Source organism: Lynx canadensis, chromosome B3, assembly GCF_007474595.2.
Source record: "Lynx canadensis isolate LIC74 chromosome B3, mLynCan4.pri.v2, whole genome shotgun sequence".
In the NCBI taxonomy this organism is placed as follows: Eukaryota; Metazoa; Chordata; class Mammalia; order Carnivora; family Felidae; genus Lynx; species Lynx canadensis.
In genome coordinates this window covers 116,471,894-117,048,609 of record NC_044308.2, presented here as the reverse complement: position 1 = coordinate 117,048,609, position 576,716 = coordinate 116,471,894, and the positions used below count along the sequence as shown (strand labels likewise).

The 576,716-nt window shown below is 42.0% G+C and overlaps 1 protein-coding gene across 12 annotated transcripts; it reads right to left on the bottom strand.

Annotated features, from left to right (window-relative positions):
• Positions 1 to 95,538: 95,538 nt before the first annotated feature.
• SIPA1L1 (signal induced proliferation associated 1 like 1) lies at positions 95,539 to 458,016 on the bottom strand. Of its 12 annotated transcripts, XM_030319465.1 has the most exons (28): positions 457,957 to 458,016; positions 457,268 to 457,327; positions 420,440 to 420,523; positions 373,652 to 373,718; positions 345,223 to 345,315; positions 275,581 to 275,639; positions 226,050 to 226,195; positions 223,372 to 225,171; positions 205,153 to 205,283; positions 199,729 to 199,917; positions 183,896 to 184,070; positions 174,051 to 174,154; positions 170,812 to 170,969; positions 160,763 to 161,336; positions 159,851 to 160,125; positions 151,921 to 152,190; positions 141,209 to 141,358; positions 136,612 to 136,736; positions 134,286 to 134,348; positions 133,730 to 133,848; positions 129,498 to 129,940; positions 118,668 to 118,901; positions 117,735 to 117,900; positions 112,607 to 112,853; positions 100,356 to 100,502; positions 98,935 to 99,049; positions 96,577 to 96,661; positions 95,539 to 95,935 (listed from the first exon to the last, which is right to left on the bottom strand). In XM_030319465.1, the coding sequence occupies exons 8-28, from the start codon at positions 224,867 to 224,869 to the stop codon at positions 95,792 to 95,794; spliced, it is 5,412 nt and encodes a 1,803-aa protein (XP_030175325.1). In that variant the 5' UTR covers positions 224,870 to 225,171; positions 226,050 to 226,195; positions 275,581 to 275,639; positions 345,223 to 345,315; positions 373,652 to 373,718; positions 420,440 to 420,523; positions 457,268 to 457,327; positions 457,957 to 458,016; the 3' UTR covers positions 95,539 to 95,791. The 12 variants fall into 12 exon arrangements, with proteins under 12 accessions (XP_030175325.1, XP_030175319.1, XP_030175321.1 ...); XM_030319459.1 differs by lacking the exons at positions 226,050 to 226,195; positions 345,223 to 345,315 and adding an exon at positions 392,206 to 392,296; XM_030319461.1 differs by lacking the exon at positions 226,050 to 226,195.
• Positions 458,017 to 576,716: the final 118,700 nt, after the last annotated feature.

The window sequence follows — 576,716 nt, the reverse complement described above, 5'->3', positions numbered from 1 at the left end:
CCCTCAAAATAAATAAACATTTAAAAAAAGAAAATAAAAACATTACATTTTTATGCATCCAAATAAGGGAAAAATTGACAGAACTATAAGAAATATACCAACCCATTACCCAATGATTGATAAAAACAAGCAGTAAAGATATAGAAGATTTGAACAACACGTTTAAGTTGGCCAGTCATTTAGTTTCCATTTTTGCTTCATGCGAAACATTTGGAACAACATTTGGACCACTGCTTTGTCTCAAAACAGGCTTGAATCCCACAAAGTATGTTTCCAGGTTCCTTTGTCAGTTAGCTTCAGTTTATATTCTGCCAGTGGGAGGTACTGGTCAGAGATCATAAGGCAGGAGGAAAAGGGAAGGCCTTTTTTGTTCTCTTTTTGTTTTTGATGACAACTCTATTAGCGGCAATCCATGTCACTGCTGGATGCTGGGCTCCATCATCTATCACTGTGCAGGCTCCTACCTGTGCAAAGCAACAGCAGTGATCCTAATGGCAGTAGAGGGTCCTTTAGCATCCTCAGATGTACAGGGATACTGGGCTTTTGGACAAAGCCATCTTTACTAAGCTCCAATGCCCCACCCTTCCTTCCTTCCTTCCTTCCTTCCTGCTTGCCTTCCTTCCTTCCTTCCTTCCTTCCTTCCTGCTTGCCTGCCTTCCTTCCTTCCTTCCTTCCTTCCTTCCTTCCTTCTGTCCTTCCTTCCTTCCTTTTTTCCTTCCTTCCTTTTTTCCTTCCTTCTTTCTGTCTTTCTGTCTTTCTGTCTGTCTGTTTGCTCTTCTAAAAAATTTGTAACCAATATCCTGTATTAAATTCTCTCTGAAATACCTAGAATGGTTTCCAACTTTCCTGAGCGGATACTGACTGATACACCAAAACACTGTCACACCGCACTCAACCCTGCAGAATATACTGCCTTTTTAAACACATGTGGAATATTTCCAGCTTTGATTCACCGGATCATCAGTAATTGAAATCATACAGAAAATGTCCTCTGATTACAACGCAATAAAACTAGAAACAAATTGTAAAGTATAACCAGAAAAAAATGTGATAACAAAGGAACTAAAGAAGTAACAGCTACTATGTAACAGCTTATACTTACATTGTTCTTTACTGTGTGCCAGGCTCTACTTAATCTGTACAAAAATCCATTCAAGATAGACATCATTCTTATTTTCTACATTTCCCCCAAAGAAACCAATGCTCCCGAGGAGTGATTTACCCAAACTCACACAGCTGGCAGTGCTGGATTCAATCAGTAAAGCCATAGATTCCACACTTGTAATCCAAATGCTGGACTGTTTCCCATCATAAAGGAAGTTAGAACTATTTCAAGATGAATGATCATAAAAATAACACTACATATTACAACTTAAGATATAAAATAAAACAGACTTACAAGGATATTTATAACCTTACATGCTTACGTGTATATATATGAAAAGAAACAAGGCTGGAAATTATTGAGCTATAGGTAGAAAATGAGGTAAATATTTAGAAATAGGCTAGCAAGATCATATCAAAGGCAAAGGATGAAGGAAAATAATAAAAATAAATACAGAAAATAATGAAATGGCAAATAGAGAAAATCAAAACCAAAAGCTGATTTCTTAAAAACTCATAAAATTGAAAAAAGAAAATCTCTGGAAAGACTCCTAAGAAAAGTAATAAAAAGCAAAACAAACAATACTAGGAATAAAAAGGAAAACAACATCCAGATGATGCAGCCATGAAAAATAAAAAATGAGATATACAACTTTGTGCCTATACAAATTTGGAAATTTAGATGAGATGGGTAAATACTTCAGGTAACTTACCAGAAATGATGCAAAAGAAAATAGAAAATCTGAATGCCCTCAAACCATTAAGGAAATTTAATCAACTTTTTAAAATCCCATAAAGAAAACTTGAGCCCCAGATGGCTTCCTAACTCATTCTACCAAACAAATTTAAATACACATAAAATAGTCTTATGCAAGCTGTTACCAAGTATAGGAAAAGAGAGATCACTCCCCTATTTGTATTATAAGGCAACATAATCTTGAACCCAAAATATGACAAGTAAAACACAAGAAAGGAAAATTCTAAATCAATATTTCTCATGAGCATAGTTGGGGGGTGGTAATTAAGCAAAATATTAGCAAACCAAATCCATCAAAGTTAGAAAAACAAGACGCTGTCCTAAGCAAGTTTGGTTTATCCCAGGAATGCAATTCTGAATTCCCACTTACTTTCTTTCAGCACCTTAAGATGCTCCTCCTCGGGGCGCCTGGGTGGCTCAGTCGGTTAAGCGGCTGACTTCAGCTCAGGTCATGATCTCACGGTCCGTGAGTTCGAGCCCCACATCGGGCTCTGTGCTGACAGCTCAGAGCCTGGAGCCTGTTTCGGATTCTGTGTCTCCCTCTCTCTGACCCTCCCCCGTTCATGCTCTGTCTCTCTCTGTCTCAAAAATAAATAAATGTTAAAAATAAATAAATAAATAAATAAATAAATAAATAAATAAATAAAAGATGCTCCTCCTCTTCTTCCTGGCATCTGTGAGTCCTGATGAAAAACCCGTAGTCCTTCGAAATGTTTCCCACTATAAGCAATGTGTCGTTTTTTTCTGGCTACTTTTAAGATTTTTTTTTCACTTGTCTTCAATCTCCAGCAGTTTTTTATTATGATGTAGCTGGACATAGATTTCTTAACGTTTATCTTGTTTGAGGTTGGCTGAGCTTCTTGAATCTGTAGATTGATGTCTTCAGAGACGTTTGGGAAGCTTTCAGCACTATTTCTTCAAATATTTTTTTCTGTGACTTACGCTTGCTTCTTATGTTCTAGGACCCTGTTAGACCTTTTGGTATTGTCCCATAAGTCCCCAAGGCTCTGTTATTTTTTTTTCCCAATCTTTTTCTATCTGTAATTTATGTTGGATAATTGTTATTATTCTATCTAAGTTCACTTAGATAGCAAGTTCACTAATGCTTACCTTGGTCACGTCCACTTTGCTGTGGAGTTCACCCAGTGACATTTTTATTTCACTTATTGTATCTTTAGTTCTAAAACATCCATTTTTTTCTTATATCTTCTGTTTCTTCTCTGAGTCTATCTTTCCATTCCCTAAAAAAAAAAAAAAGCCATTCTTACTTTTCACAGCAACTTGTAACTGCTACTATGAAGTCTTTGATAATCTCAACATCTATGTCATTTCAGGATTAGGGTCTGTTGATTGTCTTTTTCCATACACATTGATATTTTTCTGATTGTTAGCGTGCCAAATCATTTTGTATTGTATTCTGGACATTTTTAACACTATGTTATGAGACTCCATGTCTTGTTTAAATACCATCAACAACATTGGTATTTTTGTGTCGCCAGGATATAGATCTGTTTGGGTTCAGGCATCGAGTGCTGACCAGTCTTCTGTAGAATGTAATGCCATTGTTCTGTTTTCAAAGTCTCTGCGTTGTTATTGATATCTGTCAGTTACGACTGCCACCCATGGCTAGTCTGGGACTTAGGTGGTGGCCTGCCCAGTAACCCATTCTTCATGTCTAGGGTGTGCTATTAGGGGCAGGTCCTTGTATGCACAACTTGAGGGTGAAGCCAGGAGCTTTATGGGACTTTTTTCCCAAGTTCTCCCACCCTGGTCACATTTCTGGTACTTTCTGCTTTCCAGCTGCTCCTCTTTATGGTCTGCAGTCCAGAAAACTGGGGCTTTTTTTATTCTCCTCTGCTGCATATTTCCCGAAACTGCACCTATAACAAGTTAAGTAGCAGAAAGTCAGAGAGACAGAACAAAATGCGAGTTTACTTTACTTACACTTTTGGTACCACAGCTCCTTTGATCAGAGAGGAAAGTTTCCCTGTTTCCGTTTTAGGTACTTGCAGGTTCCACTGCTGCCACTGTCAACTGTTCTTACCACCACTGTCACGGGATTGCTCTGGGGCTAGAGCACAAGAGAACGGAGAAAACAAAGAAGGTTTCTCAATATGTTAGGAATCCCCTTTACTGCTCTTCAAGCCAGAACTAAAGGACTTCTACTGGAGTCCTCATGTCCTTGCGTTGGTGTCTACTTTCTGGCTTCAGGGCACCTTGAGTCCTGGCTGGGGGATAACAGAAGAAAAGGGGGCGAAATTCATCACTGATAGGGTGATTCTTGGAATTCTGGCCTTCTTCCCCAATCTTCCTACTATCATTTACTTTTGAGAGTCCTCACATATCAGTTCCAAGCACTCCATCCTCTGGGAGTGACAAGAGCTTACCAGCAACTCGAACTCTGGCCATCTCGCTCTTTGTCATCGTCAAGACCAAGATCCTTGCCAGCATTCCAGTTTTTATGTCTTCATCCCAGTCGATAAGAAGGAGGAAGAGACAAAGAATGCATACCCTCACTGTAAGGACACTTTCTAGAATCTCACACAACCTTGTCTTATTTTCAGAACTTTGCCACGAAGCCTCAGCAAACAGCAGAGTGGGTTTTATTCTAGATAATCATTTGCCTACTTGAGAAATGGCAGCTGTGTTAATAAGAAAGAAGAGAATTAATATATAGGGGATAAGTGGCAGCCTGTCACCAGTGCCTTTTCCAATTTCTTGCCCAATCCTTCTCTCTTAAAAACACCTCAAGTGTGCACAGCACTGAAATAAGTCTTAATGTGTTATAGAAGATGGAGGATTCTTGTAGAACAATCTAGACTGCTCTGCATTTTCCACTCCCTACAGTAGCCTGTGAGGGATGTCAGAGCAGTGGAGACTTATGAGTCAGAGCAGAGGGCGATTTTTGCCACCTCTCCCAGCAATCCCCCGTAGGCTTCACTCTCTCTGTACGTCTCTTTGAATTTCACCTGAGTCTGATCAGAAGAAGTTGGCACATGCTGACCCTTTGACCACTCTTTTCTTTCTTTTATTTCCTGGCAACCTCTAGCCCTGGTTTTCTACCTTCCTGAGAGCCTCATCCTGAACTCATTGGCCAGCCTCTTGGCAGTCTGCTGGCTCTCAGGAGGCTTGGGAAGAACGTGGAGTTACTCTGATTCTTTTCAGTAAGAATGAGTAAGATGTATTTATTGTAAGATCAAAGAAAGGAGTTGATAGGAAGAAAGAGTGTAAAGAATAATTTAAAACCAAAGGGGAAAAAATAAGAGATTCTTCATGAGAACAATTAAGCTATTGATTTAGGCAGACATTCTTCCGAAAAGATATTTCAGCCTCTGGCACTCACTTGGGTGTGTGTGTGTGTGTGTGTGTGTGTGTGTGTGTGTGTGTGTGTGTAGTTTAATATGTTTTATTAGTTAGAAGTGTAACCTCCTTAAGTTTGGCCCTGGGCTACTTCTGGCCTCCTCCAATAAGATCTCTGATAGTATACAATTGCCATCATGCACAAATCAATCGTCACACTTTCTTCCTCTTCCCATAATCTGGAGCTTAGTTTTGTAAGCTCCGCATTATTCATCATATTTCATTTATACCAAGTTCCCTCCCTGCCTTAGCTGGACTCTTTTTGAGGCCCGGGAGTTTGCACATCATTCCTTGAAGACAGGCTGGCTGTGTCTCAGAGGGTAAAGCTTCCCTGCATTTGTCTGAGCCCTTCATCTCCTAGGAAGCCAGTCCTGGTCCACTGGCCCAACCTACACTTTCTAGAATTCAATTTTGAAAATCTCTGTAGCACTAATTCCCAGCCTTAGCTGCACATTACAGTCACCTGAGGCTGGTGTAATTGTTGAGTCAGAAACTGTTACATTGGAACTTGGGAAACAGGATCCAGGTGTTCGCATTTTTTTTTTTTTTGGCAGTTTTAGTGAGGTACGATTGACAAATGAAAACTATATATTTAAGGTTTCTGAGATGTTTTGATATGCATATACATTGTCACATGGTTTCCGCAAAAGTCAGATAACGTACTCATCCCCTCACATAGATATCTTTGTTGTTGTTGTTGTTGTTGTTTTTAGTGAGAACACTTACGGTCTACTGTCAGTCAAGTACATAATACATTATTATTAGCTATAGTCATTATGTTGTGTATTAGATATCCAGAACTTAATTCATTCATCACCTGAAATTTTATACCCTTTGCCAAACATCTCCCCTTTTCCCCTAGCCTGGTAACACATATAAGTGGGATAATGCAGTACCTGTCTTTCTCTGTTTGGCTTATTTCACATAGCAAAATATCCTCCTGGTTCACCCATTTTGTTGTACATCACGGGATTTCCTCTTTTATAGGACTCGATAATATTCCACTGTGGGTAGGTAGATCTATACGTATCACATTTCCTTTATCCATTCTTTATCCATTCATCTGTCAGTAAACACTTCGCTTGTCTCCATATTGTCTTGGCTACTGTGAATTTAATGCTGCAACAAACATGAGAGTTTGGCTATGTCTTTGAGGTAGTGATTTTATTTCTTCTGGATATATACCCAGAAGTGGGATTGCTGGATCATATGGCAGTTCCATCTTTAATTTTTCAAAAACCCTTCAGACCGTTTTCCCTAGTGATTCTATCAATTTACGTTTCCACCAATGGTACACAAGGATTCTCTTCTCTCCACATCCTCGCTGATGCTTGTCTTTTGACTTTTTCATAATAACCATCCTACCAAGTATAGGTGATATCTCATTGTGGTTTTGATTTGCATTTTCCCTGATGATTAGTGATATTGAGCATGTTTTCATATACCTGTCCTATGTCTTTTTTTTGGAAAAATATCTATGAAGGTGCTTCACCCATTTTTAAATGGCTTATTTGGAGTTTTTTGCTATTGAGTTGTATGAGTTCCTTATGTGTTTTGGATATATGGTTTCCATAAGTTGCCTTTCATTTTGTTGATTGTTACTTTCACTCGTGGGTTTTCTTCATTCTTTTTCATTCTTTGCCCCTTTTGTTCCTCTAACTGGATAATTTAAAAAAAATTTTTTTTACATTTATTTATTTTTGAGAGACAGCATGAGCAAGGGAGGGGCAGAGAGAGAGGGAGACACAGAATCAGAAGCAGGTTTCTGGCTCCGAGCTGTCAGCACAGAGCCCGATGCGGGGCTCAAACCCACGAACCGTGAGATCATGACCTGAGCCGAAGTCGGACGCTCAACCGACTGAGCCACCCAGGCGCCCCTAACTGGATAATCTTAAACTAATCTCTTAGTTTTTTCAGATTCCTTCTTTGGCTTGATCAAGGCTTCTATTGGTGCCCTTTAGGGTACTTTTTATTTCACTCATTGTACCCTTCAGTTCTAGAAATTCTGTTTTGTTCTACTTTATGATTTCTATTTCTTTGTTGAACTTACCGTTCTGTTTATAGATCATTTTCCTGATTTTGTTGGGTTGCCTATCTGTGTTATAGCTCACTGAGTTTTATTTAAATAATTATTTTGAATTATTTGTCCAGCAAGTTATAGATCTCCATTTCTTTGGAGTCAGTTACCGTAAAATTACTGTGTTCTTTGGGAGTCTCCTGGTTCCTTGATTTTTCATGTTTCTGTAGCCTTATGCTGATGTCTATGCGTTCAATATAGCAGTCATGTCTTCTAGACTTTATAAACTGGTTTCAGTGGGGAAAGACCTTTACCTATGGATTGGGTGTGGCAGTTCCTGCTCCAAGGAGGGCACAGTGGTATAGTCTTGTGCTTCTGCATCAGCTGAGGCCAGTGTTTGCAAGGATTGCAAGGGTCCTCAGCAGCCAACACTGTAGGTGACCATAGCAACAGTAAGAGTTCTTGAGGTCTTTGATGGCAAAGGGTTCTGGGCTCTTCCTGATCTCTTTTTCTCCCACAGGGGAATTTGTGGCCAAGGGAATCCCTCTGGCATAGTTCTGGCTTTTGAGTGTGTTCCCAGTGGTGGTGGCACTCGTGTCCGATATACAGACACCCGTCAGGCAGCCATGGAGCCATTGTCTAGAGCACAGACACATGCAAAGTTACAGTTGGTCCAGGTCCTCCCACAGGTAGCTCCAGTGCCCTTGGGTGGGCACTTCCAGAGTAGCTGCAGAGCCAATGTCCTAAGCACTGGTGTGTGCAGAGTAACCATGGCTCTGGGGTTCAGGATGTAAATGTGCCCATTGAGGTGGTGGCCCAGTGCCGTAGACACAGGTACTCTCAGAGTGGCGATGGAGCCAAGGTCCTAAGTGGGGGTACAAGCAGAGTGATTATGGCTCCAGAGTTCAGGGTGCTGGCACACCTGTGGCTCTAGTTTCCCCAGTGTGGGCACACACGGAGGAGTCACAAAGCTGGAGTCCAGAACTAACTCAAGTCACAGGTTAGCCCACAGTGACAGCGGGTCTGGTAAATAAGGACAGGTGCACACAGAGAAGCCATGGCCCTTGGGTCCAGTGCATATGCAGAGCTGGTTGGAAGGATGTCAGCCCCGCATCCAGGATGGCACAATAGCAGCTCATTCTTGGGGCAAGGAAATGGTAGCATCTCCCTCTCAAAGGGGTCCATAAGCAATTATAATTGTTGGTTACATGGTTAAGGTGTGGGTGTCTTCTTTGGAGAAGGCCATTGGGGTCCACACCAACAAACACTATGGGGTCCTCTGCTGTGACAGCTACAGGAAGTCTGTGGCTATCTCAGGGGCTGTTGAGGTACTCAATGACAAAGAGAGCCAGGGTCCATCATGAGCAGGCCACTAGGAAATGCAGTAGCGCCTATGATACTGAAACCCTATTCTTCTATGTTCCTAACCATTTCCAGATATTTAAGCTATGCAGACCTCCTGAGCAACCCTTTCTATATAGTTATTCTCCATTTTTTGTTATTGTTGATGTTCCACTGTGTTGCTGCAAGTTCCTAGTTGGATTTGAGTCCTCCAAGGGCTATTTTTGTTCATGGATAGCTGTCTGATTGTTGTTTTATATCGGACGCAAAGACTGGTATCTTCTATTCCACCATCTTGCTGATGACTCTTTTCCAGGTGTTAGTGATTTTTAGGTTCCTAGGCAATAGTGGTCTGGTGGTAATGTTTAACAACCAGTTCTCCAGAAGACAAAAATCTGTATTGGTATACCTATAAAAGCTTATTATAAATGTTAGTAATATAAAGGATGTGTAGTTCACAATTTAGCTATAGAAATAAAACATAATACCCTTTGTTGTAAATTCCACTTAGCCAATTAATTCCCACAGAATGCTTTCATTGATTTTTAGTGAATTCTTAGATTCCCAGTTAACACGTGGTTGCAGTTGAAAAATGAATGTAGTTCAGACACGAATGTTGGTTGATATTTTTATTTGTTAATAAGGAAAATGAAAGTGAAATGCAAAAAATGTCAGAATTTTACTTGATTGTCAAAACATGAGAGACTTTCAATGCTGGAGGTATATTTCCTCAACTTTTGTGTTATTCACAATGTAATGGTTACAAACAGGACATATTTTAACTTGATATCTTTCTTGCTTCTTGAGGTGGGCCCGTATTGCTATAAACTTCCCTATTAGGACTGCCTTGCTATATCCCAAAGGCTTTGGACCATTGTGTTTTCATTTTCATTTGTTTTCATGTATTTTTTAATTTCTTTCTTGATTTCCTTTCCATTGACTCTTTAATAGAATGTTCTTTAACCTCCATGTATTTGTGGTCTTTCCAAGTTTTTTCTTGTAGTTGATTTCCAGTGTCATAGCATTTTGGTCAGAAAAGCTATTTCAATTTTTTTTGTATCTGTTGAGGCTTCTTTTGTGGGCTAATATGGGATCAATTCTGGAGAATGTTCCATGTGCACTTGAAAAGAATATGTATTCCCGTTTGGGGATGGAATGTTCTGAATATATCCATTAAATCCATCTGATCCAGTGTGTCATTCTAAGCCATTGTTTCCTTGCTGATTTTCCACTTAGATGATCTGTCCATTGATGTAAGTAGGGTGGTAATGTCCCCTACTATCATTGTGTTATTATCAATTAGTTCCTTTATGTTTGTTATTAACTGTTTTAGGTATTTGGGTGCTTTCATGTTGGGAGCATAAATATTTACAATTATTAGATCTTCTTGTTGTATAGACCCTTTTATTATGATATAGAGCCCTTCTTCATTGCTTATTAGAGTCTTTGGCTTAAAGTCTAAGTTGTCTGATGTAAGTATAGCTACTCTGCCTTTCTTTTGACATCCACTTGCATGATAGATGGTTCTCCAATCCCTCACCTTCGATCTTCAGGTGTCTTTAGGCCTAAAATGAGTCTCTTATAGGCAGCATATGGATGCGTCTTGGTTTTATCTCCATTCTGATACCCTATGTCTTTTAATTGGAGCATTTAGTCCATTTACATTCCAAGTAATTATTGATACATATGTATTTATTGCCATTTTATTACTTGTTTTAGGACATACTTGTAAGTTTAATCTGCATTGTTGACATTTTTCTATCATCTTCTTAAGTCTAGATAACCAACAAGACAATAGATCAAGCCCTAATTGCAGTATTTGCCAGTTTGGATAGCGTAAATACTCCCACAATTTCTAGCTAGCAACGTGCCATCACTGAGCCCTGGAGTTGGGAAGACAATGAACAGGTATATACCATTATATAGCATTTCCACTATGCAAATACAACAGATGCAAATAACCTTGAGAGTACAGATAAGAGTAAAATAATTAGGAAGCGATAAGTGTTGTTTTTAATATAACTTAGTTAACTATACCTTTATATAATTAATTTTTATTTTTATTTTTTTAATTTTTTTTAATGTTTTATTTATTTTTGAGACAGGGAGAGACACAGCATGAACAGGGGAGGGTCAGAGAGAGGGAGACACAGAATCTGAAACAGGCTCCAGGCTCTGAGCTGTCAGCACAGAGCCTGACGCGGGGCTCAAACTCACAGACCGCGAGATCATGACCCGAGCCGAAATCGGCCGCTTAACCGACTGAGCCACCCAGGCGCCCCTATATAATTAATTTTTAATAATAGGTATATTCAACTACTGGTTCACAAAATTTCTGAAAATTTCAGAATTCTTTTTTATGAGCTAGTATACGTAGGGGAAAGCAGACATGATTCTGTTACTCTGAGGCCGGAAGGCACAGAGTGATCCCATGGCTTCCTCAACTGCTGGTTAGAGGGTAGGTATCAAAGAGAATTGCCTTTATTTTGGACATTCGGTACCAGCGGTGAAAGTGTCCAGATCCGTCTGCTCCCTTGGACGCAAGAGGAAGGCATGGCTCACCAGGAGCCCAAGAAACCAGCCTGCTAGCAGAGCAAGCCGTGACACCATCACAAGGGGGCCCCGTCCATGTCAACTTAAAAAATAACTCCTTGGTCTTGTCCGTTCTCCCAGAGGAAGGGGTCACCCCCTCCACAGACGTCCATTTTCTAAATATTGGGCATCATGAAGAGCACCAGGCACAGGGTCCATAAAACTGTGTTCCAGGCCACAGTCATTTCTCACCATTATATTGGGCAACTTACTCAACCCCACAGCGTCCCTATTTCTTTGTCCATCTACACTGAAGGATAACACCTGCTCTGCTTCTCTGACTCAAAATAAGTCCGATTTGCAAGTAATTTATAAATAGTACAAAACTCAACATCTCTCTGTAAGGTGCCACGACTATCACTGGGTCTTCTCATCATTATTGAGGGGCAGATTCACCTAGTAGTTAAATGTGGGCTTTGTAAATTTTTTTTCTTTTTGTGTTTTGCCATTATTTATTTGTTAAGTTTCCAACTGAAGGTCATTTGGGTTGCTTCTCTGGTCTTTTGTCTTACAAATAATACTGAAGTGTCTTTAGGTACATCTTTGCTTATATATATATGCATATATATATATATACATATATATACATACAATTATATATATATAATTTTATATGTATAATTTTATATATATTTATATTTTATGTATTTAAATATATGTGTATTTTAGATATATTTATATATATGAATATATATGAATATACATGTATTTTAGATATATTTTTATATATGAATATATATGTATTTAGATATACTTATATATATATGAATATATACGTATTTTAAATATATATATGAATATATATATGTATTTTAGATATATATATGAATATATATGTATTTTAGATATATATGAACATATATATGTATTTTAGATATATTTATATATATATGAACATATATATATATATATATATACGTATATATATATATTCCAATAGGAATATGCACTAAAAATCTTTGTAGGTACACCTGCCAAGTTGCCCTCCAAAGAAGTTGCACTAGTTTACATATTCTCCAACAAATACGCCATTGCTTGTTCCCTGCATTCCTTTTACTGCGATGTCCTTAAAATTTTACACTCCATTCATGTCCTTTCAAGTTACTTGAATCAAGTTTTTGGTAGCTTACTTATTCATGCCCTTTGCTAATTTTTCTTTTGGATACTTGGGATTTCTCCTACAGTTTCATAATAGCGTTTTATTTATTGTTAAAACTGACCCTTTGTTAAAGCGGATAAAAAAGCGTGGGCTTTGGAGGTAGATACAAGTTCAAATCTGGACTGTCTTTCACTTACTAATCCCTACAAAATACTCAATAGGCTTTTGTTAAGCGATGTTCCTTTGGGCAACTTACACAACCTCTCGGAACCTTGGTTTCCTTGTTGTAAAATGGGGATGATGGGAGCCATCACCCAGGATTTTTATGATAATGAAATCATATGTAATATAAGGGACTTCATAAATGTTAACAGTGATGATGGTGACCCCCGCCTTTCTGAGCTTCCCTCAGGCCAGTCCAGAGTGAGTTTCTAGAACCAGCCTTTGTTTCTACAGCAGCCTCATGATCCAGAAACAAACCAGACCTTTTGCTTTTGACTTGTTGTCCCTCAAAGCCAGAATGGCCACAGGCTTCCCTCCCCACTGGGACTCCCTGGGGAATTACTGACCACAGATAAACAATTTCTGGTAAGTTCATCCTCCCGTAGCTCTGAAACCACTGCTTCACCATCCATTTCCTCATAATTTTCTGGTTGCAAATGCAAACCAGTTGTGCAAGTTCAATGCTGAGGCCCTTGCACTTTAAGATAATCTAGTCACTGAGACCACAGCCTGCTTCACCGTGCTCGTTGTTTGTCCTGTGGTTCTACTGTATCGACAATGTCAGGTTTCCTCTGCTCTTCCAGGCCTCTGAGAGTTTCATTAAAGCCTCTGTTTTGCTTCCAACCCCCCCTTGATTTTGTGTATGTTGTTTTGCTTTCCGTTTTTGTTTATTTGGAGTTTGTCTGTTATTGTTTCCTGCCTTTCCCCAGTAGCACAATAACTGTGAGCCCCAAGCATTTAAAACACTATGCATCTCCTTGAACCGAAGATTTCAATCATGTTAGCGTAGGTCTTATCCACAGCAAAACTGGCCCCTGGAGGGTTGACAGGCTCTCTGGGCATCCCTCCAGGGAGGCAGCCTCAGCCACTTTGGTGCCCTTCTAGGATGAAACTCCCCTTTGTTGAGTCAAAGTCTGCCTTTCTATAACTTCAATCCAAGTGTTCTAGTTTTTCCCACAGTGACAACGCTGTCTCTTATAAGATGGCATTTCCCAACATTTTCTGATATGAAAAACTAGCTGCGGTTAAAAACCAAAATAAGTAAAAGGGCACCTGGGTGGCTCAGTTGAGTAAGCCTCTTGATTTCGGCTCAGGTCATGATCTCACAGGTTAGGAGTTCAAGTCCCGTGTCGGGCTCTGTGCTGACAGCACAGAGCCTGCTTGGGTCGCGCTCTCTCTCTCTCTCTCTCTCTCTCTCTCTCTCTTTCTCTCTCTCTCTCTCTCTCTCTCAAATAAGTAAGTAATCATTTAAAAACACAAATAAACAAAAATCCCAGATTCTGTAGTCCTACTCCATACCCAATGAATCAAAGATCAGGGAACAATCCAGGATTCCATATTTTCAAACAGTTCTTCCAGTGATTCTGATGATGAAAACCACTACAAGATTAAACTCTCTATATTTGAAGGCTATTAATTTCTACCCTCCAACTTTTCTCTTTTCCAAAGTGAAATATCCCTTATTCCTATAACCAACCCTTCCAAGAAACAGTCTCCAGACCTCCTTCCAACCTGCTTATTCTCTAGTGAAAACAACAGACCCTATCAATTTCCCTATTGAAATAGGACACTCATATGTGAAAATAATCTTCATGTATTAATATATTTATTCTCTTAACAAATGCCCACTGATCACATATTGCCTTGCTTTAGGAGCCGAAGATAAAGAGACAAGATAGTCATATTTCCTTCGCTGTCCTCCTAGAAGACAGAGTGAGAGAGAGAGAGAGAGAGAGAAAGGGAGGGAGGGAGGGAAGCAGGAAAAATAAGGAAAAGAAAAAAGGAAAGAGGGAAGAAAGGAAGGAGAGAGAGGGGGGAAAATGACAAATAATTACAAAATGCATAAAGTACTATAAAGAAGCATGTGTAGAGAGGAAATAATTTCCCTACGCTCTCTGAGTTCCTAGCTGAGACTCCTACGATAAAAGACAGATTAACAAGAGAAAAACAAACAGAAGCTTATTAACATGTATACCTCATATACACATGGGAGAAACCTAGGAAAACTGAGTAACTCCCCAAAGCACTTCGAATTCAGGATTATACACCATTTTAATAGGGAAAGGGGGGCGGGGGGATTTATAGGCCTTTTAGGGGAGAGTAAATGTTCTTAGGGAAGATGAATGGGGCTTTAAAAAAATAGATGGGAGGTATGATGGTTTGTGACAAAGTTTCTCTGGGTGTGGTATTGACCTCTAGTCTCCTCTCCTGTCATAAGAGCCCATCTTCCCTAGTTAATGAAACTCTGGGGAAGGGGATTTATACAGGTGAGTTCCTTTTGGAGGATTGGTCTTTGGGCATATAGGGGAGTTCAGAGAAACCCTCTCCCTGCATTTACTGGTTTTCAAGTGCCTACAGCTCAAAATAATCAAGATGCCAAAGGCACATATTTTGGGGTGGCAAAAAGGGCTGGAATAGGAGGGTCAGGGAAGGCATCTCTGAAAATGTGTTATGTAAGCGCAGACCTATAAAATGAGAAGGAGCCAATGTAAAGAATGCTGAGGCCAGAGAGGGCAGGGCAAAGGGGTGTTTAATGGACAAAGACCCTTAGGTGAGCAAGAACCTGCTACCTTCTAAGAGTCCCAAGGTAATCAGAGTGACTGGAGCAGAATGTGTGTGAGGGAGATTTAAGGTGAGTTTGGACAGCTGAACAGAGACTGGGCCTTCACACAGGATTTATCAGTACAAAGGAATTTGGATTTATTCCACATGAAATGTGCAGCCCCAAAGAATTTCAATCTGGGAATGGCAGGATTTGACTTTTTTTCTTTCAAGAAGGTCATTTTTTAGACTTTCTGATATAAACAGAGTATCCAAATCAGCATCTTGCCCTTCTCCTGGAAATGATACAGACGCAATAAAGAAAATGAAAAAGAGCACCCACAAACTCAATTTCAGCAATAGTAGGAAACAAATATAATTCATAGCTTTCAAAATATGCTAAAAGATGCCCCAAAGCAGCTAAAGTCGGGCGGCGTAGGAAGGCAAGAAAGACAGAGAACTGTGAGAAGTTTCAGCGGTATGATATCTACAAAAGTGCCATAAAATACTCTTGATGAAAGTGACAGGGGCTCACCTAAAGCGCAAAACTGTATCTCTTATTTACCACACAGGTATGGAAACTGAAATAAGCAGGGCTGGTGACGGGCGGACCTCCGGGGTCTGGCTGGCCTCAGAGAAGCAGTAGGAATTGGACTACATGAAGAATCAGCAGCTGAGCCATATTTGCAAAAGGCAGTCTCTGCAGAGGCAGATAGTAGAGAGTTTTTGAATTATGAAGCCTTAAAAGTTACTTTCTGCCCTACCAAGGAAAATTCCTGCAACTAGCTTCCACAAAAATATAGCTCAAAGGTGAGTAATTACAGAGACGGACACGGCACTGATCCAAAGATACCATAAGGGGGAAAAAGGTAGAAAAGAGCAATAAAATGTACCAACAGATAAAACTGCTGTCAGAAAAATGTTACAATGAAATGGATGGCGATTGGGAGCAGATATTTTGCTAAGAGTTAAAATAACCTAATGAAGTCATTGCTTCTGCAAAGGAAAATCCACAAAGCACAAATGTAAGAAATCAAGGAGGAGATAGCAGCCTTCAGGAGGAGATAAAACCTGAGCTAGTATAAAAAAGAAAAATATCAAAGGGGAAAAAAGAAAAAGCAAAATTTGGAAGGAGCAGAGGGAACATAGGCATTACAGGAAAATGTAAGAAGGGACACAGCGGATCGAAATAAAAACGAAGACTAAAACAAAATGGCAACAAAGGAATACCAAAAAGGGATTAGAGAAAACAGAGAATGGATGAAATAAACCTGATATGCCTTTCATCGAAAAGAAAGAAGAAGGGCGCCTGGCTGGCTCAGTCGGAAGAGCATGCAACTCTTGATCTCGGGGTCAAGAGTTCAAGCCCCACATGGGATGTAGAGATTACTTAACAATAAATAAATTTTAAAAAGAAAGAAGAAGGTCAAGACAATGAAAGAGACGAACATTTAAAGCTAAAATTCAAGGGCTCTTTCCTGCATCTTAAATTTGTGTATTGCAATGGCACAGCATGTCAGGGACACTGTTATTCTTGTCACTGTAAAAACTATACAATAGGGGCGCCTGGGTGGCTCAGTCTGTTGAGAGTCCAGCTTCGGCTCAGGTCATGATCTCGCGGTCTGTGAGTTCGAGCCCCGCGTCGGGCTCTGTGCTGGCAGCTCGGAGCCTGGAGCCTGCTTCAGGTTCTGTGTCCCTCTCTCTCTGCCCCTCCCACACTCATGCTCTGTCTCTCTCTGTCTCAGAAATAAACATTTTTAAAAAATTAAAAAAAAAACTATACAATAAAAAATGGGAGAGAGGGAGGGGAAGCTTGTTAGGGATGGTAGAGTAAGTTCACAGATGATCTCATCTATAAAAATGGGAGCCAGAGATACTATTTAAAACTTAAATTAATGAGCAATCAAAGTATAAGTTACAGTCCCAAAGAAATACTAAGAAAGAGAACACTGTCAAAAATCAGGTAGTGGAGGAAAGAGGGGCCAGAAGTAAAAAGAAGGATGTTCACTTCATCATTTGTCCTAGTAAGGAATTAACAGATATTTTCTAAAGAAACAGAGGACTAAGGGCATTAAAAGCAATTATATTATAAATTATTATCTATTAACAAACAAAAATAGATACCTTTCTAAATAGTAGGACTGCCCAGAGACCCAATAAAAAGAAAAAAAGACCATATGGTTAAAACAACACAAAACAAGAACTTTTCTAAAAAAAAATTTTTAATGTTTATTTATTTTTGAGAGAGAGACAGAGAGAGACAGACAAACCATGAGTGGGGGAGGGGCAGAGAGCGAGGGAGACACAGAATCCCAAGCAGGCTCCAGGCTCTGATCCTCAGCACACAGCCCGAAGCGGGGCTCAAACCCAAGAACCGTGAGATCATGACCTGAGCCAAAGTGGGACGTTTACCCGACTGAGCCACCCAGGCACCCCAGAACTTCTCCAAATTCAGAAAACATAGTATAAATTAAAATGATAGAACTGAAACCAAATACATCTGTCCCATCAATTAATATAAGCGGCTTAACTTATCTATTAAAATAAAAAGATTTTCAGATCAGATCACAAAGCAAAAACTACCTCTAGGCAACACAGACAATCTACACCTGAAAAAAATATAAACGTGGACAGCGAAGTTGGAAACGGAAATTTGTGCTAAGACATACTAGACGAAAGCAAGCAAACAAAAAAGCAGAGGTCATGTGGTAGGGTCCCCCCCCCCACCCAAGGAGAGAGAAAAAAAGGGAGAGAAAACTTCAAGGTAACCTGGCTATGCACCTACCCGACCATGACCTTGTAAACTGAGACGACTTAATCAACTGCATATGTATGTGTGCTACCATATATGGAAGACAAAGAAATAGAAAATGTGTAAAAAAAACTACGCATGTGACGTTCGGCACTCAGTTCTTTGGGTACAACCCAACTGAGCCGTGCGGGCACGAATAAAATTGCTTCTTAGAAATTAAAAAGCCTCGGTGTCACGACTCTCTGTGCAAGAATCCTGCTGCAGTCACAGTCTTAAATATAAGCTAAGCCAGAATTTTGGCCAAAAGCCATTTGGTGGAACAAAGAACAAATGAGATATAGAACACCTGAATAATTAATAGGCTCTAAGTTGATACGCATCAAACTGGATATCCTGGGGGCACCTGGGTGGCGCAGTCGGTTAAGCGTCCGACTTCAGCCAGATCACGATCTCGCGGTCCCTGAGTTCGAGCCCCGTGTCAGGCTCTGGGCTGATGGCTCAGAGCCTGGAGCCTGTTTCGGATTCTGTGTCTCCCTCTCTCTCTGCCCCTCCCCCGTTCATGCTCTGTCTCTCTCTGTCCCAAAAATAAATTAAAAACATTGAAAAAAAAAATTAAAAAAAAGCTGGATATCCTGTACCTTCTCTTCAAGCACCTATGGAACTTTGATAAAAACTGACCATATATTAAATCTGCGAAGAAAACCTTAGAAACCTTAGTGTTTCTAGTACAAAGAACACAGGCAACATGTTCTAATAAATAAATATTAGAAATTAATAATATTCTAATAAAATTAGAAATGAAAAACCATCAGAAAACAAAGTTCCTTCCATCTGCAAGTTTTAAACACTCTTAACCAACTTTAGGATCCAAAAGGAAATACAAACAGAAATGTTTAAGTTCCTAGAAGGGAAAAGAAAGAATAACAAAGATGTATCGGAACCCACAGAAAACAACTAGTCACACTCAGAGGAATATATGGAACCTCAAAAATGCCTCAAAAGATCAACATGAAAGAAAAACGAGCATATGAATTAGGCATCTGACTCAAAAAGTCAAGAAGTAAATAAGAAAATAAGCTAAAAGAAGAAAGGAGAAATTAATACAGATAAATGCAGAAATTAATATGTTGGGGGAAAAACAGCAGAGGCAATAAATAAATCAAAAAGTAGAGTCTTCAAGAAGTAAAACATCAATAACCCATGTGGGGGACATGGAGATGTGCCACCCCAATTCTCTCTTCTTGAAAGACTTGTCCCTTCAGCTGTCAGCAACTTTGGGGATGGCCTCAGCTGCAGGGAGCCACCTCACTCGAGGGACACCTCTTCTGGAATGATCCATACCTACTCTCTGTTCGAAGCAGGAATAGAGGCCTGGCCATCCAGCCCAATAGGGAACAACTCTGAAAGAATGTTCTAGCTCCAGAGCTGGCTAAGAAGTCAGCAGAGGTTGTCAGTAGACCTGCCTCACTTCTCCTTTGCCCCTTCCACTTCCTTCCCCTCCCTTCCATAGGTGTTGATTCCAGGGGCATTCCCTGATAAACGTTTTTTTTTTTTAAAGAGAGAGAGTGTGGGTGGGGGAGGGGCAGAGAGAGAGTGAGAGTGGGTGGGGGAGGGGCAGAGAGAGAGGGAGAGAGAGAATCTCAAGCAGGCTCCATGCTGCTAGCACAGCCCGATGAGAGGCTTGAACTCACAAACAGTGAGATTGTGACCTGGGCCAAAATCAAGAGTCAGACTCTTAACCAGCTGAGCCACCCAGGGGCCCCTCCCTGATAAACATCTTGTACCCTCAACTCTCCTCATATTTCACTACCCTGGGAATCCAACTCCCAACAAACCACTGGCAGCCCAGTCAAGAGAGAGAAGGCAAAAATACAAAGACACAGAAAGATAAACGGTAAGAGGACGATAACCATAGATACAGAGGAAATTAAGAGAATTACAACATGTCAATATGAATGAAATGGACAAATTTCTAGGAAAATATAACCAATGAAACCAACCCAGAAGAAAGAGAACAGGCTTATCACATAGGAAAAGGAGAGAAAGTTGTCAAAGAAGTGACCCCCCAAGATGGCATCAGAAAGTTCCACAGAGGAATTCTACCAAGCCCTCAAAGAACAGATCAGTCTAATGCAAACTGTTTCAGAGCATGCAAAAAGAAGGAAAATGCTCGAATGCCTTTTATGAAGTCAGTATAATAGTGATAAAACCTGTCAAAGCTTGTACAAAACAAACCAACTATAGATCAAGCTCATGTATGGATATCTTTTGTGAATTTAACAGCTCATTTAAAACTAATACATCATGACCACGTGGAGTTTATTCCTGGAATTCCCAGGTAATTCAATATTAAAGAAACGATTAAGATAATTTATCATATTAATAACTCTAAAGAGAAAATCCTGTAATCATGTGCAGAGACCTGAAACAGCATTTGACAAAATCGGTAAACCACCTTGATCAAAATGCACAAAAAAAGTAGCACTATATGGATCCTTCTCTACACGATGTATCTACTTCACGCCTGACGTGTGGTTAATAGGGAGCTAGGAGAGGCCGTCTCCCTAACGTCAAGAAATCAGTGTGCTCTCTTCCACCATTATTTAACATCAACCTGGAGGTACTAGCCAACACAGTCAGATGAGAGTAGGAAATTAAAAGTGTAAACAATTTAAAATGAGAGGCTAAAATTCTCATTATTTGAAGACGTTACTCTTTATCGGCACAACCCACGAAAACCAGCTGAAAATTTACTGCCAGTGGTAAGAGTTCAGTGCCCTGGTGGGATACAAAATAAATATACAAAATCAGTAGTATTCAGGGTGCCTGGGTGGCCCAGTGAGCTGAGCCTCTGACTCTTGATTTCAGCTCAGGTCATGATCCCAGGGTTGTGGGATCAAGCCCCATGTTGGGCTCTGCACTGAGTGTAGAGCCTGCTTAAGATTCTCTCTCTCTCTCTCTCTGAACCCTCTCCCCACTCATGTGCTCTCTCTCTCTCTCTCTCTTAAAAAGAAATTTTAAAAAGAAACAAAATCAGTAGTTTTCACCTATATATAAATAGCAACTAGTTAGTAGAGTGGGAAATTTTTAAATTTAAATAACAATAAGATAAACTATCAAACATGAAGCTTAACAAAAAGCGTACAAGGATATATGAAAGAAAATGTTTAAAGCTCCTGCCAGACCCAGAAGGAGATGTGACCAAGTAGCACAGAACCCCAAGGGTCAGCCAGGAAGCTCCTGCACTGGCCCATCCCCACGGTGTATTCGAAGCAGAACGAGGAACCCAGAGGCCTTCTCTTCCTGTATTTGGAACTTCTTCAGTCACGCTTGGTAAACTCATGGGGGATTGATTGCTCGGGATGCTTCAGAGGTCAAGCAAAGAAGTGGGGCTCACCTAATCTAGGCCAGGCTGTGGCCAAAGACCCCACAGCAGAGGGCAGAGCCGGTGGCCCGTCAGCTCTCCGGGGGTGTGAGGAGAATAATCAGGCCCTGGGCGCTGGGCAGAAAGCCCATCACCTTCTCCAGGCTTCAGCAGGGAAGGTGAAGGGGGCTAGGGTGGCAGCGGGTCCAAGGAAGGGGGACCTCACCGGAGCCGGCAGGACAGAGGGCAGGCCAGCCTTGCGGCCATGTGTTCCACACCCTCTCTGGGCCCCACTGTGCCGTGAAATGGGATAAAAAGAGCACCTCCCACGTGGGATTGTGAGGATGAAGGGGGATGGGTTTAGAAGAGCTCCTGGCTCCGGTGAGCATTACAAAGTATTCACTGTTACTACAACACAGACTGAGGACAGAGTGGAGGTGGAGAAGTCATCGAGCATGTTGTGAGTTGACTAAAACCTCTTGCAGTTTTGGCCATCGAGCCCTCCTTCCAGGGCTCTGGGAGCCATACCCTCTGCCTTGAAATTTTCTTCGGTGGAGACGTGAACGGCACGGGGAGGTCAGGCGTCCCTCAGCAGGCCACACCGGGGAAACCACATACGCCTCCTCCAGTTCGTGTGCTGGGAGGTCAGTCACTGCCAAGGGGAAGAGGCAGGAACCCTCGGCCGTGGTCCCAGTTTATCTACTAGTGAATGACCAGGATCGAGGGGGTAAGTTCAACTGCAGGGAGCGCCTGACTTTTCCCCAGGGCTCCAGACCACACATCCTCCACCACCCCGACGTGATGGCCGGGGGTGCACCTGCCGGACGCGTCGAACATAAAGCTGTCAAAACAGAACCCCTTCCCCAGCCTGCTCCTCCGCAGAGCTTCCGCATGTAGGTAACAGCGTTTCCATTCGTCTAGCGGCCCAGCCCCCCACCTGGGAACCAACTTCCGCTTTCTCCCTCCTACACCCCCAACAACTCATCTGCGGGCAGAATCACTTTGGTGTGCCTTCAGAATGCATCCTGACCTCAGTCTATCACTTCTGTCACCTTGGCCATTCAAGCTGCCACAACTGCTCAGGCAGACCACTATGAAAGCCTTCCATCTAGCCTACCTTCCTCCACTCTTGACCCCCAGCAACCAGAGTGAGCCTTTTTCTTTTCGTCTTCCATGCCTTTTTTTTTTTTTTTTTTTTTTTTGAGAGAGAGTGGGTGGGGAGAGGGGCAGAGGGAGAGAGAGGGAGAATCCCAAGCAGGCTGCATGCTCAGCACAGAGACCAATGCAGGGTTCCATCCCACAACCTTGGGATCCTTTAAACCATACATGAGGGGCATCTGGGTGGCTCAGTTGGATGAGCGTCCAACTCTTGATCTTGGCTCAGGTCATGATCTCACGATTTGCTGACAGTGCAGAGCCTGCTTGGGATTCTCTCTCCCTGGCTCTCCCTGCCCCTTCCCTGCTCATGCACACATGCGTGTGCACACAAACACACACTCTCTCTCTCTCTCTCAAAATAAATAAATAAATAAATAAATAAATAAATAAATAAATAAATAATAAACGTTGAAAAAATAAATAAAACCTACATGAGAACAATCCACGAACCCCTGCTTAAACCTTCAATGGTCCCATCACCCTTAACCCATAACCCAAGGGGACGGGGCCTTATTGGTCTTGTTCAGTTTATAACCACATTACCTACAACAGTGCCTGGCTCATTGTCAGAATTTAGTAAATATGATATTTGTTGAACGAACGAAGGAGGGAATGAAGGCATACATGGATGATTTGGAGTCCTTTACAAGCTCAATTTCTCTGTTTCACAAATGTGGCTAATATGGGCCAATGGGAATGTGGTCAAGATCACACAGGGCTAGTGAATCTCTTGCGTCTTCTCTGGAACGAGCCTCTCAGTATCATTTAACCTATTGCAAATTATTCCGAATTCAGTATAAATTTTCAGATCATCTGACTATCTCCATTAATAACCCATTTATGCCTGCATATGATGGCTCCAAACGTCTTTAGAGGCAATGTAGAGATATTAATTTTCACCAGGGGCTGGTTATCACAAGGCTATTAAATTGCACACTCTGGAGTTGAGTCTAATAGCACGTGGTGGCCAGGGAGACAGGGGTGCTATGATGGAAGAGCATGGTCATTGCAGCCAGGCCAGCCTGGTTGTGAGCCCCGGCTGCAGCAGCTATCAACAGGACGTTCAACTGCATAGCCGCCGAAGCTTTGGGCCGAGTGTGAAGTCTGCCATTTACTAGTGATGAGACCTTGGGCCAGCCATTTGGCCTCTCTGAACCTCAGCTTCCTTACATTTAAAATGGTGGGAATAATATAATCTACCCCATTTGAGAGTCAAATGAGATAGTACATACAAATCATTAGCAAAACTTGGGTCTTCTGTAAGGTGGCAAATGCTCGGGAAATATTGCCTCTTATTATAATAATCTTGGGCATAAGCCTTTGTGAGGATTAAATAAAATCACATGTAAAGTCTGTACTGTGTATATAATAATTGTTCTCTCCTTTCATTGCCAACCCCACCCCTCTCCAACGGCCCATAGGGAGAGAGAAAACCAAGGACAACCATGCATTGTTAGAAAAGGAAAAATTGACTCTATGTGGACCCTAGTTAGGGGAAAAAATGTAAAGGAAGAGTTACAAGATTAAACAAACAAAAAACAAAAGACAGTGAACAAATCCACAGGAGGGTTAGGCACTATTTGAAAGGCCTCTTACTGGAAACCCAGGAAAGAGTGTGCCAAAGACCAAAAATACCAGGCACTCGAAACCAGCAAAGTCCAAGAGAAGGCCACAATGAAAAGAATACTTTTCGAAAACTACAACGAGAGCCCAGGTACCCCGAGTGGGCCAGCCCACAAAACACAGCGGCTGAACGCGGCTCAACAGTGCACGTTTATTCAGTACCTACCAGGTAAACTGGGAACGGGGCCAGAAAGACTTTAAAGAGCATTTTGCAAACAAACAAACAAATAAATAAATAAATGAACAAACAAACCTCCTGGGTCAATAAGAACTCTTTCACTGCATCACAGGGAGGAAGTGATCATGGTGTGACAGGCTTCCTCAAGTTGGACAAAGAGGAAGCACCAGGGTAAATGGCGTGGAGTCCTGCAAACAGGGCTGCCTCGGCGGACAGGGGGCTGGGGGCACAAGGGGACACACAGCACATCCGCCAGAGAGGCAATGTCTCTCCCTCGTCTTGGTGTCATAATATTTACAAACACAGACAGATTTACGTAAATATGATGGCTACAACTTTGTTCTCCTGCAGCCTAAATAAACATCCCAGTAACTACTGAGCGGAGATGCCGGAAGTATACCTAAGAGGTCTGCAGCCCAGGGTTTTCAGGTTGCTGAAACTCGATGTAAAGTCAACAAGTGTATTTGTTAAGAGGTCAAGTTGCCCTTGTCACTTGAGGTCCTGAAGGAGCCCCCCTCTGGCTCTTCATTAAGTGGCTTTTTCCATGATAAAAGAGGACCACTAATGTTCCTTATGTTGCCAATTTTGGAGGCAGGTAAATAGAGACTCTGGAATGACTCACTGTCCTCACAATCAGCTGCCTTTATCCAGTTCTCAAACTTCAGTTTTATTTGTGATCAAGTCGAGTGCAATTAGAAATTTATTTTTGCCTGTGTTGAATGAGAATGTTCAATCTTGAAAAGAATATCTGCTGCAAAAAGGCAACCTTGTGAGTCACTTTTTATCGTCAAGGTCAACATTGAAATCATTCTCCTCTGCGTGTTTTTACCTCTGCTACAAGGTCTAACGTTTTCTCCACAGAGACAACAGTTTAATTCTTTGCCTGAGAATTTTAATGAGCACCTTGTCCCAGCCGAGAGAGCACACAGCTCTGTGTGGCACAAGCTTTCAACTTTCTCTAAAGAAGTCAGTGTTCGGGGCGCCTGGCTGGCCCAGTCAGGTGAGCGACTGACTCTTGATTTCAGCTCAGGTCATGATCCTAGCATCATGGGATTGAGCCCTGGGTCCGGCTCCCTGCTAAGTGTGGAGCCTGCTTGGGATTCTCCCTCTGCCCCTGTCCCCACCTCACGCTCTCTTTCTCTCTCTCAAAAAAAAAAGAAAAGTCAGTGTTCAAAAATAGTTTTTATACTATTTTTACCAGTGAGCAAAGTGAAAGCACTGATGCCCACGGAGAAGGTCAAGACTCAGACTCTATGACGGTCAATTTTATATGTCAACTTCATGGGGCTAAGGGATGCCCAGATAGCTGACAAAACATTATTTCTGGGTGTGTCTGTGAGGGTGTTTCCAGAAGATATTAATTAACATTTTCAATATGTAGATTGGGTAAAGAAAACATCCTCACCAAGGCAGGTGGACGCCCTTCAATCCACTGAAGGTCTGAAGAGCACAAAAAAAAGCACAAGGAAAGAGGAGCTTGCTCTGTGCCTCAGCCAGGACATCAGCACTCTTGGTTCTTAGGCCTTTGGACTCAGGCCAGGATCCACATCCGCTCAGGACTTTGGGTTGGGACTGGAACTACACCATTGGCTTTCCGAGGCCTTCAGCTTACCGACCACAGGTTGTGGGACTTCTCAACCTCCACAATCACCTGAACCAATTCCAAATAGTATCTCTTTGCACACGTCTGTGTATATATACCTTTGAGGTAAGGTGATCTAAATAATGTGGTGTGACTGTTGGTACATGGCCATGGCTTTGGTGTGGGCTGCTTCTGAGCATTGCCCACGTGCGTGCATGAGTCTATGCTTACGCTGCCTGGATGCATGCTCATTACCTCTCAGGTGCCCTCTTATAAAAACGATGGTACTTCCAAAACCATAACAAGTAAGCTGTGGGCAGTGTAGGATGCACTTAGATGCCTATTATAAACTTGGGCTTTAAAATTGCCAAGGTGCAAATGAGCATAAACTTTGATATGACAACACTCTCGCGTGACAAAACTGATCCACAAAGAACCATTACTGCAGTGACATGTAAAAACCGATCGTGCAATTTTGAATGAGTTTCAGAAATTCTGTGGGCAACAAAAAGATGTCAGGGTGAGAAATAATACAACGGAAAGCAAATAAAAAGGGCTTAAAGCTTCTTTCAGAATTTCAGAATCACTTCATAGGGGACAACTTGGTCAAGACCCATGTTATAGATCTGACCGAATGTGTTTCGGTTGAAGAAGAGACAGCCAAGCTGAGGTGATGCATTGTTACATGTGCCAAAGACACATCTGAGCTCTGATTGAGAGACTAAATTCAACCCCATTTTTGCTTCTGATTGGACTAAAACCATTAATGAGTTTGACAAGTCACTGTGTTTGGTTTGCTCCATTTTACATGATGTATGGGTGAAAATGTTTTGATTTGCAAACTTCTTTTGGTCAAGTTAATGAAATTTTCAATGAGAAATGTGATGGATTAGGTAATGCTGTTTCTACTGTTCATTATGGAGATTTATTATGGAGCCTCAAGACCACACCAAATCTACTGAATTTTCATTTACTTCAGTTTGTTCTGAAGGTCCCTCATTGTCGTGTGGACACTAAAGCTTATACTTTAAGTGAGTTTTAACTATCTGTCCATGCTCCCAGTTGACAGTTACAAAATTCAATTTTAAAAATTATCCTACTTAAAAACAGAATGCTATTAAGATCCCTCTTCACTCCACCCCCACCAGACACACACACACACACACACACACACACACACACACACACAGGATTTTCCATACTTTTGTCTGGAAACACAAGATGAGTCTCCTTGTAGGTTAATTTAGGAGGCAACTCAACCCGTCTTTGGCTGGTGGAGCACCTAACCTGAACTGGATTAGAAAAGCGTGTCATATCCCATCTTCTTTCCATAACCAGGCTATTCCTCTGCCACTCCCACCTACTACACACTACTTAGAGTCAGCAAAGCAAACCCTCCATTACTGTCCTATTGAAACTCAAGTGACCAGAGTTTCCCAAGACACAGCATATGGGGTCAGGACTTCTTTATTATATAGGAAGGAATGAATATCTCTAGGAGGGTTGGAAAACTACCAGAGAGGGAAGATTGGGAAATGGCAGTGGGGTGTGTGTGTGAGAAAGAGAGACAGACAGAGACAGAGAAAAGCCAAGGGAAGGACGCAGAGGGGGTAGAGAGGGCAATGGAGCTGGCAGGAAAAAAACACTCTAAAGGACAAGAGCATCAGAGAGTAGAAAACAATGAGCTGCTGAAAGGAATGACAACTCCTAGACCTTGACTCTATAGCTCTTTGGCATGCTTACCTGAACCCTTCAGAGAGGGAAGGCTTAACCATCCCGCCAAGTACAGCGTGCATCCTAGCTAGGAAGGACAGGTAAGCTGGCCCTTAGCAGGTGGACTGCCGCCCTCCCCTGAGCCACTGGGGTGTGCTAGCCTTTCCCTGCAGCATCACAAAGTCTTCTAGTAACTCCCCTGCCTGAGTGCCTAAGGCTGGTTCCCCTGACCTCCCTTTGGTAAGGGCCCGTGGGGCCCTGCCTCACTGGTTACGAGTCTGTCTCTGCAAGAAGAGACACTTGTGGAAGGGATGGGGTACAAATCCCCACAGCCCTCGCCATCCTCAAATACAGCCCTCTCACAGCCATCCCTGCTCTGTTTAAAATACACCTCTGTTTCTACGGAGCCCGGCCTCCTCGCGACAATGGCCAACAGAAGTTGCTGCGGTTTTCAGAGCACTTTAACACATCTTTTGTTGGGCATCCCGTGAGGCAAGTATTAGCTGTAGTTCTGTGCTTTGGTTGAAGAGGCTCAGAGTCTGAGGGTGTAGGCAGCCTGGGAACCAGCCTTTGACTCTGAATCCAGTGCTCTTCTTACTGCCTCTAGGCCTTCTCTGACCTAAACCAGATTGCTGGACCTATATCCCTGACATTATTCCTCTTTCTTCCTCTCCCCCTGCTTTGAAATGTTTTCAGCCGGAGAAGCTATGTCAGTGGGTTTTGCAAAATGAAACAAACGAAAAGTTCGCTGAGCCTTTGCCAAACGAGGCCCTTGGAACCTAGCCATGTTTGAACCCTTCCCCAACCTTCTAAATAGTAAAAAGAATGGAGTGTGCTGTTGACCAACGGAATCACAGCAGCGCTCTTTGTAGTCTTTTTTTTTTTTTTTTTTTTTTTTTTTTTTGCCACGGTACTTCCAGAATTAGGCATCTGTCCGGTGAAGAGAATGCAGATGGGCACAAATGGATTTGCTTTGCCTCTATTTTACTGTTAACTATCTTTTGTTAACTGAAAATGCCCTGAATGAAAACATAATTGGGGCATGCCCTCCAGAACTATTTTCCTTTGCTGAGCTCTCAAGAGGCCTTCCCTCCCTAATCAAAACAGTCATTCTATCTTATTAAACATAGATGTAAGGGAAGCAGCACGTCTTTTTCAATTCCGTCCCAGGGTAAAGTTTAAGGGAGAGTTTGGTATTTGGGTAAATATACAGAAGAATGGCACGAGCAAGAGTGGGGAGAGGGGGAAAAAAATGGAGAGGAAGAGAATACCAGGTTAGTACTCTGTTTATCTTGGGGTCATTTTATAATGCAAGATGAGTTAAGACCAGCCAGGACATCTATCATAGAGATTTAGAGTCTGCAGGGACTCTAGAAATCATTCTCTCCGTCCCTTTCAGTCTCATTTTCTAGATGAGGCAAGTGAGGGTCAGGGAGGTTGAGGGGAGTACTCAAGGTCACAGAGCAAGTTATAGAGCTAGAGTTAAGAACTGGGGCTGGTATGATTGTATCACAGCCCTGGGAAGCCTCAAAGGCTGTATCTTTCCTCAGTAGATAACCAGCTTCCCCAGGAATCAGTCCTGGGATATCAGGCTTCTGGGAGCCAAAGGCCAACTTCAGTTTATTTCAGAGACAAGAAACAAGGAAGTGGGCCACAGTACTCCTACTTCAAATAAGCTACGTTTTTTGGTTTTGTACCAATAAGAAGTTTCAAACCACCGTGCTCCTGAAGTCGCTGTGACTTCCTGCGAGTTTTGCCCTTGGTTGCTGTCTGGGCTCCCTTCTGGATTATGAGCCAAACTCAACTATCGCCAAGTATTTCCTGCCTCCATTTTCCATCCCCTCTCTCCATACCGCTACATCTAAACACATGTCCTTGTCTAAGTTAACCAGATAATTTAGAAGAGATAGATCTGTTTCCTCTGCCTAACCGAAATTCCAGCTGTGAAACTGGCCCAAGGGTATACTTAAATTAAACTAAAAGTAGTTTAACGTGAACATTAGAATTGTAACTTCTCATTCTGGCAATTCCCAACCACACAATACTTCCTGCCCTGGAACTTTGCGTATTATCACAGAAATGTGAAGCAAATGCAAGTCTATTGCATTTCATAATAAAGGAGTTTGTTGGTAAAGCGCCAAAGAACCTTGTTGTGAGTGTATCAAGATGTTGAAATGGCAGTCGGTCTAAGTTTTGGCTCAGCACCAAGACGTAACTAGCAAATAGTTGCTCTGAAGGACTTGCTCAGGAATTGGTTAAAAACCCATTTTGTACATATGGAATGCAGCTAAGTAGTGCTTCGGAGGAATTTCGTAGCTATAAACACCTACATTCTTCTTTTTAAGAAGAAAGTGTAGGGGCGCCTGGGTGGCTCAGTCGGTTAAGCGTCCGACTTCGACTCAGGTCACGATCTCGCGGTCCATGAGTTCGAGCCCCGCGTCGGGCTCTGGGCTGATGGCTCGGAGCCTGGAGCCTGCTTCCGATTCTGTGTCTCCCTCTCTCTCTGCCCCTCCCCCGTTCATGCTCTGTCTCTCTCTGTCTCAAAAATAAATATTAAAAAAAAAATTAAAAAAAAGAAGAAAGTAAAATAAATGTATATCAGTCCTACTGATACAAATAAGTTACTGAATACATTAATAAATGACAAATCTCCTTAATAAATGACAAATCTCCTTAATCTCCATTAATAAATGACAAATGTAGAAAAAAATACAAGTAACGTATACAGACACTCCACTCTAAAAGGGACCATGTGCAGCCACGCTGGAGAACAGTATGGAGGTTCGTCAAAAAGTTAAAAACAGAGGTGCCTGGGTGGCTCAGTCAGTTAAGCATCCGACTTTGGCTCAGGTCATGATCTGGCAGTTTGTAGGTTCAAGCCCCATGTTGGACTATGTGCTGACAGTTCAGAGCCTGGAGCCTGCTTCAGATTCTGTGTCTCCCTCTCTCTCTGCCCCTCCCCTGCTCGCACTCTGTCTCTCTCCAAAATAAATAAACATTAAAAAAATTTTTTTTAACTTAAAAATAGAACTATCCTATGATCCAGCAACTACACTACTAGATATTTACCCAAAGGATACAAAAATACTAATTCGAAAGGATACATGCACCTGATTTTTTTTTTTAATTTTAATGTTTATTTTTGAGAGACAGAGCATGAGCAGAGGAGGGGTAGAGAGAGAGAGAGAGAGACACAGAATCCAAAGGAGGCTTCAGGCTCTGAGCTGTCAGCACAGAGTTCAACGCGGGGCTCCAACTCATGAACTGTGAGATCATGACCTGAGCTGAAGTCGGAAGCTCAATCGACTGAGCCACCCAGGTACCGCCATGCACCCGACTTTATAGCAGCATTATCTACAATAGCTGAATTATGGGAAAAGCCCAAGTGTCCATCAACTGATTAATGGATACAGATGTGGTCTATATATGCAATGAAATATTACTCAGCATAAAAAAGAATGAGATCTTGCCATTTGCAATGATGGAGATGGAGCTAAGGAGTATTATGCTAAGCGAAATCAGTCAGTCAGAGAAAGACAAATACCCTATGATTTCACTCCTATGTGGACTTTAAGAAACAAAATGGTGACCATGGTGGTGGGGGAGGGGAAAGAGGCAAACCAAGAAACGGACCCTTAACTATAGAGAACAAACTGGTTGTTGCCCGAGGGAAGGTGGGGGGGAGGGGATGGGTTAAATAGGCGCACTTGCTGTGAACAGCACTGGGTGCTGTAGGGAAATGTTGAATCACCATATTGTATACCTGGAGTAAGATTGTACACCTGTACAGTAATATTACACCGTATGTTAAGTAACTGGAATTTAAATAAAAACTTGGGGAAAAAAATAAATAGAAGAGGGGGAGCATAAATCCCATTCCTGAAAGGTGGGTTATATATAGCGACTGTCTTCTAAAGAGTACCGTGTGGGAAGGAGGTAAACGAGTAACTTCACAGTGGGGAAATCTGCCTCATCCAGGTGATCAATATCAATAGTTATAAAGCATGTGAATAGTATATACTCTTAATTGGATATGGTGGAAATGACACTTTACCTCTGATTTGCCTCCTAAAAACCCATAGCCCAGTGTAGTCAAGAGAAAAACATGAGACAAGTTCCAACAGAGGGACATCCTACAATATGCCTGCACAGGATCCTCAAAATTGTCAAGATCACCACCAACAAGGAAAGTGTGAGAAACTGTCAGTTGCTAGGCGAGCCTAAGGAGACACGACAGATACAACGTAGTATCCCAGATAGGATCCTAGAACATAAGGAGGACATTAGGTCAAGAGAAGGAGAGGACAATGGGGCGCCTGGGTGGCTCAGTCGGTTGAGCGTCCGACTTCGGCTTGGGTCGTGATCTCGTGGTTTGTGGGTTCGAGACCCATATTGGGCTCTGTGCTGACAGCTCAGAGCCCGGAGCCTGCTTCGGATTCTGTGTCTCCCTCTCTCTCTGCCCAACCCCCACCCCCACCCCGCCACACTCTGTCTCTCTTTTCTTCAAAAATAAATAAACATTTAAAAAAATTAAGAGAAGGAGAAGACAAGCCACAGGCTGGGAGAAAATATCTGCAAAAGACGTGTCTAATAAAGGACTATTATCCAAAGTTTTTACAAAGAACTCTTAAAACTCACCAATAAAACAAACTACCCAGTTAAAAACAGGGCCGGGGGCCCCCTGACTGGCTCAATCAGAAGAGCATGCAACTCTTGATCTCGGGGTTGTGTGAGCCCCACATTGGGTGTAGAGATATAAACTTTAAAACAAAACAAAAGTGGGCCGAAGATCTTACCAGCTACCTCAACAAAGGAGATATACACATTGCAAACAAGCATATGCAAGATGCTCCCATCATATGTCCTCAGGTAAATGCAAATTAAATCAGCAAAGAGATACCACTATATACCTATTAGAATGGCCAAAATCCAGAACACCGGCAACACCAAATGCTAGTGAGGCTATGGAGCAGCAGGAACTCTCATTCATTGCTGGTCTGAAGGCAAAATGATACTACATTGGAGGACAATTTGGCTGCTTCTTACAAAACTAAACATGTTCTTACCATATGATCCAGCAATTACACCCCTTGATAGTTACCAAAAGGAATGAAAAACTACGTGCAAAAAACTTAACAGATGTTTACAGTAGTTTTATTCATAACTGCCAAAACTTGGAGGCGACCAAGAGATCCTTCGGGTAAGATGAGTGAACTGTGGCACATTCAGGCAGTGGAATATCATTCAGCATCAAAAACAAGCTGTCAAGCCATGAAAAGACAGGGAGAAAACTTCAGTGCATCTTACTAAGTGAGAAGAAAACTCTCTGAAGGTCTACACACTGTATGATTCCAACTGTAGGACATTCTGGAAAAGGCAAAACTGTGGAGACATTAAAAAGTTCAGGGGTCACTGGATTTAGGAATGAAGTGGGAAGGAGGACTAGGCAGAACACAGAGCATTTTTAGAGTAGTGAAATTATCCTGTTTGGCACTATTATGGTAGATACATGTCATTATATGTTTGTCTAAACCCATATAATGTACAACACAAGAGCGAACCCTAACGCAAACAATGGACTTTAGGTGATTATGATGTGTCAATGCAGTTTCATCAATTGCAACAAATGTGCCACTCTGGTGGAGGATGTTGATAATGGAAGAGGCTGTCTGTGTGAGGGGAGGAAGTATATGGGAAATTTCTATATGTTCATTTTAATTTTGCTGTGAACCTAAAACCGCTCTAAAACAAAGTAAGCCTTCTTTACAAATTTTTATGTTATTTTAATTTTTTAAATTTACTTATTTTGAGAGAGAGAGCGAGAACAGGGGAGGGACAGAGAAAGAGGGAGAAAGAGAGAGAATCCCAAGCAGCCTCTGCACTGTCAGCATGGAGTCCAATGGGGGGCTTGAACTCTGGAACCACGGGATCATGATCTGAGCTGAAACCAAGAGTCAGACACTTAACCAGCTGAGTTACCCAGGCACCCCTTTACAAATTTTTAAGTAAAATAAAATTTAAATGTAAAGAGGACATTAGGTTGAAATTTTAAACATATAAATAAACTAAGAACATTATCAATACATTATTAATGTAAAATTATTAATACATTATTAATGTACAATAATTAATAAATTATTAATGTACAATTATAAGGTACAATTATTGGTACATTATTAATGATCCAATATCGGTACATTATCATGTATCATTACACTATATACATTATGGATCATTAATTATAACAAGTGTATTTTATTAATGTAAGATGTTAATAGGAAAACTGGGTGGAGCTATTTGAGAAACTTCTGTACTATCTGTTCAATTTTTCTATAAATATGGGACAGTCCTACAAATAAAGTTTATTTTACAAAAAAGAAAGATCTAAAAATCAATGACACAGCTTTCCTTCTCAAGACAATGGAAAAAGAAGAGCAGCTAAATGCAAAGTAAGCAGAAGGACGAATATAGTAAAGATTCGAGCAGAAATAAACAAAAGAGAATAGAAAAGCAATAGTGAAAATCAATAAGCCCAAAACTTGGTTCTTTGAAAAGATCAACACAATTGCAAACCTTTCACTAGACTGGCATAGAAAAAAAAAAAAAAAAAAGAGAAGACTCTATTAAAATCAGGAACGAAGAGGAACATTACTATGAACATTATAGAAGCAAAAAGGTTTATAAGAGAATATTATTAGCAACTGTCTACCAACAAATTAGATATCCTAGATCAAATAGGAAAATTTCTAGAAAGACATAAATTACTAAAACTTACTTACTCAAGAAGAAACAAAATATGAATATAATATAAATAGACTTGAAACAAGTAAAGAGATTGAATTAGTAATAAAATTTTTAAAAACCTACCCACGAAGAAAATTCCAGGCCCAAATAGCCTCACCGCTGAATTCTACGAAACATTTAAGGAAAAATTAACACCAATACTTCTCAAACTCTTCCAAAATATAGAAGAGGAGAAACTACTTTCCAATCCATGCTTTGAGGCTAGTATTACCCAATATCAAAAGCAAATAAATACAGCACAAGAAACTACAGATCAATATCTCTTATAAATATGGACATAAAAACCCTCAAGAAAATATTACCAAACCAATCCAGCAGCATATAACAGATTATACACTGTGATCAAGTGTGATTTATCCCAGAAGTTCAAGGTTGGTTTAACATCCAAATATCAGTTCACATACTACAACACGTCAATAGACTAAGGATAAACACTACATGATCATCTCAATAGATGCAGAATAAAAATTTGAATAAATTTAAAAACATTTCATGATAAACACGCTCAATAAACTGGAACTAGAAGGGAATTTCCTTAATCTGAAATATGGCATATGTGAAAAACCAATTGTTCACATCTCACTAAAGGGTGAAAAACTGAATGCTTTCCTCCTAAAATGAGGAACAAAATAAGAATGTCCTTTTTTGCCACTTCTATTCAACACTGTACCACAGGTTATAACCAGAGCAATTATGCAAGAAAAATAATTAAAAGGAATCCATGTTGGAAAGAAATAGGTAAAACTATCTCTATGTGGACATGAGATGGCCTTGTGTATAGAAAACCATAAAGAATTCACTAAAAAAAAAAAACTATTAGAATTAATAAATACATTCAGCAAAGCTGCAGGATATAAGATCAATATATAAATACCAATTTCTATTTCTAGGGACACCTGGGTGACTCAGGAAGTTAAACATCCAACTCTCGATTTTGGCTCAGGTCATGATCTCAGAGTTCACAAGTTTGAGCCCTGCATTGGCTCTGTACTGACAGCATGGAGCCTGCTTGTGATTCTCTCTCTCTCTCTCTCTCTCTCTCTCTCTCTCTCTCTCTCTCTGCCCCTCTCCTGCTCGTGCTCGACCTCTCTCTCCCTCAAAATGAATAAATAAACATTAAACACAATTTTTTTAACAGAAGAGATAAACACAAGAGTGTACCCCAATACATAAACATTTTTTTAAAAATCAGTTTATATTTCTGTACACTTGCATTGAACAATCCAAAAATAAAATTAAAAATACAATTCCATTTGCAATAGCATCAAAAAGAATAAAATACCTAGGGGCGCCTGGGTGGCTCAGTCTGTTGAGCGTCCGACTTCAGCTCAGATCATGATCTCACAGCTCATGGGTTCAAGCCCCGCGTGGGGCTGTGCTGACAGCTCAGAGCCTGGAGCCTGCTTCAGATTCTGTGTGTGGCTCTCTCTCTCTGCCCTTCCCCTGCTCACACTCTGTTTCTCTCTCAAAAATAAATAAACATAAAAAAAAAAAGAATAAAATACCTAAGAATAAATTTCACAAAAAGGCTGCAAAATTTATACTCTTAAAACAACAAAATATTATTGAAAGAAATTCAAAGAAGATGTAAATAAATGGGAAGACTTCCCATGTTCAAGGATCATAAGACTTAATATTGTTCAGATGACAGTGCTTCCCAAATTGATCTACAAATTCAGTGTAATCCTTATCAAAATCCCAGCTGGCTTTTTTTTTTTTTTTTTTGCATAAATTGGCAAGCTGATCCTAAAATTTGTGTGGAAACTTGAGACACCCAGAATAGACAAGACAATCTTGAAAAAGAAGAATAACTATGGAAGTTTCCTAATTTGGAAATTTTACTATGACGCTACAGTAAGCAAGACAGTCAAGTACTGACATAAAATAGACATAGAAGTCAACAGAACAGAATTGAAAAATATACCATTACATTCACAATCAATTGATTTTAACCAAGGGTACCAAGATAATTCAATGAGTAAAGAACAATCCTTTCAATAAATGTTACTGGGAAAACTAGATATCCACATACAAAGTTAATAATTTGGACCCCTACCTCACACCATATTCAAAAATTAACTCCAAATTCAACATAGACCTCATTCAGATAGCTAAAACTAAAATTCTTAGAAGAAAACATAGATATAGATCTTCATGACCTTTTATTAGGCAATGACTTCTTAGATATGACACCAAAGGCACACGTAACAAAAGGAAAAAATAAATATGCTGGACATCATCCAAATTTAAAACTTCTTTGCATCAAAGGACACAATCAAGAAATGAAAAAAAAAAAAACACACAGAATGGGAGAATTTTTTTTGCAAATTATGTATCTGATAAAGGATTTTACCCAGAATATAGAAAGATCTCTTACAACACAATTGTAAAGGAATAAATAATATGGGCAAAGAATGTGAAAAGATCCCTCTCTATACAATGGAATGTTATGTGGCAATAAAAAGGAATGGAGTACTGATTCATACTACAACAGAGATGAACACATTATGTTAATTATAGAAAGCCCATCACAAAAGACCTCACATTAGATGATTCCATTTATATGAAGTGTTCAAAATAGGCAAATCCATAAGGACAGAAAGTAAATTAGTGCTGATCTAGGGCTAAGAGGTATGGGGAATGGCTGCTAATGGGTATGGGATATCTTTGGGACTGATCAAAATGTCCTAAAACTGTGGTGATGGTTACACAACTCTATGAATACACTAAAAATTAATGAATTTTATACTTCACAAAATGTAATGCTTATTTATTTTTGAGAGAGAGAGAGATAGAGAGAAACAGAAAACGAGCGGGGAAGGGGCAGAGAGAGCCAGAGACACAGAATCTGAAGCTGCCTCCAGGTTCTGAGCTGTCAGCACAGAGCCCGAAGTGGGGCTCAAACTCATGAGCTGTGAGCTCATGACCTGAGTCGAAGTAGGACACTTAACCGACTGAGCCACCCAGGCGTCCCATATTTTACACTTCAAATGAGCGAAGTGTATTGTATGCAGATTATATTTAAATAATGCTGTTATTTAAAAAAAAAAAAAAAGTTTTGCCATCCTTACCAGACAACTGCCTTCCAGTCTAAGAATTTGTAGAGATAGAGACAGTTGTTAAGAGACAGAAGACGGTAAGAGGGATTTCCCCTAGGGGGGTAAAGTAGGGCTGCTTTTCCTTCACTTCAAGATTGGTGAGAGGGACCACTTTAGAAATTTGATGTGAATCCCCGGGGCATACAGTGACGTACACCTGGAAGAGGTTCCTTAAAGGCAGGAGCTGGTGGCATCGAGGAAGGGCTGTGGCTGGGCTATAACTGTTCTCCACCAACAGTGGGTCTAAGGCACCTGCTTTCTGGGAGAGGTATGGGCACCTGACAATCGCTCAAGTGTGTTTAGTGACCCTGCCAAAGAGCTACATAGAGGGGTAGAAGTGTCCTGTGGGGTGTCCAAAGACTAAGGGAGAAATCATGAGTGTATACAGACAGACTAGGTGAACCTGCAGCAAAGGGGCCACCCGTGTAAAGTCATCTTTAAACACCTGTTGAGCCTACCCTCAAACCCAGTGTCAGCCAGGGCTGGGATTAGAGTAACGGGACCGAGGAGGACCTTCGGGTGGGCACAAATTTCGAGGGGCCACCAAAAACTCAGTAATCAAGATGAATAATATGTTGATACAACATTTCTAAAACCCAAGATCAAGGTTAAAACATCCATGATGCACAAAAAAATTTTTTTTGTAAATAAAGGAAAGATGTATATCCTCTGTATACATTTTTAATGTGCCTTTTTAATGGTAAGGGTTTTTTTCCAGAACATTAGCATAGTTGCAAAAATGTTGAAAAATTGAAGTGTATTGAAGCCACATTACTTTACATTTTAATATTTTATTTATATCCCAAACAGATTTACTGTCATTTTAATCTCCTGGCTTTTGTGGACATAAAGTTATCGATAATATTTTCAAAATCAACTTCTTTGCTTATGTCATTTTCAACTGAGAGAAGTGCTGTGTTTGACAATTTCTCTTGTCTAAGTGACCGTTTGAAATAATTTTTTAATTGATTTAAACCCATCCTGTCTTTATTTAAAAATTTGGCATTTTATTCATCAGAGATTTTTGCATTAGTTCTTGAGAATTTTCCATTAAATAGTATTTATATTTATTATTAATTTGGAAGAGCCCTTAAATTTTATGTCCTAATCCCAGCCCTAATGCCATCCATGTCCATACCTGTCAGGCAAGACCTCTCCTAACACCTTACCTCTCTTCCCTCTTCCCTGCTTCGCCCTGGAATTATCAGAGATGCTGGTTAGCAAACTGAGGAAGGAGGGTGGGGAGCATTGGCAGAAGTGCTACATTGGGAGATTGTAGAAAGGGGCCTTGGAGAATCCATCAGGCCCCTTTTTCCTAAGGCAGAGCTGAGTTCGAGGAGGAAAGAAACTGTAACTCTAAACATAGTTGGAGTTTTGATGATTTCATGGAACCAAATATCCTAATTACTGAGATGAGACTGATTTTGTGACTTGAGGTGACCAGAAGATTTTTTTTTTTCTTATTTGTAAGTGACCAAGACAACCTGGAACCTGCCTTAGGTCTCGGGAGAGTCAGGTAGAAAGCTATACAGAGCAGATGTGAGCCAGGACCTGGGGGTAGGAGCTCCAGGAAGGTTGTTTGGGGCTGTACCTTAGCAGTCAATCCTTTTTGTTCATTGCATTGGCAATAGTTATCCATAAATAAGTTTCATATATGAGAGAGGACATGATCATAATGACTTCCTACCACTTTGATATTTCCATGCTTCTCCAGACCCTGAATTTAAGTAGATCAGACTCATCATCTGAAAAAATATGCCTCTTCTTCAGCACGATTTCCACCACTGCAAGAAAACATTTTCTTTTCTTTCCCCTTTGAAATGAGTGATCCACAACCCTATTTCTGCCCATCCAAGATGCTGAAATATTTATTTCTTCTTCCAACTTTTTAATCAAAGCTAAGAACATGGCCTATTCTAAACCAACAATATCCTTTTAATAGAATGAATTTTAAAATCAAGAAATCCTACCAACTACTCTTTCCTCCTCTCAATTACAGTGTTTCCTTTTCAATCTCATTCAACATTGTCCTGGTTTTAATATCTTCCCTTTTCAACTCTATTCCACCATAATTTCCTAAGGGAGCATTGAGTCTTCTGTGTTACATATCTCTATTAGCTTCTATCGCCAAGAACACTTCTAATGCAATAACCCAATTATTTCAAGGGAGATTGGAAAAGCAAAGGTACCAGTGAAGACAATTATGTTTGTGTAAAGTGGGGTTAGTACAATTGGATTGAAAGTTGCATGAGAAAAGAGCGTTCACTTATCTCAGATTTTAGGGAGCATGAGAAGTAGAAACGAAAGTTTGTGAGGTTCATGGAGGGTATTATGCTAAGTGAAATAAGTCAGTCAGAGAAAGACAGGTATCATATGTTTTCACTCATATGTGGAACTTGAGAAGCTTAACAGAAGACCATGGAGGAAGGGAAGGGGGAAGAAAACAGTTTCAAACAGAGAGGGAGGGAGGCAAACCATGAGAGATGCTTAAATACAGAGAAAAAACTGAGGGTTGAGAGAGGGGAAAATGGGTGATGGGCACCGAGGAGGGCACCTGTTGGGATGAGCCCTGGGTGTTGTATGTAAGCGATGAATCATGGGAATCTACCCCCGAAACCAAGAGCACACTGTATATTAGCTAACTTGACAATAAATTATACATATAAAAAATAATAATAAAATCTTAAAAATTATAAAAAACTAAAGTTCGCGAGGTTCACCCACCTTCCATGCTATGAGTGGGTTCAGTAGGTTACAGCACGTTGACACCCATTATTGTCAGAGCACCAAATGTAAGGAACCAGTCCCAAGCACAGGCGGGTGCATACTCACGCGCCAACAAGAACCCCAAGTCAATGCACAACTTTGCATGGTAGAAACATAGGAGTAGTCTTTGTTTCTGCATAGAAATATACTCTCTTTTGTATCTTGAAACACACAACTCCCTTGTCTTTTACTTTTCAATTTTGATAGAATTCTGCTGCTGCTTTGTCATGCTACTATAAGAAAAAGGGGTGCCTGGGTGGCTCAGTCGGTTAAGGTTCCAACTTCAGCTCAGGTCATGATCTCACATCTTGTGGGTTCGAGCCCCATGTCGGGCTCTGGGCTGACAGCTCAGAGCCTGGAGCCTGTGTGGGATTCTGTGTCTCCCTCTCTCTCTGCCCCCGCTCATGCTCTCTTTCTTTCAAAAATAGTAAAGAAACTGTTTAAAAATTTTTTTTAAAAAGAAAAAGAACAGAGCGAAAGTGAGGATGAATAGCAATCCACAATGTCGGGTAGAATTGAGGAACAATAGGGACTGCGAAGGTCTGGAGAGTACAAGCCCCATCTAGTGGGGACAGCATTGTCACCATGTGGGAACACTGATTGTATAGACAGGTATTCGTATTGTTGAGAAATTCAGACATTTATGTGCTACCCTCCTACTCTTAAATGCTGGTTCTTTTGGGGCACCTGGGTGGCTCAGTGGGTTACGCGTCCAACTTCGGCTCAGGTCATGATCTCATGATTTGTCAGCTGGAGGCCGGAGTGGGGCTCTGTCCTGACAGCTCAGAGCCTGGAGCCTGCTTCAGATTCTGTGTCTCCCTCTCCATCTGCCCCTCCCCCGCTCACACTCTGTCTCTCTCTCTCTCTCTCTCAGAATTGAATAAACATTAAAAAAAAATTTTAATGTTGGTTTTTTGTTTTTGTTTTTTTTTTTGAACACCATATGGGCCAATACTGATGGACTAAATTAACCCCATCTACAGGCTGGGTTTTACCAAAGTAGCACAACTTTATAACGTCTGCTGCACACACTCAGAAATTTTGTCAAGTTCAGCTGAGTATTTTTGTAAACAAACAAAGTAGCTAAAGGAACTTCTGTTTCATTTTGTCATGTGAAGGAGTACACGTATATATGAACGCACCATCTCCGAGCCTTGTTTCAGCATTCATCCCCAGCTGCCCTGTACCAGGAGTATGCTCATGAGAGAAGCAGCTCAATTGCAAATCGACACCCGTAATTCAAGGTGAGTTTTGATCAGGGATTCTTATTTGAAACCGTCTTTGTTTTCTCTGTTTACAGCATCTTAATACATGGAATAGATGACTCCCGAGCAAAAGCCATTTGGACTTGCTATTGTATCTGAGTTTCTATTTCTCTGAAGTGTAATTTGCAATCACTTCGGAGCTCCCAGGACTCTTCTAAGTAAAATTTGGGTGCAGCACATAACTTATTTTCTTTTCTTTTCTTTTCTTTTCTTTTCTTTTCTTTTCTTTTCTTTTCTTTTCTTTTCTTTTCTTTTCTTTTCTTTTCTTTTATTAACACCCAAACATACCCTCCAACTTTTATATTCATATGAAGTGTTAAGAGACACCAGAAATTTCATTACCTTAAAATTCTTTTTACTGAAGGGGCACCTGGGTGGCTCAGTCGGTTAAGCGTCCAACTTCAGCTCAGGTCATGATCTGGCGGTCCGTGAGTTCGAGCCCCGCGTCGGGCTCTGTGCTGACAGCTCAGAGCCTGGAGCCTGCTTCAGATTCTGTGTCTCCCTCTCTCTCTGCCCCTCCGCTGCTCATGCTCTGTCTCTCTCTCTCTCAAAAATAAATTTAGAAAATTAAAAAAAAATCTTTTTATTGAAATTTCTCCCATGTAAGAACACTGCTGTAAAAAAGAAAGAAAGAGGGGCGCCTGGGTGGCGCAGTCCGTTGGGCGTCCGACTTCAGCCAGGTCACGATCTCGCGGTCCGTGAGTTCGAGCCCCGCGTCAGGCTCTGGGCTGATGGCTCAGAGCCTGGAGCCTGTTTCCGATTCTGTGTCTCCCTCTCTCTCTGCCCCTCCCCCGTTCGTGCTCTGTCTCTCTGTGTCCCCAAAAAATAAATAAACGTTGAAAAAAAAAAAAGAAAGAAAGAAAAAGAAAGAAAGAAAGAAAGAAAGAAAGAAAGAAAGAAAGAAAGAAAGAAAGAAAGAAAGAGAAAAACTGCCATAATAAGGCTGCTGTATGCAACTGGGGAACTATCCCCCTAGGGAGAATTGGGCCCTGTCTCCGAGATCTAGAACGCAATCAGCATTTGGGGGATATTTTTCCCCGGGAAAGAGGGAGGAGAAGGCTGCAGTTGCCAGGCACTGCCCAGAGACCATCATGTCAACAGAGAAAGCTGTGTGCTAGAACTCTGGGGTATCATTGGATTATGTGACCACAGAACTGGACAGAGCTCTGAGATATCCAAACAAAGTGAGATGTCACTTAAATATCTGTAAGAGTTGTGGCCTGGGCAACAGGTACAAGGAGAAATCTTCAGACTATAACCAGGCAGGAAATAGATTAGCAGAATCCAAGGAGTGAGAAGGGAGTGGAGATTTAAGTCAAAAGACTTATATATCCTTTCAAACCAGAGGAACTGGGCTGTAAGACATGCTATTAGCAACACTTTTAAGAGGGTTCAAGATGTAGTGCGCATCCTGGGATGACTCCCCTAAGGGCTGAAGCTCGCGACTGGTCATCACGGCCATGTTCTTCATGGTCCTCTGTGAGCAACTTCAGTTCTTGAGATGACAGCCTCAACCTTGGGGTGGACTAATGGCCGCTTTTTCCTCCGAGGAAGAGCCAACTCTGTAGAATTGATGCTTTCTTATTAATTTTAAGAACAGATTTTATGGACAGTGGGACGGTCTGTATGTATTGGATGCGTAGGATGTTTAAAATGTCTGGGGCCCCTGGGTGGCTCAGTCAGTGAAGCATCCGACTTTGGCTCAGGTTGTGATCTCACGGTTCGTGAGTTCGAGCCCCATATCAGGCTCTGTGCTGACAGCTCGCTAATAATTCTACTAGGTTTATTAGATTTGTTAGAGTTAAGTACTTGGGAAAATTGTTTATTAGTTCAGACATTTATAACCTTTAAAAATGAAAATGGAACGTATGACCTTTATAAACACGGTTTAAGAGATTTTAAGAGAATTTGATTAACTGGATTAAATAAGGCTATTTAATAAATAAAAATATAAGACATAAATTGTAAAAGTTTAGAGAAAAACTATGTCTTTGAATTTGTGACATTAATAAATCAACTATTTTACCCCCATCCCCCTGCTCCCCACCCCCAAATAGCCCCAAATAGCCCTCAAGGACAACAGAAACATTGCTCTGGCACAGTGGAAGACCTTCAGGAAGACCTAACCCTAACATTTCTTCATCATTGGCTGTGTGACCTTGGGTAAGTCGCTCTGTCTCTCTTGTCGTTAAATTTGGTCCTCATTTAAGAAATGAGGAAGGGGCGCCTGGGTGGCTCAGTCGGTTAAGCGTCTGACTTCAGCTCAGGTCATGATCGGTGGTCTGTGAGTTCGAGCCCCGCGTCGGGCTCTGTGCTGACCGCTCAGAGCCTAGAGCCTGTTTCAGATTCTGTGTCTCCCTCTCTCTCTGCCCCTCCGCTGCTCATGCTCTGTCTCTCTCTGTCTCAAAAATAAATAAACCTTAAAAAAAATTTTTTAAAAAAAGCAATAAGGAAGATGGCCTACCCGGTTTCTAAAATCCCTTCCAGATCTAATATTCTAGAATTCTAAGACTATTCATTCCATTTGCAAGCCACTTTGACATATCGTGGAGTTTTCCTGATGCTCAGGAAGGCTGCCACACCTTGATAACATCCTGCTAGGCTGTTCTCCAGGGACTCTTCATCTATGGCTTCTGATACCATTCCATTTACCTGTTTATTTTTAAACCTTAGGAAAATGATTCCTTTTTCAAACCCAGGTAGGACAATAGGACAAACCATAAAAATGGAAAGCCCCATGATCTCCAAAACATTCTGACTCTTTTTAACCATATCTTGATCTAGACATTTTGGATCTTAGAGTCGGCTGTTTATGCCACATTGTCTACACAATGTGGAAATACCAGGTCACGGAAGTCAATTCTATTCTCACATCAGTCAGATCAAAGACATTGAACAAGACCAACAGTTTAACAAGGTTCTGTCTTACAGGTGAAGCAACCAGTCGCTTGTCTTTAAGGCCAGTGCATAGCTGAGCCGGCTCTTCCAAAGGGTAGGATTGACAAGCAAAATTAGGATGTTGGAAAGGTTGTTCCCATATGATGGTGGCATTTCCCACTTCCTTTGGGGGGTCTCTCTCAAATCCCTCCTTGGCATTCTCTTTCCCCTCTGTGAGTCCCTTCACCTGTGTTCCAGTCTCATTGTATTTACTCTGGGTCAGTTCTCAGTACCACCACGTGTGAACTCTGTGAACAACTGATTAGATTGCGTACCACCTATCTGTGGGCTGTACATCCCCTTGGAGATGTAGTGACCCTTTGTGTAACCTTGGACAAATTCCTGACTTCTCTGAGCTCCAATTTCTTCTTTTGTCAAAAGGGGCAATAATCCCTACTTCATACGATAGCTTGTGAAGATATAATTGAAACTTTGTAAAGCACATAGCATGGGGCCTAGTAGCATGTCAGCACTCAGAAAATGAAATCTCTTTTTAACAGTTCTTACTGATAACTCTTGAATTGGAAAGACTTTAAACACATATGTGGAATTTCCATAAGGAAAAACGGCTGCTACCTTCCACGTTGCCTCCTAAAACATCATTGTGCGAGAAGGAGCTGAGTCATGAGAACCTAGTTAGACACTGAGTTTGATAGATGGGGACCCATAGTGCCTCTCTGGAGAGTGGAGATGGGGTCATTCTGATGCAGGCTGGCTGGGTCCACAGGACCAGCCAAGAGGGTGTTTGGCTTCACACTGGATAGAAATCAAACGTGAGCAGGAGGAAGTGAGATCAGAGCTTATTGAAGACATAGAGAGTGCAGGTGCATACAGAGTATCCAGGAGATTCTGAAAGAAAAGAAGAATTAAGTCTCGTCTTTGCTTGGGGTCCAGGATTTCTAGTGAGGACTGTGATCTGGTGTACATGTCCTCTCAGGCATCCAGGGATCGGTCAAAACATGGATGAGTGCTCAGGTGTCCTCCATGAGTCACTTATGCCCCTGGAGTCAGGGGTCTTGGAAAACCTATGTGACCACCCCACATGATCACTCCTTAGCTATCATCTATTGTGTTGCAAGACTCCAAAGAACTCATTAACTCTTGAAATCATAAACTCTTGACCTTTACAAGGAGGGCATACATTATTTGTACCATAAGCCCTGAGGCAGGTTGGGAGTGCAGGTCCTAGCAAGAGTAGAAACAGGAAAAGGAACAACAAAAACAACAAAAAGCAGTTTTCCATAGGATCCCTTCAATTTCCCTGCCTCAATTTGATCTTGATTAGCCACAGTTTTCTTAACCATAAAAAATAGAAATAAGTATAACATTGGTTTTGTCGAACTGGCCTGAAGAGTAAACATGACAATTACATAAAATGTCTCCCCACAGAGCCTGATAGACTGAAGTTTGTTCCTTCCATGAGAAGCGTCTGTGGTGCTGAGAATATACGCTCCTTGACTTCCCTCTTCTTGGGTAGGGCAGCCCTGGTGTCCAGCTCAGTGCTTGGTTCAGTGTAGGAATTCAGTCAACGTTTCCTAAATGAATGGATGTCATTAATATCGTCATTGTTTCCTTTGGGAAATTAAACAAGAAAACTCAATTCCTAACGGATAAGCATGTATATCCACACGGACAAAATGCTCCTGGACCCTTAGGTAAAAGCAGGGGATTGGTAAAATCTAACTGGGGCAGAGAATGCAGTCCCAGAAGATGTAGAGAAAGGTGGAGCCTTAACTGGCAAACCCCATAATGTAAGACCACCAACCTTAATGAAACCTGTGGTCTTAATGAAACCCGTGATGTCGAGGCGAATGTCACGGTGTATCTGGACCAGAGGAGACTTCAGCCCTTCCTGGCAGATGCGTGCCTGCGGGATGGAAACAGATGCATCGGCTTTTATGGTGCAAAGACACTAACCAAAGAGGTCAAACAACTGACTCCTTTGCCCTGAAACTGGCTCTCAAGGCAGCATTCTGGTTATGATTTAATTCGTGGTTGCAAATGAGAAGTGTGTGGGCATGTTTGGCTTGCACGGTGATTTTTAAGACTTTTTAAACTTAGTTGCTAATATTGGTGAATCAGAAAATTTCTCATCTAAATCTAGATCTCCAACTTCTGAAAAATGAGAAACTCTGGACACACCAAACTCTGAACAGCAACACTTGGGTAGAGATCACATTGGGGCTGTTTCCCCCAAGAGGTTCCGCCTCAGCTGGTACCAACTATGCTCTGAACATCGCTCTTCAACTTACCAATTATCTTCGTGAATTCCTCAAAGCCCAAGGAACCACCTGCCACATGATGTCTGAAGGGCAGGGGCATCATTCACCAGCTGAGTTGCAAATGAGGCATTGACCGAGTTAATCTGTGAACCTACTGCAGATGCTGGAAAAAGCTTTGTTTACGACTGCCCTTGAAGGACACAGCCTTGAATGTCACCTAATTGTCTTGCGCATCACAAAAGCCAATGGAAAATTGCTCTTGACAGACTCATTCCTTCTTGGTTTCCTTGCCATCTCTTTGTGGCTTCCTTCATTAGCTCCTTTCCTCTCAGAAAAAGCCCGTGACCTTGGAGGCTTTTGTGCTTCCCTTCTGAATCTGTGTCGCCCCTATAATGGAATGAAGGTGTCTTCCTGCTACCCCAGGATCTATAGGCAAACAGAGACCACAGATGCCCTCTCAGTTTGCAGCCCATCCTTCTCAGTTTCATCTCAGCAGGAAAGGGGTCTTTGCAACCCACACTTTTTTCCCCCTTTCTCACATCAGAGCAAAAGCAAACAATAATTTAAATAGCATCTTTTTTATAATAAGAAAAACCTTCAGCTTTCAACACAACCAGAAAGGAAGCCATTTGTCGCCTGGAATGAGCCGTCAGCAGGCACTTGGCATTGCTTCCCCACTGGGGGTGATGGATATGCACTGAGCCATCTGTACGCCACCATCCGTTTTCATGACCAACGCTAGGCATTTGCAAGTCACATTAGGAGGATAAGTTATGGTCCGATGTTAAAACTAACAAGTATAAGTATGGGCAAAACCCTCAGGTTCGTTACTGTCACTCCAATCACTACGGTAACCAGTCTAGACATCCACACACTTTCACATGCAAAATACCTCGGTCACTTTTCTTGTTCTTTACAGTTAGGAAATAGGTATTGAAAAACACATGCTCCCCTTTGCGAAGGTATAGAAAATAACCCTGTTTTGAATTCTACACACAGGAGGCAGGATGACGGCAGTGTCTACTGCTATGTTAATGGATTCTTCTGGAAATGTCAAGGTTGATTATCCACCCAAGGTATGGTCCATAAATCCGCTTACCACCCATCTTTCCCCCCAGAGAACCCTAAGAATAAAAGAAGCTTGAGGAAAGCTGCTCTTGAGAGCCTGCGGGAACCATTACACTTTTGTTCCTAGATCACTTAAGTTTCTATGGCTCACTTACTGAGTTGCCAACATTTATGGAGTCTATTCCTCAGAAATGCTTGGAACATAGCCACTGCCTTATTTACTCAGAAGGCTCAGGATCAAGAAGAATGATAGTTACGTCAAGGGGCCTGAAGTTAAAAGGAAGTTGGAACTTTTTTCTGAGCCCTCTGATCTTGAGATCCATAAAGAAGTTAAATGGTCACCATCCTGAAGATTAAGGGTTTAATGTCTTGGATTCCTGAAAATGAGATGTTCTCTTACATCTTTTCATACCTGAGATAACTGCACAGCCGCAGAAAACTCTAAACAGAGATCATACGTGTTTCCCTTCTCTGCAAAATTATCGCACGGATGTTCGATGGCTTAAAATTTCTAAAGACTTCACCTTTCCAGCTGAACGTGAGCATGATCACAGGATCCAAAACAAGGAAGTGTGGGCAGAACAACTCCGATCTGATCACCACTTCCCAGGATGGAACGAGGAAACATTCCCTAAAGCCGGAAAGAGCTGGTTTGGTAGTACGACTTAAACTCTAGAGGTATAGCAGGTACTGAAAACAACGGAAACAAATGAACGATTGAAATAATAACTAAGGAAACTAGCAATCAAACAACAGGTAAACTTACAGAATTCCTAACCCCAAGAAGAGAGGTGGGCTGAAAGCCGTAAATCCCAAGAGTGTTCATCTTTTATTTATTTATTTTTCAACGTTTATTTATTTCTGGGACAGAGAGAGACAGAGCATGAACGGGGGAGGGACAGAGAGAGAGGGAGACACAGAATCGGAAACAGGCTCCAGGCCATCAGCCCAGAGCCTGACGCGGGGCTCGAACTCACGGACCGCGAGATCGTGACCTGGCTGAAGTCGGACGCTCAATCGACTGCGCCACCCAGGCGCCGCGAGTGTTCATCTTTTATGATGATGAACTCCTCCATTCAGACTTCTCCATAGATTAACCACCTTGGGCTTCTCACCATCCTCACTTCTGTGGCTCGCTGTGAGTCTGCCTCTTCCCCCTTTCTCTCTCACAGGAGAAAACTCACTTCTGAGCTGCCAGCCCTTGTCTCTGGGCTGAAGCGTTGCCAGGCAAGCCCTCCTTGCCCTGACACCATTCCGGTCTTAATCATCTCCACCCACACATATGTGAGGCCCTCAGAACACCAGATGGATAAGGAGGCACCCCTTCTCTCTCCCCCTACACCCCTAAACGTAAAGAGGTCTGTCCCCCGGCCTCAGCCCCCAGACAAGTGGGATGGGACAAGAGCTCAGGACCACATGCCAGCATGGTGGCCCTCATCTTCCTCCTCCACCCTTCTCATCCAGCACACCCTTTGGTCAAGTTTAGGGCAGGACAGCTGCCCATGACAGCATCAGGCTTCCTTCCCGGGCCTCTGGCGTATGGCACAAACTTTGACTTTGGTACTTAAAAGTTGGGTTTTCTCCCAGTCGGCGATATAAATGTCCATTTGGGAAGTCAAACCCCGAGAAACGTGTGGGTTTTTACTTTGCCCTTTGCCCTTCACTTTGACAGCTCTCCCCTGGTAACATAGTCTGACTGATGCTAGTGGAAGGGTAAGGACCCCAGGGGGGTGGGGAAATGAAGAACATCACCCCGCTGCACTGGCTTGTCAAGGAGCTTCTGGAGATCCAAGAATACAACGACACTATCCATACACCCATACAAAAGGCCTCTCTCTCCACTATTTTATTGCAACTAGCATGTTTCTCCCCACTGCCAGCATTCACTCTGCCTCATTCTTGTATCCGACTGTGAGACCCCCAATAGAGCGCACCTTCAGGGTGCTCTCTGGGCTCTGGGCCACTGTGTGCAAAGCTGGCCCCACACATATGATCTTTCCCTCCTCGGCTCCTGTTCCCAAGACACATGCTAGACCCCTCGCGTGTCCTGCTTCTCCACCTCTGCACCGGAGCCACAGCCCTGAGGTGGACTCTAGACAGATGACAGGCTGTTGGCATGGCCACCTTGCCTTGGTCCCGGCCCGGTGAATGCCTTTGATTTTCCCTCCTCTACTTCCTTTGTCACCATAGAACCTCCTCCCGACAGCTCACTTTGGATGAATTTCAAGCTCCAACTTTTTTTCAACAGGAACATCTGGCTTTCCTTTTCCTTCCCAGGATGAGGATAAGTCAGGAGGCTTAGAACATGAACAGGAAGAAATTCAAAGATGTTGGGTCTGGCTACCAGGTGGCCCCCAAGTTTTCCTTCTGTAGAGAGAGAGCGCTCAAGCCTTTAGTCGGGGCTGGTCCTTTCAGGTCAACCATTTATTTTTCACACTTAGCTGAAGAAGCCACCGGGGGGGAAAGGGAGAGTTATAGCATCTGTTGCTGGTTTATGAAGAATCCTTTATGGTCTGATAACATTGTGATTATTTGGATTTACATTCTTTTTCCTTAACATAAGATTTGAACACACCAAAGTGAATGCAGATAAACACTGGTAATTATATGACCAAACGTCCAGCTCTGTAGGCTCAAGACATCACATAATATCACTTGCAATGAAAGTTCTTATTTTCAGTGTCAAATACACATATGAGTGGAAGGAACTCATTTTTTTACTCATTTCTCTTTTATGTTATGACATTTTTTCCTCCACATGAAATTTAAAGGGTGTTGGCCTATTCAGACAAAACTTTTCCCACTTGGGAGGACACCTAAAATAGGGGTTACTTACCAAGATAATCACCGCCTCTCAAAACTCTCTTTAAAGCGGTTTTAGTGCTCCAGTGCCTCGGGTTATGAGTTGTTGAGGTTTAGTCTGGGTCTTGCGTCTCAATGATGGGTACTGAACTATTCCCTCCTGTCACCCAGGAGAATCATTCTCATTGGGCAAAAGTGAAGTCCGCTCCAAGGGCAGATCTGGGCTTTCCCAGATTCATTACTACTGTGATGAATAACCCACTGGTTCCGGGGGCGTAATACATGTATCTGTTTAGGCGCAGGTAAGAATGAACCCGTATAAATAGTAAGGCTACGTGTGTCTATAAGGGGGGTGTGTGTATCCTGCAAGTGGAAATTGGCAATACGTAAGAAGCTTACTGGTGGGGGACTAAACCATGCAGCAAAGTACGCGTGCTGTGCTCCTGGTGTGGGTAGAGCAGATGCAACCCCAAGGCAGACATCTGGGGACAGAGTTGGGCCAGTGCCAGATTCTTCCCCGTGACCGCCAGGGAAAGAAGGGTTAAGTATGAGGCGCAAGCCATTTGGAATCAATCCAAAAACAGATCTGGCCTCAGGTTAGGAAGCAAAGGAATGACAATTTAAGAGAGTCCAGACTTGTAAAGAAGCAGCGAGAAACCAGTTCCAGGTGTGACGCGTTTAGGGCAGTCTCCAAATGAATTCAAGAAGAGAGGAAATCCCAAAGAACTTTGTTTTTGCCTAGAACCGGCATCATCAAGAGGGGAGTGAGGCTGGTCAAGCCTCACGGGTGAAATGAAGGACCTCAGATAAGAAGTCAAACTTTTCCGAGAAGTTATCACCTCGTGGAAAACTGCACGGTCCCTGCCTGTGAGCCTTGTGTAACCCTCATAGTGCAGAATAAAGGATTTACTTAGCCTCCGGCCAGAGGGGTTGGATTGGCTGGAATGTGTCCATAGGCAGGAGACAAGGGAAGCATGGCAGTGTGGCTTAGAAGACAGAATGATTAGCTGACACAGGGCCTCATCCCGGTTCTGCCATGAACTAGCAGAGGACCTAGACATGTCATTCAAAGGCCTAATGTCAGTCTGCTCCTCTGGAGGACAGTCAGCCAGTCTGCTGGTCAGGCAGGTGACATGTATAATTGAGTGGCTACTCCAGGAGAGGCCCACATGCATTTTACAGTCTCGGGGGCAACTAGACAATCTCCAAATTCCCTTCCAGCTCTAAATTTTAACATGCTGCAGAGAAAAAAGCTCAGGCTTGGGATTCATTGCTGCAAAACAAACCCAGTTTGATTCCCAGTGCTGACAGTTACTAATTGTGAACTTGGGAAAGTACTTCACCTCCCTAAGACTCGGGGAGGTCTCTAAAATAGGCATGATCATAAGCCTCCCGTCAGTCCTTGTAAGAAACACATAAGGCAGTGGATCCCCTTCCATAGTTCAGTGTGGCTACAGGGAGGCTGCCATATTCCCAGGCCTCCTCAACCCCCGCCCCCCCCCTCACCAGCAGCCATGTCTGGCCCATGACTTGGTCTTACCAATTGAAAGAACAGAGGATGTGAGTTGCTTGCAGGCCAAGCTTTACCAGAACATTTCTGTTTTCATTTTTTGGTTTTTTGTTTTTTGGTTTTTTTTTTTTTTTTTTTTTTTTTTTTTTTTTTTTTGCTTTCTTCCATTTTCATTGAGGAACTGAGATGGAGATAGCCTGGATCCATTGCCCATGTATTTTTCCATGTGAACTTCATCACCAGCTTGCCCAATTCTCAATAATACCTACTTCATATTCCTTTTTAAAATCAGGATCGTGGCATAAAGTATCTTAGGCAAAATTGATATCTCTAATATTTGAATTTTCTTATCAGAATTATTTTAGCTTTCCATTTATTTCAAGTCTTGTATACATCCCTATAGGGGAATTTTTAAGTTTCTTAACTTTATTCCTATGCATTTTGTCCTAGTCTGCTTGGGCAGTTACAACAAAATCCTATCAACTGGGTGGCTTAAAGGACAGACATTTACTTCTCACAGTTCTAGAGGCTGATAATGGCTTAAACACATAGGTGTTTTGTTTTGTTTTGTTTTGTTTTGTTTTGTTTTGTTTTGTTTCTCATACAAGAAGGTTAGAAGCATGATTGACAACATTAGTGGAGAGGCTCCAGGATATTAAGACTAAGGTCTCCTCTATATTTGGCCTTTGCCTTTTGTGTCCAATGTGGTGCTTCAGCTCTAGCCATCAAGTCCACGCCCTAGGCAGGAAGAAGGGAGGGAAACTGCAGGAAGGGCCTCTCTCTAGGAAGCAAAGGGTTTCCCAGATACTGAGCAAGGTGGGGTTTATGGCTCATAAACCTGAAGTGGGTCCCATGGCTCGAACTTTATACAAGGGAAGTGAAGAAAACAGCTTTCTTTCAAGACAGCATTTCTCTCCCCCAAAATGAAGATTCTGCTAGAGAGAGAGTTGGAGGGAATGGGTAGTGAATAAGCCACTAGAAGATTCTGCTACAATGGAAAATCAAATACATCAACCATCTCCATGATTCATTTGAAATTCTGAAAACCTCCACATGTCTGATGAAGTGTGACAGAGATTGGATCTCATCATCCATTGTCCCCTCCTCCTTGGAATCAGAACCTGGATTCAGGACCACCATGTATTTTTCCCATGCTCCTTTGTGCCTAGAGTGGCCATGTGACTAAGTTCTGGCCCGTGAGATACAAGCAGGAAAGTTGTGTTGGACTTTCTGAAGGGCTCTTTTATTATATTTTTAAGTTTATTTCTTTATTTCAGTAATCTCTACACCCAATGTAGGGATCGAACTCACCACCCCGAGATCAAGAGTTGCACACTCCTCTGACTAAGCCAGCCAGGCACTCTGCTGAAGGACTCCTTTAAACAGAAAAGTCACCTTTTTGTCCTGGATACATATGGATGTATGGATATAATGCAGTCACACAGTGTGTGAGTTGCACCTCCTGCCACGTGAGTAACAACAATGACCACCATTCGCTGAGGTCTTCCTACATGACTGGCCCTGTGTCTAGAATTAAAGCATTGTCTCATTTAATACTGATAACAGCCTGTGAGGGAGGTGCTAACATAACAATCCACTTTTTAAGGATGAGGAAGCCGAGGTGTAGAGACTCTAAGTGATTTGCTCTGGACCAAATGGGAGAGCCAGGACTTGAACTCGGGCCATCTAACCCCATTGTTCACTTTCTTTAACACCACACCACACCACTCACTGCCCCAGCCTTTCTCATAACCAGCAGAGGTGAGGTGGGAGAGTGGCACAGGTATGCAATCTGTGGTCTGTGTGACATTCTGTGTGTCCTTCCATGTCTGTCCATTCATGTGCCCGGAGGCCTCTTCTGAACATCTATATCCTCTCACTGGCTGCGTTACCCTGGACAAGTTACTTAACCCTCGCCAAGTAGAGAGACTCTACATGATGGAGTGGTTGTGAGGACTTATGAGTTAATGTGTTTAAAGTCCTCATCTAGAGAGCACTCAGTCTGGGTTGGCTATCACTGTTTGCCGTTGTTGTCGTTTCCCAATGAAACAAAGCCCACGTGGGCATCACGCTTTCCCCAATGTCAATCAGGACTGACGATCGATCTATCTATCTATCTATCTATCTATCTATCTATCTATATCATGGAATATTACTCAGCCATAAAAAAAGAATGAAATCTTACCATTCACAACAACATGGATGGGTCCAGAGAGGATAATGCTAAGTAAACCAGTCTGAGAAAGACAAACAGCATATGATTTTACTCATGCATAGAATGTAGGAAATCAAACAAATGAACAAAATTTTTAAAGGAGACAAACCAAAAAAAAAAAAAAAAAACAGACTCTTAACTCTAGAGAACAAACTGATGGCTACCAGTGTAGAGGTAGGCAGGGGATGAGGGAAATAGGGGAGGGGATTAAAGAGTGCATTTATCATGGTGAAGAAAGAAAAGAAAATGATAGGAAAAAAGAAAACTGGACAGGTTCTAGACAATTCACTTGGCAGTAGGGGATCTTGATTAACCACCCATTCTATTACCTGCCTCTTGGTTTCCCTTAACTTCCCTAATGTGGCCCTTTCACGGCCTGTACATGAACACACTTCTCAGGACTCCTCCAGCCAGTGGTGGCGATGATGGTGGGAGCCCAATTCACACTTCTCTTGTTGATTCTCCACGAAATGACCCTGGTTGCTGCGTGTGAATGGATTTCAGATCTAATTGGTTAGGATGACCAAGCCATTTTGTCGGTGGCCTCGGAAGGACCTCTTTTGTTTCATTCTTCTTGTCCTTAGAGCTCAACATATTTTTCAGAAAAGCCAAGTAGTAGAATTATGAGCAGGCTTGTCTTCCATTATCGATGATCTCTCTTTAAGGCTTGAACCACTACTCTATGGTTCCTGCAGTCCATGGGCATAAACCTCGGACCACGTGGTCACTGACAATCTCAGCTTGGCCAGTGGCCTGCCATTACCTCCCACACTCCCACCCAAAGCCATGTCTCCCACACCCAGAATGATCTATCTGACCCCTTCAACTTTTTCAAAAGGGCTATACGCAGAATAGGCTATATGTGCTCCATGTGGAAAGTTTCCTTCGTTGCCCTGCATTTTTATAAGACAACCAGAGAGCGGTCTGAACGTAAACCCTAGCTGTTCAGGGGGACTGCAGACCAGCGCTGATAGCACCTGGAGACCTTGTGGAAAGTCAAGACCATGTGCATTCCCTCCCACTGGAGGACAGAAAGCCACTGATCCCAGACAGCTTGTTGCCAGGCAACCTGCAGAGAGCAAGCGGGGTCATCCAGTGGACCATCTTGTTTGTCCACAGGAGACGCTGAGCACTAGAAACCTTATGCGTTGGGGACCACAGACCTGTGAGCATTGTGATACAGATTTTCAAAATCTACATTTTTAAATGGCAATCGAATAAAGACAACTCGATGCTTAGTCTGAATTTATAATTGGAAATGTGTACAGTTCATCTCAATGTGCAATTTCTTTCCGAAGAGTCTTACCATTAAGTAGACTTTTCCTGTCAGATGGTTTTTCGTCTACGAAATTTTCTCAGAATACTACTGGTTTATTTTTTAACTCTGTGTTATGAAAAATTTCAAATATATTCAAAAGTACAAGGAATAGTATAATGAACCCTCGTTACGAAGCATGCAACTTCTACAATTTTCAATGTATTGCCAGTCTTGATTTATCCATACCACCATTCCTTCTACCTTGTTACTGGTTATTTCTCTTCAACAGTTTTACAATTTTCATTTCATTTGAAATTTCATTTCAACAGAGGTACAATTTTCATACCACAAAATTCACCCATTATAAGTGTGCAAGTCAATGCTTTTAAGTAAATTTGTAGATCTGTGTAACCATCCGAACATCCAATTTTAAAATGTCTCCAACACCACAAAAGGTCACTCTTTCCACTTGTAGTCAATACGTCCTCCCACCTGCAGACCCAGGCCGACACTGATCTGTTTCCTGTCTCTACACATTTGCCTTACAAGTCTTTGCGTGGACATCATGCTTTCATTTCTCTTGAGTAAATACCTAGGAATGGAATTGATGGACCATATGGAACGTTTATTTGTTTAACTGTTTAAGAAATTACCAAAATGTTTTTCAAAATGGCCATATCATTTTACATTCCCGCGGGCAGTGTATTAGGGTTCCAATGTCTCCACCTTCTCACCAGTGCGTGTTATTGTCTGGTTATTTCATTGTGGTTTTGACTTGCACTGCTCTAATGGCCAGTCATGTTAAACATCTTTTCACATGCTTATTGGCCATTTGTATGTTTTCTTTGGCGAAATACCTATTTAGATCCTTTGTCCATTTTTTAATTGGGTTATTATTGAGTTGTAAATGTTCTTTCCATACCCATTTTTCCATATATGTATTCCATATCATTCCACATGTCCATATTCTGGATATCAGTCTCTTAATATATGATTTCCAAAAGTTTTCTCTCATTCTGTGGGTTCTCTTTTGACTTTCTTAATGGTATCTTTCGGTGCACAAAAAATCTTTTTAAATAAAAAACTGTTTAATGTTTATTTTTGAGAGACAGAGACTGAGTGCAAGCAGGGGAGGGGCAGAGAGAGAGGGAGACACAGAATCTGAAACAGGCTCCAGGCTCGAGCTGTCAGCACAGAGCCCAATGCAGAGCTCGAACCCATGAACCGTGAGATCATGACCTGAGCTGAAGTTAGACGCTTCACCGACTGAGCTACCCAGGCATCCCTGATGCATCAAGTTTTTAATTTTGGTGATGTCCAATATATATTTTTCTCCTATGCCTCCAGTATCATATCTAAGAAGCCATTGCCTAATGGGAGATGGTGAAGATTTATGCCTGTTTTTGTCTAAGAGTATTATAGTTTCAGCTTTTCCATTTAGGTCTTACTCCTTTGGGAGTTAGTTTTTGTATATGGCACGAAGAGTCCGAAGTATTTATTTACATGTGGATATTCAGTTGTCCCGGTACCATTTATTGAAAAGATTATTCTTCATTCATTAATCTGTCTTGGAACCCTTGTCAAAAACCAGTTGATTAAAAAAGTGACAGTTCACCTCTAATTTTCATTCTGTTGACCTCTATGTCTATCTTTATCAGTACTTCACTGTCTTGATTACTATAATTTTATAGTAAATTTTGAGATCAGTCGTTGTCAAAACTTTGTTCTCTTTCAAGATTGTTTGACGATTCTGGGTCCCTTAAATTTCACTTTTTTTAATTTAAGTTTTAGTTCGTTAACATACAGTCCTATATTGGTTTTGGGAACAGAATTCAGTGATTAGTCACTTACATACAACACCTAGTGCTCATCCCAACAAATGCCCTCCTTAGTACCCATCACCCACCTAGCCCATCTCCCACCCACCTCCTTCCAGCAACCCATAGTTTTTTTCTATCATTAAGAGTCTCTTATAGTTTGTTTCCCTCTCTTCTCTTTCCTCCCCCCTCTCATATGTTCATCTGTTTTTATTTCTTGAATTCCACATATGAGTGAAATCGTATGGTATTTGTCTTTTTCTGATTAACTTATTTCACTTAGCATAATGCATTATAGCTCCATCTACATCATTGCAAATAGCAAGATTTCATTCTTTTTGATGGCTGAGTAATATTCTTTATATATATACACACACACCGTATCTTCTTTATCCATTCGTCAGTCAATGACCATTTGGGCTTTCTCCATAGTTTGGCCATTGTCTATTGTCTATAATGTTGCTATAAACATTGGGGTGCAGATAACCCTTCAAAACTGTGTTTTTGTCTTCTGTGGGTAAATACCTAATAGTGCAATTGCAGGGTCATAGGGTAGTTCTATTTTTAGTTTTTTGAGGAGCCTCCATACCGTTCTCCGGAGTGGCTGTACCAGTTTGCATTCCCAACAGTGCAAGAGGGTTCCCTTTTCTCCACATCCTCACCAATACCTATTGTTTCTTATGTTGTTAATTTTAGCCATTCTGACAGGTGGGAGGTGGTATCTCACTGTGGTTTTGATTTGTATTTCCCAGATGATGAGTGATATTGAGCATCTTTTCATGTGTCTGTTAGCCATCTGAAAGTCTTCTTTGGGAAAGTGTCTATTCATGTCTTCAGCCCATTTCTTAACTTGGTTATTTATTTTTGGGGTGTTGAATTTGTTAAGTTCTTTATAGATTTTGGATACTAACCCTTTATCTGATATGTCATTTGCAAATATCTTCTCCCATTCAGTATGCTGCCTTTTAGTTTTGTTGATTGTTTCTTTGCTGTGCAGGGGCTTTTTATCTTGATGAGGTCCCAATAGTTCACATTTACTTTTGTTTCCCTTACCTTCAGTAACATGTCTAGGAAAAAGTTGCTCTGGCAGAGATCAGAGAGATTGCTGCCTGTGTTCTCTAGAATTGTGATCATTTCCTGTCTCACATTTAGGTCTTTCATCCATTTTGAATTTATTGTTGTGTATGGTGTAAGAAAGTGGCCCAGTTTCATTCTTTTGCAGGTAGCTGTCCAGTTTTCCCAACACCATTTGTGAAAGAAACTGTCTTTTTCCCACTGGATATTCTTTCCTGCTTTGTCGAAGATTAGTTGACCATATAGTTGTGGGTCTATTTCTTGTTTTCTATCCTGTTCCATTGATCTATGTGTCTGTTTTTACGCCAGTACCATATTGTCTTGATGACCCAGCTTTGTAATACAGCTTGAAATCCAGCATCGTGATGCCTCCAGTTTTATTTTTCTTTTTCAGGATTGCTTCGGCTATTTGGGGTTCTTTTGTGGTTCCAAATAAATTTTCGGATTGTTTGTTCTAGTTCTGTGAAAAATGGTGGTGGCGTTTTAATAGGGATTGCCCCATACAAGTTTTAGAATCAGCTTGTCAATTTCTACAAAGAAGCCAGCTGGGATTTTGATAGGGATTGCCCTGAATTTGTAGATCCGTTTGGGGAATATTGTCATCTAAATATAAAATCTCCTGATCCATGAACATGAAATGGCTTTCCGTTTATTAGGTCTTCTTTTAATTTCTTTTAACAATGTATTGTAGTTTTCAGAGTGTATGTTTTGCACCCCTTTTTGAAATGTATTTCTAAGTTTTTTATTCTTTTTGATGCTACTGTAAATGGAATTGCACTGTTAATTTTTTTTAATTGTTTAGTGCAAGTATATAAAAATATAATTGACTTTTATATATTGATTTGTATCCTTCAACCTCGCTGAACTTGCTTATTAATTATGATAATATTTTAAGTAGATTCTTTACGGTTTTCTATATACAAAATCATGTCATCTACAAATATAGATGGTTTTACTTTTTTCTTTACAATCTGAATGTCTTTTATCTATTGTTCTTGCCTAACTCCTCTGGCTAGAAGCTCTGGTAGAATGTTGAATAGCAGTGGCAAGATAGGGCATTATTGTTTTGTTCCTCATCTTAGGGGAAGAGCATTGAGACTTTTACCCTTGAGTAAGATTGGTTGCTGGCTTGGCCAGATTCCATTCCAGATTCTCATTCCATCATGCCAAAAGTCCCAAGTAGCTCTTCTGTGTCCTTTGCATTATTACCATTTGAGTTTTAAGATCAGTTTGTCAATTTCTGCAGAAAAAGTACCTAGGATTTTAACAGGGATTGTGTTAAATCTGTACATCAGTTAGGTGGGTACTGTCATCCTAACAACATTAAGATTTCTGATCCATCAACATGGCGCATGTTCGAAGGTGGGCATCTGTCCAGTCTCTCAAGTATTAACCTCCAAATTCTTAGCACCATAAATAATGATCTAATAAACATCTTTCTTTTTAAATTTTTTTTTCAACGTTTTTATTTATTTTTGGGACAGAGAGAGACAGAGCATGGACGGGGGAGGGGCCGAGAGAGAGAGGGAGACACAGAATCGGAAACAGGCTCCAGGCTCTGAGCCATCAGCCCAGAGCCTGACGCGGGGCTCGAACTCCCGGACCGCGAGATCGTGACCTGGCTGAAGTCGGACGCTTAACCGACTGCACCACCCAGGCGCCCCAACATCTTTCTAAGTAAACATGTCTTCTTATGAGTCTTTTGTGAAATTTTTTTGTGAAAAATGTAACCAGGAGTAGAGTGCCTATACATCTGGTGTGAATACATTTAAATTTAACAAATAGTGGGGTGCCTGGGTGGCTCAGTCAGTTTAGCGTCCGACTTGGGCTCAGGTCACGATCTCACAGTTTGAGTTCGAGCCCCGCGTCAGGCTCTGTACCGACAGCTCAGAGCCTGGAGCCTGCTTTGGATTCTGTGTCTCCCTCTCTCTCTGCCCCTCCCCCACTCATGCTCTTTCTTTCTCTAAAATAAACAAATAAACACATAAACACATAAATTTAACAAGTAGTACTAGATTGCTCAGAAAAATGGCTACACCAGTCTACCCTCCCACCAGCAGTGCATGGTGTTTCCGTATTCCCCAAATCCATACCAATAACTGACATTTTTAATCTTCCTAATTTTTGACACCCTGATATATGTGAAATAATATCTTGTTATTGTTTTAAATTGCATGTATCTGGTAATTAATGAGTTTGAGACTTTTTACACGTTTGATGGCCTTTTGGGTTTTCTATGTATAAATCATGTGCTCATGACTTTTTGCCCATTTTTCTATTGGGGTTTCTCCCATTGGGGGAGTTTATTGTATATTCTTGATCCTTGCTTTTCAGAAGCATTAGCATCAGCCAGAAGTTTGTTAGAAATGCAGAATTCAGAGCCCCACCCCAGACCTATTGAATTAGAAGCTGAAGTTTAACAAGATCTCCAAGGAATTCGTATGCCTATTAAATTTTCAGAAGCAGTGTTCTAGATATTAATCCCTTTTCAGTTTTAAACATTACAAACATCTTCTCTCATTCTATCAAAATATATCCACAGTTTATTATTTTGAAAAGAAATACTTAATTTTTATTTAAACAAATATAATTTTGTCAAGTTTTATAGTATTAATTCAGAACCATATTGTGGACATTTTTCCTATTAGCCGGATAGTTTAACCTTTATATTTAGTTCTTTTATCCATCTCGGAATCCATCTTTTTACACGGTTTTACGTAGGCATGCATTGTATCTTTCGCCATATAGTGTCACTTTTCCCAGTACCATTTGTCACACAAGCCATTAAGTCCTCACTGATTTTTGGCATCATGTTTAAATTCTCATATACGTCTGTATCTCTCTTTATCAGCTTTCTTTTCTGTTCCAACAGTCCATTTGACTGTTCTTCTGCTGATATCACTCTGTTTTGGGCTTGGCGTGGTTTTTATTATAATTCTCTGATGTGTCTAACATACGATAGGGCAAGCACCCCTTCTCATGCTTCTTTGTTAAAGTGAAATTATCTTACCTAGTTGTAGATTGCCTTTTTTCCATATAAATTTTAGCATAAGCTTTTCAAAATCTCAAACAGGTTACAACTGAGTCCTCATTTTGATGACAGTAAATTTTTAGATAACTGAGGGAGGGGTTTGACATGTTTATATTAGTAGTATATTGCCCATGCTAAAACATGGGATATCTATCTTTCCATTTATCAGATCTTCCTCTATACCCTTTATAGAGGGCACAATATTTCATGGTGATTTATTTTTTTAATGTTTATTTATTTTTGAGAAAGAGAGAGAGAAAGTATGTGCACGAGTGGGAGAGGGGCAGAGAAAGAGGGAGAGAGAGAATCCCAAGCAGGCTCCACACTGTCAGTGCAGAGCCTGATGTGGGGCTCAAACTCTGCGGTGATTTAAAAATACATCCTCAGGGCTCCTTGGTGGCTCAGTTGGTTGAGCGTCCTTCTCCGGCTCAGGTCATGATCTCGCGGTCTATGAGTTCGAGTCCTGCGTCGGGCTCTGTGCTGACAGCTCAGAGCCTGGAGCCTGCTTCAGATTCTGTGTCTCCCTCTCTCTCTGCCCCACCTCTGCTCAGGCTCTGTCTCTCAAAACTAAATAAAAATGTTTACAAAATTAAAAAAAAATAATAAATAAAAATATGTCCACATGTTATTTGGTCCTCCTTTCTCCAAGAGGTGGAACATATTCCTGTCCTTTTGCCTGTAGGTTTGATGAGTCACGTTCACTTTTGGTGAAAGTAATGACGTGTGAGGCCAACTCTCCTTATATTTTCATAACTAAGAGGGACTCACGAGAGACCCTTAATAGGACACAGAGTGATTTCTCTAAATTAAATAAAAACACATGAAGCTACACTTGTCAACAAACTGTAGGAAAAAAATCCAAAGAAAACAACAAACAAAAAAAATCTTTTCAATGTAAATTCAACAGGGAAATAAAGTCTTGTACATTATTCCCTTGCTTTTCCTGCTTTGTGTATGACGTTGTTGATAAGAAGTGCCTGCACAGGTCTTTCTTAAAATACATATAATCCAATTTGGGAGTGGAGTCAGCATCTGGATATATTTTGATGTTGGCTAAAACTTCCTAAGTGATTCCAAAGCTGACATTTCATCTCCCTAGTAATTAGTAAGACATGCCGTTAAAAATTGTTTTGCTTTACAAAATAAACCAAATTCCTTCTGTGTTAAATTCCCTCGGGGACTGTATTTTCATTCCTAAGCCAGCTCAGTCTGGGAAGGCTCATTGCTCAGCTCACGGCACCAAACTATATTGTTGTGCTGTATTTAAGATGTTTAAAGTAAATTAATTCCGAGTCACCACTAAGGGTGAGCTCATCAACAAAGCGCAACAAATCCGATCTTTCTCCTGCAAGCGGTTCCAAGGTCGCCTTTTCCCTGCCCCTGCTCCCCTTCCCCCATGCCTATTATCTCTTTAAGAAGTGGAACCTCCTCCAGTGCCCGACTGTCACCTTCTCCTGTGCTCCTTGCCATACATCCCCCACCTCCACACGTACACCTTCCCCAGCACCTGAGCCATGTGTGGGGTGATAGACACAGCAACCACCCAGCAGTGTAGACGACCACTGTGGCATGTCAGATAGCAGGAAAGGGAAAGATGGAGAGCCCTGAACTTGAAAATCACTGCAGTCACTTGATGCATGCACGAAGAAACCTCTATCTCGATAGCCTTTGTGGGCTGTGGTCCTGAGACTTTGGAAGATTGTACTATACTCAAGATGTTCTATTTCAGAGAGCAGAAAAAATACATATAATAGAGTATAGATATCGATATGTATTTACAAATGTATGGAAACATTTTTTTCTTTCAAACGGGTAAAAAAAAATTTAGGCTTGACACTTCGAGAAGAAAATTTTGTCGTCTAAGAGTCATCCTTTCCAAATAGCCCATTCTTGGTTATGAGGTCGCAGACCGAGTCAAGGACCCAAAGGAGGGCCTGCAGGACCAGCTAAGAAGGTCCTTGGCTTCCCACGGGATAGAAATCAAACGTGAGCAGGAGGAAGGGAGATCAGGGTTTATTGAAGACACAGAGAGTGCGGATGTTGACACAGCGTCTAGGAGACTCAGAAAGGAAAAGAGAGAGTCTGGTCTCTGCTTGGAGTCTGGTGTGCGTGTCCTCTCAGGCATCCAGGAACCGGCCAAAACAAGGCCGGGTGCTCAGGTGTCCTCCAGAAGTCACTTCTGCCCTGGAGCCAGGGTCCTCGGTATCAGGAGTCAGTGGTCTCGGAAAACCTACCTGACCACGCCACCAAGTCACTCCTTAGATATCATCCATTGTGCTGCAAGACCCCAGAGAACTCATTACCTCCTTGACCTTTGCAAGGGGGACATATACGATCTGTACTATAAGGGGCGCGCAGAGGCTCAAGGGCTAACAAGAATAGAAGCAGGAACTGTTGGTGGGAACGTGAAGCGGGGCAGCCACTCTGGAGAACAGTATGGAGGCTCCTCAAATAAAAACAGAACTACCCTATGACCCAGCAATTGCACGACGAGGTATTTATCCAAAGGATACAAAAATGCTGTTTCGAAGGGGCACGTGCACCCCCCTGTTTAGAGCAGCGCTATCAACAATAGCCAAATTATGGAAAGAGCTCCAATGTCCATCGACTGATGAATGGATAAAGAAGATGTGGTATATACATACAATGGAATCTTACTCAGCGATTAGAAAGAATGAAATGTTGCCATTTGCAACAATGTGGGTGGAACTAGCGTGTATTATGCTAAGTGAAATAAGTCAAAGAAAGAAAAGTACGGTACGATTTTACTCATGTGTGGAATTTAAGAAACAAAACAGATGAGCATAGGGGAAGGGAAGCAAAAATAAGATAAAAACTGAGAGAGAGACAAACCATAAATACGGAGCACAAACTGAGGGTTGCTGGAGGGGTGTTGGGCGGGGGTGGGGGGCATGGTCTGGATGGGGGATGGGCATTAAGGAGGGCACTTGTTGCGATGAGCACTGGGTGTTCTATGAATCACTAAATTCCATTCCTGAAATCATTACTACACTACATGTTAACTCACTTGGATTAAAAAAAAAAAAAAGCAGGAAAAGGAGCAAAAACAGCATTTCTTCATGGGGTCCTTTCAGTGTTCCTCTCAATTACCCTGAACCTGATATTGAAAACAGCTGCAGAGAACGGGTTGTTAGCACTAGCGATTCTCACGTGGTGATATTTGCTGAATTCCAGAGTCCCGTCCTTAAACAAAACTTGAATACCTAGAATGTGCAGGATGCTGTCCGATGATACGAGGAAACAAAAACAGATCAGATATGGCACCTGCCTCCAAGAACCCAAGCCTGGTGCGGAAGACTTCTAGATGAAGAAGTAATTACTGCACAATGTGTTGCTATAATAAATTGCCTCAGAGCCAGAAAGGAAGAAGTTCATTCTGCTCTGAAGGGATGAGAAAGGCTTAAGAGAAGATGTAACTTTCGAGGTGTTTCTTATTGGGGTCTTACGGGTGATAATAAAGCTCACTCTACCCGCTTGGAGTTTGAACCAATTAGGAAACATAATAGGGAGTAAAATACGGCATGTAAAACTGGATTCGAGAATGAGGCTTGGGCCTGCAGACAAAAAAAAAAAAAAAAAAAAAAAATCACTCTCACCTTCTCTCATAGAGTCTAGACCTCAGGAACTGCACACACAAGGGGTTCGGGAGAAAACCCAGGGAGCATGACGGACTCAGCCAGCAGCCGGCAGGGAGGTCCACCGTCTCGCGCAGGTTGAATGCAGAAGGGAAAGGAAGGCCACGTATGGTAGGCATTTTTAACACACCAGCCTCCCCAGAGAAATAGGTGGCAGTGAAGCGTCAGACTTCTCTGATTCTCCAGTCCCCAAAATGCTGCCTCTTTCCATAAGGAGATAGAGCCAAGTGGAAGGGAGGGAACGGAGGCCTTTCTGCAACACTAGCCCCTCCTGAATACAGCAGGAGCGCCCTCCCTGCAACCCAAGCATGAGGAGCGGTGGTGAGCGTCCGTGCTAACAGGTCTTGGAGGACCAACACATCTTCAACAGATTGCCCTCAAAGGAGGAAAACAAGAGCAAAGCAGGAAGATTTTCCGCGGATGCAGTGCCTTGGAAACAGGGCATGATCCGAGAGAGTTTCTTGGAATCCATCCATTCTCTAACCAAAGGTGGTTGATGCCCCTGAATAAATACTTGTATCGGTCCAAGTCCAAGCCCTTATTTGTTAATGTACTCAATCCAGGCTCTAGAAACAGCACACTGGATACATCCTACTTGGGGATCACTGAGCTTTCGGAATCTGTGGGGTGATGTCTTTCAGCAATTTGAGAAATTGGTCAGTCATAAGTCCCGTAAGTTTCCCTTCTGTTGTCTCTCTCTGCTCCTTCTGAGACTCTATCCCACGTGTCACACCATTGATGTTTCTTTTTCCATATTTCTCTATGTCATTTGTTCTGAATATTTTTTTTTAATTTTTTTTTTAACGTTTATTTATTTTTGAGACAGAGAGAGACAGAGCATGAACAGGGGAGGGTCAGAGAGAGAGGGAGACACAGAATCCAAAACAGGGTCCAGGCTCTGAGCCGTCAGCTTGACTCACGGACCATGAGATCATGACCTGAGCCGAAGTCAGACGCTTAACTGACTGAGCTACCCAGGCGCCCCTGTTCTGAATATTTTCTGAAGACCCATCTTCTAACTAGTTAGTAAACTGTGTTCACAACCTGCCATTAAACCCATTGACCTCCCCGTTTTAGTGTGTTTTGCCGTTCCAAAAGGTCCATTTGATTCTTTTTAAAGCTTCTATTCCAAACATCTGGTGGCATTTTCCATTCTGTCACTTAACAGTTCTTAACTGCTAATATCTGGGCCACAGGTGGGTTTATTTCTATTGCCTTTTTTTTTTTTTTTTACTTTGTTATATGTGACATGATTTTTGCTCTTTAGCAAATTTTTATTGTATGCCAGACATTTTGATAAAGACCTACAAAGGCTCCAGATAATGCTGTCTACCCTTTCGGCATCAGGCACCAGGCAGGAGACCCTTCTTCGGAGACTGAGCTGGGTCAAGACGCGGATACAGTTTTGGTAAGAGTTATGGGAAGACGCCGTCTACCCTCAGCTTACCCCTGTTCCTGGGTGTGGCTCCCCAGAGATTTCAACTGGAGCCTGGCAGTTCTCTGTCCCCTTAACCCGGAAAGACTGCAGGAGATTCAGCCCCGTCTTCACAGGTTTTTCGCTTCGCTTTTTAGTACCTCGCCTCGCACAGATTCTAAATTTGGTGTGTGTCAGGAGGGAGCCCAGACATCTGCTTGAGGTCTCTCTGGTCTTCAGTCAGGTCACCCTGTCTCATAAATGTCCTAAGTTCTTTGTCCTCCAGCACCGGGCGTAGGGGCAAGCCTAGATTCCTAGGCTCTCGCAGCTTCCAGAAGAATCTGTAAGTAACCACAGCAGGTGAAAAGGACCCGTGGGACCTCAGGGCAGTACCCCCCTCTACAGCCTTCATCTGTTGCCTCTTTGTATTCAGTTCAGCTACTCCTGACAATTTCCCTTTCTGTAGCACCTCCAGACGATAGGATGGATATCTCTCGCTCACCTTTTAAAATTTCTCACTTAACTCTTTGGTCACCCGTCCAGCCTCAGATTCAGAAGATGTTTAGGGAGGACCAGCCACGTGTTTGAGGCTCCTAAAAGCCCTGCTTTGGGCAGCCCAGCCCCACAGGATCTAGGGGATCTGCCACATTCTCTGCCCCTAGGGGGGCAGGTAGCCTCAGCCCAGACCACAATCAGTTCTCCCCTTTCTGAAATTTTAGTCCATTTATTCCTGCAGCTTCCTCGCCTCTTAGATGCCATTAAAAACAGGACTTTTGTAATTCACCAAGTTTTTTTTTTTCTTTTAATGTTTATTTTTGAGAGAGAGAAAGCGTGAGTGGGGGAGGGGCAGAGAGAGAGGGAGACAGAGGATCTGAAACAGGCTCCTTTGTTGTCAGCACAGAGCCCCATGTGGGGCTGGAACCCACGACCAGGAGATCATGGCCTGAGCTGAAGTCAGACGCTTAACCACCTGAGCCACCCAGGCGCCCTAACTTATTGAGTTCTTTCCCTGCTTTTTGCAACTGGGTGAGCGGGTCTGCCATGATCTACTGGAACCTGCTCAGGAGCAGAACTCAGCCTCACAGGTTTGCCCTTGGCTAAACCACTGCCCAGCCTGCACCTGCGCCCCAGATGTGCACTCTCCATTCTCTTCCTCTGCGGTGCTTTTGCGTCAACTCTTCACTTCTACACACACTGCTGGTGGGGCACTTGGGCGGTTCAGTTGGTTAAGTGTCTGACTTCAGTTCAAGTCATGATCTCAGGGTTTGTGAGTTCGAGCCCCAGGGCGGGCTCTGTGCTGACAGCCCGGAGCCGGGCGCCTGCTTCGGATTCTGTGTCTCCCTCTCTCTCTGCCCCTCCCCTGCTCTGTCTCTCCCTCACTCTCAAAAATAATTAAACACTTAAAAAATTAAAAACAAAAACACTGATGGCAAGCCCCGGTCATCAAGCTTCCGGCTCCCGATGGCTAGGGTCTCCCCTCTCCTGCAGCCCTGTGTCTGGTGGGACAGGGTTCCCAGGCCGAGCTGTGGGACCGGAAAGCCTCAGATGCTTCTCACACTCCCAGATCGTCGCACTGCTTGAAGGGGAGATGCATGGCTTTAGAAATGGGATAGAAAAGATATTTTAACAGCAAAGACTGCTTAGAAAAGATTTAAGCAAAGGGTTATGGTTTGAATTGGGGGCCTTACATATCTCGAGTGAATGAAAAGAGTTTGAGGAAAATTTTTTTTTATGTTTATTTACTTATTTTTGAGAGAGAGAGAGAAAGAAAGAGACAGAGAGTGAGATGGGGGGGGGGGGTGGGCAGAGAAAGAGGGAGACACAGAATCGGAAGCAGGCTCCAGGCTCTGAACTGTCACCCAGAGCCCGACACAGGGCTCGAACTCAGGAACCATGAGATCATGACCTGAGCCGAAGTCGCATGCTTAACCAACTGAGCCACCCAGGGGCCCCCAAATGTTTTTAAATTGGGAGATTTTAGTGCATGGGCACGCTCACACACACACACACACACACACACACACACACACATCTAGATTTTTATTGTTTCTTTAGAAACCAAGTGACCTGGTAACGGGGCTCAGTCTCAGTGCAGATGCTGTCTTGAGACGAGACGTGCCTTCTCTAGCAGGTGACCTGGGGGAGGCCCCCGTCCAGCTAGGGCCTGAGGTGCAGTAAAAGGCCTGCTGCATCTAGGAGGGGTCCTTCTCGGGGTCCCGTAGGTGGAGAGTCGTCATTTGCCTCACCCTGGGAGTGAATGCCTCACCTTCCACCGAAGTGCCCCACTCTCCTCACCTGGCCACCTCCCTCAGCCAGGTAGCCCCCTGGCCCCCCGTTGGGCATCGAGGAGGCTGAGGGAGCAGCAGGCCCTCACACACGTGCCTCTCTTGTCACAACACCAGGCACGGCAACTCAGAAAAGCTCATTCTGAGAACTCGTCCTCTTTCCTTCACTGCCGCTTGAATGGAGTGTTTAGATTAATTACAACTCCATCATCCGGTGGGAAAAAGCGAGTAGGTGCCCCTTCACGGTGCCGGGAGTCCCCACGCCGCTCAGCTGTGCCTCAAACAAGAAGCCAGTTGCGAGGAGACCAGCAGGCAAACTTCAAGAGGTGAGCGTTTTCTACCTTTTCTCTCTGAAGTTCTCGGTCTAATCCCAGGCCAAGGTAGCCTGTCGGGACATGTAGAAAAACAGAACTGGAAACCCCCTCCCTTCCTCCTTCTCTCCCTCTCTCTTCCCCCTTTCATAACTCCAAAGGAGACTTTGCACGTATTATTAGAGAAATAACAAAACAGTTTGTGATCACGCAGTAAAAGATAGTCTCAGCTTCTTGAACGTTACCTATAACTGCAGTCTGCTTTCTTTAGGATATTGGCACGACAGACTGGCACAGGACCCCCTTTGAGCCTCCTTGCGAGGGCTTTTTTTCTTTTTCTTTTCATGCTCCTTCCTCTAGAAATATGAAGGTGACGGGCTGGACCCCAGAAAGAAACCTTCAAAATATCAAAGAACGGGGAAGTTCGCCTATGTTGAATTTTCAAGGTCAAGGCTCAGCTTGGTTGGCCAGACAGCTTGGATCCCTTACGAGATGTGGGGATCCAGTTAAGTGAGAAAAGTCCCAAATTTCACAACGAGAATTTGCAGCATCAGGAAGAGATTATCGAACCTAATGTGCCACGGGCAGGTCGAATTTTGTGCTCCCAGCGGCAGATGACAAACCGGGGGTTGAGAAATGGAGATTGGGGTCTCTAAGTCGGCATGAGCCCCTTAGCGCGGCATGTTTGTAAACAGGAACCCTGCCAGGCATCCGGAGTGGGGGATCCCGGGATGTTTTGCAGCATTTCCTAAATTTCTCCAGCTGGGACAGGCTGATCCCAGTATTATCCCAGACCCCGCCCTTTGTGTCTGAAAGAGCTAGAAGGATCAATCAGAGGCACGGTCAGCCTCTGCAAAGGCTGATTAGAACCCATTAGCCAGATTTAGAGTAAGAAGAAAGAAATGTGACATTTTACACACCACTTTGTTCAACAGAATCATAACCTACCACAGAAATAAGTGAATCCTGTCACTCTTCTCCACCCCACAATCTTTTAAGTTTTTTTTTAATGTTTATATCTGAAAGAGAGAGACAGAGTGTGAGTGGGGGAGGGCAGAGAGAGAGGGAGACACAGAATCTGAAGCAGGCTCCAGGCTCTTAGCTGTCAGCACAGAGCCCGACGCGGGGCTCGAACCCACGAACCGTGAGATCATGACCTGAGTTGAAGTCAGGTGCTTAACCGACTGAGCCCCCCCAGGCGTCCCTATCTGCTCCACAATCTTGAAGCGAGGGGAGCTCATGGTCTGGAAAAGACTGGGCACTGGGGCCTTGTTTACCGGACAACCCTTGGTGCTTCTGGAATTCACTGTAGGGGAAAAATGATCTGCATTTCTGCATCTGGGTACTTAGCAGATCGCACTGGGGGAGAAACCCTGGCCAAAGAAACCAGCGCCTGGCAGTTCTCCCCAAGCTCAAGCCCCTCATCCCCTCCCCTGCTCCCCAATCCTTTCCACACTGGCTCAGGTTTTGGAGGGAGGGAGGTTATCGGTGGCAGGAAATTTTGTCATTAGTCTGAAGAACGGAAAATGGAGCCATCGACACAGGCTTCTCTCCTCTGAACGCCTTCCAGGTTGAAGCAACGTCTTTATCATTTGCTCAGCGCTCTGAGCATCCCTTGGCTCTCAGGGATTCCCTCTTCACCCCTGGCCCCAGAAAAGTCCCTGAAAGTACTGCTCTGGGACTCACCTGACCCATGAGTGGGTCATGCTGGCCATTAGGTCAGACGCTAACAGGGCTCTGGGTCCAGCACAGGGCTTCTCGTGGTCCTTCGAGAGCCCCTGTTTCCAGCCAAGTTTTGTGCCTGCAGATTTGCTCCTGGAATAGCTCTCCTCCACTTGAAGGCAAAGCTCACAAGTGGACAGCAGAGGGCGCCAGCAGCCTGCCGTTGGCACTCGGGCCGCGCTTCTGCAGCAACTCTTCCAAGGGCACGTTGGCTCATGCCCCCAAGGAACTGGGGCGCACGGGAAACACACTTCACTTAGGTGAATGGCTCCCAAGGGCCCTCTGTGGCTTCCCTCCAGAATCAGGACCTGTGTCCCTCCACGTGTCAACCCGTCCTTCCCCCATAACCCTGTGCCTAATAAGCAGGCAGAAATACAGCTTTTGCCCGATAAAGCTTGCACGTTCATTTCCAGTTCTCTCGCAGAAGACAGCCCTTCCCCTCTCCTGACCCTTAAATGTTTGTCCCTTCCCGCTGGCCCTCTTTGAATGGTTCATCTGTGGTCATGTGGAAAACATTAGAGAAACTCCCAGTTTCTCAGGGCCTTGCATGAATAAATGGTCTACGAGAAGCACCTTCTGGTCATGAAGCCAATCAACTCAGCCCCATCTCCAGTGCCTGACTTTTGAAAAGGCATTCAAGGGATGGACCCTGCGCTTTGCACTTTTCCTAAGGGGGCTGAGCCCAATCCAAGCAAACCTGGGGTACCATCCCTCTTGAGCAAAATGTCAAGAGAAAAAGGAGCAGAGGCAGCGAGTGTCTGGCACCTGTGGGCTCGCCACAGATTCACGGGCAGGTGCTGGAGATTTCTTGCCATCAGCCCCGACTGCCTTCAGGAGAGCTCCTTCCCCTTCCTTCTCCTCCCCCCTTTCCGCTTCTCCTCCTCCTCCTCGCACACCACTCACTGGGTTATCTGCTCGTTTCCCAAGGCCCTCCTTCTGTCACCTGCACCCTGATTCCCCTGCAGCATCACCAAGGCCTCAGTCACCCGACTGTCAACCTTGTCCGGAGGCGCTACAGAGAACATCGACAGCGGGGCAGATGACACGACGCTTACTCGTCAGAGGAGTCAAAGTTGGTCTTTGTCGGCTCAGACGCAACGAGCCGAGAGCCTGAAGGCCCAGGAGAAGGCAATGGTGACCAGGAGGGAGCCTGGAAGGGTGAGTGTGGGTTTGGATTACGTGGAAGGTCTGTAACTAGCTGAACGATGCTTCCCAAGGAATTCTGTTTCAAAGCAAGGGGTCCCCGTCTGGATGGTCGTGGGTGGTGGCCTCAGGCCCTGTCCTCGGCCATTCAGCAGCAGCGTCCTCCAGGAGGCATGTGAGTCACATTTACCGTGACACACTTTGAGGGGTAGCGGTTGTCGGAAACGCCAGAATCCACACTGTTAAAGTACTCAACAGAGGGGCTCCTGGGTGGCTCAGTCAGTTAGGCGTCTGGCTCTGGATCGCAGCTCAGGACTTGATCTCAGGGTTGTGAGTTCAAGCCCTGTGTTGGGCATGAAGTCTACTTAAAAAAAAAAAAAAATTCAACAGACTGAAACAGTCAAATCTAACAAGATGAAATCTCACTGAGATGAAGGTGAAGTTCTGAAGGCAGAAGGAATACTTTAAAATACCATATGTGGGGGCGCCTGGGTGGCGCAGTCGGTTGAGCGTCCGACTTCAGCCAGGTCACGATCTCGCGGTCCGGGAGTTCGAGCCCCGCGTTGGGCTCTGGGCTGATGGCTCAGAGCCTGGAGCCTGTTTCCGATTCTGTGTCTCCCTCTCTCTCTGCCCCTCCCCCGTTCATGCTCTGTCTCTCTCTGTCCCAAAAATAAATAAACGTTGAAAAAAAAATTAAAAAAAAAAATACCATATGTGATGAAGCCTCAGGTGTTGGACTTGCTTTTGAGCTCATGGCAGATGGGGGGTGGGGGTGGGGAATGAGAACCACAGGCTGCATCATGAGGGATACCGAGTCCAGAATTGTAGAGGTGGTTACCAGCGATGGAAGACTGTGTCCATTTCTGCCTAGCACCCTTAGAAGGGACCCCGGGCACACGGGTGACCAGGATGGGGAGGGGACTGAGGCCAAAGCCGGGAGGCAACGATGAGAAGCCCAAGGAAGCTTGGTCCGGGAGAAGGGGCAGGGATGTGGAAAGGCCTTGGGAAAGAGAGTGACACTTTTCTTGGGGGTTTCAGAGGCTAGAACCGGGCCCAACAGGCTGGGGGGCACATCGGCCCAAGGTATTGGGATCCCACAAACCCAGCTGAGTGACTCCGTGATCTCCCGGCCCCTCTGGGCCTCGGCTTTCTCAGCTGTAAAGCAAAGGTGCCAGTACCACCGAGCTCGAGAACCACCCCCAGGAATGGACAACCGCCACGAACTGCTTAACAGAGGCCAGAAACACTCTGAGTGCCTAACACCACATACCTCTGCTTACAGTTTCGTAGCAGAGACACAGCTGTAAACCAAGTTTTGGTTTAAGCGTGAGAGAATCTTCGAGCACTTGGAGCTTCCGCTCCACAGAGGGCAACTTTGGCAGGTTACGGGCGTTCAGGTGGTAACAATACTGAAGACAGAGGGCTGATGAGATTGATTTCCTTTCCTTCGAGGGGGGGGAGTTTAGTGATGATGCACCCCCTGCCTCTGCGACAAGGACTGTGTTTGGCCGCTGTAGGCTTACCCCACGCGGACCCCCTTCCACCAATCGAAGAGGAAGCGTGGAGAAGGCCGCACAGCTAGATGCGGGGAAGCTGTGCCTCACCTGGGGCAGTGGTTCACGTCACTGCCATGAAGCGGGGCTCCAGCTGTGAAGGCAGGGCCGGCTGGACGCAGCTGGGGTATGAAGAGCCACGGAGGGTATCAGGGGACGTGGATGGCCCTCCTCATCCGACAGCATCTGAAAGAGTCACAGGGACACCAGGAGACGCTCACCGCGCCCCAGCTGAGGGCTTTCCTTGGCTTTATTTCCTGCCGTTGCTTGTGGCCAGTTCTCTGGCAAGCTGAGGATTTAGGCCAGCTGGCAGGCCGTGCAGCTGAGCACAAGGCTCACAGGAGGAAGATGTTTAGGGGATTAAGCTGACAGATCTCCCACATTAAGCTCACCCAGGCTTGAGGCCGGAAGGCCGGGCGGCCAGGCTGCCTCCCATACCTCTAGATGGCAGGCACAGGGTGTCACGGCCCCGCAAATTGCAGTTCTGGGCACATCACTTCCCTGGCAACAGAAGGGCTGCTGTCATTGGTGCTGAAGCAGCAACGAAATTCTCCTGCTCCGTGCCTCGGAGTGGACACCCTGCCTCTGCTGGCCGGGGCTGCCCTCACCGCTTCCTGCCACCACCTTCTGAGTGCCCTGCTGCCCCTGTCCTCCTGGTAGGCTTTAGGTGGCCTTCTGGAGGCTTTAAGGGCTGCCCAGAATATATAGCAAAACCTGCATTCTCAGGAATGAGAGGTGAGGGCCTAGAGAGACAGCTCTTTCTCAGCCCTTCCGGTTTGGGGACCCTCTCGGGACCCACAGGGATTCTCAACCTTTGCCAGGGTTTAAGGGTGGAGTTCTTGGTCTTCGTGGGAAGAGGGCCTGGAGTGAAGGTTGATATCCTCTTCCTCTGCCGGCCTCTTCTGGTGGCAAACCATGCCCCTCACACCAAGCTGGTGATAAAAATGCCTTTCCCTGATAACTGATGATGCCGAACACCATCAGTGTTTATTGGTCTTCTAGATACCCTCTTCTGTGAAATTCCTTTTCAGATCTTTGCCCATTTTGTCTGTATGTGGTCTGTCTTATTGATTTTTAGGAGTTCTGTATTCTGGATAGGAGCCCATTGTTGGATATATTTTTAAATATATTCTTCTCTGTGTCCCTTGATGAATAGAAGTTCTTGCTTTCGACGGGGTTCAGTCCTTTCCTTTGTGACCCTATTAAAGAGACCTCTGTCTTTATCATAAAGATGTTCTTCGTGGTACAGTCCAGAATGTTTTTATTTAAGTTCATTTATTTATTTTATTTTATTTTATTTTATTTTTTATTTTTTTTTTTTTTTGGGACAGAGAGAGACAGAGCATGAACGGGGGAGGGGCAGAGAGAGAGGGAGACACAGAATCGGAAACAGGCTCCAGGCTCTGAGCCATCAGCCCAGAGCCCGACGCGGGGCTCGAACTCCCGGACCGCGAGATCGTGATCTGGCTGAAGTCGGACGCTTAACCGACTGCGCCACCCAGGCGCCCCTCATTTATTTATTTTGAGAGAGAGAGTGAGCATGAGCAGGGTAGGGACAGAGAGAGAGAGAGAGAGAGAGAGAGGAAGAGAGAGAATCCCATAGCAGGTTCTATACAGTCAGCACAGAGCCCGATATGGGGCTCGAACTCACGAATGGTGAATCGTGACCTCTGCCGAAATCAAGAGTCAGATGCTTAACTGACTGACGGAGCCACCCAGGTGCCCCCAGAATCTTTAGATCTGTGTTTCAATACACAAGCCAGCTGGAATTGATGTTTAGGTAAGGTTGCAGGTGGGGGTTCAAGACCGCTTTCATCTGCGTGTAGTATCGCCTGTCTCAGCACCGCTAAGATTTGGGGCTTTTGGTTTTATTCATTTGCTTAGTTTTTAAGTAAGAAACGTTTTTATTTCAGAATAGTTTCTGACTTGCAGAAAAGTTACAAAGCTGTACAGAGAGTTCCCACGTCCCCTCACCAGTTTCCCCCATTGTTGTCCTCTGACGTTCCTGTTCCTGTGGTACATTTGTTGTAGCTAAGGAGTCAGTATTGGTGCATCGTTATGAAAAGTCCATACTTTATTCAGTTTAGGACCATTGGGTTTTGACGAACAAAGTGCTGTTGGCAAATGCTTTGAGACCCCATCCTGGTCACTAAACCTTCAGTGACAACGTCCATTGTAGTAAGAGCTAGCGTCTTTGGTCTCTGCCTAAACCGGAGAGCGCAGCGGGGCTCATGTGGTGTGAACTTAGGGCCCGTGAGATCACGGGGACAGAGGTGTGACAATTCTACCATTGAGGGGCCTCCAGCTTCATAGACCACCTGCACTCTCAGCCCCAGTGTTTTAAATTCTGAGTTTTAATGTGTGATGAGTAGCCTTCTCCCGGGGTCCTGTAGACTTTAGTTTTGGAATCTTTAGCCAAAGTTTAAGATACATCGATGACGAACAGCTTTCTATTTCTATATTTAGTCACTATGCTGTACATTACACACCCAGGACTCTCTTATATGTGAACGTTTATACCTTTTGACCCATTTCCCCCATCCTCCACCCCCCAGACCCCCCTACCTGGGCAAACCACCAATCTATTCTCTGTAAGTTCAGAATTTGGCAGGAGGGGGTGTTAGTTTTTTATTTTTTTTAGATTTCACATGTAAGGGAGATTATATAGGATTTGTCTTTCTCTAACTTATTTTACTCAGCATAATGTCCTCAAGGTCCATCCATGTTGTCACGAATGGCAAAATTTCCTTATTTTTATGGCTGCATGATATTCCTGTGTGTGTGTGTGTGTGTGTGTGTGTGTGTGCGTGCGCGCACGCACCACATTTTCTTTATCCATTCATTCATTCATGGACCCTTAGGTTGCTTCCATGTCTTGGCTATTGTAAATTATGCTGCCGTGAATGTGGGAGTAAAGTTACCTTTTTGAGTTTGTATTTGCATTTCCCTCAGAGAGAAACCCAGATGTAGAATTTCTGGATCATATGGTAGGTTTTTTTGTTGGTTTTTTTTTTTTCTTGAGAGTGAGAATATGTGCATAAGTGAGCAGGGGAGAGAGGCAGAGAGAGAAAGAGAGGGAATATCAATTTCAAGTAGGCTCCACACTCAACATGGATTCTGATGCAGGGTTCAATCTGATGACAAGAAGATCATGACCTGAGCTGAGAGTAAGCGTCAAAAGCTTAACTGACTGAGCCACTCAGGTGCTCCTGGCTCATATGGTAGTTTTATTTTTAATTTTTGAGGACATCCATACTATTGCGCATGTAGTGACACCAATTTACATTCCCTCCAACAGCGCACCAAAGGTTTCCTTTTCTTTACATCCTCGCCAGCATGATTATTTCTTGCTTTTTTGATAATAGCCATTCTAACAGGTGCAAGGTGGTACCTCATTGTGGTTTTTATTTGCATTTCCCTGATGACCAGTGATGCTGAGCACCTTTTCATGTGTCTGTTGGCCATCTGTATATTGTCTCTGGGAAAATGTCTCTTCAGATCCTCTGCCCGTTTTTTAAATTGGTTTGGTTTTTTGCAATTGAGTCATATGCATTCTATATATTTTTTGTTTATTAAACTTTTATCAGATATGATTTCCAAATATTTTCTCCAATTTGGTAAGTTGTCTTTTCATTTTCTTGATGGTTGTTTAGCTGTCCAGAAGCTTTTTAGTTTGATGTAATCCCACTTGTTTATTTTTGCTCTTGCTGTCAAATCTAAAACATCATTGCCATGACCAATGCAAAGGGGCTCATTGCCTATGTTTTCTTCCAGGAGTTTATGGTTCCAGGTTTTACATTTAGGTCTTTAATCCATTTTGAGTTAACTTCTGTGTATGGTGTGAGATAGGGGTTCAGTGTCATTCTTTTGCATGTGGCTCTCCAGTTTTCCCAGCATCATTTACTGAAGAGACTGTCCCTTTTGCATTGTATATTCTTGGCTCCTTTATCATAAATTAATTGACCACATATCTATGTGTGTTTCTGGGCTCTCTATTCTGTTCCATTTCTCTGTGTGTCTGTTTTTATGCCAATACTATACTGTTTTTAAAAAAATTTTTTTTTAACGTTTTATTTATTTTTGAGACAGAGAGAGACAGAGCATGAACGGGGGAGGGGCAGAGAGAGGGGGAGACACAGAATGGAAGCAGGCTCCAGGCTCTGAGCCATCAGCCCAGAGCCTGACGCGGGGCTCGAACTCCCGGACCGCGAGATCGTGACCTGGCTGAAGTCGGACGCTTAACTGACTGCGCCACCCAGGCGCCCCAATACTATACTGTTTTAATTATAGCTTTGTAATATAGTTTGGAATAGGGAGTTTAATGTCTCCAGCTTTGTTCTTTCTCAAGACAGCTTTGGCTACTCAGTTTTTTTGTGGTTCCATACACACATTAGAATTTGGATACAGATTGTTTGAATCTGTAGATTGCTTTAGGTGGCATGGACATTTTAATAATATTCGACATCCATAGTTGATAAAATTTTATCAATAATTATTTTATCATTTTAACAATATTATTCATTCCTTGAGCATGGTATATTTTTTCCATCTGTGTCTTAAATTTCTTAATATCTTAAAGTTTTCAGTGTTCAAGTTTTTCACCTCCTTGGTTAAATTTATTCCTAGGTATTTTATTCCTTTTGATACAATTGTGGGTGAGATTGTTTTTGTAATGTCCCTTTCTGATAGTTTATTATTAGTGCAGAGAAATGTAACAGATCTCTGTAGATTGATTTTTGTATCCTGCAACTTTACTGAATTCATTTATTTTAACAGTTTTTGGTATACTCTTTAGGGTTTTTTATATATAGTATCGTGCCATTTGCAAAGTTACAGTTTTACTTCTTCCTTTCCTATTTGGATGCATTTTATTTCTTTTTCTTGCCTGATTGCTCTGGCTAGGCCTCGCAATACTTTGTTGAATTTAAGTGACAAGAGCAGGCATCCTTGTTTTGTTCCTGATCTCAGAAGAAAAGCTTTCAGGTTTTCACCATTGAGTATGAAATTAGCTGTGGGCTTGTCACTTAAGGCCCTTATTATGTTGAGGTATGCTCCCTTTATACCCACTTTGTTGAGAGTTTTTGTCATAAATTGATGTTGAATATTGTCAAATGCTTGTTCTTTATCTATTGAGAGGATGTATTTTTTTTACCCTTCGTTTGTTAATCTGGTGTATCACATCGATTGGTTTTTGGATATCACACCATCCTTGCATCCCTGGAATAAATTCTACCCAATCATAGTATATGGTCCTTTTAATGTATTGCTGAATTTGGTTTGCTAATATTTTGTTGAGAATTTTTGCTTCTATGTTCATCAGGAATATTGGCCTATAATTTTCTTTTCTTGTGGCATCCTTGTCTGGTTTTGGTATCAGAGTGATACTGGCCTCATAAAATGAGTTTGAAAGCATTCCCTCTTCTATTTTTTGGAAGAGTTTGTAAAGGATTGGTATTAATTATTCTTTGAATGTCTGGTGGAATTTCCCAGTGAAGGCTTCTGGCCCTGGATTTTTGTTTGCTGGGGGCTTTGTGATGACAGATTCAACCTCCTTACTAGTAATCTGTTCAGATTTTCTCTTTCTTCATGATTCAATTTAGGTAGGTTATATAATTAGGAATTTTCCACTTCTTCTAGATTGTTCTATTTGGCATATAATTGTTCATAGTCTCTTATGATCCTTTATATTTCTGTGATATCAGTTGTAATGTTTCCTCTTTGATTTCTGATTTTATTGGAGCCCCCTGTATTTTACTTGGTTGATTTAGCTAAAGGTTTGTCCATTTTATTTATCTTTTCAAAGAACTAGCTCTTAGTTTCACTGATATTTTCTATTGTCTTTTTAGTCATTATTTCTGATCTGATCTTTATTTCCTTTCTTTTACTAACTTTAGGCTTTGTTTCTTTTCCCAGTTCCTTCTGGTATAAACTTAAGTTGTTTATTTGAGATCTCTCTTGTTTCTTGATACGTAGGCATTTGTAACTATAAACTTTCCCTCTTAGAACTAGTTTTGCTGCATCATTTAAGTTTTGATATATTTCCATTTTTGTTTGTCTAAAGTATTTTTTTATTCCTTCTGTGACCTATTGGTTGTTCATTGGTTGTTGTTTAGTTTCCATACATATGTGATTTTTCCAGTTTTTTTCTTGTAACTGATTTTTAGTTCTTTTTTTTTTATTTTTTTTCAATGTTTATTTTATTTTTGAGAAGTGGGGAGCAGAGAGAGAGGGAGACACAGTATCCAAAGCAGGCTCCAGGTTCTGAGCTCTCAGCACAGAGTCCAACGTGGGGCTTGAAATCACAAACTGTGAGATCATGACGTGAGCTGAAGTCAGCACTTAACCAACTGAGCCACCCAGGTGCCCCTTGATTTCTAGTTCTTACCATTGTGGTCATAAAAGAGGCTTCATATGATTTCAATCATCTTAAATTTATTAAGAATTGTTTTGTGGCCTACCATATGATTTATCCTGGAGAACATTCCATGTGCACTTGGGAAGCATGTGTATTATGCTTTTGGATGGAATGTTCAGTATGTATTTATTAAGTCCATCTGATCTAACTTGTTTAAGGCTGATATTTCCTTATTGATTTTCTGTCTGGATGATCTATCCATTGATGTAAGTGGGGTATTAAAGTCCCCTGTTATTATTATATTGCTGTCTCTTTTCCCCCTTAGGGTTGTTTGTATTTGCTTTATCTGTTTAGGTGCTCCTATGTTATGTGCATAAATATACATGTTATATCCTCCCTTTGGATTGACCCCTTTGTTATAATGTAGTGGCCTTCTCTGTCTCTTATTACAGTCTTTGTCTTAAAGTCTATTTTGTATGGTAGAAGTGTAGCTACCCCAGCTTTCTTTTGGTTTCCAAATATGTATTTCCCTATCTCCTCATTTTCAGTCTGCACGTGTCCATATATCTGAAATGAATTGTAGGCAGCATATATATGGCTTACGGTTTTTTAAAACTTATTCAGCCACTATGTCTTTGGTTGGAAAATGTAGAATTACAATTTTTTTTTTTCAACGTTTATTTATTTTTGGGTCAGAGAGAGACAGAGCATGAACGGGGGAGGGGCAGAGAGAGAGGGAGACACAGAATTGGAAACAGGCTCCAGGCTCTGAGCCATCAGCCCAGAGCCCGACGCGGGGCTCGAACTCACGGACCGCGAGATCGTGACCTGGCTGAAGTCGGACGCTTAACCGACTGCGCCACCCAGGCGCCCCAAGAATTACAATTTTTAATAGCTATGTACTCATTGCCATTTTGTTAATTGTTCTCTGGTTGTTTTGTAATCCCTCTGTTCCTTTCTTCTCTTGCTCTCTTTGTGATCCATTTTACTTCAGTAGGGTGCTTAGAGTCTTTTCTCCTTATCTTTTGTGTGTCTACTACAGATTTATTGCTTTGTGGTTACCACAAGGCTTACATAAAAGAATGGATATTTATAACAGTATATTTCTAGTTGGTAACAACTTACGTTGGGAAACATTCTAAAGCTCTACATTTTTACTCCCATCCCCAACATTTTTGTTTTTGATGTCACAATTTATATCTTTTTATCTTGTGTATCTCTTAACATATTATTGTAATTACAGTTATGTTTAGTCCTTTTGTCTTTTAATTTTCATACTAGCTTTGTAAGTGATTAATGTACCATCTTTACAGTATTATTCTGAATTTTACTGTATATTTACTTTTACCAGTGAGATAAATACTTCCATATGTTTTCTTGTTACTAATTAGTACCCCTTTGTTTCGGTTTAAAATCCCTTTAAAATTTCTTATAAGGACAGTCTGATGGTGATGAGCTTCTTTAACTTGCTTGTCCAGAAAACTCTGTATCCCTCCTCCAATTCTGAAAGAAAACTTTTCTGGTTAGAGTATTCTTGGTTGGAAGGTTTTTTTTCTTTTAGCATTTTGAATATATCATGTGCTCTCTTCTGACCTATAAAGTTTCTTCTGAAAAATCTGCTGATAGTCTTAGGAGGGTTCACTTGCATGGGACAAGTTGTTGTTTTGTTTTTTTTTCCTTTGCTGCTTTCAAGAATCTCTCCTTGCCTTGAAGTTTTGAGACTCTCATTATAATGTGTGTTGGTGGAATCTCTTTGAGTTCATCTTATTGGGGATTCTCCGGTCTTCCTGGATCTGGATGTGTGTTTCCTTCCCTAGGTTAGAGAAATTTTTAGCCATTTTTTCTCCAAATTTTTCTGCCTCTTTCTCTCTCTTTGCCTTCCGGGACTCCCATAATGCCAATGTTGGCCCACTTGATATTGTCTATAGGTCCCTTAAACTATCTTAGATCATTTTCATTCATTTTTCATTTTGCCGCTCTGATTGTGTGAGTTCCACTGCCTTGGCTTTATTTCTTCTGCTTCATCAAGTCGGACGTGGAACCCCCTTTAGTGTATTTTTCAATTCTGTTATTGTATTCCTCAGCTCTGTGACTTCTGTTTGGTACTTAAAATTTTTTTTTATTTGGTCTTTTCACTTTATTGAAATTTTCATTTTAATTCATTCTCCTCCCAAGCTCGTGAGCGTCGTCATGACTAATATCTTGAACTCTTTATCAGGTAAAGTAATTCTCTCCATTTCATTAAGATCTTTTTCTGAGGTTTCATTTTGCTCTTCCGTTTGAAAAACATTCATCTATTTTTCTTGACTCTCTGTTGGTGGTGATGGTGGTGGTGGTGGTGTGTGTGTTGCTTTTTATGCATTAGATGAAACAGCACTTCTCCCAGTCTTGAAGGAATGGTCTCATGGAGAGGATGAAGTTTATTGTTCAACCCTGCCTTAGCTCTTAATCACATCCCACATCTTTGTGATTGTCTGAGCAGCCAACTTTATTTTTAGTGGCTCCCAGTAGGTGAGGGTGTGCCAACACTCATCAGTGTCCCGAAGGGGAGGGTTTAAGTTAGCACCTAAATTCAGGCTGATTGGAAGCCAGACCCTTAGGCTGCAGCTTTTACAGATTTGCACCTAAATCCCTCTCTGGGGCTGGGGAAGATCGGGAATGGGCATCTCTCTCTGTCCCCGCTGTCCTGAGCCCTGGGATGATAGTCAGTAAACAGCTATTCCTTTCTTCGCTACTATCACACCGAAGTGAACACGAGTGCTGCTGGCCACCAGACTCGGGGGATCAAGGGATGTCTCCCGGGAGGCAAACGCAAAACCCAGGGCACTAGACTAAACACTGGGACACCAGACAGGTGCACAGGCTCCTCTCTGGGATACTGGTGCTCTGGAGCGTTGCAGAGGGAGAGTGGGAGGTGATGCCCAGAGAAGATGACAGTTGGCTTTTAGATGTGTGTTTAATTAGAAGTCTGACCCTTAGGGCAGAGCTATGAAGATAGACTAAAGACTGGGAGTCTCTCTGTTGCCTGATCGCTGTGCCCTGGAGATGGCAGCCGGTTAAACACTCTTTCTTCCTATGTCACAGTTCGGTGAAGCCCGTGAGCACGAGCCCTGTTGGCCAGCAGATCCAAGCGATTTAGAGGTGTCTCTTGGGTGGCAGCCACAAAAAGCAGTGTGCCAGATGAAAGTACAAGCTTCTTTCCGGGAGATACTGGTGAGAGGCAGAGAGAGAGGGCAAAATGGGGTCCATTGGCCCCCGCTTTCGGAAGGTATTCTCTTAGTAGTCCTTTACATTTTTTTTTTTTAATATTCATTTATTTTTGAGACAGAGGGAGACAGAACGCCAGCTGCAGAGGGGCAGAAAGAGAGGGAGACACAGAATCCGAAGCAGGGTCCAGGCTCCGAGCTGTCAGCACAGAGCCCGGTGCGGGGGCTCGAACCCCCAAACCGTGAGGTCATGACCTGAGCTGAAGTGGGTCGCTCAACCGACTGAGCCACAGAGGCGCCCCAAGTAACCCTTTAGATGTATGTTTAATTAGACGCCTGGTCCTCAGGCTAACACTTTAAGTTAAGCAAACAAGCCTCTGCCTCTACCCTGGGTTCTGGGGGGGAGAGTCTGCACGTGTGAGCCCTTTAAGAACTGTTTCTCAAAAAAAAAAAAAAAAAAAAATTAAAAAAAAAAAAGGAACTGTTTCTCTGCAGGGCGCCTGGGCGGCTCAATGGGTTAAGCGACCCACGTCAGCTCAGGACACAATCTCACTGTCCCTGGGTTCAGAGCCGCGTGGGTCTCTGTGCCGACAGCTCAGAGCCTGGAGCCTGCTTCGATCCTGTGTCTCCCTCTCTCTCTGCCCCTCCCTCCCTCACGCTCTGTCTCTCTCTCAAAAATAAACAGACACTTAAAAAATGAAAAACAACAAAAAAGAACTGTTTCTCTGTTATAGCCGTGTGGGTCTCACGGATGCATGCCCCGTTGGCTTCTAAGGTCGATATTTGGGGGGCTTGACTCTCAGGGTGCAGATCTTAAAAGTTCAGGTGCTACAAGTGGGTATAAACCTTTCCTCCTCAGGTTTATGTGTTCTATGGTTTATGTGTTCTCTCCCAATTGTGGGTCACACATCAGAGGTGGGGTTTATGACGAGACTGTGTCTCAGCCTCTCCTTCCCACTTTGGGCAAATGAGGAAAAAACCCACATCAGTGTGTAAGAGTCACTTAGCTCGTTTGGGGTTTTTTTCCAGAGGAAATTGTTCCATATGTAGCTATAGATTTAGTGTCTGTGGGAGGAGGTGAGTTGAGGATCCTCCCACATCACCATCTTGAACTAGAACCTCGTATTCTAGTCTCAGTGCAGATTCTGAGAGGGAATGATCACATGGGAACCAGAGAAGAGGCCAGCTATGGGAGATTAAAGATGATGCCTATTGACAAGCCCCTCCTTGGGAGGCGGGGTCTGTTTCCCCTCCCCTTAACTCTTGGCTTGAAAAAACATGGGGAAGTGATAGATGGCATTTCTGGACCTAGTTTTTCAGAGGACTGGCAGCTTCCACGTTGGTCTCTTGGAGCCTTGAATATCACGTTAGAAGCCCAACTGCACCGTTAGAGCACATGGAAAGGGTCTGAGACCGTATAGAGGGGGGAAGGGGCACTGCTGAGGGGCCAAGAATGTGAGTAAAGCCATCTTGGACCTCTAAACCAGCCCCGCTGAATGCCACTAAGTCACTGCAGTTAATACGACATGGAGCGTAAGAATCACCCAGCTGAGCCCTGCCGAAATTCCTGTGGATTTTTCCACAGGCTTACACTGGTGATCTTGCAGATTTGGTTCCAGACCGCTGCCATAAAGCAAGTCACATGCATATAAAAGTTATGTTTGCCAGGAAAAGTTATACTACACCATAGTCTATTAAATGTGCAATAGCATTATGCCTAAAAAATACCACTGTATATACCTTAATTGAGAAATACTTTATTACTAAAAAATGCTAGCCATCATCCGAGCTTTCAGTGAGTTGTCCTCTCTTTGCTGGCGGAGGGTCGTGCCTCAGTGTGGATGGCTACTGACGGATGAGGGCGATGGCTTGGGAATTTCCTAAAATCAGACCGCGGAAAAGTTTGCCACATCAGCTCACCCTTCCCTTCATCAACAATTTCTCTGTAGCATGTGATGTCGTTTGATAGCGTTTTACCAACAGCGGACCTTCTTTCAAAATTGGAGTCGTTCTCTCAGATCCTGCTGCTGCTTGGTCAGCTTAAGTTGATGCGCTGTTCTAAATCCTTTGCTGTCACTTCCACAGCCTTCGCAGCATCTTCACCAGGAGTAGTTTCCATACCAAGAAACCCCTTTCTTTACTCATCCGCTCGAGCTTTATCCTGAGATCATAGCAATTCAGTCCCGTCTTCAGGCTCCACTGCTGTTTCTACCACCTCTGCAGTGACTTCCTCGACCGAGGTCTCGAACCCCTCCAAGTCATCCAGGAGAGTTGGAATCCACTTCCAACATCCGGTTAACGTTGATATTTTGACCTCTTCCTATGAATCATGAATGTTCTTTTTTTTTTTTTTTTGATTCCAGTGTAGTTAACATACAGTTAATTAGTTTCAAGCGTACGATATAGCCATTCACCAATTCTATATGTTACTCATCGTGATTCGTGCTCATCATGATTAGTGTGCTCTTAATCCCCTTATTTCACTCATCCCTCCCACCTCCCTCCCCTCGGGTAACTACCACTTTGTTCTCTATATTTAAGAGTGTTTTTGTCTTTTTCTTTCTTTGTGCATTTGTTTTGTTTGTTAAATTCCACATATGAGTGAAATCATATTATTCACTGAGCGTTATACCCTCTAGATCCATACATGTTGCAAATGGCAAGATTTCATTCCCTTTTTTTATGACTAATATTCCGTTGTATGGAATCAATGGATCTTTTCCATTCATCTATGAATGGACACTCGAGTTGTGTCAGTATCTTGCCTATTGTAAATAATGCTGCAGGTAAACATGGGAGTGCATACATCTTATTTGAATTAGTGTTTTTGTTTTCTTTGGGTAAATACCCAGTAGTGAAATTACTGGATCCTATGGCATTTCTATTTTTAATTTTTTGAGGAACCTCCATCCTGTTTTCCACAGGAATCGTGAATGTCCCTAATGCCATATAGAATGGTAAATCCTTTCCAGAAGTTTTTCAATTTGCTTTGCCCAGATCCATCAGACGAGTTACTATCTATGGTATCACTATATCCTTATGAGATATATTTCTTTAATAATAAGCCTTGAAAGTCAAAATTACTCCTTGATCCGTGGGCCGCAGAACAGATGTTGTGTTAGCAGACCTGAAAGCAACATTATCTCGTTCTAAATCTCCATCCGAGCCTCCTGGGTGGTCAGGTGTATTATTAATGAATGGGCAGCAATATTTTGAAAGGATTCTTTCTTTTCTGAGCACTGTCTCGACAGTGGGCTTAAAATACTCAGTGACCCATGTTGTCGACAGATGTGTGTCGTTAAGGCTTTCCTGTTTCATCCCTAGAGCACAGGCAGGGTAAATGTAGCATCGTTCCGAACGGCCATGGGATTTTCGGAATGGTCAGTGCGCTCTGGCTTCAATGGAAAGTCACCAGCTGTCTTAGCCCCTACGAAGAGAATCGGCCTGGCCTTCGAAGCTTTGTAACCAGGCACTGACTTCTCTCTAGCTATGAAAGCCCTGGATGGCTGCTTCTTCCAATAGAAGGCTGTTTTGTCCACACTGCAAATCTGTTGGTCAGCGGAGCCACCTTCCTGAATCATCTTCGCTGGATTGTGGTTTGGTGTTATGGCGGCAGTTTCTTTGCTTAAACCTCATGAACCGACTTCTGCTGGCTTCGGACTTTTCTGAAACTTCTTCACCTCTCTCGGCCTTCACAGAATTGATGGGTCAGGGCCTTGCTCTGGATTAGGCTTTGGCTTAAGGGGATGTTGTGGCTGGTTTGATCTTCTGCGCAGACCATTCGAACTTTCTCCACATCAGCAAGAAGGCTGTTTCCCTTTCTAACCGTGTGTTCCCGGGAGCAGCACTTGTCATTTCCTTCATAAACGTTTTCCTTGAGTTCATGACTTGGCTAACCGTTTGGTGCGGGAGGCCTGGCTTTTGGCCCGTCTCAGCTTTCCACACGCCTTCCTCGCTGACTTTAACCGTTCCTAGCTTTTGATTTAAAATGATTTAAAACCTGCGTCTCTTCCTTTTACTTGCAAACTCAGAGGCCGTTGCAGGGTTGTTAATTGGCCTAATTTCAGTATTTCTGTATCTCAGGGAACATGGAGGCCTGAGGAGAGGGAGAGGGAGAGAGACGGGGGACCGGCTGGTCAATGGAGCAGTCAGAACACACACAACGTTTGCTAAGTTCGCCGTCTTCTAGAGGTACAGTTTATGGCACCAAAAAGCAATTACCATAGTGACATCAATGATTACTGACCACAGATCAGCGTCATAAGTATAATAATAATGAAACCGTTTGAAATATTGTGAGAATTACCAAAATGTGACGGAGAGACAAGAAACGAGCAAATGCTACTGGAAAAATGGGCTGATAGACATGCTCAGTGCAGGGTTGCCACCGACCTTTAGTTTGTAAAAAAAAAAAAAAAAAAAAAAAAAACAAAAACAAAAACAAAAACAAAAACAAAAAACGATATCTGCGGAGTGCAATAAACAATAAAATGAGGTGTGCCTGTATAACAAAGTGGTAGTTGTGTTGAGTAAGTATGAAGTAGCCTAGATGGCCATTGAGAACCAGAACGCTGGCTAGAGGAGAACGTCCTGACCGGCAACACTGCCGCCGCCCATCCCGGGTGCGCGGGTCAGGACCCGTTCGGGCTTTTGCCCGGGTTTACACTGGGAGCCGGGCTGGTTCTGTTTCTCTCAGTCCGTTGCTTTAGCAAACGGACTGCGAGGACCTCGGGCACAGTTTTCCGATCGATGGCCTTCGAGGTATAAACTAGAAGCCTCTTTGTCTTTTGATGGCTGTAAACAGGGACCAATCTATGGCTCCTGTCTGCTCATTGATAAGGATACAGAACCGGAAGCAGGATTATCACAGCAACATCAGCAATGAGATCTGATTAGACCAGAGTGTAAAACTAATATTGTTGTCGCTTAACCCTAAGGAGAGACGAGCATTCTGTACAACATTTAGACGTTGGTTTTGAAACAGATTTTAACTGACTTCATTGAAGCAAATGCTTCTTGGTTCAAAAAGGAGACCCTTGGTGTAGAGTCGGGTAAAGGGTAACTGAAAGGGTAACTCTACCCTTCTCTCCTGAGACTCCTGCCTGGCCAGCTGGGCTCAGCTGGCCATTCTCCCCTGGTGAGAAGCAGCAAAGTACCAGGTATCTCAAACCTGTGACACCTTGCCTTAACTTGCTGCTCCCTGCTGGCTCAGAAGAGCTGGCCAGGGACTTTTGAAAGCTTAGGGTAGAAAAAAAAAAGGGGGGGCTGGGGGGAGAAAGCTTAGGGTGGAGTTTCTCAAAGAAGCTGATTCAGGAATCATCCATGTGTAAACACTTGGTATGCTTATTAAAATGAAGATTCTGGGGCGCCTGGGTGGTTCAGTCGGTTGAGCGTCTGACTTCGGCTCAGGTCATGATCTCGCGGTTCGTGAGTTTGGGCCCTGCATGGGGCTCTGTGCTGACAGCTCAGAACCTGGAGCCTGCTTCGGATTCTGTCTCCCTCTCTCTGCCCCCACCCCCAACTTGCGCGTTGTCTCTCTCTCTCTCAAAAATAAACATTAAAAAAACCCTTTTTTTTAATGAAGATTCCACGGCTCCACCCCAGACCTATGAATACCAAACTCTCAGCCCATAGCTACAGAATAGGAATCCAACAACTTCTCCAGGTGGTGCTGATGTCTAGGAACCATTGACTCAGGCTTCTCAAAGATTCTTTTACTTCTAGCTTTGGCTCAGGATTGGACAGAGATGTTTTCTAGAGTTGAAATTTGCAGGGAGAACATCTATTTTGTATGAGAGAGATGTTGAAGCACTTCCGAGTCCCTCTCTGTTAAGGGCCCCCCAAAGAGGAAGTTTCCCCTAATCTTCTGGCCTTTAGATACACTTTTACTTGTCTTCGATGGCCCCCAGCCCCACCCCATTTACGACCTGGTGACCATGATGCTCACTGGCTAGGTCCCTTCAGCAAGGATCTATGCGGCCAAGCATAGGCCCCAGAGGACCAGGAGTCCTCTGGACCAGGACTGAGAAAATACACATTAAATGAATACTGGCTCTGGAATCCGAAGTGTGGATCTGAATCTCGGTTCTACCACTCACCAGCTATTCTAGTGTAATAAATGATTTGACCTCTCTAGGCCTCAGTCTTGTTTGGTAGAATAGGGACAATCCTAGCCCTACCTCACAGGGCCGTTGTGAGTACTCAACGGGCTAATGCACACGGAGCATTTGTGTCCTTAATTCATGTTACATGTGATTATATTATTGTGGGAAAGGGGCTGGAGTCCATGACGCAGGAGGAAAAGTTGAGAGAGTAGGGAGTTTTTGTCCCAAGGGAATAAATAACATTGAGAACACTTGATGTTTTCCAAAATACTGGTGGTTACTACTGGGGGAGAGAAATTCATGTTTGTGTAATTTGAAATGGTGGGGACTGGGAGTAGTTACAAAAATTAAAGGGAAATGGATTTTCCCTAAATAACTGGAGTGACTGAAAAGGGAGACAGAAAGGTACAGTGTGTTGCCCCAGGAAGTAGTGAGTTCCCCCTCACCGGATGTGCTCACGCTCAGGTGGCTGGACAATGAAAAGGAGATTCAACCCCATCAGGGCTGGGAGGCAGAACTGCTTATCTTGAGAGGATGGTCTCCTTCCATCCCGAGTCTGTGGCTCATGACTCCAAGTTTATTTAAAGAAGGCAAGAGTCCACTAGAAAAGATGAAGGGATGGCATCTTCACAAAGTGGTTCCTACTCTAACTCCTAATTCTTGGCTTCCAGCCCAGGAAGCCACCCAGTCACCATTGATCAGCTATCTCGGAGACAAAATCTGTTTCCTACAACAGGCATCCATTGGTTCCATTTTTGCCTCTAGAACTACAGACATCAAGGCTGGTTGGTGGTTTCTCCTTCATACAATGACATGTCAAATACTTAAAAATGGTGGTCAGTAAGTCCGTACCCCCTACCCCTCCTACCCTGCACCAGATCTTTTCTTTTTGGAGGTAGAATTGTCTATCCCCAGTGCCTGTAAATGACGTCCTCGCTTCTACTCCAGCTGGAATCTTTAGTATTAAGCGAGACTGCATTTACAGAGCATGTTGCAATAGGCTATAGCCACACTGATTTGAAAGGTACCTATGTTGGGCGAGTTTATCTTTGTACCAACTAAAACCAAAGTTTGCTGAGCATATTCATTGTTTTCAGATTGCAGAACAACATTTAAGCAGCCTACAAAAAGTAACTCTTTTCAAATACCCTTAAGCTCTTTAGAATAATTACTAGGTCAAGTTACAACTCTGTCCTACCTCCCCACTAAGATAGGTGACTGAAAGGCCACCTGCAGGCACCTGTGTTAGTCACTCCTAGTTTGCTATTGGAACTTGAATAGAACTCCTTTCTTAAGTGTCTTTTCTAAGAGTCTTTGTTCCCAGGAAGGTGAGGGTGGGGTGGGATAGGAGTGTGTGTGTATGACGGGGGCTGGGGCTGGTGAAGGATATGGCTCTCTTGGGTTTGGCAATAGGATCCAGAAGACTGCAACTTAAATGCCTATCTACCAGGCCAGTTACATAAATGTGGACAGTGAGCTGGGAGTGTGGAAGGCTGTAGGGGATGGAGGTGTCTGTGTTGACCTGGAGAGCCCACACCCTCCCAAACCATCTACACTTTTGCAAAGAAGCCTGGATTTTATCAGCGGATACCCTCTTGTGATGCTTTTCTTACAGGCTGAATTACAGAAATGCATAGGAGAGGTGTGGTTGGGTGGCCTCATTAGAGATCTGGGGGTGTGCTAACAAATGTATAACCCAAAAAAACCGCGTAGGGAGACAGGCTCATTTAAAATAACACAGCGCTTTGGTTAAGGAAAAGGAATCATAGATGCATCCCCGGAACATATGACGAGATGCCTTAAGGAAAGCATTTGTCTAAAGGTGCAGAGTAAGGTACCCAAAGCTTTAGGTTCTTTTGTTTGGGAGATCATTCAGGTTGACAATGGGTCACAAGAGGTCCAAAGAGAAGGATGAAACGAGCTGCATTTGTTTAAAGGCGGGGCTGTGCCTGGCAAAGGAGGGGTAAGGGAGCATAGCGAGAGGTGCTCATTTAGAGTTCAGCAATGGAAGGAAATGTGAGCTCTGCACACTCACAGGACTGAAGGCAGGCTTGGCCAAAGGGGTGTTAAGGAGAAGGGAAGGGAAGGTGAAAGGGAAGGCGTAGAAGGGAAGGGAAGGTGAAAGCTCTCGGGGGTGCATGAAGGCAAGACAGGAGGAAATGCTGCATTTGCAAGGCTGGAGGGCCGGGAGGGCGAGTCTGACCGGGTGCGGAGGGAAACCCAGGGAGAGGCAGGACATCTGTGGGAAGGAGCACGAAGAAGGGTCAGCGCAGGAGCCAGTACAAGCCAGGTTGCAATGATCATCTCAGGAAGGACCGCCAGACTCTTCGAGTCTCCGAGCTACAGCTTATCTAAAGGGTATGGAGCCTAAGCAACCCTTCCCCCGCCTTTCCGGGCAGAACTGGAGAAAATGGGCTGGTCTGCGGCGTGAGGATTTAGGTAAACATTTCTTAACAGGTGGGGCAGGTATGAGGGCAGTCGAAAACTCGCTTGAGAACTTTGAGGTTGGGTAGGTTCTCGGAGGAGATCGGGGTAAGCAGGCGGAGCTGAATTTGGAAGTCAGCGAGTGGAAGCCAGCACTCCCAGGTGGAACCACATCTCCCAGGTTTTGTATTCCCATGTGGCCACACACTGGGCCTGACCCAGTACCCTTCCCTGGCTCTCCCCTGCCTTGTTCTCCTAGGTAGCACTGCCATCCGAATTGCCAGTCGCCCCAAGGTGACCAAGTTCACTCCTTGCTGACCTGGTAACTAGTTCCATCCCCTTAATGGGCATAAGGGCACTCCTGTACCATCCAGTTAACACAGGGATTTAAAAGTCAAATGGCAGAACGATTCATGCAACTTTTATTTAAAAAAAAAATTTTTTTTTTAACGTTTATTTTTGAGACAGAGAGAGACAGAGCATGAACAGGGGAGGGGCAGAGAGAGAGGGAGACACAGAATCTGAAACAGGCTCCAGGCTCTGAGCTGTCAGCACAGAGCCCGACGCGGGGCTCGAACTCACAGACCGTGAGATCATGACTTGGGCCGAAGTCAGACGCATAACCGACCAAGCCACCCAGGTGCCCCTTAACTTACTAAGTTTTAATTTAAAAAAGGGTCTTTAAACTCTCTTTAGCTATAGTTTAAGCCTGTTTCCCCTGCAAAGTGCTCTGTGGTTGGCTAACATATCAAAAGAACACTCAGGTATATGGCGTAAGAGCCTTATACTGTAGCATCTGTTTCTTTTAACTATTAATGGATACGGATGTCCACCTGTTACCCCTATTCTTTGAAAGGCCTGCTTTTAAATCATCACCCGGGAACTTGGAGAAAATACACCACTGAGTACCCACCCCAGACCTGCTAACTCATGGGTCCTGGGGATGCTGCCCTGTGACCTGTGGTTTAACAAAAACCTCCAGGTGATTCTGATGGAAGCTCAAATTCGAGAATCGCCGTTCTAAGAGACACGGCAAAGGGTTGAAAGCACCTGATAGGAAACTGAGTGGGGGGGAAGCTCGTCCTGGTTCTTCCATCCCACCCTGCTATTAACACCTCAGGATACTCTCCCAGAAAAACAACATCACAGCCTTAACATACTGGAGATGGAAGACAGGTTGTGTCTTCAAATTTGCCAGTCAATGGCTTTATTTAATAGGTGGTTCCATTTAATCCTTCAAACTACATCACACGGTTACCATTTTGCCAGATGAGGAACCCAGACTCAGAGATGAGGTTAACTTACCTACAGACACAGCTGCGGTGTAGTGGATGGGACTCGCGTCCCAGTCGAAGTCAAATGTTTGTCAGTGTGTGACAATTCCTTACGGATAGGTCGTTAGCGGCGTAATTCACATAGAAGCATCCAACATTCCCGTGGGATCATTCTTTTAGAGTAGCAGAGTTCGTGGTGAACAGCGCCTAGGTCTTCACTGGTCATGGGTTTCTGGCCCAGGTATGCCATCTTGCACTTTTCACGTCAACTTTGGTTACACTGGGGAAGTGGCACCACAAAGCTGCTGACAGGAATCTACGGTGAGACTACGGTTCGTTCTCGTTCTGCATTTAACTAGAGAGAAATGGCTGAAGCGCACTGGGTCGATTTCCTTTGCCCTTGGACTATCGGTTGTATCCCCATCTGAGGAGTTAGTAATCCAACCCCACCCCATCTGTTGATCACAGGCAGCAGACAGGAAGCACAACCAAATGGCCCCGCCAGTCAGCTCATGCACGAAGACCCTCCCTCAACGCGGGCTAATGGCACCTTCTCCCGGGGACTCTCAACCCACATCCAAGCCCTTCCCATCAGGTAAGAATCATGGTCTAAACAGACCCTTTTAGCTTGCGAATCAGAGTGTCTGGGGGCATCCAGTCTTACCCTGTCTTGTAATTCTAGAAATTGTAGAATTGTTGAACCAAATAAAAGGAAGGAACTCTGTCAGTTCTCAATTAGCTGCACCACTGGAGAGGAACAGTGATGTGGTAGATTTTAGAAATTTGGTTCCATTTGGCTTTGGAATGCATTATTTTTTCAGCAGATTAACTTTCCTAATTATATTTTGTACAGCCTGATATTAACAGGCATTTGTATTCCCGGAGCACACAACATCTAACACAGATTTGGGTGGTGTGGTCGAGGCCGTCCAAACATGTGCTGGTCTCGGGGAATGACAGTGTTGTCATGGAAAATCCACACATGGATAATGAAGAAGGAACTAATTAGAAAGTGCTCTGCAAATATTAAATTATAAGCAGAGAAGCCAAATCAGGAATTCTCTAACGACATGTGAACAGAGAATAAAAAAGGTTATTAACATTCTAAGAGGGGCAGAAACTTGGAAGAATCATCCTTTAGTGTTAACCTGATGAAAACACTGGTTGCAAGGAGGGTCAACGGGTTACTGGGTGGTCTTTGAAATGCGAAAACCTCAAGCAATAATACCAAAGCGTTTTAAAAGAGCATTTAAAATGAATTTTATTGTTTGAATTTTACAAGTAGTCTTTAAAGGCTTCAAACAAGAACTCTGTTGCAAAACTCTAATAAATAGCTTGCCCCAAGTTCCCAAACAAATGAAAGACAAAATAAAAACTCAGGATAAGCAAGACTTCAGAATGCTTGGATGTTAGCAGTATTTCTCATTTACAAAGAGATTATCAGGCAATGTAACAATCTCCTTCATACAAGTCAAAGAGAGAAAGAGACAGGCAATTGAGATCTTTACAAAGCACTCCGAAATCTTCCTATTTTCCGTGATGGAAATGTCACCAGGAAAAAAAAAATCCCTTGAAAAAAATCACAATCATGAATGAAACTGTAGCATAAAAGTCTGGTGGAGGGGGTGGGGGGAGAAGAGAGAAAACCCATCCCATTCCTGTCAGGGTTGGAGGAAGGAGCTGAGATCACTTGGGGCAGGGAGCTTCCACACAGAGGACACTACGTTGCGGAACTTTCCCTAGATCAGAGTTGCCACTGAAGGGACACGGGTGTCAGCTGAGTGACATTTTATGAAGGCAGGGAACAAGGCCACCAGGGGCTCCCTGGGTTCCTCAACACTGGTGGGCCCAGCGTGTCTGTCTGCAGGACTGGGAGCCTTGGAACAATGACCAGAGGCCCCAGAGTGGCTAGAGCGCTAGACAGGACAAAGAGCACATCAAGTCATTTCTGCAGCGGAATCCTTCGGCCACAAAGGGATTCAGCAAATGCCGTGCTTAAATCGCACACTGGGACATGCAGGTTTCAAAGCCCATTCTGTCATCACGGTCGTTGCTCCTAACAAGCAAGCAGGAAACATTTTAACATTCACTTTCCCTAGTTATAAACACTGGTGAAATCTGGCTTTGGAGAGGATTGATTAATTAATTAATTAATATGGTCATTTTGAGGGCGCCAAAGAGCCCAATTTTGCCACATTGTCATCTTTAAACACCTCGAACAAAAGCTATACTTTTGACCAAAATGCAAACGAGTCTGGAGGAATTCTGAACCCAATGAACGTCTGGAGCCAGGAAGCCGTGGAGAGGCGGACTCCAAGCTGGTGGGACTCAGTCACACCAGACAAAAAGGGGTCCAGCTCCGAGAAGCACACACCTGGGCCCATCTGCCTGGGGAAAGGAAGCAGGGGAGGAGTTACGTCACAATGCGGACAGGAAGGGGGCGTGGCCCGAGGCACGAGCCCGGTCTCTGGTGCACCTGGCGGTAACCCTGACCTGCCCACAGTGGCTAAGATAGGGACAAGGGCACTAGCTCATGCACGGGCCATTCAAGGGAGGCAGGCGTTTTCTTAAAGCACCTTCCTCCCCGGACGTTTTAGGAACAGAGGTAAGGAAATCCCCCTCCCTAAACAAACAACTTTTAAAAACTTTATTAGGAGCAATGACATTTGTCAGGATAAGGAGGGAAAGCTTGGGTTACCTGAAATAGATCAGAGCTAATGGAAATAGAGGCAGATGGGCCAGGACAGCCTAGGCCCACTTTTTTTTTTCTTTTTTTTAAATACATAACAGATAAAGATATTGTGCAAAAAAATAAAGACATTCACATTTTAGCAGTTAAACTTTTATTTTACTTTTTAAAATTTTTATTTACTTTTTCGTTTTTCTTTTCTACAAAAGGCAGATAATGATTGTTGATCTGCAATCGTGTTGTGCACTCCCCGAGAGGGGCCGGAGTAGGAGGCCGGGGAGGAGGGGTGGGGAGGCAGAGAATGCTTTCAGTGTCACGGCTAGGGACTGCCAAACCTCACCGGAGAGCACCCCCGTGCCCCCGGCTCCTGTCCCCTCAGCCTGCCCTAGCTCATGTCTATGGTGTTGAAGACCCACTCGGTGAACTTCTTGAGCTTGTCTGAGGCGTTCTGGGACTCCTCCTGCAGCCTCAGGTTGTCCTCCCGCAGGTGCTGGACCTCCGCCTGGAGGTGGGCTTTGTCTTCTTTTTCCTGGGAGGGAGGGGAGAGGAGAGAAGGGCTGGGAAGGGTGGCCAGGGATCTGTCTGTACCCTTCACCCACTTCTGTTCTTTATCCTAAACATCTGCTAACAACGTGTGAACGTGGCCTGGTACTAGACTCGCTCAAACCAGGGGACAGGTCTTCTGGAGACTCCCCACGGTTGGTTTCGGAAAGCCAACACATTCATGGGTCCTTGAGCATCTTCAAGAAGGACCATCTTAACTTTTGGACTATTGTTTTGGTGGCTGTTGGCTTAACTCAGTGAAAGCCACTCGAGCAACAAAACAACAATTCTTCTTGTGTGAAGAAGGGGTGTGAAAGCCCAGATTAACTATGAAGACGTGTGGGTCTGGGCTACTGACCCCTGAGACGAGGAGTGGGGAGGCCGAGAGAGGGCTCGGTGGGGCTGGCGGGGTTCGGGGGCTTTCACAATTGTTCTGCACGTGTGACAACGAAGGCCCTTCTTGCGCAGTGTGAGTCAGTGGGAACCGGGCTCCAGGTGGCCTGCGGAACACGTGTCCCGAGGAAACAGGGACAGACGGTCCACGTGGTCAGTCCACGGACACTACTTAAGAAGGGCGTTTGTTCAAGCACAATTTGCACGGACCAGGCACTTTGAGAATGTGTTTACCTTCTTCAAGTCTTCCCGGAGCATCTTCAGCATACCTTCCAGCTGGTCCACTTTGGACGCCAGAGTGGGAGAGGAATCCTTACTGCTGGGGGCAAGAGACAAAAGATGGGTGTCAGGAGAAACCTCTGTGGCTGGGTTTGTTTGGCCCTTTTTTAGTGAGGCCGCTGTATTTTTTTTTTATGTCAGATTACTCAGTACGGTGACCCAATGTGCGTTTTCACTTTAAAAAGGAAAAGGTAATCTTAACAAAAGGTAATACAAGGGTGAATGCAGCCAATCATTAGCTTCCTTTGTTACAGACGCTGTCACTTCATGACAAGAGAATACAAGAATACGGGACAGAAAGTGAGAACGGGCTCTGGCAGAGGGAGAGGCACTTTCTGGCAGACACAGCCGTCAAGCAGTGCGGTGCTCCCTGCTCTCTCCAGCGGCTTTGAGGAGAAGAGAGCCACTCCTCTGTGTGCAGAGGGGCTGATGTCAGCTCTGCCTCGGGGCAACCAGGATAGCTAGGTCTCTGGTTCCCCGTAAAACAGTCTGTGGTTACTCATCCGGCTGCAGCTAAGGTATCGTGCTCTTGTCTTGAAAGCTTGTCTAAATATCTTAAAATAGTTAAAAAATAAGACCACAGGTTTCAAAAGCTTGTCAGTCCAACCTTAATGTCTCCTTGGCTATTGTGATGAGCAAACAAGGCCTGCAATTTTCTTTCTCCCAATTTACCTAAGTGCTATAGCAATGCCAGGCCAGTGGGGTACCAAAAAAACAAACAAAAAAAACACCCGTTAGAGGATGAGACAGCCGGGCAAAGGCTGAAGACCCTTGTCAACTGTTCTTCGTCCAACTCCTGTCTACCTGAACTCAAGCTGTGGAAAGTTCCCGTGAGTTCCAGCCAGATACGCCACCTCAGAGTCACACAACCAAGAATCTAGAGCCTTCCGCTGGGATTACACATGGCTACCACTTCGCAGAGGTCAAAAGGGAAGGTACAGACAGACCGAAGTTTTGGAATCAAGAAAAGGCAGTCTCGAACTGTGTTGATGTCTTTGGCTAATTCTAGACCTAATTCTAGATCTACAAGCCCAAAAGGCAAAACTCACAGTGCAACAAATGAAATTATAAGAATCTGCAAACTTTTAAGATGGGGGACGACCAGTTCAAACCCTTAGCAGCCTATCTTGACTTGCGAAGGTTTGCAAAGTGAATTTTGTGTCTGTGTACGCCTTGAGTTTTAAGAACACATTTAACTTCATTTATTTGTTCACTGAACAAAAAGAAAAGTGCCAACCATCACCCTCATCTTATGATTCCACAAAGATTTAAGAACTAGTTGGCTCAATAATCCTTAGGAAGATGGACTTGTTCATTCAGACTTCTCCCTGCTGGAGGAGGCCCCACCCTCGGTGGGTTTTTTCCTTAAAGTTCTCAACGGCCAAGCTAACTGCAGCCCTCCCACCAGAGACACCTCTATGATAGGAGTGAACGCGGCCTCCATTATACTTCTGACCAACAACACATTCCTCCTCTTCTCTCTTCTGAAGGGCATTTCCTTGCACACTTGCTCCGAGGAGTCTTCAGGAACAGGTCCCACAGGCTGTCTGGATAACCTATGCCGACCTCACTTTTCCTATTGTCTGTTTCTGACCAAGTTTTAGAGATACCTGGATTCTTAACTGCCCTCAAGAGGTTTTAAAGGGAGATTCAAATTGATGAAATTATTCTGTGTCAAGGAGCGCCTACTGCGTGTACCATGGCAGCCCATGGGCTGCTTTAATATCCATAATATGACACATACATATCCAACATCCTCACCGCTTGAAACACAGGGAAAATGGAAGTCTGCCTCTACACAGTTAAAACCGAAGTCAAAATCCCAGCTCCTAACTCTTAAGAAAACCCTCAAGGCCTCAGTCATTGCTTGCCTTTCATTCTGTATCTGATCTCTCTTACCCACCCTGGGGACCCAGACCTAATGTAGCTCTGAAGCTGCCCCCTGGGACCTGCAAAGATCGCGCCATGTTCCCGAGCATGACCAACTGAGAGCAGAGGGACAGATTCCAAAACCAGGCTCAAGGCTACAAGGCAAGTGATTTTTCTTACCTTACCTGATAAGCCCCGAGGGCATACGTGTATCACAATGTCAAATAATGATGACTATTCATGATTCTAAGTCACCAAGAACAGTTTAATCATGTTTACGGTACTTAGTTACAAAGCGTTCTAAAATGTGATGAGCCTGGCCCTGTGCTGCTGAGCTTTGAGCAGCTAATCCACGTGGCCTCCGTCTCCTCTTCCCCACACTTGCTGTCACTAGAGGAGGCGACACACGGTGCAGGGCGGTGGCCTCACCACTGGGTAACCGACCTGCTGTAAGACTTCATCTGGGCCAGTGCCTGCTCCTCCAGCTGGTCACTGTTGGACGCGGCACTCAAGGGGCGGTGGTTTTCATCAGCAGCAGCAAAGAAGGAGGCTCTCTGGACTGGAAGGGAGAGAAGAAGCCATTCAGGATGTTAGAGCCACATCCTAGGTCCTATCTCTCAAACGTCAACAGCTGGCCTACACCGAGGGTCAGATCTGAACAGTGTGTGCAGAGGCCTCCGAAACCTAGCTCCTGACCCGTGTAGGAAAAAATTACTGTTGAAGCAGTAAGAGGACAGTAGCGTTGTCAGTTCTCTTTGAAAAATACTTGTGAATCGATTTGTAGTCCTCCTTTCATTACTCATCAAAGTAGCATTCTATGAAATGTTTCCCTGGAAACGGGCATTGTGCCAAATTTCCAGACCAAGGCTTTCCACCGGGTGAGGATATAAAATGCACTTCTAGAAATGTTTTCCACAAGATAGCTGGCTATCTCCGTTGGCTTCAGCCAAAGTCCAACCATACGTATTCCAAAATATACCAAACCAAAAACGAGCCAAGAAAACGAAATCAGTTTGAAAAACCTCTCGTTAAAAACTCAAAACTGCTTCCATCTTAGATAAAAGAGTGACCAACAAATCGAAAGTTAAAATCAAGACAGTACTGGGGAAGTACCATCAGCTAACATGGGGACAGATGCCCTGTGGACTCCACCATGGTGGCCGGACTTCTGAATTCTGTGGCCTAATCCATTTCTCCTGAAAACTCTAGCTTGACTGAATAGCTACATTCAATTCTTCAAGCAAGAGCAAGACAAGCCCCAAACCATTCATCTGCTATCACCGTTTTTTAAAGAGTATTTCCAGAGAGTTTACATTGATGAACATAGAGTGAAGTCAGTCTATTCAAAACAGGTATTTGACAATTTTTGTCCACATACACAGCATTACATTTAGTCACGGGAAATGTGCTACCAGAGTCCGGAGAGGTGAACAAGGAGCACAAAGAGACTGGGGCCAGCCAAGTGGACCAAGCATCCTAACAGATCCAACCACGACTTTGCAATGATGTCTTTATGATGCGGTGAAAGACTCTCTCTGGACGTGTGATCTCTTCAGTCAAGTGACAGCTGGGATTCCCCCCACACCCTGCCCTCCCCACGCATGGGCAGGTGAGGCACAATGCTGTGAATTCCTCTGTGGAGGAGATGGCAGGCTCCACCTGTTTAAATCACGCAACGTGTGCCCCTACCAAGTACTCGGTAACTGTGGGTTCAACTGTTTCTGGCTCTGCCGGTCAAGTCCATGTGCTGTCGGGGTGTTGGAGGAAACCGAGTGGACAGGGACGGACCGGAGCCTCGCACCGCCCAAAACCCAGGGTGGCCCTGCCGGTCCTGTGCTGTCCTGTTTGGTCTGCAGCAGACTCACCCTCATAGGCCTTCGCAGCGTCCACCAGGTTGGACCAATCCAAATCCGCAGCAGCATCGGGCAGGGGCATCAGGCCAGGGTCGGGCATGGGTGGCCTTCGAGTCTCCTGGACGTCAGTGAGGGAGCTGTCCGAGGCTGAGAACTCTCCTACAGGAAGAGAAGAAAGATCAGATACTTCTCATGCCCACAGGAGAACCGCTCAAGGTCTCACCCAGTTCCTGTTACCACAGCAGATTTCTAACTCAGTTGTTTGGAATCTGTTTCTAATCCAGCAGGCCACGAGGGGCTGTCCTAAAGCTGATGTGAACCAGGAACTGGCTTCTTCTAGTCTTAACTCATTTTTCAATAACCTCCCTCTATCTCATTTCTAGTAGCGTAAGACACAGAAAAGTTAGTTTTGCACCCAGGCAACATGTCTGCTTTTGTGGAAGCTGTCTACAGTGGGGCCCAGGGTGGCTCCAGTGTCTTGCTTTTTTTCAGTCAAGGATTCAGGCTAGGATGCTGAAGTGTGGTTTGACAGACAACTGGGGTTTGAAGCCAGACCAGGAAGCTTGTTGGTATCTGTTCCAGGGGATAGTAGGGTCGTTCTCACTGGACTGGGACCCAGACTCTGACCCACCTGCCTGTGGACCCCCTGCACCCCTGGGGCAGGAGAGACAGACTTCTCCCCAGACCCCGCTGACCCTGTACCCTGGGGATGTGTCTGCAGGGCGGTGTGAGCACCGAAACAGATGATGTGAGGGTGCTCGATTATCCAGATGGGAGTTCCTACAAGAAGGGGATGTTAGGATTGGTGCTGGCCTTCTTCCCCTTCCCAAGGGCACAAGGAGCTACTCTTGGGACTGGTTTGGGATCACAGCAGTGCCACAGCCTGAGCTGCGACAGAGAGTGAGCCACCAGTAGGCTGCTAGTGCTCAAGTTCATAGGGCAGAGAACAGAGGGGGAGGGCTGCTGGGCTCATGACGTGGAAATGCTCTCAACAGGGCAGAGTGTGACTGCAGCACTAAAATCCATGCCAACGTGAGCTAAAAGCTCAGCTGAAATCACTAAGTGGCTCCAGAAATACCTGTTTACAAGGAGTTAAAAAGTTTCACCAATTATGATAGCTTGGTAAACCAGAGTATATTTAGTGCTTGTTTTCCCTTTCAAATTACATAAAGAACTGCTCTGAACTGCAGCTGCCAGTTATTAATGTGCTTAAAATTAGCAAAATTATGAGTAAATGGAAATCAACAAATACTGCCAGATATTAAACGCTTTGCTCTGTTTAAACCTGCTCCCACCAAGGGTAAGTGGGTGGAACAATTTTGTGTGTCACTCACAACCCCTCTGCCCTTTTCTCTCTGGTGCCCAAATTTCCATACGTGAAAAAGAAGTTGCTGCTTCCGCGTTGCCCAAACACATTTCAGTGACAGTCACTGAAACAAGGGCTGAGGGATCAGCCCAACAAGGCTTGCTCCATTCTGGACAGGGGGGCACACTGGGCTGCTGGCTGACTTTCAGGAAAGTGAGAAGACATGGCTTCCTTGGCTGGACAATGACTGTGGGTGTGATTTCCAGGTCGCTTAGAACGGAAGCCTCTAGAAGACAGGGTCTCCTTTGACACGACCCACGCAGACACGCCTTCACAAAGGGTTTGTCACAGGAGCAACGGAATGCAGGGAAGAGGAACACCAATGCGGAGGCACAAGGGGAGAAAAGGGTAGGGCCTATTTGGTCACCACCAGGAGGTTTTTTTTTTTTTTTTCTTCTAGAGTCTAGATGGTAAGAAGTGGTCATTTCGTGTGTCAACTGGTTCATTGGAGGGTGACCTCGTGGAGAAAAGAGAAGCCAGACAGGGGAGAGGAAGCAGCTGGAATCTGAGAGAAGCTGGCATGATCCCTGAGTGATGTCTGCCATCGGCGAGAAGGGGACCGTAGAGGGGAGCAGGGAGAAAGCAAACGAGGCAAGCAGGAGAGTCAAAGAAAACACTGCTCCAAAGAAGTAGCAAAGAAAGGAAGAGAAAGGTGAGTACAAATGGAGGCAGAATGTGAAATAAGGGCAGACAGGCATAATAAACAAGCAGGACCAGAGGTTCTATAATAGGCATCTGCTGGGCTGGGTCACAGTGGGGAGGGTGGGTGCAGAACCCTGGAATATAGGTGGATAGAGAGAGGAGAAAGGAAAAGAACAAATTTAAACCCATAGTCCCAGAATATGGCCTTTAATAAAATTGGGATCTAGTTAGGTCACAGAGCAAACAAGGTATTTATGAACCAAAGGCAAGAACATGGAGGTGCCTGGCATCAATACTATGCCTTTCCCTAAGCTAGTACTTGCCTGCTCACCAAATGAATGAACTGACAATGACTGGTGGACACCACAGGCAATACTCTCACAGTCAAGGAAAGATAGAACAATGGAAAGTCTGGGTTCATATGGTAGCTGGAGGGAGCCAGTGGATACAAGTCTCTAAAAAATAATTTAATGTTAGCCAAATCTGCCCAATCATAGTAAGCAGCTGGGAAGTTTGGTAAAAATATAATGCCAAAACTATACCTGTGTATTAAAATTGAAATTCAGCAGGTCTTGGGTAAGGTCTGGAAATCTTACCAAGCATGCCAGGAGGAGGTTTTTAGATGCATCTGGAGTCTCAGTTTTTATGGCTGCCACCCAGGGGATGCCCCTTGCTCACCTGGCTCTGGTGGCTGCAAGGGGGTGGGGTGGGGTGGGGAGGGCTTCGTTCCTGGGTCCTATGGGATTTAAACAATTGGAGGGACAGTTCTTGACAGGCTACCACCAGCAGGGCACTGCACAGAGAGCAGACCAAAACAACTGCTAGTCTTCCTGTGACAGAGGCTTATTTGCTTGTTCTGGAGCTTTGGCCTAGGGGCAGGCTACAGGTTTGGCACACAGCTAGGGGCCCACAGAGGTGCTCACAGGGCACAGAGGCCAGTGGATGCGATCTTTGTGCTTGCCCTCTGCTTTCCTCCGGCCTGCTGTTCTCAGAAATGAACTTATACACTCATCTAGTGTGCTGATTTTTATGACTGGCCATCCAAGGTGACACTATGAAATCGCCTGGCTCTGGCGGCCAGTGGGGCTTACACTTGTGGTCCCACAGGACTGTTTAGATTTGTATACTTGCTGCCAGAGTGTCTGGTTTACAATCAGTCTAAGTCTAGCTGCTGAGATCCTTCCCTTTGGGGACACTGGTCTTGGCACACCCCCAACTACTGAGATCCATTAAAAATAAAATGGGCCCTTTGGACAATCACAAAGGTTTGAGAGACAAGAAAGAGCTAGGGCAGGGTTGAACAGCAAGGTTCATCTCCCACATGAGGCCACTCCTTTAAGACTGGGAGAGGCAGCTGTCTTATCTAATACATAGACCAACACAAGGAGTCCAGACAAAGGAGGAAACAGAGGACTATGTAACAAACAAAAGAACAAGATAAAATCATAGGAAAAGTCCTTAATGAAATGGACCTAAGTAACCTGCCTGACAAAGAGTTCAAGGTAACAGTCATAAAGATGCTCACTGAACTTGGGAGAAGAATGGATGCACACAGTGATAACTTCAACAAAAAGAAAATACAAGAAAATATTAAATAGAAGTTACAGAGCTTCAGGATACAATAATTGAACTGAAAATTATACTAAAGAGGTTCAACAGCAGATTAGATGAAGCAGAAGAAAGGATCAGTGGATTCGAAGACAAGGCAATGGAACTCACCCAATCAGAGCAGCAAAAAGGAAAAAGAATGAAAAAGAGTGAAAATAGCTTAAGGGACCTATAGGGCAACATCACACAGACCAACATTTGCATTATAGGGATCCAAGGAGGAGAAGAGAGCGAAAGGGGCTGAAAAGTACCCTAACCTGGGGAAGGAAACATCCATCCAGATCCAGGAAGATCAGAGAGTTCCAGATAAGATGAACGTAAAGGGACCCACACCAAGACACATTACAATTCAAATCTCCAAAATTAGATAAGGAGAGTATCTTAAAAGCAGCAAAACAACTTGTTATGTACAAGTGAATCCCCGTTAAGACTTCAGCAGAAGCTTTTCCAGACCAGAAGGGAGTGGCATGATGTACTCAAAATGCTGAAAGAAAAAACTGCCAACCAAGAATCTTCTACCCAACTAAGTTGTCCTTCAGAATTGAAGATGGGATAAAGAGTTTTCCAGACAAACAAAAACTAAGTTCAACACAACTAGACTAGCCTTACAAGAAACATTTAAGGGACTTCTTTAAGCTGAAAAAAAAAGAGTGCTAATTAGTACAAGAAAACATTCAAGTATAAATCTTACTGGAAAAGGTAAACATATAGGAAAACATACTAAACATATTAGTAAAATAATTACTTATAAGCCTAGTATGAAGGTTAAAAAACAAAATAGAAGTAACTATTTTACTGTTGGCCCTTCAACAACACAGGTTTGAACCACATGGTTCTATGTGGACTTTTTTCTATCAATATTTTGGAAAAAGTTTTGGAGATTTGCAACCGTTTGAAAAACTTGCAGACAAACCACGTAGCTTAGAAATAGCAAAAAAAGTAAGGATGTCATGAATGCATAAAATATATATGTCTATTATAAAAAGTTAAAATTCATTAAAACTTGCACATACAGTACATGGCACCACTCACAGATGAGAGAAATATGAACAAAGATGTGGTATTAAATCATAATTGCACAAAATTAACTAGAGTACATACTGCATCCTACTGCAGTGATTTTGTAGCTACTTCCTGTTGCTATCGCAGGGAGGCCTGGTGTGGAACGTATATCCACTCAAAATGCAAGTGAGGCTAATCACCTCCACATGAGCAGTTCTTCTCACCGGTAAACTGGGTATCACAGTAAAAAGTGATCTCCGTTCTCATATACTTTTCATTGTGTTTAGTGCAATACCATGAACCCTGAATAACACCATGGGACCCATTCTAAGTGCTACTAGCGATGCTCAAAGTTTTCCCCAAAAGCAGAAAGACATGAAATTACACAAAAAAAGTTTAACTGCTTGATATGTATCATAGATTGAGGTCTGCTCCTGTAGCCGCCTGCCATTTTGAGCTAAATGAATCTTGCCTAAGGACCATTGTGAAAAAAGAAGAGGAGATTCATGAAGCCGATGCTGCAGCTGTGCCAGTAAGCACGAAAGCCTCGTACTTTCTGTGAAATATCTTTTTATCTCATATTCAAAATGCAGCTCTTATGTGGGTGCAGGACTGCTGATAAGAAAGGCATTCCTGCAGACACTAATAGGATTCACGAAAAAACCAAAGTCATCACGTGACAATGCAAAGCAAAAGGAAGGTGAAAGATTTGAAGCTGTAGAATTTAATGCCAGCAAAGGATCGTTTGATAATTTTAGAAAGAGGCTTGGTTTTACAAATGCTCAAGATAACCAGAGGAGCAGTTCCACCAACCAAGAGGCAGCAGACAAGTTCCCAGATGCCATTTAGAAAATCATTGAGGAGAAAGGATATCTGCCTGAATGGGATTTAATGCAGACAAAATCTCTATTCTGGCGTAAAATGCCATAAGAGACACTTATCATTTACTCCATATGAAGACAAGTGTGCAGCAGGAAGGGATAGGCTAACTCTACTATTTTGTGCAAGTGCAGTTCAGGTTAGGATCAGGACTGCCCTTATCTATAAACTCACTCACCTCTGAGCCCTGAAGGGAAGTAATACCAGCTTCCAGTCTTCTGGTTGTACCAGAAGGCCTGGACAATGAGGACTGTTTTTCTGGACTGGTTCCATTGATGCTTTGTCCATGAAGTCAGGAAGTACCTTGCCATTAAGGAACTGCCTTTTAAAGTTCTTTGATATTGGACAATGGCCCTGGCCACCCAGAACCCCACGAGTTCAATACCAAAGGGTTGGTTTACTTGCCCCCAAACACGACATCTCTAATTCAGCCTCCAGATCATGGAGTCATAAGAACCTTTAAGACTGATTACACAGTACTCTTTGAAAAGGACTGTCAACACTATGGAAGAGAACCGTGATAGAGAAAACACCATGAAATTCATGAAATCGTCATTAGAGAGGAAGCTGTGAAAACCACCAAGCCCAAAATAATAAACTCCTGCTCAAGAAAACGGTCCAGATGTTGTGCAGGACTTCACAGGATTGATGACAGAACCGACCAAGGAAATCATGAAGGAGCCTATGGACATGGGAAAAAAAAGGCAGGAGGTGAAGGGTTTCAACATGTAGATCTTGGGGAAAGCCAAGAGCTAACAGACACCACACCAGAGGAATTAACAGAAGATGACTTGATGGAGAGGAGTATTTCCAAACCAGTGCCAGATGATGAGACGTAGAAGAAGCAGTGCCAGAAAACAAATTGTCACAGAAGAGTTCGGATTATGCAGAACTGCTTTTGACTTCTTTACAACAAGAACCTATGATGTGGACACTGAAAGGAAAGCTAGTGGAGGGTCATTATTGTATAGAAACATATTCAGAGAAATGAAAAAGCAAAAAAGTCAGAAATTGCAGTGTATTTCCATAGTTACACGGAACGTGTCTGCCTCCCCCACTTCTGTTGCCACCTCTGCTGGCCCTGAGACGGCATGGCTAACCCCTCGTCTTTCTCCCTCTCCTCGGCCTACTCAGTGTGAAGATGGGGTGAAGACCTTTACGATCCACTTCCGCTTCATGAATAGTAAGTAATCATCAGGCCATACAACTAATAAACTTACCTATTGTGTATGTAAGTGTTTTCATGTGAAAATCTAGTAACTGTACAGCAAGAACTGTAGGAGGTACCTGTGTGTCATCATCGTCATGGTTGAAATAGTCATCATGCAATGTGCCAGTCTCGTATGGGAGTGAACAGCTTGTCCTTACATAGGCATAAGGTGAGTGATATTTAATATAAAAGTAATAACATTTTAGTGATCTTCCTGTTTTGTATTTTGCTTTCAAAGAATTACATTACCATAAAGTATTCCTCTCACTCGTAATTGGGAGAAAACTGCGTATCAGTCTATTGGAGGTTAAGTGTTTTTTATTTTTTAACATAACCATGTTTCTAAAACTGTGCTATACATATGACTAATACTTTATGCCATAAAACTTTTATAGCAATTCATTCATTAGTGTATATGCTAGGCTATTGTATCAATTCCACTAGGCTACCATAGAGCAATCATATTGCTGCTGCTTCATCATCAGTGCATAAATATTATCCTTGTAAATAAATATGCATTCCTTTTCACTTTTGATGGCTAGTGTTAATAATACGTGTGACATCTACAGTGTTTTGTATCATGAGACAAAGTTGGTGTAGGTACTGACCAATGATTAATCATGCAAGCAAACAAGGTGGACTTACAGTACAGTACTGTAAATGTACCTTCTCTTATAGTTTTCAATATTTTCTTTAGTTTTATTGTAAGAATACAGTATATAATACATACAAAATATTTACAAATGACTATGTTATTGGTAAGGCATCCAGTCAACAGTAGGCTATTAATAGTTATATTTTGGGAAAGTGAACAGTTATACACAGATTTTTTACTGTACAGGGGGTTGATACCTCATACCCCCTTGTTGCTTAAGGGTCAACTGTAACTAATTAAGGGATAAACAAGATAAAAAAGGTGTAAACTGTGACATCAAAAACAAATTGTTGGGGCGCCTGGGTGGCTCAGTCGGTTGGGCATCCGACTTCAGCTCAGGTCACGATCTCGCGGTCCGTGAGTTCGAGCCCTGCGTCAGGCTCTGGGCTGATGGCTCAGAGCCTGGAGCCTGCTTCTGATTCTGTGTCTCCCTCTCTCTGCCCCTCCCCCATTCATGCTCTTTCTCTGTCTCAAAAATAAATAAACGTTAAAAAAAAAAAATTAAAAAAAAAAAAAACATAAATTGTTGGGGGGGGGTTGTAAAAATGTAGAACTTTAGAATACTTTAAAACGTAAGCTGTTATGAACCAAAAGTAAAGTGTTATAAGTTGTTATATGAAAACCTAATGGTAACCACAAAGTAAAAACCTAACAATAGGTAATGCAAAAAATAAAGGGAAAAGAATTGTAGCACACCACTACAGAAAGTCATTAAACCACAAAGGAAGAGAGCTGAAGAAGAAAGGAACACAGAGGAACTACAAAACAGTAAAAAGTGTATTAGCTATCAATAATTACTTTAAATGTAAATGGACCATATTCTCCAATTAGAAGATACAGGGTGACTGTATAAAAAAAAACACAACCCCTCTATATACTTCTGTATATGTCTATATACTTCTTACTTCAGAAATAAGGACTCACACAGACTGAAAGTTAAGGAATGACAACAGATATTCCACGCAAATGGAAACCAAAGGAAAACTGGTATAGTTACCCTGCTATCAGACAAAAAAGACTTAAAACAAAGACACATAAGGATAAAGGGGCCAATCTAATAAGAGGATGTAACATTTGTATAGATTTATGCACCTAACATAGGAGTACCTAAATACATGAAACAAATATAAACAGACCTAAAATGAGAAACAGCAATTCAATAATAGGGGATATTTGCTAACCCACTTTCATCAATTGATAGATCATCTAGACAAAGTCAATTAGGAAATATCAGCCTTAAATGACACACTAGGCCAGATGGACTTAACAGCTCTATATAGAACATTCCATACAAAAGCAAAAGAATGTAATTCTTTTCAATCACACACAGAACATTCTCCAGAATGGATCATATGTTAAGTCACTGGTCTTAATAAATTTTAGATGACTGAAATTAAATCAAATATCGTTTCCCACTATAATGGTATGACACTAGAAATCAATTATGAGAAAAAGGAAAATTCACAAATACATGGAGACTAAATAACATGGTACTGAACAACCAATGGGTCAAAGAAGACATCACAAGAGATATCAAGAAATACTTTCAAAAGAATGAAAATGGAAATACAACATACCAAAGCTTATGGGATACAGCAAAAGCAGTTCTAAGAAGCAAGTTCATAGTGACAAATGCCTGCCTCAGGAAACATCTCAAATCAACAACCTAACTTTACAACTGAAGGGACTAGGCCCAAAGTTAGTAAAAGGAAGGCAGTAGCAGATCAGAGTGGAAATGTATGAAATAGAAACTAAAAAAAAAATAAAGAAACAAAATATAAAATTAACAGATCTTTAACTAGACTCACCAAGAAAAAAGAGAAGACTCAAAATCAGAAATGAAAGAAGAGACATTACAACTGATACCAGAGAAATACAGAGGATCTTAAAGAGACTACTACAAACAATTGTACACCAGCAAATTGCACAACCAAGACAAAATGCATAATCCCCATAAACACACAACCTACCAAGACTGAATCATGAAGATTATGAGACTGAGTGCTGCCTGCTATGCTAAGAAGGCATGAAGACTGAACCATGAAGAAACAGAAAATCTGAACAGACCCATTACTAGTAAAGAGATGGTTGGGAGGTTTGTGTCTACTGATTCAACCAAAAGCCCAGGAACAGAGGACTTTACTGGTGAATTCTACCAAACATTCAAAGAATTAATCCTTCTGAAGCTCTTCAAAAAAAGAAGAAGAAGAAAAAGGAACACTTCCAAACTCATTTTATGAGGCTAGCATTACCCAGATACCACAATTAGACAGGGACACCGTAAGAAAAAAAATCACAGGTCAATGTCTCTGATGAACATGGATGCAAAATTAGCAGACCGAATTCAGTGATACATTAAAAGGACCATATACTATGATCAAGGGGGATTTATCTCAGGGATGTAAGGATGGTTCAACATTCACAAATCAATCAATGTGATATATAACATTGACAAAATGAAGGATAAAAATCGTATAATCATCTCAATAGGTGCAGAAAAGGCATCTGACAAAAATCAACATCCACTTACGATAAAAACTCTCAAAATATGGGTATAGAGGGGATGTACTTTAACATAATAAAGGCCATATATGACAAGTCCAAAGCTGACATCACACTCAATGGTGAAAAGCTGAAAGCTTTCCCTCTAAGGTCAGGAACGAGACAAGGATGCACACTCTTATCATTCTGATTCTATAAAGTATTAGAAGTCCTAGCCAGAGCATTAAACAGGAAATAAAAGACATCCAAACATGAAGTAAAATTTACTATTTGCAGATGGCATATTATATTAGAGAACCCGAAAGACTCTGCCGAGAAACTCTTAAGAATTAATAAAGGAATTCAGTAAAGTTGCAAGATACCAAATCAATTCTCAAAAATCTGTTGCATTTCTATACACTAATAACAATATATCAGAAAGAATGATTAAGAAAACAATTGTATCAAAAGGAATAAAATACCCAGGAATAACTTTAACCAAGGAGGTAAAAGACCTGTACACTCTAAGCCATTAGACATCGATGAAAGAAACTGAAGACACAAATAAACGGAAGGTATTCCATGCTCATAATATTGTTAAAATGTCCATACTACCCAAAGCAATCTACAGAGTCAATGTGCAATTCCTATCAAAATTTTAATGGCATTTTTCACAGAAGGAGAACGAGCAATCTCAAAATTGTATGTAATTACAAAAGACTCTGACCAGCCAAAGCAATCTTGGAAAAAACAAAGCCAGAGGCATCACGATCCTGGATTTCAAACTATACTACAAAGCTACAGAAATCAAAAGAGTATGGTATTGGCATAAAAACAGATACATCAATGGAACAGAGAGCCCAGAAATAAACATATGCATACACGGTCAATTAGTTTATGACAAAGGGGCCAAGAATATCCAATAGGGAAAAGATGGTCTTTAATAAATGGTGCTGGGAAAACTGGACAGCCACATGCAAAAGAATGAAACCAGAGCACTATCTTAAACCAACGCAAAAAAGTTAACTCATTATGGATTAAAAACTTGATTGTAAGACCTGAAGCCATAAAGCTTCCAGAATGTTTTCTTCAGTAAGCTCCCTGACATCAGTTTTGACGATGACTTTTTGGACTTGACACCAAAAGCAAAAATAAACAAGTGGACTACCTGCAAACTAAAAGGCTTGTGCACAGCAAAGAAAACCATTAACAAAATGAAAAGGCAACCTATGGAATGAGAGAAAATATTTGTAAATCATATATGATAAGGGGGTAATATCCACAATGTATAAAGAACTCTTACAACTCAAGAGCCAAAAGACAACCTGATTAAAAAATGGGCAGAGAATACGAATAGACATTTTTCCAAAGAAGACCTATCGACGGCCAACAGGTAAATGAAGAGATGCTCAACATCATTAATCATTAGGGAGATGTAAATCACAACCAAAATGAGGTATCACTTCACACCTGTTAGAATGTCTATTATCAAAAAGGGAAGATACAAGTGTTGGCAAGGGTGTAGAGAAAAAGGAATCCTAGTGCACCGTTGGTGGGAATGTAAATTGGTGCTGCCACTATGGAAAACAGTATGGAGGTTTCCTCAAAACAGAGGTACCATATGATCCAACTATCCAACTATTCCTATGATCTGGAAATTCCACTCTGGGTATGCACCTGAAGAAAATGACAACTCTAACTTGAAAAAAATATATTGTACCCCCATGTTCACTGCAGCATTATCTATAATAGCTAAGATGGAAACAGTAGCTATTTCTGTTTCCATACACAGAAATGTGTATGGAAAGTGTCCAATGATGGATGAATGGTACACACACACACACAACGGACTAATACTCAGCCTTAAAAAATGAAATCTTCCCGCATGCAACAACATGGATGGGCCTTGAGGGCATTATGCCGATTGAAATAAATTGGAGAAGGACAAATAAGTCACGGGGTTTCCTGCAATGTACCACATGGTGACTACAGTTAATAACTGCGTATTTGGAAGCCGCTAAGAGACTGATGTTAAAAGGTCCCATCAAAAGAAAAAACAATTTTGCAACTATGCATGGTGACAGATCTTAACTAGACTCACTGTGGTGATCATTTCACAATACAAACATCGAATCGTCAGGTTGTACACCTGAAACTAATATAACGTTACACGTTGGTTAAACTTCAGTAAAAACCAAAATGAAACAGATAACACTTACGGTCTGGTGAGGCTGACCGTTGGTACCTGTGGGCTGGGATTACAGGTGAGAGGCTGAGGGAAGGGTGGCTAGCAGAGAACCTGAGCATGCAAGCCACACTTGCTCCAGCTACGCCTCTCTGAGCAGATGGAGCGGCCCCTCTTTCTGGGGACTCACCTCCCTCAGCAGGGCTACTCGGCGGCGGCAGAAAAACCAACTTACCATGCAACGACTTCATTCCCAAGGTGTAAGAAGGCCTCCGCAACGGAAGAGACTTGGGAAGAGAAGGGTACGTGCTACTGAAGAGGACGTCATTGGGCAGGGCTTGGTCCAGAAGTGAAGGCCTTGAGGTGAAAAAGTGCTCCCTCTGCCCGCTGTAAATGCTCTCGTCTGACAGCGTCCGGTGCAAAGCCCGCCTTGAGGTGGGGGTGGTAGGAAAAGGAGACTGAGGAGAGGAGAGCGCATGGAACTGAAAAACAGTGTCGAGACAACAAGAAGTAAATTTCTTGGGTCACACACCCAAGGCTCGGATTGGGGACGGGTGGGCTGATGAAGTCACCGCTCTTAGACACCACCTCCCCCTTCAGATCCTAGAGCCCGGCAAGGAAGCCTCTGGCTCCACCAGCTCGGTCCACACCCTTCAGAGCCAAGATGGGAGTGCCTGGCCATCCTGTCCTCAAGGCCCAGCACGTGGCCTATGGCCTACTGGTGCTCAGCACACAATTCAGGTGTGAGATTAAGCAGATTCATCAGGACTGTGTCATGGTAAGAACAAGATGATGATCAGACACATGTGAGTTTTATTTGAGTCCCGTGCCATTGACCGAATCTGAGCCCAGCATTTCTCAGGATTATTACGAGGAGTAAATGCAAACACTGGATTGGAGTGTTTATCGGTGGTATTAAGTGACATCATGGTCCCCAGGGGAACAGCCACAGTGCCAGGAGGTTGTCCCCAGAAGCTTAGCAGGTGATGCCATATGCGCTGGGCAACAAGAGCACTGGACCATCGTGATCTACTAACTCTAGTAGTAGGTGCCTCTTGATAAACATCAATTACTAATACATTCAATGAGTTTTAAACATTATTTTTTAGGATGGATTTCTATTTATGAAATTAAAATAGGGAAGCCGTCTTAAGTGACAAATATTTATACAGGTATATACAAATGGCTGACATTCCACAGAGCTGTTATCTCTTTTGCCTTTGTCACCAGATTTGATTTTACTTGAGATTCTTCTGCAAAAAGTGAACTTCTGAGAATCCCATTCATTGCGAAACAACAGATATATTAACAATGTTTGAATATCCAGCCTGAGAGCCAACAGAGTATTTGGTCTATCAGCAATAAAGCTCCATTTATTCCATGGCTCTCAGGCTAGTGTTCACTTTGGCAGGGAGAACAATGTGGAGGACAGGTGAAGACGTGAGTAGGAGGGCTGAGTCATAGCTGGCAGAAGGCCTCTGTGGGACTTTCCGTGACACTCTGAAGAGGCAGAGGGATGATGACACAGCCACGTCTTCTTTTAGGACGCTGAGAATAGAGCACACACTCAGGTTCATTCATGGGCTCTGTGTCTAACGTGCTTCTGTTCAACAAACCAAGGGTTAATCATGTCAAAGCTGCCCAGGAAATGGTGTGCACAGCTGCTGCCTAAATGTGAAAAAATTATTAATCCAACACATGCAAATGAGCCCCAGGAGTAGCCAACTGTGTAGAAAGTGTGCTCACTTCTAAAAACTCACAAGGAGTTAAATGCAAGGTACATCTATGCTTGCCTAGAAAACTAGAAAAACTAGAAAACTAAGCTGCTGTGATAAATTCTGAGTCTTTAAGTACAGGGAACTGGGTATGGAAATGGTGATTTCCCTTTCCACCTCAAAGAGAAGAGTGGGCATCACGAAGGTTAAATGGATTGCCGATTACAATTTTAAAAACTAAAGCCAGATTCTCTCTTCTGTGTCTGCAAGCTTCTAGGATGATCACATAAGGTTTTGCCAACCACACCAGGCCCCGGGTCTCTCCATTCAAACACTGGTCCCAATCTTTTTTTTTTTTTTTTTTTTTTTTTTTAAGCACTTCTGGGTTCAGCAAAGGGATTTCCTTTTCCAGTGAGTATCCCCACCCTGATGGTTTCACAGGACGGTTTTCCACCAATTTTAGTTTTAGCCTCTTTTGTGGGAAACATTAACATACTTCAAGGCAGTGAACAGCTCCCTTGAAGGGATCCTTTTGAGCAGTATGCTTTATTAAAAGTTACAACAACCTGCACTCAAATGGGAGGCGGGGTAGGTGATGGAAGGAAGCTATCTGTCTCGACGCTTTCCACCCATTAAAAAGTAGTCTTGTCCCAACACACTGGGATGTCCCCTCACCCCATCCCTCTTCAACTCCAGTCTTGTAGGTATGCACACCTATCTGGTTCTGAGAGCGCCCTCTGCCGGCCTCGCATGGTGCTTGCTGGGTGGCACCCAGTACTGCCCGCCCTGGGAAGGAACCACAAGGGAGTCAACGGCTGACTCGGAAGGGATCTGAGAGCCCATAAGGCTGCGGGGTTTTCAAAGTGCTCCAACGGACCCTATGGGTTTCTCACAGCGTCACTGTCTGGGGAGAGGAGATGTTCAGGTGGGACCCAGGAGCCCGAGACACCCACCCCTCCCATCAGAGAAACTGTGTTCTCAGTTCTACATATTGGGCTTCCACGTATACTTTTATTCAAATTCCTGAGCTTTAAAATCATCTGGGCACCACCGCTCTACTCTGGGCTGGTTTCAAAGCTGAGGAACAAGGCATCTAGCTCCAGGTCAGTCTCCTGTTCTCTCACTCTTTCTAGTCCTCCTGGCTGCAGAGAAATGGGTTACCCACACTTGCAATAAGCAAGCAGTGCTTACTGGTGGCAAAGCAGGCCTACTGATTTGTACTGTGTTCACTTGCGGCTGTATGCAGCCCTCGGGAAAAATACGGTTATCCCAGCTCTGTCCCCCAGTGAGGTTTCTTAGAATGTTAGAGCTCTGCTATTTTCCTTCCTTGAGCTCCGCAGCAGCTGCTGAGGCCGTGCAGCCACCCCTCTCTGAGCCACAGCCTGCCCGGCAGAGTCTGTCCCGTCCTGCAGCAGACATCATATGCCCGGGAGTGACCCTGTCATTTGATATTAACCAGCGCTCCTAAGTAGCACTTGCTGTCCAGGAAAGCTGATGTGGTCCGAGTGGGTTCCAAGGATCACACAGCCCAAAGCTGGCCGCTGCTGGGACCCTGACGAGGTGGCTCGGGGCCTTGAGCCAGGCATGGCCTGGAAAACCTCTCAGGAGCACGCTGGCCTTTCTGACACAGCAAAGCCCTGGGCAGTCAGAGAATCTTGGAAGACACATCGAGCCACTTAGCTAAACTCATCTGAAACCAAACCGAAAAGGAGGACGCCGGAGAGAAAACAGCCTTATTTCCAGCCCTGCTTGCAGCCTTTCCCAGCAACAGAGGAGCACTTTCTCCGCAGAGAGTCTCATGGTGATACAGCCACGGCACAAAGAAAGTGCGCTCCTGTTTCAACTAGGAATGTTAAAATAATTCATTTTGGAAATAAAAGCCAAGAAATGGAAGAAAGGGAAAACAGACATTTGCTTTCAATTATTTCTACTGCATAAGTAAATCAAAAGAATAGAGTTTGCCCCTTTCCAAAAAAAAAAAAAAAAAAAAAAAAAAAAATGTTAAGAGAACTGGAGGAAAGATTCCTTTCAGGGCAAGTTTTATTTTCCTCTAACCTCAAAGGAAAAATCTGAAATAATTTTTATTTTGAAACTGGTACTTAAATGTTTTAATATACCTCTTTGGGTTCTGATGGAAAAAGAAGTTTCAAGCACTATCTTTTGCAAGGTTGCTAAGGAAACCATTTGTACCCTGGGTGATGAGTCAGAAGTCTTAAGTGCTGGCTTATAAAACAGAAATTAAAGAAATCAAGAATGGCAAGTCTTTAAAATGATTTATGATGTTAATGTTTATGTTAATAAACCTATTTCTCAGCAGAACTCCAGACTGGCCTCTGGAATACGTTTGATTTCTATAAATGTGGATTTCTAAGTTTAGGAGGTAAATCTGACCTCTCTTGAGGAAGACACACACACACACAGAGGAATGTACGTGTGCTGCACACACACCAGAGTGGAGACAAAGCCAGGATGGACAAGGCCACGCCGTTCATCCCGCTGGGCATGGCACCCTGCACTCTGATCCCAGTTCGAGGACAGCCAAGTGTTCAGGGAAATATGTAGCTTACATCTTCAATCAGTTGTCAGAGTCCCTGAAGTACACTGTCTAGTCACTTTAAACAGACTACCAGTCATTTGGCTAAGAACCTGGAGAACAGAATATGTCAAAGCTTGCTGCCCTGACCTTCCTGGAGGTAGACTCCAGTCTCCTGGGGCTACACCACACACCGCAGACAGAAATGCCTTACGCTCAGAGCCAATTACGTTTGGGCCCCACTCAGCAAACAACCAGCTCCGGGCCCTGGGAGTGTGAGATCGCACACCTTCAAGAGCCTTGAGTAGGCTTCAGTGGTCCTCTGAGCTGAGGAGAGCAGAACAGAGCTGCCACGTGGGCAGGCAAAGGTCTGGCCACTGACACACAAACATACACCCTGAGCATGTGCTTGGGAAATGATGGGGAAGGAGGCTGGGTTTAGAGAAGGCATTTCTCGACTGTAATTCTGGGAGGGAAGTACAGAGAAGGCTCGGTAAAGTAAACAGAATCTAGAAAGTTCTGAAGGTACGTGGTGTAGACCTAGTTTGCTGGGCTGAAGAGGTGGCTTTTGGGGGTGAGGGGGTGAAGAGAGTGAGTGTCCATCAGGCAGTTTCTCTGAGCGACGGGCCAGTATGTGGCACACAGCCAGTAGGCTTGCCTGGTGGGTCAGGGGACAAAGGTGAGGCCAAAGTGCAGGCTGCTGTGGGCACACAAGGCAGGACGTGAACCCCGGGCTACTTGTCAGGGGAGAGACCCTTCGGACAGAAGGCACTAAAGCCTTTACAGAAAACTCTGACAAGAGAGACAGAGGTGCCTCTGCAGAGCTCTCAGAAGCAATGTCATCTGAGCTAATATTTCATCAGGAGCATGGCTGGTGCACTGAAGAAAGCCTGGTGGCGGGAGAGACAGGTTAATCTAAAGGCAGACCGAGAGGTGTGGCAGCGGGGCAGAACACCCAGGCGTGAGCTCATTTTTGGGAAGGGGGTGATGGCGGGAGGTGGGCTCCACAGAAGAGGAGCCAGGAGCCAGCACTTCCAGGAGGATGTCCCTGCGGCGAGCAGCCCCATCCCGCTGGGCCTCTCTTACTGCCATTTACCCCGGGCTCTGTCCTGTACCTTAAAGTTCTTCTGCGATTCGGGAGTTGGGCTTTCCAGGTCGATGAGTTTCTTGAGGTCCTCCTCAATGGTGGACTTGGAGGCCGGCTTGGGGGACGCCCGGAGGTCCCTGGTTGAGGCACGCAGCCTGGTGTGGGCTATCTCGTTGCCGTCGCTCTGGTGGCGCCTGGAAAGAAAGGGAAGAGAGGGTAGCAGCCCAGCTGACAAGGTTGAGGGAAGCGGGTGATGGGCCCAGAGGCTATAAGTCAGTGGGGAAGTACAGGAGAGAAAAGGTGAATCTGCTGGGGTACCTGTTTGTGAAAGATACCACCAATCTCAACGCAAAAGAAAAAATTCTGATGACTAAATCACTCTTCTACGGGAAACTGTTAGCTCCACTAAGCCCAAATTAGCAAGACTTATTAATAAAAGACCACAGGCTATGAATCTCAAGTGTAAGTTTTGTACAAATACAAACAACATAATTGAATGAATCACGTAGGGTTTTGTTTTTCTTTTTTTTTCTTGCTGTACTACTTTGTCAAAAAGTTCTTTATATTCAGGGGTAGTCCCTTTCTAATACTCCCTCCAGTGGCTCCCGGCCCAGTTAAAGATGACATGAGAAGGCTGTGATTAATATAATCAAAGGGATAGTGTCATCTTAGTGCCAAAGGGTCATTTATCCCAAAGTCTGTTCTTCAGACATACTCTCTTCCTACAAGATCGAAGATTCTCAAATCAGTGTTTTGCCACACATTTTATTTAAGGAATGAAGCAGAGAAATAACTGAAGACAGGTTTTACTCAGGAGAAAAGAAAAAATCTCCCTACCAAACACCAATGCCTTCCCAGACCCCAGGTGGCTTCCTCTCTTGCAGGAAATTGCCCCAACCTTTTCTGTTCTTGGTCATGTTGAAAGCGAACCACTCAGGAAGAGAAGCAAAAGAGTTCTTACTTTCTTGTATCCATGAATCCCACGGAGTTTATGGTTCCTTCGGGTTTCTTCCAACCAATCAGGTACTTGCTGGTCGCGCCCTGGCGAGGGTAGAAAGTCCTAGGACCAGACGAGGAGGAGGAAGAGGAGGAGGAAGGTAGGAGCTGTGAGGTGGCAGGATGGAGCTCTTCTTTAGGGGAGCTTCTGGCACTGGTGAAGACAACGGGGCTGGGAGAGTGTCGGGAGCCCATGGTGCTGAGGAGAAGCAGGACAGAGACAAAACGACCCCGGTGTGCATGCGTGCATCCCGGGGTCAGCACAGCGGCCGTCGAAGTGTCGTCCAGGACAGGAGTGATGGCCAGGTTAAAGAACAATGAGTATTTCATAAAACAGTAATGGGGATGGGCTGGCTAGCCAAAACAGTCTTGTTTTCTCGCTATAATTTAAATGTCTGCTGTGAAAATGAAACACGGTCACCGGGGCTGAGTCTGCACTTTGAGGTTAAAAAGCGAAAATAGTTAAGACTGTCAGGGACGCTCTGAAACATGCTAACACACTGAGGTTTGCTACAGTGAAGCCTGGAAGAGGCAAGTAACAGGCGAACTGGCAATAACAGGTGTAGCAGTCTCAGTGGCTGTCTGCCTTGCCTTCCTCAGAACCAGGGCTCCTGGTGATGCTCCCCAGGTCCAGGCTGAGGAAGGGACACGACACTGGATCAGGCATACAGTTCTCCACACATCCACATCCACGGCCAAAGGGGCACACTGAGGTCTCCTTCCCCATGGCATCTGGCATTAAGACTGATTCTCTAGAAAGCTGTTCAATGGAATGGAAATGGATCACTATCCTACACCATATGCAAAAATCAACTCAAAGTGGATTAAAGACTTGAACATTAAGATCTGAAACCATAAAACTCCTAGAGGAAACCACACGGGATAAGCTCCTTGACATCGACCTTGGCAATGATGTTTATGGATTTGACACCAAAAGCAAAGGCAATAAAAGCAAAAATAAACAAGTGGAAGTATTCGAATTAAAAAGCTATACACAGCAAAGGAAACCATCAATAAAATGAATGCAAGTCATATTTCTGGTAAGGACACAATATCCAGAATACATAAAGAACTCCTGTAACTCAACAGAAAAAAAAAATGTGATTAAAAATGGGCATAGAGGGGAGCGTCTGGCTTCGGCTCAGGTCATGACCTCACACTCCATGAGTTCGAGCCCCGCGTTGGGCTCTGTGCTGACAGCTCAGAGCCTGGAGGCTGCTTCAGATTCTGTGTCTCTCCCTCTCTCTGCTCCTCCCCTGCTCGTGCTCTGTCTCTCTCTCTCTCTCTCTCTCTCTCTCTCAAAAATAAACATTTTTTAAAAAATGGGCATAGAATCTGAATAAACATTTTTCCAAAGAAGATATATGGATGGCTAACAAGTATGTGAAAAGCCGCTCGACCTCACTAATTATCTAGGAAATGCAAATCTAAACCACAATGAAATATCACCTCACACCTGTCAGAATGACTATTACCAAAAAGACAAGAAATAACAGGTGTTGAAAAGGATGTGGAGCAAAGGGAGCCCTTGTGCACTGGCTCTTACTACAATGAAAGTTGTCACTGAAGGTTTAGTGACCAGGATGGGGTCTCAAAGCATTTGCCAATAGCACTTTGTTGGTCAAAACCCAATGGTCCTGAACTGAATGAAGTATGGACTTTTCATAATGATGCATCAATACTGACTCCTTAGCTACAACAAATGTACCACAGGAACAGGAACGTCAGAGGACAACAATGGGGGAAACTGGTGAGGGGACGTGGGAACTCTCTGTACAGCTTTGTAACTTTTCTGCAAGTCAGAAACTATTCTGAAATAAAAACGTTTCTTACTTAAAAACTAAGCAAATGAATAAAACCAAAAGCCCCAAATCTTAGCGGTGCTGAGACAGGCGATACTACACGCAGATGAAAGCGATCTTGAACCCCCACCTGCAACCTTACCTAAACATCAATTCCAGCTGGCTTGTGTATTGAAACACAGAGCCAAAGATTCTGGACTATACCACGAAGAACATCTTTATGATAAAGGCAGAAGTCTCTTTAAAGGATCATAAAGGAAAAGACTGAACTCCATTGAAAGCAAGAACGTCTATTCATCAAAAGACACAGAAAAAGAAGATGTATAAAATACAGATCCAACAATGGGCTCCTCTCCAGAATACAGAACTCCTAAAAATCAATAGGAGAGACCACCATACAGACAAAATGGGCAAAGATCTGAAAAAGGAATTTCACAAAAGAGGATATCTAAAAGACCAATACATGTTGGTGCTCAACATCATCAGTTAAGAGGAAAATGCAGATGGAAGTCAAAAGGGGAACCAGTACACCCCCACCAGAATGGCTAAAATTAAGACTTCTGACACCAAGTGCTAGAAAGGATGTGAAGTGACTGCAACGAGCACACGATGCGAGTGTTACTTGCCACAATCTGGTCGTGTGACAAACTGGTTCGGTCTCTGCGAGAGTTGTACGTGTATCATATAACACAGCAACCCCACTCCTAGGTATATACTCACAAGAAATGCACACGTATGTGTACCAAAGGACATGTACACGAATCTGTAACATCCCTAAATTGGAAACACTCCAAATGTGCAACAGTGGGATGGCTACAGGAGTTGTGGTAGGTTCTCACGACGTAAATATAACACAGCAATGCTACCTGCAACACATGGGTGAATCTCACCAACATAATGTTGACTTAAAGACACAGAATAAAACATATGGTAGGATTCCATTTATATAAACTCCAGAATAGGCAAAGTGCGTGTGTGACTGTAGGATTCAAGACTGTGTTTACCTTCGGGAAGAGATGGGAATGACCAGGGAAAGCAAGTGAGAAGAGTGGGGGGAGGGGGGAGTTTGGATGTTGGCTAAGTTCCAGTTCTTGATTTGGGTGGTGATCCCATGGGCATGTTCACTCTGTGAAAATGCAAGCGGATGAACACATATGACCTGTGCCTCCTTTGGGATAAATGTTCTACTTCAACGAGAACACACCCACAAAAATACGTAAGTAAATGACCTGAAAGTACAAGCCCTACATTCCATGAAGCTTGGCCACAAGCAGGGCAAAGAGGGGGTGGGAGTGGGGACAGAGCTGACCCAGCAGGTTTCCCACAGTAACTGGGCCTTGTTAACACTTCAGATCAAACTTAACCCTCTCTTTTATTTTTGTAACTAAGCAGGAGGTATCAGGCTCAAACTTCAGAAAGAAATGGCCAGCCATATTCTGATTACTCTAACAAGTTTTCTTTTTCCCTGAGATTTTTGTAGCTAGAGAGGAAGGGAAAGAAAGAAAGGAAACAAATAAACAAACAAACAAAAAAACCCTTACAAGACCTCAAAGGGCAACATAAATTTCAAAACAATGCAATCTCACCCAGTTTTTACCTTGAATACAAAATTCCTCTATGAGTGCCATATCCAAATCAATGAGAACAAAATAACAGTAGGTGTCTCTGTTATGGAAAACAGACTAAAAGTGGGTAGGTGAAGTGGGAAGGACATAAAGACAGGGGCAAATGAGCTCAGACACGGTAGCACAAGAGACTCAGGTTAACAGCAACACCCGGGAGCAGAGGCAGTGTCAACAGGAGTTTCTGAAATAGTAAAAGTGCAGCGTTTGGGGTCATTTGCCACAAGATGACAGGCTTGTGGTTATGTATTGCTCACTTAGGGACAACAGCTTATCTCTGGTTTGCAGACTTTCCCCACCTGAGTATATCCACGTCCTATGCACTTGTAACACAGATGTGAGGGTGTCTCAAGCCTCATCCGTGGTTATGATCTGAAGCAGATGCCCACAGAGTGAAAAGTAAGTCAAAGTCTAATGTGCACACCTCTCATCGTGAATAATCATGTGCTTGCTTTGCCTTGATCAGCATCTACCAGCGAGTACAGGTGTTTTTTAAATACTAGATCTGGTGCTCGCATTCTAGGCATGTTAAAAATGCATACTGCAGGGCCCCACCCCAGAGATTCTGAGTTGGGGGTGGGGAGGGAGCACATCGGAATATGTACTTGCGACTCATTCCCAGCTGATGCTGTGGCCCTTTAACTCCTAACTTGAGAACTACAGTACCATCGGTGCATTTGGATCGCCCATATTTTCCCTTTCTCAGCAGCAAGTATCTTGATGTGATAGTATGGGAATGCAAAACCCTGGGGCTTTCAAAGAGACCAAATGTGTGGTCAGAACAGAAATAATTAGCCATGAGAATGAAGAGTAAATTGTATAGTCCATTAATTTACAAATCATTCCTCCATGTTTTACAAACTAGCTATGCCCGTTTCCACCATAAGGTCCAGACTGCATGAAAAGGAAGTTATGGAAAAGGCTTGGGAACATCAAAGAGAGAGCAATGTATACAGCATATACCAGTTCTTTGGAGCTCTTTGCTTCCTGTGTGAATTTCATTAGTTCCGTTTCCCTGGGAGGCATTCAGTAAGTTTTTTTAACTAGATTATAAACTCTGTGAAGGCAGGGATTTTTCTTTGTGTGTCGAACAATGCCAGAATACACTAGACACCCAGTAAAATACCTCCATACGGTATTTAGCACGTACGGAGCGCACCATCTGTCTTAACTTCTTTACCTTACTGACACAGTCTGTCTCCCCCACTTAAATCTACGCCCCATAAGGGCTGAAATTTTTGGTTCACTGCTATATTCTCCATGCCTAATGGTCCCTGGCCATTGTAGACATTCAATATTTGATGAAAGAAACTGTCAAATAAACTAGCCATTCATTTTAATGTAAGAATTACGTATGAAGGCTGTATTTTATTCATATTGTATTTAAAATTGGACGTTGCTTTATTTTTATTGCAAGAAATAAATCTACAGAGTATGCTTCTGTTTACAAGTGTATTCTTAAAAAGATAATTGCTTAAGACCACGGACCTAGATATTGGTTTTATCTGTGAACATGATGGCTGGCACTAGATCCCAGGTGTGAAATAGCAGCACACTTTTATTCATGGATGGTTATAATCAAGACAGCTCTATTAACAATTGATTAGATTTGGGAACAAAGGTAAAAGCAAAAAAAATGAATAATTCATTGGTAGTTCTTCCTTCTTTAAAGTATACAACTCACAGCATGAAGCAAGGTGAGCACTTTGGTACACTTGGCCTCCAACTTCAAGTAGGCACAGGAGGATCACCTGGGGGCTTTCCAAACACACATTCTTGGGCCCTATTCCCAGAGATTCTAATTTGATAGAGCTGAGGAGGTGCCTAGGCGAATGTATTTTTGCAGACTCTCCCCTAAGTGTGCACACTGCTGGAGAACCACTGCTTGAATCAGCTGAATTATTCCTACTGTTATGACTTCATCGAAATCCAAATTCATATTGTCAAGATCAAGAAGGTGAAGCCATTGGAGCAGGGTTTCTCCAGCTGTGGACTATGGCCATCTGCAGGTATTGATATAAATGAAGATTCCTTGGCTTCTGTCGGATCTTCGGGAGCTCCAGAAATCTGTATTTTAACAAACTCCCCCCAAAGGATTCCCATGTCCCTAGAGTTTAAGAACTACTGTGTTAGCGTCTCACCTCTTCTTGCTCTCAAATAGGTGGTCTCCTCCTTCCTCTGCAGCCCCGTCCCCAGGCCCTGCTGTTGGTGGGGCTCCTTGAAGCTGACCAACCCTGTGGACCTCAAACCACCTGGGGGGAAACGCACCCACACACTTGCCCTGAAAATCTCTGAGGTGGCTTTAATTACAAAACAACTTCCTAATGTTTAGAAAAGACTCAGCTCAGAGAAACTATTCATTCTCTCTTAATTGTGTATTTAAGTTACAGCAAGAGGAATTTCAGATACACAGACACAGGATAAAGTTTTGAAGAGGGACAGGATGTGATAAACACTGAACTTGCTCAGAAAGGTCATGGGCTCTGTCTTCTCGGGCTTACCTTACTCCTGTCCCCCTTTGGAAGCGGTCGGACAAGTTCTCATCCTGGTAGGATGGTTTGAATAGGACAAGGAATGGACTCTGCTCTTTCAGAATTCTTTTTGGTCTTACGATTTAATGGCATTTGGAGAATCTGGGCTTTCCCTATCGATGGGATGAACGGATTAGTTGCATCACAGAACAAAGTAATGATAAACTTTGTGTCAGTGAGTGCCGCCCCAAGCAATCTGCCATCTGCACTTGACAGAAGTCTCATTTTCCCAATGTACACTTGACATTTCAGCCACAGTGGCTCTGTTTCTCAGTCTTTGAGATTAGCTGAACACCACTGCACTCTGGATAAAATAATCCCCCACTCGGTAAACCTGAAGAAATGGGGCACAGTAGCTTAGCACAGATCACCTGGAGTTCTGCTATAAAAGCAAAATGCGATGTACTCCTGAATGTCCACTCTGTGTCAGACCACAGAGCGGAAAATTATCGATGAAAATGATCCACAAACCTCAGGCAAGCAGAGCCAACCACATGCTGAAGAGAAGTTCTGGGTTTGTCATCTGAGAGGCTGCACTTTCACATTCTGAAGAACTAGCTCGTGAATCTTAGAAAAAGAACATCCTCACCTTAAGAAAAAAGTGTAGATGAGAGGCACTGAATTGTTGGCAATTACAAAAAATTCCAGGCAGAAGATACTTAAGAGAGAACTGTTACAGATAAAGATGGCAGAATAATTTCTGAACAAAGAAGGCGTATTTTCCGCATACACAGGACGCCAGAGAGGGCAGAGGACCAAGGTGAGACACAGTGGCTCTAACACACATTCAGCGGTACACGATCATCGACAGTCCAGCGTGCTACGCTAGCCTGAGGCATGCGTTGATGGGTGATGTAAAGTTAACGTAAGAAGCCCTTCTTTACCTCTACTCTCGGGAAAGGTACGGCATTTCTGGTATGAACAGTCAACTTGTTAAGTCAACCAGAAAAAATACATTCATGAAACTGAACTGTACTGATGACCGTGGGCAGGCCTTTGTCCTGGACTTTAACTGGCCCTTCTAGTGAACGTCACACACTGACCAACTTATACTCAGACATCGATTATTTGCATACAAGCTATTAAAAAGTCCTCCTTGGTTATGTTTTGCAGATGAAAATCTTTCAGAGAAGTGACTTCGCTACAAGTTCCTCTGTACTGGGACTTATACACATACCTGTACATAGGAGCACACAGCTCTGTGCAAACAGTGACACTTCTATACAATGAGCTTTGACATACAGTATTCATCGGGAATTGAGGATTTATGTTATTTCTGAATCGGATTATTAGTGGGGGCCTTGAGTGTTCAGGCAAAAAGTGAGATCTTTAAGGAACAAGTTATTCATATTTGATCACCAAGATGTACCAAGCACCTTCCTGTTACGCTCCTGGTGGCACACAATATGCGAAGGTGTTTGGGAAGAACATATTGGGTGAGAAATCCTCCAGGACCGGATGGCAGGAAAAAGGAAGTCATCACATGAGTGTACTGATCGGCTGCAGAGCTCTGAGGGGGCCTAAAGAATCAAGAGGAAGCGGCAGAACGGCTGGCGAATGAGGGTGGCCGTAGAGCCTGGATACTCGATCAGGTCAGGACAGGACGTCAGGAAAGAAATGTGGATTTGCAACTACGAGGTTTTCAGCTTTATAACGTGTGCTCTTTCTTTTTCTTAAGTTTATTTATTGAGAGAGAGACAGAGACAGAGAAAGTGAGCACAGCACACACGAGCTGGGGAGGGGCAGACAGAGTGTAGAGAGAGAGTCCCAAGCAGGCTCTGCGCTGTCAGTGCAGAGCCCCAAGGAGGGCTCCACCTGGTGAGCCATGGTATCATGACTGGAGCTGAGATCAAGAGTTGGACACTTAACTGACTGAGCCACCCAGGTGCCCCCATAATGTGTGCTGTTAAATCTAGTTCTCACATCAGCATTACCACCGGTTACACAGCGCTAACTAAAGAGGTCTTTGGTCATCAGAGAAACCAGCACTGCCTACTGCCCAGGCCAGAACTCTAAGAAAAAAACGAACTCAGCTGGTAAGAGTGTTTTAAAACTGAAACTATCTTCACCTCTCCTGTGCTTACCACAAACCATTTTCTGAGTGGTTTAAGAGCTGAAAGTCAAATAGCCATTGCGGGGGGGGGGGGGGGGGGCCCCCTCTCTAAATTTCCAAACTTCATAGAAAATACATAGATACTCTAGGAAGCAGCACTTCAGAGCAATTAATAGACTTTTCGAATGTAGAAAGTTATCAGTGTATATGATTTCTCTTAATGACATGCAAATATAACAACCCGGTGTAATTACCAACTTACATTAATGCAGTTCTCATGGGGTGCCACAAAAACCCTGCACAATCATCAACAGGGAGACTGGAGGACAGAGGGGGTAGGAACACAGCCCAGCCAGAAATACGCAGAGGAACTTAATCACTGTAATTTAGATTTTGTCACCAAGTCCCAGGTACAAGCTCTTTTATGCACTGTCAAGAGATCTCTACATTAATTGCTATTCCTGTCTTCTGAGGACACAAACACTCTAATTTGCAGTGATTTTGGTTTCTTTAGCTTTGTGCATTTGGTGGCTAAGTCCTCCTTTCCTCCAGAGAAGGAAGTCTGCTAAAGCTCTGATTATCCAGCCTGCTCTGCCAAGACCAACAGACAAGTCACAAAGCATCCCGCTTACCAGAGTCTAGAAATGAATGTGACTCAACCGATCAGCGGGTGGGAAGCCCTGTGCCCTCCCTGAAAGGCCACATTCTTCTCTTCTCTTCTCTAGTAAGTTTGACTTTCAACAGAAAAGTTATTTCCAAATGATGATTTAAATGATTTCTGCATGGTCAGTTTGAAGCAGAAAACAGATAATGCTTTGGGGCCTTCGGGCAGCCCCAGTCAGCACAATCAGATAATGCAAGCCCAGGTGCCTACTTTTTTGGGGGAAGGGGGGAAGAGGGAGGGGAGAGAGAGACAGAGAGAGTGTGTGTGTGTGTCTGTCTGTAGATCCCCTGGGATTTGTCAGAGGGCACAGCTGACGTCTTGCCCAGCGCTTTTCAACCTTACTACATGGTGATGCTATTCGAGGCAAGACCTCTATAATCTTTCTTCTGCCAACAAATTAGACCAGAGAGCCATATCCCCAAATGGAATTATCATTCTTAAAAAGATATCCTCCTTTTGGGGTACCTGGGTGGCTCAGTCAGTTAAGTGTCTGACTTTTGGTTTCAGCTCAGGTCATGGTCTCACGGTTCATGGGTTTGAGTCTCATGTCAGGCTGGGTGGGTGCTGACAGCGAGCAGCCTGCTTGGGATTTTCTCTCTCTCTCTCTCTCCCTCTCCCTCTGTCCCTCTCCCCCACTCTCTTTCTCTCTCAAAATAAATAAATAAACTTTAAAACACTGTTAAAAAGAAAAGATATCCTCTCTTCGAAATAAAGAACAGAACACCAAAAAGGCAGAAGTCAAGCTAAACCTAGAAATGACACAGAAACTATCTGGAACTGAAAAACAGTCGGAGCTGTGCACAGGAGCAGCTGATGAGACGGTGGGGCATGCCCAAAACAGTGAGTGACTGTTGTAATTATTGGTCATGTGATTCTAGGTCCACATTACATTATTATGGTATTTGACGTCCAGCTTTCTGTTCTACTTTCCCAAATACTTCCTTAACGCATCAAGACTGCTTCCCAACTCCCTTTCTGTTTGGGGTCAAGTAGTTTCCAGGCCTGCAGTGTGGTCAACAGAATAAAAACCTGTGCAATGCTTCACACCATAGGGCCAAACGGACATTTTCAGATGCAAAGGTCAGGAATCTGATCACTAACAATATAGACACAATGAGAGAACTGAAATTTAACTGCTCGAGTTAAACAAATCCAAATTAAATCCAGGACATCCTCTGTCATAAAGATTATCCGGGGTTTACTGGCAGATTATGTGCCTAGATTCCCATTTGAACAGTAAAACTAAATCTAGCTTCTTTGCTGTTTTTCTTCAGGGCATAATAATAAAAGGAGGCCCAGAAGGCAGCAAGGTCAGGTGCTGTCGTGCAAACTGATCAATGACAGCCAAGGATGAGACATAAAAGGAGAAACCACCACAGAGATCAACAGGCCCAAAAAGACAGTGTTGGAATATTTCCTCCTTCAAAGGGAGAATCTTGTCATATTTTGGATTTGGGGCTCAAATCCAAAAGAGGAAATGAAAAATGGTATTTATTTTGCCTATCAGAGAGATCTCTAAGGATACAGGAGAATGTGTGCTTTCCTGCTCCAAATACATGGGATGTCTAATTTTAGCTACACTTTTCTACTGGACTCCCCTCCCCCAACCCTCAACATATCACTGGCAGGAGGCAATTCCTGGAAAAGGATTCCCCTGCAAACACTGGCTAAGTCATGTTCTCTGACAGGCAGTGTGAAGGATGGGCTGGGCATCATAAATAACACCAGGTTCACTTAGAAAAGACCCCTTTCTTCTAAAAATATGCCCAAGATTTTCTTCCAGTGTTCAAAAGACTGTTTGACTGATAGACGTTCTCTATCACTACCTGAAAGCCTGAATTATAAAATTCTTCTCTAATTCTGGTACACAGGATAATTTTTATAAGATCAAATACAACTTTACAAAGAGTAAATCCGTATACTTTTCTCAGTTAAAAATAATGCATTAGGGTTGTAGGAATAAAATATTTTGGTGGCAAATAAAAGGCATATGTAAAAATAGCGGTCACTGCACGGAAAACCCCTCCTTTATACTCTACTGAGTGAAGCAAAGTGAGATGAGGCTGGAAACTTGATTCGGGAGTGGCCTGGGAAGGCCAGAGGCGGTAGGGGAGGGCAGTTACCTTGTGTGGGAAGCAGCGTCATTTATACTGAAAGTGCTGTTCTCCCTTGTCAGAGGGTTTGAGCCCGCTGGGCTCTTGCCGTGGATGTCCAGGCTCAGGGAGGACTCTGTTTTCCGGTCCATGCCGAGGCCGTCTGTCTCTAAAGTCCGATCTGCCATGGAGATCACTTCACTGGAACTATGCCACAGGGGCGCCACTTTCTCTTTGCTGGGCCCTGAGCGAGGGGACGACGTGGCAGCCCCCAGGGAGGCCGTGCTGCCGTGGCTGGGACCATAGGAGGTGGTGTCGATGCCACTGTCAGCGGAGGTGCCTTGCAGGTAGTTGTAGCTGTTGAGCTCAGACTCCGTGCGGTCCCCATCGTACCACTTCTCGTCGCTGTGGGCACTTGACGCGTTGCTGGAGAGGGTATTGCTGCTGGAGTGGCTTGAGTAGTGGCTGTCAGACTGCAAGGGAAGTAAGACTGCCTTAGGCATAGGCTCTGCTTCTTGAACACTGGGAAGAAACAACGGGAGAATGGCCCTGTGGCATGTTTCTGGTTATGGGGTTCTCACGGCACAAAAATTCCAGTGAGAACAAGCCAAATACAGGAGGGGCCTGGAAGAACCTATTCAGAGTGTTCATGGCAAAGAGTGCTGGAAACAGGCCACGTTTAGATTTAGAACCCATTTTTCAATTCGCTTAGGCTAAAACTATCAATAATATGGAGATCACTTTAATCAGAAGGTATGCTGGATTCCAAAAGTCCTACCAATCAGAGTGAATGTAAGGCAAAATATGAGGCTTATTTGTAAAGAGATCTCCTTTTCCTTCCCCCCACTGGCGTCTGTGTAGGAGCCAGCTTTCTAAGGAGTGCTTGGAGATACAATTTATGCAGAGGTGCTACGTCAATTCAAGGGGCGAGCGGGGTGGGTGGTAGGGAAAGGAAATGATGGTGCTTGGACAACTGGATATCTGCATGCAAAAAACAAAGTATGAAGTTGGGTCCTTATTGCACAGAAAAATAAACTCAAAAGATCAAAGGCTTAAGTGTATGAGCTAAAACTGTAAGACTCTTAGAAGAAAACATAAGTATACATCTTCACGACCTGTTTATGCGATGGTTTCTTGGATATGAATGACACCAAAACCACGAAAGATTTTTAAAAAATTAATTGGATCTCACGAAAACTAAAAACTTTTGTGCTTCAAGAAACCCAATTAAAAGATGGGCAAAGGATTTGAATAGACATTTCTCCAAAGAAGATATCAAATGGCCAACAAACACACAAAAAGATACTCAATAACATGGTGCCTGGGTGGCTGAGTTGGTTAAGCGTCCGACCTCGGCTCAGATCATGATCTCACGGTTTGTGAGTTCTAGTCCCGCGTCAGGCTCTGTACTGAAAGCTCAGAGCCCAGAGTCTGCTTCAGATTCTGTGTCTCCTTCTCTCTCTGTCCCTCCCCTGCTCACACTCTCTCTCAAAAATAAACAAACATTAAATAAATTAAAAAAAAAAAAGATGCTCAACATCATTAGTTCCTGGAGAAATGCAAATCAACACCACAATGAGATAACACTTCACACACTAGGATGTTCTAACCAAAAAGGCAGACAGCAGTGAGGGTTGGCACGGTTGGTGGGAATGTAAAATGGGGCAGCTGCTGTGGGAAAACAATCACAGCTCCATTCTTAGTATCTACTCGAGAGATGAAAACACATCACAAAAAACCTTCTAAATGAGTATTTACAGAGCATTATTCATAATAGCCAAAATATAGAAGCAACCCACATGTCCATCACCTGGTGGATAAAAAATGTATATGCATACAATGGGAAATTATCATAGAAAGAAATGAAGTACGAACACATACCAGAACATAGGTGAACCCCAAAAACGTTATGCTGAATGAAACAGACCAGACACAAAAGGCCAAATAGCGTATGTTTCCATTCATGAGATGCCCAGAACAGGCACATCATCAGAGACAGAAAGTGGATGAGTGGCTGTCGAAAGCATGGAGGGCATGGGAAGAGCCTGGGTAACTGCCTGAGGACACAGGATTTCTTTTTGGGGTGGATGAAAGCGTTCTGCAGTTAGACTGTGGTGGTGGTTGCACAGCTTTGTGAATATAGTAAAAAACCACTAAATTGTATACTTTAGTTTTTCTTTAATGTTTATTTTGAGAGAGCGAGAGAGGGAGAGGGAGAAGGAGAGGCAGAGAGAGAGAGAGGGAGAGGGAGAAGGAGAGGGAGAGAGAGAGAGAGAGAGAGAGAGAGAGAGAGAGAGAGAGAATCCCAAGCAGGCTCCGTGTTGTGAGCGCAGAGCCCCCATGCAGGACTTGATCTCATAAACCATGACATCATGACCTGAGTCGAAATCAAGAGTCAGACATTTAACCGACTGAGCCACCCAAGGGCCCCTAAACTCTATACTTTACACAGTGGCTTAGCTGCTTAGAATGTTCTATAATTTACCAAAGAAATAAGATTTCAAAATATATCTGAATAAAATAATATTTTAAATTAGATGGGAGACAGGAAGTCCAGATACCTGGTGGAGATCAAGTGAAAAGAGGAGAGTAGACACTAGCTCAAGAGTGTGTGTGTGTGTGTGTGTGTGTGTGTGTACACACGCAGGTGCATGTGCATGATGGCTGAGAAAGGGACATGCTCTTCACTGGCTACGGAAAGAGCAGGAGGAGGACACAGAAATTTCACTTTAGAGGGAAAGATTCTTTCTTAAACAAGAACCCACCAATCCATTACCTAACTGGTGCCACTCTGGTTTTTTGCAACAACACCTTTTATGTTATGAGGTCTTCATTTATTTAATGTTTATTTATTTATTTTTGAGAGACAGAGAGAGAATGCGAGAGAGCGTGGGGGAGGAGCAGGGAGAGGGGAAGAGAGAGAATCCGAAGCAGGCTCCATGCAATCAGCACAGAGCCCGACATGGGGCTCGAACCCACGAACTGTGAGATCATGACCTGACCTAAAATCAAGAGTTGGACACTCAACCGACTGAGTCACCCAGGTGCCCTGGCCCTCATTTATTTTTAATGTTTGTAAGGCGGAACTTCTTTAGCTCTGGATCTGTGCTGTGTGAGCACTTTTAATGGGGTTAGCCCAAATCGAGATGTGCTAAGAGTGTAAAATACAGAACGGATTTCTATAGGAATGTGACACGAACCGCATTCGTTATGTTAAGTTTTGTAGTAGCCAATTAAAAAGTAAAAAGAAATAGGTGAAATTAATTTTAAGAGTATATTTAATCTAACCTAATCTATCCAAAATATTATTTTACCATGTCATCAATATAAAGGTGCTAATGAAGGAAAGGAAATTGACAGACTGGATAATGTATCACTTACAACATGTTGTGATGACAACATCGCATTTCTTCAGTAAATCTCTCACCCACAGCCCAGTGCAGGGCGCTTGCCCACGCACAGGCATGTGCTGTTTCTTTAGTTCCATATTCATTTTACTAGGGCAAAACTTACATGAGCAAAACCTCTTATTCTTAATTCCACCCATAAGTAACAAGGAATTAAGAAGAACTATGGTAAAACAAAAATGTGTGTAAGCGTGCAGGACCAGAGAAGCAGGACGGGCAGCTGTCAGGAAGCTATTTATCCCCTTGACTGATGTTCCAAACAGATCTCATGCATGCAACTGTGTAAGCAAATAAAACCCACTTTCATTTCTTTTTAATTTTCTAAAATGTTTATTCATTTTTGAGAGAGAAAGAGACCACGTGTGTGCACGCAAGCGGGGAGGGGCAGAGAAAGGGGGGAACAAAGGATCTGAAGCGGGCTCTGCGCTGACAGCAGAGAGCCCAACGTGGGGCTCGAACTCAAGAACCTCGAGATCATGACCTGAGCTGAAGTTCGACGCTTAACCGACTGAACCACCCATGTACTCAATAAAATCTACTTTCAGCACATTTCTGTTCCCAACATTTCAGGACTGCTTGTGCTGCATCACATGGCCTTCCATCCAGGTCTGTGGGGGTGGCAGGTGCATTCCAAAGAGGAATTTGAGTTAATCTCAAAGCAACCTTAGGGCCCCTGGCAACAGAAATTCCAGGGCCATGACTGCAAACACCCATCGTCCACCAGGGTCACGTGACTTCTTCTCTGACCATGTGGAAGAAACAGCAAAGCACACTGTGAAAACAGCCATTTTCACACTGCACAAAAGGCACATCGCTAGGAAGCTTATCATTTTTATTGTTTGACGGTTAACTTACATGCCCTTGTTTGTTTGGAGACAAATGGACCACCGGATCCTGCCGCATTAATCTCCCACTGGGGCTCTCTCGGAAAGCTGGCAGTACCTTTGATACTGCTGGGAGATGGCACGTTGGCTCTGGAATACAGCACAGGACATTACGGTGCGGGCACTAAATAGGTACAAGCACATGTTGACAAATGAAGACGGCTTGCCATTGCATTTCTCAGGTCACTGACCAGCAAACTCTGAATTTCAGCGATAAGCTTGTTGAGAGTTTACACGATAGACAGCATGTCAGAAACTAAGTGGCTGATGGGTAAAGCTTGCAGCTGGTGACAGTGTGTCACGTCATACACATTAGCATAGCCAAGTACCACCAAACCAAAGGCCATGAACAACGCGGCAAAGTTAGGAATCAACTTTTGGTTCTGGGGGAAAGTCGAGAATATATGGATTCAATTTATGAAATTCATTCATTGCAAAGTGTGGCTAACCTAGCTTGGTCTACATTACCTAGACAGGCATGGATGCAATCACGTGTTACTTACCATGACACTTTGGAAATATTTTACCTGTATATTCATGCTGCTCGAGGACAAAAGAATTGAAATCCTGAGGTCCTCTATAACTGTAAGCTAAGCACAACAGAAAAGACACACAGCAACTAGTTTACTTAAGACAATTGCTTCCTTTTGGACTCCAAGCTGGCGTTCGAGATGGGGTTCCAAAGGTAAAGGCTAAGCGATTTAGCTGCTTTAACACACCGGTAGCTAACAGCAACAATTCTGGACTTCTGCAGCACCATTGCTAAACGTAAAGGACTGGGCAACATACTCTATGACTCTGACTCTCAACCGTTTCCAAAAGCAGAGGCAGAGAAATGAAATCTACTGAGATGGGTGTGCCAATTAAGCTCAACTCCTCCTCTTCACTGGGGTACCAGTTTGTAACACACTGATGTACAAAGACAGGTAGGTCTGCTAGCAAATGAGAATCTCCTCAGCCTTTTCAATCAGTGACCTGAAAGTCGTTACGGCGTTTTGTTCTTACAAGGTCGGCCCTTTATACACTCAATACAGTACGCTGAGTAATGAGAACGGAACAATTGTTTTTCTTGATTTCTCCCTGGCATGGGTTATACCAACCAAGCCTCAGATTCCATCTGACGTGCCAATTCGAGAAAGCTAGGTTATTCCTCTGGAATCGTGGAACGTAAAAAATTAGAAAAAATTTATTCTAACATTTTATTGGAAGCCTTCGGTATTGGACGGTGAAAGGCCACCAGTTGGTGTAAAGGTTTCTCTGGCAGGTTCTGGGGTATCTTACCAAAGTCATATCTTACTAACAGGATGGAACAATGTGTTGAAAAGATTCATTAGATTCATTGATATTAATTTCAGAGCCTTATCTATTAAGAGTGGGATGCCACCAAAACGAAAGTAGATGCAAGGAAGAAAAGACTGGAGGGAGGTTTATGTGAGCGAATGAATACAGGTCTAGGACGAGCCTCATAATTACCCTTTCCAGTCCCAAGATACCTTTTCGTTCCCCATATGACTTCACATGAGTGGGAAGTGTGGCACTGAACGTTGCACAAAGGGCTTGCTGGCAGCTTTGTTCAAAGCCTGCACTAGGAGCCAAAAAAAGCTGCTAAAGTCATGTTGAAGCAGGGATCCTTTCCACATGTGTCGTTACCATCTCAACAGTATCAAAACATATGGGATTAAAAACATTCTGTCAAGAGCGGAGCAGCAGATCGGAAAATGCTCAGGTTTTGTGTGGTGGGGGTGGGTGCCGTGAGAGTGGGTAATGACAGATGGCTTCAGTAACAAGGCACAACTCACTGAAGTTACTGGAACAAAGCAGATCTCAGAACCTGAGAATTACATTTCTCTTCCTCAATTCCTGTCTTAGCTAAATATGTCTTCATTCCTTTCTACGATGACGATGACGGTCAGTGTATTTACGGGGGATAGTCATTAAAACAGAACAAACGATGCGTTTGCAAAGAAGATAAAAAGATGGGTCTTTGCCTTAAAAGTTTACTCTTTTCAGCCCTGAAATTCACTTCTTTTTACCCCACACTGATGGTAATGCTACTAGAGATAAGATAAAGGGGGGAAAAAAGCCCACCCAACGGTCTAGATTCAAGTCCCTGATGTACCAGCTGTACTGAGGCTAACTCCCTGGCTACTGTTTTGAAACTCAGTCTTATTTCATGGGAAAATTTTGTTGCAGCAACTAGTGTTCCAGTGTCCCCGTAGAACAACTGCATGTAGGGAGAGAAAGGGCCGTGCCAGAAATCCAAATGAAGCCTCACTAATGCACATCTTTCCCATCCAGCTGTTTTATGCTGCTAAGACATGTCCTCAGCTGACAGCTTAATAGCAGAGACCGGGCGGGGTGGGGGGGTGGATACCACAGGAGGGAGGAGAGAGATCCTAACCAAGCTACATATGTGACTGAACAACAATTCCATCTCTTTCCCGCTTTGTACAGTTTTTTTTTTGTTTTTGTTTTTTTTAACTTGACATCAAGAATACCAACGAGTCTCTAAGGGCACTTATACTAGGCAAAAACAAACAAACAAGCAAGGGTCGAGGGAGATGCTTAGGACACATGTGGTTTGGCAGTCTGGCATTTTAATCTCGGTGCTGAAAGTAATTCCTATGCCCTTTCTATTTTTAAACTGGGGGCCACTTAGAATTCCTGGACTTTCCTCTCACGTCTTATTTGCTGCCCTCACTTATACATAATCGAACTGACACTTAGTTCTCAATCACATTTGTTAACCAAGGCTGTCTTCTACAACGGAATGCTTTAAGGACGTCATCAAGAGGTGGCCAAAGTCGCCTCGGTGTAATAGCAACTTGCTTCTTGGAGGAGTTAGTCACTTACCCATCTGGTCAGCAATGCTATCCTCACTTCTTTGCCAGCTGGGTGTAGATTTCCCGCTGCCACCAATATCTGACTGGGTGTTCTGCCTGTCGATGGAGGCTGGGGATCTGCGGCTTACTCCAAACCTGTGGCAATTCCCCCAAACAAAGGCAAAGACGACATCAGGGACCTCAGCCATCAAGGGAAGACAGTCCTGGGTGTAATGAACTGAATTCTAATGACAGGCACTACTGGTTTTGCTTATGTGTTGGCATTTGTACACTCAGGCTTATGCACGCGTACTCAGGGGCTGGAGCCGTGTGTGTTACGGTCAACATACATCACTCTGTTTAAGAAAGGTACGTATGCTCGGTATATACACTGTAAACAAGGGCAGGAGACGTTAGCATCGAGCTAACCTAAGAAATATAGAATAGGAAACCCAAATTTTCTAGCCCACGTGTAGCCAAGCTTGGACGGTCATTCACAGGCAAGGGAAAGGCTTCCCAGTCCTAATGTTCCGTGGACATCTTCTAAGTGGAATATGTCAGGGGTTTCTCTGAACTCAGTGAGCTGCTAAGTCACTAAGTCATTCATTCCTGGAACAAGTATTTTCTGAGCATTTGCTCTAAGGTCTGAAAGACAAAGACGACTATCGTTTACGTTACAGAGTGACCACTTCTGAATTGTATATATTTTAAATTGCCTTTTGGGAAGGGCAATTTGGAAGTAGGTAAACTGGCATACATAAAGGCAAATGTCTATTTCCGGAAAGAACAGTTAACTATTTCATGAGCCAGTTTTATTTTGCCCTGTGCAGAATAATAATATGTGCCTAATTAAAGCATATGCCTTGATTAGCAATATCGGCAAAGTAAATACCGACTGAGCCCAGGAAAAAAGGCTGAGAATGTAAAATTCAAGGACTTACGTGGACATTTATAAATTTGTGTGTGGTTACTAATGAGCTTATGAGTAATCAATATGATAGAAGATTAACAGCCTGGAATGATGGATGCTTACAATACGTGTCTTATTTGCCACAGACTGATAAACACATGGAGAGAACTAGCAAGTTATACACTGTAAGAGAAAGAGACAAGGAGGAGGGAGGCCTGGATCGGAGTTCCAGCCCCCCACCCAAAGTCTCGATTTATTTGTTAAGTGGCAGTTCCATTATATGGATCTGGGGAGAAGGACCTATATAAAAGCATTTGCGAAGTAGAGAAGGCTGTAACATTAACCCGCTATAACCTCCTCCTAGCTACTTCTGCACAATGACCATTGTTTACAAACTCAGTCATAAGCCTTGCTAAACAAAGTACCTCCATTATGATAAACACGAAACTTGATTTACGAAAATTTCAGCAAAAGGTGCTCATTTAATAAAAAAAGGGGGGGGAGGAGTGGTTCCTACAAAGACTGTGTGTGGATTTCAGTTCTGCCTTTCCTGTAAGCTGGAAGAAAATGGCTAAAACTGTTTGCATCTTTGTATGTATTTATTACTTGATGCAATAATGCTTATTTTCATTAACAATAACAGCAAAGGGTGGTGGGGACGAGTCACTAATTATGATCTTTGCCATCTCCTCCCTAAGTAGGGTCCTTATTGAGCTCATATCTTCCAACTGGCCCTACGATTTTATTCTGAATTTTCAATAAATGAAGACATGTCCACAAAAGCAGAGATAAAAGTTAAATATGAATTCTAATCTTGTTCTTCCTTTTTGGTAGCAGTGGAAACTAAAGACAACTCTTAAAACCTCTGGATTTAAAGTCAAATGCTTTTCCGGCCATCTGGTTGTATGTATGTATGTATGTATTTATTTAATGTTTATTTTTGAGAGAGAGAGAGAGAGAGCACAAGCAGAGGAGGGGCAGAGAGAGAGGGGGACACAGAATCAGAAGCAGTCTCCAGGCTCTGAGCCTGACGTGGGGCTCGAACTCACGAACCACAAGATCATGACCTGAGCCTAAGTTGGAAGCTTAACTGACTGAACCACCCAGGCGCCCTTATTTTTTTTTTTTTTTAATCTGGCTGTCTGGTTTTAAACGAATGACAAAGTAAGGCTGTCCTTAAATCCTGCCTTGAAAAGCATGTATCATCTGGCTGATACTTGAGGCACATTCAGTGACCACGAATCTCTAACTCACAAGCTGGTCCATGGCTCTCCAGAGCAGGCTCACAGCCTGTCCTCATCATGGGCTGGAAACCTGTTCTCTACAACTTTTACTGGTCTCAGTTGCCTTCATGGACAAGCTTCCTCCCTCATGTAAGAGTGCTGGAAGAAAGCTGTAGTGGCCTGCCTACCTCTGTCTCTGCTTCTTGCTTTCAGGCTGTACATCCTCAGTTATGCTTCCCACCATGATCTCCAAGCTCTTCCATTTACCCAGGTCATCCCTCCCTCTGCCACGATCTGCCTCATCAACATTGCTCAGAGCGCGTGGCCCGAAAATACATCTCCAAGGATGGTAGAATAGACCCTATGTCTTTTCAACAGTGTTGTTTCCTACCTATCTCTCGTTTCCATACCAAACTGGTGCAGGTGCTTTCTCCCCCACATGTAAGTGCAGTGGGCATTACTAGTCACCCTGTTACCTCTCAGCTGATCTGGGTGGTCTCAGTACCCCCACACCAGGGAGTGGGCAGGCACGCCCTGCACACAGGCAGACACTGGGCCCACGGAAGCGGAGGGAAGAGGACAAGTGAGCAGATCACACTTGTGGACAACCACTGTGTACTGATCTGATGTACTGGTGTTACTCCACGCTTCTGAGCTTCTTGAAGTTTAGTATTAATGGGTTTGCAGCAGGCCACATACACTCCTGCCTCACGGTCAACTCGTACACCCCTATTTTTACTGGGCTAAGTTGTAGAGTAGACGTGATCATCTTTCTCTTGATAAGAGTAACTTTAGAATCCAACCTGGCCCACGGGCGGTGCATGTGAATCAGACAATGGACAGTCTCTTGGGTCACTGATATATGCAAAAACTGCCGGGGATCCAGACTAAAGAACCGTATCATTACCTTCTTGTCAAAGATCACCCCAGGTAAAAAAGATGTTATACAGTATGGCAAATATCATGGGTAACCTCACAAACAAGGGAAAATTCCTCACCACCACCTACAGTCGGGTTAGTGTCACACATCAGGTTGAAGAATTACCACCTTACTGAAAACACTGTGTAGGGTGGGCACTGGAACCATGTTTCTGACATTTAATATTCACCAAAACACTAAGGTTTCGGCTTACATTTTTGGTATACGTTTAAAGCGTACCCCAGTCATAAGAAAACTGCTTTTGTTGTTGTTGTGAGCTCATTTATATTTTCTTGTTGTACTAACACTAAAGTTGCAGCGGGTTCTTATTTTTGAAGGAAAAGCAGGCCATTTAAATTCTACTAATTGAAACAAGGAATAATTGGTTAGGACTTGTGGTATGGTAATGATAATAATACTTAACTCATAAAACCTTTTGCAGGAACTCATGAATAAGAGATACATTTTTTTTTTCTAATTGTCACTGAAGTAAATAAGAGAAGACATGTGCATTTTAGATATACTACCCAGGGAATCTTGCGGAGGACCCCGCGATGCAGGAGGGGCAAGCATATTGTGTAGTGGTTTTATTACCTACTTTCTTCTAATATAAATATTTAGCATCAACAACAAAAAAATCATACTTAATAGCTGTAAAAACCAACAAAATGCTATAGGATAAAAAAAATACCCATTATGAAGGTATTCTTAGTAAGCCTAACTATTTTGTAACATGGAAAAATCTCAAAAAAGTAACCAAATCATGTGTGCGTTCGTTAAAAATGTATTTGGGGGAAAACTCAGAATAGAAACATGGGTTTTTATAAATGCCTCACATTTGATTTTCAAATGGTTTTGAGTTCTCCATCAACCTCCCCAGAGAGACACCCCAGCAGGAAGTCTCTGACAGTTCTTTGACTCTTGCTCTGGGCAAAGGTGGCATGAGTGGGTCACGTAACATTTTGCTGCTAATTACTTCCCAGCCTCAGACATTCTAGTCGCTTGGGGTTTGTTTTTGCTTTTGTTTTCCTTTCTTTTTAGTAGCCTCTCAAATCAGGTACATTTAGCCTTCAGTCTGTATGTCTTGTCAGAGGCAAACAGTTACCTTTGGGTGTTTCGTGTTTTCGAAAGAGATGAGAAACAACAACCAACCACAGGCCGAGATTGCAGAAGCCTTTGAAAGTGTGAGAAAAATAATTTTAAGTTTCGAACAGGATGATGGTTCCCCCTGCTCTAACAGCCACACAAACTCCAGCCAGTGCAAGAAGCATGCTCCCGAGTGTGCTTCAGAGGAAGTGACAAAATCTGTGCCGTATGACTAGGACAGTGCACGCGACTGCAGAAAGTGATGCAGTCTGATTTCTTTGTTTCGGGGGCCTTGGAGGCTAGAGAAGGATGAAGAAACCACTTCCTGAGAAGTGGTTTGAAGCAGACATTAAAACATCTTCTATCTGGAATATTGACCGCATTCCCCCTTTGGCTCCTCCTTTGTAGATGGGTCAAGGCACGTCTGAGTCACAGGTGAAAGGCAGCGATGGGGGGCAGGGGGCGTGCGGAGGGGCAAGGGCACACCTACCCTTCGGGCATGGACTTCTGCCGGTAAGTGCCTCCGCCAGAGCCCGTCTCGCTGGATGAAGACAGGTTGCTAGGGGAGTTCCGGCACTGCTGGGATCTCGCGAGGGCCATGGAGGAGACCGTCACGTAGATGTCTGAGCCAGGAGACAGCCTGCGAGAGCAAACCAAAAATATGCATTCAGTCCAAGGGGAAGTCTCGAGGCAATGCACCACGGATAATATCCTACCAATGCGACAGAGAAAGCGACTTCATGGAGATAGTGAAAACGAGGCCAGCTGGAAGCCTACAAAAGAAACTTCTCCATAAAACTACTCCCTTAGGAACAGCTGGAAAATGGCTTTGAAGGTGGGGGGGTGGTGTGGGGTGAGGGGACATCAAAAATAATGGGGGAAAAACAACACGTATGTTTCCAAAAGCTGCCAAAATTCATTGGGCTGAATTGGTTGTGCAGTTTCCTAGAATGGCAGTGCAGAGGATAACTGAGCCCCAGTGACATTAACATAGCAATTAATTCCAATTTTTCACACTGGTTCTCCCAGAGTCAAGGACCACACTGAGACCGGTGCGTTCTCCGCGTCTTTGTCTTGGGGTGTTGTTACTCCATGTCTGGAATGAATATTCAGATTTTGCTATTTGGTATTTGTAAATGTGGCTGAGCATCACCATATAAAAACCTCCAACAGCAAAAAAAAAAAAAATGCCTAGAACGTCAGTTGTTGAACTTCTGCAATGTCCCAGCAGAGATGTGTGCTCTGCAGATGGTCACCCTGCTGACTGGCTCTGGGGACAGAAATCAGAGCTCTGTCATCAGGACAGACACAGACTTTGTCCTTTACCTCCTCTGTTCCAGTAGACAATAGGGCAACCCCGGGGACATCAGTAAGTGAAGCTGGCACCTGTGACTGGGGGTAACCTACATCTTCCTACTGATCTTTAGGTTCAGAGGGAACGCTGGCACAAATCCCTCGACTCCTGTGGCAGGGCAGGTCACTTCTGTGCAAGAGCGGAGTGAGAGGAATCGAAGTCACTCGTTCGGTAAGCCAAGCCTCTTGGTTGTAAATCCACCGCTCAGTGTTAAAAGACTTGTGTCCCCCAGAGCAGGCCGGGTTTTCTTTTCTTACTAGGACAGCTTGCAATGGGTCTGCACGGTCAATGCTTTCATATGAAAAGCTATCTTTTCACCCAAACTAAAGTTCTGAAGCCTGGCGACGGAACCCGATCCACTGAAACCCAGAATTTTCCAACAGCGAACCTGTGTGCCTTCTGGAGCAGGGCAGAATAGGGTTTCAGGTTCGGGAAGTTGACAGAGGGGTTAACAGAATCCCAACGAGAAGCTTTTCTCACAGGGAAAGGATGAGGACAGATGCTGAAATTATAACTCTCGAATCCTTCTATACCCAAGAGGCGGGTCTGACTTGAGAATCCAGATCTCTCCGCTCTGCCACAAACCCAGAATCTCCAGCTGTCTCCTAGACACCTCCACTGAACAGCCTCGACAGCAGCTCAAATTAAACCTCATCAAACCTAACAGGTTTTTCCATTCCCCCCGCCCAGCCCTCGAAACCTGCTCCTCCCGTATTTGTTATCTCAGGCTGAACACCTTGAAACCATCTCCCCCGTCCCTTTCCTCATCTTCCATGTCAACTCCTCTAATTAAGTTCAACTTCTGATGAGTAGAAGCTGTGTGTCAGGCACCCTGGGTGCTGGTCTGGACAACACACAGACTAGGAAGTTAACTGGTCTTCAACCTGCTGACTGTCCTCCAAACTCCCTCATCTCTAGCCTGGATCAGTGCACCTGGGCCCTAACTGGTCTTCAAAGTCTAGGCTCTGCTCAGCCCATCTGAAGCCATCCCACATGCTTCTCCATAGCTTCCCTTTGCCTACAGAATAGAGCACCGAACGTCTGGCCCCCTCTTCCAGGCCTTGGACCGTCTTGTTCAAGTCCCTTCCCCTCTCCACGCCCTCTTCCTGTCTCCCTGCACCCTACATTCTAGACACATTCAGTGTGGCCCTATTCTCAAACTCAGCTACCAAATGCATACCTTTACTCGTCTTGCCCTCTCTGCCTCTCTTCCCCCTTGCTTACATAATGCCCTTTTTCTCTGAGGCTCAATTCCAACATCATATCCCTGAATTCACAGATTAATTAGAACCTCCTTGAGTCCCACATGGTCTGTTCTTTGCACTATTACATAGCACAACCTTTAGCACAGTTTTATGTGTGTCTATCTCCACAACTAGATTTGCTTCTTAAGGGGCAGGACTGAGACTTCCTTATCTTTACAGCTCTGACTGCTTGATACATGTTTGTGGAATGAAGGAGAACATCAGCAGTGCAGGTGGGTTCAGATTAAGGGCCCACAGTGGGGCACCTGGGTGGCTCAGCCGGTTAAGCGGTTAAGCGTCTGACTCTTGATTTCGGCGCAGGTCGTGATCCCACGGTCTGTGGGTTTGAGCCCCACACTGTCAGTGCAGAGCCTGCTTGGGATTCTTTCTCTCCCTCTCTGTCTGCCCATCTCCCGCTCAGTCTCTCTCTTTCAAAATAAACAGACATTACAAAGAAGAAGAAGGAAGAAGAAGAAGGGCCAATAGTGACATCAGCTGCCTATGCCAGGGGTTCCACTAATGGTGGGTCTGTATCAGTTGAAAAACAGTTGGCTGCTAATAATAAAGTGCCAAAATTAGTGGATACTATACTAAGAGCAATGAAAACAGATTCAAAATTAATACTCTCCTTCAATGTGAGAAAAGGGGATGCTGGAATTATAACCAGATACCCCTGAGCATATCATCAGTCTGACAGGTAATGGCAAGAGAACTTGCTGGTAATGGCTCCTCTAGGTAGTACCAAATGGTGCACAAAAGGACACCGAGAATGCTCAGGTAAGGCCCTTGGAGGAACGGGATGAGAAGCTAGGGAAAGAGGCAGAGCTCCCATGCTCCTCCTGTTATCGCCACACAGACTCAGAGAAATACCAGCCACACAGCGGTGCTCTCATGAGGATACAGGCTCAGGAGAGGGCTATGTGTGTGGGGCAGCCACGGTGGGGTCAGGGACCAGTGGGGTCTTGGGACACCAGCTCATCCCTACTTCTTGGTAATGTGTTTTGATAAAAGAGAGATCAAGACCCTTCCTTAGGTACCATAAAATCCACATCTCATTTCTCTTCCAGTAAGACATCTCCCAAATTTCTCCCTGTTTATTCTGAAACAATCGGAAGAGGTACGGATTAAGGAGCAGCGTGGATCCAAATGTAACAAGACACCACACTCCTCTCTATCTTAAGAGTTTGGCTTCTACAGGCGCGGACTACAGAGAAACTTCAACTACAGTTTCACTTGTAGGTGCTTTGATTTTCCCACCGTGAGGGGGAGGAGGTGTTACAGAAAGATGAAAACCAAGTACCATGTTAACGTTAACATACGTGGTCAGGGCCAGTGTTAACATCTGGGGGCCGATGCGAACTCTCTCTTCAGGGTAAACAAGTAATGCCACTGAATTGACTGCATGGTGAATGTTAAAATGTTTCTGTTTCTGTGAGGAAGTAACCACTGATTCCACAGGAAAAGTCAAGATGTAGCTTACAATTGCATTTAGAGCCTGTTTTTCTGACTCTGCTAAAACGAACATTACTTTAAAATAATCTCAGGCTAGTTCTCAACCTTAGCTCCTTTATTTGGCAAACGTCTCAGAAAATTCTACTTGGTTACTGGAGTGATCCCAAAGTGAAAAAACAGCATTTCCAGGAGGCCAGCATTCACTCGCATCCTTCTTTTGCATTTATGTAACTTAATAGTGGCTTTGTTTTCTGTCTGTTCACACACACAGCACACACAACCAGAAACTGACGGCAAGCCATCCAGATGTTTTTACGACTCTAGATGTACGTATGGCGGGCAAAACAATTTTCAGAATTAGCTCTTATACTGATCTCTTACTATTCTTTTCAAATACTCTGAAACTGATACTACCACACAAATACTATTTGAGAACAGACCTCACTTGGGGAGTAAGAGGTCCCGCCTGCCTGGCACGGGTAGTGCCCTTCTGCCAGGGAGCGCCTGTGCCTGGTCATTACTCAAGGTGGGCTGTGTGCCGTCCTGTGCTTTGAAAAGGGGTCCCCCCAAACTGGCTCACAGAGGAAGCTAGCCGGCTGACTTCTTGAATCTCCACCCCCTCACCACCCACTTTAAGGGTTGCTGGGGCCAGTGAAGACTTAGTTAAGCAAGATCACAAGGCTTTTCCTCTCTTTTGAGATAAGCTGAGATCTTTCTACTTCCTCCTAAAGAGCACCCCCGCCCATGCCACGCCCCTCCCCAACCCCAGCATCTGGATGTTAATGCCCAAATAGGTTTAGAGGACGAACAGGAACGTATCTTTCAACTGCTGTGAGGTTTTTTTTCAATTCTGTGGAATGTAAGAATTTTCAAGAATGCTCCGGTCACTGTGAGAAAGGAAATGTCTAAACCTTTTAGTGTTAATTTCGGTAGATTCTTTTCCCTACATTTTTGTCAATTTTAGCCAAGAAATAACTAAATGTTTTTAAAGTAACTGATATTAAGTGTCCTCTGGAGCTCCCTCTCACTTCCTTCTGCAGAAACAAAACACCAGGGCTTTTTGATTGTATGACAAAAATGCAGCAATTGAAAAAGTCATGATCACCAGCCTGACAGACAATGCCTCCATAGTCTGCAGGACTCCACTGAACACCAGCTTTTCATTTACATGCAATGCATTTCACTGCGATGAAAACAAGGAGTTGAATGGAATGGACATTTAGGAAGAGATGGTCCAAGATCAGAGTCAGTTCTTCATTTTTCCAGAAGCATTCTCACACCAAGACAAAAGGGAGAAGAGATTCACCCTCAAGATCCAGATTTCCAATAAAATAACTTTTGCACCCCACCACATCCTTCCCATAAATCAACTCACAGGGCCACATGTACAGTGTTAACATTAATAGATTCTCATTCAATTGATCTCTTCAGATTGTGACCGATTATAATTTATCAAGTTATGGATAAAGCATTCAGTATCCAAATAGCTGATGACAAAACTTTTTCCTGAGTAGTTCTGTATAGGTTGAATTATGTCCTGCTTTGTACCCCTAAGTGACAGCATTCCTAATGTGTCCAAGGAGACAAGGCTCTCTGTAAGCCAAGTGCAAACAGTGGAATGATGGTAAAAACAAGAGAGAGGGTTTCAAATAGCAGCAATGACTGACAAATTAGATACTTGAGTCCGTAATTAAGCACAGCATTTTACCACAACTTAGCAGTTAAAATGCTGTTCACCCAGGGAACAGGACCAAGTTGAAACCTGTCTTCAGCAATCTATATCAACCAGGATTCTTCCAGAATTATGTAAAAAAAAAAAAAATGGGTTTTTTTCTCTAAATGACTCAAGGTAATGTAATTTGGGTGCTTTATCCAGGCTAGAGTTTGAACAAACTATATTCAAATTCAAGTCACTGTATGTACCTCTGTCTTTTTATCTCTTCCTACTGTGTTCTCTGTGAACCAGAGCTACCCCTGGCTTTCTGACCAAACACTTCATGTCAGCTGTTAGGATTGGATCCTGGAGATCCTGTTCCGATGAGCCTCCAGTGACAAGGTCAATTTACATCGAGGAATAACTCCCCTGCCCAGTTAGGAAAATACGGCAATTCATCACGCTGAGATAAACGGATCATCACGTCACAGCTGCTGGCAAGATGTTAGAAGTTCACAGCCCGGCACACATCATGGATGCCTCTTGAGAAGAGCCAGTTTTATATCTAAGAGTGACACTAAAGAACAGAAAATAAAAATGGATTGCTTGCAGGACCAGCTACATCGCGAATGCTAGTTCTGCCCTGTGTACTCGGGTACCTGGTACGGCCGTTCACTGAGGTGGGGGACACACTAGAAAGAGAAGGTGATGGATGAATGGGAGCCCACTTGTGCTTGTAAATATGAACCACTAATGTGACATCCAAGGGCAGACGTTCAGTAGGTAGTCAGGCAAATGAATGTGACAAGTACAAAGGAGATCAACAGACACCACTAAGGAACTGCCCACGTGCAGGATGGCTGACGTAGCTCAGACAAGCTACTGTGAGACACTGCACAGCATGGGATTAAAAGAAAAATGAGGAAGGAGCTGTGGAGGACACACAATTGGGGGGGAGGGGGCGATGAGACAGGTGCAAAGAGCTGCCAAAAAAAAAAAAAAATCAGGAGTTAAGGTTTTGGAAGATGGGGAAAAGGAGTCTGAAGGACAGAGCAGCGAATGGTGTCAGATAAACTAAAGACACCACATCCAGGGGCTTTAGCTCAAGAAACAGGGAGGGCAGGGGCTGTAGCCTGAGTGACCTCAGAGAAGCTCAAAAGTTCTAGGATTTAAGGGTCCTCAAGTCAAACCAAACAACTATGATTCAGGTGGACAGCACCTGTGGTGTGCAAGTTCACATTAGAAACTTCTAACCACAGCTGACTGCCTTACTAGAGGAAGAGGAGGGATTACATGGGTACTTGCTCTGTCTCAAAGCAGAAAATGACAGTGAAGATTGTCATGGGAACTGCATTTAGAGAGCACTTCCTTCAAAACGCAGACTGATGGGGCACAGGACTTGGGCTTCCTGTGAGGTGCTGGTTCGGAACCTCTCTAAGCGCAGAAATGCTCTCCATCCAGCTGCTTAGAGCTGAGAGCAGTGGGGAAGCAGGGAATGGTGGCATCCAGGTAACACTTAAAAGTGCCCAAGTGGCTCAGATCCAACACCAAATATTTGCATAAAGGCTGGCGATGCTTCCTCTAAAAACACAAAGACAAAGGAAAATTCTTTATGCTAAGATGCCTGTTGTTTAGGCAAAGCCCCTGAAATAGATAAGCTTTTCAGAGCATATTAACACAGTTTGGGGCTTTATTACAGATCCCACATTATGTTTAAACACAGTAAAGTGTCCAGTTCAATGTGCTACAGCAGAAATTTTGGTTTTAATTCTACCCTTGCACTCCAGGTAAATTTGAGGCCAAAACAGTGATTCCATCATCACATTACTTACTTTTTTTAATGTATTTATTTTGAAAGAGAGAGCGAGAGAGCGAGAGAGAGAGCGCACACGTGTGCAAGCTGGGAAGAGGAAGAGGGAATGAGAGAATCCCAAGCAGGTTCTGCACTGTGCAGAGCCTGATACAGAACTTGAACTCACAAACCATGAGATCATGACCTGAGCCAAAACTAAGAGTCAGACGCTTAAGTGACTGTGCCACCCAGGTGCCCCCATCTTACCTATTTTTGTTGAATAAATATTGTTCCTGTTAAGAAATACTATTCACACATATACTATCAGATTCTATTTCAAAAGGCCATCTGGAGAGCATAAAGCTCATATATTTAAGCCAAAGAGAATTAGACTTTAGTCTATTTAGATGGCAAACGAGTCATCTGTTTTTACTGCATTGGTTTCTCTCAACAATGTATAGAGAACACAATTGAGTGAAATAATTCTTGTTAGAAACCTCAAACACCAACACATTTTGGTATGTTATAAAAATCATGCCCTTGGTATTAAAGGAAAAAAGGAAAATCTGTTCCACAAGTATTTACAAAAAAAAAATGAAATCTTCCCAATGACCTTTAAGTCCGGGATCTTGCATAAAAATACAAGAAAAACTATACTTCTACAAGCAGTCAATTTGTGTTTTCATCTGAAATGAACCATGCTGGAACCGGCCGTGGTGAACGGAGCGGGCAGATTTGTGTAGCAGACGTGGGCAGGGCAGACTTGGGAGAGCTGCTGGCTTCAGCTTAACACAGCTGGTTTCTCTACAGTTAAAATACAACCTAACCTGGGGAAGGAAAATAAATGGAAGGAAAATTATGTAAAGGCAATACTTTGGTCTCAGTATTCAGCTCATGCTGTTATCGGTAAGGCAAGATTCAAGATATGGTGGACCCTGGCATTTAATTTGACCATTTGTGATACATCTGAAAGGAGTCCCTTTCTCCTACAGATTGCCCAGGTACAAATGTGAATGTCCCACAGGACAGGACTGGTATGAGGGGGAAGGTCGAGTGCACGAGGAGAGCCCAGCAGCCAAGGGCCTCACTTCCCAATCTCAGTAAGGTGCTCTGTTCTCAGTAACACCATGAAGGGGAGGCTTTTCAGTTATGTTTTACTACACTTCATGGAGAAAATGATACTCCCAGGTAATTTATGAATCTGGGGATTCATGGAGGACTCAGGAAGTATCCCTGATGAATGTCATGAGTCTATTCTATATCTAAGTATCTCTGAAACAATAGCAAAACAAAGTTCCTCAAATAGGATCTTCTCTGTGACTCCAAGTGGAAACTTAAAAAAAGAAATACTGCATTACTAAAAATGAGCAATGATGGGATAGGAAACCCAACTCTTTAAGTTTTCACAAAGGAAGAATACCCAACCACCACATATTTCAAAATGAAGATGAGCCAAGTGACCTGAATACCCTGCATTTGTAGAGCTGAGATTTTACAGGTCACCTAAGCTCTCCATCATAAGATCTGAAATATCAGTCCTGTGTCCTCAAGAATACCTGACACTCAGAAGCCTGAGAGGTTACATCTCCCCGAAAACCACTGGTGGCCTTTGCTCCTGCCACTTTCATCTGTGAAGCCTGGAGGGTGCCAGGGCCACTCCAATGGTTTTACGGGGAGAGCACTCAGATTCCCCTTCCCCTGGGAATTGGGTGCTGGTTAAGATGCACGGCAGACACAGGGACCTGCAGAAATAACCTCTCGAACTGAGAAGAGGTCCATCTGGGGAATAACTCAGTTGACGGGTTCTCTAGCACTAAAATCTGCCTGCATCATAAGATGATAATTAGCTACAAAAAATATTTCCACTTTTGAGGTCAGGATGTACAGCAACAAGCTTTAGTTTTTGTTGCAGAAATTAAATTCAACATGGAATCAAAATACATCCTGTTCTTTTCTTATATGGAATACTGTATAAAGAAATTAACACAAAACAATTTAACTCGTAAAAGTCTGATGACTGTCCTGAAAGAGAAGAAAATAGCATTAAGAGGGGAAGCAAGGGCCCTTCTCTAAACAATGATTTCCTAAGGCTCATCTTTCAAAATGTGGGCCAAATCATGCATTCTAGTTCACACACACCTTGGGGAGAGCCAAGTTTGGAATGTGTAGAACAAAGAGTTTATTCAGAGATCTCCTGGATGTTTTTACTCCTCAGAAATGAAAGTAAGAGTCCACATGCTCTATCGTTTATTGAGATAAAGAGTAAAGCTCTACAAATCACTCTCCAAGATTAAGTGAGCAATTTTAGAAAAGACAGCTAGTTTTGTTGGTGGCGGTGGTAGTGGTGGTTTTTACTGAATTAGTTTTACATGGTATCCTAGTATTTCTGAACTAGTTAAGTGACAATGTTTTATGCAATAGATCAAAAGTTAGACTTAAGATAAACGACCTCCAGCTTTCTGGGGCGCCTGGGTGGCTCAGTTGGTTAAGCGTCTGACTTCGTCTCAGGTCGTGATCTCACAGTTTGCGGGTTCGAACCCTGTGTCAGGCTCTGTGCTGACAGCTCGGAGCCTGGAGCCCGCTTCGGATTCTGTGTCTCCCTGTCTCTCTGTCCCTCCCCTGCTCATGCTCAATCTCTGACTCTCTCAAAAATAAATAAACATTAAAAAAATTTTCAAAAACAAGCAAACACAAAAACCCTCCAGGTTTTCTGCTCCCAACGTGAAACAATCTATGACTACGAAAGCATAGCTGGGGCCCATTTTCCTTGGCACTCTGTACCTGCTGGACATGGTTTCCACTGCTTAGCTGAGCCAGACTCACGTTTTGGCTCCCACCTTCCTTCTGCCCCACACAGCTCCTAGAACAGACAGTTCTCCCCAACTCTGGGGATTCCTGATCCCTCTCCAGTGTGGGGGTCACAAAAATATTCGGAGATATGATCAAGACAAGCAGAAGTGTTGAGGAGAGGGCAGGGAACAGAAAAAAGTTGGCTTCTTCTAGCGGGCGACTAACAGCTTACTGAATTAAAACGGTCTCCTTCATTAGCATAGGTAATGCACAGTGCTATTATTTAGAATGTTTACAATCTTTTTTTTTTTAATGTTTATTTATTTTGAGAGAGGGAGAGAGAGAATCTCAAGCAGGCTCTACGCTGTCAGCACGGAACCCTGTGGGGGTTTGATATCACAAACTATGAGATCATGACTGGAGCCAATATCAAAAGTCAGACGCTTAACCGACTGAGTCACCCAAGTGCTACTAAAATTTTTACAATCTTCGTTAACAAAGTGACACAGACACCCAACCAAACACCTGCATTCTTTTGCTACTATCCTATCACTTCTCCCCAAGAGACAAAGACTATCAAAGATGACAATATGGTCAATGTCACCTCAATGCGTCTGCCAAGTTCTAGCCCATCATAGCCATTAAGCGTGCAGTGATGGTTTCTGTTGCTATCACATGGAGATGAAAGGGCAAAGCACAAATATCATGACTCAGAGCTGAATGCTCTGCTGGAACGTATCCCCTTTCACTCTCACGGCTTTGGAATGCTCCCATGCTTTGAAAGCCACCGGGGCATGCATCTGTTTCAATTCCTGATTTCTAGTAAACCATGGAAACACCTAAAGCTAGTGTCTGTGGGTCTGGTGCTCCTTAAATCTGGGGCAGACTCGGAGCAAACCTTTGAAGGTGCACTCACCGCCTCTCCAGGGGGCGCCCGTCACTGGAGATGCTTCGAGGGATGTTGGCGGCTCTTTCTGGAGGAGCCATCTTCCCATCTCCTTTGCCAGCATTCAGCCTCGAGGTCATGGGGCTCTGCACCTGGGAGGGGACTTGAGCTGAGTGAGGCCCCTTGTTGGCATTCCTCTGCCATTTGTTATTATTTCGGAAGGGAAACTTGAATTCGTATGAAACCCCCTCGTTCATTTTGTATTCCATCACTGGCATGCGGTACGTTTCAGAGCAACTCCTATTAGGGACACAGAAAGAAGAAAAATTAATATTGCTTCTTTTTGTGGGTGGAACCACACTGATTCTCATTAACAGTTAAAATGGATCAAACACTTCATTCTTTGTTTCAAACTGTCTTTTAATCATCGGGCCCTATAATTACCGTCCTTTCAAAAACCAGAACCCCAGGAAGTACCACACGAGTGTATTTTCCTTTGCTGCATCTCAACTATTGAGTCTGAGAGAGGGAGTCTTAAAAAAACAGCGAGACCCACAGTCACCGGGGTGAGTGGAGGGGGTAGGTTAAGGGCAGAGTCAGGACCACGGCCTGAGCAGGAAATGCAGCCAGGCGGGCATGACTGGGCCTCAGAGGAAACAAGCAGCTTTGTGTACCCTTTATCGAGTGTCCTGAACTGGGGACCCAAAAAGGTATTGGATTTGTTGGGATCCTAGTAAGTGGGGTTACATTTTGAAATCCAAATTGAGAGCCAAGTTTAGCTCAGAAGGAGGGGGAAAAAAATCACCAGGGAACAAAGCATAATCTGAAATCGGACTCCCTGCCCAGCAACCCAAAAGCCAGAAATGTCCCATAGCAGCACTGTCCCCAGATAGCAGCCTGAGTGAAATTAATGTCAGGCAAAAACGTCTTCTACTGCTTTAGCCCCTTTTTTGTGCTACCATCCCAACCCCCAAACCTTAGGAAATGCGGAACCCACTTTCCATTCCTTTTACCCAAACAGCCAAGGAAGGTTCAGTCCATTATTAATTTGATTGACAGACAAATTAACTGAAAAAAACCTATGCCCACTGAAGCATTAACTCAAACTGCGCATTTGAATTTCACTACTAAGTGAAAAAAATGACTTTTCTGCTTAAAGGAATTTCAGAGATTGAGAAGCAAGTGGGGAGCCTGGGAAAGGAAGGGTTAAGAGTGATTACGAAACATTTTAGAGAAAGAGGAGAGTCCAAGCAGTTCTGCCCACTAGAGACATAATGCGAGCTGGTAGCCACGTGAGAAAAGTAAAAGGGAACAGGTGAAATGAGTTTAATACTATATTTTTATTTAATCCAATGTATCTAAGATGCTATCATTTGAACATGTAATCAACAAATATTAAGAAATTAACAATGAGATGTACATCCATCTAAATCTAGTGTGTATTTTACATGTTCAGCACTTCTCACTTTGGACTAGCCACATTACAAGGGTCCCTTGGCCACAGGAGATGCGTGGCTCCTGACTGCATCACACGGGTCTGAAGGTTAGGTCTTGACTTGGGAAATGGGGTTGTATGGTGGGTGCATAAGCCAGTGGAAGGTGCTGCTCTCTTAGGACCTTGTCTGCATGTCTCAGGCATAATTTCTGGGTTTCTAACATGTACCCCACAATGCTCCCTTCTCCCACGTCCCCACGAGAGACACAACTTTTGAGAAGGGCTGCCTCTTCCTTTTTTTTTTTTTTAATGTTTATTTTCGAGAGAGAGAGAGAGACAGAGACAGAGACAGAGCATAAAGCAGGGGAGGGGCAGAGAGAGAGGGAGACACAGAATTAGAAGCAGGCTCCAGGCTCCAAGCTGTCAGCAGAAGGCCCAATGTGGGGTTCAAACCCATGAACTGTGACATCACGACCTGAGATGAAGTTGGATGTTTAACCGACTCAGCCACCCAAGCGCCCAAGAAGGGCTGCTTCTGAGGTGCGTGCATTTGCTGGGGTCCCTGCCTGCTCAGTCTCAGTCCACATCTCTAATCAGCAGCTTTTCTTACAGTTCTCTTACCAGTCCTCCTGACTCCCCAAAACTCTTAAGTCAACCTTAATCTGACCCTCCACCCAAGGTTCCGCTGGACCCCTTAGAAGCTTTGACAGTGGCTTTCAAACTTTTTGGACCATGAGCCCAGTAACAAATGCATTTTACACTGTGATGCAGCACGACCCCCCCCCCCCACCACCACACACACACCCTTCCATTCTGCTGTATTCTGTGTTAATCCACTTCATTAAAGAAACACACTGAACGCAGCCTCCCAAATGGATTTCGTGATCTACTTCAGAGTTACAACCCGCAGTTCGCAAAACACTGCTTTACGGCACATTTGACATGACTTTTAGCAGTTAATGACTTCTTATGTAATAAACCTTTTCTCTGATAGGAGGGAATGTCACCTCAGGCTTTGACATAATTTCTAGCTTTGATTCTGATCTGACAAAAAAGCTGCAATACTTTTCTGATTCTTAATAGAGGTATTACTGTAGTATGGTTTGAAATCTTCCATTTCTGACTAAATATGGCATATTATATCTCATGCTCCGGTCTATAAATATAATGCAAGAATCCTGCAACTTGCAAAAGGGATATTAATAAAAATAGGCAATAACCCATGGGAAAATTTCCCTCCACCTCAAAATCAGGACTAGCTTTTGCTTCACCCCAGCAGTGGTCTGTTTAACTTGAAAACTCCATGGATCATATCACTCCATCATATATATAAAATATCCTTCTGTTGGGTGCCAACCACCAGCACATGCACAGAACATTACCACCGTGTGTCCTGGGCACTAGCGTTTCCAAAATTTTCCTGTAGGCCATGTTTTCCCTTCTCCATACCCTACCCGCTAAGAGATTCTCTTGCTGAGTTTTTAAATTTCATGGCACTTCCTATGTACCTTTACAGGTACAGGCTGCTTCTCAAGTCCATATTGCATCATGGCTGATAATGATAGATAGGGATAATAGAAACGATAATAATGTGCTATGAAATGGACAAGTTGCTTTCATCTTTTGGGCCTCAGCTTCTTTGGGAAACAAAAGGTTTGGAACTGGTCATCGCTAACTTCCTTCTAGTTCAAAAACTCTTTGAAATGGTCTCTTAAGCTACATGACATTTAACACTAAAACCAGTGAGAAGACTCCAAAGATTTTATCTTCTCTGTAGTCTATTTGGTTTCTACCACTCCTACTAACATATAGCTAGAAGCCTTCTGCACAGTCGATAACAGAATGCAGTAGGATAAAGCCTAAGGAGGGAGAGAAGACTCATTCGCAGAAAACGAAAGACGACGGATTCACAGTGCTAAACCTCGACCAACTCGCCATGTCTAATCACCTTCCAAGGTGATCAGACCACCTGCTAGCTTCCCATCACTTACTTATCTCTGCAAATATAAGAATGATACACGGAATCAAGAAGCGGGCAGTACAGTGAAGACCAAAGATAAAGGCCAGCTTTTCGTGACCCACGTAAAAACTCACCAGGGGATTTTTATTATGTCATTCAGGTAAAGGTTGGTGTTGAGCAGTAACTAACACTGATCAGGGGCCAGGGACTCATCTGGCTGCACTACAACAGTAGGTACCACCACTGTCCCTGTTTAGGAGCTGACAAAACAGAGGCCTGGAGAGAGTCATCTGCCCAAGGCTACACAGCCAGGAAGTGGCAGAGCCAGGATTTGAACTCAAGGATTAACCCGCACGGGGGTCAGCCTTATTTTAATCACTAACTGAAGGCTACATCTACTCCCAGGTCCCAAACTTCTTCACTTCAAGTGACTACTGCATTTCACTCAGGGCACAGTCTGTGACAAACCTTTCAAGAGCTATGGGCCACAGGAAGTGCAATTTCAGTATTTCGGGGCTAAGAGACACATGGCGAGACGCTGAAACCCTGGTGGTTGAAAAGCCACTCCTTCTCCCTACTTTTTCAGCCTCTTTATTCTTTCTTTCTCCCTTAGTTTCTGATTACCTATCACTCTGTCCTTTTCCAACACTAAAACACAGGTGGAAAAACCATCGTACAGCACACCCAACAGAGCATCACAACACTGGACTCTTGAATCAGTAGTCAGATGTCTTGAGGACAGCTAGGTCCCTAATAAGCCTTGTGATTTTTGTTTGGGAAAAATACTTAACCTCTTTGCACCCAAGCTCTTTGCCTGAAAAATGGGAGATCTGAACCAGACGAACTCTCACAGCCTTTCTGGCTCCAAAGCAGTAAGCTTATGCATTTTGAAATACTTGTGTTTTAAAATTGAGACAAAACTTTGTGATCCATTCTATTTAAAAGGTAATTTGGTCCTTTTATGTAACTTGTTTGTTTTTAGCTCTTCCTCCTGAATGGTCCTTGATTGCTTTCTTCAAAAGCTGTAGGCTAGCAGGCTTCAACAGAATAAAGGTCCACCACTCCCCCGCAACACCACTCGGAACATCACAATTAAATTTGGGTGAAACTGTTAATGGGGTGTTTTTCATCCTGCCAAGACGATGACCGCTGAGGATTCAGAGGTCACAGACACCAACAGATTAATGCTGGTCAGGTTCGGGTCCTGGCTCCAGCACTCCAGAGTCAGGATGGCTGGGGGTGAGGGCCAGGGCCCCCCCCTCCTCCTGCCATGTCTGATGGCTCACGCCCTGGGAAGCTTTCTGGTGGAGTCTGCAGGTAACCACCAAACCTCTTTTCCCAGCTGCCTGCAGCAGGCTATCCTGCTAGCTGGTCCTGCCTGACCACCTCCTCCTCATTGTTTTAATGGAAATGAAGACTTTTTTTTTTTTTTTTAATCAGCAATACATAGTAGGAGCTCAGGAGTTTTGCTTTACTCCCCCTGTCCTTTCTTCTCTTCAAAAACCCCTTTAGTTTGAAAGCAATTCATAGAGGATCTGCCTATATCCTAAGAAGAAGGAAAAGAGCCCTACTTTCCTTTATTATTGGAGCTCCACTTTGCTGTTAAATTGTCTTTTTCATTAAAACAAAAAGACCTGCCTTTCACAGCTAAGGACTCTCCCATGTGAATACACACGGGTGATCGCCTATGACCCCTGAGCATCCTGGGGACGCGAGAAGCAGGCAGCTGAGGGGCAGCGGGGCACAGGGTGCCTGGGGGAGGCCTGTTTGTTCCGCCTCACGCTGGAGCTGCAGTAACAGCCGACAAAGGAGACAGTGACTAGTCAAGGAACAGAGTAATTAGTTGCTAGGAAAACAGCAGTGGGAGTGTGAAGTGTGGAGGAGAAGAGAAAAATGACAGAAGAGCATTATCTTACTTTGTTGAAAATTACAGCAAGGTGCTAATGCTTCAACTGTTCCTTTGAAGTTGCTTCTAAAGGAGGGAAGGGGAGAGTGGGCTTCCGGTCCTCCAAAGGCATGAATGGCGCCATTTCACACCTGCCCAGAAGGTGTGACTGTGGGTTTCCGGATGGAAACTGTAGTGAAAGGCACAGAGCATGCTTCCCAGGGAAGGGGTTCTGCGGTGGGGGTTGGGGGTGCTCTGATCTCTCATCCCAGCATCCCCATCCCACACTCTCAGGGGGGTACATTCCCAGCACCTCTCTGTCAAGTGATGCCCGCTCCACTGGCTAGGAGAGTGGCAATGAGTGACTCAGCAGCAGTGCTGAAGATTAAGACAAACACGGCTCATTCATTCAGGGGTGTGCGGAGCCGGTCTGTCCTGGCTTGCGAGAGGAGACTGTGAGCATCTGCCCCCACTCTGCCTTCAGTGGGTTCATGCTGGTAGCTTGAAATCAACCAGAGGCAGTATTTACACCATGGGAATCAGCAAATGCTACAAATCAAGGTTCCTGTCCTCAACAGAAAGCGAATGTATCAGCAGATCCCTCCTGATACTGGTGTGTAAAAACCAGATCTGTGCCCCAAGCATACAGAGTAGTAGTTAAGAGCTTGGATTCTGAAGTGAAACTTAAACTTGCCAGATGAGCTTGGACAGTTACTAACCTCTCTGAGTCTTGGTTTCCTTTAAATAGGAATGATATTAATACTATGACCTCATAAAGTAGTTATAGGGATTAAATGCACTAATCCATGTAAAAGTGTTTTTTCTAGGATCTGGCAAATTAAATTGTCAACACATTTTTTAGTTGTTTTTAGCAACACACCACAGAAAACCTATCTAGCTTAGTATACTGCTGTAGATAAACCATCTCCTACCACAGGCCTATCTCTCTAGGGCCAGGCCTTCTGACCCAACCTTTCAGTAACCACCAACCACAATTCAAAGTCAGCAATGTTGCCCATTCCACCCAATTCATCACATACACTCACGTACACCTATTTCCCTGCCTGCCCGCCCCCCCAACTGGGGAGCCCAGAAGCCAGGGGAAAGGCCTCTGAACAGAAAGATGACGCCACACCATTTACAGACTCATTCTGAGAACATTAGTCCTCAGACCAGTGTCTTTAACTGTACTATAGATAATTAAGGTTGACAAGTTACAAAGCTTGGTTATCGTCTCCAGTTTATAGCTGCCTGTTTAGAAGCAATCAAGTAGACAATGTGAAGGAGAGACCAAGGGACAGAAGACAGAGCGACCAGAGGAGAAGTACAGAACAGCTGGAGAGCCTGTAAGGACCTAGCAAGCACTTCCGTCCACCTCCAGAGTCATTCCTGAATCCCAGTTCAGCAAAATGCTTAACAGTGATGATGGTGTGCTTGAGAAACCCAGAGAAGACCGGGTTAACTAAGGCAGGGCACGTGTTTCAGAATAACCCCCTTTCCCCCAAAGAGCTAAAATACAAAGTTCTGGATATTTTGGTTTCCAGAGAAATCCAGTCATCCAAAAGGGAGCATTTCTTAAAGGTATTAGACAAAGACAGCTCACCGTATTCTGACACAGGCACTTAGGCTCTGGGCCATCTAGGCAGTAAGCAGGATTCAGAAATACTACCCTGAGTGCGGTCTGGTCTGCAACACTTGATTTGAAGAACGGAAGTACATTCAGGTTGTCATTGCTGCTTACTTCTTAAAAGACACAACCCATAATAACTGTTTACATATTCTGCCATCTCTTGTTCATGAATCTTTGAGAGCCCAGGTGTAGGACAGGTCACGTTTTCGGGGTGGGGGGAGGTTAAGGATATTGTCTTGGCTTTAGAAGGCCTAAGAATTAATTGCCAAAGCTTAAGAGAAACTCTTAGAAAATAATGGGCTGAAAGCAAATTAACAGATTGAAAAAAACTAGTGAAAATAACATGGACATGCCCAAAGGAGAAAAGAAACAGTTGATTAAATTTGTTCCATCAAGAAACCTCCCTAGAGACCGAGAAATTAAATTTTCACGAATGCTGCTGGCTGGGCAGGAACTGGGAGGGGCGGGGAGCTCCTGGGCTTCCCTCTGTGAAAGGCCGGGAACCAAACTGTCAAAGCATCACGAGCAGCACCAGCTCGTTTGAAGCCGATTCCCAACACAGATGCAGTTGGGCAAACACCTGGTAAGTCACGTCCAGGGTTCCAGGCTGAGACAGCAGGGGTCAAAATGGCATTCCGAAGTTTGGACAGAAAGAATGAGAGTGTCATGGAACATAAAGCAAAAAAGCCTGACAGTCTGTGTTGCTCAGGGTCTTCTAATAATAAGTGCTCAATGCTTCTCAGCTACTGGTGCAAGATGTTTAAGACGGGTATTACCAGACTTCTCTATCTGTAATGGCAACTTTCTAAATCCACAGATGTAAATCCTGGGAATGGTCCAAGTTAGTCACTCTTCCCAGCTGCTGCTGACACATGCTGAAAGGGAGCTATGTCCCGAGTCAGACTTTCCACGGACGGAACTTTGAGCGCCGCGTGTAACCCGGCACGCTTCGCGGCAGCCTCCTCCCCCACCCGGTAGGAGATGATGTTCTACGTGGTGCACAAATCCGGCCTTGGATTCCCAGGTTCACAGTGGCCAACGCAGACCTACCTCCGTGGGGTGCAGTCGTCATGCGGGGGGATGATGACAACCTTCACCGTGACAGATGTTCTCAGGAGATCAATCATCTGCTCGTGGCTCAGGGTGGCCACCGCCACCTTGCAGATCTCCACCAGCCGGCTGCCCTGCCTGAGCCCTGCCTGCCAGGCATAGCCATAGGGCTCCACGTCGGCCACGATGCCCTCGTAGTTGACATGGAAGCCAAGCTGGCCTAGCCCGTTCCTTCTCAGAGTCATCTCCACCGATTCACAACCTTTTGACACAAACTGGACAAGGAAACAAAAGGTATAATGGTTTAGCGCCGTAGGGGGTTAAGTGGTGGACAGGGAACTTGGAAAACACTGCAAGCAGGGTGATTCTGAATACCCCGCTGCCGGCTGAGGAGCAGTGTGGTTATTTCCCCTTCACTAACCTCCATTCATTAGGCCAGAAAGAACATACTTGTTGCATCCAAAGCACTCAATGACTTCACTGAACTTACAAGGAAACCCTCTCACAGAGACCTACGGGGAGCTGGCAGCCAAGAGAGACTGTATTCTGCCACTCGCTTCGCCCTTAAGAAATTCACGGCAGCACAGACACTCAATCAAACAATTCTTCTCGACGGCTAAAGCAGACTGGCTGGGCTACGTCGCCAGCCACCAGGGCAGTGGGACCAGGTCACACGCAAATGGTTTCCAACACAAACGCACAGCAAATGTGTCTTCTCCCACTGGTTCTACTTTTCCTTCTGAAAAAGGAGGGAAACCAAGTGTGACATAAACTCTGGGTTGCTTCAGATCACCAGGGAATTTTCAGAGGAGCTAAGAAAATAGCACCCACTAGGGCAACTTGGTTCTAGTCTGTATTGAAAGCTTTATGAGAAGGACATTGAATGTAGGTCAATGGAAGGAAAACACTCACCTGCAACCTCTTTACAATCTCCTTGATATCCTCGTTATTAATTAAACTCTCCACCGAAACACATTCTCCTCGCTCGTAGAAGATTTTGAGGCTGGTGTCAGTCGAGGTCCACCCTATCACATCTCTGCAGGAACAGTTGAAAACCACGCTCTTTGTTTCCTGCTCGATGAGGACGATGAATTCGTTGGAGACCCCCAACAGACAGTCTATTTCCATAGCTGTGTTGTAGTCTTTGGCCCGGACGGCCCACACAATGGCCCCCATGCTACTGAGTTCAGCTCCCGGATATGGCTTAGACTTCTCCTTCTTCTTGGAGGCCAGAGAGATGAATGGGAACTTGCCAGATGGGTCAATTGGGGTGTTGGTGACATTCTTTTCTGCCAGATCTTTCAGGTATTCCTGGCGGGTCCGAGTTGCCATGGCCCGAAACTTCTCTGATTTATGAGCAGCGTTTTCTGCGTTAATCACTTTGGCCAAAAGGAAGTCCCTGAACACATTTGACTTAGGGAAAGTGACCCCTTTGGGGATGGGAGGTCCAAAGGAAGGCACGTCTCTGGACCTGGTGACAGCCACACTAAGAGACAAAGCAAAGGTGAGAGAGGAGCGTCAGTCTCCTGAGCCTCGCGGCACGAGAATAAAATACACTTTCTCAAAGACAAAGACATCCCTCAGGAGGAAACTGTCACTGTCCAACAAGAAACAGTACATACTTCTATCTAACAGGAACACACCTTTCCATTCAACCACATTTAGGATTTAGGATTTAGAGAACATAAACTTTTCTGCTGGCCAAAAAACCCCAAAAGGCTTACAGTAAAAAAGTATTTCACTAACAGATAGTAAACCAAACATAACTCCATGAAGAAAAAGTTCATTGTAATATTCTACCTTTAAATACCTACTGATCATTTCCAAGCAGGGGTTATTATAATCAGCGTAACCTTTCACAACAGGCATAGATTTTGTAAGAACACAAATGTGGTCTCCATTTTAGACGTGATGCCTATATATGTGGACAGCTTATAATGAAAAATATCCAAAGATGCAGGACATAAAAAAAATGGATTAAATCGAAAAATAATTCAACAAACATTACTTGTTGACCTATGCAACCAGACCAAAAAGCATAATTTTAAAATGCAAATTGAAATTTCAGTAAGTATTAAAATGATTACGGTTTTTACAGTAATAGCAACCATGTTTTAAAATTGTATTTTGGGGGCACCTGGGTGGCTCAGTCCATTACGTGTCCAACTTTGGCTCAGGTCAAGATCTTACGGCTCTCAGGTTCGAGCCCCGCATCAGACTCTGTGCTGACGGCTCAGAGCCTTGAGCCTGCTTCATATTCTGTGTCTCCCTCTCTGTCTGCCCCTCCCCCCTGCTTGCATTGTCTATGTCTGTCTCTGTCTCTCTCTCAAAAATAAACATTAAACAACTTTTTTCTTAAAATTGTATTTTAAGCTGAGCTATTCTTTGGTCCCCTTTCTCTACATTTGGTATTTGATTCTGATAATTTATTTGTGAGGAAAATATTTTCCTTTTCCTCTTCCTTTAGGCAAGATCAATTTGAGAAATCCTGCCCCAATCACTTCTTCTGCATAATACTGCTAAAATTGGGCCTAAGATAAGGACCATATGAGCATCTGTAATGACCTATCATTTTTAATTTCAAAAGAAAAAAAATCATGTTTTTCCTAAAACAGTAACAACAGAAGTTAAATGGAAACAGAAAGGTTTTGTGTTTTCTACTGTGTTCTCACGGATCTCATTCTAGGACCTTAGCAAAGTCTGAGAGGGCTGGAAATGATGATTCTAACAGAGCAAACATCTCTCTTTTCAAATTACCTAATTATTTAAAAGTGAGTCCATATGCAATTGTACCAACTATTAGGGCAGCAATACAAAATGCTTTTTCTGCATTTCCAAAATGGAAAAGTCATAATCAGAGAGTGTACATCTTTCAAAGTAAATTGAAGAACTGTGGTTCCATTACTATTTTTGTTTTGTTTTAAGAAGGGTTTACTTTAACATATTTAGCTTTGTGTTTCAAAAAATGATTATTTCTTGTGACAACAGGAGAAATAAATAAAAATCAGGAACCTCAGGACAGAAGGTACCTATTTTGTCTGAAGATGCCATGGAATGCCCTATTTGTTGGTTTTCGTAAATGTATTTATTTATTTATTTATTTATTTATTATTTTAAAATTTTTTTTAATGTTTATTTATTTTTGAGACAGAGAGAGACAGAGCATGAATGGGGGAGGGGCAGAGAGAGAGAGGGAGACACAGAATCGGAAGCAGGCTCCAGGCTCTGAGCCATCAGCCCAGAGCCTGATGCGGGGCTCGAACTCACGAACCGTGAGATCGTGACCTGAGCTGAAGTCGGACGCTCAACCGACTGAGCCACCCAGGCGCCCCAATTTATTTATTATTTTAAAGGACTATTTAGTTCACTTCATGACAAAGAAAGCTGGCAAGCAACACTCCCTTTTCTAACTGGAGAAGGGAATCCGCAAAACCTCCGTATGCATTATAGCCTAATTAGACCAGTCTTAGAAAGGCAATTTTTCTCATCTATTGTGAACTGTCTGGCTTCAATGCTGACAGCTGTATAATTTTAATTTGATCATTTTTTCAAAAGTCAAGCGAAAGATGCTAAAATCCAGATATGCTAGCTTTTCTAAGAGGAATCCTGTAAGGATCCAGAAATACTCATTTTTAAATCGGCAATTTCTTCTCTTGCTAATTTCACTTCAAATTGTCACTCTTTCTCAAGAAGCAGCTGTGGTTTTCTCTTAAATAAGGAGAGGAAAATGCTTATCAGGGGGCACCAATATGAGCACCATCTATCCATTTGCCCCTTAAACTTACTTAAGGTTTTTTACAGATCTACTTATTAACTGTTAGAACTTTAGACAAACATATACTGAAAACCCAGTAATAATTAGAAGCCTCTAGAATGAACTATGAGGGAAAGAACTGAATCCTGAGCATATAATTATCGATGAATCATCATGGTAGGGAGGTAAATGATATAGGAGCTAAAATCAGCTTTGCATCATTAGAAACAGAACACTTATGGAAGATAAGGAAGATGATACCCTGGGATGCTTTTTTCAAACAAAGGGTTTCATTTTGGGTTCATCTAACTTCAAGGTTTTCTACAAGGTTAAAAGCTCATTAATTTAGATGCCACAGATTCTGAACTCCTGATAATAAGGCCTGCTTTAAGCTCAGCCGAAAGTATTTTTGCCTCTAAGAAGCCTTTCTAGAACTTCAGTTTGCTATATACAGATGCTTAAGATGTATTAATTATAAATGGTTCTTGCTATTTTTAAAAGCAGATTCCAAAGGGCTTCTGCTTGGACACTCGTTAGCCTCATAGGCAATACTCTGTCTCCTCAGAAATAATACATTCTTTACAATCACAACCATGCCTTATGTGATCAGCAGTATTGAGGACTAGGATGTTCTACTCAGGAGGGTTACCCAGCAGCCAGAAGTTCAGAGGCTGAAGCAATTAGGGAAAGGTAGCACTGGAAGAGAACACAGAGAATTCAGTGTTCCTTGAACTATCAATAAAATGTTGAGTTTCATCTTAAAATTCATCTTGAACCTGCATTCTGCTGAGGAGTATCTGCGTCCGTTTTAACACAGAAACATGCTCTGTCCCTCAAACCCTGGGAGTATGAGCGAAGGACCAGGAAGGTGTCCTGAGTTTTACTGATGTTTGGCCTATCCTTGAACCTCTATTTGAGCCGCTGCTATGAATTCTTCACCTCTCCAGGAAACAGGCTGTGAGAAGTAAAGTGATGTGCCCAGAGCCTCTCACAGAGAGCCGGGACTGGAATTCGAACTTCTGGGTGGCCAGCAGCGTGCTCTATGACAAGACCATACTATTCCCCCTAAAGGAACATTTTTAAACCTTGCACTCTTGAGGCACTTGCAAAAGGGACCATCCGTCCACAAGAGTCACGCTGTGGAAGAGACCACCATTAGGCTGGGCTTCATAGCATTTGCTGGCATCAAAGACCCTGGATAAAGTAGCAGATCTTGACACCCAAAGCCAATTTCAAGATGATACATAGGAATGTTCCAGAGAAGTCTGAACAGAAGTCTCAATGGAAAAAAAGTGAGAAGACAACAATGCCTGAATTTCTGAAGCACCGTGGAAATTCCAATAAACAATTCCAACCCCAAATTTAGAAGGAAGAGGACTCAATGTCAAAACGGTAGAGGGAGGTTTCCCCTTCTTGGGAGCCTGGATCAGACTGCCAGTTTGGGGAGCATTCTGAGAAAGCAGGCCCAGGCAAAGGACAGGAATGACCAGCGGCAGAACAAATGTGTACCTGTCATTCACTCCCTGGGGGGCTCTCGACTTCTAATAGGATCCATTCCCCCGCACTCATGGGGCACCTACTATGTGTCAGGCACTGTGCGCACGTTGAGGATCAAGGATGAGAGGTCACACAGGCTCAGCCTTCCAGCAGTTCAAAGTCTAGTGCGGCTACATCCAGTGGTTTGAGAGCTCTCGTGGGAGGTGTGGGGTGCTACTGAAACCACTTAAGAAAGGCATTTACCTAATAATCCTGGGAGGGCAGGGGAGCCCTGCCACAAAAAGAAAAGCAAGAATTCGTCAGGTGAAGGAGGGGCAGGGGTGTGTAGGAAGAGGCATTCTGCACTTCTCCCCAAATGGTTTTAAACACCAAGAGTAACATATTCAGGTTTTTGTCTCAAAAAGGTCAGCTACACTGGACAATAGGGATGCTGACTGTGGCTTGAGACGGACCTTCTGAAAAAATTTCCACCACTTGACCCACTTTGATTTTTTTTCCTCCTAGCTGAAGCTTGCATATTTACTTATTTTTATTCAAGAAAAGAAGGGCGTGCACATTTAATATGCACACACCACACTCCCTGCCTACACTAGATACTTTACTTATGGGATTTCAAGTAGATGTCAAGCAACCTTCCGCTGCACAGAAAGGGAAATTTAAGATCTGAGAGGTTTGACAATCTGATCTGATTCCAAGTGCTTTTTGCACTATATCATACTGCTGCCTTTCAGCATTTATTATATTTTAACCTCTGAATATGGAAATCTTTGAGAGGAGAAACCTACATTTCTACCTTTCTAAACGTACTGACCACAATTTAACACTTGTTTTCAAGGCTCAGGTCATTATAACCACTTACTACTACACTAGTTTTAAAACTAATAATTCTTTAACGTCATCAAATAGTGAGTCAATGTTCCAATGTTCAGTTGCTTAAGATGTCCTAAAACTTTAAAAATCTTTTTATTTAACATGGGTCCAAATAAGGCCCACACAACACTACAATTTGTCTTCTTCTTTTTCTTTTTTATTCTGTTAATTCCCCTCCACTTCTCTCATTCTCTCTTTTATTTCTTGCATTTACATGTTGAGGAAACAGGGCTGTTTGTCACACAGAGTTGCCTGGAGTCTGAGTTTTGCTGAATACAGGCATGTTTACATGAAGAACATGTAAACTGGCTCCTCCAGAGGTTTGATCAGATTTAGGTTCAGTGGTGGGGGAGGGAACAAGACTAATTCATAGGTGCGGTTGTATCCTTCCATTATGAGACACACATTTGTCTCTTTTCGTGACATCTGCAACCTCTGAAGATCAGTGCCTGGGTCTCTTAATTCATGAGTTACTAAAAAATGCTGGGAAAAATTTTTACACTGTGTTTTAACAAAGTGAGGCCCTCAGGGGTGAGCTAAGTATATTCGGTCCTTTGTTTCCAAACCAAATGACTCCAGACTGCTGTGCTTACTCTTCACTTTGAGGTGAAGAGTTTTTCTACATCTCAGGAATCACTTAGTGATGTCTCAGCACATCCTTGCCACTGAACAGTTCTTCATCTTTTCGATTTGTTGCTTCTAATCTGCTCTATCAACCAGGACCAGATAATTAAGCTCAGTGTAATGATACAAATAAAACAAGAGACCGGGGGCTCTCTTATAAGGTATGAGCATAAGCTTCAGTACAGACTTAGTGATTAATTTCCGAGTTCTTGGCTATGTCTACCGTTCAAGGTTAACTGGTCTCTGGAATTAGTTAGAAATAGTCAGTTTTTCCTATTATAAATAAATTATAATTTATAAACTTTCCAATCCCTAGAGAGATAGAACATCCATTATTTCAGGACCTCATTTCCACATCCACCATAGGATTTTTCTCTCGTTGTTCCCCTATTATATCCCAGGGCCTAGAATAGTGCCTAGCATACACATGATAAGAGCTGCAAAGAGCTGGTGAAAATAAATGAACAACAAGTTCCAAAGTTGTCTTTTTGTATACAAACTAATTTGCATGGTGACATCGGGTGAATTCTCCTAAAGCTCTCTTTATACCGTGCTACCGGATGGCCTCGCATTCCAAAGGGCTCCACTGCCTCGTAACCCCATCTATGGCAGCACCTTCTTCCGGCACCTGCCACCCCCCACCCTTTCCTCTGTCTACACTTCTGTCTACACCACTGGCCGCTCCTAGAGTTATTTCTTTTTCTCCCCCACTGAATTTCCTCCATCTATGCTCTAAAACATATGCCAAACCCCATTTTGTCAGTTCAACGTTCCTTATAACTTCAGCCCGTACGGACCCCGCACTTCTCCACCTGATCACAGCAAGAAGCTCCTTTGAGAAAACCCCTTTTGTGCTTTCCTCAGCACACGTACCAAGGAGATGTCAATAAGTAAATGTGAGTGTTCCCTGGGGAAAAAGCTCAGAACAAGAGATTTTCAATGATAAAAAGTATTTGAATCCCTCTAACTGTATCACTGTAGAGTTAAATTAGATTTAAATCTAATTTAGTAGAAATCAATGCAGCTCTATAAACTTTTCAACCAAAGTACAGTAAATAAACGAAAGAGGCCCATAACTTCATATCCTTAGTATTCTGGGGAGTGGCTGGGGTATGAGAAAAACTCACAGGTACAGAAATTCTTTGGAAGACCTATTCTGCTTCAGGATACATTTATTTTCAGAGAACATAAACCCTTCACACTCTTTCCCCCAAGCATTAACTACAAGAGAGTTGCCCTATCTGCTCTGGGACCTGAAGCATCTCCTGACATCCCCACACACTTCGGGAAACATGCCGACCTCACTTTTAGATGGACTGAGAACAATCAATATACCTCAAATTAATAACAGGAAAAGATCTCTACTTTCGTTTCTTGTGATTCCTTTTAGTGACACTGCAAGTTGGTATGTGCTCTTGGATTTGCAAAAGGCCCAAGTTCACAGTTTCTAAGCAGGGCACTGGGTCTTCAAACATGCTTGGCAACTAGGAAATCCCAGGCCAGCTCATGTGCCATGAGCTGGGGTGTCCACTGTCTTCCCACAAAGGGTCCAGCATCACATTGCACGGTGGGGCTAAGAAGATGGGCTCGCCAGGCAGCAGATTAAAAATAAGAGAGATAGCAAAAAGCATGGTTTTCAAGGCTGGGGTGGGGAGTTTTAAAAGAACAAGACAGGGGTGCCTGGGGTGGCTCAGTTGGTTGAGTATCCGACTTTGGCTCAGGTAATGATCTCATGGTTTGTGGGTTCAAGCCTCTGTGTGGACAGCTCAGAGCCTGGAGTCTGCTTTGGATTCTGTGTCTCCCCCTCTCTCTGCCCCTGCACCCCCCAAAAATAAAGAAACATTAAAAATTTTTTAATAAAAAAGAATCAGACAGACATCACTTCCTTCCCTAGCAAAGTGTTGAAGAAGGTTGAGAGACCTTTCCTCATTATCAGTCTATTTAGACTTACCCTGGCCATATTTTACATACTTTAAAAAGTGACACTCAATTCAGTCATTCAAAAGCTTTTAAAAAGCATGTCTGGAACAATCTGAGTATATGAGTCAACTTTTCCAGTTGCAACTTTTATGAAATCTAAACATTATTTCCAATGAAAATCAAACATCCTAATTGAGATGAGCTGTAAGTCTAAAATGCACTCCAGATTCCAAAGTCTTACTCCAAAAATATGTAAAATAGGTCAGTAATTTTTAAAACTTAAAAATCACCTATTGAAATAATAATTATTTGGACATACCAGGTAAATAAAAGGTATTATTGGGTCAAAAACTATACTGCTAAAATTAATTTTACCCATTTCTTGTTACTTTAAAAAGTATGGCTATTAAAAAATACAAAATTAATACATGGCTTGCATTACATTTCTACTAGATGGCACTTTATGTAGACAATGGCTTTTATTTTTTTTTTTTAATTTTTTTTTTCAACGTTTATTTATTTTTGGGACAGAGAGAGACAGAGCATGAACGGGGGAGGGGCAGAGAGAGAGGGAGACACAGAATCGGAAACAGGCTCCAGGCTCTGAGCCATCAGCCCAGAGCCCGACGCAGAGCTCGAACTCACGGACCGCGAGATCGTGACCTGGCTGAAGTCGGACGCTTAACCGACTGCGCCACCCAGGCGCCCCGACAATGGCTTTTAAAGAAGAAATCTCTAAAACAAACCGCGAAGCTTTTCACTCCCAAACGTCACAGTGACCATTCCAAAAGGGGTTAGCTTTCTATCAGAGTTCCATGAAATCCTTGCATAAATCCAGTAGAGTGTGTTTCAATTGCTTGGGGATATTTTCTAAGTGCAAATAGCCATCCCTCCCAGGTATAGTCAAATGTTCTGCACTTAAGTCTGTCATTCTATTCTAAATAATAGCCCTGTTATTCTAAATAAAGCAGCTTCCAGGGACCAGATTCTTGGTAAGAGGCTGCAGATCTAGGTCTCTTCTGTTGGAGTTCCCACCCCCTTAGCCCCAGAGTTCTGGAGCAGCTTGTAGGTCAGCAGCAAGGGCAGCAAAGACCCGTGCTTCACAGGGCATGTGAGCGAGGCAACATGGCTGAGCAGTGAAGGGGCTGGGCTCTAGAATCAGACTTAGTGCATTACAACCTAAACTGCCTGGTACTAGCTGACCTCGGGCCAGGGACCTAGCCCCACTGCTTAAGCTTCCTCACCTGAAAATGGGGGACAAAAACAGTACCTAATGCATGGGTTTTACAAATTAAATGAGGCAACCCATGTAAAGTGCCTAGAAATAGTGCTGGGCTTATCACCAGAGCCCAACATACACAGTTATTACGGGCTGTGCAAGGAAGGTAGTGGTTTACAGCAGTCCGGAGTAACCCTTCCTTGTTTTGTTCCCTGAGCTTGCTTGCTCCCCTCCCGTAATTAACCTGCACTGACTCCCAAAAGTAGACAGCTGTGGCTCTCACAACAAACCAACTGTCAGTCTGTATTGGCCACTTTCTGGGTAGGTGGCTTTATTAATTTAAAAACAAATATCCAGCATTAGCAAAGCCTAATCTTCCAAATTAAGGATGGAAAGACAGGGTAAAATTCCATTACTTTAAACGGACAGATTCCTATTAGAAATATCTTGTTAATGCTAGAATAGCCTGACACATCTTCTTGGTACTATGACCATGTTGACCCAGCAATTCAGGTTCTTATCTTTGTCAACGCCCAAAGGCCTCTTGCAGATAGATGCCTGAAGTCGGACACTCCAGAGACTGGGTCGACATGGGACACTGAAACAATTCCACCAAGTGCTTACTAGTGCATACAAATACTTTGAAGACTGTAGTCAGAAACGTTAGAGTGAATCAAACCAGTCTTAAAGCAAGGGGCTGGGCTTTTTAGACAATAGTAATTAAAACAAAACTTCTCTACTTATTACATCATTCTTCTCTGCTCTTGCCACACCAAATGCAAAGTATAATTAGCAAGATGAGTAATTAGCTGGTGACCAGATGGTATGGACCAAGGACACCACCTAAGGAGGAGGTGCAAATGGAAACAGCAGGTGTCTAACCAACGTGTCTGGGCAATGTCAACGCCATCGGGTGACATCATCGCGTGAATCGGCCATCCGCACACATAGTTTAAAGACAGAAGTAAATGGCAAGACTTCCCACTGCTGCTTGAGCAAGCGGAGCAGGATGCCCCCCCCCCCGCACGTGACCCCTGGCCCCGCCCACAACGCTGCTACCAGGGCGCAGGTAGGTACCTGTAACAAACACTGTCGGTGCAGGGGTTGTGAACCCTGACGATGACAAACACGTGCTGGAAGTGGGATCGGATATTTTTTGGGCTGAATGGCTGTGCTCCGGGCTCTTGGAAAACAATTGTGACAATATCATTTCCAATGTGCCGCTTCCGTAGGAGCTGAAAGAAAAAATAAGCAAACGACATAAATGACAACACTCTGCTTTTTTCCTCCCCAATTCCCTTACATAACTGTATTTAAAACATTCACCATGAATCAGGGCATGTTAAGGTAGGTAATCTACAGTTACTGTCAATAATTTAGCCCATCTTACTCCCTCCGAGGAAGGTTACAGAAATGAATATTCTGAAATTTGTATAAAACGTAGAGCCCATTCAGGAGCTAACCAATATCTGGCATCTTAATGCCAAGTTTCAGCATCTCCAAATTCTCAGTTTCCATAACAACAGTTTTGTTCCATTTTCACAGAAGAAAGAAACTTGCCACAGGGAAGATTTTTTTAGAGATGAGAATGGCTGAAGTAATTACACTGCAATTTATGTTCTGGTTTAATTCACTTCATTTAAAGAAATGTGGCTAAGGTGTTTTCCAATATGCTTTTTGTGCCACGAGCTGGGAGTGCAGAAATTACTAATGTTCCAGAATATAAATGTAACAATTTCAAAGCAGGTCAAATTTCAAGTCTAAATAGTTTTTTAAATTGCTTAAGACCACCTTCTGTTTCACATTAAAAAGTGTTTTGGGGGGCGCCTGGGTGGCGCAGTCGGTTAAGCGTCCGACTTCAGCCAGGTCACGATCTCACGGTCCGTGAGTTCGAGCCCCGCGTCGGGCTCTGGGCTGATGGCTCAGAGCCTGGAGCCTGTTTCCGATTCTGTGTCTCCCTCTCTCTCTGCCCCTCCCCCGTTCATGCTCTGTCTCTCTCTCTGTCCCAAAAATAAATAAACGTGGAAAAAAAAAAAAAAATTTAAAAAGTGTTTTGGAAGGTGGCTTTCAAATTTAGGCACCCCAACTCATGCTAGGCCAGTGACTTTCCAAGTGGGGTTTATTACATATTTAAGTCAACAGTGTGAAAAAAAAGTTGAACAAAATTTGCATTTCTCGTATTTATTATATAGAGGCTCTTACAAGGAGGAAAATAATGAGATATAACATTATATCAACTATCTGTTAGGCATAAGCTTACATTCATAAACTTTTTTTTTTAAATTCGCCAGTGACTTTAACTTACACAAATTACATACAAGTAAAATCAATGATCTAGTATTAGCTGTTAGCTGGGAGAAACAATAGCCTTTTAGATTACGGTTGAGAATTGGGAGTTAGAATGTTCCAGAAATGTACTTTTAACCTTAGGAATTTCAAAGCATCCCAAATTATCCTCTAATGAGGCCATTTACTTTCATTTCTAAACATGATATATTATTGGACGTTACAGAAATAAAGATGGTCTGTGCTGATGGTTATACAGAATGTACCCATTATTAAACATTATTAATCTACTCAGAATCTCGGGCATACAATTTGTCTATGTATTATGTCATTGCTGCATACATGATGTCATTGCTTTTGGATGCAATGTCATTCTTTATTCCAAATATTGCTTGATATGTAACACTAATATCTTAATAAAGGACCCAAATAGAAATAAATCCATCTATCCATCTCACATTCTATATAATGAAAGACAGTATTTATAAACAAATTCCTGCCACAAGATTTTAAAAGATATTTTGTTTTTGTTTTTTTCCCCAAGCATAAAGTGATCTACAAAGAAGAAATAAATTCTCTAGCTAGCGAATTAAAATTTCTTAAAATGCAGCAGTACCAATCACCCTTTTATCCTGAAATAGGACCTAATAACACTTTCACCTTGACTGGACCCCCAAATTAAATAATTCAGACAGCTGTCCATTTTAATGCCAACTCATGCTGCTCAACACACTTCAACTCATTTAATTGAATCTTAACTAAATTTTTCACCCTTCCATACATCTTCCCTTTCTCTGCTGTGTACTCAGCCTTTAAATACTACTTGTGAATGTCCTGAAGTTTTTTGACCACTTACTGGTTAAAGTAAGAAACACGTTATTTTTCTTAGCATGATGCTTTCCTATCAGAGTAATGTAGAACTTGGAATTTGCATAAAACAAACTGTCAACAAGTTCTAGATCATGGAATTTATCTTCAATAGGTTTATTTTAGATGTGTAGCTGATTCATTGCTTTGCTGCCTGTTTTTGATTACTTTCGTAATCATAGCAAAGCAAAATCTCATTACCTGGATTTGCGATTTAATCACACCTGCAGTGACAAAGTGTTAGATCAGATCAGTGTTTGGTTAAATTTTGTGAAAGACGGTGTGATTCATTCTGCAGCTGGCCTATGTTCTGTTAGCACAAAAGCTGACAATAACAAAATCTATATCCATTTTAAGGTCAGAGGGAATACTGGACCGCTTGTGTTTATAACAGCTTTTGAAAGGAGACGCTGTTAGCTCTCTGACTCTTTTAAATGTCAGTTTGGTATCATTTATTTTGTAATATTTTTAAAAAACAACTACCATATACCTTCCAAAACAATACTGCCAGTTTCCATGTTGCTCTGTAACAATGCGTCACTTCTTAGTGTCTTCATTTACTACCTCATCGACCACATTTTAGTAATAGGCGTTGTGCTTTTAGACTTTTTTAAAAGACACCGTGTATGATGTATGCAAATGCAAGGGTTTTTTTATGTTCTTTGCTGTCCTCCTGACAAACATTAAGAAAAAAACCTTTTTCTGAGATCCCACTGACATTTATTCTGATTTTTCTCCAAGTCAGTGTACCAAACCTCCTTTGAAATCTGAAATGACACATCAGTACTTTCCTGCTTTGTCCCCTGGCCTCTTGAGATGGAACTTCACCCACTCATACATGTTCTCTGCAACACTGCAGGGTCACCTAATCACCATGATTTTAACTTGTTCTCTTCGGATTCCATGAAAACCTCAATCCCCGTGGGTGAAAAGCAAATGATTAATTCACAAAGCCATCCAGCTGGCTGTTAACCTAGAATCTGGGTCTCTTCATTTGTTTTCAGCTCATTTGCTATTCGTTATTTCCGCAAAGTACAAAAGCTTCCTGCTGTGGTGACAGGTGCAACATTCAATTCTGGTTTCAGATTTTACAAACTTGCCACTTAGGCTTCTGGGGGAAATGAAAAAGGGTAGGAAACACGGACAACACCGGGATCTCTTACCTGTTGCTTGTTATTAGGTGTGTACGGCAGCATGGTGGAAACATGGAACATAATTTCATAGTCTTTGTATGTTGTATACAGAGAATGGGTTCCAGTGGAGTCAGCTACAGTAAAAAAAAATAGATATAATGATGAGATGACAGTAAGAATGGGAAAAATAGTTCATTTAAGAAAAATATCTCCAAAAAAAGAAAACAAAGGAAATCGTTTAGGATGAAAAGATGCTAGATAAGAACTGGCATCAGTGTTCTTACCCATTTTTTGTATCTGATTCTCTTCGGCGGTCCAGGGAAGCCTGGGTCCCTTCTCAGAACAGTATTTGTAAATGCATGAAACAAACTACATCTGATTTCAATAGAAATCAATTATACTGAGAAATAGTTATCAAAAATAATTTTAAACTATAATAGCATTAGATTTCTATAACAAGTTTTAGCAATTGATCGAATAGAACTACTATAATTCTGAAGTAGTGATGTGCATAAGCAGTAGTTTGAGGGATCTCCAAAAAAAAAATACAATATGGAAATATCTATGCTTTCAATTTGCAATACAATCATAGGTAGAACTTACGCAACTGTGGTTTGTTGCCCACATTCATAATTGAAGGAAGTCCTAAATTAAAAAAAATTTTTTTTTCAACGTCTATTTATTTTTGGGACAGAGAGAGACAGAGCATGAACGGGGGAGGGGCAGAGAGAGAGGGAGACACAGAATCAGAAACAGGTTCCAGGCTCTGAGCCATCAGCCCAGAGCCTGACGCGGGGCTCGAACTCACGGACCGCGAGATCGTGACCTGGCTGAAGTCGGACGCTTAACCGACTGCGCCACCCAGGCGCCCCGGAAGTCCTAAATTTTAATTAGGGGTCAGTGAAAACAAATGTAAAATGATTTCCCGTCCAAGTTCACACACCCCTGAACTCTCCACAGATGTCAGGTTAAGAACGCCTTTTCCAATATTTCTGATTCAAGCAAGAGAGTTGTTTTATTCTTAACAAACAGATGAAAACTTAATAGGTCTATATCCTGAATAACAAAGGTATTATAAGCAATGTCCAACAAGTTTTTATAGACTGTGTTCTGCTTTCATCTTCCTTAAGTAAGAGCAACCTCTACTCCCTTAATCATCAACAAATCAATTGCCCAGAAATAACCAGAAACTAGAGAAGAGAATTATTAGCTGTCCAACCGAAAGGGAGCGTCTCTGGTCTTAAAGGACCTGGACTTGCAGGCTGCTAAATGACATTAGTGCGTTTGTTTGTTCATTCTGGGTAAATTCGAGCCTCATCAACCATACCGTTGAAGACCAGAACATTTTACTGCACTTCGGGGAAGCCGCAAGACAAAGCCTCTGGTATACACCAAGAGGCAGTAGTTCTCAAAATTTAGCATGCACACTGGCATCTGGGGAGCTGGTTTAAAAGGCAGATTTGCATGCACCACCCCCAGAAATACTGCACAGTGGGTACAGGGCTGGGCAAAGGAATCTATTTTAATAAACACCCCCAGGGTGACTGTGATGCAGGAGCTCTGCTGCCCTTAGGCACTGCTCCACAAACAGACCACAATGGTGGCTTGCAGACAGGCTTGTAAACATGTTCTAGAGCCTGGAGCTTCAACCTCAAGCTTCTTGAAGGAACTTAATCTTTGAAGCTGACATAAAATGCAAAGGGTTAAAAAAACAAGCTAAAACTGAAATAAAGCACAGACTATTTTTCAAAAAATTGCTAAAATATGTACCAACAGATAGCTTCCCAAGAAAAAGTATCTTCTAAATGCTAATGGCCACCAACACAAAAAACTATAAATTACTGCTATAAGGAAGAACATATCTACTTTTAAGGGCTCTACTTATAAATAACTTCTGAACCGATTAGTACATTTTAAACCTTAAAGCGAATGTGTCAGCTTTGACATGTACCTACATGTGTTTCAAGTCAATTTTGGGCAAAATTAATGAACTAGAAAAGAGACTGTCATCCGGAACTCATGTGTTACATTTTGCTTTGTATGTCTGTCTAATTCTAAAAGAATTACTGCCAGAGAGGAAAGCTGATGTGGAAGACAACGCTGAAGGTAACCTTGCTTTTCTACTTCTGGCCCACTCTCGCTGTCCTTTCTGTGTGCCTCATTTATGTAATAGACGCTGCTTGACCAGCCTTTTTCTGGGGACCTTTGGAAACCCTCAAGTTTTGCTGATAATTGTAAACAGTTTGAACAGTTCCAAAAGCTTCAGAGATGAAACAAGAGTCAAAACAATGAAATTTTCCTTTCCAAGCCATAAGGAATTTCAAAATCCTGAAAATACTATATAAGTAACAGAACTGTTAAATGTTACCAGAAAGAATGGAAAACGAATGTTTGCTATATTTCCCAAAGAATAAAGCATCCAATGTTTCTATTATTATATTTTTAGTGACCCAGAAACCCTGAAACCATGAAAAACTTAATCAGCTTGGCAATCAGGAAAAAATGAAAATGACAAAATTCCATTTTGCTCTGGGTAAAGAATATATATATTGAAAAACTTATAATGGGAAATATGCTTGAGAAGAGGGGTGGAAAGAAGATAATGCTCCTTCTTATCTGTATGGAGCTTTAAAAGTAAATTCGGGCATCTTACGGGTCATCTTAATAATCATGGGATTTGCCTCCAAATCATACTACCAGTGGGTGGCATATACCCACTAATAAGGTCAACATTCTATGCTAAGTCATGGAAAGTAAAATTTCTAATATTCAGTGTAGATGATAAGAAGACACTGAATAATTAAGGAACGATAATATTTTTCTCTGCTGCTTTCAAAAAGTGTAGATATGGGATAATATCCTACATTAGGCATTTCTATTTGAAGACTGTGATGAGAGAGCACAAGGCAAGCTGAGGACAAAGCACAAGTTAAGCACACCCTCCTCCCCTGCCCCCCAGGTGGGATACATGTGACATTCCCCAGGCACTCCGGGCTGCCCAAGAACAAAGGAAAGGAAAGAAAACAAATGGTCAACTAGTAAGAGATCACAGTCATGTAGGACACAAGTCTCCATCAGTTTATAAATGTCTTAGTAAATTACTAGAAAAAGGCAATCTTATCAATAGCCTAATCTCCAGAAACCTATAGACTCAGTTTCCTGGAGCCCCAACATCACCTTCCCCTCCACAGTGATGTGGGGAACAAAGGCAAGAAGGAAATGGCAGGTAGAATTAAATTTCTTTATAACCTGCAGCCCATTGACAAATACTTGAGACAAATATACAGTATAACATTTCTCTAGGAACCCCCTACAGTTGTAATGTCCGATGCCTTACTAGAGGGAAAACAACCTTAGCTTGACAAGAGCTAGGCCTCTCGTATATTATCAGTCTTGAGTATATGAAAGTCCTTCTGGAGGCCTCCTTTTTGCCTTTACCTCCCCCAGTTCCATAGTATATCATCAGTCATTCTTCACAACTCCAGTGCAGCTCTTTCTGCCCATGGGTCCTGTCCCTGCACTTTAATAAAATCACCTTTTTGCACCAAAAACATCTCAAGACTTCTTTCTTGGCCATCGGCTCCAGACCCTCATCACTCCAAAACCCCATGAATGGTATGAATAGGTTAATACATTTGTAGAGCAGTTTCAGAGGCAGTGTCATAATCATCTCTGACTTCTCTTTTGGGCTCAACTCCTTTACTTTTCTGTAGACTGAAACTTGGTTGATAAAGTGTATGTATATGAGTCTGGATAAGGAAAAGTAATTAGATTTTTTTTACAACCATTTTGCAGTCACTAACGGATGTATCCAGAGTTAAGAAAAGCTAGATGAAGGAAAACGGGCCTATGCAACTTGATTTCAGGAAAGTTCCTAGTTTTAAATATTTATGAACACAAGAGAAAAGTAATCTTGTTACCTAAACTCATGCAGACTAAATAAAGTCAACAGAAGGAAGAAAGCTTAAGTTCCGTTTATTAAATGTCCTCACCACTAGAGAACACATCAAATGTAAGATGAAGTCGGATAGCCTGCAGATCTCATTTTTATCCTTTTATTTAACTTGAAATATAATCACTGTCAGTTGGCTGCTGGGGACCAACCCTTTAAGACCCCTGATGTCCTGTCTATGCAACCTTGCCTCAGGGTCTGGGGAATGCAGAAGTCAATGCTCAGAAACAGAGTCAGGGCCAAGAACGGACATCTGGAACACTGGCATCATTCGAGATGAGACACACTTCTGCCCTTGTGGCACTATTTCACTCACTCACTAATGAAGTATTTGGGGAAATCAAGAATTCTACCTGCTCTGGCATCTATCATTTTTACTAATATTCTTTCAATGTACATTTAGACACAGCCAGCAGATGAGTTACTCTGCTTTAATGAGGGTGCAATAAAGAAGAGTTTATAGCAGTACCCTTGGCCATGGCAGGTGCATTCATATGGTATCAGTTTCAGGATATGTGAGGGTGCATGTGAACATACCTGGGACTCAAGGCATCTCAAAATCAGTAGCACGTTGAGAGATGACGAAGGACAAGATGGGTGTGGGGTTGGTACTTAGGAATCAGCCACTAGTATTTTCTACCAACTCCTCACTTTGCGAGACACCTGCAATTACCTGGCTTCCCAATTTGGAAGTAAGAAGATCTGAATTTGAATGCCAGTGGCATCTTTGCTAAATGACCACAAACAAATCACATCACTTCTCTGCCCATTGATATTCTTGTTGCTGTAAGGATTAAGTGAATTAACGTATGTAGAGGTGCTAGCCCATAAAAGATGCTCAGGAAATGTGTTGATTAGAATTTGGAATTTTGTGCAGTTGAGGTAAAAAGTGTAGTCTCCTTAAACAAGTACTTTTATGTATTTTCATTTCTTTGCCAAGCACATCCCAGAAACACTCAGAGGAAAAACCTTACGTTAAAGTAGTTTGAAGTTGAAGGAGGTGAAGAAAGAGTCCTTTCCTTCATTCATCAGTGTCTCTGACTCCAAATGCCCTTTGCATATGCAGAGCATTTAAACAATGCTAGTTTTACCCCCTTCCCTATCGAAGTTTAAATATTCCAAATACAGGAGGATTTATTTCCTTGGTTTTTAAAACACTGCTAACAAAAGGGGGAAGCAACAAGCATTCACTAATACTACAGCAAATTAATGAAGGCAAGGCTTGGAAGGAATGCTTACAAAGGGCTCCTAAAGTCTCCTCTGTTCTGACTTGACAAACAAGCCTCATTCAGGAAATGATTTCCCAAATAATAATCCATATGCACAGTTATAAATGAAGGTGGTCTCTAGCTTTCAAATAACACACTGCTTGGTGGGAAGTTTATTTTTGCATTTGCTGTAGAATGAGAGGATGGTAATTATCTAGAGGTTATATCATTCAAATAAGGAAACAAAGTAAGGAGGGGGAACAAAAACCCACTCCTGAAAATTTCTTCTTTGTAGAACTGTTCCACCCCGCCCCATTTGTAGCTTATTTGCTAAAAGACCTTACTTCTGAAAACAGGAAAATGGACTTTGTATGAAACACTGGCAAAGAGAAGAACCATTTCTTCTGAGCCTTTCCCTCCTTTACCAAAGTACTAAAATCCGAATATAATTGTAATGCATGACAAGTAGAGCTGTTTCATGAGTTGGCTTGGGTAATTTTAGCCCAAGGGCTGGAGAGAAGGGGAAGAGTCACAGGCACAAGGCAGAGAGCCCTGGGCTTCACTGTATTTAATTCCACATTTATGCTTTCTCTGAACACCTCCTTAACCACAGCACCAGGATCTGTTCCACCTCACTAGTGCTTCCTTGCTGTCTAACATTGGGCACGTTAATCTAAAGAAGCCAATTCTGTAAAATGGGGAGAACCAGTACCTAGTAAACACTTTGAGGAGTAAATGAAATGACAAACACACAGAATATCTGGGACCTCGGCTTCCACCAGAGGTAACGTGGTACGGGACTTGTCCTCCCATCGTAAGTAACTAGAAAAACTGACGAAATATCTGAAACAACTTTTTTTCAGACATTTTACAATAGGCAGCATTGGATAGTGATCCCAGAGAAAAAAGAATAAAAGAAGATGAGCCCTCTGATCCCACCAGGTTTTCTACCTGGAGGAACTTTTGGAACAGCGGCACAGTGCATGGCTTTGAAGAGGGAAAGCCAAAATATACTGGAGTTCAGGAAGCCTGACGTAGTTGATATTCTCAGGGCAGTGTACCAAAGGGGAGGAAACTACGCAGTGAAAGAGGTTCAGAAATCCGCATAAGGGTCTCCTTGAGTCTTGGGCTCACGATGAAGCTGCACACACAGAGGAAGATTCCACAAGCCAGGCAAAGAAAAACTATTAGGGTAGTGTACAGCATGGTGATCACGGTGAATAATACTGTATTGCATATCTGAAAGTTGCTAGGAGTAGATCTTAGATGTTCTCATCGCAAGAAAAAAGATTTTTTGTAACCTTGTATGGTGACACATGTTAATTAGACTTGTGGTGGTGGTCATTTCACAATACATGCAAGTATTGGATCATTATGTTGTACACCTGAAACTAACATAATGCTATATGTCAATTATAACTCAGTAAGAGAAAGAGGGAAAAACTATTAGGCAAAGAAAAACCACTGAAGAATCGTAAGGCAAACAATTCTCACGGCTGACACAGGGTTGGAAGGCACTCAAGTTCTAACCAGCCACCATAAAGAGACCTCATTGAATATGCAGGTCCTCAGACATAAGAAAAGTCATGCCTTAGTAGCAGAGCTACATTAGAGAGTAAACACTGCCCTGGGTATGCTTAAGAACAAGATCCGTAAAGATCAAGCTGTTTTGTAAGTAACTTAACTGCTCACCAAAGCAAAACTCAACACTCTTTGAAGAAGACAACACAATCTAGACACTCAACCAGAAAACATTCAGAATATATACTCTCCAATCAAAAGTAACCAGACACATGCAACGCTAAAATGTAACTCAAGAGCAAGAGAAGATTTGTTAAATGGAGGCTTCAAATGACAAGGACGACAGAATTAGCATGCAGAGACTTTAACACAGCTATCATAAATACATCAAGGAGGGGCACCTGGGTGGCTCAGTTGGTTAAGTGTCCCAACTCTTGAGTTGGGCTCAGGTCATGATCTCGTGGTCATAGGATTGAACCCTGCATCCGTGCTGGGGTGCAGAGCTGGGAGGCTGCTTGGGATCCTCTCTCCCTCTAGCCCTCCCCCGCTCACGCATTTTCTCTCTCTCTCTCTCTCTCTCTCGCAAAATAAACACTAAAAAAATAAAATAAAATAAACATATTCAAGGATTTAAAGGACAACATGAACCTAATGAAGATAAACTAGATAACTGAGAAGAGGACCAAATGCAATTCTGGCTTCTGAAGATGACAATATCTCAAATGAAAATTTCACTGGACTGGATTAACAGCAGATTAAGACACTGTAGAAGAAAAGCACAGTGAATTTGGAAGATATACTAATAGGAATTATCCAAATGGAAGCACAGGAAAAAAAAGGTTAAAAAAATTAAAACAGCTTCATTAACCTGAGGTACACTAGTGAGTGATCTAATGTATGTGTAATTGGAAATTCAGAAGATGGCAACAGAAAAAAAATGAAGATTGGCAATTACTACTTTTATTTGATGGAAACTATGAACCCACAGATCCAATCACACCTACACTGTCATATGTACTAGAAGTGATCCCATAGGAACACTTGTCCTGGAAAACATTTTCTCTTACTTATTATTTATTTATTTATTTTGAAGATTTTTTTTTTTTTTAGTTTATTTTGAGAGAGAGAGAGCTAAAGAGAGAGAGAGAAAGAGAGAGCACAAGCATGGGAGAGACAGAGAAATTGGGGGGGGGGGGCGGAGGAGGAGAGAAAAGAATGGGTCCCAAGCAGGCTCCACACTCAGTGCGGAGCCCGATACAGGGCTCGAACTCATGAACCATGAAGTCGTGACCTGAGCTGAAATCAAAAGTGAGACACCGGACTGAGCCATCCAGGTGCCCCAGCATTTTCTGTTTTTAATGATTATACTGAAAGAGAGAGTTTCCTGACACAAAGTAAGGTTAGACAAAATGAGGTGAGATTATCTTCTAGCACACAAAGCAAAATCTTATCTTTGGGGGTGCCATGGCCAATGAGAAGCTGTGGGACGTGCAGAGGCTGGTTTTGACACTACTGGCTTGAAGTAAGAGAGATAAACATGCAAACTGCCTCTTTTAGAGCTTTACAATAGAAATACTTTCCGACTTTTTGTTCCCTGGAAGAAATCTGACACTCTGAAAGGACAGAAAAAGAAACTGTCTGCTCATTCCTCTGCTCATCAGCTATGCCCTGAAAGGTTACTAGGGGTCTTAAAGGAACCCTTCCCTGCTGAATATTACAGAACAAGTATGCTGCTAGAGGAGGTCAGCTAACCCACGCTTATCCCCCTCTAGCCTGTGCAGCTATTGGGATTTTGAGGCAAAATATGCGTACGGTGCTTATTTTGTTTATTTCAGGGTCTTACTTGATGCCACACTGCTTAAGTATGGTCTTGCTATACTTTTCTCATGTTGCCTTTCATCATCAAGAGGCGGCTGGGAATGTGTGAACACACAAATAATACACAGTCTTAATCAATTTCCAATCTGGCCATTCATGCATAGAAGCAGGGTGCTTAGTACACTCTTCCCAGAAGCTTTCATATAGCTCTTCGTGGTGGTGGTAATTTATAGAACACTGCAAACTAGGACAACATGAATGAAGCGTATAGGGCAAATGTCAGAAAATCTGGGAAAGAAGAGTTCAGGACATATTAAGATTTAACGTTTTACGCAATTGCAAGTAGAGTATGGAACGCTAAAATAATATTTAAGAGTCTAGGCTATTTATGGGCTTTAATAGTCTCTCCTGCATGTCGTTTCCAAGTTGGCAACAGCAAAACCATGGCAACAGGAAATTCTTCCCTGCAGTGGAGTTTATGAATGCTTTTCTGTTTTCATGACTCAACTCCTTATTTAATTTCCTGTACAGAAAATCGGAGATTACTATAGACTGCCATACAGATGTGCTAATCCAAAGACCCTCTCAAAGAAAAACAGGTCATAGGTGTCCACGGATGGATTCTGAGATAAAATTTAAAATTGCCTCCTCACAGACACACAGCAGACATCAACACACTGTAACCTAAACAGATGTTGGAGAACGTAACTATTTTATTAACAGCGTGGGGAATGGGAGCGCACAACCTTGTGTGTTCATGAGCCATAGCTAAAAAGACTGTTCCAGTATTGTGCTCTTAATCAACATATTTCAGGAGCCAAACTAATACCAAAGCTAAGAGGCCTATTTCCTTAGGGATTCAATTAGAGTACGAACAATAAAAATAGAAAAGAGGCAAACAAAAAAACCTCAATCTTAATAGAAGACAAAAATGAATAAGAAAACCCTTATCATGAAGATTGACTGCATCCATAAGCATGGGGATTACAAGATAAATCAACGAAAGTAAAAATTCCAGGGCTTATGACCAGATGGCTACAAGATTCTGGAACTTTTAGTCGCTCTAACATTCACCTAACTATAGTGACATTTACACAACCCTATCCAGGAGCAATCCCGCGTGAGTTGCACCCCTGCCCTATCGCTCCATCCACGCTTCTGAGAACACCGTTTCTTTTTAACAGTCCGATCCTAGCTACTTTGATTACAGTCGTCAAATGTTTTGGGGCCGCGTCCTCCTTCTCTGGCTTCCTCTCCCCCATCCCCGGCGGTGTTCTGCAGTAAATGGCAATATTGTTTTATGGGCAATTTAGCAGATGAACATCAACACAGCAGGACGGAAATAAGCCTAGCAGGAGAGTGTAAGTATTTCTTACTTTTGGTGTCAAGCTGTGCACGGTACTTCTCAAATCCTTTGAGCCGAACGCGTTCTCCCAACAGCTGAAGGAATTCCTCAAAGGCCGGGCCGGCTGACTCATTGTTGTATATCTCTTCTTCGGTGCTCTGTCCAGCTCTGCAGTACATGATGCCTACCTTCTGCTGATAGTTCAGCTGCGAAGAGAGGCGGTACGAGGCATATAAATACAGGCAGATCCACTGTGCCCCACTGAGATGCTCCTAACTCCTGGAGGGCACATGCCCAGCATGGCTAACAGGTCTCTTCTCTTCAAATCCTTCTGTTTTAATCCTTCTGTCCTCTAATCCAAAAAGTAACAGTGGAACCAGCATCTATAATTATAATCTTCACAAATTAACAGAAAAGGTCAGGAAAATGAATTGAAATTTTCTGTATGTCAAGATAATACATCATGAGAACAGATGTTGATACTTCAGGGAATCTTCTCTGAGTGGATTACAAAGTACAAAATGAGGCTATAAAAAAAAAAATAACAACAACAGTTGGACAACAAAAGGTAATTCTTTTTCAATAATTTCCGCCTTTTAAAAAGGGAAGGCTGGGGCACCTGGGTGGCTCAGTCGGTTAAGCATCTTGGTTTCAGCTCAGGTCATGAGCTCATGGTTCGTGAGTTTGAGTCCCACATCAGGCTCTGTGCTGCTAGCACAGAACCTGCTTGGGATTCTCTCTTTCTCCCTCTCTCTGTGCCCCTCCCCAACTTGCTGTCTCTCTCAAAATATAATAAGTGAACTTTAAAAAAAATAAAAATTGAAAAAAATAAAAAAGGAAGTCCTTACAAATTTAAAAGCAGAGTTCCACTACACAAAAAATACTTTAAAATTGTATCTTTTAAAATTCATATCGTTTTGGACTAAGCAGCACATTAATGTTCTTGCTAATTTTTTTTTTCTGGTAAAACTGGGAAAGATTTCTCTCCCAATGCCATTTTTCCAATATACTAAATTATAAACCTCAGTTATATCTTTCTTAGAGCACTACCATCATCAACAATGTACTTTTCGAATATTTTTCTAAAAGATGAGTGCCTGAATAGAAACTTTAAAAGGGGCTTCATAATGGCAAATCAGCTAGTGGCAAACAATCCTTCCTCAGAGACAGTTAAAATGAAGCATTCAAGAGACTTAAATATGATGTGACATTAATCAAAATATTTACTCATCATTGAGAAGTCTAGTCATTCTGGCAACAAATTTTAAGGTGGTATTAGTCATTTAACAAGACTTTGTGTGTTGTTCTCAATACAAAAATTTAGACTTTGGGGGCGCCTGGATGGCTCAGTCAGTAAAGGAGCCGACTCTTGATTTCGGTTCAGGTCATGATCTCACAGTTCTGTTAGTGAGTTTGATCCCCACATTGGGCTCTGAGCTCAGTGCGCAGAGCCTGCTTCAGATCTTCAGTCTCACTCTTTCCGTCCCTTCCCTGCTCGCACTCTCTTTCTCTCAGAAATAAATACACGTTAAAAAAAAATTTTTTTTTTAAATACAGACTTTAAATTCTCTACTGAAATCGAGGCAATCCACACTGCTTTGGCCTATATCCAGAGCAGCGCCACGACTGCTGCCTCAGGCAATTTTTATCTCGTAAAAAACGAAAGGGACGAAAGGGACGGGAAGAGGCAAAATTGTAACAGCTAACATTTATTGAATACCCGCTGTAAGCCAATCATTGTTTAGTACTCAAGATACATTAGCTTATCTTCATAACAGCCCATAAGGCAATTATTCCTGGGTGACAGATAAGTGAAGGCGGAGACTGGAAAAGGAAGTAACTAGCCCAGTAGGGAGAGACACAAGACCACAAATTGTCAGTCCTGTGATTCAGCTCTCTTAAATATTACCACGACTCAACCAGGCTCGATTTCTATCGCTGCAACATCCGCCACAGCCCCGTATTTGCAATTCTGAAGTTGAGAGGTAAAAACAAAATGTAAGCAAACACTTTTGGCAGTAAAACTTGATATGGACTGACATTAATACTTCTAGTTTATTTCTCATTGTGTGACTTCACATTTTTCCCCCCTGGGGAAATACTTATGTGATTGTGGGGTGTTGTCTCGGATCCCACTGGGAATATCACTACATGCTGTATACATCCTCTGGACATTTCTGAGCTCTGAAACGCATCGAGCTCTTACCGTTTTACATAAGGGACTGTGAACCTGAACTACTCTTTCCAACTTTCTAAACCAGATGATTCAGAATAGTAACAGGAAAATGTCACAGGGGACAAACTCTTGTTTGCTTTCCTCCCTCCACTGCACACAACCTTGTTGACAAGGAAGCTCCATGGCCTTTACATGACCCAGAGACATGAGAGCTCCCTAGGAGTGCTCTAATCGCGCAGAATTGGCTCTACCTTTCTCCGCCTCCTCCAACAAGCAGAAGGTAAAGTTCCCAGTCTGAAATTAGCAAATAACTGGATACGGTGATACTGGAATATTTTCAAAATAGCACGTGACATCACACCATTTCTATTTCATCATGGACAAAAGCACATCTAGGATTTAGTTCATTTCTGTATACCACACGTAGGAAAGTCGAAATAGTGCACACCACTGACATTTCGCCCTTCTCTCGGCTGGCCGGCTTCAAATGTCTGAATGTGGCTAATGCTGGCAGGAGGGCTCCCACAGGTAGAGACCTCAACTTGGCTTTAGAATCAATCTGAGTACCTACCCTAGTAAGACTTAACAAATAAAAAATAGCGGTAGCCTCCATGTCAGTTACAAAATAGTCCTTAATACAGCCAGACCCTTACTGTCTCCCTGCAGGGAGAGCTATCAAAGAGACAAAGCAATGCGGCGAAAGCAAGGGGTTTGGACTATTTGCTGTTTGGCTCTGTGCCTCCCGGATCAGCCTTTCTCATGCAACAATGTACAACAAAGTCACCCTGTTCAACAGAAAGCATCACAGGAGCACTGGATTTGTGGATGGCTTTTTAAAACTTCTCAGATAAAGGCCTAAGATTTCACTATGCAACATTCAGAGGCCTTCATTTATGTAAGAAAGGAGTTCACTGCAGAGAAAAGTAAGGAAACTTCCCCCCAAACCACTGGAGAAGCTGAATCCAAGGACAATGAGACAATGTGCCGCCTTCTTTTGACTGATTTCTCATACTCTAGTGAACTCCACCGGCAGCCAGGAAAACCAAGTGATGTCTGCTGCTTGTGAAAAGAAGGAGCCTTTAAGAGGATTAGGAAATCTGTTAGAATGTCAAATGTCCTTCGTTTAGGAATTGTGCCGAATGTCACTGCTCTATCCTCTAACGTGACAATATTCTTGGTTTCCACTGCAATTAAGTCAAGGTAGGTGGCATTCTCTGAACGCAGGCTCCTGTAATCCTTAGTTAGCAACCATGTTCTCTGCCAGAATGAGAGGAGCTGTTGAGGAGGAGTTATGTAAATGTAACAAGCAACATTTCAAGGGAAAGAGCAAATGTAAATGCAGTCAGAGCTGCGGATTGGGGTTTTGAGTTAGGAGGTTACGTAAAACAGCACTCTTTTTTGTGAGACGGGCACAAACACACGCGTATGGGTTTACACATACGAATACGTACTACTTCCATGTGATGCTCAAAACGGAGTCATGATGACACCACAAGCCATTCTGAGAACACGCTGTGTTTATCCACAGTTCAGGATTTTTGCTTTGGGTAATCCCAGGATCATGCTATACAATTCCATGCTTGCCAGGGAGCATTATGGACGTGTCTGGACACTCCACAAATGCTATAAAAAAGAATCACGGTCAATCCTACAGGACACAGGTTGTCTCTGAGATGAAGGCCTCGTGTCTGGATAAAGCAAAGTGTCCCGACCATCCGCCGAAAGTGACGCGGGCTCTCACAGCTCAGGACCAACTGTACGTAAAATTGTACTTCCTCTGATAAAGTGGATACTTCAACACAGAATCAAAGAAACGAAAACTGCAATCTGATTTCCATAGCCCTGAGTTTCTGGAAAGATGGGATGATAAAGTCAGAGCCCTCCACCAGGAGAAACAGATTTGAAGAACCCGCTTCTCAGAGAACTGGTCTGAGGTTCGCCATTTTCACCTCTTCTTGCCTGCTGTCACAGCCTTGGGAAGGTCACTGGGGTGGCAAAGAGCACGAGAACAACCCAGTTCTTAAATTCTTATAAAACTTTTACAGGGTCTGATTTAATCCAGAAATTTAAAACCGTCACTAAAAGGTGCTTACTTTACTGTGAGGCAGTTCTCAGAGTGTGGGCTGTGAAGCCTTGAGGAAGCCTGAATGCTATTCTGGGACACAGATATTTGGGGATAGTTTGATGCCTACAGTTCCTGCTTTTTATTAAACTGTTAGGTCATACAACAGCAGTGTTTAATCTGAGGGTAATTTTGCCCCACTCACTATTGAGGCAAAACTACTGTGAGACTACTCCCTGCCATGTGAACTATGAGGTTCTCCAGTTGACCCAGTGGATGCAAAAACTGTCCTCGGCTTTGTGGGGGGACTGAGGATTTGCCTCCCTAAACCTGTAGGGGGGTTCTCAAGGCTCCTCCAGCAGTTTCCTCAAATGCATGCACTTACCCCTCCTGGGCTTCCCTGGACTCACCTGTAAGTCTCCACTCAGGGAGACTCCTTGGGCATTCCCTGCCCCCGCCCGGCCATGCTCCTCCCTGTGCTGCAGTCTGCAAACTCTTTAGGCAGAAAGCTGGTGTGACCTTACCCTTCATTTAATCTGTGTCCCAGCTCCCAGAGATCACTGTCCTTTGCTGCCTAATGCCCAATGTCATAAAAACCACGGTTTCATTGTTTTGCCTACTTTTTAAAAAGTTGTTTCAGATGGGAAGGTAAATCCAGTCCCTCTTTCTTAATCCTAGATGGAAGCAGAAATCTGGGGCGCCTGGGTGGCTCAGTCGGTTAGGCGGCCGACTTCGGCTCAGGTCACGATCTCGCAGTCTGTGCGTTCGAGCCCCGCGTCGGGCTCTGTGCTGACAGCTCGGAGCCTGGAGCCTGTTTTGGATTCTGTGTCTCCCTCTCTCTGACCCTCCCCCGTTCATGCTCTGTCTCTCTCTGTCTCAAAAATAAATAAACGTTAAAAAAAACAAATTAAAAAAAAAGAAATCTACCCTTGAGTTTCTGTCAACTTTATTGGTATATAACTTCTGAACAGTTAACTGCATCCATGTGATTTAATGAGTTCTAACACATCTGTACCACCATTAAAATATAAAATTATTTCCATCATCTCCAAGTTTCCTGGTTCCTGTGTACAGCCCATCCCTGCATCAACTAACTCAAGTGACCAGTTTTTCCCCCCAACTATAAATTAGTTTTGCCTACATCTTTAAAGAATATTTTTATTGGGGAAAATCCATTGTGAGAGTTACTCTTTTGGCACTCTAGAAACTCCTGAGGCTTCTACCTAAAATCAAATGGCTGATTTTAACAGCTAGTTGTCCTATTCTTCTTTGAAGGCGTTTTTTTCCCCCTGGCTACTTAAGATTTTTTCCCTTTTTTCTTCTAAGTTCAGAAATTTTGATTCTGATGGACATATGCCGAATTTTCTTTGTATTCATCTTGCTTAGGGCAGGAAGAGCTCCATAAATCCATCTTAATTCATTGTCTTTCATCGGTTCTGCAAATCTTCTACCAGTATTTCTCCAAATATTGATTCTGTCCTCTAAATAATGCTTTACTTGGTTTCCTCCTGGGATTCCATTATATATATGTATTTCACTCTGGCCCAATGTGTTTTAGGTACTTTTCTGTATTTCTCATATTTTTTGTCTCCATTCTTCAGTTAAAATTATTCTGGTAACTGCACCCCTAGGTTTATTGCAACATTATTTACATAGCCAAACTATGGAAGCAGTCTGAATGCCCATCCACTGATGAATGGACAAAGATATGGGGTGTGCGTTATGTGTGTGTATGTATGTATGTGTATAAACACATGTGCGTGCGCGTGTACACGCACACACATTCACAAAGTATTATATAGCCATAGAAAAAGAATGAAATCTTGCCATTTACAACAACATGGATGGATCTAGAGAATATAATGCTAAATGAAACAAGTCAGTCAGAGAAAGACAAATACCACATGACCTCATTCATATGTGGAATTTAAGAAACAAAACAAATGAACAAAGGGAAAAAGAGAAACCAGGAAACAGATTCTTAACTATACATTTTTTTTTAATGTTTATTTATTTTTGAGAGAGAGAGACAGAGTACAAGTGGGAAAGGGGAAGAAAGAGAGATGGAGACACAGAATCTGAAGCAGGCTCCAGGCTCTGAGCTGTTAGCACAGTCCGATGTGGGGCTCGAACTCATGAACCGTGAAACCATGACTGAGCCGAAGTCAGACACTTAATCGACTGAGCCACCCAGGCGCCCCCAAGCTCTTAACTACAGAGAACAAACTGATAGTCAACAGAGGAGAGTTGGGAGGGGGTAGAGGGGGAACTAGGGGATGAAGATTAAAGAGAACACTTACAGTAAATGTTGTCATGAAGAGAAGAGAAGAGAAGAGAAGAGAAGAGAAGAGAAGAGAAGAGAAGAGAAGAAAAAGGAAAAGAAAAAGAGAAATGATTTTTTCTCTTCTGCTCTAATATGCTCTTAAACACATCTATTTAAATTTTAACTTTTGCCTTTGTTTTTCCATTCCAGATTTTCAATGACTGTTTTACAGATTCAGTGATCCCTGAACTCTGTTTTTGATTTCTGCAGCCCTCATGAAATCAAGGCTAATTTGTCACCTAACTTTTATCTGAAACTTTATGCTGAACTTAGGCCCCAAACCACGCATAAAACAACGAATGTCTAAGGAAAAAAACACTACATGATATTGTTAATTTTGATGAATACATTTTCTCAGTTATCTTCTATGAATCAAGTTTTTGGTGTTATGTTTCAGAACTCTTTACCAGGTCCTAGATCCCAAAAAGTTTTTCCTACATCACTGTCAAAATTTGTATAGTTTCATATTTCAATCAGTGATCAATTTGAATAAATTTCTGTACAATGTGTAATATTTAGGTCAACATCATTATTTTTTCTATGGATATTTAATTGTCCCATCACCTTTGTTTGGAAAGCCTATCCTTCCTACATCAAACTGTTGTTACACCTTTGTCAAAATCACGTGGATATATGTGGGGATGGGTGCTATTTCTAGTTTCTCTATCCTGTTCCACTGATCTATGAGTCTGTCCTCCCAATAATATAATGCAGTTTTGATTAATGTAGTCACATAATAAGTCATGAAATCAAATACAATGATTTCTCCCATTTCATTCTTCTTTTTCAAAATTGTTCTAGATATTTTAGGTCTTTTGCCTTTCCATATAAATTTCAAAACAATTACAAAAAAATCTTACAGGTATTTCAATATCGTGTTAACCGTATATTAATTAGGGCAAAACTGACATCATTAAAATCTTAAATTTTTCAATCCATGAACGTAGTATGTCTCTCTGTTTAGTTAGGTCTTCTTTAATTTCCTTCATCAGTGTTTTATAGTTTTTAGCACACTAGTCCTATACATGTTTTGTTAGATATATACCCAAGCATTTCATTTTTTATTATGGGATTAGAAGTGGTATTGTATTTTAATTTTAGCTTCCACATGTTCATTAAAATAAATCAAACTGAGAACTACACCAAAGCAAAAAGGCTTTGCCCAACAAAGGAAACTATCAACAAAAGGAAAAGGCAACCTACTGAATATATTTGCAAATACACAAAGAACATATTCAACTCAACACCAAAGAAAAAATGACCCCAAACAAGTAACTGGGGCACGACTATGGGCAGAGAACCTGAACAGACATTTTTCCAAAGAAGAAATACAGATGCCAAGAGACACATGAAAAGATGCTTAACATCACTAATTATCAGGGAAATGCAAATCAAAACCACAATGAAATATTACCTTATTACGTGTCAGAATGGCTACAGTAAAAAACATGAGAACTAGTAAGTGTTGGTGAGGATGTGGAGAAAAAGGAACTCTTGTGCACTGTTGGAGGGAATGTAAATTGGGGCAGCCCCTGTGGGAAACAGTATGGAGGTTCCTCAAAAAATGAAAAACAGAAATAACATATGATTCAGTAATGCCACTACTGGGTATTTACCCAAAGAAAATGAAAACACTAGTTCAAAAAGATAAATTAACCCCTGTGATTATTATAGCATTATTTCCAACAGCTAAGACCCAGAAGCAACCTAAGTACTCATCAATAGAAGAATGGATAAAGAAGATGTGGGGTGTGTGTGTGTGTGTGTGTGTGTGTATATATATGTGTATATATACACATACACATACATATATATACACATATATGTATATATACACACATACACATACACACATATATATACACATGTATATATGTGTATATATATATATACACATACACACATACACACACACACACAGACACACACACACAATGGGATATTACTCAGCCATAAAAAGGAATGAGATCTTGTCATCTGTGACAACATAGATGGACCCAGAGAGTATCATGCTAAGTGAAGTAAGTCAGAGAAATACAAATCATATGATTTTGTTTATATGTGAAATCTAAAACAAAGCGGAAACAGACCTATAAATACAGAGAAATGGTGGTTGCCAGAGTGGGTGGGTGGGTGGGTGGAAAGGACACGCAGATGAAGGGGAGTGGGAGGTACAGGCTTCCAGCTGTGAAATGAATAAGTCATGGGGATGAAAGATACAGCATAAGGAATGCAGTTAATGGTGCTGTAACAGCGCTGTATGATGACTGATGGTAGGCAGCTACACTTGTGGTGAGCAGAGCATAAGGCACAGACTGGCTGAATCACTAGTACGTACATTATAGTGCACCGAAGCTAATGTCACATTGTGTGTCAACTACCCTTCAACTAATACAAACGACAAAGATACCAAATTGATTGTTGTGAGTTGATGCTGAATCCCGCAACCCTGCTGAACACACCTTCTAGTTCTAGGAAGTTTTTGTAGCTTCCTCGGGGCTTTGTACATAGACTATCAAGCCACCTGAAATAGGGAAAGTTTTATTTTTTTTCCTTTCTCTAACATCTTTTATTTCCTTTTCTTGCCTTACTGTGCTGCCTAGCACTTCCAGTATCATGTCGAATAGCGATGGTGACACTGTATATCCTTGCCGTGTTAACACTAAGTCTTTCATCATTAAGGAGGATATAAGCTGTAGGTTTTTGGTAGATGTTTTTCATTAAATTGAGCCAGTTCCCCTCTATTCTCATTTTATCACAAACGACCACTGTGTTGTTCCTCAAATCCCACGGTCCTTAGCCGGTCTGCCTCCTCTCTACCCTGAAGATTCATTTTATGTTTACTTTTCATACAATGTACAAGGCATTTAGCTGTACTTAGCAGGAAGAATAGGGGAAAAAAATAGATATACCCCGTATTTCCAGATGTGAAACTACAAACTTACTTTTTAAAATATTTTGTCCAGTGTTCCTGGTTCTTCTCATTGGGTGGTCTGGTCTGCAACACACTACTGTGTCATTACCGGACATGAAGATCTTGTTCTTTTTGAAAAATCCTCATGATTCACCCAGACAGCATTTACTTTGGTTTGTTCTTTATAAACATGACAACTTTTTTAAACCACTTCTTAAAGATTCATCACTCTACTGTCCCCTAAAAAAAGAATGTCAAAGAGACTGGAAAAATTCAGTGTTGTGAGCAAAATATGATGTTAGAAAATGTATCCTCATTGGAAATTACTAACAAAAATAAAACTGCTTTTAAAAAATGAAATGGATACTGGGTAGGAAAGTTATTTTAAAAATCTGACTGCGATGCTGTCAAAATTATTTATATATGTGCACAGCCATTCTGATCTATTTTTATCTTTGGCATAACATGTTCTATACACACACGCAATAATCTTCTCTAATGTTGTGCAAAACTTCTCACAAAAATAAAAAGCTTCATATTGGGTATTAAATTGATCTGACACGAAGATGAATTTCAGTTGTACAGAAAAAGGCTCTTCATTACAGCATTGTTTGTAACAGGAAAAGAGTGGAATCAATCCAAGTGCCCAACATTAGGGCACCTGATAAAATAAACGATGGTACAGAAACAAAATAGAATACTATGCAGCCATAGAAACAATGGGAAAGCTTTCTGTATACTGACATAGAAAGGTCTCCAAAACACATTACTCGGTGAAAAAGAGAAAATGTCCAGAGCGTGTTGTATATTCTAAGGAAGAAGACTCTAGATGCATATTTGATGATGGCTGTATAGAGACACAGGAATATGTAAGCAACTAATAAAACTGGTAACTATGAGATCCCTCAAAATAAACAGAATTACTTGGATTTCTGCACCATTTGAAGATATTAGCTAGTTTATTCCCATGGGAAAGGAACTAGTTCAAATTTTTAATTTAATGCTGAATTTAAGACACAATCCACAATTCAAAGTTGAGCCTGAAACAGCTGCACTCTCTGGACTGTGAACCAAAGGGTCCTCACTGCATGTCACTGCCACGCGGAACTCCACCACCGCAAACCGCGGTTGTTCCACAGCCACATGTCTTCTAAATGCCACTGCTGTCAGTTGTGTTAATCACAGAACCCTACCACTGGAAAGGTTCCCAACAAGCCACCCATCCCTGCCTTAGCCAGGCAAAAGAGCACGGAGGAGCCAGTGCAGAGTAATCATCACTTGTGAACAGACAAGATAAAGCTACCGATAATGCCACACTGCCTTCTTCCACTGACCTGACAACTGTCGTGTATATTTCCTTCCTGATGATGTACGTACAGACCCATGAATTGTCTAGAACCAATGTGTGGCCATCTGAACTTTAGTTTGTGCATTAGCTGTTATCATAATCTAGGATAAAATTTCAGGAATGGCAACTGTTCTGCCACAGCCTCATTCATACAAAATGGGTCTTGGGAAAAATGTTTTCTTTATGGTTCCTTCTTTAAATCTTGCTGCCTGAATCAAAGAAGAAAACAGCTGGTCAAACTCATTTATCCTCAATAAAATAATGCAACATGGCAATGAACAGGCGAAGTCAGCAGCAAATTTCACCCGTGTCCTTAATCAAGGAATCAGTGCTATTTGTGATCAAATAAACATTGCTTCTTAACATTTGTTCTTCAGATAAATATTGCAAACCTAATTAGAGATGATCACCTTTCCCCTTCAATGTCAATAACTTGAAGGTAAGACTTTAAGGAATAGAAAACCCCAAAAATATTTTCATTTCTTTGCACTTTTAATAATTACCTAGAAAAACAGTGGAGATACTCATTTAGGAAAACCACTACCACATACATGAAACTTGACATCTCCTAATGAAAACAGGACTACCAATTTTCTCTACTGCAAACTGGCTATAGTACTTTAACATGTTCTACTTAATACGGGGCACTGAAGCCAGCAGCAATAATGCTGAGAGCCATCTTTCCAGTTTCCTCTCCCACTCAAGGGGAGAGAAAAGGAGGATGGGGTATTTAGTGCATTGGGTAAGAAGGGAGGCTGTGGAGTCTGAATGCTTGGATTTAAAACCCGCCTCCACCAGATCCTAACTGTGACTGGTGTGGTCTTTCAGCATCTTTGTGCCTTAGCGTCCTTGTCTGTAAAATAAGAACAATAAAAGCACTGACATCAAAGGATTCTGAGGATTAATTAAAGTAATTCATGTAAACTGCTTCACATGGTACCTAGCTTGGTCACTGCCCAATAAAAAGTATCTATTTTTATTACTCTCTTACATGTGCCTTACGCTCCTGTTCCGCAAGACTGCTTGCTGCCATAACCACACTGTGCTTTCATCCCTCTGTGTTTTGTGCTTTTTGTTCTGAATCTAGACCACCCCATTGCTTGTTCTCTGGCCTGATGAAATCCTCTTCCCTTCCATGGCCCATCTTGGAAATGGGCCTAACCAATCATGACTTGGCCCTGTTGGCTTGCACCTCCAGTGCTCTTTGTTTGCCGTTCTTTTATTACACTCATTATATTAAACCTGACTTTCATTACAGTAATTGATGACCTTGTCTCCTTCATGGGGAAGGATTGTGTCTTACTAGCCCATTTACTCTCCATAGTCTTTAACAATCCGCCAAGAGTGATTACTCAATGAGCATTTATTAGATTTGAAACAGTTGTGCTTACTTATGACAGTAAGCATAACATATTATACTACCTATGACAGCAGCTCTCTCATGGGATGCTTGCAAATGTTCAATGAGATGGCGCATGTAAAGGGCTACTAGCAAGTTTTATTATTTTATCGTTATCAACCACAGCTAAGAGTTCCTCAGGGCTCACCATGTGCCCGGCATGGTGGCTTTTCATTCCCCTTGCACAGAGTAGGTGAAATGAAGGTGCTTTTTAAATGACTGATGAAGAAAAATGGCGCTGATCCGGCAAATTGATAAGTAACTATCGGCTATATTATTAAAAAGCTGGCTTGGATAATGAAATTCCTGATATTTTACAGCATAGTTTTGAGGATCAAAATAATTCAAGACCTGAAAAAATATAACTTGCAAATCTTAGAAACGAAAGGTAGCATTATGCAAATGTGTGTACCCAGCGTTCAGGACTACTGAGGGTTTTGAAAACAGCACTGAGAACTTCGACATTCTCCATCTTCTCAACCATAAACCAGGCCAATAATTAGAACCTCCGTGCAAGGCGCTAGGACGAGTAAATCAGGCAGTGTGGTGAAGTGCTTATGGAAGTGTGATAAGTAAACACACATGCTGATCTAATTTGTTATTATCATAAGTGATGCTCTCAATTATCTAGTAAGTGAAGATCTAGAACCATGACCGATAAACTAAGTCCAGAGTTGATGCAGATGTTCTTAAGTCACACACTGTTCCCAACTCGTGACAGTGTGAAATCACTGGTAGGTCACTGCCCTGTACAGGATGATGGACGTGGACATTAATGAATAGCGAAAGGCCCAGAAAAGTATCAGGGAGGAGAATGTAAAAGCTTGGATAAACCACATACATAACTGGGATAAGCATACATTCATTTCTAAAACTTCAGGAATTAAAATGCCTCTTCAGTTCCTGCAAACATATCAGTCTAGTCAAATGAAGAACACATTTTTATATTTTTGTGAAGTGCTTTCTTTTACATATTACAGACATAATTTTAATTCGTCCTTCTATTCATTTCGGCTTTTAAAAGTGGTAAAATGAGAAAATAAAGCAACAGAGATCCGAAAGGCAAAATGCCACAATGAAACAAGCAAACAATGTTTTCTTTTTCCAAGCATAATTATGTAAGCTGTTTAAAGGAAAAAAGCTACTAAAGCAATCATTTAAATAAAACTTAAAGGGAGATCTAGAAGTTCTTTTCAGTGAGTCTAATTTCTTGGTATCACTCTACAAATCTTTTTAAATGTAAGGATGTACAAAGCACGAAATTTTTAAAAATGATGACAAGGATGGAAACAAAATGTTTTGCAATGATTCAAATGTGTAATCTACTGCACTTACATGCATTTTTTAAAAGAAATCTGTATATGTACAAGGCACCAAAATAATCATTTTCTCGAAATGATTCCAAGGCATTAATGAGATTTCCTACCAAAAAAAGAACTCCCCAGACTAAACGCCTAAGTATGCATATCATGTGCTTTTTACCAGCACAATCCTGGCTTTGAATGCTATGGAGACATAAATGAAAAGACAGAGGCCAAGGGGGGTGCCCCTTAGTTCAGATTTAGAATTGCATATATGGAAGATCAGGCTTTAAAGTTTTAGGTTCTACTGCCTAGTAAAATTTCCAAAATAAAACTGGGGAGACGCCCATCGGTTGCCAAATTTTAATTTCGCAGAGGAAAGGCATTACAGAAAACAACTAACATATATCATCATCAATAATTTATGAAGGAAAGGATTATTTTAATACCCGCTAAGCATAAGAAGCCCTAATTTTAGAATGGACAGTTTTATGAATTAAATCAATTTAAGTTGAACTCACTGTACAGTGGTCTTATTTTTTCTGAGTTGATGGGATTAGGAATGGTTCATCACTAAGAGAGGGCATAACATGGGCTAGCGGTCCCACAAAATAACTTGTTCTAATGTAGGATTTAGAATGTTCAATTTGTGATTACATTATCAGTGTCTAAATGTGACTCTCCTTGGGGCACCTGGATGGCTCAGTCGGTTAAGCATCCAACTTCGGCTCAGGTCATGATCTCACAGTTCGTGAGTCCAAGCCCAGCATCGGGCTCTGTGCTGACAGCTCAGAGCCTGCAGCCTGCTTTGGATTCTGTGTTTCCCCCTCTCTCTGCCCCTCCCCTGCTCATGCTTTCTCTCTCTCAAGAATAAATAAACATTAAAAAAAAATTTTTTTTAGTGTATTCTCCTTGAAAAACATGGTCACTGAAAAGACTGAATCCACACAGTGGAGCCTAATCCTCATTTTCTCTATTCCTCCTTTGTTAGACTGAATCTTCAGAACACTTACTGGAAAACAGCCCCCAAATAGTTAAGCTCACTAGTGCACCAGCAGTCTTCTGACACATTCAAAGTGCTCCCTTGTTTCCATGTTATAAACGTGGACATGCACAGCCTGCTGGAGGTCCACGCGTGGCACAGACATCAGCTGGCCTTTCTCACAAGTGAAACGAATGAAGAGAGAGAGTCATGATGAGAAAAGCTGTGTCCAACCATTGGTTCCCAATATATCCCTAGTAGCTGAATTAAAAGAACACACCTTGAGACAGATTTTTTAAAATTCCCATTCATTTTAATAACGCTGGAATTTTTGGTTAATTAAGGAGATACCATCAAAATTAGCTCATAAAATGGCATTCAATAAAGGGACCGATTTTGTTTGGAGGGTGTTTTTTTTAATGCAATAATAAAGCTATGATCACTCATATTACTAGGATGTAATATGGCTAAAACGGTTCAAGGACGTTCAAAGAGTCAGAGTATATAAATAAAACATCTAACAAAACTAGCCCAGATGTTCAAATTATTCCAAGCAGAATGTGGGCCCGCTCCCTGGTTAGTGGATTTGCGAGATCATAATTTTTCATTCTCTACCCTTGTGCTGCCTCTGTATGGACTGTCCTATCGCCCAGCTGCATCTTGACCAAATGGCCACACAGGAAGTACAGGAAGCATAGAAGTAAGAAAATCCTGAGCATTTTCATTTTGTTACTAATTGGGACACAAATTTTTAAAATTCTGTATTTAGAAATCTTGGCTAGAAAACATCTTTGGTGGTATAAATAGGCTTTAAAAACTGAAGCTTTTAAGAACAGCTGTACTGTGGACAGTGGCTAACAGTACAGGCTCTGAACTTACTAACTGTGTGAACTTGGGCCTACTATTCCATCTCCTTACGCCTCAGATTCCTCATCTCTAAAATGGAGACAAGGTCTCCATTAATGGTGCCAGTCTCATAGGGTTGGGAGATGAAATGGGGTAACATTGAAGGCACTGAAAACAGAGCCTGGTGAATATATTACTCTTATTGCTACTACTTATTCTTAGAATCCCTGAAAAATTCACTGCATTTATGGAAGATTTTATACCAAAAGAGTTGAACACAGTTTAAGAACCCTATTTATCGATTCTGACACAGAAAATTTCATCAGATAAGGAATGTTCAGAGTTCAGAGAGTTAGGAAAACAGAAAATGCGTAATTGCAAAGAGACCGACCATGCTCTGCAATAAATGCCATCCGTTTAACGGGTCAAAAAAGAAACCTTAAGTTCCGTATTCTGGACACCTAGCGGGAAAACTGAGCGACAAGAACGTCTTCCCCCAGAAGCCAAACTTACCCCTTGTTCGTCCAGTTTCATGAGTTGCTCTGTGACTTTGGGAGTGTTGAAGGCCAACCTCAGGCACTGGACGTTGAGCTCAGGAATCACGTGCTCCAGCACTTCCTTCAGGGGCAGCCCTCTGGCTGTTGAGTGCTTCGCCGTTGAGGGAATGGCATCCTCCAGGACTGAACCTCTCAGGGTCATGAGCTGAAAAACAGACATGTGCTCCAGTGAGGTCTCTCTCGGTGTGGGAGAGGAGTAAATACATCACATGCTCTGAAGGCCTGGACTCAGATGCCCCCGAGGAGCCGGGAATGACTTCTCAAAGGCTTAGATACTTTGTATATGAAAAACAAGGCCAACACTTTGTTTTCTTTTTTTTTTAATTTTTTTTTTTTAATGTTTATTTATTTTTGAGAGAGAGAGAAAGAGACAGCATGAGTGTGGGAGGAGCAGAGAGAGAGGGAGACACAGAATCAGAAGCAGGCTCCAGGCTCTGAGCTGTCAGCACAGAGCCCAACATAGTCTTGAACCCACAAACTGTGAGATCATGACCTGAGCCGAAGTCTGACACTGAACCAACTAAGCCACGCAGGTGCCCCTATTTTTTTCTTTTATAGAAAGAGAAAGAATGTGCATGAGCAGGGGAGAGGGGCAGAGGAAGAGAAGGGGAGAAAGGGAGAAGGGAAGAGAGGGAGGGGGGGAGACAGAGAGAGAAAGAGAGAGAGAGAGAGAGAGAGAGAGAGAGAGAGAATATCTTAAGCAGGCTCTATGCTGCCCCATGCCAGACTAGATCATGGAGCCCCATGCCAGACTAGATCTCATGACCCTGGGATCATGACCTGAGCCGAAATCAAGAGTTAGACGTTCAACCGACTGAGCCACCCAGGTGCCCCAAGGCCAACACTTTCAAGAAGACCCAGACAAGCCCAAGGGAACTCAGAGTCAAGCCTTCCAAGGATATCTACTTTAAAGCCAAATAAAGTATTTCCTTCAAGAACTCAGTAAGATCTAGACCTTTATATGGCTTATAAAATGTCACTAACCAGGAAATTAAGAAGATATCCCAGAGAAACATCTGAAGAATGCTCAGGATTTACATGTTATAACTTTCTGATTTACAAAAGATAAGGGTCAAGTTTTAAATTTCATAACATATCATGGACAAGCATAAACTACTTATATCCCCAAATGCTACAAAAAGACAACGACTGTGGTTAGTACAGCAGCAGAGTCTACAGCACTGCAAATTACTTTAGATTTCCCCTTATTTCTAGAAACACTTTCCATTATTATGAAATAAACAGAAGCAAAGAAATTTCCCCGTGTAACGACGATTTGTTGGAGTAAACAAGAAGCCCAAAGCGGTCGCAATTCCCAAAAGGTGTCGTGTGGCTAAGTTGTTAACGTAACGTAAACACTGTATGTGACCTACGAAAGAAGCCCCACTGCACTGAACCCCTTTCCATGAAGCCTGTAGGTTACACGGGAGTGACAGGAGCTAACAGAGGAGGGCGTGTCGACAGGCAGGTGTGGCACGTGCGTGCGAGGGAAGAGACACACAACCGCGAATTCGGAAGGCTGTATTTACTGGGAAAGGGTAACAAGTTCGGGGCCCAAGAGAGTCCAAAGGCAGAAAAGGGAGCATCATGGCTCAGAGCACAAGAAAAGGCCCTCACAGAAGAGGTGGCACTGAAAAGGCACCATGAAACCTGGGGAGGATTCTGGAAAATGTCAGAGAGCAAAGGCACGGAGATGAGAGAGCACGGGGCGTGGGCGTGAAGGAGCCACGGCTATGGCGCAGACAGAGCTGACGACAGCGCAAAGGCAGGGTGGGGAGAGCCCAGAGCGGGCGTGTGCACCCATCAGGCTCCCAGGGGCAACCTCAGACCCTGTCTGAGTGCGGCGGGTGATGCGTCCCTTAAGAGGAACCGCAAGAGGAAGAAGCCAGAGGAAGAAGCCGCAGGCAGACCATACGGTGAGCAGGAAGCTGCAAGCGTCCGGGAATCAGGCAAAGAGGGCATGATACGCGTCTAGCAGCAAAATGGAGGCCAAAGGAAAAACCACCAGGGAAGCAAAACCTCTAACATCTGCCAGATGATGCAGAAGAGGGAGGAGGGCAGGAAAAGCAAACTTGACCAACATCTTGCTCTCAATCCAAGAACAAGGTCCTATTCACGTGATCAGTATCTCTTCTTTCATTTATAAATAATTCGGTTTCAAGTAACACTTGTGTAAAAACCCATCATTTTCCTATGACTTAATACCTAATCTGACAGAAATGGTTTCTCGGATTTGTTTGCTTGATTGTGTTTTGAGTTATGGGAAACCGCCGGAAGACCCAGGTACCGTGCTCCTCTGTCCCTGAGGTAACGTGCCTGGAGCCCGGAAGCTACAGAGGCTCCAAGTATTTTCAGCTGAGAAACCAAGCCCGGGAATGCTAATCCTGTAGCACAGGGAAGACTGCAGCTCACCTCCAGGAAGCCAAAGCAGAGGAGAAAAAGCATGACTCATTTTTTATAACTGGATCACTAGCATTACTGATATTTCTGTTAATGATTTCCAGAAACAAGGCGAGAGGCCTTAGGAGTCCCTGTGTACCTTGCTTAAAAACACTCACGTGTCACAAGGTTTTCTCCAGAAACTGTCAGCTTTACAAACACGTTGATGTTTTTCTGTTTGTGTTGTGCGCTGATGATTTCTATTGAAATGAAAGAGGAAGGACCAACATGCCTGTCAGGTGGGGACAGACCTCGAGAGAGGGTTCTATCAGAGGACTTCTGTTAGTTTCTTTGTATGAAAAGCCTCATTAAGATAGTACCATTAAACCACATTTAAGGATTACTTTCACCGGAAAGGAAAACGTTCCACGAAAGCTAGGGGCACTCCATTAAATACACATGAGAGAGAGGAAGGAAAGAGAATGAAGGAAGGAGACAGAGGGGAAGGGAGAGCACGGCTGTACAATTCTAGGCATCAGCCATGTCATCGTGAACAACTCAGACAACAGTCCCCATCCCCACGGGGCTTAAATTCTAGTGGGGGAGACCGAAAACAAACAAAATAACAAGTACAGTGGGTGAGGTAGTATTAAATGTTCGTGAAAAAAGAAAGCCTCACATCAGATGTGAAATGGGATATGTGGGAGCAGAAATTTTAGATCCAGTGGCCAGGGAAGGCCCCTGTGGTTTAGGAGTCAAGGTCAGAAGGAAATGAGAAAGCTCCAGTCAGGAGGATGCCAGGGGAAGAACACAGCAGGACAGAGGAATAGGGAGCAGCCGAGTACCGAGGCAGAGGTGTCAAGGTGGCCCAGAGGGGAAGGAAGCCAGCGTGGCTGGAAAGACCAAGGGAACGGATGCTCTCCTAAATTAGCAAAGGACACTGACTGGTTTTTTCTCACGAGATGGGAAGCCACTAAAGGATTCTGAACTGAGGAATGACAGATCCGGTTTGCACTTCGGAAGGATCCCTCCTGGGCTGAAAGGATGCAGGGATTAAGGGCAGAGGCAGGAAGAAAGGTTCTCAGTGAAAAATGGTGGTGGCCTGGCCCAGGCCGAGGTGATGGGATGGAAGAAGGGGTTGACATCTGGGCATATCTTGAAAACAAAGTCAACCAGTTTTGCTGACAGCCAGGGTGGGGGCAGGAGGCAGGGAGGGGAGTCCAGTGTGACTTTAAGGTTTCCGGCCTGAACCCCCTCAATAATAGAGTTGTCAGCTAAACATTAATTTGAACATAAAAGCAAGCGGTGATGGTGTTTTGAAGTACAAGTAACAGTTGACTTGGATGTCCCAATCACAGGCTAAGTCAGTGGACCGAAGGGCTCGCCAGACGGGCTAGCGGAAAAGGGAAGGACTAGCGGCTGCAAGTCTAGGGAAGGAGGGGGAGGTGCAGGTTGAACACTTTGGGCCCAGGGAGTGAGGGATGAAAGGACAGGGCCACCGATCATGGCAGAGGGATCACATGAACTCAGGATAGCAGTTAACGCTGCAGGGAGAGAGGGAATGTGGCGAGGCAAGCTGGAAGGGATGGTCATGGAGACCAATGACCGAAGTGACCAGATGGGAGAAAGAAATCCCTCACTTAGAAAACTTTGACCTCTGGCGTGAAGGACGGTAGGACAGTGGCGAGAAGAGGTATTTAAATGGATGAAAAACAGAAAAGGAAGAACATGGTGGGGGCTGAAACGGGGGTGGCCTTGGGAGGGAAACAGGTAAGAACAGGAAGGCAAAAACACCTGAAGTAAGGTAACAGGGTCACAGAGATCCAAGAAGCCAGAGAGGGGCAACCACCTCGTCCAACTTCAAGAACAGCGTGTTCTCCGTGCTTTTCTACGTTCAACAAAAGCATTCACCCTGCTTAGCGATTAGCTCTGGTGTGGAGAGAAAGTACACTAGGGCAAGAGAGCGCTTCAATCCTCTCTGGCCACCGCGTACCACACATGAGAAATGGAAGTTGTGCCTTTAAAAATCCTAGTTTTAATTTCCCCCGAGTTCAAGCTGAGGAACAATTACTAAGTGAAGCCAACCCCTGACACATGCCTTGTATTCAATGGGGGAAAGAGGTTAACTGTCCTATTTAAACTAGTTTCAAACCCATTATTTTCTAGATACCTCAGGGGAGTATTAGGCATTAATGCCTCACAACAGTCCTAAAGTGAATTTGGTGCAGGGAGGCAATAATAAATTCATAACTGGCACAACTATATATATATATATTTACAAAGAAAGCAAACCACTGTCCCAAACTTGTTCATAGGTTTAAAACAACAACAACAAAAAAAACCCTGCTCTGTTAGCTATTTTATTTTTCCTTTTCTTTTCTGACCTGAATTTCATTTTAAAATAAAAACTCACATATTATGTGTGCCTAGATTCCTAAGGAGCTCCAAGAGCCTGTCTCAATGTGCAGTTAGATAGCCCTGGGTTTGACTGGTCTGCATTCCGTCTCCAAAAGGCCTAGGTAACAGGCCCAAGAGACAGCAAAATGGAAGAAGAAAAGAGCCTTTCCCTCTTCTTGGGTCAAGAACTGGCCTAAGCAACACTTTGTAAGAGTGAGTTTACTCTTTGGGTGACCCTCTCTCATCTGTAAGGCCCCTGGCTCAAGCTGGCTCAGGGCTTTCCGGCCCCCTGAGCCGGATATGCAATATCCACTTTGGAATTCTGAGGGCTCCAATTTCCTAGGGCCACACTTAAATGAGGTATCTTTCTCTGCATCAAAACTCCCATTCATTTATTGCATCTATCCAGAGCTCCATGGAAAGGAAGGATCCAAATCTAACCGTTATGTCCACCCCCATCACCACCGGAATGAATGAAAGGGGCCTTTGTTTATTCAAAGGCATTTGTAACTATCTGCTATTAAATTTAATTGCTTTGCTACTGCGACCACTCCATTTTTTCCTCACTCCAATCAAGTCTCAATCTTTCTGGTTTGCAACTTACCTCACTGGTTCTAAAAATTATTCGGTAGTTGTAGGGAGATCCATTTTCCTTCGTCTCTTCTGGCTTTTCCCTCCGAATGCTCACAGCCACTGGTCCAAGATTCTCATCGGCCCCAAAATAGTTCCAGTGTTCTTAGGTAAAATAAGACAAAACAAAATTAGAACATTTACATAACACTTTAAAAATGTTATATTCTGTTTGATAGTAAGATCACTCAATAAAATGTCAATGCATTTAACAAATATTCTTCAATGATTTACAGAAACAGAGACTTAGATACATAAGTTTGGTCTCAGTGAAAATAACACTGAATAGAGGTGGCCTATCCAGTTGTTTTTTCACTACCTCTGCAACTTACTATTTAACTATAGTTTTTAAAAGAGATTTGCGTTCTGTCCCTATATTCTACTGTTTAAAAAATTTTTATTATTATATTTATTTATTTTGAGAGAGAGAGACAGAGTATGAGGCGGGGGGGGGGGGCGGCGGGGGGAGTAAGAGAGGGAGACACAGAATCTGAAGCAAGGATCCAGGATCCGAGCTGTCAGCACAGAGCCTGACGCGGGGCTCGAACCCCTTGAGTGTGAGATCATGACCTGAGTGGAAGTTGGACGCTCAACCAACTGAGCCACCCAGGCGCCCCATACTCTACCATTTAAATGGGCTGCATTATGTGGGCTTCCTCACCTAAGGGAAGGTTTGTGCCAATGCTCCTTAGTTTTGTTAAAACAATAGCAACAACAAAACCCTAAATCTGTTGAGAACAGAGTTTGAGGATTGAGGAATTTCCCCCAGATTAACAAAGACTTCCCAGAACTGAAGAGAGGAGAAAGGTCTCTGAGTCACGGAGTCGCACTCTGCTCCCAGCAAGAGTAGGGTCTACAAGGACAGAGCTTCTAAGTACGCCCAGGAGGTAGCAGTCTAGCATGGGGCTCTTGCACCTTACCAGTGGTTCCCATGCAGTGGGCACTAAAGGCGACCTACAGAGCCATGAACCTGGAGGGCACGTGAGGGCTGGGATAACAGGTCCCTCCAAGAGAGGCAGTGTGGCCAGGTGACTGACATGATGATTCAGGGCCCTTCCCCAAACGGGCTGCACTGCTCAAGACTCCAAAGGACTGGTGTTGAATGTATCTTCCTCTTGACCAGATGGAAAATCAGGATCAAAATTAAATTACAGAAAAAAACTTCTTTAAATGATATTCACTGTACACTAAGTATATACTTCTTTAAAAAAAATAAAACTTGTCGATACATGAGATGGTTCACAGATGGGGAAGTCCACAAAACACAGAAATATATGAAAAACTAAAGTGGATAACTTATTCTTCACAGCACTTTATGTGGTCCTATTTCATTTACATGTGACACAGGCATTAAATGACTCAGACATGACACGGTCAATTTTCCTCATACAAAATGCATGCATTTGAAAATATGTGTCATTCCCATGCAAAATATAAAAGTATTTGAAAAGCCATGAGAATAAGAAGAAATAATAGCATGATATATCTAATCATATAGTTTTAAAATTTGGGTAATGTATATGAAGGTACTCTGCAAGTACTGAAGAGTGGTCGTAAAAGATACAATCATATAGTGAGTGAGGGCTCTCCAAGAACGTCATCATACTCCCTGGAAATTCAAAATAAGAAAACACAATGGGAATACGGGCAATGAACCGCTCACACACGGATAACCAAAACGCAACCCAATGGAGGTCACAAAATTCACTACAAACATTTCTGTATACCCTCAAAGCTCTGCACGTGTGAATCACACTCAGGGGCTGTTTACTCCTACGTCGCATACAATTTTAATAAGCTTGGTTGTCTGGTCTTCAAGCTCACTGCTTTGTCTCAGAGGTGTGATCACATTCCAGAGGTTGACAAAGTCCAGAGTGTAGGGCTGTTACAGACTTGCATACGGACGGCAATGTGATACAACAACTGACAACAAAGAAGAAAACGGAAAGGCAGGAGACAGAAACCGCATGAAAGAGCAGACAAGAACTTAAAGGAAAACAAGACAGCAGTCTGGGGCCGTCTACTGAAGGAGCAAAGAGCTCAACACACTGAAAAAGCTTCAGAGGGGGCGCCTGAGTGGCTCAGTTGGTTAAGCGTCCAACTCTTGGTTTCAGCTCATGGTTCATGAGTTCAAGCCCCACATCAGGCTCTGCGCTGGGATTCTCTCTCTCCCTCTCTCTCTCTGCCCCTCCCTTGCTCACTCTCTCTCTCTCTCAAAATAAATAGACATTTAAAAAATATAAAAAAGAAACTAAACCCTGCATAAAACTCAATGCTTAAAAAGCAGAAAAGAAATTAAAGGTCATGTAAAGTTTTGTGTCATCATTAAATTCTGATATTTTTCTGCAATTTTTCACAGCTGTTAAATAAGTACATTTATGAGTTGGGAAATGTTCCGGAGATAAGTATAAGTCATTTCTAATATTTCATTCAGACTCTATCTTCAAACAAACCCATCTCTGGTTTGATAACTCTAGGCAGACTTTGTAAACTTGTGTGTGTGTCGATGCAGAAACCTTTTTGCCTTTTTCCTTGAAAAAGAGCTCCAAGCAAGCGTTTCCATTTGTTCCTCTATTTCAGTTACATGGGATAGATGGGAATTCTGGTCTAGTTCCCTGAGTTAAGTTCACTGCTATCATGGTCAGATTCTGCTTGTCCAAAATGTGTTTCCACTTGAATAAGACTTACTCTCAGAATAAGAGCCTTGTTTTTTGTGCACACTGTCTGTTTCCTCTGCTCCCAGGGATTACAGAGGTATAGAAAAACACCCTTTCTACATGAACATACCTTTATTCAGTTCAAAATCCAAATGTACTGTGTACTCTCTGGCAGTGGACTTTGGTTGAGTATGTCACCTTAAATTGAATTTCTGAGTCCTTAAACTTTGATCTTAAGACAAATGACTCTGATTTTTTTTCTTTAAACCAAAATACCAAGGGCGCCTGGGTGGCTCAGTTGGTTGAGCATCCGACTCCAGCTCAGGTCATGATCTCACGGCCTGTGAGTTCAAGCCCCGCATCTGGCTCTGTGCTGATGGCTCAGAGCCTGGAGCCTGCTTCCGATTCTGTGTCTCCCTCTCTCTCTCCCCCTTCCCTGCTCATGCTCTGTCTCTCTTTGTCTCAAAAATAAATAAAAAACATTAATAAACCAAAATACCAGCCTTTTTAGAGGCATCCTATCTGGTCCTTCTGGCCAGTCTTGGCTCTGCCTGTCCTTCAAGCTCAGTACCTTCGTCTTAGCACCTCAGGCTTTGGGTAGCACCTTCGGTACCTGCCCCTGGCTGTGCCATTAGTTTTTCCTAGCAGCCCTCTACCTACACCCTTAGCTGGCAGACTTATTCATCAGTTCCACAGGGCTCTTCCAGCCAGATCCACAAATCAGCTTTGTGTTTTGTGAGGATGGAAGAACTCAGGACGATGAAGTCTGAGGGAGGAGAGGGGAAGGGGAGAGGAACTGGACAATCAAGTAGGGTAGATAAACCTACTGACAGATGAGTTGACATACAGGCATTATACCACCCAAGGCAGTGACATTTTGGTGCCAGCGTACTGGAGTGCCAAACCCAATACCGCACACATTCTGTTACAATGATATCATGTCGTGCACTGAGGTGCTCTGCCAAGCATTCTACCTAATATTTGTGTCCACCATGAAAATACAGATATTTCCTTCTTTTCTACAGATGTGGCAGCTAGGATTTGGAGAGAATAAGTCACTGTCCAGCCACAACTAGCAAACAGCAAGCAGTGCCAGAATTCAAATATATGATCTTATACTGATTCCAAAGCTCATTTTTTTAGCCATTTGATATTAACATTATCTTCCCCAAAGTTCCTGATACTATATTATGAATTTTAAAAAGTCCAATACAATTTGATGCCTTAAGGGATGAACTAGCCAGGTCATACATAAAGAAAGTTTTATTGAGCTCAAATTGCTTAAGTGGCCAGAGGAGCAATTTCTGCATTGTGTGCAAAAAAAACCCCCCCAAAAAACTAAAAACACCTGGGTTTTGGATTGGTTTCATATTCCCAGAACAGAAAAGATTTAGATTACTTAAAAGCATCTTAATCAGCAATCTCTGAAAATATATAAAATCAGATTTTTAAAAAATAAACAGGGTTTATATAAAAACAAAAGCTTTATTCCTTGATGTGCCATAAGCAAGGCTTCACTGTGTTTAAAGGGAGAGATATTAACATTTTACTCATAGATGGTTGACTTCCCCCGCCTTCATTTTCCATATTTAACACCTAAACGAATATTTAGTCTGAAGTTCTTAGTTCTGGTTCCTGAGTTTTAACAAGGATGATACAGAAAGTGCCAATCAGTAGTTCTGCTATCACTAGACTATTTCGCATAAATAACTGTATTTCTGGTTGCTACATTCACAATAATAAATAAAAAAATCACAATCTTAGAAAGGGGAAATAGGAAACAATTCAAAGCTCCAGTAATTAGATCAAGTATAGTCACATCACCTGGTCATGAGCTGCGTGTAAAACAAGTGTATACGGGGCGGGGGGGGGGGGGGGGCCCCCCGGTATTTTAACTGTAAAGGAGGAAAGGAAAATACAATCAGAAGAGTTACAGGGTTTCAACCAGCACTTTCTGGACTGTTCCTGTGGTTTTCATACTTGCAGACTTTGTATTACAATTTCAGTTGTGCATTTCCCTAGGGAGATCAGCATAATCTGCACTGTGTAGAAATATGAACAAAAATACATTTTTGTTTTCTAGAAATAATTTGTAAACTTAAAATATTTCCTTAAAGTTGTCAACTTAGAAATTTAAATAGGGAAATTAGATGTGATAAACGCGAATCGAAGACATGGGAAGCAAAAGAAACTTCGCTGCTATCTCCCACCTAACAAACTAGCAACAACATCTCTGAAGTGAAAACTGGTGCTTGGCCGAGCTGAGCTGTCACGTTCATACTCTGCTGGTGGCCCTGTGAATTGATTCCAGCCATTTTAGAAAGCATCTTAGCAATATACGCTGAAGTCACAAAAATGTTCATATTCTAACCTTAGTCACCCTAATTGTCTACGCAGAAGGAAAAGCGAAAACCCTCCCATTTTCTCTAGAAAAGGCACCTTAAGTCCCTGCAGCAGGAGGCACTCAAGATAGTTGTGCTGAGCTGACAGACCTGGGCCTCCCTACATGTCAGCAGGTCAGAGAATGGAACCATTGACAACTGAAACTATTTCTCCATGTTCAGTATTTTAAGCCACTGTTTGCAGTCTACTGGGTGGGCTGCAAGTGTGCCACTGTTAGTGCAGTCGACCTGAACTCTGACCCTTGACACTTCTACTGGAGAATCTGGGTGCAACTAGGAAGCCTGCTCACTGGACCACATGCTTCTGCAGAGCGGCTCATCTCTGCCTCTTGGGTTTAAGTTGTTCAGATGTTTTGTTTTCGTGCAACTTATCCATCTTAATAAGACTAATAACTAGGTTAGAAAAGACAGATCTAAAGTTAGGAGAATTTTAAAAAAAGAAGAAAAACAACAGCAGCATATTCTGCTTTTAAAATGAGAGACATAGGCTTGGCAAAGTAGCGGTAACAAGAGGCCAACTTTTTGAAGAATGGCTCTTTCCGAGAAGCGCACCACTCAGAGATTCTCAGTCTCTGGTCCCCAAAGGGCTCATCCTAATTATAAAGGGCGGAGGTTCCATGAGAACTAAACAGCCCAGGACTTTGCATCATAATCAAAAGCAGGTCATAGTAATGGATGTGGACATTTACACAGGACTGGCCACATGCCAGAATTCTGTCCCAAAGCACTCCACTAAGCTTATAATTATTGTTGCATAAGAGTAATTGTGCACATTTACAAAGTACACAGTGCTCTGAAGTTCCAATTCTTTTTTTCACAGGTAGCTCTTAAAAAGTAGGGTGGTCTACTTGACAAACTTGCCAAAATTAAGCACAAATGCGCTCAAAAGAGCATGTGACACTAAGCAGCCCATACTAGCCCCCTAACTTGCCAATAAAAGGTAGACTTTAATACAAAGTTATGTTGACATTAATAAACTGCAGCAAAATGATTAAAGGGGAAAAAAGCTCAAAGAAAACTCTATTTGAAACAAGAGGAAAATAAAGAGTAACAATCAAAATGGGGGGGGGGTTATTGGTCACTATCTCTGAAAAACAGCCAGTAATTATATTTTTGAAAATTCAATCTCATTAGTGATGAAATTAAAATGTTTTGGGCCTGTAATAAATATTAAAAAATATATGCTATAAATATTCCAAGTAGGCAAGAAAATGTTCAACTATACAAGCTTAAACATACTAGTCAGACCTTTCTGATCTAAGCTTTCTTTTAAAAATTTTTAACGTTTTATTTATTTTTGAGACAGAGAGAGACAGAGCATGAACGGGGGAGGGGCAGAGAGAGAGGGAGACACAGAATCGGAAGCAGGCTCCAGGCTCTGAGCCATCAGCCCAGAGCCTGACATGGGGCTCGAACTCACAGACCGCGAGATCGTGACCTGAGCTGAAGTCGGACGCTCAACCGACTGAGCCACCCAGGCGCCCCTCTTTTAAAATTTTTTAAAATGTTCTATTTATTTTTGAGAGAGAGAGAGAGAGAGACAGAGGCAGAGTATGAGCGGGGGAGAGGCAGAGAGAGAGAGGGAGACACAGAATCCGAAGCAGGCTCCAGGCTCTGAGCTGTCAGCACAGAGTCCGACGCAGGGCTTGAACTCATGAACTGTGAGATCATGTCTGAGCTGAAGTCGTACGCTTAACCGACTGAGCCACCCAGGTGCCCCTCTGAGCTCAGCTTTCTTAAGAGCAATTCGGCAATAAAAACCAAGGTCCCCACAAAGGCCACAGCATTTGATTTACAGATGTCTACCTTATGGAAATAACTGGGTATGTGGGGGAAGTTACATAACAAGATCATTTATATTTGGCCAGAGGTTTCTAATCTTATCTATAGATAGAAATCAGGGGGCCCATGAACTTAAATGAAAAAAAAAATTTTTATTTTCACCAGCTGTTAAATGAAATGTAGCATTTCTGTCCATTATAAATGCAGGCAACATACTACAGTAATATTAGCTGTACATGTGACTTTGACATCAAAAAAAACCCTGATATTTTCATATCACATTATAGTTGTTGCAGGCATATCAAAATATCAGTTATGCTCATCACTACTTTGAAAATTATCAGACCCAATACTAGATCTTCTTAATAATGCATAAGAAACACATTTATTGCTATGTTACAAAATTTTAAACACTATTGTATTTTACCATTTTTAACATTTAAATTTTAAATAAACATTTTGTATTTAAACACTTTGTATTTTTATCTTATGTATTTAAAAACATTCTTTAAAAAAATTTTTTAATGTTTATTTATATTTGAGAGAGAGAGAGAGAGAGAGAGATAGAGAGAGAGAGAGAGAGAGAGAGAGAGAGAGAGAGAGAGAGAGTGGGGGAGGGGCAGAGAGCGAGGGAGAAACAGAATCCCAAGCAGGCTCCAGGCTCTGAGCTGTCAGCACAAGGCCGGACACAGGACTCAAACTCACGAGCCATGAGATCATGACCTGAACCAAAGTCACACATTTAACCCGCTGAGCTGCCCCTAAAAACATTATTCTAATTTGAGTAAAACAAACATTATTCCAAGAATCCATAGGTTTTGCCAAACTGCCAAATAGGTCAATGGTGGGGGGTGGGGGTGGGCGGGAGAGACACTTAGGAACATCTGATGTCAACAATATGTATAATGCAAAACTAGGGGCACCTGGGCTGCTCGGTTAAGTGACTCTTGATTTGGGCTCAGGTCATGATCTCATGGTTTGTGAGCTGGAGCCCCATGTGGGGCTTTGTGCTGGGTGTGGAGGCTGCTTTAGATTCTCTCTTTCTCTTTCTCCTTCTGACCTTCTCCCTCACTCATGCCCTCTCTCTCTCTCAATAAAAAAAAAAAAAAAAAATTAAAAAACTGGAAAACTGAAATTTGCAATAGGTGGAAAACTTTAAATAAATGATGGCACAGCCAAATACAGAACGATGAAGAAATATATAAACTGTATTTAATGATTCTACCTTACTGAAAACATGAATAGGAATGTATTAAAAAGATGAGACAAAATCACTAGCAATCCTGTAAGATTAATTTTCTAATTTTCTATAGTTACTAATTTTTTTATGACGAATATATATATAACTTTTATGATGGGAAGATTTTTTTAAAGTATAAAAATATGTATTTGGTTTGCAAATGGCCAATGGGTGTTAAAAAAAACTTTAAAGTTAAAGGGTGCATACTAGTGTAATTCTTTACTTTTCATGTTAACACTAATTCAAATGCCAACTCAGAAAAAAATATAGCATTCAAATGAGAGAAATTAACAATGAAACACCTGTGTATAACTACACTTTTTTATATTTAAAACATCCTTTGTCCCTCCTTACCAGGGATATTGTTGCAAGGCATCTTCCTACATAAAAATGCTTTTGAAGGATCTGGAATAACGTCCCTCAGAGACAGCAACAAATGCAGTCAAGGGAGAAGTCACCACTGCTCAGCAGGTCAGAGACAACGCAGTGTGTCTCAAAAAAACGGCACAGCCCACACACATGCTGTCTACCAGGTAACAGATGTGGCTTCTGCTGATGCTTCTCTACCATCAAATGCTTCTAAGTTGACTCCAATGCACTTAGAGATCTCTCTCTGCCCTAAAGTTCAGATGAATGGCCACTATGTACAGAGGAGCGGCTCCATCAGAAAGCTGAAGAAAGGAACTGATACAACAGAGCAAGTATTTCTGGAGCACCTGATTTTGGAGCTCACAATTAAGGGCTCACTGGGTGTCTACAGTTATAATGAGGTATGCATTGGAAAACAGGCGACAGGCTTTTATTTTGTGTTATCAAGTTGTCCTGAAATAACAGAGCTAAAGATCCCTTCCTTCCTTGAGACAGCAGAGTATAGAAGTTCTTTGGAATATGGAAATCTGTAAGCATGGTGGTGGTTTTGCTGCACTTCGACACAGCAAGTTGGGTAAGCATTAGATTTCATGCGGATGGTTCCTATGGTAGCTTCCAGTAACTGACTTCACCTGAGGTTTTTGGTTTTTTACTTTCATCTTCGTTACTTTATACTTAGAGAAGTTGCAAAAACAGTACAGGGAGTTTCCATATATCCATGACCCAGCCTCCTCCAATTCTACATACGGTACAATTATCATTACCAGAACCAGGAAATTAACATTGGTACAATCCCATTAACTAAAGATTTTATTCAAATTTCACCAGTTTTTCCACTATGCCCTTTTTTTTTTTTTTTTTTTTTTTTTAAATTTTTTTTTTTTTCCAACGTTTATTTATTTTTGGGACAGAGAGAGACAGAGCATGAACGGGGGAGGGGCAGAGAGAGAGGGAGACACAGAATCGGAAACAGGCTCCAGGCTCTGAGCCATCAGCCCAGAGCCTGACGCGGGGCTCGAACTCCCGGACCGCGAGATCGTGACCTGGCTGAAGTCGGACGCTTAACCGACTGCGCCACCCAGGCGCCCCGCACTATGCCCTTTTTTTGTTCTGTCCCGAAATCCCATTCAGGATCCCATATTGTACTTAGTTATTTCTCCACAGTCCCCTGTAGTCTGTCACAGTTCCTCAGTGTTTACCAGTCTTTCATGACCTTGACACCTTTGAAAAGTACTTACCAATCAACTGGGTTTGTCTGGTGGTATCACGTGATTGGACTGAAGTTATGTACTTTGGGCAAGAGAACCACAGAAATGATGTAACCTCAGCGCACCACCACTTCATGGGGTTCATGATAATGGACTTGGATTCACTCCATTAAGATGGCACCTGCCAGACAGTACATTACAAGTATCTTTGGGATACACTTTGAGATTATGCCAATCCTTCTCCCCAACTGTCACCCACTGATTTTGGCATCTATCAGTTGTGTCTACTACAGTTTACATTAGTAAAGTTCAGTCTCCATACCGGTGTGTTGGGCCTGTGGGGATCACCTGGTGGTCCTGGTTAATTTCCACTAAACCACCATGACCACACACAGACTCGTTTGTGGTCTCATTTCCTGAAAAGAGCGGAAAAGGAACTGCAACATATTAACCGGCGTCTGCAGTAGAACACAAGGTCATGCGCACAGAGGGCCCTCACAGCCTCTCCCTGAAGCTATAAATACAGGATACACTCGACTCAATAAATCTTAGACTTCACATCCGCACCAAACATCGTTCAACTGTGGAACGTTTACTGAGCTTCCCTAATCTGGGGACTTTGCCTTCAAGGAGTGCTTAGGCTGGTTAGGAACATCGTAGAAACAAGGGCACAGGGTGACTTGGGGCAGTGGTGGGGAGCAGGGGGCAACTCAAGCATCACAAACCCATGACAGGCAGGAGCCTGCCAGGAGGTTGAGAGAGGAAGAGAACACGACACGCACTGCGCCAGGGTGGAGGAGGAAAGGCAGCTCCATGCAGAAACGGAGCACTATACAGTTGGCCCAGCTCTGGCACCCACGGTTCCCATCCTGCACCATGGTCACCGCCCTCTCACGCTACAGGGACATTTGCACGTTAGGAGGTCTCACTGCCGTTCCAGTGCCAGCCCTCAGTCCTCCCTGTCCACGTCCAGGGAAGCCTGCTGGGGAAAGGGACGCACAGCACTGTGGGGAGGCCTGCCATCCACACCGGTCCTCCCAGGACTCTGACCACCAGACGACTAAGCAAAACCAGGAAGAGCACAACAGAGAAAAATGAGAAACACAGAACAAACATTTCTCAGGAGAAGAAATTTCTAATGGACGGCAATGGAGAGAGGTGAGGTATATAAAAGTAAGGATGAGCAATTATGAAAAATAACTGCAAAAAAACAAAATTAGTGGGATCCTGGGGATTAAAAATACAACTGGCTGAAATAAAATGGCAGGCCTAGATGACAGAATGCAGACAGGTGTATACCAATCCCCTCTCTGGGAGATAAAATTGATAAATATAGAACAAAATGAAAAAGAAACTGAAATTACAAAAGAAAGACATGGCGGATAAATTCGGAGTTTCCACCATCCATCTAAATGGACTCCAGGCAAGTGGAACAAAGAAATTGTAGATTTTCAAAAAATATTTATTGAAATTGGGGGGAAAAAAATAATGCTTGATAGTTTCTTGTTTGTCTCAAGGTCACCAAGGGCAGACTGTAAACACCATGAAGACAGGTACATGTGCTTTTGTTCTCTGCCGGGCACTGTAGCTGGCACACACTAGAGGCATAATCAATACCATTATTGAATCAAAGAATAAAGATACAAATGTGTGCTTGTTTTTCAAGTAGGCTCTACTCCCAACCCCTAGATCAAGGGTCACACACTATACCAACTGAGCCAGCCAGGTGCCCCATGTGTACCTGTTGATTTTTACAACTACTTTAAAAATATGAAGAACATTCCTATTAATACTAACCGGGATAATGAATTTGTGTGTGTGTAAGAAAAAACATAGAAGATTACAAGCCAAATTACTGGAACTAGGAGAGGGATTACTTTCTCCACTTCTATATTACTGATTTTTACCATAAGCATGCGTATCCTTTATGTGACTTATTCATTGTCGGTCTCCTTCACCAGAATGTAAGTTCCATGAAGGTGGTCTGTTTTGCTTACCACTCCAGTGCCCAAAGCCTTGCCAAGCATCATGTAGGCACTCATGTGTATATAGCAGCCACAGATGAGCGGCACTTTCCCTTCCGGAAAGGGCTTGCAACCAAATGAGCCGCAAGAAATACAATTATAGCTGAAAGACTCTGGCTGTAGCATCTTTGAATCTTCAGTTTTCCAGCCCAGCCACTCTCTTTCTGGGCAGCCCCCATCCACAAACTGGGCATGCTGGGGGTAAGAGGACCTGGCCAGTATTGCCCAACACAGGACCTCCTCTAAAGCTTATTCTTCACTCCACTGCATTGACCATGACTTTGCTAGATCTGCATTGTGGTCTGAGGCTCCCCTTGTTCAATTCTGCTCTTTTTTTCCTGTCAGGGGGTCACATCTGCATCTTGGAGGACTCGACTTACCCAGTATATTCGTTACAGGATTAGATTTACAATACGATGTAAATTTACGCTGTTGCCAGGTTAGATTGTATCTGGCAAAGGCAAGAGGTTGGATTCTGAGTAGGGCAGACTAGACAGAGATGGAGAGACTGAGACACCTCTGCTAGAACCTGGGCGAGAGGCAATGAGGGTGTACAGCTGTAGCACTGGGAACAGGACACAGAGAGCAGGAAGTTAGCAGAGTCCCAGGAGGACTCAGGGGGCCTTGCCAGCTGATCGGAGGGGGAGCTTAAGGGAGATGAGGCAAGAAAGAGACTGCAATGCTTCAAATCCAAGCGACAGACGATACCAGTGGCATTTCTAGCAAGAGGGAGGTGCTGAGGGAGGCTTGTTCAGGGAGGAAAAACTAAAGTCAACATTTGTATGCAGGGCTTTGCACTGCCAACTCGACAGTCATCCAGGTGGAAGCTGGGGACAGCGGGGGAGAAAGGAAGCCAGAACAGAGGAGAAAGCCGGGAAGACAGGGGTTGCATTTGGACAGAAATGTATGTATGCTAATTATCCTTTCCAAACAGAAATTTTTGAGGTCATTAATGATAAAGGAAATACATAAATTATGCTACTGAAACAGAAATAAAAGATGCAAGTGAAAACAAATGTGTTAGTAATAAAGGCTGTATATGTGAGAATCAAATTTGGTCTTGGGAGTTGAAGTTAAAACAGAGGACACAGCAAAGAAACAAAATAAGCAAACCAATAAAATATACGTATCCCCAGAAAGCAGGCATTTGGTAGCTACCAGAAAACAGGTCCTGGCATCAAATTCCTAAAACAAATTTCTCACATGGAACTTTCCAAAGGGGCCAAAGAATGACATAACGGGCAATGCTTCAACGCCAGTTTTACTGCAACAGCAAATTTTGTTTTTATATGACTGGCTCTTAAAAAGATGACCTTGAATAAGGTCAAGTGTTTGTGCAAATGTGGCCTTCTGATGGTTTATCTTGATTTAAAAATAAAACACAGGGAGGAGTATCTGGGGCACGTACCCTCTTAACCAACTTCCACACTCCTCGGAGCGGAGATGACTCAGGTACTAGGGAATCCTCAATGCCTTGTGGAGCAGAGTTCAGAATCTGTGAATCTGTGTTAAAACTCAGGAGATCACAGCCAAGAAAGGTGAGGAGGACTGTTTTCAAAGGAGCAAACATACAAACCTTCATACCTAATGGCCTCCTGGCTTCTGGAAGCCCTGAGCAGATAAAAAGATGGCAGCAAATGACTCTCCTGCGTTAGCTCAAGAAAAAATTTAGTGCCCCAAATCTCCCTGAAAGGGTCACCTAATTAGAGATCTAACTTTAGACCAATCATATAAGAGTTTACGTGATCTCAGTCAAGACAAAACACAAGGATATTAAAACAATGAATTATTATACATGGATAAAATCTTTCCTCATTAATGTTGGCCCAGATTGACTGTGAAGTTCAAGAACACAGAGCACAACATGGTTCAGTAAAGCAGACTTGTTGACTCGGGCTTATCACTTCCCTGAAGAATAAAACTATCCACATCAAAACACTAAACAGCATAACTATCCTTAAAGAAATCTGAATTATAAGATATCCCAACTTGTGTCAAGTTTAATGTTGCACAACTTATAGAAGGATTAAAAAAACAAACTAAGCACAGATTTTTCTAATAAGCTTTGCTGTATGGTGGTCCATGATGATCTATACGTATAATCCACACCATAATCCACCAGAACTGCTACTTGATGCTGGTCTAACAAATGGTTGATGATTTTCCTCTCACTCTCTTATAAAGAAAACTGGGTATTACAGTAACAACTGAACTCCAATGACCAACTGATAGATCTGGGGCCCAGCATTCTGCTGGAACTGATTTGTGTGTGTGTGCTCATGCATGTGTGTGCATGTGTGCAAACAGGTGTGTGTGTGGTGGGGTGAGGAAAGGTGGAGGTGGAGGGCAAGGAAAGGAAACGATAAAAACCATCAAATATGATGGCTTAACGTTATCAGAAGAATAATTAGGTACACAAGCATCGGGAGTGGGAAACTATTCTTAGGTGAGCTTCAGGTCTGACAATGGCAGTTTCTCCTGGGCACTGGGCAGTAGGGGGAGGCCCTTCCCCACCACACATCTCCAGTCACTGGACTTTGAGAGGGACATCCCACCTGGCACAGAGACAAGCCAATCAACACTGTTGACCAATGGAGTGAGAAACACCACTGCCAAGGCAGCCTGTAGGCCACTCTTTTCCATATATGCATCACCCTGACTGAGATTCAGGAAGGACGGGCCTCGTGGACAATTAGACACTCAGTGCAAGATTGGAAAAGTCCCGTATGACCACAGAAAAGTGAAGTGAGTGATGGCTAGGAAAAGTCTCCTCTTCAACAAGCCACGAGGGTAACTACTTTAACAGTATCTTCCGCTTACAAACTCCCTTGGTATTTTGATCATAGTAGCTACATAAAAACTAAACACAAAATACCTACGCGGACTCAGAAGGGAGGTGACCCGACTAATTTTAATGCTATCCTACTGCCTACTTTGTGTTTCTCCAGGAAGGCCTGGTTGTGTCACTTGGACTTAGCACAACGACACGTTCACCTCAGGGTCCTAAGAGCATTAAATGACCAAGTCCGAGTCCGCATAAAGCACAATTAGTAACACAATAAATGTTAACGATGCTATTAGTGTCATTTAACCTTCGGTGAGTCCCGCGCACTAGCAAACCAGCAGAGAGGAGGGGGCAAGAGAGAGGGGTGGGGGGCAGCACCGTGATGGCGCGGTGCTTATTTGAGTAAGTGCAAACAGTGGGCTTCCTTCCTCCATCGGTCCAGCCTCCTTCCAGCACTGGAAATGGCTTACATTGGTGGAGCCAAATATCCTCAAGTCTAAATTTGCAAAATAATGACATTTTTAAAAACAGTGTGACATCAGAAAAAGTGACTGCAGTTTCATGAGCCAAATAGAATTAAAATTTACATGGAACGTCAACGGCCGAGCATCCTTCACTGAAGTGAATCCCCGCCCCCCCGCCAAGACTTAGCCACAATGAAGTCAGGAATGCATTAAAGAGCAGAACGGAAAATATCTGGTGATGAAGAGGCTGGAGTGACAGCCAGGTCAGTACCGCCACACTCCGCTGCTAGAAGATAACCTACATCTGACGCAGATGTACTCCTTCAACCAGACAACTCGCTTCCAGTTTCCGATTAGGAAATTAGGAAAAAACGATGACTGCGCTGATCCCAGCGCACCAAGCTGTGTAGTAAAAATTATAAGAGAATTATTTGTCTAACTATAATCTATAGGGTGACTAAGTATAGCGATCACCTAACTTTTTTAACACACAGTTACACTTTCGGGGCTTAACTGCAGCGTCAAATGAGGTTACTGAGAGCCATAATTTGTCAGATATCACCGTACCGTGACAAATGACCTGCCCGATTTGAAAATTCTAAGTTGTGTGGCCCAAGAAAACACAGCGGGCACTCCAAAACGGCCTCCCATTGGACTGACTTCCTGGATTAACTCCTGCTGAGTTCCCTGCCCGCACCAAAATGACGAATGCCCCAGGCCTCGGGCAGGCCCTCTCCAGGGCCACGCACACTCTGTTCCCACCGGCTGGACTTCATGCTGACGAAGAGTCGGCTGTGCCCTCCCAAACCTGTTTATGCCAGTCGACTTGTTACTGTAATGATGAAATTTAATTAAATATTATGGAAACTCATGGAATAAGAGTACTAATAAAGATAAATCTTGTTTCTATTAAAAACTAAACTGAAGGCTCTGGAAAGACGTAATAACAGCAAGTCACTAAAAAGAAAGCTATTGGATTAGATGTGGGCAAGACAACTATAAAAAAGGAGGAATAAAATGAAACCTAAGATTCTGCAAGATTGGATTGCTTTGCTAAGGTCTGTTGTAGCCCTTGTGGTTGATACTTTTAAGGCAATGTAAAATTCAAAATAGTGGAATCACTGTCAAAGAAAAGCCCTTGGCCTCACAAGAGTTTGCCGAGTACATTTTTATAGTGGAGTGAAAATAAAACATTCTAAGCATGTATAACATTTTAAAGGTTCCCTACTTTTAACTGGTATTTTCAATTAACAAGTCCCAATCTTGCTGGGTAAGAGGGTATTTTCCATGCTTCAAATCAGAAATGACTTTGGATTAGTGGCTTTTAAATTTATGAAGTGTTATGATCTGGATTCCTCTGGAATACAGATGCCCAAATTTTTATCCCATACAAATTTCTACCAGATTTAAATGGAAAAACATACTCCTTCCCTACAGTCTAATATAGTAGAGAGAAGAACATGATGGTTAAGGACATTACGCTGGTGAGATGCACCAGAAGTGGAATCCTGGCTCCCACATCACTAGCTCACATCAGCTGAACCATTTAGGTTCACTTAACCACTTCAGCCCCAGTTTTTTCGTCTGGAAAATGCCATCCTTAACAGTACCTACCTCGGTGGGCATTTAGACATTGAAATGAGAAAATGCAGGTCACGTCAAATGCGTACTAAAAGTTTCTGGTACATAGGAAGTGCTCAAAAATGTTTATTACTATTATTATACTGCCTAATAAGAAAAAGTGCCTACTACTACATAAGTAAAATTATAACTGATATGTTCTCTCTTATGTTGGACTCGATGCATCCATTTTTGGCAAGATGGCCTCCACCAACAGACAACTAAGAAACACCTGTGGGAAATGTCCCCAGGTACAATAAAGCAGGGGCTCACAGCTAGATACAATTTTACCTCCCAAGAGATAGTTGGCAATGCCTGGAGACATTTTAGGTCATCACAACTGGGGGAGGGGTACCTACTGGCATTTAGGGTACAGAGACCAGGGCTGCTGCTGACCCCTCCTACATCCTACAATGCCTGCAGGATGGCCAGCCCCCTCAAAGAATTATCCAGCCCCAAATGCTAAGATGGCAACACTGAAAAACCTTGTACCCTAACGGACAGTATAGAATGAAGAAGTGATTTCTAAAATCTGAACTCCATAAAATTATTCTGAGAAAACACAGATTGCTTAAAAATGAAAATGGGATCTTCATTAGCATAGTGTCAAATATCAATGACACAGATACTTAGAGGACACAGATACTTAGCAACAAGACAAGACTCTTTTGGCCAATAAACTCTCTTGAATAGGGTCTATCATGTAATACCTCATGGGAAGTTTGATTCTAACGTGAGCAATGTAACACAGTTACGACGAGTACTAGAAGCGGAACTTCATTCGGAAGAATGAATCTAAGTAAGATTCAAAAACCCCAAAGCAGGAAGTGGAAAGTCAGAGCGCTGCTCCGGTACTCTGCATACAGGGAGGCCACTCACCAGGGCTGCCGAGATTACTGACCTAGCTAATGGACCACTGGTGTAGGTCCTCCCTTGGTGAGCAGCTGGTTTCTCAGCTTGGGCACTCGTAGGACTTAAAACTCACTCTTCAATTAATAACGTGGCTCAAAAACAATGACAGCTCCCAAGACTTCATTGAAACTACTTACTGTTCCATGAATCACAGGGCCTTACAATCCAACAATGTATGCAATATGTACCCCCCGCCCCCCAACACCAGAAAGACTACAAAGGAAGTCACCAATGTTTTAAGGGTCCTTATCTCTCCAGACTCTTTTCTACTCAAATCTGTTAAGACCCAGATTTGATTCCTGCGGGAAACTTATTGGCTCTGTGACTCTTGCCAAATAACACAATCAATGTTCACTAAAATTCCTATCAAAGTTAAAGGAATGTATAAGTCCCATTTCCTGACGAGAACACTGAGGCAGAAAAGAAATGGTTCTGTACTAAGCATAAGACTGCTAAGAAAAGGCAGCACTAAGATGGTTTTTGTAGTTAAAAAAAAAACAAAACAAAACTGTATTTAAAATATTTTCAACTTTATGACATTTATCTCTCAAGGTAACAAAGCAAGTCTTTTCTACAAAGGCTATAATTACATCCACTAAATTAAAAAAACCATTAATATTTAATATACACTTTTATGCCTGAAAAGAGGCAGTAACTCAGAAATGCAAAAAGGCATGAATTGTAGCAAATCTAACTACTTCATACATCATGGCAAAGGAGCTCTACTCACCCTTCTGATAGAAGAATTTCCTGTAATAGTACGCGCCCAGGTCCACATGCTCCACGATGTATCTCTTCACCCTGTCCAGATGCAACACAAGGTTGTCCTTGGGCACTTCAAGTACCGCCACTCCTGCATTTGTGCAATGGGAACTAAGCGTAGACTCAAAGGAGGCACTTTCACACCCACTAAAGGAACCAGAATTTGATTTTGACAGGCTGATTTTCCTTTCGCCTTCTCCACCTATCTCATTCCGAAAATACGGACAGCTCAATACAAGTTCATTGCTCTTATCGTCTCCCTGGTCCATGCTGAGGCTCCCCTTGGAATTCAGGTCCTCCGTGCTGCCCATCGGGGAGCTAAAACTGGCCGAGTGGGACAGAGGTCCGGAGACCAGGGATGCCACGGCAGCGGCCGATGCCCCCGTGGTGGTGTTTCTCCTCTTAATAACGTTGTGCCTGTTCATAATGGCCTCATTCAAGTCAAATAGTATACTCTGGACATCGTAGTGGGCAAAGCACTTCGGGCATGTCCAGGGCCTGACAGAGTCTTCTGACCGGTTGTCTTCAAGATCTGACGATTTCCCAAGTTCCTCACCTTTGGCATTGCGTAACTTACGAAAAATGGATGAGTCTCCAGTTTCAGACTTGGAACGGCGCTTGAGTGGTTTTTCCCTTTCCTTAAAGAGCCGGAGGTTCTCCCTCTGGGAGATGGGCCCGTCTATGACATCCAGGGAGAAACCGGAGCCCTTGCCCCCACTGGCGATGAGGAAGTCACTGAGCTTGGTTGGAGTTGGACCTCGATCAGACTTGTCGTCTTTGTAGCCCTTTAGCAAGTCAAAGAAGCTTTCCCCGGACGTTCCCTGCTTATCAATTGAAGAGGTGCTACCATATTCCCTGTGCAGTGATGGCCCAGTCTTGTATGTGGGCGAGATACATTCATCGAAGCTATCCACGTCAAGTTCACTTATGGTGATATCGCTGTTGCTCCGCTGACGGATCCTGCGGAGAGCCTTCCTAGGGGAGCTGGGGTAGGCTTCAGGCATGAGAAATCTGGAGTCCATGTTCTCCGCCGGCCTCGTCTTGTTTTTCAGTGTGTTCTGTATGCTTTTTAACATGGCTGAGTCACTGGAATTGAGGCTAACAGAACTTCCCTGACTCACAGGACTGCTTTTGGAGGACAGGCTCTCAAGGCAACTTGAGGTTTCTATTTCCTGGCTTGAACGGCTAGATTCTTTGACGTTTTCCTTTCTCGGGGGCCAATCCGCAATCCTAGCCCTAACCCCCATTTTGGGGACTCCGGGGGTCGAGGTTATATGATGAGACCCTTCGCTTCGGGGGGGCCCTACCGGAGCCATGACCGAGGACCCTAAACTGCCATTCTGGGACCTGAAGCGTCGCATGTAGAAGTCGTCAGTGTGGACTTTGGGGGCGCCATCTGTGGCGACAACCGAGGCCCTTTCGGGGGCAGCAGGCCTCTCCGTCTGCGACCGTTTCAAGCTGGTCATGATGTAAAAGCAATCAGACTCAAATCCCTGTACAAAGGACCATCATATCTAAGTTTTAAATGTGCACTTCCCTTTTGGAGAATGGTTTCCAGAAAATATAGCAGTTGCATGAGATCTTAATCTTTTTCATTTAAAAGGTTAAATGATGCCTTATTTCCAAACCTCTGACAATCCAGATCTTCAAAACATTATAATCCACAATAGTTCCTTTGCTTCACTTTAACAGACAGCTGTCTTTCAGAAAAAAATGAATGGAACTTGTATTAGGAGGACTCTGTGATTGCCATAATCCCATGCTTTCCCTAAAAGAGAAGGACAATTAGGATTAGCATTTGATAAATACATCTAAAAATAAATATGCAACTGCTAAAAGCAGACACATGAAAGAAAATAAAAGACTCAATAATGGATTGTGGTTTGCAGTTCACAGCCCATATTTTTAGTAAAGCAGGTTTGAAAGGAAGAAAAGTGAAAGCATTCAAGACCATCCATCATTTTAAATGATATATATTTTAAAAGACTATTCATACTTGAGCTTCACTGAACTGTTTCCTGTAAGAGGAGGGGCGTGGAGATCTTGTTCTAGGACATCAAGGCTCCTACCCCAAGTACAGACCAAGCACAGGCTCCAACGACCTCCAATAATGTAGAGCATCATGAACCCACCACTGTGCTGACCAGAAGTTCGAGACATAACCAACAGAGTTCGATAATTAAGCAGTGTACAATTTTTAAACAAGACAAAAAATTACGTTATCGAGTATGTTGCAATACTCACTTTTTAACACCTTCTGTATCTCAAAATCCTTACTTGTTTTTTGTTTTTTGTTTTTTGTTTTTTTTTTGGTTCTTTACAAATGCTTAAGACAGTTGGCAAGAGCAAATACAATAGAGAGAAAAATAAGCAGGGTTTTCCCGGAGCCATTATACCCATTAGCACTCCTCTGTATTTCCCTCACTTTATTACTTACCCCCACAAGGAGTATCTCGGGATGGATCCCGCATTCACCACCACCCCTTCTCAAGCTCTCCTTAGTCTACTCTTGAAGCTAGAAATAATTCCACTAATTAACCAAATGCCTGCATTTCCTTACGCGCTGCATTCTCCCCCCGCCCCCCACCCGCCCCTCCGGTGCTGATTTACGAAGACACCAGAAACAAAATGCTGCTCTGGACAGACCTGTCCATATTCCCCGACAGACGACAGAGAAGTGTTAGCATCCTTGCAGGTGATGGGTGAAGAACACCAACTTCCTTGTGAGCCCGTCAGTCGGGAGGCAAGAGGCACGCATGCTGAGTGCAAAACCCCGCGTGGTTGCGTACATCCTGAAAATAAAGGCAGAGGACCCTTTTCCAGGGCTCCATGGATTACACAAGAGGTGGCCTTTAAATTCTTGCCAAATACATGTTTGGAAGGATGCTGCTGAACCAGCACTGCGCTGACAGGGCTGCATTGTCTACAAATCACGGCAGACGCCCCGGGGACGACCCGCGCTCGCTGCACTCCGCTCATCGGTAACAAGCACTTACTTCCACGATAATTAAGCAGCTCGCTAGTCGGCCTCCTGCCTCCGAGGCAGCCACTTTAATTTCTCTTGCAGTACGCAGCATCGTTTGAGAAGACTCGCTGCTATTTAAAGGCTGGAACATTGAGGGGAGTTTCAAAAACTGCACGCTGCCTGCAGAATGCAGGGCCGGCTGAGCTCCAGCTGGGCTCATGGGCTGGGCCGGGCCGCCGGCCGATAAGCGCCAATTGTTTTCACTCTGGCTCCTCTTCCTCGGCTTTTGTGACGGGGAATAATGGTTTTGCACGGCCACCTAATTAAACCTGGCTTTTGAGCTTTCGAGATACTTCTGCCCTCAGACTGCTAGGATTTCCTTTACAATTCAAAACGCCGCATGCTCCTCTCCAACTGTAAGCCTTCAAGTGGAATAACGTGCTAACTTGCTTCCAGAGGCGCCGGGTATGCCCATGTGGCCACGGCTGAGGTTTAAGGAGTGCTCCTCCTAAGATGGGAGGGAAACCAGCCAACTGAGCCAAAATGCAAAGTAACCTCCAGCCCATCTCCATAGAAAAAAATCTTTAGGCAACCAAAGCTGGAATTTATGAGCTATTTTGTAACTGGGGGTGGGGCAGGCTGTTTATTTCAATGAACTATCTTTCAAACAAAGAATATACTAGCATCAAGCACAATTCTAAGTAGATTCTTATAAAAATCAGATGCTTTCAACATTTGTCACAAGCTCACAGAAATCCAAATAAATCTACCATTCCCAGAGCTTTTGGTCTCTAAAAGGCCAACGCACTAATGCCACGGTGATAAGAAAGACATTCTTGTCACATTTCATTTCCCTTAGAAAATAGTTTGTTGCAGAACTGTCTTTTTTTAGGAGATGTGAAGTTCTATCCATTGTAGGAGGAAACTGAAAGGCAGCCCTAAAAGACAATAAATAGAACTGACTTGGAAATGCCCAGGCTTGGCTGTCTCTACTACAGACCTCCTCTTCGGAACCATCTCACATGCTTCCTAGGTTTTTTAATGGGTTTTAAAAAATCTTATATTTCATAAAAATTTCTTTGCAGTTTAAAAGAAATGCCAAGACTCCCATTACGTCTTATAAAACAATGCAATGTTTCCTGTCAATTTCAAAATAGAGATGGGCACATAGGGAGAGAGAGTGCCCACAGTTTAATGACCTGTCAAAACCAAGGAGTTGAAGACAGACAACTAAGTTAAATAACAGATTTTTTCTGTCCTCAGGACCTTCTTTCCTATTCTCATTGCCTCCCAGCCCCATCTCCCTCCCTTTCTCCCCATCCTTGTTTATAGCATCAAACCCCTTTCAGTGCAATATGAACTTTGGACACAGACTAGCATACGTAGAAATATACATATGTTTTACATTTGTTAAATTAGTCAAAAATAAAAATTTCAACTATGTGTGTAATATTATGACAGATCTGTAACACCTAAAGCCTACTCCTTGGTGTTGATGGAAAAGCAAACATATGCTGACAATTATTAGCAATTCTCTTAATTATCAGCAAACCTGCCTAAGCATCACTGAATACAGTAAAATTAGCAATAGATTTGAATAGAGGAACAATACTAATTTATAGCATGTCACCTCCATCTGTTGAAAGAGTCCGCTGTATAAAAACTTCCTTGCTACACATTTAATTTTCCACCTCTACGTACTATTTGGAACGTAAGTGGAAGATCCACTTAGCAACCAACCCCACTGTTTAGTTCGGTGACTTCTTGCAAATTCTAGAAAACAAGAAGATGCATTCAAATCCTACTGGGAAAGTCTTTTCATCACTCAAGGTCTATCACAACGTAACCTGCCATCCTTTCCTGACATCAATCTTCCAGAAAAAGCGCTTCCTCCTCTCTTCTAAATCATCCCCAGCATTTCTGAATTTCCTTCTGACCATTGACCACACGCTTGGTGCTAGAGGGTATTTGAGGAAACAATCTCTCCCTTCAAGGGAAGCTACAGGTGTAAAAACAGTCCTTCTGATTCTGGCTCCTTGAGACATTCACAATCTTGACCCCTTCCTCTTCCCTAAAACTCTCTTCTCCAGATTTCCCTGATAACCATGTTCTTCATTTTCTCTTGCCTTTCTCTTTTTGGTCACTCTTCAGTATCGCTAGTGGACTCCACTGAACAGCTAGTGATTCCAGAATGGCATCCTTGGCTTTGGCTGGCCTCTCTTACCACCCTTCATACTTTGGGAAGGGGCTATAAAGGGTATCAGTATTAGGACGTATGGGAGCACTGAATCCATTAGGATAAGATAGTAGGCACGAGTATACTCAGGTAAAAATATTACTCTGGAAAGCAGGGTGTTGTTGACTTGGTTGGGTCACAGTTGCCTCTGCAACTGAATGAAGACCAAATAATGGAATTACGTGAGGAGATAGCTGCATGGTAGCCAGTGTGGTCTGGTGACATCATAGGTACCTGAACTTTTAAATATAATCCCTGTGCAGTTACCTCCAAATCCCTACTCATGACTCTCTCCCCTAAACTCCAGATAAAATATATACAAGTACTCATTTGATATCTTCCTTATTTACCAGTTGGTATAATGAATTAGCTACCAGAAAAATGGAAAAATAATTTTTTTCCAAGAAATGAATGAGTGGTAAGGAAGTAAGAACAATATTTCTTTAGGAACCAAACGAAAGGAACAACACGAGAAACTTTCCTTGTGCCAAGGGCATAAAGAATAGTTTAGAGGCTACATAAGAAGATGTGGGAATGAAAAAAAAAAAAAAAACCACCCAGAAACAACAACAAAAAAACCAACAACTATAGTTCTTCCCTGAAATAATTTACAACACAATATGGTATGTTCACCAAAAAGATGTAGCACTTCTCATCAAATATGTCCATATTACAAAATGGGATGTTGTTACATTTCTCCACTAGTACTTGTGAAATATTATCTTATGAAATTTGAGTATTTATGAAAGTATCAATGTTAATAGTGTATAAAGTTGTATATATAGATTTAGAATGCCCATAAATATTCTTTAGTAATGCCCATAAATATACTTCAGAATGTAATAGGAAGCTTATTTTATAATAGAATTATAACCTCACAGTGCCTGAACATTACGTTAGCTAGGACAACCAAATAAGGTAAACTATTTTTTTTACATCCCTTCCTGGCTTTTCTGAAGTTCACTCACATTGCATAAAAGTAACATCTCAGATGGAAGGGCTGTCTCAGTCTTTGAAGCGAGCCTGTAACACATACAAACATCTCAGTGCAAGGTCATGTAGAATTTAAGATTTATGAATCAGCATGTAACTTTTTAGAGAGGAATTTCCCTTCTTTCATTTCTGTTCTGTCCCTTCAACAAAAAGCAGGAAGGATTGGGAAAAACGGGGTTGGCAAATCCAGTTCCTGTTCTCCAAATGTTCACTATCTGAATAAGAGACCACTCATGGAGACAAAGTAGATTCAAAAACACCCTGAAATTAACCAAGCGAGTAAAGAAGTTATAAAATGCAAAACCTATATAATAAAATGAAATTACCTTTGAATCTGGAGATAAGAAAGCAATTTAAAGTGTGTCTGTTAGGCCAGAGCAAGAACCAAAAGGAAAAATAACATTTGGTTCCTACCCTACCGCCTAACTAAAAAAGTTCACTGAAAAAAGTTATTTTTCAAAGTCCTATTAAAGCTTGAAGATCCTTTGTATAGCGGAGGGTGAAGGAAACAACAAAATTCGGCAGAAAGCTTGATGGCAGAAATGGGAGACTAGAATAAAGAAGGTGCCCAAGTTTCGTGGCGGAGTTACTGGTGGGTAGGGAAATGATTCAACAGCTGGCAAAATAAGAAGTTAAGTGTGAATGTTTATCTCTTACACTTAAACATGATTAGACTTATGTAATATGCAATATAATGCCAAAGGGCTAGGTCTGAGGAGCCCAATGGTAGAAACATAGAGGTATAAAGTAGGGTAAAAGGCAATAAGTAGAAGGGGAACGGTGACTCAGAATTATCAGAGGAAACACAACAAGGTGTTTGAGGTGCAGGAAACGAACACATCTTTTTTTTAATTTTTATTTATTTTTGAGAGAGAGGGAGAGAGTGTGAAATAGGGAGGGACAGAGAGAGAGGGAGGCACAGAACTCGAAGCAGGCTCCAGGCTCTGAGCTGTCAGCACAGAGCCCAACGCGGGGCTCGAACTCATGAACCACGAGATCATGACCTGAGCCGAAGTTGGACTCTCAACCGACTGAGCCACCCAGGTGCCCCTGAACAGTTTCAAGGAAAATTGGAGTGTACCCACTCATCAGGGGCACTGAGCATTTCCATGCCTGGCACCAGGATATAAGAGACCAGACCAGACCAGTGGAGCAAGTGTATGTTTTTCATGTACTAATTTGTACATTAATATTCATTTAAAAACATAAAAATTGTATTCATCAGTACTGTACGATGTAATCTACTACTGCACAGCTGATTATCAAATATGATTTGGTACGAAACCACTTCCTACCAAATATGATCGAGGGAAAAGGGAGTGTCAGAAATGGGAACAACCAGTAAATGTCTCCTAGGCAGAAGGGAATCCTTGGCAGCTCCCCCAAATGGTGCTTCAAATTCTGCAAGTTATCAATCCGCAAAAAAGGGTCCCAGAATTAAATACGGCAGGGACACACTACGTATCACCTCCCTTAGGACATAATAGTACTTTTTAGTAGATTCAAGGTTACACACACACACACAAAAAAAAAAAAAACGTTTAAACTAAGATTTCTTAACTGATAAGACCCATGGATTCACTTTTTAAAAAAATAGAACAATTTTTATATTGTGCATCCTATGGAATGCAATTGGGGACAAGAATGTCCAATACTGGAATAATCTAGACTACAAACAAAATTGTATATACATTATAAATTTTGCTTTTTTAAAAAAAAAAAAGTTACATAACAAGCCAAAAGAAGTTCCCCCAAAGGATTTACAACGCCTGTCTTTAGGTAGTTGGATTAAGAATAATTTCTGGGCTCGGGTGCCTGGGTGGCTCGGTTGGTTGGGCGGCCAACTTCGGCTCAGGTCACGATCTCACAGTCCGTGAGTTCAAGCCCCGTGTTGGGCTCTGTGCTGACAGCTCGGAGCCTAGAGCGTGCTTCAAATTCTGTGTCTCCCTCTCTCTCTGCCCCTCCCCCATTCATGCTCTGTCTCTCTCTGCCTTTCAAAAATGAATAAATGCTGGGGCGCCTGGGTGGCGCAGTCGGTTAAGCGTCCGACTTCAGCCAGGTCACGATCTCGCGGTCCGGGAGTTCGAGCCCCGCGTCAGGCTCTGGGCTGATGGCTCGGAGCCTGGAGCCTGTTTCCGATTCTGTGTCTCCCTCTCTCTCTGCCCCTCCCCCGTTCATGCTCTGTCTCTCTCTGTCCCAAAAATAAATAAACATTGAAAAATGAATAAATGCTAAAAAAAAAAAAAAAAAAAAAAGACTAATTTCTGGGCTTTCTTTTTTTTCTTGGTACTTGTACTATTTGTTTTCTAAAATGAGCAAATGTAACTTTAATAATCAGAAGAAAAAATGTAGGAAAAAAATAAACCCATCATTCTGTTGTTTAAAAAAAAAAAAAAAAGACCTGGGAATGTAGTATGATGAACACACCTCTGACGCTGACTCCTAATTATAAACTACTGCCCTGTTTAAAGCTCCAACTACGCAAATCACCGAACAAGTCAAAGCTCAACAGATGTTAGGTCCTTCCCCGGAGATGATCTTGTACTAAATCTCCTGACTTAAATGAAATCAAAGAGGGCTATCTGAAATGTAGAGTATTAAAGATGAGAAGATCAGCAGTATTTACAAATTTGATTACTTCATACAGATGATTAACACAACTGCCTAAACTTCCTCATTTACAGATGATTTCTTTGTATTTAGTATCAATATAAAATGCCCTGCAGCCCAAAGAGCCTCCATTTCACCTTGCCACCAGGTGGTGGTGACTGAAAACCCAGGTGAGGCTGCCTAACCAGGGTGAGGTTGAGCCATCAGCCATCATCACATGTCCCCTTTCCTGGGACGCTTCTACTTTCCCACGTTCAGACATCTTACCTGTCGCCACAGTCCTCTTTCTGCGGAGATTCAGGCTAAATGTAACGAATGTCCCCATTTGGGCTCTGCTATGAGATATTGATGGCTCAGGAAACCAACACTATATTTAACCTGAGGAGGGAGACTCTACTAGTATTGACTTTCCCCTCTGGGAACAGAAGGGAAAGAGACGGTCTGAACTGTATCAAGTCAGATTCAAATTACATAAGCTATGAAAGCTACCCTTGATCCACACACAATGAACAGCAGCCGAGAACCCACATCATTAAGACAGCTTGTCAGGTCGCCAACATGGACCTGGGCCAGGGCACCACTGGTGCTTTGCACTATACTAGTCACCCTCCCAGGGGGAGCCAAAGAGGGAATGTTTCCACCCTCAAGTCCCTCTAATCTACCTGGAACAAGAGGAGTGTGGGAATCCAGTGGGTTCAGTAAGATAGAACATCACAAATGGCTTTAATAAACATATTGTGGTTCTCTCAATTGAATATTTATATTCTAAAAAGAAATTTCAGGAAGTGCGCTTGAAAAAAGCACATGTAAATTCAACTTAGAGTAGAAAGTAGCATCAGTAAGAATCACGGATAAACATAAAGTTGTTTCTATATACAACCCTAATATCCAAATAATTTTAAATCATGATGAATATCAACAGTAACCATATTTCATTTGGCATATTTAAAATTTTTTAATGTTTATTTTTTTTTGATAGAGAGACAGAGCATTGGCGGGGAGGAGGTGGGGGGGGGGGCAGAGAGAGGGAGACGCAGAACCCCAGGCAGGCTCCAGGCTCTAAGCTGTCAGCGCACAGCCCAATGTGGGGCTTGAACCCACAAACCATGAGATCATGACCTGAACCGAAGTTGGACACTTAACCAACCGAGCCACCCAGGCACCCCACACTTAGCAGATTTTTTTTTTTTCAACGTTTATTTATTTTTGGGACAGAGAGAGACAGAGCATGAACGGGGGAGGGGCAGAGAGAGGGGGAGACACAGAATCGGAAACAGGCTCCAGGCTCTGAGCCGTCAGCCCAGAGCCTGACGCGGGGCTCGAACTCACGGACCGCGAGATCGTGACCTGGCTGAAGTCGGACGCTTAACCGACTGCGCCACCCAGGTGCCCATCATTAGCAGATTTTAAAATACCACCCAAGGACCAAGACTTAGAAGAAAAAAATTAAAACAAAATCACCCCTCACTGCTTTAGCATTTCCTTAAATACAGATTGCAGATGCTTTATTTGTCTGTTTCTTCCTACCCTTATTCCTGGCTAGAAGCTCTCCCTACAGGGCTCCAGAGCAGCAGGACTCCCCTCCACTTCTCTCTCCAACACTTGTTCATGTCTTCAGTCCTCACAAGCACCCTATGAAGCAGTATCTCCGCTTTCAGGGAGATAAGTAGATTGTGTGCAACACCAGGGGCTAGCTCTCAGTAAATACTGGACTGGCAGTTAGAGAATTTATGGCAGAAAATTAGTTCAAATACACATTATAAAAGAAAAATCATCTTCCTTTATAGCCTGAGTTATTCGTTTTTTTAAATGTTTATTACCTTTTTTTTTTTTTTTTTTTTGAGAGGCAGGGGAGTGGGGGGCAGAGAGAGGAGAGACAGAATCTCAAGCAGGCTCCATAAGGTCAGCGCAGGGCCCGGCATGGGGCTCGATCTCACAAACTGTGAGATCATAACCTGAGTCAGAATCAGGAGTCGGACACTTAACCGACTGAGCCACCCAGGTGCCCCATTTCTGAAAACAAACTCCTGTACGAATCTCTATATCTAGCAGGAGAAAAATACTGATTATCAACTTTCTTAAAATGCTACAGTGGTCAAGCCACTTGTCTTTTGGGAAGCTTCACGGCCCCTCAATTGCCACCCTGTTACTGTGTGATTGAGGCTTGGAATTCAAGACTAAGTGGCACCTGTCCCCAGACTGCTTTCTCCTTCCCGTCACAGCAGGAAGTAGGTCTGCCTACTTTCCATAAAGATCTACTGGATGACTGAACCCGAATTAAGGGTATCCCTCTCTGAGCTTACATTCAGAATTTAAAATTGTGAGTTATGAGGAAAAAAACCCTGTCCAAACCTGTCATTTTCCACATGTGGTATCTCAGGGTCAGAAACTGGAAGTTCACCAGGGGCAAATGGCCAGGGGCAAAGCCCATATGTGAAGCCAAGTTTCCTCATTCCCAGACTCCCATCCTGTCAGCTCTGCCAGAAGTTCTTCCAGAACATGCTCTGCAACAATTTGCTGCCATCAGTTTTAACTCCAGTTTGAGCATCCATGATGCTGTACCAGTTTGTACACAACCTTGTTTACACAGCACCTCCTGGGAGGTGTGATCCACAGAGCTTGTGTGGAAGATTCTGCCGCTCAGAAGAGCCTGGATCGCTGCTCGAGGGGTCTGATGCCTACGCCATGTTGCTTGCGCTACAACACTCTACCTCCTAAAAACGCCTCTCCTCCCCTCCTACTTTTTGAAATTCGTGACAGCCCTACACATGGTTGGGTGTTTTCTCCCCAATTAGATGTTTAGATTCCCGAGGGCAGAGATCCATCCGGTTCTTCTCCCCAAAGTATCTCAGCTCAATCTCCTTGAAATGGAATCATTAGAAACAAAAGTCACAGGATCTCAGTTAAAATGGACTAGAAATTAATGGATAAAGTAAGAGAATTCATACTGTCGTTTAAAATGTGGTTATGGCTATCTCATAAATATCAGTGTTAAGGGGGACAGGTCAAGAAAACAAAAAGCCTACCTGAACAAAATTTAATACAGATTTCAGCTTAATTTTTCTCTTTAGGAGCCTTCGTAACAACAACAGAAGGGAATGAAAAATAACAGCAATTTGACCTTCTTCCCTTCTATCCAGTTACCATCAAAGGGCATGAAAAATAGCCACACGAATGAGCAAATCTTTTAAAAGAGCAACCAGAAGTGCATCAGTTAGAACTGGACGAGGCCCCTTCACAATGAAACCACTAAAAAGTAAACGAATGCACAACAGGATTAGGTCTTAAAAATCCTAGCAAAGTAAATAAACACATTCACAGGAAAAAGGAGGGGTGATTAGTCTAGCACAGGTGGGAGAGACAACAGAAACCAGAAATAAAAATAACCGTCACCAAATCCATGATGGTCAAGACAATTATCTTTTATGCTCATGTAATTTCTCTCCCGTATACAAGGCTTCCCATTGTTGCCTTTTTCAAAGCTGTTTTTTAAATGACTGAATTGTATGCTTCTTGTTTAAAACAACAAAAAAAAAAGGAAACAGTGCAGAAAAAGGGGTAGCCACTCCTAATAGTTTGTGCATTCCTCCAGATATTGTGTGGGCTGGGCACACACAGTAAGAAAGGATTGAATGACAGATACAGACCAGAGAGAAAGGATACAGTGCAAGGGAGAGCTCACTTCTGAAGAGACTTAATCTAGTACATAACCAGAAAATGAAGGAAGGCAGAGGGTGGATGATGAAGAATTAAAGAATCTACTTATGTCCAGGAGAGGCAGAGGACCTCCCCCTGCCAAGCTGACAGAAAATAACTTGATGAAACACTTCACAACTGACACAATTTAAATCATATATATATATATATATATATATATATATATATATATATATATATGTCTAAATCCTGGTTCTGAAAATAGGAGCCCTCTACAAATGTTTCTGGCAACTTGTCAGCAACAATTAAGACAAGAGCGAATGAAATAACTTTTTTTTAAACGACACACATTCCTCCAGGGTTTTTTTCTTTACTAATTATGCACATATACAAACATTCATGCACATTATACATAACCCTCAAATAAAATTACTTTTATCTATTCCTGACTTCTAAATGAGATTTTACTGACAAATTTATTATTTTTAAAAAAGGAGGTATAGCTGACATAATATTATGTTAGTTTCAGGTCTACAACTCAGTGATTCAATATTTGTATGTACTGTAAAATGATAACTGCCAGGAGTCCAGTTAACATCGTCACCATATATAGTTACAAAGCTTTTTTTTCTTGTGATGAGAACGATCAAGCTCCGTTCCCTGGCTACTTTCAAATATGCAATACCACAGTATTAACTATGGTCACCATGCCGTACATAAGATCACTGTGACCTACACATTTTATAACTGGAAATTTGTACCTTTTGATCACCAGCACCCAAGTCACTCCTCCTCAACCTCAGGCGACCACCCATCTGTTCTCTGTATCCATAAGGTTGGTTTTTCGTTTTAGATTCCACGTTACTCACAAATTTTGTAACCTTATCATTTAAACTTTGATTTACAAACTAGAAAAAAAGCTAACGAAAATGCAAACCAACCAAGCATTCAAAGACAGAACCTTGGGGCAGGAAGTCCTCTCTTTCTTGGCGACTCCTTTCATTTTTGCGACCAAGTGAAAGAAATTCCTTAACTGGAATGATAAGTTTGATCTTCAAATGTCATCTTGTGTGCCTGCACTAACACTCACTTCAAAATTTCATCACCCTGCCTCTTCGGTACTGAGTGCTTACAAAGTGCATGCAAGCACAACACTTACACTCTCTTGCTTAAAACCTCACACCAACTTCCCACCACTTTCAAGGCAAAAGAACAATCTCACAAATGCAAGATAGATCCCTGTAAGTAACAGCCTTGTCTCTTTACGCTGTCAAGAGAGTGTATGGCTCTAGTCAAAGGGAAACAGAACCAGCTACAATGCCTTGAATATACCTTGAATGCACTCATGAGCTTTCAAAACAAACAAATAAACAAACAAAACCAAACTACACAAAACCAAAACACCAAGCAGCAACCTGTGCTGGAATACAACCTCATACAATTCTCTTCCGTCGTTGTCTTGGTTTGTTCCTACCCACCCCTATTTTTCCTGTTCACCTCTTACTCCTCGAGACTGCATTTAGGTACAGTCTCTCTTAGGAAGTTGTCCACACCCCATTTCAGCCCCTGCCATGTTGCCATGTTACCTTTTACACACATCCCTTGAGAGTACTGCATGTGACATATGGTGATTCAAAATCAAGACCGGGATTCTCTAAAGAAATTATCACCGTACTATGCATCATTACCTTCTAACACCAGCTCTGCTGGCAATAAAAATGAAGGATTCTCTGTTTGAAGTTTTCTGACAAAATAAGTGATTTTGAAGTTTTTTCACAAAATTGCAGGTAGAACAAGTTTAAAAAAAAAATACGTCGCAGAAAACTCTTTAACAGAATACAAGCGCAAGGAAAGGCCTAACCAGTGCTGTAACAATCATGGGTATAAATAAGCATCAAAGACATACAAATCAAAACAACACTACATCACTTTATACCCATTAGGAAAAATCCTAGGAATGCCAGTACTGACTGTTAATGGTGCACTGTTAAAACAGACATCCTTATATTGCTAGAGGCAATGAAGATTGGTAGAACCCTTTCAGGGGGAAAAAAAAAAAGGTAAACCAGAAAATAATCATAATCATATTGTTGGGCTCTGTAACCTCTCTTTCAACATTTGGAAATGTATGGTTGTCCAGAGGCTGAAAAGATTTTCTTCTGCTGAACCCCAGGACTCCTCCTCATACACCAACTCTTTCTGATCTTTATTTTTCCAGCAGGCCCTAGGATCTCTGCCAGTCTTTCCATTTGTCCCTAACACTCCCACCACAACCTTGGTTCCCAAAAGGCAATCATGCAAAATATCCTGATGTTTCAGGGTTTTCTGATGCACCACCCACTAAGCCACAAGTGGGCCCTGAGGCAAGGGATTATGCCTTATTTATTAGCTTTAGTCCCTACAGAAGTTTAATGATAAATGTCATCCATATGTGAATACAAGAATAAGTGGTACAACAAACAATGAGAAGTGATTTTACAATCTATAGAAGGAAGACCTACTGTACAAAGATACACACTGCTAATACAATAGTTAAAGGCAAATAGTACTACAACATAGAAGAAAAAAACAAAACAAAACAAAACAAAACACAAAACAGATATTATCCATCTTAGATATTATCTGAAGTTCTATTGTGGAAAATGAGAAATGAGCACGCTTTCAGTAAGTATCCCATTTCTTCCCTTGCCCTATTCTGTATACATATTTCTGTATGTGCATGTATGTACATGTATCATAGCTATACAGAGCAGGATTTGTATTACTGTGGTTATATGTCCTTAATTGCTTACTTTATGTTTCCTGGAGTTAATAATTGCTTCATTTGTTTTCCATTTGCTTCGTTTCTACATACCTACTCTTAATTCTTCCTAAACTCAATGAAAAAAAAAAAACCCCACAAATTTTTCATTACTGTTTTCCAGATGGTTACCAAAGCAATGGGTGCCCTATCAATTCCATTTCTCTTTCCTGGAGCCCTCTCTTCTGGAGCACTCCATCCTTCTACTCTAATCTGACCTGGCTGAATGCTAGGTCTACTGCATTGGCATTCTCAGAAGCATCCCATCATTATCATCTTGACAGTTCCTTCTCTCCTCTCCTCCGAAGGGCCCCATGTTCCCCGGATCTCACATCTTACTCCCTCATTTTGATGAGCACTATCTTCATTTGGCAACTGCCTAAGAAGTACATATGTAGTAAAAGCTTTGAGACTTGGAACGTCTAGACTTAAATTGACAATTTGGCTGGGTATCGAACTCTAGGTAGAAAAACATTTACCAATGGAATTTATTATTTCATTATCTTCTAGCTTCCATTGTTGTAACTGAAAAGTCCAGTGATACTCTGATTCCTATTCTTTTATACATTACATCTTTTCTTCTTTTTTCTTTCTTTCCCCTACCCCCCAGGAGGTTTTAAAAATCTTTTTAGATACTGGAGTAGAGTAGCCTTTGTGAGAACCTTTTTATAATCCTTTCATTTGACACCTAGTAAATCTTTTCAATATAAAAACATCTCTTTCACTTAAGTGAAATTTTCGTTCTTTCTTTAAATTTTTTTTTTTTTTTTTTTTTTTTTCAATAATTCCCTTCCCTTTACCTTTCTTTCAAAGTTCTACTTACTGGATACTGGATCTCCTAAATAGCTGCTTATCTCCTCTCTCCCACCATCCATTCTTTTTCTTTCAGGTACTAGAAAGAATTTTCTTTTTTTTAACATTTATTTATTTGAGAGAAAAAGAGAGAGACACAGACAGAGCACGAGTGGGGGAGGGGCAGAGAGAGAGAGGGAGACACAGAATCCGAAGCAGGCTCTAGGCTCTGAGCTGTCAGCACAGAACCCGACGCGGGGCCCAAACCCACAAACTGTGAGATCATGACCTGAGCCAAAGTCAGGCTTTCAATCGCTGAGCCACCCAGGTGCCCCTGGAAAAGAATTTTTTTTACCTTCATTTTCCAACCATATTATTAAATGTTTCATATCAACTCCTGGCCTCAATTTTGAAAAAAAATTTGTGTTCAATGATTGTTTCTTCCCATTAAAAAAATAAATTCTATTCTTATTTCATAACTGTAATACTTCATCTCATCCTTACTAATATTAAGCAATTAAAAAAAATTTTTTTTTAATGTTTATTTATTTTTGAGAGAGACAGAGACAGAATGTGAGTGGGTTGGGGCAGAGAGAGGGAGGCACAGAATCTGAAGCAGGCTCCAGGGCTCCGAGCTGTCAGCACAGAGCCTGATGCGGGGCTGGAACTCACGAGCTGTGAGATCATGACCTGAGCCGAAGTCGGCTGCTCAACCGACTGAGCCACCCAGGCACCCCTAAGCAATTTTTTTTTAAAGCTTCCTTTTCATATTCGGTGTCTATATTTTCCCCACATATACTTTTCTTCTATCTGTCGTGATCACTGTCTTTCTCACATGGAAGGCTTTTGCTCATAATGTCTGCTATCACTGACTATCCTTTTATATTTAATATTCAGGCACTGGGGCACCTGGGTGGCTCAGTCTGTGAAGCGTGTGACTCTCGGTCTCAGGGTTGTGGGTTCAAGCCCCACGTTGGGTGTAGAGAGTGCCTAGAAAATATAATCTTAAAAAAATAACGTTCTAGCATTAAAAAGAAGCTCTGTGTGGAGGCATGGCTTATTGACTGCTACATGAACTTTCCTGGAGGGGACTGGTTGGGGACCCAGTTGTTTTACTTGTGAAAACTGAACATAGGGGAAAACAGAATTCTGACTGTCTAGCATCTGTTTAGTCTCTGAGCTCTCTTCCCACATCCAGGGAAATTTCTTGCCTTATACAGAGAGTCTATCTTCCACCACAGAAGCTACAAATGCCACACCATCACCTAACCAGACATTCTTACAGATAGGGTGCAGACATATAACCAGCCCCTCAGCCCATGAGATAAGCACATCCCGAACCCATGAGTCAAAAAGTAGTGTCTGGAGAGAGCAAGGGGCCACAAGTCCACCTACGTGGAAAGTGACGGGAGCAGTAATGCCCCTCGTGTACAGTAGTGCCCTTGGTAAAGTGCACACGGTGGTAACACAAAGCTAGACGTCTAGTGTTCAGAGGCAGCACCACACTGGTTTTCTTGTACGACTGAGCATTCCCTTCGGCCACTTGGCCTCCCTCGTTCTCACCCATTTTCCAGACCTAGTTCTACAGCCTTCCCAGTGATTCGGCAAGTCACTAAATACTATTTCCATAAATCCTTTGCCAGCTTAAACCAGACGGAGGGTCCCCCCTCTATGCTGGGGGGACTCACAAATGCCACATGTGTACAGTTCATTTATAGGATACACTTCGGTTTCTCGAGAGAAGAATGGTTTCATTTCCTGTCTAGTGCTCAGCATTCCAAGAACCGAGCTCAGCAAAAAGTGTTTCAAGTAATTCCTCCCATTTTCTGGAGGCTTTATGATCACATCAGGTTAGGGAAGGGACCCCCTCTACCTAGCTGCAACCAGCCTCACCCCTCCAATCTTCTCAGCAACTTGAGTCCTCCAATTTTGGGTTTGTACAGGGTCAACATGCCCTAGAACCCCTCTGTAAAGGCATTCACATTGAGCTCTGTCCACATCATTACTTACAAAAAAATCAATGACCAAAACTGTGCTGGTAATTCTAATCTACTCCTATTTTTCTCTTATTTGTCTTTGTATATATTTATGTCTTTTTCTATTCCTTTAATGACACTGGCATAGGGGTTAAGGAGGGAAAGGAAATAATTGTGGCATGTGTTCAATCTGATGTTTAACTGGGGACTGCAATGCTATTAGTCTAAACTGAAAACTTTCAATTACAAAATATTTGAAACCTGCAAAAATGTAGAGATACCTAGTACCTGTCATCTGGATTTGATAAATGTTAATATTCTGCCAAATTTGCTTCAGAGTACAAAGAAACAAAATGTTACAAATATAGCTAAAATATCAATTTCCAATCCCATCCTGCTCTCAGCTTCTCTGAAGAAACTTCTCAAAGATGCTATGTACCCTTCCCATAAGTATTTTGTATATTTATGAAATCTGTACAGATGGTATCATTTGGAACGCATCCTTTTACAACTTTTTTTCACACAAAAATTGTTTTTAAAGATTTATTCATGTTGATACAAAAAGATATAGAGCCTTTATAATAACTTCTGTATGTTTTCTATTCTTTGTATATACTAGGTTTTATTGAGTGCAATCTAGAATATTTCCAATGTTTTGCTATCACAAACAATGAACGAATGGCCACTACTTTCGTATCTTCTTTGGAGACATGTATGAAATTCTCTCTAAAGGATTCTAGAAAGGGAACTGCTAAAACCTTGAGTTGGAGCAGTTCTCAACATTATTAGATACATCAGACTACTCTCTAACGTGCTTGGAACAATTTTACAATCCAGCCATGACATACAGGACATCACTTTCTCTATCATCTTTGCCTTTAAATTATTACCAGTATGATGATATCAATGCTACCTTATTGTTGTCACTGGCATTTCCCTGATAACTAGTTAAAATTTTAATTCATTTATTGGTCTTTACTTATGTTTTACCCATTTTTCATTATTATTGATTTGTGGGATTTCTCTATATGGTATGGATATTTATCTTCCATAAGATATGTATATCTGAATGTATTTCATATTCTATAGCTTGCCTTTTACCTTTGTTTAAGGTATGTCTTCTCATATACACACTGAAAAAATTTAACACAGTCACATTTATTGCTCTTTTTTATATTTTGGGCTTTTTGGATCTTGCTCAAAAAAAATTCTTCCAATCGCCAACACCATACAGATGTTTTCCTATATTTTCTTCTAAAAGTTGAAAGGTCACTCTTTTAAAGGTATGTCTTTAATTCATCCAAAATTTGTTTATAGGAATATATTTTTAATTTTACCATATATATGTATATATATACCATATATATGTATATATATACAATATATATTCAGTATATAAACCTCTGTTGTATCTGTTGTTTCCTTACTAGTTTTCGGTTTGCCTTTTAGTACACAGATGTCTCAAAGGTTTATGTGACCAATACTGTCTGCCTTTCTTTTCTGATTTCTTTCTTTACTTTTATACTACTTGGAGACAGTAGTTCAGTAAAAAGGGAACATGTGCTGTAGCAGTGAGGAATCAATCAGAACACACTGCATTGCGAGGTATACTCAGTAATTACAATGGGATTAAGAACATGGATATAATATAAATAGGTCATGAGAAATGATTTAGTCCAGAGATAATGATCCCTATGTGAAAAGGAATTGATTAGAATTCTTAAGAGATACAAGCTTTTAAAATCATCATATAGGTTCTCAGATTTAAAAAAAATTAGTAATATAAATATGAAAATGAAAGCAAATTACTTCAATTTATAGGTAGAATCCGAATTCGTAATAAAACAAAAACTCCCAACCTGTTGCATTCAAAATGTATAAACCAAAAGAAGACAGGGAAAATTTTAAAGGAGATATTTAACAAAACTGGATTAAAAGAAAAAAAAAAACAACAAAAGAGGCAAAATTACTGGATATTAAGTTTAAAATAAAACCATCCAGCTGGTGCTATGGTAACAGAAACATCTGTAATAAAATATGACATTTTGGGGTGCCTGAATGGCTCAGTAGGTTAAGCGTCCGACTTTGGCTCAAATCATGATCTTGCAGTTTGTGAGTTCAAGACCCACGTCGGACTCTGGCCTGACAGCTCAGAGCCTGCAGCCTGCTTCAGATTCTCTGTCTCCCTCTCTCTCTCTGCCCCTCCTCCACTCATGCTCTCCTCTCTCTCTCTCCCTCTCTCTCAAAAATAAACATTAAGAAAAAATTTTTTAAATATGACATTTTTATGTCAAGCATTAACAAAGGAAATCAAGGAAAAAACTGAAACATAAAAAGAGAAATCAAAGTGAAAATAATAACATTCATTTATTAATCAAACAAATATTTACTGTGTGTGTCTACTCTATACAAGGTATCATTCTTGGCACCGAGGCTACAGCACTGAATGAAAGTAACAAAATTCTTTGCCTTCCCTGGAGTTATAGTCTAGGGAGAGAGACAGACAAAAAAATAATAATAATATTTTTAAAGATTATATACAATAAATAATCAATATATAATCAATATATATAATAAATATATAATGAAATAAATAATATCTTAAATTTATTATACTTTAAAGAGGAATAAAGCAGGAGAGGGGAGAATGAGCACCGAGAATTTCATTTCGAAACAAGGTCAGGGAAGACACAGAGGGAGGCATGGACGATTCCGCCAAGAGCAGGAAGAAACGGAGCAAGGCAGTCAGTGTCACACACACTGAGGACACAAAGTAATGACAAGAGACAATGAAGGACAAAATTCATGACACAAATAAAGTCATCCTGACCGCTATGCCCTAAAAGAGGATCGCCTTTCTAGTTAGTTCACTCACTGTCTGTGGTATCTATATAAAAACAGACCCAACAGTAAGCACTTAAAAAATCTAAAATAGGATTATTTTTTTTAAAACTTAGTCTAGTCAAAGCTTAATTTTTAGGCGTGTCCAATAAAAACAAAATAATAACTATAGAAGCGAACTGAAACATGAGAAGATATTGTTAGAAATTCCTGAAAATTGAGAAGTGAAATTTCTAGCCTATTAGATACATTAAGCCAAAATCATAGAGTAAGATAAATCTATAACTTTCAATGTAAAGGATAAACTGAGAATTCAACTCATAACCTTCAGAAAAATACAGGAAAATGTAAATAAAGGAAAAAAGTAAAATTTAATAAGCTATAATAAACGTAATATGATAAAATACATATAAAAATCACATTAGTAGAAATAAAAGAGAAGCAAATTGGAAATTAGAATATGTAAACCACTGAATATTTTTATTTAAAAACAAGAATTTTTTTTTAAATTACGTTTCTTTATTTTTGAGAAGCAGAGAAAGACAGAGCACGAGTGGGGGAGGGGCAAAGAGAAAGGGAGACAGAATCTGAAGCAGGCTCCAGGCTCCGAGCCATCAGCCCAGAACCCAATGCAGGCCTCAAACTCACGAACAGTGAGATCATGACCGGAGCCTAAGTCGGACACTCAACCGACTGAGCCACCCAGGTGCCCCACCACTGAATATTTTTAAACATCTGAAAATGAATAAGCAAGAACACAGATGATTTCCGATTAAAAACATAGCATAAGGACTTAGAACACCAGAAAAAGACCAAAAAAACTAAAAAAGAAACAAAAAAATTATCAATAAAATACTTTCCAAATGAGATACTCAAATAGTTGTTAACTCTTTCCAAATTGAAGAAATTTTTAATTTCTTGATTAAATGAAGATATCATGCATTATATGTTCCATATGCATAGGAAAAAATACATGCAAAATGCAAACCATAAAATAAAATAAAAGCTGGCAGGTTATCTATTAAATTCTAAGTTAAATAGGGTTCCAATTTCAACTCTCAAGATACTAGAGAAAACTAAACTCTTGTGTTTTATTTATTGAGAAATTACAACTTGCCAAGCACTGTAAGGAAAATTTTACATACATTATCAACATACACAAATGCAATTTTAGGCAATATCATTAAACCTGTTGGTATTCCACGTAAATAATTAAAACAAGAACAAAAGTATAAGACCACTTAGTGGACACAAAGTAGGAATTTAATAAAATTCTATACAAGAATTCTAAAGGAATGGCTTCTATTTTTGGTAGAGGTACTAATTTTAGACAACAAAAACCCTATAAATTATTATTGGAAGTTGCATAATTCACTATGATCTAAAATGAAATGACACAAATATTAGGGAAAAAATGGGCAAAGTACCATTATTTTTTTATGTCATGGAGATGATAGGTGTTATATGGATCATAGCATTCCCAGCATCTACTATTATCAGGCACATAGACTCAAATAAATATATAATATATAATCACCTACATAAAAAGTTTACACAAATTGTTCAGAAAATACTAATAGTTGTTTGTGAGATGACAACATGTGGCTGACAAATATTCCAAAATGAGAATGTATAATTTTACAATGTAAAAAATATACTTTGTCATTTAGAAAAGCACCAAATTGAAAAAGACCAGGAAGAGCCTATTCACAAGAAAAGAAAATACGAAAGAAAATGTTTCACTTTACTGCCATACCAAAAAAAAAAAAAAATCAAACTAATTCTTCAGTACAGTGCTTTTAGGGGGCAACTAGCTAAATGCTTCAAAAGCCATTAAAATGTGGGAATTTTAAAGAAAATACTATAACACTAAAAATCAATCTATACAAAGAAAGATGTAAATGAAAGCATTACTAATAGCACAAAATGAAAGTAAACTAAATGTAGAACTTCAAAATGGTTATATAAATTAAGACACCAAAGGATTTTTAAAATGGCATAATACTACACAGGAAACATTTTATAATATAACATTGAACTTAAAAGGTAGAATGCGAATTTGTATATATTTGGTGACTATTGTCTATGAATCATCTTCAGGTTTTAATCACAAATAAAACAGAATTAATCCTCTAGATAACTACTAAAAAGAACTCCTTTTAAAAAGTACAAATTCTTGGGGCGCCTGGGTGGCTCAGTCGGTTGAGCGTCCGACTTTGGCTCAGGTCACGATCTCGCGGTCTGTGAGTTCGAGCCCCGCGTCAGGCTCTGGGCTGATGGCTCAGAGCCTGGAGCCTGCTTCCGATTCTGTGTCTCCCTCTCTCTCTGCCCCTCCCCCGTTCATGCTCTGTCTCTCTCTGTCTCAAAAATAAATAAATGTTAAAAAAAAAAATTAAAAAAAAAGTACAAATTCTTCACACAGATTTCAATATTCAATTTTAGAGTATTACACTAAAGTCCCATCATAATATTAAGGAAGACTCTAAAACACAGCATTTGCAGTCCTAATATCTGAGTCACCCACGAAAATGACGAGCTATGGTAAGAATTATCTGAAACGAAATTTTGAAAAAATATCTATAATTTATTCTAGGAAACCAAGGGGTGGAGGGAACTGAAAATGCACAGGGTTTCTAAACTCATCTGGTACACACCGTACTTACTCCAAGGGGTACGGCAGACACTATCCACAGCCTACCTCAAGTTTATCCCTCCCAATTCTTCTGACAACAGACTCTCAATTTGTTTCAGGCAGCCTTGGAGCACCTCAGCAGGCAGCTCCGCCTTAGCCCCAGGGGAGAGATTAGGAATTCCCTAAATCAGTCATGGACTCTGGGGCCCCCTGGCCCTGGGGTAACTACCTAGTCCAGTTCTGACAGTGAGAAGTAAGCAGATGTGTGCAGCCTAGTAACAGCTTTGCCTACCACTTTCTTCCTCCTGGGAGTACAGGAAGCCAGGAAGACCAATGGGCATCTTACGTTAACAAAGGCCAGCCGGAGGAAAGACACTAATCTCCAGGGTCCTTGGTGGCATCCCTGAGCATGTGTGCCAGACCTAGAAGTGATGACTTTATTCAGAAAATAAACTTCCCTTTGTTTGAACAACTAAGAGTGATTTTTTAATGCTTGAAGCAGATCACATTCCTAACCGATACAAGAAATAAATCTGCACAAAGGTGATTTTTATTCACAAACATTTGCCATTTAATTTTTAACAAAAGTAGATGCTATTTTGATCAGATATTTAAACAAGAGGTTGTAGGTAAAGAAATGAAGAAATAAATGAACAAAGAAATGGTAGATTACAATAGGATCTTTAAGATATTTCTCTAAATTTAGCTCCTACAGTAATTAGAGTCCACTAGAAAGTATATAAAACATCTTACACATGAAGTATAAATTTGGGGTGTTAATAAAGAAGTCTCTTCTCTCAGCCTATATTTTAATGATTGATCAAGAAAAGTACTCCATGTCAAATCTTGCTCAAGAAAGTGATAAGACTCTTCACACAAAAAATAAACTTACATAATTCTTTCCAACTTTAAATGGGAGCTGGCTTCTTATTTTTCCAAAGTCAGAAAACGTGCTTTTGGAAATCTCAAAAATTAAATTTTACATGTGGTAGGAAAAAATGCAGAAAACTTTCTATTGTTTATAAAGGTGAATCAGGTTCAAAGTAGTCTAGTGATGCATCAGGAACTAGACCTAATCAGGTCCAAATCCTTTGATTTAAAAAAAACATATTCTCTTAATTACTGTACATTAATCTGTCAGATCAATAAAAAGGTTACAGTATTTCACAAGGCTACCTCTATAAGATTTTACTGTCCTAAATGTTTGACACCATGATCTTTCATAATGTTCTGACACAATCCTGACACAATTCTTGAGGGTGTCCAATGCCACTGAGGGAAAAAAATCCACAAACAGTACATACTAAGAAAAAGTTGTAATACTTTTTTATCATGCTATGCTTTTCTCTACAAAAAGTGAGGTTAAGTTTGAACAGAAAATAAAAATGTTGGCATCTGCTGCTAGGTTTGTATACATTTAAAATGTTTCAGAAAATTAAATAGGTGACAGATTTTTCAGATTCATAAACCAAACCATCCTGAGCAAATCACCTATGCGTGTGTGTGTGTGTGTGTGTGTGTGTGTGTGTGTGTGTGTGTTTGCCAATTCCACAGCACCCAAAAGCTTTCACCAGCCTTCCATGCCACTTCTGATTACAGTTGGTTAAATGGAAGCACAGGAAGTGGTTCATCGAGGCTCCTGACACACCTTCTCTCAGAACAGAAGTCTATCTTCAAACTGGCTGGCACTCTGCACATGGCCAGTTTCCTACTGTCTCCTAACAATGGACTGCTCATAATGTATCCAGAAAATGTAAAAATCAGGTTCATCATTAGAAAAGGCTCTATATATAGTCATAAAAACAATGAGTATCCAGTACAATGGCTGATGCATTCTGGGCACTCAAGCAAAACTATTGTCTTTCCCTCTATTTTTTTCAGGCTATTCCCTGATATCCACTTGCAAATATCTATTATCCAACAAATATTTGAGGCATTGTTCTGTGTGCTTTAGTTACTGCCCTAAAAATGTTTACATTAAGTGGGAAATACAATAAATAAGTAAAACATGACATAAAAGCAACATACAATACTTAGGCTTTGAATTCAATAAAATATTTTTTTGACCTATTGCATCTGGAATGGCACCAAAAATATTAATTCTAAAAACGGGTTTTTGGCTTAAAAATTATGAAAGGCAACATTAACATATCAAAAACCAATACTTTTAATAATTACTTACAATATAGTTTAGCAGTATTCATTTTCCAGCCAATTGGAAGTATTTTCATTTCAAATGAGTTACATATTTTTAAAAACTGAACTTGTACAAATTAGAAAATCAGTAGTTTTCATCATAAAATAAGCCAGAAATAATATTTTACATTCTCTCTGGCAGTCAACTCAAGCCTAATGTTACAGTATTCCCATCATGGAAAAGTGAGGTAGGTTTCTTTATATCAGTTACACCTGACAAGAGCCAACTTTCATGGCTGGGCCCCTTAAAACAAGTATGAACTCAATTAAGAGTCAGTCATGACTTTAGTTGAATTTTATTTTTTCATTCTTTGTATTCAATAAAGTACCTCCATAAGGGCTCAAGTTTAATAGAATGGGAATGATAGGAATTGAACAGGCACTCCAGTATTGAAAACCAGAGCAAAGTCAGAAGGTAACAAATAGCTTAAGTGGGCCCTCCATGCAGAGAAACACAAAAACATAACCTGCAGTCACTATCACTGGAAACAATGTCCTGGTTCAAAGAGCAGACCTTCTTTCTTATGAAATTAAGGAGTACAAAGAATTTAACTAAAAATACAAAATGTCAGGGGAAATAAATGATATATAATGGAGAAAGATATTCTATGTATAAAAGTAAAGAAAGAAATCAGAAAAGAAAGGCAGACAGTATTGGTTACATAAACCTTTGAGACATCTGTGTACTAAAAGGCAAACCGAAAACTAGTAAGGAAACAACAGATACAACAGAGGTTTATATACTGAATATATATTAAGAGTCACTGTAAATCAAGATTAGATACTAACACTCCAAAAGAAAACTGGGAAAAGAAGTGCTAATAGGCAATTCACGAAGAAGGAAATAATAAATAATTGGTTAAACATTTCAAAAATGTTTCTCCTCAGTAAATAAATACAAATGAAAAGAGGTCTTTTTTGGGGGGACAGGTTGTCCTTGGTTTTTTTAATTTATTTTTTATAAAATGAGCTCACTGGCTACTGGGAGTAGAGTGAAAACTAGTTTAAAGAAAAAAAAAAACTTACAGAAATATGTACCAAGAGCCTTTACAAAATGTTTACATACTTTTACCCAGCTATTTTATTCCTGAAAATTTCTTAAAGAAATAATCCAAAAGACACAATCTTACGCAAAAGATGTTCATGACAGCATTATTTATAATAGGAAAGCACTATATGGAACCACAAAAGCCCTCAAATAGCCAAAGCAATCTTGAAAAAGAAAAACAAAACTGGAGGTATTACGATTCCAGATTTCAAGTTACATTACAAAGCAACAGTATTTAAAACAGTATGATACTGGCATAAAAATAGACACATCAATAGAACACAACGGAAAACCCACAAATAAACCCACAATTATATGTTCAATTAATCTTTGACAAAGGGGAAATGAAAATGCAATGGGGAAAAGTTTCTTCAATAAATGACTTTGGGAAAACTGGATCGCTACATGCAAAAGAATCAAACTGGACCACTTTCTTTCACCATACACAAAAATAAACTCAAATGGATTAAAGACCTAACTGTGGTTCCTGAAACCATAAACATCCTTGAAAAAAGGACAGACAGTAATCTGACATGGAGTGTAGCAACGTTTTTCTAGATATGTCTCCTGAGGCAAAGGAAATAAAAGCAAAAATAAACTATAGGGACTACATCAAAATAAAAAGTTTCTGTACAGCAAAGGAAACAATTAACAAAACTAAAAGGCAAACTACTGAATGGGAGAGGATATTTGCAGATGACCTATCTGATTAAGGGTTACTATCCAAAATATATAAAGAACTGATACAACGCAACAGCCAAAAACAAATAATAACAATCCAATCTAAAAATGAGCAGAAGAGGGGCGCCTGGGTGGCTCAGTCGGTTAAGCGTCTGATTTCAGCTCAGGTCATGATCTCATGGTTTGTGAGTTTGAGCCCCACGTGGTGGTGACAACTCAGAGCCTGGGGCCCACTTCGGATTCTGTGTCTCCCCCTCTCTCTGCCCCGCCCCCCCCCACTCATATTCTTTGTCTCTCAAAAATAAATAAATGTTAAAAAAATTTTTTTAAATGGGCAGAAGACATGAAAACGTATTTCCCCAAAGAAGATATACGGATGGTCAACAGACACATGAAAAGAAGCCAAACATCACTCATCATCAGGGAAATACAAATCAAAACTACAATGAGATACCACACCTCACACCTGTCGGAATGGCTAACAAGAAACAAAAGAAACAACAAGTGTTAGAGAGGATGTGGAGAAAAGGGAACCCGCTTGCAGTGTTGGTGGGAATGCAAACTGGTGCAGCCACTGTGTAGAACAGTATGGAGCTTCCTCAAAAAATTAAAAATAGACCTACTTTATGATGCAGTAATGACACTACTAGGTATTTACCCAGAAAACACAAAAACACTAATTGAAAGGGATATATGCACTCCATGTTTACTGCAACATTATTTACAATAGTCAAATTATGGAAGTAGCCCAGGTGTCTGTCAATAGATGAATGGATAAAGAAGACATGGTATACACACACACACACACACACACACACACACACACACACTGGAATATTACTCAGATATAAAAAATAATGAAATCTTACCATTTGCACTGACATGGATGGAGCTAGAGAGGACAATGCTAAGTGAAATCAGTCAGAGATAAACAAATACCATATGGAATTTAAGAAACAAAACAAGCAAAGAAAAAAGAAAGAGACAAACCAAGAAACAGACTCTTAACTACAGAGAACAAATTGGTTACCAGAACAGAGGTGGTTGGGGGATAGGAAAAATAGGGGATGGGAACTAAAGAGGACACTTCGCTTGATGAAAATGAAATACAATAATTTTAAAAAAGAAAATAAATAAAAGAACTATAAACAACCTAAACGCCCTGAAATTATGGAATGTCCCCAACACATTATATACTCATTACAATTACCTTCAAAGTGAGAGAGAACACAGTATAATGTTACGTTTATATTTAAAAACTTACATGTATAATCTGATCTCAACCCTGTAAAGAGGAAGAAACCCTAATAACAACAGCACATACATGGATGGGGAGAATACCACAGCACGCGGTATGTCAGGGTTGGTAAGGTTAACAGCAATGGTCATCCTTCCCTTTGCATGCTACTCTGTACTCTAGGTTTCCACTGGCTCGAAGAAGATAGGCTCTCTACCAGCTCATCACACTCCCAGCACAGCACTTGGCACATAGTAGGTACTTAGAGAAGTATCTGTTGCTTAAATTGAAAGCCAAAGGAAAAAAATTAACATAGAAAAATAAACACACACACGCATACACATACATATGTCAATATACATGTATGTGGGTGGGAGTGTCTATGTGTATATATACATGCAGAAAGAGTGGCAATACTAAAAAATGTAAGAGGGGGACACCTGGGTGGCTCAGTTGGTTAAGCGCTGGACTCTTGATTTTGGCTGAGGTCATGATCTCATGGTTGTGAGATTGAGCCCCGCATCAGGCTCTGTGCTGATCATGGAACTTACACGGGACTGTCCCTCTCTCTCCCCCACTCTCTCTCTCTCTGCCCCTCCCCCATTCACACTTTCCTCCTCTCAAAATATATACACATTAAAAAAATAATAATAATAAAAATAAATAAAATAAAAAATGTAAGAGGGAGGGAGGAACTTTCTGCATGTGTGTTTAAACTCCTAATATGTAAAAAGCAGGGTAGTCTGGGTACCGCGGGCAAGGGGAACAAGAAAGAAAACATTCAAAATCTTGCCAAAAATTTTTTTATAAAAATAAAATCAGAGGATGTTGTAATTTGTGAATTGTTATCTTTGTTCAGATCAATATACAAATGAACAAAGAAAAGCACACACCAGCTCTTTATACAGAAGGTCACGTGGGGGGAGTTTTACTCAAGAATGCAAAGAATGTCTCCTTAAATTTCACCCTGGGGCTAACTGATAAGAAGCTAAATTCACGAAACAGAAAAAGGCAGTCTTTTCTCACTAGCCCATAGCACAAAAGCAGATACAAGTTTTTAAACTTCCTGTTTTTTAATCTTTGCAGTTATTTTTAAGTCTCTGATGTTTAAATTCCATAATTTAAGGTCATCCACTCTTAAATTCAATACCATGTCTTCATTCATCCAAGAGGAAGCAGTAATATTGTTTAAAAAGAAATGAGGCATCTAAGCTTCCTGAAATTAATGTTGGAAGGTTTCAGCACAGTGAAACCACCATGGGATTAATAATTAATATTAAAAGACATTAAACTGTTTAGAAAAAATGCAGTTTTTAAGCAGAAGAATTCTCCAAACCACCTTTGCTGAACAGAAATAACATCAGTACATGTTCCTAGAACTAACAGAAGATACTATGTTCATAAATATGAGGGGGTGGGGGGGGAGTTTTCTCTGATTTGATATTAATCTCTGGCACATGTGACAGTAATGAGCAGAATGTTCCATTCAGATGGGTCAAGCTCAAAGTATATAACTGCGCCAGGGTATGAATTTCAAATAAAAACCTCACCTGAAAAATACAAAGGACAGTCTGAGTGAGCCATCTCTGGTTTCCTGTGCATAGGAAACGACTGATTCAAGTTCAAGCATACTATGTGCAACATCAATCTGCAACATCTCCACTACTAATGAAGGAGATTAGAAATTCAAATTCTTCAATTAATAGGTGATCTCGGGTTACTTAATGCTTCATACACAATACTATGCTAAGTTCTCAGTTAAGAAAGTTGATGCAAACTACATTTATTCAAACAATCAATCAGTTCTACACTAAAAACAAGCATACATACATTCTGATATTTGCTTTCTATGCAGGGAAAAAAAATTCTATATGATGTAGAAGAATCCTAATAAGCAATTCAATGTGACCTCTGATGCACATAAATCTGTAAAATGGGAGCAGGCCAAGGAAAAAGGCTCTCTCCCTACACAGTTCTGGTACGTGTTCCATGATCTTGGAGTATCAATTCATAGGTCTGCTCAAATTCTGACATGAGCATTTTCCAGGGGGGAAAAATGCTCTGAAAAACATGCCTTTCCTACCTTGATGCCCAATTTTAAAACGTTCAAATTAAAGATCCCACTCAGTTGACTGAGAGGTAAAGAACTGAAAAGAAGGAAAAATGAAACAGAAGAAACACATTTTTTCCTCTTCTGTCATTACTGTTTTTAACCTAACATGTCTCTCAAAGCATTCGGCTCCATGGTGATGGGAGCAGGCGAAAAATATAGAAACACTGAAAGAACAAATTCCTTCAGAATATTTTAGGGTTTCTAACGCAAAGCTTACCGTGGAATTAGAGAGGCATGCTAAGTTGAAAATAGATTCTTATAACTTAGTAATGATGTAAGATGAAGAATCTTTCTTTATAATAGCTTTTTAAAAGTCTGCTACATTCCCTCCTCTTCCCAGCCCCCAAAACCAGCCATCTATTTGGTTTTTTTACATAGTAATTTCCCAGAGTAAAGCATACGGAAGAAAATACAGTAACTGTTTAGAGTAGTGGGTTTCAATTTTGTCCCCAGGGGGACATCTGGCAGTATCTGGAGACATCTGTGGTTGTTATAAATGGGGAGCAGTACTACCGGCATCCAGGGAGTGGAGGCCACGGGAGACTGCTAACATGCTACAGTAAGACAGCCTCCAGCACAAAGAATTGCCTGGCCTCAAGTGCCAGGGTCCGGAGGCTCAGACCCTGCTATGGAAGTATCTTTAACACTGAAATGCAATGGTTTATAACTACCCAAGTTCCAAAACTAGTCCCTTAGGTCAAAGTCAAGTGAGGAAGGCTCCCAGGCTCTCTTCATGGCCCACAGACTGATGTACATGATAACAATTCTACTTTTCCACTCAGGGTAGTCTTGAAAACTGCTCTTGGAGTTTTAATATTAATTTAATTTAATATAATTCAGCTGACCACTGAATGACTTATGAACTCAAAGGAAATATAGGACATAGGAAAACATATTTGTTTTGTTTGTTTTTAACGTTTATTTATTTATTTATTTATTTATTTATTTTTTTTAATTTTCTTTTTTTTTTTGAACGTTTATTTATTTTTGGGACAGAGAGAGACAGAGCATGAACGGGGGAGGGGCAGAGAGAGAGGGAGACACAGAATCGGAAACAGGCTCCAGGCTCTGAGCCATCAGCCCAGAGCCTGACGCAGGGCTCGAACTCACGGACCGCGAGATCGTGACCTGGCTGAAGTCGGACGCTTAACCGACTGCGCCACCCAGGCGCCCCAACGTTTATTTATTTTTGAGAGAGAGAGCACAAGCAGGAGAGGGGCAGAGAGAGACGGAGACACAGAATCTGAAAGAGCCTCCAGGCTCTGAGCTGTCAGCACAGAGCCTGACTCAGGGCTCAAACTCACGAACTGTAAGATCATGACCTGAGCTGCAGCGGGACACTTAATCAACTGAGCTACCCAGGCACCCCAGGAAAATATATTTGTGAATAAACCTGAAAAGGTTCTTAAAGAATTTTAACTAACATAAAGGATGATGTCATTATATGACATTACCTCAACGAGATTCTATACATTTTGTAGCAGCAATAACAGATACCCCCCAATTTCCACTTGCTTGCTAAAAATCTTTCAAAATCTTCTTTCCTTCAAAGTTTTAATTAGATGCCTTGAGGTAATTAAATTTATTCTCCACTTCAATTAATAATATTTCCCGGGGGCGCCTGGGTGGCTTGGTCAGTTAAGCGTCCGACTTCGGCTCAGGTCATGATCTCATGGTCCGTGGGTTCGAGCCCCACATCGGCCTCTGTGCTGACAGCTCAGAGCCTGGAGCCTGTTTCAGATTCTGTGTCTCCCTCTCTCTGTGACCTCCCCCGTTCATGCTCTGTCTCTGTCTCAAAAATAAATAAACGTTAAAAAAAAAATTAAAAAAAAAATAATAATATTTCCTGGATAACTTCTCTGTGAACTGTTCTAAAACCTGGAGATAGGATGGTGAGGATGGCAAAACCATCACTCAAAGAGCTTACTTTCTTGTACAGAAGTTGGCTCGTTGCCTACTCTCGTCAACTGGTCGGTCAAAGAAGGCCTCTCTGTGAAGAAGTCATTTAAGATAAGACGACTTTAATGTCAAGAAGGAATCTGCTGCCCAAAAGAAGGACATTCCAGGCAGAAGGAAGAGCAAGTGGAAAGATGTAAAATATGAACGGACTTTGCAAGCCCAAAGTAAAGAAAGCCAATATGGCTGGAGGGGAGGGGGAGTGGCTTGGGGTAGGAGAGACAGATGGCAACAGACTGTAAGGAAGCTTGGAGGCCTTGGTAAGAGCAACATGAAGCAGCTGCAGGGTTCCATGGCCTTGTCTCGTGACATGACCCAGCATGAGACATGACCCATGCATGCACATGGCATGCATTAAGGTGGGATCAGCAGAAATGGAGAGAAATGGAGAGAGGTGGGTGTTTCTGAAGGTAGAGACAACAAGGCACGCTCAAAATTTAGATGTCAGCAAGCAGCATGACATACTGCTGGACCTATAACACGATGAATTAAGGGCAACTCTTGAATGTCGAGATGGGTGGACGGTTCTAGGTGGATGATTCATTCTCCTGAGAAATTCAGAGTGGCAGAGAACCAGGTTTAAGGACTATAAGTCAGAGGGCCAACCATGCTGGTCTGCCTAGGACTGAGAGGTTTCCCGAGAGGTGGGAACTTCAGCATTAAAACCAGAGGTTTGGGAGACCAGGCTCACTTTACATAGAAACCAAGAACTCTGTGTCAACCATGTCCACTAGACATGTGGAGGCACCAGGGAGGCTGCTGAAAATCTAAATCTGAAGCAAGTCTGAGCTGGAGATCCAGAAGTGGTTATCACAGAGGCACACGGATGGCACTGAGAGTCACAAAACTCGATGACATCACCTCGGGAGAGAAGAGAAGAGGGCCCAGGACAGAGTTGGTATTTCTTTTTCACAGATAACATACTTACAGAGGTCTGTCTCAGTCTGGCTCTCCATCTATGTGGCCACTGCCTTCCAGACTTCACACTCCATGTTTTTGACTCTTACTTTCCAGATCTCCCCAGAAAATCAGTTAACACAAAGTAAAATGCACAATTCAGATGCTTTGGGCAGCTCATTTAAATTACTCTGCTAAAACCCTCAGCTCTGACTTCCCCCATTATACCATTCGGAGGGCCTCTCCCGAGGGACAGAAAAGCCCAAATACACGGAATAGGTTTATTGTCCATCCTCTCCCTTCCCTTTCCCAAAGCTTCCCAGCAAAGAAATAAACTATTGCTACTGACAAATGTTTGGCCTCTTTTTCCTACTCCCAGACCCTCTTCTCCCTTTTTCTAATTATCCTCAGTAAGCATGACCCTCAACTTTTACAATCTCAAACTCTCACAATTAAAATAACAACAATACAGAACAACTCTCACAATTGACGAAAAGGAATACAGAAGCAAGTAAGTGGGCAACAGAGACTTCCCAAGAGCAAGTTTCAGTTGAGAGGGGCCCACAGTGCAGTGCATTAGTCTCTTTGAAAAGACTCCTAACACCCTTGGCTGCAGCTTAACTTGGGTCCACAGGCATTCAAAAAGGGAACAATTACCAGGGTGACTCAACAGATGGCCCATTTAAACTAAAGGATTAACACAATGTGTCTGGTGACCTAGTTCAAGTAACTAAATAGAAACCTCCTGATTGGCCAACTTGTGATTGAAAATATCACATGTTTGCAGCTGACCTTGTCAGATCTAACTCTATCTGGCCAATCTGGGCAGAGAGAACAAGAAAATAAATAAAACATCAGAAATAATCAAAAGAGGTCCCCTGATTTGCAATGGCCATAGCAGAATTACCTGGCTTCCCTGTGGGACAGCCCCCTCCCTGTGAGGGCAAGCAGGCACTCTGCCTAGGAGAACAAGACAAAGGGCATTACCAAAAAAAATCTCTCACAAAGAAGACTCTGCCTAAAAGATGGTAAAATAATTGAAAAGGTAGGAATTAAGAGAATAAATCAATGAGAACAATTTATACCTACTAAATCTCAATCTATGGGGAAATGGATCCTCCATTGTGAGGCCCTCAATAAGGCCAAGGGAGCCACACTATGGCAGTCCTTCAGAAGGACTTCTCAAATCTTTCTCAGCACTGAAAAACACTGATCCTGAATCACTATGAACTCTTATTAGCTATAATAAAGGTAAAGCATTTGTAATCATATATTAAGGGAAAACAAACAAACAAACAAACAAACTTGAGTTTAAAAACAAAAAGGGTAATAATACAATGTCTGGGGAGTGAGGCTCAAAAACTGCTCCTGGTCCAACAGTGTAAGCAGGTGCATATAAAATCAAGTCTTTTCATTTCACTTTTATACTGAAAACCATATTTATTTTATTTTTAATTAAGAATATCACAAATGTTTACATCCTAGTGTATATTATATTTAAAACACTGATTTCTCCTGTTGACTCTATGCTAATAACTGAATTTTTAGGGCATTAAAAAATGACAATAAAACATACACACACATACATCGATTTTTATCTGATACATAAATACCTTCAATAATCACTACACTCCTCTCTGTAAGGATAGAAATAAAAAATCCATTGGTAATAAAAGATAAGTTCTTTACCTTTCAAAGTAATGTAAATTTGGTAAATGATAAAAACTCAGTGAATAAAATGCTGATAACAGACTTCTCATTACATAATTAGGTTTACAGACTCACATCATTTTTCAGCACAGTAAAGCTATGCAGACACATTTAATGGATACTAGGTAGCATACATTTGCCTAAAACAAGAAATATATAATTCAATTTGTATATATTTAATGCATTTAATTGCTTCACCTTCATTCCGGTGAAATCACTAAACAACCCTTCATGTATCTATTCCATTAGCATTAAGACACTGTTCATAGCTTTATAATTGAATGATCTGAAAATACATTAATCCTTAGTTGGTACCTACTTTAAGAAATGCGTTCTGTGGCATCATTATGGCTTTACAAGAATAAGCAGAGCTTTTTAATAAGAGATGCATTCTGACAAGCAAAAAAAAGACATTGTTTAGATAAAGAAACAGAATGAAAACCCTAGGCAGAAATCTTGAAGAAGTGTAGCTCACGAACATGAGTCTGCTCTTCCAACAGCAACAAGCCAGAAAGCCAGAAAGCTACTTACTACTGTCCAGTAGCTTGGAGGGAAAAGAGCCCTCACGGGAACATTCCAACACAAAAATTATCTTGGAAAATTAATATGTTCCCAAGTCATTTTCATAATTCAACTAATTTAAAAATCTATCTAGTAATAAAATACAGGGCACAAAGAAAAAAACAATAGTTTTCAAGGAGCTCGTTTATTCAAAAACATCATTTCTGATGCATATAAAATTCTGTCGAGTCCCTGAAAAGACAAACAAGTTACTACCATCAAGTGCTAAAGAACTATTAGGCTAGCTCTTCACAGAAAACCACAGAGGACACAAAGGGCTAAGCACCACAGTGATCCCAACACCTGTGTTTCTGGCTGGATGTGGAAACTGCTCAGGGATGGCTTGGAAATGACTGAGAACAGGTATGACCACATGCAGAGGAATAAAAGGAGCGCCACCTATGATCTTGGGTAACTGCGCATGCAGAGGGCAGAGGCAGTGCAGGCCCCTGTCCAGAAGGCTTTCCCTCTGCCCCCTAGACCAGGTGAGATGTCCACCCCCGCCAAGGGATTCCAAGGAGCCATCCGCTCTTTCAAAGCACTTCCCATGCTTTGGGGTGAGCTCTTTGGGGACAGAGACCAGGCCTTATCAACCTGTACAATGCCAGATACCAGCACACTGGACCACAGAGCGCCTGGTCCATAAATATGTGCTATAAGAGTAAATGAACAGGGGAGCCTGTGTGGCTCAGTTGGTTAAGTATCCTACTCCTGATTTCAGCTCAGGTCACGATCTCACGGTTTGTGAGATCAAGCCCCACGTCGGGCTCTGTGCTGATAGATGGGAGCCTGCTTGGGATTCTCTCTCTCCCTCTCTCTCTGTCCCTCTCTCACAAAATAAATAAACTTAAAAAGAAGAAGAAATGAATAATAAGAAGAAAGCCAGTGAAAGAGAAGAAGGTATTTCCACGGAGGTGAGAGAATGAAGAAGAAAAAGAAAAGGAGGAGGTAACTTTCAGGGAGATGAGGCAGAAAAGAAAGAGAAGAATGAGGATAATGTAGCACAAATGTCACAAACAAAGGAAAGCCCAGGAACATTTGGTTTAGCTCTGTATACTTGGAAGTAAGGAGATTAAAGAATTACAGGAGTGAAGAGCAAAAGCCACTGTGTAAAAAAATTAGGTATAAACGGAGCAGGGAAACACTGAATACTTTTTTCCTGAAATCACAAATAAGGCAAAGATTTCAGTCTCATCCCTTCTGGTTAGTCTTATACTGAAAGTTCTAAGCCAGTTCAGTAAGGCCAAGAAAAACAAATCTTGGTGAATAGTATGAATCTTCAAAAAAGGTATAAAGATGGGAAAGGAAAAAGTACAACCATCATTATTTAAACATCTACATGATCTATGTCAACCAATAATCCCATACAACACACACACACACACACACACACACACACACACACACACTATTAAAACTAGCAAGTGATTTAGGAGGTTTGCAGGTCAATATACAAATAGTAAGTAAACAATTAAGAAATGAAATTTTAAAAGATCATTTACAGAAGCATAAAAAAATCTCACACACCTAACAGGTGTGAGAAACTTCTCTACTGAAAACTGCCAAATGTTGCGGAGAGAAATTAAGTGGAGAGGTTTATGGACGAGAAGACTGAGCATCACCCAAATGTCTATTCTCCACAAATCGAAAATTAGTTTCATTGAAATCCCAATCAAAATCTAGCAAACTTTATAGGGGAGCCTAGCTGACTCAAATGGTACAGCATGTGACTTTTGATCTCAGGGTCATGAATTTGAGCCTCACGTTGGGTATAGATATTACAAATCTAGTATTTTTATGGGGGGATAAAAAAGGCAAGATGATTCTAAAATTTACATGAAAATGCAAACAATCTGTAATAGTCAAAACAATTATAAAAATAAGAACAAAGTTGGAAGGCTTCATTATTTGATTTCAAAATTATAAAGCTCTAGTACTCAAGACAGCAGCATAAAATTGGCATAAGAACAGACAACAGACCAATGGGACAGAAGAGAGTCCAGGAATGAACTCATAAATATACGGTCAACTGATTTTCAACCAAGACACCAGCTCAGTTAATAAAAATGTCTTTTAATAAATAGTACTAGACATGCATAAGAAAAAAAAGTCACCTCAATAATTGCCTTATTTCACACATACACACACAAAATTAAAGTTAGGTTATCAAGCTAAATGTAAAAGATGAAACCATAAAGTACCTTTAAGTAAACATTGGAAAATATATTCCCAAAACTGGACAGGCAGGGATTTCTTTCTTTTTTTTTTTTTTTTTTTTTTTTTTTTTTTAGAATTTTATTTTACTCTTTAAAAGTTTTTTTTAACATTTATTTATTTTTGAGAGAGAGAGAGAGCAAGTGGGGGAGAGGCAGAGAGAGAGGGAGACACAGAATCCGAAACAGGCTCCAAGCTCTGAGCTGTCAGCACAGAGCCTGACGTGGGGCTAGAACCGCCAGATCATGACCTGAGCCAAAGTCAGACACTCAACTGACTGAGCCACCCAGGCACGCCAGGCAGGGATTTCTTAGATAACATACAGTAAAGCACTGACCAAGCCTAAGTTTAAAACAAAACCTTCTCATCAAGAGGCACCATGTATGTGTCTGTGTTTAAATATATATCTTAAATATAGAATATATATTTTAATGTATATTTGAAATCTTATATATCAAGAATTAAAAGATTATTCAATAATAATTTGGAAAAACAATCAAGCCTTGAAAAGATACTCTGCCACAAAAAAAAAAAAGATACATAAATGGCCAAGAAGCACATGAAAAAGATATATAAAGATACCCCAAATCATTAAGACTTCAGTAAAAAACAAACTAAAATCATAGCGAGACACCGTTTCACTCTTACCCCACCAGAAAGGGCTAAAATTAAAAACAAAACAAAACGAAACCTGACAACACCAAATGCTGATAAGAACGTGAAGCAACTAGAACCTCATAAATTGCTGGTAGAAAATGGCACAACCACTTTGGAAAAAGAGTTTGGTAATTTCTTATACAGTAAAACACATACATGTACTCTATGATCTAACAATTCTACTCCTAGGTATTTTTTCAAGAGAAATGAAAATATATGTCCACAAAATGACTTCCTAAGGTTGCTTACAGCAGCCTTATTCATAGCAGCCCAAACTAGAAACAACCTAAATCTTAACACTTAAGATTGACGCATTTTATTGCATGTATATCATATCTCAAAAAATAAAAAACAAAAAACTTAAGGGCGAAAGGTATAAGAGAGTGATGAGGTAACCCTCCCCTCCCCCATGCTGGTCTTCCCCATGTTGGAGACAGGACAGCATGAGAGAGACCCAAGACAGGTGGGAAGATCTGTGCTGGACAGAGAAAGAGCTGAAGGCTGTTCACAGGCAAAGAAGGGATGAGAAGGGAGAGACAGAATGACACGACTAAGAATCAACATCTCAAAGGCAAGCGGACCATGGGATGGAGGGGGTGAAGAGGTCACCTGTGGAGAGGAGCAGGATGTCACAGAGCAGGGAGGGAAGCATGGAGAATGGAAAAATGAAGGAGGTGGGGTGCTGGGAAGGAGGCCAGCCCTGAAGCTGCCTTTGGCTCCTCTGTCTCTCCTACCCCAGGAGTCAGGCAACCACTGCTGGTCCCAGGTGTACAGAATCCCTCTGTGCCATCCGATAGAAAAGGTATGGAAAGGAGAACCTTGAGGAATGCTCTTCCAGTGGCTATCCTGCTCGCCTGAAGCAGTAAGAGAGAATCTGGCAAAGGACTGGGACCTCTTGTTTGAATGAAATACACAGGGTGTCAACATAGATTATCTTTTAGAGAAAGAAGTATGCAACGACCCATCTGTTTCCTGCCCTGTAAGTGATTTGTTTTGCTACTTTTAACAAATAACTATGCAGTTAGGCCTGTATTTCCTTAAAGTGGAGAGATCACAGACTAACAAATGTTGAGAATTCTTAGGTTAGCCAAACACTCTAAATATGGACCATGGTCTCTAGGTTCATTTACTCACCAATGGATTGAACTTAACATTTAATAAATGGCCCAGTAGAAGAGCTCATTCACCTCAGATGCAGTAGAGGATTATATATACTTACTAGAGGTGGAGACAGGAAATTTCTTCCTTGCAGTGTAAATAAGTCTGATTGATGTGGAAGCTACAACTTGGGACTTTCTTTTCACTGTAGGTTTGGGTACTCTTGATTTTGCCCTGATTTCAAACAACTTAAAATGCTTAAATAATTAAGTTTAAATATCATCTCTTTTGAAGGAGGAGACTTCTGTGCTAATAAGAGTTCAAATGTTTTCATCAGGTAAACCAAGTGTTTCCACCGCAACCTTACTTACCCTTCTTTTTCTTATTCAGCCAAGACATCACTTCCAAGATAAAGGAGAACTTTTTTGCTAGCCTAGCTACAATACTGAGCTTTAAACAATCCAAAATTCCTAAAAGCAAATTCTAGGACTCCACTTTATCACAGCATTTCATAGAATTTGATTTCGATATATTTGATTTGATTTCGATAGTCCCCAACTTAGGATGATGGTTCAACTTAATGATTTTCCGACTTTACGACCGTGTGGAAGCAACAGAAAGTGTACTTGGAATTTTCAATTTTGATCTTTTTCCCCACTAGTGATGCGTGTTAAGATCCTCACTCGTGATGCTGGGCAGTGACAGCCAGCCGCAGCTCCTGGTCTGCCACACGATCCGAAGGGTAAGCAACAAGGACACTGACAGCCATTGTTTTTCACTCTCAATACACTGTTTAACAATCTGCACGAGATATTAAACACTTTCTGGTTAACAGGCTTTATGTGGGATGATTTCATCCAACTTGAGGCTAATGCAAGTGTTCTGAGCACACGTAAGGTAGGCTAGGCTGAGCTCTGATGTTCAGTAGGCTAGGTGTATTAAATGCACTTTTGACTTACACTCTTTTCAACTTAGGATGGGTTTCTTGGGATGGAACCCATCCGAAGTTGAGGAAGGTCTGTATATTGGAAAGGAAAGAAAATACAACGTAAGCAAGAAATGTCCCTCTAATCAGGCAGTCTTAGAATACGTGCAATAACTAGCCCATCTCCTCCCTTCAGAGGAACAAGCCTCTGATAGCAAGCAAGTAGTGTTCTGAAATAAGTCCAAGTGGCTTGTCCGTGTAAACGATCAGCAAGCTACCACGAATGTCAAATCTCCAGGACAGGGTTTTAGAGCTCCCGCAGAGTCAGTACAGGTTTACTGTGAAATCCAAGGAAGCATTTCTGGTGAGGCAGCCACTGCCAGTGCAGAAGCACGCTCAGTCCTGCTTGCAAATGTGACATGGCATCGTCCCACTGAAGGAGGCACTTGTTGGGACCGTATCTGCAGGAGCAGCATCTCTTCCCCCATAGGGGCTTGAGGACTTGAAACAGACAAAAATGGTTCTGCTTTCCAGTCACTCTGGGAGAGAGAGGAAGGAAATGTCTTTCTCCCCCTCCTAATTCTCCTTGCAAGTTATACCTGCTGTAGACCAGGCCGCACATCTCTCGGAACAGTCTTTCACATGGATATGTACAAATTAAAAAGCCTGAGGGCGAAGAGTTAAATCAAAACAGCAATATTCTACATAGAAGCTCAACAGAGGCTACAAGCCCATCTGCCAGAGAAGCAGTCCTCCTGCTGAACAAGCAGTGTGGCTGAGACTCTGAAACAGTAATTACAAAAGCAAGGTATTTTTCACGTGGCCAGGAACTTTAGGGTCATTGCCAATACACCATTATTGCCGCATATGAGGGGCAGTGACCCCTGTATTTGTAAATATTATGAAATGTCAGAAACGCATTTTAATGCAATATATGCTACAACTTTTGTTCAATATGCAAATCATTTACTTCTGCAAAAGGTCCAAGCAGATAAAAAATGGCATAATCAAGAAACAGCTATTCCCTGGAAACAGGATTGTCGAAAGCAGTCAGTTCTCAGATGGAGGTCATGAACTAAACAGAGTATTGAGAGTCACCCACTCTAGCAGAGAATAATAGTAAAGACTACAGGTGATACTATTTGTAATACTTCTACTTATGATACTTTACAGTTTACTAGAGAGCATTTTTGCATCCATTATCTCATTTGGGAATGTGGGCCGAATCTAGACAGGGTTGCAGGGAGCATCCCAGCATCTAACAGACCCCGTGGCCTTTTTAAAGGTCACAGAAAAACAATGTTGTCCTGTGCCGTTGGAGGAAAACGACTAACAAATTTGAAATAATCTGAAATAACTGTGTCTTCTCTTGTGCTAAAAAACATCTGAGAAACAGTCACTAAGAAACTATTTTATGGATAACAGTGTTCTCCCAGATTTGAAACCCCCATGACTGCAGTGAGTGGTACACTACATTCAATAAACATGTCAAAAAAAAAAAAAAAAGAGGGGGGGTGGGGGGGTCTGTAAAAGAAAAACAGTAACTGCTTAAGAAACCAGACTCTTGGGGCACCCGGCTGGCTCAAGCGTTCAAGTGTCACTGTTAGTTTCAGCTCTGTTCATGATCTCAGGGTTCCTGAGTCCAAGCCCCACGTCAGTCTCGGTGCTGACAGCATAGAGCCTGATTACGAGTCTCTCTCCCTCCAACTCTCTCTGTGCCCCTCCCTCGCCTCTCTCTCTCTCAAAAGGAAAAAAAAAGAAAAAGGAAAGAAACCAGACTCTTGCCTTCTTGCCGGCCCTTTCTTCCTTCCTCCCTCCCCCAATTCCTTCCCTCCTTTCTCGTTCATCTTTGTTGTCCCTGTTTTTTAAGCACTGAAACCTGTAAGAATGGGTCTACTTTGCCTTTTGTATCCAGAAATAGCAGAAGACAGACACAAATTCTTCCCAAAAAGTACCATGGCTCTGCCTCTATTTTATACCATTAAGAAGAAAGTGAACTTGACAATCAAGTTTAAAGTCGTGGTGGTAAGGACAGAGATCTGAAGTAACAAACTAGAAAAGGCAGAAGAGAAACATTCAAGCATCCGGATCACATTCCTCCAGACCTGAGAGATTAAACTGCCTTTCTGGACAAGGGATCATATCCCCAAGGAGTGATTCTGAGCTGTGGTTTCACACCACCTCTAGGGGACTCCATGAATCTCAAAGAATGTGACAACATTTCAGGATACAATTTTAATTCAACCAATTGATGGGACAGAAATGAAATGTAAGAATGGTTGGAAATCACCTCTCCGGGAGCTAGACAACAGTGTGCCCTCTTATCTTGAAACCTGAATAGCTTCTCATACTTTTCATTCCCCTTGAGAAAATAAGAGAGACCCTAGTGTATAATTTTTTTTTAAGTGTTCCACCTATTATCCTATCTTCCTCACAAAATTAATGAAGGAGGGACTCATCTGATAGCAAACTGGGCTGGTTATTTTAAGGAACAAGTAAGCCTATCTTTTTTCCTGTGGTTAAGTCAGGAAGTCAGTCACACTTTCTGTTAACTGAGCATCTACTGTGGGGAGGAAGAGAACATTGACAAGTTAACTATTGCTCAAAAGTGGTCCCCAGACTTTGGTCGGGAGACAGTGGCTATCTGGTGCAGCTGAAGTCACAGGAAAAAACAGTTGACAGAGTAATGGCAGAGTTAGCAATTTCCCAATTTCCCCTTAGTGTTTTACTTTTGAAGACCACACACTTCTCACCCAGGCTCTTTCCTCTTTAACTTTTTTCCCAGGTCAGGTCCAGCACTTCATTCTTTACCTGAACTCAGTTTTCTGCTCACCCTCCACTTAGAGAAGTCAAACCTGTCTACCGCTACCCTCTCCCCCAACCCCATCTCATCGGAAAAGGAGAAAGAAGTAAAAGGAGAAAGGTGGAGAAGGAAAAAGGCAGCCCTCTGTAAGGAACCGAGAAGAGGACTGGGAGACCCACTGAAAATGACTTATCTAAATCCCTTCCAAAAAGAGATTAATTGTAATCTTGCCTAAAAACAAAAAAATCCATCAAGCTGTCTTTGTCTATCCCAACATTGTAGATAAAAAGACAAGGTTCTGGGGCGCCTGGGTGGCGCAGTCGGTTAAACGCGTCCGACTTCAGCCAGGTCACGATCTCGCGATCCGTGAGTTCGAGCCCCGCGTCAGGCTCTGGGCTGATGGCTCAGAGCCTGGAGCCTGTTTCCGATTCTGTGTCTCCCTCTCTCTGCCCCTCCCCCGTTCATGCTCTGTCTCTCTCTGTCCCAAAAATAAAATAAACGTTGAAAAAAAAAAAAATTTAAAAAAAAAAGACAAGGTTCAGAACTATTGAACATCATCGTGTAAAATCCAAATGTTTCACAGGTAAAGCAGGTAGCAAAATAAATTATTACTTATTAATGACTCTTGGCGACAAATTAAAATCTGCTCTCTTCAACCACTGAAATACAAAGATCTCAATTTGATGCTTACAACTAAAAACACATTGTGAGACCAACAAATCAAAGTTTGAGTGCTTTCCAGTAACACAAACTTATCAAATAATCAAAAACTTGGCAATATTTGCCTAATTAAATTCCAACCAGTCTCTCAGTGGAAGGCACCACAATGGCAAAAGTGAAACCCAGTAAGCTGCTGCTGTGTAACAAAGAATATTCAACGAAGGTCCTATGTTCTTAGGAACATGAGCAGCTTCGGCATTAACATTCTTTTTAAAATCCTCACTTTCTTCCAGGGGTGGAGTCTCCCGAAGAATTCCAGGCTAAAATTTAAACAGACACAACGCCAAAACTGAATGATACCACAAAACGCAGACTTCCTTTCAAACAACTCCTACACTCTTTACTTGGAAGAGAGACTAGAGGACAAAGCTCTCATCACTTGCTCTGTTTACACCACAGTGGCCTCAGGACAAGAAACTGTGGGGGTCGTTACTGGCCAACTGGTTGAAGCGCATCACTGCTCATGGAGAATGCCTCAGTTAAGGACGTTTAAAGCAGCCCATTGGACGCTGAGAGGGCTGTGGCATACCAAGTTATTTTGAGCCTCAGACAACGAGGACAGCAAGCAAATGCTCAGAAACCATCACGACACCACAGAGGACAAATACTTTCAGATCCAGGGAGATGTCTGTTGCTGGAGTTTTTGTGGTGCGATGATCTGAAAACCAGACAATAACCCAAGTTATCGTAAACTGAAGCAGGAAGTGGGACAATCAAAGGTCTGAGTCAGTGCAGAACTCCAAACTTCTGCAATGTGGAGCTGCTAAGTTGTGTGAAGCTGTCACGGGACAGGAGGGGGCAGAGAGAAGAGGCACAGCACTCGGGGATGTGCCAGGAGACAGATATGCCACATGAAACAAAGAAAGCCCAGGACAGACTATGACATTCAGTTATCTTTGAGGCATTACCACACACAGCCTTTGGTTGTTCGACTTTTCTCTCCTTTCCATCAGGGGGGCAGAATATATTTCTTTTAAAAGCATACCATTCTTCTACTCTTTCTATAAAGAGTAGAAGCTTATTTGCAGCTTATTTCAAATACTCCTTCACTTAGAAAAAAACAACAACACAAAAACTCCCACCTACAGAGAAAAGCACGCCCTGCTCATGAAAATCTCTCCCTAAAAATCAATGGTAACGAAAGGTAACCAGTAGGGCTGTTCCAGCTTCTCTTTAAAGATGCTGTCTCCGTATCCTATGACGAAACGGTGACAACCTGTAGAAATAAATACTTGCTGCAGTTTAGATGACAATAGATTTGACACATACCATATATAGGTATGCAAGAGTGTCTGCGTGCCACAACCTTCCATCAGTCCTTCATCAATAAGGGTTTTATCCCCGCTTTAATGGTGTACTCTGTGTTCTAGGAGAACACATTATTCACCAATGTCAATAACAGCTACTTCTAGATAGTAAAATTCTAGATGGTTCTCATTTTCATCTTTATGTTTATCTGTTTTTTACATTTTCGCAAGTATGTATTATTTTTATGAAAGGTATTCTTTTTTTTTAATTTACATCCCAGTTAACATATAGTACAATAATGATTTCAGGAGTAGATTCCAGTGATTCATGCCCTACATATAACACAGTGCTCATCCCAACGGGATGTCCTCCTTAATGCCCCTTGCCCATTTAGCCCATCCTCCCACCCACAACCCCTCCAGAGACCCTCGGTTTGTGCTCTATATTTAAGAGTCTTAACAGTATTTTTTTTTTTTTTAATGTGCTGGGAGACAGAATTAAAAGAGATTTTCTTGGGGCGCCAGGCTGGCTCAGTCGGAGGAGCATGTGACTCTTGATCTCAGGGTCATGAGTTCAAGCCCCACCCTGGGCGTAGAGATGACTTAAATACATAGGAGAGAGAGAGAGAGGGGGGGGGAAGAAAGAAAGAAAGAAAGAAAGAAAGAAAGAAAGAAAGAAAGAAAGAAAGAAAGAGAGGAAGGAAGGAAGAAAGGAAGAAAGATTTTTTGATGATTTGGACAAATACAACTGAAAGGATGTTATTCCAAAACATCATCAAAATACAATGAAAGAATCAAATTATAGCAGCAATTAATGCTGGGCCCTGGCCTACATCTTTACAAGCAATAAGCTCCATTCATTTGCAGAGTGTGGCTACCTTCTGGCAACTCCCTCTTTACCTGAGGCCTTCATGAAGTACAGTGGGCACATTATCAAATTTTAGGGATGGGGTCAAATATCCAGACAGAAATAGAAACAGCTGGTCTACCTTTCCACACGGGTTAGCAGAGCTCTCCAGATTAGAGAAGGGGCCCCTAACCCACAGAGCAGACTAATTCTATTTAATTGATCTGAGAAGAAAAAAAAGAGAGAGAGATAGAGAGAGATGGGAAGTTTTCATCAGGGATTAGCATTCACTCAGAAAACTGAGATTTCGTTTGCACCAAGTTAGAAGGCATTTGCTCCTGAGGGAGATAGGACAGAATCAAACATACAACTCCTTTAGGCAGTTTTACACTCATTAAGAACTTTGGAATTCCTGACTGAGGTCTTACAAATCACTACACCCATTAAACAAGAGGTACTGACTGCCATGGAAGAAATAATTTACACAAAGTAATCTAGAAGCCATCAAGTGATGTTAAATTCCCACCAGAGATATACTTTTCATGCCCCTCTGTTTAGGTATTGGCTAATGACCCAATTATTTATACAATATGCAAACCAAAGGCAATAGGGTTGGCTGATTTGTATTTGGTACTGAGGCATGGTCTCTTGGCTCCTAATTGTAAAAAGAGATGACGTGAAAGGTTAATTGGGTCATAAACAAGTCCCTGCGACAAACAGAATCACAGTTCTTAGAAGGGGCACTCTTCATAAACATAACCTAAATCGCTATACAAAGGTTTCTGTGATTTGTATTAGGGGAAAAAGCTGCACTAACCACATAATACATAATTTTGTCAAGGGGATTCATGAAATACTTTACCAGTTTCTTGGAAACTCATTCTAAAATCTATCAACTTAATTCAGTAGAAGTGCTGACAATAATTTTATAATTTGAACACCTGATTTTCAACAACCCCAAAATGAATGTGGCAATGTCTAACAGAGAGCAATGCCCTAGATGAACAAAAACAATCTGACTCACATGCTTGTACACACTGGCCACAGACACAAAACAGTAGTTACGCCTGCAAAATACAAAATTACATGGTGAGCTATGGCTTTCTTCTACTTCCTGTCAAAAGATGCATTCTTATGAGATGCCCACTCACATATATTCCAAAACAAAAATGAAGATTTATCCATGTATCAAAGTCAACGCACATTACAAGTCAAAAATCTTGTCTTTTTGCTATAGATTAGAAAAATCTGCTTCTTTTTCTCTTCAGAGCAGATACGTAAGACAGAAAGTGCTGGGCAAGACCCCTAATGTATCGTCAGAGAAACTCCCACCCCCAACGACAAAAAGAACTAATTAAAGGCTTACCTTCTATATAAAGAAAGTCTTCATTTTATCTTTAACCTAAATGACTCATAAATGTCCTCTACTTTAAAACGAATATGATTATTTTAAAGTTTTTGCTATAAAATACACTGAAACAAAGTACACTTATTATCTAGTGAAGATAAAAAAATGGTTTTCACCCACTTCCATTGCCAGATGCCTAATAGGTCTCAACAAGTCTACTGACCCTTCATTTTGAGAAAGGGAAGAAAAGGAGAACAAAATTCCATCCTAAATATGCGAGATACTGATGAGTGGGACAAGTTAGGAGGAAACAAAATAAACACAACATAAACTTGCAGGATTCTCCCCTTACCCCAGTTGTGCTGTGGAGGTTAAGCTGAGGCTTCAGACAGCAAGACAGCACCCCCGGATTCCCCTTCCTAACAGGCAACAGTTCACCACCTTCTTCATAAAGGTAAGGATATATAGAGCTTGGAGGAATATTCTAAAACAAACCCACAAAACTGAAACTGTCATACAAATGTCAAATATTCAACTGCCTTCCATTCTATCTAGGAAAGAAATCTGCTTCCATAAATGTATATGTATCCTCTAGAGGACTTTCAAACTCAAAGAACAAGTCTCCCTTTCTCATTCCCTCAATCAGAATAAAGAGCAGAAAACATTTAGTAGCATTCCAAATAATTTGTGCCAATTTAGATGATTCATGTATTGCTTTCCCAGACTAAATGGTCTATGGCCAGTGCTTTCAAGTCAACAAGGGTGCGGAGAGAGCAAGACCCAATTACACGTCTGACTCACTGTCTAGCAGTTCTCTCAGCCCCGTGGACCATCCCCCACAAAGGCACCATTTCATTTTGAGGTATAAAATCAAGCCAAGTCTACAAATCCCTTTATATAAAAAAAACAAATAAGATGTCATTACATACACACACACACACACACACACACACACACGACCAAAAACATCAGTTCACAGTACTGATTTCTCAAAGAAAAATTTCAACAGTGTTCTTCCCTTAAAAAGCACTGTAACACTAAATTCTTAAAATAAGAAAATGCATATAAAACACTATCGGGGGCACCTGGGTGGCTCAGCCAATTAAAGCATTAGACTCCTGGTTTCGACTCAGGGCATGATCTCAGGGTTCCCGGGGTTCAAGCCCTACATTGGGCACTGCACCAACAGTGCAGAGCCTGCTTGGGATTCTCTGTCTCCCTCTCTCTCTCTCTGCCCCCTTCCCTGCTCTCTCTCTCTCTCTCAAAACTAAATAAATATTTTAAAAAACATACTATAAGATTATATTTTAAATATCTCACATTTATTGTGTTTATATTTGGCATAACATACAATATGGCGCACTATCTTGAAATCTGGTCTTCCAGTAGAAGAGTAGCTCTTTTTACAAGGGCCCTCATTGATTGGGTGTTTCCATTGATGGCTATAATCTTCTCACATTGGCAACATTTTAATTTAAGATCCTGGGCCCACACTGGAAGGAAAAAAAAAGCTATAGATAGTTACATTTAAATAAAATTAAAAGAAGGACCCATTCTTTTGACAACAGAAAAACGCACGCACCTAGCACACAAACCTCCGAAAGATGTTACTGTTTTCCTTTCTGTAACATGTATACAACATACATGAATTAAGGAGAAAATATCTTTTGAGCTTACTTTTTTTCCCCCCACGTGTTAAACATTTAAACAAAAATAACGTCCTGGGGTGGAGGAGGGGGGAGAAATTCTCTTCTGATGGTCATAAATCTTCCTCTGACACTTTATCAGTAATTATGCCCTCAAATTGAAAGGATTAATGATCTCTGAATGGAAGTGACTATTCAGTTCTGTGGAGGCCACATTCCAAACAAGAATAAGGGGTAATATGAATTCTCCAAGAGCAAAAGAAAGAGTTATTTGACTGCAGAAGTTAAATGACCGAAGATGTATTTCAGACAAGCATGCTACAAAATGATCTCTAAGACTCCAGTTGGGACACCAAAGGAAAGAACGAGACAGAACAAGTGACTGCGGTACTATGTTGCAAAGTACATACCGTGCTTCCCAACCTGTTCATAGGTGTGGGTGCCTCTCCCAGAACTGCTGCCACCAGTACAACAAACGAACCAACAGTTCAGAAAGCACAGAAGTAAACTCAGCAGGCACGATGGCAGGAAAATGCACATTTACCTAAGGTGGCCAAAAGCACGCACTCGGACCGCGGGATGATTAGAGCTACTTAAATAAAGAAGCAACCAATATACTCTGAAAAGCCCAGTCATGACCCAGTTGACCCCGCACATGCCAGAGGGGCACAGGGGTGCAGAAGCAGGTGAAGAAAAGGAACTCACCAGCAAACCAAACCCCAAATTACAGAAACCAAGATAAAAAGCTGTCTACATGTTGATTAAACTCCACAATTTAAAGTCTAACACATTTTTTTTTAAACGTTCATTTTGAGAGAGCGAGCGAGCGAGTCGAGGAGGGGCAGAGAGAAAGGGAGAGAGGGAACCCCAAGCAGGCTCCCCACTGTCAGCGCAGAGCCCCATGCAGGGCTCGAACTCACAAACCGTGAGATCATGACCTGAGCCAAAATCGAGAGTCAGACGCTTAACCGACTGAGCCATCCAGGCACCCCTAAAGTCTCTGATTTATTATAGATCACTAGGACATCTAGTAATAAAAGATCTTTTGACAAGTGTCTCAGAACAAATCTGTAGCCTCTTGCCACGATCCTGAATTTACTCTCAACTCCTCTGTGATTTTAAAGAACAAATGCATACAGTATCTACATTTACCTGAAGTTAAAAAGCATACAAAAAGTTGTATTACACAAATGTGATAAAGGCACAGACAAAAATGCATGAGAAAAAGAAAGAATAAAATCAGGACAGTGGTTCCTTGGAGGTAGAGAAAGGCGCTGCTGTTAGGGCGCATTACCCTGGATGTTTAACTGCACCACAGAATTGGCAAATATTCCATTTCTCCAGGGTATTGTAGGAAAGTACATATGGGTATTTGTTGTATTATTCCTGATGCTATTGTTTTTATACCTGAAATATTCACATCAACTTTTTTTTTTTTTTTTAATGTTTTTATTTATTTTTCAGACAGAGAGAGACAGAGCATGAGCAGGGGAGGGTCAGAGAGAGAGGGAGACACAGAATCCGAAGCAGGCTCCAGGCTCCGAGCTGTCAGCACAGAGCCCGACGCGGGGCTCGAACTCACAGACTATGAGATCATGACCTGAGCTGAAGTCGGACGCCCAACTGACTGAGCCACCCAGGCGCCCCAGTATCAACTTTTCAAACAAGGAATCAGATATTTGACCACAGGTGGTTGTAAGACACACAGAGCAAGTCCACACCGCCAAGTATGCACCTACACAAGGAGCTGGTTTCAGGCGGGCAGACCAAGACCCTCTTCAGAGTTCACAGCCCAAGTGGGTTGATTACAAGGCAAAACCTTCCGGAGGGAAAAGAGACAGTGAAAGCGATAGATTTTATTCTCCCGTCTTTGAATACTAAATCACTCTATCTGTTAACTGTTGAGAGGGAAGAGGGTGCCGCCCGAGGATGCCAGTCAACACCAGCACGCCCTGCCAGTTTAATTTAATGGCATTATTTTGCCTTGCTTTGCAATTACTCCCACATTCCCCAGGGAGAAACTAATGGATTCCTAAAAATAAAATGGAGCTTAAGTGAATCACTTAGGATGTTTTGGCTCCCAACGTAAACTGGCTTAAACAAAAAGCAAATGCACTGGCTCAAAGGCCTGGACTTCTGGAGGCCTCGGGGCTTGCTTCTCTGTCCTCCACCCTGTGTGGCTTCTTGCTCAGGCTGCAGCCACAGCAGATCTCATGCCAGCACATAACAACGTCCAGAGGAAGAGAGAGAGAGAGCGCGGCAGGCTCTTCCTCTAGCCCTGTTTTAAGTAGGAGACGACTTCTGCCAGAAGTTCCTGGCAGACCTGCCCAGGAGTCTCATCTGCCAGGGCAGGATTACTGGGCCGTTCCTGAAACCATCCTTCCCTCCAGGTGACAGCCAACACTGGCTGAGGAGTCACTCGTGGACAAGGCGGGGATGGGACTGCCTCTAATGGGGCCTACCCTGGAGCTCCTACACGGGAGATAAATGGGATGCAGGATACGGATCCAACCCTAATGTCTGCTCTGCTGATATTTACTGGGAACAGCCTGAACAATACTGTGTTCGTCTGAGGATGAAATTAATCACTGTCGTTAGGAATTTATATATATGGCTATAGACTCAAAAAGCAGACGACCAAATGAATTGATCCCTTTGAGAAAAGTAGATTAAAAAAAAACGTTTCTGTATTTCCACTGCTCCAACTTAAAGGCACAAAGTCAACTCATTTTAAAGCAGGTAGGTCATAGGAAGTACAGGATAGCACTTACTATATTCTTGTGTCATGGCTGCAGAAATTTAAACATCATTCGCATTAATAATGAATAACCTGAAAAGAAAAATATAAAATAGTTAGAAAACAGTTCAAAAACAGGCAAACAACAGCTAAGTACAAAAGAAATTTCACTAAAATAAAATAGTTGCAAAAAAAAAAAAAGTTTCATCGTTTTTCTGAAAGAGACAAACCAGCCTTTGCAAGTAGGCAGCTGCATTTAAATTAGAAGTCAGAGAAAACATCTGTAGTATTAGAGTATCTCTCAATATTTTCAAGTTCAAATCATCTGCATCTATCGTCAAACAAGCTAAATACATTTTAATCAACTAATATTGCCTTGGACTGCTATCTGTAAAACTGAAAAACGGAATTATTAAAAGGATCTCAAAAACCATGTAGTCTACCCCTTAGAAAACACTACTCACATCACTGCAAATTAAAGTTAGATAAATCAGCTTCAATTAATTTCTAAATTTCTAAACTCAGAGACATGAGGGAAGAGTTCTCAGAAAAAATACACAAAGTGGATTCAAATATTTGATACTGCGTGTTTATTAACACTTTGAATATTCAGCATACCACAGAACGCTAAAGAAACACACCCACACAACTAGGGACTCTACAACACTGGAAAGGCTGTGAATATTTGAAAATGAAAGATGAGAACTATTTCTCTATTCAGGACAAATAACAATATAGCAAAGCACACTCTTAATTAAGAAGAACTTAAAAACATAAAAGTCGATCTCTGCTGTGATGTTTCCTCGGGATGCTGTGCCCTGACAGGGCTGAGGATAGCTACAAATACCATGTCTAATTTCACCTTCCTCAGGGTATGTAAGATTCAGCCATGTTGTTGGCATCTAGTTTGTAGGGAGGAATTTTTTTCTCTACCCTCTCATGTTCAGTTTCTAGAGGCCTGCTAATTAAACTAACAAGGACAAATTAACAGGAGAAAAGGTTTATGTTAATATTTCTACACGCATGGGGATGTCACAGAAAAAAAGTTAAAACCCAAAGAAGCAGTCTGACTCAGGGGCTTAAATACCATTTTAACAACGGGCAATAAATTGTGGAGAAGTGACTAAACAGGGAAAGGGGGATTGGGCTCCTAAGGATGATAAACTGGAAAGATGACCAGGAAATGTATGGTAGATAGGACTGTTTAGTAAGATTATACAGACTGAAGTTTCTCCAGTGGTAAGAAGGGTTCTCCTCTTCCAGGTACAGAGACGGGATGCACCTTGACAAATGGAAATTTATGCCCCATTGTCAGGGGAACGACAGAAAACTCTTCCTGCATCTGCTATTGCTCAGTTTCCTTCACTCAAAATAATCCTTGCGCCAAAGTAGCATATTTTGGGGTGGCATATTATGATCACCTTCAGGTTCATAGAAATAAAAACACCATTAAAAGAAAAGGTGCAAGGGAATGCCAACTGGTGCAGCCACTCTGTGAAACAGTATGAAGGCTCCTCAGGAAATTGAAAATAGAACTATCCTATGACACAGCAATTGCACTACTAGGCATGTGTCCAAAGGATATAGGAATGAACCCCAATGTGTATAGCAGTGCTATCAACAGTAGCCAAAGTATGGAAAGAGCCCAAATGTCCATCGATGGATGAATGGGTAAAGAAGATGTGGCATATATATACAATGGAGTACTACTCGGCAATCAAAAAGAATGAAATCTTGCCACTTGCAACTACGTGGATGGAACTGGAGGGTATTATGCTAAGTGAAATTAGTCAGAGAAAGACAAATATATGACTTCATTCATGTGGAATTTAAGATACAAAACAGATGAACATAAGGGAAGGGAAGCACAAATAACATAAAAACAGGGAGGGGGACAAAACGAAAGAGACTCTTAAATACAGAGAACAGGGGCGCCTGGGTGGCTCATTTGGTTAAGCACCCAAACTTGGTTCAGGTCATGATCTTAGGGTTCATGAGCTCGAGCCCTGCATCAGGCTCTGTTGCTGACAGCTCAGAACCTGGAGCCTGCTTCGGATTCTGTGCCTCCCTTTCTCTCTGCCCCTCCCCCACTCATGCTCTGTCTTTCGCTGTCCCTCAAAAGTAAATAAACATTGAAAAATTTTTTAAACAAATACAGAGAACAAACTGAGGGTTGCTGGAGGGGTTGTGGGTGGGAGGGATAAGCTAAATGGGCAAGGAGCATTGAAGAGGGCACTTGTTGGGATGAGCACTGGGTGTTTTATGTAGGTGATGAATCACTGAATTCTATTCCTGAAATTATTGCACTATAAGCTAAGTAATATGGATGTAAATTTAAAAAAATAAGAAAACTAAACAAACAAAAATAAATAAATAAATAAATGAATAAATAAATAGATAAATAAAATATTAAAAATTTAAATAAAAACAGAGAACACTGAAAAGGAAAAAAAAAAAAGAAACAAAAGGAGGACAGAATTTCTGGCTGGTCTTGGAATAGGGGTAGAGAGAAGGGAGATAAGGAGACAGACAGAAAGAAAGAAGTGGATATACCCTAAGTTGACCCTTCAATGATCCATACCCTTGTATAATCTCCATCCCTAAGTGTAGGTGTGATCTGTAGCTTGCTTCTAACCAACAGAATATGGCAACATTGATGGGATGTTACTCCCATGATTATGCTATAAAAGACTGTCTCAGAAGACTGGACAGTGAGGGATCCTTCTCTTGGCCTTGAGGAAGCAAAAAACCACGTTGGGAATTGCGTTTGGAGAGAGCCCGAAGGCAGAGAACCACAGGTAGCCTCTAGGGCCAAAGGGTGGCCTCCAGCAGATGGCCACTGAGAAGCTGGGCCCACACACAAACAGCCACAAGGAAACACAACAAAATATTATACAGCAGAGGTCAGTCAGCTTTTTCTGCAAGGGCAACATAGTAAATATTTTTGGCTTTTGAGACCAACAGTCTGGGTGCCCTGCTTCAACTACTCAACTTTGCATTTGGAGTGCATTTACACAGATAGGCAATAGGTAAATGAATGGGTATGGCGGTGTTCCAATAAAACTTTACTTACAAAAACAAGCAACCAGCCACAGGCTGTACTTTGCCTACTATACAGTAATAAATATATATGAACCATCGCTAATGCAACAACACAGATGAATCTCACAAACGTAATGTTGAGACAGAAGACAGACACATGAGAGAATACAGTGTATGATTACATTTTATGAAGTTCAAAAATAGGTACACCTATGTAAGTCAGGATAATAGTTACCTCTGAGGTGGGAAGAGGAGTAAGAAGAGATCAGAAAGGGGTGTGATGAGGGAGCATTAGGCAAGCTGGGAGCAAAGCACAAGCTAGCAGAGCATCACCCCCAGGTGAGATACATGTGACATTCCTCAGGCACTCCTGGCTGCCCAAGAACAAAGGAAAGGACAGAAAACTAACGGTTAAACTGATAAGAGTTTCTGTCGGTTTACAAATATCTTAGCGCAATTACAAAAAAAAAAAAAAAAAAAAAAAAGGGCAACCTTATCAATAGCCTAAAATCCAAGAACTCCCTACTGCTGCAACGTTAATGCTTTGATAGAGGGAAAAACAGCCTTAGCTTGACAACACGTAGGCTACAACACCTAGGCGTCCAGTATCCTGTGAGTTTTCGTTAGCATATGAAAATTCCCTTAAGAAACTTCCTTTTGACTTTACCTCCCCCAACTCCAGTATATCACCAGTCACTCTTCACAACCCCAGTGCAGCACTTTCTACCCACAGGTACTGTCCCCGTGCTTTCATTAAATCGCCTTGTTTTGCACCAAAGACGTCTCAAGAATTCTTTCTTGGCCATCAGCTCTGAACCCATCATCACCCCAAAACCTTATCAGAGTAGAACAGGGAATTTTGGTGGGCTGGTAATACTGGATTCCCTGATTTGCGCGGTGGTTTCATGATCATGTTCAATTTGGGAAAATTCATCAAAATGCTCACTTAAGATTTACTTAATATGTGTTATACGTGATTTTAAAAGTAAAATATTTTGAGGAGCCTGTCAGTTAAACATCTGACTTCAGCTCAAGTCATGATCTCATGGTTTGTGGGTTCAAGCCCCAGGTTGGGCTCTGCACTGACAGCCCAGAGTCTGGAGCCTGCTTCAGATTCTGTTGCTCCTTTTCTCTCTGCCCCTCGCCCGCTCGTGCTGTCTCTCTCTCTCTCTCTCAAAAGTAAACATTAAAAAAAAATTTTTTTTAAGTAAAATAAGATATTTTACTTTTGAAAATAAGATATTTTACTTTTTATTTATTTATTTATTTAATGAATAAAGGCCAGTAGTATATACTACAGGCCAGTAGTGTTGTTAGGGAAAAATCTGTTATAAGATGGCCCACAGGACTGATAAGGGAATCCAGTTCTTGTCAGAAGACTCCCCTTCCGGGATTTCCTTCCTACCCTGCTCGCCACAGGTGCCAAATTACTACTACTGAGGGATGCGGAAGTAACAGACTATAAATTGTCCCCTCGGTTGATGCTCTGGGCTCAGATCTCTGGAGAATGATTTCTTCTGGGCCCACCCGTGTAAAATAAACCTCCCTCCTTCCAAGATCTCCAAGTGCCGCTCAGTTCTTCTGCCGGGTGATCCAGACCAGTTTCCGTAACAGTATAAATGGATGTTTTCTCAAAGCCTGGGTTCCCTGGACACGAACCACTCTGATGCAACAGCAAGCCTTGAGCCCTCAAGACGCATGATCCTAGAGCCCCTCTTCAGCTAGTATGATGTCTGCCCAGCAACCAAACCTTTGTTCTGAGTCCCAGGTGAGCTGTGGAGAATGAGCTGTGAGACAGAACACACAGGAGTGGCTGGAAGGGAATGCAATCCAGAGGGAGAGAGGAAAGTAACAGATGGTGGATGAAGAAATTGGTAGAAATAAGCCCCACATTTTAATATAATCTGCTAAATAATCTATACACAGAATAAAAGTCATGTGAGCAGCTTAGAAACACAATTTGGAAGGTGCCCTTTGGACAACAATAATGACATTTTAAAAGCTAACTAGGGCTCTTAAAACACTGTTGAATAGGGGCGCCTGGGTGGCTCAGTCGGTTAGGCGTCCGACTTCGGCTCAGGTCACGATCTCACGGTCCGTGAGTTCGAGCCCCGCGTCGGGCTCTGGGCTGACAGTTCAGAGCCTGGAGCCTGCTTCCGATTCTGTGTCTCCCTCCCTCTCTGCCCCTCCCCCGTTCATGCTCTGTCTCTCTCTGTCTCAAAAATAAATAAACGTTAAAAAAAAAAAAAAAACACTGTTGAATAGATTTGTTTCCAGTACAATTTCTTCCAGTTTTTGAAACTGAAGAAGCAAACCTGACAGATGAAATAGTCTTGACTTTCTAGGTCTGCATACTTCAAACAGTTTCTGTATCTTGACTTCATCTTACCCATCTATACTATGTCTAAAACTTAGATACTTAACATCCCAGGGATGAGAGGAAGCCATTAACTTACCAGGGTTGTGCCCAAATACATTGGGAAAGGGAGAGAATACATAATTGCCATAGACAACAAGACCATGGGCACATTATAAGGATTCACATTCTCTTTGTATGGGCTTGTATCATGAGTGAAACTAAAGAGCAAAGGAGTAAAGAAAAAAAATAAATGAAAAAAAAAAGTGAAACCCATTCACTGTACTGCATTTACTGCATAATTGATAAGTGTGAGAAACTGCACTAGACGCTGGAAATGCGAAGATAATGTTCCCATCTTTAAGGAGCTCACAAGCCTTATACATAGGAAGCTGACAAGCCTGTGCGTCAATAACTTAAATTAAATGTTATAACAGTTACACAATATTCACAAGTGCTATGGAGCTAGAGATTCACAGGAATTATCATGGAGGAGGAGTGGGGAGAAAGGGTGAGGAAAGGAAGTCTTTCCACAGCAGGTAAGAACTGAAATGGGTTTTGAATGATTAAAGATGGTCAAGGGAGGAAGAGGAGAACGGCATCATTCTAGGTAGAGAGACAGTGTGTGCAAAGGCACCGAGGAGTACAAGAAATCTATGGCAGCCAGAACATCTGTAATACAAGGAATAGAGAAGGAGTGACAGGTCTCCAAATATACATTTGTGTCTAGTTTTGACATTTGTAACCATGGTAACGTTTCACAAAATCAAGAAAGTAAATAATTAAAATCAACCAGTATGTGGGGGTAATTCAAAATTAAATACAATCAGTGACAAATGGACTGCATTACAAATGCACAACATAACCACTTACAGGAATGCAGAGGAAAAGAACTAACCTAGCATCTTTGGAGACCACTATCTTGACTATATACTCTGAGGCTAGAGACAAAACAAAGAAAGGAAGAAGAAAGGCCAGAATGAACTCTCTGATGTTGAACTCAAATCAGAGATGAGTTTTCATATATATTTCAGTAGATAATAGATATAGATAGATGTACACTGGTATTGAACTCAAATCAGAGATACCATGCTTTCTAATATATGTATGTATTTTGTAGGTGATAGATGGATACAAGCATACCTTGGAGAGGCTGCAGATTCAGTTCCAGACCACCACAATAAAGTGAATATTGCAATACAAGTCAAATGATTTTTTTGGTTTCCCGGCACATATAAAGTTACGTTTATACTACACTGTAGTCTATTAAAATAGTGTGCAATTGCATTATATGTAAAAAAAATGTACATACATTAATTAAAAAATACTTTATTGAAAAATGCTAACTACCATTTCAGCTTTCAGCAAGTTGTAATCTTTTTGCTAGTGCAGGGTCTTGCCTCAATGTTGATGGCTGCTTACTGACCAGGATGGTGACTGCTGAAGCTTGAGGGACTGTGACAATTTCTTAAAATAAGACAACAATGAAGTCTGCTGCATTGATAGACTCTTCCTTTCATGAATAATTTCTCTATAGCACATGTGCTGTTTAATAGCATTTTAGCAACAGCAGAACATCTTTCAAAACTGGAGTTATTCAGGGGCACCTGGGTGGCTCAGTCAGTTGAGCATCCAACTTTAGCCAGCTCACTGCTGTCAGCACAGAGCCCACTTCAGAACCTCTGTCCCCCTCTCTCTGTCCCTTCCCCGATTGTGCACATTCTCTCTCAAAAATAAACATTAAAAAAAAAATTCAAGTTATGCTCTCAGACCCAGCTGCTGCTTTATCAACTAAATTTAATCCTAAATCCTTTGCTGTCATTTCAACAATCTTCACAGCATCTTCACCAGAAGTAGATTCCATCTCATGAAACTACTTCCTTTGCTCATCCATAAGAAGCAACTCCTCATCCATTGAAGTTTTATTCTGAGATTAAGCAATTCAGTCCCACCTTTAGGCTCCACTTCGAATTCTAATTCTCTTGCTATTTCCACCACATCTGCAGTGACTTCTTCCACTGAAGTCTCGAACCTTTCAAAGTCATCCACGAGGGCTGGAATCCACTTCCAACATCCTATTAATGTTGATATTCTGATAATGACCTCTTCCCATGAATCACGAATATTCTTAATGCTATCTAGAATGGTTAAATCCTTTCCAAAAGGTTTTCAATTTACTTTGTTCAGATCCATCAGAGGAATCACTATCTATGGCAACTATGGCCTTATGAAATGTATTTCTTAAATAGTAAGACTTGAAAGTCTCAATTACTCCTCGACCCATAGACTGCAGAATGCATGTTGTGTCAGCAGACCTGGAACCAACATTAACCTGATTGTACATTTCCAGGTTTGTACTCTCAATGAGCAGTAATATTCTGAAAGGAAACTTTTTCTCTCAACAGGTTTCATCAGTGGGCTTAAAATACTCTGTAAACCATGTGGTAAACAGATATGCTATTATCTAGGCTTTGTTGTTCCATTTAGAGCACATGGACAGAGTAAATTTAGCATCATTCTGAAGGGCCCTAGGATTTCACAATGGTCCACAAGCACTGGCTTCCAATGAAAGTCACCAGTTGTCTTAGTCCTTACCAAGAGAGTCAGCCTGGCCTTTGAAGCTTTGAGGCCAGGCACTGACTTTTCTTCTCTAGCTATGAAAGTCCCAGATGGCATCTTCTTCCAATAGAAGGGTGTTGAGTCTACATGGAAAATGTGTTGCTAAGTGTTGTCACCTTCCTTAATCATCTTAGCTGGATCTCTGGGAGAACTTGCTGCAGCCTCTACATCAGCACTTGCTGCCTCACCTTGCACTTTTATGTTAAGATGGTTTCTTTTCTTAAATCTTATGAACCCATTTCTGGAAGCTTCAATCTTTTTTTCTTCTGCAGCTTCTTCACCTCTCTCAGCCTTCACAGAATTGATGGGTCAGGGCCTTGCTCTGGATTAGGCTTTGACTTAAGGGAATGCTGTGGCTGGTTTGATTTTCTTCTGTGCAGACCACTAGAACTTTCTCCATATCAACAATAAGGCTGTTTCACTTTCTTATCATTCGTGTGTTCACTGGAGCAGCACTTTTCATTTCCTTCAAGAACTTTTCCTTTGCAGTCACAACTTGGCTTTCCGGCACAGGGTGCCTAGTTTTCAGCCTATCTTGGCTTTCCACAGGTCTTCCTAAGTTTAATCTTTCTAGCTTTTCATTTGAAGCAAGAGACACATGACTCTTTTTTTCACTCCAATGCTTAGAGGCCACTGTAGGTTATTAATTAGCCTAATTTCAAACCGTTGTGTCTCAGGGAAGGGAGGCCAGAGGAGAGGGAAAGAGATGGGTGTGGGCTGGTCAGTAACAGTCAGAACACACACGACCCTCACCAGTTAAGTTCACCATCTCATGGGCAGGATTCATGAGGCCCAAAACAATTACAACGGTTACACTTACAAAGATCACTGGTCACAGATCACCATAACAAATATAATAGTAATGGAACAGTATGAAATATTGTGGGAATTACCAAAATGTGACACGGAGATACTAAGTGAGCCCATGCTGTTGGAAAATGGAGCCAAAAGAGTTGCTGGACACAAAACTGTCACAAATCTTCAATTTATAAAAAAAAACACACTACCTTGCGAAGTGCAATAAAGCGAAATGCAATGAAAAGAAGTATGCTTGCAGTGTTGTTTTAATACATTACTACCATGATTTATTTTGTAGCGCAACCTGTCCCAGATCTGGCCAGAGCAAACCCCCTCCAAGATGGCTTCTGGGTCATTTTCACATTATTCTCTGAGCTTTTCCTTGCTTTCTGAAAATAGATGTTTCAGTCTCATTTTTTTACTTTCTTACCCTGGAAAGAACCACGGAGTCCTGGTTCCTTTTATTAGAAAGTGATATTTAGAAATCAAAATCCAAGCGCTAGAGGTGTTCATTGCCATTGGGTACTACTCTGAGGCACTCTCACTGATAGCGTTAGCGAATATACATGTATATGTACTCATACATACCTACACGCTCACACATTTTATCTACATCTGTAGAACTTTTCAAGGAATAAGACAAGGTGATTATCAAGTTTACATGAAAAGTCAAAGGCTCGAGAAGAATCAAGATACTTCATAAGAAGAAGATGATAGTGAGGCACTTGCCCTACCAACTATCAATTCCAACACAGCAGGAATTGTAGATTAACAGAGAAAGGTTGAATTATTTAATAATGGTACTTGCACATGTGTTTATTCATGTGTGTGTGGGGGGGGGGAATTAAACTGAATCTCTATAGAGATTTCCACCATCTATAGAAAAATCAATTGTAATTTAACTGAAGACTTGCATATAAAAGGCAGGATTATAAAACTTTTAGTAGCCAGTAAAAGAATATTTTATGGCTTCAGAACAGGTTAGCAACATAAAAAAGAAAAGCCATAAAAATAAATTCATTCTACATTAAAATAAAAAACTTCTGTTCATTAAAAGTCACCATAAAAAAAAGCTAAACCACAAATCAGAAGATGTATAACCAACAAAATAATACAGTATCTAGAATACATCTTTTATGAATGTCTAAGAAAGACAATCCAAGAGAAAAATGGATGAAAGTTATAAAAGAAAATATAAAAGCTTCTTAAACACATAAAATAATACTTAATTTCTCTAGTAATTAGGGAAACACAAATAAAAAGCACATTTACACACCCACAGCTTGACTAAATTTAACAAGTCAGACAATGTCAAATGTGTGGCACAGGTGTGGGGCAGTGCAAACATTCCAACTCCCAGATGGGAGTCATGCATTGGTACAATCACTTTGGAAAACAGTCAAGCATGGGTATATGTTACCGACCAATAATTCTACTCCCAAATTTAAGGTCACCAGGGGAACTGCCACCCAGAGATGAATACAACCGTTCATAACCACAGAAAAGTGCAAACAATCCAAATTCCAACAGGAAAATGAAATGTCATTTTGTTTGCAGCAAAATCAGTGAACTCTGAGGCTAAATGCATGAATGTGGAAAAATTCAAGGGGAAAACCTCCCTAAATACTTTTACAAAAAGGAATCACATACAAAATGTTAACGAATTAGATTACAAGCTCACTAAAGGCTGGGTCAGTGCTACTTAATAGTCATTAAAAGCCTCCTATAGTTTTATGCTCAGTACTGTGGATATTTCCAAGACATAGACCATTAAGTCCTCCAAGAGACCATAATATAATTCTCTACAGCTTTGAACACAATACTGAGCCCATGGCAAACATTAGATTAAACAAAACAAAAAACTGTAGATCTCCTTTATTACTTAATGAAGAGGATACTTAATTTCCCAAAGTGCTATTAAAACACTTGAGAGGGGCACCTGGGTGGATCGATTGGTTAAACGTCCGACTTCAGTTCAAGTCATGATCTTGTGGTTTGTGAGTTCGAGCCCCGCATCGGGCTCTGGGCCTACAGCTCAGAGCCTGTAGCCTGCTTCAGATTCTGTGTCTCCCTCTCTCTCTACCCCTGCCCCGTTCACAGTCTGTGTCTCTCTCTCTCTCTCTCAAAAATAAGTAAACATTAAAAAAAATTTTTTTAATAAATAAAATAAAATAAAACAAAATAAAATAAGACACTTGAGAAGGCATCATCCACACTATAGTTTTTCAAAAGAAAAAATATATATATTTAAAGAAAAGAAAAAAAAAGCTATTCTGTTAGTCAACTACCAAAACAGATGAGATCCCTTCTCTCTGGTTCATCCCAATTAGACCCAATTTGATTCATTTAAAAAAATATATTATGGCAGTATAACTTTCTACCCCCAAGTAAACAACTTTTCAAATCAATACCAAGAAATTAAAAACAAGACATTTGTACTAACACAATCACTCAGTTATAGCATTGAACCTCTAACAGTGATCGACACTGTGTCACCCACCATTTGCTAAGCTAAGCTGGCTGGGAGATTCAAGTGAGGTGCCCCCCTCGTAACCACCCTCAAAGCAAAAGTTTCTTTACACGGTACGGCTAACAGATGTTAACAATGTGGAAAAATTACATATTTCAATTTGGCACCAATGATATATTCTTCTTGATTTTAAACATTTCAGGGGCACCTCGGTGGCTCAGTCGGTTAAGCATCTGACTGCAGCTCAGGTCATGATCTCACGGATCGTGAATTCGAGCCCTGCATCGCGCTCTGTGCTGACAGTTTGGAGCCTAGAGCCTGCTTTGGATTCTGCCTCTCTCTCTCTCTCTCTCTCTCTCTCTCTCTCTCTGCCCCTCCCCCACTTGCACTCTGTCTCTCTCTCAAAAATAAGTAAACATTAAAAAAAATTTAATGTAGGGGCGCCTGGGTGGCGCAGTCGGTTAAGCGTCCGACTTCAGCCAGGTCACGATCTCGCGGTCCGTGAGTTCGAGCCCCGCGTCGGGCCCTGGGCTGATGGCTCAGAGCCTGGAGCCTGTTTCCGATTCTGTGTCTCCCTCTCTCTCTGCCCCTCCCCCGTTCATGCTCTGTCTCTCTCTGTCCCAAAAATAAATAAATGTTGAAAAAAAAAAAAAAAAAAAAAAAAAAAAAAAAAAAAAAAAAATTTAATGTTTTAAATAGTGTTCGGAACAGAATATTACAGCCCATATTTTACATGGGTAGGAATTGTACTAACATCTATAAAACAGATTGTAAGTTACATAGAGACATCAAGTGACAGTTCTACCCAATTCACCTCTAACTCATTCTGTTTGCCTTCTAACAGCATTATTTTAAAAAGAGCAATTCCACAGCCCAGAGAAGAGATTTCTATTTTAAGCAGAGGTAATAATCTTTACTTATGTAAGAAGCAAGTATACCGATTAACAGAAAAAACAAACCACAATGGCACACACTAGAAGTATGCTGGGGAAACAATTAGTTTTCATTCTCAAGGGTATGCACTCAGTATTATCAGTCTACCAGTCACTAAATTTATTAAGCCATAATTTTGCTACACGAATTCTCCATTCTTTCCTTTAGAGAACAGAGAATAATCAGAAGGCAATGTTTGCTTTCCTCTCTACAGTAACAACTGTGCATTTGGCCTGAATTCTAAATAACCAGGTTCTTTTGAAACTCAGCCAATGTACAGATCTTTTCACTAAAAATAAGTGTGAAGGAAACAGGCTCAAATCATAAATGTCATATTTATAACTACTCAAAATGCGAGAGAACAGCCTTCTCAGATAATTTGGATAAACATGCACAGACCTCACCATCACCATACATGCTCTACGGTCACTAAAAACAGAATTGTTAACAACTTGAAGCATAAATATACAATTGGATGTTTAATGACATCAGCATTGGTGGCCTAAAAATCTACTGACATGGTATTTAACCCATCACTCAGTGTCTTTCTACACTGGTGAAGCCTACATTAGGTGTGACAGTTTTATATGGTAACTTGGCTAGACTAGAGTATGCAGTCATTTAATCAAACGCTAATTTAGGTGATGTTGTGAAGGAATTTTGCAGATGTGATTAACAGCTATAACAATCAGTTGACTTTAAGTAAAAGAGATGACCTCTGATAATGTGGGAAGGCCTCATCAAATCTGTTGAAGGCTTTCATCCCCAACACTGAAGTTTCCTAAAGAGGAAGGAATTCCTCGAACAGTCAGCATTAACTTCTGCCTAAGTTTCCAGACCTGCCTTACAAATTTCAGACACAGAGCCCCACAAATGCATGAGCCGCTTGTCTACAGTACACCTAAGCGTCCATCTCTGGATGAGTGGATAAATAAGCTGCAGTCTGTATATACAACGGACTATTATTCAGCCATACAAAGAGAGAAAGTCCTACCATGTGCCACAACATGGATGGACCCTGAAGGTGTTATGCCAACTAAAATAAGTCAGGCAGAGAACGACAAAAACAAATACCGTGTGATCTCACTTATATGTGAAATCTAAAACAAAACAAAACAGAAAACAAAATCCAAACTCAGAGAAAAAGAGGTCAGACTTGTGGTTATCAGAGGCAGACGGTAGGGGGAAAGAGAATTGGAGGAAAGTGGCCAAAAGGTACAATCTTCCAGTGGCAAGACACGTAAGTACTGGGGATGAAATGGACAGCATGATGATTAGCAGCCAGCTAATACTGCTGTATGATATGTAGGGAGGTTGTTGTTCAGAGAGTAAATCCTAAAAATTCTCATCACAAGGCAAACATTTTTTTCTTTTCTTTTTACCGTTATCTCTATGAGAAAGTGGGCATTAGCTAACCTGTTATCAGAATCATTTCACAACCATTGTGCTGTAGGCCTTAAACTTATACAGTGATGTATGTCAATTATTTCTCAACAGAACTGGGGAAAAATATATATTTTATACACACAAACACACATATGTATGTATGTGTGTATTCCTATTGATTCTGTTTCTCTAGAGAGTCTTGACTGATACACTAGGCAAAATGAGAATCCCACTATGAGTTTCAATGGTTTGGGTCACACAAAGCAAGAAACACCTTAATTTAACTCAGTTTACCTGGGAAAACGAAGGCATCACTAGCCTACCAAAAGACCACCCCTAGTGACTGAGACACTCCCCGACCAACCTGAAATAAAAGCAGACTGTGAGCAGGGCACCAGAGTATCAGTATGACAGAGTGCTGTGGGAAGAACAGGGGAACAGGACTTCTGACTTGGGGTCTGGGGAAGGCGGAGGGGGGCTGGGAGGGAAGCGGGCAAAACAGAGAAGGCAACAGGGCGGCAGAGCTGTGAAGGTTAGCACTTCATCAGCTGACCTTTTAAATTCAGCTAGCAGTATTTCAGGACTTACTAGGTCCCACGTGTTTGACCTCGACTATCCCATCTAACTCCTCACCACATTAAGCGGCAGATACGACTATTACCCACAATTCTCAGGAGGGCCGGGGAAACGAAGGATACAATTCTGTAAGGTGACATGGCTACTAAGTGCTATTGGATCTCAGTTTTGAACATAGGCTCTAAGTCGAGCTACTGGGCTGTATGTTTCCCTAATAGTATTTCCCAGGCAGAACAACAGGGCAAAAACATTCCAAGCCAAAGAACCTTTAGCAATTTAGCATTTAGCATTTCGCAATGCCATAGGCATTTATCAAAAGTAAATGGCAAGCTACATTTGAGATTGGTACACAGACGGGATTGAGGGGGAACAGAAATAGAGAGGCAAAACTGTATAAAAAGAAAAGATTTCTGGTTCAAAACTGCTAATAACTCACAAATTTACCTTCTGGCTTTCCTCCTATCTCAAATTTTATAAGAAATGTAAAAATACAAATAAATTCACAGAAATACAGGAAATCCCAGGACAGATGGCACTGGCAGACCAGAGTAGTGACAAGTTCTGAGAAACAGAAAGCACACTGAAACAGACTGAAAATGAAATTCAACAGAACTGAAAGACCCCTTCGAAGTAAGAGGATCAGGGCACCTGGGTAGCTCAGCTGGTTGAGCATCTGACTCTTGATTTCAGCTCAGGTCACGATTTCATGGTTGTGAGGTCCAGCCCCACGTCATGGAGCCTGCTTAAGATTCTCTCTTTCTCCCTCTCCCTCTGCTCCTCCTCTGCTCATACTCACACTCTCTCTACAAAAGAAGGAAGAGGAGGGGGCGCCTGGGTGGCGCAGTCGGTTAAGCGTCCGACTTCAGCCAGGTCACGATCTCGCGGTCCGTGAGTTCGAGCCCCGCGTCAGGCTCTGGGCTGATGGCTCGGAGCCTGGAGCCTGTTTCCGATTCTGTGTCTCCCTCTCTCTCTGCCCCTCCCCCGTTCATGCTCTGTCTCTCTCTGTCCCAAAAATAAATAAACGTTGAAAAAAAAAATTAAAAAAAAAAAAAAAAAAAGAAGGAAGAGGAGGAGGAGGGAGGAGAAGGGAGAGGGGAGGAGGAAGAACGAAGAACGAAGAAGGGGATGAACCTTCAAATATACTTTCCTAGCAGACTCTAGGAAAACCCAACAAACAAGTGTCAGCAGAAATACACCTTGGATGTTGAGGCAGTTAATTAAAGAACATGACACCTGCATGGGTCCCTTCTCTAGAAGAAATGTATTGGGTGGTATTAGCCCCAGATTAAAGCCACGAGGAATACCCACAGTGATCCTTTGGACAAGAGAATTCGGACAATGTTCCAAATAACTTATAATGGAGTTTCCCTGCACTCCGAAGACAAATAACTCACACATCTTATGGGGAACTCACCCATATGGCTTGCCCACTGGCCATGGCTCCTGTAAATCAGAGCACAGCACTACCAGGGAAATAGAACTGTAGGACAATGCTGAAGTCAACCTTTTGGTTCTATCGTTTACTACATATAAATCTATGATAAACAATCAAGGGGGTTTAAAACATGACACCCCAAAACATGCTGATTTGGTATACTGACTTTTTTGAGCTAAAGATACATCTTAAAAACAAGTCCATGCTGACCTCCCCCTTTTCTTCCTGAAAACAGGAGATAAAACTCCCATATGAAAACTCCCATTCCTGCTCCCGGAGGAAAAACAACATTCTGAGTACCAGAAACAGAGAGTAGAAGCTAAGAGGAATCTGTAAGAACAAATTCTTTTTAAATAAAGCCTACCACCTTACATTAGCCTCCCCATACATTTTAGTGTCTTTTCCACAATCACTACTCTTCATTCAACCTAATATATAAACACTTAGGCCCCAACGGTTCTTTGGGTCTTCATTTTCCTGCTAAAGCTCCCATGTACATGTTTAAAAAAATTTTTTATGCTTTTCCAATCTGTCTTACGTCAACTTAAAATTCTCAGGCCCAGCCAGAGACCCTAAGAGGGTAGAGGAAAAGCTTAACTCCCCAATATAATCACTATCCATTCCAGAACATTCAGCAACATGGAAAAGAAGGATCAAATTCAAGAATGCCAATGAAAAAAAGACTTAAAATGAAAAAACAAAGAACATGTTTCTACAAAGATGATAAATTTCCTCGAGAAATTCAAGGAAATAGGACATCGACACACACAAAAAGAGATTCTACACCCTGGATCCACCCCCAGTGGACATCCTGGGTTCTGTCCATTATCCTCTTCCGTTGGCTTCCTCCCTTCTGCCTATAAACAAGTCCAAATCTGCCTTCAGTCACAAAAAAGCTTTTCCCTTGACCCAGATCCCTCTCCAAAATAAAGAAGCAATGAGGTAAGAAGGTGTCAATGACGATTTGGAAGTTCCTCACTTGAATATCTGGGTAGATGGTTCTCCCGTTAGAGGAACAGAGACAGAAAGGAAGAATGGGAGACAGACAGGGGAGTGCTTGATAATAACACAGAGTTCATAAAGCGCCTTTACAAAAAGAGCTTATAAACTAGGAGCCTATATACTGAACTTGGTCCACGGACATGTTTTTTTTGGCCAACGCAGTGTTTTAAAAAATTCAGCCCATCCTTTAAATTTCAGACAGTTTAACAAGCAAATCCTCATTTACACTTTTCTTCAAAAACTAGAAGACCGGGGAACCTTGGGCCCATATTCCCACATGGCACCAAATGGCCAGAGCCAAACAGCCTGCATGGGGCCTGTGATCTCCCCTCCCCACTGTCCCCAATTCTGTCTTCCTGACCCTGGGCCTATGTCAAGGGCTATTTATCACTCCACTTACTCTGCTGTTTTTCTTAGTGTAGAAAAATATTGTTTCTTACCCTAAGGCCTGCTTTTACTCATTGACATTGTTGGCCAGGCACTTAAGCTTGCAAACCTGCTGAAAGAAAGAGTCAAGAAAGGGGTTGAAAATATGGGTCTCTGGCTGTTCGCCAGAGACAGGGCTTGAAGTGTGGCTTAAGGTGGGTTTGAAATAGGTTAACTGGAAGAGGGTTGAGCTCACAAAAAGGAATGTATAAGAGAAGACAGCGACTATGGATGAAAACTCTAGGAAATGCCCACAATTCAAAACAGTAAAAGAAAGGTAACAGTAAGTGAAAGGTAAGTTCAGGAAGTAAGACATTCAAGAAGGCTTTAAGTATGTGGATGGTGCAGAGATAGCAACAAAAATTCACTCAGTCAAGACACTAGCACTGCAGAGATCAAAGTCCCTGTAAGCTAATTTAATCAATAGCAAAACCAACCAACAACATCAATCAAAATCAACTTACACTGCCCGAGAAACTAGGCTACTTACCAACTGGTTAAGGTAGAAACAGAAGGATGTGTCTCTGAATTATTGAAAGTGGAAATACTAGAAACAAGTTCTCAAAAGCCATTTTTCATCGACCAGTTACTACAGCGTATCTAAATCACTTAACTTTTATCTTACCTGTTAAAAGCATTTCAAAATAAAAAGCAAAGGCAGAAAAAAAATATTTGGCACAATTCAACAGCAAAATTTTCCTCGAATTGTTACATGTAAGAGAGTAACTTGTACTACTACTACAGTGAAACTAGTCAGCACAGAAAAAAAGTTACTAGGTTTTCCTGCAAATTTCTATGTAACAAGGAGAGAAGAAGTCCATTTAACATTAGAAGATTTGTAAGAATTTAAAGCATCACACTGGCAAAAGCCACCAGACTAGCGGGAATGTCTCTGCACATATGGTTTAAAAAGATGACGATTTGGAAATCCTACAGTCTAAGATAGGTATCTCTGTTACATCTTTTGTAAGACTGATAAATGAGATATAAAACATGGATACAAATTTAAAAAAATACAAACTCAAAATTAAACTTTACAGGTGGAAATGCTCATCCTCATTAACAATAAAGAAATATGCATTAAAGCAAAAATGAAGTAGTCATCATTTTCTAACTATCAAATTACCTAAGTAATCTTCTGTATACTTATAACTATTAAATTAGCGAAGGGGAGCAGAGTATGTGACCCCAAAATATGCCATTTTGCCATGTGGGTTATTTTGAGCTGAAACGAATCAAAGCCTACAGACTCAGGGAGAGTTGGTTGTTTTCCCCCCTTCCCCTTAACTACCTGAAAGAATTTAATAGAGGGTCTGTACTAGGAAAGGAGCCAATAGCAAACATAACATTTTATATCAGGAAGACTTACCTGCATGGCCCGGCAAACATTTGCTCTTCTCATCTTCCTGGAATCTGTTTTCCCTAGCTGGGGACTCTAGACCCCTGTTCCCTTCTCCTTAGCCCCGAAGAATGGTAATATAAGTCCCAATTCCCTGACTGCCAAGGAGCCTCACATATTAGGGCTCTAAAATTAAATTTGTTTTTCTCCTGTTCATCTGTCTTATGTCAACTTAATTATTAGACTAGCCAAAGAACCTAGAAGGAAAGAAGGGAAAATTTTCCTCCCCTGCAGTTTTGGCGCCCAAAGTGGGGCTCTCCACTAGGGCTTACACACTCTGGGGTTGCTGAAGCTGAGAATCCTGGGACCTCTGACAGGAGCCAGCAGAAGGTAAGAATGCTTATCACACACACTCGTCTCCTGGGTCTCTACCTGCAGGGTCATGTGGAACTGAGAGTAGTAGGAGTCTTTTTCTTTTTCTAAATTCAGATCAGCAGGAGAAAATACTAATTCTGTGTGAATTAGTTCCTTGGTATAGCAACTCCAGTAATGACTTTTTATGAGTACTCTTGTTTTCTATTGATCCCCTTCCTTTCAAAGATGATCACTGGTTTCTTTTGTCTCTGTCTTCTGCACCGTTTGTCATAAGGAGAAAATCCCTAAGGCAGAATGCAGGCACAGATCCTGTAAGCCTGTCGTTCAAGGCAGCCTCACAGACCGATGAGTTCACAGTTCTCATCAGACTAGGGTCTGTTTAGACAAACCTTGCTCTGAGTGCCCTGTGTAAAAACCAGCTGAGGTTTTGCTCCATGCCCTGAGAGCTTGTCTCTGTGACCAGTGAGAATGTTCTCTCTGGTCTCCACCATCCAGAAGGTATAGGTACCGATGTGCATCTGGGGGCTAGTCAAACACACCGGGATTCCAAGACACAAAGTCACAAACAGCATCCTCTTTGTCCGGTGATGCCAGCTCTCAGGAGTTTGACATAAGGGGTCCTAGTCCATACGGGGCCTTTGCCTTCTCAACGTTCATGGTCTTGTTAGTGCTGGAAAAGTCCCATTCTGGTAGTGCCTACCCTGTGCCACAGATTCCCATGTCTCATTTCTTCCACTATACCATTTTTACTGCCTGGGAAAAAGAAGGTCTTCCCTTTCCTAGGCTAACTCTGGGAAAGAACTCTGCTAAGTGCTGCATCTCTCTCTCTTTTTTTAAGTTCGTTCATCTATTCTGAAAGAGAGGGAGAGAACACGTGTGTCCGTGTGCGCATACCTGTGCATGCGTGGGAGGGGCAGAGAGAGAGAGAGAGAGAATCCCAGATAGGCTCCGAAATGCCACGCTGGCGCAGAGTACGATGTAGGGCTTTATCTCACGAACCATGAGAGCACGACCTGAGCTGAAATCAAGAGTCGGACCCGGAACTGACTAAGCCACCCCAGGAACCCCAAGGGCTGCATCTTTTGCACCCTCTTTTGGGACACCTCTTGCTTCCATGGTTAAGCCATAAAAAGGCATATTAGTTTGTGTCACTACAGAGATGAATGTAAGACCCTACTCATCAATGGCCAGATGATGGATCCTTTGAACTGGCTATACTTGATAGGAAAAAAAAAAAAAATTAGAGCACTTTCATCCTCAACAATTGTCTTACGGGTACCTACGGAAAGACACAATTAAAAAGAGAACACACAGGAATACAATGGCTAACTTCAGAGTCTGCCTTAATTAGATGAAAGAACAGAAATGAGAATCAGAACGAAAACTAACATTCACAACATCCAACATAAATCCTTTCTTAAAATCCAGCCCCATCTCCTCAGCAAATTCCCTTAGCTCCAAAACCCCTCCACCCTCCTCAGAAAAATCCCTTGAATACCTGGTTGCCGGTTTTGGCTTCTCTTCCCCTGCAAGATTTACAAAGAGCACGCCAGCCTAATCTCTAGGCCCAGAGTATACAGGTTACTCAGGGGAACGATGGAAGCCAGGAAGTGAATTTAGGGAAGCACCCAGACTACAGTGAGGCTTGCTTTGCTGGGCTCTATAATTAAGTTCTACAGGTTTCAGGCCTTCCTAGGTAATGTCCCTTGGGGATCTATCCTAGGCTCCCCCAACCCAAAGAATTCATGCCCCACACACAGCAACATCTTCTGAGTCATAAAGCCTATCTAGCTCCACTCTCAGAAGATCCTATCGAACTTAAAGGGAAATTAAGGTGAATGGCCACTCACAGCTCCACTCACAAGGACCTTGTTTAGCTGCTAAGAAGTATTCTTCCCACCCATGAATATGCTATAGTTATCAGACAAGCCAGGGCCCCGTGGGGGACAAAAAACCCTCACAAAAAAACAGATGGCCTGAAATTCCCCCAGGCCTCCTGCAAATGTCTCAGCTGGGGCTGATATTCAGGGGCTAACAGAAGCATTAGTAGAGGCTTTTCTCTCTAAGGTGAACTGGTCTAAGGTTAAGTTGTGCACACAGAAAGGAGAGCATCTGAAGGCCTTTGCTGAACACTTTAAAATAGACTTTTGAAAGGCATACTTCACTAAACCCTGAAGTTCCAGGACACAGAAATCTTTTCATTTCCACCGTAGTAGGACATTCTCTCCACAGTTTAAAAAGAAACAAATTCAAAATAACCTGCTCAGCTAGGCCAGTCAATCTCTAAACATTATTAGAAGCAGCCACCCAATCCTTTGAAGACACCTCACAGAACGCAAGAGCAAAAGGGTTCAAAAATCAACAATTCTTGATTTGCAACCTGCATCTTTAAGGAACCGAAAGCATGACTCTGAGAGCAACTCAAAATCCATTCAGATCCTTCCCTGTTTCCTTCAGACGTGAGCAGATATTGTAAAAAATGAAGCAAAGCTGCCCTGCACGTGAGAAAAAGTAAAAACTTAGAATAGTAATTGCTCTAGACAAATATATCCCAAAGGGCGAAAACTTACATTCTTTCTCTGTCCCTTGAAGATGTAAATCTTACCATGTCTTTAAAATGTAAACACCCCCGCAGATAACTAAAACACAGCCCACAGTCTCCTAAGATGGAGGGGAAAAGGTGTGTGGCGCGTGGTTTTTAAAATACAAATTGCTATAGGGGCGCCTGGGTGGCTCAGTTGGTTAAGCATCCTACTTCGGCTCAGGTCATGATTTCACAGTTCATGAGTTCGAGCCCCGCATCGGGCTCTGTGCCGACAGCTCAGAGCCTGGAGACTGATTCACATTCTGTGTCTCCCTCTCTCTCTGCCCCTTCCCTGCTCATGCTGTGTCTCTCTCTGTCTCAAAAATAAATAAACATTAAAAAAATAAATAAAAATTAAAAAAAATACAAATTGCTATAAAGGCTCCCTTGCCCAATCTATTCCATTGGCTCTGTGAGATTACTTATCAAGGACAAACATAAACCTTAAAAGTCTTCTTCACAAAATATTAGTAAAAAACTTTAACGTGGGTGACCTTAACTGGTTCCTCTGCCAGAGACACAATTATTTACAAACAGTGAGTTTTGTATTGCACCTGATTCATAGCTAAAATTTTAGAACAGAAGCTGTAGGAGGATCTCTGTTTGAGTCTGTGTGTTTACGTATGTCTAAGAATGTATGTTATACATATGTGATATTTTTCTGCCACCAGATGGTATAGCCAGAATTAATTTGTAAAGAGCTCTATTTAACTGGCCCAAAGACAAGTGCTTATCAAATTAAGCATTTCTAAATCTCAGAAATATGACAGAAACTAACCCAAATGTTTTTTTAAGTTCACATGATCCAGGATAATTTTTGGTAAATAAGAGTTAATTTAAGTTTGTTGGTTTAATTAACACAGACATGTCAGCAGTAAGTATAATGCTTCTATTCTACCTAGCTTTACTAAAAGCCAAATAAGCTCACGGTATGTCTGTTAAAATTTGCCCTCAAGAAAAATAACTAAAGATGATGGCTAACTCATTTAATCTCTTATAAAATCTTTGTAAGTAATCTAAATATGCTTGTTAAAAACAAATCAATTAAACAAATGTAAGTGGGCAAGAGTTTTTAGCAATAATTGTGTTTTATGGTGTATCTACTCAAAAACAGTTTCCCACATCTTTGGTAATGTCCACCGTTAGTTTTGCTAAGTTAACTGACAGAAGTTCTCTGAACTTCTAGATTACTTCCAAGTAAGATAAAATACTGAACAATGGTTACTGAACACAGGTTTACTTACTTTTGCCTTATTATAGAGAAACTAAAGATAAATTTGGGTGTTAGCATGTCTTCTGCCATAATGAAAGCCTTTATTATCAGGAAGCTTATAATTCTAGAAATTATAAGATGTACTCATAAACTTGCCAGTAACCCACACTTGTTCACTTCTTTATTTTCACTAGAAATTAAGTTTTTAAGGGTTTGAAATCCTAATATATATAACTAAAGCCCCTAAAAATAATTAGGGAAATATCTCATATGCAAGAAAAGTAAGATGTGTGTTTTTGGTAAGCAAAGGTATGGAGGGGAGGGGGAGTGGAGATACAGTTCATTGAGGGAAAAGAAAGAAATTTTGTCCTAAAGTAAAGCTAGTTCTTTCAGAGGAAAAAGAGGAAAAAATCTACACAAAATCTGAATGGAGATAAAAAATAAAAGCTGTAGAAGGTTTATGGAAAAAGAATCTTGGGAAAGGAAGTTTTACATATGGTCAAGCGGGCTAAGAATGGAATAGATTTAATTAAGAATGAATTTTATTTTTATTTTATTTTTTAATTTTTTTTAATGTTTATTTATTATTGACAGAGAGAGAGAGCATGAGTGGGGGAGAGGTTGAGAGAGAGGGAGACACAGAATCTGAAACAGGCTCCAGGCTCCAAGCTATCAGCACAGAGCCCGACGTGGGGCTTGAACTCACGAACCGTGAGATCATGACCTATGCCAAAGTCGGGCGCTAAACCGACTGAGCCACCCAGGCGCCCCAATTAAGAATGAATTTTAATATCAAAAGTACACTGGTACAAAATCAGATGTGGTTATGTCTTTGTTAAAAGGACAACCTTTTCTTGAACTTTTGGTCTGCTATTGGTAACAGATGGTGAAAATTTCTTTACCTTTTAGGTAAATCTGCTTAGAAAGCAAAGATTTTGTGTCTTACCAAAATAATTTATGGTGCTTCACGCTGTCTTTATCAGGTCTTTAATTACTTAAGAAAACCCAATCTTCTGAATATGAAAAGAGATACATTATGTAACCTTCTGTATTTGCCTTTAAATTCTTCTATTGTCACTTCGGTTAAATAGATAATTAAGCATTATTTCATAATGATCCGTGATCTTATTTAGTCTTATGTTCAAAGCTTTTGATGTTTTGACAAACTTACCCAAGATCATATTCTAAATGAAGTCTTTTTTTTTTAAGTTTATTTATTTTGAGAGAGAAAGAGAGAACAAGTGGAGGAGTGGCAGAGAGAGAGGGAGAGAGAGAATCCCAAGCAGGCTCTAGACTGTCAGCCCAGAGTCCGATGTGGGACTCAACCCACAAACCATAAGATCATGACCTGAGCCTAAACCGAGAGTTGGGACACTTAACCGACTGAGCCACCCAGGCGCCCCTAAAGGAAGTCTTTGTGACCTTGAACTAACTTTAGGATTTTTCAGAGGGCCCTGGAACATCTCAAAAGGGGTGTTCTCTTTAAGAAGAAAAAAAAGGAATTAAGTAAGTGATGATAAACTTTCTTAGGTTATATTGTACAGGTAAGGGTTATGAATACAAGTGTTCTAAAAATTGTATGAAATTCCTAAAAATCTCGTATGTTCTGGTATAATGTACAAGAATCATTTATAGTTCTAGTGATTATTTTAAAATGTTGTATGTCACAGAAATAACCAAATTTCCTGGTCAATACCATTATAATGAGCTCTCATCAGACCTTTAGCCACGGCCGTTTTAAGTCTTGGTCATTTACAGAGTCACTGTTTGATGTTTTGTAAATACATTCCATCTTCAGAGAGACTCATGGAAAGGATTCTGGCAAGGACTCTAGAATACAGGTTTCTGATCACATGAAGATCACACTAGTGAACTGGGTAAGAATTTATGGAACTCCAGTGGGGAAAATGATGGCTTCCTAAAACTGCTAACAAAAGATCAAGATCAACAAGAATGAATTCCATGGGACTGAATGAACAGGTGAGGATGGTTCTAATTTTATTACTTGTTGTTTGAAACACTGTTCAACCTCTCATGTTTTGTTTTTCCAGATTTAAGGAAACCTCTTCTCTGATGCTATCAGCAATTTGGTAAAACATACCTTTGTGAACAAAGATAAAAACACTTATTTTTTTCTAACATGATGCCTCCAGAATTCAAAACCTTTTAGTGAGTATTCTTATCTTCATGGCAATATAGCTATTTGCATAAGCTCAATAAGAATCTGTTCTTGGGGTGTGTGGGTGGCTCAGTCGGTTAAGCATCCAACTTCAGCTCAGGTCATAATCTCACGGTCCGTGAGTTCGAGCCCTGAGTTGGGCTCTGTGCTGACAGCTCGGAGCCTGAAGCCTGCTTCGGATTCTGTGTCTCCCTCTCTCTCTGCCCCTCCCCTGTTCATGCTCTGTCTCTCTCTGACTCAAAAATAAATATACATTACAAAAAAAAACAAAAGAATCTGTTCCCCTCAGGGTGCCTGGGTGGCTCAGTCGGTTGAATGTCCAACGTCAGCTTGGGTCATGATCTCATGGTTCCTGGGTTTGAACCCCATGTCGGATTCTGTGCTGACAGCTCAGAGCCTGGAGTCTGCTTCGGACTGTGTGTGTGTGTCTCTCTTTGCTCCTCTCCAGCTTGTGCTAAGATAAATAAACTCAAAAAAAAAAAAAAAGAATCTGTTCTCCTTATAACAAGTTACACTTGGAAATTGTTTATATCATCAAGACTTTGACTAGAATGTCATATTTCAAAGAGACACGTGACTCAGATATGACCTGACCAGACCAGACAGCTTAGGGAACGAAGATTGACTTTATTAAGCCAATAGAGCCTACCAGTAAAAACTACCTGGTCCTTGCTTACAGAGTTCTTGGCAGCTTTACCAGGGGAGTAAAGAATGTCACTCCCTGGCAGGCACAGAAACCTCAAGATACTTTGGGGACTTCAAGAATAAAGGATTTAACCCAAATCTAAAGGTATTACAGGTTAAGTTTGATAGTAAGTCCTTAGCATGGCTTCCTAGCCGTGAGAGGCTTTTACATGTCTAATCTGAGATTCCTTATAAAAAGTTCCAGCAAAGCCGATTAAAAGTCTATAGTCAATCCCTATTCTTGCTGCACTCATGTAAATAATCAGGCCAACCTTAAAGCAAACAAATTAGATTTACTGTGATTATCGTTGATAAATATGGGGGTGAATTTAGAGAGAAAAATTATGTTTCAGTAATATACCATTGTGAGTATCAACTTCTAGCACTGTTCATTGTTTTTCAGGTTCTGTTTTCTACCTGTACAATGGACTAGATCATGAATTCTTCCTAGTTTCCTCCAATATTTGGCTACAACTCTCCAAACTAGTATTTCCAGTTTTTCTCCTACCCCTCTGACTTGGAATCACTGAGAACCAACACTGCCCTCTTCCTGAAGCCACACAAGCTGAAGTGGATCAACTTGACACACTGCAGAGAAATCACCACGACCCTGTGTGTACAGAAAATCTCCCTTCTGGTTGCTGTCTGGGACACTCAGATCACCAGGCACATTCAAACTGCAAACCAGGAAAACCTGTGTCAAACTGCCCCGGCTTCCCCTTGCTCTACCTGAAGATGCTTCAAACCTGACATCTAGAAATCTCAACTGGCTACTCTCAGAACTCAGAAACTGGGATTACAGTCCCCTCCCATCATTAACCATGGCTTTTCTTTTGTTTCCACAAAATGCTTCTTACTCAATACCTGATTTCCTGCCTGAAATGAGTTTAACTGAACTGACCTACCATCAGGACTAACAGACTGGTCCAGTGAGATGAAGCAGTCTACCAACTCAACTTCTGAACGTGAAACCTCTTAGGGAAGTTTCAAAGTGAGACTGAAGAGGAGCAGAATCCACTTTGGCTCTAAGACTGTGGATTATTTTGAGCTGAAGGCAATCAAGGCCCATAGACTCAGGAAGACGGGTTTTATCTTGTTCTGTTTTACTTTTACATCTCCCTTAACCTCCTAAAAGAATTGAGATAAAGGGCCGGTACCAGGAAGACAACTAATATCAAAGATAACTTTTTATATCAAAAAGTTTTATCTGCATACCGGGCAAACATTTGCTCACCAGAGATCTGCTCTTCTGGTCTTCCCTCCCTTAGGGACCAGATCCCTCGTCCCCTTCTTAACTCATAAGAATGGGCTACAAGTAGGGGCACCTGGGTAGCTCAGTCAGTTAAGCGTCTGACTTCAGCTCAGGTCATGATCTCACAGTTCATGGGTTTGAGCCCCGTGTCGGGCTCCGTGCTGACAGCTCGGAGCCTGGAGCCTGCTTCCGATTCTGTGCCTCCCTCTCTCTCTCTGCCCCTCCCCTGTTCATGCTCTGTCTCTCTCTGTCTCAAAAATAAATAAACATAAAAAGTTTTTTAAGAATGGGCTACAAGCCTCAACTGACTGCTGAGGGGCTTCTCGTATCTTTGGGGCTTCCGTACATACGAGATTAAATTTGGTTTTCTTCCTGTTCATCTGTCTTGTAAGTAAATTGTTACATAAGCCAGAGGACCTAGAATGGAAGAGGGGAAAAGATTTCCTTCCCTATATGAGGAAAATAATCTTTTTAAAAAAACTTTTTTTAATGTTTATTTATGTTTGAAAGAGAAAGAGAGACAGAGTGCGAGCAGTGGGGGCAGGGAGACTGGGAGACAGAGGATCCCAAGCGGGCTCTGCCCTGACAGCAGAGAGCTTAACCAACTGAGCCACCCAGGCACCCCGGAAAGTAATTCTTATATACTTGATACGAGTGAGCCTGTGTGCAGCCTTATGAATTGGGATACAATCTTTAAGAATAGGTCGTCTTTAGTGAAATGCTCATAACCCTGGTCACCAATGGCACTCCTAGAAATGGATCTTATGTCAATAATACAACAGAAGCAACAAGTTACATGAATGAATATACACTCTGCGACAGTGTCTTTTAAACCACACATAAAGAATCTGGAGACGAGTTGATTGTCCCAATACCAGAAACCCTATATAGAAAATTATAGTGCATCAACATTGTAATCTCTAATTAATTATACTACAATATAACAATAAGGAAGACCATGTGGGCCCCGGGAAGATCGCTGATATCATGTGACGGTAGACAATAAAACAATATGCCCACCAAGACTACAACGAGGTAAAGCCAAAGAGGGAAATATTCCAAATGTGGAAATAATTAATAATACACTAGAGTGATAGAGTTATGGAGCATTTTTTTCTCATGTTTCAGTATTCTTGTAATAATACAGTGGATGAAATAGGAAGAAAATTTGGTACCATGGGATTATTAAATTGGCACAGAGACGAAAACTGCAGCCAGCAAGCCAAGGAGAGAGCTGAGGAGAGCTAAGTGTAAGAGAGCTGGAAAGAGGAGTTTTAACAAATGCATAAAAGGAGGTTGCCAGCTTGAGAAAATCAGAAGGCTACTAGGGACCTGAGACCTACAGTTTCAGCGAAACAGCAGAGACATCAATCTTATGCAGAGAACTGATTAATAAATAATTGGTATGAGCAAAGAGCTGTGACTTGGGCAATGCTGGGAAAGAAAGGGGTGACAATCTGGGAGAAGAAAGAAAGGTGATAGTTTGGGGAAGAATCAGGGCTGAGAAAAGTTGTGTTTTGTTTTGTGGTTGGGTGGGGTTTTTTTGTTTGGTTTTTGAGAAAAGTTGTTTGTTTTTTTGTTTTTTTAGGTTACAACCTAGAAGAGTAAATAGTCAGGAAAGAGAAGAATCGAAATTTCAGAAGAAAAGGAACATGAAGAAATGACTATTGGAGGCCACAGGGCACAAGGCCTCCAATGACACGGAGCAGAACGTGGCTTTTGATTTTCAGCCCCTGAAAAGCACGCAAACTTGTTTACAGGCAGAACACTCCAATGAAAAGTTTCATATCTTCTTAGAATGAGAGACACATTAGCACATGCCTCCAACAGGATCTGAGCATAAAAGCAAGCCACACAATAAACGATTCTCACACTGACTTCTATCAAAGCTAGAGGTCCTGAGATAAACCCCAAATAAAATAATTGTGTTGGCATAGTGGTGTGTGTTTTGCATAGATCTAAAACTCACATTTTTCTTCATTTTGACATCACTGAAATCACAACGTATCTTGTACATCAGTGGCATCTTAGCACCGCATCATATAAAAGGCTATGGTTTCTTAGTGACATGTAAGAGAATGCGACATGAGACAAAAATAATGGTATGTCTTACAGACTGGAAGGATCTTACATTCAATAAAACGTGGTATCCCTGTGTCCTTACAGGCTCCTCTCTCAGGTCACTACAGAACTACAATAGAAGCAAGGAAAGGGAAATAAAATCTTGGCATATGCAATTTTAAACTACTTGATTTTATAAAAATAAAAAACTGTGAACATTTGGCCAGGCAGATTTCTGATTCTATCTATAATTAAATGATCTCCATGGTCCTGCTTCAATAAAGCTTATTCATGCTCATAAATGTAGAACATAAATCACACATACAACACATTTATGTTTCACAGCTCTCCATGTAAGTGATAGTCATTTTACAGCAGAGGAAAAGTGGCATTTAAGACTAAACCGGGGTGCCTGGGTGGCTCAGTCAGTTGAGCATCTGATTTCGGCTCAGGTCATGATCTCACAGCTCATGCGTTCGAGCCCCACATCGGGCTCTGTGCTGACAGCTCAGAGCCGGGAGCCTTTGATTCTGTGTCTCCCTCTGCCTCCCCTGCTCGTGCTCTGTCTGTCTCTGTCTCTCAAAAATAAATAAACATTAGGGGAAAAAAAAAAAAAAAAAGACTAAACCAACCTCCTTTCATGTAAGCATAATATACTTTAAAACAAAAATACTTTTCTATTGGACAAAAATCTGATACAAGGGCATTTTTATTTAAAATAGTAAGCTTTTGGGACACCTGGGTGGCTCAGTTGGTTAGCATCTGACTTTGGCTCAGGTCATTTCCTCACGGTTTGTGAGTTCAAGCCCCACATCAGGCTCGGTGCTGATACCTCTGAGCCTGGAGCCTGCTTCAGATTCTGTCTCCCCCTCTTTCTCTGCCCCTCCCCCACTGGAGCACGCAACCTCTCTTTCTCTCTCTATCTCTCTCTCTCTCTCTCTCTCTCACACACACACACACACACACAAACATTAAAAAAATTAAAAATATTAAACTTTGAACAGAAATACTAATTAAGGGGGCACCTGGGTGGCTCAGTCAGTTAAGTATCCAACTCTTGTTTCAGCTCAGGTCAAGAGCCCAAGGTTTGTGAGATTGAGCCCAGCACAGGGTTCTGGCTTCACAGCACTGACCTTGCTAGCAATTCTCTCTCTGCAGCACCCCCCACCCCCCCACCCCACTGTGTGCATGTATGCACTCTCTCTCTCTCTCTCTCAAAGATAAATAAATAAACTTAAAAAAAAAAAAGAAAAATATTTATTAAGGAACTACCACTCAGGGCACTTTAAAGTACATATTCACATCTTTGCAAGCTTTCTATAAATCCAAAGTTATTCCAAAATAAAGAGTTTACTAAAATAAATAAGTATATATAGCTGACCTTCAAAAAACATGGGTTTGAACTGCATGGTTCCACTTACACATGGAATTTTTTCAATAAATAAAGTACAGTATTGTAAATGTATCTGCCCTCCCTGATGATTTTCTCAATAACATTTTTTCTGTAGGGGCACTGGGGTGGCTCAGCCGGTTAAGCATCCAGCTCTCGGTTTCAGGTCATGATCTCAAGGTTTGTGAGTTGGGGCCCCACATGGGGCTCTGTGCTGACAACATGGAGCTTACTTGCGATTCTCTCTCCCTTTCTCTCTGCCCCTCCCCTGTGCTCTCTCTCTCTCTCTCTCTCTATCAAAATAAGTATAAAAAATAATAATTTAAATAACATTTTTTCTGTAGCTTACTCTGTTGTAAAAATACAGTTTTTATACATATAACATATAATATATGTGTTATTTGACTGTTTATGTTATCACTAACGCTTCTAGTCAACCGTAGGCTATTAGTAGTTAAGTTTTAGGGTAGTCAAAAGTTCTACATGGAGTTTTAGTTGATAGGGGGGTGGGCACCTCAACCCCTGAGCTATATTTAAAGATCAACTGTGTGTGTGTATATGTATGTGTACACACACATATACACACACACATATAAACACATTTTACAGGCAATTTCATTGGTGTTTTAACCTCAACAAATGGTTTGTCTGGAAATAAAAAGGGTAAAGAAAAATACATAATGAAACATTTACAACAGTAAACACCTTTGGAAATTACCATAATCACAACAATTAACCACTCCAAACTGGCATGCACCACAAATTCTTTAATGTTTTATACAGATAAGGAAATCAATCTTGCCAGCCAATAAATTTATTATACCCCTGCCTATACAACTGGAAACATAAAAGATAATCAAGTCAATGAAATCAGCATCTTAAAATGTTTCTTCAGCACAATCAACTTATGTTAGGCCAGTGACTGTCTCATAAAATATTTTAAAGTGATTCTGAATATAAACATGGGTTCAGCATCAATGCCAAAATAGGTACCAGCTAGAAAACCCCTTTATGACCCTCTAGCTGTGTAACTATTATTAACAATGTTTTTCTAATGTTTATTTTTTAAATGTTTATTTTTGAGAGAGAGAGAGAGAGTGTGAGCAGGAGAGAGCCAGAAAGAGGGAGACCGAGGATCTGAATCGGGGCTCAGCACAATGAGCACAGAGCCTGATGCAGGGCTCAAACTCAGGAAACATGTGATCATGACCTGAGCCATGAAATCAAGAGTAGGCCACTTAGCCAACTGAGTCACTCAGGGACTCCTAACTACGGATAACTATGGTAATTTACAAAGCACTTTTCTACACTATCAAATGTATTAATTCCAGATCTTCCAATTTTTAAAAAATATTTTTTACACCATTTGAGGATAAACTCAGACCAAGTTCATCATGCTGACTAAGCACATTTCTTCAATGGAGACACAGGTATCATGGCTACAAAATTTCAAGACCATCAGCCAGAACAGATGTTACATGATCATCACATCATCAAGCAAGAAATTGCAGCTAATTTCGTCCTCTATAAAAGGGGAATATGCAGAATTCAGTATGTTTAAGATTTTATCAACTGTCTTCTATAAAATTAAAGACTTTTTCATTTTCTTTTTTACTTGCTAATTTGTTTTTATGCTTTTAAAAAAAGCATTTTTTGATTATTTAATTTTTTTATGTTTGTTTATTTTTGAGAGAGAGAGGGGCAGAGACAGAAGGAGACACAGAATCCGAAGTAGGCTCCAGGCTCTGAGCTGTCAGCACAGAGCCTGATACCGGGCTCAAACCCATGAACCATGAGATCATGACCTGAGCCAAAGTCAAACACTTAACTGACTGAGCCAACCAGGCACCCCTGATTATTATTTAATATAAGTAATGTGTTATGTCAGAAGAAATAAACAGTTGCTGCCCTCTAGAAAATTAGAATACACAGTAGAAAGAAATATAAATAACTTTAACATAGGGCAGAAATGGTAAGTGCTACAGGAGTTTCATGAGAACACAAAGATGATAAAATTATATTAATTAATGAGCATATTAGACCATAACTAGATCTGCATTATTGCAAGCTAAAAATATTCTCTCTGGACTAACAGGATCACTAGTAATAAGAACTTATCAGCACCTCATTTTAGTTCTCTGTAACGTTTTTTAAACATTGACAGGTTTTCATATTTAATAAACCCACTATAGTTTATTCCTAACTTAACAGCCAAGAAATTTTCTTTCTGAGATGTTTAAAATATTCACACTTTACATAAATCCTTATAATAGTGCAATACTGTGATTTATAAGAAATAAGAAATATATATTTGATCACTCAGATAACCAAATACGCATTTCTCATACATTTTTGGTCTTTTTCCAAGGTTCTTGACTCACTGCTCCCCAAATCCTTGGAATTTCTTAAGTGCTAAGAGCTTAAGGGTGTCTCCATATTATTTTAATGTTATGTTACTGGTTGGTTGCCAACGGAGCCAACCAAGTCATTAGGATTGGAACTTTCAGTCCCACCCCACAACCTCCAGGGAGGGGAGAGGGGCAAGAAAGAGAATGGCAAATGACAATCTATCAGGCCTACGTAATGAAGTGCCTGTAACAATCCAGAGGATGGAGTCTGGAGAGCTTCTGGGTTGGTAAGCACAGGGAGCAGCGGGAGAGTGGCATGGGTGGAGGCATGGAAGCCCCACGCCGGGTCCCCATACCTCGCCCTCGGCGTCTCCGCATCTGATGATTCGTGTCCTTTACTATTCTTTGCAATAAATGGGTAATCTAGTTAGTAAGCGGGGTTTCCAGAGTTCTGTGAGCCACTGCAGCAAATTAATCAACCCAACCCACCTCCTGTGGGTATACAGGTATCAGAATGATACTGCAGGACACCCAGTTAATGTCCACGGAATTGCTCGGTGGTGTGGGGAACCACTCCCCTCCCAGTGAAGTTGGGTCCAGGAACCCAAAGAAATACGGCCCAAAGAAAAATGGCCAAATAAAAGCATCAGTCCTTGAAGGAAAGAAGGTTTTTATGAACAATTATGGTTAACACCGAAGAATTCTAATTACCATTTCCACGTCAGAATGCAATATGCAGATGAAAGATGGAAAAAATGGATTTTTAAAGACAAACCTTCACAAAAATTGAAATATACACTTAAGCACGTCAGTGTACACCTGCCAGGATTTTCACCAAGTGAACCCACCTAATGTAACTACTATTCAACCAAGAAAGAGAATTCCTCACACCTCAGAGGCCCCCCCTTATATGTCATCAGTAACATCCAGAACCAGCAACCATTGTGACTTCTAGTACCGTAGACTGGTTCTACCTATTTGTGAACCAGTTACTTTATGGCTCAAGGAAAGTACAAGGTGGGAAGGCACTTTCTTTAAATCAGGTCAAAGAGCATGCCGGCTTCTTTCACTCGACCCTGTGAAGTCCATCTATGTTGTCCCAGGAAGCCTTAGTACCACCAGAGGAACTCACCACAGCATATTTCCCCATTTACTACTGAGAACACTTTCGTTTTTTCCAGTTTGGCATTAGTACAAATGCTGCCGGCTGGGGGAATGCTGGAGCAAAGACTGCATCCCCCGGGGCTCCCACTGGAAATGTGTGTACTTTGCAGCTGGTCCACACTTGCAATGCTCAGACTCTTGCACGTGTCATCCTTGCAAGAATACAGCATGTCAGGATGGTTTTAGTCTTCTTTTCTCTCTGCTGTTGAGAACCTTTTAGAAGGCCTGTTGCCAAGTGACTGCTTTTGTGAACGGTCCGTTCACAGTCTTCCGTCTTTGGCTGGGGGAGGGTAGGAGGGAATGGAGGGCCTGGCATATATACATATATGCGGCAAACATCTTCTACTGTGTGGCTTGTTTTTTCATTCTCTTAAGAATGTTTCTTGATGAAGAGAAATCCTTAATTTTTACCAAAATGTTTATTTTTCGGAGACAGAGAGAGAGAGTGAGCAGGGGAGGGGCAGAGGCAGAGGGAGAAAGAATCCCAAGCAGGCTCCACACTTGTCAGAGCCCATGGGGGGTTCAAATTCACAAACCATGAGAAGAGATCGTGACCTGAGCCAAAATCAAGAGTCAGATGCTTAATCAACTGAGCCACCCAGGTGGCCTGAGAAATTCGTAACTTCAATGTAGTTCAATTTATCAATCTCTTCCTTTATGGTTAATCTCAATGGAATTCAAATACTTCTCCCCAAATGTAAAAATAGGAACAGTTAGACTTTAAATTAATATACTGGCATGTTCCTAACCGAAAGTTAATCACTTTAAACGAGTTTATACAAAGATTTTAATTTCTAACAAACTAAGTATACAGAATAGCTCAATTAAAAAAAAAATTTTCCAGGTCATTCTAATGTGAAGTGATTAGGAAATGTATCCCTGCTTTCTGGTGGGGTACATCCCATACTAATGATCTCCATCCCGGTCAGGAACAATTATTTTAAATTTCTACTCTCAAATAATTTTGAACGATGGTTCTTAAAGATAAGTTTTATTTGAGTATCATGAAGAAATTTGGGAATCTAAGTAAATGTGATAAAAAAGGGCCCTGAAAACATTACATTCCTGCATATTTCATAACTGAAATTAGGGTGCTGATCATCAGCAACCTTTTTCTTGTACTTTAACTTAGATAATTTCAGTTAACATAAAGGAATTACCATCTCACTTCACATCCTGAAATGAGAACCAAAAATAACTGAGGAAAATAAAGCTGTTAGATTGATAATTTAAGACATGATCTCTGCATAACAAATTATCATATTATGATATAATTACACATTCTTTGAACAAGAACTTGCTTGACAGTATGAGGCATGCAAAGCAGCAAAGTACGTTATAGACTTAGGTAAGAATCTGATCGAGAGCACACAAGCAGACGTTGCTGTTTATAAAAATTACCCACACAGGAACCGTTTCCTTGTCTAGTTTTATAATTTATGTATTAAACCACCAAGTCACTAATCAAGTTTATTTATAACAAATGCATCAAAAATGACATGATGAATATGAGGGAAAAAAATCAACCCTGTACCCATGATTTAAAATTTCATTTCTGCAACAATGACTTGAAGAATATACTTTTTCTTGTCTCTCTTTAGTTGAGTTGACATTGGTGTTAATAATAGCTCACATAGGAGCACCTAGGTGGCTCAGTCAGTTAAGCATCCAACTTCGGCTCGGTCATGATCTTGCAGTTCATGAGTTTGAGCCCCACATCGGGCTCTGTGCTGACAGCTCAGAGCCTGGAGCCTGCTTGGGTTCTGTGTGTGTGTGTCTCTCTCTGCCCCTCCCCTGCTCACATTCTGTATCTCTCCCCCTCTCTCTCTCTCTCCCTCCCTCTCTCTCTCTCTCAAAAATAAACATTAAAAAAAATTTTTTTAATAACTCATATAGGCCCTCTCATTTGAAGAAGCCAAAGAGCCCACAAGTATCCTAACATTGAAAACACAAAACAAACAAACAAAAACCCCAACAAGTACCCCAACTAAAAAAACTAAACTAAACTGAATTATAAAAAACAAAAACACAAACACAAAAAACACTTCATTCTGTCCTGGCTAGCGATAAACAGAAATATCTCACTTATCAGGAAGGTTCCATATGACAACTTCTACTCACCCCACAATGGCCAAGAAAAAGGAAAGAAGCAAAAGAGGTGGAAGAGAAATTACACTGAAAAACAGAGAACTATTATAATGAATCCAAGGTTGCGCAGCTGCACCCACATTACTTCTGAAAAAGAGCAGAATATATATTGTTTGTACAATGCTTAATGCACATGCATTCACACTCACATACCTCTCCTATCAATTTCATGGCCCCAGTTAAGAAGCACTGAGAAACAGATGTTACCGAGTTTAGGAACTTCATCTGGAAAAGAGCTCCTGTAGCATTTATTTTAATGTTTTATTTTTTCTTTTTGAGAGAGTGCAAGCCGGGGAGAAGCAGAGGATCTGAAGCAGGCTCTGCATTGACAGCAGAGAGCCCTATGTGGGGCTCGAACTCAGGAACCAAACCCTGAGATCATGACCTGAGCCAAAGTCAGACACTCAACCGACTGAGCCACCTAGTGCCCTGAGCTCCTATAGCATTTAGAGAGGCACTTCACTATTCTTTTTCAAACACAATTCTAACAGGCTTATTCATGCTTATTTCATAAAAGCAATAAACCAGAAGAGGGCAGAAAGTGGGACAGCAGCCAGAATCAGGTGTATGGCAGAAAAGTAAAGCTTGAAAGAGACATAAGCAGCCTAACAACACACAGTAGCCCCAAAAGCTTCCTGGTAATTCCAAACCTACATAATAAATGTAGCTCATAATAATCACCTCTGTTATCAAGAAGAGATTATATTCAGTGTACTTAAAATCATTGTTCTCAGAAATGGTTAATATAGAAAATTTAAAGCATCATTCACCACTAGGGAAAGGCAAATTAAAACTGCTACACACCCACTAGAATGGCTAAAATAAAAAATACTGGCAACACCAAGTAGTGGCGAGGACAGGAACCAAGTGGAACTCTCAAACATTGCTGGTGGAAATGCAAAATGATAACAACCACTGTTAAAAACCGTCCGGCAGTTTCTTACAAAGTTAAACATACACTTAGCCTGAGACCCAGAAATCACACACCTGGGTTATCTCCCTAAGAGAAGTGAAAACTTCCACTCATAGAAAAACCTCAACCCAAATGTTCTTAGCACCTCTACTCATAAATCACCCAAACTGAAAACAGCCCAAGTGTCCCTCAAGGGGTGAATGTAAAACACACTGGTGCATCCACACAATGGAAGACGCAGCAATAAACAGGGACAAACTACTGACGGACACAACAACTCAAATGCAACTCAAATGAATCTCGAAGGCAAAGAGGTGCTAAATGAAGCAAGTCAGTCTCAGAGGGTTAAACACCGAACAACTCTATTTATATGATGATGTGATTCCTTAAGTGGCATCCTCAAAAAGACAAAATGACAAGAATGACTATAGATCAGTAATTGCCAGGGGATATGGGTGGGAGAAGAGGGAACTATAAAGGGACAGCAAAAGGAAGTGGGGGGGGGGGGGCACTTAAGAAACTGTTCTGCATTCTGACTGTGGTAGAAGTTACAGGAATATAAATAGGTATTAAAATTTACAGAACTGTACATAGGTATGATAGTTTACAACTGTGGGATACTTTTAAGAGAGTTTTGTTTTTACTTTAAGGAGATATCACTATCGCAGATATAACAAAATGCTATGAAAATGTGGCAGGTCTGAAAAACTGTATGATAGTATAACACTCTAACATTCTTGATGAGGGAGCATGAGGCAGGCTGAGGGGCAAAGCACAAGCTAGCACCACCCTTCCACCCCGGAAGGGATCTGTGTGATATTCCTCGGACACTCCCAGCTACCCAAGAACAAAGGAAAGGGGTTTAGGTGTTTGCCATGGTAATGTGGGAAACTAAAGCAAATGAAAAATTAAATTCCCTTACTGCCTACAGCCCACTGACTAGTCCTTAAAACTCCTCCTTCTGGGAGTCCAGCTGCCTCAATGTTGATACTTTGCCAGGGGCAAAAGAGAACCCAGGCTTAGCATTGTCCAAACATGGAGGATCCTATTCAGTCTACTTCCTTTATCTCAACTGCCCCAGGATATATGCTGGCAATCAGGCTCCAAGCTGACGGCCCCCCCAATATGCATCTGAAGGGTACTATGACTGAGGTTTTACTAAACAGTGATAAATGGTGTTTCCCCAGCAAGGTCCCTCAAGGTCTTGGAAACCTTGCTTCCAAAATTCCTTAGAGACTTACTCTCCCCCTGACCCCCTCCCAACTTGAGGGTATATAATGACTACCTGTCATGACCCCAATGCAGCTCTTTCTGCCCGCAGGTCATGTCCCATGCTTTAATAAAATCACCTTTTTGCACCAAAGATGTCTTTAAGAATTCTTTCTTGGCTGTCAGCTCCAAAACCCACAAACCCCACCATCACCCCAAAACTTCATCAGTTCTCCTATTGACACATGACTGAGTGTTATCACCTTCAAAGACAGAAAAACATATACCAGAAACAGTAACTGTAAGAGAGCAGGAGCAGCCATACTATTATTAAACAGAGTGGACTTTAAGACAAAAAATATCAGTGAAGAAAAAGGAATAGTTTAAAACAATAAAAGGGCTGATTAATCAGGGAGACATAATAATTACAAATACTTCTGTAATCCAACAACAGAGCCCCAAAACAAATGAAATGAAAATGGGCAGAACTTAAAGGAGAAAGACAATTCAACAGTAACTGGAGACTTCAACACTCCATTCAAAATTATTGCAATTCGACAGAAAAGCAGCAAGGATATGAACACTTAAATAGCACCGATAACCATACTGACCTGACATCTAAAGAACACTGTGACAACAGGTAACACATTCTTTTCGAGGCTCAAGATTAGACCATATGCAATGTCACAAAATACACTTAAGTACTGAAATAACACAAAATATGGGACTCCAAAGAATTAAGTCAACAACCAAAAGAAATTTAGGAAATCTCCAAATACCTGGAAATTACACAATAATTTCTAAACAATCCATGGGCCAAAGAAAAAAACTGTAAGCAAAATTAATAAATATTTTTAACTAGATGAAAATAAAACCCAACATGTTAAATTTATAGGATGTAGCTAAAGCAGTTGCCAGAATTTTACAGCCTTAAACTTAGCCTAAGTTAGGAAATAAGAAAGATCTCAATTCATTTCCACTTAAAAAAATTAGATGAAGAGTAAACTAAATCCAAAGCAAGCAAATGGAAGAAAATTTAAAAGTTAAGAGCAAAAATCAATGAAGTTGAAAACAGAAAAATTATAGAGAAAAACAATGAAGCCAAAGTTGGTGCTTTTAATTTAAAAAAATCAATAAAGACAAAACTTTTAGACTGACCAAGGAAGAAAAAGACACCAGTTACCAAAATCAGGAACGAAAGAAGAGGCATCACTATTGACCCTACAGAATAATTATGAAAAAGTGTATGCCACCAAATTAGACAATTTAGATGAAATAGACAAATTCCTGGAAAGACATAAATTAGCAAAACAGATTCATGAAGAAACAGAAAATCTGAATAGACTTATAACATGAAATTAAACTGGAAATTAAAAATCTTGTCACAAAGAAAATCCCAGGCCCAGATGGCCTCACTGCTGAATTTTATCACATATTTAAAGAATAATGCCAATTCTTCAAACTCTTCCAGGAAATACAGTTTGAAACAGAGAACTCTTCTCAACTCATTGTATGAATTCAATACTACCCTGATACTAAAGTAAAGCACAGACATTATAAAACAGGAAAACAAATGAATATCCCTCATGAATATATATACAAAAATTCTCAATTAGTAAACCATATCCCAACAACAATAAAAAAAAAGGTTAGATACTATTACCAAATAGGATTCATCCCAGCAACAGAAGTTTGTTTTAACATCTGAAAATCAGTAACACCACGTCTGAAAACTATTTTAATATAGGAAAGGACATAAAGTATGATCATATACAGACAAAAGTCAACACCTATTCATGATTTAAAAGAAAAAAAACAAAACCTCTCAGCAAACTAGGAACAAAAGGGAACATCCTCAATCTGATAAAGGGTATTTCACAAAACCTACAGGTATCATCATCCTTAATGGTAAAAGACTGAAAGTTTTCCCCCAAGAATCTTCATTCCTATTAAAACACTAACTTTAAAAATGTTCTTTATAATGTAGCTACTCAATACCTATGGTTGCCTTTTTGAAGGAAATTCTACCTCTTTAAAAAATGCTTATTTATTTTGAGAAAGAAAAAAAGAAAGAGAGAATCTCAAGCAGGTTCCACACAGTCAAAAGTCGAGCTCACAGTCGAGCCCAAAGTGGGGCTCGAACCCACAACCCATGAGATCATGACCTAAGCTGAAATCAAGAGTTGAACTCATACCTGACTGAGTCACCCATGCACCCCAGAAATTCTACCTTTTATAGTTTCAACATTTATGTTATGATGAGAAATAACTATTGCAAGTATTTTGTTTTAATCCAAATAGGTATACAACAAAGAAAAAAAATATGTAAATATTTCCAGAGATGTTTCAAACAATGTGAGTGGTATGACATTTCTATCCTGATAGTATGGCAGGGTAATCTTGGGAGATTTCTAACCATTACCTGGGTAATGCAAAAATATTCACAGTAGCCCTCAGTCAGAAACACATCAATTATTATAACATGGACTACACACGCGCACACACACACACACACACACACACACGTGCATGTGCGTGCACGCACACATACACACACAGTATATACAATATACTGTGACCTCTTATAAACAAAAAGCAAACAAAAACCCATATTATCTCTTCTTAAAAGACATTTATTTTGATGTAAAAAAAATTACATTACAAAGGATCACAATGTATAATTTTGTGTTGCTAAATGTACCAGAGAGACTCAATGTTTAAAGGTTAACTCTGCTTAAACATAAAGGCGCTAGTAAAAATGATAACCATTAAGACTATAAGAGAGGTGGTGTCCAGAAATGAAGATAGATTTTACTGAGTAAAAGAAATGCTGAGTAAAAGAAAAACTGTTATTAAAGCTTCTTTTTCTGTGAGGTCTAAATAACTGAAGTATCTAAAACTTTAAGCTTACCATTTTGTTTTAATCGGGAACAAAATTTTAGGCAGTAATTCAAATATTTCACGTAAGCTCGATATATGCTTGCTCTCTGATCATTAAAAGGCTAGTTATAAACTTCATAACCTCAATCGTTCCCTATTAACTTTTCTGTGGAACACAACACATTCTATGTAAACCTTAGACCTGGGCGTGATAAATGGAGACATGAATGACTCCATATGCTAATGCCTGATTATTCACATGCATAGTATGGATGTTAACTTGTAGCATTTGACAGACTGTGAGCTCCATTCTGACTCATCTAAATAAAACCGAAGAACTTATCATACAACCGTCTTGTTATCTTAAAATTAACCTGCTAGCTTTTCTGTTTCTCCAGCCTGTCCTAGACAATAAAACATCCAACAAAATGTATGGAAATCAGATTCTATTCTACGATACATAGATTCACTGGAAGTAACTCACTGGAAGAGACAGAGGTATGGTGTGAAGATGGGGTCCCAAGGACAAGGACACCGGTTTCACATAACCTAAATGCATACTGCCTTTCAGAGCCTAAAACAGAGCTGTGGGAATTACAAGAAATACCCTATCAGATCCCCAAGCCCCAAATGTATCAGAGGTCAGCTTTCTAACAGCAGTGTCTATTTTTAAACTAGTGTAAGTTGGGCTCTAAATTTGACCTGCATTTAAATTATCATCTGCTGAGGAATGTCCAGCTGGACTCATACACAGTTCAAGTTGCTCGAGGGAGGTCCAAACAAAGTTCATTTTATGCGCAACAGACAAAGCCTTCTCTTAGCAACTGGCATCCTCCACAAAGCAAGGGCGGCAGCTGTGAAGAGGGAGCCATCCTGCAGCTGAGTGTCCCTGGAGTTTGCTTCTTCACATAACTATTAAAGCAGGCCATTCTTCACATTTAGAGAGTTTGGGGAAACCAGTTTCCAATTGCTTAGCACAACAGAATGAAGTAAAAGGGCATATTTTCAATGTTGTGCAGAGTACATGAATATCATCCCAAAGAAGAAACCAACAAAAACCTATTTTTTGAGGTTCCTCACAGAACATTTCTTTTTAGAAAGTACAAGTTCACAGGGCCATACTGACCAAAATAGTCTCACTGACAATACAGTTTTCTGTTGCAATTATGTTCACCAACTGGAAGATAAAAGAAAACCATCAATATCCTTTCATCGTATCAGTCAAATAATTACAGCACCAATTGATGATAATTTTGGAAACTGTGATCCTCATTTGTGAGGAAGCCTCAAGGCACTCAGAACTTTCACAATTTTTAAAAACTTCTATTTCAAGTATATTAAGATTGGTGTTAAGATTGGCCTTACTGTATCACTTAGAAAAACTACATCCTAGCAACCTTAGTAACACATTAGGAAAACCGCTGCCAGGACAAAGGTGAAAAATAAGACAAATAAATCTCTGAAACATCAGCAACAGATTGCAGATAATGTGTAAATTCAAAAATGTCTGTAAATACAACTACATAAATGATCTATCTCTTTCTCTAATCCAAAACAACAGCAATTTAGTAAGATCCATAAATAAACTATTACAAATCAAGAATGAAAGTGAGGGGTGCCTGGGTGGCTCAGTCAATAAAGCGGCCGACTTCCACTCAGGTCATGATTTAACTGTCTGGGTTCAAGCCCCGCACTGGGCTCTGTGCTGACAGCTCAGAGCCTGGAGCCTGCTTCAAATGCTGTGTCTCCCTCTCTCTTGCCCTCCCTCACTGGCGCTCTCTCTCTCCCTCGTAAAAATAAAATAAACATTAAAAAAAAATTTTTTTTTAAGAATGAAAGTAAAATATCAGACATGACCACATATATGTGTCACACACCAAAGTTGTCTCTTCTCATTAGCCTACAATTCTGGCCCAGTCCACCAGGCCTGAAGATAAACCAACGCTGTGATTCAGAAGGCAGAGGAAATCCAAACATTTCATTTTCTAGATATCTGAAAGGTCGATCCGATTTTAAGATTCAAAAACTACAGACCATGAAAAGTAAACGCTCAGTATCTGCACCAAAGGCCTTGACTCAGTCATGCCTTATTCAGTCATTCATCCAAAGAACATTTATTGAGCTACATGGCCGAGGCTGCTTGTTACTACCCAATATCCACTCTCCTCTTGTTCCTAACAGAAGCCCCATGGATCTAGGAGAAGCAAGGCATCTAACTTTTTAGAAGACTACCTTTCTGAGCCTCCTTTGCAGCCAGGTGAGTGCACGTCTGGCCAATGAGAAACAAGCATATGTGTTTTGAGAAAATTAAGCAAAGAAAGGTTGCTTCAAGGGCGCGGATTCTGTTCAGAATTTCACCCTTGTTTCCCTCTCTCTTTTCACCTTCTGGAATATGAATGTGATGCTTCCAGTAGCTATCTTCCATAAAGCAATCGCCTTAAGGAAGATCGCCAGGAACTCAAAAAAGAGAAGGTTCAAGCAGTATTTGTTTTTCAGTGTTGCCAAATGCAGGGCAGTAGTGGCCAAAGATACTGGCACCACAGAAGCTACATAATCACCTCTGCTGCTGGTTTTGCCTCTTTATGGCAGCAACAGTCTGGTGTCTTGTACATATGAATATAAAAAGGCTTGTAAAAATCTTGGAAAGAACAGGGCTTAAGGAACAGTACAGTACTTATCTACCATATGAGAACTTAATGTTCTTAAAGGAGAAAAAAGAAAAAACGTAAGAATCACAAGTCCCTTCTCTGTTCACACCTTTAATCTTTCACTTAAGCACTTACACACTAAAGACAGAGTGTCTGTCTGCCTGTCTGTCTCCCCCACTATCCTAAAAGAACTTAGAGACAAGGACTGCTCTTCCTCACTTCTACAGCTCCAGAACCCAGCACAAGGCAGACACTAAGGGTTAATGAACAACATGAGGTTGGTGAATCCAGCCCTGCTACCTAACAGTCTTCCAATGACAGTGAATTCTGTTTCAGAACTATGCCCAGGTATCTGTGGGAAGGCCAGCTCGTTCCCAAAGACAAAAGAGCCCGTGGGAAAACTGTTGGTCCCTGCCCAGCTAGGGTGCACCTCTGGGATGCAGGGACCTCCCTCACGCATGTCTCCGCAGGTGGAGCACGATGAAAGTAAACACTGGAGAGCTCCAGTCTTCCTTTCTCCCTCACTCGCTCCCGCTCGTTCATTACATTTCCTGAGCACCTACTATCCACCACACACAGTACAGGGCGCCAGGAATAACTCTAGCCAACAGAACACGGCGACTCTCCTGAAGGAATCTATCATCCAGAAAAGCACAGAAGCAATTACGTATGATACACTGTGAAACAATGAGGGATATATACAATGTGTGATTCCTATGGAAGGCTGGGCACCTGTCAGAGTGCCCTGCGGCCCGTCTCATTCACTCCACTCCATCACGGCTGTATCTCCTCTCCATGATACGGGCAGCAGAGACCCCGAGAACACCCAGCAGGAGTACCTGAGCCACTATACCAGGGGGTTCGTGGGGCGCAGAAGGTAGTCGGCAGGTAGGAGAGGAAGAGTCAAGCAGTGAAGTACAGCTTGAAGGATGATGAGAGTTTTCCCAGGTTAAAAAGTATAAGCAGAACTTTTCATAAAGAGGATTTACCAAGCAGAAAAATCCAGAGGTAAGAAAGACCACAGGACATCAGAGGGGCATGGCAGACTTCACTACTGGATCATGAGGACAGCCACCCAAACCAGTTTTTACCACCTGATGGAAGAGCTGTCACACGTTATGTCTAAAGCTCTATGAGAAAGACCTCAGGATCTTCCGCAGATATTTCTAAAACATGTGCCTTCCAGAGAAGCAGAAAGAATTTTTTAATCTGAAGCATGTAATAATATCAATCCTGCTCTATTTTAAGCTCAGATTATTAATATTTATAATTTTAAAAAAATCACTTAGTAGAGAGAAATAAAAGAACATTAAGAACTTTATAAAGGATGCCTAGTGGCTCTGTCAGTTAAGCACCCAACTCTTGATTTCAGCTCAGATCATGGTCTCATGGTTTTTATGAGTTCGAGCCCCAAGTCGGGCTCTGCACTGACTTGGAATTCGCTCTCTCTGCCCTTCCCTTGCTCTCTCTGTCTCTCAAAATAAATAAATAAACTTTAAAAAATAATAATAAAATGTCTTAAAAAAGAATTTTATAAAAAAGTACAGCAGTGGACTGAAAAAAGTTTCTCCTAGAACTGAAATATTTTCTTAAAATATCCTTACATAATACAACTCTCTTTAAATTTTGAAAAGATGGTTAGGCAGATACATGACTTAAAAAATAAATTTCACATTTGGTGGCAGAGTCAACTCTTTCAAACCTAATGTCCACTGCCCTTCCCTTCTTCTGTAGCAATAGAAATCTGACTTTATTTGGGCTGGCAATGTGCCTACTTAAACACCACAGCTGAGCCTCCCTTGAAGACAGTGGTCGCCAAGGAGTTTCAAGGAGAAGTCCGTGGGTAGAGATTCCAGAAAGTTCCTATTGCCACTTTTCTTTCCCCTCCTTCTGTAGACAGCTTGGCTAGAGATCCAACAGTGTCCCATGGCTTTGTGGAAGACAGCTTTATGCTGCTTAGGATGCTAAAAGCCAGAAGGAGCCTAAGTCCCTCCCTGATGACTTGGTAGAACCACCACTCCTGGACGATTTTCCTACAGACATTTTATGCGAGAAATCAACCACGCTGAACCAGATCTGTGTTCCTAATAGTCAAACAGAACTTTCATTGCAGATGCTACAGAATATTTAAAGTACACATGGTAAGATTTGGCAAGAGGCAGTTTCAAAAAGATTTATAGTATTAAAACATTATTTAAAAAAAACATTATTTCATGATTCACTATCTTTTTGACATTGAAATCACACATCCACATCATTACTAAACAACATTTTAAATCAAAATAAATCTTTTCCAATGTTTTCCTTTGGGCACAAAAGACATCTCGTTCTTAAAACATCTGACCCACTCTGGGAGCTGAACTGGGGAGTGAGTAGGGCCAGCAGAACAGACCCTGAGAAGCGGGCACGTGGGGGTGGGAGGGGGGCACCATTAAGTATCTGTAACAGCAAAACACAAGCTGTTTTCAAAGAGCTTCTCTGGGCTTTACAAGCCAGGTGTATTGTCAGGTAAGAGTCGCTTTGGAGACCTATGATTTGAATTAACCCCTGGCTGTCACTGCCACTATCACAGAACCACAATGGGATTTCAATGTCATAACATTCTTATTCTCTTTGATACTGTCATTTCACTTTTAAGAAGTATCCTGTCTGAGAGAGGTGAGATTACATTTTCATGGAAATGAAATTGTACTCCTTTCTCCTCCTCCTACCATCAAAACAGCTAAGGTATTATGTGCAATGGATTATGCCTAACAAATGGAGTAATTCCACAGAGCCGGGGGGGGGGGGGGGTGCAGGGGGCGCTCCTATATTTGAGGAGAACCAGAAACTTACAGACTGTAGAACAGAAAGGTCAGGATCACCTTCTTCATTTTAATTCAATGTGTAGGTTTTGTTTAAAGCTAGAAACAAAACTCAAATGGAGAAACTAAAGAGAAAATAATTCTACTTCCATTCTTATCTCTGTTCACCTTTTTAAAAAGAATATTCCTTAGTACTTCAAACAGAACAACAAGCCTACTTGATAACTGTAGAATTCCGCTCTACGTTGAATTATTACACAAACACCAGCTTTCTTTATGGGCAAATGGAACAGTGAGATGCACATAATATCCAAATTCAAACCTGGATTTGAATCCTGGTTCTAATAACTACTAATTGTGGGTAAAATCTTGGGCAGGGCAGACTAATTTACCTCTCCCTGGCCTCAATTCCTCAATTCCTACAACTCTAAAATGAAAATAATGTTGTTACTCCCCTCTTAGCATTGTTGGAAAAATTAGTGCCAATTAATGTATGTACGAGGCATTCTACAGCTATTAATACGATGTTAAGTACTAATAGGGTTTTATTTTGTTGTCAAAGGTAAAAGATTAAAAAAAAAAAGGGCTAACTAAAAGTTTCAAGTGAAATAAAAAACAAAATGAGAGCTAGAGTAACTTCTGAGTAAGAGTCCCCTCAGCTCCTCCCTGAAACATTCTTAGGGCTGGGAACTCAGGAGCTGGAAAGGCAACTCTATCACTCTTGCAACACCACAATGACACACGCTGGGCATGGGATCTACAGCGTGTCAGTTTCTGTATGAGGCTTGAGGGAACACGTAGTAAAGACACGGTCCCCTGCTTTCCAGGAATTCACAGCACCCTCCCAGGCACAGGCATTCGAATACAATCCAGCGACAGGCAACGAGACAGGTGGATACCGAGTGCCACAGCAGTGCAGAAGCAGGGCACATCGCGCAACCTAGCGCTGTCAGAAGGAAGGCAGCCTTTCAGTAAAATCTTACAGAACCAGGAAGTGGAAAGGGAACAGCACAACCACCCTGAGGTGAGAGACAGCGAGGTGCGTCAGAAGTACGAAGTGCAGGGGCGCCTGGGTGGCTCAGTCGGTTGAGCATCCGACTTCGGCTCAGGTCATGATCTCACGGTTCGTGGGTTCGAGCCCCACATCGGGCTCTGTGCTGACAGCTCAGAGCCTGGAGCCTGCTTCAGATTCTGTGTCTCCCTCTCTCTCTCTGCCCCTCCCCTGCTCACACTCTGTCAATCTCTCTCTCGAAAAATTAATAAACATTAAAAAAAAATTTTAAAAGAAGTATTAAGTACAAAGCAGGCAGACGGTGTGGATGCCCAGGCTCCTGTCAGAGGTCTGGAGGGCCACATATAATCCTGGACTTGCTCCCACAGGCTGTGAGGAGCCTTGGAGACAGGAGAAGGACATGGTTAGACATGCGTTTTTGCACAGAAATTATGGCGGCAATGGGGAAAATGAACTGGCTACAGAGGCAGAATGGGACGGTACGCTAGCATCCAGGTGAGCAAGAAGAAGGCTACAGACCTAACCTATTGCAAGATTTTCTAAGGAATTACAATTAAGCTGGGTCTTTCTTTGGTTTCTGTAGAGATTGTGTATATACGTCATGTCCCAACAATACCAATGGCTCCGGAAGAACAGAAAAGAAAGTGGTCTGGTTTTAAATGGTCACTAAGTGAGGTACCAAGTCAATGAAAGGTGCATTTGGAGACATTTGCACAGAGAGGAACATGCAACTTCACTGTAAGATACCAGAACCTCACTATCAGTTTCACAATAAAATGCCTCTGCTTAAGATCAGCTGTTAGGAACAGAAATAAAAACCAAGTCTCAAACATCTGTCATTTGTCCGTGCAATTGTGGATAAACCACATTATAAACAAGTGTTTAGAGTTAGGTAGAGAATAAAATTTTGAGGGCCCTCAAATTTTGACCCTTTGAGACTTTTCCCCCAGTGATTTCAGTATGTCCTGGTCCTACAGAACCAACAAGTCACTTATCAAAAAGAGAGCAAAACAGCTCTGGAGGCATGAAGAAAAGATCTTATCTGTGCCTAACTATCAGGCCAAATTGCTCACAGAAAGGAAGGATCCCACACAAGTTGTCTGGCTGACTCTCAGCTGATTGCTGTCTGTACATTCACAAAGGAAAATGTGATAAACATGAACGTCCAGGCACCAGTATCCATCTGGACAGGATGTTAACACCATTCCTCAATCCCTCAAGGGTCTTATTCTCTCTTAGAAGTATAAAATCAGCCAACTGGCTTGAGAGCACTTTAATTAATTTGGGTGAGAAGAAGAAAAGGCAGAGAGGATTCGTCTCTTCTGAACACAAACAAGGACACATTTCCTACTACCATTTGGGAAGCTTAGAAGATTCAGGGTATCAGGACCCTAAATTATCCATATGAAAAAAAAGTACCCAGCTCTTATTTCCATGACCCTCAACCCATCCAAGTCTCCCTTTCGATGCAGTCCCGTCACTGGGGCATACCACAGCACAGTGCTACCGAGCAAGATGTACTCAGGAAGAGGGTGATGATAAAAAGTGGTTACTTAAACCAAGCAGACAAGGGGAAAACTGGCAGAAGAAATGTTCTGATGACAGAATGACTCACAACACCAAGACTGTTCCCATTCTTCCTTTGGTTTACACTGGATAATCACTAAACCCAACACGTGATTTTTAAAGCTTCTACATACACCTAGTCAAATATTCTTTACTTTTATAAAATGTATGTAATTTTTAGTATTTTATTTGACCTTCTCAATCCCATCCTTCCGAGAATCTTTCTCCATTCAACTGAGTAATCTTACAGCTAAAAGGTTAAAAGCAAAGCAAAGCTCTCGGGCCAGACCACATGAATTCAATCCTGAACACTTATCCCCTCTGTGCCCGTGTCCTCTCCCATCAATCAGGACCAGCCTCACTATGTTCTCGTGAGGATGGCATGGAACAACGATGGAGGGCGCTCCGCACAGGGTCTGCTACAGAACTCCAGAAATGCTCCCAATCATTAGTAGTCTTAAAGAACAGAAGCACAGCAAGCACTAGGAGAGCCAGTGGAATAGTCCTCAAAGACTCAAGCATTTTATAATAAAATAGGTGCCCAAAGCATAAAAACACCAATAATAACAACCACTGTAATATATCTATAAAAGGATAATATCCATAGGATTATCCAACTATCTTCCCTCTTCAAATATTACTGTTACTTTCTAAAATTTTAATGCAAAAGGAGTTATTTTTAAATACCTTAAAATAAGGTATTTTTTTCTATTTTTTTTTATTTCTTTTTTTTTTCATGTTTATATATTTTTGAAAGAAAGAGACAGAGTGCGAGCAGGAGAGGGGCAGAGAGAGAGGGAGACACAGAATCCAAAGCAGGCTCCAGGCTCTGAGCTGTCAGCACAGAGCCCTATGCGGGGCTCAAACTCGTGAGCCGTGAGATCATGACCTAGGCTGAAGTTGGGACATTTAACTGACTGAGCCACCCAGGCACCCCTAAACTTGGCCTTTCTAATTGTCTGTTCCCATAACCTGCTGTGATTCTATTAACAGGGCCTCCTGAGTTTGATTTCAAGAGACTTACAATCACCTATAGTTGATTCCTCCCTCACTAATTTTTAATGGATTTCTACAGATAAATAATTACTTAAATTAGCTAATTTCTAGACCATGTAGTTGTTTCCACTAGGAATCCACTGAGCTATATTTATTTTTCACCAGCTGTCTGGATAATTATATTTAGTCCACATTTTTTTAAAGTCAGAAGAGAATGAATATGTTAATAACTAGCCTCTCTTTTTTGGACTTCCCTAAGTCCTCTGATTCCTCTCAAAGCTTAAACAAGGGGTTTAGAAGGAAGTTGTATCAACTCACATCTCAGAGGCAACTCGACACTAGATATGCAAGGCTTAAAATCAGACCATTGTTGATGTAACAAAAGATAAGAATCACAACATAAACAGAATACCGAATGGCCACTGATTTCAGATGCATTCAAGTGCATTAATTCGCCTAAAATCAAATGGTACTAAATGTAAATTGCACACGGCACTAAAATGTTTGCTTTCAGTTGTTAATTTTTTAGTACGGAGGAGGAGCAAGAGAAAAAAATCCCACTGTAATCTCAACACAGGATTTCCACAAAACTGAAAGGTTTCCACTCTGTTCTCATATTTACAAATGCAAATAAAACCAATTTAGCCCTATATACTATGACTTAAGAAAAAAAAAGTCAATGAGGGGGCACCTGGGTGGCTCAGCCGGTTGAGCGTCTGACTTCGACTCAGGTCATGATCTCACAGTTCGTGGGTTCGAGCCCCGAGTAGGGCTCTGTGCTGATGGCTCAGAGCCTGGAGCCTACTTCGGACTCTGTGTCTCCCTCTCTCTGCCCCTCCCTCTCTGTGTCTCCCTCTCTCTCAAAAATAAACATTAAAAAAAAAATCGTCTATGAAAAAACAATTGTCCACAGAATACTTATTGTTTTAAGATTTATGTAACTTGCCCAAAACAGTACTCCAGGTTTTGTATTTAAAAACAACATAGAGACTGGTCCCAGGTAAGATGAAGAAACCACACTCCAGTCTCTCACCGAACGCAACTATAACACCTGGACAAAGTGTAAAAAATAGCTCTTTGAAGGTTCTGAAAAGTAAATGACCATAACAGGCTGATGGGGGGGCACGGCGGGGGGGGGGGGGGGGGCACGGTAGTGTAAAACTTAAAGTAACACCAAACCAGTGAAGAATTTCCCCTTTTTTTCCTCCAAAATCCTCCAGGCTGGAATCAAGGCAGCCACACACCTGAAAATGAGCACCAAGATGTAGACAGAGGGGGAACATCTGGAAAAGCTCCAAGTTCTAGCTTAAGAAGTGGGGAAAAAGGATTCCTGATACCCCAGAGAGTGGGAGAAATTCCTCACTTTTCTTCTTTTTTATTTCTCTAATTTCTTGCTTCCCAGACCAACGTAATCACAAGGTGGCAGTGGGCAGAGGAAAACAGTCACCTAAACCTCCGAGGGATAGGAAACTTTCTTCCTCACTGCTCAGAGGACTTAGGCTCTCCAGATATAAGGGCAAATGTCTGCTGCCTTTTTGCTGTCTTCCTGTGTCCTGGTCCAAAATGTAGGTAGTCACAGGAAGCACCCTGCCCCACTCTAAACCCCCATCTTTGTGCCTGGAGGACTAAAAAAGGGAACCTCAGAGAAACAGGAAGCACTGGAGAAATCAACCCACACAACTATAGCCAACTGATCTGGGCCAAGGTGTAAAGGCAAACCACTGGAGAAAATATTGTCTTTTCAACAAACAGTGCTGAAACAAGTAGATATCCTTATGCAAAAAATGGAACCATGACCTAAATTTCAGATCTTATACAACTATAAATTCAAAATAGATCATATGGATCTAAGCATAAAATGTAAAACTATAAACCCTTTAGAAGAAAACAAGGGAAAATCTTTAGGATATAGGATTAGGCAAAGAGTTCTGGCTCTGAGAGAAACACTAAGAGAAAGAAGACATAAGTACAGACTGGGAAAAATACATAAGGAATGAAAAATTTTTATCCACAATATATTTTTTTTTAAAAATGAAAACTAAACCAAGAAAAGAAGTAAGTAAAAATAGGCAAAAGATTTCAACACAAATAAGTAAAACACAGATTTAAAACACAACAGAGGGCGCCTGAATGGTTCAGTTGGTTTTGACTCAGGTCATGATCCCACCGTTTGTGGGTTAGATCCCCACGTCAGGCTCTGTGCTGACAGCTCAGAGCCTGGAGCCTGCTTCAGCTTCTGTGTGTGTGTCTCTCTCTACTGCTCCCCCACTTGCACTCTGACTCTCCCTCAAAAATAAATAAACATTTAAAAATTTTACAAAAACATAGAAAAGGGGCGCCTACGTGGCTAGTCAGTTGAGCATCTGACTCTTGATTTCAGCTCACGTCATGATCTCACAGTTCGTGGGATCGAGCCCTGCGTCAGGCTCTATTTTACCAGCACAGAGCCTGCTTGGGATTCTCTCTCTCCTCTCTCCCTGTCCCTCTCCCTGCTTACATGCACTCTCTCTCAAAATAAATAAACACTAAAAAGAAATAGAAAAGATCAATGAAACTAAGAGCTGGTTCTTCAAAAAGATAAATAAAAAACTGATAAACCTTTAGCTGAACTCATAAAAAGAGAGAACAAGAGAGAAAGAACTCAAAATAAGAAACAAAAGAGAAGTTACAATAAATGCCACAGAAATAAAAAGGATTATGAGACTACTACAAAAAAATTATACACCAACAAATTAGACAACCCAGAAGAAATGAATAAATTCCTTAAAACAAAAACAACAACAAAAAAGACCTTCTAAGATTGAAACAAGAAATAGAAAACCCAAACAGACTGATTACTAGCAAAGAAACTGAATGAGTAATCAAAAAACTCCCAACAAACAGAAGTTCAAAACCAGACAGATTCACGTGTGAATTCTAGCAAACAATTAAAGAGGCATTAATACCCTTTCTTCTCAAACTATTCCCAAAAATAGAAGAGGAAAGAATGCTTCCAAATTCATGCTATAAGGCCAGTATTACCCTGATACCAAAACCAGACAAAGACACTACAAAAAAAAAAAAAAAAAAAAATTCCACACCAATATCCCTGATGAACATAGATACAAAAATCCTCAACAAGTATTAGCAAACCAAACTCAACAATACATTAAGAGGATCATTCCCCATGATCAAGTAAGATTTATTTCAGCAATGCAAGGATGGTTCAATATTCACAAATCAATCAACATGACACACCACATTAACAAAAGGAAGGATAAAAATGACATAATCATCTCAATAGATACAGAAAAAGCATTAACAAAATTCAACATCATTCATAATTGAAAGCCTCAACAAAGTGGGTTTAGAGGGAACATACCTCAATGTAACAACCCAGGGCTAACATCATACTCAATGGTGAGAAGCTGACACCTTTTCCTAAGATCAGGAATAAGAAAAGGATGTACACCTCACTACTTTTATTCAACACAAAACTGGAAGTCCTAGCTGCAGCAATCAGATAAGAAAGAAAGAAAGAAAGAAAGAAAGAAAGAAAGAAAGGCCATTCATATTGGTAAGAAAGTAAAACTTTCACTATTTGAGATGACATGATTACTATATACAGAAAAATCTAAAGACTCCACCAAAAATCTATTAAACTGACTTCAATAAAGTTGCAGGAGACAAAATTAATACAGAAATGTGTTGTTTCTATAGACTAATAAAAGACTAGCAGAAATAGAATTAGGAAAACAATCCCATTTACAATTGCACCAAAAACAAAAACGAAAAAACACAAAACCTTGATATAAATGTAACCAAGGAGGAAAAGACCTATACTGTAAAAGCTGTAAGACACTGATGAAAGAAACTGAAGATAATACAAATAAATGAAAAGATATATCATGCTCACAGGCTGGAAGAATACTGTTGAAATTTCAATACTACCCAAAGCAATCTACAGTTTCAATGCAATCTTTATCAAAATACCAATAGTATTTTTCAGAGAATTAGGATAAATAATCCTAAAATTTATATTAAACCATAAAAGACCCCCCAAGAGCCAAAGCAACCCTGAGGAAGAACAAAGCTGGAGCTATTATAATCCCAGATTTCAAATTATACTACAAAGCTACAATGAATCAGAACAGTATAGTACCGACACAAAAACAGATACACGGATCTATGAAACACAATAGACTCCAGAAATAAACCTACACTTATATGGTCAATTAATCTACAACAAAGGAGGCAAGAATATAGAGTGCAGAAAAGACAATCTCTTCAATAAATGGTGTTGAGAAAATCAGACAGCTACATGCAAAAGAATGAACTGGACCACTTTCTTACACTATACACAAAAATAAACTCAAAATGGATGAAAGACCTAGATGTCAGACCTGAAATCATAAAACTCCCAAAAGAAAATATAGGCAATAAACTCTTAAACATCGGGCTTACCAATATTTTCCTGGAACTATCTCCTCCATTAACAGAAACAAAAGCAAAAATAAACAATTGGGGCACAGAAAAGGAAACTATCAACAAAATGAAAAGTCAACCTACTGAATGGGAGATTTTTGCAAATGTTGTATCTGACCAAAAGTTTAATATCCAAAATATGTAAAGAACTCCTACAACTTGACACCAACCAGCAAGCAATCCAATTTAAAAATGGGCAGAGGGGCGCCCGGGCAGCTGAATTGGTTAAGCATCCAATTCTTGGTTTCAGCTCAGGACATGATCTCACAGTTTGTGAGTTTGAGCCCCACGTCAGGCTCTGCACTGACAATGCAGAGCTTGCTTGGGATTCTCTCTCTTTCCCCCTCTCTCTTTGCCCTTTCCCTGCTCATATACTTTCTTCCTCCCTCCCTCCCTCCCTCCCTCTCTCTCTGTCCCTCAATAAACGAGCAAACTTAAAGCACAGGGGAGGGGGGTGGGCAGAAGACCTGAATAGACACTTTCCCAAAGATGACAATGGCCAACAGACACATGAAAAGATACTCAACACCACTAACCATCAGGGAAATGCAAATTAAAATCACAATGAGGGAGTACCTCACACCACTCAGAATGGCTAATATCAAGAAGACAAGAAATAATAAGTGTTGGTGAGGAGAAAAGGGAACTCTCATGCACTGTTGGTGGGAATGTACATTGGTGCAGCTACTACAGAAACTAGTATGGAAGTTCCTTAAAAAAAGAAAAAACCAGAAATACCATGTGATCTAGTAATTCTACTTCTGGATGTTTACCCAAAGAAAACAAAAACACTGATTCAAAAAGCCAGATGCATCCCTATGTTTACTGCAGCCTTTTTAACAACAGCTAAGATTGGAAAAAACTTAAGTGTCCAGTGATAATAAATGGATAAAGAAGAGGTGGTATACATATACAATGGAATATTACTCAGCCATCAAGAAGAATGAAATCTTGCCATTTGTGACAACACAGATGGCCCTAGAGGCTATTATGCCAAGTGAAATAAATCCGCTAAAGACAAATACCATATGATTTCACTCTTATGTGGAATCTAAAAAAAACAAACAAAAAAAAAAAAAACCCAAACAACAATAACAAAAACAGACTCATAAATACAGAGAACAAACTGGTGGTTGCCAATGGTGGAGCAGTGGTGTGGTGGTCACAACAGATGAAGAGAATTAAGAGGCATAAACTTCTGGTTACAGAATAAGTCAGAGGAATGAGAAGTACACCAGAGGGTGTATAGTCAATATGGTCAATAACATTGTAACAATTTTTTTATGGTGACAGATGGTAACTACACTTACTGAGGCATTTCCTAAAGTATATAATTCTTGACTCAGTCTGTTGTACACCTGAAACTAGTAACACTGAATGTCAATTATACTTCAGTTAAGGAAAAAAAAAAAAAAGACCTGAACACACACTTTACCTAAAAGAGTATACAAATGACTGCAGGCAAGCTCATGAGAAAATGTTCATCAGCATTAGGGAAATGCAGATTAAAACCACAGTGAGATACCACTTCACATCTCTACTAGAAAGGCTAAAATAAAAATTACTGATAATATCCAGTGCTGGCAAGGATGTCAGGCACCTGAAATGAACAGTAATGATGATAATAACATCGCTGCTGGGAATACAAACTGATGGTTAACTCTGGAAAATGGTTAACATTTCTTTCAAAGTTAAATGTACACCTACCACATAACCCAGCCATTCCACTCCCAAATATTTACCCGAGAGAAAGAAAAGCATGTGTTCATGTAGAGACCTGTACTAAAAGGCTCATAGGTAGCGCTATCTGTAATACCCACAAATCACAACAACCCAAATATTCTTCAGTGAGTTAATGGACACACACGCAGTGATACTTCCACACGATGGAATAGTACTCAGGGATTAAAAGGAATATGCTATCAATACCCACCCCTGGGAAGACATGACACCGAAAGAAGGAAGTCCGCTTCAAAACATTACATACCACATGCTTCCCTTTAAACAACATCTTTGCAAACACTAAACTACAGAGGTAGAGAACACATCAGTGGTTGCCAGGATTTAGGGGTTGGGAGAGAATGTAGCATAAGGACACTTTCTGAGGGGAGTAAGCAGCTGTGGAACAGTTGAATAAATCTACACGTGTGTTAAAACTCACAGAACTTGTACAGCCAAATGAAACAAAACAACGCAAAACAAAAGCAATTTTAACCCAGGTTAATCTTTTATCCAACATAAAAATATCTGAAATTTGCAACAACATCTTTGCATAACTAAATTGTGTAAATAACTGTACTGAATATAACCACAGAAATGGGTTTTACAGACAATGGAACATGGAGTATTAAATATTATTCAAGCCAAGTTTATTTATAAAACATTTCAATAGACACCAAAAAACTATTTCTTCCTAACGTTAACTGTTCAATCACACACACACACACACACACACACACACACACACACATACACACACACACTAGGACTGTTCAACAGCAAGGAAACCAATACTCAACAGGAGCCAACAGTTCTCGTCATTCAGGCACCTGGATTTGGAGATGCTGGTGCTGCAAAGCAGGCGAATCATCAGGGAACCGGATGCAGAACCTTGGAGCCATCCAAAGGGTGCCCACTACCACCGGGTCCCATCTCTGGCCACATGGGGTTTCCACAAACCCCCATTTCCTCAACAGGGAGCACTGGCACATACAGTTTGTTTTAAAGCTCGAAGACTATGTATACAAAAGGAAAAGGTCCAGGAAACCAGTTTCACTGAGAACACCTGCACGCTGCCATCATTACCGCCACAAATGGGCGGGTGCGTGCGCAGCATGCCCGAGCCCGGCCCGAACTTCCACACGCCTCGTTAGAACTGCTGCTCTACTCCACGGGTGAGCAGAGGGACGGACCGCTCTCGATGGCCACTGCTAAGCTGACATGATCCAACCCTGGACTACAGTGCCGTGATAAAATCATTTTTAAAGACACATCTCTGCACTATTTCTGTCAAAACAGGTTAGTCTTCCATTTCCTCAAGGCATTTTTTATGGAGTCGTTTTCACCTATTTCAAAGAAAGCAGTAACCATTAAAAGAGTTAATCCAGATGTCACCCCGTCCCACTTTCAGTGATACCCCTCTCCTTTCCAAGTAGGCCCTACATGATTTAGTGCTGGCCACTCAATAGTGTCAAGGAATCAAAACTGTGTTACTTTAAAAAGTATCTTTTTTTTTTAAGAGACAGAAAGAGAGTGCATAAGCAAGGGAGGGGCGAGGGAGACAGAGATTCTTAAGCAGGCTCCACACCAACACAGGGGATTGATCCCACAACCCTGGGATCACGACCTGAACCAAAATTGAGAGTTGGACACTTAACCAACTAAACCACCCAGGTACCCCAAAAAGTATTCTTAAAATAGAATTTTTAATGATGAAGCTGTGAATGTTTTCTTTCCTTTCTATTTTTCTCTACTTTTCAAAGGCTCTCTCTACTGAAGCATTAAAATAGTTGAATTCCCTTTCTTCTACTCCTAACATAATTTGCCATAAATTATGGTTATGACCATTATCTTTTCGTTATGACTAATCTTGGGGAAACCCTAATTTTTGATCTAATATCCCACCATCACCACCAAAGGGGGTGGGGATAAGATACACTAAACTTTCAGGTACCATTGCTCTCACCCAGTATTACAAAAATAATTCAATTATAAATGTAAGGTTGAGTCTGGATATTTCTAAAGGGGAGAAACTCTTCCTTGATGTGTTTAACTTGCTTGAGAACAGTACAGAGGAACAGATGAGCATTTAATAGGCCTGCTTTGATTATAATATCAAGCCTGAAGTATACATTACATTATTTTTTAGAAAGGGTTACTTCTTAGAGGCACCTGGGTGGCTCAGTGGGTTAAGGGTCCAATTCTTAGCTCAGCTCAGGTCTTTGATATCAAGGTCATGAGTTCAAGTCCCGGAGGCAAGCCTCATGCTAGATGTGAAGCCTACTTAAATAAAAAGAAAGTAGTACTTCTTGGGGTTCTTTATATGCTGAAAAATAATCAGCTTGACAATAAACGACTGAATCTGACTCACACACAGGGTACACGGCTTTCTATTTGATATCTGGAGTGATACGGTGTTAAGTGAGCCACTATGGCCGTGCTCTCCTTTCTGGGGTATTATCTATTATTTGTATTAGTCTCAGCCAACAAAGACACTCTGAGTTCAAAATAAAATCAGTACACAGGAATTCACATACACATTATTTTTTTAAAGGAAAACTCATTCATTTTACATGATTTAGAGAGAAGTTTGAAAAAACATTTTTTTTCCAGGCTGGAATATATTAGCAAGGCCTCCGGGCAAAAATGCAAGTTAGAAAATCAGGACTAAGAATGTAACTGTAAACAGTCAAATGGAGAAAGGAAAACTAGATGCCATTATGTGAGGACACCACACAATTTCTCCGGGGAGAAATTTCGAAAGCTCCTAGGTATTACGACGGCACAGGTACATCAGTGTGCAGTGCGTGGCAGAGAAGTCCTAACTAAACAACAACAGGGTCAACTGAGATACTCCACAAATCCCTTACAACTAAAATACTCTCAGTCTATAATTATGGCACAAGATTGACATCTTTTTTTTTTTTTAACGTGTATTTTTGAGACAGAGGGAGACAGAGCGCGAGTGGGGGAGGGGCAGAGAGAGAGGGAGACACAGAATCAGAAGCAGCCTCCAGGCTCTGAGCTGTCAGCACAGAGCCTGATGCGGGGCTCGAACCCACGAACCGTGAGATCATGACCTGAGCCGAAGTCGGACGCTTAACCGACTAAGCCACCCAGGCACCCTGAGATTGAGCCTGGGAGCTTCTTAAGGTTTTGCCTTCTTCATCACTCTAGCTGGTGCCTGGTACCTAAGAGATACTCAAGAAATGCCTGCTGAATAGGAAGAATGTAAAAAGAAATTCTACTAAGAAAAGGACCATAACCCCTGGTGGATGTTATCTGCTGTTCCCCAAAAGCACTAAGGACACCCCTGCATCACAACACCTCCTCCTCTGGAGGAGTCTTGTAACTGCACCATTGTTCCACAAAGGAAAACAATTTTCTCAGACAAAATTCACTCTTCAGTTCATTTCATAGTTGATAATAGCTGGTACCGAGAGAAGTCTCAGCTCTGCCAATTTTTCACACCTCATTAGGGTTTGCATTATCAACATGACCTTCAACCTGTGGTTCTTTGTAGGAATCTTTTAAAGCCAGGTATCAATTTTATAGCTCCCATGTTAATTAAAGCTGATTAGCACAACCCATAAGGCTACTGACCAAATGCATCAAGTCACAACAGGCTGACAGCAAACAAGAGAGGAAGGGCCCCTCTGCACCCCCAGCACCGAGGGAGTCCCACACAAGAAGCTCCGGGTCAGCCGCGCCCCAAACGGGAGACTTGACTGTCTGACACAGGACCTACACAAGGGTCCCAGCTTCAACCCCAATGTTGAATGTCAGTAAATTTTAGTTTCTTAGAACTGCTTAATAACAGCTCTACTATTTTCTTCCTGCTCCCCAACACATGCACCCCTTCTGGAAAACATAAACCTAGGCTCCTTCTGATAGCATTTCTGCTCTCTTTAAGTAAGCTCTACCCACTGACGTGGGGCTCAAACTCATGACTCCGAGATCCAGAGTCACACGTTCCACTGACCGAGCCAGCCAGGCGCCCCTCAAGTTCTTGTTTCAAAGACAGACTTGTACCTCACCCAGTTTATTTAACCTTTTACCCACAAGCAGTTCCTCAGTTTAGGACTTTTAAGCCAGATTCCTATTACTACTTCTTTCCATACCTAACTTTGCTGGAGAAAAGACTGGAATACATTGCCAGGAGCAGAACACGATTCAGAATCACAAAACCTGGGTTCAAAACCAACCGTTACCAACCATGTAACCTGGGGTAGGGAAATGACCCTCTCTGAGACTCCATTTCTTTGTTTCTAAAAGGAGGAAAATTCTAGCTTGTTCACCTTTGTTGGTTATTATAAAGATTAATATCTATTGTAAATTATTAATAACAACCATGGAGATTAAAAGCAATTTTATGGGGCACCTGGGTGGCTCAGTAGGTTAAGCATCCAACTTTGACTCAGGTCATGATCTCAGAGCTCGTGAGTTCAAGCCCTGTGTCAGGCTCTGTGCTGACTGCTCAGAGCCTGGAGCCTGCTTCGGATTCTGTGTCTCCCTCTCTCTGTTCCTCTCCTGTCTGTGCTCTGTCTCTCTCTCAAAAATAAATAAAGACTAAAAACAAAAACAAAATTTTTAATTAAAACCACTTTTATTTGTATATTTATAAATACTAACATGTTAATTATATATTATGTCATTTTTATTATTATACAGATGAACACTAAAATTATTTATGTATGCACATTATATAACAATAAAGGTAATTTTGTTTGTATTTTTAATTATAAGCAGTTAATAATTATTTCGAAGACGAAAAATAACTTTTACTGTTTTATTCATGTTCCCTCTTACTTAAGTCCTTCTATGACGTACTACCTCTCAACAGCAACCAAGTTCAAAAGGCCTCTTTGTTAAAGCTTCAAATCATCCACTGCTGTAATATAATAAAGTACTATGTAATTACAGAAATAACACAAGTGGAAAACTACAAAATTTAAAGTATAAAACATAAACTCAGAAGTCGCCCACAACCCTACCACCCAGAGGTAAACTCTTAATATCGTGGCACAGGTTTTCCGAGATCGTGTAAAATGCTTTGTACCCTTTGCAGTTTCACATCATCCTGTGCACATTTCTCCATGTAGTTCAGGGCTCCTCCAAACTCAGATGCCCGACCATCATGTAACAGTCTTCTACGTGTTCAAGTCACAACTGAACCAGTTTACACTATCTGATGGATAGGGTACATCTAATTTTTACATTACAAAAATTAAAGTGATCAACATCCCCCAACATAAATTTTTATGAATTAAAAAGAAAAACGTTTTTGCCATCAAGCCCAAGAAGTGGTAAAGCAGGACATGAGCATTTTGATGGCTTTTGGCACAACAGACTGCTTTTCACAAAGTCCACCCAGTAAAACCCCACTGAACTAAGGTAACAGGATGATAATTGATTTAGAAGCTGGAAAGGCTAAGTTAGCAGAGACCCCTCAACACACACACACAGCTTAGCCATCTAATTTGAAATATACAGTCTTTTACCATTTTCCTGAAGTAGAGTGAATGTCTTTTCCGTGAATAACAGGCCTCCAGACTGACTATAGGCTAGTCACTCTTACACAAATCACAAGCAAAAAGCATCATCCACAACTCCCAATCTCCCTTTTTTATTAGAATGGAATACACACTCGCAGGCCTTCAGGAAACAAGCTGAGAATCCTTACAGAAGTTTAACTACTCCCCCATTCCTTTAGAGTTGCCATGACCATACCTAACTTAATAGCATTCTTTTTGGAGGCCTGCCTTTGGAAGCTTTGAAAAGTATTTAGCATATTTTTGTAGAAAAACAATACATTTAGTCAAATTACATACAATTTCCTATTATGTAATTACACAATAACAAGTACGACTGACCAAAACGGGCTTTTGTTAAAAATGAAACCAATTCTTGATCAACATTCAACTCAACCAGCAGACCTAGAAGGACTGAGAGCCCACAGCGTGGCTGCCTCAATGAGCCTGGCAGGAGGAGGAGAAAGGGAGACGGAAGTCACCCAAGAGAGCTCTCGTCTCTCAGCCCTTTGCAAATACGAAGTATTGTGTGTTAAGAGGCATTTTTTAAGCTTTACGTGTATATGTAGGGGCAGTATACACCTACACAGACACAGGTAGTCCCTGAGCTCAGGGAAGGAGCAGAGCACGTGTTAGCGTTGAACAGACTTGCTCAACAGAAGCCAAGAGCAGCCAACCGAGCTCCCTCTCCTACTCCTCTCCTACAACCAACCTCCAACCTCCAGGCTTGGTCCCCATCTCTTGCCCCTTTCTTTCTAAATTCAGTCATCAGCTGAATTCACCCTGTCTCAAAGCTTCAAATACCAAGTACACAGTGAAGACTCTCAAATCTGAAACTCCAGATGCATGTCAAAGAGCAGAATGCGGATGCCTCACCCCCCAGATCTGCTCCATTCACCAGACCAGAAGCTGCCACCACCATCCACTCAGGCCAAGTGGCTGCTGTCCTTGACTATTCCCATTTGTTAACTCCGCATCCAACATGATAGTAATTCCTAGCACTTCTTCGTGTGTTTGTGAATATATTCCCTCTCTTTAAAATGTAAGGGGATGTCTAGAGGAGAAGGACCCCAACTTATTTCACAGATCTATCTCCAGCCCCCCAGAGTAGTCTCGGGTACACAGTCTTCGATAAACACTGTTGAGTGAAAAGAGCTCCTCAAAACTTTCAGACTCCTCTACAAAGTTTTCCACGTATAGTTGGAAGACCAGAAGAAAATCTTCCAACCCCTTTTGAAATACACAGTATTCGCGCCTTGGGCATGACAACAGACTACTTACCCCAACACCCTCATTTTACAGATATGACCCTTAGGGTCCCAAAACCTTTACAAAATTTACCCAAGATCGTGAGAACACATAAATCTAATGACATACAAGCAGCTCCACCAAATGATCACCACAGGCAGACCTCCTCCTTGTGATTATATACATTTCTTGCAAGTATTTGGAGAGCAGAATTGGCTAATATCAGAGATGCTTATTTTTTCATTTTGAGGTATGTAAGAGGCTTCTTGCAGTGTCCCCAGCTGCACGGCCACTTGAAAAGCCCACAGCTAGTCTGGAGACTGCTTAAGTGCCAGAGAATAATCCACAGCAGACAGAAACTAAAGGTCTCCTTGCCTGGATTAAAAATCCCAAAGTCACTGCGGGAAGCTGTTGTTGCTAACTGCTCCTCCTTCTTTTACAAACCCTTCCCTATTAGAATCCACTGTGACTTTCTAGTACAGATAGAGTGTAGCTGGGTGTCTATAATCTGGCACCTGTCGTTTGGCTTCATATTCAGCTGTCCAAAGGTTCTTTATAAATTGCAGTAATGGAAGTTTCCCCCCACTGCAGCTACAAAGCTCCCCAAGGTAAACTTCTCAAAGGTATGAAGTCATGTTACCACCTCACCGGCTTTATCATTTCCCTATCCTGATCTAAATACCCTGGTGTTTACAAAGCTTGTGGTATCACATCATGGGGCTCCCCTGACACAGTGTAAGGGGCCTGCCAGGCACCCCCAGCCGCTGCTACTAGCTCAGGGCCAGAGCCACGGAGGCAGTCAAGGTTGGCCAGCCGCCCATCTGCCCCCCAGCTCCTACTCACCTAACCACATCAATCTCTTGGCTAGGGCTGAGCATGATGTGTGTGAACTCATCCACTGCATGATGAAGGGTTCTGTTTGTTGTTGTTGTTTGTTTTTTATTTCAGAGACAGAGAGAGAGCATGTGGGGAAGAGGGAGGGAGGGAGGAAGGGAGAGAGGGACAGAGGGAGGGAGGGAGGAAGGGAGAGGGGGACCGAGGGAGGGAGGGAGGCAGGGAGGGAGGGAGAGGGGGAGAGAGAGAGAGAGAGAGAGAGAGAGAGAGAGAGAGAGAGAGAGAATCTTAAGCAGGCTCCACTCTCAGCAAGGAACCCAATGAGGGGCTCGATCCCATGACCATGAAATCATGACCTGAGCTGAAATCAAGAGTCAGACACTCAACCAAATGAACCACCTGCCCTCTAAGGTCAAAATTCACCTTTTATACTTCTTCATTCCCGCTCTGCTTTTACTGTAAAAGATTCACACTTTTTCACTTACACATTGCTATATAATACTCAATTGTGTATATCTCCTTTTGGGTACCTATGTAAGTATGATGCAAGCTTTCAAAGTAGTAACCATGCTTTTTATTCCTTTTGTAAGCCCCAGGGAATCTAGATTAATATGTAGCATGAAAGCTATTCCACAAGTATCACTGACTGATCAAGACATCACTGACTTATTTTAAAAGAACTGGGACTGATTGTAGGAGAAGCTCCTGTAACGCACACATCTACCTATTTCACGCTTTACAGTCTTGCTCATTTGTCCTTACTATGTGCCAGGGACTGTCCTAAGCACTTTACATTAATTTGTATCATTCTCCTAACAAGGTACATACTATTATCACTATGATTACTATTTTACAAAGGAGGAAATTGAAGCACAGAGAGATTAAGTAACTTGCCCAACATCACAGAGCTGGTAAGCGGTATAGGTAAGATCTGAATCCAGGCAGCCTGGTTCCGAAGTTAATGCACTAAACCTCTATGCATGACATAGTCTGCAAGAATAACACATTATACTTGAAAACATATGGGCCAGATTTTGCTTCTTCAGATTTTAAGTTGTGGCAGTAATCACATTTTTTTAATTTGACACAACGCAATCCACAGTTACTTTTTTAAATCACAAAAAATACAATGATTTTAATATGCTCCTAAATAACACATTTAGATTTGGGCTTTGCATGCTGTTTATACTAGGAAGTGCATCTGCTCTTGGCATTAAACATGACAAGCTATTTTATGATTACACAATAGAATGCCAGTGCCATCATCTGATCAAACAAATAGTGAATGATTAATGCCTCTTCGTAGAGAAATTTCTTTTTAAACATATTAACATATAAATAGCTAAGCAAATATTACTTGATTCACATAACCTAATATGTACAAAGACAAGAAAGTTCTTTACCTATAAATGATAGTCAACACTCACTTCGACACAGCAACATCCAATGGTGGTTTGTAAATACCCACACACGGTGTTGACTCAAAGAATCACCTACCAACTGTCATTACTGCTGACATAACCTGGACACTGAGATGGCAATGAAATCTATGGTTGGTTTCACATGACAATTAAAAGTGTTGCAGCCAGAAAATTTTTCTGCAGAAATGTTCTAAAACCTCGTCTGTGAGTTGTAGGACAGAGCCAGTTTCACTTACTTCCTTAAAATGATGAACTACTTACATGTATCAGTAACTGATTTTTTTTTTAATTTTTTTTTCAACGTTTATTTATTTTTGGGACAGAGAGAGACAGAGCATGAACGGGGGAGGGGCAGAGAGAGAGGGAGACACAGAATCGGAAACAGGCTCCAGGCTCTGAGCCATCAGCCCAGAGCCCGACGCGGGGCTCGAACTCCCGGACCGCGAGATCGTGACCTGGCTGAAGTCGGACGCTTAACCGACTGCGCCACCCAGGCGCCCCTATCAGTAACTGGTTTATAGATCAAAAGCACTTAGCAAAACTTCACTCAATCAAAATGAAGAGAACAAATATGAAGCAGAAAATCGTTCTCAAAATACACCGAAAGAACAAATAACTAAGTCCATTAAATCTGGTTCCTATGCACAGTATAGAAGAGTTTGTGAAAACTAACTGGTCAATGTGCTTGAGACTATAAACATCCATTTTAATCCATTTTAATCAGAAAGAGTAGCAAACATTCGGCAGAACAAATACTATTTAAGAAAAAGGATTTAATTTGGTTCATAATGCACAGAAATCTCCACTTAGGCAGAATTTTTAGATTAAAAAAACTAACATAACCTTGCTAAGAGGCTACAATTAGAACACAGCGACTTTTACTGTTGCTTTCAGCATGGCTCCATTAAATGACTGTTGTTTATCTATACAAATAAAGAGCAGCCTGAGAACTGTCCCACTTTCTTTGAGAGTTAACAACTGAAGCTAATGTTTCCTTAGTGAGAAGGCCACTCTGGAAGAGTGCTGTGAACCTGGCCCGTTTCCCTTGCAGCAGACACAAGCCCGATTTGCAGCAGGGGCAACACCAGCTTTGCGAGGGAATCTCAGTGTCCTTAAGTGATGCATGTGAACAGTCTTAGTGATGCTCATCTGCTCAGCTCAAAACAAAGGACAGTCTTTCTCCCCAATCAACAGCAAGCTTCCAATGTGTTTAATCATACATTCTAATGGAGGGCAGTGCAATGACAGGGTGAAGCTTCCTTAAGAGTAACATTAGCTTCCTCCTGTCCGGCTCACCTCTGCGTACCTCTCACATCCAATACAGGGAGCCCCTTGTCTTCCCCCAGAGGACTCCACACGTATCTCAGAATTGACTGAATCACCAGCACGCTGTAGCGTTACTTATTTTAACCCAGACACATGAAAGGACTTGCGCGAAATCGCCACTCAGATTTACTAGAGAACTGGAGTGGGTTCCCCCACATGACCCCCAAGTGTGTACTGTGAAAGTCTCTCTTTACTTGTGCTTGAAAAAGAGACTGTTGTGAGAAATACGATGCGTGCAGCACAGCTAGCACCTAGTAAACACTCAAAACACAGACCCTCAACGAAACACCGATTGCTGAGAATTCTCTTGAGCCTTAGATGCTGGAACTAGTGATGTTACTACAATGTCAGAGAGAGGCATTAAGTAGTAGGAATAAGCGAGAACCCTGAGACATCTGAACGCTGATAGCAGTTTTGAGCCCCGTACCGTATCTAGTAAAAACAAGTAATTAGGCCAGGTTAAATAGCTGAGTCAATTTGATCATTTCACTTCAATTTCTTATCACGAGAGGATTTAGTACCTTAACAGGCAAATCACACCAGGCAACTTCACAGGACATTTGTACATAAACACTACATCTCTTCCCGATAAAATATACGCAACATCAAGGTTGCAGTCTTGTTCCGCACTTAACACCTCTGGTTTCTTTATGGGGATAAACATGGTCACCAAAAGAACATTTGTTTTTTAGCAACAATGTGGGTTTTTTTTTGTGACAATGGAAATACATCTCAAAAAGGTTTAGAGCAAAATGGTATATACAGATACAACCTACCATATAGTTTTCATCATGATCATCTACAAAAGGTTCTAAAATTATAAATCAAATTTACTATTACATGCAATGGCTAGAGTGCCAAATTCTCAGAGAGCCAAAATCCTCACTTATAAAATAGAGGTAATATCTCTCTTAAAGAATGAATATCACTAAGATGGCATGTGAATAAAATCATTTCAACGTGGAACACAGACCTAAGCCTAAGCTAAAACCATGAAGCTTTCAGAAGAAAACACAGAATATTCTCAAGGTGAGGGGGCAGGCAAAGGCTTCCTATGACACAGGAATAACCACTTTTTAAAATTGATACATTAGATCTAGTCCTATATAAAACTTTTGATTATCCAATGACATTATTAAAAACTGGGGAAAATCATGGCAAAATATAAATCTAAAAAAAGAAGGAACAGTATGTGGGCTCTGTAAGGAACCCCTGCACTCAGTAAGAAGATGTTCGCTGTAGCTTGTTTATAATAGCCTGTGTGGGAGGAGACAGCTCCACAGAGGAAGAGGAGATGCTGGAAATTTCTCTCCTGCAAAGAAGAAAAGGCTAGCAGCTAGACTGCCCAGAAGACTACTTGAGGGAGAAGACAGGAAATAAAAACTAAACAGATACAGGACAGTCTGAACTCCTAAAAAATACCCTGGACACAGTGCCAGTCAACACACATTTAAAACTAATTTGGATTTAAAGTAGTGGTTTTGTTGTTCTTAGATTGGAGAGCTTCTATCCAATTTTAATGCTGGAAGCGATCATTCTTACTTAGGTTCATTCAATTCTCCAAATCAAGAAACATGTATTTGCATGGAAAATATATTTTACTTAAGAAACTAGATTCACATCATATCACATTTTAGACATTTTCTGTTCTGCCTAAAAATAAACTTTAACTCTTTTACGGCACTAGGCCATGAAAAGAAGGATGCAAAGTAATATGAAATGGCATGGAGTTGCCAATAATCATTAAAGTTTTTCAACCATAATCCCTGAGCTGTGATTTTATATAATCATACATTTGGTTCTGTCTAGACATGTTAGACTGGCAAAGCATACCACCCTACCCCACAAGCACTGGCAGACCAATATATAATAAACAGTTATCCACTGTAGCATTACAGGATGTGAAATTGATAGTTTTAAAACGTAGATGTTAACTACTTATAACAATAAGAATTATGACACTTTCTGTAAGTTTGTTTTTTTTTTTTATGCTTCAAGTTTTTATTTCAATTCCAGTTACTTAACATACAGGATAACACTGGTTTCATCAGCAGAATTTAGTGATTCGTCACTTACATAGAACACTCAGTGCTCATCATATCAAATGCCCTCCTTAATGCCCATCCCCCTACCCGCCTCCCTCCAGCAACCCTGTTTGTTCTCTGGAGCTAAGAGTCTCTTTCTTAGGGTTTTACTGACAGTTTTTCTAACGCAATCTAAACACATTATGAATGCTGGGTCAGTTACTGTGTCCCTGTACTTTCTCATTTGCTTGACCCTTCTCTCTGCTCTCTGCCCGGCAGTGTGCAAGGGCCGCTTTGCTACTACCCACGCACTGTGCTCTTGCACAGTTACACCACACACTGACTTGAGATGCTATTTCATACAAACTAGTGAAAGAATTATCTAAACTCCAAGGTTCTGTCTCAGAGGACTATTAGAACCTGTTTAAACTACCAGTTAAAAAAGGATACCACATGTGAAAACGAAATAGCCTACCTTTTTCCCTGTCAACTGCTAAAGGGGAAAACCGCACAATTTCTAAGTACCGTTAACACCATAGTAAATGAAAGTGTTTTGACCAAAGTAGCTAAGATGTCAAATCAACAAATACTGTTACATAAAGGATTAGGGACAACTGAAGTGTATCATTTGAAGCTAAAACAAGGATGTATCCTATCACCATAAAATGTGAGGAGAGAAGCATAAATACACAGAAAAAAACAGGGAAGAACAATTTAACACAGTGGGTCAGGCACTGAAGCAAACAGATGTGGGTTCAATTCCCAGCTCAGCCACTGACGAGTGACATAATCTTGTCAAAATCGATTAGCCTTACAAGTAACATGAGGATGTTGCTCAACATCTCATAGCATGATGTGGAGATTAAATACGATCATGAAGGCAAAAGTCTAGCAAACTTCTGGGTACAAATTATTCAATAATGATTAACTATTATTATTGCACCTAAAATTTCCTCAATAAGGATTTTGAATTACTAAAAGGCTATAAGAGAACAAAATCTCATCACATAAAAAATGCCAATTAAGGACTTCTAGTTTAGGAAGTTTATCTTGTGGTCTCAACAGTGTTGTGGAAAGTCAAAAGAATTTTAAATTTTAAATGAGTAATTGAGGCAGTGAAAATAAGCCCTTCTCCTCCTTTTCTTCCGATCCAAACAATTTCAGAGAAAGGATGAGGGGGAAAAAAAACCAAAAACAACAATTTTAGAATCAGCCATTACAGGAATCACTCATGTGGTCAAACAATGGCACACCTACAATCATAGTTAAAGGTAAAACCATTTTCACGTAAAGTCACAAACCTGCACACTCAGCTCCTCTTGCTTGTAAACCAGCTTGTTGCAGTTACACTACAATGATTTTCTGGGGCAGGCTGCAACTAACTGAGCAAGTACCTGTGCGTGATAAAAATAGGAACTTAGTACAAAGCACAACATTCTATTTCATTTAATTCTTCATTCGTGCTCCACTCACAAAGGATGTGTGCCAGGCTCTGACAAATATTAACATGATAAGAAGGGCAATCCTGCAGGGAAAAGAGCATCTATGAAAAGTGTAAAGAAGGCATGGACGGCCTAGGATGTCCCGTCTCATGCAGCACACGTTTCTGAACCTCCACAGTGAGAGGGCAGAGAAGGCCCGTAAGTGGGGGTGACACTGAGTAGGTGAGGCCAGAGCTAAAAGTAAAAGGGGCTTTGCCTAAGCTTCATCCTAAACATTACGGTTTTACAACACATACCATTTTTTGTTGATAGGGTAAAATTCTCAAATTTTATCTACAGCACTCCTTTAATTAGCATATTTATTCACAGTCATAAAAAGATAAACTACGTAGTAGCTTTGCCCGGAACCAGACACCAATTTCGAAGTATCCATATTCTGTCTCCCCGTCAAAGGTAGTTCCAAGGCCACCTTCTCCAGAAAGCGTTTCTTGATAGACTTCAGCTGAAAGTTGTCATCTGCTATGAATTCCTGCGGCATTTTGCCCCAGGCTAAATACCTCATACCGGTTGCCCTTTCTACCTCGTATTAAGGTTACCTTCCTATATGTCTTAGATCTCCATAAGAACTCAGGTCCCTTGGGAGCTGGTTCATATATGATTTACCTAGGACAGAGAGTCCTGCAGGAGCTGCAGCGTTCAAAACAAACAAATTAACAAATGCATGCTTTTGTTCCCTTAAGATGGAAGCTTGGCCATAAATTTCTCTAACTTCATCACCTCTACTGGTGGTATTAGCGTTTACTGAAAAATGTGTCTTTAATCAGGATGATTACTTGAAAACCTCGGCACAGTATGAGAGAGAATGAGGCTAGAAGAACAATTTTCTCCATAACATACCCTACGTGGCCTTCATCTGAGATTCAAACACTAGCACTCCATTTTTATATGTTACTGGTACCCCCAGGACATCTAAAGAGTTGACAGAGTTGTTCAACTTAAACCAAAGGTCCTAAATACTACGATTTTCCATCATATAATCATAAAATCAGAGTTAGGAAATTGCCCCTCACACTTACTCATCATGTGGCCTTTTTCAAGGCCTCAACTTCCTCATATATGAAACAGGTGTAACATTACCTATTTCACACTACTGGTGAGGATTCAGCAAGAAAACATGACAATGCTTGGCATCAAGCCTGGGTACACAGGACTTGCTCAATACCAGTGTTATTTCAAGATGGCAGACTGAAGTTCTACCATGAAGTCTCCCTATTCTAAGACCAGTAATTGGATAATTAAAGGATGTCTTAGTTTCCTTTTATGATCCAAAAAAAGTTAATACTAAAAGCCAGGAACTGGATGCCAAGACTACCAGTCTTCTTCAGATATTCCATGTAGCGATTAGACCCAGACTTAAGTCTCAAATCCACTTTCCATCTGCATTAAATTTACTTGCAATTTTCTACTGTAGAGTGAGATTCTTTTAAAAGTTACTCTGAATAAAAACGGGGTGAGTCATTCTTGATATACAGGTCTAAGGAAAATCAGCACACGAAAGCCCAAAAGTTTTCCCTTTCGGATTTCTTAAATTGAATTATTTGGCCAACATTTAATCAGTCATGATGTAAAACGAACAGGTAACTTGAAATATTTCACAGTGTCAAACATTTGCTCAATATAGAACAGAAAATCACATAAACTGGATCATCAAGCAGCACAATTTGGATGCATGACAAGTTGTATCTATTAATGACTGCCCCACTTAAATGATCCAGAAGAATCAACTTTGGGTCTGACGATTTGAAGAACTTGGGCGTACAACACGCCCTCGGTGCCAGAGGAAGGTAACCGTTTCTGTTACTGCTAACATGAAGTTGATTAGCACAAGATTTAATAACATAAGATTTCCTCAGAAGGGAATTTATTCAGGTCAAAGCGCAATTTCTCACTAGTCCTCAGGAAAATGCAATCTAAACAAACAATGGACACCACCCCACAGCCACTAGAATGGCTAAAAGGAAAAACTAAAAGTAAGTGTTGGTGAAGATGTGGAGCCACTGGCAGTCTCGAACACCGTTAACAACGGTGACCTGGTATAACTACAATGTTCTGTGTTATCTACAAAAACTGAACAAACACATAACACAACCCCAGTTACCCATTCCTAGATATAGATGCCCAACAGAAATGTGCACCTCGGTGCCCAAGAAACACATACAGAATGGGCCCATAACAGCATTAGCTGTGATGGCAAAAACTGCACACACACGCACACACACACAAAACATGTTCAGTATAAATAAATAAACTGCAGTAGAGTTACATGTCAGAATACTACATGGGGAGAGAGAAAACCTGTTATACCCACAAATATAATATTGAGCAAAGGAAACCAGACTAAGAGTACATACCGTATTACTCCATTTTTATAAAATTCATAACCAGACACAGCTAGCCCATGGTGATGTAAGTCAAAACAGTGGTCACCTTTCCTTGTACTGGGGAAAGAGGGTGAGGAAGGGTGATGGAATGGGAGAATACATGAGGAAGATTTTAGAATTAGATAACATTCTAATTTTTAAGTTAGGTAATGGTTACACATATGTGTTGAGTTTACAAAAGTTTATCAACGTAGAAAGCTTAGAGTCTGTGTGCTTTTCTGTATGCATGTTACACTTCATTTTTTTATTTATAAGAAAAACATCAAACTATTTGTGAGTGCATGTATCTATATATTTTATATAAGTATAAAAAAGTAAATATATTTGGAGGAATAAAGCGCTTTTTCTTCATAAAGTTGGCATTGTGTACAATTCCTAACATGCATTTCTCTTATTATAGCATGACTATTTTCCCTTCTCTCAAATATTTTAGGATGTACATTTTTATGGACGCATTGCTGGATACAGTATTGAATACAGCCATAAATTACTGCACATAATTTCCAAATTTTTGCCTTAAGCAATGCTGCAGTGAACGAATGGTACAGACATGTTTGTACATGCTCTCCATTTCACTAAGACAAATTCCTAGAAATAAATTCCTGGGGCCAAAGTATACATTTGAACATGCTACAAGTGTACAATAACTCTAGAAAAATTTTCATCAGTATTGGTTAAGAAATCTTAGTCATCATTTATTTACACTTAACTATATGAAAAACCTGGCAACCCAGACTAAATAACTTCTCTGAAGTTATGCTTAATTAATGGCCTCCTCTTCTTACAAAGATTTTAGAGCATTTTACATAAATGGGTACAGAAACCTGGGAAAATACTCTCTAGCTATAAATGGATACCCTGAGAAATAAATCTATCGACATCAGTTATAGGACTGACCAAAAATCAGTGAAGTCTCAAAACAGAAACAGAATATAAAACCAAATAAAAAATTGCATACATGTATTTTTATGTTGTAGGTGTACAGAAAAATTACATAAGGGTATTTAACAAAATGTTAAAATATACTGTTGGGTTTAGGATTTGGGTAATTTTTACTTTATTTTTTTAATTTCCTTTTATTTGTTTGCATTATTTACACTGAACACATGTCATTGTTAAGATTAAAAACTAAGCTAGAAGATCTGAGAAAAATACAGTCCCCTGATAAAAAAATAAGACAACAGACGTCTTCTTCCTGTTCACAAAACAAATGAAACTGGTGAGAGAGAACTTTCTCAGTCTTTAAGATTTTCCTCCCATAGACTTTTCATCAGTCTTCTGGCATATGACACAGGGTTTTTCAACAAAGCACATGGCAGCAGAACAAGTAAGGAAAGAAAAGCAGCAGGAAACTGGCACCTCCATAAACACAAAAAAGTCATGCTTAGATGAGACATTCTCCACCCCGCCTCCAAACCTGAGCCAGTGGTGCTGACTCTGCACCATACACAGAAAATGTGGGCATTTTCTGCTAGGAAAGTCATTCTTGGTTCCTGTGATGGAATTAAATATATGGATATTTCCTGGTTTGCTATCAAAATCACCATGACTTCCAGGTACTCTCTATCTGAACAAAAAAAAAAAAGGAGCTGGAGACTTCCCCTGTTGCAGGAAGCGTAGCCTTAGGTCTAACGTTCATTATATCCTAGAGACCCACAGAGGTGAATTCCACTCCCTAGGAACACAGGAATAAGCTACTCACCAGGTAGCATTTTACCCATTATCTCAATTACCCTTCCTAAGAGAACGAAGGTTACTTCATTTGTTCAGAGAGAAAAACAAAAGCCATGTGGAGTTTTCTATCCCAGCCAATCAAATCATCCACACTGAGCTACGGAATTGGAACCAAAACTAGAATCTAAATAGTCCTTCCTTCGGGATAGTGTCTTGCTTATCAATGGCAATTAAAAACAGAGCTTTAGCAAACCAAAGATCGAAACCCTAATATCAAAACAGCTGCAGCCTTCTTGGTGTCCCTTTGGTTTCAACCACCACCAAGAAAGTCGCTCAGTCCTGACTCCAGCAGCAACTCTCCCACTTTGGAACAGGCTGGCTCAAAGAGTAAGCACCCCACTGAGAGTAACGGCCTTGTTCTCCCAGCCTAACTTCAAACAAGACAAAACAGCCACAATGTGTTGTCACATTTTTTTTTTTTACAACTGGATTTTAAACGCAGGCTGTTATGAAGAGTCTCTTGGCTACAGTTCAAAGGACCAAGAACATCCTAATGCAAAAACATTTTCAGCTTCCCCAAATTCTACTTCTTTCAGCCAATTTCAGTAAGTTCTCTTTATCTCAACTAAAAAATTCATGTTATTCTTGTTTTAAGTGTCCAGAGCCTCTTCAAAATAACAGAATTCCAGTGGCTAGAGTTAGCACACAGGCCATTTCAAGTGAGTCAATGCCTCAGAACACAACCAGTCCCAGGGGGACTTGCAGTGGGGGACAAGGAGGTGGGTGGTCAAAGTATTAGCCCCTATGAGTTCAATAAATCACCAATCCACGCAGATTCAGCATGATGACTCGAACCAGGTGATTAACCAGACGATGGAGAGCAAAAATGACACCAAATCCTAAACCCCAGAAGACAGCCACACCAGACATTCAAAGACCATTCAACGATAGTAGTAACAGGGCACAAAGTTCTTACCAAGCCCGGGGGCTACCGCAGCCAGCAAGACACATCCAACTGCCCTCGATAAACTCAATGGCTAATGAAGACAAAGACACAGAAGTGGAAATTATAACTGGATACATGCCATAGTCATCATAACTACCATCGTTTCATGAGAGCTTCGAACCTGCTTGTAATTGTACGTATTTTCATTTCAGATTCACAATTACTCTATCACGTGAGTGTTACAAACCTTGGGCAAGTTCTGTGGGCCTTAGTTTCTTCATTTCTAAAACGAAGGTAACACCTACTCCATGGGAGTAAGAGTACATGCAAAAGCACGTACAACACTGCCTGACATGTGGCAGGTGATAAAGGTCAGCTCTTACTATTATAAAATCATTGGTGTGGTTGGTGTTATTATCACTGGAAAGACAACCAAGAGAAGAAAGTTAAGACCCCTAAGAGAAAGAAGAATGGTAGCTGCCATATACAGTCAAAGGGCCTCAGACAAGCTCCTTCAGCTTCCTCATGTGTAAAATGGGATGAGGCTACCTGCCCCCTCCTCCTCCTCACAGGGCTGTGCTGAAGGCCACAAGAAAGCATCTTTAGCCAGAGAACACAAAGCCGGAAAAAAAAAAAAAAATCAAAAGTAGGGTTTTAAAAAAATCCCAGGACAGCTACGGAAGAAGAAAAACCACGGTAAACTCTCCACTAGCTAGTGACGCCAGGTATCACACCGGGAGTCTTGCACCGGCAGGGGGATCAGAACCTGGAGGGAAGTATTTGACCTCATTGTTCCCCATCATTTTAAAGGCAATCCTGAAGTGCAGGGAAATCCAACAGCCCAAAGGCACTACAGGCTCACTTGGGGCACCACGAGGCCACACAGGAGAGACAGATCTAAGCTGCATTTTATTTCAGCTATGAACATCTGAATGAAGTGATTTTCAAGCTTTATTCTTTATTTTATTATGTCTTACAAAGTTTCCTTTCACCACAATACTAATTGTAAAAGTGAATAGAAGATGAAGTTTCCAATTCTGGCTCGTACAACTTCAAACACACACACAAGCTTCTGGCACTATTTTAATCTTGTGCTCCGTTCTGGAAGACCACAGACACCGAACAGACAGCTCCGGTCCTGTGAAATTTTCCGAATACGTGCCCTCTCTCTCTCTGTGGGGTCTACTCAGCTCATCAACTGGCAAATGCACTCTCAATTATGGTTTGAATATTTTAATAATTTTAATTTAAAAATATTAATAATAAGAACATAAACGAGGATTTTTTTTGTCCCATTCTATTTTCCAAATCCTCCAAAATTAGCACCTATTACTTACCTAGTCAGCAAGAAGGAAATCTTTAAAATAAACAAAAAGGCAAACTATTTAATTTTAATTAGAAACCCCGGCAAGCTACCTAATATCTATTTATTTATTTTATTTGGCACAACAACTACAATTAACTGGGACAGAAAATGTATTTTGCAAGAGAAATTCAGGTAAGAAGTATCTGTCATCCAACTGTTAAAATCAACAAATGTCAGAGACTTGTACACTTATCAGTGTTTTACATTTAATTAAGAAATAATTATGCTAATATTAGTATCAAATGCATAACTCCGTACAGCACATAATGCATTTAGTTAGCTAACCAGCAGCACAACCAATCAGAGAGAGAATGTCCAGTGCCTACCATTCACAGCAGACTTCAGACGGACAGATTCAGCCAAGCTAAAATCTAATTTGGTTTTCAAACAAATTTTCCAAGTAATCTGTGTAGATAAACAGGATTCAGCTTCAGCTTCTGGCTGATAACTTCTCTCCAGAAAACCAGAGATGGGGGAGAACTGCTTATCTTCCTTAATACGTGGGGTAGACAGTGATCAATCAACAAATACTTTCTCCAAAGGGGGTAAAACTGTACCTTGATTCTAATCCTAGACTCTCATCGAAGCACCAGACAACTGAGTATCCTCTAGGATCACGGAACATGGAGGAGGTCACACTTCTTGAACAACAGAGTTTCTCTAACTTATTCCCTGCCCCGACCCTCCGCATTCAGATACCAGAAATCAAAAGCTCCTACTTGTATTTTCAGCTTGATACACTGATTTTCTTTCTACCTTGGGACACATAAAAACTGTCAATGCAGCAATCAGATTGTATGTTCCTTTCCACTAATTACAATTATTTCACATGAACAAGTTTTCTCTGCCCAAATAGAGTATGAGCCCATTTTTAAAGTTTTTATACTTTAGTACTTAATTCTTTATACTTAAATTTGGCATCTGCTAGCTTTCACTCAGCCTTCTAACCCTGGGCACCGATAGGCCCTGGGGTGGAGGTGCCTCCACGTTTAGGAACTGGCTCTTACGGGCGCAAAACAAGAACAGACAGCTGCCTAGTCCAGACCTCGGTGGCAAGGACTACATCATCACCTTCTTCAAAATCTCCCAAAGCTATGGGGATCATTCACAATCCCCTCACATAATACAAAATAATAACTCAACAGCACATGGCGGTAAAGTCCAGAGTTGCAAACAAGGAGTGGGTGGCACATACCTCCTGGGCCTGGCTCAACAATGCCTAATGTCAATACCATTCTCCAGAAGCCAGAGAAAAAGAGGTCACCCTTGTTTCTCACAGTCTGGCACAGTACATGGGCCGAGTACAAAAAAAAAAAAAAAAAAAATCACATCTCCTGATCTCCCACAACGAGCAAAAGAAATGCCAACCCAGGAACGGTGTATGGGAAACAGTCTCAGGCACTGAGAGGCTTGGGGCATATTCTTTCCCTATTCTAAGAACTACAACTCAGGAGAGTCTGGGAATTTTTTAAGCTTATGTCTTCCGAAGTTGCTCTGATTTCAAAACATTCTCCTATAAACCCAAAGAAAAGTACTAAATGGCACACTTCTACTTTTTCAGAGTAAATGCTAATTTGATTGAGAATTTTATACTGGTCTCACGGAAGTAAATGAAGTCATTCTTTGTGTCCACAGAGGGCTGGGAAGGGCTGTCACTCCCAACTATTTGTAAAGGCTCTGGGCACCTGACAGGAGGCTATGGGTATTACTTTCAGAAACATGAATTACCTGGCTGTGTCCCTAATGCACCTGCTAAGTATAGCCAGAAACTAGAGCCCCACCTCAGAGTATCAATCACACACACACACACACACACACACACACACACACACACACAGAACTTTGTAACACCACTGACCTCTAACCTTCAAAAATGTCTTGTTTTGTTTTAATGACTATAATAGGATTGCCTGGACAGGAACTGATAACCAAAGAAAAACATGTCCAAGACTGTCTGGATTTCATATGTTATTTATCTCTTGTGGGTCCAACAGATAAAAAAAAAACTGTAACTCTAGGCTCTTCTTCTCCCTCCCACCTAAGCCAAGTGCCAAGAGGTGGACTCCTGGAGCTCACAGGCTGGGAGAAGGCACACCTAATGCAAGTTATTTTCTGCACCAGGTGGAGAAGATGAGTCATTACTGCACCACTACATGGAAGCTGTCCCTGCTGACCCCCTTCCTTTCTAAGACAGAGGTTGCGGCAACTCTAACTACAGCTGCGTGTTTCTGCCAGCTAATATTTCAAGCTCAGTTTGGTCTTAAAAATCTAAATTCTACATGGAAATCATTCTACTTAACCTGCTTAACATAACAAGATTGTAACCATCAAGAAAAATCACTGAGGGGCACCTGGCCGGCTCAGGTGGAAGAGCACGAGACTCTTGATCTCGGAATTGTGAGTTCGAGCCCCAAGTTGGGTGTGGAGATTACTTCAAAACAAACAAACTTACGGGGCGCCTGGGTGGCTCAGTCGGTTGAGCGTCCGACTTTGGCTCAGGTCATGATCTCACAGTTTGTGGGTTCAAGCCCTGCATCGGGGTCTGTGCTGACAGCTCAGAGCCTGGAGCCTGCTTGGGATTCTGTGTCTCCCTCTCTCTCTGCCCCTCCCCTGCTCATGCGCTGTTTCTCTCTCTGTCAAAAATAAATAAACATTAAAAAAAAAAAAACTTAAAAAGAAAAATCATTGAGTCTTAACAGCAAGTGTCAAGAAAGGGCACCTGCAAATATATTTGTTGGTTTCCCAAGGGTCCTGTTGCCTAAATCATCTCAAGTACATTAAATATCGACAACATTCTCTGCTTCAATTTGGCATGTGGCATGTGGTTTGAAAACCAATGTCATTTTTACCCCTTCGGAAGCCCATTGGAAGGAATACAAGGAACTACAATAAGTATAGAAAGGTAAAATCCTTTATCGGTGATTAAATTTCAACAGTTTTCAAAACTGATATACTGATTAGCCTAAAAGATAATTTCCTTATAAAAAATATTAGAAACAGTAGGCAGTACCCACTAAGGCCTTATATATAATGCATCAATTATCTCCTAACACTAGATATTGAGCTGCAAAATGTAAAACAGAATTAAGGAAGTCTAAACATTTTCCAGAGACAGAATGACCACTGTGAAATCTCTTACAGTATAAAAATCAAATCTCAGGACTTTTTCTTTTTTTAATATTTGATTTTATTTATTTACTTTGAAAGAGACAGAGAGCAAGAGGGAGAGAGAAAGAATCCCAAGCAGGCTCCGCATTGTCAGCACAGAGCCTGATGCAGGGCCCAAACTCACAAACTGTGTGTGAGATCACGACCCAAGCTGAAGTCAAGAGTTGGACACTTAACCAACTGAGCCACCCAGGTGCCCCAAATCTCAGGACTTTTTAAACTTAATACCAACCTATAAGCACAAAATTTATCTCCCCACACATTACTATAAACTGGCTCCCAGATGAACGATGCCCAGAAGTTTCCAAGGGATACTCCAACAATCACCTCGGTGTGCAGCATGCCATATTATCATGCTATACCATCTAGAAGAAAATGTAAGCAGTCACAGAAACAAAGGCTATTAGCTTGATCAAATCTTCAAATAATCAGCTTTTCCTCATATTCTGCTATCACTCTATCAGAAAACAAATCACACTTAATATTTATACACATTTATTTCAACTTTCCATTAAATGTTAACAAAATAACATTTTTTCCATAATTAATTACTAGAATTACAGAAATTAATTCCAAGTTGCCAGGAACAAAAAAAATCTTATTACTGTTCCATGCTTTGGCAAACCTTGTTCTTGCATCTATACTGTGGGCTGTGAGTCAAGTAAAATGAAATCTTGGCTAGAAAGGAGATATATTAATTTAGAGTAGTGACCCTTTCTAAAAAGAATGGGAGAGGATGCCAGTAATACACATTCTGTATTTTTTAAATTAGCCTACAAGATTTTATATTTTTAGTTACTTCTATTCCACTTGGTTATTTTATCCTAAAAGAAGTTTAAAGTGTTATTAACATTTTGAAGCTACATATCAAAAAGGGTTTTAAAATCTTTATCTCTAACAAAAAACATCTAGAACCAGGAGAAAGGAGTCTTAATTAAAAATGTAACCAGAGGCATCTGGGTGGTTCAGCGGGCTAAGAATCCAATTCTTGATTTCGGCTCAGGTCACGATCTCACAGTTTCATGAGTTTGAGACCCACAGCGGGCTCTGTGCTGACTCTGCAGAGCCTGCTTAAGATTCTCTCTCTCTCTTTCTCTCTCTCTCTGAATAAAAACGTAACCAGTTTTTTTCATCAACTACAATAGCTACGCCATAGGAACAACTATCCAAGATTCCTCCAACATTTACTCAACAAGTATGTATGTAGGACTTACCGTGTCCCACACGCTATATCCAGCCATGGACAGACAACGATGAAACAAGACAAACACAGCACCTGACTGCAGGAATTGTACAGAGTGTATGTGTCCTTCTGTGCCACCACCTCTGGGCTCAAAGAGAAAATGTGCCTTCATCATCAATCCTAACTAGGGCTGAACAAATCTCCTTCTTACAACGATACCCGTAAATGAGACAATTTTTATTAAGAAGTATAAAATTATAATCCTCTCCAAATAGCAGTATGATGGATATATTTTTATAAATAATCTAGATAGCTAAAAGCCCAACCAGAGCCCTTTGGGAAATTCTGGCCAATAATACAAGGACAGTGGCCACTGGAGGCCTGGCTGGAGCTGGAGCTGGTTCTTTTCTGGGACTAGGGAAGCCAGCCCAGGAAAGGCCACATAGGGCTCTCCTGCCTAAATGCTTACCAGCCTAAATCCCATGGGAAAAACTCCCTGTGCAAGACTTTGGACCTGAAACAGACCCGTAAATAACCTCCATCTATGGCAGACTTAGTGACTGTGTACATAAAATAAGCCCCAGAAATACCACCATTCAAGCAGATTTATAACAATACCACGTTTCCAGTCACCTCACAGCCATGAATTCATCAGGTCGACAAGATTCTGAGAATTTATATAATCAGAATTATAGTTCATAAAACAAACAACTAGGTTTCGTGATCTTTCCTAAGCCATCAGTGGTTTCTCAATAACGACATAAAAAGGGTCCAAATTCTTTAGGTGCTCCAAGTCCTAGATGAGTGGGTTTCAACCTGATTTTTCAACTCTTTTCCCCCACACCCCTCTACACAGCCATCACTCCAGGAAAAGTGAACTATTCTCTCTTACCTGAACACACTCCTCTCTTTACCTTTTCCCATGCCTTCTCTCCTGTGTTCCATGTACTGAGTGGTCACTGATAAAGTGCCTCTCTAATTCCGAATTACATCCACCCTGTTGTGCCCAGTTGAAGGACCACCTCTTCCTCAAGCTTGTGTTAGTGCCCCTTCTACTGAACTTCCGGTGGGCTCTCTCTGTGGAAAGGTATGCATTTTGGAAAAGACACCACTGAAATCTCAACTCTGCCACGTACAGGTTAGGCCTTGGGCAGCGGACTTGCCTCACTAGCCTCAATGTGGACAACACAGGGGTTTCAGGAACTACTCTGCAAGGTTTAGGGGTTTCGGGGCAACGTCTGTGGCCACGCGTTCAAATCTCAGTGCTAACACAACTGCAAACGGACTGACTTCAGACAAGGAACTGACACACCATGAGCCTCAGCTTCCTCATTGGGAGAAAGTGTTCCCATTTCTCAACTCGGAGGAGGTCCATTTATTTCATGGCAGAATGACAGGTGTCAGGGAGCCACTGCAGAGCTGACTCCCATGCCTGGGCCCCAGCGCCCCCACCCCCCATCCTCAGGGTTAGCGGCCCTCCTCTCTCTAGGCTCCCGCCGCACCCTATGCTCCCCTCCGTCACGGTATTACTTGCTCCCTCCATCTGGTGGCACATTTATAACCCAAGTGTACACTGTCTGGCATTCTGCAAGCACTCTGATGAATACATACACTAGGTCTAAAGTGTTTCACAGGTATAAATCGAAGCACACCAATAAAATCAGGACCCTGAGTGATTCTCAGGCTGAAAAACAAAGGAAAACACCTGTTGAGAGGCTACTTATTCTTTCAGGTCCAGTTCAGATAATAATGCCCTTGACTCACTGAAATACTAGAGCTGGGGCTGTGCCAGCACTCCATAGCTGCCTCCTCCAGGAAGGCTTCTGCTGCTTCCCCAAGAAGGACACTTGACTTTGCCACAGTGAAGCAATTCATCTCTAGCAAAATATACCACACCCTTCCCTGTACTTTTTTTTTTCTTAACCACCTTACCTCCCCAATCTGAAGGTCAAGGAGGGCAAGCAAGGCCTATGTGTGACTGGCCTTCCTTCCCAGCCCCTCCCTCCCCCCCCCCACAGAAAAGGGAAATGAAATGGATTAAAAAGGAGCATTAAAGCTTCGAGAGAAAAATCATCCAAATCACAAGCCAATTCAACATCTCATGATTGCTCTGCCAAGTGACTCATCACCTCTGAGACCCCAAAGTCAGGGTCTGAATAGAACTAGACAGCCAGTCCTCTTACAACTACAGGAGGAATTCAGCAGAATCTCCCAAAATCAAAAGAAAAGCTTTCCCCTGAAAAAGGTTTTCATTAGTGGTAAAAGAATCAGAAACAAGAGAAAACACTTAACTGAAACAAAAATGTTGGGGGGGGGGGGGTAGCAGCTCTTTCTGTCCTTTTAAACTTTATAACGTTCATGATACTTTAATTTAATATTCTTCCCTCCTCAAGCCAAATAGTTTTCTTAGGGAAAAAAAATCAATGCTTTACATTCCATATTCATGAGCAGTTACAAAAATAAACGAGCACACACAATGGTAGAGCTTTTAAAAATTAACGATTAATCAAATTAATGAAAGAGGACTTATAAAATGTATTTTGAACCTGCTGTTTTCCAATTCGGGTATCACTTCATTAAAACATCTGCTTTCTACCTCTGACACTTCAGAATCGGCAACCCTGGAACACACACCCAACGCCCCCCACCTTTTTGGTGAGGGGTAATGGCAGGGAAGAAGGGGAAGGTTGTGGTTCTGGAATTAAATACTGACTTCCCCTCTCCTTGTCCGTGGCACATTCCCTGACAGAGTAAAAAGAAACAGAAGCTTGAATTGCATTCCGAGCTCACTGAAGCGTGAGAAGCCAACCTCGAAAACAAGTTCATGGGGGGCAACCTGGTGATCCCTTGTGTTGCCCTGCCCTCTGTGAAGTCCGCCTGCCGAGGAGCCCCCAGCTCTCCTTAGGGCGCCAGAGGGGAGCTGTTGGAAATGCTCTCCCCAAGCTAAAATCAACCTCGTTCATCCAAGAACAGTAAGCAGGGAAGCCAGAGGGAGGAAAACCCTGCTCTCCTAGGATTTTGGGACCAATTCCAAGAACTCTGCTTCTCTCGCTGCCAGCAGCACCCATCAATTCCCATAGTAACCAGCCCACAGCTTTCCAACTGGCCCCAAAGGGAGGCGGGCATGCTGCAGAAAGAAGCACATGGGAGTGTGACCCAAACCTCAGGCACCCTTCCAGTGTGCCTTCAACATTCCCACTCTACCTCCCTGCTGCCCTTAATTCCCAGGTTACCACACGGTTCTCTCCTTTGCCCCTTCAAGCTGGTGCTGAGACAATGAAGGGACTGTTTTCCTAGGGCTCTGCACAAAACAATCTCCTGTTTTCTGATGCAATCTTGGTTCAGGTCTACTGGGTACTAAAGCAATCATGTTCCCCCCACCATACTGTGCATAAATGTTTGCTGAATGAAGGAATCCTCTGGTACAGAAAAAACGATTTCAAAGATAAAGGGGTATAGATTTGAGATCCAGGACGGGAATGAAGAGGCTGCACTCCAAAACGGAATGAAGAGCTGATAAAAGGGTGCTGAAGTAGGTGGAGACACCTCATCTTTGTGAAGAACGGGATTTGGTTCTTGTGATGAGCAAGCAGGAGTGGGAACAGGAGGAGGAAGGCCACACAAAGGGGACTGACAGTATTTCTGTCCCCAACACACTCACCAAGGGCACTGCAATCAGGAACCATGGCTTATGACGGTGATGGGCTTATAGGATATGAAAATCATACCTGGTGATTTTCAACAGGGAAAGGGAGAAGGATCAAAATGGGGGGAAGACATTTTGAGAGGTAAAAATATATTTAGCTGATTCTAACATGTTTATCTAAAAGATTACTATGTTGAGATTTTTTTAACTAAAAAAGTAAAGGAGAGAATCAAATTAAAAGTGCTCAGCCTGGGCTATGAGCCCATCTGCAGGATTTCACATCTTCAACAGAATTTAATGGCGGAAAGGAAAGGAGATCATGAGGGTGACAGGAGGCTACCATTGCCCTTGGAGTCCATGCCCCACTCAGAGGATGCACATGTCATTAGTAGATGCTGAGTAACACGTCTGCAGGGTTGTAACATACAAGCTATACATGCGTCCATGATACATCTTAACAGATACTCCCAAACCACTTTCTAGTCAGGATCCCACAGCAGTATGGAGGGCTCCTTTAAACACTTACCTACTGGATGCACGGCACTGTGCTAATAACAGACTCTCAAGTAATAAAACAAAGACCCCCAAACATGACTCCGCATCACCAAAAGCAGAGGGGAAATGGAAGGCAAAATATGGAAACAGTAAACTTTACTAGGATAGAAGGTAAGATTAAGAACAACTGTTCTTGGGGCACCTGAGTGACTCAGTTGGTTAAGTGTCCAGCTTCGGCTCAGGTCATGATCTCATGGTTCGTGGGTTCGAGCTCTGCATCAGGCTCTGTGCTGAGAGCTCAGAGCCTGGAGCCTGCTTCGGATTCTGTGTCTCCCTCTCTCTCTCTGCCCCTCCCCTGCCCACGCTGTCTCTCTCTGTCTCTCAGAAATAAATAAATGTAAAAAAAAAAAAAAATTTTTTAAAAAAAGAGCAACTGTTCTTCATATTATCAGTGACAAATCTCCTTAAAAGTAAATCTTTCAGGGCACCTGGGTGGCAGGTCATGATCTCATGGTTCATGGGATCGAGCCCCGTGTCAGGCTGCTACACACTGACAGTGCAGAGCCTGCTTGGGATTTCTCTCTCTCTCTCTCTTTCTCTCAAACTAAATAAGTAAACTTAAAAGGGAAAAAGAAAAGAAAAAAAATCTTTTCAAAAAAACATTTGATATTGAAAAATATCAAAATCAACACAGAAATTTATTGCAATCCCAGTAAGATTAACAGGATATTCTTTTGGGAATTCAGAATCTATGTTTAAAGTTCATATGGAAAAACAAGGGAGCAAAAATAATGAGAGTAATTATGAAAAAAAAGAGCAATAAAAGAGACAAGGCTTAATACTTGCCTAGTTAAACATGTTATAAATACATAATAATCTCAAAAGTGTGAAACTGGTCCATGAATAGACCATCAAATCAAAAGATAAAATGAAAATTCTAAAAATACTTTGCAGAGCTTTGTTAAGATAAAATGTGACATTTAAAATCAGCGCAGAAAAAACAAATCCCTCTATAATGGTTTTGGCACACTATACAGCCACATGGAAAAGAGAATGGGATACCAACTCACCAAAAAAAATCTCAAATTGATCAAAGAATCCGACGTTAAAAAAAGAAACAAAAAGATTAAAAGAAAGCAGGAAACATTTTTTATACTCTTGGAGAGCATAAGACAACCTTCCTAGGAAGAACATGAAATCTAAATCTCATAAAGTAAAACATAAATAAATATGATTATCCAAACATAATAAATTCATAGACTGCAAGTTAGCATAAATGACAAAACACACACCCAGTGGAAAAAATCAAGAGCTCCTACCACAAAATGGAATAGCTTCTTTTTTTATATAAAGAACTTATCTCATTAGAGAAATGGATAAAGGATCACAGAAGTCAATTCACAGAAAGAAACACTGCTCTTAAACACAGGACAGTATATACAGCCTCATCTATAACAAGAGAAATGCAAAGGAAAACGACAAAAAGATTCCCTTTTCAGCTATGAAACTGGCAAGGGTTAAAAGGTCTAATCACACACTCCTGGCAAGAGGAAGGAGAAGGGCACACATGGCTGATGGGAGTGTAGACTTGTACAATGCCCGTGGAGAGCAGTTTGGCAATACTTATGACAGACATGAAGACACATATTCTTTAACCTGGAAATTCCTCTATATAAACCTGTATACTTTCAAGTTCAAGGACTGCCACAGAGGCACTATTAATATCAAAAGATCAGAAAGAAAGTCCATCATTATGAGACTGGATAATAAAGTACAACCATAAACTGGAACAGAACAGAAAGAAAGCATAGTGCAGTATGCTACAATCTATATAAAAAATAAATTTTAAAAAGCATACATACTGAATGCAACATGACGTTTCTAGATTAGATCCTGGAAAAGAAAAAGGGCATTAGTAGAAAAACTGGTGAAATCTGAATAAAATTTATACCATTTAGTTTCATTGTATAACCTTTTGGATTTTACTCTGTGGACATGTATTAGCTATTTAAAACATAACGTTTAATCTTTTAAAAACCTGATTATTGGGACACCTGGGTGGTTTAGTCAGTTGAGCATCCGACCCTTGATTTCAGCTCAGGTCATGATCCCAAGGTTATGGGCTCAAGTCCTGCATCGGGCTCCATACTCAGCATGGAACCTGCTTGGGATTTTCTCTCTCTCTCTCTCTCTCTCTCTCTCTCTCTCTCTCTCTCTTTCTCTCTGTCTCTCCTCTGCCCCTCTCTCCCCAGCTTGCACACTCACCCTCTGTCTAAAATAAATAAAATGAGAGGTGCCTGGGTGGCTCAGTTGTTAAGTGGCCGACTTCAGCTCAGGTCATGATCTCGTGACTTAGGAGTTCAAGCCCCGCATTGGGCTCTGTGCTGACAGCTCAGAGCCTGGAGCCTGCTCTGGATTCTGTGTCTCCCTCTCTCTGCCCCTCCCTGGTTTGCACTTTGTCTGTCTCTCTCTCAAAAATAAATAAACATTAAAAAAAATTCTTTAAAATAGATCAAATGAAATAAATTTTTTTAAAGTCCCTAATTATTTTGCGATTAAACCTACATCATACATGGCACTGATACTGCTAATAAGAAACATCAAGGGTAGAAACATGGCTTCAACACTTCTAACGCTTGAATTATTGCACCTAAATACCCATCTTTATTACCTGCTAGGTGACTGGCCCTTTAAGGTAGGGGCCATGTCAACTCATCTCTGTACTCAAAGAATCTAGAGAGTATTTGCCACATGGTAAGGGTTCAACAAATGAGAGTCAATATTAGCATGTTCTGGTCCAGTGATTCAATTTTTGATTAGTAAGAAATTTTGTATTTCAAATATCCAAACCCCTAGAAGGCTAGGAGTTTCCCTCGGTCCTTAGTTCATAATGACACGGAAGAGAAAAGGAGGAGGCAGAGAAAGGTGAAGTGATTCTCACTGAGGAGGATCTGGGCATGAAAACATAGGGAGGCAAACAGAGCTCTGTGCTGGGAGCTGTAGGGACTATACAGATGAAGAAGACACAGTCTTTACAGTAAAAGTCAGGCGTAATTTAGGCCAACACTCCCCAAGGTGAAAAGTGTGACACTGCCTTGCATTTTCCAAAGTGTCCTACACAAAGGCTATTAAAATGCTTTTCAAGGAAAAATGACTTATTTTGCAATATAAGAAAATGATAAAACTCCAATTTAGACAAAGGTTTAGTTTTCTATGATGTCTTCTCAGGGAAAAATTTTGTGGGTAGCATGCTTAAAAATGTCCAAAGAAAAAAATTCTAGCCTCAAACCCCGTCAATACCTAATTTTCTAAGTATTCAAAACACAAAAGATAAATAATGTAGGAAATACTGAGGTCCCTGAACAGGCAAAGAAATACTATTGAGTTTCTCCCCAAAGCACCAATCACCGCTGTCCCATCACATCTCCACAAACTCAACTCTGAGCCTGGGACCCACACCATAAAGTAACAGAACTTGGGCAGAACTTTTGATCTCTATGAACACTTATTTCTATTTATAAATAAATTTAGAAATCAGACAGATGGCAGCTACGGCTCCTTCAAGGTCTAAAATTCTATTACATGTCTTTTCCTTCACATCCCAAATATAAACAAAGACCTTGGAGTCCTTTCATGCAAACACACATGCATTTGTCTGTATGTCCTGGGGGAAGGAGCTCTCTGTAATACTTCCTTCCTATTTCCAGAGCGGCCCAACACACACAAAAAAACAAAGTATTATCTGACTACAAACTGAAGGTGCACGTAAATGTTCTCAAGTGAATGGGAAAAGGATTTATTGACCTCTGTGTTGAAATTCAATTAAAATGTGAATGCTGTACAGTGAAACCTTAGTTCAACTGTGCATTCATTGATGTTGAGGCTCATATAAGCCTCGAACTTGGCTTTCCTAGATCTTTTATGTACCAGTCAGTCTATATATAACTTCTGTGAATTATCTTTAAAAACATATACTGCTACTTGATATTTTTATTTTGTTTACCACTTTCATAGCATGGAAAAAAGAACACTGAAGAAAGTTGTGGGCGTATTCATCCATATGCAAAGACACGTGAATTATCAGTGGAAAGTTTTGTTCTAATTTATTTAACATAATCCTCAACCTTGACCCACTGGTTTGAAAGGTGACTCAGGAGCTAATCCTGAGAGTTCATCTCTGTCAGTTGAAATTTTCCCTTTCAATACACAGGAATAACATTGTGCCACTAATAAATGTGGTTTTCTTTTAAAGTTCTTTTTCCCTAAATAACCAGCATTTTTATGGTATAAAGTTTTTTTATAAATAACACAGAGACAGGGAAGAGTTTTCCAAGAAACATACAAATAAGTTCAAATTTCCACAGGGAAAGAAGTACTTTGGTGGATGAGGATATGAAATCATATCCATCTGTAGGATTGGCCAGGAATGCCTTCCTGAGGAAATGAACTCGAACGTGTCTCAAAGGAGGAGGAGGTGGCTGACAGGTGGCAAGGAGAAAGGGAAATTCCAGGCAAATAAAGAGACGTGCGTAAAAGCTACCTCTCTGGTTGCCTCAGGAGCAGAGCCACACATTGACCTAACGTGTGGCAAAGGTTATCTTAGTCATTAGGACAAACAGGAGGGAGGGAAACTATATGCTACTCCACGAGCCTCGTCTCAGTTTCCTCACCTGGTACGGGAGAAGGTGGGGCCACAAGGCTTCTCTGGCCCATGCAGCCACAAGGCACACAGCACGGGCACCTGGCGCTCCCGCAGCCCTGCGAGGCATGTGGCTTAACGGACCCATTTGACAGATGGGAAGAGTGCAAGGCTCAGGATCCCCTTGAGGCCTCGGTTAAAGGGTTTCGGAAATTAAAAGGAATCCTGCATGATAACTACTGTGGAGAAAGAAGTTGCATTTTAAGACCTGACAGCTTCAAAAACCAGAGCTCCAGCGCATAATCAACTGATCAAACAATAATTCCCCTCTTTTCGTAAGACACTAAGTAAGCAATGAAAAACTGTACCTGTCTCCCGTGACACGCCAGACAACCATTGGGAGGAAAGGAAAAAGGCATATACCGCTCTTTACTGTGAAGAATATTCTTTAAGGGAAACCAAACGACAAGGCGGTGTGTGCCTATCCCTGCCCCAGTGAGCGGAAGCCCTCGTTTACTTATGTATTCCCTCGGCGTGTGGTGTCCATAATGTGGCAGGGGTTACGCACAATACACAGCACATTCCTCAGCCATGAGAACAGAGATGAGCAGTTCACCGAAGAGGCCCTTCCACACCTCAGTGGCTCTTCAACCCCACACCCAGCTTTGCCTCCAGAGCACAGATTCTAAAACTGGGTGTTATTTTTACACAAGAGCTCAGTGGTCATTATAATGATGTACTTGCTAATTATTTAATTGCAGAATTCTCTATGTATAAATAAATTCACATCTGGTAGCAAAAATACAGCCCATAAATAAAACTAGTCTTTAAAAAAAAAAAGACAACTTCAAAGTCAAATACTGGAAGTTAATTAAGGTCTACCTATTTGTAAACTACAAGTCAGTCCTTCAGATTTAGCTTCTACCCTGTCCTCGGGGACAGAGTTGTGAGTTCAAGCCCCATCCTGGGTGTAGAGATTACTTAAAAATGAGATCTTAAAAAAAAAAAGAAGGTGAAATACAGATAATATTTCCGTAACCACTGCTAAAACAAAATCTAATCAAGTATAAAAAGACAAACTACCAGGAGTAACCAGAACATCACGAATGAAGCTGGGGTTTTGTCTGACAGAGAGCAGAAGATCCTGCCGACTTATTACACGGCCACACAAAGCTGCAGCTGGTAGAATACATTATGACGGGCGTGAGCCTGCATACACATTCTTTTCCCAGGCTAAAAACTTGACAGTCACTAAAGAGGGCCTAACATAGAAATGTTTAAAAAAAAAAGTTAAGACAGTAACATCTCAACCAAAATAGGCAAGCTCCCTTTTATAGTTTTTCTTAAGTTGATTTGTTTGAGAGAGAGAGAGAGGGAGAGAGAGAGAGAGCGCGCGAGAGCATACGCACAAGAGCAGGGGAGGGGCAGAGAGACAGGGAGAGAGAGAATCCCAAGGAGTTCCATGATGTCAGCACAGAGCCCCACACAGGGATCAATCTCACAAACCGCAAGATCGTGACCTGACCTGAAGTCAAGAGTCAGATGCTTAAGCGACTGAGCCACCCAGGGGCCCCTGGCATGCTCCCTTTACCACTTGGAGTCCTTTCCCACCAGTGGGGCCTATGTTTGTGAGGATGTAAATTTAACTTTTTTTTTTTTAGAAAAAAAGAGAGCTGAAATCAAGAGTCAGATGCTTGACTGACTGAGCCACCTTGGTGGCCCTTTTCTTTTCTTTTCTTTTTTTTTTTCCCAAACTTAACTTTTTAATAAAGATCATCTTCTGGTAACAACAATAAGGGTCCCTTTCTTGGGTCGCCTGGGTGGCTCAGTTGGTTAAGCGGCTGACTTCGGCTCAGGTCATGATCTCGCAGTCCATGAGTTCGAGCCCCACGCCGGGCTCTGTGGTGACAGCTCAGAGCCTGGAGCCTGTTTCAGATACTGTATCTCCCTCTCTCTGACCCTCCCCCATTCCTGCTCTGTCTCTCTCTGTCTCAAAAATAAATAAACGTTAAAAAAAAACTAAAAAAATAAAAATAAAAAAAAATAATAAGGGTCCCTTTCTTGTAGCAGGACTCTTCAGAAAATCAGGGCTTGGATGGGCACCATTTAACTCCTCCATTTTTAACCCTGTCAGCGCACCATCGGCCTGGCTTTTCCTGACTCATGGAAAATAAAATACACTCTCAATTCCAAGAACTGCATCACTGATGTTACATCTACCCATGACAGCTAGCTGCTGGAATGGAAAAGAGAAGAAGGGAAGAAGGAAGGAAAGGAGGTAGGGAGAAAAGCAATAAGAAATTTGTTGCTGCAATACCTGTAATTAATGTAAGATTTACTTTAAATATAACCAAACGTATCTTTCTCATTTTTAGTTACTATAATGCCATGATTTAACAGAAAATAAGTTGTAGAACAGTAAATTAATAGGAAAACATCCTCCTTATAGCACTAAGTATAAAAATAGTTTATAAAACAGCATGCACAGGATTCCAATTTTGCTTTTTAAAAAATTTTTTTAATATTTATTTTTGAGAGAGAAGAGAGAGAGAGAGAGAGAGCATGAGTGGGGGAGGGACAGAGAGACAGGAAGACATAGAATCCCAAGCAGGCTCCAGGATCCCATCTATCAGTGCAGAGCCTGACGTGGGGCTCGAACTCACAAACATCAAGTTCATGACCTAAGCGTCCGATTTCAGATGCTTAATCTGCTGAGCCACCCAGGCGCCCCTCCAATTTTGCTTTTAAAATGTATACATGGTCACACAGAAGAACAAAAATGAAAGAAAACTATTAAGATTTTAGCAGTTCTAAAAAAAACAAATGACTTAGTTTCTTCTGTAATAAATTACATGACAAAAAAGCAGGAAGGGAAAATGTTACACATTAAGAAAGACCTACAAGAGACAAATGCAATGTGCTATCCTGCTTGGATCTTGAGTCCAACAAAACTGTAACACTGCACTTTTGAGACAACGGAAGAAAGTGAACATGAACTGGAAATTACAGAACTAGCTAGTAATATTAAATTAGAATAACTGTTAACTTTGTTAAGAATAACAACATTATGACTTTTTAAAAGCGATTATCTGTTAAAAATATTTACTCAAGCACGTATAGGTAAAATGGTATAATATCTAAGTTGTGCTTTAAAACTCAAAACACTGGGGCGCCTGGGTGGCGCAGTCGGTTAAGCGTCCGACTTCAGCCAGGTCACGATCTCGCGGTCCGTGAGTTTGAGCCCCGCGTCAGGCTCTGGGCTGATGGCTCGGAGCCTGGAGCCTGTTTCCGAGTCTGTGTCTCCCTCTCTCTCTGCCCCTCCCCCGTTCATGCTCTGTCTCTCTCTGTCCCAAAAAAAATAAATAAACGTTGAAAAAAAAAAATTAAAAAAAAAAAAACCTCAAAACACAAAGCAAAACAACAGAACAAAACCCAAAAGCAGGAAGAAGACAGATGTTAACAAGAATGGCAAAATGTGTATAATTGTTAAAGCTAGATGATTTAGGTATATTAGGGCTCATTATGCTATTCTCTCTACTTTTCTGTATGTTTTAAAATTTTTATAAATAAAAAGTAAAAATGCTTAGAAGGATAGTTCCCTCTGAGTGGTGGGGACTGTGTGAACTGGGTGATTTTTACTTTGATCTGTGTGTCTCTTAGAAGCATCTAGATTTATACAATAAATATGAATTACTTTGGTTACCTGAAGAAACAAATGTTACTCTTTTAGTGGGGGGGGGGGGTGGTGGATGGATCTTTCAACACCCCGTTCCAATGATGCCACCTCCGTGGATTTAAATCTCCCTCTACGGACACCACAATGCATTTTACTTGTATTTCTACAAAAGGTTTTATTACATTTAGCCATTCATTATGGCAATTTTTAATTAATTAGGTCTTATCTCTCTCTCCAGGAAAACAACTTGAGTATAAGAGGCACTTGTTTTTTGGTATTTCTATCCTAGTCAACATCAAGCAAAAAACTCTATATAACAGGTGTTAAATAGTTGTTTACTTAATTAACTTTTCCACTAATAAATTCAGAGGGGAGACAAATGGCAACAAAAGTAGAATGTCTTACTTGCACCTTACTTCTTGTAACCACAAAAGCTTTCAGGCTGAGACACATCCAGAGGTCCCTACACAAAGACCAATACCAGTCAAATGTTACCTAGTCAATTTCTCAAACAATCTGTTTTCCAGTTGACTAGGGGGAAAGAAAACATCAGTCAGTAGCAGAAAAAGGCCAGTTACTAAATCAAGTTATAGACTTAAAAAAAAAAAAAATTACTCTCTGAGGGGGAAAAAAATCAAAGTCTATTAGTTCTTCAGCAGCCATTCATTATTTAACCTACTGAACACTCATCCAGAGCAGTGGGGGGTCAGTGCATTTTTATTAAGGAAACCATCATGGCAGAATACAGAGCCAGCCCATGTGCTGAGACAAACAATGGATCAGGAAACATCCCCGGCTCTGAAAACACTGATGCCACGTGGAAAGGCCACATGTCCACATCTCTCTCACGTTTTCTTTATTATCATCCACTCACTGGTGGCCTTGGCATGTTTTGTGCAGACAGCTTTCCTCAAGCCTACGGCCTTCATCTCTATATGCTCGTGGTTAAAAACCATTTCCAAAAAGATACAATAAAGTCATCCTCTCAGGGGCAGCAAAAACCCCAAAATAGGCCATATTGGACTTCCCTAAATGGAAGACTTCCCCCGCCTTTGCCTTAATTTCACACACATGGTTTTGATGAAAGAGACTCAAATACTGGTGAACATATTTACAACTTCCTTTTATATGTAAAATATGCTTAAATACTGACAAAGATTAGAATAAAGCCTACGTTGTAAAATAAAGCCCCAGCCACAAAGCGTCCTGAGTCCTTTGACAAAAGCGGGATCATGAAGAACTGGGGATTCAAACTCCTCCCCAGTTTCATCTCCAGTTCCACGCTGTGATCTGCTCCCAGAAGCCAAGTCTTCAAAATCCCTCCACCGACCGAACTTTTCAAGGAAGGGAGAGGCGGAAGTCTGCACCACTGCCACCCTAACTTCTCCCCACAAGCACTCACGTTCATGTTCTTGCTTCTCTCTTTTCTGATTCTTTACTTCAGACATTTGCTCAAATCCACTCCTATTTGGCAAATTTTAGATTTCCTAGACAGTCAACCGGAAAACAAACGGTTTCAGAAACTGACTAGGTAACATGGTACCAGTGTAAAAAATCATATCAAACCCAGGGCCCAAAATAAGGACCCGGTTGTAAGAAATAAGGCATTCTTCCAAAGACAACTTAATTCAATTCCTATGAACATTTGTTGTATTTGTCACCAGAATGAGTTTAAGAGAGGCAACTCTTTATTTGATGTGGGCAGCTGTGCTGTTCTGTTTTGAAGAATGTAAAGGTAAAAATTCAATGAGGGTAAGTTGTTCCTACACAAGAGAAAAAGGGGCATGATATTAGCAATAAATGTGAAGCGGCCATACCACAGTTCCATAGGCTGGTAAAAATGTTTGGTAGGCCAAAGGATTTCACAGAATTTTCTTTCTTAAGAACAAAGATGGAAGCTTTGAATAATAAATAAGTATACTGGAATAACCCAAGGCATGCCGAACTCAATTAAAATTAGTCATGGCCAGAGAAGAAAGGACAACTCGGCAATCAATTCCTTTGCTATAACTATTAAAATTTTAATAATTTCGTATTATATTAAATAGTCAGCATTTAGTTAATAAAATTTCATCTAGTATTGATCTTAAGAAGTTGTCTCTCTTTTGTACTCTCGGTGCCCCTGGGAAACTTCAATGTAGGCTGACCCAAAGCCTCTAAAAAGTCTCCAGGAGGTAAGCATTTGAGTTCTGTTCTTCTTCGAGTTAGTGTATCCAAAATCCAATTCTCAATTAATCTACTGTCTGTCGCTGAACTACCTTTAAAGAGGAAAGTGTCCGCCTAGGTTTTACGGAAGACATAGTTCGTCAGAACAACAAGCAGAAAAGAGAGAAGCTGCATCAGTGGACGTGAGGCTCGACAAGCGGGGAGGAGACTCCAGTGTTCAACTGACCTCTGAATCTGCTACACTCATTGTGTTGTCTGGATGGCCAGTGTAAGTAAGGCATTACGATTATTAGGTTTCTTGCTACCACCAAAAACAGCACCAAGAAAAGCCCAGGAGACTGCACCAACACACATTTTCTTTTCTTTTCTTTTTATACTTACTAAATGGTTGGGACTTCCCATAAAACAATTAAAAGTAGGTCTTTGCCTTTGTGTCTCATGCCAGCAAACTATCAGTCCTCATAAATGTGACCAGTTGGTCTTTTTTTATTCTATTCTCAAGAAAAGAAAGAAGTGCAGAGCTTTTTAAAATTTCCTCAGCTACTCTCCCATTAAAAGCAGAAACCTAGGACGCAATGACCAAATTGGAATAAGAGAAAAATTTAAACAGCATCTCACTCATCTATTAGTACGTAACTGTCTACATAAGAAAGGGAAAGTCCAAAGCAAAAATAAAACATTTGGGAAAATTATTCAAATATTTCAATGTGGAAAGCAAGTAATTTAGTCAGAGATTATCATCAATTAACATCACTCTACGTTTCTCGCTGGGCACTGAGAAAGAATATAGAAACAAAAAAATTTAAGGGAAGGAAAAGAAGTGTGCTTTCTCAATTCGATTTTGTATTCTAGAACAATATTACTCAAAACATAAATAAATAAAAATGTAGGAGAATGGTGGATTTAAGAAGATACACATGGGACACATGGGACAGAACAGGTAACGCTTCGTGGGTTTGTTTGGTTTGGTGTGGTCTTTTAGACTTCTGTTTTCTTCTGACGAATAGAATTGATTCAGACATCCCTTAAGTGGAGAGTCTTTGGATAGGTAAGTGTGCATTTAGAAGGCCAAGAAAGAGACATGGCACTAACAGGTCTGGCAAACCATTCGATCAAAGCCTCCCTTGTCTGTGTGACCAGTTATGAATGTTTAAGAGAAGAATCTCCCACCTGACCTAACAGATAAACTGTACTAGCATCATCAGATATTATCTCCATTAAAAGAAGTGATTTAAGTGCCCCAGGGTTCAGGTTAAGCTGAGCAACTCAATTCAAAAGACAAGGTATAGCTGCTACAACACGAAAGCTAAACAAGCTTGGCCTCAACAGTAATCCTCAAGGTAAGGCCTCCACTGACAACTGTCATACTCAAGTTCAATCAGGAGCCGATCCTTACTTAAGAGTGTTTAGAATACAGAAAGACACACGGGGACTGCACAGAAGGTACATGTTTCTCTTGTATACAGGCACTCCGGAGGGGAAAAAAAGTGAACCCTGAAAAGTAACTTCCAAGATTGAGGTGAAGACCAGAGGGCACTGATTTCTCTTCCTTCACAAAGTACCTGAGCTACAGTCATGGGGCATTCCTGCTGGCTTCCTGCTTCACCACTAAGCAATTTTTGATGGTTCCAAAGATGCTACTTTCTCAAAGACAGGTTTTCAATTGTGTTGCTAATAAAAGACGTGGGCTTTTCAAATAGCTACAAATTACAGAGACCTACAAATCCTTCTTGGATTTCACGTTATTAAAGAAGAATGATGCTGAGATTGGTCAAATAAATGCTAGCAGGAAAGTGTCCTAATGCACTTTAAAAACATTTTCAGAGATAATCATTCCTCAATTCCTCTTCCTGAAATTCAAGGAAGGTCGGAAACAGCTAGCCACTGTGAAAGCAGCGCTCCAATTACCCCGAGGGCTTCAGGAGAGAAGCCCTAAACTCTGCACAAAGGTTTACAATGGAGAGATGCTCAGATAACCTTGACCGTCCTTTGTAGGACATAATGCTCCAGAAGAGCAGTAGTGCTTCTGCTCCCAACAAAGCAGCAGGTAAGAAAAATCCCCAGGTCTTTGTTTCAGCAAAACCAATGAAACAGACATATCCCTAAACCACTTGCTTTATCTCAATTTCAGAGTTTAAATTATATTTAAGCATATTATAGCATTTTTAGCTTGTGGAAATGTCTCTCTCTCTCTCTCTCTCTCTCAATCAGAATGAAGCTGTTGTTTTTCTCAATAAGCATATACCCTTTTACAACTTATTAAAGTGTCTGAGAAGCATCCACTGAAACATCAGAGCACGCCTAAGGTGGACCTGGGCTCCTACCCGGGAGTAATAGCCAAGGGCAAGCACTCTGAGATCAATGGTAAGACCCACATCGGTAAATGTCGGCAGTACATCATCCAACCATCTCTCAGTTTTTCAGGATAAGCCCTGCTTATCTAAACTAAAATTTCCAAATTATACACTAATGTACCAGAGTTAACAACATGGGTTGAGGTATAAACCCCCATCACATTTTAAGAAACCCAAGGGAGATTTTCTGAAACGTATTTACCATGGAATGGGAACATCAGTAGGTAACAAAAGCCGTCTTATTATTAATTTAAATATCCAGGAAAAAACCTGAACGATTTTATCTGCAAAGATGACGACACTGAATTCAGAAATCAATGAGTAAAAACTACACAGGAGCCTTGCATCCTCTCCCTTTCCATTTCTGCCTGTCAGCGGTCAAACAATGAAGTAGGAAAATCCGGTGAGGAAAAAACTGAGGATCCACACTTGAGGGGTCCAAATTTCACGACAAGTAGCAGGTCTTCCAAGCACGAAAGTGTGAGTGATATGCCCTTCCCCCAACGTGACTTTGTGACTAAGCCACCAACTCACCTCATTCCACTTCAAAGTCACCGGTAAATCTTGCGTTTGAGTCCAACTTGAGGTATTCTCTCAAAACCTAGATTAAAATAATGATGAACTTCAGTATATAATAAAGTTCTTTTCGAACTCTGAAAAAACATACAATTGTACTTCACAATATTAAGGGGGAAAAAAATCACAGCTACAAATCAAATCGTAACTGTGAAAGGCTATGCCCCACTCCTAAAACCTTTAACTGGAAATCTCTTTATGTGTAGCTCAACACACATTTAAATGTAAGCCAACCAATAGCCACTCCCACTTAAACAACAAATTCTTAAACCTAGTTATTCAGTCTCTAGGCAGATTGCCGATCCAGGGCCTCTATAATCTGGTCAGGAAGTCTGAGGAGAAACTCAGGAACCTGAATGGGTAAGAAGGCCCCCAACAAAGTGATTTTCATGTAATCAGCCTGTCACGTGCCTATGGGAACAATTGTTCCGAACCAGTGGTTCTCAACAGGGGGTGATTTTGTACTGCAGGGGCTATCTTACAATGTCTGAAAATATTCTTGGTTGTCACAGCAAGGAGAGGACGTATGCTACCAGCATTCAATGGGTGCAAGCCAAGAATGCTGTTAACCCCTCCTACACTGCAGAGGACAGCCCCCCCCTCCCCCGAAGAATTATCCAGCCCCAAGTGACAACAGCACTGAGGTTGACAAACGCTGTTCCAAAGCAAACAACCATTCTGATTATTTAGAAATTTTACAATTCTCACACGGGTCATTTCAGGTAGGTTATAAGCTCCCACTAAATTTCCTGTGACTAGTGAGCTTATTATTAGTTAAAAGATTCAAACATGCCCCATATTAGTAACATGCAGTATATGTACCCATTCTAAAAATATTAAAATAAATCGGAGTATACATGTCCTTAAGAGCTTCCAAGGAACTAATTTTTAAATTTTCACTGAGGAGAAATACTACATCAAACTAGGTGAACTCCCAAAAAGTCTGTTCCCAAGCATATAAAAAAACGGAAGGTAAGAAGACTAAAAAGAATCAGAACTGGGGCGCCTGGGTGTCTCAGTCAGTTAAGCATCCAACTCTTTTTTTTTTTTTTTTAATTTTTATTTATTTTTGAGGGAGACCGTGCGAGCGGGGGAAGGCAGAGAGAGAGAGAGAGGGAGGGAGACACAGAATCTGAAACAGGCTCCAGGCTCTGAGCTGTCAGCACAGAGCCCAACTTGGGGCTCGAACCCACAAACCATGAGATCATGACCTGAGCCAAAGTCAGATGCTCAACCAACTCAGCTACTCAGGCGCCCCAAGCGTCCAACTCTTAATTTCAGCTCAGGCCAGGATCCCAGGGTCATGGGGTTGTGCCCTGCATTGGGCTCCACACTGAGCATGGAACCTTCTTAAGATTTTCTCTCCTTCTCCCTCTGCCCCCCTCTCCCGCACTCGCACTATCTCTCCTCCTCTCTCTCTCTAAAATAAATAAATAAATAAATAAATAAATAAATAAACAAACAAACAAACAAACAGAACCAGAACTTAGTTTCCCTCACAGATATTCTCAATTCCTGGTAAAGACAAGATGGACAAAGTTCCTCTTCCCAGCCTGTCACCCGAGATAGCAGGACTCTCATCTTTTATTCAGCTAAATATACAGGTACTTCAAAATCCACTTTAACTGTATTCAAAATGAGACCTACTGATAACAGATCTTTCAGTATCTATCCCAGTTGCTAAAACTTGCAGTTTTTACATGACTGGCCCCACACAACACACCCCCAGAATAGGTAAAGAAACCTGTAACACTCAAAACATATACTTTGCTTTGTCAAGCTTAATTAATGAGCCGTAACTAGCTAATTACATAACTGAGACATACCTGACAGCTGATTTGCACCAGTTAGGTACATGAACAAACATGTGGAGTTGAAAACTCAAACGAAAGGATATCATCTATGAACACACTTAGAAAGATTCCATGAGGATTAGTGCATTCCAACTGGACATTTCCTTGACGTGGTGTAGGAGTTTATATTCTAATTATAGACTGATTTCTTCCTCTGAGCCCCGGTGCTGTGAGGAGCTACCTAAATCAAACTCAAAGCATAATCCCCACAGGCAGTGAGCACCTGGATGAGTGGTGGGCGGTGGGCAGACTGGCATCCATAACCCCAAAGCACAGGCGGGGGGTTTGGCGGGGTAGGCTGAACCCGAGTCGGAGCCGCGCTCCCACCTGGAGCTCCCTACCCGTGCTCCGGGAACCTCTGCACTAGCCGAACCATTAGGAAACTTGACTGAGCGATGTGCTTGTCCAGAGGGAGGGCTAGCATACAGTCTAGATTCAAGATGCTGTGAAGCCAGTGTAGAGCCCATCACACCTCCCCCCTTAGAGGACGAAGACAACTGGGGAGGGCGGCCTCAGACAAAAGCTAGAAACTAATGACCTGGTCAGAGAGGATTTCTTAACACCCATCAGTGGCTCAGAGAACAAAGGAAAGTACTTTTTGCTTTATGAAGCGAAATGATTTTCAGGCCTTCCTTTCTTTCTACCAGAAAGGAAAAAAAAAAGGAAGGCTGAAAAATTACTGGGAAGGTTCAGAAATATTAACGCACGATATGAAATTTATTTTACCCAGCCTCTGTGTTTCGAGATTTAAATCAGTCTTCAAATAAAAAATTCATAATTAAATTTCAAAACATAAACACTTTATTTTTTTTCCCTCTCCCCAGTAAAATATATTCTGTTCCAAAAAAGAAAGGTTGCTCAATTTCCTGTCAAAAGCAATCTAGAGAAGGCCACCTACACTGTAAAAGCAGCAAGAAAAAAAAAATAACAAAATGCTGAAGAAAAGCCTGCACGAGTGGGTGTATACTAAGTGCAAGGTAACTACCACTCTGGGCTTTTTCAAGCTTTTTTTTCCCTGATCATTCTGAGAAATATGAAAATTAGTGTAACTGCTAACGACAAGTTTGTCCTCCAACCAATCTAAGGAAAACAAGCCTGATGATGGATTTCAGCTCCACCAAAGAGAGGGGTAGGAGTGAGCAATCAAGGCCTTTCACCCAGGATTCTTTGTACAGACAGACAACTTACACATAATGTTTTCAGAGAAGGAAGGCTGGTCTAACAATTAACCTTCTCCCCCACCATGCCGCATCCCAAACTTCATGAACTTTTAAAAATGTTTTTAATGTTTTTGAGAGACAGAGAGAGTGAGAGCACAAGCAGGGGAGAGGCAGAGAGAGAGGGAGACAGAGAATCCCAAGCAGGCTCAGCACTGTCAGCACAGAGCCCTAGGTGGGGCTTGACCCCACAAACCATGAGGTCATGAGCCAAAGTCAGACGCTCAACCAAATGAGCCACCCAGGAGCCAGATAAACTTCATGAACTTTTAGAGTAGGACCAGCTTGGTCCTAATAAGCTTAATCCCAAACCTCTGGGGACTAACCACTCACATGAGCTGCCTAGATATGGGTTAGTACAGCATCGAATTCACCACTCTGTCTATACAATTCCCCTTACCCTGTATGCTTTCTGAAATTCTAAATGCTAAGATAACAATCAACCAGCCCAACATTTTTCTACTGAAAGCCTACTGAAATATGCTCACTACTAAGGGAGATACAGTGGAGGGAGAAAAAAAAAAAAAAAAAAAAAGGAAAGGAAAGCTTGAATAGCTCACCAGCAAATTGAGGATAAAAGAACAAAAACACAAAGGAAGTCAAAATTAAAAACAGTACTGTCACTGAATTATAACACAGTAAAAGGCGCTATTTCTATAAATCATACTTTCCACAAAAAGGAGTTTGTCACAATAAATAATGAGCAGGGAAAACAACATATTAATGAAATGATGGTAAACATTTTAAAACCAGTACACCAAAAGACAAAGTAAGATATGGCAGAAAGCTACACTGTAGGGCAGCTGTTAAGACAAGGCAACATGAGGGGCGCCTGGGTGGCGCAGTCGGTTAAGCGTCCAACTTCGGCCAGGTCACGATCTCGCGGTCCGGGAGTTCGAGCCCCGCTTCGGGCTCTGGGCTGATGGCTCAGAGCCTGGAGCCTGTTTCCGATTCTGTGTCTCCCTCTCTCTCTGCCCCTCCCCCGTTCATGCTCTGTCTCTCTCTGTCCCAAAAATAAATAAACGTTGAAAAAAAAAAAAAAAAAGACAAGGCAACATGAGAAAGCAGAAAGCAAACCTCTTAAACCTTAAATGATTTGTCTGATAAGCTAACAATTAACTGCAAACAAGAGGGAACTTTTTGTTCTATTCTGCTTAATAATCTCAGACCACCCTACAAAAAAAACTTGCAAGACTACTTAGTACAAATAACTATTTCTCAGAACCACTTGAGAGTAAGTAGCCAACATGATAGCCTCTCATCCCCACAGAGTTTAGGGAACAACTCCTCCATAGAAGGGCATTCTCCTACAAAACTATAATTATGGCCATGAAAATCACCCAAATCATATGGTACCATCATCTAACCCACAGACCAGATCTTAACGTTCTCCAATTATCCCAATAATGTCCATTTTAGTAAAAGGATCCAGTCCATCCAGGATCTCACGCTGCACTCAGTTCCCACATTTCATTGGTGCATTTCAATCTAGAATTCCTCAGACGTTCCTTGACTTTCATGACATTGACAATTATGAAGATCCCAGGCCATTTTTGTAGCATGTTCCTTAATTTGGGTTTATCTGATTCTTTCTTACGATTAGCTTCCAGTTATGAATTTTCAACAGGGATACCAAAGAAGAGAGTTCCCCTCATTGTACCCTACCAGGTGGTATGCTATTTTAATCTTTTTCCCTTATTGGTAACATGAACTTGTATCATGAACTTGACTTAGGGGGCATCTACCAGATTGCCACTGAAAAGTTAACTCTTTTTCCTTTGTAATTTCTTAGTACTTTGTGAGAGGATACTTTCAGACTATATAAATATCCTACCAACAAATGTTCACCCGATATTTGTGTCCAATGATAATTCTTGGCCAAATTATTTTATGACAGCTGCCAAAAAGTGATTTTCTAGTCTAATAATTCCTACCATTCTAGTGGGAGGAAAAAATGGTATTCAGAAAAGCCAAGATCTGGGTGTGCTTACTGCAACTGGGTTATTGCTGTTCCCTGGTCATCCAGGAGAACAGAAGAACATGCACACACTTTCTTCATTATTTGTTTTGTTTGGTTTGTTTTGTTTTTCGTCATTTCTTTCTATATCTATGTATACTGCAGACCAGGAGTTCATCCAGATGCCCTGAATTCCTATCCAAGCACAGCGTCTTTCTAGCTTTTCCCTTTCCCTTCCCTGTAACAGTCCTAAACCTGGCTCTCATTAACCTCACTTTTCCTTACTGGATTCAGCCCCCCATGTCATTGAATGCTACCCCTAACTCTGACCTAGTATCAGAAAAGCCTTCTCTCTAACTAAAGGACCAGTAAAGGAGAAGCCCAGAGAGACAAAAATGTTATGACAGACTATATATAATATGATTCCATTTTGGCAAAGCCCAAATAGGCAAAGCTAAAAATATACTGTTTACAGATATATTCATTTTTTAAAGCAAGGGAATGCTGAACATAAAACTCAGGACAGTAGTCCCTCCAGGGCAAGGCAGAAGGATGGAATCACAGAGGAACCCAGTAGCTTCAAAGTGCTGATCAGGTTCTAGTTCTTAGTGAGCACCTGCCAGTCCTAAGCACAAGTTCCTTGACCCACAACTACGCCTCACTAAACCATGAGGAGGTCATTAGCACAGTCTCAATTTTACCTTTAAGATCTGGGGTCTAGAAAGATTAAGCGCGTTTCCTATGGTCACACAACCAACAAGCAAGAGTTCAGACACAAACCCACGTCTGACTTGAACCCTCTTTTCCCTCAACTATTCCTCAAACAGAAGAAAGATAGGCAGGACAGATGGAGCTATGGTTCTAAGGCTAAGATTCCTCTGTGCCTCTGAACCATTTCTAGAATGCTATTTAGGGTACGGGCAAGTCTAGGCCCAAAACCAGGGGGTGGGGGAGGGGATAAAAATCTTCCTAAGGGCAAGGAAAGAGGGCAGAGGCACAAATCTGGGCCATACTGAGACTATGTGAACAACATAAACAATCCTTTAGGTAGAGTTTCTATTATATTCCATATAGGCTACAAATTCTGGCTCAGTTAAGTCACCAAATAAAATCTCCTCTCAGAGAGCCCTGGTAAAATCTTAATACTAAGTGTTTTGTTTTGAAATCAGGAAACAAGGGAGAGAAGACCAGCAAGCCATTCATGAAGTTCCAAACATGTACCAAACGGGGCAAAATGACAAATCACTTAGCACAATGCATGAAACATGAAATAAGTAATAAAATGTTGAGCACTTTTAAAGAATGTGTATAATGGGATACTGAGGCAGAGCAACAATACTCTGAAGGAAAGACGAGACATCCCAGTAGGTTTAAATCCTGCTCTGCTACCTGGGGGTGTTTTAAAATTGCTAAAATCCAAAAAGATGGAACCCCATAAGAAGAAAAGAAAAAGAGAGAGCATATTTGTCTTCTCAAAAAGTCAGAAATAACTGCAATCTAACTGCACTTCTGGTAGAAATATCTCCAGAGTCTATTAGTGATTAATAACAACTCATACCACCCAGAAAAGTCTCATGATAGACACTAATGATTTTGTGATCTTAGTTCAAGTTTTCTATATTTATCTGTCTTTACAATGGGATATGTTTCCCCACTGTTGATTTCCAAGGGGTGGAGTATAAACCAAATCAGAAGTAATTTTAAGTCTAGACTCCTCCCCAAACCTCCCCCACCACCGCCGCCAAAAAAAAAAAAAAAAAAAAAGAAAAAGTCTATCTTCCCTTTCCTTTTCTTTCTTTTTTTTTTTTTTTTTTTTTTAATTTTTTTTTCCAACGTTTATTTATTTTTGGGACAGAGAGAGACAGAGCATGAACAGGGGAGGGGCAGAGAGAGAGGGAGACACAGAATCAGAAACAGGCTCCAGGCTCTGAGCCATCAGCCCAGAGCCCGACACGGGGCTCAAACTCCCAGACCGTGAGATCGTGACCTGGCTGAAGTCGGACGCTTAACCGACTGCGCCACCCAGGCGCCCCTTTCCTTTTCTTTCCAAAGAAATCTAGACCTAGGCCACAGACTAAACCAAACACTACACAACAAAAGAAAACAAAGCACATATGTAAAATGGTGCAAAAAGAATTCAAAAGTAACAGCAACTTCATGCTGTAGCCTGAAACTGTCTATAATACATAAAGGTTAAGAAATCCAAAATGATCCTGGAAAGACAGTAAGTATGTGAGAAGCACACAGAAGGATAAACCTCATCAGATAAAAAAGGAAGGCATTTAACACACCTCCACAGGGCCTAGACTCACTTTCTTTCTTTTTTCTTTCTTTCTTTCTTTCTTTCTTTCTTTTTTAGGCTTTTAAGTTACTTTCTTTATGAAAAGCAATCAGGTGCTGTTGAAATCAGCATCTGGTATTAAAAAGACAAGAAGTGGGGCACCTGAGTGGCTCAGTCGGTTAAGTGTCCAACTTCAGCTCCGGTCATGATCTCACGGTTCATGAGTTCGGGCTCTGAGCTGACAGCTCAGAGGTTGAAGCCTGCTTCAGATTCTGTGTCTCCCTCTGTCTGCCCCTCCCCTGCTCACACTCTGTCTCTCGCGTTGTCTCAAAAATAAATAAACATTTAAAAAAATTTTTCTTTAAAGACAAGAAGTTAGGGGCGCCTGGGTGGCGCAGTCGGTTAAGCGTCCGACTTCAGCCAGGTCACGATCTCACGGTCCGTGAGTTCGAGCCCCGCGTCGGGCTCTGGGCTGATGGCTCAGAGCCTGGAGCCTGTTTCCGATTCTGTGTCTCCCTCTCTCTCTGCTCCTCCCCCGTTCATGCTCTGTCTCTCTCTGTCCCAAAAATAAATAAACGTGGAAAAAAAAAAAATTTTAAAGACAAGAAGTTATCCTGAGGTATTTCTAAATGAAAATAACAAAAAGAATAAATTAATCCATAGGCACGTATTTCTTTCATCCTACTGTATTAAGCTTACATGATCACAAGACACGCAGTAATCATTCCTGAGAATTTAGGGACAACAGCCCAGCTTTAAAAGAAATTTAAAATCTAAAAAATAAATACGAAAAAAAATGTATTAGTTTAACGACGAAAAGGGGAACATCCTGAAACATATGAAAGATTTTTCTTGTAAACTCCCAGATAATGAATTTGGGGCAAAAGTCAATATGGCTATGGAAGAAATAAATCCTCCCAAGCTAATCTAATTTAGTGTTATTGAGACAACCCACTTATCAAGGGACTGCAAGACTTGAATTTCTTAACATTAGTGGATTTGACAACCCATGAAGACACAAGAAAAATGTTCTTCCCCCGGAAAGTATATACCAATGGTTCTCTGATCTCAGGTTGTACAAACTACTAATTCTTCCTTCCTGCAATTCAAAATGTAACAGTTAGAAATAAGTCCTTTTGCAAGCTTAGTAGCCTCATCTTGAGGCTTCTCCAACTCAAAATCACTTCTACGTACCCATTTGTTTGAGACAAAAACCTAAGATTCATTGTCCATTCCACAGCCCATATCCATTCTGTTGAGTCCTGTAAATTCTACCTCCTGAAGGCCACCTTGAACCCTTCTCTCCTGTCTGTATCCACTGGCAACACACTAGTCCAAGCCACTCTTATCTCTCAACTAGACAACTGCCCCAGACTCCTCATTAATTTCCACCCACAATCATTTTCCACAGTGTAGTCAGACTGACTTTTTAAAAGGTTAAACTGCATAATGTTATTCCCCTGCTGAAAACCTACCAGTGGCTTTCCATATCCTGAGATGTCAAGAAGTGTGAAACAGATAAGATTTTACTCTAATTTCCAAGCTAACATGTTAGACTGTCACAAGTGTATGAATACCATGGAGGACATGAGATGCTTGGGTCAGAGAGACAAAGGACTTGATTACTCACAGCAACAGCAGCAGTCAGAGTACCAGCATTTTTGGTGCCAGTCCCTTAAGGCCGAATTCCCACCAGGCGACACTTGCACAGCAGTGTGCTGTGTTACAGGAGAGTAACCCTGAGCTTAATGAACCCAAATCTTTTATAATGGGCAGTACACCTGCCTGACCTTTACCCCAGAAGGAGATATTATCTTGATCATACAGACAATAAGTGTACCTGATCTCTGCCCTGGAGGGTATCTTCCAAGGCTACTGACTATATAAATCATCCCTAAAAAGAGAGTCCAAAACAAAAGTAGTCAATGCAGAAACACAAGATACATGGAAAATTGTCTCCCAACATTAGAATAAAAGCCAAATTTCTTACCATGGCCTATAAGGCCCTACACAATCAATCTGTTTCTCTACAATTCATGTGGAACTCCTGTCTCTCTAGCTTACTATGGCTGTAGCTCCACTGCCACCTTTGGTGTCATCAGGTAAGTCAAGTTCTTTTCTGCCTCAGGACCTTTGCATATGCTTTCCTTTTGTCCAGAAATGTTCTTTCCCTTAGATGTCACTTCCTCAGAAATATCTTCTCGTGTCAATCTATCTATACAAGACCCTACACTCACTGTTTATTCTTCTTTTTGTCACTTTTCTCACTTATTCATTCAGTCAGTCAACATTTACTGGGCACATACTATGTACCAATCGTTATTATTATAGGCATAATAATTAACCTTACCCACTTATTTATTTACTAATAGTCTTCTTTAAAGGTAAAATCCTTGTCTTTACATTCATCCACAAAGGCCCAGAACTTAAAATTTGTGCCCTCAATAAAACTCTGTTGAATGAGTGAACAAGTACTACACTACAAAGTACTAAAATATTTCCACATCAGCACTGAGCAAAAAGCATAAAATCAGAAGCTAGAAGTCCTAAATTCAAACCCTGGAGTCATCATTTAGTGGCACTTGAGCAATTCTATTAAATTCCCTGCAAAATGAAGAAAATTCTTCTCCTGCCTAACTCACAAGATTATTGTGAGGATCAAATGATGGAATCTATCTGGAAGCCCTTGCAAATGCTAAACATAACTTAAAACCAGTAACAAATCAAAAACAAAACCAGCAACAAATCAATAGTTAATAGTCATGGGATAGTCATTCATTCAATAAGAATATACTAGGCCCTTTACTATGAGGGTAATACTATTACGAAAATTAAAATGTAAGTTAAAAGTGTACAACTTTAAATGAAATTAGAAATTGGTTAGTTCTTTAATAAACTTGAGGAACAGTATTTTCCCTTTAAATACCCTTTGTACATGCTTTAAAAACTTTCAGATAAAAGGTGAGTCACCTTTACCTGCTCCCAATCCCAGAATATTAAAAGAATGTTTTCTACTTATTTTTTAAGCAAGTCACTCAAATGCCAATTTAGAAAAATTTTAGACTGTATTTACACCACTGAACACCAGTCTCCAAAACAGGAATTTTCAGCCTTCTGGCAAAATTTATGAATTTATTAATTTGTTTCCTTTTACTGACTTCAGGTGAAACCAAATGCAGCCTCTTTACTGCAAGGCGGTGTGTGTGGTAATCTGTGTGTGCGTGCGTGTGTGTGTGTGTGTGTGTGTGTGTGTGTGTACATGCGTATTGAAGAGAAAGGAAGCTTCATCTTACATTTGTTATAAAAAGAGCACCTTCAGAATTAATGCTCCAGGCAGCCAACAAGAGGAAACAGAGTGATCATCCTAAAGGATAAACAGAGGGCTGGCAACCTGACCACTGACAGGGGCGGTCAACTCAGATAAGCCACACACCTGGCGTTGAGTTCACCAACCAGCTCATCCTCCATAACCTGACCACGCAATTACACAGAAATTAATTAAAAGGGAAACTGCTTCTATGATATAAAAGGATAACATACAAATTGATAAAAAGGAGGGTGCAGACAACATTCGCTACAAAGGAAATAAGGTGGAATATGAGAACAGTATGATCAAGATTGCTTTCACATGACCTTTCTCAAATTCAATACACACACATGTAAGTAACTAAAAGAGGTACATTGTGAGAGTAAAAAGGAGGAATAACACGAACTGGTGCTTCTAAATATTAAAGTCAAGTATGAAAATGAGGGAGAGTACACGGGAAGGCTCCTGGGAGCTAAGAAAGATATGCAGGTTGAGAGGATAGAAGCAGATGATCTACAATCTACACGTGACAAACACGAAGAGGCATACATATATTTCAGTATGTGTATACAATTATATGTGGTAGTTTTTCATTACACAGAAACTGCTTCCTTACGTGTTATTTTCATGATGGCCACCTACTCCCAAATTTGGGGGGAAAGAGGCAGCAGCAGTCATCAAACTATTCACACAGCCCTCAGTAAGTACAAGTAGGAACAAAATCTAGGGCATCTAGAAGTTTCTGCCTTGAATTAATTTAAATAGGCAATGTCGAAACCTCTCTTTCAATTAAGCAATTCCCCTTATTAATAATACTAATGCTAGTTGCTATTTGAGTGCCTGCAATATGCCAGTCACGTAACAGTCTCTGTCTCATACAATCAATACAACAATCCTAGCAGATACAAGCAAGGATCAGTGAAGTTGTAAATCTTGCCCAAAACAAATTAAGAAGTGATGGCACTGAAATTTAAACCCAAGACAATCGATCCTTTCCCAATATTCTTGCTCTTTTTATGCTGTATAACCTCCAACAGTAACAGTTAGTATGTACTATGTTCCTGGCACAATATGGAGGAATGAGCTTTACATTCATTATTTCATTTAATCTCTAAAATAACCCTGCAAGGTGGTTATCATGAGCCACATTTTTTTCGTTTGAGGAAACAGAGTACTTCAATAACTGCTGAGGTAACACCGCTAACTTAATAGTAGGAACGAGCAGGAACCCAAACCGAAGTCCATTTGAAACAAGGCCTGTGTTTCTACTGGTGTATTATATAGCCTCCCCTTACGGTATTTGGAATAATTATAATTTAGGAATTATTTGTAAATTATGAATTTACTGTTTATAATACTACATGAAAATACACATATAAACTGTAAAGTATGTTAAAATATGTATTTTGTAAATGTGAAGTGTTAATATACAGATTTTATAAATATGTAAAGTATGCTAAAGTATGTGTTTTATAAAATATGTATTTTATAAACTGTATTTTTCAGAAAAAATGGAAAGGTAGGACAAAATATTATTATCTATGAATGATAGGATCACTGGTAATTTTTTTTAATTTGTTTTTCTAGTTTTTCCTTAAATGTGATATATAACTTACACAAAGGTAAAACACACACAAAAAAACCCTACATTTTAGATTGTTTTCCCTCTGTTCTCCAGAACCAGTCAAAACTAAATTTTGATTAGAAAACATGGATCAAGTTTAACATACCTCCAGAACTGAACAAAAGGCAAACAACAATGAAAACCATGCCACAGAACTAAATCACACAGACCCTGGTAGCATGAAGGAAAAATAGTTTTTTTATTTTTGTATCATACTTACCGCCCCTCCCCCCCCAAAAAAGAAATTAAGTGAAAGAGACATATTCAGAATTCCCTCAGTTGGATGAAATGCTTGGAAGAAAATTACCAAAACCAACCAAGGTCACGGAACTCAAGAAAAACACCCTCGGCAACCACAGTACAGAACCTTCATGGACAACAGTCCGTTGTAGTGACTGTCCAGGCATTCGAGCAGATTTAGAGTTAATCTGAAGAAATGACTTGGGAACTATGATATGTCATGTGACCTAAAAAACTAAGCAAAATGTAAACGGCCCACATTCCACCACACTTACTTTGCGAAATATACACGCTCCACCTCATGTGCACTGACCCCACATCATCTCCATAAAACCTCTTCAGAAGCAACAGAACCATAAACTGAGAGTGGGAGGTGGTACATTTCATTTCCCTAACGGAAACCACCACTCAACTACTCACTGGGTAAAATGATAGAAATATAGTATTTATTTTCAAAGCCATCACACAATGTGCATTCCAATGAAGAAAACAGTATGGGAGAAGGAGGGAGAAAGGGGGAACTTCAACTTTTTCCAAAATATTTTATGATCGCAAACAAATAGGCAGAATGTTAAGATCTAATGAAGCTGGAAGGTATTATAGAATTCTCTACCCTTTCCAGTCTACTTGAAATATTTTTAAATGAAAAAGTAATAAGGCTTAATATTTGTAAGTCAATACAACACACATTCCTCTGTGTACCTGTACCTGTATTCATTAAAACACACACACACCATCTCAACATCCCTCCAACTCCACTTGTGACATTTTACCACCCAAGGAAACCAACGCTGACATGAATACTAAACAATCTCTAATATTTAGTTTGCTCTTTTGCAAACAAAGCATGAATTCAGAAAAACTGCCACATGAGAGAACAAAAAAATTAAAAATTTTATTGATGCAATGATGCCAAACAAGTCATAAAGCCTGAGATGTTCTGTGTGTACACCTTTAATCCATTTCCAAAAGGAAAATAATAGGTTTACCTCTCAAAATAGCATAGTTTCAGAACAGAGAGTCCTAATCCCCCCCAGGAAAGCACAGGCTCCAGACACCTTACAAAGTATGCCACCTACTCTTCACACCAGAAAAGTCACTTTCGGTATATTAAAGTGACAAGAAGATATATTAATGACAAGCTTGAGGCCTGAAAAAAGAAAACAGATCTTTAGAGAGTTGAGTTAACTTCTCACTAAAAGAACCAGAATCACATTTGTATGGTACTTTTGACCGCATGGGCAAAGACGCTGAGTGGAAATTGCTGTCACACACAGGAAACAGATGGGGTGGATAATGCAACTAGATAATCAACTGCCCTCCTCTTCCCTTCACTAGAATTTAAGAAACATCCAGTTAATAATGAAACAAACTAGAAAAGCAGAAGTTCATAGTTGACGCAGGACTTGCATGCATAAAGGAACACATTACAAGCACCACAGGCTGGTTTGAGGTAAATGACAAAGAAGTTTCAACTACGTGTTTCCTCACTCTCAAAAATGACTCTTATACTTGCCACGGTCTCCGTGAAGGCCAACATCCATCTGTACCTTCACCAACCAAGCAAGTCAGATCTTAATTGAGGTGTAATTATTTGCTGTATTTAAGAGCAAATATTTACTTAGAGCCACCTGGGTGGCTCAGTCGGTAAAGCATCCAGTTCTTGGTTTCGGCTCAGGTCATGAACTCACGGTCTGTGAGTTCAAGGCCCACATCGGGCTCCAAGCTGACAGTGCAGAACCTGCTTGGGATATTCTCTCTCTCTCTCCCTCTCCTCCACTCATGCTCGCACTCTCTCTCAAAATAAATGAATAAACTTAAAAAAAAAAAAAAAGTAAAAGTATTTACTTTAAGTCAAACACTTTTTTTAAATTTTAATCCCAGTGAAGTTAATATACCGTGTTATATTAGTTTCAGAGATACAATACGGTGATTCTACACTTCCATACATTACCCAGGACTCATCATGATAACAGTGCTCTTAATCCCCACCACCTCTTTCACCCATACCCCACCCACCTCCCCTCCGGTAACCATCAGTTTGTTCTCTATAGTTAAGATCTGTTTCTTGGTTTGTCTCTCTCTTCTTTTTCCTTTGCTTGTTTGTTTTCTTAAATTCTACATATGAGTGAGATCATACGGTATTTGCCTTTCTCGGACTTATTTTGCTTAGCATTATACTCTCTAGATCCATCCGTGTTGTTGCAAATGGCAAGATTTCATTCTTCTTTATGGCTGAGTAATACTCCATTATATATGTATCACTTCTTTATCCATTCATCAGTTGATGGACACTTGGGCTGCTTCCATAGTTTGCCTATTGTAAATAATGCTGCAGTAAACATAGGGGTGCATATATCTTTTCAAATTAGTGTTTTCATATTCTTTGGATAAATACCCAATAGTGAAATTACTGGATCATATGGTAATTCTATTTTTAATTTTTTGAGGAAGCTCCACACTGTTTTCCACCATGGCTGTATCAGTTTACATTCTCACCAACACTTGTTTCTTGTGTTTTTGATCTTAGACATTGTGACAGGTGTAGGGGAGACCTCACTGTACTTTTTGATTTGCATCTCCCTGATGATTAGTGATATTAAGCATCTCTTCATCTGTCTGTTGTCCATCTGTATGCCTTCTTTGAAGAAATGTCTCTTTATGTCTTCTGACCATTTTTCAACAGGATTATTTGGCGTTTTTTGATGTTGAGTTAAGGTCTTTATATATTTTGTAAAGTAACCCTTTACAGATACATCATTTATAAATATCTTCTCCCATTCAGTAGGTTGTCTTTTAGTTTTGCTGATTGTTTCCTCCCTTGTATAATTCAAACACTTCTTTAAAAAAAATTGTTTTTAATGTTTATTCATTTTTAAGAGGGAGACATAGCATAAGCAGGGAAGGGGCAGATTGAGAGGGAGACACAGAACCCGAAGCAGGTTCCAGGCTCTGAGCTGTCAGCACAGAGCTTGACACAGGGCTTGAACCCACAAACTGTGAGATCATGACCTGAGCTGAAGTCAGATGCCCAACCCACTGAGCCACCCAGGCACCCCTATAATTCAAACACTTCTCAAACGTCAATTAGATATAAGGCTCTGAGCAAAAACCTGCAGAGCTCCAAAGATCCAGCGGCAGACCTTCCTCTCAAAAAGTTTACAAGCCAACTCATGGTGAAGGGCATGTAAAAACCAAAGTGTTGGTAGGTACAACTTCAAGAAATGGCAAAAGAACATAAAACTGGTAAGATCAACTCAATGGGATCAAGGAAGAACAAATAAGTTTCCAATGGTCAAGAGAAAGAGAGAGGAAAAGCAATGAGGGGGACGAAACAGAAGAAAGACAGAAAAGGCTACAATGCACATGACATTTGAGTAAACAAAAAGTATAAATTGTGGAAACACATTTTAAATATTAAATTTCATACATAGAAACACTTAAATTCTAAAGACTATATGGAAATTGTCCCTGAGAGCCACAGGACATGGATTGGCTTTACTATCCATTCAGTGTCTTCTCTAGCTTTGGCCTCGTAGCCAGGGACCCAGATCCCTCCCTCACCACCATTTCTGGCGTCGGTGAACTTGTGTGGGATCGATCATCACGTGATTACAAAGATACTAGTAAATCTCATCATCCTAGTAGTGTCAGTTATAGGCACAGGGCATGTCAGAGTTGTCACTGTAGTGTGAATACTCACCTTCAGATACAGAGAAGCATTCAGATGAACTAGGAATGACTCGCAATTCTATCAGGCCACTGAAGCTTTTTTTTTTTTTAATCCATGTTGGTGCTAATGCCTTATGAAGTTTTGTGATCATTTTCATTGTACATGGAGAGGTAGGCTAGCAGAGTGACTGCGTGTGTTTGGTTTTTACCCCCAGTTTTATTGAAATCTAACTGACCTATAACATAGTATTAGTTTAAGATGTACAACATTAATGATGTGATATGTGTATACATTACAAAATGATCAGCATGATAATTTTAGTTAACATCCATCACCTCACATAGTTACAAATAAATATTATTGCAAAAGAAAATGCTACAATTCTAATGATGAATTTGAAAAACGTAATAGTAGAGAAATAGTTTAGAACTTCCAAAAAGTGCCTAAATTGGAAAATAACAGCCTTCAACAAGTTATCATAAAAAACTAACATTAAATTTCAGTTATTTAATTCCATTTAGGCCATAAGACTTTCAAGAAAAAAAAAAAAAGACAATCTATGTGGGAAATTTTCACACCTTATAAAGCACAGAAAGCAAACTCTGCTACCTTAGTTGGAGAATTCCCTCCTCATGTCCCTGCGTGAGGTGTTCAAACAAGAGGAAATAGAGGCTTTTACACTTAAAAGGCTACCTGGACAAAAGAAAGTCTGAATACCATACATGGCAAATAATGCCAACAAAGCACCACTAACAACCAAATTGCAAAGAAAGTAATTCATTGGCTGGCACCAACTGGAAAGGCAAGAAGAAGGACTCAGGGGTCAGTGGTGGAAAGCTGGAACCACTCCACGAAGTTTCTAAACAACCAGCTAAGGAGCTCTGCCTGCCTGTAGGCAACAAGGAAATGAGGAACTACCGAAGGTTCATGAGGGACTGTCACAATCAGAACCAAATGTGCCTTTATGTATGTGTGCAAACACACGTGCATATACATATTTTTTTCTTTTCCCCCCAAGAAACTTCAACAGTAATGTGGAAGAGAGCCTGAAAGAGGAAGGGTGATGAATAAAGAAATACCAGTAACAAGGCTGCGGCAATTTTCCAGGAGAGTGGGAACAGAGCAATCAATGAGTTTGGGAGAGACCGCCTGGAAAACAATGAGATGTGATGACTGAGAAAAATGGAATCAAAGTCAAAATAAGAAACTGCACCACCATACAATGAACTACACTGTTCTCAAAAATAACATCTCGGTCAAAGTTACATTCAATCGATCTTTGAGGTTATTAATATTTATCTTCAACATAGTCTGCCACACAGAGACCAGTTCAGGAAACATCAGCCACACAGAGACCAGTTCAGGAAACAGTCAGCTCTAAATGGGCATTATGACATTTGTCCATCTAGCTTAACTTGAACATCTATCAGTAGATAATTTAAATTTATCAAGAGATACAAAATAACCTACAGAAGAAACCTTACAAAAATAAGATTAACTCAAGATTCTCTGTAATAAATAACATTTGCTCAATGAATTTCCTAACAGAATCTTCAGTTTCATGCTCCAGTTAATGAGTTTTGGCATTAACTCATTATCTCACCTTGTAAAATATAATAAACCTTTTAAAATGACACGTAATATAACATATGGTAAATTATTAACGATACTGAAAACAGTATAGAAGTTTGTATATACAATGTAGTTAGGTTTATTGTCTATACAAGAAGTAAAGAGCTAACATTTCAGCAAAAAAAAAAAAAAAAAAAAAAAAAAAATCACACCATTTTTATCATGCCGCCTTTTTTTTCCAGCTTTGAGGTATAAGAGACGAAATTGTAAGATATTTACAGTGTACCACATGATGATTTGATGTATGTATACACTGTGAAATGATTCCTTCCATCAAGTTAATTAATACAACCATCACTTCACATATTTACTTCTTTTTTAAAAAAAAGTTCTCAATTAAACAATAGGGTGTTAATCAACTATAGTCACCACGATATACATTAGACCCTCAGAACTTACTCGTCTTATAACTGAAAGTTTGTACCCCATACCACATTCTTAATATTCAAAATGAGAGTAACTGACCACTTAGATGAAATCGCTTTGAGGAACATGCTGGTTCCTAAAGATTAACAGACTGATCTTGAATGAACTGACAAAAACACACAAATCCAAGTCAACAATTCAAAGTACAACGATAAATGAACAAACAAGAGATAATATTTGACCAGGCACATAAAAATTAGGTAAAAAGAAATGGGGCAAAAGAAACACACTTGTTAAGGGCCTCCTATGAGACTGATATCGGGCTGAGAAATCCAGACACTCTCTCCCACCCCCATACTCACTGTATAATGAGTCTTTGGATAATCAAGTATAAGCTTCATGAAGGCAGAGAGGACTTGGTAACCAGCATATCTGCAGGTTCTCACACAGCACCTGGCACACAATAAGTACTCAATAAATATCTGTTAGATGCATGGATGAATGGATGGATGACTAGATGGCTGGTGTATCAATGAGTAATTGTTTTTAATAATCATGTTGGCCTAGCTCATGTATACCAAAAGAGATCCCAGCAGCTTAGGGGAAAGGGAACAGGAAATGTTCTCTAAGCCACTGTGTTCCCCTCCCCAAGTACAGCTTATCACAGTAGAGTGGAAAAAGCATGGGCTCCGCCAAGTTTCAGACGTAATTACCTTTAGTGGGTCCCTGGACAAGTTACTACTCCATGACTGAAATGCAGAGACTAATTCTTTAATCTTCAAGTTGTAAAAAGCTTAACTGAAATAATATATACAGAGTACCCAGCAAATACCTAGCACATAATTGGTACTTAATAAATATAAATCTCTCCACACACTGGGCCACGAGGAATGACCCTGGTGCTCACACAGTCTGGTTCTTAGGGATAAAGTCCAAGGGAGGGGTCTTAGTGAAAGGAATCCTAGTGCAGTCCACAGCAGGACAGCTCTTGAATCATTTTAAAATGTCAATCCAAGGCCTGGCTCATTACGTCATGTTGGAGGAATTAACAATCGTAGCATGGGCCTATCTAAAATTCAACGAGGGGACTGGCCTCTGGAAACACAAAACAAAACAACCTGCATATATTCTGTGCCTGGCAATTTCAGGCAATTGCCAAAATTAAGATTACTTTTCTTTGTTATTACGTTAAATCTACTTTATTGACAATATTAGAAGTCTACAGTTGATCCTTGAATAACACAGGTTTGAACAGTACAGATCCACTTATACATGGATTTTTATCAATAAATACAGTACAGTACTGTAAATGTATTTTCTTTTCCTTATGATTTTCTTAGCAATATTCTCTTTTCCCTAGCTTATTTTATTGTAAAAATACAGTATGTAATATGTATAACATACAACATATGTGTTAACTGGCTATTTTTGTTAGTGGTAAGGCTTCCACTCAACAGCAGGCTATTAATAAAGTTTTGGGAAAGTCAAAACTCATACTCAGATTTTCAACTGGGGGGAGTGGAGGGGGTCTGCATCCTTAACCCTGACACTGTTCAAAAGTCAACTGTATTTTTTAGATTTGATAAAAGTATAGATCATCAAGGATTCTTTTCAGGAAAATTTCCCAAGGGTCCTATTCAGGCTCCATCTCTAAGAGACCAATATAACTGCACATTTGGCTATAATTATGCCCTCGTGTATTTTCTCTTTCATACTTATACAGTGCAGCCCAATTATAAAACATGACTAATATTCCCAAAGTTTGTACCCATAATTGAACACATAAAAATAATTTTTTAGGGCCGCCTAGATGGCTCAGTTGGTAAGTGTCCCGACTCGATTTCAGCTCGGGTCATGATCTCACGGTTATGAGATCAAGCCCTGCTTCAGACTCCCGCTGAGCATGAAGCCCATTTAAGATTCTCTCTCTCCCTTTCCTTCTGCCCTTTCTCTGCCCACAGGCACATATGGGTGGGCACACATTCACTCTCAAAAAAAAAAAAAAGAAGAAGAAAGAATTTTTTAAAGAAGTTCTAACACTTTCCTCTTTTCAGGTAGTAGCAAAATAAATTACAAATTTTTTAAGCTATCTTTCTAATTATTGCTTATCTATCAGGTGAAGTCCTCTTAATGAGTCAAAAAGAAAATTAGCTATAGAAGGTGCTTTGAGCATATTATTCAACTACAAGTGTCAGGAATATCTAAAATGTTTGGGTTTTTTGCAACAGGAATCCACATCACTTAAATCAAACCTGAATCCAAAATCATTAAATTCAAATATGCAATTAAATAGTGTGCTTACGGACAAAGGTCATCTTATTCACTGCTGATTTTTAAGGAACATTTTACAAAGGATGTATACAGGTTAGGGTTAGGGGAGGTGAAGAATAAGAGAACAAATTTGGATAGAAGAAGACAGTCCCACCAGAGAAAGTCTCTCAAGTAAGAAAGTTCTTTCTTATAAACAAAAATCTGGGTATCAATTATCAAGTCCAGAGAGTGCATCAATGGAACAAGAGATTAAGAACACAACATTCTAAGAACTGAACCAATTTACACAACCACTATCTACAAAGTAATAATCCCTTACAGAGGGTTCCAGTTAATGAATCAACATTTAGAAATGAATTCGACATAATTTTACAAACAGAGGAACTGAAGCTCTTTAGAATAGCAAGGGAAGGCACACCCTATTTTGATTGGAATCAGCCAGAAGCTCTGAGAAAAAGGATTCGTGCCCAGTAGAACAACTTGAAGAAATCTAGGACGGTATGTTGGCAGGGAACAAAGAACACACTTGGGCAGCAAGTCCTACGCTCCGCCCAAAGGAGCATCAGCAACGCTATCCACCCTTGCCAGCCTTGATGCACACGCGTACCGGGAAGCTTTCTGGAGAGAATGCAGGTTTCCCCTGCTACCCAGAAGTAGAGCTTTCTCATGAAACTTTTCGTAAGCCGAAGTGGCGCAAAGCGAAAAAGTCGTTTCCATTTCATGAAAGCAAAAACCCTCTTTGGATGTCTTTCAGATAGCGAAAACAGGTATGAACACAGGTCTTTCGTAAAAGTGAAGTGGCCTAAAGCAAACCTGGCCAAAGCGGAAGAAACCAATCCTGCCCTGGGAACGTACCAGCTGGGAACAGGATTCTCTCACCACAGTATGAAATACTTGTTCCCTTGGAAATAGATTTCTCATTGTTAACAAGTCATTTTCTAGTAGACATCAATGTTCAGAAATTTCTGTTTAAGCGTATCAGATATTGCAGGGTCTGATCAGCGCTGGAAAACCAGACTACCAGTGCTGATTAACTGCCAAGCTCTTTTTGAAGCAACTCCTGCACACGTGAGCATGGTCGGTTATAAAAACCAGCCTTTGCCAACTAGGAGCTCTATGCCGCATTAGAATATGGTATGTTCCTGAGCTGCTCACAGGGCACATACAATTTTCTTTGGAACTTATCTTAGTACGGATTTCCTTCACTCCCAAATTCTAATGTCACCTTTCTGTAAATGCCTATCACTTCTTTACAATTACAAAAAATAAAAATAAAAAATGGTAATTTTCCATTTTCTCTCAGCCTCACTTTTTTGTCCTGATAAAGCATGTCTGGTATTTTCACCATGGGCACCTTTGCCACAGACGTCTTTGCGGCAAGCACTTTGGTGTTTTCACCTCGTAAACAATTGGCCATAAGGCAATTTCCATAAAAAACAGAGTAACTGGTTGGCAGTTTGGTTTCGTTTAAGATAAAACAACTGGTTGACAGTTGGGTTTCATTTCACCATTGAAGAATCAACCGCCTTCAGCACAGTTACTGTACTGAAAGCTGGTGGTCAGTGTGCTTTCATTTCTCCATTGACAAAGTTCCTTTTTTATTATGTAAATGTCACCTAGCCCCCATAACGGTCTATACGGTGGCCAGTAGCCATGGCGGTCTTAGAACAGCAATGATCACTACAGACACCAACCTGATAGAAAATATGGTGATAAAGCCAACAGGAGGTGTGAAATAAGAGCGAAATGCCAGACTGCACACTGTGCTGTACCAGAAAATGACAACACGTCGGTTACAACAACAATAAAGCTCTGTTAGTTGCAGTATTACATCAGTATTTCTTCTCTGGTTCCCACACATCCCTGGACTATCAAAGGACATGTCACAATATGCCGAGAATGAACAACATTGTAGAAGGCTCTCACAGTGCAATACGCACCCGGGTAAAAATAGGCGACCTAGAATTTGGAAAACTGATATTTCTTAAAGAAGGAACAATTAGTAATGAATTTTACCTAATTTTTCATGTTTCATTATGTCCTTTCTAACATCCCTCTCTTATCTTTCATTATTTTACCTCTGACGCCAAAACTACCTTACAACCAACGAGTGACGCAGGAAAAATGTTTGTGGTAAAACTACCTAGCACACTAACTAAGATGTGACTCTTCTTGAAAATATAACTACAACAATTTAATAACCTTTTTTTATCCTTTTTATAATTAAAAAAAATTTTTGAGTACAGTTGATACATAATGCTACATTAGCAACAGGTCAATTTGATAACTCTGAAGGAGGTTTAAAAGGTCACCCAAGATACAAAGTGGTTTTGTGGAAACGAGGATGTCCCACCACATTAACAACATCCTCTCTGTTGGCATTTTTAATAAAGGGTTCAAGAAAACTGTACTCCTGACCTTATAAGGTGTTAATCAGCCAATCAAAAGTTCAGCTATTTGTCTCACAGATGTCAAATGTCAAAGCCACAATAAGGTACAGTACAGTAAAGTACAGTAAGGCCACAATAAGGGACAGTTCAATAAAGCAAATGAGGAATTATATTCATTCACTCAAAAGTTACTGAATGCCCTGAGTGTGCCATTTATTGAGTGCCTTTCAGGCACTGAAAAGTCAAACAGAATACATAGTTCCAAATACTTTACAATCCAAAGGAACAAGCTAAACAACTAAATAAAAAATTTCAGCAATATAATAACAGAGGGATGTGTTCTAAAGTGACTAACTTTAGGAAGCCAGAAAAACTCTACAGATGGTAACTTTAGCTGGTCCTAAAAAAGGAATTAATTAATTTTTTTTTTTTTTTTTTAGCAAGAAGAGAGGAGTGCGTAAGAAAAAGAAACAGTAAGGGCACCAAAGGACAAAAGTTGCCTTACATAAGAAATTTCCCCATCACTGAAACAACCAAGGCTCAGTGACAGAGAAAGGAGAGAGGAGTCAGATAGGAAGCAAGATGCCCTTTTGCCATATTAAGGGAATCAGACTTCTTCCATGTGTTATGAGAATTCCTATACTGTTTGCCTGCAGGAGCTCATCAGGTCCTCAAACTTCCAGAAGATGGAGATGGGAGGGGTCACTCGGCAGGGAGATGGGTGGACACTCTTCCTCTACACCCAAATTTACATAAGCTGAAAACAACCCTCAGGGTCCTCTTGGTACTAACCACATAAAGAATGGCTTCAGATAATCTTTAAAATGTGGAATCTTGGGGCGCCTGGGTGGCGCAGTCGGTTAAGCGTCCGACTTCAGCCAGGTCACGATCTCGCGGTCCGTGAGTTCGAGCCCCGCATCAGGCTCTGGGCTGATGGCTCGGAGCCTGGAGCCTGTTTCCGATTCTGTGTCTCCCTCTCTCTCTGCCCCTCCCCCGTTCATGCTCTGTCTCTCTCTGTCCCAAAAATAAAAAAAAACGTTGAAAAAAAAAAATTTAAAAAAAAAAAAAAATGTGGAATCTTAGAATGGAAAGGGAACCAGCAGAATAGTCTCACTTCTTCCCATCAACTACCAGAATCCCTTCTATATACCTCGATAAATGGCTCCATATTGGACAACAACTAAAATGTCCTCCTCCTGTCTTCCCTTCCTCAGAAGCACTTGCTATAGTTTTTCTAACTGGGCCATATTTGGAATCTTTTCTAAAATCTTCTCTAACGTGAGCCCCTCTTTAGAATGTACATGGGTTGGTCAGAGCTGAGCACAAAGAACCCAAGTGCCCTTCAACCACAGCAGAGCACTGAACCACACTGGGCTCTGTGAGTGGACAAGGTGTTTCTTGGTTGCACAGACCTTTATAAAAGTTAAGACCTGGATCAGATGATATCTGTGGTCAAATAAAACACCTTGTCTTTGTTCATTTGAACTGTTCTCATAAGCACCATTTACCTCTCCTTAAAAACCCTTATAATTGCAAGTTAACATTCAACTGTGTGATTACCTGAATAATATCTTTGTATCCCCAGCCCATGGGCCAATATCCTGGGCGCAGGCACAAAACTATCTGACGGTGTTTTGCTTTTTATCTCCTTTCCATTACCATTGTACTATGAGGTCTCAGCATAGCACCTGTTACAAAGGAAGGGCTGATTCAATAAATGTTAGATGAAGAATTAGATGTGTACACAAAAAATTACATGAAGCAAGATATGGTAGGTATGCTAGGACCGTTGAAATCAACATTCTGTGGAATCTCAGTGGAGATTTTTTCAACTTACTCTGGGAAAGAAAGGCATCGTGGAGGAATAAAAGACGTCCAAGCCAACTTCTGAGTGGTGTTTCCACCAAAAATCCAAAGTAAAGAAAATATCTGGGCAACAGACCAACCGATGAAAACCGTATTTTTGAAGAACAGTTATTCATATGGGAAACCGCTCATAATATTAAGTTCATAAACAGGATAAAAAACAGTATGCACGCCCCTCCTACACACACATACACAAGAAAACCCTGAAAGGAAATAGTTTAAATGTTAATAACAGTTATTGCTGAGTTGCAGAATTACTGGCAATCTTTATTTTCTTCTTTATATTCTATTGTAGTTTCCACAATTTTCTACAATAAAGATCCTCATAATCAGCAGGGGAAATGAAAGTGCTATAACATTTTAAATTTTCAGGCTTTATCAAAAAAGGCTTCTGGATTGTTATTTTTTTCACAGTCATATTTTATGTGAAATGTTATAAAGCAGAGGAATGCCAGATAACAGATTTCAGTCCTAAACAATGTGGTTCAGTCCTAAACAATGCTCCCACCCTCCCAAAAAAGTGCATTTATTCTCTGATCTACTGTTTTGCATCTTGACAACTGGTGTGAAGGGACTCATGTTTACAGGTTAATACCAGGAAATCAGAAGCCAGCATCAGTGACAGCACTACTCCACAGAACATCAATTCCCTTTCGCACTCTCAACTGGGCCCTTCAAACAATGAAATACACACACCAACAACACCACACTGCAGTCAGCATATCAAACCTAGGAATGGAAGGGCTCTGATAACAGCTGTATATTATTATCAACAAAGGTTCACCTTTGAATTAATAGATAACTTAGTCTACAGTTAACAAGTTAAGAAGTATGCCACCAAAGGCTGCTACTACCAAATAAAAGAAGGAAACTACACCAAGTCGTCCAAAACATGAGGCATCCAGCTTGTCTCCAGCAATCTCCCGGAAATCTGAAACAGGAGTTTAAAGTACCCTTGTGTATCCAAGACTATGTAAAATATAAAAGCAGTGGTGGGAAAAAACTACCACTTTAAAATAGATGTCAGACTTCCTACCAACAGTACTATCCTAAAACCAATCCAAATGGAAGAAAAAGGTTCTCTGAGCAATGGTCATCAATCATGTCTCTTCCTTGTTCTGACAAAGAATGGGAAAAGGGAAATATCCAAATTACGAAGATACGCAATTTCCAGATAGCTAAACCCACATCCCCTGAGTCATCTCAGAAGGACTCCTGGCACAACCCACTTCTTTCACTCCCCTTACAGGCTCCAACCTTTGGCCTACTTGTCCCTCTTCTCTCCAGCTGCCATGACCTACCCACCTCCTAGGGCTCTGTTCCTCTCAGGACTTCTTGCAGAGGAACCTGCCCTATTTCACCCTTTACCAAGCCTCCCTGTCTCTGAAACAAACAAACCTTCCTGAGTATTTTGGAGATTCATCAGAAATCACTATTGATCAGTGGGTACGCTGGTAAAAAATGTAAGGCACGCCATGATTAGAGATTCAAGAAAGCTCTTCAGTGAGAAATTAAAATCACAGCTGAAATGTAGGTAGACTTTGGTGTGGAACAGATGGGTCTGGGCAGCTTTAAGGCCCCAAAGCTCCTCAGATGATTCTGATGTTCAGCCAGGGCTGGGAACTGCTGTTCTAAATAAACCCTCAGTCTTCCGCTGTTCGTGAACTAAGCGTATTCAAGATTCCACCACCTTCTGCAGGGAGGACCTCCAGTCCTCCATCTATTCAGATTCTAGGCCACCCAGTTGGGAAAGAAGAGCAGGTGTGACACCGCAAGCCTCTGGAGTCTAGAAGTTGGCACAGAAAGGGTAAGGTTCGGTCGCGTTAAGAATTCACTTCTGTGAATTCCTAGCATTCCCCAGGCTCTACAAGCAGAAGGTGAAGTATGTGTAGGAGTTATCCACACTTAAACCCTTAGCCTACCTGGTGGATAATGACATTCATGCGGTTTTGTAGAAAATTCCTTATGAATGATCTCCCATATATGCAAGATAAATTAGAATTAACTTCTTTGCTTACAGCTTAGATCAATTAAAACCTAAGTGGTGGCTTTTGCTATGACAAAGACTTAAATACATATTTTTTTGCTGAGTTAACTTTTGCATTACTTTTTTCAAATTCGTGGTATATTGTCTTTGAGAAACAGTGAACAAAATATTTTGCAGTATCTTCTCACTGTGGGAAAACCTTACAATTACACTGCCATTTTCTGTAAGTTACAGTTGTTTCTCACAAATTCAAATATTTGAATACCTTGCATAAAGAATTTATTGTGCACTGATACCTCACTAACACACTAGGCTCTGCAGAGTAGGATTTAGATACAAATGTGATCAATGTTGGCTTCTATCCAAGAAGATGTTTCCATAACATCATACTGATGCTCTAGAAACTGACCTCAACTGCTCTGCAGCATTTTAGCCATAAGAAACTGAATCATATCAAAAGTATCTGCCTTAGGGTTTTATTTAAAAGTTAAGCACAATAAAACCAACCATTTTAATAGCTTGAGAAACAAGAAAGCCGCAAAATCCAGTAACTCAAGCACTGGAGGGTTATTATGCTGAAGTCACTTTCCCTCTGTGAAAGAAACAAGACATTTTTCCGTGTGCTAGAACAGAAAATCATGACACATGCCTACTAGGGAACAAATGTTTGACAGATAAAATGGTTACACAGAGGGACAGTTTCAAACACATGTATGCATACCTTGTCATAAACTATCTTTTCACTCACATTTTTATGTGCTTTCTATAATTCAGAAGATCCTAACAGCTCGAGAAGCCACACACACAACTTTCTTGGCTACAGTACCCATTCCTGTCTGATTACTGAATTAAAAACAAACTTTCAGATCTGACCTTTACTATTTTTAAATAGTTCTGTGTTAAAAATGTTTATTCGGTGTATCGCGTTTAGTATCTACCCATATCTAAGAGCCAACAAGTGTTCACAGGGAAGTATGTGCACACGTAACATAAACCAGATGGGAGGTATGCAGTGAGCACAAAGTACTGCACTAGGACTCAGAAGAGTGGCGTTTGAAGTCTGGTTAAACCACACACTCACTGAACCTAGTTAAGCCTCGGCCAGGCCACCCATACATTAAAGACTGTTAAAACTTGACCTGTCTACACAGCGGTGTGGAAGGTATGTATCAGTGAGGTAACACATTTACAAACGATCTTAAACTAAAAGTGTACAGCATTTTTCATCATGCAGTTGCTGTTCCAGCTAGAAACCACTAGGGCACCCCAAAACAAGTCAAATAATGTCCCTCTGTTTACTCATCTTTTAACTTTTGCCACTTCCTCTTTCCCTCCCTCTCTCCCTTTCTTCCTTCATGTAACAGATATTTGCTGGGCTTCTACATAGACCAGACACAGTTCCAGACCTGTCCTGTCCAATACCATAAGCAGGAGGAACATGTAGCTTATATTAAGCATTCAGAATGGCCCTAGTCCAAATTGAGACATGAAATACACACTGGATTTTGAAGACTCGGTACAGACAAAAGACAGTAAAATGTCTCGGTAATTTTTTATACTAATTACGTGTTAAGAAGATAATGTTTTGGATATTAGATTAAACATATGTATTATTCAAATTAATTTCTTCTCTTTGTGCTTTACTTTCACATGGCAACTAGAAGTTCAATTTTTTTTAAGTTTTATTTATTTATTTTGAAAGAGAGAGGGAGAGTGAGGGGGAGAGTCAGAGAGAGAGCAGGAGACAGAGGACCCCAAGTAGGCTCCGTGCAGTCAGTGCAGAGCCCAATGCAGGGCTCGTTCCCACAGACGAGAGATCACCACCTGTGCCTAAATCAAGAGTTGGACATTTAACCAACCTAAGCCACCCAGGCGCCCCTAGAAGTTCAGAAATTTTTAAATACAGAGAGGCGTACATTAAATTTCTATTTAACAATGAGGCATACATTAAATTTCTATTTAACAATGCTATTCTAGACCCTGGGGAGATTTTAGGGAACAAAACCAAGTTCCTAACCTCATGAAGCTTATGTTTAAACACCTACAACCCTAAGATCTTCAGTAATCTATAGAAAAGGGAAACTAAATCCAGCAACTGTGTGTAAAGAGGACACTAGGATGGATGGGCCACACACAAGGGACAAACCTTCTTCCCTCTAGCCTTTCCTTCTACCCATGGTAGGGCCCACGGTCCCAGAACAATCAAGCAGTAAAATGGTGAGCTAAGACCTTGACCATCTTGGGAAAGACTGTCCCTCCCCTGTTAGGCACGCACTCTTAATAACACAGCCACTATTAATCCGAACTTCGTGAGGAAGAAAGCTTTTAATTTGGGAGCATCGGTAGTTTCATGGCATCATTTGCAGTACTTTGGCTTGAGCCTCAAAAACACTTTTAAAAGGTTTTCAATTGTAGGAAGAAGTTTCTTAACAAAGACACCCTGTCTGCATTCTAACACTCTCATTTATTATGAGAGTTCTTCAACAAGTTCCTCTCCATGGGTCTGATTAACCACGTCTCTCCCAAATATCTCCTAAATACCGAATACCTCAGTCCCCGCATCACAGCCAGAATGCTTCCAGAGAAAGGGCAAGAAGCTGAATTCAACAGCACAAGTCATGGCCACAGTCTCAACGTTCCTAATGGTCTTAGACGGTCAAAGGAAACTTGAGTCGGGCTGACCATATGCCAGCTAAATGTAAGGTTACTTGTTTTAAGATTTTAAGGAATTCCTTGAGGGCGAGTTTAATTTAGACCAAATGGGCCTGTTTTTCTACAGCACTCTTCCTACCAAAAAGGCATCGTGCACACCTGAATTTCATATTCCATGTGTGTTAGGAACTTACCTTAAATTCAAACCACAACATGGCAAATGTTTTGCTGGCCCATCCATCTTTCTGGCAGATTATAAGGAAAATCAGGGCTCTCAAGAGATTCTCTGCACTATAAAATGCTCTAGTGGGTGTGGCAGGAAGCTGAGAGGCTCGGGTGTCAGGGCAGGTAGTGTTATCTCATAACTGATCCCATCTCTGTCCTCTGCTCACGCTGTTCTCCCAACCGGCGTGCCCTGTCCCCTCTGCCAACTTCAACATTACACCTCCTTGAGGGCCCAGCCTAGAGCCTGGCCCTCCCAGAAATTGTTCCCAGCAACCCCAAATACAGAATAATCTCTCTCCTTCTTTCTCAGAGGAACCCAGTCAACCAAAAATTGTATCATCTATTTATCTCTTCTCTAGGTATTCAAACACCTGTAACTCAGAAGGGTAGCAATTTAGAAAGTCAGTATGATGCCTGAGAATTTATCACCCTCCCTTTCAATCAGCTGTGATTTATCTGAGCTTTATTCGGCTACAATGATGAACCTAACACCAGGGACACAAAAAGGACCCACAATCCCAATACTCACATAATTCACAGTCTAGGTGAGAAAAAAACAAAGTCAACAACCATCCTGCCACCTAACGAACACTGTATTAAAGGTGTGGGGGCCAAAGAGCCACGGGAGCCTCCACGAGGGTTCTTCTCCCTTGGTGAGGGAGGAAAGCCTCACAGAAAGGTGATATAGAAGCAAACACTGAAAACTGAGTAGATGCTGACAGGGTAACACGGGAAAGGCATTTCAAAAGCAGTAAAGCATGGCACATTCAAAGAGGTAAGAGAGTATGTTTACAACTCTTGTACAGAAGCACTAAAAAAAATGTCTTCCAATATATTAAATTATTCATGTGGGCATTTGAGGCTCTACATAACAGACCCCAAGCCACTTTTGCTATATTTTCCATAGTACAACATAGCCAGCAAGGGTGAGCTCTCTGAAACTAGCTCAAATTCTACTAACTGCGTAGCCTTACACAAGTTTCTCAACCTATCTATCTACACCTCAACTTCTTTATCTGTAAAATGGGGGTGACAGTAGTGCCTACCTCAAAGGGCTCTTATGTTGTTATGAGAAAATGAATTGAAACAAATAATTATCACAAATTAGGAATTCAGCAAATGCTTGTATTAGTATTATTACAACTATTATTTACTTTTCCAAGCTAGACATAATAGCAAATCTGAAGTTCTTGTCCCCATCACCTACCCATGCCTCAACATTTAGAACTTTCTATGTCCACCCAGCAAGACATTGCTTAAATACCACCACCTACACGAAGCTTCACTGAGCCTGCTCACCTCACCCATTAGGGAAATGAGTGTCTCTCTCTCTCCTCTGAACCCCCAGTCTGCGGGCCCCTCTTGGAGCTCTCTTCACTCTAGTATCACTACGCACACGTCGGATTTCCCAACAGGCCTAGAGCTCTTTCAGGGCAGGGGCTACAACTTGCCAATCTCAGTCTTCCCCAGAGAACCGACAGCCCTTTTCACATACGGGCACTCAGTGTTTGCTGCTGAACAAATTAAAATACTCTCCCCTTTAATTAAGTCAAGAACAGACTAGTGCTTTTAAAATTGCCGTAGCATCTACCAAGCTATTCTTCCTAATAAAAACCCTTATGCAGAGAGAAACTCGGTGCAATTTTACATGGCTCCTTTGTAAGTGAATCCTAAGAAAAGTCAATAGTAAGATGTTCTTAAAGGGACTGACAACTGACAAAACTGAGTAAAAACAGTAAAAACTGCTGGGTAAAACAATCTCTCTCCTTTCTACATCCTCTGAACGTGTTCTAATGTAAATTTGTTTAGGCTATTGTTGCTTTCCTGTTCCATAGTTACAAAAGGTGGGACAAAGTTTCCACAGCAATGCCGTTTTCATTGCTTATCCAGATTCTGAAGCCTTCTGTCTGGTTTTACCACTTTCTACCACCCATGTAAAGGAAGGCTAGCCTGGAACCACCCAGAACACTTGGCTTACACAATTACAGTGTCAATACCAAAGTACACAGGACTCTTACCTTTGGTGTCCTGGTCCTCAGTGAAAGTACAGTGGAAAACCAGAATCACCACTCTTCCTCCAAAACTCACCTAACTCAAAACATAATTATTGCTAAGTACAACTTCATTAAAATCCTAAACTTTAATTAGCCAAGAAAAATTTTAAGTAGGATTGGCTTCCTCTTACAATAAAAATGTTTTGACATTCAAGCAGTTCAAAGACAGTCTTCATTTACTATGCCGTATTGGTGATTTTTCTAAAAGAAGAGCCCTAAAAAATAAGGTTTAACAAAACAAAAAAAGAAGAGAGAACAGAATAAAAGAGAGCTCAAGTGGTACTTCCCGGTCTTTAAAAAACATATATGCAATTGTTTTCCATAGTATCCCACTGAATCTCACGGATTCAAAATGAAAGAATCAGGCAAATAGAACGTGAAACACATTCAGAGACGAGGACACCAAGAACGTGCAACTTGACCAGCACACACAAAGTAGACGAGAAGTCCACAAAATCATCACACTGCAGCTGCCAAGGCAGTAGCAAAACAGGACTGTTCAATTCAATAATAATGCCACCTTATAATTGAGATTTTTTTTAAATATTTCTAGGACCAAAAAGATCATGAGCAAATGCACTAGAACAGCTGCTTAAACCAATATCCTCATTTTTCAAGCATTGAAGCTGTTTACACCTCATGTCAACAAATGTAAAAGTTCATAGCTACAGGACTCTTTTATTTAAAAAAAAAAAAAACAAACACACCATATCTGGTGTATGGATCACCATTATCCCCAAATTGACAAAAATCACCATAAATATGCCATTTCCTCCATAGTCTAGGTGCTTCTAAATACACTAAACAAGAGCAGAGGGGGAGGGGAGGATTCCAAACTCATGAAGTAAGTGACACACAAATGAATGCTATAATTTACACTTTGTCCAAATATCAACCGTGTAATCATAATAGCTAGGTATTAACATTCTTTTTTTTTTCTTGCTCTCCCAATTAAAAGTGGGAAAACTTCCATTTTTTCTCACATCTGAAACATGCTTTAAGAGGCTTATGTGAACAGCATTTAAATGTTGCTAAAGCCACGAGTAGTTAGATCTTTGGTCTTCAAGAGCCATGGACCTTATTCTCAAATACGACCATAACCATGAAAGTTATTATGGTGATTAAGAGCTCAGACATGGCTGGATCTAAAAGCACTGTAAAGCATCCATATTATCCATATTCCACTTGAGATCACGGCCTTGCTTCCCAAGGCTAACAGCTATGCTGCTCTATGAAGGCCTCCTATCCCTGACACTGCTCTAGATTTTAGATTTGTTCTTCCCTCCCTTCTAAAAAACTCAATGGACCTATTCCCTTAAGGTCCCATTCTCTAGGTAAATTACATTGAGCTGGAATGCCAGAGGCAGACGATTATCTCAACATAGAATTTCTTCCTCAGTGATAATACCAGCACTTAACAGGTGTCTTTAGAAAGCATCCCAAAATACCAGGTTGAACATGGGGCAACCTAGAGGTAAATTCTTGAGGATCTTTTAAATAACAACATTCAGCGATAACAGCTTTTAGGGAGTTGTCTATTCTACTTTCGCGTTGGACTGGACCCAGGCTGTGAAAGTGTCATGAAATAAGCATTATTTTGGCAAAGCATAGGACAAGTTTTCCACCGTGGAGAATGTAATACTAAAAGTTATTTGCAAGAACCATTCAATTCCCAAAGAGCATAAATACAAATAGTTTAATCCCTGACTGTCCAAGAACACATTAATTACTCAATACACAAATTTACACAGATGGCCCACTGTGTAATTTTTTAAAGACTTTCCTGTCTTTGATTTTACATGTAAGATACCCTTAACAAGCCTGTTAAGTCTATATTTCTCATTTATAGGTGAAGAAACTGGCAGTGTATTTAAACCACTTACCCGTATTAAAACAGCAACTCAATGACTTTTGAATTCTAGGTCAAGGAATCTCCTATTTTATACGACAGGCATAATGTGTTCATTTTCAAAATGAAGGCGCTTGAAAGAAAACAATGTCTACCAAACCAAACACAAAGAAAGTAGAACACCACGAACACTTTCTAATGTGAAAGAAATCCACAGCAAGAAATACGTTAGTTTTCAAATCACTGAAATATAATGGACACCCCCACATACAAACACACTTTCTTTTTTTCCACACATGGCAAGAAAGGACACTAAATTAGCGTTTTGCATACTGCAGATCAGTTTTAACAATAACATACATCAATTAAAAAGCCTCATGTAAATAAACTAGAAAGTAGATAAACAAAAGTAGAGACTAAGGGGCACCTGGCTGGCTCAGTCAGTTAAGTATCTGACCCTTGATTTTGGCTCACATCATGATCTCACAGAGATCAATCCCTGCATCAGGCTCCACAACGACCGTGCAGAGCCTGCTTAGGATTCTCTCTCTCCCCTTCTCTCTGTCACTCCCCCATGCATACGCTCATGCATGCTCTCCCTCTCTCTCAAATGGACATTTTTTTTAATTGTTAAAAAAAAAAAAGTAGATGACTGAATATATGCTTGCTTCCATTCCTTCCAGAAATGACAATAAATGGAAGAAAAATAAAAGAGACAACAGCATATGAGATGTCTACAAAATTCCAAAAGATGAGAAACCAATGTGTAAGTGGAAAATGATTCAGCAAACTGGACAAAGCTGAAATCTAACTGCTAAAGACAGAGGAGTGCAGAGGCCACCAAGAAGAATATTCAACTAAAAAAAAAAAAGTCTGTTGATGATGCGCAATTCCAGAAGGGCTAAGAAACTGAGATCCTATAAGGGGTGAGGCTGAAAACAAAAGGAATTGGTATGGTTTAAGGGTCTGCATCAAGGAAATTTCCCTAATCCCACAACTGAGCAACTTACTAATAAGGATGAAAATGGGGTTTAATCTGCATGCAACTAATGAGAAGATCTGGCCAGGCATAAGTGAGGGTAGGAATGACTCCCTGCACTGAAAACATGAGGTGTCAAGCTCCAGTAGACAGCCAGCAGGCTGGAAGACTCTTCAGGAGAAAGTGACCAACCTGAATGAAAGATCACTAGAAACTGGCACCTGGGGACTGTCATTGAAATGGCAGGGCCCAAGCTAATCATCCAGAGGAGAATACCAGACACTAGCCCTACCATGCACACTGAGTTTGTCATCAACTTTTAAGACAAAGACCATCACCAGAGAAAAAAGAACATTATAATTATAATAGGAACAATTTATCATGAAGACATAACAATTATAAATGTATATGCATCTCAAAGTAGAAGCAAAAATAGAATGAAGGAAAGAAAAGACAATGATATGATTACAGTAACAGATGTTCACACTCCATTTCAGCAACTGAAAGAATTAGACAAAAACAAAAAACAAAATCAGGAAAGACATAGAAGATATGAACAACACTATCAACCACCTTGACCTGACATTCACAGAAAATCTAAAACTGAAGAATACACATTCCTTTCAAATGCACGTGGCACATTACCAAGAAAGACCATATAGTCTCAATAAACATAAAAAGATTGTAATCACACAAAGCATATTCTCTGACAACACAGAATTAAACTAAAACTCAGTAATAATAAGATACCTAGGAAAACTCCAAATGTATGAACATCAAACCACGCACTTGTAAATAATTCATGGATCAAAGATAAAATCAAAAAAGTAAATTAGGAAATATTTTGAACCAAATAGCAACAAAAGTAAAACACATCAAAATCTGTGGGATGCAGCTAAAATAGTACTTAAAGGGAAACTTAAAACTTTAATGCTTAATTCAAGAAAATAGAAAAGGATCTATCACCATGACCCTAACATTCTATCTTAAGAAATCATAAAAAGCAGAGCAAACTAAACCCAACATATTAGGAAGAAAATAATAAAGACCAGAGTCAATGAAGTAGAAAACATACAGACAACGGACAAAATTAGCAAAACCGAAATATAGGTCTTTAAAATTACCGTCAAAACTGACAGACTTCTAGTTAGATCAAAAATAAAGAGAGACAAAACACAAATCACCAATACCAGAAATGAAAAAACATATACCACCAGAGATCTTGTCAACATTTAAGAGGATAATAAGAGAATACTTGACACAACTTACATAAAGCAAATAAATTTCTAGAAAAACAGAATCTATCAAAATTGGCACAGGAAGAATCAGAAGATCTAATTAGCCCTTTACCTTTTAAAGATAGTAAATCTGTTGTCAAAAATATTCCAAAGCAGCAAAAGAACAACTCCAGATGATTTCACTGGCAGATTCCATCAAACATTCAAAAAGGAAATTTAACTTTTTCAGAAAACAGAGGAAGGATCATTGCCCAACTCACCTTGTAAGGTTAGCACAATGCTAATACTAAAACCCGACAAAGACATTACAAAAAATAAAAATTACAGAGCTGTATCCCTCATGAATAAAGACACAAATACCTTTAACAAAACTTGAGCAAATCAAATCTAATAATATATTAAAAAGGTACATTATGAGCAAGTACAGTCTACTCCCAACAATTGGTTAACATTTGAAAATCAATCCATGTAACAGACTAAAGGAGAAAAATATAGGATCAGATCAGATATAGAAAAGGTGTTTGACAAAATCTAACAGCCATTCATGATAAAACTCCCACAAACTAGGAAGAGTTAGAGAAGTTTCTCAAACTGATGAACTGCAAAAAAAGAAAAAGAAAAAGAAAAAGAAAAAGAGAAAGAAAAAGAAAAAGAAAAAGAAAAAACACCCAAAAACAACATCACACTCAAAGGTGAAAAACTGACTTGTTTTTTCCCCGAGCTGACGAACAGGCAGAATGTGTGTCCTTGTCACATTTTAGGCAACAGGAGGTCCTAGCCATTCAGGAAGGCAAGAAAAAGAAATAAAAGGCATAAAGATCTAAAAGGAAGAAGTAAAACTTCTTATCTGCAAATCATGTGATGGTTCGTGTACAAAGTTCCAGCAAATGTACGAAGCAACTATTACAGGGGTGCCCGGGTGGCTCAGTTGGTTAAGCGTCCTGACTTTGGCTTCAGGTCATGATCTCACAGTCCACGAGTTCACATGAGGCTCTGTGCTGACAGCTCAGAGCCTGAAGGCTGCTTCAGATTCTGCGTCTCCCTCTCTCTCTGCCCCTTCCCTGTTCGCACGCACGCTCTCCCTCAAAAATAAGTAAACATAAAAAAAAAATTACAAGTAACAAATTTAGCAACACTGCAGGATACAAAGTTGAAAAACAGTCGAGTATTTTCTCACATATTGGCAAAAACAATTAGAAAATAAACTTTTTTTAAAATTCTACTCTTGGGCATATGGGTATGTGTATACACACACCACCACCACCACCAAAATCAGGGAATCAACAAAGATGACAACACAAAATAGAAGAAGAAACAACCTATGGACCACCCCCCCCTCCAACAGGGCGATAAAGAGAAGTCCCCAAATGGCAGCTTTGTGGAGGTGTGACAGCAAGCCATTCAGCAACAGAACATGGAACTGAGGTAGACAACGCCAAGAAAAACTGGAACTGATGGATGCCCTGATATGTTTTACCATTTGAGTCCTTATAGTTCTACCAGGATGTTTAGAAGAAAATTATTGACCAGCAGAAAGCTAAGCCAATCAAAAACAAAGTAACTACCATCTCTGAAAGAAAAAAGAAGAATCACTGAGTATAGTCTGTGGCCCTGGTCACCAATATTCAAATAATAATACTGTAAATGTTGGGGCGCCTGGGTGGCTCAGTCGGTTAAGCGTCCGACTTCGGCTCGGGTCATGATCTCTTTGGTTTGTGAGTTCGAGCCCCGCGTCGGGCTCTGTGCTGACAGCTCAGAGCCTGGAGCCTGTTTCGGATTCTGTGTCTCCCTCTCTCTCTGCCCCTCCCCCGCTCATGCTCTGTCTCTTTCTCTGCCTCAAAACTAAATAAACATTAGAAAAAAAAAAATTTTTTTTAAATAATACTGTAAACGTTAAATGACAGCTTGGCCAAAAATTCGATAAAATTATCATTGGGAGTGGGGTGCCTGGCTGCCTCAGTCGGTAGAGCATGTGTGAGTCAAGCTCCACATTAGGTATGGAGCTTACTTAAAATTAAAAAAAAGTAATCTGGGTGTCACCTGGGTGGTTCAGTCGGTTAAGCATCCAACTTCGGCTTGGGTCATGTCTTACGGTTCACAAGTTTGAGCCCCACATCAAGCTCTGGGCTGACAGCTCAGAGCCTGGAGCCTGCTTCAGATTCTGTGCCACCCTCTCTCTCTGCCCCTCCCCTACTTGTACTCTCTCTCTCTCTCTCTCTCTCTCTGTCTCTCTCAAAAATAAATAAAACATTGGGGCGCCTGGGTGGCTCAGTCGGTTAAGCGGCTGACTTTGGCTCAGGTCATGATCTCGCGGTCCGCGAGTTCGAGCCCCACGTTGGGCTCTGTGCTGACAGAGCCTGGAGCCTGTTTCAGATTCTGTGTCTCCCTCTCTCTGACCCTCCCCCGTTCATGCTCTGTCTCTCTCTGTCTCAAAAATAAATAAAATGTTAAATAAATAAATAAATAAATAAATAAATAAATAAATAAATAAAACATTTAAAAAAACTTATTTTAAATTTTTTTAATTATCACTGGGAGGATGGGGAAAGACAAGTCAGGAAGTTAAATCCTTATCTTCTGCAGGAAATAGTCAAAAGATAATGCTTAGAGTTGAAAAGCCGAGCCATAGGAGTAAAAATAACTTCTTTAGATATATGGCAGTAAATGCCAGAAGAAGCAGTTAAAAAAGAAAACCCTACAAATGGCTGCTTCTGAAAAGCAACAGGTGGAGCCTAAGAACTTTTCTTCTCAAGCCTGAACTATAATTTTACTTCGTATTTAAACCAGGGATATTATTACTTTGCTAAAAAAAAAAAAAAAATTTAAGTTTAAAATAATAAACATTTCAAATAAAAATCTATAGTGTCAACCTTGGGGCCTCTGACAAGGAAGTATTTTATAGTAGTTTATAGACAAATCAGTCTATAGTTTATAGTAGTTTAAAGACAAATCAGTTTGAATAAAACACATGAAATGTGCATAAACAATTACAAAAATTTAAAATGCCTACTTGAAAAAACAAGTTCAATAAAAACATTTAGTAAAAATTAAGACGATAGAAACACTGAGTCCCATATCAAATATATCCAGTTTCCTGATCAATACTGAAAATGGTAATGAAGGAAGTAAAACACTTTTTCACAAATATTCACATCAGGAGCGCCTGGGTGGAGCATCTGACTCTTGATTTTCACCTCAGGTCATGATCCCAGGGTCGTGGGATCAAGTCCCACGTGGGGCTCAGTGCTGAGTGTGGAACCTGCTTAAGATTCTCTCTCTCTCTCTCTCTCTCTCTCTCTCTCTATATATATATATATATATATATATATATATATATATATATATACATATATATGCGTGTGTGTGTTTATCTATACATATATATATATATATAAAAAATGAAAAAATTTTTCTTTTAAATATTCACATTAGCCTCAAAGAATATATAATATGCCCAAAAGGCCTTTCCACACACAGTAACCGGCAACTTGATTTCCATTCCTTGGCTGCCCAAGGTAACCTGCAGTGTTTTCCAGTACCATCTAAGAGCTCCGAAGACCCGTTCCTCACATTCACACAGAGACACCCTGAATGGACACATCACCAGGCATTTCAAATAGAATGTCTCTAAACTCCACACCACCCAATCTCTAGAAAGTGAATTATTTCTGAGGGTACGTTTTGTAAAACAGATTTCACGTCACACGTCACAAAAACACCAGTAGGGAGGGGAGAAAGAGAGGAGAAAACAGACAAAATTTTGAGGAGCATACACATTTTTAAAACACTTGTAACATTTTAACTCATTCCTTTAGATGTTAGGTGGGAGGCTTTCTGGAAACCCTGAATGCTATTCATAGTTCCATCTCATCAGAAACATTCCAATTAAATGAATGATATTAAGGTAATTATCTAAGAAAACACTCAAGGGAACTCTACAGATGGTTTCCACAGTAGACTCCATGCTGTGGGGCAATTTCTCACTGCAGATGTATGTGGCCCGTGTACTCATTCCTGTGCTTGTCAAGTGTAATCTGTGATTATGCAATTGAACATTACAGCCACCTCAGGCCATTCCGTGTTTAAAGAGAAGTGTTTATGGCCATATCCTGCCAAACAACCATAATACCACTTAACCTCAGTCTAACCACTGCTTGAATGAACTTGTTAGGGTTACAGTGAAATACAGATGCAAAACAAATAGTAGGCCAAGGAATGTGATGTCCACATACTAAAAAGAAGGGGGTAGGGTGGTGGTAAATCCTTACATAATGCCCCTTAGTCACTGCGGCAGAATGTACTTGAGCATTTACATTCTAAAAGCTGAAAATTACAGTATGCAACACAGATAAAAATAACAAAATCCAAACTCCAAAGAGAAATGAATTCCTCTGAAGGGTGGGGTGTGTCATCTCAGAAAGCAGCCCCAAGTACAATGCTGTTTCTGGATCTATCCAAGCAAATCAGTAAATCTAGAAATAAGAGAAAAAGATGAATCTTAAAATGTGCTGCATGGAGTAGACTGCACTGGGCTATTGACTGAAATCCACTGCATATCAATAGCAACTAAGAGTCACTACCACCCAATTGCTTCCTATGATCTAAGCTCACTTTGTGGAGCTAGAGGAACTTTTAGTCAACAAATCCACACGGGAAGATGAACCAACATTCCCTTCTGTTGGCCAATTATGAAACATTGGCCAAAAACATTTCCTTTTAAAAATGCTTATAAGTTAAAAACCAGGAATGAGATGAAATGCTGATGTTTTAACTCTGCTTTACTGTAAGTTTTCTTTTTTATAAATTTTTTTTTAACGTTTTATTTATTTTTGAGACAGGGAGAGACAGAGCATGAACAGGGGAGGGTCAGAGAGAGGGAGACACAGAATCTGAAACAGGCTCCAGGCTCTGAGCTGTCAGCACAGAGCCCGACGCGGGGCTCGAACTCACGGACCGCGAGATCATGACATGAGCCAAAGTCAGCCGCTTAACCGACTGAGCCACCCAGGCGCCCCTTAAAAAAATACAGAATTCAGTCTCTAAGGCTGAGAATCCAGCAAAAGATCTATTTCAACCATCCAGCCAATGTATTTTAAGGCTTAAAAAGGAGAGACTAAGGACACTAAGAGTTAAGAAGCTGACCATCACATGTGTTCCAGACTATGCCACTTAGACCTCAGTTTTATCATTCAAGTGAAAAGTGACATAGAGTACACAAAGAATCTGTGAAACCATATCTTCACTAAAACTCCATCTATAATAATCATTACTGAGAAATAACCACCCACGGCCACTTAAAATACTCAAAACTATGCCTTCAGTAAAATTATAAGAACATATATTCCAATGTGCTTAAAAAAAACTTTGAGGCTGCATTCGGGTGTTCTCATCAACACAGATAGATCATTTTAATCTTGTGTTCATCATGAATGAACAAACCCATCCAGAAGTATTCGCCTTATTACTCAAGGTAAGGGGAAGCATTACTAGAATTCCATTTTGCAATTCATCTACATTACCACTGACGAATGTTCTTATTCACACTAATATAATTCAGGACTGATAGCTGATTAAGTACAGAGTGAATTATTTAGTCCAATATTATGTTATCAGTGAGGAAACAGCATTCATTTACCAAGGTTATTCTGTTAGTTAATAAATAGAATTCAACAACAATTCCCCATCTAGTGGCCTCTTTCACTCCAAAATACCAATTATTCTATTCAATAAGCATTTATATTTATTAATTACTATATTGCTTTTATTATACTTACTACAAAATCGAATACTCTAAAGCATGGACTATTTCTGCACAGGTGAAATTATTACTGGCATTAAGAAAGCAAAATAGGGGCACCTGGGTAGGGCTCAGTCAGTTGAGCATCTGACTTTGGCCCAGGTCACAGTCTCACAGTTCACCAGTTCAAGCCCCGCATTAGGCTCTGTGCTGACAGCTCAGAGCCTGGAGTCTGCTTCAGATTCTGTGTCTCCCTTTCTCTCTGCCCCCTCCCCTGCTCGCACTCTCTCTCTCTCTCTCTCTCTCTCTCTCTCAAAAATAAGTAACATTAAAAAAAATTTTTTTAAGCAAAATATACACATACAAGTAAATTACAAAGTAATTTGTGATGTCATTAATAAAAGTACCATCTCTGATTCAGTGAAATCCTGGCAGACTGTTTAGCATAGTAGTTGGAAGCAGGACCTTTGAATCCTAGACCCATAACTAGCCTTGGGCAAGTGATCTGACCTCTCTGATCCTCCATTTCAAAATGCTTCAACTGGAGAACACCACCAAATCAGTGGGTTACTAAGAGGAAGAAATAAGACTATGTATATAATAAGCTCCTAGCAGAGTGCCCAGCGTAAGTACTGACATTACTGTTGCATTGCTGTTACTACTCAAGGAAAAAGTATGAAGCAATCACAGCTAAGGGAGTTAAGAAACATACACACTAATCTTTAAAAGTCTATTCAAATAGTGACAGGATAATACAACAAAAATAAAACAAAATTTACAAAGATCATACAAAAAAGTTCTCCAAGGTCTAGTATATTTTGCCACAATTTTTTTAAGACTTAAGTTCTTTTTTTTTTTTAATTTTTTTTTAAAGCTTATTGATTATTGAGATTGAGAGACAGGGAGAGACAAAGCATGAGCAGGGGAGGGGCCAAGAGACAGGGAGACACAGAGTCCGAAGCAGGCTCCATGCTCTGAGCTGTCAGCACGGAGCCCGACACGGGGCTCGAACTCACAACCAAAGAGATCATGACCTGAGCCAAAGTCAGATGCTTAACCAACTGAGCCACCCAGGCGCCCCTTTAAGTCTAAGTTCTATCCTGACTTGAGCAGAAACTGTCTAAGATTTCATAAATAAGACATTTACTGCTTTATCTCCCAGTATCTATAAAACAGAGTAAATAGTTTAATAAGAATTAACTAGTGGTTTAATAAGATCTAAGAAGAATGTTCACTAGCATTTTTAATAAAAGTGAAAGACTGGAAACAGGCTAAATGTCCAACAATATGAAAATATATGAAAAAATCATGCAGCTATAAGAAGAATGAGAGGATAAGAAGGATTTATATATTCTAATATGGAATGATCAAAAACATGTTCTCAAACTAAAAAGAACACAAATATATAAGACTCTATGTTGATACAACCCAAAAAAATAGTATGTCATGTGTATACATATTTATGCACTTAATTCATACACAAAGCATCAAAACTATGCAACCAATGACAACCTCTTGGTTTTATTCTGCACAATTCTTTTATTTCACTATTTCAGTGACACCGTATTTTTATATTACTTGTTTAACTCATGAGCCTCAAGGAAATTCAACCAATAAATAGACTAGGCTAAAATCAAGTAAAAATAAGTCTTAGCAAGCATTTTATAGTTTACAAAAGGATTTTGCAATCCTTTATATAAATCCTTTAAAGTCTCTCAACATGGTATCTAATTGGATCCCCACAATAAACTTCTAGAATTTAAGGTAGTATCCTTATTTCAAAAATAGGAATGGACGCTGGGGCGCCTGGGTGGCTCAGTTGGTTAAACTCCCAACTCTTGATTTCGACTTAGGTCACGATCTCAGTCGTGGGAGTGAGCCTCGAGTCCGGGCTCATGCTGGGCATGGAGCCCACTTAAGATTCTCTTATGGGGCGCCTGGGTGGCGCAGTCGGTTAAGCGTCCGACTTCAGCCAGGTCACGATCTTGCGGTCCGTGAGTTCGAGCCCCGAGTCGGGCTCTGGGCTGATGGCTCAGAGCCTGGAGCCTGTTTCTGATTCTGTGTCTCCCTCTCTCTCTGCCCCTCCCCCGTTCATGCTCTGTCTCTCTCTGTCCCAAAAATAAATAAACGTTGAAAAAAAAAAATTAAAAAAAAAAAAAAAAAGATTCTCTTATGCCCGCTGCCCCTCCCCCACTCGCATGGGCACAAGCTCTCTCAAAAAAAAAAAAAAAAAAACAACAACCTGAGAACAAACTTAAGTATTTATTAATCCAAGGTTAATAAATGCAGAGTCAAAACGGAAACACAGTCCGCCCCCACCCCCATCCTAAATTCACTGTTCTGGTCTTCACACCAGAACACCATAAATTAAAAACACACAAATTGAAAACACGGTCATCTTACAACAAGGCTCTCTAAATCTCTATAGTGCTTCTATTCACGGGAGAGTCACGGGAGAGTCCGGAGTGTGGAGGAAAAGGCATTCCAGTAGGAGTCAAGGATCAGGGTTCCAGTCTGAACGATGTCATTGCTAAGACTTCACAGTAAACCAAGTTCTAGGACAATGGTTCTCTGTGGGCTGCACATCAGGTTCAACAGTGATGTTTTTTTAAATAATAGTACTAACTCAAGCCTGATCTCCAGAGATTAGCATTTAATCTGTTTATTAAAAGCTTCCCGGGTTATTCTAAATTACAGCTTGGTAAAGACCACAGATATCCTTATCTGATGAAAATAAAAATAAAAGATATTTAAAAAATCACTTTGCTATATATACTTTGCAGAGCTGAAAATGAGGGATGAATGTTTTATGAGAAAATCTCTTATAAATAATAAAATGCCTCACATATGTAAAGGAATTATTATTTATTCATTCAAACATGTACCAGGCATGTGCTGGGACTGAGAGCGGAGGCATCGCCCTCAGAGGTGAGGAAGCTGCCACATCAAGTAACTGCCGAGCCCTGGGAGCAGGCACAGCAGAGTTCAAAGATGGTGATGAGCAGACCAGACATGGGGCCCAGGGGTGACAGTAGGAAGAGGGCTTAGAAAGGCCTGCACAGAGGAGACCCTCGAGCTAGGTCCTGGCGTTCTAGACAGAGGGCACATCACACGCAGGCAACATGGTCAGAGGTCTTCAGAGAGGTCTCCAGCTCCTGGGGATTCTTGAGACCCTCGCAGGGTTAAAGGTTAAGGTTAAAACTGTTTTAATATTAACGCTAGGACACATCACCACCAAAACCTAGGAACAGCCCAAATGTTCTCCAACTGGTAAATGGACAAACAGAAGTATTTTCATACATTGGAATAAGACTCAGCAATAAAAAAAAAAAAAAAAGAACCAGTGAATATACACAACAGCATGGATGAATCTCAAATGTGTTATGTTAAATGAAAGAAGCCAGCCTCAAAAGGCTACGACTCTGCGATTCCATTTACATGACATTTGGGACAAAGCACAACTACAGGACAGAAAAAGGTCAGAGGGTGTAAGGCTAAGGGCAGGGGAACATTCTAGAGTGATGGAAATGTTCTTTATCTTCCACAACCACAATGCATTTGTCAAAACCCAGAGAAGAACTGAACACTCAAAAAGGTGAATTTCACTGTATATAAGTTATGCCTCAATAAATCTAACTTTTAAATGTAATAGTATACAATTTGCCTTTTCTTTCTCTTTCTCTCCTAAACGTACAGTTGTTTGCCAGAAACTGCAAGACTAATGATGTCATCACTCTGCAGCTAAGGGGCAATGATGTCATCACTCTGCAGCTAAGGGAATGCAAGCTTATATATTCTAATGTTCTAAATTTTTCTCCATTTCAATACAGTAAGTAGTAATGGATATAATCAACATCAACACTAAAGCTCTCTTGGGGCTTCAACAATTTTAATGCTAGGGTTTCTGAGACCCAAAAGTTTGAGAGTTGCTGTGACAGGCAGTGGGAGAGGCCCAGGAGAGTTCTCAGCAGAGAGTAAGGGGATCTCACCCTTGCAGAGAGCCATGCAGGGAGGTGAGTTAAGAGTTACTACAGAGGTCAGGGGCGCCTGGGTGGCTCAGTCGGTTGAGCATCCAACTTTGGCTCAGGTCATGATCTCTCGGTCCGTGAGTTCGAGTCCCGAGTCGGGCTCTGTGCTGACAGCTCAGAGCCTGGAGCCTGTTTCGGATTCTGTGTCTCCCTCTCTCTCTGACCCTCCCCCGTTCATGCTCTGTCTCTCTCTGTCTCAAAAAATAAATAAACGTTAAAAAAAAAAAAAAAAAAGAGTTACTACAGAGGTCTGACTAAGCTGATCCCAGGATGAACTGGAAAGAAATTATGTCCATACACCATCTGCAGCTTGTTATAAATCCCAAGCCAGTTTGTCTCTACTGAGCTCTCTTTGCTGGTGTGCTCATGTTTTGCAAACTAATTGCTGTTCACTGGTAACACAGTCAGGAGACAGAGCCTGCTACAAGAGCCATCCTACAATGCTTTATTGAGCAGTGATTTTTGGATTACTCACCCAGTTGCCACAGTCCTTCTTCAAAGGATGCTATTAATTTAAAATTGAATTTTACATATTTTAAACTTGAAAAATAACCATCGTAATGAGGTGCAAAAGCTAATATGGGGGTGGGAGGAGGACTCAATGCCTCAAAATCAATTAGAAAAACTAGGTAATTGATTAAAAAGCCAATATATGACTTCTATGAAATATGCTTTTATTTGTATCCAGAAAACTATGACAATCCCAACTCAGCACAATGTTTTCTATGCAAATGTTTTTTTGATTGGGGGGAGCTGTTTGTGTCTGGTTTGCACAGTTCCCTTTCCTCCAGGGGAAAATGCATTTCTAAATACTAGCCCTGTAAATTCCAAATTACTTCAAGTACAGGGCTTTTCCTATGATCTCTTATGCCCAGAGCTATTCTTGTACTTTGGGATGCCACAGAGGTAGAGAAATTAATCTTAAAATCATCTATGTGTTTAAACTTCAAATACATGGAAAATAGATGACAGAGTAATCGATCAATTATGGGAAGGAAAGGGTAGGTATTAGAAGAAAGGATGATTTCCTTCCTCCATCTAAAAAAAAAAAAACTTAAATACAACTTTAGGCCATTATGAGTGTATATGTGTGTTAACTGCCATCACATATTGATTGCTTCTCTAATGGCTTTAAGTAGCCAACTCGGCTGACACCTCTTATAATCCCAAACAGGTGGAAACCTGTCTAGGGTAATCAATTTGCTGCCTTTTAAAAAATTCACCTATACTTCTATTCATGTGAAAGGGGGTAGGGGACATGCCAGACTCCTGCCAAAGCAGCTGTGTATTATTAAAGATAAAGTAAAATTAGCTCCTTACCTGAAAGTACAGTCCTTTTGATCTACTTCTTGGATACAGGAATCTTGGATATTAGTTTACTGTCATTCACATTTGAAACTGAACCTATGGATTAAAAAGGGGAAAATAATTAATTGGAAATACATGCACAATGAAGATAAAAACATCAATCTGATCAAAGATGAGATTTCCGTACACTTGTTGAAGCCAAATGGTTTCTGCAGGAAACCTGTTTTCTGTGACTCAAATCCAAAATGGAAAACGTGGGTGGTTCTTCCTGTCTCATCATTAAGAGTCAGCCAATTGGCTGATAAAGTTTTCACACAACTTAAGCTCAAACTCCAGCCTTCCATCTGCTCTAATACTGTCATACCTTGGGGAAATGAAAGAGAAATAAAGGCTTTCTTCAGCCTCAAAAGAAGACTTTAACGGGTACCTTACTCCATCCAGACTGTACTTGAGCACAAAACTTCAAATCTTCAAAACTTCAAATCCAGAAGACGTGAAAAAGAATGAGAGCTACATCACAAAATAATCCAGGGGCTTTATGGCTGTCTCTGACCTTGGAGCTATGATTTCTAAAAAAAAGACAAACGAGTCTGTGTTGGGCACTAAACTACAATCAAGCGCGATCGTGGAGCAGGGGCTTCCGGCCCGGTTGTCTTAACCACAGAGCTGCACTGCTTCCCACCCACAAATCACTCACCATGTGCCAGGACGTGCCTGCCAACACATTCTGTATTTGGGCTTCTCAACATACAACTCTGCCAGACTGGGACATGAATCCAGTTAATTCTGCAGGGTATTTCTGCGTATCCACCTAGAGCTAGTAAACTAGCCAGTGTGATACACACAACTGAAAACACACAAGCCACGGGACAACTTCAAGGAGAAAGAGACCACGGGTACGTGACACTAGCGTGGTGAAACAATCATAGGGGCCTTTCTGCCAAAGGCCTCCTCACATTTGCACCTCTGACCAGTGGAAAATCTGCAAATGTAATAAGACCACAAAAATTTAGATGGCTACTTCCAACATCAATACAAGGACTCCAAGTGACAAACTGCTCAAGGGCGGCAACTGTCCAGTTCCTAAAGATTCCAGGCCCCATCTGAAAATTCCTCACCCTCGGGGGTTGTCTCAAAAATGCTAAGAGGCTAATGGAACTTAGGCTGCTTAGCAGCAGAAGGAAGGGTCTTTCATGAGTCACCAGTGACTGCTCGACAAGTTCTCTCGGAGTGACTCCCCTGCAGTCACATAGGAGAACCCACCAGCCAGATTGAAGCGAGGGGGCACAGGCCCCCAAAGTATTCATCCTGAGGGAACTGCTTCCTGGGGAGACCGTGAAACTTGAAACACGCACACCGCCTGTAAATTTACATTTTAGGAAATACGGGTATGGAGGTACTAAGCAGATTATGAACAAATACGTATCATAAGCTCCTGGAGCTGGAAGAGACTGCAGTACCCCATTACCACTGTAAAACCCTCATCCTACAGATAAGATTAAGTCAAAATCTCCTGACTGCCAGCCTGGGGCTCTTCCTATCACACCCTGCCCTTTCATCAATTGTGGAAACAATATCTTGGAGCCTATTAAAATCAAGCTACAAATCAGTCTGCAGGATAAAAATCTCATTTAACCATGTGTTGCAAAAAAAAAAAAAAAAAAAAAAGATTAACACAAAAGATTAAGAAGCAAAACCTTTAGAGTAATTAATTCCCTGCTTGGGGAAGGGGTAGGGAGGGGCTGGCTGTCTTTCTCCACACAAACATGATCTAATCTTCAGGGAAACCATATGTACAAAATTATATACAAAAGCCTTTTTTTATTTATTTATTTTTATTTTTTTAACATTTATTTTTATTTTTGAGACAGAGAGAGACAGAGCATGAATGGGGGAGGGTCAGAAAGAGAGGGAGACACAGAATCCAAAACAGGCTCCAGGCTCTGAGCTGTCAGTACAAAGCCCAATGCGGGGCTCGAACTCATGGACCGCGAGATCATGACCCAAGCCGAAGTCGGACCCTTAACCGACCGAGCCACCCACGTGCCCCTAAAAGCCTCTTTTTAAAAAAATACTGATCACTTCCAAACCTGTACCTCTAGCAAAAAAAAAAAAAAAATACAAAGCAAGATGCCTTCCTTCACTTACAGAATGCTGAATTAACAAAAATAGCAATCCATTCTTCCCAAGTTGAGGTGAAAACAAGGTATATTTTCACTGCACTATAATTAATTTCCTCTATTATAATGTATTTTTAACTTCAGAGCAGATCAAATAAATTTATTGCTCCACTGTAGTTTTCTTTTAAGATTCTGATTTTTTAAACACTTCTAACACAATAATGTAAGGTGATCTTTGATTCTGTTCATTTCCTCCAATTCCAGATGACAATTCCTCAAGCACAAAATGTGCCTGCTTAGACACATCAAAAGAGAAGAATGCAATTTGTATAGGATGAAATATCTGCATGAATTTTTGAAACCTTTAAGATAAAACATCAATCTATGAACAAATTCATAACTGCCCCTAGGTTACCTATCTCCAAGGCCTATACACTCTCCTCTCTTCTTAAGGACACTTCAGTTAAAACCTGTGACAAAAATGAGTACCAATTCTACCATGAGTTCATCGTGTAATGTCGGGCAAGTCATTTACCCTTTGGGCTCAAGCAGACATAAAAAGCCAGTATAGTCTATTTCCAAGATATTTCCTAGGTTTCTTAACATCTTCTTAAGACATTAAGGATCATCTTTATTTCCCTTGAATTCTAAAAGTCAAACATATCTTTAAACAATAAAAAAAGAGCATTTAAAAGTTACATTATGCCCCAGAACTTAGCAGGAAGCTACCACCAGGTTAGATAAGTGAAAATTTTGAAAATTTTAGAAAACGATGGACTTCATCTGCATTCAATGTATCTCCCTGTCTTGTGTTTCAACTTCTAGGAACAGGTGTGGAAATGTACTTTCACATCTGGATGACTACTAAGTGTTTTTTCAACTCTCCCCAGACCTTGACTCCTTCCTCTTCCCACCCCTGCCGCCTCAGGACCTTGATAGTCTGAAACCTGGCTTATGTGCCACCAATGATGAAAATGAAAAGTTTTTCTATCAATTAGGTTTAAAACCAGCTACCACCCAAATCTGTATCTGAGAATTTCTGTGTACATTTTGACCATTTAGTAATCTACATTTTAAAGTCTAAAGAATATGTTCCATGTTCCACTAATATCTGCAAATGTAATGATTTTTTTTTTCATCTGAAACTGAGTTTCTTGCTTATTGCCAAATAAGCAAGAAGTTCCTGACAACTTGTTTACAACACAACTCATACCCTTAAGATAATTTATTTTCTTCACGTACCAGTTGGTGATTTTGCCATCCCCGGTGAGTACATGAAAAAAACATAAACATGAGGACCGTGAACCTGGCATTTTACCAGTAGAAACCCTAAAGAGTAGTTGCTTCTGCCAAGTTCATGCATTTGTATACTGACTACCTCTTACGGGCAGGCACCACTTACTCTTCTGGTGGGAATACACGAACTGACAAAAGTCTGCCATGGAGCTTGTAATCTAATGGAGACACAACCCACAGAATACATGGACGTAATACAGACGTAAGATATATCAGGTACTCATCAGCAGTAAACATAACATAAACACAAATGACATGGGAGATACATCTGTATCGTGAGAGGGACCATGTGCTATGGAAAAGGAGTCCAGGGCGGCAAAATAAGGGGATTCAGGAGTGAACGAAGGGAAGGTAAACTGCAACCTTAAGTGGCTCACAACAGAGGCAGCACCTGAGCACAGACCTGAAGGAGCTGAGAAGTGAGTCAAACTAAAGTTTCCTAGTAATTTTTACCTTGTACTGACTGTGCGTGTACCAGCAACGCCTCCCCAAAAGAACGGCATAGGAGCAAATTTATGAACAGCCCAGAAGTGTAAACAGAAGAGAGCTGTGGGGAAACCGCCTTCATTTTTGCACATCAGTTTACGCCAAGTGAAACTTACATCTTCAATTAGGCATGGTCATTGAAGGGGTTTTCTCCCCGCCACCCCCCCCCCGTGTTAGTTTGAACAAAATTCTTACTTCTGTGATCCATTTTCCTTAAAACTCAGGAATAAATTTCCAAGTATTACTTGACGCACAGAAGAATAGCACGCAGTATTATCCAACCAACAACCCACTGAGCCATCCAAACTATGACACCAGGACTTAAATCTCAGCACAAGAGCCCAGGAGGCACTGGGGCTTCATCCCAATGGGGAGAAACCAGTGCTTCCCCAGAGAGGTTACTGGGGAAAGACCAGGTAGGCTGTGGAATCAGGAGGCCTCCTCCACCGACCAGCTGTCGAACCCTGAGCAAATCTCTTTACTCCCTGGCCTTCGATTTCCTCGACTATGAAATCAGAGCACCGGACCACATGATTTCCAAATCCCTTCCAGGGCTAGATCCATTTCAGAAAAAAAGTTAGGTAAATAACCACACCCAAAAAATTATAATAATGCTAACCTACCATCACAGATCCATATACTTTGTTCTTCTGAGAAAGTAATGAATTTATACTGACCCACGCACAGAGTCTTAACTCTCCCTCTCGGATCAAAAGATTCACAAGAACGAGTCTGGACTAGTTGACTAAGGACAAAAGAACTTGCAAAAAAAAAGACAGTTATTTTTGTCTTGGCTTTATTATCAACATAGTCTTATTAAACTAATACAGAAATCCTAACTAACACAAGCATGCACCTGCTGGGATTTTAAACATACCTCACGCACTATCACCCCCAATTTTAAAAAGCATGTTTTTAAATGCTAGGCTTCCTTCAAAGTTACTTGTAATCTATTAGTATTCTTACTACTATACTATTACAAATAGGTGCTGTGATAAGCATCGTATTCAGAGGCCCCAAATCTGTACTTGCTCTCACCATTGTTTACCAGCTCCCTTCTGTGGAAAGCTTACCTTCCCAACACAGAATTAAAAAGAAAGCAAATACAGTGATTTGGGATGGAAGGATTAGGTTTCTAGCTTTCTTTGCCCTACAGTATTGGCAAGGCTTGTGAATTAGGTTCTGCCAACCACACGTACCACATGGGACTCCTTCAGGACAGAGTCACATCACGTGGGAAAAGAAGCAAGGGGGAAGCAGCCACTCTGCTGGCAGCGTGGAGGGATCCTGGCTCTGGCTTCCTGATTTGGAGAATCCTGACTCAGGCAGGGGCAGCAGCCCCCTCACAGGGCCAGTTCCACGGTGCAGCACTGACCACCATTCCCAGAAATTCAGCCTATGGGCTCTTTCTTCAGCCCTCCCGACGATTTGCTAAGCTGCCTATCACCCCTCATAAATCCCCTTCTGCTTACACTCAGTAGAACAGATCTCAGTATCTGTAACCAAAAACCCTGACCAATTCACACGGCACATATCCCTTTCATTATTTCCATATACAAGAGCTAAGATTGAAAGACACGAGTAACACACTGAACATTCCACTGTAAGTCAAGCGTTCTTTGTTTCCAGCCAGGGCTCAAATCCATAATCAACACTTCCAACCTTCCCTTATATGCACTTTCTCATAAATTTCATCACCTCTGCTACGCAAGGAGAAGAAAATGATTTTTGCCTAACTAATTTTCTATCAATAAAGAGTCTGATGACAGTAACTTGGCGAGATATTTGAGGACAGGATACGATAAACATCACTTTCTATACCAGCTCAAGTTTATGGAGAAGCCTGCACTTTCCCAAACATTCCCAAACTGCAGACAAGGTGATCTAATACCGTGTTGCAACGCCAAAATGATCAGCACTCTGTGCCAAGGCACAACTTAATTCACAAAGCAGCAATGAACTTTTCACTTACCTTCACCCATCCCTCGGGGCAAGACCAAAATGTTAAAACCACAGGCACATCAGGTAACTAAAATATTACCCTCTTATCTCACACCAAAAGCAGACTGGAAACACCAAGAAGTGATTGCATGTATTAAAATAAAACTCTCTTCTTGGTAGGAAGACATTAAGTCCCATAAAATCAGTTGACAAAGATGAGAAAAGCAATCAGTGGTTAGTAATACTTTTCTTTGAAGTGGCAGGAGAATCTTGCAAAGGACATTTGATATCTCTGAATAATCAAATTACTCTATATTATCAAACTGCACAAAATATTTCTCAGGTAATACTCAAAGGCAAAACTTTTATGTAAAAGATCACTTACGCACTTCTGAAGCCAATTAATGACAATGATACTCATTCAGAAGGCGACTCAGCTCTGCCAAATTGAGAGTGGGTATTCGATTCAAAGGACAGCACAAGTATGCATGAACAGAGATTCCAGACAGGTCTGCTGAAGTTAGCGCCCACCACGCTCTGGGTCACAGGCACTCAGAGCGACTCCAGCTGCCCGAACTGCTTTTAGCTAATGCTCTGCAGCACACTTAGCTAACTTCACACTGGTGGTGGGGAGAATGGAAATACACAACAGTCAAAAATAATGGTACTTTCCCCTAAGGATGAGGCAAATGAACTTGCTAAAGAAAACTCCGAGCTTGGCTTCTTCAAAACAAAATCTGAGAAACAATAATTTCACAGAGCTTCAAGGCAAGGAAGTTACTAAGATGAGTTCAGAGCTTTACTATGATTACACGTGCACCATATGTGCCCTTGAGATGCACCTGGCTCTTGCTCTGGCTCTTTTTTTAAGAAATGGAGTATTTCTGGGCTAGAAATGACACATGGCCTGCTTTGAAGCTTTTTTTATGGCTTCTCATATTTAGACTCTAACCTCAATCTACTGCAAGTTTAAGGATAGAGATGATGCTCATTCATCAGTAATATCGAAGACAAAAAATACGTATGTAATACTACAGATTAAGTGAGTTCCAAAGTTAGTCTGCAAACCAATGCCCACGAGTGTAGGTCCTCAGGGAGATAAGGGGTGAGGGGATCGTTTATGAGTATTTCATAAAGCTAGCTACATTTATGCAATTGAAAGGGTTGCTCTTTATTTTGAGACCATGTCCTTTCTATTCTTTTCGTATCCAAATGGCCTTTCTTCGCAAAATGCTGAAAATTTTTTTAAATTAGGTCTGTAACATGCAAGCCTGGTACCACTGCTCCAGATTTTCTGCACCTTCTCTATCTCCAACGTCCCACCTCCCCTCCTTCAGGTTGCTAAGGCAAAAAATAAAAATAGAACCTAATGCCATTCCTGGCTGCTCTTTTCCCCACCCCATTTCCAGATCATAAACATATCATGTCAGCCTTGCTCTCAGAACGCATCCGTAACCAACCACCTCTCACTACCACAATGAAGATACAGAACATTTCCATCGCCCCAAAAAGTGGTATCAAAATGGCCAATAAACATATGAAAAAGTCCTCACCTGCCCTAAATCTACAGGGAAATGCAAATTAAAGCCACAGTGGAATACCTCTAACACCCACCAGAACAGCTAGTTCAATGGCAGGCAATAAATATCAAGTGTTGTCAAGAATGTGGAGCTCCCACACCATGCCGGTGGATAACCACTTTGGAAAGCTGTTTCTCAGTATCTACGAAAATGAACAGACTCATACCACACGACCCAGCAAGTCCACTTCTAATTACATCCCCCATAGACGTCTTCACCAGAGACAAACACAGAAAAGGGAGCACTACTCACTTGCCGAGGAATCATCATCATACAACGGAAAGCTCTACAGCAACAAAAATGAATGAACTACAGATACTTGGAAGATCACGGATGAATCTCACAAACCATGTTGAATGAAAGAAGCCAGAAACAAAAGAATATACTGCACATGATTACATTAATATAGAGCTCACAAACAGGCCAATAGCAAGTTCTGGAATTAGTGATCAATGGGGTAATACTTTGGGAAGGGGTGACTGAGCCTTCTGAGGGGCTAATAACATTCTATTCTTAATCTGAGTGCTGATGACACAAACGTGTTCACTTCAAGAAAACTCATCCCACTGCATACTTATGCTTTTTGCACTCTTTATGTTCTTTATACTGTACTATAAAGTTCTGTTTTGTTTTGTTTTCAATCACCTTCTCAATAAGGCTTTCTCTGGCCTGGCTTCACGAACATGTCCACCACTCCCCAGTATTTTACATCCTTCCTCCACCCTTTACTTTTCCTCCTCAGTACTTGTCAATACCGGAATACTATTTCACCTACTGGATATACTTTACAAACTTACCTTGTTTATTGTCGGTCTCCATGCACTAAACACTACGCTCCATGAGCACAAGTATTTTGTCCATTTTGCTGAGCGTGTACTGAGTCCCCAGTGCCTAGAACAATGCCTAGCGTCGATAGCAGGCACTTAATAAATACTGATTTCATTCATTTATTAATTATACAGCCTTGCCCAGTTCAATTGTTTGTGGATTCGAGCCATTAATTCTTACAGTCGTTGTGGTACACTGAACAATAAGCCAGTTCTGTTCTGGCTTCGTTCACATTTCTCCACGTGGTTCTGGGACCTCTCATCTTCCTGATCATCCACTGGACGCTCCCACTTTTCAGATTTCCAAATCAGGTTCTGGCCAGTTTGAGGTACAATACAATGCTAACACTCTTAAGTTCTGTAACATCCATTTTTATAAATGAAGCCTAAGGCTGCATTAACTTGTTTCTTAGCAAAATCCACCTTGCAGACTCATAGTGAGTTTAAGGTCAAATAAAATTAACAAAGAAACTTAACACTATTTTTTTTCTTCCTCCACATAAGCATATAAGTCAAGAAATATTCCAATCTTGGGCGCCTGGGTGGTTCAGTCGGTTAAGCATCCGACTTCATCTCAGGTCATGATCTCACAGTCTGTGAGTTCAAGCCCCACGTCGGGCTCTGTGCTGACAGCTTGGAGCCTGGAGCCTGCTTCAGATTCTGGATCTCCCTCTCTCTGACCCTCCCCCATTCATGTTGTGTCACTGTCTCAAAAATAAATAAACATTAAAAAAAAAATTTTTTTAAAGAAATATTCCAATTTTATAACAGGGTCTTTGGTCCTAAATGTAGACATTTTCAGGTGTCTCTCCACCCACTACCACCACAGATTTTAGCACACCATTCCAACCCTTTAAATCCTTTTTTTTTTAGATTTATTTTTATTTTTAAGTAATCTCTACACCCAACGTGGGGCTTGAACTTACAACCCCAAGATCAAAGAGTTGCATGCTCCACCGACTGAGCCAGCCAGGCACCCCAACCCTTGAATTCTTTTGAAGCAGTGTTTCTCAACGTTTTTTTGTTATCACTCCCTAAGAAGACATTTTAGACATTTTCCTTAATCATGCTCCCCCACGAAATGTTAATACCACAGATATATACTGTATATTTATGTACTTGTACATATTATGCTTCAAATATGAAAGAATAAAATTTCTGTCCCCTCCAATTTCACCTCCTTGAATGTGCATCTTCCTTTTTTTTTTTAAGTTTATTTATTTATTTTGAGAGAGAGACAGTGCAAGTTGGGGGGCAGGGGGCAAGGAGCAGGGAGAGAGGGAGAGAGAGAATCCCAAGCAAGCTCCACATTGTCAGCACAGAGCTCGACGCAGGGGCTCAAACTCACAAAACCATGACCTGGGCCAAAACCAAGAGTTAGATGTTTAAGTGACTGAGCCACACAGGCACCCCAGAACACATGTATTTTAAAACCTTGATTCTGTCAACTGCATTACCTTACCTTTCTAATTTTGCTTCACATGTACATTTGCCAACAATAAAACCATTGTGATAAAAGAGATAAGTTGTGGGGCACCTGGCTGACTTAGTAAAGCATATGTGAATCTTGATTTCAGTTTTGTAAGTTCAAGCCCCATGTTGGGCATAGGGCTTAGTGTGTAAAAAAAACAAAAACAAAAACAAAACTGTGTTAAAAAAAAAAAAAAAAGATAAAAGTTGTAACCCAGAGGGGCACCTATGTGGCTCAGTTGGTTAAGCATCCAACTTCAGCTCATGATCTCGCTCACAGTGAGTTCGAGCCCCGCATCAGGCTCTGTGCCGACAGTTCAGAGCCTGGAGTCTGCTTCGGATTCTGTGCCTCCCTCTCTCTCTGCTCCTCCCCCACTCGCACTCTGTCTCTCTCTGTCACTCAAAAATGAATAACCCAGAGAAATAAAGAGTCCAGCACAACAGGAAAGGTTTCCATCCCAGCTGACACAAATCCATTAAAACTATTATTTTAGGGGCACCTGGGTGGCTCAGGTTGAGTGTCAGACTTCAGCCCAGGTCATGATCTCAAGGTGCTTGAGACTGAGCCCGGCATCAGGCACAATGCTGTCCCCTTCAGAGCCCCCTTTGGATCCTCTTTCCCCTCTCTCTGCCCCTCCCCCATTGGCGCTCTCAAAAAACTAAACATTTTTTTTAAACCTATTTGTAAAGTATATTTCTTCAACAAGCTACAAACCCACCAAACACCCAGTTCGTATTTCCATCTCACTCATAAGAACAGCATTTTGTTAAACTAGACACTGCTGAAATAAAAAGACAGCAGTCCCTTAACTAATAACCTATCCAACCTTCTTAAAATGTATTTTTAAAAAGAATGCAAAATTAGCACAGAATGATTTATTTTAGTCTCTCCTAAATCCCTCTAGAATCTGTTCCTGTTCTTGGCCTCCCCGCCTGTGGACTCCCTACCTTCGCTCTTGTAAGAGCTTCCTGTTGCCCTAGGTTCAGATTAGTACTTTTTATTTTCCACATTATTAGCAAACTTTTTAAGTGCAAATCCGCTCTGTCTGCTCCAGGGATATTTTAAATCTTTCCGGAGCTACTCTAGCCTGTAAGATAAAAGTCCCAACTCCTCAGCATGACACGCAAAGATTTTCACTGTGAGGCCAATCAGTGGTCAGCCAGCCACATCTTCCCGTTTGTAGAAAGCTTCTCCTAATCACTTTACCCAGGATAGCAGAAATGCTCTTACACCCACGCCAGCTAGTACCTGCCCTCCCCACCTTATCCACTCTTCCCATTTTAGAAGTAACCTCACCTCTTCAAAGACTTCCTCTTCTCCCCTCTCCTTCCCAGGGTCACAAAGCACCTTATGACCTGATTTATGGGCACTCTGCATACATATTGTAATTACTTACTTACCAGAATCTGTTTTCCCCACATGGAGCCATTTAAAGGATGCATGCAAGGAAATGCGCCATGAAAATTTGCTACAAGCTAATATCCTAAACCAGGACCTTAACATTCACCTGTGTATTTCTGGCACCAGGATTATCAGGACCCTCTGGGAATTGGAAGAATAAATATTTTTGGAATGACAGAAACCATCCTGACTCCAGATAACCACTACCTCTGTCTCTCAGTGTTATCAAATCACCTGTTTAAACCTAGACTCGATTTCTGCCAGAAATTCACATGAAACTTAATCCATGTTCCTTTCTTTAGAAAACAAAAACACTGGTTTCAGGAGTTTCTCTCACCTTCTCACCTTGAGGTTTCCAAGCGGGTTCCTTGAAAATAACTGCAGGGTTTTCGGTATGCTGGGAAACAACTCATTTCTTCAACTGAATGGGAACTCTCTCCCTTTACTGTATCTTTTGTATTCTAGCATTCTCTGTCTGAAAACCACTTTCTTTGCTAGAGAAAACAGCAGAGGAAAGAGTGAATGACTCTTAACTCCCTCCTTTAATAAGATTAAACGGTCTAGCTTCTTTCTTCTTCCTCATCTTGTTTTATAGACTGAAAACCAATTTGCATATAACTTATGTTTATTAAAGTGGAACACAAATACCCTCTTTGTCACATCAAGTCCACTCTTAGATATATATCCAACAGAAATGTATGCCCATTTGCACCTCAAAGGGCAGAACAAAGATAGGAAACTGAAACTCAAATATCCATCAAGAGTACAATATATAGGGGTGCCTGTTAAGCATCCAACTCTGGCTCAGGTCATGATCCTGCAGTTCGTGAGTTCGAGCCCTGTATCAGGCTCTGTGCTGACAGCTCAGAGCCTGAAGCCTGCTTCAGACTCTGTGTCTCCCTCTCTGCCTCTCCCCTGCTCGCTCTTTTGCTCTCTCTCTCTCTCTCTCTCCCCTACTCAAAAATAAACAATAAACATTAAAAAAAAAATTTAAGAATAGAATATATAAACAGTTGTATATTCATACAATGAAAAACTACAGAGTACTTAAAAAGAACTATAGTTAGAAGCAACACATGGATAGATTTTACAAGTTAAACAACAGAAACCAGGCACAAATGAAAGCACACTTTAGGATCCCATTTCTACAAATTTCAAAAATCTTTTAAAACAAATTTATGGTGTTAGAAGTTGAGGGTGGTTACCTCTGGGGAAGATGGAGGCTAGTGATAGCAAACATACATGAGAAGGCTTTAGGGGGCTGGTGGTGTTCTCGTTCTCACCCCGTGTGATTACACAGAAGTATTCATTTTCTGATGATTTACTGAGCCTCATCTTTTTTTTTTTTTTTTTTTACGATTAAAACATTCTTTTTTTTTTTTTTTTTAAATATACATACAAGTTTGTTAGCATATAGTGCAACAGTGATTTTAGGGGTAGATTCCTAATGCCCCTTACCCATTCAGCCCATCCCTCCTCCCACAACCCCTCCAGCAACCCTCAGTTTGTTCTCCATATTTATGAGTCTCTTCTGTTTTGTCCCCATCCCTGTTTTTATATTATTTTTGCTTCCCTTCCCTTGTGTTCATCTGTTCTGTCTTAAAGTCCTCATATGAGCGAAGTCATACGATATTTGTCTTTCTCTGACTAATTTTGCCTAGCGTAATACTGTCTAGTTCCATCCACATAGTTGCAAATGGAAAGATTTTATTCTTTTCTTTTTGATTGCCGAGTAATACTCCATCATATATATGTACCACAACTTCTTTATCCATTCACCCATTGATGCACATTTGGGCTCTTTCCATACTTTGGCTATTGTTGATAGTGCTGCTATAAACATTGGGGTGCATGTGTCCCTTCAAAACAGCACACCTGTATCCCTTGGATAAATACCTAGGAGTGCAACTGCTGGGTTGCAGGGTAGTTCTATTTAACTTTTGAGGAACCTCCATACTGTTTTCCAGAGTGGCTGCACCAGTCTGCATTCCCAGCAACAGTGCAAAAGAGATCCTCTTTCTCTGCATCCTCGCCAACATCTGTTGTTGCCTGAGTTGTTCATGTTAGCCATTCTGATAGATGTGAGGTGGTATCTCATTGTGGTTTTGATTTGTATTTCCCTGATGATGAGTGATGTTGAGCATTTTTTCATGTGTCGGTTGGCCATCTGGATGTCTTCCTTGGAGAAGTGTCTATTCATGTCTTTTGCCCATTTCTTCACTGTATTATTTGGTTTTTGGGTGTAGAGTTTGACAAATTCTTTATAGATTTTGGATACTAACCCTTTATCTGACATGTCATTTGCAAATATCTTCTCCCATCCTGTCAGTCGTCTTTTAGTTTTTCTGATTGTTTCCTTCGCTATGCAGAAGCTTTTTATTTTGATGACGTCCCGGCAGTTCATTGTTGCTTTTGTTTCCCTTGCCTCTGGAGACATGTTGAGTAAGAAGTTGCTGTGGGCAAGATGAAAAAGGCTTTTGCCTACTTTCTCCTCGAGGATTTTGATGGCTTCCTGTCTTATATTTAGGTCTTTCATCCATTTTGAGTTTATTTTTGTGTATCGTGTCAGAAAGTGGTCCAGGTTCATTTTTCTGCATGTCGCTGTCCCGTTTTCCCAGCACCACTTGCTGAAAAGAGTGTCTTTATTCCACTGAATATTCTTTCCTGCTTTGTCAAAGATTAGTTGGCCATACACTTGTGCGTCCATTTCTGGGTTCTCTATTATGTTCCATTGATCTGAGTGTCTGTTTTTGTGCCACAGTGAGTTCATCTTTATGATGCACTTGATATGCACTATCCTTATAACGGTCTGTAGAAATCACTGTGGTAATTTCAGATTTTTCCCCACCTATATCTAGGTCATCCTAGATATAACCTGTAAACACCTGTAACCATTCGGTCTATCCTTTTATCTGCATACTTACTTATGTGCCCCTTTCACTTTTGTACGCCACTTAAAATCTGGCTTCCTAACAAAGTAGAAACACAACCCACAGAATAAGAAAAAATTATTTCAAATCATACCTGATCAAAGATATGGATTCAGGGCATGCAAACAACTCCTAAGTCTCAACAGTAAAAAGACATATAACTCAGTTTTAGAATGGACAGAGGATCTGAACAGACGTTTCTCCAAAGAAGATAATACAGTGACCAATAAACACGTGATGATCAACATCATTGGTCATTAAGGAAATGCAAACTGACTCCACAATGAGATTCCACTTCACACCCATAAGGACTACTGAAATAAAACACCATACGGTACAGCAACAAGTGTTGGCAAGGATGTGGACAAACTGGAACTTTCACCTACTGCTGGTGGGAAAGCAGAAGGGTACAGCTACTTTGGACAACAGCCTGGCAGGTTAAACACAGAGTTACTACAGAAGTCAGCAATTTCAGGAGAAATGAAAACATGTGCACACAAAAACTTACCACATGAACAGCAGCATGATTCTTAACACACAAAAAGTAAAAACTACCCAAATGTCCATCAAATGATGGATAAAAAAAATGGTATAAAACCATACAATGGAATTATTACTCAGCACTAAAGTACAGACGCATGCTACAACACGGATGAACCTTGAAAACATCATGCTAGGTGAAAGAAACCAGACACAAAAGACCACATGTTATAGGATTCCATTTGTATGAAACATCTACAGACAGCAAGTAGATCAGTGCTTGCTTAGGTCCAAAGCGACGAGGGGGGGGCGGGGCAAGAGCTAAAGGGCATGGGCTTCTTTCTGAGGTGATATAAATGTTCTAAAACTGGCTGTGGTGATGGTTGTACAAAGCTGTGAATATCCTAAAAACCAGTGAATTATGCATTTTCAATGGGCTAATTATGGTATGTGAATTATATATCAATAAAGCTGTTATTTTTTTTTTTTTTAATCTGGCTTCTTTTGCAATGGCCCTAAACAGCTGTGCTGCCTCCTTCAGAAGCGGGCCCCATTTCTGCTTATCAGTGTGATTTGGAATCTACAATCACAACTTTTGTTTCTTGGAGCTTCCCACCCATCTGGACGAAACCATACTCCTTTTTATAGTCCTGCTGGCCTTGGAGGTACCGTATCTTTTCTCTGAGCTTTGTGAAACCTCCTTCTAAAATTCTAGGCTGTAAGACTCTTCATCATGAAGAAATGGAAGCCACTTTCACCCAAAGTTCTCAGCATAAATCAGTGAGTCACAACTCCTTCTTTTACCTTCTAAGAATAGATCAAGGACTTATCAGGTGTCTCCATTTATCAGGTTGAGATTTCCACAAAAATACAGACAGATGAAATGCACCATTTATAAACTACCTTACCCTTGTGCCAGCTCTGAACTTAATACATATTTATTCAAGGATGCATGTAAGATTAGGCTCTAGGAATACAAAACTGCAAAAGACACAGTCCTGGCCTTCAAGGTCTAACAGGAGAAGAAAACACAGAAAAATTATTTGAACATATTTTGACAAAGCTCCCCCAGCTTCTCTCGATCCTGGCACTTAATAGGTGACTTGTACTCTTCTGTTACCCGTCTGTCAACCTGGCATGCTTTCATGAGAATGGACTGCCCTTTGAATCCCAAAGACCGACAGTGGCAGGAATGCAGGAGAACTTCAACAAACTCTTGATTGAATATGTGTGAATGAAAAAGCATGGATAAGCAAGGATAACATTTTTCCTACATAAGCACCCACCCTGCCCTCTTAAACTCTTCTCAGTGACAAATCCCAGCCACACTTGGCTTTAGTGCAGTCCTTGCTGAGGCAGGCAGGGAGCAAATTATGTTGAGAAGATACCCAGGTTGATTCCTCCCTCTGCCCCCTGCTGTCTCCTTCATCAGGGAGCTCTTAGCTTTCCTCCCCCTAGCCTTCCCCCATCTAACATCCAGGGGAAAATGTTCAGGATAACTTTTCAAAGACAACTATAATGCAATGGGATATTCCCGTGTAACACAGATGAAATATGTTTCCAAGAACCCACCATTACAACCTAAATGAAATGTATCTTTCCACCAGGAAAGCTAAAAAGCTAGGAACGCTTGTAAGAAGGGAGGATGGGCAGTTGACATGGACTGGGTGTCTATCATGTGCCTATACATGCTGTTGCACAACTGCCATCATAATCAGAGCTCCCATCTATTGGTACTAAACCCAAACTGTGGGGAGGGCGTGACTACGTTGTCTCATTTCTTCTTGACAATAACCTTGTGAGCTAAGCATCATCACTGTCCCCTTTTTAAAAAAGAGGAGGGCACCTGGGTGGCTCAGTCGATTAGGCATTTGATTCTTTATTTCGGCTCAGGTCATGATGCCATGGTCCGTGAGATCAAGCCCCGCATCAGGCTCTATGCTGACAGCATGGAGCCTGCTGGGGATTCTCACTCCCTCTCCCTTCTGCCCCTTCCCAGACTGCGCATGTACTCTCTCGCATTCTCGCTCTCAAAATAAATAAATAAACTTTAAAAAATAATAAAGAAGAGGAAAGAGGTTGAGGAACCACCTGAGGTCACTGTGGTAGGATGGAAACCAGGTCTCCAGTCCCAAAGCCCACATGTGCCACTACCACTTACCAAGAAACACTGTGTAACACGGGAATGCACCTTAGCCTCTGTGTCCACGTTCTAAATCTAAACTGCACAAATGAGGGCAATTCCTTCCTCAGATGTTGGCTATGAAAATTAATGAGACAATAATATCCAAAAAAGTATTGGTACGAAACAGACTTTCAAAAAATGAAACTTCCTTTTTTGGCTTCTCCTGTTGTGAACTTCCTGGTCTTAAACCATGAGCACTCAGTGGACACACCGTAACTTGTAAATCAGCTCTCACACCCTGTCCTCCAGGGCAGGCTTTGTCTTACTCATATCCAACAGGTTAAAATAAAATCAACATTTGAGAAGAACATCTAGAATGCCAAATCCCACCTTACAAAGTTTTAGGACACAACTCACTTGTAACTCAGAAACTGTTCACAGAGAAATCGGAGGTCAAAGCTGCTCTTGGTTTTGTTTCCCAGCGTGTTCTTCCAGAGGAATCCAGACACCCCCCCCCCCCCAAGGCTGCCCATGGCAGAAAATGCTGCAGTTTTCCCAGGGCCTCTTCCTTCCCCCTGTCAGATTTCACCTTCAGATTTCACCTCCAGATTACTGGAAAATCGCTGGTTCCTTGTTTTCAGAAGCCATTTTTACAAGATAGGAAACATGAAAACATTAACCGTGGTTAGTTATACTGGGTGGTAAAAGGGTGGAGGACTTTTTTCTTTTTCTTCATGTTTTCTGCTATTTTCCAAATTTTCCAAAAAACCTTATGCAATACTTTCACAATACAAAGCCAGAAGAGAAGAGAAAAGCCAATATATTTAAATGATTTCCTTTGTCTGCTACTAGACATCTTCCTCCCTTCTTCCCGACTTCCCCAACGAGCTGGAAGCATCTAGAGAACAGGTCTGCTAAATTATCTGCACAACACTCAACACAGGACCTCCGCCACAGCAGTCAGTACCTGACACAAAACAGCTCAGTATCTGTCGAGTGCCTGATGAATATGTGGGTACTATTTAGAAATGGACTTTGTTAACAGCTGGTGGGTAGACCAAGGTATGGATGTGGTATGTCTTTAATGAACTTGGATTATCATAGTTATATATTATTAAAAAGGTAGCTTTCAAAAATCCAAAGCAGTCGGACATGAAAAGCATGTGACCCACAGACAAGGTGAACTACTGAGGCGACTCACTGTTGCAGGGGTAAACCGAGAACAGGGTAGTGAGCAGAGCTTAAGTCCTTGTGCGTCCAGCTCTAAACAACGCCCAGAAGTTCATTAAAATAACCCCTGGGCTCTGGGCCCCACTTAGAGGGCACACCGAAGCCCAGCTCAGCTACCAAAGTTGAGGAACACTCTTTAAAATTAATCTTTGTTCTTAAGATTAAATAATAAACCTAAATACTAAAGCAAACAGGGAATTAAGATAAAACCACCCCAGCAATGTTATCCCTCCACCAAAAATCCTTATCTAATACACCAAAGCAGAAAACTTTGAGGACTGATTTAACATGGAAGAGAAGTCTCAAATGTTTGATTTGGAAAAGGACCTGAACATAAAATTTAAAGAACAGTATACTGGATTCAATAAACATACAATGTTCACAAGTCAATAGAAAATTTAAGGTGATAAAAATGTTTTCCTTTTTACCATGACCTAAGTTAACTAAATTTCCTTTTATTAGTGACTTCAATTCTGTCTGATCAATTGAATGTGTGTTTCCTAGAAGCGCACTTGATTGCCAGGACCAACCTTACACCTGCTTTTGTATTTTCAATAAACTTCAGTTTTATTAACCTCTCTTTATATATCTGTATATTGCTGGGGCGCCTGGCTGGCTCAGTTGGTTGAGTGTCCAATTTCAGCTCATGTCATGATCTCCTGGTTTGTGAGTTCAAGCCCCAAGTGAGCCTCTCTGCTGACAGCCCAGAGCCTGGAGCCTGTTTTGGATTCTATGTCTCCCTCTCTCTCTCTGCCCCTCCCCCACTCATGCTGTGCCTCTCTCTCTTTCTCAAAAATAAATAAACGTTAAAAAAAAAAAATCTGTATATTGCTAATATGCCTCCTGGCTCTTAAAAGGCACTTACTTCAAAACAAAGCAGATGCTGACTTGATGAGAGTATGATAATTTTAGGGCAATAGGTGGAAATCAACGACAGGATGACAATGTCACAGCAGAACCCATGCTCCAAGATGAGACTGAAAGCATTTCAGCCAGAAAATACATTTCTCACGTTTCCTGTCTTGCCTTCAGTTGGGAAGTGAAGTGAAAATGTTCTTACTAGGAAAAAATTCTGTCACTATTAAGAACTCTGTGAAGATTTATTATTTATTTCAGCATCACCATAAATATTTACATTTCATCTAGCTTTTTGCACTAGACACATTTGCAACCCCGGTCCTTGAACTTCTCGCAGGTGTGAGCCCTGTACGAGGCTGTTTCCTACATCTTAGTAAGTTCAGCAGGCCAGAGAGAACACTCAACAACCATTAGCTTGACTCCAATGGAAGGGAGAAAATTAAATATATTATCCGAGAATTTTTCTCGAGGAGTCTGATATACTTGCTCAGATGCACCTCCTAAAAGTTCATTCACCTACCACCTAATTTTTCTTAGTGAAACCAACAACAGGAGGAGGTGAGAGAAATTAAAAGAAATGGGGTAATGCCTGTGCAAAACCATGCCTGAGTCTCCGGAAAGACACAAAAAGGTTAAGGGTCTGAAAGTGAGGCAAGTTACTTAACCTTTCTCAGCTTTGCCGTCTGTTGATCATACCTATTCCACAGGAATTCCACAAGGATAAAATAAGATGATCTAAACAAAGAACCTATTCATTGGTAGAGTTCAGCAAAAGGTATTTATGACCATTATTAGCTGAGCATTGTAGAGGTCACCTTGACAGGCCAAAGTCCTACAACAGATACAGGAAAAGAAATGGCCCAAATGGGTCACAGGCCAGTTCTGGGAAACCCAGATCATCACTGGAGATAAAAAACAGTTTCTAACTCTCCACTGCAGCACAACACAGACAAGTGATAAACTACACACTGTGCTTAAAAATTCTACCAGCAAGACCAGCCTTTCACTGGAGAAATGGATGGAGAGCCTCTATCACCAGTGTGGACAGTGTTTAAAACAGGGTGATGGTCACAGCTACCCTATTACACAGACAGGCTGTGCAGCATTTCCAACAATAAAATATGTTCTATGCACACAGCCAGAACATGGCTGCAACAGGTGACTGCATTTCCCAACTCAGTGGCTGCTGCAATGTATGTTCATGTAGGAAGAAGGTTTATCACAGGAACTCAACAGCTTGGCTCCCACTCGTGGAGTCCTAATGTCTATCTTCAGGCTTGCTATAAAGATTAGCAGTGATGTGACATGAAGGGTCTGGCACACTGGGCACTAAGTACGTGGTAGTCTTTGTAAATTTTATAACTAGGAAGCAACAAAATCCAAAGGTCGAGCCTGCCATGAAGCAATCGAAAAGAGAGTGGCTCCTTTTCAACCAAGAAATTAAGGTGTCTGAAAACAATTGGATAAAAAACACAGTAACAAGACTTGCAACAGGGAATAAATCAGGCAACAGTAGGTTAATCAGTTTGCCACCCAAGAATGAATGCCAATGTGCCCATTCCTCTGGAGCAAATAAACACACAAAATAAGGAATGGTCCCTATCCTCCAAGGATCTCCATCTACCCAAGGAGAAATTACATGGTTTCACCTGTCTATCTGCATCGCCCCCTCAATTCTATGTCCCATGAAGACAAAACCCACAAGTTCACACTGCTGCACAGTGCAGGAATGCAATAAAAATTTGTTAAACAAATGAGACACTCATAGGATCTCAAGGACTAAAAGAGTCACCTGCCTCAAAAGTTTCCAAGCCTGGCTTCGCAGACTGCTCAATCTGAATGTCCAAGGTGCAGAGAACCCATGTATTTAGCATGCTCCCCAGAAGATTCTAACACTCCATAGAGACAGAACCACCAACCTCCTTAAGCCCCCATGAACTATCTGAATGGCCTTTACAAGGACCCATCCAGAATGATCCAGCCTAGGCACGCCAAGGGGAATGCAGCCTGTCACACCCAAGCAAAGTCCTTTCTGATGCTCATTCAAATGTCTACTCCGAGGGGCGCCTGGGTGGTGCAGTCAGTTAAGCGTCCGACTTCAGCCAGGTCACGATCTCATGGTCTGTGAGTTCGAGCCCCGCGTCAGGCTCTGGGCTGATGGCTTGGAGCCTGTTTCCGATTCTGTGTCTCCCTCTCTCTCTGCCCCTCCCCCGTTCATGCTCTGTCTCTGTCTGTCCCCAAAATAAATAAAAACATTGAAAAAAAGTTTAAAAAAAAAAAAAAAAACAAATGTCTACTCCGGTCCCTCTCTATGAGGCCTGGGAAGACAAAGGTAATCTCTCCTCCTTCAGCATGATGGACCTCAACTCTTTTGACAGGGATGACATCCCTTCCAAGTCTTCTCCAAGCTAAAATTCTTTTTTTTTTTAATGTTTATTTATTTTTCAGAGAGAGACAGAGTGTGAGCGGGGGAGGGTCAGAGAGAGACAGAGACAGACAGACAGAATCTGAAGCAGGCTCCAGGCTCTGAACTGTCAGCACAAAGCCTGATGTGGGACTCGAACTCAAGAACTGTGAGATCATGACCTGAGCCAAAGTCAGATGCTTAACTGACTGAGCCACCCAGATGCCCCTCCAGGCTAAAATTCTTGATGAATCACCCATTAGTTATTTGATGCTAAGCTCCATAAGTACACAACACAGTACAACAGCATATTAGAGAAGGGAGAAATCAAGGTGAGTTACACTAACCAGGAAGAGGTCAGGGAAGGAGGTGGGCACAGAAGAATGAGAAAGACACAGATAAAACTCACGGGCTGGGGCGCCTGGGTGGCGCAGTCGGTTAAGCGTCCGACTTCAGCCAGGTCACGATCTCGCGGTCCGTGAGTTCGAGCCCCGCGTCGGGCTCTGGGCTGATGGCTCAGAGCCTGGAGCCTGTTTCCGATTCTGTGTCTCCCTCTCTCTCTGCCCCTCCCCCGTTCATGCTCTGTCTCTCTCTGTCCCAAAAATAAATAAACGTTGAAAAAAAAAAATTTTTTTTAAAAAAAATAAAACTCACGGGCTGGTATTGCATCAGAGGAGAGAGGAGATAATGATAAGGAGTGTGATATGCAGGGAAGGGGATAAGAGAGATAAAGCTATGGGTGAGGAATGTAGTCTTCTGAATTGAATAGAACTAAAATGGAAAATGAACAAAGACTCAAAGAGAGTTGGAACAGTTGGGAAGAAGAGAAAGCAGAGACAGTTGCTGGAGAGGCCAAAGAAATCAGATAAGCAGGAGAGACCCTAGAGAAAGGTCACAAAAGCACGTAAGAGAGTGTGAGTCTGATACAGTAAGGTAATGCAAACACTTTAGCTCCCTGGAGGTGACAAGTGTACCTAGGTGGTACCTTAGAAAGGATAGGCAGATAAGAAGGCCTAGAGACTAGAACAGCATGAGGCAAGGTGCTCACAAAGGAGTCTGCTACAGCCACCTAGATACAAAACGAAGGTCAAGGGTCTGTCCTAAGATGGTGGCAATTAAAAGAGGAAAAGCTGAAAATAAGAATCAATTCAGAAGAAAAAAAAAAATGGAGGTGCTTGGTCACAGACCAGACCAAAGAGAGAAGAAAGGAAAGAATCAGAGATGACATTTGGAGAGCTACTTGAAAAACTCAAGGAAGAAGCAGGAGCTCAAGGAGAAGCAAGATAACTGCACAGCCCCATGCACTGAGTGCGAGCAGGGTGACCTGTCGACGAAAGCTTCAAAGTTCAATCCCCATTCCAGAAACACACATGGCAGCTCACAGTTTTGCTCTTTTCTCTGGTCCCAGCACTGGTTGTAGTTTCTGTGCCAGCAGACAAGGAGTATCTGGTTTTGAGCCCAAAAAGTAACATCACCACCCAAGTTCAAACGTTGTGGTAAAGCACGCCGAAAGAAGTCAGCCATGAAAGCCCACATATTGCCTGAGCCCATTTACAGGACACATCCAGAGGGGGTAAACCTATAAAGATGCCAAGTGGATCGGTGATGGCCTAGGGCTGGGGGCAGGAAGGCGGGATGGGACTGAGGACAAACAGGGAGTGACTGCAAAGGGGGTTGGAGTTTCTTTGTGGGATGATGAAGATATTCTAAAATTGTTAATGGAGATGGTAACACAATTCTACAAATGTACTAAAAACTGATTTGTACACTTCAAAGGGGAGACCCATATAATAAGTTAATTATAATGCAACAAAAGTGTTACATAAAGAAAAAAATTGAAACATAAAAACTTAGGAGTGCATATTACTGTGACCTCAGAAACTTAGACCCCATCTCCCCAATAAAAATGATTAGGAGACTTGAGTTCAATCAAAAAGCTATCAGGCAATTTGGAAAATTCTAAAATGTATCTTAGTCTAACAAAGCTATATTCCTTCCAGGGGTTCCTGTTCCCCCAATGCCTTCCCTCATTACTAAAGCCATCACTGCTCTCTCTACGCTGAACACCTAGCATATTTATTTAGCCACAGCTCCCAACAACTGTCGGTCATTCATCAAGAGTTATACTCACTACATGTGTCAGGCCCTCAAAGGCACCCCTCTCTCCTCTCTGAATAACCTGCAGTGGGCCCCCAGCTGATGCCCAACCAAATCCTGTGGACTAAAGAAGAAACAAACCACAAGGGCAGTGAGGAAAGTGTAGTGCCTCTGTTCAAGCTGCCTGGGGCATCAGAAGAGCTGAGAACCAGCACCTACATCTCTGGACTGAAGACGTTCCTAAAGCAACACCTAACCTTCGGGAAGGTATCGATTATCAGCAAATACTACATCTCAAGGACACAACTATTTACTGCAATCTCTAAAGAAGGACATTTAGTAAGGCTGAAACACCACTGATTGAACTCTAAGACTGAGGCTTCCAACATTTTCAGTTGGATCTTAAATTTTAATCTATCGGGTTCACATATACTTTTAACTTATTTTACCTGCCTATAACAAGACTTTAAGCAATCCCAACACCTAGAAATGTATAAATAGGTTTTCTGAATCAAGTAACACGGACAGTGGTCTCTCTAATGAATGTGACCTCTTAGACCCTACTTGTTAACTGATGCAAGTCATGGAAAGCCTAAAATAATAAAGACCCTGAGAAAGGAAAGAGCTGGGTTTTTTCTACCATAACGTCCTCCCACCTAAACAACATCACTTTGGCTTGCAGCTATGTTTATTAAGGGGCAAGTCTGGCGCCACACGCCGTGTGGTACTCCAGCGGCTCTGCGCATAATGAAGCTCTCGGACACCCTGAAGGGAACCAAAATACCAAACTCTCCCAGAAGCTGCGCAGGACTCACAGAATGAATCAAAAAGAAAGCTGTTCCATCTTTTGGGAAAGAAAACCAGCCTTTGAAAGGCAAATGCCAACTTTCCACAATACATTCTGGCCCACGGCCTGTGACTTACGTAGTTCAAAAGAGACCACACAGTATCTAAGATGGTAACCAGCCTACTTTCCAGAAATAATACCACCATTACAAGACATAACGTTAGAAGTTTTAACTTTTTTTTCTCATTTGATCTCAAGAATTCTGAGAAGGGCAAACACTTTCCCCATTTCACAGACGAGGAAACGGAACTCCTAAAGATGGGACTCCCCTCTCATGTCAACGGCGATCTCATACCCAGCATATATAAATCAGCTCTCAGCTCCCCGTTCCTCCATCTTCCCCATTTCAATGAATTATTCCACTTGCCAAGGCCAAAACCCTGGTGTTATCCTTGACTCCACTCCTTCTACCATGCTACCTCATCACACCCTTCAGGGAATCACATCAGCCCCACCTGAGATATGTCCAGGATCCAGTCACTTCTCATCACCTCCACTGCTATCATCGTATCTGACCCAGATTATTGCTAGAACCCCCAGAAATCCCCCCGCTTCCACCTTAGTCTCCCCAACATACATACTTTATTCTATTCTCTACATAATCAAGTTTTTTGCTTTAAAAATACGTCAGATGAAACCCTTTTAGAAAACCCTCTGGTGGCTTCCCATCTCACCCAGAGTGGTTCATTATTGTATATATAGGATGAAACAGTATCTGCCATCCAGAAGATGCTCAGTGAATAATGCTGACTAGTAAACAAAAGAAAAATGGCCAAATTCAAGAGTCAGGATTACACAAATCTTCCAGGGCTCTTAGTAACAATGAGACCAGATTTATAACAGCAAATAATGCACATGGGAAGAAATTCTTTTTTTTTTTTTATTTTTTTTATTTGAGAGAGAGAGAGAGAGAGAGAGAGAAAGAGAGAGGGAGCACACACAAGGTGGGGGGGGGGGAGACAGAGAGAGAGAGTGAGTGAGTCTGAAGCGGGCTCCACACTGAGCACAGAGCCTGATGTGGGGCTTGACCCCATGACCCTGGGATCATGAAAATCATGATCATCATGATTGAAATCATCAATCATGAAATCAAGAGATGGACACTCAACCAACTGAGCCACCCAGGCACCCCCAGGGGAAGAAATTCTTAAATCTTACTTTGAATAACTGAATCCTATCACACATAATCAATACAATGTTCAATTTCTAGCAACAAATTAGTAAGAAAATATCATTTTATAAAGCCATGAAATCTCACACTAGGTTATGTGAATATTACATATTTGGTAACATGGGACAATTGACAGCTTAATTATCACAGCACTGGTAACCAGATTTTCAGTGTTCTACATACAGTAACATGACGGCACCGCATCTCAAGACTACCATGCACGTAAATGACAAGGACTTTAAAAGACTCGGATCCAAGCACCTAGAAAAAGGGTGATAAGCATTTCCAAATCTCCCACACTGGCATTATATCAATCTTCTGAAACAGGAATTAAGTTTCTAGGGTATTACAAGTAACAGCAGAAAAGTTAGATTCAGAATTGTCTCCTACCAAAATTATAAGGACTCTCAGAGTGAAGTTAAAATGTTGATTGTTTTCAGATCAGAGTGAAACTAATGCTAAAATTATCCACCATTACAGAAGTTTCTCACTAAAATGTTTTAGAGTTAAAAACAAATTCTCTGAACTTCTTTCTTTAGTTCTTTTAAAAACATTCCTACTATCTGTAAAAAGCCTTAAATCTCCTAAACCACAAAAATAAATTCACAGAATTTTAACAGTTGGCCTTAAAGGAAACTTAATCTGGGGCGCCTGGGTGGCGCAGTCGGTTAAGCGTCCGACTTCAGCCAGGTCACGATCTCGCGGTCCGTGAGTTCGAGCCCCGCGTCGGGCTCTGGGCTGTTGGCTCAGAGCCTGGAGCCTGTTTCCGATTCTGTGTCTCCCTCCCTCTCTGCCCCTCCCCCGTTCATGCTCTGTCTCTCTCTGTCCCAAAAATAAATAAACGTTGAAAAAAAAAAAAATTAAAAAAAAAAAAAAAAAAAAGGAAACTTAATCCAATCCTCAACCTTCTTCCTCTTACAAATGAAAAGATACGTGGTATGTAATAAGCGAACAATTAAAATGTGTTGAATGAGTGAAAAAACGAAGATCCGAAAAGGGTATATAACTCTTTTAAGGTCAGACAGTTAATGGAAAAATCCAGATTAACCAAAACTAGGTTTCTAGATTCTTTTGGAACAGATGTGGAAGTAGAGGAAACCAAGATTTGAAAACCTTATCTGGGTCCTCAGGAAAAACTTAACCATTTGAGGCTTAACCATTTGAGCCTAAAATTCATTAGTTCTGTCACTTAGAAAAGCACTTGATAAAATAAATGTTGCCAAGACCTATCTCCTTGGAAACCGAAAAGGGAGAACTGTCTAGGGTTTCTTTCTTCTTCTATACAAAGAATATTTAACACAGGACTATTTTCATAATAAGTAACTACAATTGTTTTGCATCAGCGGTAAAATAGGTGGCCTCTGACTAAAAGAAAAATCAGCCAGAGGAGGAACAGAACGCTGAAAAGGACCTTATCAATCACTAGAAGAGTTATCAGCCACAAGAGAGCAGGAATCAGACATTCTTTTGTCACCACAAGCAGCCACTAGCCCCTGGCATTATAGTGGGAGTCAATAAATACAGGATAAGTGAGTAAGTTACTCCTCAGAGATTCACCCATGTAGACATAAATTCATTTGGTCACGACCGAACAAATCTTTACTTCAGGCCTACTAAGTGCAAACATACTACATTTTCCTCCACAGCAATTCTACCAATGGCCCCTCAAGTAAGACACTCAACCAAAACTATCCTCACAGTTTTGTCAAGATAACAAAGTATGACTTAAGTAGCCTAAATTACTTACTAAAACGGTCACTTAATTTGCTATTCTGGTTCCAATCTCTCTCATTCAGTTCATCCTATACAACCGAGCCAGGTTAGTTTTTTGTTCTTTGCACATCCCAGAAAAGAAAACAGTGCTGTGGCTAAGTATTCTATCTTTGTATGTGGTCTACCACTATTCAATAAGCAGATGTGGAAAATCAGAATCAACTGACCTAGAATAGGAAAAGATAGTGTCAAGGAAAAAAATGCCACCGTGACAGTTCTTATAATAATTGATACCACTGAGGGGCGCCTGGGTGGCTCAGTCAGTTGAGCGTCCAATTTCGGCTCAGGTCTTGATCTCGCGGTCCATGGGTTCGAGCCCCTCATTGGGCTCTGTGCTGACAGCTTGGAGCCTGGAGCCTGCTTCGGATTCTGTGTCTCCCTGTCTCTGCCCCTCCCCCACTCATGCCCTGTCTCTCTCTCTCTCTCTGTCAAAAATAAATAAACATTAAAAAAAAAATTTAGGGGCGCCTGGGTGGCGCAGTCGGTTAAGCGTCCGACTTCAGCCAGGTCACGATCTCGCGGTCCGTGAGTTCGAGCCCCGCGTCGGGCTCTGGGCTGATGGCTCAGAGCCTGGAGCCTGTTTCCGATTCTGTGTCTCCCTCTCTCTCTGCCCCTCCCCCGTTCATGCTCTGTCTCTCTCTGTCCCAAAAAATAAATAAACGTTGAAAAAAAAATTAAAAAAAAAAAAAAATTTAACAATTGATACCCCTGAAAATCTTGAGATTACCACTAGAGGCTTCCCTTATAACACTGTGATACAACTGATCCAGGGGGACACACATCCAATCTTCAAGATCAATTCAAGGTCCATCGCCTTTTTGAAACTTTCCCAAGCCAATGGCCTAGGTATCTGTGAAATAACTTTGTAAACCAGGAAGTACTAGACACACAGCTCTTGCTATACGAGTTGCCAGCTGATAGCCTTGCATACATTCTACCATTTAAATCACTTTACTTCATTCTTTAAGTGCGTCTAATCCCCTCAAAAAAATGAAAAATTCTACAAATTGTTTTCTCAATTGTTGACTTCTCTATTCTCCATTACTTAACACCTAGAATGGCATAAATTAAAAGTGACATTCACACTTCCTGATTTTAATATACTGCAAAGCTAATATAATCAAGACAGTTCTGGTGCTGGCATAAAGACAAACAAACAAACCAAGAGAGTAGACAGCCCAGAAATAAACCCTTGTGTAAATGGTCAACTGATCTTCAACAAGGGAGCCAAGACCATTCAATGAGGAAAGGACAATCTCTTCAACAAACAGTGTTGAGAGAGAGAACTGGATATCCATACGCAAAAGAATTAAGTTGGACCCTCATCTTATACCATACACAAAAATTAACTCAAAATGGATTAAAGACCTAAACATAAGAACTGAAACTATAAAGTTTCTAGAAGAAAACATAGGAAGGAAGTTTCACGACACTGGTCTTAGCCATAACTTCTTGGATATGATGCCAAAAGCACAGGCAACAAAAGGAAAAATAGACAAATTTTTAAAACTTTTGTGCATCAAAGGATACAATCAACATAGTGAAAAGGCAACCCACAGAACAGGAGGAAATACAGGCAAATCATATATCTGATAAGGGGTTAATACCCAGAATATATAAAGGACTCCTACGACCCAACAACAAAAAGTCAAATAACCCCATTGAAAAATGGGCAAAGGATTTGAATAGACATTTCTCCAGAGATGATACACAAATAGCCAACAAGCATATGAAAGACGCTCAACATCATTTATCAGAGAAATGCAAATCAAAACCACAATGAGATACCACCTCACACTCTTAGGATGACTACTATGGAAAAAAAAAAGAAAATAACAAGTGCTGACAAGGATGTGGAGACACTGGAACCTTCATACACTGCTGGTGGGAATGTAAAACCACTGCGATTTTACAACTACTATGAAAAATAGTATGGAGATTACTCAAAAATTTCAAAATAGAACTACCATCTGATCCAGCAATCCCACTTGTGTGTATATTCAAAAGGACTGAAAGCAAGGCCTGAAAGATACATTTGTACACCCATGTTCATACCAGCATTATCCACAGCAGCCAAGAGGTGGAAGCAACAAGAACGTCAATAAATGGATGAGTAGATAAACAAAATACGGTATATACACAGCATGGAATATTATTCAGCCTCAAAAGAAGGAAATCCTGTTATATGCCAACATGTATAAACCTTGAAGACTTTATGCTAAGTGAAATAAGCCAGTCACAAAAAAACAAATACCGCATGATTCCACTTATGTGAGGTATCTACAGCAGACAGAGTCACAGAAACAGAAAGTAGAATGGCAGTGGCGAGGGATAAGGGGAAAGGGAGAGGGGAACCATTTCATGGGTGTAGTTTCAGATTGGCAAGATGAGAAAGTTCTGAAGATCTGCTTCAGAACACGAATGTACTTCACACTTAAAAATGGTTAAGATGGTCAACTGTGTCACATGTTTTTTTACGACAGTAAAAAAACGTGAGGGGCGCCCAGGTGGCCCCCGGTCATGATCTCACGGTCTATGAGTTCGAGCCCCATGTCGGGCTCTGTGCTGACAGTTCAGAGCCTGGAGCCTGCTTTGGATTCTGTCTCCCTCTCTCTCTCTGCCCCTCCCCCACTCATGCTCTGTCTCTGTCTCAGAAATAAACATACGTTAAAAAAACAAACAAACGGGGCGCCTGGGTGGCGCAGTCGGTTAAGCGTCCGACTTCAGCCAGGTCACGATCTCGCGGTCTGTGAGTTCGAGCCCCGCGTCAGGCTCTGGGCTGATGGCTCAGAGCCTGGAGCCTGTTTCCGATTCTGTGTCTCCTTCTCTCTCTGCCCCTCCCCCATTCATGCTCTGTCTCTCTCTGTCCCAAAAATAAATAAACGTTGAAAAAAAAAATAAAAAACAAACAAACAAACAAAAACGTCTAAGTGCCAACACAGAATTACCAAATTGGATTTTCACGTTCTACCTCCACTGCAGAATCGAAGCAGCCTGACCCTTTGAGGTGTTGGCACTCATTTCCAGAGATTTTTCCAAGTTGTCTTTTTTAGTCAATGGCTAGCACAGAGGACCAGAGGCTCTCTCCTTCTCACCCATTCAAAATTAAGTTTACATACTCCCAGCCAGCTGCTCTCTGCTTTAAGCCTACTACTGGTCTACCTTATTGTCAAGCAGAAGTTCAAAAATGATACAAAAACTACTGTGCTCTCCACTGGGTGGGGGAGAAGCATAACAGAATCATCCACTGAGTCTCTTCAACCCTCCATCCACCTGATATCTCGCCTGCTGCCCCGGAGAAAAGCCCCAGAGTTCACTGTGATCCCCTACCCTCTCCACCCAAGCACTTCCTGCTCCCCCAAAACACACATCCTACCCAAACTGCTGAAAACCACTATTTTAAAACACTGCCTTGAAAACGGCCTTCAGAACAATCCCACCGAAAGCAATTATTAGGCTGACGTTCTCGAACTCTGAATGAGCCTTTTCTGTGAACGCTGTAGCTCTCCATAACCTATCATTTACCTACTGAAACATTTTGTTTTGCAATTATTATACCTCATTTCCTATTACAAAGGATTAGCACTAAGATCTTTAAAAAAAATAAAATAAAGTAACAAGGAGACGCTTTGAAGAATCACAGGCACCTCCCAAACTAGAAGAGAGGAACCACACTGGGTCTCCACCGGGGCAAGCCATCCTCACAGGTTTCTGAGCCATGAGTCAAACCCCACCCCAAACACATACAGACACACAGCACACTCTCTACGTAGGAAACGCCAGCCGCTCAGAAATTAGACTTGGGCAAAGTAAACGGACAAAACCTTCTGAGGTTTTCACAGGAGCAGCCAGAATTAGGCCTAGGAAAAGGGAGGCGGTAAATCAACCACACATCAAGCTGCAGTGCAAGGAGAGGAACATGTATTTTTGAAGTCTTCTAAAGAAAAGCAGTTTGGGGGGCGCCTGGGTGGCTTAGTCAGTTAAGCGTCCGACTTCGGCTCAGGTCATGATCTCACGGTCCATGAGCTCGAGCCCCGCGTCGGGCTCTGTGCTAACAGCTCAGAGCCTGGAGCCTGTTTCAGATTCTGTGTCTTCTGACCCTCCCCCGTTCATGCTCTGTCTCTCTCTGTCTCAAAAATAAATAAACATTGAAAAAAAAATTTTTTTAAAAGAAAAGCAGTTTGGTTCCAACAAGTCACAAACTGACATTTCTTGCAAAAATCTGGGAAAACACTGCTTTCCACTTTCTTCCTAGGTACACATAGGTGAAGCCAGCAATACTAACCAAATTGGGTGAAAATTTTAGGACATGCAACTAATTTATAAGGATAGATCTTGTAGGCCTCTCCTTACAAGTACTGACTCTTCCTGAAAGCATGAGATACCACAGTTCAGCTGTCAGCTGCTTCTCTGAGAGCATCACGAGCCACAAAGAAACTTGTAAAAACCAACAGTCAATTCTGGGAACTAAGACTGTTAAAGGGAATGCAAGGAGCTCATAACATATCCAACCAGAATACCTATCTAGGTATTATATAGGTATTAAATAACTCTAGAATATGAAATAATAATAATAATATCGGGACCCAAGGAAAAGAGACTGATCACAGTCAAGTCTGGATTACAGAAACGTGATCATTCACCATGAAACCCTTTGCTTTTCCTTTCTCACTAGCTTTCTTGTGAGCAGTTCAGAACTCATTCTAAAAGGAAGCAAGACCCTAAACCACAAAAACCAATTAATGATTGTACCTGTAGCTGTGGGAGAAGACGGCTTTGTGGAGAAAGTGGAAAGAGGAATAACCAAAATTAACTATTGTATCTGCGAAAGCCATTTAACCCGGACCCGCTCTGGGGGAGGAAAGAGGAAAAAGAAGCCGGCGGGGGCCGAGGCTCCACGTCCTGTCCTGCCCGCCCGAGTTGCCTCCGAGTGACCCCTGTGCTGGCGCAAACCAGACACCCTCCCTCTCCAAGCCTGCGCACTCCGACCCGCCTGCACGCTCCCGCCTCTCCTGAATTGAAAGAGGGAAATCTAACATTATGTAATTGCCTGTTTCCCACAATTTAAAGTGAGGCATACTATAATCCTAATTAGAGGGAGAAGTTGGTGCGACATGACAAGTAACAAATTAGAAATCTAAAGACCGAAAACTCTCATCCCAGACTTGCAGAAGCAAAGAGAAAGGGCCTCGCGGGACGCCGCGGCACAGCCGCCGCGGCACACCCACCACGACACACCCACCAGGACACTGCTGGTGTAGGAGGGGCCGACTGAAACCACCCCTGACGTTCCTCCATGGCATTTCGGGGTCATCCCTCTTGGTCTTCAAGAAAACACTCATGTTCTCTTTACTCTCCCCAGGCCAAAATTAAAGCAGAAGATGGATGTGGGCCGGCCCCTACCTCGGAAGACAGACCCCGATGGGTCTCCTTCCCCTTGTGCTCACAAAGCCAGTCACACACCTCATTCCATCCCTGGCTCAAACCACGTGTTGGAGAGATCCCGAGCGAAGGGATTCTTCCCCATGCTTCTGACTCACTCCAGAGCTCATCAAAAGCCCACCCGAAGAAGAAGAGTTACCATGTACGCATAATTCATTTACATCTAACCTATGGAAAATTAAGTGCCAGACAGGTGTGTGGACTTTGTTTGGCTTTTTTTTCTTTTTACTAGCTAGACATAGAGGGGGGGAAAAACAACTAATGAGGTCAATTTACTTCTTATACCAACAAAGGATACTTTTGGTGTAAGAAGTGGATACAAAGTTGGGTTGTCAATCTCAAGAGGTAGTGGAACACCCAGATTTTAAATAGCACCGTACATGGAACAAAACACAGAGTTGTGGATGAGCACTGAAAGAATAATATAATGCTTAACCCTCCCAGGAAAAAGGAGAGCCCCTCATCTAAAGGGCAGTCACCCAACTGGCAGGGATATTTCTTCTCTCCTGGGTCGGATTACTCCAGCGGCAGGTAGGGTGGTGCTATATAAATAAGTTGCATTTTCAGCAGGAAGCTCCTTCAACAAGTTCCTGTTTTATGTGCAATTATCCCTCGCCTGACCCATCCTCCCCACCAAACCCCCACCGCCTGGTAACACATGCAACTCAGAGAGAAGGTCTACAAGTTGCCACCAGAAACAGGGAAGGTACAGCCACTTTCGTTTACAAATGAAAAATGAGATAAAGAAGGGAAGAAAATGGTAAACTAGAACAAATGAAGTTTGCCTCCTCTAAATTATGCTGAGTTAATAATATCTATCCTTCACCAAAAAAAAAAAAAAAAAAAAAAAAAAAAAACACACAGGGGGGGAAAGGCCTACCAGCTCTACCATGTAGATATTTTAACTAACTCATAATTTCTTTTTCCATAACTTTGTCATTTGAGTAACTCTAAAGCTTACTTACCAAATACTACATCAATGCTGTTTACATAGCGTTTCAACCTTACTGTGGATTTTGTTTCCTTAAGCTTTGCTTCTTCTCATTGTAGACACTTAACCCTGAACAATTAAAAGGAGGAGAGGGAGTAGTAAACAAATTTTAATCTACAGGCTCAAAGGGGAAAAAAACAGGAAACAAAGGAGTACAGTTAAATCTGGAAACCTGACTTCCAATCACTGCCTGATCGCTAACTAACTAGTTCTTCTATAACCTTGCACAAATCACTTCAACTTTCTAGGCCTCAGTTTCCTCACCTGTAAAATGGAGAAAATGGGCCAAATGATTTAAGTTTAAAATCCCTTCTAGCTTCAATAATCTATGAATCTGTCGATCAGAAAGAAAATGCAATTGCAAATTAGACTTTATGACTTACAAAGTACTTTCAAACATATTTTCTCATTAATTCTTGCAGCAAAGCTGTGAAACAAGCATTATGCCCATCTCTGCAGAAAAAGACAGTTTTTCCGAAAGACAGTTCAGAGAGTTTGATTATTTTTTAAGATCCCCTAGCCAGAAAATTTGAAACCCAGACCTTCTGAGGACAAATATTGGGTTCCATTATTTCAAAAAGTTAAAATTTAAAAATAATTGATTGCCTGCTACGCAAAACCTTTCTGGGGACATCAGCATATTATAATACCAAACCTGGAAAGGTTACTACAAATGGCCCCACTGGAATCACAGGGCCCAACAGCACACCTCCCAGATAGAGGCACTGAGCAAATATTGCCTGACTCACCATACACCTCAAAAGATTAGGAATACAGTGATAGTATGGGGGGAAATTTTTTTTTTTCTGAATTTGAGGTATGATCTCCTATGATCTGATTCAAAAGATAGAAAAAAAAAAGAAAACAAAACAGTAGAAAGAGGCATTCCGTATCAGAGATCTAGCTCTCCATTACAAGGATGAATCTATGTGTCTTCCTCAGAGAAACTCCAATTTGATCAGTGAACCAAAAGCCCAAATGTGAGAGGTCACCTGGAAATCTTCCGGATATCCATACTTTATACACACACTGATCTGGACTAACAGAAATGATAACACAGCCATGAGGACTGATAAGAATCATGTTCTTATCAATCACTACATACTTTCCCCTCAATTGGAAAGATTCAGGGAATCTGTACTCTTACACTGTTCTACCTCTCATACTTCTGTTTCACAGCTCAAAGAGACAGAAAACAGCCATTTATTGAAAAATTCAAACTGCAAATTTAACATAGGATTTATATACGTCTCAACTCAGTCAACCAAGATCCCCCCTAAAGTCTACAAAACCACTAAAATCAAGCAATCTTCAATCTATGACTTTAAGGTTTTTTTTAAAGTTTTTAAAAGTTGTTTTAAAAAATTGGTGGGGCAGAGGGCACTACAACAAAATTACTGATGCAATTCAAAGCAAAAGCAAAGTAAGTAAATACAAACGCCAGAAAGTAACAGTGAAAGAAAAGAGTTAAATGAATCTCAGTATACAATCTAAGCGAGGGGCTCTGGATTTATTACCAAGGGTTCAAGTCAACCTTCCCATAGGATCCTAACAATTGCCTGACACTTCAGATCTGAAAAGTTCTCTGTACCAGAACTGCAATTTCAAACCGGAGGAGCAGCACCAGGAACCGCAGAGAAGCTAACAGCAACACCTACTGACTATCTTGAGCCACTTGCCAAACTTGTTCTGTCAACTAGAGAAATCTAATGATACAGTCAATTTCAAGAGTCCTTTACTTAAGCATAATGAGATAAGAAAATAAGTTGTCACCCACATAAAGCCATCCAGCCTCCAAAATCTCTTAGTTTGCCCTTAACCATTTGTGAGCAAATCATTACCCAAGTCATTTTAAATGCACTGCTAATTGCTGATGCCTCAGTATAAGTAATTTATTCCATGGGAGAAATGCTTTAATATTAATATTCTCGTTAATAACTGGCATGTCATCTACCACTTGGACACATCAGTGACCATAAACTGCTTTACGTAAACCTTTTATTTGAGACTACTGCTGTTACCACTGTTCTATATTATTCCCATCGTTTTTGGGTTTTTTTTTCCCCACCCTAGTTAAAGGTGACTTAATTGCAGCCTTCAAAAAATAAGAGAAAAGTGAAAGTCATTAAGTCAGGATTATATAGAAAATTAATACTGTTACTAAACTGGCTGCAGAGTATGATTCTATAGGACTTAATCTTGTACTTTTCCAGAAGATTAAGTCAGAGAATCTTTGCCTTGGATGAATATTCCATATGAGAAAAGAAGAGAAAGTTGACACTTAACTCCCACAGAGTACCAGTATAAAAACAATGGCTTTAAGAGTCTGAGTCAGAGTTTCAACATGAAAGGCTTACTTTATAGAGGAAACGCCAACCCCAGTTCATCCAGATAGACCTGGAACCCGATGAAAGACGACACCTTTACTCTGAAATTTGCATCGCATCACTCACTGGCTCCCAGTTTAGAAATATAATCGTCCAGCAGGTAGTAAGAGTTTCAGTGAATGTTAATCTCTAAAACACCCGTCATGAAAAATTAAATCTATTAAGGTAAACGCCGTCTCTAGGGACCATCAGTCCCCAAATGCTTCCCTTCAAAAACGAATACCAACAACTCAATTAAACAACATCTTCCCTAAAGTGAGCCATTTCCCTTGTCTCTATATTTAACGAACGGTCAAACTCGAAATTTCAACCTGCCCAATACGGCTACATGTCCACGCAGATATGCCGTGAAGCGATAGGGAGCCTCGCAAATTTCCTTTAAGGGCAGGAGAAGTTGGAAACAGATGAGGCTAAAGAGGAAAAGTTCTTTTTGAAGCACCCTCACGCCTCCCCAGCCCTCTCGAGGTTTACTTGCTCCAAGGAAAGCAGGTTAGAGCATCCCCTACTTTCCCTGTCCCCCGGACCCGGGGAGAGAAATTAACCACCCGCGGGCACCGAGCTCTCTTCTCCCTTTCCCATGACTAAACCCCTCGGCCTGTCCTTTCCAACGCAGCCTGCAAAGCGCTCACCCAGGTGACTGAAGGGGAAGGGTGCCCGGTGGAGACGAGAGCTGCCGGGTGGGCGCAGCCACCCCGACGGGGGCGCGGGTCTCCCGGCCTCTGGCGGAGGCGCTCTGCCGGTAGTTATGCAGATTCGGGTTCCTAGGTGCGTGCGCGCGCGCCGTGCGCGGTGCAGCCCGGACTCGCCCCCGCCGGGCTGCGCTATCAGCACGCCACCAAATCGGAAATAAAACTTTGACCGGCCTCCCGAATCCCGCTCCGGGCCCTGCACCCGAGCCCCGGCCAGAAATGCAATGGGGGGGGCTGTCAACAGTCCTTCACCCCCGCTCCCCTGCCCGGACCCGGGGCGCGGGAGCCACTTACCGCTCTGCCCGGCCTCCCGGTGCCACCGCGCGTCCGGGGCGCGTCCGCCGCGCGCTCTCCCTAGGGAGAAAGAGAAACCGTGTGGACGGTCGGCGCGCGCTCACTCGCCGCCTCCTCTGCGGAGAACGGCGGGCAGCGAGGCCGGACCGGGGCGGGCGGCTAGCGGAGGGGGGCCCGGGGGAGGTGGCGGCGGAATCTGCCCAACTCCCGAGCTCCACTCCGAGGGGAACCCGGAAAGCAGGCTAGAGAGCAGCCTGTGGGGGCCGCGCTCCTGGAGGAGTGGGGGACGGAGGTGCCCCCGTACCCGGGCATCAACTATTGTCTGGGCGTCCTGGTCCCCGCTCGCGCCGCCTCCGAGGTTCAGCGCCCCCCATGCCGCCCGCCAGACCCCAGGAGAAAAAGCTGGGGGCGGGGGCAGCCGGCGAGTAAAGCGGGGATGGGGTGGCTGGGGGGCCGGGGTCTTGGAGGTCGAAGGTGGACGCAGGGGAAGGGGACGTGCGTGTCGAGTGGGGGGAGGAGACAGGTAACTGCAGACGGGGGTGGGAAGGCCCGGGAGGACCGGTGGGGGGAGGAAATGGGGAGGGAGCCACGGAGGCGGGAAGAGATGGAGTGGCTGGGGGGCGGCCTCTGAAGCCCAGACCTGGCCCTCCCCGGGGACCCTCCTCCCGGGAAGTCGGCGCCGCACTGACTTTTTCGCTTACTCGCTCACGCACGCACTGAACTCGCTCACAAAGTTGCCGGCGGTGGCGGCGCCTCACTCGCCCTTCCCTCCCTTCCACTCCCCTCGCCTCCCCGCCTCCCCGCCCCATTCCTTCCCCTCCTTCACTCCCTCCCTCCGCAAGTCTCGGGTGAGATCACCTCTGGGCCGCTCGGCACTGCGCTCAAATCTCGCGAGAGAAGCGGCGGCTCTGCCAGGCCGGCGGGGGAAGTAGGAGTTGGAGGAAGGTGGGGGACCGCGGAACTCCTAGTTGCTATGACGACGGCAAAGCCCTGGATTCCTGTCTCCAGCAGAGAGCCGAGGCTGCAAACGTGGGTGCAGTTTTCAACCTGCCCCCTCCCTTGCCAGACACCCTAATGGTGGGGAAATCGAGGGCCAGAAGCGAGAGGAGGATTTTTAAGCCTATTCGAGAGGACATCTGTAGAACAGCGTCATATCTGGCCAAATTTGGCAAATGAAGCTAATTTTTCCCCCAGAGGTTCAGGGGGAGATTTCTGTCACCGAAGCCAGCACATATCTGTATCCCCAAATATCAACTGTGTATTCAGTTTTTCAGCCCTCCCGTCTAATCTCATCCGCCAGCCTCCACTCCTTAGGCTCCCTCTCTCCTCCCTCCCCCGCCTCCCCATCACCACCACCACCACCACCAGGCTGGGCTCCTTGAGGATCTGGCAGCTTCTTCATGTTTGTGTTCTCAGCGCCTCCACAGACTTGGTACATAGTAGCTATTTACTTAATGTCTATTGGGGGGAAAAAGGAGCACAGGAGTCTGTGCGTGTTCTAATACTTTCCTTTCACCCTACCCGGTAGAGTATGTATCAATTTCTCTATTTACCTTAGAAGGTAAGTTTCTGCTCCACAGCCATATTTTGTACTCTATTTCTATCTGCGCATTTCTGTTCACACAGAATGTGTCTGTTTTTCAATAGTTCTAGTCCTTCCTTTCTCCATCTTTGTCTCATTAAAAAACCCGGGGGTGGGGGGGGGGAGTTGTTTTGTTTTGTTTAATCATTAAGCTTTTCAGAGGCCTCCAAACCTACTTCAAAATGCTGCTAAGGATGAAGACGAAATCTTTTCACACCCTGTTTCTTCTTTTAATCGTAGAAACTTTTCTTTGGGGGCTTTAAATAGTGCCTAAATAAAATGGATGCTGTGAATGGAAGTTAAGCTTCAACTTTAGATTTCAAAAGGGATGAGTGAAAAATAGATTCCATGGTATAGTGAATTATATCTCAATAAAAAACTAATAAATCCCATTCCTACTTACATTAATATGAGAAAACTGTGATTTAATTCAATCCCACAGAACTAGAAAACCTAGGAAAGGGCATGAAGACTAGGCAGTTAAGACTCTTTTGGGTCAAGTGCAAGCTTAAAGCACTAGGTTGATGAAAGTTTTTACCTTAGAAACCTAAATGATACAGTGATTGAAAAGCACTGGCTAACTTCAGGAGACTAGGTTTGAGTTTTTCTGTGTCCCTAATAATTGAGTCTCCTTGAGAAGTCATTTAATTCTTCATCTGTAAAATGAGGGGATAGCCCAGATATGAGATCGTACAGCTTTAAAATTCTATAGCTCTTAGACCTATAAAAATTTCCAATAAATAACATATTTTCCGTTTATATCAAAAAAATAACGAATGAGTGTTTCATTTTATAGATCTGTTTCACAAAGTTATTTAAGTGTGGACAAGTTGATTTTAAAGTTTCTCTTGTCTCAACTATAAAAACAACAAAAATATTAACCATGTTACAGTAATTTCACAGGGAATCCATTGTTCAAGATTTGTTTTTACACTAACTCGAAACAGATTCCTTGTTATTTAATAAATACACTAACTCAAAACAAAGACCAAAACTGAATATATCCACATCCCACCAAAATAACTAGAAGGAGGTGGGAGGAAGAGAACGAAAAAAGAAAGAAAGGAAGGAGAGAAGGAAGGGAGGGCGGGAGGGCAGGCCTTAAAATTACACACTGGTGTTTTTAATATAAATTTTTTTACCAAGAAACTCAATAGAGTATCAACATCCATCCCGTTGATGTGTTTTAAGGAGCCATCTTTCACAGAATAGTACACTGTTGTAAATCAGTAATTCATTTGCTCTGACTCAACTTGTAACATAATTTTGCCCTTAAAGGATGGCTGCCAATCTGTATCCATCCACCAGTACAGTCACAATTTCAGGGCCACCTGTTTTATGACTCCCAGATAGCCATTTGATACATTTGAAATAACTGATCCAAGTGCTAACCAAATCTATTAACTTTATTCAATGCTTATCAGGCTCAACAGTGGGTATAGGCCTCAGGTTAGGAAGGGAACTTCCCTAACCTTCAGACAGAGTAGAATCGGAGAAATTGTCCCAGGGACCTAAAACTGCTCTTTCAAAGCCCCAGGCTACTATTTACCCTTCACTGATGACAGACCTTGCACTTGCGTTACTGAAGGAGCTAAAGGTGAAATCCACCAAAACTGTAGGTTCCAGTTGCACGTTTTCTGGGTCAGGCACTCCCTGTGTATCCTCTTAGCCTTCTTGGGATTTCAAAATAGAAGACAAGAGGCAACAGAAGAGTAAAAGGGTAGGAATAAAGAGTTTGCCAAGTACAGATTATATCTCAACACCATTCCTGCCTCCTTGCTCTGGGCTCTTCTACCCACCTCTGCCTGACTCCCTCCCACATACACACAAGGGATGTGTAACCCTTCCTAGGGATGAGGAGAACATCTAGTCATTTCCTGTTCCTCCCTCCCAATTCCCTTCTAAGTTTGTTAGAACACATTCCCTCTGGTTATTCAGTTCTACAAAACAAAACACCCTAACATATCCAATGTGGAATGAATTTTGACCCAGAAACCTACCAAGCAAGCAAAAACTGATACTTTTTAATATTATAAACATCATTTCACATTTGCATATTTTTCAGTTAAAGTCTGGCATAGCCATCCCATTATCAGTTCAGAACTTTCTGTTACTGACTATACATCTACAGGCAATTACTAACACATACATATTCAGAAAAATTACTCTTGACTAGTAGAAAGGACCAAGGTGCCCCCAAATCATCCAAAATTAAGTTATATCTAATGCTGTTTCAACTTTAGGGTTTTATTGTTTTAGCCCTATGTGATATAACTTGAGTTATCTGAATACTAGATTTCTTAGAACAGTTCAGTCTCCCATCTGCATGATAGTATTTATTATATGTTTAAATACCTACAACTTTATAATCAATTAACATTGCTTAGCAAAGCTTGTACACTTCCTTGTCTACTACCCAACTCTTCTAAAGGACTATTTCACACCTTCTCCCCCTTCATCAAACCTCTGGCTTATTACAGCTAATGCCCTTGCTTCTTCTTTCATTGATAAAATAGAAGCAATCAGATGACAACCTGGCAAACCACCTGTGCCTGACTGTGAGGAACTCTTCTGTCCTCCTGCCCTTGTGATGAACCCTCAGCGCTCTAAGCTAAGACTAACCTCTCCCACCGTGTACTGGTCCCATCCCCTCTGACCCAGAGACATCGATTCAGCAATTGCCTCCTCTCTCCTGCATCAGGAAATTCCCCTCTCTACTGAATCATTTCTAAGAGTGTCTGCATGCTGTATTATCTGCCATAGTAAAAATAATAATAATAATAATAAGACATTTCCTAGATTCCATGTCGCCCTCCACTTCACTTTACCCCCGGAATCTCCGAAAGGTTTTGCCATGCTTGCTGTCTTCAGTTCCTCTCCTCCATTCTCTTGAATCCACCCTGGACAGCCTTCTACCCCTACCAGTCCAAGGAAACAGGTCTTCTCAGGGTCCTGAGTGACTGCCTTGGTGCTAAATCCAGCAGTCAGCGCTCATCCTCACCTCATGTGACCCCTCAGCAGTGGGGAAATGTTGCTCACTCTTATCCTTGAAATACTTTCTTCATGTGGCTTTTAGGCTAAGAGTCTGTCTTGGCTCTTATTCCAGCTTTCTGGCCTTCTCAGTCTTCAGTCTCTAAACTCAGAAGTCCCCAGGTCTCTAGAGACACCTTCTCTTTGTGGTCTCTTATCATCCTGTGGTTATCTCACCAATCTCATGACTTTAAGTAACATCCATATTCTGACTACCCTCAAATTTACATCTCTGGTCCAGACACCTCTCCGAAATCTAGACTCCTACATCTGTGAAAACTAATAAAGGGAAACCTCGCTAAGGTGGAGTCCAGAGGCTAGAAGAGGGAGCCCTACCACTCAACCTCAATTACAGAAACAATTGTCAATTACAGACTCCCACTAGAAGTGTCAATTACACACCTTGGGCAGAAGAATCCTTAACAGGAAAGGATAATCAATTACAGTTCTCAACAGGGAAAAGATGTATATTGCATCTCCTACAAGAAATCCACTACTCCCACAACCCAGCCAATGAGAAACCATCATCACCCTGAACCCCCCCCTTTTCTCCAGCAGACTTCCCTTCCTCCATATTTTATTATTATTTTAATGTTTATTTATTTTTGAGAGTGAGAGAGACTGTGAGTGGGGGAAGGGCAGAGAGAGAGACAGACACGGAATCTGAAGCAGGCTCCAGGCTCTGAACTGACAGCACCGAGCTCAACTAGGGGCTCAAACCCACGACCCGTGAGATCATGACCTGAGATCAAGTCGGACACTTAACCGACTGAGCCAGCCAGGCGCCCCATGGACTTCCCTTCAAAACAAGTCCCCGTAACTTCCTCCTCCTTCTGCATAAAATACTGTCGTTCTTTGTTGGATTTGCCTGTGGTTTCTCCATAACTTGCTTGTCCTGAATGTAGTTCTCCGTTATTCCTGAGTAAACCCATTTTGTTGGTAGAACAACTGATGGTTTTATTTTTAAAGTTAACACATCCATCTACTAGTTAACATCTTCAACTGGATGTGTATTAGGTATGTCAAACTTCACCTGTGTAAAACTGAAAAGCTCCAGATATTCCCCGCCCCCTCCCCCCCAAAAAACAGTTCCTACAATCTTCCCCACCTCAGTTAAGGGCACCCTTCCAGAGCTTCAGAGGTGTCTGTTCAGAGCAAAATTCCGGGGCCATCCTTGACTTCTCTACTTCTCTCACGGCACATATCCAGACCATTAGTGAATTCTGTTGGCACTTCCTTTAAAATACGTGTAGAATCCCATCACTTTCTACCAAATGCAAGTCTCTGGTTCAAGCCTTTTCTCGCTTGGATAATCACAATATTCTCCCTAGAGGTATCCCTTTCTGATCTCTCTATTCCTGCCCTTCCCCCCAATAATTTGTTCTATATACAGGACCTACAGTGTGGAACGTAAGTCAGTCAGATCAGGTTACTTCCCTGCTCAAAAGCCTTCAGGTTTTCTCATGTCATTCAGAGAAAAAGCCAAATTCCCATTCTGGACCAGGGAAACGTTCTCTCTGACTCCCCTGTACAGCACCGACTTCATCCCCTTCCTCTGCACCCCGCACACCTCCCCCTAGGCTACAAAGGCTTCTCTCTGTTCCCTTGAATACACCAGACACTCTCCTGCCTCCAGGCCCTGCATTTGCTGTTCCCTCTTCCTGAAAAGCTCTTCCCCCAAATGTCTGTGTGTCTCACTCCCTGAGTTTCCTTAGGTGTCTGTTCAAAGGTCACTGTTTTCTTCATTTGCCTGCTTGCTCCTGGTGCTCTTTCTTCTTAACCGTGTGTTATTTTGTAGGTGTCTCTCTCTCTCTCTCTTGCATTCATAAGGTAAGATCCCCAACACAGGAGTTGATGTCTGCCTTGTTTGTGCTGTATTCCCAGCACAGTGCCTGGCGTGTATAGAGTAGGCCTTCAATGCATGTTTGTTGGATAAGCAGGCAATGCTGTTTTAAAAAAAATTTTTTTTAACGTTTATTTATTTTTGAGACAGAGAGAGACAGAGCATAAACGGGGGAGGGGCAGAGAGAGAGGGAGACACAGAACCGGAAGCAGGCTCCAGGCTCCGAGCCATCAGCCCAGAGCCCGACGCCGGGCTCAAACTCACGGACCACGGAAAGCTGAAGTCGGACGCTTAACCGACTGAGCCACCCAGGCACCCCAGGCAATGCTGTTTTAAAGACAAAGTAAAAAGACTTGCAGGGTATGGTAGACAGACTAATTCCCCCTAAGATATATGTGTCCTAATACCTGGTCACCTGCCTGGCAAAAGGGATTTTGCAAATGTGATTAAAACCTGGAGATAGGGGGTCCATACCTTAGGGTATCTGAGTGGACCCAATGTGTAATCACAAGTTTCCCACAAGAAGGAGGTAGGAGGGTCAGAGTTAGAGTCACAGGAGATAAGACCGTGGAAATAGGGTCAGACAGAGATTTGAAGATGCCACACCCTGGCTGTGATGATGGAGGAAGAGGCCACGAGCCAAGGAAGGTAGGCAGCCTCTCGAAGTTGCACAAGGTGAGGGAAGGAGACTCTCCCCTAGAGCCTTCAGAAGGATTTGTAGCCCTGCCGACACCTCGATTGTAGCTCACTGAAATCTATTTTGGGCTTGCGACCTTCAGAACTGCAAGATAACAAATTTGTATTGTTTGGAATCACTAAATTTGGGGTAATTTGTTACAGCAATAAGACACTACTACACAGAGTTTACTCAGTGTAAACTCTGTGAAGGCAAAATGTCTGTCTTGTTCATACTTTAAAAAAATTTTTTTAAATGTTTATTTTTAAGAGAGAGAGAGAGAGAGAGAGAGCGCGAGCGCATGAGTGGGGGAGGGGCAGAGAAAGAGAGGGAGACACAGAATCTGAAGCAGGCTCCAGGCTCCGAGCTGCCAGTGCAGAGCCTGACGCAGGGCTCAAACCCACGAACCGTGAGATCATGACCTGAGCCGAAGTCGGATGCTCAACCGAGTGAGCCGTCCAGGTGCCCCATGTCTTGTTCATACTTAAGTCCCCACTGCCCAGCACGATTCCTAACACAGCAAGGCACTCCATGAACGTTTGTGGAAGGAAGGAATGAAGTTTAACAGCAGAGCAGAGTCAAAGCTTCCATCCTGATGGGGTGGCAAAATCACTTACCTGGCCTCACCTTACCCCAGAAAGGGAAGAAAGCATATCTTTTAGGAAGCCTCCTTGAGCTTTTTGAGTCACAAAGATATAGGGGCAAAGGGGGAGCCAACCCCAGGCTTAGGCACCAATATCGGCGACAGAGAATGAAGACCAGTCACAGGGGGCCTTGTGGATACATTAAGGAGCTTGGTCTTTCTTCTGTAAGCGATAGGGAGCCATTAAAAGATTTTCAGCAAGGCAGAGGTGTATTCAAATTTGCATTTAGGAGGCATAGCACACATAGAAATCCATGGGTCAGAGAAGAGGTCAGAACTAGAGTCATAAATGTGGAAGGCAGTAGCTTATAGTTGCTGATATATTGGATTTATATAACTTTTTAAAAATTTTTTAAACATTTATTTACTTTTGAGAGAGCATGAGTAGGGGAGAGGCAGAGAGAGAGAATCTGAAGCAGGCTCTAGGCTCTAAGCTGTCAGCACAGAGCCTGATGCAGGGCCCAAACCCACGAACCAGGAGATCATGATCTCAGCCAAAGTCGGACGTTCAACCGACTGAGCTACCCAGGTGCCCCTAGATAACATTTTTTTTTTTTTTTTTTTTTTTTTTTTTTTTTTTTTTAAATTTTTTTTTTTCAACATTTATTTATTTTTGGGACAGAGAGAGACAGAGCATGAACGGGGGAGGGGCAGAGAGAGAGGGAGACACAGAATCGGAAACAGGCTCCAGGCTCTGAGCCATCAGCCCAGAGCCTGACGCGGGGCTCGAACTCGTGGACCGCGAGATCGTGACCTGGCTGAAGTCGGACGCTTAACCGACTGCGCCACCCAGGCGCCCCGAGATAACATTTTTTAATGTTTATTTATGTTTGAAAGAGAGAGAGAGAGAGAGAGATAGATAGAGAGAGAGAGAGAGATAGAATGTGAGTGGGGGAGGGGCAGAGAGAGAGGGAGACACAGAATTCAAAGCATGTTCCAGACTCTGAGGTGTCAGTACAGAGCCTGACTCGGGGCTCGAACTCACAAGCCAAGCAGTGAGATAATAACCTGAGCCAAAGTCAGACGCTTAACCCACTGAGCTACCCAGACATCCCTAGATAACATTTTAATTAAAAGCACCCTCACAAATTTTCTCTCATTCTCACAGGTATGTTCTATTGAAACATACTCCTTGAGCTGTTCATGTCATTCCTGGTTTGCTGATGATTTTCTTGCTATCATGGGTTCAATAAAAATCCCAGAAGGACTGAAAGTTCTGGCTCACCAACCCTTTTGACCTTTTTCTACATCAGCATCAGCGCATACTAACCCAGCTATACTTTTTTTTTAAAAGAAATCTACCTTCTCTGAACCATTTCAAATATTTTTTATTCATTTCTCCAGTAGTATCTCCTTTCAGGGAGCTCTTTGTGCTGCTTAAAATAATGTGAACATTCTTTCAGGAGCTGGAAATTTCCTTCCAACTAACCCTGTCTCTTTATTCCTTTCATCAGATTCCATGATCAAGAATATGTCGAGAAGGAAGGTGGAAAAAAGGTCTCCCTCCACTCCCTTGTCTTTTTAAATCCCTAGAAATGAAAAGAGGCTTGCTCATGACTTGGAAGTGATGGGCTGTGGCCTCCCAGAACCATCTGCCTCCTTCCATTGCCAGCCAGAGCCACCGCAATGTTCACAAGAACCCAGGAGCTGTGGGAGCTCTCGAGTTGCACCTGTCCTGTGGGATCCAAGGAGAGAGCAGATTCTGTAGCGGTCACACATTGTGTGTTCATATGCAATTAAGAAACATACGTAATTAGGGTGACTGCTTGTGGACATACCAAAGAGCATGACAGGCATGTTAAAGCCATCATAGCCTTTATTTGGGGGCAAAGAGGAAACAATGAATATGCTGATAGTTCAAATATGTTTAGGGTCTTAAAACAGCTCATCACTTACTCTGAACTTTACAAATCACTTTTCAGAGATGAAGTTTGTAAATGTCTCTTTCCATCTCATTTGACCTTAACATTTGAGGGGTAATGATGAGTATACTTACTCAGGTATGAGAAATAGCCAAGGCCACTACATGTAATTTTTTACTTATGTTGCAGATACTCAGCCTGTGGAGTGGAGGAAAATCTACTAGACTTTGGATTCCAGCTTGGATTTCCAGATGTTAACTCAACCAGATCAACTGTAACTTTAAAAAGTTGTTTAATGTTTAATTTTTCTGGACTTTTATTTCTTTAAACACAAAAGGAGACGGCGAAGAGCCCATCCCTTTCGACTAAATGTTTGTATGTTGCCATGTTAGCGTCTTTCATGTGTCTATATGCTCCTGGTTAAGAATCTGAGGTCTGGACTTTTGCTCCTGAGCAAGCAAAGATTCCTGAACCTCCCTTCCTTTGCATTGATCTCGCACCCTTCCAACTATGGTCTTTACTTTCCCCTGGCCTCTCCTGCCTCCTACCCATCCCCCACTCCCAGCCCCATCCCAGATGTCAAAGGCCACCACAACTCATGCTGGAAGGTTGGAGGGGGCGGAGACTCGGGACAATCCCGCAGCCTAGTCCTGTCGTGCTCTTGTGGTCGGTGCCACTAGACTGGGTGTCATTCTCGCTTGTGGCCCGGCCAGCCTGCGCCAGCTGCTCCAGTTGGACCTGCTACTCCCAGCCGCTCCCACTCTTAGTGCCTAGTCCCTGGGCTGCTGGGCGGTTATGCTTTCTTTGTTCCACACTTCCTCTGAGGACGGCTCAAATCACAATCCCTGCCAAGTAACTGGGGACTACTTGAAGATTCAGGATTGGTCTATAGAAGCCATTCAAATCCCCCCAGCTGGGACTGATATTAGGGGAGCAAAAATGAAAGTGTCACACCTACTGGTCTTCACCTGAGGGCAGTTCTGCATGGTGGGGTCAGAGGGACCTGGCCTCACCCCCCACCTCTACCTCCACACGTTCCATGGTTTTGGAACAAGTTACTTGCCTGAGCCTTGGTTTTCTTGCCTTTATTTAATTTTATTTTTTAATGGTTATTTATTTCGGAGAGAGGGAGAGGGACAGAGAGTGAGCAGGGAAGAGAGAGAGGGAGACACAGAATCTGAAGCAGGCTCCAGGCCCTGAGATGTCAGCACAGAGCCCACTGGGGGGCTCGAACTCAAGAACTCCGAGATCATGACCTGAACTGAAGTTGGACGCTTAACCTACTGAGCCACCCATGTGCCCCGGTTTTCTTGCCTTTAAAGTGGGAATAATATTCATGATTGTTTATTTACTTACTTAATGTTTATTTTTGAGAGAGAGAAAGAGCAAGTGAGGGAGGGGCAGAGAGAGAGGGAGACAGAGGATCCAAAGCGGGCTCTGTGCTGACATCAGGGAACCCAGTGTGGGCTTGAACTCACCAACCATGAGATCATGACCTGAGCCAAAGTCAGACGCTTAACCAACTGGGCCACCCAGGTGCCCCACATGTTTGTTTTTTTAAACACATGGTTGTTTTGAGGATTAAATGAGATAACATGCATTTTTTATTTTATTTTTTATTTATTTATTTAAAAAAAATTTTTTTTTCAACGTTTATTTATTTTTGGGACAGAGAGAGACAGAGCATGAACGGGGGAGGGGCAGAGAGAGAGGGAGACACAGAATCGGAAACAGGCTCCAGGCCCTGAGCCATCAGCCCAGAGCCTGACGCGGGGCTCGAACTCACGGACCGCGAGATCGTGACCTGGCTGAAGTCGGACGCTTAACCGACTGCGCCACCCAGGCGCCCCAACATGCATTTTTTAAAGATATTATTTTTAAGTAATCTCTACATCAACATGGGACTCGAACTCACAACCCCAAGATCAAGAGTCGCACACTGTACCGACTGAGCCAGGTGCCCTGAGATTACACACATTTTCTTAGACTCTGTGGGTTGGTTATCTAAAAGCCATGCACAACCCCCTTTTCCCTCCTTGTCCTCCATGTCTTTCCAGATTTCTTAAAGCCTTCACAACGAGCTTACATAAAACAGGGAAACTTCTGGAAACCCTGAGCTCCAAAAGATACTAACACAATAAAATACAAATGCAGAAATGTAGAAATACAGTGCCCTCCAAGCTCTTTCCATCACTCTTGTGCTATTCTCTCTGCATCGCCTGCTACCGCGTTCTCTCTGCACAATGGTTTCCTTGACTTTCTTTGGTCCACATAAGGAAAACACCTCCCAGATTCATTCCAGACTCAAACATCTCCCAAGTTTGCAAAATACCCGGAGAGAGAAGGACCTGACTGATCAGGTGCCTGCCTCTAGACCAAACAACTGTGACCAGCAGTCTGAGGCTATGTTGCACAAAATGGCATGAAGGATCCATGACAAGACCTTGGGGGTGACAGTTCCCAGGAAGAGGAAGAGCAGACCACAAAAAAAATGAAGGGTGGAGGGGTTATGTGAGAGGTATAAGACTAGGCTTCATCCCTTAAGGAAATTATCATATACGTAGCCGGGGAGAAGACAGAAATATTAAGTCTTCAATTAAGTTTCAATTGATTTTGATGCCAAAGGGGATAATGTAAGGGGAAAAAACCCAAAACGATCAATAGTGGTGGAAGAAATCTTGTGCTTTTTGAGATCCAATCAATAAGGCCCTGCAGCTCTCTCTGCAAGGTATCTGCTCCTTGGGACTTCCTCCCCTTACAAAGCTCTAGGCCTCACCCTTCCTTCTGTCTTGAAAGACAAGATGTAAAAACACTTATTCAAAATAAAAGATGGTTAGGGGACAGGCTTTATCAAACAGGGGAACTATTTAAAGCGGGATCTTTCTGCCCTGGGCAGGAATTAATGGAATTAAGCCACGAAGGGGGATTGACTATAGTGTGCAAATGAAAGACGTTACCAAAGAGGATAAAACAGGATTAGCGGCATACTTAGAATTTATGGAAAAGAGATCAAGAAGTTAGTGATGGCTCCATGAAGCCAGCGGATCTTAGCTCCTGTGGTGAAGATGAAGGGAGGTGGGACATTCCTGGAGGGAGAAACAGTGAGCAAAAGAACTGAGGTCAGGGGCACCTGGGCGACTCAGTGGGTTAAGTGCCCGACTTCATCTCAGGTCACGATCATGAGTTCGAGCCCTCATGAGCCCTCATGAGTTCGAGCCCTGCCTTGGGCTCCCTGCTGTCAGTGCAGAGTCTGGAGCCTGCTTCAGATTCCGTGTCTTCCTCTCTCTCTGCCCCTCCCCTGCTCACGCCCTGTCTCTCTCTCTCTCAAAAATAAATACACATTACAAAAAAAAGAACTGAGGTCAGAGTGAATGCGGCATATTTGTGGACAATCACACGCAAGGGAGTGCAGGGCAGCAGTCCCTAACCGTGGGATGCCCAGTAAAAGCACCCACTGTGCCTGTTAAACGTAGATTCCTGGGCCCCAGGTACGGAGATTCAGCTGTAGTTGATCTTGAGAGAGTCCTGGGATTAGACATGTTTAGTAAGCACCTCAGGGCTGCCGTAGGTCTACAGAGCACGACTTGAGAAACGCCAGCATTGCCCATTAGACAAAAGAAACGGCTTCTCCTTTTGAGTATGTGTTCACTCTGCGACAGCAGCTGTCAGACTACCAGGTCTCTTCTGATAGCTTAGGAGAGCTGCACTGAGCCAGTGCCCCTGCAGGCTCTTCCTGGGGCTACTGTGGTCCCTGATCCCGAGAGGGGCCACTTGGTCACCAGCTGGTCCGGCCTTCAGTTCACAGCCTGTGCATTGCGACACCCAGCTCAATATGCAGCAGAAACAGTCTAGATGATGAACACTTCTTAGATAATGCTGCTGTTTCTATGTCTCACTCATTCTTTTAGTTGTCTTTTATTATCCAGCCAAACTGATTTTTATATAAACTTAATAATCGGCATTTGTGTAATAGTAAAGAGTGATCTATTTGTATAGATTTTAAAAAAGAGGTTGTATGTTTGAAGAGTTTTCTGTTCCAAACTTCCCAAGAGTTGGTACTACTAATTAATCATACGTTATTTCTTTTTCTTTGTAAGCCACTTTGTATCTCCTCTCCTGCAGTTCAAGCCACATAATTTCCATTAAGGTATCATTTTACAACAAGAAAACAGAGTTAAGAAATAAGTCACATCGTTTTCAAGGTGTTGGGACTGAAACTGAAGTTTCTTAACACCCTACCCAAGGGTTTTCTTATTAGGCCATTATCTTGTCATTATTTTATTCTTGAGTTGTTCCCTTCAATTACTTTCAGAAAAAATTAAAATGCTAATAAGATGTTTTCCAGGCCTTTGAACCAGAAATCCCAAGTACACACAGAATGAAGATAACTTTTCACTGGCCGTCCCTCTTCTCTGCTTGAATTTCTCTTATTCTTCAGCCCATCTGCAGTCAGAATTTTGCAACCATATTTCTCTAGACCTACCGTAAGGACAAGACAGGAAGGAATCTGCTGTGTGTCGTTATGTTCATTAGTTGGGAGGTTCTCACTCCATCGTTACCGTGAACAGGCTTTGAGTCTTCTAATTTCCATCCAGTCCCATTCTATTAGAAATGTGACTACTATTCAGCAAGCGAACTCTTCCAATAACCAGGAGAAAGAAACATGATGACTCAGTCCTGTTGGGCTCCAAGCACTGGATACAATCCCATTTGAAACCTCTGTGTCCTGAGACTGGTCTGCATCTCTGGTCTGGGCTGCCTGGGAGCACACAAGATGAAAGAACATTTACTGGCCCATCACTCGGGGTGGTGAATCAGACCAACTCGGATGAACAATAGTTATAAGTAAAGTGGCTCTCCAGGATGCTAACCATACTCCAGGCTGCTCTCTCAGGATTGTGTTCTGCTTCTGTGTTATTACATAATAAATTACCCTCCAACTTAGAGGCTTAAAACAACCACCATTGTATTATATTTCACAATGTTCGGGTCAGAGAATTCTGGCAGAGCACAGCCAGGTGATTCTTCTGTTCCAAGTTGGTAGTCTGGAGATTTCACCCATCTGTCTACACCTTGTTGGGTATGCTACCTGGCTTCTTGAGCGAAGCAGTCTCAGGGGAGTCGGAGTTAGCTGGCAGACCTTCCAGAAAGGGTGTTCTGAGGGACAGGAAGTGGAAGCCGCCAGCATCGTAAGGTGTGGGCCTGGAAATTGGCCTATTACCTCTACCATATTCTCTTGGTCAAGCAATTGCATCACCGGCCTATGTAACAAGAGAGAAGACTCTGTGGCCATCTTTAATCCATCACGGAGCTTGTTCACCAGACATTTGCAGAGCCCGTAGTAAAGCCCAGGCTCAGTGCACAACACGGGGAATATGGAGGAATGATACCACACTCCCTGCCACTAACAAGTCTACAGCCTAGAGGAGAAGCTGATGTATTATATAGTTCCTGTTCATAAACTTTCAATAATTCTCAAAGACAATAAATCAGTGAAACCAGGAGTAAATTTTAGGAGATAATTTAAAATGAAAAAGAGAAAAATCCCCTGTCTAATAATCTCTAGTTTCTCATAATTCAAATGTCTGTTTATCTAACAACACCTGGCATTCAAATAAATTGCGATGCGGAGCCAAAGCTTGAGGTGTTAGAGGGGAAAATAAAGGGCAGAGATAACTTCTGTAGGAAATAGATCTCAGGCACGCTAAGAAATTGTAGTCAGAGCTCTGTGATCACCGGATAAATTCCAAAACACTTCAGTCCTCACGTGTAGGGCAAGTGGTTAGACCAGTTATAACCCTTGGCAAACCTGTCAATCACAAACCAGAGAAGGCTGACCCTTGCAGCAGAGCATTTGGATCACAAAGGAAAGGCAGAGCAATCGGGCCTCATCTTCCTGGGAAAACAGGGAAGATAATGTTTCTAGCTCAGCAGCCTTCCAGCTAGGATGTTGCCTCGCCCTGAAGCAGAGCTGTTAGGCATGAAGCCACTTAGCTTAATAGACTGATATGTCACAACTGGTTAAGGTTTGAGATTTCCAGCAAGAGTTTGGGAGACTATGGTCACACTGTAACAACACTGTGTCTGTGAAGCAGAAGCATGGCAAAGATTTGGGGAAAGTGATTTCGAGTCTGCTTTTTAGGGATGCTTCCCGATGAGCACGCCATCGAAATCACTGACCTACAAACCGTTCCCTGACTGCCATGTTCTCTGGGCTTCGTCCATGTCACTCTCTCACCCGGAGCAACTGGGTAGTACTGGAAAGGGGAAAGGAAAACATGAGAATGTGGTTGGGACCAAAGAAGTGGCCTGAACAGCCCAATATGTGGGAGGCACATGTTGTTCCCAACGGGGATGCAGCTGACAGATGCTGTTGTTTAGAGAAAAGAGATTCATGTGGTGGGAAAAGACCTCATATAGGGTGTGTGAGCTTTAGGTAAACAGAGGCAGAGACGTCAAAGAAGGTGGCTCTAGGCTGGCAAAGCAGCACGTGTGAGAAACGAATGTGGTTCCAGCCAGTAGCTTTTTTTTTTTTTTTTTTTTAATTTTTTTTTTTTTTCTTCCAACGTTTATTTATTTTTGGGACAGAGAGAGACAGAGCATGAACGGGGGAGGGGCAGAGAGAGAGGGAGACACAGAATGGGAAACAGGCTCCAGGCTCTGAGCCATCAGCCCAGAGCCTGACGCGGGGCTCGAACTCACGGACCGCGAGATCGTGACCTGGTTGAAGTCGGACGCCTAACCGACTGCGCCACCCAGGCGCCCCCCAGCCAGTAGCTTTGAGCACCTACTCTATGGCAGGCATTGGCTGCTAACGAGCCCTGTATGGGAGAAGGACACACTGGAGAGACCTGGAGGAGACTGAACTATCAGCACCGCTATCTAAGAATGCTGAGAAATAAGGGTAGCAACATAGGCACGCCCAATTTAGGAAGAGCCTGGAGTCCTCTACTAAAGTCTTTGAAGCCAGTGTTCCTCATTCTAGGCACAGAAATTCTTTTGTTTGCTTCAAAGAACTCTTGATAGGTTCTTTTCCAAAAGCATAATCCACATTTCACAGGAAAAAGACAAAAAAAAAGAGCATCTCCATTCTACATATATCGCTGTTGCCATCACTGTTAATTTATGCGTGGGATCAAATGCCTAGTGGTTCTTCGGACCAGTCCCTGTACTCTTTGACTTCTCATTCTTCTATATTTCTTGGTTTAAACAAGATCTGAACTGTGTATTGCACAATGATTTCTAAATATCACTGGATTTGCTTGGATGAGCAATTATGAAATAAGGGGCAAACTATTTTACATGTTGTGTTTTTCTAAATCACATTATTGAAATCCTCAGTTTACTCTAGGAGGATGAGGCAAGGAGAAGGAAGAATGAATACCATGTACAAAGTCGTCTCCTGAAAAGTGTACAATAATGGTAATCCCTTGTGCTTGCTCCCCAGTGTCCCCACCCTATCACATGACACTTCCCCAGTGTCCCCACCCTACCTATCACATGACACTTCCCCAGTGTCCCCACCCTACCTATCACATGAGACCCACCTTACATGCAACTTCTTCCAGACGTTCTCTCAAACCTTTCCATCCACAGCTGATGATTTCCCTCCTAGATCTCCTCTTACACATATGCCATTATTTAACTCTCTCATTCATTTTTAGAAACTAAAATAATAAGCATTTTGAGAACAAGTAGATCCTATACATTTTTATATTGCTCAAGGTCTAGCTAATAATAATAATAGCCAACATTTATTGGTCACTTAACTGTGCCCAGAGCATAACTTGCACTATTTGATTTAATTCTTACAATCATCCCTAGAGGATGGTGCTGTCATTATCCTCACTTTACACATGAGGAAATTGAGGTGTACTCAAGGTTCTATGGCCAGAAAATGATAAATTCAGGATTTGAAGGTATTCTGACTCCAGAGTCCATGTACGTAACTACTTCTCAAAATATTACAAAAAGTATTTATTGAACATTTACTGTGCTCCAGGCATTGAATAAGTGCATTATGTGGATTACTTCATTTATTCTTCACACATATCTATGAGGTAGGAAACTATTATGGTCCCCATTTGAGGGATGAGGAAATTGAGAGGTAGTGAGATTGTTGTTTTTGTGAGAGAGCACTTAAGGTCTACTCTATTAGCAAATATCACTGTATTAGCACTGTATTATATAATACAGTGTTATTACTATAGTCACCATGTCTTAATTAGAGAAGTAGTGAGTTTTAACAGCTTTGTCAAGAGCATATATCTAATAGGGGCTGGAACCCAGACTGGGACCAGCTATGACTGAGTCTAGAGACCACTGAACTTCTACCTAGTACAATAAGAGTCAAGTATATAGAATGGATCACCTAAGGGGGGAATTCCTTCCGTATACCAACATCCTGGTTGCTACAGTTCTCTTACTTCAACCATTTCTTCCATGACGTGTTTTGCAATGTCTTCACTATCCTAGGGTGATCTTAGAAAACATCCATCTTAAAGTATGATCTTCTGAACTAGAGCAAATATCTCAGATGGGATCTGATCAGACCATGTCACAAGTCCCATCTCCCAAACAGAATTACAGCATTCTTAAAGTAGGATTACTGCCATTCTCCATCCCATGGCCCTCAGCCCCAAGTTCAGTGTGCCATTTTAGTTCCTATCTTCTGCCTCCTACATGCTCAGCTCCAGTTTCTGAATGTGATAGTGGCTAGGATTTCCATCTCCATAGTGAGTCGGGTATCAGTTAGGAATGATTTCCATTGTTAATAATAGAACATTTATCAATGGCTTAAACAAACGTGCTTTAATTCTTACATCACAGCCATCTGGACAAAGTGGCTGTTGGCGTTAGTTTAGTGGCTCAGTGATGACAGGGCTGGCATTGCCATGATTCTCTTGGCTTTTTCTTCTTGGTTACAAGTTTCAGGCAAGCGAGAAGAGGTGAAGGATTGTGCCAGTTCTGTTCTTTTTAGTTTAGTTTTGTTTTTGTTTTTGTTTTTGTTTTTTTTAAGAAGACTCCACACCCAGTTGGGGCCCCATGTGGGGCTTCAACTCATGACCTTGAGATCAAGACCAGAACTGAGATCAAGAATTGGACACTTAACCAACTGAGCCACGAAGTGCCCCAGTTCTGTTCCTTTTAAAAGAAAAAAAAAAAAAAAAGCTTTGCCAAAAGCATCCTCAGCAAACTCTCCTTCTGTCTCATTGGCTATCACTGGGTCATATGGCACTTGGGCTACATGGGCGTCTAGGAAGCTGGGGACCATGACTGTTAAGACTAGCTTAGACCTTCCATAATCCACTGTTTGGGTCTGGGCACATTGCTGCCCAGAACAAGCAAAAAGGAAGAAAAAGACCTTGGATACCAGACAGGCATATAACAGTGTCTGCCATGGTGGAGCGTGAAAGTCATCTGCAGCTCTATTTTCAATGACTAACTTGTTCAGAAATGAAATTAGTCTTTGGGCAGCAATATATACATGCAGCCACAGCCTCCCTCCTTACACTACTGGAATCCACTCCAGTTTCCTGCTAGAACTTCGTATGAATAGAAGACGTGGTCGCAGCTAATTCCTGCCAATCTCTTTCTCTAAACCTGCAAGCAGTTAAAACTTCCTGGAATCTGAACAAATGTCCCTGATTTTGGACTCAGACTTGACCCTTAAGAACAAGTACTATTTGTTGCTCATGACGCTCTGCGTCGTGTCCCATTCTACATTTCCAGATAAGACTTGTTGATCTTGGACTTGGACCTGGATTGGATTTTGGTCTTCGCTGACTTTAGCTCAAATCCTCTTCCCAGCTGGGAACTCCCAGCATGCCTTGAAGCCCAACCCACACCGTTTATGACACATAATAGATTACTAAATAAATTCACATTGAATTGCTTTGACTATTTAAGTTCCCAGGATGTCAACTGCTGTCACTAACAGCAATAGCCATCTGTCAGAAATGCTATTAAGGAAGTAACCTCATTCAATGAAGATTTGTAGCAAGTTAACTTTAATTTATTAGGCAATATGGTCAAAGATAAATAAAGTTCCACTTTGGAAAAGGAAATTTTTGAGTGTTGTACATTGAATAATGGACCACAACAACAATCAGATAGTGATAAAACAGGATAAGCCTGAATAAGGGTTGATCTTGTGCTGTCTGGCCAATCTACACTGAATATTGATGACTAAGTTTTCAGATAAAAGAAATACAAGGAGAAAGTTAGAAGAGTTCTAGCAGACCAGGGTAACAAATACCGTAACATCACGTATGAATCCCAATATCTACATTCCAGGGAAGTGTTTCATCTGAAAAGTGAAAATACTTTGCTTTATCCAGGTAATGAGAATGATTTAACCTTCTATATTTCTCTATAGCTCAAAGCTAAGAATAATGCCTAACCATATTAACCACATTTGCCTAGAGTCCTGGTAAATGTGCATCCCTGTAAATCTGCAAAACTTTTCATTTTCTATTTTTTCCTTAATATGTCCCATTGAAAGTCATCTCAAAGGTTTTTTTCAAAAGATGGGTTTTGTTGTTGTTGTTGTTGCTGTTGTTGTTTGGGGGTTTTATGGCAGGAGGGTACAGCCCAAAAGGATTAATGTTAATCAGGTCCTGGTATACAAATGTTTTGTGATCTAGCTTTTTACAAAACATTAGCATAATAGAATAACTAGAAATAGATAGGTAGATAGAATGTGATGTTCCTATTATATCAAATAGTAGGAACCACTTAACATGGTTCGATAGGATTTGAATGGTAACTACATCAAGGCTGAGCTCAAGGTAACTACATCAAGGCAAGAGTTTGGACTACAGATATTGTGGCAATGTTGCTAATTGGGGGAAATTCCATATGCTGTTGTTCTTGGGCATGCATATGTCAGGGATGATATTTGACGGTGAAAGTTTAGAAATCCAACTTATTTTCTTACCGTCCTGAGGTCTCCTGACCTATTAAGGGAGAGCCACGATTTTCCTTCAGGGAAATTCAAGGAATTAAATGAATGCTCAACTGAGACCTCAGAGTACCATCTCCTAACCAGCCATGCCAACTCTGATTGACTTGTAGTGACTGTGGGCACCGTCTTTAAAAGGGTGCTGAGATTTCATCCAGACTCAACGGGAAAGATGCTTAGCTTTGTTAACGATCTCTGTCAGGGGTGGGGGCAGGTGAGAGTGCAGTGGGAAGCATGGCTCTACATGCCGTTCATGCTATCGATCAGTGTCACCTGAGAGCTTGTTAAACCATAGATGGCTGTGTTTTAATACATCAGGGGTAGGGCCCGAAAATTTGCATTTCTGACAAGTTTCCCAGTTTTGTTAATACTAGTGATCCGGGGATGACTCTTTGAGAAACATTTCCAAAGGTTAAAGCAGAAATAATCTTAACCAAGAAATTTTAAAAAATTATTTCCAACTGTTTTAATTATACACAAGTCTTGATATAGCAGTTGAAGATTTTCTGATTTTAATTAACAAACATCTCCACGGAATCACTTGAAGGAGTTAACCGCCTTTTGTGCCCTGGAGAAATTGATGCGCTAGATGAGGTGTTTAATATTGATCATTTGAACTTTAAGGAGATAGGAGCTGAAGACAGCAGTTTGGAGTGTAGTGTCAGAATTGTTCTCTTCGTGCTAATTAGATACCAGCAGAAGCTACATATTGAGACGTCTCTTGGTTCACGGATCATGTAATGAGAACAGAACAGGACATCTGTCCACCTCTTTGCTGGGCCTGAAGAATGGCATCCTGCTCATCTAAGAGCTATTAATAGTAGTTAATAACTTAGTGTGTAGCAGGCAGATCGGGTTTTACGTGTAGTATCACACTTAATACATTATCACATTTAATCCTCACGTCAACCATTTTCCAGATGAGAAAACAAAGCCTCGAAGAGATTGAATAACTTTCCCAAGATCACAGAACTAGCAAGGGGGCGCAGCTGGGACTTAAATCCAGGCAGCCGCCAGGCCTTATATTCTACACTCTCAGAGCAGTACAGCTGCAAGCCTCCTTGAAGTCACTAGGTGCCGGTTGACGGGACAAGGACAAGGACACAACCCGGGCTTCAGAACGTTTGAGTCAGACCTTGAACGTTCAAAGACACTTCCCCTCCACTGTGATTCTAGAAATGCTATTTGAACGCAATTTTGGTTCACACGGGTCTCCGCAGTCCTTATCTGGCAAGGCCACCCCAGTGACAAGTGTGGGCTGTGTTACCAAAAAACTCCCTGTGTGTCTTGCCATCATCAGTCATATCTCCTTTTATTTTTTTTTTATTTTTAAAGATTTTTTTTAATGTTTTAAAAAATATATTTTGAGAGAGAGAGGGAGAGAGGGAACATGTGCATATGCTCACATGCACAAATGGGAGAGGGACAGAGAGAGAGGGAGAGAGAGACTCCCAAGCAGGCTCCATGCTGTCAGGGCAGAGCCTGACATGGGGCTCGATCTCACAAACCATGAGACCATGACCTGAGCCAAAATGAAGACACTTAACCGACCGAGCTACCCAGGCACCCCAGCCATAGCTCCTTTCAAACATGCCTAGGGACTTAGTTATTCAAAGGAATCTATTGGCAAATGCTCTTCTTGAGAAATGAAAACTTTTCTTGTAATGAAAACAGTCACTCTATGTTCTGTTTCACCAGTCTGATTAAAAAAGAAAAAAAAAAAGCCAGATTTTTTTTTTTTCTTGGCAGGTGGGAGGTGTTTGGTTTGAGTGGGAAGAATTTAGCCCACAGGAGAAATCGGGAGCCAACGCCAGAAGCCCATTTGCTTTTTTATCCTTCTCTTCCGATCTCTAAGGGGTAAGAGGACTGACTTAGAGCTGGAATAGACATGGTTGCACCGGACATGAATTTCCCTGCCTAGGTGGTTAGTCGCTGCCCCCATGCCAGGGGACATTTTCCTTGCCCAGTGAGACTCCACACAGTGGACTCCACGGCAGCCTGGTGAGCATGCTGAACCAGCCAGCCAGAACTTTCCAGCGTCTGGAAGGCCAGCATCATTCCATTTTGGGTAAAGATCAAGGAAAAGGGACAAAAACATTAATCAGTAGTTCTCACACCAAAGGCCAAAGAGATCCTTTGTAACTTTTGCACATTATTCATCCGAGGATGAACTATCAAAGAGTTCAATGGCACTTTCTCACAGGGAGCCCTCTTCTTGGGAATCTTCTCACGAATGTGAGTTTGCCTGGATTTGCCTCTGTGTACTTAACTGATTTACAGAGCCATTTTAAATTGTGAAAACTCAGGGGCCATGAATAGGAAAGAGGAGGGAAGACACAAAGCCCACACTAAAACCTGTGCCCCCAGAATAATCGCTCTGCTGCACCAGCTTCACATATTGTTATTTAAACGATGTGTTAAAAAGCTGAAAAATTCGCCCTAATCCCTGAGCTGTATATAGATCGATTGCTTCTTAAACTTTCAACCGATGTACTACCTCTAACAGCAGAAGGGCTGAGCCACCCACGTCGCCCCTGGCCTCCACACTCTTCGTGTCTGAGGGTCATGGGAGGAGCCTGCTGACGGCCACATCTCCTCAAGAACTTCTGTTTTAGATTAAAAAAAAAAAAATTTCACATAGATCTTACACCCCTTCTTTGGGCCTGGGAAGTTGGGTACAGGTCATGTATCCACCTACTGAGCCATCAGATCAGCTCGGGCTCATCCAGTCTGGGCTTTGAAGTCACATGTGTGACCAAATGTCCTAGACCTATTACATGCTACTTAGAGCAGTGTAAGTAACCAGGCTGTGCTCAGTTAGAATTTTAGATCCTTTCTCAAATACAAAAGGATACACTGCAGTCCAAGTTAAGCCTTACTGATTATGGTGAGGACAAAGGAGACACCAAGGGAAAGGATGTAACTTTAGCCCCGCAGAAGGCTTGGTGAAAATATAAACATCTTAAATGAGCGTTAAAAGGGGGGAGAATACCGTATGCGATGACTAGATTCTGAATTATAAATATAGAAGCATTTTTTTTTTTTTTTTTTTTTTTTTTTTTTTACAAAGGGGGTTATGGAGAGAGCATGTACAAGAACCCTGGACCTCTTTTCAGTGATCATATAGGTGGTGAGAGTATTGGTATTGTTATTCAGAGTCTGTTGTGTATAATGTGGGGTAAAGCTGCAGCATCCACTTTTCATTTTTTATCACCCCCCCCCCTCCGCTTTGGGGAGCGGAGCGGACTAACAACCCCAACTTGGCCCTCTGGATCTCCTGCTGTGTTCAAACAGAGGCCACGCCCCCAAGAGTGAATGAGCACAGCAGAGGTACCTTAGTCCAGGGGCTGCTTCCTGCTGGTCACATGACTGCAGGTGACATTTTTGGCCCCAGGGCTCCCCATCCACGTGGCCGAAACTCTCTTACAGCTGGGGTGCAGTCTGGGGTTCTTCCTACCCATCCTCCTTCCCCCACCCCCACCCCCAGTCCCTTTCCTAGATGCTAGACTGCAGGCTACAGCCGCCTCTCTTATCCCCCTTTCCCCTTTTCTCCTCCCGGATGTTTTACGTGTCTAATCCCAGGGTGTTTGACTCTTGAAAGACCTGAATTAACCTAAAAACAAATGGGTAATTATGAGATATGGCAGTTCCTCCTTATCCATGGTTTCTGTTTTCTGTGGGTTTTTTTTTTTTAATTTTTTTTTTTTTTTTTTTTTTTTACTGTTTATTTTTTATTTTTGAGACAGCGACAGAGCATGAACAGGGGAGGGGCAGAGAGAGAGAGGGAGACACAGAATCTGAAACAGGCTCCAGGCTCTGAGCTGTCAGAACAGAGCCCGATGTGGGGCTCAAACCCACGAACTGTGAGATCATGACCTGAGCTGAAGTCGACGCTTAACTGACTGAGCCACCCAGGAGCCCCTGTTTTCTGTGGTTTTAATGACCTGCAGTCAACCTCGGTTTGGAGGCTGATGATGATCCTCCTGACGTATTATCAGAAGGTCCGGAGTAGCCTAACACAAGTCACAATGCCTTTCATTCAAATCATCGTGTAGGCATTTTGTTATCTCACAGTATCACAAGAAGATGGGTGAATACAATATTATGAGAGTCCACATTCAAATAACTCTGATTACAGTATATTGTTATAATCGTTCTATTTTAGTAGTTATTACTGTTAACCTCTTACTGTGCCTAATTTATAAATTAAAATTTATCATGGGGGGGCGCCTGGGTGGCGCAGTCGGTTAAGCGTCCGACTTCAGCCAGGTCACGATCTCGCGGTCCGCGAGTTCGAGCCCCGCGTCGGGCTCTGGGCTGATGGCTCGGAGCCTGGAGCTTGTTTCCGATTCTGTGTCTCCCTCTCTCTCTGCCCCTCCCCCGTTCATGCTCTGTCTCTCTCTGTCCCAAAAAAAAAATAAATAAACGTTGAAAAAAAAAAAATTTATCATAGGGATGTATGCATAGGAAGAAACATGTATACCGTGTGTGTATATATACACACATGTGTATATACAGTGTGTTATACCATATATAATATATATATAGTAGGGTTTGGTACTATCTGAGGTTTCAGGTATTACTGAGAGTTTGGAACCCCCACAAATAAGGGGAGATTACTGTATTCTAATTTCTGGGAGTCTCCGTGTGAAAGAAAAGACATAAATACAGAGTAAATCAAATAAAAACCTCAAGTCCCGCATGTGAAATGGAAGTATCAGTATTAGTTTGTGAGGTATGGTATCTTTAAATACCAGCCATTCTCCGGGATGGTCTCCAGTGATTCTGTCCTGTGGATGTTTATGCCCTTGTGTCGGCCCCACCCCTTTCCTCCTCTGTGTAAACCAGTAGGATACCTTGGGAATGATGGAGTGTGACTTCCAAGGCTATATCATAAAAAGCAGTGGTCTCTGCCTTGCTCTCTTGGATCACTCACTCTGGGGAAAGCCAGCTGCCATGTCTCAAAGACCTTCAAAGAGGCTCTTCAGAGAAGCCAAGTGGGGCCTCCGGCCAAAAGCCAGCACCAACTTGCCAGGTGTAGAGTGCACCGCCTTGGAAGTGGGTCTTCCGCCCATGTCTAGCCTTCAGGTGATTGTAGCCTTGGCCACCATCTTGGCTACAACCTCATGGGAGTCCCTAAGTCAGAACCACCAGCTAATCCACTCTCAGATGCCTGATCCAAAGAAATGAGATCACAAATGTTTCTTGTTTTAAGCAGCTACGTTTTGGGGTAATGTGTCCCGTAGTACTAGATGACTGACAAACCCACATGCGCATGCACACACGCACATTTTATAATTTTGTCCTTTCGTGAAGAGACCTGAAAACAATGGGCCACCCTAGTGGACTCCCTTAGCGCTCAGACTGTGGTCTGGAAATCCCACTTCACTCTGAACTTCTTGGAGGAGTGATATCAGGCCCAGGGTAGGAAAAGTACAGAATGAACCTAGAGCATCTTCTGGTAGCAAGGAAGCTACCAGCCACTATTAGGGTCCCCTCAGAGGACTCAGGAGTCCACTGAAGGTGACTCCCACTAGCCCAAGATGGGATCATTTGAGCTTCAATAACAACAATAGCAATGGATTGAAACCTCTCAAATGTATGTACATCTACAAGTCATAAGGACATTAAAAAATAATTGGTCACCTATGGAGAATAATGGAGAATTAATTTATTATCTTCAAAACTGGTAAAAAATAGGAAAGAATCAAGCATGTATTACCTTTTCTATATAAATTGCACCACTGGATTAGTAGACGAAGGAAACATCTCTTCATAAAAGCATTCTAGCTAATAAATGAGAAAGAAATGATAGAATTAGTACATCACCAATTTGCAACCCCAAATGACTTAATGGATCTAGACATAATCAACAGCTCCTCACCTCGCGAAAGAAGAGACAACCAGACATGATATGCCTCCTGAAGAATGAACAGAGCATCACCTGTGGTGCCACCAATGAGATCAAACTGAGGTCCAATTAAGCTTCTAGATCCAGCTCCCAATTTGCAAGAAATACAGAGATAGGAGAATATGTTGAACTGCATCACGTAGGCAATCAGCAAATTCATGTATTCAAGTTCAGATTTGTGTATTCAATCAGCAAAGTCCAAAATGTAAGAAACTTTATAGGTGATGTAGCCTGGGTTCTTTAACAGATAAAGTGTAAGGAAAAGAAAAGACCGAAAGAGAAGCCTTTAGGTTCTGAGAGACGTGAAAGACACAGTAAATCTTTTTTTTTTTTTAAGTTTTTATTTTTACTTTTTATTTTGAGAGACAGAGAGAGAGAGAGAAAGTGCTTGCATGTGCACAAGTTGGGGGGGGTGAGGAACAGAGAGAGGGAGAGAGAGAGAGAGAGAGAGAGAGAGAGACACCATCCCAAGCAGGCTCCTCACTGCCAGCACAGAGCCCAATATGGGGCTCGAACACATGAACTGTGAGATCATGACCTGAGCTGAAATCAAGTGTCAGACGCTTAACCAACTGAGCCACCCAGGTGCCCCAAAAGACACATACAATCTTAAAAATTGTCAAGAATAAACTACTGGAACTGGAGGGTGTTATGCTAAGTGAAATAAGTCAGGCAGAGAAAGACAGATACCGTATGTTTTCACTCATATGTGGATCCTGAGAAACTTAACAGAGAACCATGGGGGGAGGGGAGAAAGGGGAAAAAAAGTTACAGAGAGGGAGGGAGGCAAACAATAAGAGACTCTTAAATAGTCTTAAATACTGAGAAGAAACTGAAGGTTGATGGGGGTCGGGGGAGAGGGGAAAGTGGGTGATAGACACTGAGGAGGGCACCTGTTGGGATGAACACGGGGTGTCGTATGGAAACCAATTTGGCAATAAATTATATTTAATATATAAAAAAGAATAAACTACAGTGTTTAGAGATGTATACTTTGGAGATGAAACTAAAGAAACACAAGCAAGCAAAGGCTAGAAAACAATAGTTCTTAAACTTTAAAAACACATCAGAATCACCTGAAGGATTCTCAAACCACTGATCACTAGGCTCCACCCCCAAAGTTTATGATTTAGTCAGTCTGCGATAGAGACCAAGAATTTGCATTACTATCAAGCTCCCTATAGGGACGAAACCTCTGGACTTTTATGACCACTGCCGTAAAAGTCAGAATAGTGGTCACTTGAGATGGGAAGGATGAGAAAGAAGGGAGAGGCCTATGCTTCGGACAGGTGACTGGCCAAATTGATGTCTTTGCTGTTGGTTGTAAGAATGTGAGCCCTGGGGTGCCTGGGTGGCTCAGTCGGTTGAGCGTCCGACCCCGGCTTAGGTCATGATCTCCGCGGTTTGTGAGTTCGAGCCCTGCGTCAGGCTCTGTGCTGACAGCTCAGAGCCTGGAGCCTGCTTCGGGTTCTGTGTCTCCCCCTCTCTCTGCCCCTCCCCTCCCCTGCCCATGCTCTGTCTCTCTCTGTCAAAAATAAATAAACATTAAAAAAAAAAAGAATGTGAGCCTTATAATTCATTAAGCTATACATTTGTTCTACGTGGGTTCTTTTTTACATTCATTTATTTATTTTGAGAGAGAGAGTGAGCAGGGGAGGGACAGAGAGAGAGGGAGAGAGACAATCCCAAGCAGGCTCCACACTGCCAGCGCAGAGCCCGATGCGGGGCTGGAACCCACAAACTGTGAGATCATGACCTGAGCTGAAACCAAGAGTCAGACGCTTAACCAACTGAGCCACCCAGGTGCCTCTCTGTGGGTTTTTAAATGTTTTATTCTACAACAATAAGGTTAAAAATTAAAATTCTGCAAAATTAAACAAATAGTAGACTTCTAATTTTCACAGTCTAATTGAATGATTTCCTCATCTTCCCAAACCAGAAAGTAGGTGTGGTACATCTGTCATATATACTCATTCTAGACTCAATACCCTAGACTGTCAAGTACCCTACTACAGATATTGGATAATTTATTTGTAACTATATGCTTTTCATTCATCCTTATCAATAATATTTCTTTTTTTTTTTTAAGTTTTAAGTGTATTTATTTAGTTTGAGAGAGAGAGAGAGAGAGAGCAAGGGAGGGGCAGAGATAGAGAATTCCAAGTCAGTGCAGAGCCCAATGTGGGGCTCGAACTCACAAACTGTGAGATCATGACCTGAGCCGAGATTGAGAGTCGGATGTTTAACTGACGGAGCCACCGAGGTGCCCCTACCAGTAATATTTCTGAAGCACCAGTGAAAGTAAGGCCCTGTGCTCTGTATGAAATGTTCAGAGTTAGAACGAAATAAAACATGGATCCAATCTCAAGGCACTTTGGGTCTACTGGGGAGAGGCAGATTTTTATAAAGCTAAAATTAGAAACACTGACTATACTTTCAGTTCTTCTCTTCAATACATTTGATTATCTTTAAAAATTTAGAAGAATATACATTTAGAAGTCATATTTATAACCCAAGTCTAAAAATATTCTTAAAATATTTATGACAAAATTAAGTTTTAGCAAAACTTTTATGGTGATATCTTTACAGTACTGTATTTTTATTTCATCTTGCCGCCTACTTATCACCATCAAGTATTTATTGAGTATATTGATTGTTATTAAATTAAAATAGGTTCCCTGGGCATATTGCCATGTGGCCAGAGCAAGAGCATTATATTAAGTGACCATCTTCCTATCTCTTGTCACTTCAATGTCAGCAAGCTGGTCATGGTGGTCGACCTTCCCGTTTCTTTCTATTTCCTCCCTTTAAAGGAAATAGATATTGTGAAATTGTGTAAGTTCCTCTAGAACTCCCATACTTCTGAGGAATGGCCAGAATTAGTCATTTAAGTTGACATAGAATAGCAGTGGCTGCACAGTTACTCAGCTGAGAAGTAGATACTAAGAACCTCCTTTATGGTTTTTATGTGTGTTTGATTTTGTTTTTGTTTTTTTTTTAAATGTTCATTCCTTTTTGAGAGAGAGAGACAGAGCATAAGCAGGGGAGGGGCAGACAGAGAGAGACACAGATCTGAAGCAGGCTCCAGGCTCCAAGCTGTCAGCACAGAGCCCGACGCAGGGCTTGAACTCATGAACCGTGAGATCGTGACCTGAGCTGAAGTTGGAGGCTGAACTGACCTAGTCACCCACGTGCATCTGGTTTTAGGTTTTTTTTTTTTTGGGGGGGGGGCTCACACTATTGAAAATCAGATGAAAGCTTTGACCTTGTACCTCAAAAAGTGCCCAAATTATACCACAAAACTTCACGAGACTTCCTGGCTGCTTGTCAACATGCGTGGATTTCCCATTGAGTTCGAGGACCAGGCAGACTACTTGGTTTCATTATACTGTATTATGCTGAGTGCTGGGAATTGAAATATGTAAACAAATGGTCCCTGCTTTCAAAGAGCTTTCATCCCAGGGGCTCCTGGGTGGCTCAGTTGGTTGAGCTCAGTTGGTTGACTTTGACTCAGGTCATGATCTCACAGTTCGAGCCCCACATTGGGCTCGCTGCTCTCAGCACAGAAGCTGACGGCTCAGAGCCTGCTTTGGATGCTCTGTCCCCCTCTCTCTTTGTCCCTTCCCGACTTGTGCTGTCTCTCTCTCAAAAATAAATAAACATTTGGAAAAAAATAAAGAGCTTTCATCTTAGCGAAGAACAAAATAGACAAAAATATTTTTATTGCAAAAAGATAATGTTTTAATTGAGCTATGCACAGATAAAAACCTTCTGGTAAACAACACGATTCTTTTTATGTGCTTATACCTTTTTGGAAACAAAATGCCTTAGAGCTCTTTGTAAACCATCTTATCCAGATGGAAAAACAGGGGGGAAAAAGAGATCCTGAGCTTGCCAAATATGACTCAGCAAGTCAGTGACATACCTGGAAATAGAAATGAAAACTGAAACACGTTTTCAACAATCTACCTTGAAACAAGCAATCTCTCTATTAGCTCAGCACAGCAGTTGGGACAGAGGCAGCTCTGACACCGTAGGAGGAGGAAGCCAGTGAGTCAGCTCGATGTGGAGACCAAGTTTGAAGAAAGTCCTCCTATGCGGAACGGTGCGGAATTCTGACTCCCTGCCTTAGTCACTTCCTCCCTGGTGGCAGGGGAGACCCAACCAAACTTTAGCAGCTATCCATCCTGCCCCTGTGTTTTCTTTGATCTGTGACACAGATCCTGTCACTTCTGACTTCTAGAACAGCTCTTGCTTCCCGCAGGTGGACCAAGTGGCTAGAGGGTAAGGGGGAAGAGTTCCCGCCTGTGAACTCTGTCCTGCAGACTTTCTGGGGAAACTTGTCTTGCTGGCTCAAAAAGCCCCGAGAGTCTCCTGGGGAGAAACTCTCTGTTTGAAATGATGTGTTTCTGGGGCGCCTGGGTGACTCTGTCAGTTGAGCATCTGACTTCGGCTCAGGTCATGATCTCGTGGTTCTTGGGTTCGAGCCCCATGTCAGGCTCTGTGCTGACAGCTCAGAACCTGGAGCCTGCTTCGGATTCTGTGTTTCCCTCTCTCTCTGCCCCTCCCCCCCTCAAAAAGAAACATTAAGAAAAAAAAAAAGAAGAAGAAATTATGTGCTTCTGTCCCCAGCACCTAGCCTGTGGCCTGACTCATGTGTGGGTGTTTGATAAAGATGAGTTGCAAAATTGAGTCAATTTTTCATGACACATAAGATCAGAAAATCATGTTATCATAATTATTAGAATGTGCTAGAGTTGTGTGCTTTGCATTCTCTACTAAATTGTGTTTGCCTAAAAGGCAAATATGACATTTGTTCCATTTCTGTATCCTTAATACCTAACATATGACCTGAAGCACCACAGATGCCAATTAAATTAATAAATGAGCGAATGTTGAATTCTGTAGAGTCTCTATAATGTTAATTCTTGATATAGAAAAAAATGGGGGGTAGCTGCAGAGAGAAAGGACTAACTAAATTGTTAAGGACATTTTTATTAGACTACTGCTTATTTTTTTAAATCTAAGCAATAACGGGAACTGTGAAGAAAAAAAGTAATCACCTCATCCAACTTGCCTGAATCCAAAAGTAACCATGATTAAAATTTGGTTGCTATGATTCCAGATATCCCTTAATACATAAGTTAACAGATAATGTTTTTAAATATTAAATTGATCTATTCTAATTTCCTTCTGAATTGGTTCCCCAGAAGCCTTCCATCAAGAGGGCTGAGTTGTTGAGTTATAAGGCATATTGGTCTGAAAACAAAAACAAAAACAAAAACAAACAGGTACGGCCTGCAACAGGGAGCATTAATCACAACTGACTTCCTTGACCTCTTGATTTCTTTTTTTTTTTTAATTTTTTTTTCAACGTTTTTTATTTATTTTTGGGACAGAGCGAGACAGAGCATGAACGGGGGAGGGGCAGAGAGAGAGGGAGACACAGAATCGGAAACAGGCTCCAGGCTCTGAGCCATCAGCCCAGAGCCCGACGCGGAGCTCGTACTCACGGACCGCGAGATCGTGACCTGGCTGAAGTCGGACGCTTAACCGACTGCGCCACCCAGGCGCCCCGTTGACCTCTTGATTTCAAACAAGAAAATATTCATGGAAGCTAGCCATTACCAAGAAAGAAAAAGATCTTTAAGCTCTGTTATCTCCCTCTTTAATATCAGTGCTAGATCATAGAGCTTACAGGGAAGCTGGCATACAGGGGACCTCTCTCCCTCATGTGATGACTGTGCCATGAGTTTGGCTATTCTAGAAAGAACACATCAGAAGACAGATGTGCTGCAGATGACATGGAAACCCCAAAGCCTGCCCAATTCTGGCTCCCAGAACTGTAGGAAAAGCAGGGTCAGACGGGGATCCAGAAGGTCAGACACAAGGTTCCGGTTTTCAGCCTGCCTCAGAACCAAACTTGTATGTACACAGCAAGCCTTAGAACATCCAGATGGCTAATCCAAGGACCTAAGAACCTGAGGGCTTTTCCACCCCATCCTACGGGGAGGTTGTCTGTCTCTAGAGCAGCCCTGTACAACAGGGCACACAGCTATAGGGCAGCAACATTGGTGTGTCCCCTGTAGGTCATTAAACCTGAGGCAGTGTCCTTCACCCCCCATGGCTTTGCGTGGTCTATAAGTGGCCCAAAACTTCCTACATGTCTGAGGACAGGAATATAGAGGGGTTGATGGGGTCGGTGCACAGGCAGAAGCCTGATTGTGTGGGACATTAACACCAGAGGCAAAAGGCCAGGACCGTAAATGCCAACGGCTTGTGTCTCAGAAGCCACTGGTCCAGGAAAGAGTTACGATAGCCAGTTCAAAGCAGAGATCAATGGTGATGGGAGGGTTGAGCATGGATTTGAGGACTCTCTATTCCCTTCCCTGCTGATGCCACCATGAGCTCCTATAATCCACCTTCCTCCGTAAAGGCAGAGCCCACCTTGGAGAGGAGTGAGAAGGAGAGGAAATTTGAGATACAGAATTGACCTCAATGAGCTCCTTAAACCACTGACTCAAGTTTACCAGATTGGAGTAAATTTTAAATCTCCTTGTATTGCAACCACCACAGCGATCATTACCACACAGCTGAAGGAGTTTATAACCAGTAGTACAGCATTTATTTTAAAAAAAGGTGGTGTTGGGGCACCTGGGCGGCTCAGTTGGTTAAGCATCTGACTCTTTTTTTTTTTTTTTTCAACGTTTATTTATTTTTGGGACAGAGAGAGACAGAGCATGAACGGGGGAGGGGCAGAGAGAGAGGGAGACACAGAATCGGAAACAGGCTCCAGGCTCCGAGCCATCAGCCCAGAGCCCGACGTGGGGCTCGAACTCACGGACCGCGAGATCGTGACCTGGCTGAAGTCGGACGCTTAGCCGACTGCGCCACCCAGGCGCCCCGCATCTGACTCTTGATTTCAGCTCAGGTCATGATCACATGGCTCATGAGGTTGAGCCTCACATCGGGCTCTGTGCTGACAGTTCACGGCCTGCTTGGAATTCTCTCTCTCCTTCTCCCTCTGTCCCTCCCTGCCTCGTGTGTGCATTCTCTCTCTCTCTCTCTCAAAATAAATGAATAAACATTAAAAAAAATTTTTTTTAAGGTGGGGTCTTTTCTTTGTATACATGAAAATAGTAAATTTGTAGCTCAGTTATGCAGGTACACAGATAACAGTATAGACAGATGAATATAAACAATCCACATCAACATGTGGCTATATTGTGTGTCTCCTGAGGACTCAGCTGCACATAACAGAACCCCTCTTGTAGTACAAGCAGACAGGGAGACCGGAACAAGTACAATTATCAAAGAGCCTGGGGAGCAGGCTTCAGGCTTGGGCCTCTAGGATGATTTCCATAACAACACTTCAGAACTGGTGTGTCAGGTGTTGTCTACCTCTGTGACAATCATAAGGCTGGAGAATCTGGAAGGGAATGTCTCAGATTCAGGCTCTAGGATTATGCCAAGGATAGCGGACTGAAAGATGGCCCCCCAAAGCTAACCACACCCTCATCCCTGGACCCTGTGAATATTACCTTATGTAGGAACAGAGTCTTTGCAGGTGTGATGGAATTGAAAATCTTGAGATAGGATTATCCTACATTATCAGAGGGAGCCCTAAAGGCATTCACATGTATCCTTACAAGAGGGAGGCAGAGGGAGATAACAGACAGACAGACAAGAAGGCATGAATGATACCACAGACTAACGTCTCATCGTCTCACCAGCTGGTTCTCTCTGGGGAAGCGAAGCACACTCCTGTCACAAGCAGCAACCTGAGAAGTGGCCCAAATAGGTTTGAAAATAGCTCCGCCATTCCCACTGCCCTCTCCTTTCTGAGAGAAGTAGTCCCAGATCCCTTCCACACCTTTTACAACCTTGATTGCATTTGTCTTTATCACCATCCATCTTATTTTTTTTTTAACATTTATTTATTTTTGAGACAGAGAGAGACAGAGCATGAACGGGGGAGGGGCAGAGAGAGAGGGAGACACAGAATCGGAAGCAGGCTCCAGGCTCTGAGCCATCAGCCCAGAGCCTGACGCGGGGCTCGAACTCACAGACCGTGAGATCGTGACCTGAGCTGAAGTTGGACGCTTAACCAACTGAGCCACCCAGGTGCCCCTATCACCATCCATCTTAAAATGTGATTCCCAGCCCAGAACACAGCAGCCAGACAATGAGCACTGCAGGCCCCAGAGCAGGCCTGGCCCTTCCTTTGTTTTGGACATTCTGGTCTATTAATATGGCTCAAGTTCATGGTAACATTTTTAGCGGTTATAGTTCACATTTACTGGTGATGAATTTGTCTTTAATTAAGACCTCTAAGATGTTTTCGTATGTGCTGCTATTAAGCCATATCTCTCCCATCTTATATTTATGTAGTTTTTTTTGCAATTGTTTTTTGCTTGTTTTATTTATTTATTTATTTATTTATTTATTTATTTATTTATTTTTAAGTTTATTTATTTATTTTGAGAGAGAGAGAGAGAGAGAGAGAGAGTGTGAGCAGGGGAGAGGCAGAAAGAGAGGGAGAGAGAATCCCAAACAGGCTCTGCACTGTCAGTGAGGGGCCTGACATGGGGCTTGATCTCATGGACCATGAGATCATGACCTGAGTCGAAATCAAAAGTCAGATCCTCAACCAAATGAGCCACCCAGGTGCCTCCGCTTGTTTTTTTGTTTTTGTTTTTGTTTTTGTTTTTAGACCTTCGGTTATTCATTCTGTTTACATTCATTATTTTAAATTTGGTGTATTATTTTGAACTGTCCATCTTTTTGGATAAGAATTTTATCATCTGGTTCATCGGCTATCCCTGAATGTCCAAAGTGTGTCACCAATGTCCTCATCTGGCTAATTGCAGTTTCTGGAGTCCCTTAGGCATAACTGTCGATGTGGGCTTCCCACTTACTAGTTATGCGATGTTGAACAAGTTCATTGTCCATTTCGAGCCAGCCTAAGAAGTGGTGATAAAAATGGTACCTACCTTTAGGATGGAATATAAAGTTCTTAGCACTGTGCCTCATATATATTAAACACCTAATCAGAGGTAATTATTGTTAGAATTATTGATTAAAATGCGTAAGAAGGAACGGACGGAAGAGAGCTCTTTGGCAGGCCACTGGAAACTCCCCAGGACTTGAATTAACCATTTAACCAACAACCTTTGAGGTTGGTCTTAGTGTTGCATCTACCTAATGGCCCCACTGTAGAAATTTCATTTTGTTTCTGCTGTTATCATGAGAGACATTGTCATAAATGTTGCTCAAATCCAGATGACCTTTGCTATAGCATTCCACCAATAGCCTATGGAAAAGAAAATGAGGTTGATCTGCCCTGGCTCTCTCCTGGGGAACCCTTCCTTGCTGCTCTCCGGGGTTCACTGCTTCCCTTTGTAGGAGCTAATGAATGATTAATTCAGCAAATGTCAACTTTACTGGTCTAGAGAGGAAGGGTTCAACAGAGTGCCTCAAGACATGTCCCCTTTCCAGGGGTAGAGCAGGGACGCGAAATGGGGGTATTCCTAGCCTTCTATCCCTATGACACCCGGAGTATCTCCACCTTGACCGGCTTTCTATATTTGAGTTCCATAGATTCTGGCTGCATTTTTTAAAAGGGCATCAGGAGGGATCTGAGAGCCAAGGTTTGGAAACAACCGGTCTCGGCTATTTTGAGATCTCACCTTTTTATCCTTTGCTCCCCTTGAGTTTAAGAACATTCCACTTCTTTATGCTCTGTCAAAGATCACCAAGAATAGGACAGCAACTTTATCTGCAACAAGTTATTTCTGACCTCTGTGATGTAACTTGCTCTAGCTGAGACTCCAGCCCACCTGAGATACATGAGCTCTTGACCCCAGCTTCCACTGCTGTTCATCACCTCCTGTAGCACCTCTTTCAGGATGAGGAGCTTCCTCTCTGCAGGGGAGGCAGATGGCCTGCAGGACCCAATAGCTCTGTTTTCTGTCATCTGTTATCATCTTGCCCTAAGCAAAGGAACGGTGCCTTCCTTGTTCTCGTTCCCATTACTGACAAAGTCCTTGAATTGTCTTAGCATGTTGCACAGGACCCAGCTGTCCTGGTTTTTAGAATCCTTACGGCTTTTACAAGTGGGGAATGACTCTCTCAGTCTCTCATTTCCATTCTTGCTCTTTTCTTTTGTTCTCGAACCAAGTGCTTGTGCTGCTCTTTCTAATCCTCTTCGGGTTATGAAGCCTTTCTTCTCTCCCTTGTTTGCATGCTTTGGTTTTTTGCTCTTATACCAAGTTTCTCATAGTGCTCTCTGTATAATCACATCTAATTCTTTGGTTGTCTCCCCATGTTTCCCCACCTTCATTCATTTAGAAAAAAAAAAAAATGTGTCAAGGTTCACCTGTGTGGCAGACTCTGGGTGAGCACTGGGGATATTATACGTGCTCCCATTCTTTTTTTTTAAAAATTTTTTTTTTTCAACGTTTATTTATTTTTGGGACAGAGAGAGACAGAGCATGAACGGGGGAGGGGCAGAGAGAGAGGGAGACACAGAATCGGAAACAGGCTCCAGGCTCTGAGCCATCAGCCCAGAGCCCGACGCGGGGCTCGAACTCACGGACCGCGAGATTGTGACCTGGCTGAAGTCGGACGCTTAACCGACTGCGCCACCCAGGCGCCCCTACGTGCTCCCATTCTTAAGAAGCCGAGGGGATATAGGTGAATACAGTGTGACTGCTTTGTCACACTTCCATCGTTTAAATATTTTTCCTCCCTGTTGAATCCCTTCGTGTTTAGAACCTGAGACCATAGGATAACTCCAGGGCAAGAAATGACCTCTGTCAGTTGTGAAAGGACATGACTTTACATTGACTGAAGCCTGAGCAGTGGGATTATATCCAAGACTGGAAAGAGAAAGGGAGCTAGGTTGTATTAAGTACATGTTGAGCGCTCTCTGACTTACACTGTCTTGTTCTTCACAAAAACCCAGGAAGGAGATATCATAATCCTCATTTTATAGGTGAGAAAATTCCATTTTAGAGAACTCTAAGGCGACAGAGCTATGAATCAAGATGCTGACATTCACACCCCTGTTGTGTGTCCGCTGTCTCTTCTTGCGAAACTCGGCCCCCTTTGAAATGGTGCCTTTGACCTTCCATGTCTCTGCTTAACTCGGTCTACTTTTCTCATCCCCTCATAAACTCAGCCTGGAGCAGAACTTACGTCTTCCAGCAGCTTTCATTAACGATCCCAGAACGTTCCTTAATTCCATGCAATCCCTCTCCTGGGCTTTTCATCGTACTGTACTGGTTGGCTTTTGCCTTATGGCTGTCGTGGGATTATTTCCTGTTTGTGCACTTGGCTTTCCTCATGGGGTGACTAAGGTCTCCCACCTCAGTGACTAGAACAAGGTGTCCACATGTGGATCACGATCTCCTTCAGACTCAGTCTTTGTCCTTCCCCTCCTCTCCTCCGTCACTGGACCTTTGTTGTATGTCCTTTTCCTCCCATTCACTTACAGGTTTATAAACCTTCTGTGCTCACCAGAGGTTGAACATCTAGGTTTCTACCCGAAGTACATGGTAAGATGGTGTCGACCTTTGTCTTTACAGTCTCTGCCCGTAGTAGGGCAGTAGGGCCATACCGTATGCCCAGAGTAGGGGTTTTAACCACCAGCAACGGGGAGCAACCCAGGCCAGATTGCTCATTTCCCTCCTCCCGTAGAAATGTGGTCTTTTGGGGACGCAGCCCAATGTCACTCAGTTCCCTTGGTTCTAGCTCTTGACACCCTCTGAAGCCACAGCTAGCACCCTGACAAACTCTGAGCTCCACTCTCTGCTCTGTAACCAGCCCCTTGCACTTCGTAACAGCCAGAACTTTTGCTTTATTCATGAGACATATGGCATTTTCCTTTGGAATCTGTAAGCTTTTTTTCCCTCTCTCCTTTTTTTTTTTTTCATTCACATTTTTCCAGACCTTGTCCAAGGAGGAAGGCCACGGTTTTTGTTGCTATTTCTGCAGGCAAATTCTTCAGATGGTTAGACAACAGGTATCGGTGCCATATGACATAACATGTGGAGTTTGCTATTTTTTTTCTCTCTTGTCTCTGCAAAGTGCACATATCCTAGCTGAAGCCTGTGAATCATTCATCTCTGACATGTTTTCTTAGCCCCTGACATCATTGTGTGGCAACACTGCCATTGTCCCTCAGCCAGGACTAAGCAAATAGTCAGTGCAGGGCAAAGGGTTAGCACTCACGCCATCGCCGAGCTTCTTTGTCAGTCGGTGCACCTGCCAGAGACGGCCCTTCCCCCTTCACTGCCTTGTCCCCACACTGACAAGTCTCTGAGCAGGTGTGTGGCAATTGTTATCCATCATGTTGTAAGTAGAGACAGTAAAGACTCTGGATAAGAAACTTGCTCAGGGACACGTGAGTTGGTGACAAGAACCACCCAAATGGCTTCTAGGTCACAGACCCCGCCTGTCCTGATATTATCTGTCCCAAGTATACTCTGGGAGCCTTACCCCTAGTCTTACCCAACACCCAGACAGAACTCTGATACCATTCACTGGGCACCTTTTATGGGCCACCCACCGTTTTAAGAATTTACATGTATCAACTCTATTAACTTTTAACAAAGCTAGGAATTAGGGTCTATTATTATCCCCAGTTGATATATAAAGGAACTGAGGCACAGAGATACCAAGTAATTTGTCAAAAGCCACACAGTCATTAGTAGCATAGCTGGAATTTGATCGGTGGCTGTCTGGCTTCAAAGCCTAGAATACCCATCTCCAAATGTGTGTTCTGTTCTCTTGGTGAACATATCTCCCAGAGAAAGTGGGAAGGGATCTGTGGCTGATTCTCTTGGTTGCCCAGAAATCAGTCTCTTCCCTTTCTTCTCCCAGAGCTCTGATCTTATTCACTCTTCTGGGAACTTCATGTGCTTTAAAAGAGCAGGGGCCCAAGTTCCAGGTGGTGAGTCATGGATGGTCTAATTCCCAGTCTGATTGGTTTAGCGATGGACGTTGAGGTAACTAGAAGGTTCTGGATAGTTTCTTTTCTCATCTGAGAGTCACACGGGAAGAAGCTCTCCCTTCCTGCCTTTAGACAGCGTGGTGAGCAGGCCGTGTGATGCTTGAAGCTGCTGCAGCATCTTGGGACCTCAAGGGACAAGCCAAGGACAACATCGATGCATGAGACTGGTAGAGAGGAAAAGGAAAGAACGGGGCCACGGAGTCTCAGAATGAATCAACTTCAGAACCACCTTGTCTCAGGATTTTTTTGCCTTGTGAGACACTAGCTTTCCTGATTGTTTGGCCAGGGCTTCTCAGATTGGCACTATTGACATTTTTGGCAGGCTAATTCTTTGTCGTGAGGGGCTGTCCTGTGCACTATAGGATGGTTAGCGGCATCCTTGGCCTCTATCCACTGGATGCCAGTAGAAGCCCCCTTCCGGGGTTTGACAAACGTCCCCTGTGAAAGTGAAGTCGACTCTGGGTGAGACCACTGGTTTACGCCCTTGATCTCCTAAATGGAATGTCCACAACATGATTCGTTGATCCATTTTGTTTTGTGGAAAGAAGGTATTAGAACTTCTACTGAAAATTGTTTTTTATCTCAACCTCTCAATTTCTCTAAATTTTTTATAATTTATATAAACACTGGTACAGCAGTATAAGAATAGAATTTTTAAAATAAATGCATGTATTGGAGTGTATGTTCAAAAACTAATTTTGCAAAAGTAGCCTGGTGATCACAAAAACTTGTTTCGATCACTTCTAGTTCTGTTTCCTCTTACGTGCATCAAAAGCATCCTACATTCCTAAAAGGGTAATATTAGCCAACTATAATATTGTGATTTGTAATAAGAAACATACTTGGTCTTCATCCCATTCCTGGCATGGAGCGCCTAGAATTTCCTAAGTGATAAGAGTAATAAAGGTGTCTTTCATTATCATTGCAAACCCCTTTCAAACTCATCTGAGTTGATGTTAATGAGGTTACTTTTGGAAGGCCCCTAAGGATGGGGGCTGGTTGCCAGGGGAACCAAACTTGATTAGAGGGGTGGAATTTTCAGCCTCCCTGTCACACTTGGGGGAGGGGGGAGGGGATGGAGGTTTAATCACCAGTGGCTAATAATTTAATCAATCATGCTTACTTAATGGAACCTCCATAAAACCCCAAAAGGGTGGGGTTCAGAGGGCTTCTGGGCTGATGTGCTGGGAGGGTGGCAGACCTTGGGGGGGGTGTGGAAGCTCCCAGCCCCCCCCCCCGAAATACCTTGCCCTATGCATCTCTTCTGTCTGGGTGTTCTTGAGTTATATCCTTCATAACAAACTGGTAAACTAGGAAATAAACTTTTCCCTGAGTTTTGTGAGCTACTCTAGCAAATTAATCAAACCTGAGGAGGGGTTCATGGGAATATCTGATTTATAGCTGATCAGCCGGAATCACATGTGACAATCTAGACTTGCAATTGGCATTCTCTGGGGTGGGGGAAAGAGAGTGTGGGGGGGGCAGTCCTGTGGGACTGAGCCCCTTAACCTGTGGGATCTGATGCCTTCTCCAGGTAGACAGTGTCAGAATTAAGTTAAATTGTAGGACACCCAGCTGGTGTCAGAAGATCGGTTGGTGTGGAAAAATCACCCATACGTCTGGTCACAGATGTGCTTGGTGTGAGTAGTAGAGGAGAAAACAATGTTTCCTTACGCTAACACTGAATGTTTACAGTGTGCCAGAGAGGTTTAAGCCATCACTTACCCTCATAACAACCTTAAGTGGTGGGTACTATCATTCCCTCATTTTACAAGTGAGAGAGCTGAGGCAAAGAGGGATTACATAGGTTGTCCCACACCGGAAATTTGGGACATGACAGAGCCAGAGTTAGACCCCAGCCTTCTAACTCCGGAGCCTGAGCACTTGACCATCATGCTGCACAGGGTCCAGGCTTCATTTTACAGACAAGGAAGCAGAGCCCAAGGAAGTTAAAGAATTCCAGCCAGGGATGCCTGGGTGGCTCCGTTGGTTAAGCGTCTGACTCCTGATTTTGGCTCAGGTCATGATCTCATGGGTGGTGAGTTCAAGCCCTACATCATCGGGCTCTGTGCTGATAGCGTGGAACCTGCTTGGGATTCTCTCTCTCCCTCTGCCCCTTCCTCGCTTGCACACTCATGTGTCCACACTCATGCACGCTCTCAGAGTAAATGAATAAACGTTAAAAAGAAAAGAAAAGAACCCCAGCCAAAGCAGGGAATCGGGAGTCAGGGCGGAAACGAGGACAGAGTACAGCACCTGATGCCACTAGACATCCAGTGAGCCTCTGTGTCAGGAAGAGGGTTCAATTCTACCCTAACAATGAGATGACATTTCTCATGGGAATCTCATCTAATGGATGTGACCCCCTGCCCCCCACCAAGCCTGATCTATCACTTGGAAGTGTCAGGAATCCCCACGAGCCGCCCTTAACCTCTGGAATCATCCTCTACTTAAGACAGGAAGGAACAAAGGAGACTCTTTTTATTGGTTTGTACCGAGCAAAGATGAGTCTGTTAATCCATTCACTTTCAAATTTCTTTTGTTTACCGATGGAAATTATCTGGACGTGTTCTTTAAGCTAAAAGTAATTTCTTCTAAGGGAAAGAGGATAAAATAAACTGTGTCTCTGACCTTTGGTATTAAAATACATTTACATTTTCTCAGAGTGGGGCAAAGCACAGGCAGATTTTACAGTCCCCTCAAACCCTGCCATTTCCTCTTCTCAACAGCTGCTTCTACTGCACATTCTAAGTGCTGGGACTGTGGCCCAGGGGACTATTTTCTCCACAAAAAGAAAGGTGGATTAGTGAAAAAGCAGAGGACCAATGCTGGAAGGATATTACCAGAAAGTACAAGTCAATGGATCACCCGAGAGCAATGTTTCTAAAAATAAGCAGCATTGTACCAGAGATTTTCTGAGATTCTTCCATGAATCTTTCCAGGATCCAGTAATTGAATAAATCATTACCAAAAAAAAAAAAAAGTACTATTAAGCTGTTCTCACTGGCAGGGGCACAACAGCGATCAAAACACAGTCTTTGCTCTCCTGGAGCTCATCTGGTAGAGAGGAAGAGACAACAGATAAACAAATGAACCAATAAGTACAGATTATCTGTCATGAGGTGATAAGGGCTATGAAGAAAAACAAAGCAGGTCAAGGGGGAGAGATACCGCTGAGATGGGGGTTTGGTTGGTGTGGTATAATAAGAAATATACTTTGTCTCTGATTCCTGGCACAAAGCTCCTAAAACCTTGGAATTTCTCGAGTGATAAGAGTGTCTTTTGTTATTCATAAAGAGTCACTTTGTGCAATGAGGTGACTTACAGTGGGTCTCTAGATCACCTCAGGCTGGTCACCAGAAGGACCAAGTGATTAGAAGGTTGGAATTTTTAATTCCACCAACTGACCTCTAGGAAGGGGAATTGAGGGTCTGTAGATTAAAGCCACTCTAGCAAATCAATCAAACCCGAGGAGGGACCTGTGGGAACCTGCAATTTATAGCCAGTTGGTCCGAAGCACATGTGACAGTCTGGACTTGGAATTGGCATCTGAAGTAGGGGCAGTCTTCTGGGACTGAGAGCCCTGAACCCGTGGGATCTGACACTGTCTCCAGGTAGATAGTGTGAAGATTTAATTAAATTTGTAGGACACCCAGTCAGTACCTGATAGAAATTAGCAAACTGCTTGGTAGTGTTGGAGAAAAACACAACACGGTTAGATAAGGTGGCTAATGAAAGCTTCTCTGGTGAGGTAACATATAAGCAGAGATCTGAAGAAATGGAGGGAGTGAGTCTTGTGGTCTTCCTAACAGAAGAAACGGCACATGCAAAGGTCCTGAGGCAGGACAATAGTCAAAGAAGAGCAAGAAAGCCAGTGTGGCTAGAGCAGAGTAAGAGAGTGGGGAGAGTAACAGAAGATAACAGATTTTGTAGGGCTCAGTAGGCCTTGGTACAGACCTTGAAGTTTACTCTGAGAGAGTTGCCAAGCTGTTCAAAGTTTTGAACGGAGGAGTGGTAAGAACTGACTTGCCTTTTAGCAGGACTCCTTCGGCGACTGCGTGCAGAATACTATCTCTAAAATCTGGCATTTCTCACCATAAGCCGTGAGAAGTTGGGGAAGACAGGTAGTGGGTAATGAGAAAGAGAAGTGCAGGATGTTTTGGAAATCTGTAATGGAAAGGTCTGATCTAGTCTGAGGATCCAAGGGGTGGCTTCCTGGAAGAAGTGATTTTCAGGTGAGACTTAAAGGATGAGTAGGAGTACAGGAGATGAAGAAGGGAGGGGAAGACCTTTCCAGGAAAGGGGACTACACGTATAAAGACCCGAGGTATGAAACAGCCATACTCAATGGGGGAACCGAAACAAGACCCATAAGGCTGGGCCACAGAAAGCCAGGGCCAGCGGGTTAAGACTGGAGAAGGGAGAGGCCATCCTATAGGGTTGGGTCCAGAGAGAGTGGTGAGGACTGGTCATAATCTTAAAGCCAATGAAGGATCAGATTTTCACTTTCACGGAATGACTCTGGGCACAGTATGAAGGATACATGTACTCAGCAGGGCAAGGCTGGATGAAGGGGAGCCCGTTGGGACATCATGTAGTGGTCTGGATAAGAGATCCAAAAGGCTCGGGTCCTGGCAGGGGCAGAGGGGATGGACTAGATGGGTTTGAGGGATATTTAGGAGGTGGAAGAGAGCAGACTTGGTCATTGTTCGGAAGTGGACGGAGGAGGACCGGCCAGTAGTGCTCCATGACTTGCCCTTGGGTACCCAGAGAGGTGAAAGTGCCATTCCTGAGAGGGGAACCAGGGGAAGCTGCCATGTGATTTGCAATTCCAGGGCTTTGGCCAACACTGGTTTTGCCTCTTGAGGAGAGCCAGTGGTACTCTGCAGGTAGAGTGTGCTGGAGTCCACTCACACCGGCAAGCCAGGTGTTCAGCAGTTGGTAGCCTGAAATCAACTGTGGGGGACAATTTGTACAATGAGGGAAAACATCACACACCACGGCTTTCCTTCCAGGGAGCCAGTATAGAGCACACCGCTAACCGCAAGGAAAATTTGGCCCCGTGATTATTGAGTGAACTGAGGTATCTCTGTCACTTACTAGCTGGGTGATTCTGGTATGGTTTCTAAACCTCTCTGGGCCACCATCTTCTCAGCGGATAATAGGATCTGTGTCCTCGAAATAAATGAGGTAGAGGAGGGGACAAGGTATGGGAAGGGTCAAACATATTAGTGGCTAGCTAACCAACTGATATTTGAGGAAGATAGTCAGAGGGCAACTTTGCATCCATCTTTCAGGGTTCTGGAGTTTGGTCCAGCACCTACTGGCTGTAGGCAGGTCACCTAAACTCTAGACTAGTTTCCTTACCTGGTAAGTGGAAGAAGTCATAGTGCCCAACTCATCAGGTAGGTGGAGAGGACTAAGTGAAATGATGCAGGCTCAGAGAGGACACCATAGAGGTAAGATTCCATGATTATATTCTCTCCTTATATCTGGCTGGTTCATCAGAGATATCCAGATATTATTAATTTAGGGAAGTCTTCCCTCCCCATCACCTGTGTGAGATATACGTCTGTGCTTGGAGTACTAGACCCTCGGGCTTTGTCAGCTCTGGTGAAAGAGAGGCTGAAGGTTCAGGAGGGTTCGGTAGCTGTCACAGACATGCCCGCTCCACCCCTGCAACACAGGCCCCAGGACCAGCTCAGGTGCTTTCCCCTGATGCCCTGAGGCACTCCTAGGATACCAGTCATGGCTGCTCTTTTGTTTTATGACTTTCTGGACTTCCTGCCCAAACACCTTGCCTCCTCCCAATCTTTTATCTAATATACAGATTCCATGATTAGTAAGATATTTGAGAAGGCAGATATTAGAAAGCACGACAGGCAGGATGCTGAGAGATCCATCCATCCATCCATCCATCCATCCATCCATCCAACAAATATTTGCTGAGCCTCTGATATGTGGTATGTGCTTCCTAGTGCTGGGGATATAAATTGAAGAAACCCTTTGTGTTTCTCACTGTCACTGAAGAGAGACTCATAAATAACTCTAAGGTCAGTTTTCATCAAGACGGAAAGCCCAAGTGAGAGCAGCTTGAACAACAGACACATTTATTGTCTCGAATATCAAATAGTCCAGAGTTAGGGCAGGTGGCATGTGCTTTATATACAGTTCCAGCTCCTCTTCTCTATAATTCTCTCGGATTCGACTTGTTTTGTGTATATCGGCGTCCAAACCAGGCTAGAGGTAATATGGCTGCAGCAATTCCAGCCATCACATCAAACATCACAACATCCAAAGGGAGAAAGACAAGCATGTCTTCCTGTATTTCTTTCTTAGAATAGAGGAAATTTCTGTCACAAATTTCCCAGAAGATGTACCTCCCCATCTTAGTTTCCAGAATCAGGTCACGTGCCCATTTCAAACTTCATCGCTCACAAAGGGAATGAAATACCCTCAATGGTACAGACTAGTCAGGATCTCCCTCAGTTCTGAGAATAGAGTCACCATCCCTGAGTTTCATGGGAGAGGGTTGGATAAGATGAACTTAGTGAATAAAACTGAATTCTGTTAGTAAAGGGGATGAGTGTCCTGGGTGTTTCGTAAGTGGCAGAGTGCACTCCACCGGACTGGGGAGATGCTATCAGAGGTGTTTGTACATTGCATGATGGGAGTTCTGAGGGAGGGACAAAGTACATTTCTGAGTGAGGGAGGGGAGGAAACAGTGGGTGGGTTTCAAACAAGAGGTGACTTGGGACCTGAGCTGGAGATAAAGAATATGAGGCTTCAAGTCGCGCCAGATCCAGATGGGGAGGGTCTTGTAAACCCTTCTCAAGAGATCTGGCTTGATCCCACGCAAAGTATGGAAGCACTATGCGTATTTTTAAATCATGCTTTTGAGTTAAGAAATAGGAAAGGGGAAGGAAAACAAGCACTTGTGGAACGTCTACTATGTGCTCAAGTCCCCACAACGCCCTACAAGAAGCCTTGAATCAGCCCACATCTGCCAGGGCACACGTGGCTCAGGAGTCAGGGACCACAGCCCCATCAAATGCCGGGAGGCCTCATTGACTGGCTGCGGGCTGCTCCTGATGACAGGTGGGATGAGGCCGCGCAGTTCAAAGGGCGTGGGGTGGCTGTTACAACCTCACAGGAGGGGGGAACCGCATCTGGATTGAAGCAGGAGCGGCAGGGATGGAGAAGAAGAAACAGATGCGGAGAGGAGCACAATTCACGGGAATTCACGACCAAGGGCTCGTGTGGGTGACCAGAGAGCGTTTTCCAAGATACGGTCGGCTCGACCATAATCTTTGCTTTGAAAACTCAAACTTGTTTCAGTCCTCCTGATATATTAGGGAACAATCTGGGCATGATACAAATTTCAGGATCAGCTTTGCACATACTTGCCTGTCAAGAAATACCAGGTGAAGGCAGAAAACCACATTCAGTTTAGGGATATACAAAACATATCCCCCCCCGCGCGCGCGCGCGCACACACACACACACACACACACACACACCCTCAAACATCTACCAGCTGCCTCAGTTCCCCATGTGTGTTATGAGCCACACTTACCCACACCTGGTGCTTCCATTCTGTGCCTCACGGTAACTTACAAAAGGCAGCCTTCCAATACCACTTCCATAAGCAAACTATGGGTCTTTGCAAGTGCCATGTTCACTGTAGTATTTATGTACTTCTCAACCATCTAACATAGGTAAGACCATGCTACCATTTCTATTAGGTTCCCTTTTTTTTTTTTTTTTGCCACTGATGAAGTGAAGCGTTGTACCCATTTTCCCTGTGGTTTCCATCGGTCAGTTCTGTACCGCATGCCGATGTTTAGGAACATGGGTGTTGGTATAGAACAGATTGCACCTTCAAGCCTTCCGGTGCGGATTCCTGGCCTTACGACGATGCACTTTCCCGAAAGGGGCAGGGCTGCAGAAGCAGGTTTGGTGTGGGAAGGGGATACTGGGGCTTTGGCTTTGGACATCCTGAGACTGGAGATCCAGGAGAAGCTGGAGAGTATCTAGATGACTAAAAATATTGAAGATCAGGACACAAGAAACTAAACAACTAGGGGCTATGGAAGTCGTTTTGGAGACAGTGAGCAAATACCAATAATTGAGACCACATCAGTGAGAGAGGCTTCCCAGAGAGTCTGGGAGGTAACCGGAGGGACCCCAGCTTCCAAGGGCAAGGTTGGTAGAGAGGGATCAGAGAAGGAAGCTGAGCAGCAGACTGGGTCAGCGAGCTGGAGAGAGTGAGGTCAGGAAGCCGGGAGAGGTCAGAGTTCATGATGGGAAAGGTGGGCCAACAAGGTAAAATGTTACGAGCCTAGACAGAGTGAGTGCTGAACTGTGTTCCTCAGATTTTGGTATTCCCAAATAATTCTTAGCCACAGGGAGGGCAGTCTTTTGGAATCTCTTCTCCCAGAGTTTTTAGGGCATGAAGTGAGGCAAAAGAATGGTATTTTGTAAGGAAGTCCCAACTGAAGGGAAACGTTAAAGATATCTTTGGAGCGAGCAGGGGGGACGAGAAGAGAGAAGAGACTTAAGAAGGGGATTGAAGGGGCCACTCGGCTGGCTCAGTCAGAAGAGCAGTGACTCTTGATCTCAAGGTCATGAGTTCGAGCCGCACATGGAGTGTAGAGATTACTTGACTAAATTAAACAACTTAAAAAAAAAGAAGGAGGAGGAGGAGGAGGAGATGGAAGGAGACAGAAAGAGACAGGAATGGTTACATTTGGAGAGAAGGGTGATGCCTTCCTCCCCCGAGACAGGAATGAAGACAGCAAGCTGAATTTCAGCATGGCAGACTTTATACACACAGCCTCTCTTCTCCTTGAGAAGTGAAGGGGATGTAAAAACAGGATTGCAGTGGCTTAACCAAGAAAGGGCTTGGCAAGAAGCAACAAAAGGTGGCCAGTCCAAGGCTGATGTACTGGAGAGCTAGGTCTGGCTGCAAGGGAGTCTGGGTAGCTAGCGTTTTTTAACTATTAGGAAGGACAAAAGGGGGAGTGAATACTGGGTGGACAAGTCGTCATGCCTGCTGCATTGAGAATATGGGAGAATGAATTCTTAGGACACAGCTGGCTTTCGAGAACACAAACTGGCAGTTGGACCAGTTTGTTCTGGGGTTCCATCACGGGCAGTTGGCTAATGGGGGGAGTTATCTTACTTGAGTGGGCCTAAAATTTTCTCATCTATAAGAGAAGATGGTTGAGCCGTATTATTATTTCTAAGATTTAAAAAAAATTCTACTATGTGTAATTCTAAGCGTTTCTTACATAGCAGGAAACGACGATTGACTTTCTTGGAAACGTGAGAAACCCATTGATGATTCTTTATTAAAGCTAGCACTCTTGGGGCTCCTGCGTGGCTCAGTTGGTTGAGCATCTGACTCTTGATTTCGACTCAGGTCATGATCTCACAGTCCTGGGATCGACCCCTGGGCATGGAGCCTGCTTGGAATTCTCTCTCCCTCTCCCCCTCCCCTGCTTGTGTGCGCACTTGTGCGCACTCTCTCTTTCCCCCACTCTTTCACAAAAAAAAAAGAAAAAAAAAGCTAGCACTCTTTAAGTTCAGAATGACACAGTGCACTCTGTAGGAAAAAGCTTATCTACAGGTATGTTTGATAAGGTTTATTAGTACACCAAACTCAAATTTTTCAGAGTTAAAAATGCACTTAGGAAGAGTTCTGCAATTCAGACACCTACAAGTGCAATTACGAGGTGGAAGCCCATGAGATTTAAAAAATTTAACAGTAGGGGCACCTGGGTGGCTTGGTCGGTTAAGCGTTCGACTCTTGATTTTGGCTCAGGTCATGATCTCATAATTTGTGGGTTGGAATCCCCCCATCAGGCTCTGTGCTGACAGTGCAGAGCCTGCTTGGGATTCTGTCTCCCTCTCTCTCTCTGCTCCTCCCCTGCTCACTCTCTCTCTCTCATAATAAATAAACAAAACCGAATAAAGATAAAAAATTTAACAGCAATTGCCTTCCAAAAATGCCGTATCAATGTGTATTTCCCACCAGCAATGTACCAGAGTGCTAGGTTCCTCAGCAGAACATATATGTAAACATGAAGAAATAGTATTATGAGTTCTTTTATTCTTTGTCAGATACTGTTATATGCCCTTTACAGCTGTTTTTTCACGTAATTCTCTTGGCTACCCTATGAGTAGGTAGTGGTATTATGCCCATCCTAGACATAAACTAAGTCTCAGAGAGGTTAAACAGCTTGCCCAAGGCCATACACTTAATCATTGCCAAAATTGAGACTACAATCTATGTCTATCTGACACCGAGTCTTTCCCTCTTAAATTGTGTATGCCACTGCCTCACAATTTATTCCTACTGGGTCTTTGGTCTGCATGGAGAAACTTGGGAAGCCTTCCCTATCTCGCCTCAAGATTCTGCCCAGAAGCCCTAACGCTGCAAAGGCTAGAATTTGGTCAAAAGCAGTATTGCTCAGAATAAGTTTGAGACATCACAAAGCCACAGAGTGAAATGATTCACTAATACAACCTTCAAAAAGCATAAAAAGGCCTCCTTTTTATGGTTTTCAGCTGAGTGAATAACATAGGAGTAAGGAAATTGATTTCCACCTTTGCTTCCCTCTCTTTGGGAAGAACTGTGTCTTCTGGATGCATTTTTAAAGAAAAATCTCTGGCTTTTCTTGTAGTCTGTCATAGACCCGAGGTGAGGTTCCCGTGGGTCTTAGTCTATGTGCTTTTGATGGTCCTTGGATATGTGGCCACTCACACAACCAGGTACTGAACTTCATTTTGCTGTAGCACATAATCACCGCAGGAGGGAAAAGAAACCACTGAATGGGTTGACCTGTGCTCATGGTGTAGATTTTGTTGTAACAGGGTCAACGAACTGTAGTAGCCTTTAGTCATTGACCAGTTCTTAGAAGCCTGCAAAGACAGAAATGGCCAGCCAAAAGTAAATCTTCAGAGTTTCACCAGGGCCTTTTTTAAGGGAGTAAGAAAAAGGGTAGTAGCAGGGTTGAAATGGTCATCGCAAATCATGGGAGTACACTGAAGAGACGTACTCATATGGCCTTTGAAAGATGTACACTTTGACATTGTGAAGATGCCTGGGGGGGGGGGGTGGACTTAACAACCGGTGATGGGGAAAGATGCTTAGATTGGGCTGAAAAAAAACTAAGAGTCTTCTATCTTGAAGCCTGGAGGACTGACATCAACTGATGCAATCATGTGGTTTTACTTTATTAATCAGGTGGATGATATCAATTGGTTCTCTTATAGCTTTGTTGAGATGGAACTTGTTTATAATCAAACTTACCCATTGAAGCATATAGTTTAATGAGTTTTTGCTACATATATGTAGTCATGCAACCACCTCCATGTCTGTAGGACTTGTACTCCTTCCTTTCTTTCATTTCTGATGTTGTCTATTTATTCTTTCTCTTTTTCCTTTGCCAGTCTTGCTAGGTATTTACTTTTATTAATCATTTCAAAGAACCAACTTTTGGCTTGACATTCTCTCTGGTTCCTCTGTTTTCTAGTTCACTGACTTCTGCTCTTATCATATTCCCTCATTTTTACTTACTTTGGGTTTAATTCGCTCACTTTCTTTCTGGTTTCTTAGGTTGTAAATTTAGATTATTTTTGGTAACAGCTTTATTGAGATATAATTCACATGCTATATAATTCAGCCACCCAAAGTGTACAATTAAATGGTTTTGAGTATATCCAAAAAACTGTGCAACTGACATTAAATACATTTTAGAACATTCTCATCACTCCCCAGAGGAAATCCTAGGCCCTTTATCAGTCACCCCACCCCTTGCTAACCCCCCTTCTCAGATCTAAACAACCACAAATCCGATTTCTGTCTCCACAGATTTACCTATTCTGGACATTTGCTATAAATGGAGTCACACAAAACGTGGTCTTTTGTGACTGATTTTTTTTCACTTAGCATAATGTCCTCCCCCATAACTTCCCTCCCCCCACCATAATGTCTTCAGGGCTCTTCACGCTGTAGCATACATCCACACTTCATTTCTTTTTATTGCCAAATAACATTCCGATGTATGGATTTGCTACTTTCTATGTATCCTTTCATCAAGAGATGAATAGATGATTTATTTAAAGTTATTCTTCATTTCTTTTTTTTTTTTAATGTTTATTTATTTTTGAGGGTCAGAGAGACAGAGTGCAAGCAGGGGCGGGGCAGAGAGAGAGAGGGAGACACAGAATCCGAAGCAGACTCCAGGCTCTGAGCTCTCAGCACAGAGCCCAATGTGGGACTCGAACTCACAAACCGTGAGGTCATGACCTGAGCCAGAATCAGTTAAGAATTGGTTTAAACAACTGAGCCACCCAGGCACCGCATCTTCATTTCTAATATATGAACCTAAACATGTAAAATTCCCTCTGAGTACTCCCTTAGCTGCATCACATGAACTTTGATATCTTATATTTTTATTAAAATCCTATTCAAAATATTTTCAAATTTCCCTTGTGACATAAATCATGGACTTTTATAAATGTATTGGTTAACTTTCAAATGTTTGGAACTTTTGCGTATATTTAATTTAATTGTGCATATTTAGTGACCTCTAATGATTTACCTTTGAGTTCACTGGTTTTTTCAGCTGACTCCAAAATGCTGTTAAAGGCATCCAAAAATCTATTGTGTTTCTATACAGCAATAGATTGCTTCAAAAGGAATTAAATACCTTGGGATAAATTTAACTAAGGAGGTGAAAGATTATGTATTAAAACTATAAGACATTTATGAAAGACATTAAAGGAGACACAAATAAATGGAGAGCTATCTTGTGTTTGGGGATTAGAAGAATCAATATCATTAAAATGTGCATATTACCCAAAGCACTCTATAGGTCTGATGCAATCCCTATCAAAATTCCAATGGCATTTTTCAAAGAAATATAACAAATAATCCTAAAACTTGTATGGAACCACAAATAGCCCCAAACAGCCAAAGCACTCTTGAGAAAGAAGAACAAAGCTGGAGGCATCATGCTCTCTGATTTCAAACTATATTACAAAGCTATAGGAATTAAAACAGGATGGTATTGGCATAAAAACAGACACATAGATCAATGGAACAGAATAGAGAACTCAGAAATAAACCTACACATAGGTGGCCAGTTAAGTTACAACACAGGAGCCAAGAATATACATTGGAAAATAGACAGTCTTTTCAATAAATCATGATGGGAAAACTGGACAGCCACATGCAAAAGAATGAAAATGGACCACTGTCTCCCACCATACGCAAAAACCAACTGAAAATATATTAAAAACTCAAATGTTAAGACATGAAACCATAATATTCTTAGATTAAAATATAGGTGATATGCTCCTTGACATAGGTCTTGGCGATGATTTGTTAAAATCTAACACAAAAAGCAAAAGCAACAAATAAGTGGAATTATATCATACTAAAAATCTTCTGCACAGCAAAGGAAACCATCAGAAAAATGAAAAGGCAACCTGTTGAATGACAGAAAATATTTGTGAACTATATACCTGATAAGGAGTTAATATCCAAAATATATAAAGAGCCTTTTGGGAGGATGGCTGCGTAGGAGGACGCTGGGCTCACTGCGTCCTGCTGATCACTTAGATTCCACCCGCACCTGCCTAAATAACCCAGAAAACCACCAGAAGACTAGCCGAATGGATTCTCCAGAGCCAAGCGTAGACAAGAGGCCCACGGAAGAGGGTAGGAAGGGCGGAGAGGCGGTGCGTGCTACACAGACTAGCGGGAGGGAGTGGGGGCAGAGGGGCAGTCTGCTGGCCAAGCAGAGCCCCGGAGTCTGGCTTGCAAAAGCGGGGGGGGGGGGGGGGGCGGGGGCGGATGGATGGAGTGTGTTTGGACAGCAAGCGGGACTTAACATCTGGAAGGTTATAAGCTAACAGCTCTGCTCAGAGAGCGGGACGGCTGGAGGACAACGGGAAGGAGAGTTGTTGAGCCCCGGACGACAGAGCGCAGCTTGGTGGGGAACAAAGGCGCTCGCCAGCGCCATCTCCCTCGCCCATCCCCCAGCCAAAATCCCAAAGGGAACCAGTTCCAGTCAGGGAACTTGCTTACACTGTGCAAACACCCAAGGCTGTGCTTCTGCGGATCCATCCCTCCCACGGCAGGTCTGACTCACTCCTGGTGCCACAGGGCCTCTCCTGAAGTGGATCACAGAAGGATAAGTGAGCTGAGCCTGCCCCTCCCGCCCCTGTGCACCTTGACGATACACCCCAGCTAATACGCCAGGTCCCCAGCACCACAAACCTGGCAGTGTGCAAGTAGCCCAGACGGGCCACGCCACCCCACAGTGAATCCCGCCCCTAGGAGAGGGGAAGAGAAGGCACACACCAGTCTGACTGTGGCCCCAGCGGTGGGCTGGGGGCAGACATCAGGTCTGACTGCGGCCCCACCCACCAACACAATTTATTCAAGACAGCACAGGGGAAGTGCCCTGCAGTCCCACACCACTCCAGGGACTATCCAAAATGATGAAACGGAAGAATTCCCCTCAAAAGAATCTCCAGGAAATAATGACAGCTAATGAGCTGATCAAAAAGGATTTAAACAATATAACAGAAAGTGAATTTAGAATAATAGTCATAAAATTAATCACTGGGCTTGAAAACAGTATACAGGACAGCAGAGAATCTATTGCTACAGAGATCAAGGGACTAAGGAACAGCCAGGAGGAGCTAAAAAATGCTATAAATGAGCTGCAAAATAAAATGGAGACAACCACAGCTCAGATTGAAGAGGCAGAGGAGAGAATAGGTGAACTGGAAGATAAAATTATGGAAAAAGAGGAAGCTGAGAAAAAGGGAGATAAAAAAATCCAGGAGTGTGAGGGGAAAATTAGAGAACTAAGTGATGCACTAAAGAGAAATAATCTATGCATAATTGGTATTCCAGAGGAGGAAGAGAGAGGGAAAGGTGCTGAAGGTGTACTTGAAGAAATAATAGCTGAGAACTTCCCTGATCTGGGGAAGGAAAAAGGCATTGAAACCCAAGAGGCACAGAGAACTCCCTTCAGATGTAACTTGAATCGATCTTCTGCATGACATATCATAGTGAAACTGGCAAAATACAAGGATAAAGAGAAAATTCTGAAAGCAGCTAGGGATAAACGTGCTCTAACATATAAAGGGAGACCGATAAGACTCGTGACGGATCTCTCTACTGAAACTTGACAGGCCAGAAAGGAATGGCAGGAAATCTTCAATGTGATGAACAGAAAAAATATGCACCCGAGAATCCTTTATCTAGCAAATCTGTCATTTAGAATAGAAGGAGAGATAAAGGTCTTCCCAAACAAACAAAAATTGAAGGAATTCATCACCATTAAACCAGCCCTACAAGAGATCCTAAGGGGAATCCCGTGATACAAAGTACCAGAGACATCGCTACAAGCATGAACCTACAGACATCACAATGACTCTAAACTCATATCTTTCTATAATAACACTGAATGTAAATGGACTAAATGCGCCAACCAAAAGACATAGGGTATCAGAATGGATAAAAAACAAGACCCATCTATTTGCTGTCTACAAGAGACTCCTTTTAGACCTGAGGACACCTTCAGATTGAGAGTGAGGGGATGGAGAACTATTTATCATGCTACTGGAAGTCAAAAGAGAGCTGGAGTAGCCATACTTATATCAGACAAACTAGACTTTAAATTAAAGGCTGTAACAAGAGATGAAGAAGGGCATTATATAATAATTACAGGGTCTATCCATCAGGAAGAGCTAACAATTATAAATGTCTATGCACCAGATACAGGAGCCCCCAAATATATAAAACAATTACTCACAAACATAAGCAACCTTATTGATAAGAATGTGGTAATTGCAGGGGACTTTAACACCCCACTTACAGAAATGGATAGATCATCTAGACACATGGCCAATAAAGAAACAAGGGCCCTGAATGATACATTGGATCAGATGGATTTGACAGATATTTAGAACTCTGCATCCCAAAGCAACAGAATATACTTTCTTCTCGAGTGCACATGGAACATTCTCCAAGATAGATCACATTCTGGGTCACAAAACAGCTCTTCACAAGTATACAAGAATTGAGATCACACCACGCATACTTTCAGACCACAATGCTATGAAGCTTGAAATCAACCACAGGAAAAAGTCTGGAAAACCTCCGAAAGCATGGAGGTTAAAGAACACCCTACTAAAGAATGAATGGGTCAACCAGGCAATTAGAGAAGAAATTTAAAAATATATGGAAACAAATGAAAATGAAAATACAACAATCCAAACGCTTTGGGATGCAGCGAAGGCAGTCCTGAGAGGAAAATACATTGCAATCCAGGCCTATCTCAAGAAACAAGAAAAATCCCAAATACAAAATCTAACAGAATACCTAAAGGAAATAGAAGCAGAACAGCAAAGACACCCTAAACCCAGCAGAAGAAGAGAAATAATAAAGATCAGAGCAGAAATAAACAATATAGAATCTAAAAAAACTGTAGAGCAGATCAATGAAACCAAGAGTTGGTTTTTTGAAAAATAAACAAAATGGATAAACCTCTAGCCAGGCTTCTCAAAAACAAAAGGGAGATGACCCAAATAGATAAAATCATTAATGAAAATGGATTATTACAACCAATCCCTCAGAAATACAAGCAAATTCAGGGAATACTATGAAAAACTATATGCCAACAAACTGGACAACCTGGAAGAAATGGACAAATTCCTTAACACCCACACTCTTCCAAAACTCAATCAGGAGGAAATAGAAAGCTTGAACAGACCCATAACCAGCGAAGAAATTGAGTCAGTTATCAAAAATCTCCCAACAAATAAGAGCCCAGGACCAGATGGCTTCCCAGGGGAGTTCTACCAGATGTTTAAAGCAGAGATAAAACCTATCCTTCTCAAGCTATCCCAAAAAATAGAAAGGAAGGAATACTTCCAGACTCATTCTTTTAAGCCAGTATTACTTTGATTCCTAAACTAGACAGAGACCCAGAAAAAAAAGAGAACTACAGGCCAATATCCCTGATGAATATGGATGCAAAAATTCTCAATAAGATACTAGCAAATCGAATTCAACAGCATATAAAAAGAATTATTCACCATAATCAAGTGGGATTCATTCCTGGGATGCAGGGCTGGTTCAACATTCACAAATCAATCAACATGATGCATCACATTAATAAAAGAAAAGAAAAGAACCATATGACCCTGTGAATCGATGCAGAAAAAGCATTTGACAAAATTCAGCATCCTTTCTTAATAAAAACCCTGGAGAAAGTCGGGATAGAAGGAACTTAAACATCATAAAAGCCATTTATGAAAAGCCCACAGCTAATATCATCCTCAATGGGGAAAAACTGAGAGCTTTTTCCCTGAGATCAGGAACACCACAGGGATGTCCACTTTCACCGCTGTTGTTTAACATAGTGTTGGAAGTTCTAGCATCAGCAATCAGACAACAAAAGGAAATCAAAGGCATCAAAATTGGCAAAGATGAAGTCAAGCTTTCACTTTTTGCAGATGACATGATATTATACATGGAAAATCCAATAGACTCCACCAAAAGTCTGCTAGAACTGATACATGAATTCACCAAAGTTGCAGGATACAAAATCAATGTACAGAAATCAGTTGCATTCTTATACACTAATAATGAAGCAACAGAAAGACAAATAAAGAAACTGATCCCATTCACAATTGCACCAAGAAGCATAAAATACCTAGGAATAAATCTAACCAAAGATGTAAAGGATCTGTATGCTGAAAACTATAGAAAGCTTATGAAGGTAATTGAAGAAGACTTAAAGAAATGGAAAGACATTCCCTGCTCATGGATTGGAAAAATAAATATTGTCAAAATGTCAATACTACCCAAAGCTATCTACACATTCAATGCAATCCCAATCAAAATTGCACCAGCATTCTTCTCGAAACTAGAACAAGCAATCCTAAAATTCATATGGAACCACAAAAGGCCCCGAATAGCCAAAGGAATTTTGAAGAAGAAGACCAAAGCAGGAGGCATCACAATCCCAGACTTTAGCCTCTACCACAAAGCTGTAATCATCAAGACAGCATGGTATTGGCACAAAAACAGACACATAGACCAATGGAATAGAATAGAAACCCCAGAACTAGACCCACAAACGTATGGCCAACTCATCTTTGACAAAGCAGGAAAGAACATCCAATGGAAAAAAGACAGCCTCTTTAACAAATGGTGCTGGGAGAACTGGACAACAACATGCAGAAGGTTGAAACTAGACCACTTTCTCACACCATTCACAAAAACAAACTCAAAATGGATAAAGGACCTGAATGTGAGACAGGAAACCATCAAAACCCTAGAGGAGAGAGCAGGAAAAGACCTCTCTGACCTCAGTCGTAGCAATTTCTTACTTGACACATCCCCAAAGGCAAGGGAATTAAAAGCAAAAATGAACTATTGGGACCTCATGAAGATAAAAAGCTTCTGCACAGCAAAGGAAACAATCAACAAAACTAAAAGGCAACCAACGGAATGGGAAAAGATATTTGCAAATGACATATCGGACAAAGGGCTAGTATCCAAAATCTATAAAGAGCTCACCAAACTCCACACCTGAAAAACAAATAATCCAGTGAAGAAATGGGCAGAAAACATGAATAGACACTTCTCTAAAGAAGACATCCAGATGGCCAACAGGCACATGAAAAGATGCTCAACGTCGCTCCTCATCAGGGAAATACAAATCAAAACCACACTCAGATATCACCTCACGCCAGTCAGAGTGGCCAAAATGAACAAATCAGGAGACTATAGATGCTGGAGAGGATGTGGAGAAACGGGAACCCTCTTGCACTGTCGGTGGGAATGTAAACTGGTGCAGCCATTCTGGAAAACAGTGTGGAGGTTCCTCAAAAAATTAAAAATAGACCTACCCTATGACCCAACAGTAGCACTGCTAGGAATTTACCCAAGGGATACAGGAGTACTGATACATAGGGGCACTTGTACCCCAATGTTTATAACAGCACTCTCAACAATAGCCAAATTATGGAAAGAGTCTAAATGTCCATCAACTGATGAATGGATAAAGAAATTGTGGTTTATATACACAATGGAGTGCTACGTGGCAATGAGAAAGAATGAAATATGGCCCTTTGTAGCAACGTGGATGGAACTGGAGAGTGTGATGCTAAGTGAAATAAGCCATACAGAGAAAGACAGATACCATATGTGTTCATTCTTATGTGGATCCTGAGAAACTTAACAGGAACCCATGGGGGAGGGGAAGGAAAAAAAAAAGAGGTTAGAGTGGGAGAGAGCCAAAGCATAAGAGACTCTTAAAAACTGAGAGCAAACTGAGGGCTGATGGGGGGTGGGAGGGAGGGGAGGGTGGGTGGTGGGTATTGAGGAGGGCACCTTTTGGGATGAGCACTGGGTGTTGTATGGAAACCAATTTGACAATAAATTTCATGTATTTAAAAAAAAAAGACCCTTTCACAGACAAACCAAAAAAAAACAAAACAAAACAAAACAAAACAAAATATATAAAGAACTTATATAATCCAATAGCCCCAAAGACCAAACAATCTGATTAAAAAGCAGGCAAAGGACCTGAATAGACATCTTTCCAAGGAAGACATACAAGTAGCCAAGAGGTACATGAAAAGATGCTCAACATAATTAATTAACAGGAAATGATAAAAACCACAATGAGATATCATCTCACACCTTTTTTGACTGTTATCAAAAAGACAAGAGATAAGTGCTGGTGAGGATGTGGAGAAAAGGGAACCTTGTGTACTGTTGTGGGAATAAAAACTGGTACAGCCAGTATGGAAAACAGTGTGGGAGTTCCTCAAAAAAATTAATAGAACTATTCTATGATTCAGCAATTTCACTTTTGGGTATTTATCTAAAGAAAACAAAAATACTAACTTAAAAAGATATATGTATCCCCATGTTCACTGAAGAATTATTTACAATAGCCAAGATATGGACACAGCCCAAGTGTCCACTTATAGATGAATGGATAAAGAAGATGTGATATACATATACAATGGAATGTTACTCAGCCATAAAATAGAATGGAATTTGCCATTTGCAACATGGATGGACCTTGAGGGCTAAGTCAGGCAGAGAAAGACAAGTACCATGTAATCTCTCTTATATGTGGACTCTAACAAACAAACAAACAAACACAACACAACAAAAAACAAGTTCACAGACATAGAGAACAGACTGGTGGTTGCCATGAAGCAGGGGGTGGGGGTGACAGAAATGCATAAAGGGGGTCAAAGAAAAGAAAGAGCCTCCTGTTATCCTGATGTCTCTAGATCTAAAAAGAAAAAAAAGGGCACCTGGGTGGTTCAGTTGGTTAGGTGTCTGACTTCAGCTCAGGTCATGATCTCAAGGCTCATGGGTTGGAGCCGCACATCGGGCTCTGTGCTGACAGCTGAGAGCCTGGAGCCTGCTTGAGATTCTGTGTCTCCCTCTCTCTCTCTCTCTGCCCCTCCCCAACTCACGTACGCTCTCTCTCTCTCTCTCTCTCTGCTCCTTTCCTGCTTGCTCACTGTCTCTGTCTCTCTGAAAAATAAATAAACATTAAAAAAATTTTTTTAAGGAAAAAAAATCTTCCATTGCCTCAAATGCTCTAAAATAAATACAGGCCAAATCCCAACCACAAATGCATTTCTCTCTTTATACTATGACCTTTCTGTTATCCTAAGCTTAGGCAAAATGAATGAGTAATGCACAAAATTTGCAGAAGATGACAGTCAGAAGGTTAGGAAATTATCAAGGTAACAAAAAATTTAAAAAGTATTTTTTGAAGTGCTAGGGACACATGGTCCAGAGTTCTACATCTAAGTAGACAATTCAAAGTTTACATATGACTGGGACAAGTTCCACCATCTCCAGAGTTACATAGTGCAAAATATAAATGTAAGTACTTACAATTATATAAAGCCAGAATTTAAAGATGATGGTTTGGTTAGCTGATTTGAACTTTATGTACTGTGATAAATAATCAGAAGCGAAAATCGGGTACAAGGTAAAAAAAAAAAAAAAAAGGCATCCAATGAATTTTTATTTCAGTTATTGTAATTTTCAGCTCTACAATTTTCTTTTGGTGCTGTTTTTATACTTTCTATGTCTCTGCTGTGATTTCCCCCATTCTGTTAACTTCCTGTAAGCCATTCATTCCCTTAAGTCCTTGAATATATTTATAATGGTTGCCGTAAAGTCCTATCTACTTAGTGTAACAACATTTAGATAATCTCAGGGTTCCTTTTTTTGCCCTGAGTATGGGTTACATTTTTCTATTACTTTGCATATCTAGTGGTTTTTAATTGTATGCTGGTTATAGTGAAAGGTACAATGTGGAGACTCTAGATTCTGTTAGGTTCCTTAGAAAAGTAATCTTTATTAGCTTGGCTTGACTCAAATTCCAAACTCCCTTTTTCTGCATTCAACAGCAGTTGACCTCTGCTCAGTTCTTTCAGCTTCCAGCTTTTCTGTTCTTCCTTTCATTCTTCAATTTTTAAAAAAATCTTTTGTTTTTCTCTTTCCCTTCTTCCTTCCCTTCTTTTCCTTCCTTCCTTCCTTCCTTCCTTCCTTCCTTCCTTCCTTCCTTCCTTCCTTCTTTCCTCCTCTCCTCTCTTTTCTTTTCTTTTTTCTTTTTTCTGGTCAGTCAAGAAATGGAGTGAATGTTTTAGATAGATTTTGAGTCTCATACCTTCTATAGTTTATTCCCTTCTAGATCCCACCCCCACACCCCAATTCTGGCTCTTCTACCAGCCTGACTCTCCACCAACAACTCAAGACGTGGGTTGCTCTGGCAAACATGCAAATCTCAAGGTCCACTTTCTACTTTTAAGGCCAGACTTCTCTCCACTTTGCTTACTTTCAAAGGACTATTTTGTATGTATGCAATTTATTAAATTTTTTTTTAATGTATATGTATTTTTGAGAGGGAGAAAGAGGTGGGGGGGGAGAGGGAGACATAGAATCCAAAGCAGGCTCCAGGCTCTGAGCTGTCAGCACAGAACCCGACAAGGGGCTTGAACCCATGGACCACAAGATCATGATCTGAGCCAAAGTTGGAGGCTATCACTGACTGAGCCACCCAGGTGCCCCACAATTTGTTTATTTTGAGTATTATCTTATTTTCCTTATTATTTTTTATTTTCAGAGAAACAGAGAGAGTGCTAGCGGGGGAAGGGCAGAGAGAGAGGGAGACAGACTCTCAAGCAGGCTCTGCCCCATCAGCCCAGAGACCAACTTGGGGCTCAACCTAAGAAACTGTGAGATCATGATCTGAGCCGAAATCAAGAGTTGGATGCTCAACCGAATGAGTCACCCAGGCGCCCCAAACATTATTTAAATAGTTATATCATTATAATTTATGAGAGAGTTTGTCCAAACAAGCTGCTCTGCCATTACCAGAAGTCAAAATTTGTTTTCAAACCATTTTTTAAAAACACACCACTTGCAAAGATCGCACAGGGAAGTGATCTAGGTACCATGTATTTTAAGAATGTGGTTTTGGAGCCCCTGGGTGGCTCAGTAGGTTAAGTGTCTGACTTTGGCTCAGGTCACGATCTCACATTTTGTGAGTTGGAGCCCCGTGTAGGGCTCTGAGTTGACAGCTCGGAGCCTGGAGCCTGCTTCAGATTCTGTGTCTCCCTCTCCCTCTGCCTCTCCCCTGCTCACACTCTGTCTCTCTCAAAAAATAAATATTTCAAAAAAAAGAATGTAGTTTTGGAAAGAATCAAGATTACAAATATTATAAAACTTAAGGAAATAAATTTTTAGGGGAAAATCACATTCTGAGGTGCATTCCAAGGTACAAACATTAGGTTTTAAAGGGGGAGGGAAACTAAAAAGGAATAAGTCATCAAACTATTATATCAGATCAAAAAATCAGTACTTTTCACAGCAGACTTTAACATCAAAGAGACTGACGCAGTGCCGACGTGATTGAAAGCCTTCCATTTTAAAATGCTCTGTCAACTTGGGGTCAATTGAGATGTTAGATGTCCTCTAGTTGATCCCACCTCACTCAAATTATCTGTAGCTATAAATGACAAACAACATGCATTCCTGAGGCCGTGGCTAAAACAGCTGCCACAGGGCGCCTGGGTGGCTCAGTTGGTTGGGCGTCTGACTTTGGCTCAGGTCACCATCTTACGGTGTGTGGGTTCCAGCCCCACAGGGGGCTCTGTGCTGACAGTTCAGAGCCTGGCACCTGCTTCTGATTCCATGTCTTCCTCGCTCTCTGCCCCTCCCCCACTTACGCTCTGCTTCTCTCCCTCTCTCAAAACTAAATACACATTAAAAAATAATAATAAAAATAAAACAGCTGCCATAGAACTAATGAGGCTGAGGTTGGTGGGGGCACGGAAGGACCCCATAGACTCAACGTCATGACTGCTGGGGCAGGAGCAGCACAACAGGGATTGGCCTGTTTGATGAGCAGCGGTCATGACAGATTTTGTCCCTGGAGAAAAACTAAGGTTCACTCCTTGGCAAGAAAAAAGAAATTATTGTTTTTAATGTTTATTTATTTTTGAAAGGCAGAGCGCCACCTGGGTGCCCCGAAACTTTTTAAATTAAAATAAATTTTTTTAAGTAAACTCTACGCCCAACTCAGGGCTCAAACTCATGACCCCTGAGATCAAGAGTTGGGCGCTCTACTGACTGAGCCACCCAGGCGCACCCAGCCAGAAAATGTAATAGTAAGCATCTCTTGAAAATCAAAAATTTCAACACACCATCATTGAAGCTAGTCTCATACCCAGATAACTGGTTAGTGAATTAGCAAGATGAAACAGTTAAAAACTTCGCTAGTATTACTGATTCCTTTGGGTTGTGAGTGTTCTCTGAGACTCTTCTCTTAAAAATGAAACTCCTTGGGAATGCAAGCTGGTGGAGCCACTCTGGAAAACAGTAAGGAGGTTCCTCAAAAAACTAAAAATAGAACTACCCTATGACCCAGCAATTGCACTACTAGGTATTTATCCAAGGGATACAGGAGTGCTGTTTTGAAGGGACACATGCACCCCCATGTTTATAGCAGCACTATCAAAAATAGCCTAAGTATGGAAAGAGACCAAATGTCCATCGATGGATGAATGGATAAAGAAGATGTGACACACACACACACACATACACACACACACACTGGGGTATTACTTGGCAATCAAAAAGAATGAAATCTTGCCATTTGTAACTATGTGGATGGAACTGGAGGTATTATGCTAAGTGAAATTAGAGAAAGACAAGTATCATACGACTTCACTCATATGAGGACTTTAAGAGACAAAACAGATGAACATAAGGGAAGGGAAGCAAAAATAATATAAAAACAGGGAGGGGGACAAAACATAAGAGACTCATAAATATGGAGAACAAACAGAGGGTTAATGGAGGGGGTGTGGGAGGGGGATGGGCTAATTGGGTAAGGGGCACTAAGGAATCTACTCCTGAAATCATTGTTGCACTATATGCTAATTAATTTGGATGTAAATTTAAAAAAATAAAAAAGAAAACAAGTTAAAAAAAAAAAAAGAAAGAGGAAAACAAAGTTGGAAAGAGTCCAAATGTCCATGGACTGATAAATGGATAAAGGAGATATGGTATATATACAATGGAATATTACTCAGCAATCAAAGAGAATAAAATCTTGCCATTTGCAATGATGTGAATAAAGCTAGGGAGTATTATACTAAGAGAAATAAGTCAGAAAAATACAAATACCATGACTTCACTCATATGTGGAATTTAACATTTATTTATTTTTTCAACATTTTTATTTATTTTTGGGACAGAGAGAGACAGAGCATGAACAGGGGAGGGGCAGAGAGAGAGGGAGACACAGAATCGGAAACAGGCTCCAGGCTCCGAGCCATCAGCCCAGAGCCTGACGCGGGGCTCGAACTCACGGACGGCGAGATCGTGACCTGGCTGAAGTCGGACGCTTAACCGACTGCGCCACCCAGGCGCCCCACTCATATGTGGAATTTGAGAAACAAAGCATATGAACATAGGGGAAGGGAAAAAAGAGAGAGGAGGGCAAACCATAAGAGACCCTTAACTATTGAGAATAAATGGAGGCTTACTAGAAGGGAGGTGGATGGGGAATGGGTTAAATAGGTGATGGCATCAAGGAGGGCATTTGTTATGATGAGCACTGGGTGTTGTATGTAAGTGATGAATCACTAAATTCTCCTCTTGAAACCAATATTACACTATATGTTAACCAACTAGAATTTAAGTAAAATCTTGAAACAACAACAACAAAAACTATTCCTGGTGTTTAAATATGGATGCCATTTAAGGAGTGTACTTGTTGTGATGAGCACGAGGTGATGTATGGAATTGTTGAATCTCTATATTGTACACCTGAAACCAATATTACTGTATGTTAGCTGTAATGGAATTGAAAATAAAAATAAATAATATAGGTGTCCAATCCAAAAAAAAAAACCCAAAACCAAAAAAACGAAACTCTTCTTGTAAAGGTTAAGATCTTAGCATTTTGAGATGCAACCATTTTAAAGATCTTTCCTTTGCTAGAACTGTGTTAGAGCAACGTGAGACTACTGGGGGTTCAAAGTATTATAATTTTTTGCCCTGAAATAACTGAGCTAATGATACTAATTTAGATTTTTTTTTTTAAAAGCAATTTTATATGATCCAGTGAACCATCAGGATTGAGAGGGAGACAAAGAGAGAAAAACCTGGTTCCCAAAGATAAACTGAGACCCTGGCTGAAAGACAGAGGCATGGGAGTAAACTCTGACGATGTTCTGACATGAACGCAAGAATGAGTTAGAAAGAGGCAAAACAAGAATCCAGTGTCATTTTGAAGAGCCACCAATGTTTAAAGTTCAAAGCACCATGACAGGTTATTTTAACTGGACAGCATATAGCTGGCATCTTTTTGAAATTACTTTTCAAGTGTTTAATTGTGGTAAGACACATACAACACGAAACCTATCATCTGAACTATTTACGCTCAGTGGCATGAAGGACATTCACACTGGTGTGCGACCATTGGTATATTTAAAACACTGTAACCTTTATGATGGCCCTGTGATCCCATGTCCTAATGCTTACTCTCTCTAAGGTTCATGGTCTTTCCTTGAGAAGAGAAGACTCAGAGAGAAGACATTGGTGGCGGACGGGTGACCTTACAGGGAGGAAGAATTTGGCTCCACATGAGAGAGAATTTTCTGCATTTAGATCTGACCAGCAGAGGAACAGGGGGCCTGGGAGCTCCCTTTGAAGGTGAAGAGCGTTCACACTGGGGCCCGTAGGCCATCTGTTGGGTGTGTTCTGGAAGAGATTCCCGTCCTGGGCGGGAGAGGGGCCTCTGGGCTTCCCTCCAACAACGAGATCCTATGGCTGAACTGACAGGAATTACTATACACTCAGGTTTCAGAAGAGCTTGTTGGACTTCAAGGACATCAGATTGGGGCTTTAAAATAGTCACACTTAAAACCACTTATTGACAAGTTCATCCTTTCTTGGCACATTGTCTGCTGCTTTTGTCTAAACTGTGACGTTTAGGCCCCTAAACTATGAAGAGCAAGCCCCATCCAAGCACTTACCAGCCAAGGAATATGGGGCAGGTGACCTTCACAAGAAGCCAGCTTCCACTTACATGGGGTCTGCTGGCTTCAGATTTGCTCCCTTCCAACCCATTTTCCATTGCTGTCGGAATATTCTAAGATGTAAATCCGAACCTATTACCTTCTCCCATTTAAAAACAATTCCTCCACCGTACCCCTTAATTCTCACGATATAGGCTTAAACTTCTAAGCACGGTATCCAAGACCACCCTGCTCCTCTCTAGAGATTTGTCTCTTGTCCTTTCCTCTCTAAAATGTTCATTTTAGCTGGAATGAATGCTTTCAATTCTCTAGTTCTTGTCTGGCTAACTTCTATATAGCATTTTTTTCTTAAGTTTTTTTTTTAATGTTTATTTTTCAGAGAGAGAGAGAGAGAGAGAGAGAGAGAGAGAGAGAGAGGGAGGGCAGAGAGAGAATGAGAGAGAGGGAGACTCAGAATTTGAAGCAGGCTCCAGGCTCTGAACTGTCAGCACAGAGACCGACACGGGGCTCAAACCCATGAACCGTGATCTCATGGCCTGAGCCAAAGTCAGACACTTAACCCACTGGGCCACCCAGGCGCCTCTGTATATCCTCTAAGACTCAGCTCAGGTATGGTCTTTTATAGGAAAATATCCCTGATTTCCCTTAGGGCTTAGCCAGAGCTCTTTATAGCACTCATGTTATCTGTGGATATGACCATGAACATGAAACTTGCCTTATTTTTCTACTCTCTGAATAAAAACTTAACTACATGAATTATCTGTTCCTTGAAAGTCTCCTAAAACTTTGCAGGTAACACATCTGGTGCTTTTAGAGAGGTGGGTATGCTTATACTTAAAATTATTGACTTGGTTTCCCTAATGGGTTGGTTTATACAGATTTGCTACTTCTTCTTAGGTTAATTTTGGTAATTGCTTCTTCATTTCAATAATCCATATTTTTCTAGAAAAGAATACATATTTTGTTGAAGTTTTTAAACTTAATGGCAATATTTATCGTATTGTTATACTTGTGATTTTTAATATATCTACTATGCCTGTTATTATGTCTTTTTTGTTAATATTGTTTATTTGAACTTTTTAAATTTTGTTTCAGTCTTTCTAGGTAGTGTATTCCTTAAGTTTTCAAAGTACAAGTTCTGGGGGGGGGGGGTCGCCTGGGTGGCTCAGTAAGTTGAGCTTCTAACTTCATCTCAGGTCATGATCTCATGGTTTGTGAGTTCAAGCCCCACATTGGGCCCTGTGCTGATACCTCAGAGCCTGGAGCCTGCTTTGGATTCTGTTTCCCTCTCTCTCTGCCCTTCTCCCACTCGTGCTCTGCCTCTATCTGTCAAAAATAAATAAACCTTAAAAAAAAAAGTACAAGTCCTTGGTTGGTTGAATCTATTGTTTATTTTCTATTCCATCAACATTTGCTCGCATCTTAATTACTTGCTTCATCTTATTTTCTTGGAATTACTCTGTTATTCAACTTTTTTTTTAGCTATTTGAGCATAAGGGCTTATTTTAAATGTTTCTGGTTTTAATAAATTCATTTAAGGCTATGAATTTCCCTTTATATACTGCCTTAGCTGTTTTCCATAGGTTTTAATATGTAATGCTTTTGTTTTTCACTTTAAATATTTTATAGTTTCTTCTGATATTCTCTTTTTCTTAATGTTTTTGATTTATTTTTAGTAATCTCTACCCCCAACTTGGGGCTCGAACTCAGACCCTGAGATCAAGAGTCACACATTCCTCCAGCTGAGCCAGCGAGGTGCCCCTCTAATTTTCTCTTTAGCTCATGAATTGTTCAAGTAAATTTCTCCTAACTTTACTTTGCAGGATTTCATTTTATTTTGAAAAAATTTTAAATTAGAAAAACTGAAATAGTTATGAAATAAATGGAATAGAAAAATGAATACTTCTACTTAGTTAGATTTAAAAGTTTTTAACTTTTTTTTTTTTTTTTTTTTTTTAGAGAGAGAGAAAGAGAAGTGAGCCGGGGGAGAGAGACAGAGGGAGGGAGAATCTTAAGTAGGTTCCACTCTGGGCAGGGAGCCTGACACAGGGCTTGATCTCACAACCTGGGATCATGCCCTGAGCTGAAATCAAGAGTCAGATGCTTAACTGAATAAGCCATCCAGGTGCCCCAAGTTTTTAACATTTTGCCATTTTTCTCCATTAACTCTTTTTTTGATGAACCAGTTGAATTTAAGTTCAGATCATGACACTTCACCCTTAAGTAGTTATTAACTATTACTATTATTGGTAGACTTTTCTTTCATTTGTAGTTTTGCTCCGAAAGCTTATCAAACACTTTTTCTTTAAAGTCTATTTTGTATACTATTAATGCAGGTATATAGGCTTTCTTTCAATTAGTATTTGCATGGGAGTCTTTTTTTACTTCTTTATTTCAAAAATTTTGGTGGAGGTAGGTAGTTTATTTAGGTATGTTTCTTACAAGCTATGTTTACTTGAATTTTATACTAACAATGAACTGAGAAGGAAATTAGAAAACAATGCCATTTCCAATAGCACCAAAAAGAATAAGAAACTTAGGAGTAAACTTAACTAAGGGGGTGAAAGACTTGTACACAGAAAATGAGAAAATATTGCTGAAAGAAATGTAAGACATAAACAATGGAAAGACATCTTGTGTTTATGAATTGGAAGACTTAATATTGTTAAAATGTCTGTACTACCCAAAGCCATTTACAGACTCGGTGCAATCCCTATCAAAATTCCAATGACATTTTTTAGAGAACTAGAAAAAGTAGTTCTAAAATTCATATGGAACCACAAAGGACTCCCAATAGCCAAATCAATCCTGAGAAAGAACAAAACTAGAGACATCATATTCCCCAATTTCAAAATATTTTACAAAGCTACAGTGATCAGAGCAATATAATACTGGCATAAAGGCAGACATATAAACCAATGGGACAGACTAAAAACCAAGAAATAAATCCACATGTATATGGTGAGCTGACCTTTCACAAGGGTGCCAAGAATACACACTAAGGGTAGGGTAGTTTCTTCAACAAATGGTGTTGGGGAAATTGAATACCCATATACAAGAGAATGAAACTGAACCCTGATCCTACACTGCACACAAAAATCAACTAGAAATGCACAGAAGTATATTCAGATGCTACCATTCAAAGCCTCTGAATCATCGGTTGCCAACTCCAAATGGGAAAACAGAGAGTCTGCAGTGCTTGGTAGATTTTGTTTCTTATGAAGTCACCGTGTGTTCTTTTCTATTATTTTTTCAAAGAAACTCTTGTTTTGAGGACATCATGCTTTATACATCTTTATAATTGTATTTGTTTACAATTTTCCCCCTTGACATACAATTTATGGGTTTTAACAAATGCATGCATCCATGTAACCTGCATGTTTACCAAGATGATGAATATTTCTGGCATAGACAAGTTTTGCCTGTTCTAAAACTCCATGTAAAAGAACTCACACAGCATGTGCCCCCTGGTCTCTGGTATCTTTGCTTAGCATAATATAGAATTTATCTGTATTGTTGCATATACCATCAGTTTTTTATTTTCATTTTTTTGCTGAGTACGATTCCATTGGATCCATATATAAAATTTTTCTCCACTTGATGAACATTTGATTTGTTTCCAAATTTAAACTATTGTGAATAAAATTACTATAAACATTATTATACAAGTCTTTTTGTGGACATATGTTTTCATTCTCATAGTTAATGACCTACAAATGGGATTGCTGCCTATAGATAAGTGTGTTTAACTTTTGGAGAATCATTTACGATTGTTATGTCTTCTCTATGAGTTGAAACATTATTATTATGATGTGTACATTTTTATCTCATAGCACTCCTTGTCTTGAAATCCATTTGTCTGATAATAATTTAGCCACTCCGCTTTTCTTATGTTTACTGTCTGCAAGGTATATCTTTATCCATTTTGTTACTTTCAATCTATCTGAGTCTTTCTTTACATTTAAGGTGTGTCTCTTGTAGATAGGATATGAGTGGGTCTCCATTTTTTTTAATTCACTCTATCTCTTTTATTTTTAAAAAAAATTTTTTTTTTCAACGTTTATTTATTTTTGGGACAGAGAGAGACAGAGCATGAACGGGGGAGGGGCAGAGAGAGAGGGAGACACAGAATCGGAAACAGGCTCCAGGCTCCGAGCCATCAGCCCAGAGCCTGACGCGGGGCTCGAACTCACGGACGGCGAGATCGTGACCTGGCTGAAGTCGGACGCTTAACCGACTGCGCCACCCAGGCGCCCCCACTCTATCTCTTTTAGTTGGAATGTTTAATCTGTTAACTCTGCATATAATTATAAATATGACTAGATTTAGGTGTGTCAATTGCCATGTGTGTTTTTTTTAAATCTTTTAAAACTCTTTTTAAAATGTGTATTCATTTTGACAGAGAGAGAGAGAAGAGGGGCAGAGAGAGAGAAAAGAGAGAATCCCAAGTAGGCTCCATGCTGTCAGGGCAAAGCTGAATGAGGGGCTTGATCCCACAAACCATGAAATCATGACCTGAACCAAAACCAGGAGCCAGATGCTTAACCAACTGAGCCACCAGTCCCAATTGCCCCACCATTTGTTTTTTGTCCATCTATTTTTTTTGTTGTTGTTGTTCCTCAATTTTCCTTCCTTGTCTTTTGGGTTAATCAAAACTTTTTTTTTTTTTACTGTTTTAATTCCTTTTTTAGCTTTGTAGCTATACTTCTATTATTTTTTTTATCACTCTACTATAAATATGAATCTTTAATTTACTACAACCTATTGACAGTTAATATTGTACTACTTCATGTAAAATGTAATAGTTCTGCAACAGTATAGTTTCATTTACCTCCTCATCCTTTATGTTATGTTATGGTTGTCATTTATGTTTCATCTACTTACATGATAAATTCCACATTATAGTGTTTTAATTAGTACTTTAATTCCAAGCAGGCTCTGCACTGTCAGTGCTTGAACTCATGAACCATGAGATCATAACCTGAGCCAAAATCAAGAGCTGGAGCTTAACCAACTGAGGCACCCAGGCAGCCTGACATTGGTCTTTTATATGCACCATGTACTGACTATTTCTGCTGTTCTTTATTCCTTCCTGCAGAATTGAGTTTCCGGCTTGTTATTTTCTTTCAATCTTAGGAAATATTTTTTCTTGTAGTGCATGTCTGCTGTTGACAATTTTCTCATTAAAAAACAATCTAAATGTCTTTTATTTTTAACATTTATTTATTTATGAGACAAAGAGAGACAGAGCATGAATGGGGGAGGGGCAGAGAGAGAGGGAGACACAGAATCTGAAACAGGCTCCAGGCTCTGAACTGTCAGCACAGAGCCCAATGCGGGGCTTGAACTCACAGACCGCGAGATCATGACCTGAGCCGAAGTCGGATGCTTAACCAACTGAGCCACCCAGGCGCCCCTCTAAATGTCTTTTGAATTCACTTAAATTTTTGAATATTTTGCTAGACATAAAATTTTTGGTTGACAGTTTTGTTCTTCAAACCTTGAAAAATTGCTCCATTGTCTCTTGTATTCATTATTTTTTCTGAGAAGACTGACATCGTTAGTATCATTGTTTCCTTATATATAATGTGCTTTCTTTTCTACACTTGCTTTCACAATTTTTTTTTCAATCTTCGGTTTTCATTAGATTGACTTAATGGACATACGTGTGGTTTCCTTCATTGTTATTCTGCTTAGTATTTGCTGAGCGTCTTAGATTTTAATATTTATATTTTTCATCTAATTTGGGGTTTTTTGGCCATTATTTCTTCAGAAATCCTCTTTTTCTTTTCAGCATTCTCTTTCTCCTTTCCTTCTGGGACCAAATTACATTTATGATAAACTGTTTAATATTATTCTATATGTTATTGAGATTATGGGATTTTTTAAACAATATCTTTTTCTCAGATGGGATAATTACTGTTTATCAGTTTTCAAATTTCCTGATTTTTCTTCTGCAAACTCATTTGCTGGTAAATCCAGCCAGCAAATTTTTGTAAGACCAGATATTGCACTTTGTATTTCTTTAATTTCCATTCAGTTCATTTTTGTTGTTTCCATTTCTCTGCTGAGACTCCCCATTGTTCATTCATTATGATCATATTATCCTTTAAGCCCTTGAACATATTTATAATTCCTGCTTTAAAGCCCTGTCTACTTATTGCAACATCTGGTTCATTGATGATATTTGTTTGCCTTATCTCTTGGCTATGGGTGAAGTTTTCCGGTTTCTTCCTATGTATCATAATTTTTATTGTATGCTAGACATTGTGAATGATACGTGTGGGATATCTGATTATGAAGGCTTCTTTTAGGCAGTGTTGAGTTATTATAACAAGGAGTACATTTTTAACTCTTCTTAAACTTCATATTTAAGTATATTTTTTTCCAACAAGTCAAATACTTGTCATTATCTGTATCCTCCCAATTCAGTCAGAAACTTATTTTATTTGCATTTATCCTCTCCATCTTATTATTGTTGCTTAGATTTTTAGTTTTAACCTTTTTTAAAGTCATAAAAATTACTCATTATTTTTACAGTCAATAATGTCCAACTGATTTTTATCTTTTTTTTTTTTAATTTTTTTTTCCAACGTTTATTTATTCTTGGGACAGAGAGAGACAGAGCATGAATGGGGGAGGGGCAGAGAGAGAGGCAGACACAGAATCGGAAACAGGCTCCAGGCTCTGAGCCATCAGCCCAGAGCCTGACAAGGGGCTCGAACTCACGGACCGCGAGATCGTGACCTGGCTGAAGCCGGACGCTTAACCGACTGCGCCACCCAGGCGCCCCGATTTTTATCATTTTTTTAAGGCTTCCCATTGTTTCCGTCTTCCCAAGCCTTCTTTGTGGTTTCCTTTTTTCTGAAGTAATTCTTTTTATTTGGGAGAGTTCACATTAAAAAGAAAACCCATTGGTGGCTTTGCTCCAAGATCTCTGGAAACTTTTCTAGACCTTTTCTCCTCCAAATGTTGTCCAGGACCAGTAGCATAGGCATCACTGGAGTGCCTCAGGTTAGAAATGCAGACTAGCCCAACCCTTGACCTACTGAATAAAAATGTATTTTTTTTTAATTTTTTTTTTTCAACATTTATTTATATTTGGGGCCGAGAGAGACAGAGCATGAACGGGGGAGGCGCAGATAGAGAGGGAGACACAGAATCTGAAACAGGCTCCAGGCTCTGAGCCATCAGCCCAGAGCCCGACACGGGGCTCAAGCTCACGGACCGCGAGATCGTGACCTGGCTGAAGTCGGACGCTTAACTGACTGCGCCACCCAGGCGCCCCAAAAATGTACTTTTAATAAGATCCCTGGGTGATGTTGTACACACATTAAATTTGGAAAGCACAATTCTATACTACTTATTACACTAGTGATGTTTTCTTTTTTTCCCCTTCAGGATGTGAACTACATACAAACACTGTATCTTACAATTCTATCCCTTAAACCTACACAGTGATTGCTACAGAGTAGATGCTCAATAAATGCTTGCAGAATGAATAAAGTGGGGATAATGACATGCCTACTAACCGGCTGTTTGCTTTTAGTGAGGGCTGCACCTGAGGCTGGTTGTTTGTGTTTTGTTTTTAGATTTGCTTTAACTATTACCCTCCAGCAAATTATGGAAACCCCTCTACTTTGGGGTCCACCAACACTATCTGTCATCTCATAACCACATAGCAAAAGCTTTTTCATCTCTTGATGGAGCTGTTAACCTGGTGATATGAGAAAGATTAAAAAAGAAAGAAAGAAAGAAAGAAAAAAGAAAAGAAAAAAAGAAAAGCCAGACATCAGAGAGCTGTTTATTTAGGACTTGTGTTAGGTTAGGCTGTTAGAAACAGCCCAGAAGAAAAAATCCTTAAAAATAAGGCCAAAGGGAATGGAATTAGATTAGGCCACAGCCATTGCTCCCTGCTAAGGGGAGAGGAGTAGGCAGAAAGATCTGAAATTCATCAGGAATGGAGGAAGAAAGGAGAGAAGAAGGATGGCATGAGGGGAAAACAAGAGAAGAAAGGTAGATACATATGGGAAGAAAGCAAATTTTCCATCAGCACCAGACCCAAGGACAGAGAAAAGGACAATTTTTGAGTTGTATCTAGTGCTTAATGCTTGATAAATGCCTACTGAATTAAGTGCACATGCTTTAGCCTGACATTCAGAATTCTTCACATAATGTTCAAATCTTGCCCTTCAGTCACACTTTCCATTATCCCTCTGTTTATGCCCTACTCCAGCCAAATTGCATCACTTAACATTTGTCCTTGTTGATCTGGATCATTGCTCACAATTCTTTTTTGACCTGGACTGTCACCTTGTCTGATCTCCTTCTATAAAAATTCTACCAATCCTTCAAGGCCCTTCCAAAATGCCCCTCTTCCGCAGGCTTTCATTCATTTCCTCCCTCATCTTCCTCTTTGCAGAGAATCCTCTAAGATGTGACTTTTATCAAGTCTAGTTATTTGTGTACCTGCCTTCTCTTACTGAACTGCAAATGTTATCGACCATTTTGTCTCTCTCAATCTACCAGAGGACAGTCCAATGCAGATCAATGCAAAAGGCATGTACTGGGCATGAAAATGAGATGATTTCAGTTTATTTGCAGTGAACTAATTTGGACCTTACCTGGAGATAGAGTGGTTTCCTTCTCGAAAACTTGCCCCTTGGGGCATCTAGGTGGCTCAGCTGGTTAGGCGTCTGACTCTTGATCTCGGCTCAGGTCATGATTTCATGTTTGCTGAAATTGAACGCCGTGTAAGGCTCTGTGCTGGCGGTGAAGAGCCTGCTTGGGATTCTCTCTCTCCCTCCCTCTCTCTCTTGCTGTATCTCTTTCTCTCTCTCAAAATAAATAAGCTTAAAAAACAGCTGCCCCTCATTCTATTTTAAAACTTTGAAAGTTTTGTGTGTTTGTTTATTTGTTTTGGCCAGGCATATCTAGCTTCCTTTTTCTGATTGACTCACAGCTTGGTCCCATAGAGAGTTCCTCTTCCATCTCCCACTGCTGGCACATCTTCATATATGCATTTAATTTGGAGTACTAACATAGCGGGCCATTCTTACCCGTGGTTGTGACCACTTATGAGTGGCCTACGAGGTTGATGATATGTCATAATTTATGATCTTCCTAGGACATGGATTTATCAGCACTGCCTGGTGTATAACAGTAAGTCACTTGAAGATGAGCACACCTACCTGACCAGCTACCACATTTCAACACAGCTTTTGTTGTCTGTTGCTCACTTGATAATTTTGGTGACTCCGGAGGGGAAAGAGGTAACTGGATTCAGATTTGTTTGGCCCAGTTCAATGTGGATTTGTATCAGATTTAGAAAAACACATTAGTTACCAACATTTTAAAAAACCGAATACATTTTTATTAAGTAAGGTCCATAATTCATATGGGGTTCATTTTTGAAAAATATATAGGGTTCATTTTCTCTTTTGTATAGTTCTATAGGTTTTGGACAAATGTATACTGTCAGGTATCCACTACTGGAATATCATACAGAATAGTTTCACTCCCCTAAAAATCCTCCGTGGTCCACTTTTCATCCCTCCCTCCCTTTTCCAGAGCCCTTGGCAACCACTGATCATTTTAGTCTTGCCTTTTCGAACATGTTATATAGCTGAGATCATAGAGTATGTAGCCTTTTCAGGCTGACTTCTTTCACTTAGCAATATGCATTTAAGGTTTCTCCATGTCTTCTCTTGGCTGGACAGCTCATTTCTTTTTACTGTTGAATAACATTCCATTGTCTGGATATACCACAATTTGTTTACCCACTCACCTACTGATGGACATATTGGTTATTCTAGGTTTTAGAAATTATGAATAACCCTTCTGTAAACATTTGTGTGCAGGTTTCTATGCAGACACAAGTTTTGGACTCATTTGTGTACTTAACAGGGAGCACAACTGATGGACCGTATGGTGTCGTTATGTTTAGCTGTATAAGAAACTGCCAAACTGTCTTCTAAAGCAGCAATAAATGAAATTTCCTGTTGTTCCACACCCTCACCAGCATTTAGTGTTGCTAGTGTTTCGGATTTTAGCCATTCTAATAGGCGTGTAGTGGTATTTCATTGTTGTGTTATCTTACAGTTCCCTAATGACACATGATGTGGAGCATGTTTTTATAAACTTATTTGTCATCTGCGTATATCCTCTGGTGAAGTTTTTCTTCAGATCTTTTGTCCATTTTTAATTGGGTTGCTTGTTTACTTATTGACTTGAAGAGTTCTTTGTATATTTTAGATACAAGTTCCACAAAATACGTGTTGGGCAAAGATTTTTGCCTTTTCATTATCCTAATGGTGTCTTTCAAAGAGCAAGAGAGTTTTAAATTTTAATGAAATCTGATATGTTCCCTCCCCCACTCCCCCATGGATCATGTGTTTTTGGTGTTGTATCAAAAAAGTCATTACTGGGGCACCTGCGTGGCTCAGTCAGTTAAGCGTCCAACTCTAGCTCAGGTCATGATCTCACAGTTCATGGGTTCGAGGCCTGTGTCAGCCTCTGTGCTAACAGCTCAGAACCTGGATCCTGCTTTGAATTCTGTGTCACCTTCTCTCTCTCTGCCCTTCCCCTGCTTGTGTGCTCTGTCTCTCTCTCAAAAATAAATAAACATTAAAAAGTAATGATAGCTTACATATATATATACATATTATATATATATATGCATATATATATGCATATATATATATATATGTATGTCATGGGGTTTCTGGGTGACTCAGTTAAATGTCCAACTCCAGCTCAGGTCATAATCTCGCAGTCAGTGGGTTCAAGCCCTGCATCAGGCTCTATGCCAACAGCTCAGAGACTGGAGTCTGCCTCAGATTTTGTGTCTCCCTCTCTCTCTGCCCTTGCCCTGCTCATGCTCTCTCTCTCTCTCTCTCTCTCTGAAAAATAAACATTAAAAAAAATTTTTTTTAATTAAAAATTTAAGGGGCGCCTGGGTGGCGCAGTCGGTTAAGCGTCCGGCTTCAGCCAGGTCACGATCTCGCGGTCCGTGAGTTTGAGCCCCGTGTCAGGCTCTGGGCTGATGGCTCAGAGCCTGGAGCCTGTTTCTGATTCTGTGTCTCCCTCTCTCTCTGCCCCTCCCCCGTTCATGCTCTGTCTCTCTCTGTCCCAAAAATAAATAAACGTTGAAAAAAAAAATTAAAAAAAAATTTAATTAAAAATTAAAAAAAAGTCATTACCAAACTCAAGCTCACCTGGCTTTTCTCCTATGGTATCTTCCAGAAGTACTGTATTTTACATTTAAGTTCATGATCCCTTTTGAGTTACTTTTGTGAAAGGTTGATCCATACTGAATTTTGACATGTGTGTGTGTATTATTTATTGAAAAGACTATCTGGTCTCTATTGAATTGCCTTTGTTCATTTGTCAGAAATCAGTTGACTGTATATGTGTAGGTTTATTTCTGGGCTATCTTGTCCTATTGATCTATTTGTTTATTCTTTTGGCAATATGAAAGTGTCTTGATTACTGTAGTTTTGTAGTAAGTCTTGAATTTGGGTTGTTTAATTCCTTTGACTTTGTTCTTCTTCTTTATTATTGTGTTGGCTATTCTGGGATTTTTGCCTTTTCATATAAACTTTAGAATCAGTTTATTGACATCCACAAAATAATTTACTGGAATTTTAATTCCAGAATTTGTGATTGTGTTGAATCTATAGATAAAGTTGGGAAGAACATACATCTTAACAATGTCAAGTCTTTCTATCCATGAACATGGAATACCTCTCCATTTATTTTGATCTTCTTTGATTTCTTTCACCAGGGTTTTACAGTTTTCCTCATATAAATCCTGTACATATTTTGTTATATCTGTACATAAATATTTAAAGCTTGTTGGTGCTAGTGGAAATGGTGGCATTTTTCTAATTTTATTTTATTTTTAATTTTTTAAAATATTTATTTGAGAGAGAGAGAGAGAGAGAGAGAGAGAGAACATGAGTGGAGGAGGGGCAGAGAGAGGAAGACACAGAATCTGAAGCAGGCTTCAGGCTCCAGGCTCTGACCTGTCAGCACAGAGTCTGACGTGGGGCTCAAACTCACAAACTGTGAGATCACGACTTGAGCAGAAGTCGGACGCTTCACCAACTGAGCCACTAGGTGCTCCAGTATCTTTCTAATTTTGAATCCCATTTGTTCATCTCTAGTATATAGAAAACAATTGATTTCTGTAAATTAACCTTATACCCTGCAAACTTGCTATAATTGTTTATTGGTTCCAATTCCTTGGGGTTTTCTATATAGATAATTATGTCTTCTGTGAATAAAGATAATTTAATTTCTTCCTTCTTAAACCTATATATCTTTCATTTTCTTTTCTTATTGCATTAACTAGTACTTCCAGGATAAAATCAGGGTATTCTATATAGATGTCTTTATTTCTTGAACAAAAAATGGAGATAGGCCAGCAGCTTATCTTGGAAGCTCGGGCTGGAGAGGAAACGGAGCATCTGCTTCTAGTTAGCTGCAGTCCCCGTCATTTCTCGGTAACAACGCTTTGTTTCTTTGTGAAAAATGGCAAGAGAGAGTTCAATTTCTGTTTAAATTGAAAACACGGTCAAAGGTACCAAGACCTTCACAAAAATCAGAGAAAAATCTCTATGGACGTGTAATTTGGAAAAAACACAGAGCCTCCATAAAGAGTTCCCTGTTTACATAGTTGGGAATTTTTAAGATTGCCAAATGCCTCCTTGTGCATGTCAGTGGTCTGTGAAACAGGCACCCCCCATCACACCATCTCACCTACATCTTCCTCAGCCTACCCATTAGATCTTAAAATCCAGTGGTTATGCTCACTCTTCTCCAAAGCCAGTTCTCACCATTTCTTTCTTTTTCCTCTGTATCATTGCCATTCTACGTTACTCTTCCTGCCTCTGCCCTTCTTCTTTTAAGGAACACCTTGATGTATTAGGAACCCAACAGGAAGGACCCATGTGGTTTGTACTTTAACTCCACGGTGATTACCCTAGAATTTTTTGTTTGCTTTGGTTTAGATATATTTTGGGTTAACAACTATAATGAGCTGACTTAGGAAATGTATCACCATAATCACACCATTTCTGTGAGAATGTGTGTTGGAATCACAAAAAATAACTTAAGATGGAAGACAACTTGTCACTAAGGAGGCCACCTGCAGCCCAGTAAGGACAGGAAAACCATTTTGACAAACAGACATTAGCTGCTTCAGTGCTTTGTGCCAGGTGGGCCAAAACTGGGGTTTGTTTGTAGAACCAAGTATGTCATTGTGTGTGTGTATGTATGTAAGTATGCACACACAAGCATGCATGTGGGGTGGGGAAGGAGGGAAGGAAACATCATCACAGTTTGCCCAGTGTTCAAATTCAAATATTTGGCTTTTCACAACTCTGGCCCTTGTAGGCGTCAAGTGTTACATTCCTTTCTACTTTGGGGCTGGATGTCATCAGCTATAGATAGGAAAACAGTTTCAGGAATCTTCTTTTGAATTTCAGAAGAAAGTTATCTAGTTTACAGGGCAACAAAGTCAGGCATGGGCATATTTACTGAAGCTCTAAGGCAGTGATTCTCAACCTGGATGCACATTAGAACCACTAAGGAGCATTTAAAACCTACCGATGTCTGGCCCTACCTTAGACCAATTAAATCATATTCTCCAGGATGAGGCTCAGGAAATAAGTGTGTATGTATATACCACCAAACCAATCCCCCGGTGATGCCAATGTGCAAATTGGGTTAGGAAACACTCCTCTAAGGGTGTAACATTCAAGCTTGTACCTCCTTCAGATGTGATGCTAAGATCTAATAATCTTATCTGAGCAAGGATCCTACACCCACTCCGGCAGAGGAGGCTGTTTATAGACACTTTTCTTCTGTGACATTATAGGCACCTGATACTTTAGAAGGGAACTGGATCTCCTTTTTAATAAACAATGTTCACTGTTTCAAGAAAAGAGGAGGTAGAATTGAAATCCACCAAGATAATTGAAGCAAATAGCTCTAGGCACAGATGACAAAAAGTTCTGCATATCCATTACATAAAGACAAAGGCTGCTTTTAGAAGACACATACTTTGTACTAAAATTTTCCCTCTTTGGAATTATCCATAAATTTCTACGTTAACTTGTAGTTGCTGAGATATTTCTTATTGTTGAGAGAATACCTTCTTTCCCTGTCTTTCTTTCCACAATGTGCTTTCCTTTTGTTCCTTTTGCTACAAGTTGGAGGAGCAGGAGGACGGGAATCCCTTTATGTGTTTATTTTATTTTAAAGGCAACACATAAAATCTTATCAAAACAGGAATCCAGTTAAAAATACTTTCTATACTTTCTGGCTCATTCAGCAGTTGGGTAAGGAGTAGACATGGGAGGGATTCAAACATTAGTTCCTGAGGGAACAGTATCTGGTATCTATTTGGTCAGTATCTGGCATATCTATTGGTAAGTCAAGCCACCATAAGAATGTAATTTGTGGAATAAACAACCAAGAACCAACACCCAAAGTCTTAAAGTAATCAAAATTGGAAGCTATATCAGTTACTGTGTCAAGGAGGAAAACTGATCTGCTTTAGAAACTAACTTGGTTCTCTTCTGGGGTCAGGAAATGTGCTCCACTCCTCAAAGTTTGGGATGTCTGGTTGGATGTGCTAATTCAGTTTACCTGGATCCATAGGTGGGGACCACAAAGTAATGGCTCTATGATAAGAAGAAGGTGAGGAAGGCAAAAATCTGAGACCATGGGGAGAAAAGGAGAAAAGGAGAAAGGAGAAGGAGTGAGAACAGGAGGCAGGAGAGGGGTGTGCATGTAAATGTCTACACTCATCAGATCCCATGTGTAATCCATTTACTCTCGCACACTGACTCATCTCTGAGCTAGGAGAAATTTGCATTGACTACAGAAGTTTGGCTCTTGAGTTTAGAATGGAAGAGTGACCTGTCATCACTTGCTGGCCATTGATGAGTATGGGGCAGAGAGTGTGGCTGTATCAAATGGTCATCTGGAATCATCATCACTTTAGGAAAAACTGTTCAAGATGCACACACTATTGATGCTGTCATCATAGCAGAAGATAGATGGCCTTCCACGTTGTCATTGCCACAGCTTCTGTCAGACTTGTTTACCAAGTGTTTGGCTACACTGACAGGTTGGTTTAGTTAGAGCAGAGGAACTTGTCTGACACATAAAGACAGTCTGAGAAGGTGGCCCATATTGGATTTCCATGAGCAGGACGATCACAAAACTATTCCAAACATGCTTTTTGCAACTTTCCTCAAATAGTTGAATTTCAGTAGATACTAATTTTCCTTTAGCGTGTTTTGGTCTGTGGATGAGAGAAGAGAGGTAGAGGAAAGCCAGGGGATGTGGTCCACAACGCATGGTCTGGTTTTCTTATATATGGGGAATTTGACTTTTCTTTTTATGAAAATTTGACTTTAGGATTCTGAAAAGTAAGAAATAATACAAATAATATCCATTTATATCCATACATCTGGTAGTATGTATCAGGCACATACAACAACTGTCCTGGATATTCTCCTATGTGCATACTGCCCCTCCCCCACCCATTCTTTTCCCTTCTTTGTCCCTTCAGCTTTTTGTTGGGTTTGGTCAACGTAGGGAATAGTAGTGGAGATCAAAGGGTAAGAGAAGAGAAAAGTGGGGACATTTGTTTCTCCTGCCTCCTTGTTCTCAGCCCCTAGGCCAATACTGTTTTTGTGGACTTACAGAATGCCTCATTCATTGCCATGGTATCTCTCACAACACTGCCTCCCATGAACGAACTCACATGCCAAAGATATTGTGGTGCTGGAGGTAGATCTGCAGACATTAAGTAACCACCCAGTGCCTCTCAACTAGAAAATGGAGTCAAGGATAAAAACCAAGTCTCTCTGATTCTGAATCCCATGCTGTTTGCCCCAAGTGGCCACATCCCATTGTTGCCACATCAGATGTATCTTCCAATTTCATGCAAAATAAGATTTTCTTGACCCGAATAACAATGCAGACCAAATGGAACCAACAGACATGTACAGAACATTCTATCCAACGGCAGCAGAATACACATCTTTCTCAAGTGCACATGGATAGATCATATGCTGGGTCACTAGGCAAGCCTTAACAAATTTAAGAAAATTGAAATCATATCTAATGTCTTTTCAAATCACAATGGTATGAAATTAGAAATCAATAATATGAGGAAAACTGAAAAATTCACAAATGTGTGGAAATTAAGCAACACATTCCTGAACAACCAATGGGTCAAAAAAGAAATATAAAGGGAAATCAGGCAGTACCTTAAGACAAATGAAAATAAAAACAAAACGTATCAAAACTTATTCCATGCAGCAGAAACAGTTCTAAGAGGGAAGGATATTGCAATAAATGCCCACATTTAAAAAAAAAAAAAAAAAAAAACCTCAAATAAACAACCTAAATTTACATCTTAAGGAATTAGAAAAAGAAAAACAAACTGAGCCCAAAGTTATCAGAAGGAAGGAAATCATAAAGATTAGCAGACATAAAACAGGGTAGAAATAGAAAAAAAAAATCGGTGACAGTAAGAGTTCGTTTTTTGAAAAGATAAAGTTGGCAAACCTTTCACTAGACTAACCAAGAAAAGAAGAAAGAGGACTCAAGTAAACAAAGTTATTAATTAAAGACGAAATATTATAACTGATATCAGGACCACAGAGGCTACTAAGAACAATTATACACCAACAAATCGGATAGCCTAGGAGAAATAAATTCCTAGAAACATACAACCTACCATGACTGCATGAAACAATAGAAAAATCTGATGACTAAGGATATTGAAGAAGTAATCAAAACCTCCCAACAAAATAAAGCCTGGGGTCAGATAGTTTCATTGGTGAATTCTATCAAACATTTAAAGAATTAATGTTAATCCTTCTAAACCTCTTCCAAAAAAACTGAAGAGGAGCAAACACTCCCAAACTCATTTTACAAGGCCAGCATTACCCTGATATCAAAACCAGACAAGAACATGATGTGAAAAGAAAACTATAAATCAATATCCTTGATGAATATAGATGCAAAAATTCTCAATAAAATTCTAGCAATCCAAATTCAACAGCATATTAACAGGATCTTACACCATGATCAAGTGGGGTTTATGCCTCGCATGCAAGGATGGTTCAATATATACAAATCAATAAACATTATATACTACATTAATAGAATGAAGGTTAAAAATCATATGATTCCAAGAAAAATGATGATCCTCCCAATGCAGGAAAAACATTTAACAAAAGTCAACACCCTCTCATGATAAAAGCTTTCAACAAATTAGGTCTAGAAGTAACATCCCTCAACATTCTAAAGGCCGTATATGAAAAAAGCCACAGCTAACATCACACTCATCATACTGTGAAAAGCTAAGAGCTTTTTCTTTAAAATCAGAAGAAAGTAAGTCATAAAGGAAAATAAGGAACAAGACAAGGGTGACCACTCTCACCACTGTTCAACATAGTACTGGAAGTCCTAGCCAGAGCAGAGAGATGAGAGAGAGAGAGAGAGAGAGAGAGAGAGAGAGAGAGAGATCATCCAAATTGGAAAGGAAGGAGTAAAATGATCCTTTTTGCAGATGACATGATCTTACATACAGAAAACCTTAAAGATTCCACCAAAAGTTGCAGGACACAAAATCAACCCACAAAAACCGGTTGCATTTCCATGCATTAATAACGAAATATCTAAAGGAGAAATAAAGAAAATAACCCCATTTCACAATACCTTCAAAAACAATCACATACTTAGGAATAAATGTAACCAAGGAAGTGAAAGATCTGTACACTGAAAACTATAAGACACTGGTAAAAGAAATTGAAGATACAAATTAATGGAAAGAAATCGCATGTTTATGGATTAGAAGAATATTGTTAAAGTGTCCACACTTGCCAAAGTCACCTATAGAGTCAGTGCAATCCCTATCAAAATTCCAATGGCACTTTTTTTTCCACAGAAAAAGAAAAAAAAAATCCTAAAAGACCTTGAATAGCCAGAGCAATTTTGAGAAAGAACAAAGCTGGAGGCATCACCCTCCCTGATTTTAAACTATACTACAAAGCTATGGTAATCAAAACTGTAGAGTACTGGCATGCAATCCGACACATTGATCAATGGACTAGAATCAAGAGCCCAGAAATAAACCCATGCATAGTAAGTCAGCTAATATTTGACAAGGGAGCAGGAATATTCAATAGAGGAAAGGTTAATCTTTTCAATAGTGGTGCTGGGGAAGCAAAATCCATGTGCAAAAGCATCAAACTGCATCCCTGTCTTACACCACTCCCAAAAATTAACTTAAAATGCATTAAAGACTTAAATATAAGACCTAAAACTATAAAACCTCTAGAAGAAAACATAAAGAAAAACTCCTTGACGCTGGTCTTAGCACCAATACACACACACACACACACACACACACACACACACACACACATATACTTTTTTTTTTTTTTTGGTTTGACACCAAAAACACAAGCAACCAAAGCAAAAATATGTAAGTGGAAGTACCTCCAACTGAAAACCTTCTGCACAGCAAAGGGAACCATCAGCAAAATGAAGAAGCAACTTACAAAATGGGAGAAAATATTTAGAAACCATATATCAGATAAGGGGTGAATGTCCAAAGTATGTAAGGAACCCATTCAACTCAGTAGCAAAAAACTCCCTGAATAATCCGATTAAAAAATTGGCAGAGGAACTGAATAGATATTTTTCCAAAGAAGACATATAGATGTCCCACAGGTACATGAAAAGATGCTCAAGGGGCGCCTGGGTGGCTCAGTCAGTTAAGCCTCCGACTTCGCCTCAGGTCATGATCTCGTGGTTCTTGAGTTGGAGCCCTGCGTCGGGCTCTGTGCTGACAGCTCAGAGCCTGGAGGCTGCTTTGGATTCTGTGTCTCCCTCTCTCTCTGCCCCTCCCCCTTCATGCTCTGTCTCTCCTTCAAAAATAAATAATTTTTATTTATTTTTTTATCAATTATCAAATTATTTTATCAATTTATCAAAAAAAATTAAAAAAAAAAGATGTTCAAGATCACTGATCATCAGGGAAATGCAAATCAGAACCACAGTGAGGTATCACTTCACACCTGTTTGAATGGCTATTATCAAAAAGAAAAGAAGCAACAAGTGTTGGTGAGGATGTGGAGAAAAGGAACTCTTGTGCCCTGTTGGTGGGAATGCAAATTGGTGCAGCCACTCTGGAGAACAGTACGAGGGCTCCTCAGAAGACTAAAAACGGAACTACTCTATGATGCAGGAATCCCACTTCTGGGTATGTATCTGAAGGAGTGAGATCACTATCTCAAGGAGATACCTACACCCCCATGTTCACTGCAGTGTTGTTCACGATAGCCAAAACGCGGAAACGGCGTATAAACCTACTGACGTGTGGAATTAACAAAAGGTAAACTCATAAAACCAGAGAGTAGAATGGTGTCTCCAGGGTCTGGGGGGGTGGGGGGTGGGGGAATGAGGGAGGGGTTGATCAAAGGGTACAGACTTCTAGTTATAAGAGACGTAAGTTCTGGGAATGCGAAGTCAGTCATGGTGACTGTAGTTAACAACGTTGTATTGCATGCTTGAAACTATTTAAGATCTACTGGGAGAAGATCTTCAGTGTTCTCAGTATGCACATAGAAAAGATAATTATGTGAGGTAATAGATGTATTAACTAACCTGCTGTGGTAATCGTTTTGCAAAATATATGTGTATCAAACCGTCACAATTTATACCTTAAAGTTTCCCAATGTTCTATGTCGATTATGTCTCAAGAAATTTGGACAAAAAAGTATTGGGCCTTAACTGAGGTGGTGTAAAATGTTAGCGGGAAAGAACAGTGGTGGTAAATAGGGCTGAGTCAGGGGGGAGGGTTGAGCGCTTCCTCCCTGAGAAGCCCTGACGCGTCACTTCACTTCCACTGACCTCAGTCACTCCTCTGTTACTGCTGTCCCTGAGGTACAGAGTCCGTTGAGGGGCTTAGCAGGCCTGGTTTGCGGACACCCCCTTCGGTACCATTGCTGGCACCCGGGACAACTGCTTCCCCATGCAGTCTGGATCCTCGGGCCTTCTCCTTCACATGCTGACTCCCAATTCTTTGTTTTTAATTTTAATTTTAACCTTTTACTTTATTTATTTATTTTTGAGAGGGAGAGAGAGATTCCAAGAGGGGAGGGGCAGAGAGAGGGAGAGACAGGCTCCCAAGCAGGCTCCGCGCTGTCCGTGCAGAGCCTGATGCAGGGCTCGCACCCATGAGCGGTGAGATCGTGACCTGAGCTGACATCAAGAGTCAGATGCTTAACCTCTGGAGCCACCCAGGTGCCCTTTTTCTTTTTTTTTTTTTTTTAAGTTTTTAAAAACGACTCCCGGTCCTGTTCACCTGTGCCCGGATGGCCTGGGCAGGGCCCCATGGAACGAATCCTTATCGGCCTCGGCCTGTCTGTTTATCTGGTTTCCCTCGCCAAAAGATTGCTGTGGGCAATTGCATGGGTGTCACACAGCTGTGCCTAGAAAGATGTGAGGGAATGTTGTCAGAGGCACTTCTGGGAAGGCATTCTTTGCTCTTAAGAAGTTACATAAGTGAGGGCTTTGTCTTTTTTCTGTCTTGACTATTAGGATCTGCGTGGATGTCTAAAAACTGCCAAAGTCATGAGGAGAGCCATCCTGAGAGGGTGTCAGTCTGCAGAGGAGAGAGGAAAGGGGTCCTCACCACAGGCCTGGGATCCCAGGCTGGAAGAACCCCGGTGCTGCCCTGTGTCCCCTCACGACCTGTTTTAGGACATGATAAATACCCCTTATGGTTCAAGTTCCTTTCTGCCGGGTCTCCTGTTACTTGCAGCCAAAGGTACAATGGGGACAGGTACATACAGACTGTGGCTCTGCGATTCACCTCTAGTATCCAAGGACACTGTCTAAAGGAGACGATTCTGTTCTGATCCTGTTTGGATCCCTTATTCCACCGTCTTCGTCCAAACCTCTACACGGTGCCTTGAAACGGTCACCCCAGTCCTAGGTCAAGCATCACAAAGAAGAACTCCAGAAAATCTTTGTTCTCAATCTGCTGCCCTGACCCTCCCCTGCTCTCAGTTCTCCTGGCTTTGGACTTGTTTTTTCTCCTGCCAGTACGCAACTTCCCTTTGTCCTCAGGCTTCACTTTGAGGACAGCCTCCTCCATTGGGGCTTAGACTTCCCACGGGTGAAGGTTCGGGGTCTCCCTGCAGCCACACTGCCTTGCAGGACCTACGTAAGCGTCCCTGTGTCCCTCTCATCTCACACCTCTTTTGGGGCATCTCAGGAGTTTTGCTTTTCTCCTTTTTGGTTTGAGTCTCTCTTCTGGGTTCCTTTGCTGCCATGTCTGTTTCCTCCCATCAGGGGTCTGATTCCACTGCTGTGAGTCCTCAGTCTCTCTGTCTGAACTGGCTCAAAGTTCCCCCCGAAGGTGCTGAGTTGTCTGTCGTCAGCTCTACGTCCACGGAGGGCAGCTTCTCTTTGGTGCGCGCTTCTTGTAAAAGCAGCTGCTGCCTGGGACGGTCCCCTTTCTGTGTGCTCCCACACGGCTGCCCCTGTTCCTTCTCTCACACGTGGGATCTGAACTCTTGGGATGGCTGATTTTGCTGAAAAGGAAAGCACCCTCAGATCGGACGCTATTCTATTTTATGCTCCCGACCTTCTCCTCATTCTCAGGTTTAGCAACCAGGGCTTTCTCTGACCAGTTTTTCAGGCCCACAAAGCTGCATCGGGAGCCGAGCGGTATGCAAAAATGTACCCAAAACTTTCCTGCCCTTGTTTTAGTCGGAGATGCCTGCCTACTTGAAGGTCCGTTCCAGCTCTTAAATTCCATGCTTCCAAATAAGATAGTAAAATATTCAACTTTATGGATTGCTAACAGATTCTTGGACCAAAGCTGGAGCCACCCCCAAGATCCCTGATTGGGTAACAATGCAAAGTACAATGGTATCACATGTGCAACGCATTGTCTTTCCTTTTTAAAAACTCATTTTACGAAACCCCTTAATTGAATCAGGCTTGAACTTCCTGTGGCATAAAACCAAACAGAATTACACTGATGCTAAAAATGTAAATGTATCCCAGATACCACTGGATGATGTATTCATGGGAACATTTAAGCCTGAAGACTTACATGCACACATTGTGATTCTAATGGAGAGACCGAGGATCAGGCATCTGAGACATAAACATTTATGGAAATATTTTAATTCCCTGCTTTCTTAGGATTTTAAAACTAGTTTTGACCTTGGAATCCTAGAACGTCAGATCTGGGACGGCCTCGAAGGGATCACTGGTGAATGGTAAAAAGGATCCCTGGAAGGGTAGAGTGACACACTCAAGGGCACTCCAAGTACAAACAGAGCTGGAGCCAGGTTCGGTTCAACACACCTGTATTAGGCTTCTGTGTCGTGCCTACCACTGATCTGGGTGCTGGGGTCCAAGGGTAAAGAAGAAACAACCCCTGCTGCTTTTAAGGCACCTCCAAGTGACTGAATGTCCAGATCAGCCCTTGTCATCCCTTCTCCCTCATCCTGATGACACTCCTTGAGAAACGGGGAACTCTATATTTAGCAGCACATGCTTAAGAGACTGGGAAAAAATAAAGAATAAAGGAACGTCTTTTTGTCTCCCTCATCGTGAGCTCTGCTCCCCAAGCAGAGCCCCCTACTGAGTCACGGGGGGTCCGCTAGCTCTGCCCCTCAAAGCTTTGCCTTTGCACCTCTCATTCCATTGCACAAGCTCCCTCCATATTATTCATTCATGACATATCCATGGAGAGCTACAGCCTGGTGACATTTCAGTTTATCGCAGTCTCCCTGCTCGGTGGCAGGTGAGGGGATATCCTTGGGAGAATGCTTGTAAGAACACTTACTTTCCTTTTTTTTTTTTTCTTTTTCTTTTTTAAGAGTGTAGTCAGCTCGCCAAGGAGGAAAATTGCACGGTGTGATGCTCTCCACCCGCGTGAAGATCCTGGCCCCGATGCTGGGGCCTAGCATCTCTCTTTCATAGTGCTGTTGCCAGGCAGACTTGTTACTGACACAAATTTCCTCCCTGATAAGTTGAGTTCTCCCCCCCACCCCCCGCCCAACTTCATTATGCCTGCAGCCCGAGCTCCGCTGCAGAGGAAGCCACGCCAGACACCCTGATTCACGCTCCTAAAATATCAGCCGGCCTGGGTATGCGAGTGATGCGATAAATCTGGAAAACATAAATCAGATTGTTGGATGCTATATCTGTCCATGCGCAGAGGCTGCAGCAGGCACAGAGACATGCCCTCCAACTCCCTGGAGGGCTGCACCCAGGCGGAGGGTAAAGGTCATGGCTTCCAGACCTGGGAAAGCAGATGAGGAGGGCAGCAGCTGACGTGTAAAAGGAGCCTTAAAACTGTTGACATACATCCCAGGCTCCAGACACAAGACTGAAGTGTTCAGGCTCAGAGATTGTCAGGAGAGGCTAGAAAAGGAAGCCTGAGGAGAGGCCCCGATGCTGCAAATCTTCCAACGTAAAGAACTTATAAAGTCCCTGAGTAGGGACATCAGAGGGAAGGTTGGCTTCAGCTTCACTAGCAACCAGTCAAGATGGAAAATCAAACATACAGGTTCTAGTAAGCTGGAAGCTTCCTTAAAGAACACTCTAGAAAAAGGGAACCAATAAGGCCTTTGCTAAACAAAGAAAAAGTGTTTTCGCTGAGCCATTTAGTCATTTCAAGGGCCAGGAGAGAAGGGCCTTGTCCATTTTGCTTAGTTCTGGCCATTTGATCTCATAGTTTCTTGACCTGGGCCTGGAGACAGCTGGCTAGTACCAAATGACACTACTCCTCGGGGTCGGACATGTCAGGATTCTTAGTACAAAGGTAGTTTTAAATTTGTATGGAAGAGGGGCGGCTGGGTGGCTCAGTCAGTTAAGCGGCCAACTTCGGCTCAGGTCATGATTTCGCGGTCCGTGAGTTCGAGCCCCGGTTGGGGGCTCAGAGCCTGGAGCCTGTTTCAGATTCTGTGTCTCCCTCTCTCTGACCCTCCCCCGTTCATGCTCTGTCCCTCTCTGTCTCAAAAATAAATAAACGTTAAAATAAATAAATAAATAAATAAATAAATAAATAAATAAATAAATAAATTTGTATGGAAGTAAAGAGGGTTCATACCTCAGATTCTTAACCCTTAGACATTGCTTTGCTAGGGTTTGGTCGTGCTGTGTCACTGTTGACTCTGCCCTAAAATCAGATCAGATTCTCTGGGGCTTTGTGCCCGAGGATGCAGAGGAAAACCTAGGAGAACGTACGGACAGAGAGGTAGGATGGGGTGGGAGTGTGTCCTAAGAGCAAAGCAGAATTTAAATTAAAGGAAATAAAGCCGCGGGTAGTAGGGCCAACGGCTCCCCTGACATCATGGTATCAGATGAGGAGCCCAGCTTATCTGTCTCCAGGTGTTGGGGGGGGGGGGGCGAGTGAGATCATTAATGTGCAACAAGATGAGATATTGAGAAGTTAATTGTAGCTTATCTTTTTTTGCTACTCTGACCCATCAAGAAAAACAATGAAAAGATCATTTTCCCCTTTCCCTTCCAGGGAAAACAGCCAGGGCTTTGTGTTCCCAGAGCTGGCTGTCCTGACCCCAGGCAGGGAATTTCCAGCCCTTTGTGCATCGGGCCCACCTGGGGGAATTAAGGAGGCTTCCAAGAAGGTAAGGGAGGATAGGTCTTTGTGATTTGTGGATAAGAGAGTGTCAGGGCCTCATCCCCAAGGGGTGGTTGGATCTGGATTCGTGCGATTCTCCACATGACCTGTTCCCTATGCTTCGTGCCCCAGCCGTGGCCCGATGAGACATGGCTGTGGATGCTCACTGTCATGGCCCTGGGAGCGGTGTTAAGGGTCCTCCTAGGGGAGCCTGGGGACACACAGAAGAGCGGTGAGGGCCATCTCTGCAGTTGCTTGGAATAGAAGTGCCCAACAGAAGGCAGCGACCAGCACATAGTAGAGGCTTCAAAGAGCAGAAACAGCCAGAGAGACAAGAGTGCCCCACAGCAACTGACAACAAGCTAGTGAGTGAGTTGACCTTGAAGCTCTTCCAGGTCCAAGATCACACATTCGTATATCACACAGAATCCCACATGCCCTCTGCCTCCTTTTCCTAAACCCATCTCCCCCATCCCACGACTCAGAGTAACTGACACAGCGTCCACGGACTTCCGGCTCACAAGCACGCTCTGGTCTCCCCTCCACCTCGGCCAACGTGATGCACCATTTGCACGCCATGGTGCCCAGATAAGTCCGTGCATGTGGGTATTGGGGGAAGACATGTGCCTCAGATTGGCTGCGTCCACAACGCCAGCAAAACATTACATAAGATTTTGGATTGAATGAAAAAGGCTTCTTTTTTGTGGTCAGCCTGAAAAACCGGCAGCTGCACACGATCAGGCACCAACATGCAGGGAGCCATTTGCCTGTTTGCACAGGAAGCCCCGGCGGGCTCTCTCTTTCTCTAGAATCACACCACCGAGCCGGCTGAGGTCTCAACTCTGGCCCTGACACGTGGCTGGCTCTCGTTTTGCTTTCTGAGTTCAGCCCACCTCCTGGGTCATCTGCCCAGGAGAGACAACACTGCCACGTGCAGGCCTGAGCTTGGCTTCTCGAAGGCATTCAGCCAGGCATGTTCAGAGCGCCAGGATGCCCCATGACTGGGCAGAGGCCTCGGGGGATGGCACCTGTGGTTTGACTGCTTTCCTCATGTCCCGGTCCTGTCCCTCCATTTCGATTCCACTTTCCAATGTGCACCCCTTCCTCTCTATTAGTAAGCTCCTAAGTGTTCCACACGGTCCGGTTTAAGCATTTCTTTCTCTGGGAAGCCCCGCTAAGCACCCAGGCAGAATTCACTGCCTGTGTCTCTACATCAGGCCACTATTCCATCTCCCTGTGGACTGCAGTTAATTGCTTACCTGTCTTTCTCATTTACTAGATAGTAAATCCTTGGGGAAGAGAAGCCATAGCTTATCAATCCCTGAGCCTTGCGTAATTTGGGTAGAAATATTTTTCCTTACGTCTCTTACAAATTCATTTTTTAAAGTTTATTTATTTTGAGAGAGAGAGAGAGAGGGAGAGTGTATGCACATGAGAACAGGGGAAGGGCAGAGAGGGAGCAAGTGAAAGAGAATCCCAAGCAGGCTCCACTGTGTCAGCACAGAACCCAACATGGGGCTTGATCTCACGAACCATGCGATCATGACCTGAGCCGAAATAAAGAGTCGAAAGCTTAACCGACTGAGACACCCAGGCACCCCTACAAATTCATTTTAAATATTTTTTTTTCAACGTTTATTTTTATTTTTGGGACAGAGAGAGACAGAGCATGAACGGGGGAGGGGCAGAGAGAGAGGGAGACACAGAATCGGAAACAGGCTCCAGGCTCCGAGCCATCAGCCCAGAGCCTGACGCGGGGCTCGAACTCACGGACCGCGAGATCGTGACCTGGCTGAAGTCGGACGCTTAACCGACTGCGCCACCCAGGCGCCCCTACAAATTCATTTTAAAAGTAATACTAACTAGTGGGGAAGCCCAAAGTATAGGAATATCTGGCTTTCCAAAGAGATCACAAGCTATCCAAGTCAAAAATTCTCATAAAGTTGCCTCTGGAAAGATACATTTCTTTTAAAACAGATTATGGTAAAATACCCATACCATAAAATTTACCACTTTAAATAACCATTTTAAAGTGTTTAGTTCAGAGAAAGTATGTACATTCATACTATTGTGCAGCCATCACCACCACCCATCTCCAGAACATTCTCATCTTTCATCATCTTACCCATTCAACACTAACTCCCCACTCCCCATTCCTCCAGCCCCGGCAACCACCATATTACTTTCTGTCTCTATGAATTTGACTACTCTAGGTACCTCATATAAGTGGATCATACAATATTTGTCTTTTTGTGACTGCCTTATTTCACCCAGCATAATGTCTTCAAGCTTTATCCATGTGCATGGGTCAGAATTTCCTTCCTTTCAAGGCAGAATCACGTTTCACCATATGTGTATGCCACGTGTTGTTCATACATTCATCCCCTGGGAGACATCTGAGTTGCTTTCATCTCTTGGCTATTGTGAATAATGCTGCTAGAAACATGGGTGTACCAATACTTTTTTGAGACGCTGCTTTTACCTATTTTGGGTGTAAACCCAGGAGTGGAATTGCTTGATCGTATGGTAATTCTATGTTTAATTTTTTGAGGAGCCTCCATCCCGTGTTCCACAGAGGCTGCACCAGTTTACGTTCCCAGCCACATGCACAGGATTCTCATGTGTCTGTATCCTTGACAACACTTACTATTTTCTGTTTTTCTTTTTTTCGTGGCAACCACCCTAACGGCCATGAAGCAGTACCTCACTGTGGTTTTGATGCATTTCCCTGATGATCACTGAAGTTGAGCAAAAAAGAAATTTCTTTGATGTTTTTTTTCAGCTTCTTAAAGAAATACAGCATGTGCTATAGAAAATTTGAAAAATACAAAAACAAAAGTTATAGAAAAGTACAGGAATACACAGGAGGCAAAAAAACACTACGTGTAATCTAGTTTCCTAGAGATAAACACTGTTAACATTTTGGGAATATCCTTCCAGTCTTTTTTTCTACGTAAATGAAACGTTATGGCAAAAATTCATTTTTTTTGAGAGAGGGAGAGAGAGAATACATGAGCAGGAGAGTGGCACAGAGAGAGAGAGAGAGAGAGAGAGAGACAGAGACAGAGACAGAGACAGAGACAGAAATAATCCTAAACAGACTCCATGCTCAGCACCAAGCCAAATGCAGGGCTCGATCCCATGCCCTGGGATCATGACCTGAGCCGAAATCAAGAGTCAGATGCTCAACCGACTGAGCCACCCAGGTGCCCCCTAAATTTATTTTCTTACTTAACAGCTCCCCACCCCAAGAAGGCGGCTTTTTCTGTTCATTGAGTTGTTTGCTAAGTTCCTTGAGGGGTACGCTGGAGGAAAAAATATATCCTTGGTTTTGAGTTTATTACCAGGTTTTTGTTTTGCAGAGAGGACATATAACAAAGGGCAGGGGGCAAATTGCTCAGGCAGTCAGGAGACTTTCAGGGGCTGGTGATTGTGGAAGGGAAGCATGTGGCCAGAGAAGAGTGACAGTGAGGATAGACCACTGACAAGGGATGAGAATTTTGGAGGAAAGAACAGATGCCCATAGAGGGATTTGATTACATGTCTGTTTCTAATACAAGATCCTCAATAAAATCTGTATTGCTCACCAGAGAGCGGTGGAGTGTATTTGCAAACGGGGTCACCATGAATGTGCCAGAAGTAGAACATGGCTGCAGAGGAACAAAGAACAAATGTGGAAACAGAAAAAGCCGTGGCTTCTGCCCTTACAGATATTGGCATTTGGAAACTTGGGCTGATATTATGCACACTGTTCTTGAGCTTTTTCCCCATGTAATGTAATAATCTTCTAGAATATTCTTCCTGGGCAAGACTACAAATCAGTTACCAAAAATCCACTTTTTCTTCCTGGGTTCCTTTGCAGTTAGATGTGGCCACATGACTGGGTTTTAGCCGAAGGAGAGAGGAAAAGGTTTATACCATTTCTGAGAGGCCACGGTTTGTACCATAGTCTGTCCTAGCTCATATACCATCAACGGATGCAACTTAATTACCCAATATGCTATTGCTATTGTTAGTTGGAATGCATAGGTTGCATTCTGAGAAGTGGAATTATGTTTCAGTTCAACTGCCTAGTCATTGGCTGTATCAGATAAAATGCTTCAGTTTCTTTTTCCCTTCCCTCTCTTTCACACCTACTGTTGGTTGCCTTCTAGGGCTAACTCCCTGGTGATCGCAGGAGGCCTGGCTGCAGTGAGGTCCCCATCCTGCCTTACTCCCATGAAACAGGAGAGGTTGTCTCCCACGGTGAACTTCGTGCTGATTGGCTCATCCCAACATCAAATTCTGTGGCCACCACAATTGGATTGCCATGGGTCTAGACCAATCAGGGCTGTCTACTGGAGCTGAAGGTAGGCTTGGTCCCATACATACCACGTGGCTGCCACCGATGGTGCTTATTTCCATAAAGGGACAGATTTGGATTGCTCAGATATAGAGAAGGAAGTCACCTGACTCTGGTGTTCTCTGAAACAGAATTAAGCTCTTTTGGAGACACTAAATAAAAGTCAGGTAATTTCTCCCTTATATGCATTGAAATATGTCTTTGGAAAAATTACTTTCTGCAAAAAAGACAAGAAGATTGAAACTGTGAAAGTGATAGATGATTTGAAAACAAGGACACAGAGTCAACACCCAGGGGAAAATTAAATGACTTGGAAACAAAGTCCAGATATTTCAGGAAGAATATTTTATCTGAGGCACTTTTATGGTGGTATGGTACAAAGCAGAAGAAGAGGGCAGTGGTATATTCTGATGTCATGTGCAGGATACTTAGGTTCAAATCTGTTTCTCAGTATGTTCCCTCTCTGTTATTAGCATACTTTGCTCACTTATCATGCAAATTAAGCATGGCTGTCAAGGACACGGTGTCTATGCTAAGTTCAGGATAGGTATGCTGATCTCAGCTCTTCCTCCAGACAGTGTAAATTCATTTTCTTGGACATCATACCATGTTCTAGAAATAAAAGGTGTAGTTAGGTGAATGCTTTTTTCCCTATACTGTATTACCTTCCCTCTAAGACAGGAATTAGAGAGGTTTTACTTATTAGTTGAGAGAAGAACTGGGCCAATTATTTTAACACACACAAAAATAATTCCTTTCAGCACAGATGCTCTTTGATTGACTTAAAACCCCTGTGTGTAAAATCTGCACAAACAAAAGAAATGCAAAGAGATCTGGTATAATAAGATTGAGTTCAAACGGCAAGACAGGTGTTGCATTTAAACTTAATTGGTTATGCCAACCACAAAATAGTCTAATTCACCTTCTCCACTGCTCTATGGTGAGAACAGAAGCAAGAGAGCCTCTCTGCTTTTCTGCCCTGCCTCTTTCCCAGTGCAATCCTTGTCTTTCCAATGCAATCCTTAAATCCAGCTCGATTTCCACTCCTTCCTTGATTCTTCCTCCAGCTCTTGTCTTCAGCCTTCCTGGCACTCACAGAAATGGTACCAAAGAGTCGAGGTTAAAAGCTCAGACTGTGATGTCAGATCTACAATCAACCTACCTCCTCAGTGACCTGGGGCTCTACCACTCTGAAAGATGGGACCAGGAAGGTGACTGTGAGGGGTAAAATGAAGTCATGCTTGACAGAAGCAGTCAATAAATACCAGCTATCATTGATATTTTACATAGAGTCCCCTGCCCCTGACTTGGAGAAGCACAACACTGGGCCGATAGTGTCTGTTCAACCTACCCCAGTTGCATTGAACAGAACGGAATTGAAAATGTTTTCCAAAGTGGAGGATGGTTGTGGACCAGGTTGGACAGGAAGACCAATGGCTATAGGGCAAGGGTCATACCATCCCCAAATGGGCCTGCAGTGAGTCCTCCATAAACGCAGCATGCAACATCTATGAACTCCAACCAACTCTAGTGACCAAAGGAAACCCCAGGGCTGCTGCTATCGGAGAAAGAAGTTAAACAGAGACTGTGGGTGTCAACACGCTGTTCAAAAGAGCACTAGTCAGGACTTTCTGTTTGATGGCTGGCCAAACAGAAATTTGTGTCTTGTTGGAATTTTGAAACGGACCAAACTCACGAAAATGTGATTTGTTAGATTGTGATGGGTTTGGATGGGAGAGACAATGCTTAACGTTTTCAGGGAACAACAGATTTTCAGTCACCTAAGAGTCAATAAATGAGCCACTTACAAAGGATCTTTATGTATTTTTTCATTGAAACAAATCTGTTAGGCCCTGGGTTGAATAATACAAGCTCACTAGCACTTGTACTTGGCGTGATGGAAGTTTCTTCCTTTCTCAAATACCAATGTTGATTGCTTATTCATGACCAGTGGGAAGAGCCTGGACCAGAAAATGATGTAAACCAGCCTCAAAGCTCAGACTTTGTTTTCCACTAGGCAAGATCTCGGGAAGGTTATACATTTTCCACATATAAGTTTTCTCATCTAGGAAATGGGAATAATCATTCTCCCTACCTCAAATGGTTGCCATTAAACAAGCTAACCCATATAAAGAACTCAGCCCAGTACCTGCTATATAACAGCCGTTCAGTAAATGCAAGCAATTTTGGTAATTATTCCAAAATTCTGATTTCTTACTATTTTTCTCTAGCATTGTCTTCAAATTCTGACTAGTTTGTCTAACCACATCTTTGCATGGAACTCAGAGACAGCACTTGGTTGTTTTAAGGAATTTGCATTTTTTAACCAATAAATCTTCTGAATAGTGCTCTGTGAATATCAAGAATGGTAAGGATAAGGCTTGTCACCGAAACCGTGTAGGAAATGGGAAAATTAGACCCAAAGGTGAGCGCAATTGATATAATTTACAATTACTTTTTTGAGATATTAGCTCCTCTTCCAAATGGAGTTGTTTTCCTACCCTCAGCAAAACATGCTTCAATTTCTTCTCCAACTTGAGAAAACTTCTATAAATCAAATAACTACCAAATCATCTCTGCCCTTGAACTGAATCTGGAAAACTGTGAGTTATGATGTTATGTACTTAATACAGCAAGAACGAGCTTAAAGTAATTCTCCTTAGAGAGCTTTACAGAATAGGCACCTTTTGTATGTATTTGCAGGTGACATCATAGTCTCATGGTCAATGGGGAGCGCCAAGAGTATTGACAGGGCCCTGAGCAGTGATAGCACCTCTCACCTGGTCCCTTGGGGAACCATGACCTCTTCATGAGCCACCTGTCCAGATATTTCTGCTTGTAAAAGGACACAGGGACACTTGATCTGCATGAGACTGGAATTTCCATGTCAGCCTTATTATAAGAAGGCTCTTATAACCCCGGAGGCTAAAAGTCACACCCTCAACAGTCACTGGTGAGCCAGTGAGAATGTGGTGAGCAAGAAAGACACAGCGGCTGCCCTGTAGGAGCTGACGGTCCTGTGGGAAGGACAGCAGCTAAATGACTGGGCAAACACGAATTAATTACACTTGTAATGAGTACCGGGAAGCACAGAGCAGTACTGGATTTTACACTGGGACCTCGTGAGAGGGGGGAGGGTGGGTTAGGCATGAAATTGAAAACATAATGTTTACATCAAAACAAGCACAGATACATGATCAGCAACACAAACCTGGCTTCAGTTTTAAAGATAAAGCTGGGGACAGCAGAGAGGTCTCCCCTTGGCCTGGAAGGGTGGGAACCCTTCAGGGTTCAGGGATGCGGCTTCAAGTAGCTTGGTGTGGCTGAGCAGAACGTTTGAGTGGCCCTGGCTGGGGCACAAGGGCTTGGTCTCTGGGGGTGAAACCCTCTGAAGGAATGAGAAGGGTACCTATGGGCTGGCTGGAGGGCAGCCCATGGCCAGGAGGTGCCTGGCCCGGATTGGCCACCACCAACTGGCCACGGCTTTCTCAAAATTCTTGATGCAGCTTTCAGATGGTCTTCTCAGCCCAGACGGCCCCTCTTGCTCTAAATTGTCATCTAATCTTCACTCAGTGTGTGTGTGTGTGTGTGTGTGTGTGTGTGAGTGAGAGAGCGAGCGAGAGAGAGAGGGAGGGAGAGAGAGAGAGGGAGAGAGAGAGAGAGAGGAGAGGAGAAGAGGAGAGGAAACACACTTCTGGATCACTCCCTTTTCCTACTCTACTTTGTTCATCTCTCTCTTTGAGCAACTGTCAACTCGTCTGCTAGTTACGTGTTTTAAGTCCATCCCCCTGGACACAGTGGGCTCAAAGGCAGCGGCCATAATGTCAGCCATCATCTGAACACTCCTGTGCTCCTCTACCCCGACTCCGCGTCTTCAAACTTCTTAGACTAGATTTGTAGGAGGCATTTTGGAGGCGTGGAGAAGGGGCACTCAGACTGCCCTGGGATGAGGAGCGACTGATGGGGACAGAAAGTGATGAAGGCAAGAGAGGGCAGCCTTCCCAGTCACAAAGCATGTGGGATGGAAACACCTGGAGAAGTCTCAACCCCGACCAGCCCTGAGGTGGTAACAGCTGCAGGAGAATCTCCGGGACCCAGGAAGCTCCCAACACAGTAGAACCTGAATGTTTCCAGGGACTCAGCCCAGAGCTATTAAATCCTTGAATTCTTCAACAGCATCATATCAATAAAGGTCCTAAGTAAAATGCATTCTGAAAATGACCCCTTAGCAACTTCCGTAATCTTATTACGACAGGACTCGTTATTTGCAATGGTATTTCACTTAGATCCCTTGCCATGCATCATTAGCAGTTGTCTTGCTCTCAGAATAGTTTGTCACATAAAAAAGTTTTTATCTATGTGACAGTGAGTACGATGAGCAGAGAATGTCTGTGTTGATGCACAGATGCTGGTGATTAGTAGTAGAGTAGATTAGTAGAGTAAATGCTCCCCAACATTTGCACTCCTACACACAGGCTGCATTGTAAAATTTGATGCCTGAAGATACAGAATACACTTTTTTAAATGCTGAGAATTTAATTTATGGTGTATTTCAAACCAGTGGGAGGAAGGTATTGGGCCGATACGCTGCCTGCTTTGGGGACAGAGGAAAGGTGGACCTCCTTCACCTCCCATCTTCCCCAATAATTAATTCCTTGTGACTAAAGAGCCAGGTGTAAAACAAAATTAACAATCTTAAAATATATGTATATGTAGGGGACTTAAAAAAATAACACTGGGAGATAAGGAAAGTCACTTAAAGCAAGACTCCAAACCCAGCAACCTTAAACAAAATAAATGACAAATTTGAGGACAGGAAAATGGCAAATCGCGCAACGACAAAAGATGCCGTGAACAAAATTATAAACAATGGTGCAGCCGCTGTGGAAAACAGTATGGAGGTTCCCAAAAAAATTAAAAATAGAACTACCATAGGACTCAGTAATTCCACTACTGGGTATTTATGCAAAGACTATGAAAACACTAGTTTGAAAAGATATATGCACCCCTGTGTTTACTGCAGCATTATTGATAATAGTCAAGCCATGGAATCAACCTAAATGTCCGTAGACAGATGAATGAATAGAGAAGATGTGGTATACACACACACTGGAATATTATTCAGTCATAAAAAGAAGGAAATCCTGCCATTTGTGACACCATGGATAGATCTTAAGGGTGTTACACTAAGTGAAACAGGCCAGACATAGAAAGACCAACACTATATGATCTCACTTGTATGTGGAATCTAAAAAGCTGAACTCACAGAAACAGACAGTAGAATGGTGGTTGCTAGGGACAGGGAAAGAAATGGGTAGAGGGTGGTCAACTTCTAGTTATGAGAAGAATCTCCCAGGAAAGTTTTCCTCAGAAGAAACCCCCTAGCTGTGACACTCAGACTTCACAGAGCATAATGTTGCTCTCCAATACATCGTGCTTTGGAGCAAGGTTTATATAGAAAGTTTTATTTGTACATCCCCTAAATTCAATATAACATTTTAAAATTTGAACTTAAGTTTTGAGAGAGAGAGAGAGCATGTGCACAAGTGGGGAAGGGGTAGAGAGAGAAGGAGAGAGAATCTTAAGCAGTCTCCATGCTCGGCTTGGAGCCCAACATGGGGCTCAATTCACGACAGTGAGATCATGACCTGAGCTGAAATCAAGAGTCAGATGCTTAGCCAACTGAGCCATCTAGGTGCCCTCAATATAACATTTTAAACAAAGTGGTATTGGGAGGGGGGAGTTCTCTAGTAACTTTCCATTCGGAAAGAATGTCAGAATCACATGCAAATATTGTGGAAAGTGCCCAATGTCAACAAAGGGATTGAGTCAGATATTGACGATACTCAGGCCATGTGACTATACACATGTAAATATCCCTTAAAAGTCATATTCACCATTTGGTCATCAGGAAGCAACGTTTCGTTTCATGCAACTGACATGCTGATATATTACACATACTGACATTTTTCTGTGTTGTAGGAAACTGGTTAGTAGTGATGAATGGATAGGAGAGGGCCTGCTTTTACATTTTACATTTAACATTTAACATTTAACATCAGTGTCTGGTTTTTAAAGAAAAGTTCCTGATGGGGGCACCTGGGTGGCTCAGTCGGTTAAGCATCCGACTTCGGCTCAGGTCATGATCTCGTGGTCCATGAGTTCGAGCCCCGCGTCAGGCTCTGTGCTGACAGCTCAGAGCCTGGAGCCTGTTTCGGATTCTGTGTGTCACTCTCTCTCTGACCCTCCCCCATTCATGCTCTGTCTCTCCCTGTCTCAAAAATAAATAAATATTTAAAAAAAAAAAAAAAAAAAAGAAAGTTCCTGATGGTAAATAAGAGATGTTTGTATTTACAACCAGTGGTACAGACAAAGGATTACTATTGAGAAAATATATCAAATAGCTCTTTCAAATGTGAAGGAAAAAACAACCACTAGAGAACAGGCAAAGAATGGAAACAGATAATTCACAACAGAAAAAATGTGAAATCAGATGGTAAATGCAAGCAATACCCAACCTCATCGATAAAGAGAGAAATGCATTAAATACCGGAAAATAAGGAACTACCACTTTTACAATTCATCAGATCAACAAAAAGTTTGATAATATTGAGTCGTTGAGGATTCAGAAAATCAGGAACTTTTACATTGCTGATGGCTGTGTGTGTTGATGAAGGCATTTTTCAAGGCAAACTGGCAATACTAAAGTTGTAATGCACACACGCTCTATTTTAACAATTTAGTTCTAGAAACCTGTTATTCAGAAACACACGTGTGCACAAATATATGTGCATGTATAAGGATAATTATCACGGCATTATTTATAATAGCAAACAATTTTGAAAATACCCAAAAGTACACAAAGAATGTAAGGATACTATGGCATGAAATGCTATACAGTTGTTAGAAAGAGTGGGGTAGATTTTAGGTGCAGAAGTGGAAAGGTATCTGAGACATATTAAGTGAACAGAGAAAGTTTCAGAGCAATATGGGTACTATTCCATGTTAATGTGTATGTCTCTCTCTGTATAAGTATAAATAAATAGAAATTCAAATACGTAAGAAAAGGGATTGAATGGTTGAGAGCAGTTACCTCTGGGAAAGAAGTCATCCTAGGAGAAGGTGGTGGAGACAGGTTCTCATTCACCAAAGTTCCAGTTTCTTCCTTTGTCATGCTCCTCTCTGTAAGGTTATCCCCATGCTGATGACCTCTGAAATGGCCATACGACTTGCTTTAGTCACAGAAGTGACATTGGTCACTTTTGTACAGAGTTCTGGAAGTCAGGGCACCATTGGCCTTGTCTTTTTCTTTCTGGCATGAGATTGACAATGCTCCAGACAGAGTTAGGTTTTTCCATCAGCTTTGGTTCTGGAGTGAGGAGGGCAAGAGACACAGCTGTAGCAGACTCATAAAAAATGCGTAATGTGAACAAGAAATAAACATTTGTGGCTACAAGGCCACTGAGATTTGGAAGTGTTTGTTACTGTAGTATAACATGACTTCTTCTGACTGATACAAAAAGAGGAAGACATCTACAGGTTTTTCCTCTGTGTATTTCTCTATTGTAAGAGCATTCTGCGGTGTATATATGTATTTATATACTCATGTGTTAGTTGTATAACAAACTAATTTTAAAAAATTGGCATCTTAGCGAAATGATTTACAAATGGTTACATGTCAAGGACCTTCAGGATTGTTGACAAATAAAAATTGTAAAGTTCAATCCCAGAATTCCAAGGACAATGGCGAAGTGCCTGCCTGAGACTGGCAGGCCAATCCACCATAGCTACCGCCTACAGTGCTGTGAAAAAGTGGAAGTTGTGTTGTCAAGCCAGTGACCAAGAAATATGGTGGTTAATTGACCATGTGAGAATTCTTGTGCACATTAGTGAGGGAGGCCAGGGAAGTAAGCTACCCAACCACAGGGTCAATCAGAGGCATCCCAATAAATGGTGGGACCACACGATCGCTTTCACAGATATTGAGAGACATTGTTCTTCAGTAGTAAAGAGAGAGTTACAATTATGCTGACTCACAAGTGTCTGAGTATGTCTGTTTCTTTGGCTGTGTCCTGAATATAAAGAACTTGAGAACCGTTGACCCAGAAAATAGAGTAAAATTGCAGACCTATTGTCTGCAGGAGACTCTTAGCTCCTAGTGCCTGCTGCCCCTTGCTCAAATTCCAGAGTCTCGACACTTATTCCCCGACTGAGCACCTCCTCTTTGTCAGGTACTATAATTGTTAGCAGCAGTAAAGATGTCATCTTTGATCTCAAACTCACAGCCTAGGTGAGGAGGCAGAGCCATAAAAACTATATACCCAGAGCCAGAGATAACAGTAACAGCAGGAGTAACCCTTTCTTAAAGGGGTGGTAGTTTTCCAAGCACAATGCCAGGTATATAATTTCTAGTTCTCAAAAATGATCCTGTAAGCCAGGTATAATTACCCCTATGTTTTCAAATGAGGAAATGGAAGTTGAGAGAAATTAAAGCTACCCCCTTCAGTTCTGACAGGTGGTAGAGAGGTCTTTTTGTTGCCTATACCAAGGCACCTCTTCTGCAAAGGGAGGAATAGAAAATAGCATCAGAGGGGGCATGGCTAACTTTGAATCAGAGCTCTAACCCTTCAGACTACTGTGTGGAGATCCAGCCTTGTGTTTATGTTGTCCCCAGAGGGCAAGGCAGAGCTCTGGTTAGTGGCCAGCCCGGCAATCTGACTTAGGTTAGTTATGGTTAGCATGTCTCCCATTTCTGCCACACCCCTCCTTCTTCTGATGCTGGAAGTAAACATCTTACTGGCTTGGGGCATGAGGGTGGGGATCAGGGAAGTCTTCACAATAGGTCTGCTATTGTGCAAAGAATTCTAGAAGATGCAGATCTAGGTTGTGGAGACACATGGGACCCCCAAGGGCCAATCCCTCAAGTCCCTTCTGTGACTGAGGTTGGGGAACAGGTCACACCTATTTGCCCTCAGCTCAGTAGCCTGTTTAACATTCTTCCTGGTTAAGCACTCAGCATAAAGAAATGCCCTAGGAAATCTAACTCTGTCTGTTCTCAGTTACTTAAGTGAATTTAACCTGAACAAGGATATGGCGGGACTCCCAGTCCCAAAACTGCTTTCACATGGGGCTCGTTTTCCCGCTCGGCAGGGAAGTGGAGAACAGTGAGTGGAGAAAGGTTCATCACAAGAGCCTAAAAGAGACTGAAAGACCCTGAGCCAGAGGTCTTGGGGGTGGTCTCCTTTCCTGGGCTCTGTTCTAGGGCTGAGATCGCTGGGTTCAATCCTCCTTTGAGTCAAGCCCCGCCCCCCCCACCAGAGCCCGGAATAGAGCCAGGAGCTTCTTAGCCAGATGAGAGAAATTCTAAACAACCTACAAGATGGCAAGTCAGATTTTAGTGAGTGGTTAAGCCCTATGCTGTGGGTGGGAGGGAAGAAGATCCCCAGTCCTGGGGTCAAGCACAGTGCCAAGAGAATAGGAGCTCACGTGTTGAATGAACAAACACATGAGGTGTACAGGGAAGGACGCATTCATTGGAAAACCCCAGATATTGGATGTTTTCACAGTCTCTGAAGAACTTGTTTTCTAGAAGGCTCATATTGAGGTAAATTAATGGGACCTTCAGTATTGTAGTTGTCTTAGTCAAATTCAGACTGCTATAACAAAATACCACAGACTGACATCTATGTCTCACGATTCTGGAGGTTGGAAGTCCAAGATCAAGGTGCTGGCTAATTCAGTTCCTTGTGAGAGCTCTCTTCCTGGCTTGAAGATGACTGTCTTCTCCCTGTCTTTGCATGGTGGAAGGAGAGAACTCTGGCCACCTCTTCTCATAAGGATGCCATTCCCACTGTGGGGGCCTCACCCTCATGACCTTGTCTAGACCTAATCACCTCCTGAAAGCCCCCTGTTCCAAATACCATCACAATGGGGGCACAAAACTACATGTTGGTGGGACATAAACTTTCAGTCCATAACAGAAGTGTATTAAGATTACATGTTTTGTGGCTCTGCTTTTGTGCAAAAGTTTGATCACTGAGGTAGAATTCTATGATAGTCCCCCAGATTCCTGCCCCCGCAGGGTGTACATCCTGTGTAGCTCCTTCCTGGAGATGGGTGGGCCTGACCTAATCAGGTGAGCCCCTGAAAAGATAGTGTAGAGGTCAGAGATGGAAGAAGTCAGAGAGACTGGAAGCATGAGAGTGGTTTTGCTGGGGCCTTGAAGTAGCTAACAGCTGATGTTGTGAGAGAGCCTGTAGAAGGGGCCACATGGTGAGGAGACGTGGGAGGCTTCTGGGAGCTGAGGGCAGTGCCCAGTGACAACCAACAAGAAAATGGGAGCCTCAGTCCTACAACCAAAGGCACCTAAATTCTGTCCAAAGTCACATGAGCTCCGAAGAGGACTCCATGCTTCAGATGCGGCTCCTCCACCGACATCTTGATTTCAGCCTCCCGAGACCCTGAGTAGAGAACAAGGCCACTCCATGGCTGGAGGTCTGGCCTACGGACCTGTGTGATAATAAAGCTGCACTGTCTCAAGCCCATGAGGCCAATCGTCATTTGTTACACAGCAGAGAAAACTAATACAATCTCCTTTCCTACAACAGATCAGCCCACACCTGAGTTCCTTTGTCCTGTTAAAAACAGCTATTTGGTTGTTGATTACATTTCCCCCTTACATTAATACACCACTTCCTTTCCATTTTCTTTTCTTTTCTACTGTTTCCTTTGGGAATTTACATAGTAATTAAGATCTGCGGTGCACACGCTGTTATTTTTAACACTATTTAACACGGAAAGCTCTATTGCCTTCTCCCCAGCCTCTACAAAGCATTTCCAGGGCACGCATTGCTGTGAGGCTGCTGTTTTCCTTCTTCTCAACCATCGCGCGGGGCTTCCAAAGCTTAACATTATGTTTATTACATAACAGCAAGACATAAGCCCAAACAACCTGCTGCTGGGCTTTTAAATATAGCGGCAGCAGAAATCGCTTCTGGGCTTGATGAACAGCCACTTCAAATGTCTCCTAATTTCAGCAATTTTCTGGTCTATAGAATAAAAAGTCTAAAAATGGCTCTGAACGCATTCAAGTGCCCTCACAGGAAACCCACCCCTTCCCCGCCGGCTACACTGGTGCCTTTGCAGGAAGGGGAGAGGGAAGCCAGGGGCCCTCGGGGCTGTTGGGATTTGCAGGCAGCCTCTCAAGGACTATTGCCTGTGTGTGAGATGCCGTCAGGGGAGAGAATGGGGAAGGCACGGAAGTGGAGCCCGTCCAGGTTGGCACCACAGTGACGTGACTCTGGCAGGGCCCTCTCTCCCTTCGTTCCCGCTCTGATTGCCAGGACCATCAGCAGTTGTACTCATCCATGGGATTCTCTGTTGCATTAAGAACCCACTCAATCTGGCTTGAGAATAGGGAGGTTCTCGGCTTGGGCGATCAACTGAGTAGAATTTGAGCCGTTTAAACTGACCACCCCGGGTCGGTTTTATTCTCAGGCACCAACTCCCCACTCAGTGCCCCACCTCTCCCCACTTCACCCCAAATCTCTGGGCTCAGCCCGTGGGAAAGAGTCCCTCTTTGCTCTATTCCAGCCACTTAGCCTGAGCTGACTGGTTGGGCTCCTCTTAAGTCAACACTGTGGCCAGGGAGATGGAACCCACCGTTTGGCCAGGACAGGGACATGTGTCCACTTCCAGAGCAGGAGTATGAGGCCACCAGCATGGACAGTAGAGGAAGAGTGGCTCCCCAGCAGAAAATCAGGGTGCTGTTACCAGAAGAGGGGGAGAATAGGTGCTGGGCGGGCCAGAAAAACGGTATTCTCTAGCAGTCTGACGTATTCTAAAGGGTACAGTTGGGAACACTTGAGGCGTGGAGAGGCAGTCAGGAGCAAAGGGTCTCTCCCCACCTCTGTGCTTCCACTGAGCTGCCCAGAATCCTATGTGTTCATCCATACGTGTGCATGCACCTCACCCAGGTCACCAGCCTACAAGTAGAATCAAGGTGTTAATTAATTAATGAGAGAGCACAAGCAGAGAAGGGGCAGAGGGTGAGGGAGAGAGAGAATCTTAAGCAGGCTCTATGTCCATGCTCAGCTTGGAACCCGATGCGGGGCTCGATCTCATGACTGTGAGGTCATGACCTGAACCGAAATCAAGAGTCGGAGGCTTAAACGACTGAGCGACCCAGGTGCCCCTCAAAGGTATAAATTTATAGCATATTTTTTCTCGCCTGGGCCCTCCAATTTCCTCTCACCTTCAAGGCGGTAGGAATTTCTGTGCCCCTGTGCTATATGTAAAAGTACCAATTTGTTTTGCTCAATTTTATTAACATTGGGGTCTATTTAATTTTTATTTCTTCCAGTATTTATTTTCAAGCAAGAGTGCATGCACAGGAGCGGGGGGGGGGGGGGCGGGAAGAGAGAGAGAGAGAGAGAGAGAGAGAGAGAGAGAGAGAGAGAGAGAGAGAGAATTCCAAGCAGACTCCACGCTCTCAGTGCAGAGCCTCACGGGGACTCAAACCCACAAACTGTGAGACCATGACCTGAGCTGAGATCAAGAGTCAGACGCTTAACCGACTGAAGCATCCAGGCGCCCCAATATTGGAGTCTATTTTAAAACCACTCTAGTATATATAACAGTACACTTTAAAATGTATCCTATGGGTTTATCTATTTGATTAACGATACTTGAATCATGAATTTTATATTTGACATAAGGAATGTGATTGAATGATTCATTTATGTATTGAACTCAGATTTATTGAATATTGACTAAGTGTTAGGAGCCAAGGAAACAAAGATATCCAACACTTCTCCAAAAGTTTACAGGGATGCCTGGGTGGCTCAGTCGATTGAGCGTCCAACTCTTGATTTCGGCTCAGGTCATGATCCCAGGGATCTTCACGGAGCATGGAGCCTGCTTAAGATTCTCTCTCATTCTACCCCACCCCCCAACTTGTACACACTCTCTCTCTCAAACTAACAAAATAGTAACAGAAGTTTACAATCTACTAAATGAAATAAGCCCACGGCACAAAAATAGCTAAATATGGTTCTAGGTCAGAATCAGTCTGTTTCTTTAAAAAGACAGCTTACTCTATGTTCACCTAATTCCTAGCTTAAGGAGTTTAACTGAAATCAGGGAAGGTTTGACCCAGTATCTGATATAAAAAGGGCCACTCAGCGGTTCTGGATTCAGGAAAGATTCTGGAGGCTGGGGAGAGAGCTGTAGTGTTGAAAGGAACCCTTTGGCTTCAAAATGAAGCAAGACTCTTTTGACTGCTCCAAAAGAAACTGTGTGAAACCCAATGAAGAAAACGACAAAATTCTTGATCTTTTGGCTTTTTGGCCTAAGTGAAAAAGCAGCACATCAGATTACCAATGGCACATTACCCATTCGGAGAATCTTTTGGCCAATGGATTGCAGAAGAGAATCCATTAAGGAAAATCCATCATATGAAGTCAGAACAGAGAGTAAAGGTGAGGGTATATGTACTGGGCATTGATGGGGTCTACTGAAGTCACCATGCTTCCCAAGTTAAATATCTCGAGGAAGGGCCCTCGTCGGCCTATCTTTGGTCAGATGTTCCCCTTGGACTGCTTAACTGGGGCCAAGGGGGAAAGGTTATGTTACACAAAACAGTTGATGATTCTGTAGAAGCCATGTTTAGGTGGGGTCGGGGGGGGGAAGGTAACTGGCCAGAGGGTTCACCACCTGGGGGTGGGGTGGGATGGGGGGAGGTGGGCGGACAAAATTATGGGTCTGGTATGCCTGACTTTAGCTGGAGAGACGTCAATGGCTCAACTTTAATTTCCTGCCACTTAGCATAGAGTTACTTTTGCTTCTGGGACTCAGATATTATTAAGCCTCAGCTCTAGAAAACAAGCCATGGATGTGATAACAAATCCCTGCCTGGACTGCTAAAGCTGGGTAATATTCTTCACCCTGTACCACATGAGTCCCCACTTTGGTAGCCTGCCTCAGTAACTGTCCTTCTAGAACCGGACTCCTTAGGTGCTGGGGTCCTTACCCTGTACCTGGCCTGGGTCCCAAGCTTTACCAGGTGCTGGTGGGTTCCCCAATGCTTCCTGGATCCCCAGATGCATGCCTTTAGTTCCACAGCTGTCCCCCTTCCTGCTGTAGTTAATGGAGGCCTGATTACTGCTCCGAAGGCTATCTTCGAGACAAAGCTCAGTGTGAAGGTTTTGCAGAGTACTGATGGAGGAGTGAAATGAGAAGAAAGGGGGGAGAGTCAGTGTTCCCGGAGGCAGTCAGCACCAAAACTGTCTGGGAGAGTTGGGTGACACGAAAAGACCACCTGGGGAGTCGTTACTCCCCCCCTCCCCCCCACCAACTTCCTCTTCTCCCCATACTTCTGGGGTAGGGACTTGGAGCTGGCTGGAGCGGGTGAGCGTGGTGAAATATGACCCCCCAAATCAAATCAAGACTTGACAGCCTCAAACACCACAATAACTAAATCTTGCTGTGGACCCAGCTGTAGATATTTGGCTAGTTTATGAGAATGCTTGAAGACCACATGCAACGTACAAATCACACGGCAACCCGTAGTCGGCCCTCCAGGGTTTCCCGTTTTCCCAGAGGCGACCCTTCAGAAACCTCCACGGGGGTCTTTGCCACTTCCTGCCCTTCCCAGGGGACGATGGGGTGAAAAGAGGACACGAGTGAAGCCTGCCAGTAGACCAGCAGTGCCAGTCACTTCTCAGACCATCGCACCCCCCCCCCCCCCCCAAAACGAAGATGTGAAAAGACAGCCCAGGCCCCATGCAGTTTCTGGAACTCCAGGAATGAGTCCGAGGCAGAGGCCACAGCCCTTGTGTCGGACCAGAAAGCTAAAGTGGCAGGGTCAGAAAGGCTTCTCCTACTGTCTAGGGGGTAGAGAAATGGTCAAAACATCCAGGTTTTAAAACACCAGGGATATGAGGAGACATTGATCTCTAATCCCTGGTCTTTAGGGGAAAAAAAAAAAAAATCACTAGACTTTTTTTTTTTTTTAAGCTAACTCTCAAAAGGAAGGGGTGGTAGCGATAGTGCTAAAGTTCTAGCCATTTCTCTGTTCTTTCTGAGCGTAGACGGTCAACTGCCGAGTTTTGGTGGAGACAGCGTGGCACAGTAAGAAACTGGCAGGGAGGGGCGCCTGGGTGGCGCAGTCGGTTGAGCGTCCGACTTCAGCCAGGTCACGATCTCGCGGTCCGGGAGTTCGAGCCCCGCGTCAGGCTCCGGGCTGATGGCTCGGAGCCTGGAGCCTGTTTCCGATTCTGTGTCTCCCTCTCTCTCTGCCCCTCCCCCGTTCATGCTCTGTCTCTCTCTGTCCCAAAAATAAATAAACGTTGAAAAAAAAAAAATTAAAAAAAAAAAAAAAAAAGAAACTGGCAGGGACCCCAGCTGGGCATTTCTTAGCTGTGGGACCTTGGACAGTTTCTATAACCTTTTGAGCCTTAATCTCCCTATCTAGGAAATGGCCATACGAATAGAATCTCCCTGATGTGAAAAATGAAAGAATGCACGCGAACTCTTGGCTCACTGCGTGGTGCACGTGGGGAATCCGAGGAAGGCAGGTGTTTTGTGAGGGAGCGGGCAGAAGGTTGACAGGTGAAAGCAGGTATCACGGGCAGGTGTGGTGGTTGGGCCACAGCCATTTCACAGGAAGTTCCCCTGACGTTCTGCCTTCGTCCTGCTCCTCCAGGAATCTCCAACACCAAGCGGGGGCCTGATGTAGAGCAGGCCCTCGGGCAATGCTTGCCTGCTGGTCAGGGAGGGGTTTGCAGGAGGGGAGGAGGGCAGGCGAGAGAGGAAAGGGCAGAGAAGCAGGAGGGAGACAGCCGTGGGGATGGAGTGACAAAGCCTGAATGGCGGAAAGTGCCCGGTCTTTAGAGCCCCTGTAAAATTAATGGACTTGCCGTAGGTAGAATGGTTTCAAAAGTGCTTTGGAAGCCAGATGGGAAGCTTCTGTCACTGTTTTCACTGCGAGCTTAAGTGAAAACAATGAACCCCATTCTCGCCTGCAGGGAAGGTTCTGGCTCAACCATCCTCTGGCCAGCCTTGCTGAGGTGGAGCCTTCCCAGCCTCTCCGCAGATGCCCCTCTGGCTGGCTACTGCCTCTGGGAGGCTGTCTGGGCAGCAGGCGTGGGGGAAAGTGCTTCGAGGCAGAGCAGGGCAGGGAGGGCTAGATGATCCCCCCTCTCCTGCCAGATGGGCAGGAAACTCCGAAAGCGAACCAAGTTCTGAGCCTGGGGGGCTTGGAGCCTTCCTGAGAAGCTGTGGTTCCACACGGAGGCTATTGGAAAACCGAACTGCTGCATAAAGATTCCAGTTACTAATGTGGGGAGAAGAGAAAACCCCAGACCAAGAGGTATGGCAGGGTCCTCCCACCCGCTTTACATCCCACCCTCTGTCGGGCCCCTTGACCTCCCTGCACCTTTGTTTTTCATCTGCCAGCTTCCCCGACCTCACCTGTGCTGCAAATGACCTTTTGCCTCTCTGTGTCCCCAAGCTATATAGCCCAGCTTTTACCTGACACGTGTTTCACTCTATCTGCCCTGAAACTTCTTTTTATACTTTAGTCAATTGTTTATACCACTCTTGACACAGATCGTAAGCTCCTCGAAGGCAGGGATTGGTGGGAAACAGTTAATAACGATCCATGTTGAATCATTCACTTAACGAGTACTGACCAAGCCCCCCTAGGCACTGTGTTCAGCTCTAGAAATGGAGCAGCGAGCAACTCAGATAAAAATCCCTGCTCTCAGAGTTTTCTTTCTGGTGTGGAAGACAGATAATAATGACAGAACCTAAACAAGGAGAATCAAAGCAGCGGTCCTGCGTCACACCACTGGGGGCGGGGGGGGGGGGAGCTATTCCTGCAGAATACAATGTTAATGGCACTCCCTGGATTGCGGGAGACCAGCTGCCCTGGGGACACGCTATCCCCAGGGTCTGGCCAGATGCCTGATGTGTGGTAAACGGTCTGTCAAGATTGATTGAAGAGTAAGCAAATGAATAAATGGGTGGTCTTTCTCCATGTACTTACGTCTCATAATGTCAGACTCTATCCATTTTTCTCTCCTTTCTGCATATGCTTCCTGCATGCACCTCCTTGAGGTTAGGCAGGGCCACGTGACTAACTCTGTTCGGTGAGATGCCGGAAGTGCCGGATTCGCTTCTGGGCGGGCGCTTGACCCCCCCCCCCCCTCCAGCTTTTTCTCCTCCTGCTGCAGTGACCAAGGTAGCCAGAAGTCCGAGCCCCTGAGCGATTCTGTGGAGCAGAGCAGACCTTCATAGGAGTCATTTGCAGGACAAGCCTTTGTTATGTTAAGACACTGAGACTTTGGGGGTTTTTGCTCCCTGGGCATGGCCTAAACTATTCTAATGATCCCACCCTCCTGTAAGCTCTTTGAAGTTCAGGCCACTGGGTCCTTTATTGGGTCCGGCACAGAGGTGATCAGAAATCGTTAAAAAAAAAGGGGGGGGGGCGGGGCGGCTGATAGACCAAAAAGTAATGCACATCGGTAAGTATTTTTGGGCTTTTGCCTCAGCTGGAATCCCTCAGCTCTTCGGGAAAGTACTTCTGCGGGTTCTGGGCCTGGCCACCATGGCAGGGTTGTTCATTTCCAATGGGTGGGCTCCCTTCTCCCCACGAGGTCCTCTGCCCGGTGAGGAAGGTAGTGCTGCCCTTTTCCACAAAGGAAAAAAAGCACCAGTTTCTCACCATGGGACACAAACCATCTAGAGGAAGGACATGATTTAGGAAAACTCTAGGACCCCAGAGTTGGAGCCATTGGGGTCTTCGCCTACCCAAGCCCCCCAGTGTGGTTCACACAAAACCGAGAGACCCTTGCAGCTGTGCTCTGAGGACAGAGATAGGGACCAAAACGCTCCCTTCCTCCCGGGGTCAGGAAGACACTGCTTCAGACCCATTCCTTAGACCAGGGGTGATCAAACTCGGCGGGCATCTGCACCACCTGGAGGGCCGGTGCGAACACAGACTGTCAGCCCTCACCTCCGGAGTTTCTGCTGCAGTACATCCGGGGTGGGGGCTGAGAATTTGCCTGAGTCCTGGCTGAGGGCTGCTGACCAGACGAAGGGCAGATGTGTGTCATCAAGGCAGGCCCCCGGATGGGAGCCAGAAGGAACCTGGGGCCGATCTGGGTGCAGAGGTGGCCGTGAAAAACACGTTTGAGAGCGGGTCATTGGGTAGTGGAAAGAGCACTGGACTGAGAGTCCGAAAACTTGCAGTGCTCTCCCATAAGGCCTTGCAGCTGCTGACCGCCGCCAAGATGGGCCCCTCTGGAGTCAGTTGAAGCCGCTCTCTAACTTCTCTCATGGGCAGACCTGCCAGGTTTCTGGGTGGGTGAGCCCCGCCCAGGGCCCTGCGCCCAGTGCACTATCTGCACCAGACCTGGGACCCAGCGCAGGAAGCCACCAGGCGGTGCAAAGTGCCCTGCCATCTTCTTGCTGACTTACTATCCGTGCTCCTGGTGGGGCTGTGCTGTGCCAAGGGTTAGCGTGGGTGGCCGTGACTCACTCAGCCTCTTGGGGAAGCAGATGCAGCTGGTGCTGCCACGGAAACAGGCTAAATCAATCCCAGTCTCCGTAGGGGGCAGAGAACAAGCTGCCTGCAGCCAGTGAGTCGGGGCCGCTCTGGTTCTGTGCTGGGTGCAGCCACCGCACCAGCGAGCACAGCCTGCTCGGGAGCGGCCCTGGGAGCCGGGCTGGGGACAGCAGCAACAGAAGCTTGTGCAAGCGCTGGGGCATGCGACAAGGGGCAGACGGGAGGCTGCGTGTGATGGGGACACAGACTGGGATATCTGTGCTTCCAGTGGGGTGGGGAGAGGAGGGGAGAACCTCGCTCTTGACGCTCTTCCTGAACTTTCTGGAAAGGTCTAACTCCTCTGAAGCTGCTCCCTCGCTAGATGACGTGGAGCTGCCCTCCCTCCCAGCTGGCCAGAAGTATACCCCCGAGAAGAAGGGGAAACCGAGGCCAGAGGTTGCAATGACCTCAACAAAGTCCCACAGCTGTCAGAGGCACAGTGAGGCTGGGCTCCTGAACACCGGATTCTCATCGTTTCCACTGGCCACTGCCTCCCCAGGGAACAATCTGATGGGCCGTGGGCAATTTGCTTTGCCTTGAATATCTGCTCTTCCAGGCAGAGGGTAGTGCCGTTGATAACAGGCTCTGCTTTTCCCAAGAACAGCGGTGAGTCTCTAGCCAGCTTTCCCCACCTTCATCAGCTCCTCAGCCAGGCACATGAGTTTCCACTGGCTCCACCAAGCAGTCAGTGGAAATCCGAAGTTTCCAGTGTGCCCAGTGTCCTATCATTACAGCCTTAGGCGCAGAGCCAGAGCAGGGCGCCCTGGGTCTTCAGACCAGCCTCCCCCATCCCCTCCACCTGGGTAGGTGAACGTCTACGCTCTCCAGGCCCACCTGTGATTCTCCGGCCATCTCCCCTCGTGTCCCCTGTTCCCAGCTGAGGCTTACACCGGGGCGGGGGGCCCAGAGGCCCCTCAGCCTCACAAAGCGACCATTTCCCACTTCCCCAAGACCCTGGCCGCAGACGGGGCTGTGAGCAACCTTCCCTTCCAGATCGTAGTGGAATAAAGGCCAGCGCTGGGCCCCCACCTCTCTCCTGCCTTTCCCCTCCCACCTCCTGTTTTCCTGCCCTCCCTGTATCTTTGATCCATCAATGATCTCCCTTGTCCTGATCGCTCAACTTCTGCCTTTCTGTGAGTTCCTCCTCAGCCTGTAAACACGTTTCTGTCACTCTCACATAAAAAACCCCAACAACAACAACAAAACCCTAATGAAACCAAATCTGTGTTCCACTCTGGTTACTCTCCTTCCTTAACTGCTTCTCAAACCAGCCTGGGCTTTTCCTCTCCCCTCCCCTACCTCCCAAGGGCTCCCAATGTTTTTCTGTGGTGCCCCGCTCCCCTGCCGGTATCCCCAGTGGGCATATCAGTGGCGGGGAGGGGGGGGGGGGCTCAGATGTCCCTAATCTGTCTGGACCTCAGGGCACCAGAGGGAGCTGGGGCCCTTTCACCCTACCCACCACACAGCCCCCCCAGCCATGCATCTTCTTTCGAGCCCCAAAGAGCAGTTACACTTGTATTCAGGTTTCCTGACCCATCTCCTTGAGCCCCAAGGCTCTGCCCTCCCTCCCCACCCCTGCCCCCAAGCTGGGTTCTCCACCAGTCTATAGGACCAGCTTAAAAAAAAAAAAAAAGGATGTCTGATATCCCCTTCATCTTTGGTTTTCCCTACCAAAAACATTTTATCCTCCCCAAGTCAAAGGAGATGGTCTCCCCTGCATGGGAGACAGGCAGGCAAGACACCGGAGGGTGTGGACGGTGGGGAGTAGAGCAGGGGCTCCTGAGGGGGGCACTGGCGGCAGAAGCCCACCGCCAAAATTGGCCTTCTGCACTTGGTCAATTCTTACGCATTGGAGCAGAATCCTACCAAAGGGATCACTACAGAGTGGAACACGTTCTCAGTGTCGGAGCTGAAGGGTAGGCTTTGAAAGAGGTGGGAGAAAATGTTTCCTTTGATCACAGTCTAAGAAGCACCAGGAGGGCAGGGCAGACTGATCTCTTACCAGCTTCGCAGAGTCAGATTTCATGTTTGAGGGCACACCACGTTGAGTGGCCCTCCCCACCATCGCCCCCCTCCCTGTGCGACTCTGGGCACAGCCAGGGAAGCCCTGGGCTCTGCGGGGCGGGGAGGTGACTCCCACTGGAGTCAGCCCGCTGGGACCCTAGGCAGGAAGAGCCTGTGCCTTCCATCAATGCGCTTTGCAGACACAGAAGCTCTCGACTCAAAAGGTGCCGCTGAAAACGGCAGGGCATTTCTGTGACGTCAGAACCCAGGCTGCCAGTTTGCTCTCCCCTGGCTTTTAGTACCCAACTCCCAAGACTTGGCCAGCCTTCTGGAAACGGCACGGAAAAATCGACATACTTACAGCCTCACATTGATTCTTCCCAAAGCCCTTCCACATAAACCAACATGCAGACTGTCCCATTTCAAAGGGGCCTTATGGCTCAGGGTTCAGTCCCTCTCGTGCAGGATCACTGCCATTTGACCAGTCTGCTGCTCGACTAGTTCCCAGGGGAGAAGGCTTTCTGGGTGATTAGGAATCTGTAGAAAGGACTTTGGTAAATGGAAATGTCTTCCTGATTGTGATCTGAAATCTGCCTCCTTGTAACTTCCACCCATCTTGATTCTGCCCCCTGGTCCTTGGAGGAACAGGTCTCATCACGCCTCTCACTTGGTCTTGTGTCAGCTGGAGGAGGTGAGATGGGGTTGTTTGCCTCTTACAGAGTGAGGCTGCTTAGCGACACCGAGGGGCTGTGAACAAGCTACAGGTGGAGTTGGAGAGAGAAGCCAGGTGTCTCCACTCCCCAGGCCAGTCCTCCTCCTTCCATTACTCTGCTTTTCTTCTCTTTTCTTTCTTTTTTCTTGTCTTCCTTTCAGAGAGTGAGAGCATGCGAACAAGGGAGAGAAAGAGAGAATTTTAAGAAGGCTCCACGCTCAGCACAAAGCCCGACATGGGGCTCAGGGTCACAGCCGTGAGATCGTGACATGAGCTGAAACCAAGAGTTGGATGCTCAACCAGCTGAGCCCCCCAGGAGCCCCTTTTACTCTGCGTTTCTTAATCCTTGCCAGTTGGTGCTGTGCTGAGCACTTACTGTGTGCACCCGGAATACTGCAGGCATTGGACACCTTGCTCCTTTCCAGAGAGCCATCGATTCCAGCTCAGGACACACACACTTCAAAGCAGGCGCTCAGCCAGCAGCCTGGGGGGCTCATCTTCATCAGGGGAGGTCAGCCTGGAAAACCAGCTCTCTTCCTTACTTTCAGCTGCTCCCCCCAGCACCGGCAGGAAAGGGAAAATGTGGGGAAGCTGATCTTAAACAGAGAAGAGAAGGGCCTGAACTTGAAAGGAAGAAAGGCCTGGAGAAGAGTTTGGAAATGACAGCCGTCAGCGCTGCGCTTGGAAAGACGGCACAGAGAGCTCGTGGGTGTGTGGGTGGGAGGGCTCTCACCGGTGCCAACGCTGAGTCGTGTGGCAGCCGGGAAGCAGGGGAGCGGGGCCCCGAGCGGTGCCCGGACTGCAAACCAGAACCGCAAGGCCTGGTCTCCACAAGGGCAGGTCCTAGCAGCTTCCAAGCGCTTGGGTAACTGGGCCGGGCTCCACCCCAGAGATGTGCCCTCATCCTTCTTAAAGGCACCGTGCTCCTATTTCAATGTCTGCCGTCAGCATTAGCACTCAGCACTTCAGGCTTCACTTTCTGTCCCTTGGATGGCAGCATTTACTCCACCAAATCCTTTAGGCACAGAGACCCAGGCTCTACACTCTGCAGCTTATGGATGTAAGAGCTGACATCTCCTGTTATGGACCAAATCTGTCCTCCACCACCCAAATTCATATGTGAAAGCCCTAAGCCTTAATGTGGGGATATTAGAAGGCGTGGCCTTCGGGAGGTTATTAGGTTGAGACGAGGTCCTGAGGGTGGAGACCCCATCATGGGATTAGTGCCCAAAGAAGCAGACAGACCAGAGCTTTCTCTTGCTACCATGTAAGGACCCAGCAAGTCATCCAGTTGTCTGCAAGCCAGGACTGGGTCCTCAACCAGGAGCCAAATTTGCCAGCACCTTGATCTTGGACTTCCCAGCCTCCAGAATTGAGAGAGATTAATGGCTGTTGTTTATAAGCCGCCTTGGACATGGTATTTTGTTGTAGCAGCCTGAGCTAAGACATCCTCTCAGATCCTCAGAAGTAGAATGTGCAGAGATTTGGTAACCCAAACGGCACTACAGAGAAGTCAAGATTTGCCAAGCTTGGTTTCCTATGGCGGAGGGGCAGGGAAGGAGAACTGTCACCTCTGTGACAGCCACCTTTGGCTCTAATCTCTGGCTGTCATCAGGTTGAAGGGCCAGTGTTGGACTCCGGGACTCCCAGTACGGACCTAATGAAAGTTCCAAAGGAGATAAAAATTCCTAAGTGATCGTGGGCTATGGAATTTCAGACAGGTGAGAGATGAAAGTTAGATCTAGGCACTGGTCCTGTCTTTGCCACTAATAGCTGTGTGGCCTTGGGAAATCACTGCACCTCTCAGAACCTTCATTATTTCATCTTCCACGTGAAGATAAAGCCTGGTCTGCTCCACCTTCTTCAAGGCCGGCTGTAATCTGACATGCATGAAAGCACTTTGAAAAAAAAAGGAAATAGAGGGATGAATTCTTATTCCAAGTGGAATGCTCTAGAAGGGCATCAGGCAAGGTCACGTGATGAAGAATTTCCCCTATTTTTCTGAAAATGTGCTTCTTTAAATATTATCGTGAGGAATCAGGCTGAGAAACACGGTGCCCCAGCCCTGAGGTGGGGTCTCGGTTCCCGCACGAGGAAGATGAAGGTTGTGAAGTATACGGCTAGGGCCCTTTGGGGTCTGGCTGGCCATTGAACTTGCTGGAGTTGCAGCAAAGATTCTAGGACATCATGCAAATACCAGTGGAGTGACTACTCTATAAGATGATCAGTGTCAAGGTTTTGGAAGACAGAGGCCTTGCCTGGGAAGACCTTGGGGTGCAAAGGATCAGGCAGAGGTTCCCAGGAGGCAAATGCAGTAAGAACCATAGCAGAGGCTTGTGCCAACCGCTAAGTGAGCAGAGCCCGAGATTAGTTAGCACTGGAGAAACCAAGGAAGGCTTCCCGGAAGTAGGAACCGAGGATGAGCCAAGTGGCCTGCACGGATGCCATGCATAGTGACAGTTCCATCTGGGCCAAGGCGGAGAGTTCTTATTTGAGATCCCTGGCCTATATATATGGCTCAGTTTCACAGGGATTTGGGGCGCCTGGGATGAGCCTACTGACCGAAAGCACCAGGTGAAGTGCTGGCAGCGGGGAGGATTTCAGGACGCGGAGATCATAGGTGATGGGCCGGGAGGTGGTGGGCGGAATGAAATTCCAGCAACGGCCACGGTGAGACGGCAGGCCCAGGGTGGGAAGGCAGGGTCCAGAAATGCTGTCGGGTCTCATGTGGGTGTATTTGGAGAGGGTGAGGAGTCAAAATGAAAAGCAAGGATGGGAAGCCAGGTAAGGCCCGCGCTTAACGCGCACCAAGAAATTTGGACTTTGTTCTGCAGGCAAACATTGGCAGCCATTGGCTGGTTTTGAGACTATCTTGATCTGGCTGATTAGCAGCAGCAATGTAGGGAACCTCAAGGCAAAAATGAC

Bases quoted from the DNA above. Each gene is read 5' to 3' on its own strand.
- SIPA1L1 (XM_030319459.1), bottom strand. From the start codon at position 224,869: ATGACCAGCTTGAAACGGTCGCAGACGGAGAGGCCTGCTGCCCCCGAA. The intron at 199,918-205,152 runs GTAAGTTGCAAA...TCTGTTTTTCAG, and splicing joins TAATTTTTAGAACCAGTGAG to CTCATGACCCTGAGAGGTTC. The intron at 152,191-159,850 runs GTAGGTCTGCGT...TGTCCCTAATAG, and splicing joins GACGACTGCACCCCACGGAG to GAGTTGCTCTGAAACGTACC.